Here is a 528,397-nt window from a genome sequence, read left to right on the forward strand (position 1 = left end):
AAAGGATCCCAGATGCATTGAAAACAAGTGCTATCACAGGGAGACATCTTCTATAGCCATGCCTGAAATGCCATTTAATTCAGAATGCCTAGTCTTTGTTGTTGCTTTTGTTTATTTATTTATTTATTTATTTTATTTACCCTATTTATACCCCACCTTTTTCAACACCCTAGGGGACTCAAGGTGGCTTACAAGTATAGGCAACAATTTGATATCTTGTAAACATACATATAAATAAAATAAACATGTGTATTAAAGCAGTCATTAAAACACCATTAAAACACATATTTAAATCACATTCAAATTCATAATCCAAGGCCATTCCAAATTTTCATTGCACTATGTCAGGTCAGCTTGGACTTATGACATCTTCTGTTTTCTGCATTGACTGTTGTAGTTGTTTGTTTGTTTTTTCTACACACACTACTGAGCAGTTGCATTCCAGGTTCTGACTACTTATCTCACCTTTTACATTTGCTTCTCATCTGTCCTTAACTAATGAAGAGTTTGATCTGCCATTCAATGAGAATTCTTTCTTTTTGGCTACAGATTATATCTTTTTGCATTCTTCCCTGACAATGCCCTTGGCTTCATTCTAGAGTTTAACTGCCATCAAGTCAACTTAGACTTATGGTGACCCCATGAATGGGAAATCTCCAAGTCTCCTACCACAAACAGCTCTGGTCAGGTCTTGCAAACTTGGGGTTATTTGATTGAGTTTATCCATCTGTAATGTGAACTTAACTCAGAAATAATGTGTTACAGAAGTTATTTTCATTTTGGAAAAGAAGACATTGTGTGTGTGTATGTACATGCGCATGCACATCATTATGAAATGATTTGTTTCAGCAGAGACCAATCTCTACATCATGTTGTTGAAGGCATTAATGGCCAGAATCATTGGGTTGCTGCGAATAACACCTCCCAACAAAGGATTCACCCAGGGAGGAGGCAACCAGGCTTTGAAGCTCCAAGGCCATTCAATCCTAAACAAGGTGGCCAATTGCAACATTCACACTTGCCTTAAGCAGACAAGTGTTCTTTCTCCCATTCTGGACATTCCACAGATATATAAAGCCACTTTCCTAGTTCCGACAGACCTCACTACCTCTGAGGATGCTTGCCATAGATGCAGACGAAACGTCAGGAGAGAATGCCTCTAGAACATGGCCATATAGCCCGAAAAAACCTACAACAACCTCTATATCATTTAAGGAAGAAAGAGAATTGAAAAGGTATCCCACTTTTGCCCAAATGCTAAGGAGATGAGGAAGTTTGCAGAAAAAAACTAAGAAAGCAGAATAAAACCAGGATGTCCTAATGTATCTTGGGACATTATTACAGCAATATATCTAAGAAGTATGCATGGCCAATACATTGAACCATAACTTACCATATTATAAGTGACACAGTTATAGCTGTACAGAGTATTTAAAAGCCATTTGCTTGTAGTTTACTATCACAGCAATTCAAACTTTGAGATCAATGGAAATGCGATTTAGATAAGGCTTGAAATTCTGATATCAGACCATTCATTTTGGCATGCTCAAAAATATGAGGGCCTCACTGTTCACTCATACACATGTAAGGGAGAAGGTTCGGTGGAAGTATCCCCATTTACCTTCTTACCTTCATGGAAATATCTCTTCTAAACAAGCTTATTGCATTGAGCCTAAGTCAGCATTCTCCATCCTGGAGCCCTCCAGGTATGTTAGACTAGAACAGGAATGAGAGACAGAGAGAGAAACCATTCTCAGCCATGTAATGATTTCCAGTGGGACCAATTAAGGAGCACAAATAAAGTGAAAGTGAAGCATATTTCCTCAGCTTCTTAGTAGTGAGATTCAAATTACAGTGATGTGAAGAAGGGGATCCAATATATTTTGCTTCAATTTGGCCTTGAATAAGGCCCATTGAAATGTAATGGACATTTAAACCTGAGTTCATGTGGAGCCATCTATCTCATTCTTTACCAGAAAACCACTTATTGGCACAGTCATGCTTTATAATTCATCTGAACTAAGTTATTCAAAGAGTCAGCTTCCTTATATTCTGAGTTGTTTTCTACTTGTGGTTATAAAACCAGAGAGTCAGAGGAATAAATTTCCCATGTGTTATTGGAAAGGCTTAGCTACAGCAGCACTATTACTCGTAATAGAGTTGCATGGTTAAATCCCTGTGCATTATGCTGAAGCTTACCACATCACATTACTTTAATACACCCTCTTTGGTGATTCAATTTACTTCTGCCACCAGGTGGCACTTTCGGTGGATTTATGACATTCAAAAAATGTATTATCTTCTACACCACGAGACAAAAAGATTAAAATCTATAAAAGGGCAGGGCACAGTTTATATACAGTGTATGATTCTCACATAAGATTCCTGGGTATTGGTAAAAAAAATTGGCAGTACTGAAAAGCAGCACTTTACTGTGTATGTGTGTGGATGGAAAAGAATCATATTTATATTCACAATGACAAATATGTTTATAGCAGTTCATAACATAGGCTATCACAGTGTGAGAATTGTAATAAAATGACTATCTCCTGATTCATAGAATCATAGAGCTGGAAGAGATCTCATGGGCCATCCAGTCCAACCCCCTGCCAAGAAGCAAGAAAATCACATTCAAAGCACCCCGACAGATGCCCATCCACCTTCTGTTTAAAAGCCTCCAAAGAAGGAGCCTCTACCACACTCTGGGGCAGAGAGTTCCACTGCTGAACAGCTCTCACAGTTAGGAAGCTCTTCCTCATGTTCAGATGAAATCTCTTTTGCTGTAGTTTGAAGCCATTGTTCCACGCCCTAGTCTCCAGGAAAGAAAACAAGCCTGCTCCCTCCCCACTATGACTTCTCCTCACATATTTATACATGGCTCTCATCATGTCTCCTCTCAGCCTTTCTGTATATATATACAGACTTTCTGTATATATTTCAGATTTCAATATTAATGTCAAGGCTAAACATGCCCAGCTCTTTAAGCCGCTCATCATGGGGCAGTGGTTCTCAACCTGGGGTCCCCAGACGTTTTTGGCCTACAACTCCCAGAAATCCCAACCAGTTTACCACCTGTTAGGATTTATGGGAGTTGAAGGCCAAAGACATATGGGGACCCCAGGTTGAGAACCACTGTCATAGGGCTTGTTCTCCAGACCCTTGATCATTTTAGCTGTGGTGGTGGCCAGAATTGGACACTATATTCCAGGTGTGGTCTGACCAAGGCAGAATAGAAAGGTAGCATGACTTCCCTGGACCTAGACACTATACTCCTATTGATGCAGGCCAAAATCCCATTGGCTTTTTTTTTTTTTTGCTGCCACATGACATGGGTTGGCTCATGTTTAACTTGTTGTCCACAAGGACTCCAATAACGTTTACACACATACTGATGTTGAGCCGTATGTATCTTTGCATTTCATTTTTTTTCTGCCTAAGTGGAGTGCTTTGCATTGGTCCCTGTTGAACTTCATTTTGTTAGTTTTGGCCCATCTCTCTAATCTGTTCAGATTGTTTTGAATTCTGCTCCTCTCTTCTGGGATATTAGCGATCCCTCCCAATTTGGTGTTGTCTGCAAACTTGGTGATCATGCCTTCTGACCCTTCATCTAAGTAATTAATAAAGATGTTAAACAGGACCGGTCCCTGCGGCACTCCACTTGTCACTTCTTTCCAGGATGAAGAAGAAGAAGAAGCATTGGTGAGCACCCTCTGGGTTTGTTTACTTAACCAATTACAGATCCACCTAACCGTAGGTTTGCCTAGCCACATTTGACTAGTTTGTTTGATTTGATTTCTATCAAATCACATAATACATCACATTATGAAGAGTAAGAAAGAATCTATGAGTTATCTCTATTTCCAAAGGCAATGTGAGGCATTTAAAACATTTAATACAGTTTCAAAACAAACAGTATCTTAAGTACACTTCATTGCATAAATTTTAAAATATCAAGAGAATTATTCAGCTTCATCCCTGACCTTCTAATGGCACTTTTAGACTAGATTCTTCACACAAAAAACCCAAGGAGACAAATGCTTTAATCAGGAGTAATTTGGGAATTAACTTTATTACAAAAGAGGAAAAATGAAAAATCAAGGTGTTATGTTTCCTTCAGATTAATGTTATGTGAAGTGGTTTTAAGTGACAATTGATTTTAATACAAACACCCCTCCATTATGCTTTATTTCCAGTTCAGGTTCTCATATGATTTGAAGGTACATCCAAAATTCTGTAAGAGAGAAAAATCTAGTGGTGACTGTTTGCTTCCATGTTAGTGAACTAGTAGGTCTGATCCGTATTTTAGTCTAAATTACAAATGCCAATTTGTTGTATTTTTAAGGGGGGTGATAGGGTTCAGTGCCATGAATAACATGGAATTTAACTCCTCCCTCCCTACAATCCCCTTTCCTTTTGTGTCATGTGTTAATTAGATTGTAAGCCTGTTGGCTTCCATGTTTATTTGCAAAGTGCCATGTACAATGTTGGCATACATAAATGAGAAGGAGTTCCTTTGAAGTCTATACTACAACTTAGTACAGAATCACTGGCCTGATACTGAAGCCACCAGATACTAATTGCGATGTCAGTAGATTTAGGATAACTCCAGGATGCACAAATGCTCAATAGAAGAGAGACAAAAAAAGACATAAAGAGCAGTTCCGTAATAACTCTGTAGCATGGGATACTGGTTTACTGGGAAAAGAAGAATGCCAGCCTGTGATTACAACAGGGTGGCTGGAAAGGAAGAGTTAAAACAAAACAGAATTATAAAGAGGGCAGAATGAGCTATCTGTCTGGACTGGCACATTTTTATTCATTCTGAGAAACAATATTACAGTGTCTCTGGGGTGGAAATGAAAACTACCTTTATACATCAATGTTGTAATGAAAGATTTCAATTGGCTTGGTTTTGGCACAATCCCCCCTCCTCACCTTAAAAAAAAGAGAAAGAACCCATCCCCCCACAACTAGTTTCATATCTCAAAATAATCAAGACTATTGGAGAAGAATAAAGGAGAAACCAAAGAGACTAAAACGGAGTGATTAGAAAACGTTACCAAAGGAAAGAGAGAGAAAAGATCCCAGATGAGGAAGAGACCCCCAAACTACTGTTAGGACTAAACATGACCAACCTCAAAAATGGTGGATGCTTACTGAAGAAGAAATACAGGAGAATCAGAAGGTGGAATGCTGTGACTGTAATACTGAACAAGCATTCCACATGGCAACATTTTATTGTAAGGAACCATATGTTAAAACTATGGACATGCTTTTCCAGACAGAAATACATCTAGAAAGGAAGCTTGTTTTAGTGCAGCGTTTCTCAACCTGGGGCTCGGGACACCCGGGGGGGGGGGGGTCACAAGGGATGTCAGAGGGGATGTCACCAAGGACCATTAGAAAACACAGTATTTTCTATTGGTAATGGGGGTTCTGTGTTGGAAGTCTGGCCCTATTCTATCATTAGTGGGGTTCGGAATGCCCTATTTTATCATTAGTGGGGTTCAGTTTCTATACATCCCAGAAACTCCAACTCCCAAATGTCAAGGTCTATTTCCCCTAAACTCCACTAGTGTTCACATTTGGGCATATTGAGTATTCATGCCAAGTTTGGCCGAGATCCATCATTGTTTGAGTTCATAGTGCTCTCTGGATGTAGATGAACTACAACTCCAAAACTCAAGCTCAATGCCCATCAAACCAGAATTTTCTGTTGGTCATGGGAGTTCTGTGTGCCAAGCTTGGTTCAATTCCATTGTTGGTGGAATTCAGAATGCTCTTTGATTGTAGGTTAACTATAAATCCCAGCAACTATAACTCCAAAATGACAAATAAATGCCCCCCAACCCCACCAGTATTCAATTTTGGGTGTATTGGGTATTTGTGTAAAATTTCATCCAGTGACTGAAAATACATCCTGCATATCAGATATTTTCATTATGATTTATAACAGTAGCAAAATTACTTATATGAAATAACAACGAAAATAATTTTATGGTTGGGGGTCACAACATAAAGAACTGTATTAAGGGGTCGCGGCATTAGGAAGGTTGAGAAACACTGTTTTAGTGGGCAGTGGAAAGCATATGACTCTTGAGTCAAATACAACAAAAATAATAATTTGGGGTTGCAGTGAGTTTTTGGGCTGTATGGCCATTATAGTATGGAGCATGAGCCAAAACAGTATTATTTATTATTTTTATTTGTATCCTGCTTTTTCTCTTTAAATAAGAGAGTCTCAAGGCAGCTTAGTTCATTCAATCCATTATGATTTAGGGTTCTGCTCTGGGAGAATGCAAATTGGTAAACAACTAGTAATCTTATTGAGTGGTCCTTATTTCATCTGTGCAGGAGAACTGAGCCTCATCACCTGCTTGATGTTAAGTAAAACTTGAGTTGAATTGTAGAGAAAACTTTTTGAGAACAAAGGAATGGCACTTACTAGGAAAACCAACATTTTTGCCCACATCTATGGCAGGCATCCTCAGAGGTTGTGAGGTCTGTTAGAAACAGGGTCTCATCACACTTAGAGAATGAATCCACCTTAAATGGTTTCTGTCTTCTGCAGAATTCTGGAGTTTGTAGTTTAGTGAGGCTTTTAAAGGCTCCTCCCTAAACTCCAAACACCAGAATTCTGCAGGAGGTAGAAACTGGATTTAAAGTGGATTCATTCTCTAGTATGATGAAGTAGTAGACAAGTGAGGTTTATATATCTGTAGAATGTCCAGGGTGGGAGAAAGAACTCTTGTTTGTTTGAGGCAAGTGAGAATACTGCAATTGGCCACCTTGATTAGCATTTAATGGCCTTGCAGCTTCAAAGCCTGGCTGATTGCTGCCTGGCGATTCTTTGTTGGGAGGTGTTAGGTGACCTTGGTTGATTCTTGTCTGGAATCCCCCTGGGTTTTTTTAATGCTGCTCTATCTACTGCCCTGATTTTAGAGGGTTTTTTAAAATCCTGGTAGCCAGATTTTGTTCATTTTCATTGTTTCCTCCTTTCTGTGGATACCATATATCTGTGGAATGTCCACCCTGGACATTCCACAGATAAACCACACTTGTCTAGTTTTTAACAGACTTCACAACCTCTGAGGATGCCTGCCATAGATGTGGGTGAAACATCAGGAAAAAATGCTTCTGAAAATGGCCATACAGCCAAGAAAACTCACAGCAACCTAGTGATTATAGCCATGAAAGCACAATAATAATTTTATTTCTTACCCGTCTCTCCTCATATTTTATTCAGTATTGTGGATATATTTCATCAGTATTTAATCAATACAAGATTTAATATTACCAAGTTGTAAAAATGTTGGTTTTCCCAGTAAGTGTCATTCCTTTGTTCTCAAAAGGTTTTCTGTACAATTCAACTCAAGTTTTACTTAACATCAAGTAGGTGATCAGGCTCAGTTCTCCTGCACAAATGAAATAAGGACCACTCAATAAGACTACTAGTTGCTTACCAATTTGCATTCTCCCAGTCAAAGTAGAACCCTAAATCATAATGGATTGAATGAACTAAGCTACCTTGAGACTCTCTTTTTTAAAGAGAAAAAGCAGGATACAAATAAAAATAATAAATAATACTGTTTTGGCTCATGCTCCATACTATAATGGCTCAGCCCAATGTGTTGACCCCTCACTTAACATTGAAAAAAACTAAATGTTCTACCAGCAAGCACAAATGAATCTGTCTGCAATGCCAGAAATACAGCTTAATGATGTATTGATAGAAAATGTTGACCATTTCTGCGACCATGGAAGCCACCTCTCCACAAAACTGATATTGATACCAAAAATACAACAATGTTTGAACTCTGTAAGTGCAGAAATTTTTGAATGAAGCAGAGTGTGTTTGATGATTGTGACATTTCCAGGGATACCGAGATGCTTGTTTATAAAACTATTGTCCTTCCAACTGTTGTATGGCTGCAAAACACGGACCAACTACAAATGTTACTCTCAACTTCTGGCAAGATTCCATTCAGCATTGCCTCCAAAAAAGGACAGGTGGACAAATGTCAGCATTCTGGAAGAAGCAAAAACCACTAGCATCAAAGCTATGATTCTCCACCATCAATTTCACTGGACTGGCTATGTTGTCCAAACAAATAATCACGGTCTCCCAAAGCAGTTACTTTATTTTCAACATAAGAATGGAAAATAGAATGTCAGTAGACAACAAAAGATAATCAAAGATGGAATTTAAACCAATCTAAAAAAATGTGGAAAAATCACCATGAACTGTGAAGCCCTGGCACTTGAGCATTGCAACACGAAGTCAGTCAACTGTTACCAATAGTGTCATGGATTTTGAAGAATCACAAATAAAAGGCAAAAAGAAAAAAAACAAGCCAAGAGGAATAATAATAATAATAATAATAATAATAATAATAATAATATATTTATATTCCACCCTATCTCCCCAGAGGGATTCAGAGTGGATTCCAAACAGAAAAGACAGACATTCAATGCCTGAATATAATAACAACACACCCATAATAACAAAAATTGACAACCCAACATTTAAAAACTAATTATGACTTAACAACTAAAATTAAATGAAAAATGCAACCTGTTATGAGACATGAAACAAAACATCAAACATCAAACAGAAGTGTCAATTTCCCAGTTCCTTTGGGGCAAATAGATTGATGATTGCTCTAGATGTCTATTGTGCTGGTGGGGCGAACAGGGCATGGATAGAGATAGCAGCTATTAATCAGAGGTATAACGGTAGTATTACCACCTATTCCTCCTCCTCCATCAAGCAAACCCTTGTCATGACCACCTTTCATCTGAAAATCTAGAAATAAAAACACCAGAAGCGACTTGCAGTTTCTCAAGTCACTCCTGACACAAAAAAATCTAAAACTATATGTCTTCAATATGAAAGACCATGTGGATTTAGAATAGGTCTTAACAGTCATTTATGGATCCAATGCCAAGACTCTGCCTTCAGAATACTGTCATACTCAGCCACAAGCAATCACCTATGATGATGTTTCATTACAGCAGCTAAATTGTTGTATGACTTTCCTGAAGAAATGTCTATATTACAAACCGAGAAGGTTGACTTAAAACTGCAGATGTGGGGCAATTGTTATGATATTGATTTAAACTAGTCCATGATGTTCCCTGTAAACATTAAAACTTTCATCACTTGAACAAAATAATAAAGGGGAAATGAAGAAATAAGTACATTTGCATACTTACATTATTTGTGTTTATTCGTGGCAGAAATCAGATATAGACTAATGGTAAACACAGAATTTTATATACGCTGACTTTTTTGCATGATCTTAGAAGAAAGGCAAAGAAAGAACTATCTGGACTCTATGTGGAAAGGAGTAATATGGGTTAACAATGCTGAGTTAATAAATTTATTAAGAATCAATCATGATAATTAACTAGGGAACACTTTCCATGACCACCCCTTGTGCAGAGATCTGCCAAGGAGATAGTAATGTGCAGAGACAGAACAATATACACAATAATTTCTTCTCAATGCTCCTAACACTGCTGCACTAAAGAATTCTGCACCCATTAGGGGCTTCCACAGAACTATCCCCTCATGGAGTCCAATGCATCTCTGAAGGCAGTAATGACAATTTACCCTCCATTCCATTTGCACTTAAAGAAGAAAGCACTAATCATCATTCAAGTGTTCTGAAACTAATATACCTTATAGCCTCTATAAATATCCTTGGGATCAGGTGTGTCCAAGTACTATTGCTTTTCTTTTTCAGATATAGCAATACATATTCAGTCTTTCTGCACAATACCTGTAAAAATGGAACTGGTTTCCATTACCATAAACCATGCACATAAAGCATTTTTCAGATTGCCCCTGTAATCACCACAGCTGTAGCAGGAAACAACTCCATGCACAGATTAATCCCTTTCTCTTAAAGTGAAGCAAAGAAAAAGGCATTTCAGAAAACCTATGCAGATCAACACACTCTTTAGATGAAAAACATCTTGTACTAGAAATAAGATTAAAGAGCATGGATCACAGTAGCAGTTGCATTGTTTTAGGCTATGCACATAGCTAGCCACTTGAGAGTATGCTTACAATTTTGGCAATGGATAGAAGAGTTCCCTGAAGTAAAAATAAAATCAGAGAAGCCAACAAAATACCGGTTCAGGTGGCAGAAACAAAACATTCAGAGTGTTACAGGTGGTAAAATGCAGCAATGCATTCATGCTTTTAGCCATTATGTAACATTGGCAAGGAAGGGACAGTGCATCTGTACATAATAACTATATTTTATGACTGACAAGAAATTGTACTTTAAGAAGAAATGTATTTTATGGAAATAACACATTCAAGACAGATGCATTGAAACTGGTGGAGAAACAACTTGATTTATAATTCTAGTTATTCTTAGTGGATTGGTTTTCCATGTTATTTATTAGAAAAAACAAGCCATGGCTAGAAATTATGAAATTATTCTACAGGACAGAAGAAGTCAATTCAGGTTCTTTTGCACAATATCTTTAACACAAGTCCAAGCATGATTGATTGGATTCATTCTGTCTTATTCCGAGGCAAACCCATCAAAAAAATTATACAAAAAGAAGAGGAAACATGTTTTCCACACATTCCTGACTTTTGCCCACCATTATCCATGGGAAAAGGTGCTTCATATTCTAAGTGATCCAAAAGTGACCCCTCAAAAACAAAACGGAAAATACTGTGGGCTGCAAGATGATGGAGGAAAATGGGGCAGAAGAGACTATCTTCTTTTATTGTTTCTGGCAGTTTTCCAGTCAAACAGAACTTTGTTCAGGGAATGCTTCTGTTAGTGGCATAAAATGCTGAACCCAGTCCACTGCTATAAGCAAAAACTAATCAATCTGTACCAATTTTCTGGGAATGTACAGGGTTACATCCTTAAATGCACCTTGTTTCAAAAAACACAATGATGAAAGTGTCCCTTTTAAAACAGATTTGGCTTGAAAATTCCTGTGTCTCTAACGAGGGAAATTCAGCACTCTGCATCTTCATTCACAGGCAGCTCGCAACTGGCTTTTATGCATACAGAACTTGAATGTGATACTGATGCTATAAATATGCTCTCCCTCCCTTCTAGTTGGCAAGCTTTCTTAATTCATCTGGTGCAATGAAGTGAATAGGCTGTTTAAAGCTCCTGGGAAGAATTGTGATTTCTCTCTCTAAACACTGCAGGCAGGATCCCAGCAGCAACCAGCAAACTAGTGGCTCTTCTTAGAAAAGCTTTAAACCAGCTTACGCAACACTTTAATTTTTGTTTTTCCTACTTCACAGAAAGCTTGCTTCTTACAGAAAGGAGTTTTGAGGTTATTCCATCCAGCCAAAGGAAAGTAGCTATCCTTGACTGACAAGTTAACCTAATTAACCTGTCAATGAACTCTGTAATGTAGCTGCTATTGGTGATACCCTCAGAAAGGAGAAAGGGAAAGAGCCTGTAGGGGAAGCTCTTAACAGACAGATGGAATCTCAAAGATTCTTATCTTAGCCTCTCTGGGATTGTCTTAAAACAAGGAAAACTGTGCTTTAAGACCTGGTGATGGTTTGTTTGTACAAGAACAGCCCCTGAAAAAAAAGGTCTTTCTGATTGAGTAAAATTTTTAAAGTCACAGGAGGCAGCAAATCTCAAACAAGATATCAACTCATCAATATTTATTTACAATATTTATTGATCATCTTTCATCCTGCTTTAAGAGCTTCCACAGCATGTTACAGTTGGGGAAAACTGTACTAATTCACATATAGAAAGAAATACTAAGACATTAAAGCTGTTCAAACATCCTTCTCTTGATGAGCATCAAAACAGCAGATGAACTTTTTGTGTACATGTGATCATTCATAACAAAAAAAAATCAGAAAGTACAGGGCAAATCTCTTCCAGCAGTATATACCATTACTACAGAGTATGACAGCATAGTAATTTATATAGCAAATTTAATAGGCATTACAGATTAGAATAAAATAAGTAAAGCACGGCAATTAACAAATTTGTTAGCTCTGTTGAGAAACCAGAGCTAACAAATCACTGTATAAAGCTAATGTGATAAAACAGAAAAAAATAAAACCTCAACTATTTTTGTTAGTAGTTAGGTAGTTTCTCAAGAGAGCTTGTGAAAACACAAACACCGTAATTCCTGACATCTCTGGATGGAATTCTAGGTGCATTTAACTGGAAGTAAATCAACTGAACTCAGAGGATCTACTCTGAAGTAACTAATACTGAGGTTTGCTCCATCATCTGGTCCTTTCTATGTTTACTCAAGAAAAAAAGTCCCAAGAAACCTATTATACCCTAGGAGACATTTTAAAAGTAGCTTTCAATAGTTATTTTTACACAGTTGTTCAGTATGTGAGAAAAGGTCCAGGTGAAATTAAAGGGATTACGCATGAGTATTATTATAACACTAAAAAGGTAAAGATTTCCCATTGACATTAAGTCTAGTAGTATCTGACTCTGGGGTGGTGCTCATCTCCATTTCTCAGCCGACGAGCCAGCGTTGTCCATAGACACCTCCAAGGTCATGTGGCCAGCATGGCTGCATGGAGTGCCATTACCTTCCTGCAGAAGTGGTACCTATTGATCTACTCACATTTGCATGTTTTTGAACTGCTAGGTTGGCAGATGATGGGGCTAATAGCAGAAGCTCACCCCGCTCCCTGGATTTGAACTGTTGACCTTTTGATCAGCAAGTTCAGCAGCTCAGTGGTTTAACCTGCTGTGCCACCAGGGGCTCCATTTATAACACTATGTGGACAGTATTTCAAACAAGTAACACACAAAGTTGAAGACACTTCTAGGACACTGAAGTCTTTAGATATTATTGCTTCAGCCAACATAGCCAGTAGTGATGAGAATACTTGTTGCAGTCCAACATGATAAAACATCTTTCCTCTAGGAAGGCTATCTAGAGGACAATTTGCATATTACTTATTCTATAGTAGCCTCACCATTACATATTACTGACTTTAGAGTAGCCTCACTTCAATATAGTCTAACTGTACAGTAAAGCACCCTTCCTCTAAGAAGGATAAATGAAGGACACATTACATATTAGTTACACTAGAGTACTCTCACTTCAATATATCCTGAAGCATTTAAATTTTAGGAATTCCTGGCAACAAAGAAATCATGCTTAACTATCCACTGGTCAGAATCTAGATTCAATTTTGTTATTCCCTGCTATTTCTCATTAACCTAAAGGATGGCCAAATAGTTAGACATAGTGTGTGTCACAAGGCAAGGACGTAACATTTAGCAGAGTTCAAATTAAAAGGAGCAGGTTTTATGTAAAACAGTATTAAAAAGGATGGAAATGTAATAAAAATGAAATACACATTCATAGACTGACCTACTTAACATCTAAGTGCCAGACAAGGCTTTTATTTTGTAATTTGTCCACCTCACCACAGAATTTTACAATGGTTTCCAGACAAGGCAGGCCAAGTTTTGGTTTCTAATCTTCCCATATTTTCCCACCACTACATTTATTTTTTTAGGAAAAAATAAGCTAGAGTGGGGGTATCCTAGCAGCATAATGAAATAGCCAATCAATGCCTTAGACTGACGACACTTGAAAACTGTCTGGTGGAAGCTCCAAGGTGTCTCAATGATTTATAAGGGTCACCTCAGACAATTTGGAGAAGACATTATGGAGAGTGACAAAAACATTTGGCAAGTTCACTCTTTACCTCTGGAGGAAGAAGGACTGTGCAAGGAAAGGAGTATCTTATGACTCAGAGAGTAAGCATTTTTGTTATATATAAAGGAATCAGCCCTGAGAACTTATTAATGACCCAGTGCGGTATGTAAATGGGATCAGTCTCTTCTTGTTGGACTCTGTTTAAGGACTAAGAGATGAATATCATCAATCAATTCTTGCACAGAACAGTCTGTCTGAAGCCCTGTTTGGGGTCTCCTGAAGAGTATCTCAGGGCAGAATCTGGAGGAGAGATTGTCACAGGTTTTCTATGAAAATCCAGATATTCACCCACCTCATATTTTAGAGCATTACTCATCACATAGATGTATTCTCTTGGTGTGTCTTGTTGATTTGGAATCTACATAAATCTACTAGTGCAAGTCACCAAATCCTAATGTAAATAGAGCAGATATTCACAGCAGATGAATAAAAGCATATATCTCAACTCTATTTACAGAATACTTCAGAAGACTGAGCAATATTTGTAGTTTATTATTTGAATTTTTTTGTGTCAGGAGCAACTTGAGAAACTGCAAGTCACTTCTGGTGTAAGAGAATTGGCCTTCTGCAAGGACCTTGCCCAGGGGACGCCCAGATGTTTTACCATCCCATGGGAGGCTTCTCTCATGTCCTGGCATGAGAAGCTGGAGCTGACAGATGGGAGCTCCCCAGATACGAACCGCCAACCTTTTGGTCAGCAGTCCTGCTGCCATAAGGGTTTAACCCTGTGGTTATCAACCTGTGGGTTCCCAGATGTTTTGGCCTTCAACTCCCAGAAATCCTAAGAGCTGGTAAACTGGCTGGGATATCTGGGAGTTGTAGGCCAAAACACCTGGGGACCCACAGGTTGAGAACCACTGGGTTAAGCCACCAGGGGTTCCTATTTTTTAAAAAATAAAAAGATAAGATGTAGCAAAGTTTCCTTTTAAAAGTTAGTAGAGTGGGAGAAAATATCTTAAATGCTAATTGTTGAGTTCCCACAAAGAAGGAGGTTTGTGGCATCTTAGGGTGCATGGACAGTAGAATGAATGCAGTGTAACTCCATTTGGTGAGGCATCACTTCTCTTTGGCAGGGGAAGTCTAAACAACTTATAAACTATGACTCCCATGAATCCACAGCATTGAGCCATGGCAATTAAAGCATTAATCAAACTGTGTAGATGTACCCTTAGAATATGAAGTTTCTTTCAGCCCAGATGGCTTCAGATGTAGCTTGTCTGAAATGAAAGCTTATAAGGCAGGTGTGGGCAAACTTGAGCCCTCCAGGTGTTTTGGACTCCAACTCTCACCATTCCTCACAGCCTCAAGCTCCTTCTTTTCCCCTTCAGCCTCTTAAGAATGTTAGAATGCTGAGCCTGGCCAATCAGAAACCACATGCAAATTAGTAGGTCAAGATAGACCAGGCATGGGCCAACTTGGGCCCTCCAGGTGTTTTGGACTTCAACTTCCACCATTCCTAACAACTTCAGGCCATTTATTTATTTATTATTTATTTAAAAGTTTTATATACCGACCTTCTCACCTCTTTGAGGGACTGAGACCGGTTTCCAACCATAAAATCACATACAATCAGTAAAACAACATAATTCATATTACAATAATACATTAAAACAACAAATATATACAAAACTACAATGGTCAGTCATCATACTAAAATCGATTATACATCATCTTCCATCCATATCTCAGGGTGTTGGCTCACTCATCAAATGCCCGTCTCCATAACCACGTCTTCACCTGTTTCCCGAATGTCAGGATAGAAGGGGCAGTTCTGATCTCCAGTGGGAGAGAGTTCCAGAGTTCCCCCTCAGCCGCTTAAGTGGGAAAGGAAAGGAAGGAGCCTGAGGCTGTTAGGAATGGTGGAAGTCCAAAACACCTGGAGGACCCAAGTTGGCCCATGCCTGTTACATGGAAATAAATTGGTGACTCTGAGAGGGTCCAGATTCCTTATTTATTTCTATTCTGAAACAGGCTAACACAGGTACCTCTCCACCACAAAGGATTCATAGATCTACTACTCTGAAAAACAGGTAAAGTGGGAAGCAGATGTTTTCAAAGCTTATTTCCACTTATTTCAGAGGAATCCTGATAAAGCCTCCCATTGCAGCCTCCATTCCAGATCAGGCTCCCTCCTCAAAGCCAGGGAGCCTGCAGAATGGGGACAGTCCCCTCACAGCCTAGGGCCAGGCTACAAGGGCCACCCTCTCCTCCTCTGCTGAGATTCCTGCCTCCTACTCAAGCTGCCTGTTACCTCAAGTGAGAGCAAGCCCAGGTTCCCGAAGAGCTGACTTGGCAAATTAGCAGCCAAATGCTACTGCTGCAATTTGAGGAAAAATGAGAGACTAGAGGGTGGGGGATGAAGAGGAGAAAAAAGAAGCGGGAGAAAAAAGACAGGAGGAGGCGGAAAAGGAAAGGGTGGATAGAATGAAACCCTCCAGCTTTCCCTTCAGCTTCGAAGCCTCTTGCCTTCCATCCCTCCCTCACCAGCTTGCTTGGATCGCCTCTTCATTGGACTTCCAGGGGGAAAGGGACGCTCCCTCGTTGCTGCTGCCGACGGAGAGGCATCCTGAGTTGAGGCAGAAGAAGACAAGATGGGGAGAGGCTTCCACACAGCCTTCTTCGGCCAAGGATGGGCTCCCCATGGCATCCTCCTTCCTCCAGAACTAGGAGGACAGGGTGTGAGCCTCCAGCCCCCGCTCCTCTCCCCTCATTGCTTAGGCATTCCATGTTCTTGTATGACATCCAGGAGCAGGAGGGCAAGTTCAGCGCGGTTAGTCAAAAGGAACCCGAGGGGAGAGAGTCTCGGACTGAATAAGCAGGAGGATGGCAGGCACACTGGAGTCCCGGGCACAAACAGTGTGGTTTGCTGTGAGTTTTCCGGGCTGTATGACCATGTTCCAGAAGCATTTTCTCCTGACGTTTCGCCCCCATCTATGGCAGGCATCCTCAGAGGTTGAGATGGAGGGAAGAGCGAGTCGAGGAATCCACCTGGTCCCGCTGAAGGATGAGGGCTGCCTGTCGAGGAGGAAGAGCGCGGGCGCGAAACATCCCCCAAACTCTGCCCCGCGCGGAGATGCAGCTTTCGCCGCCGCCCTGCCTTGAGGGGGTTCCTCACCTGCTCTGGAAGCAGGGCAGGGCGGGGCCAAAGGCGCGTTGCCCATCTTTGGCTCCCTTAACACGCGTTCCCGCCAAAAGGGGAGCCGCTCTGAAAAGGTCAGCCACTCCGCAAAAGTCCCCTGTTCTCTCTCTCCTCCTCCACCACCACAACCACCACCTACCCAAGTCCTTTGCCCTCCCGCCCCTCCCTAGGCGAGCGTCCTGCAGCTGTCACCACCAGCAGCAGCGCCGCCGCCGCCCTCGGGCTCCGCGGTGTGGGCGCGCGCTGGAGAGATAGAGGGGGAGGGAGGGGTTAGGGCGCGCGCGCTTGAGTGTGAGCGAGCCTGTGTATGTTGTTTGAAGGCAGCAAGCGCTGGGACACGGAGTCGCGCGCCCGCCCGCCTATCCGCCCGGCGCTCCGCGGAAGGCAGGCGAGAGGCAAGAAGCAGAAGAGCGGCAGTAAGTGCGACCAGGAGCGAGGCCAGGTTGGCTCTTCTCCTCGTCAGTCCGGGCACCCAACCCCAGCTCCGCCCCGGAGTCTGCGAAGAGGAGGCACTTTCCCAAACTCCGCGGGACCTGCAGCGGGAGAGGAGGGGGCTCGGGAGAAGAAGAAGGGGCTTCCTTGGGTGGCCCTTCCCGCGCCTCCCCTCGCCTGTCCCACCAGCCTTCCTGAGTGGCCCAAAAGAAGGCCATGGCGTCCCCGCAGAGCCCGGGAGGCGTCGGCGTTCCCTAGCCGGGAAGGAGAAGCAGTGGACGTGCCTCTTCCTCCTCCTCCTCCGGACCCGTGCTTGGCGGGGGGCGACTGGTGGGGCGTCGCGTCCGGGCTGGCGCTGGGGTTGCTCTTCCCCGTCGTCGTCGTCGTCGTCCTCCGCGGCCGAGCTGAGCGCCCCCGCCTGGCCTCCCCCTGGCCCGGGCCGCCGTGGTGGGCGGGCGAGGCGGAGTGGGCCCCGGGTGCCCGCGAGGCTGGCCCGGCCATGGAGCCCCCGCCGGCGGAGAACCCGAGCAAGGCGGCGGAGTACCTCAAGGAGCTCAACAAGATCATCGAGACGCAGCAGGAGCTGCTGGAGAAGCAGAAGCTCCGCATCGACGAGCTCGAGCAGCAAGTGGCCAAGCTCTACCGCGAGAACGGGCGCCTCCAGGACGAGCACCAGCGGCACCTGGCCACCTGCGCGCTCCTCCTCCTCCAGCAGCAGCAGGAGCCACAACAACAGCCACAACAACCGCCACAAGGGACCTTACCCATGCTCCCGCCGCCGATGCCTCCGGGGGACAGCCAGGAACACGCCAAGGATGAAAAGTAAGTGGGAGTCTGGGACACGGGGATTCTGGACAGTCTCCTGCCTGGAAACACCTCACGGAGAGGGACTCTTGGGGTCCTTCGGTGGGACAAACTTCTGGGAAGGTTATGGGGTTAATCTAAGTTTGGGCCAACTTGGGCCCTTCAAGGGTTTTGGACTCCAAGTCCCACCATTCCTCACAGCCTCAGGCCCCTTCCTTTCCCCCCTCATTCGCTTAAGCGGCTGAGGCTGTGAGGAATGGTGGGACTTGGAGTCCAAAACACCTGGAGGACCCAAGTTGGCCCATGCATGGTCTTCCTTGACCTAGTAATTTGCATGTGGTTTCTGACTGGTCAGCCTCATTTTTAAGTGGCTGAAGGGGAAAAGGAAAGGGCCTGAGGCTGTTAGGAATGGTGTGAGTTGGAATCCAAAACTCCTGGAGAGCCCAAGTTGGCCCAGCATGGTCTGTCTTTACCTACTAATTTGCATGTGGTTTCTGATTGTCCAGCCTCAACATTCTAACATTTTTAAGTGGCTGAAGGGAAAAAGGAAGGGGCCTGAGGCTGTTAGGAATGGTGGGAGTTGGAATCCAAAACACCTGGAGAGCCCATACTTGGCTTAACCAAATTGAAGAATGAATGCAACTTGAGTCCACTTTAACAGCCTTAAGGCTAAGGGATCCTGCGAGTTTGGCGTCTGACGAGGGGCCCGCAAAGGGCCTTGTAAAACTACAATACCCACGATTCCATAGCAGTGAGCCATGGCAGTTAAAGTGGGTTCAAACTGCAGCCATCCTATTTTAAAGAACCGCCTCCGTCAGCGGCTCAGCTGCGGGACCAGAAGTGGCTCAGAGGCGAAGCCTTGGAGGAATTTATGTGCTCTCGGTTTTCTTAGGGTTAGTGGTCCCAGAGGCTTCCTTCAGCGCCCCTAAAATCACAGAGCCGAAGCCTTGGAGTAATTTATTTGCACACGATTTTCTTGGGGTTTGTGTTTGTGAACCCAGGAGCTTCCTTCGGAGTTCACCTGCAGAAGAATCCTCCTCCTCTCCAGGTGGTGGAGGAGGTGGATTTGGCTCGGGAGTCAACCGAAGGGCCTCGTTTGACGCTGCCTGATTATTCTGGGAAAGGGCTACTTGGGCTCCTCTTCGGAGGCAAAACGTGCGGCTCCTAATGAGCAGCTGCCACTGAAACTGAGGGAATGAGGGTCAGTAAACATTGGCAGGTGGCGGCTTGTTCCAAACAGCGACTCGTCGTTCACATCTAAACTTGTTGATCGTCAGGAACCTGTTTGCTCTCAATCTCTGTGTCTATTTACAGCGGGCTTTAAGCGTTAATTAATCGTGTACTGTTGATTACGTATGGGGAGCTGCTTAACTGCATTACTGCTTAAAGTAAGGCCGATCCTGGAGTCGTTAAAGAGCTACACTCACTGCCCTCTCTCTCTTGAACTGCTTAAAATAGAAGTTATTTAAGCAGGGAAGGCACAACGTGTTTCTCAGTCAAAGTTCAGAGTTTGCGAGGTTTAAGGTGCCTTGGCTCCTCATAGAATCATAGAGTTGGGAGAGACCTCGTGGGCCATCCAGACCAACCCCCTGCCAAGAAGCAGGAAAGTCGCATTCAAAGCACCCCGACAGATGGTCATCCAACCTCTGCTTAAAAGCCTCCACCACACTCTGGAGCAGAGAGTTCCACTGCTGAACAGCTTTCACAGTTAGGAAATCTTGACAGAGTAAGAGTTGTGGAGTCACTAGCTGGAAAGATGTCTTTCTCTCATCTAAAGCTACAGTGGTTAGTTTGGGCTGTTGGGTGTTTTCCAGGCTGTGTGGCCATGTTCCAGAAGCATTCTCTCCTGACGTTTCACCTGCATCTATGGCAGGCATCCTCAGAGGTTGTGAGGTCTGTTGGAAACTAGGAAAATAGGGTTTATATATCTGTGAATTAGTTTATTTGATTTCTTTTTAAAAGTTTGAAAGTTTTAAACATTACAATTAGATGACAAAAACTAAAGATACTATGAATAAAATATTTAATTCATGAATGGCATTACATCAAACCCACACGTCAAATTATTTTTCTTCATTGAAAAATACACATTCAATAAGGTATGAACATGTATACAGATACAGGTGGATTTGATTTAGTTCAATGTTTCTCAGCCTTCCTAATGCTGCGACCCCTTAATACAGTTCCTCATGTGGTGACCCCCAAACATTGTTTTCATTACAGTACTTCATAACTATAATTTTGCTACTGTTATGAATTGTAATGTAAATATCTGATATGCAGGATGTATTTTCAGTCACTGGACCAAATTTGGCACAAATACCCAATATGTAAAAATCTGAAAACTGGTGGGATTGGGGGAGGGGGAGGATTAGTTTTGTCATTTGGAAGTTCTAGTTGCTGGGATTTATGGTTTACCTACAATCAAAGAGCATTCTGACTCACCAACAATGGAATTGAACCAAAGTTGGCATACAGAACTTCCATGACCAACAGAAAATACTGGAAAGGTTTGGTGGGCATTGACCTTGAGTTTTGGAGTTGTAGTTCACTTGCATCCAGAGAGCACTGTGGACTCAAACAATGATAGATCTGGACCAAACTTGGCACAAATACTCAATATGCCCAAATGAGGAAACTGGTGAAGTTTGGGGGGAAATAGACCTTGACATTTGGGAGTTGTAGTTGCTGGGATTTATAGTTCACCTACAATCAAAGAACATTCTGAACCCCACAAATGAAAGAATTGGGCCAAACTTCTCCACAGAACCCCTATGCCCTGTAGGGACTCACAGGGGCGAGCCTCTCTCCAGCCTCATATGCTCTCCCTCATCCACTCATGTGCACCATGCTACCATGCACTGAGCATGCCTGCTCTCCCCTCCCCCACTTGGAGTCTTTGAAATATATCACCCCTTGGCTTAGAGGCTGGCTGAGAGACCCACCAGTCACAGCAGAGGAGGGCTTTTGGTGAGAAGATTCACAGTCTGTTTCCAAAAAGAAAGAGAAGAACAGGCAGGGAGATTTTCTGCCGAAGGGGTTCCTAAGACCATCAGTAATATATGTTTTCTGATTGTCTTTGGTGACCCTTCTGAAACCCCCTCACAACCCCTGCCCAGGGGTCCCGATCCCCAGGTTGAGAAACATTGATTTAGTTGTTTGTATGTATAAAGGTATAGGTTGCCTCAGGCCCTTGTGTGTCCAGTTAGCAGAGAAAGGTGTCAGGATTACTTGTAGTTCTGTTTGTGGACCTCTCACAAGAAGTTGTGCATGCCCTTCTTATTAATAATGTATCCAGTTTATATATGGTATCACAACAGCAACAACGGTTAATGTGTGTTTATAAGGGATGGCAAACCATTCTTTCTTTTCAGTGTAGTTCTTTTTATCTGCAATAGTATCTCCTTGAGTCTCTCCCCATCCCCTCCCCTTTAAACTGAGATGTAGGGGTTGAATGCTCCAAATATATCAATGGTGGAGGTCATCCTTTGGTGTTTGCATTTAAAGAGAAAGCTTTAAAACACTGTTTTCAAAGGGAGTTCATAAACTGATTATGCACAAAGTCGTTTTTTCAACCAGGAAACTTACCTCATTGTGGATTACAGAGAACCATGTTTTTAATATCATTTGTTACTCAATGTGACATCTCAGAATATTGCCTGTGTGTTTCTTTCCTCTGCACAGTGCAGAAACCTGTTGAAGTGACTGAATTTTCCATCTTGTGTTCATCCCATCAAAATGCTGCTTGTTCTCAATTTTGTGTGTCTGTTCAAGAAAATGTGGCCTCGAAGAGTGTTCACTCTAGGGTTTTTTATGAGTTAGAAACAGTCAATTGACTTGGAAAAAATCATATTGAGAATAAATCCTTTGAAATAAATGAGCTTGCAAAGGGGTGGTTTATAGGGCATATGTTGCTGTTCAGGAAGCAAATCTGCTTTCATAACAAGTGGTCTGTCTTCTGTATCTCATTTTTAAATGTCTTGTACACAAGAACTTGATAAATAAAATCAGAGAACTGGTTTTGTACCCGTGCTGAAGCAGCTTTCCTTCATTATCTTTCCAAGTGACATACTAGAAATTACATAAATGGTTTGTCATGTTTTGATAAGGTGCTTCTCTTGACTGTTTGATGGAGCAGTCTATCAGCTACAGCCTTGGCGACTCAGTCTTTTTAAGTCACTAAGTGGATTTGATGTTGGGATCAGAATTAATCTGGGATATTTATGGAATAGTTATAATCGCCCTGAGGTATAGTTTGAAGGGCTCATTGGGAAAGTTCAGATTTACAGGCGTTTGCAGTCCTGTCCAACACGTAGAATCTGTGCTGGGGGAGGGGGGGGGTTAGCTGGGGAGGGCTTTTTGTTGATGTGAGTGCATGACTCTGAAGATGCGAAGATTCAGGCCAAAAATGCCAGGTCTACTTCTGACTGCCAGCAAGCCATCTCTGTTGAGCCGTCATAAATGACTAGGAGCTGCTCTTTCCTATCTCTGCTTTAGGCAACATGCTGAAATTAATGTATCCATCTGCTTGTGTTTTGTACACAAACCTTTCTAGTGCCTATGAAGATGACAGGAGGCACCATAACAGCCCCCCCCCCTTTCAGTAATTTTACTAAGTGAAACATTGGCTGATTTTACCTGTACATTTGACTGTATACTTTATATTGAGATTTTCAAATTTTCCTCTTACCATTGCTTATATTTGAGTGAATGGGGATAACATTAACTTAGACCATGCAAAGCTCTCAACTTGATTTTGTTATTCTTTTATTGTTTATCTCTGTCCATTGCTCTGGTTACTCTAGGCCAGTGGTTCCCAACCTGGGGTCCCCAGATGTTTTTGGCCTACAACTCCCAGAAATCCCAGCCAGTTTACCAGCTGTTAAGATTTCTGGGAGTTGAAGGCCAAAACATCTGATGACCCCAGGTTGAGAACCACTGCTCTAGGCCCTTTCATACAGCCATATAATCCAGAATATCAAGTCTGAAAATCCCACAATATCTGCTTTGAACTGAGATATCTGAGTCCACACTGCCATATATTCCAGTTCAAAGCAGAAAATGTGGGATTTTATTCAGATGTGTGGAAGGGGCTTCTGTATTAGCGGCATTCCCCCCCCTCCAAAATTCTTAATATTAATGTTGGAATTTCTGTACATGCCATTGTTACTTGTTCATTTAAGCAGTTTTCCCCATGTTCTGGTAATGCATTCAAACAAACAAGCATGTCTACTGAAACACATGCAATATTTTGTATCTGTATTGTCCATATTTTGTTTGGACAAGCCTTTGAAAACGTCTAGCCCCAATGGTCCACAATTAATGACACAGCACTGCACTTTCATCCCATGCCCTAGTTTATGAGCAACAACTTGCACTATCCTATTTTATTTATTTATTTATTTACAATATTTCTATGCCGCCTTTCTTGACCCCGAAGGGGACTCAAAGTAGCTTACTCAAGGCGGCTTACAAGGCGGCTTTTCCCTTGTTCCTGTATACAGTTAACCATGTTTTACAACAGTTCTCACCATAGGTTATTGGGTGCTATTTTGAAGTTAAATTATTGTTTTATATGCTATTGGTTTTATCTTTTACTGTGCTGTGTGTTTATTTTATGTGTAGTTTGAGGCACATTGTGCCATGGTGTAAGCTGCCCAGAGTCCCTTTGGGGAGATGGGGCCAGGGTACAAAAATAAAGTAGTTATTACTAATAATAATCAGGGATGCAACATGAGCACATAAATCTTACCTTATTGTTATACAGACTTTCTACCAAAGCATTTAAGCAACAATAATACCACAACAATTAAAATATAGGGTCCAAAAGAAATTGAAGTGGGGAGAAGAGAATAAACAAATTTGGGTGCCAAGTCTTCTCTACAGTTATATGTAATGATGACATAATCATTTTATTTATTCATTTACTGTATTTATACGCCACCCTTAACAACCCTGTAAGGGACTCAAGGCAGTTTACATATATAGGCAACAATTAGATGCATAGCACTGGCTCTCTCTGATTTATCCAGCAAGAGAGATGTCTACCACACTATCAAAAACTATGCAAGACTTCCTGGCCATTCCTGCCATCTAACATTCAGCATGAAAACAGACCACAAAGGTGTTCCCAAACAATGTGCCTGATATTTGAAGGGGAACGCAATCCCGTTATTGAACGGAGCTAAGCTATCTGACTGACCAACATCTTTCAGTCTTATTTACTCACATCCAAACTATTTCTGCATCTAAACAGTAAAACACAGCAAGCATTTTGTCCTAACAATATAGGGTGCTTTGATACTTGTCCTTGTACTAAGCATTTAGTTCCAATTCCATTGGCCTTTCTCCTGCAATCATTTCTTCTGCAATCATAATCATGAACTGCTGAAGACAGTTCTGTGGGGGAATAATCCAAATGGGAGTTGGTCCCAGCAGGAACTGAAGCAAGTAACTACTATGGAAAGGACATTTCTCGAAGTAGCAGCCCAGTTGTAGAACAGCCTCGACAAAAGGTTTGCCTGGTTCGGCCCCCATCAGAGTGTTATGTTAAGTATTTTAAATAAATCATGTGGTCTGGGCCTCTCACTTTTAACATTAGTGCTTTTAGTATTGGAGGTGCATTTAATTATGTTCTGCTAACATATTTAATGTTCTTGATTTTGTCCTATATTTTCTATCTCTGGTCATTTTTATGTGTGTTCTTAATTCTAAACCAAGGAAGAGATCCTTCTATTCTATTCTTGAGAGCTATAATGGGATAGACCTTTGGCTATACTTGGGCCAGAGCAGGAATTGAGTGAGAGGCCTGTTCAACTTTCTCCTGGCATGCAATTTTCATGCCAGCTAAAATCGTCTCTCCTAATCCCCACTGAGGTATAAAGAACTATCTGATTAGAAAGAGATGGATAAGAATGCTTGCAGCACCATAATTTAATCCCTCTGGTGCTGTTCTTGTTCTTATTTGTTTGCATCTGCTTTTTTTTGTTAACACTGAAATGCTGGTTTAAAGATGTTTTTTAAGGGGAGACAGTATTCCTTTGCTACAGCCATGGCAATTTCAGGTTAGTTTATTGGCAAGGAGTCAAGTAGGTTTGCAAGGAAACTAAAAGTACAGTTTGAAGGAAGCAGGCAAGGAGTAGGAAAGCCAACATGAGACAAAAACATACAATAAATTTGTACAACTTCCCTCTTGACCTGTACTTGATAAATGATTGAATAGGATATTTCTAGCTTGTCTTTGGTCACTTGACTAGGAAGCATCTTCTTCCCTCCTCAATTTCTTTCTGAGCGAGCTGTAAGCATCAAGCATCCTTTCCCCCCTTTCACAAGGTATAAGGGTAATAAACTAACATGTGAATAAGGTAAAACAGACCTGAAGCTTTCTCTGGTATTAATAGTCATTTTGTATAATACGGATGTGGTATAAATGAAACCAATCTGAATTTCAGCAAAGGCCTGTCTGAGGTTTATACATTAGCACATAGTTAATGTAAGGACTGTTTGACATGGCCTTTCTTAATAAAGTATTTTGGGTAAGCTAAAACATGTAACCACATACTTTCGCAGTCCACGTTGCTGTAAGTAAAAAAGTTTGCATGGTTTTTATAGCTCTGGAGAAACATAGAAATATAAGCTTGTCACTTAAAACTTTTTGTTAGGAAAATGTTTGTATATCTTGAATCTCCATTGTAGGATCACAGAAAAGCTTAAGAAAAATGTGAGGTATTGAAGAATCCATTTATTTTTAAAATGTATTACTACATATTGGTAAAATGGTACTGTTTAATATGGTGCTTTCCAACCAAAAACAGTAATAGTCTCTCTTTACCAGAGATTTAGGCTGCTTTCATATAGGACTTAAACCTGCTCCAAAGTGGGTTTAAGTCCCCACACCTCCCCCAATTTTCCAAGAAAAATTGCTTGGAAATGTAAAGCTATAGGTAGGGCTTCCAGTGTTGCATCTTCAGGAACTTTTGAAGACAAAGGAGCAAGACGTTACCTGCCACTTTCTTGCCTCTTCCCCCACAGTAATCAGAGGGAGAAATGGAATTTTCTGGCAATGATATATAGTCATGAGCTGCTCCTACTAACCAAAAGTGTTTGAGGTCTTCATAAAATCCTTGATTTGATAAAGATTAAAATTGTTACCAGTGGGCTTAGATCAATACAGCCACACACACTTTTATTATTATTATTATTATTATTATTATTATTATTATATTTACATCTCACTTTTTATCTCTTAAGTCTTAAAGTGGTATTTTTGGAGTGCTCATGGAAATGATGCTGCTGTGATTGTCCAGGTGCAGGCCAGTATTTTGAAATTGACTCTTTACCATTGGGCCCTATTTTTCCTAAAGGATCCTAAACCAATTTAGGAGATGAAATAATAGAATTCCAGATAACTGTTTATTTTTGCTTGAGAATGATGATAGCTACATTTCATAGTTTCCCTGCTAAATATCAATCGATTGGTTTGCCAAGTATCTTCTGGCTTCTTTCTTTACTTGGCAGGAGGTCTTTGGTATGCTTGGAAATACTTGCTCAATTTCAGTGACAGAATTGAATTGAATGCTTTTGAAAAGCTGATGACACATCGCTGATTATGTTTATTGAAATGGAATCAGTTGTCTGTTTGGTGAAAATGAGAACAGTATGGTGGCAACCTAGACCGCCTGGTGATATGGGGCTTTATATCCAACAGGCTCTTGCAGTTGCAGATTTTCCATGCCATAATAAACAAGTTGGTCTCTAGGGAAAGTTTCACACATTTCTTTGAGTTACATTGGTGTTGCTGGTAAGCAAGGCTTGATAAAATCTGAATTGCTTTGTGTGAATGAGCTGTCAAAGATATCGATACAATCATGCTGTTCAGTGTTACAACAGATGTGACTTGTAGAAAGTATTTGTTCACTTGTTGATCTGTAAACAAGAAAATATGTACATTTACTAGTGGATGAAATGAATTATTGACTTTATGTTGAAGCAAATGTGTTGTTGTAGTGTACCTTCAAGTCATTTCTAATGTATGGCAATCCTAGGATGAAGCTATCACAAGGTTTTCTTACCAAGATTTTTCTTCTCCTGGAGCTAAGAGAGTGTGGCTCTCCCAAAATCACACAGTGGATTCCTGTGATTGAGTGGGGATTCAAATCCTGGTCTCCAGAATCATAGTCCAACCTCAAACTACTATGCAACACTGTCTCTCTGTAAATTAATTACCTCTCTGAAACTTGATTCTGGTGTCATATTATCTCTTGGTGTTTTCCCTTTTAAGGCTTTGAGGTTGAGTGTGTTTTTGCTATTATCACAAATCACACAGTGTTCAGTATACACCTTTTAATTTATGAACTTATCACTTTTGTTTACATTACCCCTAAATTAGGAGAGTTATCTTTTGGCTTTCTGTTCTTAGTTTAAAAGAACCAAAAATCCATTTTCTAACTAAAACCTTTAAACCATCCATGGTATTTGGTGTAGATGAAGAACTGGAATACTGAATATTTTTGTCAGTGGTGATTTACTAGTACAATTGCTAATCCCAGCTAGGGTAAAATCAATTGAATCAGTGAATTTTCAGATTTTCAATTGCCAGATTTTCTTTGATTCGTTGTGTATCTTCTGGTTGATACAAGCCATGGAATTTAAGAGTCAAATTATTACATGAAAAATAAAGATTATGTGAAAGCTGAAGTTCATTTCCATTTCATACAGATTCATACACCAAGATCCTAAAAACTGGTCACACCGCACAAAATTGCACAAGCAGAGCTATATACTGGATTGCAGCACTATAGAAACAATAACCAATCTGTGAAGTCATTTTTTTTCTGGAGCAGACACTCCTAATCACTGCTAAGGACCAAACTTACTGAACCTCCAAGGCAGCCTCCTAGCCTTGTTTACATCAGCATTATAGGGCTTGAACAACCCTAAATAGGATGCCCCCTTTACATAGCCTCTGAGGAAAAACCAGCTGCTTGTGTAGCAGTATTAATACTTATGTAAAGTGGCAACAAGATTCTGGTTATAGACTATAGGTATTACATATTTCAAAAGCATCATTGTTATTGCAGAATTTGTATTTGTTTTGAATGAAGCAATGGGAAGGAAGCAGATGATATGTAATAGTGCACACATTGTGAGATACATTGGGAAAGTTGTCTCAAAACTGGCTTCAGATAAAAAAAAAGGCAATTCATGTCCTAGAAATTGTTCTTCATTTATCTATACTTCGAGAGTACACAATATTATTTTTCAGGAACTTCCACCCAGATTTTGAGACTGTATTTGAGTTAATTCTCTAGGAGCTCTTACCAAATATGCAACAGAGAATAGCTGTCCAGGACATGAAGTTCTCCTTCCAAAAAAGGCATACATTGGTTGCCCAGTTTAGTGTCAGATGAATACATTTTTATTTTCCCATATCTGCAAATCTCTTCTAAGATTTTAAGCATTTATTCTCTCATATTTTTCCTGTTATTTCTTAGATTTATTGGAATTTTTAGTCCTTCTGCCTCTTTCCCCTCTTCTCTGTGGGTTTTCTGTTGCACTGTAACTGTGTTCATGGTTGTATCAGAGTATGTGTATTTTTTCAGCAGTATAAGTATCATCATACAATTTGTCAAGTCAACAATTTTCCAATGTCTTACTTATACCACCAATCAGGCCCGTAGCCAGGATTTTGTTTCGGGGGGGGGGGGGCTGAATTTTTTTTCAGGGGGGTTTTGGGGGGGCTGAGTTTCGGGGGGGGGGCTGAGTCTGAGTGAAAGAGGGTCTAGCCTAGCAAACCTTTTGTATCATTACCCCAATACCCCCATGCATATGGGATATATTGAGTATGGTGATCAGATCATGATATGAATAAACATAACAGTTTAAATAATGCCCCAATAAGGCCTTTTCGCGAACCACCATGAAAATTTCGGGGGGGGGGGGGCTGAAGCCCCCCGAGCCCCCCCCCCCCCCCCCCCGGCTACATGCCTGCCACCAATACACCGATTAAAACTAATTCCCCTGCCCACTTCTCATCTAACAAGCATACTCATAAAATAAAAAAAGTTAGAATTGTCTTCCCGCCTTAAAGTCATAGGATGATTTTTTTAAAACATCCTGCTAGTTTATCTTAAACAACCGATCCATTCTGCCTTTGTGTAGATGGTATTGATGTTTATTATACGTTGCTCCAGGTGTTGTCTTTATTTAACTATATAAATATAGTTAAATAAAGAAATACTTCAGCCTTGATTAAAACAACCAGGTCCCCTAACAATTGAACTTAACTCTCATTTCATCTAAACAGGAAAAAGAAACCTTCCAGAATTCCATAAAATTGATCTGATGCCACTGGAGCTGGGCAGTCCATGTGATATTTTGTGAAACTTACTTCCTAGGACAGTCATGCCTTTAAATCAATGGTATATGGGCTAAATTTAGTCATTTCTACTCTATTCCCATCACCGTCCAAGATTGCCATTAAATATACAACTTAAAAGGTGAGAATCATGTATTCACAAAGCACAGATCTACAAATACCTCAAAACAGTATTTTGGCTCAACATACCCATAATAATGTTTTCCCCTGAAAACGATCAGTGTCCTTTTGATCACTTCCAATTCTGTCAGAAGGGACAGATTCCACCTTCGGGGTGCTGGTTACCCATCTCTGTTTTAAGCTGTAAGTGGTTTTCTGAATATTAACTTTCTCTTTAACTCAGCTTATCAGTATATTACTTTCCTTATGAATAAAACATGATGGCAATTCCATCGTGGAAAGCCTTTCTACTCTTTGGGCAATCTCAGAATCCCCATGGGCAAATAGTATGCCAAACTATTTACTTAGAGTCCTGCTTCACTTAGTTCAAATGTAGTAAGTAAATAATTACAAAATTAACCTTAGAATAAACAAAGGGAGGTGTTGATTGTGCACCCTTTATTAGGAGTAATGATCTAGTATAGAGCAATAACAATAGATGCTCCTTGCAAGAAAGAGCTGAAGCATCATTCCCTAGAACTAGGAAAGCAAGATAACAGCTTTTAGGGGTCAGCCTCTATTTTCTGTTACAATGTACAGCTAAAAGCTGGCAAATAGAGGTTACTTTGTATATAAAAAGAAGCTTTCTAAGAAGCTTAGTCCTACTTCCAAGATTTTCCAGCAATCGCAGGGGAAGAGATCTGAATTGTGCACTGTGATATTTAAATTACAAACCTAAGCATGGCTGATGATTTCCTTGATTTTCTGTGAAGTAAAGGAAGACCATGAAACAGCAGACTGGTTCAAGATTGGGAAAGGCGTATGGCAGGGTTGTATCCTCTCACCTAACCTATTCAACTTGTATGCAGAATACATCATGCGATGTGTGGGGCTTGATAAATGCAAGGCTGGGGTTAAAAATGCTGGAAGAAACATCAACAACCTTAGATATGCAGATGATAAAACTTTGATGGCCGAAAGTGAAGAGGAGCTGAGGAGCCTTCTAATCAAGGTGACGAAAGAAAGTGCAAAAGCTGGGTTGCAGTTAAACATAAAAAAAATCCCCAAGATTATGGCAACCAGACTGATTGATAACTGGCAAATAGAGAGAGAAAACGTGGAGGCTGTGACAGACTTTGTATTTCTAGGTGCAAAGATTACTGGAGACACAGACCAGGAAATCCCTGGAAATCAGAAGACGCTCACTTCTTGGGAGGAGAGCAATGTCCAAGCTCGATAAAATAGTGAAGAGTAGAGACATCACACTGGTAACAAAGATCCACATAGTAAAAGCAATGGTATTCCCCGTAGTCACCTACGGATGTGAGAGCTGGTCCATAGGGAAGGCTGAGTGAAGGAAGATAGATGCTTTTGAACTGTGGTGCTGGAAGAAAGTCCTGGGAGTGCCTTGGACAGTGAGAAGATTTAACCAGTCCATACTTCAGGAAATAAAGCTTGACTGCTCATTGGAGGGAAAGATAGTAGAGGCGAAGATGAAGTACTTTGGCCACATCATGAGAAGAAAGGAAAGCTTAGAGAAGACAATGATGCTGGGGGGAAAGGAAGGAAAAAGGAAGAGGGTCCGACCAAAGGCAAGATGGATGGATGGCATCCTTGAAGTGACTGGCTTGACTCTGAAGGACCTGGGGAGGTGACGGCCTACAGGACGCTCTGGCGTGGGATGATCCATGAGGTCACAAAGAGTCGGAAGTGACTGAACAAATAAATAACAAAGGGAAGACCAAATATACCTTTTCCCCTCAAATGCAACTTGCAACTTTCCTACTTTGCCCATTCCTGCTCTAAAGCTGGAAAAGATTTTACTGGATCCCATTTTGGCTAATGTAAACAGTCTTGTGGGGGTGGGTAGAATAAAACACACATTGGTTCTACCATTAAGGTTTAAACCAAGACAATTTTCCTACATTCACTTCACTTTGTGCCTCCCCTTTATCCAGCTATCACTTTTGAATAAAAAGAAAAGTCATGGTCATGATTGAAGCAATTAACATATTCATAATGCATACAAATGCAAGCATAATTTTGGCAATGAATTCACTAAGAGCAATAGCATATAGCAGGAGGACACTTACCATGTTGGTATAATTTAAATCAATTGAGGCTTACAAATCAGTACCTTAAAAATAATTTAACAGCATTCTTAGCTAAAGAATGCCTTCGGGCTAATGAAATTAGTTTATGGTTCACATCCCACCATTAGCACTAAGTACTTGCCTTACTGACAGTCTGAGAGACCACATTGTATGAATAGGGAGATGGCAAAACAGACTCGGGAACTGGATGTTCCTAGTGCATTCTTGGAGTTTTGTGTGTGTGTGTGTTTTTAAAAAATAAGTGTTAATATTACAGCTGCCATTCTGCCTCATGCTTTTTCTGCTAAGGGGTTAGACAGATGCCCCTTCAAGTACTGTGTGTGCAGGGACATGCTTATGTTCCTTGGAATCTTTGTTACCCTTGACAATGTCAGTACATCAAACCAGAATCATCATAAAATGATCCACACTACAAATGCAGTCAAAACTAAAAAAAACTAAAGATAACCCTGCCTAATATCACCAATTTTGTTGAAATATTCTGGGTGTAATTCAGTAAAAAAAGGAGCTTAACAAAGTTTATCTAACCTAGAAAATGCATTTACAGGTGGAGATACACACACACACACACACACAAGCTTTGGATACCATAAGGAAGGGTTAACACCCCTGAGGTGTTTGCTTTGCTGTCTGTTATCCCTCACTTTCTATCCTTGTGATAATTGGATTTTGAAAAATGTGGCTTGTTATGGAAACAAGGATTGGTGAGAAAGCTTAAGTGAAGACACATTTTCCTCTTGATAATGCTTTCAGGAGTGAATTTTCCTTCTGAGGGGAGAATTTCTCTCACTTCCATTCTTAACTAAGAGTCAGATGTTTGTAACTCAGGGTCTGCCTGTATACCTTTTAAACAGTGTGTCTTGCCCTAGGAAATTTCCTCCAGGAAAACAAGTTGACACTTTGAAGGTTCTCCCCTATAACACCAAGGAATTGATGTTTACTTTATAGCAGCCTGTAGCCTAGGGTATAGTTAAAAATTCAATTGGATTTTTAATTTTGATTAAAGTTTACCAGCACATGAGCTTTGCAGTAGTGACTTGACAGCCTTAACAAATCATATCAGTGTATGAACTTGTGGCTAAGAGCTTCCATTTTCAACAAATTCTGTTCTGACAGTACAGAATAGGAAGAAATTATTTTTAAATAAAGTTGGACTCTTGATTCACCACCATGATCTACTAATCTCCTAGTGTTGCTGAGAAAAATAATTTCCCATCACTTTCCAAAAAAGAACTTCCTATTATATTAAATAGTTGGGTTTTTATTTTATCATGAGCCAAGAGTGTGAGGCTGTATCAAAGAAGGCAAATGCTATTTTGTTGTTGTTCATTCGTTCAGTCGTCTCCGACTCTTTGTGACCTCATGGACCAGCCTATGCCAGAGCTCCCTGTCGGCCGTTACCACCCCCAGCTCCCTCAAGGTCAGTCCTGTCGCTTCAAGGATGCCATCCATCCATCTTGCCCTTGGTCGGCCCCTCTTCCTTTTGCCTTCCACTTTTCCCAGCATAATTGTCTTCTCTAGGCTTTCCTGTCTCCTCATGATGTGGCCAAAGTACTTCAACTTTGTCTCTAGTATCTTTCCCTCCAGTGAGCAGTCGGGCTTTATTTCCTGGAGGATGGACTGGTTGGATCTTCTCGCAGTCCACGGCACTCTCAGCACTTTCCTCCAACACCACAGCTCAAAAGCATCGATCTTCCTTCGCTCAGCCTTCCCTAAGGTCCAGCTCTCACATCCGTAGGTTACTACAGGGAATACCATGGCTTTGACTAGGCGGATCTTTGTTGCCAGTCTGATGTCTCTACTCTTCACTATTTTATCGAGACTGGACATTGCTCTCCTCCCAAGAAGTAAGCGTCTTCTGATTTCCTGGCTACAGTCTGCATCTGCAGTAATCTTTGCACCTAGAAATACAAAGTCTGTCACGGCCTCCACGGTTTCTCCCTCTATTTTCCAGTTGTCAATCATTCTTGTTGCCATAATCTTGGGTTTTTTGACGTTTAGCTGCAACCCGGCTTTTGCGCTTTCTTCTTTCACCTTGATTAGAAGGCTCCTCAGCTCCTCCTCGCTTTCGGCCATCAGAGTGGTGTCATCTGCATATCTGAGGTTGTTAATGTTTCTTCCAGCAATTTTCACCCCAGCTTTGCATTCATCCATCCCCACACATCGCATGATGTGTTCTGCATAAACGTTAAAAAGGTTGGGTGAGAACCTATAGTAAAAGCTATTTTAACCTAGCTTAATAGTTTCCAAGTGAAGCATAGTTTCCAAGTAAAGGGAACAAATATCTCACTATGCTCTGCATTGTTCAGGACTTATCTGGAGTATTACAGTTACTTCTTGGCTTTTTATTTTAAGCAGAGAAGTTGGAGGAGGTTCAGGCAACAATGGTAAGAGGCATGAGAATGAAACATATGAGGAAAGGCTGAAGGAGCTGGCTATATTCAACTTGGAGAAGAAAAGACTGGCGGGTTACAAGATTGTACTCCATAAATATTTCAAGGACTGTTACAGAGAGGCAATAACAGACCTGTTCTGACCTGCCCTAGAGAACAGGACCAGAATAATAGACTGAAGTTGCAAGAGAGTAGATTTTAGTTGAACATTAGAAGGACTGGTAGCCTAGAGAGGTGATTGGGGTCTCCTTTACTGAATATCATAAAAAACAGACTGGACTGGACATATTGGGTATGCTTTAGCTGGAGATCCTACATTAACAAGAAATTTGACTCAATGGCCCTTTTCTAACATGAGGTCTATGTCTCCTTTTCTCCTTAAATCTCCTTTTGAAATCAAATGGAAGCATATGTATTTATTAGGGTTGGTTGATCCAAGTCGTAAGTTTCTTAACTCATAATGAAATAGTAAATAAATTACCTTTTGAAGTGATATCGACGCGTTTTGGCACCCCGGAAGTGTTTTTGCCATATCGAAGCCACGTGCGCCATCTTCCTTATGACTTCCGCCAGTGAATCGTAAATGCTGGGGGTGTGGCCTTCAGGAACAGCTGTTCTTACCCATGCCCACCTCCTTCCTCTTTGCATTGGCGGCTTTGCGAGGTGGGCTTTGTGAGGTGGGCGTGGCTACCTCCCTGGCGACAAGCGGTGATGCGGAAGAGTTGGGCGTAGCCACGCCCACCTCGCAAAGCCCACCTTGCAAAGCCGCCGATGCAAAGAGGAAGGAGTTGGGGGTGGGTAAGAACAGCTGTTTCTGAAGGCCACACCCCCAGCGACCTCCAAGGAGAGCTGTGCTTGGCCACACCCACCTCTCCCTTCTGCATGGAAGCTTGCCAGGGAAGGGAAGGGAAGCTGAGAGATTTTAGAAGTGTTAGTTTTAAAATCTCTCTGCTTACCTTCCCTGGCAAGCTGTCATGCAGAAGGAAGAGGTGGGCGTGGCCAAGCATAGCCCTCCTTGGAGGTTGCTGGTGACAAGGCCTCCAAGGAGAGCTGTGCTTGGCCACGCCCACCTCTCCCTTCTGCATGGAAGCTCACAGCAAGGGAAGTAAGGGAAACTGAGATTTTAATGATTCTGGAGGGAGGGAGGGGCACCTTCCATTAACGAAACAAAGGAAGAGATTTGTATTTCCTGGTATTTCCCATCTTTTTTTTCAAGAAAATTTCAGAAATAATTTCAAAATCGAACCGCCAGCACCCCCTATATACAAAACGAGTTTAGAACCATATTTTTCTTGAGCAACCAAGCTTAGTATTTATCCTTGCCAGTCATATCATCTCTGTGTGAAATATACACATAGATGTGTTCTTTATAATTAGTTAAATAAACTTAATTACTTAACCTCTCCTGGCTCAAACCCTTGCTGCATACCTGACAGAAACATAATTCAATCATATTTTGATTGCTGGCCGAATGGACCTCTTTTCCTCTTGCAGCAGGTACCAAGTAAAGTAGGCAATAGTTATGCCAAAGGTGCAAAACCTATGACTAAGTAGCAGTCATGAACACAAAAGAGGTATGGATGAGTAGAACTAGGTATTTCTTCTGTATTAATGACCATTACTTAATAATAATTTTGACTGGGCCAGAGTTTGAGTTGAAGTAGTTCACACATTGAAGTTTTCTTCCACTATTGTTCTTTATTATATTTTCTAATATTTTCTAAAATATTCTATATTTTGATCTGTTGAATATTGCATGTATTTCTCCATATGTATCCATCTGGAAAAAAAAGGATCCCTTTAATTAAAATAGAGTATGTGTACAAAATAACATGTTTTAGTATTGACTGAAATGAGAGTTAACAGTTGATTGACGGGATGGATGTGGGTCTGTAGAAGGTTTGTTTGACCTATATAAATAAAAAAATTAATTAGTTTTCAAAAATCTTTGAAGAAAATACTTGGAAAATATTGTGAGACTTGTTAGTGAAATATGCCTTCTTTATCATCAATTATAACAAAGGAATAAACAATTGTAATATGTGTGATATTGTTAGTGTGTTATAAAAAGGAAAACTATTTCTAAAAAGAGTGTGGTCATACTAATTTAACAGAATAATCATTACTAAAAGGTACAGAAAATCATAATTTTGTGTTTACCATACTTTTAATTATCTTAGTTTGAATATATGGTTGTGTTTCAGTGCTGAGTAATCCACAACTTAAGCTGTTTTAACTGAAGGGCATTTTGAAAAGTGTGTATATTTTAGTTTATCCATTTTAATTTCTTGTGTTATGGTATTATACTACTGTGGTCTTCAAATACAGAAAAAGTAGGCTTACAAGTTGATGTGAGATATAACATTGGCTGGTTGATGTACTGTGAGCTTTCAAGACATTAAAAAAAGTACAATTGATTTGTAGTCATGGTTCCCTGCTGCTCGTGATTCCAATGTTTAGACACTTCTCATTTGCTTTTCTAATGCCAATTTGCACATTAGCTTTTGATGTTGGTTGTTGCCAGTATGCTTTTAACTCAGTGAGCCATTCTACATCTCAACCAAGAGAAAAAAGCAGAATACATTATACACACACACACACACACCCCACCTTTCTCCCTCTTAAGGCGACTCACAATTATATGACACAACACATTACATTTAAAAATGACAAATGCAAACATGAAAACCAATGTATTAACAATTAAATATTGTATCATGCCATTGCTCCAATTGCTCACAAATTATGAGAATCACACCTCAGATGGTATGGTCATACTTTCCGAGGTGAAGATGAGTCCATTCACAATATTACTCTTGATTTATAAGTACCTGGCTAGAGGCCAAAGGGACAACCAAAGCTACTCTCTCTGGGCATGCTCCACAACAATCTGAAGACTGCTGGCATACACCCTGATCAAATGCACAACTGGGTGAAATGATGCCAACAAAACAGTAAAGTGGACCCTGCCATCAAGCGGGACAAATGCTGAAGAAAAATAAAAAAAATATTGTATCATGGATATAAGTTAATACATTGTAAAGATACAATGAAAATACTTCTACAATTACAATTGCATTTAAAACTAAATATCCTACCAAACTTCCCCCATAACCTCTCTGGAAGCATGCCTCTCATCCTCCCCCAAATGACTGATGGAACAAAAAGATCTTGACTTGCCAATGGAAGGTGTAATGAATCCCTTACCTTGGCAGGCTAGCTTAGGCCTAAGAGAGTGGGCCTGGCGAAGCCACAGGATTGATTTTAGAGAAGGGAGACAGGGAGACAACATCTTAGGTTAGGTTTGCCTTAAGGGGGCGTGTTCTAGTCTTGGAGGGAAAAGAAGGCTAGGATTGGTTAGAACGATGGGGAGAGAGCCTAAGTTGTCTGAAGGAAAAAAGTGACTTTTAAACTGAGGCTTGAGTTCCTAGATTGCCAGTTGGGAGTTGGAGCTTGGAAAGGGTAGAGCGAAGACGTTGGGTGTTAGTGAGAGAAGTTTGGGGTTTTGAAGAAGAACTTTGGGTTTAGTATTCAGGGTAGCTATAGAGAAGTATAGCTAGAATACTGTGTGGAGAACCCTGTTAGTGGTCTGTTCTTTTCTTAAGGAAAGCTAGTTCAGGTTTTGGCTAGATTCCTAAGGGGGATTTTTGTGGGAGTTACTTTCAGAGATTAATTTCCTGAAGTAATTTTCTGTGTTGAAATTTTAAGACTTGAAACCCAGAAGTTTTTAAGATCTCTTCTCAAACATAACTACAAGTTTTGTATGCCATATTTTTACTGAAAACATCAAGCTTTTGTACCTGAAATATTCACTCCTGTTCAATAAACGTTCTTGTTATTTTTACCAACTTATGCCAGTGTTATTCAAGTCATCTTTCAGCAACCTCTAAGAAATTTATAGTGACACAGTGTGGGTCACAAAATAACCTCTCAATAATACCTCAGCCTGTTTATTAGTAATATGGTGGCAGCGGAAATCTTTTAAAAATCATTTTTATGTCTCTCAGTTCCAGTGGTTTCCTGTTCCTAGCTTTTAAATATTCAGTTGGTTCAACAACTATTCTCCCTCTATATTTTTGGTGAGCTAGGCTGTTATGGTGGTGTCATTGTTATAATTTGGTATGCTGCTGTGTGATTGTTATAATTTGGTGAGCAGTGGTGTGATAGTTATAGAAGGCAATTAGGCATGGGGTTATGGCTGGCATGTACACTTCCATTGTAATATTTGTAGCATGTGGACAACTTGCATTTCCCATTGCATGGGCTTTCAAATTCTAATGGACGTGATCTCAATGACATACACAATACAAAGATGCCTAATTCTTGATATAGATAACTGTTGGAGAGCAGACCTGCAATAACTAACCATAGCAGAGAGGTAATAAATGTGTTGGATTCTACATCTACAAATTATTGGTTGTAAATTTTGTGAGGAAAGAAAGATACAATATACCAGAGGCTTGATATCTTGGTTTTAATAGCTGAATATAATTGAAATTCCTGTCCAGATTTGCAGATCTCCAAGAGCCATTTGGGATGAAGTCTCATAGCAAAAGCAAGCTCAGACATGTTTTTGAAAACTGTAATAAGATTAACAAAACATATCTGGCTATATTTAGAGAATACATTCTTTTTAATAGCAGATATTGAAACAGTGCAGAAAGTAAGATATTTGTGAAACTAGTTTTTAAATTGATGTTGTCTAGGGAGGTAAATTATTAAATGTTAAATATGATAAATTATTAAATTCTTGTGGCAAGCCCATATCGCAGAAATGTGATCTCAATACATACTATCAGAGTTAAAATGCTTTATTTATTTAATGGCCAAATGGAAGTAATTATATTCAGTACAAAGGTGATGGGGGAGATCGCAGAAGGAAGAAAATATTTCCAAAAAGATTGTGCCATGTATAGTGAGTAATAGAGTGGAATGCTTGCCTTTCCAAATGTTTTGTATAGGCTAAGGTAACGTGTCCATCTTTTAGCCAATAGCTTGTTCAGGACTGAAATCTGTCTACGAATAACTAACGCATTACATGTGTGTCAGCAAAATGTAAATAGTAGGTTTTTTTGATCCAGAAAAAAACTCGTTTCGGATGTAGTGGTGGTTCAACTCTAAAGTCAATTCCGATTTTCACAGAAAAAAATGTTCTTTTTGAAACTTTTTGAAACTTCTGAGACTTCTGAATCCTTCCTTAATGGTTTGAAAATGTTTTTTCCTGTTTCATTGGGTGGTCTTTACTTAGAAAGTAGTTGTTTTACTCCAGAAAGGGGTGGGGAGCAAAGGGAGGAAAGTCATCCACTCAGTTTTAAAACGCTTCCCAGGCTCATGGGGAGAGGAGAGGGAGGAAAGTCATCAACTCAGTTTTAAAATCCTTCCCAGGCTTACGGGGAGAGGAGAGGGAGGAAAGTCAGCCACTCGGTTTTAAAATGCTTCCCAAGCTTGAGCTGAGGCCAGGGAGCAGAAGCGGGGAAACGCTGAATAATTTCCGACTTACTTACTGCTTCGTAACAGAAATGGCAGAAAAAGCTTTGGAAAGGCAAAGGGACTTCCTGTTTCCTTAAAAACTTCAAAATTGCTTCAAAAAGCAAATCTTTCTGAATTTATTCCGAATTATGAAGATTCTGACTGAACCTAACCAGGTATAATAGGAGTCAGAATTACAGTTCACGTGCTTCTTTAAGACCTCTGTGTAAACCATGCTGCTGCAGTCTTCATTTGGCAATAGGCTGAAAGTTCAATCTTCAATAAAATATGGATGATTTCTCCTACTTTGAAATTTCTCATTAATTCAAGAATCTCATTGATGCAGTCTGTTAAGCTATTCAGAACATTGTATTTGTATATCATTCTTGAAATTGAACTGTTCTCCAAATTGGCCCACCGCTTTGCTCTTTTACCCTGGATCTGGTATTTAGGCATCAAGGTCTAAAGGAGATATGTTAATGATTCCAAAGTTAATCAGTGAGTTTAGTCTCCCTTGTTTCTTATTAAATTAAAACAACTGAATAGAGATGTAGATGATAAACAAACATTAAAGATATATTACTGCATCTCTTCAGTTGGAAGATGCACTTTAATTTCAGTACCTTTACCAACAAAAATGCGTAAGATACTCCTGCAATTCTAAATCACACCCAATTTTAGAGGTGTTTATATAGAGGAAAAGGTGTGTGTCTTAGAATTGGGGGAAAAACAGTATATAACTAACCAAACTTTTAGCTTTCTACTTGAAATACCTCATTTTCAAGCAAAATAACACTTCTCCCTGGTCTGTCTACAGATTTCCTCAAAACACTATTCAGATCTCCTCTCTCCCTCTTTGTAACTGATCCTGGCACAAGTTCTAATTGGCACCTGATCCGATAACAGACATGCTCTAGTCTCTAGACCAGTGGTTCTCAACCTTCCTTATGGTGCGACCCCTTAATACAGTTCCTCATGTTGTGGTGACCCCCAACCATAACATTATTTTTGTTGCTACTTCGTAACTGTAATTTTGCTACTGTTATGAATCGTAATGTAAATACCTGATAGGTAGGATGTATTCTCATTCACTGGACCAAAATTGGCACAAATACCCAACACGCCCAAATTTGAATACTGGTGTGTGTGTGGGGGGGGGGGGGATTGATTTTGTCATTTTGCAGTTGTAGTTGCTGAGATTTATAGCTCACCTACAATAAAAGAGCATTCTCAACCCCACCAGTGATAGAATTGGGCCAAACCTCCCACACAGAACTCCCATGATCAACAGAAAATACTGTTTTCTGATGGTTTTTGGCAACCCCTCTGACACTCCCTCGCAATTCCCCCCAGGGGTCCTAACCCCCAGGTTGAGAAACGCTGCTCTAGATTATATCCTTTCCCCTTAGCCTCCTGCTCTTCACAGCATTCCATGAGATATGATTGCCTAGTTCTACTGTTTACTTATCAAAACAGCGACATGATTTTTCTGTTAAGAAGTAACTCGTAAAAGTAATATAAATAAAAACATAAGATCTTCATAATGATGGAACCTATTATGTCCTCCAATGCAACTTTGTGGTTCATAGGGACCAGAACTGAAGTGATTTAATTGTGTTTGGTCATAGGCACAGTTCACATAACCACAGCTCATCCAGGAATATATCCCCTGCGGAGTCATGAGTTTTAATGTACTTCCAAACATTTCCAAAATTAACCATGGCTGAAGTGATAACCAGAACTCTTATATAGTCTGGTTTCGGTGGCAGTAATGACTTCCTAAAACAAAATGTCTTCTTGTAACATGTCAAATAGTTCTGAGTCGCCGTTGGCTGAGAAGAGTGAAGTAAATAAATAATAAATAAATAAATAAATATGATTTTAGTGCATTTAAATTTTTGCTTTACTGAATTATATTATTTAAATAGCTTAAACTGATTTTATTTCATGTCACTCTATATAATGTAGAGAAACATATAAATATTTTAATAAATAATATATGAATATTTTAAGATCTGAGATAACATATACTGCTTGCCTAAAATCAGTGTGAGCCAGACTGTCCTTAAACCTTATTTTGTGTTTTGTTTTAAGTCATTTCAAACAATGTAACTTATATTGCATTTTTGTTGTACTCCTTTTCTCATTAGATTTCACTGTGATTTGCACAGAACTTTGAAAGTTACTTTGAAAGTTAACTTATGTGACTTGCTAAAAAGAAACACATATGCACCAATTAGTCATTATTAGTTTTGCAAACTTTTCTTAGCAGTTCATTGATATTATTCTGTAGTACTGTTACTTGTGTGAGAATTATTTAGACTGAGGTAAGACCTAAGGTTTAGAAAACAAAAGCCTTTTAAAAATAACTAACATCTCAATTTTTCTATTGTCACTTATTATGTTATTTTTAAAATATAACTATTGCAATTTCATTGTAAAAGGAGAAAACAAGTCATTACTTGAAATGTGTTACTTCAAATTATTTACCTATTTTCATTTGCAAATAATTTATTAATTTGAATTTCATAATGTGTAAGCATATTTTATAACACCTATTATATGACTTATCAATCAATGGTTCATACTCCCTCTGCTGGTTCATTAACAATATTCTACTGTTTTAAAGATATCTCTGATTTGTTGTAAACACAGGGTTATTAAATTTTATTTATAGTTTGACAGGATACAGCCCAGTCAGGCACTTAGGTGACAGGTTGGAAATATTTATATCTTTCCTGAGTGTATTTATTATGATGCCAATTCATAGTAGGATAATGGAAAATAAAACATACTACCTCTAGCTCAATTTGATGACTTGGAAGAAACCTGGCACAAGAACACAGCATTCATTTCAATCAGTTTAAATGAGTTGGCCTTCATATACCTGGTTTCAAAATTCAGGAATGCTGGTGCTTATGTAGCTAAATCATCACTACCCCTTGCACAAACTGGAGGTCCCTTCACATTGGGGGATCCCTGCCTCAAGATACACACAAGGAAAAAACTTATTTAAAAATTCCTGAAGGGAATAAACGCAAGACACAAACAAAAAAGGAGACCTGGATATGGTGTATGCTGGCATAGGAAAGGAACTACACCAGATCCCATCTGGTTGTGGAAGCTAAATGCAAAGCCAGCCCTAGAATGGGAGACTCAGCCAATATCAGGTGCCTCCCTTCCTAGGAAGGAACTGGTGAAATCACTCCTGAGTATTCCATGTTTAAGAAAACCACATGAAATTTATGGAGTCACCATAAATCTATAGGCAACGTGAAGGTACACACATACACAACTAAAGCAGAAACATTCAAGGAAGTCCAGCAAAGAAAAGGACTAGAGCAGTGGTTCTCAACCTCCCAGAAATCCTAAAACCTGGTAAGCTGGCTGGGATTTCTAGGAGTTGTAGGCCAAAGCACCTGGGGACCCACAGGTTGAGAACCACTGGACTAGAGGATGACATCATGTTGTGGACATACCTTACACATGCATGTGTGCTTTTTTGAGTGCTCTTCCTCTGAAAACCCTGCACAGTTATTCCCTCCTTTATGGAGAGCAGGCGGGATCAGCTTACTGTAGATATACATGGAGACCTAATACACTGCTACGCTGAGTCATGCAGGATTACAGCCATAGAAGTTGAGGAAAGCAGAGAGAAATAACTCTGCCTACCTGCCTGCATGTCTGTATTCTCCCCTATTCCCTTGCCCCTCTTCATGTTATCCTTCATTACTTGGAAGCAGTTGTTCACTTCTTTTTCATGTCATAAGCTACATGATGCACTTCATAGCCATATGAAAATAGGTTTCTCACATACACACTGAACATTGTTGACCTTCTTAAAAGTTTCTTCAGTGTGTGTCTCAGTGAAACACCCTTCTGACCTCTCTTCTTTTCCTGCTACTAAAAGCAAAACATAAGACTTTTGACACAATACAAGCCAGTGATTTCAGTAGATACATTCTGTCACTGCCATTGTGAGTTGAATAGGAAAAAATAGCTTTTTAAATTGTGGAGGACAAAGGCAAGGTCTTGTTACTAACATTTCAGTAGCTTGGCAAATGACAAGCCATAGCCATCTTTGAGATATATGTTCTTTGTTGTTACTCTTATTTCAAGTAGATGTAAAACCGTTTCTACTGTAAAAGTCCTCTTTTGTTCCATTTTGTGGTTTCTTAGCTTCTTTCATTATCATTAGTATCTACGCTGGCTATCCTTCAGCTGCATCTCTTCTCATTTCCATGCCTCTCAGACATTCTTTCCTTCATTGGTCATGTCAGCATTATACCCCAGTTCTTATGTCTGCCTTCTCTCCCAAAAATCCTCTTCTTTGCAGGAACCTTCTAAGCAGGGACATTCTGAGATTTCCATCCACCCTAGCAACTATTCCCTAGTACCATTATCCTTCACTCTCCATAATGAAACAGGATTTATTGAAACGAGGTTTGCTATTGCCTTCCTTTTAGTCTCTGTGGATATAATTTTTTCCAGTGGATTTCCATTGTTATGTTGTAATTCAAAACCATTTTCTGAATCCTAGGATGCATCTACACTGCAAAATTAATCTACTTGACACCACTAGCTTCAATGGTTCAATGCTACAGAATCACGGAAGTTGTAATTTTCCAAGGTCTTTAGCTGTCTCTGCCAAAGAGTTCTAGTTCATAACCAAAGTATGGCTCCCAGGATTTCATGGCATGGGCCGTGGCAGTTAAAGTGGGGTTAAACTGCATTAATTCTCCAGTGTACAAAGCCACTGTACATTGGCCGATCTTGTAAATCTGTTTAATTTACGGATTCTATTACATTTTTATCTCGCCTTTCACCAATAGAGTCACTCAGGGTGGCTGAGAACATTAAATAATAAAATAATATTACCACTGAAAAAGACATAAAATATTAATATCAGTTATCAATAAACCCCATAATTTATTTATTTATTTACTGTATTTGTATACTGCCATAGTTTAAAAGCATTGCTTGAAGAAATGTGTCATCATCTTCCTAAATTCAGTGAAAATGCAAACTGTATCCATGCTTCTAAAGACAGATAATTATACTCGCAGGGAGGGAGACATTTTTCTTTTGTTGGTTCAGTGTGATCTGTATTTCATCTAGATTATAAACAGACATATACAAGATCCGCAAATTGCTTTTGCGGGAGTTTCCGCTGTGTAGAATTCTATTGTAAACACATCTCTGAAGTAACTGTGTTTGTGACACTTAATGAATGTCTGCCTTTATTACATGACACATCCTCTGATAGATTTCTATGGTATATTTGTGTTTGTATCCAGTTGAATTATCTTTGTCTAATTTGATCTGAATTCTTTAATTCTCTTTGTCTTCCTTTTATATACTGCGTGGTTTTCTGGTAAGCTTTAGAAGTATGTTTTCCCGTCACTTTGTGATTTACCCTTCATTCATTAACCTCATACACTTTCTTGTGTTTTATGCTTCCAGACTTTCATTTGTGCTTGGGACATCTTGCATGTTCTTGGTATTTAGACTACTTTAGTTAAATACAAGTTCTGTTTTCACCCTGATTTATGACTTTTGAATCTCTTGAGTTGAATTCTAGCCATATTTTGATCTTTGCCATCTCATTACTGTCACATAAAAAAACAGAATCTTCAGCTTGTTGGTCTAATTGTATGACTCACTCATCAACTTTTTCTCTTGTTCTTTGTTTTCTTTCATAAAATTGTTTTTGTTGGATGGAATCTTTTTTTGGGGGGGGGGGGAGAGGTAATATACTTCAAACAGTGCACATATTGCTACTTTTTCCTCTATTGTCTCCAAACTCCAGGTAGAATTTTAGCAGAGCCATATTTTTAGGAGTTGAAGTATACTTAGTGCTGAAGAGGGAAAGTGTAGTTTATGTTCTTGCTAGATTTCCAGAGTCCTCCCTAGGAAATGCCTAGTAGTTGATAATGATCTGAATGGCCTTTTTGCTCAGCAGCCCAACACTGAAAGTGGAAACTGAAGGCCAAACATCAAGGAGGAATAGGATTGCCAGGTTTCCTGAAGATAAATATGAGATAGCCAAGCCAGCTCAGTATTGCTAAGCTGGTTCAAAGCTGACTGGTACATATTGAGAAAGAAGAGGCTTGACTTGAGGCTGGCCCATGTGCTGCTTATATTAAGTTGCTTAGATACTAAGAGCTAAGAGCAGAAAGAGCAGGCACCAGCCACGTCCACAACAGATTGATCCCAACCATTTCATAAGCAGCAAAATAGCTTCAGAAGGGAGGTCATCTGCTGACCTCAAATCTTGGTACTGAGGTGATTAAGGTGAGTGAAAAATGAGGCAGGCATCACTCAAGTTTCATAGCATGAAGTCCTCCCATGACACTTCCAGGCTCCCACAAGATTAGATGTCTAATCTCACAGAGCTCAAACTGTCTAGAGGGAAGGAAGACTTCTGCCATGGCAGACCTCATCCCACTCAGGATATCTCCAAGCATTTCCCTTGATTGCTATATACCACATGCTCAATGTTGGTGTGTTGGGAGCATGGGATTTATGGCATTTGGGATTTGAGGCATCCCATATAGGCAGAGCATGAGATCAGATTTCAAGAACTCAAATATGGAATGTCCCATATAAAATGGGCATCTGGGAGGATTGCTTTCCCTACATTCCATAAATAATCTATATTAGAAGTTTTAGCAGCTGTGAGGATCCTAGAATTTTCCTCTGAGAAATGGGCAACCACTGAGCTTATTAGTTGCCAGTCTCAGTGAGATTGTTTAAACATATTCATTCCACCAGTGATTGGTCTCAGGCCATTAGATATAAGAAGCAACAGATAGCATACCTAGTATATATTACCTTAGTAGTGAGGGAGAGCTAGCAAAGGTCAGTGGAAGCCAATCTGAGTGGAGGGTTTGTTTTTGTGTGCTTTCTGATGTAAGTGATTGGCTTGCATTTTTTGGAGAGCAACCTCTTAGAGTCCTGAAAAAACCAGGACAAAGACAATTGGTGAACTACTTTCTTCTGTGCAAGCCTGCCTATTTCTTAGGAACATTTTCATTAGGCCTTGCAGCAGAGATTGATTTAGTACTAGACGGAAGATCTTCTCAGTGCTTTCTCCTAGTATTGACTATTCTAATTCAGAAGAAGACCATTTTACATTCTCAAAAAATGGCAAACTGCAAGGTGATGAAAACGTTCTTTTAAGGGAAAGCATTTAATGTGAAATTTAATTTGCTATCATTAAATGGATTGGTATCACTGTATTGATATATGTTGTGACTTGCTGCAGTTTTTGTACTTTGTCTTATGCTTTATTTTTATTAGTGAAATTATTGTCTTTGTAAATGTCCTAGAACTTCTGGAGATAAAACAGGATATACTTATTTTTAAATAAAGATGAGCATGACATTTTGGCTCCGTTCTAAAAACATTTAAATCTTCACATACAGTATTAACATCCAGGCTTGTACAACATTATTTAGGGGCTATGAAAACTAGTATAAATGGTCAAAGTGAGAACTAAGAGCAAATCCCAGGTCTGTAGCGTGGGAGAAATAAGGTTCTGGGCGACTGCCCAAGCTGTCTTAGTCCTGTTACAACCTGTCAGATAAAGTTGCATTCACAATGACGCAGAAAAGATAAAGCTTTATAAATTTAATCATTTCTAAAAGGAAGGAAGAGAGAGGGAAAACCTTAGCAATGAATGTGGAAGTTGTTTGCAACTTGGCAAGAAAAAAGAAACAGATTTAAGCATTCTACCAGCATGTAAGACTTATGTGTTACTTAAAGGAAAACAACCTTTTACATTTGGTGATTTATATCTGTTGGATTTAATCTGCCTAGATTAAAGGGTAATCTTAATTCCTCCAAATCTTTTGAAGAAAACAGGAGTTTCATGTTGTGTAAAACTGGAAAATGTGTATATATTTCTTAGGAATATAAAGTATTAGTAATGCCAATATATCTTAGGTGCTATTTGATGGAATTGCATGAAACGTTTTCAGAAAATGTCAATTTGTAGATTTAAAAATTGCAATTCAAATAGTTTTGAATGAGAAACTTGGCAAGTGGAGAGAAGGATGTCCTTGTTTCTTTCCCATAGCATTTTTATATATAAGAAATAAGATTTGTATGCAGAAATACTTCCTGTGCAGTAAACACTGTTTTCTTCACAGAAAACACTGTTTTTTGTACAAACAACCATATGCGAATTTTGCTCAGAATTAGTTTAAAACTGCAAAGATTTTTAGCAATCCAGAATTCTACATAATCTATCAACAATCAAAAACAAGCTTTCTGACAATTAAAATATGTCTGAATATTCCTTCCATCCATATTGCAGAGCGATTTTTCTCAAGTATGTATCATTTATTTATGCAGGTAAAATACTTCACATATTTGTTAAATGTGGCTGTGCTGTGCTTACAGTAAATCTTCATCTTTGGTTCTCCTTTAAAGTCCATAAATGACGATCTTTTGTGTAGTGTATTATACTACTTAAACTGAAAATTACATTGTGATTTTTTTTAAAGGATCCTTTTGCTTTAGGGTAGAAAGCATTTGTTCTAGTACATACTCTTTCTGTTCAGATTTTTGGAGGAACAGTGAAAATAACATAGCTTAGTATTTTGGGATTTTAAATACTTGGGCCTATCAAACAACTCTTACTGTCAGGATATTCTTCTTAAAATTTGGGAGAAATCCTTGTCATTTGAATCCATTGTTTTTTTACTCAAGGCTCTGTGGTAACAGAAATCAAACTTGCTCCGTATTTTACATCCTTTGTTTCATTATGTTGCTAAAGCTAATTGCATTGATAGTTTGACTTGACATGTGCTTTACTGATAAAAGGAATTCAGAATTACAGTATATGGGCCTCTTTTATTAAAGAATAAACAAACACATATTTCCTGAAAGTCCTTAGCAGACTTAGTGGAAACTTGTGGTCAAAAAACTATCCCAATCACTTGTTAGATGTAAGTCATCTGTAAGTCACTTGTTAGATGTAAGTCATCATAGAAAATAACTGACACATCTAAAATGATATCATTTTTTCAGAATTTTCTTCCTTTCAAACCCACACAGGTTTATATTCAATTCCTATATTTTCTGGAATGTGTTCAGTATTTTCAATTACATGTCAAAGCAAATAAATATTATTTGCTCATGCCTCGAGTTGGTTTAACTTAAGCAGCTTTGCCTTGAATCAGTCCCTTAAACCTTATGACATTATAATGAATTCTATTAGGAATATCCCACTTAAATGAAAGACATCAATATAAACATGTCATATGCTCACACTGAAAAAGCAAAAATCTTCTAAAGCAGGGGTTGGAATTGCATAGTTAGTCAGGTGTGGATTCTGGGAGCTGAAGTTCAAACACCTGGAGGGCTACACAGTTTCTGAAGCCATTTCACAATGTCAAAGCAGCCTTCTCTGCCAAACAGTGTTAAGTGCTTCACCAAACTACAGATACAAGGATTCCACAGCATTATCGGAATTGAAGACACAATTGAAGACTCATTCTTCTTGCAGGCCTACCAAGGAGGGGGGAGGGGGAGGAGGAGAACAACAACAACTACGACTACTACTTTATTTGTATTCCAAAGGAACTCAGGGCAGTTTCCAGCATGTTTCCAGCAGTTTCTTCTGCCTTACATGCCAGAAGAAACTATTCAGAAGAAACCACTCAATTGCCAGAAGAAACCATTCAGGCAATTACATCAAGATGAACACATTCAACAATAAAACTCTAATTAAACTTAACAGACAATATAACAACAACTGAAAACATCATAAAATGCAAAATATTCTACTAAAACACACTAAAGATTTAAATATTAAAAACCCATTTCATTGTAGCTCCATCAGCAGAGATTCAACAAAATCAATGGCCAGGGTTACAAATGGATGTGGCCAAGTATAAAAGGGCTGTGCATGGGATAGTGCAAACCAGACCCATAGCCAGGATTTTGATTGGGAGGGGGGGCTGAGTTTGATTTGGGGGGCTGAGTCTGAGTGAGAGAGGATCTACCCTAGTCTGAGTGAGAGAGGATCTACCCTTTGTATCATTATCCCAATACCTCCATGAATATGAGGTATATTGAGCATGGTGATCAGATCATGATATGAACAAACATAACAGTTTAAATAATGTACCAGTAAGGCCTTCTCGCGTACCACCCTGAGAATTTCAGGAGAGGCTGAAGCCCCTTAAGACCCCCCCCCCCCCCAGCTACATGCCTGGTGCAAACGGGAAAACAGGGCTGGGGAAGTGGATGAAGTGCAGGACAGAGTGCTCTCTGGCTACCTGGGGACTGGGCCTGGGAACTCATCATTCTCAAAAACTTGCTGAATCATACAGGTTTTCAAATCCCTGCGAAAGAATGACAGTGTGGGGTCCTGCCTCATCTACTTGGAGGAGGAAGTTCCAAAGTCGGGAGGCCACCACTGCGAAGGCCCTCTCCCTTGTTGCCACCAACTGTACTAGGGACGATGGTGGAGGAGAGAGGAGGGCCTCCCTGGCAGATCTTAGAGCCCATGCCAGTTCATAGGGGGAGAAGTGAATCAATACCCAGTCAATTTTAAGTTGTGAATTTTAATCTGCATTTTATAAGTGGATTTTAATTTGTATTTTGTATGTCTTTTAATAGTGTTTTATCTCATCTTTTAATGATGTTGTATCCTGCCTCAAGCCACAGGGAGGGGCAGGTAATACATCATCATCATTGTTACTACTACTATTATTGAACCACGGCAGATAAAGTTGTGGAAAACCTCGTTCATTCTATAGTGTAGAAGAACCCTGGGTCTGAAATAAATTTAATGTTCAGATTTGGGCCTGATCTCATGTGTCACTTTCAAGCACTCCCTATCTCATGCTCACCCAGATTCTAATGTTATCTGACTCTCAACCTCCTCAATCTCATCACCTTATCTTTTCAGTACCTCCCACTTAGTTCATCATCCATTTGTGAATTCACCCATTCATCATTCTGCACCTGTCATTTAAACTAGTGCTTCTTAATCAGTCTGATGTATGGAATTGGCAGGGTTTCTTTTCCCCAATGTACCAGGGAGCAGAATCATATCTGTTTTCTTTGACTACAATCATTTCTTTCTGTCCTGGAAACATACTGTGGACTGTATGGACTGGCATCCAATAACTTGCAGACTGGTACAATCCTGGTAGAGAATTGATAGAAAGGATGCCTTCTCCTTTGTTGCTTCCAGACTGTAAAACATACTCTCCTCAGAGTTGTGATCTGCTTCCACTCTTGCTGCTGTGGAGAAGGATGTAGCTATTCAAATATGTTTATAAATTGCTCTGATGCTTATTTGTTTTTGTAATTATTTTAATTGCTTTGTTTGATTTGTTTGTTGGTGTTAATTGGACATTTTGACCCAGAAAGGTAGGATAAAATATAATACATAAAATACACAATAAAGATGCAATGATTCTTCCTTGCCTTGTGCCACATGTGAATACCATCTCTTTCATTTATTTGTTTGGCTTATATCAGTTCAATATCTCTCAAAACAAACTCATAAAAAGATAAAAATAGGTACAGATAAAAGCGGCCATAAGATATAGTGGACTGTCATAAGTTGTCCACCTCCCTTGTAGAATATGAAGAGTTTGTGATAATAAATGATCACTGCAAGGCAAAGACAAATCCTTTTACCTCTGCATTTCAGTTCCACTTTTAAACACATTTTCTTCATGAGTGCATAGTTGGGAAGTGGGGAGAATGGCCCTGAACCCCAAATTTTCTTTGTTTCCAATCATCCCTGGTCATTTACACCTTGGGTCTTTTTTCCTCTTGGGGGATATGGATGATTTAACAACCATAATAAACTGATAGCAGTAGAATTCATAATCACAATCAGCGGTTGCATTGGAGCATGTTATGAACAGATTTTTTAAAGCACCCTATATATTGTTTGCTATCAATTTGTTAGAAAAGCTGAGTGGGAGAAAGAATGTGAAAGTAGATGGCATCCATCAGCTTGACTCTTGAATGAATCATCATGGCCAGGTGACAAAGCAGGCTATTTAAGAAGGTGAAGTGCCTTATCCAAACATTAACATGTAATAGTCAGTAGTGCCTGAAAAAAAAATTGATAAAGAAATCCATTTTCAACATAGTATTTTGTTTTTCCTGAATCAGTTTTTTGTAACTTCAACATTAAAAAGGTGCTCTTAAGTTGTGGTGGCAAGTTTAATATTTTGCTTCCGACAATAACATCTAGTGGGTAAACATTAAATGCTCCAGTAACTCTGTCAAACAACTGTGTTTCCCTATTTTTGTGAAGTTGCTCAAGATCACGATGAAAGTATTTAAGTTGCAACTCACAAACTTTTGTATTGCAGTTGACAAAGTTCAAAACTCTCCTTACATACTTCCTCCTCATTTGTCCTCTTAAAAATTGTTTTTGTTTTTCTTATGAAGTTAAATCATGCTATCATGGCACATACATATTTGAAATGATTCATTTGGAAATAAATTTTAAATAATATTATAAATAGTGTCTTCAACAGATGGGAAAAATATTTTCCAAATCATAATTTCTTATAGAAACAACTTGTTTATGAAGAAATACTGATATAACATATCTTTCTACACATTTGATTTAGAGTTTTTAAAAACCACCACTTTAAAAAATGACTCTCCTAACAAAATTGTCATTGTTCAAAACTCAGTGGTTGAGTGAAAGCAGCATCGTGCCCTTTCCTCTTTCTCCATAAAGCAAAGAAGAAGGATGAGATTTTATGGCGATTTTTCCTTTGTTGACTACATTAGATTTGTGGTCTGAAGATAATGTCTGAATGTAGCAAGAGCCTCACTACCTGTTGAGTCAGATATATATATATATATATATATATATATATATATATATATATATATATATATCTCCTTTGTACATCGTATTCCTTTTGATCTATTGGATTATTTTTGCTTTATTTCAAACTTGAAACATTTCTCTGTTGCAATCTAGACATTTTCCCTGTAACTGCGGGGCTCCTTTGAGTGTTTTGATTAACTTATATTTTGCAATTCATTCTTTTTTCGAACTCCTTGTTTGTGTAATCATTTTGGGTGGGGGGGGGGGGGGGGGCTGGCTTGGTATTTCAAGATTCTCACTAAATAAATGTTCCACTTGAAGTTTTTGCAAACCCTGCAAAATGATTACACTTATTTTTTTAAAAAACATGTTATAATATCCTATAATATAAAATATTGACATCTGCCTATAAAATATGTCCCTAGGCATTTATCTCCACATTTCTGCAGAAGTAGGCTTTGTCTAACAAAGCTTATGCTACCAACTTTTGTTTTCTCAGTCTCCAAAGTACTGCATGATCCTTTTGCAGACTCATGTAGACAAACATGACTGCACTGTGTGTTTGAAATTTCTGTGTGTTAGTAATGTTTTACTATCTTTGCAATATACAGTATTTGAAGTTTGTACTTAAACTGTGTGATTATCTTAAAACTATTACAGATGTCTACATATCTCTATTTGTTATGCAAGATACGCAAGACAGACATAAGTCACTGGGTTGTTGTAGGTTTTTTCGGGCTATATGGCCATGTTCTAGACGCCTTCTCTCCTGACGTTTCACCTGCATCTATGGCATCCTCAGAGGTTGTGAGATCTGTTGGGAATTAGGCAAGTAAAGTTTATCTGGCTGGAATCACTGGGTTGTTGTAGGTTTTTTTGTGAGCATATAGCTCGAAAAAACCTACAACAACCCAGTGATTCCGGCCATGAAAGCCTTCAACAAGACATAGGTCACATTAGACTGGCTTAAATATAACAAACAAATGTATTAGTTTCCTTCCTAACTCAGTCACTTTGTAAATACCTAATAGGAAGCAATCAGGATAGAGGAAGAAGCAGGAGAGCTTAACACCTTTCTCTGACAAATATTTCTCAGTTATACTATTTGCATGGGTGTTAACTGTCTTTGACTTCAACTTGTAGAAACTCCATGAACGAGAGACCATCCACAGCCCTTCTGGTTTCTTGCAGATTCGGGGCTGTGGCTTCCTTGATTTTGTCTATCCATATGGAATGTGGTCCTCCTTTTTCCTACTGTCTTCTACCTTACAAAACATTACTATCTTTTCTAATGAGCCATGCAATCTGATAGGCATCTGAAGTATGACAGCCTGACTTTAATCATCTTGGCTTTTAGGGAAGGTTTAGGTCTGATTTGTTTTAGAACTCATGTAATAGCCTTTTTACCAGTCTAATGAGCATGGTGCAAAAGATTGTAGGTATTTGTCGCTGAGGGATATGGCTGTGTATACGTGTGTTTGGCATTTTCATCATTCCTAGTGTGACTCATAGTTCAACCAGCCACTCCACTTGAGTCTTCACATGGTTAATTTGGCTATTACTTGACATTGGTCCAATAGTTCGTTTTCCATCTTGTTGGTTGACTGGCTGTCTTTGAAATTGGATAACAATGGAATTGAAGGTTTCTAAATAAAACTCCAGGGATAAAAAGGTAGATATCTATGAAACTTGAATAATCTGTTTTATTTATTCTGTGTTTTCATTTGAGCTGTTACATAAAATGCCATTTTACAAAAAATAAAAATAAACAATTTCAAAGTGACAGATGAATTAGCCTATTGCTTACATGAAGGAATCCTTATTACTTTTATAGTTTAAATGTATTTATGTCACCTTTGTACTTCCCTTTGTCAATTCTGATTTTAGGAATGTTTACATTATATAAGAAAGTAAGATATATTCATTGATGGTGTTCACATTTTAATGCAGGACAGCTTTTCAAGCTGAACAAAGTAATCATCAAATCCAGGGTGCTTGTGTGTATATGCAAACAACCCAGCCTTTATCCACTATAACAATAAAACACAGCTCTGTGACACGCTATTTATGAGATAAACTGCAAAGATTAACTATATGGAATTTCCACTTCTTACTGTATTCCTATAATGTATCAACTTGACAGATAAAAAATTATACTAGACCAACTCTGCATACAAAGAACATTGTTCCGCTTCTGATGCCATTAGATGAATATGTGATATGTTTTTGATAATACACTTATACTTAAACTGACAAAGTAGATGACACTGAGAGACTGGTTAGGAGTTTGTTTCTAGGCACAATTCACAGTGTTGCTAATTATTAGTAGACCTTCCTTCATGTATCTTAGCATCTTATTGAGATAAGAGGCAGCCACTCACTGTGTATCTTCTAGAGATGAAGTGTATCGGAGTGGGATGTCTATATTCAGATCTTGAAATGCTCTGCTCTGGAAAATTCAGTTGGATTCTTCACCAGTTATTGACAACTGCTTTATTTTGACAAGGTGGATAATGGACTAAATCCAGTGTGAATTTGATCTAGATTCATTGAAGAGAATGGTATTTGTTAGATACGTGTATACCTAACAAGGCACAGTAATTTCAATAGATAGAACTGATATTGGAATCAGACTAAAGAAGTTTCGGCTCTCTAGAAGTTACTGAATTGCATCTCCCAGCATAGCCAGTGGTGATCCCCAGCACTTCCGCAAAGCCATTCCGTACTTCCAAAGCTACCATTTCACCAGGGTTAGATGTTTAAACTAAATACAGCCTCAACTTTTTATATTTATGTTTTGGCTGCTGACCTTGTCTCCTTAGATTTGCATTGCTGTTTTTAAAAAAACAGTAATTTTGCAAAGAGGTTGAATATAAATGTTTTAATCATGAATAAATATATGTTTATCTTGCACTTTTGTAATTGAATCAGAGGCACCTCTAATTTCCTTGCATAATGTAATAATTTAGATTACTATGAAAGTCTGGCTAATGCAGGCTGCCGAGAATCTTATTTCTGATTACCTTGTGATTTTTCAGTGATAAACTAGAGTTTGTTGACATCTACAAAACTGAACTGGTAGATTTGAATTTTTTTAGAATTCTTCTGACAGTAAAAACATGTCATCTTTATTACTTTCAAGGGAAATGCCAGGGCATATTAGTTTAACCAAGATGGACTGCAGTAGCATTCCTTGCTGTTTTAAAGGACGAATTAAGAACTTTTTTTGGTCTATCTTAAAATTCACAGTATCTCTCTAAGAATGGTGGAATTGGACTTTTGAAGAGTGATACAGCAGTAAATGTCCAGTGCCACCATTCTAGGATAGACACAAGCAATCCACTACAATTTATTTACTGATATTTAATCTTAACCAGATTTGTTCTGTCATTTTATTGACATTTTAATATGCACTCTGCCTTGAGAAGGTGGACTAAAATAATTTCTTTTTGTCCAGAATCCTGTGGAAGTTAAATGCATGTATAAGTTCCATTATTGGTTGCACTTTTTTGGCTATTGTGTAATGACTGCATTTAGTTCATGGTTGCCTAAGCAGAGGTATGCAAGTGTAACCATTTTACTTTAGTTGTACTTTCTTTAATGGTGTACCACTTGATTCACTGGAATTGTGAAAACAGCCATTGCAGTATATCTGCTACACAGTGAGTGAGTAAGCAACAACACAGGCATAATCAAGAGTTATAGCATGATGTTAATATTTGTCTCCAGGGTGGCTTTCACATCTACTGCATCATTACCATGAGTGTAGAGATACAGTATGCAAGCATGATGTACCATCTCATCAATGTACATTTAATTTTATGATTCTGTAACCCTCAAATTTCTACAGGATGATGTATATTTCAGGATGTATTATATATTTTTCCCTTGTTGTTTTAGGTGATTACTTTTAGCAGAGGTTGCAGAGGGGGGCTTTCACCATAACTCTAGTAACACCCATTTTTATTTCTGCCTTGTAAAAGTGGCCCATAAAGTCATCTGGAGCCATGGACATGCCATTATATGGGATGTTTGAATAGTTGAAAAAGGGACACAAGTCACATATATTGCAAATACAATGAAACATGTTCAATTTTGGAAACATTTGTTTATTTTTTATTTATATCACATTTCTTTGAATAATATTTGTAATGAATATATCACACAGAAATAATTGATACTTGATAGTTTTGTGCTATTCTTTTTCTTACATATTGACTTCTGTATTTGCACAATTTAATTGCAATTGAATTTTGGGGAATGTTTACTTTAAAAGTTCTTCATGCTTTTTCTCCATCTTGGTAAAAGAAGACAGAGGTAAAAAAGTATCCAGCTGAAGCAAAAGTTTTCCATCTGAGTTGCATCTATTATGGTAGAAAGTAAATGAAACAAGAAGCCACCAGGCCCAGTAATATATATTAACCCCAGTAATATATATTAACCCCAGCAAGGAACCATCTATCCTAATATGTTAGAAGAGTCTTTCTATGTTTATACGATCCAGACTCTTCATTCTGGCTTGGCAGTTACTACAGCCTCTGCAGCTCATAATTGTTGCCTGCCAAGAAGTACAATAGAGCCAATTACCCGTGTTATAAATCAGATGATAGCATTCTTATGGCTATATGCCTTAAATCTAATTTATAGATGGATTATATTGCAATTGCAGTGACTGTATTGATATTTGTTTGCTACTTTTTATTATTTTGGAAACTGTGTGAAATATAAACCCCCATTTGTAATTTACAAATAGAATTAACTGTATGTACTTTTACACAACACTTTCCTCATTGCACCAGCTGCTCAAGTGGGTGAATGGTTGTACTGAATGCCCTTAAACCATCCACCCACATTCTTTAAGATCAGCCAACAGATCTTCTTGACTGTCATCTGCACGCCAAACTGTATCATGACAAGATGTGGAGTGGGTTTCGTGGTTGCATTTCAATTATGAAGGTCACCAAAGCTAAAACATCTTCTAGAAGTAGAATCTTGGGTAGAATGTTGATGCTGTCATGTAGCCAAGGTGTAGTAGATTTTTCTTTCCACAACAATATACTTTGGTATGGTAATGCTTTCTTGAAAATTATTGTTTCCTCAAAACCTTCAATGTGAAATGCACATAAAACACAAATAGACGAGTAAAATTGACTAGTAAATATCTAGAATTTTTACACTATATAACCTGCTCCATTGCAGATATTCAGTATAATGACAGGCCAGCTTGTGCCAAGTGCTTGGCAGTAATGAGTGCTGATTTCAAACCAATAATACTGAATGACAGGACCAAACTGGCAAGGTTTCCAGGCTCAACGATTGCAAACTGCTTATGATTCTCTTTATGACAGGCACCTTAAATGTTGTAATCTATATCTTAGGATGTAAAGTAATTTGAAATCCCATATAGATGAAAGAACAAAGAGTTATTGTCAAAAAAAGGTAGGGAACTTAATAGTATTGGACGCAAAGCATCATTTGCTGCTAGGTGGTGGGGGGTGGATTCATGTGTGATGTCTGATAGCTAAGAACAATCAAATTTTTATTGCTTGTGATAAGAACTGCAGGCAGGGAATGCTTTAATTTCTCATTCAAAACTGAAACCTTCTTCTGTTGGAAGTTATACCAGATGTCAAATTCAATAGTAACATCGTATCATCCTACATTTGTCTTCAAAATGCATAGAGAAAACCAAGGGAAACTTCTATTTAAAGTGGTTTATTTTAGTTTTTCTTTTTTGGACTACAGCCTGATTGTGTTTCTTCTGCATTGTATGTTATTACTGAGGTTCTAATGAGATTCAGACCCAAATCTGAATCTCATTAGAAAGGAAGCCTAGATTATTGATTTATTAAAGGTATAGTTTTATCACCTCTCCACCAACTGGACCCTACTTCTCTTTTGAGTTTTCATCTGATGTTAGATGGCAATTAATAGTTCTCCGTGGTTAAAAGGGATTTTATTCAATATGTGTTGAAAGTTGGGGCTGAGGTCAGTTTACTTCAACTGAAGTACTTTACATAAAAGATTGCAGGAGCTCATTCATTGAACTGTGGAAAGCTATATGTGTCATCAAGAGATATGAAGGGATTGTTGTCTATTTCACAATAAACATCTTTTCAAGCAAACAGGGAACAGTTTTAAACACAAATTGGGATTGTATTTAAGGAAGGTCTAGTTCTTGCTTAACTCCATGAAAATAATAAAAGTTGGAAGGGATAAGATATATTTTTAATATATAGATTATATTAAAGTTTTGCAAGAATCGATGTTATGTTCCATAGTGACCAACTATGTGCTTCTGAAGATTCCACAAGCAAGACATGAGTGCATCCATACTCTTCTGTTCATGCTCCCCAGTTAAAATAAGTAACCTTCTAATATGAATGAATGCCTGAGAGTGCATTTTACAGATATACGATGTTGGCACTTGCAAGGATCCTTAGCACATTATGGTTTAAGGGAATTTGCAGATTAAAGACACTGTTGCTTAACCAAGGATTAATTAATTGAGAAGAATTAAAGTCAACATTCAAAAGGTCATAGTAAGATTTCCAAATACCCATTGGCTGAATTTGAATTACACATCCAACAACACTAATGCTATGAGAAAGTAAGAAAACAGTCAGTCATTTGAAAAAAAAAAAAGTGGGTTAGCAATACAAAGAGAAATGTAAATTGTGTGTCTGTCTCTTAAAGCAAATGCTATACATCAACTGTGAACATATATGTGGCTAGATGTGTAAGAAAAATATTGGGGGAGGATACTTGGATGACTTGCATGGCAAAGCAGAAGTGTTTTGAATATTGTGAGATAATGTCTTTAGTAAAGACAAAAGAAAAGCAAAAATGTAGAAAAAGGTATAACAAACTTGCTGCAGAGAGCTCTAAAGGGGAGGAGCAGAGTAAATTGGTGGGAAATGAGTTTTCATAGAGAAAAGCAAAGACGAAGGAACAAGAAACAAAGTGGTTGTTGTGTCGACAAAGGGTGAGCCATGAAATAGATAAAAGAAAGATCCAGTTGTTTTAGAAGTTGTGGTATGGATAAACAGAATTATTTCTTACATGGAAAGCTCTGTTGAGCTCTTTCAGGAACCAGGGAGATATACTATGAGAAGCACCCTCATATTATATTTCCCAGAGCATCCAGAAGGTTCCTCCCAGCATACTACCTTCCCTGTGTATTTGTCCATATTTGTGATTGTCTGAATAAGGTGCCATTGCCACTTGAATAGTGATGTTGAATAACTATGTTTAGTCTCATTGGAATTCGAAAGATGTCGGATAAATTTAGTCTCATGCATTTGAAGTTCAAACTTCTTATCATGCCTAGTACTAATGGAATCAACTGGAAACAAATGTGCTCATTCCAGTGTTCACATTCTGAAACACATGGGGGCTCCAGCTGTTTCATAGGAAATATCTTTTTTTTTTAACATTTTATTTTTTATTTTTCAAAGGACATTTTTTTTCAATACATCCAATCACCCAGTGCTAACCCTTCACCCCCGACCAGCCAATTACAATATTTATTCCCAAAAATCAGTTGTTTCTATTACAGGTTTGGTCCCCTTACCTTCTATATATACATATTCTATCAATTTCCCCCAAATCTTCCCAAAATCATCTTTTTTTGATAATCCTCTTTTAAACTTAATGTTTCCTGTCAGTTTATCATTTATTGCGATGTCCCAGATCTCCCTATACCACTCTTCCAATTGACACATAGGAAATATCTTTAGTGTCTTATAATTTAGATTCATGATTCTCAACTATATGGTGTCCAGTGACTACTTGATCACAAGAAAATGGTGTGACCCAGGAGATTAGTGATTCCAATCCCTCATCACACATAGGGATGCAGCCTGAAAATCAAATCCTAAGGGCTGGGGAACTCTTTGGAGCTTGTTTCCAGGGGAATAAAAAAAGAAAAGTAACAGAGAGGTTTTGCTACTACTATCAGCAAATGTTAGATTTCATCCATTGTATTTGGTCTAACTCCAATACTTCTGGAGGATGTCAAGTTACTCACGCATGAACATGGCAAAGTAAAAAATTCCAGTGCCCAAAATATCAGAGCTCTGTTTTTCTAGCTTTCCAAAATCCCAGGACTGACCTTGTGAGACCTGTGGGTGAGAGATAATTGTAATCTAAGGATTTCTAAGGTCAAGTGAACAGAAGTAATGGATCTCATGAAGTAGGTTATTAAGATTTATAGTCTTTGTACAAAGTCTTGGGCTTGTAATTTTGAGCTGCTTTAGTGATATATAGAGCATGTCTGAATTATCTTTTACCTGTATTGAAGGAATTCCTGTTGAATTTATGGGAAAAAACTTTTTTAAAGTATGCAATACTTCTGAGGACTGTAAATACAATTAAAAATTGTTAACAGAAATTTTCAAGTATGTTCTTCTCTTTTATTATAAAATATTTATATATATATTTATAATGTACAGTTATAAATTTGTTTTTAATTGCATGTTTTTATACTGTCTGTTATTGTCTATTATATTTGTTTGGATTTTATGTATTTTATTTTCTGGTTATTGTTATGTTTTTGTATTATGATGTATGTACTGCATTGATGGCTTGGCCTCATGTAAGACGCACCAAGTCCCCTTGGGGGAGATGGAGCGGGGTATAAATAAGGTATTATTATTATTATTATTATTATTATTATTATTGTTAATGTTAATGTTAATGCATCAGTCTTTGGATAAACAGTGTTTTGAGTTCATTTAATATTGAGAAACTGTATAAACCTCAATGAGAATCCGCTGGGCCGTAGAGGGTCATTGCTAATTTTTGTTGAGACAAATATTGTACAGTGGAACCTCAAATTAAGAGAACTCCAAATTAAGAACCTTTGACTTAAGAGATGTCACTTGGCTGGGTTTTTTGTTTTGTCAAACAAGCAGCATTTTTGGTTAAGAGCTAATGCCAGAGGGAGCACTAGCACCCGAATGAGTGCTAGTGCAAGACTACAGGGCTTTAGAGCTTCAAGGGAACACTCTCTGTGCCTCATGCCTCCATGCCTTGTGTTCTTGTCCACTTTGGGAGATCGCTATCTACTTTGCTCTTATTCACTTTGAGCAATTTTGGATTAGTTGATTTTGTGTGGCTTTTATTCCTGGTATATTTGGCTTCATGAGGGAAGAGAAGGAGCAAAAGAGGCAGAGAGGCTGGAATGACTATAGTATGAAGAAAATTATGCTTCTGCCTCTTCGCTTTGTGATATGTGCTTCCTTGCCACAACTTTGTGCTTCAACAATTTTAAAGTTGATCTTTCTTTTGTTTTTGTTCCATGTGAATGTGCAAGTTTTGCCTTGCTGTTACACTAGCCAACACACATTTTGTTGCCTCAAATGTGCTTCCTTGCCACAACCTTGTGCTTTTGCCATTTTAAAGTTGATCTTTATTTTTTATTGTTCCATGTGCATGTGCATTTGTACATTATTTGTAATATATGAAGTACATTTTCTTATTTAAAAACAAGTTAACAAAAATTGGGTTGGGGTGGATTTGGGAGGCCAGAACAGATTAATGGAATTTCAATGCATTTCAGTAAGAAAATTTGCTTGGAGATAAAAGCAGTTAGAGTTAAAAGCTTGGTCATGGAACAAAGTCAACTCTTAACTCAAGATATCACTGTATTAGAAATAATAATTAACCATTAAATCTTTAGTATTTGTTAGTCTTTGTTACCTCTAGGAAACATTCCATTAGAACTATTTTTTTTAAAGAATAGGTTGTCTTTTACCTTACATGCTAGTACTGTTACCTTTTTGGAATATGTACTATCAAGTGTGTACCTGAAAAGCTTTGAACTATATCTATATGTGCATCTCTTTCAAGATCTATTAAATTCTTTTTTATGAGGATTGCTAACAAAATTATACATTATGTAAATTATATTATTTAATAGTAACATAAACAGCTAGAAAACTCATAAATACAATCCATACCTGGATTATGTATGATATTTCTTATGTTCACTGCACAAGACTACAGAAATGATCTAAGGACTGAAAGACTACAGGAACTATATACGGAAGAATCCATCAAATGCTTCCCAAGTCTGCAAGTCAACAAATCAGTCTCAAAGCATTCCATTCTCCCAGAAACTTCTCTTGTTTTTTTTTAAAAAAGATACTTTATTGTGTTATAAACACAAATCTTCTCTTGTCTAACACAAAGTCCTTAGCAGTTGCCATGGGTGAAACATAAGGCCTTGAAATCTAAATATCATACATAATATCAGAATGTACCATTACAACTCCCACTGAAGGCATACATTTAAGTTGCAATTATTTAATAAAGATTAATGATGATTTAGGACTGCAAATTTCAGTTGCCCTAGCCAAAGAGTCAATGCTGAAGAGAATGTTGGAGGATTCAGATGAAAATGCATATAATTATACCCCTGTCATAAATCAAAGACCAATTTCTCCTGTGTTATTTCTCACTTACTCACTCCCCCCCCCAAACTTCCTGTTATTCCACCCACCTCTTTGTCAATTGAAACTTTACAAGCATTGCCTCTTCTTTTAGAATTATCCACCACCTGAAGTAAATCTATAAAAACTCTACACAGCTTAGGTGGAAGTTATTTGAAGGAACACATCTCTCTTTCTGAACCCATTATGGATTTAAGATTGTCTGGAGAGGTGCTTCTCTGGTCTACTACCTTCTAAGGCCTGCTTAGTGGGAACAAGGGAGAGGACCTTCTTGGTGACTGCTTCCAGACTGCTTTTGGAATCCCCCCCCCCCCCTTAAAAGGCCAAGAATAAGATGGCCTAAATGCAGCTAGTCAAGTTATAATTGTAATTTGAATTGTTTATCTGAAAATCATGTAGGGCAGTATACAATAATGGGGAAAACTAGAATTGGAAACACTGCAAATATGGAATCTTTTTATTCTTTTTGTTGACAACTCTTGGTCCTTTAAACCGGGTGTTGTACATATGGGACAAGAGCCTCATCCGGTTTAGAACTGAATTTAACTGTCTTTTGTATTTATTTTCTCCTCTGTAGTTTTTTCTTTCCATGGAAACTATACTGTACTATCTCCTCTTGGATTCTGCTCCCCCTTTCAGAACAAATGCTCATTTGTATTAATTTGTGCTAAAAATGGTGCCAATTTGCTACAGGATATTCTGCCAGTTCCATAAACCATGTGTGAAAACACTGTAAGTAGAACCCATCTCAAACCCCCTACTAAGTATATTAACATATCTGAATGTGCCTTCTATTAAATTAATTATTTGGCATTGGCTCTGCAGGTACAAATATGCCTTTGTTGATCCATTTTCTCCCTTATGTTTGTTTAAATGCAACACTCTTAGGACTTGAAAGAGACCATAATACCACAATTGTGGGGAGAATGGAAAAGACACACAAGAACAAGACACATCCTAAAAACAACAATTCTGCACTGTATCTCTGTATTTTTTGTATTATACAAATTTCAAACTTATTTTAGTAAAAGCTAATTTTGTTCTTTAACCATATCAGTTTTTGCAGCTATTAGTCAAAACATCCACATGGGAGTATGCCTCACCTTCCAAACCAGTCCCCTTGTGCCAGCAGGACTGCTGACCAACAGGTCAACGGTTTGAATCCGGGTAGAGCGAGTTGAGCTCTCTCTGTCAGCGCCAGCTTTCCATGCAGGAACATGAGAGAAGCCTCCCACAAAAATGGTAAAACATCAAACATCTGGGAATCCCTGGGCAATGTCCTTGCAGATGGCTAATTCTCTCACACCAGAAGCTATTTGCAGTTTTTCAAGCCACCCCTGACAGTGTATTAATTCACTTTTCCATAGTTATATGTTTGTAATTTTCATCCTCTGGGGGAATGCATTTGTATATTACTTGTTTATTCATTCATTAATTTGTTGATGGTACTTGTATATGGCTTGATACAATCAAACCTTAAAATTGTATACATTTCAGTTTGCAAAATATGAGAACAGTAAAAAAAAACCCCCGGAAAAAACTGTGGCTGAAATATTTTTGGTTCTGTCAACATTTCTACTGTTTATACACTTGTGTAAGGAAGTGTCAGACCTGTTCATGTAAAACCAGGGGTCCTCAAACATTTTAAGCAGAGGGGCTGATTCAAACTTCTTCAGTCTTTTGAGGGGCCAGACTATAAAAAACCATGATTCAATTCCTTTGCACACTGCATAAATATTATCTGTAGTGGAAAAAGACTCAAAAGAACAATACAATATTTAAATTAAGAACTATTTTAACCAACATATACTTAACAGTATTTTAATGAGAAGTGTGGACCTGCTTTTGGCTGGTGAGAGAGTCAAGTTAATTAGGATTGTTCTTTCTGTGTGCCTTCAAGTTGTTTCAGACTTAGAGCAACCCTAAGTCTACAGTTTAGGGTGGTGGATGGGTAAATGGCCTCAGAGGACTGCATCCAGCCTGTGGGCCTTTGTTTGGGGACCCCACATGTAAATAATTGCCTTATTTGTCTACAGTGCAAAGGAGGGTAGACCTCTATCTCTTCAAGGCAAGGAGGCCATGGGAATATTCTTAGAAAGTTACCCAGAATGGCTGGAAATCTATCAGCCACTCCAACCCAACTACCATCACCCCCATCTACATAAGTAGACTGGTGGACATTTATATAGGTTTTGTTGACATGAACCATGATATTGGCCAAAAACAAAAGGATTAAACACTGCTGCTATAAAGTAATAATAGTTATCATAAGCTACAGGGTGAGGCAGCATAACTTCCTTTTTTAAAATGTGTGCCATTCAGTCAGTTGAAGACGTAGCAGAGCACTAGTGGTCTCGTTCGAGAGGCGGGAGTATAAAGTTTTGTCCTGACACAGTTCAGTCGCCATCATGCATTGGAACTGAGGAGCATGCTTTTGCCATTGAGGCCTACTTTTTGAGCGGATTTGGAGTGGCCGGCCTGCTCTCCAGATTTGTCCCCTTGTGATTTTTTTTCTATGGGGTTTTTTGAAATCCGTGTTTATGTGAACCGTCCAAGGACCCTACAAGATTTGAAGATCAACATCCAGGAAGAAATTGCCAACATAACACCTGCTATGCTGGCAAGCATCATGACAAACGCCAGAAATCGGTTTACTCAGTATATGGAGAATGGGGGACGTCACCTACCTAATTTGATCTTCAAAACTACGTAAAACAAAACTTTAGGTATGCACCTACATTATAAAAAAAATAAAAAATTCTGATTCATACAATGGGTTTTTATTAAGTTTTGAAAAAAGGAAGTTATGCTGCCTCACCCTGTATTAAACTGATATATACAAGTTGAAAGCAGAATTTAAAACTAAATCTGGTCTCTGCTGTCAGATGATGTAGGACAAAATGTATGCTTTCCTGCATTGTGATCATTTCCTCTGTGACTCCAGGGATGCATTTGCTGTGCTCACTTCCACTACACAGAGGGCTACCTTTCACTCCTAAATTTAGGGGAAAGTCATGCATTCTTTGACCATATTTATTTTAAGAATGCATATTTATATAGGTTTTGATCTTTGGAGAACTTCATCTCTAAATTTAAAAACTGAAGGATAACTGTGTTCATATATTAGCTTGGGAAGTACTGATTAAATTGTTTCATGTTTTAAAGTGCATCAGAATAGGTCTCCACAGTCACTTATGGACCCACCACCAAGACTCTACCCTTGGAAGACAATAATTCTTGGCCACAAATGATCACCTATACTATGTTTTAAAGTGTATCAGACCAATTTCTTCCCATCCAATGTTGTCATGTCAGAAGATATATAAAGTTAGTTTCTATCTCATGAACAAAGCAGTTTACTCCTTGAGATATGAAGCTTGCTCAGCTACAATGCCAGAGCATTAAATACCTGCATACAAAGCAGGTCAGTAGCAGATAGCATTTTTGTTAATAGTTGGCAGACAGTGATATGAAAGCTAGATAATATATGTGCCAACAATTTGTGGATGAGTTAAGAGGATATGAATGAGGACAGTTAGATCCTATTGTAATTTTGAGCTGGATTAACTTCATAAATCTAAAAATAGTATTCATGGCCACAAAAAAGCAAGCCAATCTTTTGTTAGAGTGAATTAAGTCCCTCACAGGAAGTAAATATGAAGGCAAAATGTTTTTTGTGAGATTACTTCATAAGACCAGGAACACAGAATTTGATAAAGAAAGATGTAATTATTAGTAAAGTACACTATTTTGGGGAAGACACAATATTCTATTTAAAAAATACCATATACTAAAGGTAAAGGTTTCCCCTTGACATTAAGTGTAGTCGTGTCTGTCTCTGCGGGTTGGGGCTCATCTCCATTTCTAAGCCAAAGAGCCGGTGTTATCCGTAGACAGCTCCAAGGTCATGTGGCCAGCATGACTGCATGGATTGCCATTACTTTCCCACCAAGGCGGTACCTATTGATCTACTCACATTTGCATGTTTTCAAACTGCTAGGTTAGCAGGAGCTGGGCTAACAATGGGAGCTCATTCTGCTCCCCAGATTCAACTGCCAACCCTTCAGTCAGCAATTTCAGAAGTTCAGCAGTTTAACCTGCTACGCAACCAGGAGACCATATACTAGACAAACTTATATTTTCTGTTATGTGACTACAGCTGTATGAAACCTCGCTTAACCTGAGTTATTTAGTATTCTCCAAAGCATTACAGAGAAATGAGATAAAGCACTTCCTGTTTGCATATTTGTCCAAATTCTCCAGCAAACCAGACACATCTGTAGTATTTTAATATGTATAAAATGCAGTGTTGTTAGGCCTGGATATTGCAGTCAGATTCCTAAAATGGGTTAAGTGTATAAATTATGATAGTGTATTCCTTTTCAGATATATAATGGCTTTAGACATGGGATAACATAATCAAAAGATGCAAAGAAAACATTGCTCTCCTATGCATAGATCTGAAGAGAGTATTATTTAATCTGGTTTGCAGAAAACTACATGGAGGAGTAGAAAGAGAGAAAGGCTGGAATCGCAGTGGCACAACAGGTTAAACCATTGAGCTGCTGAACTTGCTGACTGGAAGATTGACAGTTCAAATCCCCGGGACAGGGTGAGCTCCTTCTGTTAGCCCCAGCTCTTGCCAACCTAGCCGTTTGAAAACATTTACATTAACATCTTTACTATCTTCAACACAGAACTCAATAAAGACATAGTCCCTTCAGTCATTTTGGTCATTTCTGTCATTTCATTGAGTACATCAGTAGGTACTGCCTCTGTGGGAAGGTAAACAGCTCTTCATGCATTCATACTCCACATCTCGGAGGTGTCTATGAACAACACAGGCTCTTCAGTTTAGAAATGGAGATGGGCACCACCCCCATAGCTAGAGATGCGTATCTGTGTTTCTTTGTATCAAGGCATTGAATGTTTGCTTTGTGTCTGTAAATGTCTGTATATGCTGGAATCTGCCCTGAGTCCCCTCGGGAAGATAAGCCGGAATACAAATAAAGTGTTATTGTGTTATTATTAATGACACCCCCCTCCAATTCCGTATTTTTCTGCAAACAACATTTTAAAAGCAAAATTCAGTGATAGGATTCAAGATTCTGAATTGATGGATATGTGGGGTTTAATCTGCATGGGCATGGACACTAGTTTTAGAGCAGAAAACTGTAATACAATTTTCTCCCCAGATAAATTGAGCTATTTTTTAGCTGCCATGCTTCAACTGCAGCAAAAAACTTCAATATCACATAATGTTGAAACCTGCATTCAAATGTAGCCAGTTGACCTGTCAAAAGCAATATTAGACATTAGACACAATGAATTCGAAATAATTTACTACTGATTTCAGTAGATCAGTCTGAATATGACCCCTGTGTGGACAGATGAGTCCATTTATTTCAGTATGTATTATGTAATACAATGGGAATTAATAATAAATTCAAGGAGCATTTTTTCCCCTCAAAATAAAGATTCGAGATACTCTGTCCTCATATAGATTCATGTGGTGTATATCCATTGGTGTATTTAAGGGAATCTAGAGGCGAGGGTATATTAAATTAAACCTAATGGGATTCCTCAATATGAAATGAAATAATTATTAACCAATATCTGTAGGTTTCCAATTCTCTTATTCTCCTTAGAATCCTAATTCAAATAGGTTCTTTCAATAAAATTTCTTTCAGAAAATCTTAATAAAAGCTACTTTCAGTTAATGAGATTTTGAATTCTTATTAGACTCTGTGGATAGATAATGTTTATTATACAGCTGTCAACTGGAAACTTGTGTCACCTTAAATTTGTGGGTTTTTTTGCTCTTAATCATATCACAAAGGATTTTATAGTGAAAATTAACTGCTTTTTTTTACAAATGCATTAAGACCAGAAAATGTCTGAAGCAATATTTAATTTTAGGCTTGAAGAATTTAACAGAACAGTGCAGTGAAGCATAGGGATTCAAAATCAAATTTCAGTTTTTTCAATTCCTGTTTGTGTTTAAAAAATCAAGGACGATAATTGTTCAAGGAAACGGTTTCTATAGTATTGCATAAAGAACCTGACAGGCACTGATCAATGGAAAAACAAGAGAGGAAAGAGACCTGATGGTGTGTTGAAGAGAGGTTCATTCCTCATTTCCCAGCTTGGTTTCCTATTTGTGGGTAATAAAGAATTAACTGAGGAAAATGGCATATCACATAAAGGTTAGCATGATTCAAAAGGCTTTAATCTAGCTTGAAAACCTGCTTATTGAGTAAGAACTAAACATAGCCTGCTTTTCCAATTGCTGTAAGAGTTGGTGATTCTTAAGTATAAGTACAATAAAAGACAGCCGAAATCATTACAAAATCTAATACTAAACGAAAATATAGTTTCTGAATGGAGAAGTAGAACCTGAAATTTGTTATGATTTTAAAATGCAAGTATTGTTAATTATGTAATACTCTTCCTTTGGCCCCTCTGCTTTCTTTGAAGTAACTACAATTTGTCACTGTCAACAAGTGATTCTTGGTTTAGGTGGAATAGTTTAGTAAACTATTGTGTGGGTGCATAAGCTATTTCTTTTGGAATTATAGTTATTTCTTCTGAGTCATGATTCTGCTTACTGCTGCATTTTTACAAATTCAAAGTTATTATTAAGGGGGAAGTTTGATCTCCTCTTTATCTCAGATGCCTAAAAAAGAGCAGATTAAACTTATTATCTCCTAATAACAACTTTTAAAAGTATGCCTAAAATACAAAGAATAATTGTTTAGAGTGTCTCAATTTTGTTAATCTTGTCCATCTTATAGAGCTTGACAAATCTTAAGAATAAGAATAACTTCATTTTTGTACCCCACCTCCATGTCCTCAAAGTGCTTAAATATGGCACAATGTGTCTAAAACAATGCATAAAATAAACATACAATACAAAACAAAATAAAACCAATATCATATGAAACAGTAATTTAAACTCAAAATAGCATCCTATAACCTATGGTGAGAACTGTTGCAAAACATGGCCAACTATAAACAAGAACAAGGGAATGGGATGGTGCAAATTGTAGCTATTGAACAAGGGCATGGAACGAAAGTGCAGTACTGTGTCATTAATTGTGGGCCATTGGGGCTAGACATTGACTCCTCACACTCTTTCTACCGTGACACCACTTCTGGCTTTTTTGAATGTTTGTGTGGGAAAATGGCGATGGCACTGGTGTTTTCTCCTCTCTGTGGCATGGCCATTAAAATGTCCACAAATCATATCAAAATCTATAAACTTGGCTCCAAAATCTGCCTGTAACTTCTGTATAAAGTCAGATTTCACAAGATTATAAACAGTAAATTCTCACTGCTTTTAAAAGAAGCTATTTTTTTTTGTTATACCACATTTGCAAAACACACATGGTAATAACCCCAGGTTTCTTAGGCATCTGCTATGATAGATATTTTCTCTCATTATTTTGTCACTTTACTTTCTGCCAGTCAAGGAAACCTGCCAGCTGTAGCTATCCATCTGGATTATGCTCCTTCTAGTTTTTCTTCTATCTGTTCATTTGCTGACAGAATCCCTGGACATTTTGGGGGGAACAGAGGGAAATGGAAGTGATGAATGGGTTGGCAACACATGATCAGAATGTAAGAAGTTGTGGAGTGAGTTGAAGATGACTGACCAGCTAGCAAACACTTCTCAACAAAGTTGCTCTTTGTATATCAGGATTTCTAAATTACCATATAAATAATTATATATTAATATATTAACATCTGGGGCTAGTTGAACTTATCCTCTGCTCCTACCCAGTAGCATTTTGACCATCTTCTGACCTGGGAATCCCATCTTCTGATGGCATACCAACATATCTCTGGTTATACTGATCCATTTAGGTTTTCTTTGGCAAGAATACTGAGGTGGGCTGCCATTACCTTCCCCAGGAATCGTGGTTGGTCTGACCTCTCTGTCATGATCCTTTGCTCCTATGTTTCGTATTACCAAAAAGAACATATTTTATGCTGATGTGATTGTTTATCAAATCAATCATACCATGTCTTTAGTTGAGTGTATGGAATAACTTTTAAATTGTACAGTTAAGTGGAATCTAGTATATAATAGTAAATGTGTTAGTCTTCCCATCTAGTAGGAATTGCACACTCACAGTAAAATATGTGACTTACATTAACACATTTAAAATATTCTAAAATAATTCACATACCAGTTTTAACATGTCATATGAAGGAGATATTGTAATGTTAAATGACTTTTGAATATGTATTTCATAGTTTTAATATAAGAAGAAAGTCAAATATATGTTGGTGGATATTCTTGATATTCTAGGTTTACTTGATTTTGCAAAGATTAAAGGAGAAAGTCTTAAGTAAATATCCCAGTGTAGCAATGTTTTACCTGTATGAGAAATGAACATTACTTAGCCTAGGGATGTCCATCATCTTTTTAAATCTCATTACCAGTCTGTTCTCCAGATGGTAATCTGTGGGCCATTTTTGAATACATCTAAAGTAAAAGAGAAGGAAGTAAATTAAGATGTCATTCCTCAAGGTAACTTCCTTTCTGTCTCTATCCCTGAGATTCTGTTGTTGTTGTGTGCCTACAAGTAATTTCTGATTTATGATGACCATAAGGTGAATCTATCACAGGATTTCTTTGGCAAAATTTATTCAGAGGAGGTTTGTTATTGCCTCTGTCTTGAGTCTGAAAGTGTGTATTTTGTCCAAGGTCACCTACCAAGTTTCCATATCAAGCAGGGATTACAAATCATGATCTTCCATAGTCCAGTACTAAAACCACAACACCACTCTGGCTCTAAAGCACACCAAATCTAATGTTTCTTCTCTCATTTCCTTACCAGAAGGAAACTATCATAGGACCCTGAAACATAAAAAGTCAAATTAAAGTACCAGTACAAGCAGTAGTCTATTCAGGGCTGTGATGTGTTCAGGAACCTTTCACTGTTGCCAAATTTATAGTGATCCCAATATTGAGCTAAGGAAACCACATTTGTAGTTGGGACCCACAGTTTTAAAAGCAGTGGTCTAGGCTTACCTAAGCCAAATTGTGCTTGTTCACCCACTTTTAGTAGCAATATGTTAGATTTTTTTGTTAGGAGCAGAAGCATCTGCTGCTCTTTTGTGTATTGCTGGATTCTACAATAACACATTGCTCGTGGAACTTATTTATGAATAATTGGTCCCATTGTTCTTTCATAGCTCACACTCCATCCTATCACTACTTTTTGAACAGCTACCAACCTTAGCCCATATAGGTCTCCATGTATTTGCAAAGAGTGAGAATATTGTGTGCCTGTGAATTTTTGTGGGGAGGAACTTTTCTGCTGACTTCAATGAAGAAAAAGTGTTGAGACATTTAACAAGGAGTAAGCTACATCATATGGATTTTATATGTATGGTTTGCTTAAGGAGGCAGCCTGAGAGAGTGTGGGGGCTCAGTGTGCCCTTATTTCTAATAAATCAGTCTCCATTGGCTATGCAATAAAAGTGTTATATCTAGATAGAGTATATTTCTCACAGATACATTGGATTATTTTTCCCTACCATATATTGAGCTGTTTTATTGCAAAAGCATTCTGTTTGCTTTACAAGTGAACCTTTCAGTATACTTTGACTAAAATGTAATAGGGGCAAAAGAGACCAGACAAACATATTTCATGGTTGGGCACAGCTGGCTGTCCCATACAGCCACTTAGTTGTATTTGATGAAGAGTCCTTAAGAGAACCCCATAAAATTCATTGGGCTGCCATATATTGATAAGTGACTTCAAGGCATGTATATGCACATTTTTTCTCTTGCTGGATGACTTTATTGTTTATTTTGCCAGTGAATTTACTTTTTAGTGGAAAGCTCCATTGTAAAAGTTAGAGAAGTACAAAATCTAATACTATAATAGCACTATTTTTCATATTCCCATTTGAGATGAATATTTTGTTAATTCATATTAAAATGTAAACTGTAAATACTAAATCATCTCCAGTTTTGCCTTTAGTTATGATACAGGTAGTGCCAGTCTGTGATAAAATATTTGCCAGTACTGATCTTGCACTGTTCTCTTTTGCACACTGCATGACAAAAGTTGAAATATTTATATTTTAGTAGTGCTAGTAGTTGGCATAGAGCTAACAGAATAATGTGAATTGCCATAATTGAGTCCTATGCATATTAATGAATTACTTTTGATGGCACAATTGCACCATGTTTACTCAGCATAATAGATGCTCAGTGCATTTTAATATATCTATTACTGAAAGCAATTTCTGGCTATGTTATTCTTCTGAATTGGTGATCTTTTAATCCTCTTAACTACCCCTTAGACAGGAAAAAATGATTGAATGCGGATAGCTATGTGGTATTTCTGCTAAATATATATTCTTAACAAAGTAAGTTCATGCAATTCTATTGTCGAAGGCTTTCATGGCTGGAATCACTAGGTTCTTGTGGGTTTTTTCAGGCTATAGAGCCATGTTCTAGAGGCATTTCTCCTGACATTTCGCCTGCATCTATGGCAAGCTTCCTCAGAGGTTGTGAGGTCTGTGAGGTTGTGAGGTTGTGAGACCTCACAACCTCTGAGGAAGCTTGCCATAGATGCAGGCGAAACGTCAAGAGAAATGCCTCTAGAACATGGCTTTATAGCCCGAAAAAACCCACAAGAACCTACTGGAAAAATAATTGTATTTCAGGAATGAAGAATTGTAGCATACAAAATAGGCATTCAATTTTTTCAGTGATCTAGGTGTATATGGATGTGTACCATGGAAGAACATGAATCAGAAAGCATGAGCTATATGTGTGAAAAACTGGAAGTTTATTGGCTATAACAACATCACAGACAGCATATATATCCTGATGCCAAGACACTGCATTTGTTTTCTCTCTGGGAGAATGGATATTTTCATGCTGTTTGCCTGTTTGGTTGCTAGGATAGGATCTGAAGAGAAGCAGAACGTTTGTATCCAGAGCAACTTGTTTACCTTCTGACTTCAGTCCATCAAAAGATAATTACTTTCTTCCTGTTGTGTTCATGATTTATTATAGCAATGAGTGCCAGATTAAGCATTTTCTGATTGACAGTGATTGGCTGGGTTTGGCATCTATGACGGAGAGTACAGGCTCTCAGTCTCTGAATCTGGACATTAATATATAGCAAAGAGCAAATAAGAGGTGCACAATTTAAATGGCTACATGGGTGTCTAATGTGTTTTCATCTTAGGCTCCAGAAACACAATTTGAATCTATGCAGGAAAGCAATGTGTATGCATGACACTGCAGATCTAAGAGAATCCTTGTTAAGAGAGCATGCTACTGATGAATTCTGTATCTAGTCAGAGAAAATCATTAGTAGAGGATTAACTCAACAGCCCATCATGTTACATTCAGCCCTCAGGGAGATAATAAAACCCTTTCAACAGCCTGTTGTTATTTAGTTCCAAATATGAGAGTTAGAATTTATTACATAATTGAAGTTGCGGCTTTGGAGAGTAGAAAAGATACAAGGTTTCTTGCAATATATATAGTATAGACCAGAGTATTTATCACTCCGCAAGCACCATCTCCCCTCCATTTACATACTACAAAATCTGTTTCTAATTCACAGACCTATTTTCTTCTATACATCTGGGGAGTCACCCAAGTAAACAGAAACTATTATTCTACAGTTCCACAGGTTGATATCCCATATACAAATACTGTTATTTAGAACCAGAAGTATTTTAGATATAAATATATTTAGATTTTGAAAATCTGTATTTGTTTAACTGTACAAAATGAGAAATCTTGGGAGATGGGACCTAAGTCAAAACATGAAATTCATTCATGTTTCATATGCATCTTATACACATAGCCTAGTGGTTAAAAGTAATTTTATGCAATATTTTAAAATAATTTTGTGCATGAAACAAAGTTTGCTTACATTGAAAAGTACAGAAAACACAGGTGTCACTATCTTAGCCTCCCGTATGAACATTTCAGATTTTGAAGTATTTTTGAAGTATTTTTGATTTTGGAATTTTTTTTGTCTTTTCATATGAATACATGCTTTAATCTTTAATATTATATTCTGTGATATTTGGAAGCCTACAGAGAATAAGAAGAACATCCCCAGAATCTGGAATTTTTCAGTACAAATTCAGAACACAAGAAGTATGTTGTTATCTCTTGTGCCAAGAGACCAGGGCATAAATAACCTAAAAGCACCAGATCCCATCTTATCTTGAAGCAGAATGTTTTTGGTTAGTAGTAGGATGAGAGACTGCCAAAAGATACTATAAGCCTGTGATTGTGAACCTTTTACAGATGAGATACTTAAACTGGGGGCAGGGTTGGGCACTCGAGGCTGGAAAGAAAAGAAATTATTGATACTGAGAGTGTTCAAAGCTTCACAATATAGAATCATATAGAATCACAGGAACTGATTTTTCCAAACTATACAATCACAATGCTCAAATATTCTGGAATCAAAACCCCCTTCTGTCAAATAAAAGTTAAATACTTCACAGAAGCTTTCTGTACAAAGATAACTTATCTCTTTTCTCTCACCTCTCTAACCTTCCTAAAATACAGGGAGTACCTCTTGATAAATTTCCTCCACACAACTTCCTTTTCATTCAGGCTGCCAAAAATATCATTTGAAGAGATTAAACAACTGAAATAAGTGACATCTGCATCCTTTTGATAAAACCTCAGTTTCAAAACTGCTCAGCTTTGTACTTCTGTCCCAGAGCAATCTAACCTAATTTGTGAAAGGTTTCAGCAGAAAATACATTACTATGTATATATACAAGTTTATTGTATCCCATTTTGGGTGAAAGGTGAGATATACATTAACAGCTATATATTTGTTGTTGGGACCCATGTTGGGACCCATGCCATGGTCTCAAATGAGGTATCCTAGAAAAATCTCATTTCTGTGAATTTTAAAATTAAATGTCTTGATCAAGGTTGATGGTTCTGGAGGAGCCAGTTGTGTTTGTTTTACCTTTCACATAGATTTTTATTTGTATTTAATTAGTGTTGAAAAGAAATAAAAATGGAATGAGAAAAAGCAAAGAGCAAAGAAAAGCAAATAACTGATAGATACATTCTGGTATACTGCAACAGCTTTTTATATAATAATAATCCCTTTTCATCAACTAACATGAACAAATGTTTGTATTTCTTCAATTTTTAATTGTACAAATGTTCTCACAAAACTGCCCATGTTGTATATAAAATGCCATGATAATTTCAAAGTAAAGGTCTACTGTTTCCAGTACATTTGTCATCCAGAGAAGGTCTTCTGTAATACTTATTTACTTATTTAGGTGATCCCTCATTGTCCAAGTATGATGGCCTTCCAACTGTAGTGTCCGGTGGATAACTGTAGAGCCCTTCACTATGGAAGAACGTGTTGACCCACATGTTCTTCCATAGTGAGGGCGTCGGTTTTCAGATGTAAGGCAGTTCCAGACAGGGTTGGCTTGATGCGCCTTCCTCTTGGCACATTTCTCCTTTTCACCCTCCATTTGTGCCTCTTCAAATTTCACAGCACTGCTGGTCACAGCTGACCTTCTCTCTTACTAGAAATTTGTCTTTCCATGTGAAGCCTATATTCTCAGTTCTTTTCCTGATTGCCTTTTCTTTCTTTTCCTAAATAAACAGAATGTGTGCTGCTCCTGGGAAAGGAGATACATGACTGCAGTGATTCTTTTGTTATGGCGCTGAGATGCATGTTCCATAGAAAGATAAGAGTCAATAGTTAGGAAATGGTGCAGAGACTTGGCAACCAGTTAGACAAAGGTTTGAAGTGTATCTATTAACATCAGGGGCTGAGTAGAAAAGTGACCACGTTGATTGATTTTTATTTTATTTTTCTCTATGTTGAGAGGAAGTAGGATTTAGATGTTTAAAATTGAGGTCAAAATAAAAAAAACAGTTACAATGGTGATGACAGCTGGAGAGGAGTGCATGTCACGAATCTGAGACCTTTGAAAGACACAGACATTTGTTATTAAAAGTCAAAGAAACTGCTGCTCACAAATAGTACAAAAACAACCAGAAATGCCTTTTTTAAAGACTATTAAAATACTGTAAAAGTGGCTCACTAGTTGCACAGCATGCTAAGTTTTACAGATGTTTTCACTGAGAATGCAAGAAGCTGTGGAAGTTCATGAAATTTTAAAACTCAGCAAGATCAGATTTTTCATGTAATTGTGGGATCAAATGACATAATTTAAAATTAGTCAAAGAAAACAGCATGGATGGAAGAAACATTCTGTAATTGTATTAATCTGTATTGCAGAAGTGAAGTTAAGACTGAAAAACTGAATTCATCTGTATTTGTGGTCCATATCCCGACTTTCTATTAACACTCCTGACCCATTCTACAAATTATCAGAACTGTCTTTAATAACCTTACTGAAATTATTTGCATTTAGATATCAAGTGTCAAGAATTGTTCATCCATCAGTTAATGATGGATATATGGATGGATTGATGCATACAATATGTGCAATCAACAATTGGAATGGCTTCACATTACGATTCTGGATTATGTGATTTGAATATTATATTAAGATGTTTTTATTCTATGTTTCTAGTTGTCTACATGTGTGTTTATGTTCTATGTTTAATATGATTTTAATTGATTTAATTTATAGTTATATGTTATCATTTTAGTTATTAGGGAGCCCCCGGTGGCACAGTGGGTTAAACCCCTGTGCCGGCAGGATTGAAGACCGACAGGTTGCAGGTTCAAATCCGGGGAGAGGTGGATGAGCTCCCTCTGTCAGCTCCAGCTCCTCATGTGGGGACATGAGAGAAGCCTCCCACAAGGATGATAAAACCATCAAATCATCCGGGCGTCCCCTGGGCAACGTCCTTGCAGACGGCCAATTCTCTCACAACAGGAGCAACTCCTGACACGACAAAAAAAATTAGTTTTTATATTTTGGTTTTTTATATATTTTGGCATTGAATCTTGCCATTACTTGATGTACTTTGAGTACCCCCAGAGGTGAAAAAAGCAGTATATAAATGCAATAAATAAATAAAAGATAGAAAGATAGATAGATAGATAGATAGATAGATAGATAGATAGACAGACAGACAGACATTCCCTAAGTGAATTGGAATGTCTACCACAAATCTGAAGGCTTTGTGGAACTCCCTCCCCCGTGAGATTAGATGCCCTCCCGCTCAAGTGTTTAGGAAACAACTTAGGACCTGGCTATTCAAACACAGATTTGATGAATGGCAGGAATATGGAAGTAGTTAAAATAAAACCTGGGATTGATGCAAGGTCTAAATGTTTTATGTTGTGTCGGTGAATGTTGTTTTATAATTTTAATGGTTTAAACCTATTGTCCTATGTTGTTGATTTAATACGTGATGATGTTAGACATGTAAGGCATTGAATTTTGCCACTGATAATGTTGTGAACCACTTTGAGTCCCCCCAAGTGTGAGAAAAGTGTTATATAAATGCAATAAATATATAAATGCACTGCAGACTACTTCAACCAGAGAAGTCAGCCATAGCAGAGCACCTGATGAACCAACCTGGACACAGCATATTATTTGAGAACACAGAAATGCTGGACCACTCTAACAACCACCATGTCAGACTACACAGAGAATCCATTGAAATCCACAAGCATGTAGACAATTTCAACAGAAAGGAGGAAACCATAAAAATGAACAAAATTTGGCTACCAGTATTTAAAAAAACTCTAAAATTATAACAGCAAAAAAAGAACAAAAAACACCCAAACACAGGGAAACTCCAGAGAGGAAACAATCAGGGACTGCTAATCACCTCTCAACAAAAGATTCCCCCAGGCACTAACAAGCCACACCAAAAAACTAAGAGGTCATCAAATGTTAATCAAGGTGGCCAGTTGAAACATTTACACCTAGCTCCAACAGACAAGAGTTGTTTGTCCCACCCTGGACATTCCACAGATATATAAACCCAATTTTCCTAGTTCCAACAGACCTCACAACCTCTGAGTATGCTTGCCATAGATGCAGGCGAAACGTCAGGAGAGAATGCCTCTAGAACATGGCCAAATAGTAAAAAAAACAAAAACCTTCAACAACCCAATAAATAAATACCAATTACATGGGATGCTTTTTTGAACAAGTGTTGAAAATTATATATATATTTTAAAAAATGCTGAGTTTGTTACATATTTTCTTAAAGTTGTATTGTTATACATTGGGGTGGGAATTGTGTGGCCCTCCAGATTTTATTGAGCTTCAGCATTCCTCACCATGGGCTGTGCTTGCTAATATTCATGAAGTTACAGTCCAGCAACATCTGGATGATTGTTTCAATTCTTTTTCAGAATTATTTTTTAACTCTTTCAGTATATCTACACTGTAGAATGAATGCCGTTTGACCCTCTTTTACTACCATGGCTAATACTAGTTGTAGTTTGGTAAGACACCAGCACTCTTTGGCAGAGAAAGCTAAAGTCCTTGTAAAATTCCGCATCCCATGATAATATAGCATTGAGCCATGGCAGATAAAGTGGTTTCAGACTTCATTAATTCTGTAGTGTAAATGCACCCATGCTCTTTGTTTACTGATTCTTTTCTTTCCCACCCTGCCTGTGTGCTACATAATTCTTGGTACAGACAAGATACAAAAATATGCAAAAATTACAAATGTGAATGCTGCAAAATTTCATTGTGTTTTAAGCAGTGCCTCTTTCAACCTACAGCTATTTCTTACACCACCATTTACACTGGGAACATAGAAAAAAGCAGTTCTATCATCTTGTTTTTCCAACATAATTTTTAAATAGGCAACTGAGAACCACCAAATCACCTGAAGGACAGTAAAGAATAACTGTGTTAAAATTATGGCTGTGCTGAAGCTTGAGATTTCCTGATGAACAAGGAATATAAATAATGAAACTGTTCATTTGGGATTGTGCAATGTCTAAGCTTGCTTGTGATGCTATTGATGATTTATTGATAAATACACACAAAACAGGCATCAATGAAATCCCTCAGTTATGTGAAGCCTGTAGATGTCAGAAACCCACAACTGTTGCTATTGCAAAGTAAACTGCAATTACTTTGGGGGACCAAATCTCTTGTGTTCAATTGGAAGCACATGATGTTGTGTAAACAAACTACTATATAATTAATATGTTCCATCATGATGTTTACTGAGCAATCTGTGCTGGCCTCTTGCTGGCATCCTTTGGAAAGAGCTTTTATTTTAAAGGTTGTAGCAGTGATCCTGTTTGAAGCTGGCAGAGTATACTTACACTATGATATGGGTACTAGAGATAGAGGATGAAAGTGGTCAGCCAGCAGTGGCATGAGGGAGTTTTTTTTTCTAGTGCATATGTGCAATCAACCAATAGTTGTTGAGGTCAGAGCTTTTCTGCAGAACATCTGTCAATCTGTCAGCCACTGCTGAGCAAAATAGTTACATCAGGAGGTATTTGTTTGTTTGTTGTTTATTCATTAAGTCACTTCTGACTCTTCTGACCCCACCTCCTTCAAAGTCAAGCCAGTCACTTCAAAGATAATACCCATCCATCTTGCCCTTGGTCAGCCCCTCTACCTTTTTCCTTCCATTTTACCCAGCATCATTATCTCCTCCAAGCTTTCCTGTCTTCTCATTATGTGGCCAAAATATTACATCTTTCACTCTAATATCCTTCCCACCTGTGAGCAGTCAGGCATTATTTCCTGGAGTATGGACTGATTGGATTTTCTTGCAGTCCAAGGCATTTTCAGAATTTTCATCCAGCACCACAGTTCAAAAGCATTTATCTTCCTTTGCTCAGCCTTCCCTATGGCCCAGCTCTCACATCCATAGGTTACTACAGGGAATACCATTACTTTTACTATGCAGATCTACATTGCCAGTGTGATGTCTCTACTCTTCACTATTTTATCATTGCTCTCCTCCCTATTAGTAAACGTCTTCAGATTTCCTGGCTGCAGTCTGTATCTGCAGTAATCTTTGCACCTAGAAATTCAAAGTCTGTCACTGCCTCCACGTTTTCTCCTTCTATTCGCCAGTTATCAATCAGTCTGGTTGCCATAATATTTAAGCTGTTTTATAAAAAGAATAAAGCAACTAAATTCTCAAGAGGTAAGATAATTATCAGATATAATTTTATTGAATAAGTGAACAAACCACATGAAAAAAAGATAAACCATATTTGAAATTATATATGAACTGCATTCAATGTGAAAGGAAAGAAATACCAAGGACATTTCTGACTGATATCTTATTACCATGAGTGGGAGGAAAATGTTGCATCAGTGTGTAAAATTCAACAAGGAAGGTTGCCACTGTTTTCTTGTGCACTCTATCTTCTAGTTCCAAGTCCATTCCAATTAAATTGAAGTTTAAGGTTATTCCACTCTGAAATGACAACTCCAGTCCACTAATAGACCTGTGTATTAAAGATATGTCAGTGAGCTGTGTGTGCTAGAATATAATAACTATGTCGTGGTACTTTACTTGTACCTGATACTGTCTGCTTGATCCAGAACTAAATAAAGCCTTCCCTAACATTATGTATTCCTTGTTTGTGTTGTTATTTATTTATTTACTGTATTTATATCTTGCCTCTCTTGACCCTGAGGGGGACTCAAGGTGACTTACAGCATAGGCAATAATTCAATGCCTTAAAAACAATATACTTCCAATATACAATTAAATAAACATTTCATTGTAAAATTTCAATGAGATTAAGAGCATTAAAACATATAAAACATTGCAATTACCACTATAAAACCACATTATTCATATACCTTCATACACTTGTCAGCTTATTCTTTCTTAATTAAAATGTTTATATTCCATCGTTCATCTAAAGATCCCAGGATAGCTCACAATAAAATATACTTAAAACAATAAATAATTATTAAAGTTTAAAAGATGAAAATATTTTAAATGGTTTATCCATTTAAACAGATAATGTAAAAGCAGTTAAAACAATCTTAGTCAAGGAAAATTCAGAAATAGTTTTGTTAATCCCTTTGTCCAAAATATAGCTGACAGAACCTGGTATATTCATAGGTGGTCTCCCATCCAAGTAAAAACAGTGGCTGATCCTATTTAGTTTCCAACACTACTCAGCATTTGGTACCTTTATGGTTATCAGGCCAGTTTCTCCCTTGGATAGCTTTTTTTTTTCAAGCTACTAGTAACTATATCACTTGACAGAATTCAAAATGCTTACGCTGCACAATTTACTGTGTTATTAAATTGCATGGGGAAAGGGGTCTGAGACTGAAAGAGGTTAGCTTGTTTAAAATACGAAAGTTACCCCAGAAATTTAGTAAAATCTCTTCATTCATAACTTAGTCTGCCACTTGCAGAAGTTTGCCATTAAAAAAACATTATGTAAAGTAAGAATACTTCTTTGTCCTCCTGAATTGGAATTTCTCAATAGTGGCCTAAATGCTATTGGGTTGCTGTAGGTTTTTGGGCTATATGGTCATGTTCTAAAAGCATTCTCTCCTGATGTTTTGCCTGCATCTATGGCAGGCATCCTCAGATAGAGGCAGGTGAAACGTCAATAAAGAATGCTTCTATAACATGGCCATATAGCCTGAAAAACCTACAACAAGCCAGTGATTCTGGCCATGAAAGCCTTCAACAAAACACTCAATGTAATTGTAAGTTCCAGAAAGAACCAATCAATAGGGACTGAGTAATTCAACACTTACACAAATTCCATTAATTCAATGCATCTACCCTACTTGGGACTAATAGATTTAGGCCAATTAGAACGCACTTGGGGAACATAAGAAGGGTAATTCTCATATGAGAAAGAAGCTCAGTAAATTTTGTCTATGTCTTGACTGAGAATATCTCTCTTTAAATCTCCAGCCAGCTGGGCTGACATGAAGTGTAATCCTCTCTGTCAATGCCCCCAAACCGGATATAATTGCGTCTTGTGCTTACTTAGGTTATTGGTTTTTCTTTTGAAAAATTTCTTCATATATCTTCAGTGTATTAATAAGGCAGCTAAAGTAAATTTTCTGGGATTAATTGTCCTTTCACATACTACCAAGTACTTTTGTAATCTGGTTTTGTGTACTAAAAATTCCTCATTTATCTTGGTATTCTCCCTAGTAATTTCTTTTTGCAAAATAATTTGCTGATTGTTTTAAGCCTAAAAGCTCTTTGACACTTAAGAGATTTGCAGCATGGATTATAAAGTGCCATTTAATCTTCACCTACGAATCCATTGTCTATGGATTATTGATGCAGTTAAGTCATTATGTCTGAGTCTCAACCTTTTAAATTTGAAGACTTGAGAATGAGAATACAAATTGAACCTACAAATTGAAATATAGAAAGCATTTTATTAAAGGCTCTTCTAACAATGTTACATTTTAAATTTATGTGAGAATCAGTGCCTACATACTCAAAGTGATGGCTTTATTAGGACAGATCCCACCATGGAAGAATATTATAAATAGGCTTTTAAAAACAACAAAGAATCATAGGGTTTTAAAAATGAAATAGTGTGTTCTTGTAAATTATCATAATATAAAAACAGATCACAATGGCAATAGGAATCAACATACTGGAACTAGTAATTCCTTATTGAATTACTAAAATTGGCTCCAATTAATTCATATTCTAAAACTTAGGTGGAAGGTTCATTGTGTTTTCTGAAATAAATTTCTAAATGGAGATCTATCAAGAGAAGGATGCACCTCAGTGTTTCATTGTGCAATCAGCTATGCAGTGCAGACCAAATTTGTGCATGACTACTTGCATTTATTTACTGTATTTATATACCACCTTTGTCACCCCCGGGAAGACTCAAGGTGGTGTACAACATACTAATGATAAAAATTCAATGCCAACATACAGTGCACAAAGAAAGCATAAGTAATTACTGCATATAACTATGAACTTAAAATCAATTAAAACCATTAAACATAAGACATACATAAAATGTAAACATTCAGACAAAGCATAAAATCATCTTAGTATAAACATTAGAATCCTATGATCCGGATATCATATACCATAGCCATTCTGAATTGTCATTGCACATGTTCCTTAATTAATCTTTGTACTGCATTATTTATTAGCCAAAGTCATGATCCCACAACCACATCTTTGTTCTCTTCTAAAGGTCAGGAGGGAGGGCACTGATCTAATCTCACTGGGGAGGGAGTTCCAGAGCCTAGGAGCCACCACTGAGAAGGCCCTGCCTCTCATCCCTGCCCACCACATTTGCAATGGAGGCAGAACCAAAAGCAGAACCTCCCTAAATGATCTTACCCTCTGTGATGGTTCATAGAGGGAGATATGTACGGATAGGTCAGATGGGCCGGAACCATTTAGGGATTTGTAGGCTAAAGCCAGCACTTTGAATTGTGCTTGGTAGCAGACTGGCAGCCAGTGGAGCTGGCTCAACAGGGGGGTTGTGTGAAGTATAGTATTTAAATTCAGCTCAACAATCCTAGCATAGTTTTTACTCCAATTTCAGGACTCAATTTCAACAGGAGGAAAAACATAAACTAAATGATAAGTAAATAAACACACACATGATGGGAGAGAATTAAAAATGGCTATACTAGAAATGGACAATAGTAGATTATCTTTCTCCCTGTGGATATGAGTCAATGACTCGTATGTCTATCATATATTTCTTTGTGGCTAAACTCACTTTTGTTTATCTGGGGTGCTACTGACAAAAAACGAGTTCCTAGATTAGATTTGAAAATTAATTTGAAAAAAATTCACTACAACATTTACTAATTGTCATCAATTAATTCATTGATCAAAACATTTATGATGGGCCAATCTATGGACTTTGTAGATCATGGCATGGAGGTTGGCCCTCTTGCACATTTTATTATACTAGAGATGGACAATAGTAGACTTTTTCTTGTTTAATAATGTATTAATTTATAATGATATTACTTTGTACTGTTTCTGATTGTGTTTGTTCATTACCATGGCACTGAATGTTTGCGTTTTTACTTGGAAGCTGCCCTGAGTCCCCTTAGGGAGATAGGGCAGCCTATAAATAAAGTATTATTATGATTATGGTTATGATTACTGCCCTCCTCAAAAGGGCTCTTTTTATATTATTAAATTGTCTCCTGCCAACCTGGAATGTCTTTCCCACATGGTTATGAAACCCAGTATTGTTGCCTGGAAGATGTGAAAACTGTCCAATTGAGAAAGGATCTTCCAAAGCATGAGACCTCCTTTCATCTCCTGACTGTATTTCTGTTTTGTTTTGTTTTTCCACCCTCACCAACATTTACATTTTTATTCCCCAAATACCTTCATGGTTAAAGTTTAATAAGAAGGTGGATTTTTTCCCCTAATTAGAAGGCCCTGATCCACTGGAAGTACAGCAGTAAGCGAGTACCTATAAGTACCAGTTGCTGAATCAGGGATGGAAAATTCTTCATTGGAAATCTTTTGAGAATCTCTAAATGTAATCATAGTTATGCTCATCCTACCTCTTTACTCCTACTCAGGAACAGAAGTCTGCAAAAATTAGTGGTAAAGGATATGATTTGCATGCAGGAGCTAGAGATCTCAAATTAAGATTGTTGCATCTCTAGTTTAAAAGGTCTTATAACCCCATTATTCTCTGCACACATCACCATAATACTTATTTAAATCCCTGAAGGTTGTGTTGTAATGCTGTTGAAATAACATGGAATTTGTACTGATTTTGAATGAAGGAATGAATATACCTTACAGAATTCTGACTTCTGAGTTGTCTTATTTCTGAAGAGATTGTAAATAAAGGACATTCAAAAGCCTAACATGACTTGAATTTTTCATAGCTTTATATTTTGGCTCCAAACTCCAAAGAACTACAATTTCCAGGATTCCATAGCATTGAGTCAGAACAGTAAAAGTGGTGTCAAGCTGGATTAATTCTACATTGTAGTTTCACTCAAGGAAGCTCAGGCAGGATAAACAGTAGAGGCTTCTTGAGGGAAGAATTTCCTATTTCTCTGGTTTTGCTGTCAATTGCTGGAAGATTTGGTATCCCGACACTTTTGTTTTTAAAAAAGGAATTCTAAGAAGTGGCAACTGTAATGCACACATTTTTGGTCAAATTACAGAGTGCACTTTTTCCACTGGGCATTATATTTGCCAACAAATACTTTTGGTGGTTTCAGAGTTTTGAAAATTAAGGTGTGCATTGCATTAGAAGGTGAACTAGATTCTAGGAAATTTGGTACTATCCAAGGAAAAAGAGGTGGGGATGGAAGTGGGGATTAAGTCTGGCAGAAACTGCTTGCGATTTCTCAGCCAGTTGAAATGATGACTCTCCCTGGTCACTGGTACCAAGGCATGATGGAACTGAGCCTGGCTGCTCTTCCCTCCCTCAGAGGCCACAATATTGCAGTTGAAATGGAGGGATGGCTTCTCATGTTAACTTTCATTTACATTTAGCTATATATATATGTATTCGGTACTTATAGTAATATTTCTTTTTGGTAATGCTTTGAATATTCCAAAACGAAACACCATTTGAAGCAACTGCTGCATATCAGCACTGAAATCAGTGTTGTGTAATGCCATGTCATTTCCTCCTTTCTTTACAGATATGTTTAAGCATGACCCTCTAGAGGGCAAAGCTTGATTAAGCAATCCATATATTGAACTTTAAACAAATGCTACTATAGTTATTAGCTTTGGGCACTGCCACTCACTGAGCACTATTTAAATGCTGCATTCAATTCCCAGCAGTAGTTAAATAAAATATTTAATTGTATGTTCTTGTTGGATAATGCAAAATCATAGCCGTGTTGTCATTTACTGAACAAGCACCATGAATGAGCATGTCAGATAACATTTGCCAAACTTTTGCTAAAATATTAAATGCCTGCTCTGTTTTCTCACCAGTCTTTTAATTGGTTTGTTCATGCCATACTACTTTTATTGAACCTAATTCAGTACATCTTCCAGTTCAATAAAAGGGGAGTTCATGTTTCCAATCTCAAATTCTTACAGACTCTTAAATCAGGACATTCTAAATGAAGAATAGAAGTGGTGATTGATGCTGTGTTTTTATACTGAATCAAGTGTGCACTAAAATATACTAAAAGATTATGTATTGAACTGCTGCTGAGAAATAGACAATAGAAAACAGTGCAGAATTTTAGCAGTGTGCTCTATTCCTACTCTCTGAGATAATCTTGCTGCAGTTTGAATGTAGTGTTCTTTGTTTGCCTTTGTTTCAAATAGTGAGTTGGTGTTGTGAGCCACTTCTAGTAAGCACTTTAGCCTGGCAGGTAGGGTGCAAATGATTCAATGAAATAAAACAGTAATAGATACTAACCTTAACAAGAAAGAGTTTTAGCCTTCAAAGGAGAAGGACTATTGTGCTTTATTTTAAGCCAGGAGTTAGAATTTTGCAGTCCTGCATAAGTGTTTATAGCAGCAGATCTAGCCAGCATAGCTAATAGTGAAAGATGCAGTTCTGCAATACCGAGATAGATAAGCTTTGCATACGTAAACTAAACCATTTTGAACATATAGACCACCTGAAAATGTCATTTAGGGTAGGGCCTTTGTAATTCTCAGCCAGAGAGGTCCTTGACTTCTATAACCAACACTTCCCAGATTTCTTCAGGAGGCAGTCACACGAAAACAAAACTCTCCCACCTGCAACAGCAACGTGATGATGTCCTGAGAGAATATAATTTGCTCAAAGTCACCCATTAGGTTTCCATGGTTGAATAGGGATTTGAATATAATTGTGTTTTTCTCATGTGGAACATTTAAAATGACTCACTTTTTTGTTCCTGGTGTAAACATTTACAGCTAATGTGAATATTCTAGGAAAGTAAATTAGAAACCTATCTACAAAGGAAACATTTCTGTTCCCATTTATTCCTGACAATTCAAAGTTTAGATGTATAGTCCTTCTGCTTTAGAGTCATGGAGAAAGGCAGGGAGTTTCAGAAAAACATCTATTTCTGCTTCATTGACTATTCTAAAGCCTTTGACTGTGTGGATCATAATAAATTGTGGCAAGTTCTTGGTGGGATGGGCATCCCAAGCCACCTTGTCTCTCTCCTGAGGAATCTGTACAAGGACCAAGTAGCAACAGTCAGAACTGACCACGGAACAACAGACTGGTTCAAGATTGGGAAAGGCGTACGGCAAGGCTGCATCCTCTCACCCAACCTTTTTAACTTGTATGCAGAACACATCATGCGATGTGTGGGGCTGGATGAATGCAAAGCTGGGGTGAAAATTGCTGGAAGAAACATTAACAACCTCAGATATGCAGATGACACCACTCTGATGGCCGAAAGCGAGGAGGAGCTGAGGAGCCTTCTAATCAAGGTGAAAGAAGAAAGCGCAAAAGCCGGGTTGCAGCTAAATGTCAAAAAAACCAAGATTATGGCAACAAGAATGATTGACAACTGGAAAATAGAGGGAGAAACCGTGGAGGCCGTGACAGACTTTGTATTTCTAGGTGCAAAGATTACTGCAGATGCAGACTGTGGCCAGGAAATCAGAAGACGCTTACTTCTTGGGAGGAGAGCAATGTCCAGTCTCGATAAAATAGTGAAGAGTAGAGACATCAGACTTGCAACAAAGATCCGCCTAGTCAAAGCCATGGTCTTCCCTGTAGTCACCTACGGATGTGAGAGCTGGACCTTAGGGAAGGCTGAGCGAAGGAAGATCGATGCTTTTGAGCTGTGGTGTTGGAGGAAAGTGCTGAGAGTGCCTTGGACTGCGAGAAGATCCAACCAGTCCATCCTCCAGGAAATAAAGCCCGACTGCTCACTGGAGGGAAAGATACTAGAGACAAAGCTGAAGTACTTTGGCCACATCATGAGGAGACAGGAAAGCCTAGAGAAGACAATTATGCTGGGGAAAGTGGAAGGCAAAAGGAAGAGGGGCCGACCAAGGGCAAGATGGATGGATGGCATCCTTGAAGTGACTGGACTGACCTTGAGGGAGCTGGGGGTGGTAACGGCCGACAGGGAGCTCTGGCGTAGGCTGGTCCATGAGGTCACGAAGAGTCGGAGACGACTGAACGAATGAACAACAACAACTTTCAAGAGACTAAGCATTTAACTTTAGTTTCAAGGTTGTTGATATTATAGCTGGCTACAGTTGTCTTTCTCCTGTTTTTATTTTTTATTTGGTCCTTGAGACATCTCCACCTGAAATGGCCTTACATTCTGCTAGGAGAATAATGATAGCTTTGGAGTGGCTATCACTGTAAAATGATATTTTGTTGCTAACCTGGCTCCTATCCAACTTAGCACGCATGACAAAAATGTGTTCTGTTCTAAAGTATGTCTGTCAGTAATAACTATTTAACGTACAGTTAAATGGCAGTTCACTGAATTGGATATTTTCAATTTGGCCGAGTGATAGTGAATAACCTGGCTAGAAAAACAAAAGCAATAACTGAGAAGCAGCAGGAATAGATAGAGAAGAGACAGTGCCATGAAATCATACTGCTGAGACAGGGGTAGTATAGCAAGATTTCAACATTTGGAATATGTATCAGCAGGACCATGGTCAGCTCAAATCTAGCAGCTCATTTGTTTAATTTAGGTGTAGAAGGCTGCTAACACAAAATGCCCTGTAGGGCTTGAATATCCACTTATAGCTAAAACAAAGAGCAGACTGGATCTACTTGAATGGAATACAAGTAGTGCATGTAGCTATTTCAGTTCTTTTTTTTTTTAATGCGGTGAGGATAATCCAAAACTGGGAAGCTAGTGGCATCATGTACTCCGAGTCTTATGTGAGATTTGACATACTGGCAAAATATTAAAACTTGGGGTTACGTTATGATTATTATTATGATTATTATTTTATGGTAGTAGAATGTGATAAGGGAGAGCCTGCAGGAAAAATGGAACATACAGTTGATCCTTGGTATATGCTGAGGTCCCTCATGGAAACCAAAATATATGGATGCTAAAGTCACATTATATACAATGGCATAATAAAATGGTGTTCCTTATATAGATGGGCAAAATCAAAGGTTGCTTTTAGGAATTTGGGGGTTCTTTTGGAGGGGGGGGGGTTAAGCTATGGATGGTCAAATCTTGGATGCAGGATTTGTGGATATGGAGGGATAACTATGCAAATTTTTAAAATGTGTGGGGGGGGGGGAGGTTACAATAGCAGGGAAACTGGGAGAGGGGGTTGCCTGTGATTGAAGAACTGGTTTGTACACGTAAAAAAGCAGAGGGAGGAAATCTGGAGCACACTTTCCCACTACAAGAATAAAAATAAAACAATCCAGACTTGTGTAAGGTGAATCCAGTTGCTCCCTCTCCCTTTTATAAGAAAAAAATGTGATATTATTCTTCCTGCCAATCTGGCTTTTTTTAAAATGCTACTCCTGTTAAAAATATAAAAGGAAGTAGTCAGGAATAAATTAATATATGTTGATCATACTATCTTCAAAAGTTGAAGACACAGATACTTGCCAACTATGTTGCTAATAATGTATACAATTTTAATATTTCATGAGTGAGAAGAACAGCCAGTGGAGAGGATATGTAAGATCATTTGCCTGATTCTGTCAAACGGCTGCATCAGCATTCTATTTTTATTTAGGAACATGGAAGTTTGCTTGCTTTGAATGGTGTTAATCTCCATATTAAAAATTATGAACATAAGTTCTCGGGATCAGAATGGCCTGTGACTACCTTTCAAATATGCTATCATTTCCAAAGTCATCCCTAGCCTTTCCCTTGCCTACCCTTTTGAAAATAAACTTTGGAAATAGCAAGGAAAGCTGCTGTAAAGGGACAGGAATCAAAAGCTCTTTGGAAGTTTTGCAAAACTCTGTGCATTTATGAGACTAAAATTAACTTTGGTACCTGGTTGTTTTGGGGGAGAAACATATTATTTTCCCCATAAGTTTGAGCATTCTGATTTCTACTTGGTTCTTTTTAGAGGTGCAACTGTTTAAAACTCTCATTTTTTGTTGAGATATTGCATAGTTATTTTTATTATATTGTGATATGTGTTTTGTGACCTTTGTATACAAAAGGATGAAAAATGAATTCAAAAATTCTTTAAAATAAGGACATAAATAAATAAGCAAAACATAAGCATAATCAAGCTCTACATTTTAGCTGTGACCCTTTAATACTGAGAAAGAAGACTAATATTTACAGTGTATAGAAAGGACTTGGAAATGTTAGAATTTTAAATTTCAGATCCTAGATTACATTGTCAGTATTGTTTATAGTAACAAATACGTGTGCACTGCCTGACATTAATGTTTTTATCCAATACATCTGAATGTATGAGAATCCCACAAGGCAATCTGTGTAAGACATTAAGCTAGCATCTGTACACATATCAATCATAGAATCAGAAGCTGCAGAAATAAATTAGATAATCATTCAAAAGCATACCCAACCAGGGATGCTGCCATCCAACAGCACTGCACTTTACTAGATGTTTATTAAAATGTTTATCTCACTACATCTATACATATATAACTAGAATCCATACATTTCAAAGCATTCACCATTTTTTTATTTTTCTCTTTCTTAATACTGTCAATATTTTTGTATTTCAGTGGGAGGAATCATTTGAGAGCATATATGTTAAAGCATAGAATTTCAATGCTTTGGTGGAGAAATTCATATTGATAATCAAAATATTTATTTATTTATTTAACAGGTCTGAAGGTGAAAGTTCAAGAAGCATCAGGTATGTACTTCATTTCTTCACCCTTGCTATATCACCTCTGTGGAACTAGTTTTGTTAGGAACTCATAATACATATATTTTTAATAAATGTTCTGCAATATTGTACAACAACAGATCTTTTGACATTGTAGTGTTGTCAATGCAAGACTACAAACAGTGAGTTTCTAAAACATGCCAAAGTAATTGTGCTTTAGTTATAAATAATAAGCAAGCTAATTTAAGAATTTTTAAAAGGATATTTTCTATATTTTAGACAATTCCAAAATCATTTAAAAGAATTGTATATGGATAATAGCCAGAGATGTACATATATCCAATGTCGTGTCATATACAATTGTTTTCTCCAAGATTTAGATTTGAGTTGCATGCTGTCTGAAAAAAAAGGGAAAATGTGTCTTTTAAAAATAATTTGATTTTCAGAAAATGGATGCTTGGGAGTTTACTTGTAGTTAAAGATGTATCTGTTAGTGTTTTCCCCCCATAATTTATAGTAAATAATTTAACACAATTTTTACTGTCAGGGGAGATTTTATTCAGGTTTCTGTGGTACTAAAGCTCATTTTCTTTTTTGGAGTAATCCAAATTTCTTTTCTTTTTCTTTTCTGAAGTTAAATACTTTGCATCTACTTCAAATTAAGCATAATATTATGTAACAAAATTTGGGGGGAAATGTTATTGGTTTGAAAGTTTAATTGTGCTGTACTTACTTTGAAAGTAGTTGTTACACTCCAGAAACTTTGTTTTTGTGCTGCCACAAACTATCTTGAATTGGTTGAGAGACAATGAGATATTCATTGAAAAACTATAGCAAAATGTGCTGCAGGGTGTCCCACAAAAACAACGTTTTTGCAGTTTAATAAACTTTTCCCATGTTTTTATGATACAACCAATTAGGAAATGACATTTATAACCAGGGAACAAAAACTGTGTTACATAGTGTAATTCAGTCAGTCATTATTGACTGCTTACCAGATCAGTGATGGGTTATCCTTGTGGGGCTGGGAACCAAATTATCACCCCTGAACCTGCCACAGGTCATGTTGGGACCAGAGTTGGGCTGAGCATTGAGTCCTGGTAGAAAGCCCTCCACTGTAGTCCATTGTGTTGGAAGCGATACCTAATGGGGAGATGCAGTAGAGGGCTTTCACTATGGAATGTCCTCGACTTGAAGGTCCAGTTGATGTTGACCTGATTTAAATGGCAGTTTAATGGTTTACCAAAGCCTATTAAACACAATTTAATGGCCTTCTGGATTTCTGACTTAGCATATGGTATATACATTTAAGTGACAGACAGACAGAAAGATAATAAGAAAAATAATAATGCTATATTATCATTTGTGCCCTACCTTAAGACATTTAGATATACAATCAGCCCTCCATATTTGCTGGGGTTTTCGACCACAGGACCTCTGTGAAAGTGAAAAATGCAACCTTAACATAACATGAAAAATGTCATGTTACATGTTATTTTCACATTTGGGGTTATTTTGGGATATAATGTCTACATTTATTATTGCACTGAGACATTGAATGTTTGCCCTTTTTTTGTTGGAATCCGCCCAGTCCCCTCAGGGAGATAGGGCGGAATACAAATAAAGTGTTTATTGTTGTTGTTGTTGTTGTTTTACTGACACAAAAACACAGTATGACACAGCAAATGAGATATATATGCTGGATTTCATATCACAAAATCACAAGTCAAAAACTTCTCAAGTGTTTAGGACTGTGTGATATATTTTTTATTTATTTATTAAAAACTTTTATATCCCGATCTTCTCTACCTCCGTAGAGGGACTCAGACCAGCTATATTTTTGAATGATGCGCTCAGATCCAAGTAAGGTGGCCTTTTGCAGTTGACAGATTATGATTTTGTCAGTGTTTGTTGTTTCCAAATGTCAACTGAGATCTTTTGGCACAGCACCCAGTGTGCCGATTACCACTGGGACCACCTGTACTGTTTTATGCCAGAGCCTTTGCAGTTTAATTTTGAGGTCTTGATAATGGCTGAGTTTTTCCTATTGTTTTTCTTCAATTCAACTGTTACCTGGTATGGCGACCTCAATAATCCAAGCTTTTTTCTTTTCCACAACCATGATGTCTGGTGTATTGTGTTCCAAAACTTTGTCAGTTTGGATTCGAAAGTCTGACAGGATTTTTGCGTGTTCATTTTCCACTACCTTTGCAGGTTTGTGATCCCACCAGTTCTTTACTACTGGCAGGTGGTACTTGTGACATAAGTTCCAATGAAACATTTGGGCCACATAGTTGTGCCTCTGTTTGTAGTCCATCTGTGAGGATTTTCTTGCAGCAGCTGAGGATATGATCAATGGTTTCATCTGCTTTCTTCCACAGTCTGCATTTTGGGTCATCAGCTGATTTTTCAATCCTGGTTTTAATTGCATTTGTTCTGATGGCTTGCTCCTGGGCTGCAAGAATCAGGCCTTCTGTCTCTTTTTTCAGTGTTACTGTTATTATTATTATTATTATTATTATTATTATTATTATATAACATGTGCTGGGGTTTTTTAAACCTCAGGGGATACTTCTGTAGGAATTTATTGGTCTTCCAACATGATTCTGCTGGACCTAGAGATTTTCAGAGAAAACATTTTATTCACATCCATGAAAAATTAAATCTTGAAAATTCAAATCAATGAACATGGGTCAACTGTACATAATAAATAAATGGGATATAATTGCATTAATAAATGGAGTGTGTATATGTGAATGGGTTTTGTATATTATCAGTGTTAGTGCTAGAAGTTAAAAATTTAAAGAAGCCTTAATGAGGTGCTACTCATCAAAATCTGCAAGCATTCTACTGTGAGATTTCAGCATTTTTGACTAGCAAATATTAATATGTGAGTTATACCAACCTAAGGAGGATAATGCATCATTTTGGAATTTAAAAGTTCCAATAGAGGATATATTGGTTAATTTGTAATGCTTAGGATTGTGTTGATCCAATTGGGGGGTGATAGGGAGAGAAAATATTGACACTTTTAACAGGTCCAGTTCAAAGGTGGGAAAATAGTCCACAAGCTTTGTAGTATCCTTCTTTACAAGTCATAAAATAAAACTAAAGCAAAAAAAAAAAACAACCTCCTTCAGATGAGATTTCGCATTAGGGCCTTGACTGAATTGATCCACCTGCAGTGAAATCTCCCTTTTCCCCTATTGTATGAACTTTATCATGTATGAACATTTTTCCCAATGAGTCATCTTGTACATCCAAAATATGTCAGCTTCAGGTTAGTCATCTTTGCTTCTAGTGAGAATTCAGGCTTGATTTCCTGTAAGACCCATTCATTTGTCCTTTGTCACATTATTCACCTTGTGGGGATAATTGTGGGGATAATTAGCAGTCCAAAAGTCAAGAAGCCAAGGAATCCATCTGCAGCCCCCCCCCCCAAAAAGTAAATGAAACATGCAAAAGAGTGGTGAGGATCCATTTCCGAGTTCATAGAAAACAGATGAGTGTTCAACAGTGAGAATGGCTGAGGCAGTTCTAACAGAGCTGCAGCTATGCCAAACCCCTCCTCAAACACATTGACACCATGACACCCAAGAGGGAGGCATGCCTCTTTTTAGCAGGGGATCGGATCTATAGAACTCTTCTCTAGCACTTCAGAGAAGTTGGATCATAGAATCAATCTCCCCTCACCCGTAAGCATTTTTCATTGTCCAGCATTTGTAACCATAGTAGTGTGTGGGGGTCAGCAGTGGGGGCAGGTGGAATGGAAATTCCTGCTCCTTGACTGGAATAACATTTGATTTAGCTTTGTGAAAACTTATATGAATACTAAATCCCTGATACTCATTTCGGTAAATGAAAGTGAAACCCATTATATACCTTGACAGGGTCATACATAGGGCCTAACCTGTCTTTTAAATAAAAGTCTCCCTTTTAAGCAAAAGGGTAAGTTTATTGAAAAGGCAGCACAAACAAACCTACATTAGTCATGGTTAGGACTAAAAGGTTAACCACAGTTATGCAAATTTGTAGTACAAAAGCATAATATTTCAAAAATGCATTCTAATATGTTCATTCGCTAACATCATTTTCTACTGGTACATGGAACAGCTATTGGTTCTTAAATCGCATTACATCATGGTTGTTACCACTACTTTCCCAGTGGAAATGACCTTGATAACATCCTTGCCCCCCCCCTCCCCCAGATTCCCAACTGCTTATCAGTAGACTGTTTGGGTTGTTTTTACAGTCTAATATCACTCTAATTCCCATTTCCCATTCAGCTATTTCTATATCTAGTAATAGGTACGCATACAATATCTCTCTGTTAACAATTATTAACACATTATATAACGAATAAAGTTCCTTCACTTTCATGTTTATGGCAGGAACACAGAGGGGTTCCTGAAAGACTATTCAGAGGACAGCACACTTGAATTGTTTTTTTTCCCTCCCTTGTAGGTGAGGGAGATGTTGATATCTTTAAATAGCTGACTTATTCCAAAATGTCTAATTATATCATTTTCAGTTATTTCTAAATCTGTTTAATATATTTCAGTATTTAATTATTTTAACAATGTTCAGTCAAATCATATTAGTATACTGCCCTGAGTTCTCATAACACAGAACAAGATGAAAATATTTTAGTAAATGAAATTATTTTAAAGTTCAAGGATTTTCATCTTGATTTTAAGACATTTTGTTGATGTCACCATTGTTTTTAGATAGGGATTCTTTAGTTTGATTCTTTACTACTACTCAAAATGTAAATGAAATGAAATAAAGAATGCTTGGGCAAGTGGTTGAAAATCCAGAAAGACCCAAGTGTATGCCTTTTGTTTCGTTCATCTACATTTACAATCATTTTAAAAAACACACACACACACAACAAAAAGATAATCGGATTTCAGAACCATCTTCTGTCATTTCTCCCCTTCCTCTATAGATCCTAAATGTCTGATTTTCTACCAGGGGCAAAGTATAAAAACTATCAAAGCATCCATAAAATGAAAGATCCTACAAATTCTTCATGCTTTTGTAATTTCAGTTCTTTCAGTACACTGAACTGTATTAAGAGTAGATCATAATGCATATGTTTTCGAATTGTATATAAGAAGCTGAGCATATCTATACAATTCCATTAGATTCTATTACTTTTTGTTATGGTATTTAAATATTAAATGTTCCCCTGTATTTGGTGACTTTTGCACAGGAGTGGGCAATGTTGTCATTGGGGAAAAGACAGTTTTATGATCCTGAGACCCACTGGAGGCTGCATGAATTGCCCCTATACCAAAATGAATAAAACCTGCATTACCAGCTGTAAGTTGTCTTCTGGTTTGGATCTATGACATTTAAATGTTGTAATTTGCAATATTTATAATCACGTTGGCTAAAGATCTTCAGGACTACTTTGTCAGGAAGATAAACTGAGCTGTGCTCTAATCCACTCCCTTCTGGCTTTTCTTTTAGAAAACTAGCATGTAACTGTAAGCATTGTTGTTAATTACCATTATACTAGTTTCAACTTAATGTGATCCCATGAATGAAAGATTTCTAAGAAATGCTGTTGAGATTTTGCAAACTCAGGGCTGTGGCTACCTTTGTTGAGTCTATCCATCTTTAATGCTGACTTCCTCTTTGCTGAGCATTTTCTAACAAGTCACATCATTTCATTAAAAAAAATCATAAGCACAAGGTACTACAACTTCATTTTAGGTATTTTGGCTTCTGAGGAGAATTTATGGTATATTTATTTATTTATCCCTTTGGTAGTGTATGGTATCTGTAGAACTCTTCTCCAGCATCACATTTCAAATGAGTTAACTATCTTCTTCCCAGTTTTCTTTACTATCCAGCTTTCAGAGTCATACATAGAAATTGTAAATTTTTGCAATGGCCTGGATGATTCTGATTGGATATTCAATGATATCCAGTGTTGAGGATTGTCGAGGTTTTTTTTATAGCTGCTGTTTCAAGTCCTAGAGCATTGTCACACAGTCCAGCTGGGCTGTTCCATCTTGCCTGGCAAAAGGGAAGGTGCGCAAGGTGATTGATGGCACCCTGCACGCCCTCCCCCCTCCTCTCATCACACATAGAGGGCAGGAAAGGATGTGTTGGCACTCTTTCCATTCCCATCTCATGGCAGAAAGGGTAGCAATGCATGGCAATACCTTTCTGCCAACACATGGTTTTGGGGTCAAAAATGCAGGTAGCTTTGTTGGAGCTACCCACATGATACTTTCCTCCCCATAGTGGAAAGTGAAGGGCCTTTTAATACTTTGCCTCCACTTTGGGAGGAAAGTGGGCAGAGTCTGCCATGCGTCATGCTATGGTGCACAGCAAGCTCCGTCACAGTTGCATGTGAAGACAGAAAATTGTGGCATTTTTGATCCTTTTGAAGTGGTCCCTAGTTGTTTTCTGAATTATTGACTGCAGTCTCCATTTTGGTTAACGGCTGCCAAGATATACGTGAATGTCCTTATCATCAACCTTCTTTTTTGTGTGTAGTTTCTCCTTTTTGGTCTCTATAGTGGAATTTTTGAGAATGTAAACTTGCAGGCTGGTCCATGTGGAGTCACGAAGAGTTAAAATGACTGAACGAATGAACAACAAACTTGCAGGCAGAGATTGCATCCATCTTTTATAAAAGCTTTTCTGGGAGTTTTTTGGGGGGAGGGGATGTAAAAAACTGGCAGATGTTTTTCAAAGAAATTAATATTATTTTACAGAATCAAAGCAGTTCATAGCACTTAAATATTATTTATGGTATTTTCTTTTTGTCATAAAATATTTAAAGTTTGGTGCTAACATTGAAGAGTAGGCTGTGAAATATACTGCATTTAAAAACATTGCTAAACATCTGTTACCAAAGAATGTGTATAATTTCTGTGATAGTTTAACAAACAACCTTTTCATAAACATTAAACCCTGTACTGCTTTCTGTAAAAGGAGTAGATCACAGTAGCTATAATTGCCTCTTAAATAAGACTGTTTTGAATTGTTAGAGTTGCTTTCTGATACTACACATGTCACTAGCCACCTATGCAGAAAGCTGATGGTACTTCTTTACAATAATTAGAAAAATCTTGTCAAATTTCCAGTCTGTGTTCATATTCATAACCCACACAATTTTCTCAGGCAGAATTTTTTTTATATAACCGTAAGCAATGCCGATTTAATGTGAAAATAAATGTACGGGTGGCTTGTATCACTTATTCTAAAACATTCTTAAAGTGGCCATGGTCAAGTCTAAGCTAATTGAAGTACTAGGGCAATGTTTCTCAACCTTCCTAATACCATGACTCCTGAATACAGTTCCTCATGTTGTGGTGACCTCCAACCATAAAATTATTTTCGTTGCTACTTCATAACTGTAATTTTGCTACTGTTATTAATCATAATATAAATACCTGATATGCAGGATGTATTTTCATTCACTTGACCAAATTTGACACAAATACCCAACACACCCAAATTTGAATCCTGGCGGGGTGGGCTTGTTTTTGTAATTCAGAGTTGTAATTGTTGGGATTTATAATTCACCTACAATCAAAGAGCATTCTGAACTCCACCAACGATGGAATCAAACCAAACTTGGCACACAGAACTCAAATGACCAACAGAAAATACTGGAAGGCTTTGGTGGACATGGACTTTAAGTTTTGGAGTTGTAGTTCATCTATATCCAAAGAGCACTGTGAACGCAAACAATGATGGATCTGGACCAAATTTGACACAGATAGTCAATATCCCCAAATGCGAACACTGGTGGAATTTGGGGAAAATAGACCTTGACATTTGGGGTTGTAGCTGCTGGGATTTAACTATAACAAGAAACCCCTAAATCTATGTTAAAAAAGCAATAAATCATATAGCTTTAAATATATAAATGAAAGATTTTCATGAGATATGTTGTGTCTCCATACATTTCATTATTACAGTTTAGGTATGTTTTTATCACTTATAACTTCTGATTTAATTTCTGTTTTGCTAGTAAAGTGCTGAATTACTGTGTCACAAAATGATGCATGTTTAAAAAGGTCTGTCACCAACATGAAATCTTTCAAAAGCTCTATTCTATAACATTAGGCATAACTGGTAAATGAGTACAATCCCAATATACAGGTAGTCTTTTGGTCCTGAATCCTGATGGGCTTTGAATGTAAACCTTTGCACTTCAACTGAGGACAGAAACAGATCAGGAGCTATTGTATATATTTCAGTATTTGCATAATGTGTACTCAGTGTTTGGTTCCAAATAGCTTGACATTTGGAAACTTGTTGAATGCTACTTCAGAACTTTATATTGAATATTCATTAGATTTGTTGTTATTCCAAGAGCCCTGTTAATAAAAAAAAAACCCCTGATCTATTCCTGCAAATTCAAGGCTTTGACTCAATCTATCTTTAATGTGGTCTTCCTCTTTTCCTACTGCTTTCCACTTTCCAAAGTACTGTTGTCTTTTCTTGTTGATCATATAATCTCATGATATGTTCAAAATAGGATAGGCTCAATTTAGTCTTTTAGTGAGAGTTCTGACTTGACATGTTCCCAGTCCCATTTATTTATCTGTTATAAAGTCTGTGATTTTTGAATGAGTAATTTTCTTCCTGTCAGCTGTCTTCACTGCAGCCCTATTTTGTTAAGCAATTTTGTTCAGGATTACATGATTCACTACTTGTGTGTCATATTGTAAAAAGATTTAATGGTGTGATATTCAAGTAAATTTAGAGGAAGAAATAGTCTTCATCTCTTTTAGTTCTTGATAAAATGCCTTAGGATTACTGGTTTCATAGCAACATAGCAGTTTGTTCACCACTTAACTTTTCATTATATTTAGAAAAAGTCCCCCTTTAAAAGATATTTAGGTTGAGATTCAAAAAAACATACAAGTAAGCATATGTGAGGACTCTGATGAATTCAAATACGGTTATCAATCTCTGATACTACAGGCTGCTGCTATGATACAGTTGATATGATACTGATAATATCTTTCCTCAATTTGATAACTTAAATTTTATCACAATTAAAAAAAAACAATTTAGATTTTTTTCCAGGATGTTAAGTATGCATATGTTAAGTCAATTTCTCTGCACTATATGTGTAGTGTACATATTAGCCTGAGGTGTTCATAATTTTGCCTTCATTTACCATTTCCCTCTCTGTCCCTACAAGCATCCCACTCTTCACTATACCAATTAACAGTCTTGAAACTTTGATATTATTAAAAATGAGTGCAGTTCAGTGAAGTTATAATTATAATTATGTTGCTTATTAAGGGCAAAGATCAGGCTGCTGTTTCTGAGTAATGGCAGGACAGTACAAAAGATCTGATTGCAGTCTTCTTAAAAAAAAAATAATTTAGCCTGTGGCTAAATTGTTCTCAACTCCTATAAAAGAAGGAGAAAACTAATAGCTATGAACCAATGTAGAACAAAGAGATACAAGGTATTATCAGAAGGCTTTGATGCTGTCTGAAGAAGTGGCAACTCCCAGGTTTAAAGAGGAAAGTGAGGAGAAAGAACACATTCCAACATTACACTGTGGCATTCCTGAACACTTTTAGCATGGCTAACTTGGCTTCCTCGGTTATCTACCAAGTGGCACATAACAATCTTGAGCTTACCACTGAGCTACAGTTGATCAGCTCTTTATATCAAAACAAAAATGGGAAAGGGTGCACACGCTTGCAAAATGATTGGCTACAATAGGGACCGTATGTACAAACCTTTGAGAAAAGGTAACCACTTGAACAATTATATATACGTTGATATAGTGCCCCAGTGGGATTCTGACATTTCTTTTGACCTTATTGACTGTCAAATATTATTTAATAAAACAACTCAAGTTGAATCTACCTGTGTGATTATAAAGCTGGGGTTCAGAACTGCATTCAGTGGAATCTTCAGAGATCGAGAGAAGCCTCCCACTGGGAGTCAGCAAAGAAGGCAACGAACCAGAGGGAAACGGAACTAGAGCATTCATCTCTTAACTCCCTTCTCATATGTAGGGTCTATGCCCTATTAAAAAAAAAAAAACAGAAGAGGATGTATAAGTGATTCCTGATCTGGTTCAAATAAAGAAGTACAGGTAAAACCCTAAGTGAGATAAAGAATGTCATTAAAGGAGCAGCAGGAAGAAAGCAGACTAATTATAGCTGTGAATAGATAGGAGGAGAATGATTCAAAAAATGACTTTCCTCTCCCCACCTCTTGGAAATGTTCTTGGATCTCTGAAGGAACTACTGTCAGCCCTCTATATTCACTGAGGTTAGAGTGCAGAACCCCCATGGCATTTGAAAAACTGGCAACAAAAAACATTATATATCTGTAGATTCAATGTCTAATGCGCCATCAAATTTGAGGAGTACCTCAATATTCAATACCCTGAAACAAAAAAAGTATTTGCTGCCAAATATAATACTCAGCAGCAAAAAGAGCACTCTTTGTAACTTGGCCAAAAAGATGTTCATTACTGTTGCTGCCTGCTTAGAATCCCTTCGTTATAAACAGTTGTGCTAGAACGCCAAAGCTTCCAGTGATGGGGTGCTGTAGAATGAATCCACTTCAATTGCCTTGGTTCAATGCTATGGAATCCTGGGGGCTGTAGTTTGATAAGGTTTTGAGCCTTCTCTACCAAAGAAAGCTGGTGCCTCGCCAAACTACAAATGTCAGGATTGCCTAGCATTGAATCATGGCAATTAAATTAGAGATTTTGTCCCTCAAAGAGAAGCAGGAGTAGCTTCCCCTTTTACTTTGGCTCAGCACTAAAATTACTATATGATGCAAATCTAATGCCCATCCCAATTTTGGCAAAGTTATTTAGCCAAAAAAAGGTCAGCATTAGATTCACCTAAAATACACTCCTCTAAGAATCCCCTAAGAATCTCTAGGTCCTTCAGCATAACACTATGATTGACTTCTGACAGAAGTCAACCTATCATGACTAGGAGTTTGGTGATTTTAGTATAGCTCAGGCATGGGCAAACTTTGGCCCTCTGAGTGTTTTGGACTTCAACTCCCAAAATTCCTAACAGCTGATAGGCTGTTAGGAATTGTGGAAGTTGAAGTCCAAAACACTTAGAGGACTGAAGTTTGCCCATGCCTGGTATAGCTGTTGGAGAGTGCTTGGAAGGGGTTAATATCCCTCTGTTTGTAAGAGGTCAGGTTGACCTCCCCTTTCACGTAATTATTCATAGGCCGTAGTGATCATTTAGGAGGCCTGCTGAAATGGGATGCAGCTGTAAAGAGCAGCGTAAAAGAATGCTGTAAGCGACTCTTCTTTGGAGAGCAGTATCTGTTGTATTATGATGTGTTTGTCCCCTAGGCTGGAACTGATCCCCAGACCTGATCCTTGAGAACTTGTCTGTATTCTGAGAAATTCTGAAATTTAGTTATGAATATGAACCTCGGAAGATCGTATAAGTAGTTGTACTTACTTCCTCATATGGCTCTTGGAATGAAAAGACAAGTTTGAATCTTTGATTGGTGGACATTACTTTGTCAGATACTGTTCCATTATCCAGGCGGAGGCTACCAAGGATGTGTGTGAGAGACATGGGGAGGGAGGGGGGTTAAAGAGTAAAACCATTTCCCCCTGGGAAGTGGGGAGGGGGAATAACCAACAAAAAAACAAGGGAAATTGTTTTCTTCAAACCCCCTCCCCCAATAAAATGGAATATTCTTCCCACTTTAGCACCCCCTGGTGGTCTCCACCCAGATAATGAAACAGTTCCCTTTGCCAGGACTACTGGATGTTATTTTGGAAATGTTTGAGTTCTTGAAGTTGGAATTTTATTTTATACTATCAGCTGGGTGCTATCTTTATATTTATAGTTAAGCACCAAAGAGACTATATATTTAAATTATTGTATACCAGTAAAGATGTTTTAGGCACAATCTGGATGTTGTTTTGGTTAAACTCTGCCTTCATTACTGGGCAGAGCGCTGGAACATGACACAACCATACCTAGAGATTCCTAGAGATATCATATTAAAGAAATTAGTAAATAATAAAATCTGCACATATTTAAACCACATATGTGGAAGGTCAACTGGACTTTCACACTGGAAATTGCATTTTGAACATATTTTCCACTATCTTGCTGATGATGTCCGTAATTGCATCTTAGGACTTAATGCACTGAAAGTTCATTGTGAGTACAACTAACTGTCTATCACTAGCTGAACACTAATGAAACAAGCAAATTATCCCTCTCTTCCTAATAAAATGTAATTTGGGTTTTTACAGTGCCAAGAACCACTAGGAACATTCTTCACATGTAACATTTCTAACACTGAAAACAGGAGGGTGGGATTCAGACATTTTGGGGTCATTCCAAGACCTGAAATTTCCAAGTTCAATATCATTCCAAAACTGTCAGACCTAGGGATGGCCCTTGTGGTATCATGGGGGGGGGGGGGCTATTTATGATATCATTAAGCATTATAAACTCGGTATCAACCACAGTGTATCAGTCAAACACAAGAGATTACATTTTATTAGTTGGAAACTAAGTGTCTTTGCAAACTGCAACATTTGGTTTAAACCCATTAGCAATTGTAAAGGATAGTAAAGTGCTGTCTACTAGAAGCCCCCTTTCCTGATTTCATTCACATTGTCACACAGCCTTTTCTCTTACCTGGAGTGCATATCCATGGGAACTGAAAAATTTGGATGCCCATCTGGCTTTTGGAGGAGACTCAAGAAAACTGGGAATTCTGAGATCTGGCAAACCCAATCCTTCCACACTGCAAGCCCTTCCGAACAGGTGTTTTTTAGGAGGAGGCGAGGCAGAAAATTCTGTCCTGCTTGCAGGTGGTCACCAGTATACTTGGATGTAGATTTTTAATGTGCCAAATAATAATTTACATAGTAAATCTTCCTCACCTCCTAGCAAAACTGTGCCTGTTTCAACCTTGAAATTTCAGCTGTGTTTTGCTTTCTAAATTCAATACATCAAATGTTTGTATGCACAACCAAAGAACAGATGAGTAAGCATTTTCACTTCTTTGAGATTCAGTTCAAGAATGTGAAGGCACCTTCATGCTGCTTGAAAATCTAGTCATTCATGTGTGAAATAAACAGCAGTATCACACAGCCAAGATACAGGTTGAATATTTTTGAATATGCTTATTAGTGAGTTCTCTTGAGAGTAAGAGAGATACAAGGTCATGTACTCCACATAAAACATTCATTAATACTAATAATCCTGAAGTGGATGGCATAGATACTTCCTCTCATTAATACATATAAGGCTGATTAGAAATTTCTTCAAATATATATTTCCAGTTCTTAACAAGCTACTAATAGAAAGCCATGCTTTGGTTCTCTAGAGCTGATCCACTCTTTGACCCATGCAAAATTCTTCTTGAAGCAACTGTCTTTTTAGAACACAGAAATCTTAAAGCAAGTGGTTCTTTCAGAGATGAATGAATGCTCTATAAAGCAGAACATTTAAGCATTATAGAATGATAGAGTTGGAAAGGGCCTTATGGGCCATCAAATCCAACACCCTGCTTAATGCAGAATCTCCAGCTAATGCATCCCCAACAGGTAGCTGTCCGGCCTCTTTTTGAGAACATTCATTCCTGAACTGCTCTGTCTTTTTGATGTTAAATTGAAATCACTTCTTCTACTGTACCTGCTTATATAGCCTGAGACAGCAAAGAACATCCCTGCCCCATTCTCTCTGTGACAGCCCTTGAGGTATTTAAAAAGGCAATCATGTTCCCTTCAGTCATCTCTACACCAAGCTGAGCATGCTCAGCATCTTCAGTCATTTCTTATGTGTTTTCTTTTCAATACTCTTGTCATCCTTGTTGCCCTTCTCAGAACCTGCTAAAATAACATCTGCTCTTCGTTGTAGCATCACATTGCTGACACATGTTCAACTTAAAATGAATGATAATCCCAAAATAATTTCTGCATGTATTACTGAGCCAGGTAAAACAAGATATAAAGTTCATTTGGCAAGATTTGTTCTTAACAAAACCCATTTTGGCTCCTATGATCACTGCATGACAATTATTTGAAGACAGCTTCCTGTGTACTCCAGTCCGATATTTTCACATGTACTCATGTCAGTCTGACTGGTCTGTAGTTTTCTGGCTCTTCCTTTTTTTTCTTTTTTGAAGAAAGGAAGGTTGTCACCTAACCTGTTCTCCAAAATGTCTCAAAAAATGATAGGAAGTAGTTCCTTCAGTACTCTGGAATACAGTTTGTCTGGCCCTGCAGGATTGAACTCTGTTAGGTAGCTAGGTGATTCTTAACTAACTTCCTCTCAATCTTGATTTGTAGGCTGGCTCCTTTGCCAATGTCTTTCTGCTGCTGGAAGCATACGGTTCTCTTTTTGAGAGAAAACCCATGCAAAATAGGCATTGAATAGTTCTGTTTTTTCATTGTTATCTATTAGCATTTTGTCATCCTTAACAATGACCTCACTGTCTCAGTCATCTCTTGCCTTGAATACATCTAAAAAACCCTATTGTTGCTCCTTGTTTGCCTAGCCAATCTCAGCTCATTCTGAGCTTTAACTTTCTTTATGTTATTCCTGAAAGCTTGGGGCTATGTACAGATTTAGAATACAAGATTATAATGTTTTGTTCTAGTCTACTAATTAGAAGGGATGTGAACAGCAGGTTATTGATTTTGCATGTATAATGGATATATGGCACAACCCAGCAAAGGCTTCCATTGATTTCAGTCGCAGAACAGGGAAGCTACATGAGGTCCTGGCTCAAAAGAGTCTACTAGAAAAGCTAGAAAGATAGGTTGCTAACAGCCTAGCAATTAATAGCCACAAGGATCATCTCGCCACTAATACCCTAAGTTTTATATATCCTGTTCTTTGATTTTACAATCCATACACACTTAACATGCTGCAGTAGCAATACAGAATTATTACATAATAACTGCAATGATCAGGACTTTTGAAAAGAAATTGCTAATCAAATAATTATTTGGATAGCAGCACAATATGATTACACAGCTAGGGTACAGGGCATGGAGTTACTGCATACAACCAAATATTGTCAAATATATTTATCCATGCCTATTATGTAGCAGCCAGAAAAATAAATAAATAGTATTATATTTCAACTATTGGATGCTTGACATGTCAGCCAGCAGAGTTATGCCAAATGGCGAGGAGTTAAGTGGGAACAGGGAGTTAAAGTGGCGTTAAAGATGCTCTGACTAACAACCAACTTTGAGTAAAAACAGGGGAAGTAAAGTTTATTGTCCTCAATCTCTCATTGGCTTTTGATAAACTTGATTGTGGCTTCATAGCTCTATCACAGGCATGGGCAAACTTCGGCCCTTCAGGTATTTTGGACTTTAACTCTCACAATTCTTAACAGCTGGTATGTTGGCAGGGATTTCTGGGAGTTTGCCCATGCCTGCTCTATCAGATGGAGATAGGAGGCACTGTTCTACAGTGGTTCTGCCTCTAACTGGTGGGATGGTTCAAAAATGTTGACTTGGGAGATTCCTGTTCATCCCCATTCTCATTAAGTTGTATAGTACTACACAGTTCCTCCTTCTCTCCCAGGCTGGGCAGAGCCATAAGGAATGAAATGCCAGTGGGCTGATGACATTCAGTTTTATTTCTCCAAAACTGCTGTAGATCTGGACAAGTGCCTGGGTGCTGTAATAATCTGGGTTAGCGATTCCCAATAAAACAGGGTCTTATGGATCCTGAATAATCCGTATTTGGCACTGGAAACTGAAACAGGCTTTGTGACTTGGAGTACTTTGGGGGACAGCTTTTATTGGTCTGCCAGATATGACTTAGCCACAGAAATCCACACCGGTAACTTTCCAGTTTTACTATTACTACATGGACTGTCCTTGAAGATGGCTTGAAAACTCCAGCCAGAGCAATAAGTAGTAGCTAGGAGTTGTCAAGCATTCCTTTTTGCACAGACTGTATGTTAAGGCGTTTTGGGGGGCGGAAAGGTTATCCTTCAACTTTGCGTGTTAATTAGCTACAACATCAGGCATGAATACACTGTTCTTTTAAGAAAAAACAGCAGGATATTTAAAATGAATTAATATAAATGAATAAATACATATATACGTTCAAAGCTAAGAGCTTTTATTATTTGGATCGCAGTGCAATATTATTCCAGTCATTGGTCTTCTCCCCTGTGACACCAAACTTGTAAAATATCCTCCTGCTTAGAGGCCTATTTGGTGACATTCCAATGGCTTTCTACTAAAGTCTCTGGGAACTAATTGATTTTAGCCGAACTGTGCACATGGCTGGTTTTGAATTGTCTTAAACTATTTGAAATGGTTTTAAATGGTCTTGTTCAAACTTGTCAGACTTTTTAATATCTTTTTAGTCTGTCTAAATTCTTTTTATCATTTGAAATTATTTTAAATTGTCTAAATTGATTTTTGCAAGTTTATTTGATCCTTGAATATAAGGTGATATAGAAATATTTTAATGACATCAACCTATGAATTAATGCAATTGTTGTTGTTTTTGTGCTAAGATGGAAATTGCATAGATATCTCGAATTGATATAAAAAGTATCACAGCTTTTCCCCCATCCTAACTACTCTTGCTTCACAATAAAATACTGCTCTTGCTTCACAATAAAGAATAATATCTGAGAAAGACTGCTTGCTTGTGTTTTGTAGTTGGAGGAATGCATACCAAGCTATAGAAAACTAAGCTACATTAAATTTACAGTGGAAAAGCATGGTGGAAGAAGACACATGGCCAGTTCATTAAACACATTTTAGTGCTTTAAATAAAGTATGATATGAATCTTAGTAGATGGATTGATTTTATATTCTGGAAAGACTTAAGAGCTTCATGTGACCACATTTTACAGACTAGTATATATTGCAAATAAAATGCCAAAGCACCAGCTTTTGGTTCCTCATTTTGGCCCCCTCTCTTTTAAAAGAAATCTATTAAATATATGACCACATAACATAACTGGAAATATAAAGAACATCTAGAAACAATACTGTTGCACTCCAAGCCTGGAAACACCTAACACCACACAAGAGTCCAGGAATATAAACAGTTTCATTGTAAAAAAAAATGCACACATACACACGCACACACATAAAAAGCATATTAAAATCAGACATAACAAAGAAAGATATATAATCCAAAAAGGTTTAGCAGCAGGTGATAACCAGACAGTAATCTAATTGTCTCATAAAGTTCCAAAGGTGACAAAGTCCAAAAACAGCCAGAAATCAAAAGTACAGCATAAGTCCACAAACAAGAAGGTATACTTAATATAAACTATAACAGGAGTACATTAACAGGACCATAGAAAACTTCCAGGATATTTTAAATCCAAAACCAAGGATTGACTTGAAACATGAACAAGTGAACTCAGGCTTAGCTTCTCACTCTAACGCAGTGTTGCCTGGACTGACCTTAAGGTAAGCAACTTAATAAACACTCATGAAAGCATTACATCTCCCATTTTCTCCACAACTTTCCCACATAATCTGACAGCCTCAATCTATTTTTGACTATTTTTGAAAACATTTGTTGATCTCTGTAGCTGCAGTTGGTTTCTCCTGGGAACCCTCCTTATCATTCAGCTCTTCACACGATTCATTATCCGCTGTTGCTACTTCTGACTCCTCTGAATGGCTTTGAGACCCTACATTTTCTGAGCTAGTTTTCTCACAGAGGGAGCCATCATTTTCCAACCTTGAATTTCCCAGACTTGAGGGCCCATCACTTTGTGCCACAAGAAAGGTCACAATCCTCTTTAAGTCATCAATTAAACTATCAGTCTCAGTACAAAGCAGAGCAAGACGTAAGTTAAAAAAAGGAGGAGAAAGGAAATGGTTTTTTAAAAAGTGCTATGTGACATAAACCTAAACCCCACTCATTACAAAATTTCCAACTTCTACACAAAGCCACCCTTAACCCACATATCCATACATACATATCTTTGACAAGTTGTTTTCCCATTTGTCAAGAAAACAATACTTCAGTTTATCCTTTAATTATTCCTTCATGTCTTAGATAGTTATATTAAGTTCATTCTTGATTTCTACACTTTCAGAATTGAACCAGAAAAAAAAACCTTTTCTTACAATTCCATCTATTTTGTGAACTAAATAAAGAGTCAATTCATCTCAAAGCCTGGCCATAAATAGAATGCAAATGGGTTCTAGTCTTGTGAAAGCTATTTAGCAGTCTTAGCTTTCAATAGTTAGTGTAATTTATCAATTTCTGTCATCTCTACTAACTTGCTTATCTATTTATCTTCAGAAGAGATCTTCGATATTTTCCAGTATTTGACAATTATTCTTGCCACCATCATCGTTCTCAAATGAAAAGGTTATATGTCACATGAGCAGAAACACATCTTTCATCTCCAGGATGGAACATTCTTTGTGCCTGAGAGGTTCCCATAAGTCTCTTTTAAGCCTACCTTCATTCTTGCAAGTAGGCCTCGCTTTCCCAGTTTAAAAAGTATTGCTTCCCCAACCCAGATGCACTACTTGTTTGCCCACTCACCTGAGAAAATAAACCCTAATTCCAGTGAAGTGGAAGTTTGACGGTATGTGGAGCATTGTGTGAATTAACATGGTTTTATATGTCCTGAACAACTTATATGTCCCTGGATCAACTGTGTCTTGAGAAAATAACTTACTTACATTTATTGTTTTTACATAACTAACCATATATAAACCATTTTTCTATTCCCCACTTTTTAATATATCTCACCATGTTTTCTATTCCCCAACTTTTAATAGTAATTTTCTATTTTGCATTTTCTCTGAGTCTAGCATTTCTCATTAGTTGTTCAGCATTGACAAAAACATTATAGAGAAACAAATCTGGATCACATACTTGTACTATAGTACAAATGTCTTTATCCTACATTGTTTTCCCATGATTCCTATGTTTTAATGTGCCTTTTACAAGGCCTAAAATTCACAATCCTGTTCCAATGATCATACTGTATTACATTTTAAAATAAATTTTCTCTTTGTGATTTTTAGATAAGTTCTTATAGTTATGGATGTTTGTTTTAACCTCTGCTGTTTTTAAATGATGGCTTCTGTAATTGAATGCTGCTTTTGACTTTTTATTTGTATTTTATAAGGCCTTAGGAATAAATGAATTTGGAGCATGGGTTTGCTTTTAAACTCTGAACCAGTGCATGCTTATAAGCCCCATGGGCCTTCAGATCGTAACACTAGTAAGGCTGACTCAACACATTACAAGGCATGGATCTCATTTCTGTTTCTTTCAATGTCAACTTCATGCTGTCACTTTTTTTCTCAAACTCTTCAACATCTGATATATGGAGGACAACTATACTGGTCTCATATCCCCTTGAGAGGGGGGCCTTGCCATTTGATGTCAAGATCTCTGGTATTCTGTTTGTTAAAAATATGTATATGCCACCTTACTGCTACATTATTAGCATTCAAAGTAGCTTGGTTTACAATAATCCAGTGTGACTGCATTATTTTTTAATGGACAGGTTATAGTCCCCAATGGCCATGTAGTTGATATGACCTAAGGCAAATCACACACCTTCAATTCATGTAACTCGCAAAGTTATTTGGAAGAAAAACCTGGAGAGATGTCTTTCCTATAAACCTGAGGTTTCTCTTGCTAGTACAGAAACTTTCATTTACTTTTTATAACAAAATATTTCCATGTGTAGAATGTGCCAGGAAAACCAGTGATTTGTTGAATGTAATTTCAGTTAAAACCCTAGGTTTTATTCTCCAAAGATTACATAAAATATGGATTTGGACCTATGTCTATTATCATGTCAAGGTGATGCATGCCATATGCCAGCAAATATGGAAAACACAAGAATGGCCATCAGACTGGAAAAAATCAACGTATATCCCCATACCAAAAAAAGGGAAATGCTAAAGAATGTTCAAACTTTCATACAGTGGCACTTATTTCTCATGCTAGTAAGGTAATGCTCAAGCTCCTGCAAGGAAGACTCCAGCAATACACGAAGAGAGAGTTGTCAGATGTACAAGCTGGGTTTAGAAAAGGCAGAGGAATGAGAGACCAAATTGCCAATATCCACTGGATAATGGGGAAAGGCAGGGAGTTTCAGAATAACATCTATTTCTGTTTTATTGACATTTCTAAAGCCTTTGACTGTGTGGGTCATAATAAATTGTGGTAAGTTCTTGGTGGTATGGGGATACCAAGCCACCTTGACTGTCTCCTGAGAAATCTGTATAATGACCAAGTAGCAACAGTAAGAACTGACCATGGAACAACAGAATTGATCAAGATTGGGAAAGGCATACAGCAGGGTTGTACATCTTTCCCAACGTATTCAGAACACATCATGTGATATGCAAGGCTTGACATATCTAAGTTGGAGTTTAAATTGCTGGAAGAAACATTAACAACCTTAGATATGCAGATGATACGACTTTGAGGGTCAAAAGCGAGGAGGACCTGAGGAGCCTTCTAACCAAGGTGAAAGAAGAAAGTGTAAAAGCTGGGTTACAGTTAGACATCAAAAAAACCAAGATTATGGCAACAAGACTGATTGATAACTGGCAAATAGAGGGAGAAAACGTGGAGGCCGTGACAGACTTTGTATTTCTAGGTGCAAAGATTACTGCAAATGCATACTGCAGCCAGGAAATCAGAAGACGTTTACTTCTTGGGAGGAGAGCAATGACCAATCTCGATAAAATAGTGAAGTGTTGAGACATCACACTGGCAATGAAGATCCGCATAGTCAAAGCAATGGTATTTCCCATAGTAACCTATGGATGTGAAAGCTAGAGCATAAGGAAGGCTGAGTGAAGGAAGATAGACACTTTTGAACTGTAGTGCTGGAGGAAAATTTGGACCGCGAGAAGATCCAACCAGTCCGTACTTCAGGAAATAAAGCCCGGCTGCTAATTGGAAGGATATTAGAGGCAAAGATGAAGTATTTTGGCTACATCATGAGAAGACAGGAAAGCTTAGAGAAGCCAATGATGCTGAGGAAAACGGAAGGAAAAAAGGAAGAGGGGCCAACCAAGGGTAAGATGGATGGATGGCATCCTTGAAGTGACTGGCTTGACTCTGAAGGAGCTGGGGGTGGTGAGAGCCGACAGGGAGCTCTGGCGTGGGCTGGTCCATGAGGTCACGAAGAGTTGGAAGCGACTGAACAAATAAACAACAAACAACAACTATTATCATTAGGTCTTCTTGGAAAGATTTGTTCACATAACATTTGTCATTTTTCTATAAACCTGAAAGAGTATGACTTGCCCAAGGGCTTACCAGAGATTTTCATAGCTGAATGAGAATTCAAACCCCCATTTCCAGAGTCCTAGCAGAAATCCAAACCACCGCCTCATTCTGGTTCTCTAATACAGTAATTTATGATGTTATAATAGATGCATGTTGAGCGGGGAAATATGAAAACCAGTCTGTGTATCCAGTTGCACAATGTAAAATGTCTATGTTCCATATGGGAAAGTTGTTTTATATATGACAATTTGATTCAAAGTGGTAGTCCTTAGCCTAGTGCCATTTTCCAAGCTATTGGCTGCTGATTCCTGGGGAGCTTCCAGGAAAGGAAACAATTGCAGCTAGTGGGAACCAATATGGTACTGGAGTCTGACACCCTGTTTCCCCACATCAGATAGATTGAGAAACACTAGTTTGGGATTCTGGTGTCTTTTAAGGAAGACATTTAGGCTCATCATTGGCATCCTCTCCCAAGTTACTGGAGACTGTCAAAAATATTTCTCAAAGCTTTTCAATTACATTTTCTTTCCTAAACACTATTATGTTACTTGCTGGTTATAGGTAACTTGAAACCAAAGAAAACATTGCCAAAGCGAATGCTTTTGAGTGATGACTATTGATCTACTGTTTGGGGACACAGTTGCTTCAATAATCTCGGTAGAGTTTTGTATCTTTGTTCAGTGGGGTGCTTTGCTAAGAATGGCTTTTTCATTCTGTGTACTGCGATCTGGGACCAAAGTGCCAATTACATCTATTCAGAATCTGTATAAGGACTGCACCAGCTGTGACATCCCCAGCTGACTGGCCTTTAATAGGTTTATTGAAGTTCAAGACTGAGGGTACACTAGAATAATATTTCTCCTCCTATTTATTGCGTAAAATGGGATGAGATTATCAAAAGAGTTGTGTAGAATGGATACATTTTCTAGAGCCATGCAACAATACAAGAAAAGCTTCCTTCAGGAATTCTTTGTTTGTTTTACTGTTCTGCCCAAGGCATAATTTGTGTGTTCTTTTGCTATTTAGTGTATTAGAAGGATCCAGTTTTGTTTCTTTCCCTCATGTATGTATAAAGCTTAAGCAAGGGTATCATTAACAAAATTTGTGTTTTTAAAAAGAAAGTTTTTGAATTAGATATTGAGTTTAATATCTTTTTTAATAGCTAAAGATATTCTTTCTAAAATAGTATACATGTCTTGCAAACATATATTCTACATCTACCCACTTGTCTTTATTTTTTTTTTCTACATTTGGTTATTGCACTCTAGAACGGAAATGTATCTAATGGACATGGTAACAACTTGATATACGTACATAGAATACACAACATTGTGAAGTTACAAAATGTTGTATTATTGTCCAAATTTAAATAAACAAAACTGGCAGTTGTGGATAAAATTCTATAAAATTGCAGTTTGTTCATGAAACTGGATTGTTATACATTTTTCAGGCTGTATGGCCATATTCCAGAAGCATTCTCTGGAATGATGTTTCGCCTGCATCTATGGCATGTTTTGAGGTTTTAGGCAAAACGTCAGGAGAGACTGCTTCTGGAATATGGCCATACATTTCAAAAAACTTACTCCAACCCAGTGATTCTGGCCTTGTAAGCCTTCGACAATACATTGTTCATGAAACACTTGCATCAACAGATAATAAACTCAGGGAGCTGGTGGATCTTGCAAAAGTGACTATTTGATCCTCTGCTGCTGATCAAAGTGGTTGGCCATGCCTCTTTAACACCAGCTGGTCCTTGCTAGGAGTAGGTAACTGTTATGTGTGGTCAAATCTCTCGTACTAGGGAAAATAATGCTTTTTCACCTCTGTTAGGTAAATTATGTGGATATGTAGATTTTTTACAGAGGCAATTTTAATTAGAAATAAGGATAAAGACTCTCTTCCCTATACTAAAGTTCAAACTGCACAGTGCACTAAATGTATGCAGTGTGATTTACATTCTAATTCAAAGTAGCCACTATGGTGCATTCTAGTTTGGGATCACATTTTGTGGGAAGATGGGATTTAATCTTTCTTTACTCAGATGTAGACTTCCCTGCTATCTCTTGCACAGACAGTTTCTGATAGTGAAAACAGTATCATTTATTCCAGTTTGGTGACTAATTGGACATTGTTTTTTCATCACAGTTGGATCATAGAGTTGGAAGAGGTGACATGAGCCACCAAGTCCAACACACTCAAAGGATAAATGTGACTATAACACAGAAAACCAGTTCTTACCAGTGTGACTTAGATTTTTTTTTTATGGAGAACAAACAGTTTGTGTGTTTGCTGCAAATATACTGTCCAGTAAAAAAAAGTGTGATATAGTTTCTCAGTGTGATATGCCAATTACCCATTTGTTCTTCATTACTGAAGATGAGGGAAGCACATTATAGTTATCACTCTGAGTGAGAAAATAGCTTTTCAGCCATCTGTGATACTGTCGTATTATAGCAGTACTTCTTTGAAAACAATGTATTATTTTCTTTTAAGCAATTCTTATACCCTTTACTGTATATGAAATGCGTATGTCAATATTTTTCAAGGACATACTGCCAAGGTAAACTACCTTTGAAGAATCTGAAGTAATATGTATTAGTGGTAGCATGCATTCAAGTAGATAACAAAGCTATTAGGTTGAGTGGATCAAAGATGATGGGCTTGGATTATATTGTAAGGATTATATAGTAAATTTGTTCCTGGGAAATGGTGAAAAAGATTTTTCTTACGTTATCAGAGAATCTTACATTCCTTTCTTGAGTAAACTTCTACTTCCTTTAGTGGATCCCCAATAGAATATTTTTAAATGTGTAAGTCTAAGGATTTGGTGTAGCAGGAAGAAATTTCACACTTTTCAGAAGGAGAAGCTCTCTTGATCAGTATTCCTAATTAGACATTTTGTATCATATTCTTGTACTTGTAGTGCTTTGCACCAGAGGACTGAATTCATTCTCTGAGATAAATTTGTCTGTGGGGGTTCTCTTTTCTTCTTTCTCCTTTTGGCAAGTATGATTCTAAGGATTCAAACTGCAAAGAGAAACATGAACGTTGGATTGTCTGGCAGCCTCAAACTAAACTCTCTTGGGATGTGACTTGCAAGAGACATTATTTCAGTATTCTTGACAAAAAGTCATGTTCGGCCATGTAGGAATTTCCAAAAGACTAAACATAAACTTTTCTGCACCTCTTTAGGTATTTACACTGGGAAATATATCATACCACACTCAGTCATAGGTCTGACTTATGGCAGACCTTTGACTGAGAGATTTCCAAGTCACCATATTGACAGCCTGGCTCAGGCCCTGCAAACGCAGGGTTTGAGTCCATCCTTCTCTCCCTTTTCCTAGTACCTTGGATCTTATAAAAATGATTGTCTTCTCCAGTGAGCTATGTCTTCTCATGATATGACCAAAGCATGACAGTCTCAATTTAATCATCTTGGCTTCTGGGAACAGGTCAGGCTTGATTTGCTCATGGACCCATTTATTTGTATTTTTAAAGCAGTTTATAGTATCCATAGAGCTTTTGTCAAGCACCTTATTTCTAGTAAATTGATTTTCTCTCATCAAGTTTATTCACTGTCCATCTTTCGCAACTATGCATAGAAATTGGAAATACAATGGCATGGCCAATCCTAATTTTTGTATTCAATTATATATCTTGACCCTTCAGGATCTTGTCTAGTTCTTTTATAGCTAAATCCTAGTCCATTTTTATTTCTTTACTGTATTCTCCATTCTGATTAATGACTGAGACAAGGTATTAAAATCTTTCAGTGTTTTCATTGTTTACTTTCTTATATGCAACACCTTAGGCATGAGTGGATGATAGAAGCACATATGCCAGAGGTATCTTGGGACAGAGGAACAAAGTTGTTCTTGATTACCATAAGGCCTGAGATCCTATTGTTAGTTCTTACTAGAGCTGCACTATTGAATCAACTAGATTTACCTATGTATTGATTCAACAAAAAGCCAGCGGGGTCTACCCCGGATTGATGATGACCCAAACAACTACCGTCCGGTCAGCCTCACGTCGATACCGGGCAAGATTTTGGAAAAGATTGTTAAGGAAGCGGTCTGCAAACACTTAGAAACAAATGCAGTCATCGCTAATAGTCAACATGGATTTATCAAAAACAAGTCATGCCAGACTAATCTGATCTCTTTCTTCGATAGAGTTACAAGCTGGGTAGATGCGGGGAATGCCGTGGATGTAGCGTACCTGGATTTCAGTAAGGCCTTCGACAAGGTCCCCCATGACCTTCTGGCAAGGAAACTAGTCCAATGTGGGCTAGGCAAAACTACGGTGAGGTGGATCTGTAATTGGTTAAGTGGACGAACACAGAGAGTGCTCACTAATGCTTCCTCCTCATCTTGGAAAGAAGTGACAAGTGGAGTGCCGCAGGGTTCCGTCCTGGGCCCGGTCCTGTTCAACATCTTTATTAATGACTTAGATGAAGGGCTAGAAGGCATAATCATCAAGTTTGCAGACGACACCAAATTGGGAGGGATAGCCAATAGTCCAGAGGACAGGAGCAGAATTCAAAACGATCTTGACAGATTAGAGAGATGGGCCAAAACTAACAAAATGAAGTTCAACAGTGACAAATGCAAGATACTCCACTTTGGCAGAAAAAATGAAATGCAAAGATACAGAATGGGGGACGCCTGGCTCGAGAGCAGTACGTGTGAAAAAGATCTTGGAGTCCTCGTGGACAACAAGTTAAACATGAGCCAACAATGTGATGTGGCAGCAAAAAAAGCCAATGGGATTTTGGCCTGCATCAATAGGAGCATAGTGTCTAGATCTAAGGAAGTAATGCTACCCCTCTATTCTGCTTTAGTTAGACCACATCTGGAATATTGTGTCCAATTCTGGGCACCACAATTCAAGAGAGATATTGACAAGCTGGAATGTGTCCAGAGGAGGGCGACTAAAATGATCAAGGGTCTGGAGAACAAGCCCTATGAGGAGCGGCTTAGGGAACTGGGCATGTTTAGCCTGAAGAAGAGAAGGCTGAGAGGAGATATGATAGCCATGTATAAATATGTGAGAGGAAGCCACAGGGAGGAGGGAGCAAGCTTGTTTTCTGCTTCCTTGGAGACTAGGACGCGGAACAATGGCTTCAAACTACAAGAGAGGAGATTCCATCTGAACATTAGGAAGAACTTCCTGACTGTGAGAGCCGTTCAGCAGTGGAACTCTCTGCCCCGGAGTGTGGTGGAGGCTCCTTCTTTGGAAGCTTTTAAGCAGAGGCTGGATGGCCATCTGTCAGGGGTGATATGAATGCAATATTCCTGCTTCTTGGCCCATGAGGTCTCTTCCAACTCTTTGATTCTATGATTCTATGATTTTATGAACTAACCAAATTACTATTTTCTTAGCCTGTTTATACTGCGGCAGTTAAAGTAATTGTGAAGTAGACATTTCCTATATGATAAATATGATAAATAGCTAATAATTTTCTTTCAAACAAGGCTGGGGTTGGCATCTTTGAACCTGTAAACACACCAATGTTCTTTATAAGCAAAACAGTTTATTGAAGATTAACATAGCAATAGCCAAAAAAAAGGTAAAAAGCATTCAAACAAGTAATAATGAACTGTCCACAAAATAGTCAGTTGAGCAATGTAATATAATCCAGTCAAAATCTAAGTCAAGAAATAAGAAGGTCCCAAAATCCATTAAACAAGTCCACAGGAGTAAAGTCTTTCAGTTCCAGAAGGTTGCAAAAGACCAAAGTCCCTTGAAGAAACAGAAGCAAACTTGAACCAATAAATCCAAATGCAGGAGCTTGAAACCAAGACAAACAGCTTACAAAAATCTCAGCATGAATTCAAGGCAGGAGTACACAAGAATCTCAGCATGAACAGGAAGGCATGGATTTCAGGCATGAAGCAAAAGACATGACCGTACATGAAAACCAAATGTTGGACTCCCTGAAGACTATAGATTCACGGGTCCTATATTTATTCAGAAAGCCATAGCAAAAACATTCCATTTCCCTTGGGAAACCTCTCCCTGACCCCTCTTTTCTCTCAATCTTGTGGAGCACCTCCTCCCTAGTTCCAGGTGGGGATCCTGATAAATCTGGCCTTTTCGGTCAAAGCTTGACTTTCAGTTTGCCAATTAGTACATTCCTTACACCAGGGGTCCCCAAACTACGGCCCGCGGGCCACTCCCGGCCCGCCAAGGGCCCCGATCCGGCCAGCGGAGGAGGAGCACCCCCCCACACACAGTGCCCCTCCGTTGGCTGGCCCACGCTGTCCATGGGGCACAATGGACAGAGTGAGCCAGCCAAGGGAGGCTGCTCCGCGTGGTCTACTCGCGAGTAAAGCACCTCGCGAAGTGCTTTACTCACAAGTAGGCCGCGCGGGCCTGCTCCCCCCTTGGCAGGCTCCCCCCTTGGCAGGCTCACGCTATCTATCAGGCCTGACGGACAGCGTGAGCCAGCCAAGGGAGGCTGCTCCGCGTGGTCTACTCACGAGTAAAGCACCTCGTGAGGTGCTTTACTCACAAGTAGGCCGCGCGAGCCAGCCAAGGGAGGCTGCCCTGTGTGGTCTACTCGCAAATAGGCCGTGCGGGCCTGCTCCCCCCTTGGCAGGCTCATGCTATCCCTCAGGCTTGATGGACAGCGTGAGCCAGCCAAGGGGGGCTGCTCCGCGTAGTCTACTCGCGAGTAAAGCACCTCGCGAGGTGCTTTACTCACAAGTAGGCCGCACGAGCCAGTCAAGGGAGGCTGCTCCGCGTGGTCTACTCGCAAGTAGGCTGTGCGGGCCTGCTCCCCCCTTGGCAGGCTCATGCTATCCCTCAGGCCTGATGGACAGCGTGAGTCAGCCAAGGGAGGCTGGTCCGCGTGGTCTACTCACAAGTAGGCCGCGCGGGCCTGCTCCTCCCTTGGCTGGCTCACGCTATCCGTCAGGCCTGATGGACAGCGTGAGCCAGCCAAGGGAGGCTGCCCCGGCGCTACATGCAGTCATGCTGGCCACATGACCTTGGAGGTGTCTATGGACAATGCCGGCTCTTCGACTTAGAAATGTAGATGAGCACCCCAGAGTCAGACATGACTGGACTTCATGTCAGAGGAAAACCTTTAACCAGGAATATTGTGCAAGATCCAGGGTGGGAGAAAGAACTCTTGTCTGTTGGAGGTAGGTATGAATGTTTCATTTGGCCACCTTGATTGCCATTTCATAGTCTGACAGTTTTTAGGGAGAATCCTTTGTTGAGAGATGATTAGCTGGCCCTGATTGTTTCTTGTCTGGAGTTCCCCTGTGTTTGAGTGTTGTTCTTTATTTACAGTTATAATTTTAGAGTTTTTTAAATACTGGTAGCCAGATTTTTGGTCAGACTAGAAATAGGAAGATTTCCCATTCTCTGCTCCTGGAATTACTGCCTAAAGAGGACTAGAAAGAACACCCTCTAAGGGCCCTTCCACACAGCAAAATAAGATATGTGCAATGTGCAGAGGAATTTTTTAATTGATTTAAAAAAAAACCTATAGTCCGGCCCTCCATTGGCCTGAGGAACAGTAAACTGGCCCCCGGTTTAAAAAGTTTGAGGACCCCTGCCTTACACTATCATTATTTGGCCTTTTTCTTTGCCTCTTTTTCTGCCTTCACTGAAGCATCTTTGCCTTGTGAACCAACTATCCCAGAATCCTCAGGTTCACTCTGTACTCTCTTGACCATCATCTCCATTCACAAACCTCTGAGAGTCAGCAGAAACCTGATCATTTAACTCAGACATTGGAACCTCTGCAGACTCACAATCATCCTCCTTAGAAGCCTGAGGCAAAGAGACAATCACAGGCTGAGCCCCTACAGTCAGTTATAAATTGATTCCTACTCCCTCTGTTTCTAGCAGGTGCATATTATATGGGTTTTATACCAAGGACTGGGCAATCTGTGTCTCAGTAAGTGCAGAATGTATGAGAAACAAAGAGAACTCATAATCTTATCACTTTGTTTTGTTTGTAGGAAAGTGAATGATTCTCTTCTAATCTATGGCATTTAGGTATTAGGGCCTGTGTGGTGACACTGGGGATTGTGTGGTGGGGGTGTGGAGGGATGGGTGTGTTGTTGTGTGGTGTGTGCAGGGGGAAGCCAGGAAAAGGTATTAATTTCATTGTGCAATAGCACAATGACATATAAAGCTATTCTCATTCTGATTTAGGTACTGTATTTTGTTGAGCCTCCTCCCCAGCAGTTCCTACATAAGTCAACAAGAATAATGGCTTATTCTTATTTCATAGCTGAAGACAGTGTCCTCCACTGCACCTTAGATCAGGAAACTAGCTAAGAGGATTCAAGGTCAACAGTGAGGCATAGACAATTCTGTCCTCCAATGGAGAGGAACAGTTGGAATCCTTAGGAAGAACAGTGTCCTTGTTGCCCTCACATTCCTCCATTTGAAATCTCACTCTGACTATCCTCCCCCACTTTTCTTGCAAGTGTCTACTTGGTGCTGTGTGCCACTTGGATTTAGGAAGATAAGTATTCAATGACCCAGTTATTGACTGCAAATGCTGCTGTCCAGGAACACCTACACATAGTAACAGACTTATTAAACACAGGAAGCAAGCAGGATTTTATCTCACCTTTAAGTTCCTTTTGTACACCTACATTTTGTACATTTTTGTGGGGTTCTGTAACTCCTTCATGGATTGTGGGTGGGCAGAGACAGTTCCACCAGTGATCAGTCACACCGCCCTAGCAGTGCAACGTACCTATTTGTTCAAAGGAATGAGGGCCAGAGAGGAACATTTCTTGTAGCTTTTGATTTGCTTTTGCACTATGATGGCTTTGCCTTCCTTCGGTTGTACCGCTTTTCAGGTAAGGGTGTGTTTTAGTTTTCTTGGTTCAGTGACCACTATTAGATTTTGCTGTTTCCATGTAACTTTAGCAGGACTGAAAATGCCATCCATAGTGATTATGGGGAAAATGTGCAGGAGGTGTACTTTAATTCGTACATTTGGTATCCGAAGTGACTAAGGAGTGGAGTTGTTCTGGGTTGTGAAATTGTGGTGCAAATACAGGTTTTTATAGAATTCATATGATTCATCTTCTCCATACTTGGGGAACCTTGCAATGGCATACCAATATGGCAGCTGGTTATCTGTGTCAGGCTTGTCATCTCCATATGTGGATCAAGGGTTATACTCCACACTTCTCTTAGGCCCTGTCAATACCAGGACCATATCCTATCTCCATTGAACATGATCTTGCCCCAGTTTGACTATGTTGGTATCATATTCATCCATTTTAATTTGAACTCAAACTGGCTGCCTAAAGTCACCTTGTTACAAAAATGCATTCTGGCATGGCCACATGTTGACGGTATCAAAGTATTTTATGTCACATGGCCATAGTGGATGTCATCCATTGCAGGTCAATGGTGCAAGAACAGCAGGAAGAAGCTTTGGTAGCTCTCTCCTCATCCCCTCCCCCATCATGCATCTGCCCCAGAGACCCATGAATTTGTCTGATCTGCTTCTCCCTGCACACCTGAGTTTGATTAACTGATGAGAATAAGCATGATCTCTTTCATAGAATCATAGAATACTAAAGTTGGAAGAGATCACATGGGCCATCTATTCCAACCCCCTGCCATGCAGGAAAAGCACAACCAAAGCACCCCAACTGATTGCCTCTGTTTGAAGGCCTCCAAAGAAGGAGCTTCCACTGCAAAAGACTGAGAGCAGGGAGCATTCCTCTCTGCTCCTAGTGTTATATTTTTCCAGGCTCCTGCCTACCAAATTTAAATAACTGATAAGGTGGTGCATGTCCTATCCAATTCACTTCTCAACCTCCTATACATCTGAGTTTGAGTGACAGAAAGGAGGAACGTCACCCCCCCCCCCATCCAGCCCCTCTTCCCCCCACCAACTCACCTGCTCCAATGAATGAGTCAGTGGATAGCCAGGTGTCCCTCGCCCTTACAAATGTGGAGAAATGACTGTATTTAATTAAATGTACTTTAATAGTAAATATTCAATAAAATCTAATATACCTCAGTGAGCACAGAATTGCAGACTGGTTTTTAAAAAAACTGTTGACACCACAATTTCTGGACCTAATTAACATCTCATCTGTTTTGCCTCCAACCACTACATGGGCAAAAACCATAGCTATAAGAAAGTGTGGAATAAAAGGGGAATTTAAAAAAAACCCCAAAACAAGGACTTTCACTTTGAAAACATAGGAATGTGATGTGTTCCAACAGCACTAGGAACAGGGTAAGAATAGATTATTTTGCAGGTATAGCTTCAGCCTTAGCTAATAAATGTATATTATTTCCTTTCACTAACATTTTAGTCTATTTACACAATGATTGGTAGCTGTTTTATTCTTTTTTTTCTTAAACATTGTATATTTATGTCACATTTGTTGCTTTTGTACCTGGTATAAGTCCAAAGGTGGAATTACAGGCATACTTCAGATTAAGCCTCTGGTAAAGAAGCTTATTTTTACAAAATAAATTAAGGCCTATTCATTTTTCTACTTGTCCTTTGTTTAGCTAGAATGGTTTTAGCAGCATTGGCAATAGGAGGTTGCTGCAAGAGGGACACAGAAAAACACACTGTGGGTTGTGTAGCAGTTTATTTTCAGTAAACAATGCAATAACATTTGAATTGGAATACTCCACTCCCTACAATTGAGTGCTTTCCTGTAATTGGCAAGCTAAACAGCAGTTGCCTCCAGAATCCCATATTAAGCATGCATGAACAGCGAAGCAGAGAGTCATTGGGAAATCTGCCTCACCAGCTACCCCAGAATATTAAAAATGGCATATTTGTCCACTAAAATGAAGATCATAAAATAAACAGACTCTGGTGAATGAAAAAAAATCAACCTCAAATCAATGTTATGGGGGGAAAGCCTTTTAAGTGGTTCAAAATGTTTCAGTTTACTAATGTAAGATATACCTTGTCTAATTGTTTCATTTTAAATGTACATTTTATTAGTTTTGGATACAATGTTTGATGTACCATGTTGAATTGCTCTCCTCTTTTGTGAGGCAGGAACTTATCTGTATTCTTTCCTTGCTTTTTCTTACCTCTGGCACCAAATCTTCTATTAAAGAATCAATGTCCAAGAACATATCCACTTTGTTAACTCAGGTATATCTGTATTTCTTCCCTGTGGAAACTTTTCTATGCTATGCTTCTGTTCCCATACTCCCTTCCCTTCTCCACAGTTAAAAAAGGTGGATGATGGGTAATTTCATAAATCAGTAAAGGATTGTGGTAACTTGCTTTAATATCATTATAAAGCATCTTGTGAAATAACTATCATTAGTGTCTAAAATGTACCACAATAATCTCAAATTATGTTCTTTTGTTTCATTTCTTCCATATCAGTGGAAGGAACGAGATTTAAGAAAATGATTAAGCTATAAATATGCTTCCACGAGCCATTTAATAGACTCTCAAAGCACGAAAGTATAAAGTTCATGCTGGTGAAATTGAAAAGAACCTAGAAGGGAAGCAATTGTTCTTAGTGGCTTTGTTTTAAATCATATTTCCCTGCCTAATTACTTTGTGTCAGTCATTCTTTTAAAATGAAGCACCAGTGTGCCCTGAGGAGTTTACTATTATGCCTATGCATGGGACGAGATGTAACTTTCAAAAATCTTCCTTTTACAACTGGAGCTTTTGCTTGTTAACCCAACTAGTTGTCTGTAGCCATGGCAGTTGGTGGCTTTATGTGAGCTAAGAGGTGAATTAGCTCCAAGTTTAATCTGATTTTTAAATGAATTGTTGAAAGTAATAACAGGATTCAGCACATTGGCTAGATCAGACTAAAACTTAATGCTAATTCATTATCTCCATATAGTCTATGTCTGTTCCAGGCCCGTAGCCAGGTTTTTGTTTCGGGGAGGCTGAGTTTGATTCGGGGGGGGGGGGGCTAAGTCTGAGCAAAAGAGGGTCTACCCTAGCAAACCTTTTGTATCGTTACCCCAATACCCCCATGCATATGGGATATATTAAGCATGGTGATCAGATCATGATATGAATAAACATAACAGTTTAAATAATATATCAGTAAGGCCTTCTCGCAGACCACCATGAGAATTTCAGGGGGGGGGCTGAAGGCCCCCCAAGCCCCCCCAAGCCCCCCTCAAACCCCTCCCCCCCCCCCGGCTACATGCCTGGTCTGTTCATTTCCAGAATGAAGCAGGGTCCAGAAATTCTCTTCCATATGGAAGATACAGAACCAGCCAATAGCACATTCAATGTTTTTGAAGATTTAAGGATAGGTTTCCCGGGGCACACATGGTTGCAGTGAAGACAACAAGGTGGAGAGAATACCTTTGCCTCTAAGATGTCTGTTTGCTTATCTCTAGATCCAAACCCATGTTACCTCCTCTGTTTTTTTTTGGGGGGGGGGGGATTTTTGTAGTCCCAAACAGAGCTATAAATGAATATAATTTACATAGAATAAAATAAATTTGTAAACTGTTTTCATTTGTAAACAACTAGCTGTAATAGCCATATCTGAGTTGTGACTATGTAATATGTTGTGCTGTGTAGGCTTGTGGGCACATATGCTCAAAAAGCATTATAGAAACAAGAGGAAAATACAAATTAAAATGGCCCAAGGGCAACACAAGGTAGTGACAGTGGCATAAATGGATAATAATTTTGTTTATATTTGTTTCTTTACTAAGTTGTTACAATGTGGATGTTCAGCAGGAAAGGGAGTCACTGGTCTGCTTAGGTGTAATGCTAAAGTATTGTTTGTGTTAATGAGAGCATATATGCTTAAGTTTGAGATTCATTTGTTCCTTCCTGCACTGAAGAGAGAACTAAGAACCATCCTCCTCCTTATTCAAACCAACTGTGATTTGTCATTTATGTCTGAACCAAGCCAACTTAAAAAACTTGCCGATCAAACTTCTGATCATGGAACATTTCCTCAATTGTGGTTTAAACTAACTTGTTTTAGTTAGAAAATCATGACAAAGATGTTTAAAAACCAAAGTTGGAAGTAGGTGCATGTGATTTTTTAAAATATCCATACATATTGGGCAGTAACTCCCAGCACCCCCAGAGATCATGGGATAATGGATTCTGTTACAATTGGACCTCATTTGGTTGGGAAAGCTGCTTTATTATAGAACTGGAAAACTCTTGTTTTCTGCAGAGGCAAATTAAAGCAGTTATTTTTATGAGAGACCTATATGTCAATTCAACATCTATTCGAATATTATGTTCTATCATTTCAGTTATCTTCTAAAATGCTTTGACACTAGTTATTTACTGGGAAGAGAGATTCTGTACTTTTCTGTGACTTTTTAAACAATTTTTATCATAGAGATTAATTCCACAGACATTTTACAGAAGCTTTGGATATTTATTTGCAACACATTAATTATATGAAAGTTCTTTTCACTTACACATCTCCCAAATTGGGAGCAATTTCTGACATCAAGAAAACAGGTCTTTTGTTCCATTTCCTCTTTTTTTAAAAAAAAAATCTGTCATCCTTGTACAGCAAATTCCATGTGGAATGTCAAATGAGTTTAAAATGGAGACCAGGTGCGGTATTTAATGTTGTAAAACTCTGTTAGTGAGAGTACATGCTGTTTAATTAAAGTCTCCATTAACGTGCAAATTTTTCAGGTTAGATTATACTTTTCACTATTCTCTGAACTCAGTGTCTTGGAACTGTGCCTTAATTATTTGAGCTAATCGTTTTATGGTTTTCCTTGAGCTGAAATGGCATGTTGGAGGGCATAGTCCAAGTATTTGGCATGTACTATTTTCTTGGTTGAGTATTTGTTTCATCCGGAATAGATGTGCATGCCAATTTCAAACATGTATATCACTCAAAGAGCAGAACATAGAATAAGGGAAAATAGGTTTTACATGTTGTGTAGACAACAGTATTAAAAGATAAAGAGGCCTGCTTTAAAAAAAACCTGGAATTTCAGATGATAGTGCCATAAAGAGAATTTGGTTGACAAAGTAGCAATAGTGATAACTGACCATGGAACAACAGACTGGTTCATGATTGGAAAAGGCATATGCCAGGGTTGTATACATATGCAGGGCTTGACAAATTTAAGGCTGGAGTTACAATTGCTGGAAGAAAAATTAAAAACCTTAGATATGCAGATACCACTTGGATGGCCGAAAGTGAGGAGGAGCTGAGGAGCCTTCTAACCAAGGTGAAATAAGAAAGTGCAAAAGCTAGGTTGCAGTTAAACATAAAAAAACAAGATTATGGCAACAAGACTGATTGATAACTGGCAAATAGAGGGAGAAAAAGTGGAGGCAGTGACAAACTTTGTATTTCTAGGTGCAGAGATTAGTGCAGACACATAGACTACAGCCAGGAAATCTGAAGACGTTTACTTCTTGGGAGGAGAGCAATGACCAATCTTGATAAAATAGTGAAGAGTAGAGACATCACACTGGCAATGAAGATCCGCATAGTCAAAGCAATGGTATTCCCCGTGGTAACCTATGGATGTGAGAGCTGGACCATAAGGAAGGCTGAGTGAAGGAAGATAGACACTTTTGAACTGTAGTGTTGGAGGAAAATTTGGACCGCTAGAAGATCCAACCAGTCCATACTTCAGGAAATAAAGCCCAATTGCTCATTGGAGGGAAGGATATTAGAGGCAAAGATGAAGTACTTTGGCCACATCATGAGAAGACAGGAAAGCTTGGAGAAGACAGTGATGCTAGGGAAAATGGAAGGAAAAAGGAAGATGTGCTGATCAAGGGCAAGATGGATGGATGGGATCCTTGAAGTGACTGGCTTGACTCCAAAGGAGCTGGGGGTGGTGATGGCCAACAGGGAGCTCTGGCATGGGGTGGTCCATGAGGTCACAAAGAGTCGGAAGCAACAGGACTAATAGACAACAACAAGCCTAGAGGAATGAGATTTTTCCATATGTTTATTCTAAGCAAGCACTGCTTAAGGTGATGTTCTTGGACTAGGAACAGATCAGGGCCCTAGTCCAACGCTGGTGGATTGACCATGTTTTGGCCATGTTTTTGATCATTTCAGTGCCAATATAGGTCCAGGCAAGACCTTTTTTCGTGAACTTGGAACTTGACTTCTTGTTGAGAGAAAAACTCTGATTCTTAGCTTGGGGGGGGGGGCAGAAATATGGCAAGATGCCTCCCTCATTTGAGAGTATTTAAAAGGGGAGGGGCATTTCAGGGTCACAAAAAATGCCCTAAAACCCTTAGTTTTATCATGCTTGCCACAACAGAAGAATATTTAACCCTACTTCTATCATATAATCCCTTCTTAGAAAAGCAACACTTGTTGTTGGTTTTCTTTTCACAGCCTGACCATAATGAATCCATGTTGGTACTTCCCGTTGCAAACATGTGATGTAACTGGGACACTGCTGTGCTGTGCCATTGGGTCTTTATATTCTGTAAAGCAGCCTGTGCCATTTTATTAGAAATAATAGAGACTGGTTTGATTTTAGCCCTGGAATTAAATTATATGGCCCATCCTCCTTCATTGTTCAGACAGCATTAGTATCCACATTAATCATATAGCATCTGAATAAGTAGTTGACAGATCCACTGAAGCTTAACTTCATTGCAACAAACATGAGATTTAAAACTTCAGTTTGATTATTTCTTAATTCAGAATGAGAACATACTTGTTTTCTGAGAAATGTGGTCTATAGTTCTTTGATCCTTTCAAATATGCTTCATAAATGTTCAATCTTTTTTCCATTATTGTTTTTTCCTTGCTTTAATCATAGGCTTGGTTCTGACATGATTGTAACTCTTATTTGTTTGTATGTCTAATTTGATCAAACTTACTAACAATAATTTGCCCGGGGCTAATAAATCAGTATCATTAACCATGGCTAAAAGTTTGTCTGTGAAATTCAATGTCCTCTTTAGCACCTTTTTTCCCTTTGTTTGTAAATAAGGTTTTAGTACGAACAAAAATTTTATTGAAGGAGTGGCGACAAGATGAGGTAGAAATCTGGTTGTTTTTCTAATGTTTGTTTATTTATTTATAGCCTGTTCTCTCATGGATGAAATATAGCTTGTACCACTACATAATTAAAAAGGTTCCAATAAAAACACCATAAATTATACATACTGTAATACCCATTAAACCAATTATAGCATTAAAATACCAGTTAAAACACTTTAGTAATGCTAATCTAATAATAAATAAGCAGTAGAATATTTTAGAAGTTCAGTACTTGCTTTTTATAATGTCAGAAATCTTTGAATTTGGTAGAAAATAAATTAACATCCTTTGGATAAGAATTCCAAAATCTCGGCGCAGAGAACAAGATGGACCTCTATTACATATGCTCCAAACATACATCTAAAGCTGATGAGACTGAAAGAAAGAACTACACTGTAGATATCAAAGCTAGGTGCATATAGTCTTTCGGATAGCCTGAACCTAAACCATATAGAGCTGTAAAGGTCATGGCTGACACTTTGAATTATGTCCAGAAATGGACCAGCAGCCAGATGATGCTGCATCATCAGAGTTGTTCATTCCATGTAACCAACCCTGGTAAACAATCTGACCGCAACACTTTAGAGTGGCTTCATTTTCCTAGCATTCATCAAAGGCAGCGACATATAAAATGAATCAGAGCAATTCAAGCAAAATGTAAAAAAGGACCTTTTCACATTAGGAAATACTCCATTTCTGAGACTGTTTAAGAGTTATTTTGACTAGGCCCCGTCACATGACATCTGCCTCATCCCATCAGTATTCTGTTGGAATCTGCATGCAAAATGTCTCAGAAACAGATTATTTACAGATAGAATTCTGATCATGTTTTTTGAAATACTACAGATCCTTCCATTGCTAAAGTGCTGTTTTTGTGTGTGATAAGAAAATCTGTATATATCCCATCAGCAATTATACTTTTTAAAAAGTCATAGAGGTATGTAGTGTGATGAGTCAAAGTGCAGTATTTTCAAATCATAAGAATTGTAATAATCAGGTGAGATGAGAGTATTTATCCCATTTCAATACAATATGCATCCAGTCCTAAAAATATGGGATGCATATTGATATAAACAGATTATATCCCAATGTGATAAGGTCCTAAGACATATCTCACTGTCACTAGGAAAAAAGGGGCCAGTTGATGCACTGGAAAATATTGTGCAAACTATTCTCAACCACTGACAAGATCTAGAAATCCTGATTAAAGGTCAAAACCATGAGTACAAACTGTGAACCTCCTCTTATGGGCAAGTATATCTCTGTCCAAGACAGGTTGAATCCCTGTATGTTTACCTGCCTTTCAGCTGATCAAGATAATCTTTTTTGCAATGTTTTGATTTGTTCACTCACATCTAGTCCATTATTGATGGTTTAGAACTAAAACTGCTTCCTTGGAGTTGCATGCAAAGAAAAGATAAAGCTGTGTGTTTAAGCTATGATTGCACCATAGCTTAAATATCCAGCTCTCCTTCTCCTGGCAGCTTCATATAAACATTAAATAGCATGGTGGACATGACAGTGCCTTGAAGGAAGTCATAAGATATCATCCAGTGCCATCTATTAGACCAGGCATGGGAAAACTTCAGTTTCCAGGTGTTTTGGACTTCAACTCCCACAATTCCTAACAGCCTTCTAGCTGAAGAAGAAAGTTGTTTTGTGTGGCTTATATTTGGAGAGGCTGATGTACAGTTGAAGCTTCACTGTATTTCCTGAGGCATTTAGTGGTAAAAAGACATGTCCTTTTCCAGATATTTAGATGGGAACTTATCTTCTAATTCCTCTTGTTTGTTTTGTACATTAGATCCTTGAACATGGGGGAGAGATACCTTCAGACTCAAAGCTCCAAGAACAGAAAATCTTTAGCCCTTTGGATTTTTGGTGTATAACCATCTCAATCCCCACACAACAAAACAGAGAAAAAAGATGGTTGTAGTTGTAATTCAAATGCCCTGACGTTTCCCACCTATTTTGCATATCTAGTAGTTCTTCTCTGTTGCCCATTTACATTTAGGACAAACAAACATTACTCTTTATGTTTTGCTGATAGTATAAATAGTTCTAGTGGGTGTGAGAAGGGGCATCTAGTATAGAATGAAGGTTTTGGCAGAGAGATACCATTATTATTATTATTATTATTATTATTATTATTTATTTATTTATTTGATCAGTCATATGACCATTTCAAAATAGAACATGAGTAAAAAACAAGGCAACAAGGTGAAGACAGCAGCCGACCTTCTATTTATAGTCAGAATCTTATTTTCCTGGTTCTTCTTTCAGGAAATCTGCTCTTTTCTTAATAGCTTTCAGAATAAAAAGGCTTAGTCTGATGATGCTGCATCTTTCCTGCCCTTGCAAGAGGGATGTCAGAATATCATTTCTGTTGGGGAACCTGCAGTTGGATAATACTGGATGTAAATATCTGTCTCGCAATTCAGTATATGCTGGACAGTCAATTAAGAAATGTTCAATGTCTTCCACTGTTTGTTCCCCAGACGCAGAATCTCTCACTTCTTGGGATGCTACAGTAGCGCCCGGTTTTCACCATAGTAACGAGTTGTTCAAACCTAGCCCTAGTATATATTCTTCTTAAGGGTAGAGGAAGTGGAATAGTTAGGTAGTGCTCTAAATGAATATTCCTTTTGTGGGAAGCTAAAAACCTTGTGGCTGAAGACCTACCTATGCTCTCTAGGTCCAGCTGTGCATAGAAATCCCTAATGCACCGCTTGAGCACTTGCCCTGCCCCCAGACCCAAAACACCCAGAAATTGCAAAGGCAGACTGAATCCAGCCAACCCATTATTCAGAGCCTTCTGGTCATGCTGGACTTGATCCTGTAGACATTGGCAGAGAGATACATGGAAATGGTTAGAAGAAAAGCTGGGGGGGGGGGGGTTATAGGAATGTCCGCAAAGGGAAAAAGAAAGAGATTTTTAGGATGTTTCTTTTTAGGAATAAACCTTAGTTTGTTGTTACATACAAACACAGCCATTACCTGTTGCTACTAAAGAGTTGTTGTGGGCACATCTACCTAGAACACTGAAGGGAGTTTCAAACCAGTATTGAAGAAAGTGGTTTGAGGCCCAGGTGGTGTTTACACAAACCACGAATACCTGATATGCATTAAGAACTTTATTTTGCATGTTTTCTTGGATGTTTGTTGTCTAGCCACCATAGTTTGAGGCTAGTTTCAAACTGCATTAAATGATCAGTGTAAATAGGCCCCTTGTCTCTTGTCTGTTAGATTTAAAGGTTGCACCAAAAGCCTACAACCTCCCCCCCCTTCCCCACTTTTGTTTTGTAAAATTAGGAAATTGTGAATTGAATACACTACGATCAGTCTGACTACAAACTAGCTAGCTATAGTTAGTATAAAACATAGTTTCATGTATTTGGGTGAAAGGGGACATTGCAATTTGTTATACTTTGCTCCTGGACACTTTCATTTTTCTCTCGGTATACAAAGAGGAAGGAAAGCAGTAGCAAAGGCTTACACAGCACATTCTCATAAAGCTCTTGGTCAGCGTTTTCAGCCAAAACAGGACTTGCTTGTGATACTATCTTGGTTTATGAAGCATCTCATGTGACATTTGTTGCTGTCCTTGAATCATACATATTGCCTGTATTTCAGCAGATGTTTTCCAGGTTTTATTTTTCCTGGGTTTTAATAACTAGATAATCATAGTAGTTTGTAAAGAGACTGGATAATGTGAAATTTGTATTATGCTCCTAACAATATTTATTCTGTGTCCGATTTACTTTTAATGATACTTAATTGCAAGTAGTCGTACAGCCGTGCAGCAAACTAATGCATGGATAGGCTGCTTAGACTGTCAGCATAATAAACAGCAGTTATGCTCCCTAAATATGTGTGGGATTGCATAAGAAAACACTTAAGAAGTGACCTGTGGACTGTTCATATTTCATTGTGCATTCTTATGGTTGTGAAGATCTCACAGAATACTGTGAGTAGTCATAGACTGGAAAACAAAATAGAGATAAAAAGACATAATTTCAGTCCCAGGATCTAAATTATATGTAATGTTTTAATTTGCAGTCATCCTCATATTTATTTATAAAATAATAAACTTAAGATTTTTAATATATCTGTATATTTCCCAGTTAATTCTTTAGAAACAAAAACAGTTGGTTTCTGTAATAGTTTTCTTGTATAAAAATGATCATGATTAATTATTGGATATAAATGATATCTCTACAGCAATAATAACTATACATTGATATACATGCCAATAATTTATGCTGTTCTTTGCATGCTGCTCTGCATTTGAAATGATTAATCAGTACACAATTGCAAATATATCTCCCTTCTTAACAGTGCAGATGAGCTCAATGGTCCTTTAGTAAATCCTATAAATCCTCTTTCCCTCCTTTGGCTTTCATAATATACCAGATTTATCAGAACGGAACAAGCAGTAAGCTCCAACCATTCCTTTCCCCCTCTTCTTTTCAGGTTGCTGCTTACAGAAAGACTTCTCTAGTTGATTGAATGTCAGTTTCTCTGTGAAGGCCAAAGTAAACGTTATCTGCAGTTTAGAATTACAAAACATCGTTTAACCATGTTTTGCAATTTCTGATTTATTGCAATATTCTTGGTTTGAATGCAACATAGACATTGTGATTTAAAAAACCAGAAGGTTTATTCTAAAATGTTCCAGACTGTTCATCTTTCAAAATGAGGTGCCTTGTGTTTAATATGAGGTTGAAAAGGAATCTGTATGTGGGGTGACTGCTCTTCTGTAGAGAATGCTTTTGATACAGCAACATGAAAAAACAAGTGTGAATGATCACTGCCATCTGTTGGTAGATGGATTGTTTTTATAAAAAATCTCAGATTGAATTTATCAATAGGAGGCTTATGTTGCTTAATGCCATCACACTGATGAGCAAATTGGAAGGGTTTAAACATACATGGCTCCGTTCTACACCTTTTTTCTTCTAGATTCAATTGCATTTTATTTTACAAGTTGTATAAGCTATACTGGTTCTCTCATACCATTTTTTTTCAACATGAAGACTGTAAAAATATAAACTATTTTCCTTAAGATAGTTAAAAATGCTAAACAAGTTACTCCCCAACAAACCTCTAATTAAAAAAACCGTAAATAAATTCACATTTGCAACTTACAGGCTGAATCAGATTTTTTTATTCAGTCAATATATTTTTGTACTACCATTCCTTAAACAATATATTCATAGTTGGGGGAAATGCAGCAAAAACCACAGTATGGAAAACAGGACGGTTTCCATGGCAGATAGCAGAGCATTGAACAAAACAAAACATTAAGTTCATTTTGCCTGCAGGAAGGAAAAGGATCGTCCCTATTGATTGTTGGTGCCAACAGTAAGAAAATATGGCCTATCAAAGTATTGTACTTATTTTAGAATGTTGTGGAGCCAGTTGTCCTGGTTCTGAAAGAAGGGTAATGTGCCATCTGGTAGAATTTTCACTGATTGAATGCTGGTTGAATGAAAACAGCAGCATAATGAATCCTTTCAAAGCACTGCATTACAAAATGTTGGAAAGAGGGTAAAGCACCCTTTTGGGAGGACCATCTTCCTTAGATCCACTTGGAATAAATTAGTTTCACTTGGAATATTTCTGCTCCCAGGTAAGGTAGGGGAGATATATAGACTGGTTCTGCCCTTTCCAAAGCCATAGTTCCCAACACTATCTATCATGCTGCTCCAATCAATTTGTAAAAGAGATTAAGGATGCATCTGCATTGGACAATGAATTCAGCCTGAGATCACTTTGACTGTCATGGCTTAGTGCTATGGAATTGGAGTTATAGTTTCACGAGGTCTTTAATTTTCTCTTCCAAAGAGTGCTGGTGCCAAATACATATCCCAGTATTCCATAGCATTTAGCCATGGCAGTTGAAGTGGTGCCCAGCTGCATGAATTCTGCCATGTGGCACCCTTAGAAGGCAGCAAGGGAAGGAGGAATCAACAAAGGTGTCCTTCCCTCCAGTGAGATTCTCCTGCTGTATCCAACTCTGTATTCTTTTGATGGCAATAATTTGAGAACAAGCATTCTTACAATGGGGAGGGTTTTGATTTAAGAAAAGTATGCATTGCTCATGTTTTGTTCTTGGGTTCTGTGGGACCAATTATAACTGAACACTGCAGCACAATCATAATGGTTAAACAGAATGAAAATGTAAATAACATTTAACATCACAATACAACTCATTCTATGCTGAAAACACCACTTATGCTGCCTCCCAAAGGTCTTCTGCACCCTACAAAGCCCAAGTGTAGGAATTGCTTGTGGAAAATATGCTGCTAAGCAGTTATTATAGATAAACTCAAAGCCCTAAATGACAGTAAATAAACATATAAACAAACGATATAAAGTGTCATCGATTTTTTTCATTCATTCTGAAACCATACATTCAAATTTTACTGATTAAAAGTGGTCATGCTGCAGTTCTTATCTCTGGTAAACAAGCTCCCTTCTCCTTCAGCATTCATTACAAATTCAGCTGATAAGTACAGCTCCTTCCTTAAGGTTTTCCTTGAAAAGTAATGCAGTTACTTCTTTTGTTTAGCATTGAACTAGAACTTTGGGAGTGGGTTTGAATTCCTACTTAGACAGAGAAATCTAGTGGAGACTTTGAGCAAGCCATCTCTCCTCTCAGCTTCAGAGGAAATATTCCCAAGAAAATCCCATGATAGGTTCACCATTGGATCATTTTTAAGTCAGACATTATTTGATGTACACAATAGAAAAAAATAATTTCATTGATCAATTAGAATTTGGAGTAATATATCAGGACAGTTACTGTTTTAATTTCTTTTCCTAATCATCATCATCATCATCATCATCTTTATTTATATACTGCTCTATCTCTCCTAGGGGACTCAGCAATAACTGAGTCCCCTAGGGACTCAGCACACATGCAATAACACAGAAGAAATATACAGAGTATTCAAAACAAAATCACAAAATTATTTACACAAAACATGTACAATTAAAACCAGATTCAAAACTATTCTATCATCTGGAATGTGTTACTAAGGGCTGGGGTAGTTGAGTGGGCCTAAACTGTCTAAGGGGGCTGGGCCAAGGATAGTACAGAACAATATAGGGCTGGGGAGATGGAGATGATGCAAAAAGTCAGTCCTAACAGTGACCATAGTGGGGCCTAGGACTGCATTTTCAATACAATAAAACTACAATAAAATAATTAAGATAATTGGAAATGGAGAAGTGGGATTAATTTGAAGTATTTTATTAGTAATACCCCGATACACTCTTGCAAGGCAGGTGTAATTCAATCTTATTGTTTTATTCCTTATCATTCAGGGTGGTTCCTCAAGTCTCAGTGGTAGCTTCTGTGGGCAAAACAGGGATGAAGAGGAAATTCTTATTGGATGAGCAGAGATCTGGTTTCATTCCTTACAATCCATTAGTAATAAAATGTATCTAAATATTTTATCTTGTAGTTATTAAAAATACTCGCATCCTGATCCTGTTGTGGGTAGGTCTGTCCTGTGCATTGCTATAAGCAGCCTTATGGGAATAATATTAATTTTATTTAAATGGCGGTTGGCAGTGGTTAAAGGCAAAAAAAAAATGCCAAAGGCCATTAATGAGATCAAATAGATGCTCTGTCTCCGAATCCCTTTGTGTGCAACAGTTTTGTATTAATTAATCTGTAACTATGTTGGAAGAGGGTAAAGTCTTTGGAATACTTTCCTATATAAGTCTCAAGCATAATTTGACTGTTTATAAAGCTGATCAACACAATTTTTTTAACTGACAGATTTTCCAATTTAAAGTGATTGAAGCAATGTCTGGTTTAGACATACATTTCTATTTATTATTTAGATACCTGCATAGACTTTGTACCTAGAGGCATTGCTCCTTTTCTCCTATCCTCTTAGTGTGTTGCCACGGAATTCTTATTGACTTAATTGATCATAGTTTAGTACTGTGACAAACTTTGAAGCTATGGTTAGTACAATATGAACAAACTAGGTTTTGAAAACAATTTGAAGTTAATTTTAGATCATGGTTTATTTCAAACTCAGTAACCAGTGTTTTGTGCACGTGACTTAAGCAGACACTGCAGTTAATCCATTACAGAAGATTTCAGTCATAAAATAATAGAGATGGAAAGGGCAGCATGGTTGCCTACGAGGCATGTTTACATTAGCACTAGATTTAATTCTCCTAGGAAGCAAAGGCCTTAGGCATTCTTATATGTTATGAAATGAAACGTTGCATATGTTTTATACAGATAATTCTCACTAGAAAAATTCTGCATTTCATGAACCTCATCAGGACCTTCAAGACTTCATCAACTTTTACATCCCTTTTTAAAAGATGTCTTATATTTCATTTTAGGTTGAAAAATTTGCTGCACTTTTAGGAAGTGAATAAAAAACATTTCAATGCTTTAAGTTGTTAGTTCAGCAGAACAAATGCCTTAGCTGTGATATCCATAACTTCCAAACTTGGCTGAAGAAACCAAAATAGTTATTTCCAGTTATAGTTTCTTCTATTTACCCCATAATTAAGGTAAATATATAGCAGGGGATATTTTTTTATCCAGTAATATTTTTGTATATATCTTTATTGGGTGATGCTACAAATACAGGGTGGGCCAAAAGTCGCAAAGAGGTCTCTTGTTGGATGCTATTTCTTGCATGTAATATAAATTAATTTTCTATATGCACTGTATATGGTGCTATAATGTTGTAAATTATAAACAAATAATAAATGAGTTATTAAATATTGTACCTCCTTTGTTCCTTTTAGCTCACCCTGTGTACTTTATAAAAATAACTTTGTTAACTGAACATCTCTGACAAAGAACCTCCTTTTTACAATCCTTTTATGGCCTCCCTTTTCCTGCTTGTGTTCTCTATCTAGCAAAAGGGTTTATTTGTTTGTTGTTTGTTTGTTTAGTATTGGTATTGGGAGAATGGTGTAGCTTTAAAAAGCTAATATCTATAAATTTGACCACCAGTGTGGAAATTATATTTAAAAGTGTGAGATAGTGAAAGAAAAACATTATCCCTGTGGGAGTTTGAAAGAAGTTTTCAAGTAGTTACTGTAAAGTTCAAAATGTTTTGTTTACTTTGGAAGGCTTACTTGACCTGGTTGTTTTGTTTTGTGTGGGTCTATTATTTGAAGGGAGGGACTGGAAGTTTGCTGAAACCTATTAAATTGCTGCTCATTTTGGAAGTGTAGAAACCTGTTCTGTCTCTCTTATTTCTACTGTTTTGCACACAACGCTCTGTTAAAGAGGTAGTGCCCAGGAATACTTTTGAGGTATATCTGTAAATAAATAAACTACTAATTTATCAATCACCATTCAAGATAGTATCATATTCATAAAAATCCTGCTGACTGTAATCTGTTCATCACCACAACCTTAGAAGCAAGAATAGATGGTTTACCTTGCTTTCATCTCTTACAGGAGAATCCCATAGGGAGAGGTAGCCAGGGCAAGCTGTCATCACTCTCGTCCTTTATTTGCTTACAGTACAAGAGGAAGCAGGCTTTCCACTTCTGGGAGGGCTTCAATAAATGGCTGCTCTGAGGATTTCCATTAAGAAGGAAAGTCTGCTGTGCATAAAAAATGCAATAAATACATTTGATGCAATTTACTAATCCATGTATAGTCACAGATTAGATATCTCCTTTAAACTTTCTTTTTATATACCATTTGTATACTTTAGGCCTCTTGTTCCTTCTAGGTTTGCTTGTTCAACTCTATTTTATTTCTAACTGTAAAGCTGAATGGTTCTCTTGTTTTGAGAGGCTTTCTAATGGATATTGCACTCTGGTAGTATAGTAGCTGATTGCATATTCTCCTATGTAATCAGCTGTTTGTGCTTCTTCTGTCTGTAATTTTTATGCAAATTGCTGATATAAATATACTCTGTCTCTAGATGTTTGCTTATAAAAGTTAAAGAGAGCTGATTCCTTAAAGGTGCATGATTGCCTTTAAGTACTGTGGGCTGGAAAATGTGAACATTTTTTTAGTTTCTGAGAAATAGATCACATTAAAATGTCTTTATTTATGTGACGCCAGAGATGGTTATTGCCACTTTGACAGAAATGTTTATTTTGTTCATGAATATGTTGTGTAAAAGAACAAGAAAATTGGCTACCTCACTGATACATGGTTCTTGCAAATGTTTGTGTTGGCCTATAGGTTGGTATGTGAGAGAGAATGTATGAACAGACATAGCCCACTGCTACTGGAAGAGTAGCTTTGGGTGTGATCCAAAATCACTAAAATATTTCCCTGACCATTCACTTGCATCTGGCATTGTCTGCAGATTTCTCTCTTGAATTTTCTTCTGAAGTATTAACAGAGAGACCTCAGTATACTTCACTGAAAAGGTGATCAGATGTCCCTTGGATTGAAAATCTCTGCATTCAGTGCAGTAGCTACAAGAGATTGCTGCACTGAATTGTTATTGCTTTTTAATAGTGTGAGAAATTTTGAAATGGGTTAGCTTAGAGGTTCTCAAACTATGCTCCAAAACACACTAAGGGGCTCTGCAGGGACTCAGCCTCAGCCTGGAAAGGCTTCTCAGCCATGAGAAATCTACGCACAACCTGAAGAGCCCCCTGATGCCTCCACCACCATGGCCTGCAAGACCTCTCTTGCATGGCAGAATCGGGTAGGACTGGAAGGCCCCTGGGGTTGCTCTTATTGCTGTTGCTTTGATTGTACTTTTATTGCCTGACAGTATGGGGTTGGACTGGATGGCCCCTGGGGTTTCTGTTGTTGTTGTTGTTATTATTATTATTATTATTATTATTATTATTATTATTATTATTATAGAGGCTGGGTGACCATCTGTTGAGAGTGCTTTGACTGCACTTTTCCCTCATAGCAGAATGGAGTTGGACTGACCCTTGGGGGTTTTGCTATTATCATTAATGATAGTAGTAGTATACTATTACAGAGTCTGGGTGGCCATCTCTTGGGAGTGCTTTGACTGTGCTTTTTCTGCATAGCAGAAGCAAGTTGGACTGGATGGCCCCTGGAGTCTTCCACTAAAAAAAGGGTTAAGTTTATGTTGGTTAAAATTGTTCTTCATTTAAATATTGTATTTTATTGTTCTTTTTTGCACTACAAACAAGATACAGTATGTGCATAGGAATTTTTCTTTTTCTTTTTTCAATTGGTTCGCACAAACATTTTTCCTCCATCTGCCATTGGCCTGGCCCATCTGTCAAATTTAAAAATGCAATACGGCCCCTGTGCCCAAAAGATTATTGGGGCTTTATGAAAAAAAAATCTTTCAAAATGGGCTCCTCGGCTTAAAAGTTTGAGAACCCCTGGGTTAGTATAACACCAAGTAGATGCAAACCAAATGCTTTTATTTATTTTTCTCAGAGCATTCCTTCTTAAATAATGTTAGTAATCTGAAACTATTAATAAATTCAGCTTTATTCCTGCATGACCTGGTGGTGATTGTGACCAGCTCTGTCCATCTCTAAGAAGTCAACTCTGGATATGGTTAGCACATGCCTTTGTTACATCTCAGTTTTATGTATTATTCCAGACTAACTTTTGAGAAATCTAGAAATTCAATTGAGAAACTCAGATTGATTTTAAATACAACTGCACAGTCAATAATTTTATATGAGATTGTATTATATCAACCATGCCACAGCTGGTCTGGGTACTGTTCTGGGTCCAGGAAGAATTCCAGGTGTAGAAGCTATTTCTGTTCTACATATGGTTCCACTTTGAAGAACAGACCCTGTCATGTCCCATGTCTTATTGGAGTCTTTGCATTTTTCATATAGTGTTTGGAAAGGGAGTTAAGGAAGTAACATAACTCAGGATTATGATTGTGTTTCTGTGTTCTATTTAGTAGGATTGTGTGTATGATGTGGAGAAAAATTCAAGTATTTTATGTTTTTGTTTTGTTTATTGAATCTGACTGTGCTTGAATCTTATGAAAATAGTACAAGTTCCAATTAAAATGTATTCATTGTTATGATGATTAATGTCACGTTACAAAGATTGCCCTTGTTGTGGATATCCACTGTGAGTATGCTTGAAAGAGCAGGCACTAGGTGAATTCAAGCAGTAATGAAAAAGGAACAAACAAAAAGCCCAGAAATATTTTTGACAACATTAGCTTGGCAAAAAGATGCACAGTTCAATAAGCAGCATTTTGAGTCCCAAACTGGAAGCTGTGGCTCTAGCATCATTTTCTGATGGACCGTGACAAAATAAATTATAAATGGATTTTATCTGTTTCTAATGCATTCTGATCAAAGTTCACTTGACTCAGTTAACTCAAGGTGGCATTTGTTTCATAAGAATACAGATGAGGCATATAATGAATGTTTGTATACATTTTGGTTCTATGCAAGCCTATTCTTAATTCTGTATGTTTGTAAAAGTGTGATAATGGAAAAAGAAGGAAGCAATAGGGATGTGCCTGCTCTTTCCTGCTACTTTACATCAGGGAATAGGATTAGTCTCCACACAGCAGTTTTACCAGACTCAACCCTCCAAAGCAACTCTTTTGCAGATCAATGGTTTGAAAACCACTCCCCTGAGTCATGCATTGGGGTTTCTAGAATCGAGGCAAAGTTAGTGAATTAATATTTGATAAGCATTCAGCCAAACGTTTTGTCTGATTTGGTGCAGAAGTAGCTTTACTCATTTATTTGTCAATGTAAATTGAGCTAGAGATGAAGATTGCCCATCATTTTCTTAAAATACACTGTAACACTGATGTGTATTTAATAAGAGATTACATCCATGAAAATGAATCAAGATGAATAGGTTCTTCATAATAATTTCTGGAGTACTCCTGGGTATATGTGCAATATTTTTCAATGCTACCATATAACAATCCCTTCTTGCCTACTCTCCCACTTAGATCAGGATGTCTGCTATGCAAAGAACAGAGCTACAGTTGCATGATGAGTCCAAAAATCTCAAAATAAAACCCTCGTTTTCTAACAATTGAGGGCTCTCCAATCCTCTTCCTTCTCTTAAGATATTTCCTCCAACAATGAATAGGGAGGCTAAACCTCTTATTTACTAAACTGTGAGAAAAAATGCATATTGTTATCCAGCAAATTTACTGGAAAGAGGGGAAGATGGAAACAAATTAGCACACAACTAGTTAAGCTTAACTAGTTATTTCCAGGCTTCAAGATTGAGTTGCATTAATCAATCAATTAGTTGGGTTGTAAGTTTTTTGGACTGTATGGCCATGTTCCAGAAGCATTCTCTCCTGATGGTTCATTTGCATCTATGGCAGGCAACCACAGAGGCCATGAGGTCTGGGGTTTATGTATCTGTGGGATGTCCAGGGTGAGAGAAAGAAGTCTTGTCTCCTCTCACGTCTACCGTATACCATGCAGCTGTGGACAAGTCTACATAGGGACCACCAAATGCAGCATTGCTCAAACATGAATCAAGGACATGAAAGGCACTGCAGACTACTTCAACCAGAGAAGTCAGCCATAGCAGAGCAACTAATGAACCAACCTTGACACAGCATTTTATTTAAGAACACAGAAATGCTTGACCACTCTAACAACTACCATGTCAGACAACACAGGGAAGCCACTGAAATCCACAAGCATGTGGAAAATTTCAACAGAAAGGAAAAAACCCTGAAAATGAACACATTCTGGTTACCAGACTCTAAAAACTCTAAAATCCTAACAGAAATATAGAACAATACTCAAAAATGGGAACTCCAGACAAGAAATAATCAGGGATAGCTAATCACCTCTCAACAAAGGATTCTGCCAGGCAGTAAGAAGCCACTCCTTGAAACTGCTAGGTCATTAAATGGTAATCAAGGTGGCCTACTGAAACATTCACACCTACCTCCAAAAGACAAGAGTTCTTTCTCCCACCCTGGACATTCCATAGATACATAAACCCCATTTTCCTAGTTCCAACAGACCTCACAACCTCTGTGGATGCCCGCCATAGATGTGGGCAAAAGTCAGGAGAGAATGCTTCTGGAACATTGCCACACAGCCCAAAAAACTTACAACAAACCAATGATTCCAGTCATGAAAGTCTTCGACAATACAATCAATTAGTTATCTCCATTGGGTTGAAGAAGTATGGTAATTTCAGCATTGTTATAAATTCCTTCAAGACATTATAGACAATTATAGTGAGCCTTCAAGAGCCTTCAAGGAGAATCTCTCACAGGGGTTTCCTGGCACAATTTGTTCAGAGGGAGGTTGCCTTCCTCTGAGGCTAAGAAAATGTGGATTGTCCAAATTAACTCGTTGCTCTTCCATGGCCGAGCAGGGATTTGAACCCTGGGCTCTGGAGTCATTGTCCAACGCACAAAGCACTACATAACACTGGCTCTCAATTTCTATATAACTAGTTACATTTAGCTGGTTTCCAAGCTCTATTGAACAGTATAAGGAAGACATCAAATATAGCAGGACAAGGAACCGAGGGAGCAACCTGAATTTGCTAGTCTTCTGCATTGCCTATACCTGCTTTCTTCAGCTTTTCACAGGATATTTTAGTTTTAATTTGACACATCTTAATTGGTAGACATTATTGGCAATCTCACTTGACAACTTTGTCTTGAATGCCTTCCCTTCAAATATATGAAGCAGAACTGAAAGCAGACTTTCTGTGACACATTCTGTGACATAAATGGAGCACATTTTACAGTGGAGCAACAAGTCCAAATTGATTTCAGTTTGTCTGAGCAACCATGTAAGTTTCAAGTATTTAGGTCTTGACTTTAGCATAGTTATCATTTAGACATGAAGTTAATGAAGTAAAGACCAATAAATAATATTTTGTGGTTGATGTTCATATTAATGTAGATTATTTCTTTCAATGTCATTATTTCAAATATTTCAAGAAGGAAATAATGCAAAAAAAATATATGCTCCTGGCAGTACGAACACTTAGTTAGCTGTTTCTACTTGTTTACTTTTAGCTTCTGAGAAAGTATGAGCGAATAGTGCAATCTTTTCCATAGGAAATGACTGCCTCCTTGTGGACAATAGGTGCCTTTCATTAAAGGATCTGCTTGTCCTTTCGGTTTCTAAGAGACGCTTAGCAGATACATTAAAAATATCAGACTTTAAAAAATAAATTAACTAAAATCAATGGAGTAGTTAATTTAAAATAATTTCCTGCAATTAATAACTTATCCATTGTTATAATAATTATTATAAGAGATAAATATTGTTAAAATACATTAAAAACTTGCTATTTTAAGAATTTCTATCTCTCACTGCCAAGGCAATCTATAGTGCTTAGAGTGCTGAAGGGAGGAAGGGAGATTTCAAAAGGTTTTAGAAGATTCCTGTTTGGATTTCTATGTGTGGAACTTTGTTTTAAAGAAACTCAAGATAGAAGTGCCATCCTCTGTAACAAAAAAGCCTGACAAGTTATTTGCAACCATTATTGACTGTTCTAAATAAACAACATTTTCCTGTTTTATTCCCACGGAAGTCTTTGTGTGGTTTTTAAAGCACCCCATTAAAGGAGGTGGCCTAATGAAATAATATAATTGGTGGCAGCAGAAGAAATCTTTAATAAGTAATTGGAGGAAAGCAAAGGCTAAATATAATATACAGTGGTGGCTTTCCACTGTCTGGCTTTGTGCGAGTGAGGGTGTGGGTGCACTGGTTCCCTCACAGCCTTGCTTTGGGCCAAGCCTTGTTGTCCCCCATCTTGTGTGTGTGGTGTGCCTAAAGTAAATTCTGCCTTCTGTCCCATCCATTGTTTGTTGCAATTGGTGGCAGTGTGTTATACCACTCAACCAGGGTTGGGGAAAACAATAGAGAATAGTATGGTAAACAACTACCTCAGGCTATATTATTATTATTATTATTATTATTATTATTATTTATATACCACCCTATCTCCCCAAAGAGACCCAGGTTGGTATATTAATGATGATGATGATGATGATGATGATGAGCAAAGGCTCTGGCATAAACCAGTACAGGTGGTCTCAGTGGTAATCGGCACACTGGGTGACTTACCTAAAGATCTCAGCCAGCATTTGGAAACAATAAACGTTGACAAAATCATGATCTGTCAACTGCAAAAGGCCACCTAACTTGGATCTGCATGCATCATTCAAAAATGCATCACACAGTCCTAGACGCTTGGGAAGTGTTCAACTTAATAATAATAATAATAATAATAATAATAATAATAATAACACTTTGTATTGTCGAAGGCTTTCATGGCCGGAATCATTAGGTTCTTGTGGGGTTTTTTCGGGCTATAGGGTTATGTTCTAGAGGCATTTCTCCTGACGTTTCGCCTGCATCTATGGCAAGCATCCTCAGAGGTAGTGAGGATGCTTGCCATGGATGCAGGCGAAACGTCAGGAGAAATGCCTCTAGAACATGGCCCTATAGCCCGAAAAAACCCACAAGAACCTAATAATAACACTTTATTTGTACCCCGCTACCATGTCCCCAAGGGACTCGGTGTGGCTTACATGAGGCCGAGCCCAAACACAACAATACAAGCAATAATAACAACAATACAAGCAATTAAAATAATACATGGACAATACAATAATGCAACATAAACAATAAGAGCACACGATTAAAAACTATGGGGAGGCCAAATGTAAAATTAAAATTGAGAATAATGCTGGAACATGGGCAAAAAAGTGATGGAACATGGGCAAAACTTGTGATTTTGTGATACGAAATCCAGCATATATATCTCGTTTGCTGTGACATACTGTGTTTTTGTGTCAGTAAAATAATAATAATAGCAATCACTAAGGGTACAATAAAAATCAGACTGTGAATGCATTTTAAAGTTATACCCATAAGCTTGATATTCTTGAACATAACAAATAGCGTTGACCAACTCTGAATATGAATCCAAAATCCCAAAAGGGTATGACAAGAAACTGCACTCCATGGGTTTCAGCCCTTAAACCAAAACTATATTCAATGGCTTGAAAACTTGAACCAAGAATTGTTATCCAATCAAGAGGCATTGATCTTAAACAGGAAAGCCAGATACAGAACCAAAGAAAAGGATTCTTAACTCAGAGTTCCCAAGACAGGAAACTTATCCCATGAAAATCCAACATTGATCTCTCAATGAACATTATCTCAAAATGCTTAAGAATTCTAATTCTTACCCATGACATCATTATTTCTCACACTTGGCTTCCCTTTGCTTATGTTTCAGCCTCTGGAAACAACAAACTTGTCTCTGTTTTGCACTATCTCTTCATAACTGTAATTGTTGAGTTATAGGCAGTGCTCCTGTCTCCTCCACATTCCTTTCAGAGACAATCCTTGGCAGATTCTCATGAGAACCACTTTCTGTTTCCGTAATAACAGATCTAACCAAAACATTCCCATCATCAGGAGGAACACTTTCATTTTCCCCCACAGAAATAACAAGCTCAGAAGTAAAAAAAAAAACCTCAGACTCCACCAAAAAGTCCCCCTCCTCATCCTCAGAGACTTCATGGGCCTCAACACTCTGGGTGTAACAAATATTTTATTGTGTCCCTGTTGTCACCACCCCTCCCCCCAGATCAGAAACATGTTTCCTGAGTATTGGAAAACTCCAGCAAGAAAAATATCAAACACCAATGGGGATCTTTGTACTTGAGATTTATTCTGTGCAAAATTTGGATGTGGCTTGGCGCAGAAAACAGACGTCCTTAAACTATAGAATCCATACTTAATACTAAATTGTATATAGCAAATGAGACATTGTTTTTATGGCTGTCTGTTATTATACTATTATTATATTTATTTATACCCTGCTTTATCTTTTCTCCAGGAGACTCACAGCAACTTAACATAAAAACATCAGCATACATTTTAAAATATACAAATATGCAAACGTTAAAACAGGCTTAAATATAAACAGTATTTTAAAAATACCAGTTAAAAACCATTAAAGCATATTCAAAGTTAAAAACCACAGCACCCCATGACTTGATCTTAAAATTCTTTAAAAGCCTGCCTGAAAGCCTGCTTTCACCTGCCACCAGAGGGACAGCAGAGAGATGAGCATTCTGGCTTCCTTGGGCAGGGCATTCCAGAGATAAGGGGCAGCCTCCAAGAAAGCCCACTTTCTCATTCCCAACTGAGCTTGAGATGGTGGTGGGACTGAGAGAAGGGCCAATCCTGAAGTTCTCAGAGACTGGGCAGGTTCAGGGGATGTGAATGGTGCCCAGAAACAGACTGGCAGCCAGTGGATCTGCTGCAACAGGGAGATTGCCTGCTCCATGTAGCCAGTCCCATTTAGCAACCTGGCTGCAGCTCTTTAGACCAGATGAAGTTTCCAATCACTCTTCAGAGGCAGCCCCACATAGAGTGTGTTACAGTAATCGAGACAGATGTAATTAAGGTATGTATCACCGCGGCCAGAACTGGCTTCTTAAGGAATGGGCTCAGTTGGCGCACAAGTTTTAATTGTGCAAAGGTCTTCCTGCCCACTGCTGATATCTGGGCTTCCAGGTCCAGTGCCAAGTCCAGGAGGACACCCAAACTGCAGACCTATGTCTTCATGGGAAATGCAACAACATCCAGCACAGGTTGGATCTCTATTCCCTGATCTACCTTCCAATTCACCAGGAGCACCTCTATCTTGTCTGAATTAAATTTCAGTTCATTTGCCCTCATCCAGTCCATTACTCATGACAGGCACTGGCTTAGGGTCAGGACAGCTTCCTTGGCATTAGGTGGAAAGGAGTAGTAGGGTTGGGTATCTTCCGCATATAGGTGGCACCATAGTAAAAAAAACCTCTGAATGACCTCTCCCAGTGGTTTTATGTATATATTAAACAGAATGGGGGACAAAATGGAACTCTGAGGAACCCCACAGGCCAGGGCTTCCAACAGGAGTCTAAAAAAGTTATTCTTAAATTTTAATGTGTTTATGAGTTTATCATTGCAATGCAGTTTTATTGTAATAAAATGGATGTCACAGTATTTAAAGAACAATTATATAGCTTGTAGGATTCAATATGAAGTTGGTTGATCATGCAACAAAACAACTATGAGAGGCCTGCTTGCATGTTCAGAAGACAACATGAAATCTAGAATCCTGGAAATAGATCTGATCTGAGCAGTATATTACATTTTTGCAGGGGTTAGGGATGTAGGACTCCTATGAAATATAATAATAAAATTTTATTTATATTCTGCCCTAACTCCCCAGGGGGAACCAGGGTGGATTAAAGTGGACGAACTATGAATATCGTAAGTCTCCCCCCATCCAATACATACTACAGACTCCTGTCTAGAGCAGCGGCCCATCAATCCCATTCCCTCGGCCAAATATTTTAAACTCTTTTCCAGACTGTCAGTTCCTCATCCCACATCTCTTCCTCCCAATCCTTTCCTTCCAGCAGCAACAGACAAATTTTAAACCCCTTTTCAGCCCATCAAGCTCATCATCCAGTCCTCTACTCTAACTCTCATGTTCTCCCAATAGCAGTTGTCAGATTTAAATTCTTTTCTAGTCTATCAATCTATTGCCCCAGTGCTCTTTATCCTAATTCTCTCCTCTTCTCACTAGACTGGAAAGGAGTTTAAAATCTGGTTGGCTCAACTTTACTGCTGAGTATTCCCTCATGTGAAAAATAACAAATCTTAATCATTGAGAAATAGCATATAGAGATGTAATTATTCACTAAACTGCTTCTCAAATTTAGCAATGAATAATTACGACAATTTTCAATTATTGAAAACTATGTAGTTTTTAAAGGCTATTAGCAATTCAAGAGTTATTCTGCACGCCCCAAAATTACAAAGAAAATGGCATTTTCTACATAGGAAGCAACATTCACTTTGTGGAAAAATTATTGATATTAATTCCTTCCCAGAAAATGTTCTTTATGCACAGGAAATGCAGTTCCTGTGGAGGAATTAATATTCTGCATGCTGCTTTCCCTGCATAACACCTATCTGCAAATTTTGCAAAGTATGAGTCCCAAATTGCCAAGATTTTCATTAGTCCAGAATTCTTTTCATTAGTTTCCCAACATCCATTTTTCATATATATCCAAGTATTCTTTTCATTCCTAACAACGTATCCTTTTCTGAGACTCTAGATTGGCACTGCACCACATGTTGGTTGATCTTGCTGGATAGGACTAAGAGGTTGGGAAGGCCACGTCTGCACTTCCATTTCCATTGTAAAATTGTAATTGCATCCTTTACTGACCCAGGTTAACCTGGTCTCTGTCTTTTCAGTGTTTACATTTTTACAAAAGAAAGATGCTTTTAGGAAACTGAATCACTTTTACAAAAACAGTCTTTTAATAGCTTGACTACTTTATTGTTGCTAACTAGGATCTCAGAGCAAAACAGTTCAATCTTAGGACTTGATTCTAGCATACATATATAGTCAGCCTGGGTATAGGCACACAACTCCATCCTCATCAAAAAAGCACCGTTAAAAGTGAGCAAAATTTTAGCCCTTCCTGGAAATACAATTTAGCTGATAATGTTCAGCTCTTTTATAGCTGGACTGTCTTTCTTCTCAGACAAAAGGATTGCAAAAATGATTTCTACATACGCACAAGGATTTGATGTGTTGCATAAGGAAATGCCATGTTTTGATTTGAAATTGCTGAACAGATGAGTGAGTCATTATAATTATGCATGCAAATATATCTAGTAAGGCTTCCCAAAGTGTCCTTGGCATGGTATTAATATAGGCTCAGAGAGAGGAGAATGATTTGTGTGCCATCTATTTAACTATCCCCTACCCCCTTTCAGGGATGCAGCATTATTAGCCAGTGACTCAGATCGCTATAAATAACTGCTAAATATAGACAGTGTAGTACCATCTTATATCCATGTTTCAATAAAAGCTCAGACTATGAATCCTAGTAGCAATGTCAGTCAAAAAAGTAAGCAAATGAGCTGTGCTGACTCAAAACGTATAGAAACATCATGGAGAATGTGTTATTACATTTTTTTTAACCATCTTGTGAAATAAATGTAAATGATCAGAATCATAGGTGGGATAATACCATAATCAGAAATATTCAGTAGTGAAATACTAAAATGGTTTCCTTCTACTGAAGAACAGTTTTCATTCCATCGCCATCTCCCAGGTAAAAAGCTGATATCATAATTTAAAGAGAAATGTGTTGGTAGAGATGACAAAGCAGAACAAACTCGCAGAAGAAAATTTGCATGGCTTCTGCAGAGAAAACCTTTCCTTGTTCTTTTAATACTTAGGGATGATACAGTAAACACATCATATTTGGACATTCAAAAATCTGCTGACATGGTGTCTTACCAAAGGTCAATTTTTAAACAATATGGAATAAAAAGACAACCATTTTATAAATCAACAGCTAGTTAAAAATAGGAAACAGTTAAACAGGCAGTTTTCAAAATGGTGAGGGGAAAGTGGATGTTTCCCAAGAATCTGCATTAGGATTTACACTATTCCAGTTATCATAAATTACCTGAAATTTTGGGTGTCAAGTGTAATAGCTGAGTTTGTGGCTAGCAACAGATTATTTTGAATGTTGAAAACTAAGCAGGCTAAGAAGACCATCACAAGGATGTCCTAAAAGTGAATGAATTGAGAACAAAAGGAAAGAGATCTTGGTTTATCTATTTATCAAGTATAGTTTTCCAGTAACGAGCATCCACAGTGCACAGGAAACAGCATTTGTGTGTAGGGAAAACTGCTTCCAATGCCAAATATACTTTTATTTGTGCATAGTTCATTGACTTGGAAAAGAGCATTTCTGACTTACAGTGGCAGTAAGAAAAAAAACATATTTTATTGGGTTGTTGTAGGTTTTTTCGGGCTATATGGCCATGGTCTAGACTAGAGGCATTCTCTCCTGGCATTTCGCCTGCATCCATGGCATGAGGATACTTCCAACAGACCTCACTACCTCTGAGGATGTTTGCCATAGATGCAGGCGAAACTTCAGGAGAAAATGTCTCTAGACCATGGCCATATAGCCCGAAAAAACCTACAACAACCCAGTGATTCCGGCCATGAAAGCCTTCGACAATACATATTTTTATTCTTGGCAAGATATGTTTGGAGGGGATTTGCCACTGCTGTCTTTTGAGGCTGGGGGAGAATGACTTCCTCAAGGTCACCCAGTGGATGTCCATGACAAGTGGAGATTTGATCCTTGATCTCCCTGAAATAAACCACAATACTGGATCAATCTAAAAATACAATAAGTAAATAAATATTCTTTTTTTCTTCAGTTTAGACACATAGCAGGGCCATTTTACTACTCATACTCCCTCTTGATGTCAAAATCACTGGAATTGGTATCTGTTTCAAATGCTGCCTCTGTCAACATAGTTACCTATATTGGTAACTGGATACCTGCTCCAGAACTTGTATTAAACATTACACACTGACAGATTTCACAAAATTGTAGTTTTGCCAGAAGACATAAACAATTATTAACAAAGAACTAATTCCTCTCTCTCAAACATCCAGGAATAATGTTAACTCCCCTCTCCTAAATAACCATAACAGAATACCTACTTAAGGCTGGATTTTAAAATGATAGGTTGTGTCCCCTCCAACCTTCAAAAACTGTTAACCAACTGATAATTTTCAGTGGGCCTTTTATTTTGCCAACTGGAAATTACTGAAGTTGTGATCCAGAACATCTTGGAAGACTGGTCTAGATGCTACATTCCTGACAATGTTGTGCCAAGTCTGTTAATATCCTTTACATTGTATGAGATCTCACTTTCTCAGTCTGAAGGATAAATACTTGATTCATAGCACTAATATCCCATCAACGTTGATCCCAAATCAATTATTGGTCTTTTGTATAGGTGAATGTTACTAAATATTCGAAGGGCAATTTCAGCCCTTCAGATATTTGAAGCTGGCAGTTTCATCACTTCTCAATTAACTTTCACTCAAAGAAGAATCTATTAAGAGGTGATTTGACTGTCATCTTTAAATATTTGAAGGATTGACACATAAACAGTTTTTTCCATGTTGTATCAAATTCAGGAGCAAATCATGCATGTATTCAAAATGCAAGAAGACAGATTTAGATTAAATATCACAAAGAATTTACTGACGTTGCAGTCTGTCCATTTAACAGGGTGACTTGGGAGAAGTTGGATGTATTGAGCATTCTGTAGCAATACACTTCTTACATTTAAAAGTTAATAGAGCTTCCAGAAGTTCCCTCCTAGTTCGTGATCAGATTTCAACATTTGTGCTCACTGAGTGCTAGGGACAAGAAACCGGGATCTTCCGGGAAAGAGGTTGTATTAAAACTGCTAAATTAGGTTGGCGGGGGGAAACGGGAAGTGTAATTCATGGCTGCTCCAGCCAACAAAGTCAGTGGAGGAAAATGCTGGGAATTGCAATCCAGCAACATATGTATTCTGTGATTTTTCACTGTTGTGAGCCACTTCGAGTTCTTGCGGCAAGAGGGAGCAGGATATAAAATTGTTGTTGTTGTTGTTTGTTATTTGTTGTATGAGGAACTTCATGATTACCATCCCTGACGAATCAGAAAAGCAGCTGTGCAGGGAAGATAGAAAAACCTGGAGTGGATTTATTTGGGAAAGAAAAACTATCTCCTATACTTTCAACCCATCTAGAAAATGTATGCCTGCTATGCTACAGCTTGCAATGAAAATGGAAACATTGTTCACTTTTCTGAGGAAATAAGAAATGCAAGTTTTTCTTAGGCTGTTGGCAAACAATGCCATCTGTGATATTAGCCTTTTCTCCTTAATTTTGTGGGAGAGACAAACAGCCACTTAGTAGAAGAAAAGAGAAAGGCACTCTGCTTGTGTTCCGAAATGAACTTTACTTATATTCTTACTAATAGAAATTTTTTGGTTTCAGAGTCCAGATATGAATAGAGCCTGTGTATGATTTTATCATTAACTCAGTAGGTAAAATATATAAGTTTTCATATTAATTCCTGAGATAATATTTTGGTTCTTTTAGAGAACATAATGTGAGTTTCACATCACCATTGGTTTTCCACAGAGTAGGAGTAAATGAAAAAGCAGTTGCCTAAGAATTTGAGACACTTCTAATTTGTTTCTGGCCCAACTGTTGTGAAGACAGATGTTCACAGCCCAGGAGTTGCTGCTTGGTAATGTAATACTGTAACATCCCTGTATAACTACAGTTAGTAGACTTCCTCTTAAAATAATGCCAGTTTAGAAGTGAAAAAAAAATCAGTTCTTTTCTCCACTCCACCTTTTTGCTAAAACTTAATGTTGTAGTTGCTTTTTTGTTGTTGTTTTTGTTGTTTTTAATTCAAAAAGTTCTGTGAACATTTAACATTCTTCTTTGGAAATGATCTGCAGTAGTTAACATACCCTCCAGCAAAGGATCACCGCCTTGTTGTGGCGCTGGAGCTTGAGCACCTCAATGATGTCATGAGCGAAACCGTGAAGGGCCACCCAAGACGGGACGGTCGTGGCAGAGAGGTCAGACCAAGCGTGATCCCTGGGGAAGGCAATGGCAAACCACTCCAGTATCCTTGCCAAGAAAACTAAATGGACCAGTACAACCAGAGATATGTCGGTATGCCATTGGAAGATGGGACTCCCAGGTCGGAAGATGGCCAAAATGCTACTGGGGAGGAGCAGAGGATAAGTTCAACTAGCCCCAGTTGTGATGACGCAGCTAGCTCAAAGCCGAAAGGAAGGCTAGCGGCCGACGGTACTGGAGGTGAACGACGAATCCGATGCTCTAAAGATCAACACACCATAGGAACCTGGAATGTAAGATCTATGAGCCAGGGCAAATTGGATGTTGTTATTGGTGAGATGTCAAGACTAAAGATAAGACATTCTGGGGGTCAGCGAACTGAAATGGACTGGAATGGGCCACTTCACATCAGATGACCACCAGATCTACTACTGCGGACAAGAGGAACATCGAAGAAATGGAGTAGCCTTCATAATTAATAAGAAATTAGCTAAAGCAGTGCTTGGATACAACCCAAAAAATGACAGAATGATCTCAATTCGAGTGCAAGGAAAGCCTTTCAACATCACAGTGATCCAAATATATGCCCCAACCACAGCTGCTGAAGAAGCAGAAGTAGATCAGTTCTATGAGGATCTGCAGAACCTACTGGATAATACACCAAAAAGAGACATTATTTTCATTACAGGAGACTGGAATGCCAAGGTGGGAAGTCAAATGACAACAGGGATCACAGGCAAGCATGGTCTGGGAGAACAAAATGAAGCGGGACGCAGGTTGATAGAATTTTGCCAGGAAAACTCGCTGTGTATAACAAACACTCTCTTCCAACAACCTAAAAGACGGCTTTACACATGGACTTCACCAGATGGTCAACACCGAAATCAGATTGACTACATCCTTTGTAGCCAAAGGTGGCGGACATCCATCCAGTCGGTGAAAACAAGACCTGGGGCTGACTGTAGCTCAGATCACGAACTTCTTATTGCTCAATTTAAAATAAAACTAAAGAGATCAGGGAAAATACACAGACCAGTTAGATATGATCTCACTAACATTCCTAGCGAATATATAGTGGAAGTGAAGAACAGATTTGAAGGACTAGATTTAGTAAACAGAGTCCCAGAAGAACTATGGACAGAAGTCCGCGACATTGTTCAGGAGGCGGCAACAAAGTACGTCCCAAAGAAAAAGAAAACCAAGAAGGCAACATGGTTGTCTGCTGAGACACTGGAAGTAGCCCAAGAAAGGAGGAAAGCAAAAGGAAACAGTGATAAGGGGAGATATGCCCAGTTAAATGCGCAATTCCAGAGGTTAGCCAGAAGAGATAAGGAACTATTTTTAAATAAGCAATGCATGGAAGCGGAAGAAGACAACAGAATAGGAAGGACAAGAGACCTCTTCCAGAAAATTAGAAACATTGGAGGTAAATTTCAGGCAAAAATTGGTATGATAAGAAACAAAGATGGCAGGGACCTAACAGAAGCTGAAGAGATCAAGAGAAGATGGCGAGACTATACAGAAGATCTGTATAGGAAGGATAATAATATCGAGGATAGTTTTGACAGTGTGGTGAATGAATTAGAACCAGACATCCTGAGGAGTGAGGTTGAATGGGCCTTAAGAAGCATTGCTAACAACAAGGCAGCAGGAGATGACGGGATCCCAGCTGAACTGTTTAAAATCTTAAAAGATGATGCTGTCAAGGTGATGCATGCCATATGCCAGCAAATATGGAAAACACAAGAATGGCCATCAGACTGGAAAAAATCAACTTATATCCCCATACCAAAAAAGGGAAATGCGAAAGACTGCTCCAACTTCCGTACAGTGGCCCTTATTTCTCATGCCAGTAAGGTAATGCTCAAGATCCTGCAAGGAAGACTCCAGCAATACATGGAGCGAGAGTTGCCAGATGTTCAAGCCGGGTTTAGAAAAGGCAGAGGAACGAGAGACCAGATTGCCAATATCCGCTGGATAATGGAGAAAGGCAGGGAGTTTCAGAAAAACATCTACTTCTGCTTCATTGACTATTCTAAAGCCTTTGACTGTGTGGATCATAATAAATTGTGGCAAGTTCTTGGTGGGATGGGCATACCAAGCCACTTTGTCTCTCTCCTGAGGAATCTGTACAAGGACCAAGAAGCAACAGTCAGAACTGACCACGGAACAACAGACTGGTTCAAGATTGGGAAAGGCGTACGGCAAGGCTGCATACTCTCACCCAACCTTTTTAACTTGTATGCAGAACACATCATGCGATGTGCGGGTCTTGATGAATGCAAGGCTGGAGTGAAAATTGCTGGAAGAAACATTAACAACCTCAGATATGCAGATGACACCACTCTGATGGCCGAAAGCGAGGAGGAGCTGAGGAGCCTTCTAATAAAGGTGAAAGAAGAAAGCGCAAAAGCTGGGTTGCAGCTAAACATCAAAAAAACCAAGATTATGGCAACAAGAATGATTGACAACTGGAAAATAGAGGGAGAAAATGTGGAGGCCGTGACAGACTTTGTATTTCTAGGCGCAAAGATTACTGCAGATGCAGACTGTAGCCAGGAAATCAGAAGACGCTTACTTCTTGGGAGGAGAGCAATGTCCAGTCTCGATAAAATAGTAAAGAGTAGAGACATCAGACTGGCAACAAAGATCCGCCTAGTCAAAGCCATGGTATTCCCTGTAGTCACCTACGGATGTGAGAGCTGGACCTTAGGGAAGGCTGAGCGAAGGAAGATAGATGCTTTTGAACTATGGTGCTGGAGGAAAGTTCTGAGAGTGCCTTGGACTGCGAGAAGATCCAACCAGTCCATCCTCCAGGAAATAAAGCCCGGCTGCTCACTGGAGGGAAGGATACTAGAGACAAAGTTGAAGTACTTTGGCCACATCATGAGGAGACAGGAAAGCCTAGAAAAGACAATTATGCTGGGGAAAGTGGAAGGCAAAAGGAAGAGGGGCCGACCAAGGGCAAGATGGATGGATGGCATCCTTGAAGTGACTGGACTGACCTTGAAGGAGCTGGGGGTGGTGACGGCCGACAGGGAGCTCTGGCGTGGGCTGGTCCATGAGGTCACGAAGAGTCGGAGACGACTGAACGAATGAACAACAACAAGTTAACATACCATGAATCCAGCTGACTTTTCTAACTAATGAAAGAAATGCTATTATCTGTCAGGTATTAAAGGTCAAATAAGGCATTGATCTTTCAGTCATGTTCCTTTGTCCATTCTGATAGCAGCTGCAGTAAATCGGAACAATTTTGAATTCCTTGTAAAACTGAGTAGTCATCTTTGACTACTGATCAAACATCAGTATTTGCCAGATGTTTTCTGAGGATATATACATCCATCGCATACCTGAACCTACTTTCAAGTTCAGAAACAGTAGATAAGTGGGGAGATTTAGCTTACTGCATGGAAAATCTCTTCCTTTTGCTGCCTTTGCTTCTGTTCCCAGAAAAGGACATGCAGATCTCCAGCTCACAAAACAAGAATCATTGGTGCCCGGAACAGATATTAGCATGGATAAGTGAGGACCACCAGTCTGCATTGTCAAATATCACAATAAAGTATATAGGAAAGAAAAGTAGAATCAAAACTTTTTGACTGAACTCCCACCCCCAGATTTTACTAGAAGAGCTGTATGAATCTGTGTTATGAATCTGTGTGTTGGCTGTCTCCCAAGGAAGAGGGAAAATTAAAAGACAATATCATTCTCATATATATATATATATATATATATATATATGATAATACCAAATTTATATGTGTTACTATCCTCAGTTTGAAGTTTGAATGTCATGCAGTGATTTATAGCATATCAGTCACAACAGTCTGAAAACTATAATACTTAAAGAAAAAAACTTCTGTGGGGTATCCAGCAAAACATAATATTGTGGACAGGCTGGTGCTGGAGTTATTTTCTTGAAGGGTAGTTCTACACAGCTCATGAGTGAACAACACCTATGATGTATTTACAGAGGAAAAACAGTACAAGGGGTGAGAGCAGTTCATGTTTATTCTTGAGCTGCAGGATGTTGCACCAAATGCATAAGACTGTGACAGAGATTGACGATATATCATGTCCAAAGGCAACTAGGTCCTAGGACTGTCTCCTCTTTATTTTTATTAAAAGTGCTCCCAATAATCAAACACAATCAGTAGTAACTGGTCATCTTAACAGCTACAAGGAAAATTGACATTTTAGAACAAAATCAAAGCACCATATAATATGTAGAAAAGAAGTGGTACTCGGCTCAGGTATTTATGCTGAATATTTAAGAGTACTCCCTGATGAGACAAATAAGACTTTCAGTTCATTAGACAAATGCTGATTGACTTCTAGTAATTTCTGCATGGTATATCTCCTTGTGTGTATGTCCACCTTGATGTATACCTCTTTTTTACAAAATCAGCCAAAACTTAATGGTACTCAGTGGTACTCAGCCTGTGGGTCCCCAGGTGTTTTGGCCTACAACTCCCAGAAATCCTAGACAGCTGTTGAAGGCCAAAACATCTGTGGACCCACAGGTTGAGAACCACTGCTCTAGTCATTTTGTAGACAACAGAAATTCTGATTGTTAAGTTGAACAAGTAAAATTGAGTTGTGTGTGTATGTCTATCACCTTTTAAATATGAACTAAACAGAAGGAACAAGATAAAGTGGTTACAATATATATTCTTTCCCTCCCTCTGTTATGATGGATTAAATCAACTTAATATATTGATTCAACTAAAATTTACTTCTTTAATAAAAGTACCTGGGAATATAGTCTTGAAGTCTATTAATATAAACAAAAGAATCAATATGTGATTTCATCATTTAATTGTACCAGAGCTTTAACTGATTTGTTTTCTTCTTTAAAAAATTGCCATTTATTCCAAAATGAATCCAAATATTTGTCCAATGTTTTAAAAATGATAAACTATGCCATTAATGTTTGTTTGCCTTGATAGCTATCAGCAATAAACTGAATGTTTTTTCTAAGCATGGCCAAGAAAAAGCCAATATTAGAACAATATTTACTTACATAAAATCTATATTTAACATGAAAGATGTGAACAGTGGAAACTGGGCTTCCTTTCAACTCATTTGAAATCTGGACTACTTTGTTTTTGATTGAGAGCTTGGATTGCATAACAGATTGAGATCTCACACTTTTGTTATTATAAGTGTGGTGTATGTATTTCATGAAAAAGTCATTTTAGATGGTACAATGCCAACCTTCTAATCAGTGGGTTCACAAACTGGAAATATCAATCCCATGTACTTCTTCAGCTGACTGTAACTCTCCCACCTAATTCCTGTCAGCTTTGCTTCATTCAAACCATTTCCGTGGTAACTAACAGTACTTTTTTATGCCATGGTTCCTGACCTTGGATCGGCTATTCTTCATTACTCTGCTTTACTTCTTCTTAGCTTTGTTTATCTTGACTGCTGACTTGCTGATCAACCTTTGAGTTGGCAGACAACCACTTGAAATCGCTTCATCCTGCTAGATAACCTGTGACTGGCCTGGACTGAATTAACTCCTCAACAGATCTTATAACCCAACTATTTGGTTCACTTTCTGATTTGGTGTATAGGACACTCCTTGTCAAACACAAATCACTGCCAAATAGCAATTAGATTAACACAAATCATATTTAATATTTTGAGCTGACCTGCAGTGGTTGGGAAAATGAAAATGGCATTACTTTCTTAATGCTAGATCAATGCTATATTTGTCTTTCTGTTCCTAGTTAAATTAGTTATAGTCATCTGTTCTTGCAAAGGAGTAGCATATCTGAGTTGGGAGTACTTGCAAACAGATGTGATATGACAGATGAAGAAAAGCTATAAAAGACTGAGGGGGTTAACATTTAAAATTTCAATGTGAAGTATAATTAGCTCAAATTCTGTCACTTTATTGATACTATTACACATCCTGTCTCCCAATAAAGGGACTTAAGGCAGCAACCAATGTTATTTAAATACAATACAGATTAAAACTATACAAAAACTTTTATAAAAGTATATATGTGAAGATTATTTTTAAAGGAGTTAAATAATGTATAAAGTTAAAAAATAAACATTTAAATTCATTAAAAGCCAATACAAATCATAAAACAGCACAACACATAATTAAAAGCCTATCCTAGTCACTTTCTAAAAATCTGGTGGCATAAGAATATTTTCTGTTCCCTATGAAAGGAGAGCAAGGAGCACATCACTCTGGTTTTCCTGAGAAGGGTCATCCAAAGGTAGGGAGCAGCCACTGAGAAGGCCTTCTGTATTGTTCCCATGTTCAAGCCTCAGAGATTGTTGGGACAGAGAGAAGGGTCTTTCTGTAAGAATGCTCAACTGCAAGATGTGAATTCTCAGATTATTATTTACTCAAGTTTAGTGCACAATCAAATGCAATGCACACCCTAATTTCCAAAACCTTGAAACCAGAGAAAGTGACATGCTTCCTTACTTTCCCTTTGCCACAGACTGAACAAGAGGGTGTGAGTGTGTGTGTGTGTGTGTGAAAGAAAGCGGGCCTGATAGTGGCAAGAGAATGACAGACTCAACAGCTCAGACAAGGTCACATCGGGTAATGTCTGATGGAGGAGTTCTGCTGAGGCCTGATCTGAGGTGGGGGATTCATTGGTGGGGCCTTGTGCTCCTGAATTGAAGCCCACCGTGAATGTAGTGCCTCAGGGAGAAAGTAGTTCTTCCTTGGATGGTGGGATTGGTTTTAAAGACAGATCTGCTTTTAGTGATGATATTTGACATGAAATGCTGCCAGAGGCTCTCCCTGACCCTGGGAAAGATGTGAGAGAGGTGGAAGATGCTGGATTGTTGCCCATAGCTCAGCATTTTCAGTTTTGGTGAGATAGTGCCAAGCAGAGGCAATTAAGGTTTTCTCAATGTTTGAAAGCTAAATAGGGATTCCACATGTTAGTTTGATAGTGCCTCCATGGGAACCAATTCAGTTTCTTAAGTGAACCCCTTGGATTGTTCTGTGTGAGAGGAACCTTTTCTTTGCACTCCACGAACAGCTATTCTGACCTTGCTTTTATGTCATGTTTTCCTGTTTGGGATTGGGGAGTCTCATTTAGATACAGTTCTTGGTCTAAGTTTTGTGGATTTTGGTTTTACTGTCAATCTGGGATTTTGTTTATTGCTGCCCCAAGAATACTCTTGAGTGTAACTTAAATTTTGGAATGACCTTTGAAGCTTATACTTTGGATGTACTTTCACTTTTGACTTTTACGTATACCTTGAAAATACTTTTATATTCTTTACCTTGGAATATATTTTGAATAGTTTTTTCTATAGAATATTCTTTTCTTGGATAAACTTTTAATTAGTTGGTTGATTCCTGTTGGCTGAGCTATATTTGGGCTAATTGGCTCTTTATTTGGGTAAAAAGGAGTCACATAGATGGCGTGGCTGCAACAGGTTCATAAAGGGAAGTGGCTTCCCTATGCCTTTCAGCCATGCTACTGCCTGCCTACCTTATGATAGGCCCAACGGTGCAGACAAGGTCATGTCAGGAGGCAGGCAGCAGAAGGGCTAACAGCAAGGGGAAGCATGGCCTCTCACCTTCAGGGACCTGCTCACCTGCCTCCATCAGCCACCTTGTCCTACTGCTAGGGTCAGGTGCAGGTGGTTGCTTCCCAGGCTCTGATCCTGAAGCTACAGTGTGCCCAAAGAAAGCCCAACAAACTAGCTTCTTCAGGAAGAAAAGCAGTGCTTGCTGACCCTTTATTCACCCAGTCTGGGATCCTGCCATTGTGACAACCACAACTGAAACGGCAGTGGTGGTACCTTAAAGGATTGATACTCTTCCAGAAGCATCACAGGCAAGGGGGGAGGGGGGCTTATACAAATTTGGGTTCTAACACACCATCAAAGCTAATGCATTCAATAATTTTGGAGACATAATTAAGCCAAAAAAGGTGAGCATTAGCAAAAAAGGTGAGTAAATATGGTAATCGAAAACTTAATTCTGTGACCATTTACTTTAAAAATACTATTAGCAGTTTTTAATTTTTGTGGAATCTTGCCCTCCCCCCCCCCCAGCACCAGTGAGTATACTACAAAAAGGCAATAACTAATTATATATTTTAAATTTTGAGTTAAAACAATATACTGCAATATCCTACTCTTGAAACAGAAGAGTACAGTTCCTTTGAAAAGCAAAAATATAATATTTCTGTGCAGAAAATACTGTTTTGTGCAGAATGTACTGCTTATGGCAGAGAAAAGATTTTCTTCATAAAACTATGTGTAAATGTCAAACTGAATAAATCCTGAATTGTGAATAGCCCTCAAAATATTTGCAGATTTTGCACAGTTTTTGAAAATTTTCTTGCAGCAGAAAGTTATTTGCAAAAATTACTTGTTTCCTTGAGAAACAAAAACAGTGAAGAATTACACTTCCATTTGAAATTAGCAGAGATAAGATCAAACATTTAGTTGAAATGAAGAATTGAAGGATTAGTCTGAGATAATTATAGAATGAAAATCTAACATAACTGTGTAGGCTGTCCCAGAAACAGAAATGGAAAAGGAGGATGACTAGTGAAGGATTTGCCACTGCTATCTTGAAGGTTGCAACAGGTATCTCACTGCTGAAATAGTTAAATAATAAGAGATAAGCTTTTCAGCTTCAGAGCCTGGATTTGAGTCTCCAGTTTTCATGGAATATCTCTGAGATGGGAGACAAATGTGCAAATTCTCTAGGTTTTTTTAAAGGTTAATTTCCAGGCTAGGGAAAAGGACTGTTTTCATATCTCTTGCCCAGTGAGTCTACATTTTTTTTCTGGCTAGATGCAAATTGGCTATTGTAAATGTTCCTTTTTGTATGCCTAATGAAAAAGAAAAAGCATAATCCCTCATGCCATCTGGAAGAGCCCCTTTTGCCAAGCCTTAAGTTCCAAACAGGAAGGTGTGTGTCTGTTTGAATGAAAAGCTGAATTACTGTAATTGGTACTTAATATTTAATGCTCAGTGACCAACCCTAAGCCTCAGGTTTTGACCCAGAAATCTCAGGGAAGCCTGAACTGGCAACCCTATGAAGAGAGAATAGAAATAATATATTCAGACCCAGTAATAACTTACCAATCACTGTCCACCTGAAGGGGCAGTGTGTGTGGGGGGGGGGGGAGGGGGGGATACCAGAACAAAGTAATTTTCTGGAGACTGAGATGCAGATGTGCAAGAAGATGTACTCAAATAAAAACACAAAAATTGGTGCTGTGCAAAACATCTGCCAACCAAATAGCCATGTAGAAATCGTTCATTATCTTTTCTGAGACTGGTTTAAGAAGTCTGAAAATTATACATGTGGATGAATTGAGTAAAAAGTTGGGAGGGATGTCTTAAAGTTACTAGTTTCAGGAGCTTCTCTTGCTAAGGTCAGAGACACTTAGGTTTCACTAGAGTTTAAAGACTGACATTTGAAATGTTATGGCTCTTCAAAGTCAATTGAGAGGTAATAGCAATGCTGTTTCAATTATATAGGAAATGGGGGAAGAGTGGACATTCATTTTTTTCAGAAGATCTTATGGAGGAAAAGAGGATGATGCCTTAATGCCTAGCCCAGTATTTTCAGCAATAACTAAAAGCAGCTGCCCAGGGTTTCAGCCAGGTCTACCTAAAGATCCCTGTTATTACCTGCCAGTCTGTATATGCCTAGATATTCAGCATGGTGTAGGAGTTTGAACATATTTGCAGATGCATACAAAAAGCTTGGCCTCTCACTGAACTTTGAGAAGCCCAAGGTGATCTTTCAACAGGTACTAGCCAATCCCTCAACAATGCCAGTAATACAGGTTAATGGTGTCATATTAGAAATGTTGACCATTTCTGCTACTTTGGCAGCCACCTCTCCACAAAAATCAACATTGACACTGAAATATAACAGTTCTGCAAGTGCAGCATTTTTCCAAATGTAACAGAGTGTTTGAGAATCTGGACATTCGTAGGGAGACCAAGGTGCTTGTTTATAAAGCGATTGTCCTCCCAATCCTGTTATATGCCTGCAAAACATGGGCCATCTACAGACATCACATTCAACTCCTGGAATGATTCCATCAGCATTGCCTCTGAAAATCCTGCAAATCTCTTGGGAAGACAAGCGGACAAACATCAGCATGCTGGAAAAAGCAAAGACCACCAGCACTGAAGCAATGATACTCCTACTATCAACTCCGCTGGAATGGCCACGTTGTCCATATGCCTGATCACTGTCTCCCAAAGCAGTTACTCTACCTCCAACTGAAGAATGGAAAATGGAAAGTTGGTGACACAAGTGATCACTGCTGATTAGTGGTTTGAGCATTTGGACTACAATTCTGAAAACCAGAGTTTGATTCCTCATTCAGCAATAGGAATCCACTGGATGACCTTGGGTGAGTCATACACATTCAACTGCAGAAATCCCCATGGGTTGGTAGTGATTTGAAAGCACATAACAATAATATAGACCTATCTCTGCTTAGCTTCTAACATCAGACTACACTGGGTGCTTTCAGAGTGGTATGTGCATCTGTTTTCCCTTGACCATTTTAATAGTACAGAGGTAGACTGTGAATATGGACCTCCTTACAACATTTGGGAGGTCATATTCTTTTCCTGTTGTAACGGCTGAAGTTGCCACTGCTACATGCCTAAAAATTGGCATTAAAGCAAATTATTTATCATATAGAATGTGCCACTGGGCACCTGACCCTAGAAACCTATATGTTGCAGGACTTTAACAACTTTCAGAAAGGAAAATGGAGCAAGAGAACAACTAGTTATTTGGGTTGTTGTAGGTTTTTTCAGGCTGTATGGCCATGTTCTAGAGGCATTTTCTCCTGACATTATGCCTGCATCTATGGCAAGCATCCTCAGAGGTAGTGAGGACTTCCAACTGACCTAACTACCTCTGAGGATGTTTGCCATAGATGCAGGTGAAACGTCAGGAGAAAATGTCTCTAGAACATGGCCATATAGCCGGAAAAAAACTACAACAACCCAGTGATTCTGGCCATGAAAGCCTTCGACAATACAACTAGTTATTTCCTTGGTCTGTTGAAGACGAGACCAACAGAAAACCATTAGTAACATGGCAGCGCAATTTGGGCAGAAGTGGGAAGGGCACAGGAGCCTCACATGGAAGAAATGTTAGCAATATAAAATTTCAGTGGGAAATTCACTTTTAGAACCTTTGTAGTTCACATTCTAACACAAAATTCAGCCTTTTGAACCAAGGAATTTCTGAGGAGATGCATAAATTACTAGGAGAATAGTGTTTCTTGAAAACACAACTATGTAGCCCATCATAAGATGCCAAGCATCCTTAAGATTTGGAAAGTTTTTGTTCACTGAGGTTAAATTGCTCCTGGAGGGTAGCAAAGTGAAAATAAGAGAGCCAAAACATATGTGAGGGCTACTATGTTGCACTTGATTTTTAAACTAGACCAGTTTTTTTTCATTCCGCAATAGCTCCTTTCTCCTGAGAGCCAGAGACATATTTTACCAGGTGATTTTTTTTATTTTCAAAAATAGAGGCAAATTGTTTTTTTCTATGTATCCATCAAACTGACCAAAATACACATTTAATTTTGGACTAAATCCAGTTGTTTTCCCAACTAGAGTAGACTCTTTGAATAAGTGGGACTAATCACATCAATATTGAGAAGGTCCTATTGATTTTGTGGTTCTGTATTCCAGATGAGACTAACAATTGGACCTACACTATTGACTACTTATTCGTCAAACCATCATTGTTTGTAAAAGTGTTATCTGCTAGGCCTGTCGGTTTCGTTTCGTTAATTCGTTAATTCGTATTAAAATCGTTATTTTTTGCATATCCGAAGCGATATCAAAACATATTTTTAAACCCGGAAGGGTTTAAAAATATCGAAGCAGCAGCCCCATGTATTTTACGAGCTGAAGCTCCGCTCGTTAATTGCATGGAGGCTGCTGCTGAGCGCGCCATCCGGCTCTGGCTCCTCCTCTTCCTCCGGAGCCCATTGGATGGCGCGCCGCTACCTTGGCAGCCACCCTTGGCAGCCCATTGGATGGCAGCCACCCTTGGCAGCCACCCTTGGCAGCCCATTGGATGGCGCGCGGAGGCCGCTTGTGAGCGCAGCTGCGCGCCATCCGGCTCTGGCTCCGGCGCCCCCCTCCTCCTCCTCCTCCTCCTCCTCTTCCTCCCAGCTGGGAGGAAGAGAAGGAGGAGGAGGAGGAGGAGGGGGGCGCCGGAGCCCATTGGATGGCGCGCGCGCGCTCACAAGCGGCCTCCGCGCGCCATCCGGCTCTGGCTCCGGCGCCCCCCTCCTCCTCTTCCTCCTCCTCCTCTTCCTCCCAGCTGGGAGGAAGAGGAGGAGGAGGAGGAGGAGGAGGGGGGCGCCGGAGCCCATTGGATGGCGCGCGGAGGCCGCTTGTGAGCGCGCGCGCGCGCCATCCGGCTCTGGCTCCGGCGCCCCCCTCCTCCTCCTCCTCCTCCTCCTCTTCCTCCCAGCTGGGAGGAAGAGAAGGAGGAGGAGGAGGAGGAGGGGGGCGCCGGAGCCCATTGGATGGCGCGCGCGCGCTCACAAGCGGCCTCCGCGCGCCATCCGGCTCTGGCTCCGGCGCCCCCCTCCTCCTCTTCCTCCTCCTCCTCTTCCTCCCAGCTGGGAGGAAGAGGAGGAGGAGGAGGAGGAGGAGGGGGCGCCGGAGCCCATTGGATGGCGCGCGGAGGCCGCTTGTGAGCGCGCGCGCGCCATCCGGCTCTGGCTCCGGCGCCCCCCTCCTCCTCCTCCTCCTCCTCCTCTTCCTCCCAGCTGGGAGGAAGAGAAGGAGGAGGAGGAGGAGGAGGGGGGCGCCGGAGCCCATTGGATGGCGCGCGCGCGCTCACAAGCGGCCTCCGCGCGCCATCCGGCTCTGGCTCCGGCGCCCCCCTCCTCCTCTTCCTCCTCCTCCTCTTCCTCCCAGCTGGGAGGAAGAGGAGGAGGAGGAGGAGGAGGAGGGGGGCGCCGGAGCCCATTGGATGGCGCGCGGAGGCCGCTTGTGAGCGCGCGCGCGCCATCCGGCTCTGGCTCCGGCGCCCCCCTCCTCCTCCTCCTCCTCCTCCTCTTCCTCCCAGCTGGGAGGAAGAGAAGGAGGAGGAGGAGGAGGAGGGGGGCGCCGGAGCCCATTGGATGGCGCGCGCGCGCTCACAAGCGGCCTCCGCGCGCCATCCGGCTCTGGCTGACTTTTCAGGGCTGTATGACCATGTTCCAGAAGCATTCTCTCCTGACATTTTGCCCACATCTATGGCAGGCATCCTCAGAGGTCTGTTGGAAACTAGGCAAATGGTGAGTTATATATCATCTAATATCTATGGAATGTCCAGGGTGGGAGAAAGCCATTCAATGCTAATCAAGGTGACCATTACTGCAACATTCACACTTAGCCTGTTTGATCAAGAAAATTTTTTTTTCAAAAATGTTTTGTAAATAATAACGAAAATTCGTAAATAACAAAACATTTTTTTTGAAAGTTTTGTAAATATTTTTAATATCGAAACAAAAAAACACCCCAATTAAGAATCGAATTTAGAAACAAATTTTTTCTTGATCAAACAGGCCTATTATCTGCTACTCCTTTGTGCCATTTTACTGAAATTTGGATAGCAAAGGGCGTAAAACAAACTTGTTAGATTTCACATTTGAGAGCAGAGCTTTCAGTTGTAATGTTTATAATTTTCCAGTATGTAATTGGTGATAGTATTCACCAGTAAGCTTAACAGTGCATTAAGAAAGTGGTCAATTACTTGTTTTATGTGTAGTAAGAACATTCTGTGGACCAGAAGGAATGAAGTAATTAATCAAGTTGACAAGTTGTGATTTAAAAACTCCTTGCTTGGTGTTTTACCAGCAATACCCTTTATTGTTTTAACAATTACACAAATGATTTAAGCAGGATGTGAAGACAAAGCAATGTCTTGAAAAAACTGCTTTTTTTAACCACCAAATGTTTCCTTCAGAAGCATACATAACCTGCATATAAAACTGCTGCTCTCGAGAAGGCCAGTGACCTGCTATTTTGCCTGTGTTATGCACCTACTTACAACAGTCAATATACGACTGAAATTCAAACAACTGTCTGGAGGACAGGCTGCCACTGTAAGTCTGCTCAGCATTTGTCTGCACAAATCCTCCTCCCATGGGCTTCCCCATTTCTTTTTTGCCTTAACCCACTTGCCCTAGATTGTATCAGCCATTTGCTATTTCACCCAGAGCTAGTTTGAACCTTGGTATGGGTTCAGCTTAGCAAAGGCATGCCCCCACTTTGTTGCTATTTTTGTCCACTAGAGTTTGTGCATTAGTACTTAAATGGAGATTGCCATTTTTATTTCGCTCACACTGCCTCTTGTTAAAATATTTTACATCATGGCAGCATTGTTCAACAGAAGCAATATGGAGGTCATAGTAGCCCACAGGGCATTTCATTAGAGGAAAAGCATGGGAGGGGGGAACTTACTATCTAGCTCAGTAAGAGAGATTGGAAGTAATCAGACCTCTGCGTATGGAACAATTCATTCAGATGTTTTGTGCATATTTTAACTATTTCTGCCATATGCAAAATGGGTAGCCTATTGCCTTAATGCTGGTCGGAGAAACTCACTCCCATGTGTGAAACCAGCTAGAGTCCTATTCAAGGATCATGCAGTTGGATTGCAATCAGAAATTTAATACATACTCTTTCTTTTAAAGTTTGTTGGGGATTGTCCTTTTTCAGCTGTAAAGGAATAAAGATGACTCAAGATAGCACATGTCTCCCTGTCTGTATTTTCACTCCCAATGCCCCTACTTTACGATGGATTACCTTAAATAATGACACCTTATGACTCAATGGGAAAGTAGGGAGTTTGGTTGTGAAAATTTCTGAGAACATAAATAAGGTGTGTATTTAATCACATTTGTATTTGAGTACGAATGTGATCTGTTCATGCTGCATTCTCCCACTCAGCCATGTCTTGAATTTGAATGCACCAAGAAAATTCTCTATTGTGAAGTCTTTTGTGTTGTTTATATTTCTTCTGTCTTAAAGACTACCATGCAACATAAAGTGGGTGAGGAGCTTGGTAGATGTGTGAGAGACCATCAGTTTTCCTGTATCTGTGAATTATTTCTGAAAAGTTACTGAAAGGATTGTAAAAAGAAACCTGCTTATCTCTGTGGTGGCAGAAGATTATGAAATATGGAATGGAGGGGGTGGGGGTGGGGAGAGAGATTTAGGAGGGAGAATGCACATTTCAACTAGATAGGAAAGTATGACTATGAGAAGCTTAGAAAACTGAAAAATCTTATCCTACAGGATATTATGTTTCATAAGCCAAATTTTGTCTTAGGAACCTTTTCATTAGGCATTGTTCTTGTTAAAATATTTTGCAAATTATAATCACAAAAATGGTTTAATTGTGCTGACTTTCTTTTGTTGTTCACTCTCTCACATAACCATCAATTAATAATGGAAGTGCTTTCTTGTAACAGTTATGAATTTTTTAATGCACTGTGTACTTATAGACAATCATTTACTCATTTATTCATTTACCAAGCCAGTGAGGAAAGATGTATTCCTTTGAATTAATGCATCTCCTGTAAGATATTAAACATATCAACTTTTATAACACCTTGTATATTTATTATGCTAGTTAAGTAATTTGTTAGTGTTGCAACAATAGTCAACATTTATCTAGCTGGTTGAAATCTTTCCAGCCTGTGGGATAGCCTTGAACTCAAAACGTATCCACAAATATGAGCTGTCCTTGTAATATATTTAACTTGCTAATGGGAACAGATGGTCATCATAGTGACTCATCAGCCAAGGGAGACAGATTGGCCATCTTAATTATATTGAAAGAACGCTGAATTGCTCAAAAATGGAAGTGACAGTCAAAGCTTTTCTTGCTCATAATAATAGTAAGATTGTTAAGGGTGAATTGCTCTTTCAGGGTTTTTGGTTTAGAGGAGTGCATCTTAGAGGTTTTGATTTTTTTTAAAACTTGCAAAGCTTGATTCCTTAATGAAAAGGTACAGTGGTCAGAGTGTTACTCCCAATTTTACATGGGTATTGTAACAAAATATGTGTTAAATAAAATGTAGTGCTTTGTATATTTGCAATGATAGCCTATACGTGTTTTATTTAAGGTATACTTCTTTTCTACAAAGAAGCATCTGCATAGCTTCCTAAAACACTTCCATGAAAAACTGTGGATACACTGTTACAATAAAAGAGTAACACTTCTATCATGGGGAAAAAAGGGAGAGAGAAATGTGTTATAACACTTTTGAGCAAATAAAATATATACTCCTTTATTTGTTTTACTTGATTTCCTGTTGAAGCAGTATGTACCAGTGCACATATTCACTATATATTGACTTTGCAGTCAAGGAGGTATAGAATTTGCCTCCACAGATGCTGCTGTTACCATGGAAATAAAAGGACCAATGGCATTTTCCTAGTTTGGACTGTACTATGCTGTTCATAAAAAGATGGTGAATGCTCAGGCTGCATCTCTGAATTTTTTAAAAATATATAAAACAAAATATCATCAAATAACACAATTGGGAATTTATTTTAATGCTGCAATGTGATTATGAATAGATAAGCTCTCAAGAGACAGAAAGCATGCCTGCAGATAAATGTCGATTTTGTGCTAGTGGCTCACACGTTTGCTAGTCCTCCTCCTTTGAAAAACCTTTTGCCTTGCAAAATATAGCCCCTTGGAGTCTTTGCATTCATCTGATGCAGCATCTGATGCTGGTTACATCACACGTTCCCTTATCTGTCTGTGGTGTGCTTCTGTGACTGAGAGTGAATGAGCATGTGGAAGCTGTGAATGTAAATTTGATTCTTAGAAGAGAGAAGTGCTCTACCTTAGATTGCTGTACGGAGGAAGACAATTCTTTGAAACATCAAGGATGGCTTGCAGAAGATGTCATTTGTAAGTATTTTCTTCTTTGTTTGCTGCTGAAGACAGAAATAGAATCCATCTTACTAAAGGTAGAAATAGGAATAGTGCTTATTTCACGGTGCAGCCTGAGCTTTCTCTTCATGAACCATTTTATGGGTGGTACCTTTCAGCATCACACTGGTGTGTATATTTTGGAATTGTATGTATGGAAGCCTTCACAAATATAAAAGAAGAAATAATTGAGAACAGTAAGAAATAAAAAGGACTTGTTAACAATTTAGCTAAACCCCTCTGTTGTAAACATGGAATTGAAAGAGATTCTGTGCCTTTCTCCAGTGACTAATCTCTTCCATTTGGTATAAATAATTTTGGTCAGTTTGTTTGGGAAATGATATTGGCTGTTTCAGGCAATATGTCCTTGATGCCAGCATGAATTTTGACACAGAAATTTATTTTCATACTGATTGTCATGATGTTTATGTGCCTGATAAGCCATTGTTATTCTCTTAGCACTGCAGGAATTTAGCTTTTGGGGCAGGGAGTCTGATTTTGGCTCATGGTTTTGCTTGGCTTTTCATTTTGGTCATCAACAAGATATCATCATTTATACGGTGATATTAACATTGACTTTGATTTTCATGAGACAATTTTATTTTGATTTCACTCTTGATTTGCATTCATAAAATTGGTTACACCAGGATATGCCATCAGTTGAACTAAAATCAAAGCAAGAAAATGCATGAATTGTGTTTCCCTGTAATTTGTTTATTCCACCATTTTGTTTGAAGCATACAGTTCAAAAGATTTGACATTCTCAATCTGTTATTTCTTGTTCATACACAAAATCTGTCCTTATATCATCGATATATGAGAATATGGCCAGTCTTCAAGTACACTGTTGTTAGGTCTGCATATTTTGCCTTTCCAGTTCCCAGTGACTGATGCTTATTCCAGAAATAGACCTCTTGAAATCAGTCAGTTATGAGAGAGCTGCTATGCAGCATGGAGATTTTTGCAATTCACCTGCATTGAAGCCTGATTTGAATAACTCAGATGAAGTTAAATCTAAAGCAATATGAATTCCTTTTCAAAAAAAATAATTGATTTCAGAGTTGTACATAGCTATTAAACAGATTGAAAGTAGAGCTCAGACCTTGTTTTCAATGGCTGTAGTCCAAGCATTTTGACTTAGGTGGCTTGTGGATCAGTCTGTTAGTCTGCAGCCCAGTTCAATTAACGTTAATGGAATTGTTGTGGATAAAATTGTTGAGGAATAGTATCATAATGAGATTACTACATTTCAGGATTGTACCCATAGATTGAAAGTAGGAGGAAGCACTTTCATGATGATAATACTGTGATGATCTTTGTTCTGTGCATCTGTTTTATTTTCTCAGATTCAGGTAAGAACTTAGTTATTGTGCTATCTTGTATGCGACCTACTACATATCATACAGTAATTTATCAGATGAGAAGATCTACTTATGAACTGGATTCTACTGCATTGAGACTGATTTTTACTTGAATTACTTTGTGGTAGTTGTGATTTTTGTTGTAGTCAGCAACTATTAGACAGACATTGACTATGCATAGCTTTGCTACATGGCTTATGTGAATTGGCTCCCTAACATAGAGTTATTATAATACATTATGGCAATTATTTTCACAAGAGATGTGGTATGTGATCAGGAATGCCACCATTTATATAGATATGTGGGTATACAGGATTATACATAACTTCTGATCATAATAAAACACTACTTTTTGTCCTAGTATAGGAGGATTTATATGTAGAAGCTGCTTCTTTTGTGAGCAATGCAAGTTCTTCATTTTAAAATCTGAACAGCACCACGTTCTTTCCATTTGTAACTGTGTGAGGAACATATGACAATGTCAATGTTTCTATGTGTGAGGAACATATGACAATGTCAGTGTTTCTATATTTAAAAATAACAGTGCATTACTCCATAAGGATTTCTTTTCAACGCAGATTAAATAAACATTTCAATGTTTCAGACAATATCTAAGTATTTTTATGGTTTATGGATTTCCAAGAACCTATCACTCACTCATTCACTGTGATACCGCATATTTCTGCATTGCTAAGTATTTCATGGAGATTATTGTATGGGAATTATTTTTCTTCTAGATGGAAAATATTCACGAGTTCTATGATTTAGCAAAAGACTGTATGAAGCATGTATTATTCGATAATAGAAGGGTAATACATTTTACTTTTACCTAAATATTTCCCTTTCAATAGCTTCAGTATAACTGTTTTCTCTTATGAAAGTAAGCATGATTTCCATATATAATTGTTATAAGAAAACAAGTAGGTCTATGCCTTTAAAAAAGAAAACAATGTGTTAGTTAATAAGTATTGCAGAGAATCATAACAAAATTCTTTATTATAAAGAATATATATTCCATCACAAATAGTTTAGTTTTTTTAAAAAAAAACTTTTTATGAGCTCAGTGCTCTTGAGGTTGTTTTTATTACAACTGAACTGCTTCATCCTGAAAATTGTTTGGAAGCATACGATCTCTTATGGAACTGAAATACTCCAAAGAATAGTTGACAGTCTATTAGCAGTTTAATTAAAACTGCCCTAAAGAATGTTAACTAGTTGGGTTTTTTTCTTCCACTTGTGAATTATGCTGATGTCTATATACTGATGAAAAATAAAGTGATTACTTTGAGGAAACAGAAAGGAAAAGGGCGTTTTGTGTAGTCAGTACTGCATCATTATAGTAATTGTCAAGGACTGTATATGTTCAGAAACTGCTTTAGGGAAATATAGCAGTGGTGCTATTTGTTATTAGACTAACCTGTGATTGCCTTGTTTTTGAATATAAACATAACATCGTTTTCATCTCAGATGTGGCTATTTGTAGAGGGTTTTCAAAGAGTTGTGACCTATTTAAAACTGATAGATAAAAATAGCCTATTTGAATATGACTCATAAAGAAATGCAACTAATCAAGATGTTGCTAAAGCTCATGCTATAGAAAAGCTAGTGTTTATTTTGTGTTTGCTGGTGATGAGGATAACCAAAAATTTCATTAACTGATAGTATAGTTCTCATATGTATGTATGATGTAAGGTTTAAAAGACTGATTAACCCTTGCGCAAGAAAGAGCACTAGACTGTTTCACATTAAAAAAACAACAACACCTGCACTTTTTAAAATGTGTGATGTAATTATAAGTAGCTTTTTAAAGCTTTGGAAGACATGCTGTACTAAAAGAGCTCTAAATATCTGCAAAAACCTCATGTTTTGTTGAAAGGAGTTCCGATTGTTTCCGCTCCCTTCCCTTCTCCCACTGTCTTTTAACTGTGCTTATGGGCAGGTCTGTGATTGAGCTCAATAAGAACATTCTCTTGGGGAACCAGAGTAATTTGACCAATTAACCACATTTCAGTCTCTGTGATGTGCATGCTTCTTTATATTTAGCACTTCATGTTATAGCAATGTGTCATAAAATATGCCAGTGTTACTCAATAGGAATTAAGTCAAGTTGTCATATCACATAATTTTTATTTTTGATGGCTCCATGCTTGTATGGAATCAGCAGGTGATTTTTGTTATAGTACTCAAGGCAAAAAGCAGATCATGTTTATATGTTTGTGGTTGTTAACTGTCTTCAAATAAACTGCTACTCACGGCAACTCTATTAATGAGAGATCTCCAAGTCACCCTATCCTCAGTAACCGTGTTTAGGTTTTGCAGTCTTGTGGCTCTTGCTTCTTCAGTTGAGTCTATCCATCTGGAATATGGTCTTTCTCTTTTCCTACAGCACCACATTTCAAAGATATTGATTTTCTTCTTGTCAGCTTTCTTCACTGCCTAGCTTACTCAACCATACATATAAATGGGGAATACAGTGCCGTGAATCATGCTAACTTTAGTATTCAGTGATTTTGGCTGGTATTGTCACAACTGCCTTTCTTAGTCCTAGTCTTTTACTGTTTTCTTGACTGCATTCTCCACTCTGATTCATGATTGAAACAAGGTATGGAAAAATCTTGAACTACTTCAGTGTCTTCATTGTTTACTTTGAAGTTGGAGGGTTCTTTAGAGCCATATGCAATCTGGCTCACAGGACTACAGTACAAGGAGGATGGATCCAAGACAACTTGATGCTATGCCTTGGGCAAGGATAGGTTCTTTCTCTGCCTGTTAAGCCAGCACTGGGTACAACGCAAGGAGTTTGCTTAATATTAACTTACACACAAGTTATTAGCAGGAACTTTTATTTCAACAAGCAATGCATCATTAATAACATCTGTTCCTATTAATTGCCCTGTAACACGAATGAAGGTATAGATGCAAATTACAGAGATCTATTTAACAACATGAGCCTCAATCCACTTGTGCTGAAGTAACTGAGTACTGTGAGATGTAAGTTATTTCACAACGGCCAAGAAAGTGTAAAACGAATGTTTTGATTACAGGAGTTTCTGGATCAGCAAAGAAATGCTTGGGCTCGAAACACCCATCGCTTGCAGGATGGGCCCCTCCTTCCCTCACCCACCTTTCCCCTCCCCCTCCCTTACCCCCCTTTCCTCTCCCCTTCCCCCACCCTTTTACCCCTCTCCCCTCACATTTTTTTTATTTTTTTTCTTTTTGTTCTGCACAACGGGAATGTATTAGTAAAACCAATAAAGATTATTTTAAAAAAAAAAGTACGTAAATCATCTGTGGTAATTATTTTTGTCTTCTTAATGTTCAACTGTAAACCTTCCTTTGCAATTTCTGCCTTGACTTTATTAAACAATTCTTCCAAATCTTTGCTATTGTTTGCTATTGTATGGCGTCTTTAGCATATCCAAAATGCAATCTTAATTATTTCTGTTTCTACTGGTATGGTTTATTTAGGCTGTAGTCGATAATGCTGCACCATAGAACCAACTCTAGTCCAAGTCCTAGAGAGGCAGGACAAGCTAAGTTGTGTCAGTGGCTCTCACACCACCATTATGATACAATCACTGCATTCAGGAGGGTGGTACTACTCTTATCAGCTGGATTGATTTGCACAAAGGTCTTGGCACTGCCATATTAACAAGTGACATTTGGAGTGACAAAACCACTGTTCAGAAACAATTGTGTACTTTGGAGAAACAGTCATTGAACATCTGTACAGCTCACAGTGCTGAGTAGATGCAAATTGTCTGTTTATCAGTATAATGGTATATAATAGTCTCCCATTATATAGACTTTGGTTCCCTCTTTCAAGGACTTGTCTGACAGGTAGTCTTTCATTAGGGGAAGTCAAAGTCTTAATGTTAGAGACAATATCCTTCTAAATACCAGATGGTGATAACAACTGAAAATCTTAAATTACCTACACTGTTCAACAAGTTACAGAAACAAGTAGAAAGTGCAGTAGTAATAAAACAGCATCCTGATGGATTTTGGTCTAATCTCAGAAAGCTATGTTTATGACTTACATCATCACTGTAGTCTACGTAGTAGCAAATTGCATGCAATACAAAGACTGCTTGATACTGGGAGACGGAAGTGGTAGAGATAGTTCTAATTTGTCTTTTCAAGCTGGCTGTATTACTGAGGGACTATATCTATGCAATACATTTGAGATTTGGATTTTAACATTTCAGTGTATTTGTTCTGCTTACACCTTCTAAAGTTTGACATGAGTCAATAACCACATGATGAGATATGGGTTACGCTTTTTCTACTTAGATTATTACTTTCTAGCTATTGTCAATTTTTGTGGAAATTAATATGATTGTAATGTGTTTTAGGTAGGTTTCTGAATTTCTATATATTAAGATAGCCTGCTGTAAAAATAATGTATAAAATACTGTCATTTTTTTTAGTAATCCTTGGTGATAATTTTTGTCTATTGTATATTTGGAAACCTTTTGTTACCTCACTGTAATCTGTCTACCGTGGTCATACAAGCCTTAATTCAAATCATTGTTATGTGCCTTCAAGTTTTTTCTGACTTCTGTCAGCCCTAAGGATAATAGTTCACAGGGTTTCTTCAAATATATTTGAAGAGGGCTTGATATATTTTTAGCCCTCTGAAAATATGTATTTTCATGAAGACTTGTATGATTCAGTCTCTATTTGGATACCTGTTAGTACATCCAACTTCAGGATCAGGTGACATCTTAGCTTCCATCTTCCCCTAAATATTTTAGAGCAACAGGTTTAAGAATATTAGGATTTTAAAACAATGCCTAGTTCTCTGATTGTTTTAATTATTCAAGTTCCATACCAGTTCAATCTTAATCATAGTTAAGTCAAACCAAGGAGCATATTCAACACAGCACTTTCAATTTCTTAACTAAGAAATAGGCAGCTACACAGATTTTATCAAAATTATAGCATGATTGTGAGAAGTCTCCTACCCAGAGAAAAAACTCCCTATTGAGCATACTTCTGGCTGAATAGAAAGAGCAGCCTGTGCTTTGTTTCAACTGGAAATCTAGTAAATAACCCATGTACTTAGGCTGTGGTCTTCTTATCAGTTATCCATCTTGTATACCAGCTGACCATGAAAATGCACCTGCTTAACCAAAAACAGAATTGTGGTCTTTGGTATTTTACTGTAGTGAATGCATTGTAAATGACATAAATCCACACTTAATTCTATTGTCAAAATCGTCATATGTTTCTCATGTACAATTTTGGGATCTGAATGTATTTAATCGAGGAACCTGCTAATTGTTACGCTTTGTTTTTGTGTTTTGATTTTTAGTACTTAACCATTTTTCTCAAATACAATGTTATCACACAAAATCTAACTTTTGAATGTGAAGAGCTTGCTGTCAGTGTATTTGGAACTAAAATTCATGTCAGTTTAGCAATGTACTTGACTAGCAAGAAAACGGCTGAATGTGAGAGAATCTGGTAAAGACCAAGGAACCTGATTCATTACTTAAACTGGGCAATGAAATACCTATTGCCCTTATTTAGTATTACATAAATAAAAGGATTAAGCAAACACATAAGGGATGGATTATGCTACCTCTGCCCTCTCTGTTGTCTCTGATCATGTAAAGGCTAAGAAGTTTGAAGAATTCAACTTCTGCCCATTAATGCTCTCCAGGGTGGCTTGATTACCACAAAAATCATGGTTCACAATCTCAAGGGAAGCCTACTTAAACAAGACATCTCCATTTCAGATTGAGATATGAGGAGGGTGTATGGTATTTCATCCTTTTATTTATTTCCAGCAGTTCTACCCTGTCTTTCTCAACCCCCGAGGGGGGACTCAGGGTGGCTTACAACCTTTTCATAGCCACAAAGCAAAGCATGGAAGAATATACACCCACACATGTTTTCCTCACTCTTTATATGATATACAATGTACAGAACTTTCCAACATCAGTAACACTAAATCAGAATTAACCTATTCTTAATATCACAGCAGTGGTTCTCAAACTGTGGTCCTCCAGAGAACTTCAACTCCCACTATCCCCAAGCAGTAGCTATACTGACTAGGCTTTTTAGAATTGAAATCCCAAATACTTGGAGGACCAGAGTGTCAGAACCAGTGTTTTACATTTCAACTTCAGGAAAAGGAATATTCACATGCACAGAGGTATGTGAGGGAAATTTACCTCACTTCCAGAAATTGGGCACATCCCAAAAGGTAGGGGAACCTAGAAGCTGAAGGCAGGGAAGTGAGGAAAAATATATCGTGTGAATTACTGAAAACACAGGAATAGAATGCACACATTCTCTGTGTTTACTTTTTTTGGCAGTAGAAAGAGACATGTAGAAACCGTATTTTGTAATTCTACATGTGTGGCAAGGATAACTGCTAAGGTTGCTCAGTCACAGTGAAAAACAACACTCCACACATGCTTCCATGCATTGTCACTTCATTCCTAATCAGATATAGCAGTTAAATATCTTGCTATGTTCAGTGGTCTCTAAATGGTACAAATGTCATAAAGTGCATGTTTTGTGTATTTTATCCACTCTGCATTTGTAGCTTGCCTCGCTGCTTTTCTTGTCAGTATCTATCTGCTTATATGCACTTCTAATTCCCACTGCTCAGTCTCTGCCCCATCCATTCATGCAAGGAGTGTTAAAGGCTATGACACTTGTGAGGGAAGCCTTGCAAATGCATGATAGTATAATCTGCTATGAGGATAGCTGAAAACTGGAAACTGACATGGAGAGACAAGGGTTGCAATTACATACACATCGTTTGATGAATACTCCTTATCTTAAAGTGAACAGTTGTAATAGTCCTTATTTATCAATATCTCACATACCAATATTTTTCTGATACAGTACTGCTTTCTGACTTTTTTTTTTGTTCACAAAAATTATTTAAAATATTGTACTAGATTATTTTGAGTATATGAGTATATGAAGCATAAATGAATGTTATGTTTGGATTTGGGTCTCACATCCAAGATGTCTCATTAGGTACATACATGGACAACTTTCCCATCACAGGCATTTCAAAATCCAAACTACAAAACACTTCCAGTCCTTCTTATTTTGGATAAGGGATACTCGACCTGTAATGGAAAATGTGTCCAGAAATAGTTGACTGCAATTTCTATTAATGAGAGCCCCAGTTACCGGTACCGAGAGATGAAAGTGCAATAATTTAGCAAATCTGAAGAGTCACTTATTCCCATCTCTAGTCCCTTTCTGTTCCTCCCAATGAGTGGTTGACTGGAGTTGTGGAGAAGAATCGAGTTTGGGGGTTGTGTATAAGATTGACTAGTTATTAATGGTAAGTATCTGTGATTGGAATGAAGAATGATTATGGTGGATGGGGAAGAAACCAGAAACACGTATATTTATGGAAAGGGAAGGTTCATAGGCACCATACAGTTGAAAACCAATCATGCTTGAAAATTATCTGGTTCTGAATAAAATAAGGTAGATGAAAAAATACAGCATTGTATACTATCTACGTATATATGTATCTCTCAATAGGCAGTTTCTTCAAATTCAGATTCCCTGGGCTTAGGGGTTTAGCCAAACTCCTCCCCCCGCCTCTCTCTCTATATATATGCAGTATAAGATTGAATAGTGGGTAGCTTTCCACTTTGAAGTCCAAACTATGTGTTACTCTGGATAAAGACATAGTTAGACCACCGAGCAAAATAAGCAGTTTCAATTTCCCAACTCTTTAATTTAAACTTATACAAATGGTATGTTTCACGTGGTTTTTTTCCTGACCTCTTGCCATTTTGAGTAAATAAGTAAATCATTGAATGAAATATAAATAAAATGATTGCCTGCAGGAGTAGATAAATTTCTGTACAGTGTGAAACTATATCTGAAACTGAAAACAGAGATAATAGGAGTAGGAAAAAAAGAACTCACTGTGCAACAAAATGAAATGAAGTGATGAAGGAAAGTTACTTTTAATTGTATTTAGTTGTATTTCTGAGATATAGTTTTGCTTACATCAAGGGATAATAATTACATGATAACCCTAGGTAATTGTACTATAAACTTGAAATTCATCTGATTGCTCCTTTCCGCATAATAAACCCACAAGGTCTGGACTAGAGCCCCAGACAATCTGAAATCACTTGGAAAAGAATGCCATAATCATAAAAAGTCAACATGAGTTACTCAAAAACAAGTCATGCCAGACAAACCTTATATTCATTTTTGATAGTGTTACAAGCTTGGTAGATGAAGGGAATGCTTGGATGTAGCATATCTCAGTTTCAGTAAGGTTTTCAACAAGGTTCCCCATGACATTTTTACTAAAAGTTAAGAAATAGTGGGCTAGACAATCCTACACTATTAAATAGTTTGAGAATTGGTTAACTGGACAACCCCAAATAATACTTACCTCATCCTGGAGAGAAGTAGCCAGTGGGGGGTGCACAGGGTTCTGTCCTGGAACAATGCAATTCAATCTTTATCTTTATCAGTGACTTGGGGGGGGTGGAATAGCTGGCATGCCTATCAAATTTACTGATGACAACAAATGGGAGAGGTGATAACTAATGTCATAAAGGACAGACTCCAAAATGGCCTTAATAGTTTAGAGAACTGAGCCAAAAGTAACAAAATGAATTTCAACAAGGAGAAATGGTACTACAGTTATGCAATAAAAATGAAATGCACAAATATAAGATGGGTGAAAACTTAAACAATGTGAGTCAACAAACTAATATGGTAGTTAGAAAAGCCAATGCAATTCTAGACTGCCTCAATAGGAGTATAGTATTTAGGCTGAGGAAAGTCATAGTCTCACTGTGTTCTGCTTTGCTCAGACCTCATCTGGAATTCTGTGTCCATTTCTGGGTACTGTAGTACAAGAAGGACATTGACAAGCTGGAATGTGTCCAGAGGAGGGCAACCAAAATAATAAAAGGTATGGAGCCAAGCCATACAAGGAATAACTTAGGGAGCTGAATATGTTTAGCTTGGAGAAAAGAAGGCCAAGAGGATACATGATAGCCATGTTTAAGAATTGGAAATGATGACACATTGAGGAAGAGACAAGTTTGCTTTTTGCTGCTCTGGCGTCTAGGACACAGAGCAATGGATTCAAATTTCAGAAAAAAAGATTACACCAAAACATTAAGAAGATCTTCCTGGTACTGTTGGTAAATGGAATATGCTGCATCACAGGGTGGTGGATTCTTCTGTGGATGTTTCTAAGCAGAGGCTGGATGGCCACCCTTCAGTAGTGGTTTGATTGTGTGTTCTTGCATGGCTGTGGGTTGGATGAGATGAACTCTTCCAACTCTATGATTCTATCTCAAAACAATATAGCAGATTTATTTCCACTGGCCAAAATATATTTAACTGTTTTCAGAAGGAAAGAGGTGGAATTTCCTTCAGTTGAAACAAGGAAATTCAGGCTGAAACAATCAAACAAATACTTTTTGAAGCATATTTCAAAGCCATCAATGAATATTAGAATGAATTTTTAAAACAAAGGTTTCAGAAATCAATTCATCAAAATGTGATTTTATTTTGTTTTTAATGTCAAGACAATTTCTCAATAATAAAGTTCATAAAATTATCACTGTTGCCTATTTATTACAACATTGGTCTGAAAATTCAGGATCATTACAAGTAATATGAATACATTTGACCTTTTTTCTAAAACATCAGAGACATTGTTAGGAATTCTGACATTGCCCATTCTTCCTCAAACATCATTTTCTTGCATCATAGTTCACTTCATTCAAGAGTATTCTAAACCTTAGCAAAGTTCAGGAGAATAGGGCAAGAAAATTAACATGCTTCTACCTTATCCTTCTTCCACAGGCAGATATATCGATCCAATCCTCTGCTGCTCATGGTATATTTGTGTTATCATACCACATTGTGTGCATTTCATCTTCATTAAATGGTCAGAATTCATTTTAGATGTTATGTGTTCAGGGCTTTACGGAGTCACTTGATGATAAGGTATTTTTAAGAGCAGGTATCTCAAATTAATGGATGATGAATATTCTCACCTTGCTGGGATGTTGTTGATTTACCTTTTAGTAGCAATAGTAAGAGAAATCTTTTTAAAGAGAATAGATTGATTCCTTGATTCTGAGGACAGATAGCATGATTTGTTTCTCGTAACTCTTCTTTTTGATATTTTAAGAGAATGACCTCTTTTTAATCACCTGAAACTAATAGTACGTTAGTCTTTTTCATCCTCCCTGTGATTCACACAAATGGGTTATCCTGCACCTGTGCAGTGCAAACCATTTGGGTGAGTTGACATATGGCCACTCAAAGAACTACAGTTAAAGGTAATCAAGCTGCTATTTTGTAACTCCTCAAGAACTGCTGTCAGAAAAAGTAGAGTTCAAAATAGAATGCTTTTATATTTAATATCTTAATCTTTGGGGGGGGGGGGGGGTTAAGAAAAATATTTTTTTCATATTTTTATGAATAGTCAAGTATCTCTCTCTCCTCTGCCAGAATGGATCATAGCTAGTGAATACAATTTTTATCAAAACATTGACTTGTATTTCATCAATGCTGTCAAGCAATCCAGATTGTTACAGTCAGGAAATTAATTTTGTGGTTTCATCACACAATAATTAGAACTAACCCAGCTGAACATTTATTTACTTACTTACTTATATATACAATTTGTGTGCTGCTTCATAGGTGGAAAAAGACTTTTGTGAGAAATTATTAATAAATTAATTTTTGAAGTCAAAAGATAGCACCTGTCCTCAGACTTTATCTGAAAAAATAGGACACAAAATGAAAAGGGATTTCAGAGAGAAAAGGAAAGGTAGAGAACTTAGAAAAAGTCCTCAATGATATATGATTCTTTAGTCTAGTCAAATTGCTGCTTAACATCAGTTTGGAAGAGGATAATCCTGATAAATTTCCCCAAGATCAGTGTCAAAGATGAAATATAATTCTGTGTATTTTACATTTGTGTATGTTTTTCTCTTGTTTTATAGTCTTGTGTTGCTGTGATCCATTACCTGTATTTCCCTGTATTGTGCAGCTGGCTACTGAAAAATGATGTAGCTAATTTTTCATAGTTTAAAGGCTTATTAAACATACATTGACTTGAATCTTTGGCATTTATGGTTGGAAAAGTATATTCCATAAATACACAAGTAGAGTTTATTTGGAAAAACTGTGCCATAAGCATTTTAAAACTATATTTTTTTTCTAGTATCCTTTTATGTTCTAATGCCTGAAAGCATTTTTAGTAGCTCAAAAGAACAGCTAGACTGGTGCAAAGTAATCCACTGATCTTGTTTCACATTGCTGCAGAAATCCTAGCTAATAATTAACTCTTTCCTTTGCTACTCCAGTTCCACGTAGCACATCAAAGATATAGCTTTAAAATAATGGTGAACATTGAGGGATTGTCACCACTATTACAACAGCAACATATTAATCCTTCATCACAATCACTTACCATAATCTTTTCTGATGTATACATAAACGGTATACTCTTTTACATTCTAGAAATTAGAGCTGAGAATTTATTTCTGCTTTTAAAAAAGGAGAAACCTATTGAAACATTTCAGATGTAACCATTAGCAGCTACTATTCCATTAGAAAGCCCCTAACTAGACACACAGTGTGTTGACTTTGTTTTTCCTTGTGTCGTAGGTCTATAAATACTCTGCACCAGTTTTGCTGTCCAGCTCCATTGTACCATACTCAGCTAACTGTCCCTGCCACACACTCAGAGTACAGGTAAGAGTAGTTATGCTCCACCCACTCATCCCTTTCAAAGAGAGATTTGACCATTTTTTAAAAAATTAATTTCTTTTTGGCAGCCCTATTGGATAAAATACTGTAAAATAGCCACACACTGAAATATTTTTAAGCAATGCATAAATACAGTTAGTTATTTTATAGTGTAGCCCTCTGTTGCCTTTACCCAGAAATTAGGTAAATATAACTATTGCCCCCAATGCTAGAAGTTTCTAGGGCAAGGCGGGGGAGAAAGTACAACCAATAGCTTCAGGTTGTCCTGTTCCTCACTGAGCATTTACTCTTGGCTGGATATGATAATGCAAGTGTCTCCCTTAGAAGGTAAACGCTCTGATGTCATACGGAAGTCTTTTTCTTGAGCTCTTTTCTCCTGAAGCAAAGAGCTTGATCCAAACAAGTGTAAAATATTACACTACTTCTTGGTAAGCTTTGGGCTATAAAAGTTGGAGCACAAACAGGTCTCCATTACAAAGCAAGCTTTAATGGCTGGACTGCATGTAGTTTCCCTTTGCAGTAGGGACTGGTTGGACTTTAGCCATTAGAGCTTTATTTGCCAAGAAGTAGCTTGGCAAAAGCTACAAAAATGATACAGTGTCTCTCCCCAAAAAGGCTGTCTCATACAGACAGTTGTGCACGACATTGTAGAATTGGAACATATTTCTATTCACCATCTTCCAGAACACTCTTCTGCTTAAAAAATAATCTATTCCATGAGTTGAACAGGCTCTTCACTAGCAGAATAGCATATATAGAACCAAATCAATGGTTTTTTTAATGGCACAGGAGACTAAAGCAGCATCTAATTAGAGCTGGATTGCTTTAATTCTGTTTTAAGACTCCTACGATTTTTGCAAGATGAGACCTGAAATAGAGCACAATCTCAGCATGGAGTGCTTACAAATTAGCCCAAGGGAGTGAAAGGGATCATTTTATCATCTTCTATGATAATGATAGCTAAGAAAAAAACACCAGTTGTGGTGGTTGGCCTTCCCCCTCTCCACTTCCTTGCATTAACTTTTGCTTACTTTCTATGACAACCTCTATACCCCTTAAATAGTGCTACAATCAACATTATGGCAGTTCAGGTGGTATTCTGCAGAAACCGTGCTGGCAGCAGAGCTCTTGATCTTACTGGCTAATAATGCTAGAAAATGGAAAATGTGATGCTTTGAAATATTAGAAATATCTCTGAAATGCTCTGAAATATCCTGAACGTCTTTCCACCATCCACACCCAATTTGCAGCTTACCATTTGGCTATTCTGACTCAGTCTTAGAGCAGCCATCTAAGCACTGGATGTTGATTCTAAATCAGTGCAAGAGTCTTATAAAAGGGCAGGCAGGTTCTCACTTACAAGAGTATGAATTTTTCTACGTTGGTCCTTTTATGATCTAGACATCTTAAAATTCCAGATGCAAAATAGATGCACACAAGCTAGAGCCCATCATCCTTGAACGATGTAACAAATTTAGAATCAATCGTGTGTTTGGAATTCTCATCCTTTCTCCACACACACATGTGCACACACAAACACTTCATGTATCTTTGGAGGAGCTTCCCAGACATATGCATCAAAATGAAATCTGTATAGGCTGCACTACTGCCCCCCCCCCCCAAAAAAAACCCTAGAAGTCATTGAACATTCACTTCCAGTTTCAAAATTACATTACAGTATGACTCCTGTACATATAGAATGTATAGATAGTAGTAAAACCATTGATAATAGTGAACTATAGATTTTGGCTATACTTAGGACAGAACCGCATTATAGTATTGAGCTGGAGGACCTAGAGAGGCCCACACACACTTCCAGAGAGAATATTGTTTGGAGTGTGGGTGTATGAAACCAGATATCAAATCCATAATATATTTTAAACATTTTTAGCCAAAACAGGATGCACGGAGATTCCTTTATTTCAACAATAATTTCTCTAGGAGGAAAAAAATGGTGGAGGCCACATGCAGACAACTATCTGCAGACATCTTGCCCAATCCCAAGTTTTTCCCCTTTCCAATGCTGTTGTGTCACTTAGTATTTTACAACTCAAACCTTTATTTAAAATAAATCATTATCTTCACACCAAACAGCTGTTTGAGTCTTTAGTATTCTACATACTCTGGAATTCTTTGTGCTTGAATATAGGATGAAATACTTGCCGAACATAGCACAAAATCCATATTGTGAGATTACATTTTTACTGGCTAATTTCCCTTTTTTCAGCAGTCAAAATCATTTACACAAAGACAGTGTTAATTTGCCAACTAATGAATAACATTTGTGTGAAATCTTGGTAACATGGTAGTGTTTGAAAATGCTTTGTACTCTTGTATTAGTAAAGAGAGGAAAATAAGCAATAAATTCTCAATCTGAAAATGTTTATATGTGGTTTACTGATCTCATCAGATGTGTGCTTCCCACATTTCATATACTGCAGATTTGTATTTTCAGTCTTTTCCTCGGTTTTCCATTATGTTTTGCTTTTTTTCCATTATAAAAAAGCCATTTGGAGACAGTGAATGTGTTACTTATTTGTATGTGCTTCCAATAAAATAAATCCAACTTGACAAAACTAAAAATATTTTTAAAAGTGCATATTTATCATTCTTGAAGTGCAAAAAAACCTAGCAATTGAAGGCAGTTGTATAATTTAGCCTGTTTCAAGTTCAATAAGTATTATATGTTTTATTTTGTTCTTGCTTGCAGAAACTGCAGAAAGAAATGGGTGTCAAATGCCTGAGATGATTAGTGATCACAAGTTATAGGACTGATACAGTCAAAATAGGTGAAGGGAAAACGTTATTTGGTTGAAGCAATTTTAAATACCTAAAGGATTCCTTGCCACATTGTGATAAATGGCTTCAGTTCAAATAATATTCAATCACTTTAGGATTGCAACACTATGATTTTAAGATCTTTTGAAAACAGATTTCATAATAAAAGTAACAATATATAGACAATTATTTTTGCAAGCATTATATATAACATTATATATAAAGAGAGTATAATTTATTTCAGAAGTGAATTTTTAACCAGTACTGTGATTAAAATATTTTGTATAATTTTATTATATTTATTAAAATATTTATATCTATTTCCAAAGATCATAGGACTGGAGCATCTATATAAATAAAAATGTAATGTTCATTTGTGGCATTAACATAACTCAAAAACCACTGGATGAATTGACACGAAATTTGGACACATTACACCTATCAGGCCAATAAGTGACCATCACTCATAAAAACACTGAAAAACACAGAGTAAGGGACTTCAAAAACAAAAAACAAAAAAAACAACGCATGCACAAAACCACATATACACATATAGACAAATATATACACACATCATATATATACACACCCAAAAGACATATATACAGACTGGGCCACAGCAACCTGTGGCAGGGGATGGCTAGTAGGCAATAAAACAATTTTAGACATTTCAGTAGTAAATCCACTGCTTATGACTAATCCATAGAAGCAAACATGTAATGAAGTACATAACTAAATATGTAAAATGTAGAAATATTACCACAATACTTTAAAATAACTAAGATAAAAATTTTAAGCCACCCAGAAGGCTTAACAGACATTAATTATATATTATGATAAAATATTGAAGTGTGCCTGCTCAGATTACAGATAGATTTTTCATAAAATACCCCATTTTTGCTGGGACAAAGCAAGATGCATTTTAAGAGACTTTTTTATCAATATCCTACAATACGAATAAAAGTTTTTTGTACTCAGTTGTCTACCAAAACCGTCAGACAAAAAAAAAGTTTGGGCAGTTATATAATGAAATTAGTTGAGGTTTTCAGTATGATCCGCCAATCCTTTCTCTCTTGTTACGTTTTGTCAATCAAAAGTCCCGATGGCATGATCCAAAACTGCCATTGAGTTATTTTTTTTTCTTTATCTGTGCTAATTGACTCTCAACAAATAGGGTTTGTATGACCTCCAAAATCAGGATGCACAACCTAACAAAAAAAACCATTCAACGGAACTAGATTGTTAGCTTTAAAATGTTGTACCTAAACATATGATTAATTATGATTAGCTGTAGCTGTAATTACAGCTAATTAAGTAATGGGCATTGGCTTCCAAACTTTGGTCTGCATCCAGTGTTTAACATGGTGCCAAAGTGTACTAATCAGATCTTGAAGAGAAGAATATTCCATAGCTTTGAAGATTCCATGATGTATTATTTTAAGGATATAATCATAATTTGTACACACACATACAAAAGTCAGCCCCCGTTGTATATCATAATAAAATAATATGTGACCTATGTCTACTTTCCCTCTCTTTCCTTCCCCCTGCCCCAATACAGTTCTCAACAACAGATTATCTTTTAGCTACACATAATTTCATTATGGAAATCAATGATTTTCATAAGTACTTTAAATGGGCTTCTGCATATCCCAGTTCTAGAAGAAGCTGTATCTTCTGACACATTAATATTGAATTTTGCATGCATTCCACATGTGGTTTTTTCAGATTCAGTACTTCTTTTGGTGACTTGTCAAAAATCATCCCTGGTCTCAAACCATCAATTTCATTGAATTGTGGATTACCCAGTTGTTTCCAGTTAACTTCTTATAGGCTTACATTTGAAAAATATTTTGTTTTTTTTTTTTGTTTTTTTGTTGTTTATGTCTTGCCCTATATCATAGTATCTGAGGACATCATCAAATAAAATAATTAAAAATTAAAAACAATTTGGAATTTTTGAAATTATTTTAGTTAAAACACTAACAGTATAGACTAAAAGTGAACAAGATAAAATCAAATGGTTTAATATAAGGTAAATACAATTTAAAATAATACTCATGGATAATTTTTGAATAAAATCTGGATGAAATTTGAGATTTGGTTGAAATCCTAATGAGAATAAAAGTTTGTTTTATTAATATCCCACCTTTTCCACCCACAACTGAGATTCTGGGTGAACCATGAATAGAAATAAATAGTAAATAGATAAAAACAAACACAAAAAGATCATTAAAATGTAATTACACTATAAATAACATTAAAAGACAATTTAAAATACATTAGAAATTAATAGCAATTAAAACAGCACAAGTAAAAAAAGTGAAAATAGAGGTTATGTTGTCATTAAATAAAGATTACCATTTGGTTTTACATTAGCTAGTTGATGCATTATTATTTACTACTATAATTTTTTCCCCAACGGAGCAGTAATTCATAATTTTAATAATTGATGATACACTTCTATATCCTTATACTGAGTTCCTTTTAATTTATTGTTATATGCAAAAATTGAAAAATATAAAAGAGTTTTTGATTTCAGGATGACTCTTTTACAAAAGTAATCCAAATATTACAGGCAACAAATTAAATAATAATAATAATATAATAATAATAAAGCTTTATTTATACCCCGCTCCATCTCCCTCAGGAGGACTCAGTGCGGCTTACATCAATACAATACAAGCTATAACACAAACACAATAAAACAAGCAAAATACATAAAATGCAAAATCAAAATAATATACAACACAAAAATATAAAATCAAGCATTAAAAACACAGGAAATTTCACTAGGTAGGGCCAGATGCATGGATAGAATTATAGAAAATATTAAAAACGCTGGGAGATAACTTATAAGGAGGAGGCTCCAGGAATGAGGAAAGATTTCATTGCACAACCCATAAAGTAAAGTGCGTCTAAGGACATTTTGTGCAAAGTGTGGTCAGGGGGAATCTTTCATTCAATCACTGAAGGCATATTGGAATAACCAGGTTTTCAAATTCCTCCTGAAGATTACCGGTGTGGGGGCTTGTCTAATGTCTCTGGGAAGTGAGTTCAAGAGCTGTGGGGCCACCTCAGAGAAGACCCCCTCTCTCGTCCCCGCAAGTCACACTTGTGATGCAGGGGGGAGCAATAAAAGGGCCTCTCGGGAAGATTGAAAGGATCATGTGGGTTCATAGGTAGAAATACGGTCGCGCAGGTAGGAGGGTCCCAAACCATTCAGGGCTTTGTAAAAGAGGCTTTAAAAAGAATTATATTAGAAAATGAAACAGCAATTGTGCTGCCTTAAAATCTTGTTGCTGTTACCTAATCAATAGATATTTTACAAAGAGAATGCACACATTGGAATAATTAATGATTAATTAAATGGGAAGGTAGCAACACTTCATGCAGTCATTCCAGCCACAAGACCTAGGAGATGTCTATGGACAACGGCAGCTCTTTGGCTTAGAAATGGAGATGAGCACCACCCCCCAGAGTTGAACATGACTAAATGTAATGTCAAGGGGAAACCTTTACCCTTACCTTAATATATTTCTTTAACTAGCTGTTAGAGCAAGACAGTCTTCTTTCCTTGCTTTTGCTTTTCAAAATCTACTGAACAGAGATATTTCCTCAATGCCTATGTGAGGTCTCTCATGATACTTCCTCTGCCTATTCAGTACCTGGATGAGTGACAACCTGCAAATTCCATATTCTACAGATTCCGTAATGGAGGAAAAGGGGCACCTGATCACATTTTACTTATATATATAATTGAGACATACAGATATAAGACATGCATGTCTGTCTTTAGACATCTAAAATACATTTTCCCAAATCCTTATTTTGCTTGGAATGATCTCTTATTTAGTAGATGGTTCTTTTATTTTTGTTACATGGCAGCTCCATCATAATCATGTTGACCATCTACCATTTACACATAACTTTACTGATGCCTCTGTATGCTCAAGTCCATTTCATAACACATATTATGTGAACAAATTATCTAAATTATCTAAATATTTTGAAACTGGAGAATTTCTCTCTTCTTTTTTCCCCTCCAGTGATGCCCGTGAAAGCAAAAAGATATTGCAAAGGATGTTATAGTACCAAAGAAACCAGTTCATTTTCTTGCAATACCTACCTGCATAATGTTTGTTCAACACCTCTATGAGGTAAAATAATTGTTCTTGGGAATATTGTATGTTCTTAATGGCATTTTTTGTTTTAACAAATTATGGTGCTTAATATTTTAATATTGTGATTTTAAAACAATGAAAGGATTGATGAATGTCCAGCCATATTGCTTTTCTGAAGCAATGTTTAAACATTTCTGGTCATCTCTTACAATGATAACCCATGGGGTTCTGGAAATGTGTGATTTGGATGTATTTGATGGCAGTAGAAATTGGGGCAGGTCCTAAAAATTAGCAAACCTAGTGTAACTGAAAAGGATCTGTTTCACATCTTCATATAACCAAAGGATTATGAAATCACTAGAACAGTGCTTCACAAAGCTTTTCTGTAACAGGGGAATCTCAGTAAGATGGGCAGTAATCTAAATTTTTATAACACGTTTTATTTCATTTATTATCAAAGCTGCATGGGCATAGCTATCCTTTTCACCCTTTTCGTCCCTGCATATTTTCCTTCTCATTACTGTTTTCATAGATGATCATGTGTCCTCATGTAGAATTGTCTCCTCAAAGGTAGAGTGAAGGGAACAATGGTAAAACTGGAACTGACACAATTCTGAAAATGAACATTTTGCAATGGCATTTGTAATGGTTGGTATGTTCATCTGTTGACTTAGGGAAGATGTACTACTTACTTTTAACACACACATACAAACACAAACACCATCTATTAAGGAAGCCTTCCAAAATGTTGGAGAGCAAGAACAAACTGGGAAGCCACATGGCTAGGTTTGAACGACTCATCTGAGCTTTTGTATTGTGTTGCTCAAACAGCATATCCCATTATTGGGAACAGGCTGTGGTTCAAAGATACTAAATCACTCAAAGGTCTGCCTTGAATATATACAAAGTGTAAAATAAACCTACTTTCTCGTTATTGTTGCTGTGTATTGCAGTAAATCAAACAGTGAATTATCATCAAGTGATACGTAAAATAAAAATATTTAATATTAGGCATGATTAATGTATATTGTGTGTAACCTTTGTTGAAGTAGTCAAATTGCCAAGTGATTTTTTGTTCTAATTCTAAGACCTCTGTGATCTGGGGGGGGGGGGGGGGGGCTTAGTTCATTTGCAGCTTATATTTTGTTACAGCAGACAAAAGCCATTAAGACAGTATTGTATTAGCTTTAAGTATTTTCATTTCTCTATCCTATTCATTTCCATCCTTCTTCTTTAGCTGTTTAATTAAAGGAAATGGCCACTGGTGTTGGTACTGATAAAGAAGTGACTTCATGCAAGCTTCCTGCTAGGTCCGCGTCCTTCCCATCCACCATAGAATACAATGTAGCTTTACAGATGTAGGTATTCCACATTGCTCTTGTAATGTAAGTGTTTAGCTTCTGATTTGGAGCATTATTCATGATGTCGACAACTCAGGGAGACATTGGAAGAGTGTTCACTTACCTGTATTTTTATAAAGCGAGTACAACTATATTGGTCTTGGTAAGACTCACACTCTAGAAATGCTCTAATTTAAATTTGTTTTTCAAATACCTAAAATGCTTACAAAGTGATTAAAGTCAGTATAACATCCTTCCAACGAAAAGGTAGAAGGTTCCATACTCAAAGCTGTCTCAGAATCCAGATGATACGCTGCTGAAATTCATCTCATAGTTTATAAACTTCTTTGAATGTGTAGCCATGAATTCACAGATGTGTTGCTTACAAAGGACTGTATTGTTTTAAAATGTTTATTATCTTAACAGTGTCCCTTTATGATTCTCTTCCTCTATCTCTTTTTCCCCTCCTTGGCAGGGAAGATAATGTTCTACATCAGTTCTGTTGTCAGCCTTCTGGGTCTAGTAGTCCATCTTCAAGATAACCGAGAACCTCTGAGTCGATATATTGTGCAGTCAGATTACTACATCTGTATATTCCACTTCTTTCTTTGGCTGGTGTGTATGGAACTGACACTAACTTTCATGGATACACTAAAGATTCTGGTTTACATCAAGTTCAAAGATACACAGATAGTTATATTCCTGTCTGTTAATTTCCAGTCTGCAATTTCTGCTACATGTTTCCACAATCCTCATTCTCCTTGACCTTTCTTTTTCTCCTCTTACCTGATCTTAAATGCACATGAAATGTAAAGTAATCTGTAAAATTTACAATTTACAAATTAAAATAAAGAATACCATATATTTGCATCTGTACAGCTTTGTTGTATATAGTTCTGATGACTTTTAGTCCACATACTAATTGGCAAATAAATAGTAAATTATTGTTGAAGGCTTTCATGGCTGGAATCACTGGGTTGTTGTAGGTTTTTCAGGCTATATGGCCATGTTCTAGAATCATATTCTCCTGATGTATCGCCTGCATCTGTGGCAAGCATTCTCAGAGGTTGTGAGGTCATCACATCTTACAACCTCTGAGGATGCCTGCCATAGGTGCAGGTGAAACGTCAGGAAAGAATGCTTCTAGAACATGGCCATATAGCCTGAAAAACCTTCAACAACCCAAATAGTAAATTGGTAAACTGTTACAGCTCTGAACTTACCTAATTCCCTTGACCTAATGTTTACAGCCTGGCCACGTTTACAGCAGCTTACCGCCATTGGTTGATGAGCACATTTTTATTGAGTTTTGGCTTGTGTTTTATATGTGTATGTGTTTTACTTATGATATTTTATACTGTATTTATTTTATGTTCTGTTTTTAGCCATCTTGTGCCATATATAAGCCATACCGAGTTTTTTCAGGGAGAAGGTGGTGGGATATAAGAATAAAGTTGTTATTATCTTCAAATCAGCCTTTTAGTACAGGCCTATATTTTAGTACTTCATGGAAATGGAGAACTGGGGTCCCCCCCCCCCCCCCCCCCCAGATTTCATAAGAAATTCCAAACACACTGGCCAGAATCATGTTTTGCTTCATCCTGTTAATTATGTATCTACTGTTTTGATTTATGAGCCAAGACATATTTTGTGTGTGATAGTAATAATCCCACAATATTTTACTGTGTTTGTAATGTTCTTGAAGAAAATGGAAATGACTATATGAGATGTCCTCATGCAGAGTTTGAGAAACCAAATTACCTTGAAAACAAGACCATGTAATGTAATCAAGTTGGGTTTTTTGGGGGGTTTTTTTTGTTTTTTGCATTTAATCCACCTAAATCCTTTCTTAGTTTATTATGGTCTCATCTACTTTTTTACCTTGCAAAAGGTTTTTCTTGCAATATTGTACTCTCTCTTCAATACTTCTTGCCATTATTCCACTGTTGTCTTTCACACCAAAGAGATTTTTTAAGAAAGAAAAATAAACATACTCGGATAGTTTGCATACCATGTCAATGTCCATGTATGGATTACAGAATTCACATGTTTTCCATGAATAGCATTGCCAGTGCAGCATTCCTCTTGTTAGATGTAAAATAGGTGTATCATAAGGGATGTTAATGTTCCTCTTCCGGTGGGCATACATCTGCATTATGAGGTAGTTTTTGTTTGGTTTGGTTCTGTTTTGAGGAGGCTGGCATTTATTTAATTTCTGGCTTTTTTAGCTGCCATTATTTCAGAGAAAGTAAGAATTTATCTTATTATGACTTGCTATCTTTTCCTCAACCATTTCTCTCAGGATAGACAAATAGAGAACTGTAATCTCTGGGTTTTACACACGCACATTTCTAAAATCTTTTAATCTGATTATAATATTGTTTGTACATGATGAGACAAGAACGCAAGTACCTGACCTGTAACAAAAAAGTTCACAGCATTGATTCTGGGTGCCAATTTACAAGTACATAAAGGTAATACTAATCACCCTATCAGTTCTTGCCATTAATTGTATTTTTTGTTGTTACTGTTTTAATAAAAAGGACAGTGCATTTAGAGCCCAATTCCCAGATGTGGCTGACAGAATCGATTGCAGAGTTCTTTGTCTTTTAAAACATTTTCAAATTCAGTAGGTAATTTCTAGATTTGTTCACAGTAGGCATGTAAAATATTTTTCACTAGTAACCATTATGTCTTTAAAAACAGCATTTTCACCTATCAGGAGAGCTGAATTTGCTTACGAAATGGAAACTGGATAAAAAAAATGTGTCTGGGGCTTCAGCACTGGAAATGGCAGATTTTGCTTTCCTAATTAACTTGCAAGGATATTATTATTATTATTATTATTATTATTATTATTATTTTCTCTTTTACCTGCTTCTCCTCATGGCTCGAGGCAGGTTGCAACATTGCTAAAACACACACATTCTTCTAAAACTTTCTACAAAATACACATATTAAAAATTCTACAGAATACATATTAAAATACACAGAACAAAGATTAAACATAAGATGCAAGTTTAAAATTTGTGATTAAAACTGGCTGTGTAGGACTGCTGGAAGAGATAGGGTTAGATGGTTTTTAAATTCTGACAGCTCATTTAGTTGTTGGAGCTCTTCCAGCAGGCCATTCCACAATCTTGGGGCGGCCTCTGAAAAGGTCCTCTGAGTGATGGAAAATTAAGCAGGCAAATTTATTTATTTATTTGTTTCCTATATTTTACCCCACTCTATCTCAACCCTGAAGGAGACTCAGGGCAGCTTCCAAAATTCCTTCATGAAATTAAAAGGAAATTTTTTATCACGAGCTGAGGGTGAGAACAGGGATGAAAGCCAACCTGTTCTCTGATATTGTTTAAGATTCCACATGTGACAACATAATCTGTGCTATCAGCTGTGCATGAGTGAATCTGTCAACAAATAGGATTTAATGTGTTTTCTAAAAAAAAAAAAATTAGAAAGCTGTGTGACTCTCCTATTCCAGACATGCTTCCCTCACCAATGTCCATAGTACATAGAGAGCACATTTGTAATGAAGTACAAAAACTATTCATTTCATAGTGTGCTTGGAAATTTCTTAATTATCTGATTTCTACTTGTGTACAACTCTCAAACCTGACAAATTCTTGGGACATTCAAATAATTATTAAAGAACAGACTATCCCAGACCATGTTTCAGGAGCACCCCATGTCACTATCAAGGAGTAATATTCCCTACAATGCATAGATGGAAATACAGATTTAGGCTCCCTTATCCACGATGCTTGGGACCATAAATTTTTCAGATTTTGGGTTTTAAAAATTATTTTGGAATATCTATATTTACAAATTCATAGTGAATGAGGATGGGGGGAAAGAAGGGTAGCTACACACCCAGAGCCCACTGAGTTGTTGCTCAAGGAGGGATTGGAGGTGGATTCCGTTAACACAATGCCCCTGAAAAAGAAGACATCTCAAACATTTTCTTGGTTGTCATCACATTTCTGCCCTTTTAGCAAAGTAGTCAGGAAAGGACGGAAAAATTCATCCTCTGCTTAGTCTTTCATTCTCTCTGGGTAGGAACCTGACAGAGGCCAATGGAGTTGCTCTGCATTCAACCTTGCTGGACATATTCAGTGGTGTACACCTCTCACAGGTTCTCATTGGCCAGGCAGAAAGTTAGTGCAGAAGCATTTGGGATAGATCTGTTTTTACAGGCACTTTGTGTAAGCCCACTGGACATATGATAGCCCCTTTCCCCAAAGGCACACAGGTGGGAAGCTGGCAGCAAATATGTTTCTGGTTTTTGAGTAACCTAGATATTGGATTTCCAGATAAATGGGACTCAGCCTGAAAATTGTGAAGTTTCTTTAAGTGTAGTAGGTCCTTTTCAGGTGAGACTAAGGCCTGCAACTCAACTAAAAAGTAAACTCCAAAGCATTTTATTATGCAGATAAATTCAAAGAATGACTTCTGTAACTCTGAAGGCTAATTCCACTTAGAGTAGCCTTAATGAAAAAAGTGAGATTTTGACAAACATTGAGCATTGACCAGGTGATTCAATAAATATATTCATCTTGCAATTAGCAATTGAATTTCGTTTTTATTTTTCAGATTTCAATACTAGTCTGAAAATACAAATCCAACTATAAATAAGCTGTGTGTGTGTGTGTGTGCCACACATAAAGTGATATTAGGAATTCATCAATACCTTTCTTTTGCTTTTAATTGCTGTGTTTGTAGTATAAGAGAGAGGAAAGTTTAAAAGGGGGCAATGTTCATTTCATTAATCGTACATTAAAATTTTAAATAAGTAAATTGCATTTATGTTGCAGAGAAATATAACTGTGAAATTGATGTAGAATCACTGCACTAAAACCTATATCACAATAAATCTGAAAAATGCCATCTGTGATTTTATTTCTGCCCTCCTCCTTTTCACCCCTTGTTTTGAGCATGAGAGAGAAGAAAACTGCTACATAAATTTTTGAAAAACTATTTACTCATTCACCCCACAAAAACTCTTCTTTTTCTTTCTGTTATTTCCTCCCTTATAATCTAATCTTTTTAACCCTAGTTTTTCTAGGGTTAAGTTGCTAGTTGTGGATGATGAATCCTAGGTTTAAGAGCTTCAAAAGGCAGTTTCCTCAGCCAGATAAAGAGCCTTTATGCATGGTCACGTGTAAAACACAATCCTTTAGATGCAAAACTGCACATCCTAATTGTTGGTCTGAAATCTTTTAACCTTGGAATTGACTAAACTAGCAAACTGTATCCTTTAAGGTAAGTGGTTTGGAACTTATGTCTCAAACACTATAAATTTTGAGTAAAGTGCCTGTGAAATGTAAGTACTGATGACTCTTTAGCACATTCCCAGCTGTAATTGATTAATAATTTACTTAATAACTTGATTCTGACATTCGGTACATGCTGAAATGCCAGCTTAATCCAAACATGGTTAAAAATAGTTAACTTTCCCATTTTCCTTAGAAAATTTCCAACTTGACTGATATTAGCAAGTTTGATCTTATTTATGGATAATTCTATAATACACACACCTTTTGTCAAAATGTTTTACAACCTTTATATATTATTACTTTATTATTTCCTCTTTTCTTTCTTACTAACACATTTAAAAATTGTAAATGAACTTTGGCTCTTTCTTTAGCTTTGATTCTAAGGCTGAATTTAGAGGTTCAGAACTAGGCTTATGTATGACAGAACTCTAAGATATTATAGATTTTGTTTCATCCAGTTGTTTATAAACTAACGCTGCATATCTATTAAACTTGAGTCTTTTAAAATTCTTTTAGCAAACAACAAAGCTATTGAATGCTCAGCCACATCAAAATGATAAAAAAACATTCTGTGAATCATACTAAAGCAACATGTGCAGTTGGATGTGGAAAGGCTATGAATGGTCTAATCAAAAGTAGCTTGCATTGTGGAAAAATATGGCAACTTGCATTTTAAAAGGATATCTAGCATACAGAAGCTAGGGGGAGCTCTGATGCAGCAAGTCTCAAACGTTTCATTGAGATGTTTATCGTGGATTTTCCAGCATGAAACTCTTATAAAGTTTAGAAAATCTCATGACTAGAGACTGGTTGGGAGATTTTTCAAGAACTCAGCCAAAAAGTAACTTTTCCATGTCCTGCTTTCAGTTTTGGGCATTTAAATAACAAACATTGGCTACTAGCCTTCCTTTTATGTGAATATACTTAAGCCATTGGATATAGCAAAAAAAAGAGATGACATTATTTTGTTCATATCATAACTTTCTAGTGGTTATTATCTCTTGCAGTTTATTAAAATCATACACACATTATATTTATCTGATATTATCCGTGTTCTCATTGGTATTCAAATCTAAAGTTGATCTTGTTATTGTGATGTCAACTTCAATTTATGGTGACCCTATAAATGAGAGACTTCCAAATCACCCTATCAACAGCAGGCCTGCTCAAGTCATTAAGTTTTAGGGCCATGCAGTTTGGAACTCCCGATGAGAAATGCTCAGTTTGTGTTTTTACATTTCAGGATCTAGATACATTTCAGGATCTGAATAGTTATCCTTCCACATTCTAGTCTCTGTTTTGATCCACCACAGAGATAAAGTGTGCAAAGCATTGAAATGTTGTAATGTCTTCATCTTCTACTTTAAATTCATGTAAATCATTTGTAGCAATTATTTTTGTTTTCTTAATCTTCAACTGTAAATGTGTCTTTCAACTTTGTTCCATGACATTCTTCAGTAATCATTGCATGTCTTTGCTAATTTTTGGTAGAAATATGATATCATCTGCATATCTTAAATTCTGGACATTTTTCTCTCTGCTGAACCATAGCATTTGGGGTTTTCATCGTATTTCTTTTCTTTTCTGCCTCTTGCCTGTCCTTAACTGCTTAAAGAGTTTAATTAATCCATTCAATAAGGCTTAATAGTGCAACTCTATTTTTTAAAAAAAATTGAATAGGGATGTTACTCTTGTAAAATGTTATCAGTTCTGGGTTGTTGTAGGTGTTTCCGGGCTATATGGCCATGTTCTAGAGGCATTTTCTCCTGACGTTTCGCCTGCATCTATGGCAAGCATCCTCAGAGGTAATGAGGTCCGTTGGAACATGGCCATATATCCCGGAAAAACCTACAACAACCCAGTGATTCCGGCCATGAAAGCCTTCGACAATACATTCAATACATTCAATAATATCAGTTCTTCCCCTGCTTCATTTCTTCATCTTAGGCCAAATTTACCTGAAATCTTTGATTTTGCTCTGTTTCCTATTTTTGCATTCCAGTCACCTATGATTTACAACAAGTCCTGACTTGGTCTGTGGTGAATTTCCTCCTGGACATATAACATTTTATTCTTCCTTTCTTCCCCTCCTCCTCGTTCTCCTCCTCCTCTTCCTCTGTAGTTTAGGGCATAGATTTGATTATAATTATATTGATGGGTTTTCCCTGAAGTCCGATTAATACGATTTCACCAGACTTTGCATTATATTCTTTGACTGCTTTTACTATAGCTCTCTTCACTATAAATGACACCACGTTTCTTCTTAATTTGTCATTTCCTGAGTAAAACATTGTATTATTATCTTATTCAAAATGTCAATTCCTGTTCACTTAGTTCACTCATCCAAACTATTGTGATGTTTATATGTTCCATTAGCATTTCTCTATGTTTAGCTTTTCTGAATTCATATTTCGCATATCCCATGTTCCTATAATATGGATGCAGCTTCTCCTCTCACCTCTGAGCATGTCAGTAACTGAATGTCCAGTTGTGTCATTATCAAAAGTACTACTCGTAGTTATCCCTTATTGTATCTTAGTTGAGTGCCCATCCAAGCTGGGAATGTCATCTTCTGGCATTATCTCTTGTTTCATTTTGGATTATTTCATCACAGAGTTTACCTAGCAAAAGAAATTCAAAAGGGGTTTATCATGCTTGCTTTTTCACAGTACTAATTAGCCATGGTCCCACTCCTGCTGTCACTGAGAGATCCTCTACTGTCACCCAACACTTCAGGTGCTGCCCAATAGTTGTTCATCACATTTAACCTGACTCCTTAACAAAAGCTTGGGAGATATTACCAGTAACACTGCCTCATAGGATCATGCAGTGCTACCACTGCAAAACAGTTGTGCCATTGGTAGGAGAAATATAAATGTAAAATTCAGAATTTCTTATGTTGTTCATCTGAGGAATATAGAAACAGGCAGCAACTCTTGATAAACAGCAACAGAGAGATAGAAGGCAATGATGAATATTCTTAACCCAGTTTTTAAAAGCCTCTGATGTTCAGTGTTCGTTCTTTTGAAAATGTAAAAAATATTGAATGCATTTCATAAATGTAAAAAAGGCATCATGTTAACCTAACCAAGATGTTTGATTTTAAAGACTCTAAAAAATAGAGCTACTGTTCCTCTGTGCTGTGTAGCATCAGGAGCTAAAGTCATCTGTGAATTTGTTTGTTTTCCGTAACAGCCACCGCCTTAACATTATGTATGACAATGTGCTTTTGAAGCTTAGAAGACATTCAAAAGCAGAATGTGGGTCACAGCAGCTGCTGTTGAAATAAAAGCATTCAGAAATGCCTCTGGGTGTGCACAAGCTCTTGTAAACCAAAATATCTCTTTGAAAATAGACCCTTAATTTTCTATGTAGACTGTAGATTTTTTTTCAGTAATAAAAGGATGTCAGATGCTTTCAGACAGGCAAAACTGGCAAATCTGTAGGGATAGGATAAGAATGTTTAGACATGGTGGAAAATACGGACAAAGCAATGATAAATGCAGAGAGTCATTGTAAGTAATACATAGGCGTTGAACTACTTTCAATTGATGGTTTTGTATACATCTCAAAGGTGGTTTGTTATTGTTTTACAAATTAAGATAAAACTAGTCACTGGGTAGACTTTTCTGCTGCACTATCACAAAATGACACAATAAAATTTTATTTTATTTTTAAAATGATAGAATTAAATGTTCATCTACATTTCAGTGGACCACCTTAAAGGGGATGGGTGTAATTGTTGCTACCATGCACAATATGGGTTGAAGCAATGTGTTAAAATCTCCAGCCCCCCTAAAAAGTTCCCCAGTGATTTTCCACACAAACACTAACCACAATGGTCCAAACCTTCTGTAAGTGGCAACAGTTGGGCTTCCCAAAGTATCCCATGTAGCTTAAAAACCTACGAGATACCAGAACAACATCACAACTGAGCTTGAAACAAGAAGGGAGTATCTACAATTTCAATTTTAACTTATGCTGATTTTAAGCTGGGGTGCTTTGGGACATGTTTTTAAGTTGAAGGTGCAAACTTGCTAGCTTTGATCTATTGAAGAGGGGTAATGGGTGAAAAAAAACTCACTTTGCCACTCAAAAACATAAAGAAATATAGTAAGACAGACAATCTCCACTCTACAAGTTTTGGTTATAGGCACAGTTTTCTTCACAGAATAATAACAGCAGAATTGCAGTGAAAGTAACAAAGAATCAATAGGATCCTAGAATTGCTCTGTTAATTCTCCTTTAGATGTGGTTCAGTATTTCATCAGCTTACTCATTTTGCATGGAATTCAAATAAAAAGAGATTGCTTAGATAGATACTATACTTGGCCTTCCATAAGAAAATTCCTTGCACAGGCTACCTATGTTATTACTCTTGAAGTCTGCTAACACAGTCCCTATTCTGTTTTTATATAAACCTTGCAACCTTTATTGATTATAAGATGGCATGTACTCTTAAACTTGGTGAATATGGATGATGCCCCAAGGACTCTTCCTAAATATGGCAGATGTTCCTGACAAGTTTCCTTGGTTGTTAGGCTGATTAAAGCAATTTTAATCTTCTTTGTCTTCAGTTAATCAGTGAACTGTCAGCACTGTCCCATCAATGCTAGCTGCCCATGAAATCAATGAGATTGCTACTTTCTTTTTACCCTGCAACACTATTAATTTGTTTATTTTAAAACTGATCTATGCCAAAAGATATTGGAATTATACGTAATATAACAATTATGTAGTTGAGAAACTATGAAATCTGCTAAACAATACAACTATAAAATATCAATGAGAGAGATTACAAAATAATAATGCAGATAAAGTGAACAAAAAGCAGCCCAATAACTTTTTGAGGGGTCTTTACCTGCAAACTGCTTCTAAATCCCAGTCTTAAATTGAATTTTTTCCTCTCACACAAAACTCAATTTTACTTGCCCTTCATTTTTGGAGCTTGCAAAACATAGAAAGAAGAACTGGAAGTGGTAATGAAGTTACTTTTCATTTGGGTGTTTTCCTCATTTGGGGTCTAGTGCAGACCACGAAGAGCTCAGAATCCCATCCATCCCTGATGTAGATTGACCAACTTGCAATGCCTGGATAAACAGATAAGCTTTGGCTTGACATCATCAGAATTGCAAAGTTGGTCTATCATGACTTTAATTCTAATGTAATTGTACACATTTAGGCACTTCAGCTGTAATTTTGTCATGATTGACAATCTCATGATCTTCTCTGTAGACAAGCCATACTGTCAAAATTATGAACAACTTCTCTATTTAAGCAGGCAATTTAGGGCAGCTTATATGAAGACGCAAAGTGGGCCCTGCCATGGTTATCCACCACTTGAAAATGTTGCACCGAACAAGCCAGCTGATCTCTCCACACCCATAGTCCCCTTCTTCTTGTTAATATTAAGCCACCTTCATTTCAGATATCAAAGAGTCAAAGGATTCCTTTATGAAGCCAAATCATACACTGACTGCAGCGTTTAAGTGTCTGGGAGCCACATTTGTGTCTGTGTGTTTGAAGTTAAGGGCCTTTCCAAACAATTTCATTATTTAAATATAATTTTCTCTTTCATATATTTTCTGTTTTAAAATAGAAATCAGAGCTAAGTAGGTTCCCTGCTGAGACTATCTTCTTAAAATCTATGGGTTGTCTGCTAGACGGAGCCTTTGACCCTCTCTGTTGGACAGCTGCCAGCCTTGTTGTACTCCTTGGTTTTCCTTTGTCTTAAAATGCAAAGTACTTTTTAAGGATCTTTCTGGATATATTATTTTTTTCCATTGCTACAAATTAGTATAGAGTACTGATAACCCAACTATATCAGAATTCTTTAACTTTCATTATGCTCTTGCTTTATCTCAATTTTTTTTTATGTTTAGGATTTGGGCAATGAAATCAGATCCCTGACTGGGAAAATTTCAGGTGCCATGCATATAATCATTCTCAGTTACTGCCTGTTACAAAATACTAGACAATTTTCCTCCCTGGATTCTGAATACTATATGTTTTCCCTCACAAAGGGATTGGTAAGCACCAAAATGGTACCTTTTATTTAATTTCTGTCTCTAGAAATCATATTGCTTTCTCAGTTGTTTTCAGCACTTTGTACACAACATGACAATGCAATGGTATTTTGCATTTGTTGTTTCTTGAAGCCATCTGTAAGTTTCATGTTTGATTTTGTAGTTAGTTAATCCCCCTCTGTAATGCTTTTTAGCAAAACTGAAGTCTCTTGCAATTGGTTTTGTCTTTCTTTAAACACAGGACAGTTATTACAGTGTTTGTGTATTCATCAGTTTCTCACTATTAGCATTTCAGAGAAGTTATCAATTGCTAGAATTTTAATGAAACTGGCATTGAGTAGTTATATGTTTAGAATCTTTTACAACATTACATCTGTTACTATGAATAAATTATATATATTTGCACATTTATGGTTATTAGTACACAATTTCTTCTATTTTTCCAAGCTTCACTGGAAACAGTGGGTAGAAAAGACATCAATTAAAATAAAACAGTCAGATCCATGGGGTATCAGATATTGCAAACATAGAAATTATTATTATTATTACTATTATTATTTTATTACCTTCCCTGTGGCTGAAGGTAGGATACAACATTATTATAACAAGAGATAAAACACTATTAAAAGGCATATAACAAGATACAGAGTTAAAATACAAGTTAAAATCCACTGATAAGATGCAGATTAAAATTAACAACTTTGGTTGTTAATTACTTTGTTTGGAGAAAGCTGTGTTGAAACTGAACTTTTATACAGTAATTATAATTTTTTAACTATAATTGAAAAATTGTGCTCAATAGGAAGGGCAAGGGAAAGAGAAATAATGGCAGCTATGAATGTAGGAGGCTTTGAGTAAAGTATGTCAGGAAAAAAACATTTAAATGCTTTCATGACAAAAACGTCAGACATGAAAGATAGTTTTTGGGATCATTACACCAGTGTTTGAGACCGCTTGGGGAGAGGGGAGGAATCTATCAAGCTTCTTGTTGTGCGTTCCTATCAAGACAGTGATTACTTTTCCCATTGCTGGCAGTACAAGAGTAGCTTGTTCTTTCATGTTCAACACTACACACTATGCCCAGGAGTCTTTCTCCCAAGTCCAGTGAAGGCTGTGGCCCCTAATTCAAACGAAACTTTTTTTCTTTTTCAAATGACTGTCCCCTTTCTTTATAAAAAAATCAAAACAAAGAAGCCACACAAAACTTATCTAACCAACCACAAGTATTCTGAGCTTATACATTCTGCTATATAGATATCTTTGGATTCTGATACTTTAGAATTTTTAAGTGTTGCTTTAATGTTAACTCTGCTTCTCTAGATTTTATCACTGGTCAATATTTGGATGCCCAGCTGACCAGAAAAGTGATACAAAAGACCCAAACAGATACAGTTCATTGACAAATGGCAAAGAACTCTCATCCCTTAATTGAAAGAGATCGGGTGGGGAACCACACCTGCTTCAGTCTTGTCAGGGGATTAATTCTGTATAAAGTTTGTATATGGGATTTCTGCAAAGAGATTATTTTCTGTGATTAAAAAACCCACAAATTTCTACGCAAAAAAGCTGTTTTCCATAGCAACAAAAAACATGCAAATTTTGCACATAATTAATATTTAATTGTCAGTAGTCTTTGAAAGCTATAGTTTCTACAATAGGAATTAAATAGGCAAATTTACTTACTGGTTTCTTTAATACATAATCAGTGAAGAATTCCAACCCCTAGATACCTTAGTGCAATAGGAAAGCTACCATTTTCAGAGCTATGTTTCAGAGAAGCACCATTCCTTAATTAACCAAATGTACTAGAAGGTGCAAGCAAATTTTACTGCTTTTTTCTTCGTTACATCATTAAAATTCAATGAGTGTTTTCTGTTGGAATTTTTCTTCCTAGGTTATTTTCCTTTGGTAGCTAAACTGAACCTTGGGAGATAGCATCACAAACAGACTGCTTACCAAAATCATATATATCCTGCTGTATTCTTAATATATTTTCCTTATGATAGAATTTGGAAACTGTAGTTGTTAATAATATATTTATAAGTTCTGCCTCAGTAAAGAAACTGATATGAATGGTATTACATTAAATGCAGTTACTGATAATCTTTGTGACTGCATTTTTCTCATTAAATTTCCTCTGAAATGCATCAGTTCTGAATATAAATTTGCCTTTCTGTTGCCTGGTTTGTATGCTTCTCGCAATCCACTGAGATTTGGGAGTGGGGTGAGGTTCCATCTATGTCTTCAATGGAAGCTGTGACTTTGAAATTGGGAAGAACTGAAGGTGCTTGGATGAAAAAATGCATGATTCATTCATTCTTAATGTTCTGATATATTACATTAGTCAATAAAAATACTAAAAAATATTTGCCCATGTTCTTTACTTTGTGAAACGAGCTACTGAAACAAAAAAAGGTTGTGTGTGAAGTCAACGAAGAAGCAAGATCTCTGATTGATAGGCAATAAAATATTACTGAGGTGCTGAACATGCATAAACTGTCAACTTAATTGCCTTCTCCTAGGATGACAGATGTTTTCTTTATTATTAGAAGGCTTCATTGTACACCATACTGAGATCTTGAATATGGGACAGTATAAAATGTTTTAAAATGTTTTATTTAAATGTGTGTCCATTGGAGAAGTATATCAAAGATATATCTACATTAGATATTAACACCCAGAAAAGGGGGGGTCGGGGTAGAGGACCCTGATGTGTAATCTCCAGTGGCTATACCAAGTGGTCAGGGCTAGTAGTGAATGGAAAAACAGTGGAGCAAACCATTTAAGGGAAGGAAGGACAAATACAAATCAGTGGGTGAAAGAATTGACGCTTTAACCTTGACCTTCAATGGGATCATTCAGAGCTTTTAATGTCATCACACACCCAGGAATCCTGTTTGAGTTTGAGTTTGGGTGTAGTTTGAGTTTGGAGTTTGAGTTTAGGGGTTTGCGTTTGGGTGTAGTAGAGGCTTAAACCCACTGGTTCCCTGATAAGCTGGCATCTTATCAATTGGATAGCAAGAAAAAAGGGCAAAGGGCTTCTGGGTTTCTGATAGCATACAGAAAGAGCAACCAGTAACTCCAGCCACAAACAAACACACACACACATGCACTTTAGATAGCATAGGGAAAGGTTAGCACCCCTAGTGGTGTTTGTTTTGCTGCCCGTGGCCCTGTTCAGAAGATTTCAATAGACTTTCTGCCCCTGTGATAATTGGATTTATTTATTTATTTATTTATTTATTTACTTCTACCCCATCATTCTCACATAAAGGGACTCAAGGCAACTTTTGAAGAAATTGGCTGGTTGTGGAAACAAGAATTAGTTATAAAGCTCCAGTGGAGTTTTTTCCATAACTCTTTCAGGAGTGAATTTCCTTTCCTGGAGGTAGATTTATCTCACTTCCTGTTGTCTCAACCCCCCCCCCCCCCCATTTGTAACTATGATTTTTTTACATGAGATTCTGAGTTTTTTGTGGTCTTAAAAATATCTAAGCATCTCAATCTATTAGAATATTTCTTATATTTCTTGTAAAACTATCTATTAATAGTTTGGACACACCCACTAGATATGAAAGAATATGCCAGCCATTTTATAAATACTCCTGACAGTGTGCATTGTGCAAAGCAGCTGCAGTGTCTGAGTTATAAGGACATGACTTAACGTTATATCAGTTTGCAAATCTTAACACAAATCTTAACACAATTATATTTAAATTAGATACAATGTTAAAAATAGGAGTAACTCTACATTTTTATTAAGAAATACTGGATTCCATAGAATTAGCCTACTAGAATTGCAGCCTAAATCACACAGGTCTGGTTAATACAAATATCTATGGATTTAGACTTACTGTACATGTCAAGCAAGTGTTCTCCTTTGCTTCTAATTCTCACTGCTATTTGTACCCTCAACGCATGGAAATAATAGCTGCTCTTGAACAATATGCCTCGTTCCTCCTCTGGGGGCAATTCTGCAGAAAACGACTGGGCTGCCTCTATGTTTCCTTCTTATATTATGCAGCATCCCTTCCTCCCCAAGAGGAAAGGCAGTACATCCTGACTTATGTTATCCCTAGAAACAATTTTAAGAATCTAAAACCAAATAGTGCCCAGAGGGAAAACAAATGGGAAACAGAAATTTTGCTTCTCTGCCAGGGTATGATTCTTTTAGACAGCTTACTCTTCTCATTCTCTGGCTTTAGGAAGAATGTGTGCTGTTTTTAATGTGTTTGTGTACAAGCTCTTTTGTATCTTTTCTCCAAATCCCTGAGGCCACAAAAATGTTTTGTGTCATTCAACACAGCCAAGGTCTGACTGAAGCGATCAACTATGGCTTGGTGTCTCATTATCGTGCCTTTATTATGTACAAAAATATTAGTCCATTGAGAGGAAGACTGTTTAAATATTACAGTAATGAAGCAAAATAGTCCTAATATGGTTGTTCAGATATTATGAAGACAAGACAGACCCATATTCGTAAACCAGCTGACACTCCCCATGCAAAGAATGTGTTAAATGAAACTTAATTACGAGTAAATTTAGCTCACCCCCTACAATTGTCAGTTTAACAAAGAGCTTCAGGAAGACACATGTAAGACACCTCCTTAAAATTCATCACTATTCACTTCCACTAGACTGTGCTGAAAGCAAACAAAAGAGAGGAGGGGAAACCATTTGAAAGCTGTATTAAAATTATATATGTTGTGTCATAGTGGGATGTGTTAAACAATCTTTCCCACTTGAAATATAAGGAACATACCATAGTATCTGGATTCTTCATCCTCTAAATGTTTATAGTTTAATAGAGACTATACAAAATGCTCAGGACTTCAAGCTGTCTTGAAAGCTCTCTTTTGGTATAACTTATAAGCATGGATGAAATAAAATTGAATTAATTCGGTTTTTCTCCATATTTTGGATTCTGTAGTATGATTGTTATTACAGTCTTTCCCTGTTGTCTGAAAAACGATGGAATGATTTGTGTGCTTAATGTGTGTGCTTAATTTAAAATAGAATTGAAGCACCAAATTATTCAGTGTAGAGCAATTCTGTGTTTTAATTAAAAGCTTCTTTCTTATGGCTTTTGCCCTGTATTTGCTTCTAAACAGCAGCGATATTACTGAATTATATAACATGGGAGTTTTTATTTCTGGATTCACATAATCTTTTTTTAATAGCAGTGTGCATTTTTAATGAAATTAAAGGACATTCTGGTGGGAAACATGAAATGCCTGATTAACAGTCAAAGTATTTGCAAAATTATTGACCCTGCCTTCTGTACAAAATGTAAGGGGTTAGCAGTATAGAAATACTGTAAACATTGCAATGGCAACAGTCTAATTAACGTTTGAGGAGGCTTTTGCTGAATGGAACCTAGGCAACAATTACAAAAGAATCTTTGCCTATGTTTTGTGCCTTGTGGAACCACTGTTTTAATTCTGCTTCCAGATGATGAATGAAAAGCAATGGTAAAACCAACCTAAATTGTTAAAATGGCAAACTGTACTGATTGGTTTTAAAATGTAGTATCTCTCGCATAGCATTTTGCTTTTAATTTAATGGTGCATTTTAACTACTAACATTGCTTGTAAATTACCATCGAGAATAAAATCTAAGTTATTCATTATAATAAGAAGTTACTTTTAAAACTTACGAATAATAGTTCCAAGGTTTTTAAGTAATTAGTCACTGTTAGGACTGCAATTTTTAGAAATTAATTTCATACTATTTGCATTTACATTTCTAAAAGTTAGCTAAGTACACACTTTAAAAACTTTCTGTGACTATAAAAGTAACTAAAAATGATAAAACTGTATTGCAAAAGGAGTGAGGTTGCACATGCATGTTACATTCACAATATGCCTAGCTATACCTGTGTTGGGGGAGGAAATAGATTGCAAGACGCAACTACCATCGTTATTTTGAACTTCTATTATATTAAAAATACCTATTTGCAAATGGAATATCTTCATGGAACTTTTGAAGTAACTGTCTGTAGTACTTTGGTGTTGGTGCCATAAAGGGGAAACTTCTCTTGGAGACAGAAGTGGTGATTGATTGATTACAGTTAATAGACGTTTATAGGAGACTATTCACACCAATAGCATTCCAGGTGGATCTTTCCTCCTAATGGTTATAAGTGGACATAGACTTAGTGTCCAATTTGGTCCAGAACCAGTATCAATCAACCCAACCTTTTGTTGATATGCTGTGCAAAGCTTTCTTTCTGGGCAGCATCTGCAATGAGAGTTATGTGATTCCACATGGGTAGTCACCACTGTGTGGTTCTTATGCCACCAGAATGTGTGACAAAAGACAGACTGCTTTACCCCCTTCAGCTTTGTGTGAACTTTGTTGTCAACAATCCCGCAATCTGATAAGCACATTCCCAACTACTTTGGTGGGTATGCAAACCAGCAACACCTTCCTCCTGGATTTGGATCCCATATACAAACCATCCCAAAATTGTTGCAAGATAAATACATTTAAACATGTCATCAGTCAAAATTAAATGGGATGGGGGTAGACAATGCTCCAAAGTCAACTGAGGCTGGAGCTGAATCCTTCTCTGTAGGATTGAAGGACACTCCAGAATAATTTAGGAATTGTATGGATTACAGAAAACAAAGGGATAAAGAAAACAAAGAAGTTTCACAACATGACAATGCCTAAAGGTTTGTCAGACAAAGAATAAAATATTTTTATAAGAGAAATGGGGTTATTTTATAAGAGAAATGGTGGTTATTTTTCAGTACAGTTTATTAAAACTTTAAAATATATTGTACACTGCTTTGCTAGATCATTTCAACTATAGTGATTTATACATACATTGATTAAATGTACTTGACATTATAATTTGAGCTAGCAGACTTCTTCAAATAAGGCAAGCCTGGAGCATTATGGAAGACAAGGTAGAATTCGGTCACCCAGTTCTGTTATCCCTTTGAGAAGAGCTGACAGAACTATCAAAGTTATTCCTGTGAGCAACATTTTTCTCTTGCATCTTTTCTTGTCTGTTCCCCTAGAAAACCTCGTACGTAATAAAATGTTCTTAGAAAAAAAATCACCTCTTCCTTTATTCTGTGCCATCACTCCTATTCATATCAGCAATATTAAAGATGAAAGGAACCATTTACATGTATGCCTATGTGTAAATCACAATGATCCCAGTTCACTTTTCCCTTTGATATGATCAGTTATTTCAGATTGTACTCTGTCTCTTCTCTTTCTCTCTGTTAAAAAAATCCACAGGGATTATTGTTCATGGAAGAGTTACACAACTGTGACTGTAAATACTAATAAGGATTGTAGCCAGATTGCCTATGTAGCCAGACAATATGTCAGCATTTTTTTTAGAAAAAGAAGAAAATGCTGACAGTTTATCCAAGTCAAGAATTATTTCCTCAGTTTTATGACCTCTGTTATAATTTTACATATTTCTGACATGCAAGGAATAATAAGTAATATATAAGAAGATCTTCGTATATTGTACTCTATTGTACCATATAACAGTTTCAATGGGAAACACTTCCTTGCCTGTTAAGGAAAGAGAGAGACTGGGGTAAAAGAGAACTGAATATGAATGCTCCTTTCAAAAGGGGTATTTTCAGTGCCAATGATGTTTTTATTCATATTGTTAATATAATATTCAATTTTTCATATTTTAGTACCAATGATTCCAAACATAAGGACATATCTGTCAGCATCCCCCTCCCTCTTCTTCTCTTTATTTATGTTCCTGCCAGGGTGCCATTTGACCACTGTTGTGGACTCGGCCATGGCTTCCATGTGGGAAGTGAAGTCTTTTGATGTGGCAGGCCAGCCAGAGCACAAAACTGGGGCTCCTGTCAGGACTTCAGTCCTCAAAGAAAGCATTATCCAAAGCCTATGAACAGCTACTTCAAAGGGCGTTTGATGCTTCCTATTGTGTGGAGCCGTAGGAGGGCAAGGTTTATCTGGTTTTTAATCCCTTGTGTTGATTGTACCTTCCTGTAAAGTGGCTTCAACCACATTATTTTCTATAGTGTTTTATTGCCATAAATGGAAATTAAAAGGGGTTTACGCAGGTATGTTGGTTTTTCTCTCTCTCATGGAGTGTAACCCACTTGTGTCAAGTGAAAAGGCTAGTCATATTATTGAATTCTCAGTTTAGGAACATATCTGGTTAGAAATTGTTCTTCTTTGTAAAAAAAAAAGCATTTTGTTATCATGTTTACTAAGGAGAGAAGGGATTTACTAGAGTGGAATGCTTTCACAGTTATGACAAGGAAAGGGATTTTAATTTGAATTGATTATGCGGGCACCTGAATGACAGCAGGATATTAAGAACAACATACAACTATGGTGGAATTATGTGGTGGAGATCCCTTTACATACTCACAAAACTTGAGACATGTTATACCTGTCTTAGGTTTACCCCAGACATGAGGAAACTAAGGCCCAGGGGCCAGATGTGGTTCCCAAGGCATTACCTCAGGCCCTCCTCATTTACCCTGTCTTCTTGGTATAAGGACATGGTGGCCCATAGCAGCTGAGAGCCACCTGGAGTGCTCTCAACCGCTGCATATCCCACCCTGCTCCCAGTCTAAGGAGAGTACAAATGCCTCATCCTTATGTCAGGAGGACTGCTCAAGGAAGGCACATGGTGGCTAAGAGCCCTCCAGAGCACTTTCAGCTGCCATCTGTCTCACCTTTCTCCTGACATTATGCCAAGAGGACAGCCTGAGGATCAGGGGAGGAGGATCAGGGCAGTTGCCACATGTCCCGCCTTCCTCCCGGCGTAAGGATAGGGCAGGCAGCCCCATCCTTATGCTGTGCAGACAACCTGAGGATGACCCAGGCCCTGCCCTGCCCTGCCCCCTGGTAGCCCCGCCCACTCAGCCGGTGTGTGAACAGCCCACTCCCTGCCCCAAGGCAAAAAAGTTTGCCCATGTCTGGTCTACCCTTTCTCCTCTGGAGAATTAAGATGACAGACTCCAGAATACCATCTTTTCCTGCCCTATTTTATAGATATGATACCCGCTGTAAGTTATCTACTTAGGACCTTATCGCACTATACTGTTAAAGCACTGTTATTCTGCTTTGACTGCCATGGTTTTCATGCATTTGGTGTGTGCATGGTTTAAGGGCAAAAATTTCCCCCAAATGTCTTTACTTTTTAAAGACATCTGTGACATCCAGAGACTTTGGAGAGATGGTCTGGGGCTTCATGGGCCATAAAAAGGGGAATATGAATGGTTTCCTGAGTTAGTAAGTACAACAAAATAGCCCAGTTATACATTTGACTAACCCTGTATATAAAATGGAAAATAAATAAGTTCAGCCAATAATGTGATGTTGAAACTTATTATACATTTCAAATTCACAGTAATCATAAACAATATTGTATGAGTTTGGTAAAGTCAATCTGAAATGGTATCAACGCCATCTGCTCTTGTGTCAACTTGAACATGAATCCCCAGGCCACAACCAGTTTCAGCCTTACTCAGGCCTTCCTCTGGTGGACTGAAATTGTTATATACATCAATATTTGCTGCAAATACATCAATTGAACATTGCATACAAAAACACATTTAAAGAACACACAGTGTTGATACCATTTCAGAGTGACCACACTATGTCCACAAATGTGTTAAATCATGCAATTTGCAGTGGCATATGTAAAATAGTATTTAAAACAATTGATAAACATAGATACTGTAAATGTCTTGAAGCCATGAACCAAAGTATCAGAGCCATCTGAATCTCTGAAGCATATTACATACTATACTGCAATAATATAGCACCCAACCAATATTTGTACATTATTAAATGTGATAAGAATTGGTGTCTGTTGGTTCAGTTAGAAATGAATAAATGTTTACACGTTGAATTTGTAGCAACGTATAGATCAATAGAACTAATATCTCAAAGCACTACTTTGGCATGTTAGAAGCTTTTTTTGTGGCATTGAGATTTGCATTACTTGAAAAAACCAACTTGTAGATTTTAAGACCATGTTAAAATCACATCATTTATTCTGTTCTGGTATAAAGATGTTAATTTTCCAAAATATTAAATCACTTGTTATATAATTAATATGGGTCTTTCTTTGCCAGCTTGTCAAATGTTTAACATTGTTAATTTTATTCTTTTGCAACTATCTCAGGACTTCCTTGGAAACAAGAAGCAGCCTTTCAACTGATCCACTCAGGTACAATGTGCTACACATTTTTTAACAAATCAAAAAATGATTTGTACCACACATTTGTGATCTAATTAATTATACAAATTCATTTTGCTATTACTAAAACAAACAAAAACTTGTGGCATATTTTTCAATAGTCAAAGTCAAACACAGGTAAAGAGACAGCAACGCAATTACCATCCACATAAAACATGAGATGGCTGTAACTATGTTTCCTTCCTCCCAACTCCCCTGGCCCCCATTTTTAATATTGTGTGTTGAACTCCTAAACAGTAATTAATTCATATCAGGGGGAAATATTGGTTAAGTATTAAAACAGGAAATATATCACCATCAGTTTCCCATTGACCTACCTGAAAAATTCCAAGTTAGTAGGCCAGGTACATGTGTTGTGTATGAACACTTTATAGACACTATAGCTCTCACAGATTACCTCCTAAATAATGGATGATTAATTGGTGTTTTTTGACTGACACCTTAGTTGTAAAAAAATAGGAACTGGCTCTTAGGCAGAATATTATCTGAGCTGTCTTGAATCAAAACAACTAAATGACAACAGTGTAACTTCATAGCATATGTCCACATTAAAAGAAGGCAGCAGAAAATGCTGATAGTTGATTTCTGTCTATTCTCACTGCTTTTTCGATCCAAACTTTCTTTTTTCCAAGCTTCACATGAGGTTAGCTGGCTCTAAGCCACTTCCTTCAAGCTTTTCTCTTTGCCAGCTATTAATATGAGATGCTCGTAGTAGCTGAAAAAAAATGGCCGCATTTTTTCACTTTTCTGCAAAATTACTGGAGGATTTTGATCTGGAACCTAATGTGTAGTCTTAACACCAGTCTCTTTCATTATCAGAATAATAAATACTCTTTATCATGTATTTCAAGTGTATTCCCTGTAATTCATGGCTTGGCCACTGCTTGAAATACAGATATGTCACACAAAAAATGTCTGTGTATACCAAAAATGCATCTGATGCTAGTACTAGAATTTGTATGAATGTAATTGGCATGCTTTTCCACTGAAATACTTGTTTCTTCTATGTTCGACTGCACTCAGGATATCAGTCCTGAACTAAACATTATTTCCACAATGTCACTGGAACTACTAGCAGTTTTGTGCCATTCTCAAAAGTGCAAGACAGAGTATGGGATGATAGTGTAGACAAAACAAAATAACCATCTGCATAAAAATTTATTCAGATTAGAATAACATTTGCTCTAATCTCTGCCAATGGTGACTGGTTTCCCTGTGAATGTATCATACTGGAGCACATGATGCAGTAAACTAATATAGTTGGCAGCAATTGGAGGAAAACATGACACACAGTGATGATACAGTCTGGTATATGTTGCACAACAAAAGCTTCAGGGATTTAAATGCAGCTAGAGATACACATTGACTTTCAGTTCTTGGTGAAAGGGTAATATTAAGTTAATGCTAATACAAAATCTAGGAGAGCTTTCACAAATATTTGTCCCTTCATCTTTCAGTCCAGCACTTTATGAAAAATTGCTGCATTCATAGTGGAATTGGAAAGGGGGGGGGGGGAAGACTTTGGACTGGTTTTAGTGAAGCTTAGAAAGAGCTGTAATAACTCACATCCTTCCTGCCACACATGCACACACGCCATCTCAAGATAAATATGGCATCTGTCTATCCTATATATAGCAACAAGAGAGAAACAGCAGATTTGAAGGTCAAGAAAATGTGACACAGAAATAATAAATGGCCTGTGTGTTATATACTGATACTGTTGTATCTGTTGAAGGATTTAGTTCTAAAAAGGCTATGGCACAATAGCTTTAAAATATATGTTAACGAGCCCAAAGATCCTGTGTGTTTTTTCCTGCAAAATAACAATGCAAGCACCATTCTGAAATGTTCAGTCCTCTCATGACAGTGTTCAAATGTGTCTGAACTGGGGCACAGTAATTGTTGTTTGATAGGAGACAGGAAGGAAGGGGAGAATCCAAATATTCATTTTCATGCAAGCAGAACTCCTTTAGGGCAGAAACTGATATCCAAGAAAGGTTTCATTCTTGAAGAGGCAGTGGGAGATTTTTTTTTTCAATCTTGTTATTGCCATTCTTGGAGCACCTCCCTCCCTAAAAAAATGCCTGGAGACACTTTTTGGGGAGTGCAAAGGGAAGGCGGAATCAGTGAAAATCACATTGCCTCCAGTTTTCCATGGGACCATCCCAAAAGCAGAATGCCTCTCATGGGGAGTCTGGATCCAACCCATAGAAAGAAAGTAAATAATTGTTCTACCCTTACCATCAGTATGAATCTGCTTAAAGAATGACCCAGGTGCTGTTGTCTTGAAAGTTTTTATAGCAATACACCCAAAAGGAAAAATCATTGTATCTTTCGGGAGCTAATGGAATATATGTCATATACTTTGCTTTAAATGTGCTATGAGGTCACTCAGCATGGAACTATGAATCTGATCATCGCACCATACTTTCTAGCAAAGAAAAAAATAGATTGCCATTTTATATTTTAGTGAAGGTGCATAGTGGTTAAAAGTTCCTTCTCCAAACACTTTGACAGCTCCTAATACTGACTATACTGTACTATGTTCAGAGTAGACCCACTGAATCACGGGAACTTTGTAATTCAACACTTATGTAATTTTCACTGGTTTTATAAGTCCATTGTTATCTAATTTGATTGTATTTCTTTTTTGCTAATGGATTAAATATGTAATCTTGGTCTTCAAATGAAATAAAAAGAACATGTATCTCTGTCTTTATATGAAGGAAGCCACAGGGAGGAGGGAGCAAGCTTGTTTTCTGCTTCCTTGGAAACTAGGACATGGAACAATGGCTTCAAACTACAAGAGAGGAGATTCCATCCGAACAAGAGGAAGAACTTCCTGACTGTGAGAGCCGTTCAGCAGTAGAACTCTCTGCCCCAGAGTGTGGTGGAGGCTCCTTCTTTGGAAGCTTTTAAACAGAGGCTGGATGGCCATCTGTCAGGGGTGATTTGAATGCAATATTCCTGCTTCTTGGCAGAGAGTTGGACTGGATGGCCCATGAGGTCTCTTCCAACTCTTTGATTCTATGATTCTATGAATATATTTATGTATATCCATCTTAAGCTTAACTACATCCAACATTTGCATTATATGCAAATAGCTGTGAAGATACTTTACCTGTCTTCATTATTCCTTTTCAATAATATTTCATTGGTGTGTAAGCCAATATCAAGTAAGTTTAAGCTGTATTTCATTTACAGAGCATTATCTCACCAGAAGTGTATCTTATAGAAGCCTTGCTTCTGCATCACGGATTGCTAAGGCAACCATTCTTTAAGTGGAGAAGTACTATACTTTTTCAGCCTATTCATAGCTTCTTCTTAATGGCCTCTCAGAGTACTCTGCTCTCACTTGCTGTCGGCCACTGAATTCCATAAATGAATATACAACAGCTGAATGCGGCTCACTGAACATCACAGTTCAGAAGCTGCACCATGTCCAAAAGTTACCATGCTATTTAAGCCTCCGAATTTGGAGACAAAGAAAGTAGCAGGAAAATGCCTTTTGAAAGAGTGTGCTTTTATATTCAGGCTGATCGTGAGATGAAATGCAATGCACTTTACTTGTTTGTTTTCCAAGGGAAAGCAGGGAAAGATGGAGAGCATGTATGTTGACATTGTTTTGCCTTCCATTCACAAAAGTCTCCATTAGCATTTTCTTTGAACATGGTACAGTATATTCAGTATTAGGGGCTGTCAAAGTGTTTGGAGGAGTAGCTTTTTAACCACTATGCACCTTCACTAAAATATAAAATGGCAAAATATTTTTTTCCTTGCTAGAAAGTATGGTGTGTTGACCAGATCCAAAGTCCCATGATGAAAGTCCTCACAGCACATTTGGGAGGACTTGAAAACATGATGAAAATCCTTGTGCACATTGGAGTGGGAGGGTGGCTTTTTGAGTGGACGCAGAACATTAGAACTATGTAAGATTCAAACATGGAATGGCTCAGACAATGCTACTGGACAATGAGATCAACAGTGAAGACATTGGTTTCTATAAGTTTTAATAGTTTTTGTATGTATTTTATAATATTTGTTTTAAATGTTTTAATTGTATATGTAGATTGTTATGGCATCAAATTGCTGCCGGGCTGTAAGCCGCCTTGAGTTGCCTTTGGGCTGAGAAAGGCAGGTCAGAAATATGGTAAATAAATAATAAATAAATTCCCATGGAAGGAACATGAAGTGGGACCATGTATGTAGAACCCCCACCTCACCCACATGCATACATATCTGCAACAGTGTTCAAAAAGTGGTGTTACATCATCATATAGAGTCGTGCCAGGGATATTTCTGATTCAGTTTGCAAAATGTTAAGACAGAATCTGTCCTTCATAGCTAAAGAGATGTGCAGCTCTTGCCTATACAAATGGCAAGAAAGAAAAACAAAAGACTATCTTTATAAGCGTAATTTTTCTAATCCACTTTGAATCCCTCCCCAGTCCCTAATAATTGTTAACAAATTACTAGCCTTAACTAGAAAGAAAGTTCCAATGATGTGAGGTTGTTAAGGAAAAGGTCTCTGGGGGCAGTGGGAGGGGGAATCACGTCTTCTGCTTGTTTAGTGATTAGCCTTCCCCCTTGCTTCTTTTTCCTCAAAAACAATTTAAGTCATTCACATTTGCTTCTTGTTTCCATCACATTCATAGATATAAATATAAATACAAAATATAGCCCACAGCCAGACAAGGGTGGAACAAATGAATATGCCATAAATATGTCTTTGTAATAAATTCGTTTCCATTTAGATACAGCTAGCAATTGCCTTTATATGGTTGTCTAAGGAACAATTTGCATAAAGCAATCCAGAGCAGATGCCAAGCAGGGAAGAGGATTCACTACTGAGATGAAAGTGTTCATATTAAACTTTAGTGCAGACCCCCACAATTTAGCCCTGATGACAACTCATTTTCTTGGTTATTTATGCCCCAAAACATTGCTAATGAATCTCTTCACATACAGAAGTTGCCAAAGCTTTAATAATAATAATTTAGTTGGAAAGGGGAAAATATAATGTGTCACATTTAACTACAACAAATGAAAAATGCACTCAAATTATTCCAAAATGCACTCAAATTATTCCAAAATCTAAATAACATTGCACTGGAGAAAACAGTGCTCTATGGGCCAAATTTTGGAAACGATGCACACAGAATAACATGAGGAAACGATGTGCCATGTTTTGTTTCTCTAATAAACTGTTTGGGAAGGAGTGTCCTCATTTTTATTTTTATTTTTTTGTTTTTCTTCCTTGTGTTTTAAAAAGCCTCCTTTATAGAATGTGCAAGCATTATGAAAACCGTTTTTCCAGTGAGGGAGAATGGTTAGCTCTAAAGTCTTTGACATGTGCCAACCCTTGTTGTAGTGCATGATATATATGTCAAAAGTCTAAGCATACTGTGTGTAGCTGTTAAATCTATAATTTCTGTGGATTCTAAAGAATCTATGGCATAGATGTGTACAATCTCATATGACATAGTTAATTAGATTTGTTTAGATAGAGCTACTAAATTGAAGGGGGGTGTCTGTACTTTAACTTTCCCACTCTCAGTTCCAAATACCAAAGCAGAACATTAAAATATAAAATATTTAATGGTAATAATGAGAGAAAATGATATGGATTGCTACTACAATGAGCGTGCTACTGTAAATTTGAAGTAAGCCAGTCAGAAAGTTTTCTTATAACTGTCTTGTCAGATTCTGGGGTAAACAGTTCAACAGATGCCTTAGGTGGTGACTATTTTCATTCTCTTGTGTTCTTGTCTCAGTAACTGGTCGGTGAATATCCACTAGTCATATATATATATATATATATATATATATATATATATATATATATATATACATACATACATATACATATATACACACATATATATACACATATACATATACATATATATATATATATATATATATATATATATATATATATATGACTAGTGGAATAAGACAACAAGAGTCAATATGCTACACTTGATTGGACAGACCTGGTATATATATATACCGTATATATGCCGTAGAAGAGCAGGCAAGTCCTTGAACCAGTTAAATTTATAGAAATTTTATGGACATACATAAATGTATGCTCATCACAGAACCATTAGTTTAGTTCTGATCTCAGATCCTGAATAGATTTATTAAAATCGGACTAGTGGAATAAGACAACAAGAGTCAATACACTACACTTGATTGGACAGACTGGTCAGATTCTAACATTTCAAGGCTTAATAGTGTTGTTTTATTCCACTAGTCAGATTTTAATAAATCTATTCAGGATCTGAGATCAGAACCAAACTGATGGTTCAGTGATGAGCCTACATTTATGTATGTCAGTAAAATTTCTATAAATTTAACTGGTTCAAGGACTTGCCTGCTCTTCTATGGCACTCCTCACAGTATATTTCAAGCCAAGCCACTTCAACCTGTTTGGGTTTGAGCAGATATTCTGTGTTTGATACCCATTCTTTTCATGATAATTTGAAGTTATGTTGAATAGATTTCAGGGCATCCTGTTCAGGAATGTTCCTCAGTACAGGCTAAGGTCTTTGGCATCACATCAGTGTCCAATGTATGGCACTGAAGTTTTGTCAGTTATGTGTAAACCACTTTGAGTCGCCCTAGGGGTGAGAAAAGCAGTATAGAAATACTGTAAATAAATAAATAAATAAATTTGTACAAAAAGGCTTTAGAGAACTTTCTACATGGCTTCTCAAAATTGCAGGTGACATACTGGATATATCTGGCTGCTAGAATATCCATCACTGCTAAGAATTTTGTTCCAAAAACCTAAATTAGATGTGAAGGTTTTTTACCAGAGAATTTTTGGTTTCTGCTTTTCCATGCACCGTAAAATTACAGGCACAAATAGCACTCCAGCAGTCCAGGTGATAAGGCCTTTATTGATGAGGTTCTTCTGTGAAATTCCACCAGACATATTTTGACATCTTGATGACAGTCAAGTTCATTATTGACTGATTCTTAATTTGACTGATCACTGTCTTTGTATTAAATACAGCAGAGTACCCACAGGGACGTTTCTATATTTTTACCCATAATCTTTTTAAATACATGCAGATTTCCCACATTAGTTAGCCTTCCACATTTGTGCTTTTATCTCTGCAGTGGATGAAGTATTTACTAGCTCCTTCTTAGTATTGCTCCTATATTTTTAATAAAGTATTTGCTTATCTTTTGCTTCAGAGCTGCTGGTGTGATAAATAAGAGCTCAGTATGTGTCACTGACACTGTGCATCTTGACAGCAACTTGTTGATCTTACTTGGTGCTACTACCTATTTTAATAATAACCACTGAATTATCATAATTATGAGTCACTGAAGATAAGGACTCACTTTGAGTATAGACAACAAACAAATGGTTTTTGTGAAATGCAAAGTAGTTCAGTGCGGTTTGTATTATATTACTAAATGTTATTTTCTTTATAAGAAAGAGCAGTCCAAGATTCTTAACTCAGTAAATTAAAGTTTTCTTACCTGAGAATTTTTTTTGTTTTGGTTAATCCATTCACCATTGGTCAAATTATAGACACAAATAGCACTCCTATGTTTGGGCATTGGACTATGACTATCTAGACTAGGATTCAAATTCCCACTCACCATGGAAACCTACATGCAGGTCACACTCTCTGAACCTCAGAGGAAGGCAGAGGCAAAGACTTTCTGTACAAATCTTGCCCAAAAACATCCTGTGTCAGAATGAATCAATTCATGATATATAATGCATCCCTTTGTCTATTTCAGTCCTGTTGACACATGCTACATTTCTCTTGTTCTGATGTAAAAACACTTCTTTTCAAAGTGTAAGTGCTTTATGGTGATGTATTTAAAGAAATTCAGTTTACTATGCGGCTTTTGGGAACCATGTTTTTAAAAAAACATGTAGTTTGACACCCAAATTTGGTGAAATAAGGGCTGAGGAGAGAATAGAACAAGGTTGGTGGGTGATCACCTAGGTCACCTGATTGTTCCTGCCAAAGAAGAGGTAGTTACCTTGTTTATATTACTGGTGTTGTCTTTTTGGGGTATAGATTTGGTGTTCTACACATTTGCAGTTTTGCATTACACACACACACACACACACACACACATCAAGAATGACAGGAAAACAGAGAAGGCTTCTAAATTGAGTAAATGTGTACATGTGTGATAGGAATCCAGAAGAAAAACCCCACAGCTACTGAGGCTCTGTGATCACATTAACTGATATGGCAATCTCATGTACATGCCAAATACACCTTCCTGCACTTTATGTAGCTACGTAATAGCTTTCCAAACTGATTTCATTTTGTATTAATACAGCTGCATGTAGTAGTAAAGCGGCCAAACCAGTGCAGGCTTGCAATGCAGTGGAGCTGGGATGCAGTTTTTCTTAGATTCAGCCTTAAGGTCTCCATAAGCCAGTAATGGGTTTAAAGCAGTTAACAACAATTACTCCCCTATATTAGAACAAAGAATCAAGATAGAACTAGATGCAACTCTTTCACGGGCTTTTGAATTGAAATGGGAATTAAAATGGGAGATGTGGGCTTTCCTCATGTGTAGGCTTACCAGGTGAAATGAAGGCTCATGGCACATCTCCCTTTAATAGTTGGTAGAAGTTCAGTAGGTATTGTTTGTGTGGTCATTAAAGGAACATGAGTCCTGTACCTCATTTTACCTGGTAGTTTTAGATACAAATACTGATATAAACCTTATTCCAAAAGGTTTATATGCTGAGCATGAAAAGTTGAAGATTGTTTCTGTATCATATTCAGTTGAACATGGTCAAGAGTTCTCACAATTAGGAATTCTTGCAAGGCTGTGTTATCAGCCATGGAAACTCTATTTGTTCCAGTTGAATACCATTCCAGTATGCTCTTTATACTCTTATATTCTACATGTAGACATGTAGTTACTTCTAGTTATATCATGACATTGTGGGCATGGGAGGTCTCTGTTTGATTCTGTTTTCACTTACCCAATCAGTGTGGCACGCGAGTACATGAATGTCACATATAGCTACAAATTAATTTATATTCACTTTCTCGATCAGTAATGGTTCACCGAAAGAAACTAGTGTTATGCTATAGAACAGGCTGTTAGGAATTGTGGAAGTTGAAATCCAAAACATCTGGAGGGCCTAAGTTTGCCCATGTCTGTTATCATACATGGATGAAAGATCACCATACTGGGAACATGCAAAGCAGACTTACATTGCTTGATCCTTTTGCTGCTGCAGCAGTTATTTTTGAAAGGCGAAGAGCACTGGTTTGTGTTGCCCTGTTGCCTCTGTGACCATCCCTTGTTGTGACTTATTTTATTTTTGTTTTAGAGTCAAAGCAATGTCGGGGGGGGGGGGAGATAATGTGGGCTTTTAGGATGCTTTTTTAGTTTTCTTTCTGCAAGCTTCTTATCATCTGTTGCCAGTTCCTGAACAGGTAGCCACTTCAAAGGATTGCAGGCCACGGAGGGAGTGTGAATACGCATGATAAACGAAATCCAGTCTTGAATTGAACTGTTTGGTAATTCATACACAAACAAAGCCAATTACAGCAGTGAAAAGAATAATGATCAGAAAACCTGCTTTGCTAGTTTCCAGCCTTTGAAGTTCACCTGTGTGAGGATGGATCAGAAAATGTTAGACTGATGCCCTTGTCAAAGGCAAACCTTGAGTCCTGTGGTTTCTATCCATGCAACCTGGAGTCAAAGGAGATGGCCACCACTGCCCTTTGAGTTGATGGAGTTCAGATTGCAGAGCAGATGCTGAGATCAAGGTCAGGTTCCTTAGCGATGCTCATACTCTCAGGCAATCTGAAGAGATTTGTCGTGGGAACTGATCTTAACCAAAGTCCCTTTGGTTTTAATTGGTTTACAATCCAAATTGTGGGCAAGCTTTGTGGGTTGCAACCTGTGCAATATTTTGGTGACAGCTTCCACTGACATAGCCTTCTTCCTGTTGTAATGGGTGCTTCTGATCCACACTACCTCTTTCCCCAACACTATGGGGATATAAGTTCTGCAGCAATGTGGAAGCCATTTTGGGTGATTGAGGTGGCATGGAGTAAGCTTTTTTTTTTTTTTTTTTTTTGCATAAGCTTTTCTGCAAAGAGAATGTGGTAACCAATTTTAACAAGGGTATTCCCAGTTTCCATATGAAGTCAACATATCCACACATATATAAGGTATTTTATCATGAGTCCCTTAAATCTTGTAAGGACCATATTTTGATCTCCACAAAAACTCTTCATTAGTCTCTGGTCATTTCACACATACTCAAATAAATTTGGATTTGAGCCACTTGATGCCAGCCAGTGCTTGTATCTCTAGCACTGTCTGCACACATACACACAAATAGTCCTTTAATATTCACTCATTACCAATTTTAAGCCTTTAGTTTTAGACCCTCCAAACATAAGTTGAGTGTAACTTGGATTCTCTCCTTCCCCCTTTGAATATTCACTTCTAACCAGTGGGAATATGTGGGAAGGAAGTTACTGCTGAACTTAATTCTTTTTTTAAAATGCAGAATTATGCTGTAGCCTCCCTTTTAAAAGATAAAGAGGCCCAAATGGCTTGAGGTTTCAAAGGACCATAAATGAAAGCTGCTTTTATCATTCCTTGTTTCACCCAAAGGATTTAAATAGAAAATGCTTCTAATTTTAAACTTCCTTTTTCTCCAAAGCATCTCTTGGCTAATTGCTTTCTGCGGTCCCTTCAGAATAAAAAATGGTTTGCGTTTCCACTGTAACTAAATGAGGACTAGCTGCTGTTTTGCACTGCTGTTAATTAGCCTGGCTCAGGAAAAAAAAATCCATCCTCTTCTGAGGAGAGTGCCTGGGCATGGCTTGTTACAAATGCATTATATCCCAGTAAGCCAATGAGAGGCTGCCATCGGGCCTCCATTTTAGATTTTATCAATGTGTTCTTGTTGCCATAGCGACCAGCATCAAACCTATCTGGGGGAGGTTTTCTCCCGCTGGCTTTTATGGCTGGGAGCATGCCCCACTGTGCACCATGTGGTTCAAACGATTAGTGGGTTTTCCCCCCTTCACAGAGACCTCACTGGCAAAGTGTGCTGGGATTAAGATAACCGTAATTTATTTTCTGAGTGGGAAGGGTCCACACACACACACTTAGGCTTGTCACTCCCCACCTCCTTCCACTCCCAGCCATGAGGCATTTCTCATAGGTGCTGGCAGACAATGGAGCAGATGTGATTCACACCAGAGGAGCTGCTGCCTTTAAAAGAAAAGGAAAAGAAAGTTGAATTCAGCTGAGTTGCAGAACTGAGGCGTTTCCATATGACACATCTTAAGTCTTCTGGGGTCCTAGAGCTTTTTGGACTCAGCTGACTGGAATATTTGGCTTATAATTTTCCTGATGATTTGTGAACATAATAGGAGTGGATTCCAAGGGTGGGAGCTGGAAGAACCCCGACTGGAATATATCCTAATTATTATTGTTGTCAGATAGATTCTGGGATGACCTGAAAGGGCAATATTTTTATTCTCTTTTTTTTATGGGTGTGTACACAAATAACCCTCACGGGTTATGTGTTGTGGACTCTGAGAAGATTAGCTGAAGCCAAGAGAAAGGGGCTCCCGTAGTAAATGAATTTGTAGCCTTTGTGCCACTGCCTCTTTGTATTAAATTAGTGCACTGTAGCTATGCAGGTGCCGTGCCATGTGGATAAAGAGCTTGCATACATTGGTAGCAACAAGAAAACACACTGCTGCCTGCTTAGAAAAGGGGAGGGGTGCCGCATGTAATACTATTTGGTATTCCTTTTTTCCTGCTGTAAAAAGTAGGATATTCTGTTAAAGATTGCGAACAAGGCTCTACTTGCTGCAAATTGAACTGTTTTAAAATGCTGAAGTTAAAGGCCTTCTGCTTGGATTATTGGCAGTTTCTGTGTCTCCAGCCTCTGCATGGTTTCTATAAAAGGTAAGGACAGATTAAATGTAAAATGTTTCTCAAAACTGAGAGGTTGCTGGCTGCAGCATTCACTCGCTGTAAGGCACATTTGCATGGAGAGGAAAGGGGTGTGGTGGGGACATGAAGGCAGATTTATTGCAAAGGTTGGAAAGCTGTTTCTCGGGCTTTTTTTCTTTCTTTTAACCAGAGTAATCGCTGCTATTTCTTTGCCTGAATATAGTTGATGCTGTGTTGTTGATACAATTTATTTTAAGTGAAAATAAACAGAAATAATCTATCTCATAGGTAACATGTGTATCAGCATTTCTGCAAAAAAAAACTACATGATGCATGGATATACTGCTGTGCAATGGATATTTATGCCTTCAATTCTTCTATATTATTGCTACAAGTACAAAGTTTTAATAAAACTGTTTGTTTCATATGGTGCTGAATCAATTGCACACAGCAGCAACCCTGACAGAAAGCTGAAATGATAAATGGTGAGGGAAAGTTAAAAGTAATAGAATTGGGTGTAGGGTACATTGTTCTTGTTAAATAAGTAATTTAATATGACATGTATAATGCACTTTCCCTGCTCTTTCACCTAATCTGCAGAGATCTTACTATTTGCAACGTTTTCATAATAAAAAACATAGTTCAATATTCTCATCAATACTCAAAAGCTGTTTTACTTTTCCACAAAATCCTGCCTTCCATTGAAAGTGCTGTGTTTTTCCCTTACATAGAGAGCTTTGTAGGAATTCTAACTGTAGTTTTATTTATTGTCGAGGGATAGTCCTCTTCCAGGCATTTTCTGTGAATTATGCTATTTTAATGATCATCTTTGAGTAGACAGAAATAGCTCTGAGTCTTATGTCCCTTTGATTGTAGCAGAGTGAGAAAAAGTATTTGAATGCCTTTTGAAGTGAGGTTTCCAAACATTGCCACACTGTGGTGCAGAAGGTTTGACATCACTTTTAATTAGGATATGTGCCTCACTCTTTTATTTACTGTGTCAGCTAGATACGTTTCCGCATCAATTTTTTAGGTACCCCCCTTTATGGTAGAAACAGCTTAACTGAAAGATAATTTTTCTCTTTCCTGGATAACACCTGCCTAATTAGCATCATCTCATATGAACTAGGATGAATTTTAAACAATTTCCTCATGTTCTGCACATAAAAGATTTTCTTATTCAATCCTCTTGTGTTTAGAATTTACTCTGCAATTGAAAGAAGCCGGATTTACATACAAAATGAGGAGTGTATATGCAATAAATAAATAGACTTTAAACTCTTTGTAAAATATTTAAAACAGTGTGCAAGAAAGTTGTGTGAAGGTTAAATGACACAGAATGCACAATGAGTTTTAAAATACCTTGTCAAGTTTTTAGACCTAGGCATTTTCACATTTTCATTATAGTTTCTAAATTCTGATTTGAATATTTTGTGGAATGTGCCTGAATATTAAAGATATTGAGGGTAGCGAGAGGGCATGTATATGTAAGAGCAAGAAAGAGTATTGATAGAATATCACATGCCCTAGAATAGAAATTTGGGTAGCAGTTGATTTGCATGCTGTTGTTTAAAGGTATTTGACAGTGACATTAGGGACCTTGTCACATAGCCACCGCTGCGGACGCTCCTCTTCAGGGCGAGGCATGGGCTTCCCATGTTACCAGATCCATGCCAGCTCCATGAGGGGAAGCCACACTCATTACGCACATTCCTCATATCCCTCCATGTGAAGCAAGATGAGGGCGCTATGCCTCGCTTTGAAGAGGAGCGCTGCCACTGGCTGCCACCAGCTGTGTAACGAGGTCCTAAGACTTTGCTAATTTGACATACTAAAAGTTTGAAAAAGAAAAAAAATGCTACAGAGGTTCTCAAGATAAATTGAATTTACAACCCACAAAAAAGTAACAGAAGATGAACATGACAGTTCTCATGATGTTCTTTCCAGTGTCATGAATCCACACCTTGAATCTAACTTCAATGGGAAAGAATTTGAGAAAGCTTGGTGTGAGCAGTGGTTGGATTGTTGGATTAGGAACTGTGAGGTAAACATTCTGTTACTGATTGAAACATGAAACTCAATAGCTGATTTTAGGTCAATATCTCTCTCATATACTGACCTACTTTGAAGGGCTTTGTGAGGATAAAGTGGGGATTCCTTCAATAACCTCTGCTTTGTTGATGTATTCCAAAAAGAGAAACAAAACCCAGAGCAAGCTGACATAAATGAGACTGGCAAACATGATCATAGACATTGAGCTTGCTTCTCTTCATCCCAGGCCACATGCTCTTGGGATAGGCATTAAGGACCTCTTCACACAATCCCTACCACTGTACTGTTTCAGTGGCAATTGCTGGTGAAACAGCAGGCGCACAGGATGCCTTGTGGTGATGTGTGCCCTCCTTCATTCTTCCATCACATGGTGCATTGGCCCCAACAGACGGAGGAAAGGGCTCTGTCGAAACTACCCAAAACATACTTACCTTTCTGTAACACTTCCTCAACAATTGGAGGGTAAATGGGGTGTGGCCTGCCAAGCGTCATGTGATGGCACTCAGCAGGAACCGTCTCCAAAGTGCTGCAAAGGGGCAAAAAGCCCCAATGTGATAAGGTAGCAGGTATAATATGATTTATTTATTTATTGCATTTCTGTGCTGCTTTTCTCCCAGAATATGTCCAAAGCCAGCTTGAAAATATCTCTTTCGTTGGCATATTGTAGCCGAAAAAAATGTCACTTAATATTTTTATCCATTTGATAGTATATATGGTTATTTAATCTATGAGACTAAATTGCAGAGCCATGTGACATTGCTATAGCAATGTCACATGGCTCTGCAATTCAGTCTAATAAAAAATGGGGGGGAAATCAGGTTATGTGAAAGGTGACTCGGTAATTTTTGTTTTAATTTTTTATTTTTAGCAGCTTTTATATTGTGCATTATACAGCTAATTCAAGTGATAAATGTTACTGTATTAAAAATAAAAATAAAAATAAAGCAAAATGTGATAAAAATAAATTATCACAAATGGAAAATGTTCATTCAATGTTCATTCAAGGACATGGGCTTCTTTGAAGTTTGAAGGTGACATTAGACTTTGCCTAAGAATTTGGTTGACTGTGTTGTCGAAGGCTTTCATGGTTGAAATCACTGGGTTGCTGTGAGCCATACAGCCCGGAAAACTCACAGCAACCCAATTTGGTTGAAATTCCCTTTCCATCTCAAATTGTACTCCTCCATCTATAATACAGCCTTAATAAATATTGAAATTGCTGCTGTCGTGTAAAAAAAAGAATATGGCACAGAAGTGTGGAGGTTCGTGATGTAATTATACTGTAATAATCCCTATAGCAAGCATTCTGCCATATTGTCATTGCCACATGGATTTCTCACAATACAAAGAAAGTTTTTTTTTCTCTCAGCATGGTGGCTGCAACATTCACTCTGTCATGAAGACTTTTTGAGATTGACATGTACTTCATAGCCTGTATTCTATAAATAAAAGACTATTCATATCTTTTGCAAAAATTAGTAATGCTAACACAAAGGCCTGAGTTGGTTGGTTTAACAAACTGAGTATTGAATGTCCTCCATCTTTCCATTTTGTGTTCACTTTGGCACAAAGAATCTGACATTGTGTCACTGGAGAATTTTGGCTTAATGTAGGTTAATAGACCAGAAAATAAACCAAGATTGGAGGTGAAATTATAACTTAATTTTTCCTTGTGTGGTAAACAAGAGGAAAGGTCAACTCAAATCACTGTGAGATAATGGCCTAGAAGACTGTAGTCTTGGAGAAATTTTGGTGCATTTTCACAAATGGTTTGTTTACATTTATGTGAAATCCACCGTATCAGAAATTGTGATAATAGCTGGCTGGTAGTAATAGCTGTAGTAGTGGATAGTTTGTGTCCTTGTAATCCCTTAGCCTATCTGATTGTACTCCTGGGTGTGTTAATAGCCTCAGACAAGAAAAAAATACAGCAGTTTTGAAGAAAAGTGACATTTTGAGCACAGTATATTTTGTGCAAATTACCAAAACCTTGAGATTTCATGCTGGACATGAGCTCTCACAAGGGATGCCAGGGGAGATCTTTAAAAGGTTCCTGTCCCTTGCTATGCAAAGATGGCAACTGTAAGATTTCTTCACATCTCCAGCCAAGATTATGGCTTTCCCTCGCCCCATACTTGTTCACAACTTCATAAAGCATGGTTGAGGAAACAACAAAAATTGTCCAAACAGGTTATTTGATCACATAGAAAGTCTAGTAACTTATGTTGCATAGAACTGTAAGACTTGTGTTGCTTTTCTTATGTACCTTGTCTACCTTCACTGTATTTGAACAATGGAGGTACTTAGAGTTGATTTAGATGCAGTTTGAAAGGAAGACGCAGATGTTATAGATCATATGTGTCACAGTCATCTGTTTTTGTTTTTGCTTTGCATTTGGTGTCAATGACTGATTATAGTGTTACAAGATTAGCTGTCTTTAATTAGGTCAGTTGGTGGTAATTCTAAAACAATAGATTTGGGATACAGTTACATTGCATTTTCCATACTAGAGATTTGCTAAATATTCAGCATGATTTGGGTAATGTTCATTTCTATGGCAAAAAATTAAGAGTAGAATGTTTTATGCTCTTTTTGGTAATATTTGTACATACAGGGAAATTCAGGCACTTCTCAATCTTTGTTTTGAACAAAAATGATTATTGCAAAACAGTTAGGCTTCCTGTTTATCATGGTCCATCACTGAAGCAGTTGAAAAACAAATTAAAGTATGCATCTATTGGGTTTTGAGATGGCACAAACATGTGCTTACAACACCGGGGACATGAATCTGGAGGTAAATATTTAGTATTAAAGAAACACAGCTTTTTATACTAATGTGAATCAAAAATCCTCTGAAGATCATGTAAGATCAGTATCTGATGATCACCTGGAAGGAATAATTAGTAATATGTACCAGATTAAAACTGTAGGATAGCAGACTATCTGTCCTGGTATACTTACAGTACTGTTACGGCATAGATATAGTTGGGGGGATCTTTGCTGGCACTGTATGAAAATGAAGCCAGAAGGGAGTAAATACATTACAGTGCAGTTGTACCATGGAAGCATGAGACAAAGCTGAAGGATTTGTAAGCCTATACTAACCCCATGTCCTCCTCTTTCATTGGGAATGATTAGCAAACCCAACTGCAATACAGGTTTGTCCTGACCATTGCTGAGACTTGCTAGACTTTTTGTTTTCTGGGGTTTCTTTTTGCACATCCCATATTGTATATTAGAGAACTTGAGATATTAATATAGAGGAAAGCTGTTTTAAAAGGTGGTCACATGGTAGACAGTGTAGGGAGAAAGAATGAAATTTACAGTAAGCATCATTTCAGAATGGCCCCGCTAAACCCAGGTTTGATATTTGGGCTCTTTATTTATTTATTTATTCAATTTATATGCCACCTTTCCTCTTAAACTGAGATGGGGATGCCTCACAACAAGTTAAAACCTAACAATAAATAATAAAATACAATTTAAAATTACATTAAAACCACTTGGGGGGGGGGGGGTAAACCATATAAAACAATCAAAAGCATAACAAAGGAATGTTTTAACATGCAATGTATTTATAGTATTTGAGACAAAATTTCTCCATACTTGTAATCACACACTCCTAACATTCAAGTAAATGCAAATGAGTTCAGTGGGGCGACATATTTAGGATTGTTTCCAGAGAGATTACTGTCAACTTGATCACTATCTGTATTGGTTCAAAATAAGTTCCACTGCTCGGAGTGTCTATGGAGAGAATAGCGGTGTTATACATATAAATCAAGGGTGGGGGAAAATAAGCAGAGACTGGCTCTGAACTTGTATGCAGAGTTCATGCCATAGTTGTTAGGAACAAATGGTTTGCTTTCACTTGACAGTGACTTCATCCAGAGCAAGCCTGTGAGTCATAGTGCCTGCAGTACAGCTCTCTGAGGAAGCAAGCTCTAGATAAATTTGGTGCAAGTACAAAGCAGTGAGAATATATATTCTCTCTTCGAGCATATGTTGTATTTTCATAGGATTTTTATTAGTGTCCCCAATATGTTCTGCAGGTATTCTGTTTTTTAATAAAATGACGGGAGACAGCCAACCGAAACAAACTTCCAAATAGCATGTACACGACATATGCATAAATAATGTGAAAGCTTTCAGGATTCCATGCAAAACAGTAAATGTAGTTCTTACTATTTGTGACCCTGTACTTAGTTCTCAGGTTATGAAAGCAGCAAAATGCCAATGTCCATCTTATGATGAAATGTATATTGAGAACCTTAATTCTTAACATTTAGATAGTTATCTAAAGTTAGGAATAACAAATGCTTACTCTGAATTATCTGAAAAAATGAAAATAGTTGGCAATAGTTGGTAATTTAGCATGGCTTGTGAAATTAAAATATGAGCAAGTGTATGGCTGTCCAAGTAGTCTAAGAACTTGGGTTTCTAGTGTTTCTCCTTGTAATAACTTTTTTTAAAGATAGTTTTGCACCATGCATTCCTGTACATATTGATCTCCAAGATTTAACATAAATCGAAATTTCAGACAATTTTCTATATAACTAAATAGCAGCCAAGTGGTACAAACTGAGTGCTGATTTCTTTAAAGTTTGCAAAATGTAAGCCTTGAAAAATATAAAGAATGGGTTCAAGAGATATATATAATATTAAACAGAAAGCTCTGTAATGGAAAATATGTGTGTGTTACTAAGTGCATAGACACTGGCCCATTCCAGACAGTAAGTTCACACAAATTTAAACAAAGATATGACTTAACTAATAATGAACTCCAAAACAGGTGCTTCATTAAAAGTGCTGGTTGATGCAGTCAGGTGGCTGATGTAATTTCACGGGAGGCAGCCTGAAGCCAACAGTACTCAACAGGTCTCTTGTGAGAAAGACTAATCCTTTATATAAACAAAGATCAGAATGTGTCTTCTTCACATTGAAGAAGATATGTCAGTTGTCAATGCTAGGAAATATATAAAACAAGCTAAGAAGAGATAGAAGTGAGGCAACGGAGCATGATACGTATGCTTCTTCCAATATATTCCAATGAACTCCTAGTAACACCAAAGACTTTTATTTCTAATCACCAGGTGGCAGGCCCGTAGCCAGGATTTTGATTTGGGGGGGGCTGAGTTTGATTCGGGGGGGGGGGGGGCTGAGTTTGATTCAAGGGGGGGCTGAGGATCTACCCTAGCAAACCTTTTGTATCGTTATCCCAATAGCCCCATGCATATGGGATATATTGAGCATGGTGATCAGATCATGACATGAATAAACATAACAGTTTTAATAATGTACCAGTAAGGCCTTCTCACGGACCACCCTGAGAATTTCAGGGAGGCTGAAGCCCCTCAAGCCCCCTCTCCCCTGGCTACATGCCTGCCAGGTGGGATTAGACAGTACATCCCAAAATGTAAGAAATCATTTGCCAGTGTGTGTGTACCATTTCAGAACTAATAAAGATGACCACTAAATAAACACAGCTTTTATTTCTAGGATATACATTCAACAGAGATCAAGCGAGGGAAAGAGGAATGTTAGCACTAAAACAAAATGCTACTAGTGGTTTATATCACTGGTATATGTTGATGAAGCACTTTAGTATAATAACTATACTGTATAATAATAAGGGTTAAGTGGAAACTGGTGAAAATAAGTGCCTCCAATGTTGTATGTGATAGAAAGTGACACATAGTTACTAGGAGGGGGAAGAATACAAGGGAGGGAGAGAAACATGTGCTAGAGCAGGAAAACCATGAATATGCAGATACAACCAAAATAAAAGACAGTATAGATCTCAACATTCTCAAGTAAATGAAATTGTGTTCCGGAGCAGCAGTTAGTGAAGAAGTAGAAAGTAGAAGTGAAGAAGTAGAAACAGTGTCTTTAGCTATATGTATATATGTGAATAGAAGAGCATTATACATACTGTAGGAAATGAAACTACAGTCTTTTGTGTGACAACCATTCTCAACCTTGAAGCATGGTGGAGTCTCCATCTCTGGAGGGTTTTCAGCAGAGGCTGGATGGCCATCTGTCATGAATGTTTGATTGTATTTTCCTGCATCTTAGGGGGATGGATGGCCCCTATGATCTATTCCAACTATAATTCTATGAAAAGTAAGTGGTAATCTACACCCATTTTCCCTTTCTTGTCACCTATCTGTCCTGTCAAGAGGTAACAATTTTATTGAATGAGAAATAACATAAATTTTCAAAATACTTGGGGAAATGAAAACAATATTCTGGTGCTTATCAATGATTCATTTATTCCAATATTTAGAGAGATTTCTGATACTATATGGACATGGTCTGGTGCAGAAAGTAGCCACACAACAGTGACTCCTCCTTGTGGTAGTGGGAGAAATTGACACTCAGATTAATAGACAAATGGATGGGCACAGTAAACGCCACAGATCAATGCCAAAACACTGTTGAAATGCATGCTGCACCACAATTATGGATTCAGTCTTGTTGTGAGGGTCACCATCTTGTGAATGACTGAGAATAGAGGATATTTGTGTACTGAGTGTCATCTAACTGCAATCCTTTGAAATTCTGTGCACCTCCCTTTCAAGGGGTAAGGGTTTGATTCATGGGCAGTTCGTGATTGCAGTGATAGAGCAATATTAAATAGGGGTCATCTTTTTTAAACATCCTGTATAATGAGATTTCCTTTATGCTTCTTATACACATAACCTGAAAGCAATTTTATACACCATATTTTAAATAATTTTGTTCATGAAACAAAGTTTGTATACACTGAACCATCAGAAAGCAGAGGTGTCACTATTTCAGCTATGCACATGGACAAACTTAGATTTTGTAGTATTTCAGATTTTCAAATTCTAGATAAAAGATGCTCAACTTGTACCATGACAAAAGGAATGCTGTAGCAGCTAGTTGCTTTTAAGGTCTTCAAGCCCATTGCACATTTTTTTTCCACCTTGTATACTATGCTTGGCCTACAGGTTCTAGTATCCTTCACAAAAGAATCATTCCATGTGATGCAATTTCACAAAAGAAGACTTATTCCTCAGGGTTCCATACTGTCCCCCATGTTGTTCAACATATACATGAAGCCGCTGGGAGAGATCATCCGGAGTTTCAGGGTACGGTGCCATCTTATACGCGGATGACGTCCAACTCTGTCACTCCTTTCCACCTGCTATTAAGGAGGCTGTTCAGGTCCTAAACCGGTGCTTGGCCGCTGTGATAATCTGGATGGGGCAAACAAATTGAAATTGAATCCAGACAAGACAGAGGTACTCCTGGTCAGTCGCAAGGCCGAACAGGGCATAGGGTTACAGCCTGTGTTAGATGGGGTTACACTCCCCCTGAAAACGCAGGTTCACAGCTTGGGTGTGATTGCTGATAGTGGAACCTTGTGCGCCAGCTGCGCCCGTACCTTGGGAAGTCTGACTTGGCCACGGTAGTACATGCTCTGGTTACATCCCGTATAGACTACTGCAGTGCGCTCTACGTGGGGTTGCCTTTGAAGACAGTCCGGAAGCTTCAATTAGTCCAACAAACAGCAGCCAGATTGCTAACAGGAGCGGCTCTCAGGGAGCATACAACTCCCCTGTTGCGTCAACTCCACTGGTTTCCGGTTTGCTACCGGGCCCAATTCAAAGTGCTGGTCTTGGCCTATAAAGCCCTAAATGGTTTTGGCCCAACTTACCTGTCCAAACGTATCTCCCCTTATGAACCATCAAGGACCTTGAGATTGTCTGGGGAGGCACTGCTTTCGGTCCCGCCTTCGTCTCACGTACGTTTGGCGGGGATGAAAGACAGGGCCTTCTCAGCGGTGCCCCCCCCCCCCCCCCCCCGGCTATGGAATGCCCTCCTTAGAGAGATTAGATCTGCTCCCTCCCTCCTCAAGTTTCGGAAGCAAGTCAAAACATGGCTGTTTGAGCAAGCGTTCTCAAACACAGAGTAACGGATATGGATAAATGATATAGGAATGGACGATTGATGATGGAACTGGACAATGCTTGACAATAATGAGATGCTAATGATGTTGTTTTTATTGTTGTTGTAGTTTATGTAATTGTAATGTTTTAAAATGTTCTATGATACTGTGTATGCTGTTTTGTTGGAAACCGCCTTGAGTCACCGATAGGCTGAGAAAGGCGGTTTACAAATACAGTAAATAAATAAATAAATAATCTTGAAAAACAATACTTTCCATAATGTCAAATTTTCACCAAAAAAAATCTAATAATTGCCTTTTCTTTCCCTGAAATTGCTTGCATTTAACTCATACATGTAGGCTTTAAGGAGATTAAATATCTAATTGATCATTCAGAGAAATATGAAGAAAGATACTAAAAACCTTTAATTCTTTCTGAACTTCAGTCACATCAGAGAAAATACAGGGATGATATTGGCAGGTATTGCAGCAATTGTTCAAGTAAGTACATTCTCAAACAATTGGTAAATAAAAACTAAGGGCATATGGGATGCCATAAGATTGTGCTATCACATTACAGCTTCTCTTCCCTATCCCAGATAGGAAATGTCTCTCTTTTGTCCAAAAGTATACTGTAAGATAATGTTTTGTTTTGAGATCCTTAGAAAAGTATCCAAATTCTACACATACTGTTTGATTAATTTAGAACCGTGCTTCCTTAAGTGGCGATATTGCCCCTGTGAGGGCACTGAAACAATCCGTGGGGGGAGGTGGGAGGGGGAGGACATGGAGAATGCAAGTTATAACAGATCAGTGGTCAAGTCCAATGACAGATCTTAACAAGCAATTATTGGCAGGTAAGCATGTTGTACATTGTTGGTAAGTCAAACATGTTTTAGCAGAAATATATTCATGTAATGACTTGTTTGCAATACGATACTATAAAAAGTTGACATGTATTTAATCTAATTTAGATTGTTTCTGAATTGTGTGCAGCCCAGTTCATAAAAGTGCAATGAGTTTTTAAAATTTTTAATTCATGCTGCTGACAAAAATAGAGCTGAACATTAATACACTGTTAAATAAAGGATGTAGATAGAAATATAGATTCATAAAAGAGTGCAAATTCATTACTGCATCTTTTTGTTTGCTCACTTAAAGAACATAGATTTCTAATGGGGTGCTAAGTAGTTTTTCTTCTGAAAAGAGAGTGGTTGGCAAATGAGTTTGGGAATCTCTGATATAGAAGATGTTTGCCTTTGACTTAGCATTTAATTACTTATAATAGTGATGGAAAACAGTTTCCCTGGTTCAACAGACCTTCTATGGAAAGTTCAACACAGAGTTTTAGAGGCAAAATTCCAAGATACATGCCTTTATCAAAACAACAATCAGGAAAGATACTCTAATGAGCTTTGGTTTCATTAGATAAAGTTATTCCTTGTTTTGTCCTTGAAGCTTTTGGCTCGTAACCTTTAACAAATAACAGAATCACTCTGCTTATCAAAGTTGTTGTGCATATTAATGATGAGTGATTTCAAAAAGAAATAAAACAAAGAGTTCCAAGAAGACACAATAGAGCATGGATAGCAATCATGCACCCCCCCCCCCAGTGGTTGTTGGACTACAATTCCCAGCATTCCTTATCATTTAGTTATGCCAGGTAGGGACTTGCAGTCCAATGACATCTAGAGGGACACATGATCCATAATGCTGCAGTAGGATAACACTTTTATTAGGACCAATAAATTGTTTTTGTTGTGTACCTTCAAGTTGTTTCCAAGTTATGGTGAACGTAAGGCTACTCCCTCTGTTGCATATTTTTATGGGACTAAGAATGTGTGGCTCACTCAAGGTCACCCAATGTGGCCAAGTGGGGAATCAAAACTTGATATCCAGAGTCATAGTTCAATGCTCAAATGGCTATACCATGTTCCATAACCCTTCCTCAGGATGGGTATTAAGCAACACAAGAGACGGATAGAAAATTCTTATTGAACGACTCCAAAGTGCAATTTGTAATCATATTAACAATAGAATAGAATACTGTATTGTCGAAGGCTTTCATGGCTGGAATCACTAGGTTCTTGTGGGTTTTTTCGGGCTATAGAGCCATGTTCTAGAGGCATTTCTCTAGAAACGCAGGCGAAACGTCAGGAGAAATGCCTCTAGAACATGGCTCTATAGCCCGAAAAAACCCACAAGAACCTAGAATAGAATACGTTTTGCAGTCCTATGAGGCAAAAGAAGCCCCTGGTGGCACAATGGGTTAAACCCTTTGCCAGCAGGACAGGTTGCAGGTTCGAATCTGGGGAGAGTGCAGATGAGCTCCCACTGTCAGCTCCAGCTCCCCATGCAGAGACATCAGAGAAGCCTCCCACAGGGATGGTAAAACATCAAAACATCTGGGCATCCACTGGGCAGTGTCCTTGCAAACAGCCAATTCTCTCAAGTCACTCCTGATATGAAAAAAATTATGAGGCAAGAAAGGATAAATAATTTTTAAATTGCAAAGGGATTAGAATTAGTGACAATGTATGAGAAGGAGAAACTCATATTTTTCCTGACAAATGAATTTTTTATCCCTCCCCCCCCCCCCCCCAAACACACATACATGCAATCTGGAAGGCTAAAAATCTCACAGCAGGAGATCTTTTTATTTTTAATGGGGAAACCCTTTCGCACTGAGAATGTGAATATTTGTCAAAATTTTATATATCCCTAGACAAGAATATTTAAGCCAACTACCTATTTTTTTTATTGCTTGCATGCTGGAAAAAGAAACTGATTTTGTGAAAATAATTCTTTTTTTGTAATGAAGATTCAAACCTCAGAGTAAATTCATTATTTTGTAAAATGTATAAATAATAAAATGAAATATAATAATAATAACTTTATTTTTGTACTCCGCTTCCATCTCCCCGGAGGGACTTGGGGTGGCTAACATGGACAGGCCCGATCAAACATAGTTAAAATAATACATTAAAATACATAAACAACAGCATAAAAAGAATAAAACAACAACATTATAACAGCATATAAGAACAACCATCAAACCAACAACCAATGAACCTCCAATAATAGTCAATTTCTGAGTATGGGTGGGGTAGACTCGTGCAAATCTATTGTAAGAATAGGGCTGATGGATAAAATGCATAAGTCAAATGGCAACATTAGGGATAGAGGGCAATATAATCAACAGGAAAAGCCAAAAGGTTACAATGCCTCGTCTTCATACTGGATATGAAAAATAGAGAGCAAGATGGTAAGTGCTTGAGTACATTCAGGAGAAGTTCCAGTGGGCTGTAATTTATTAAAATATTTTAATCAGGCTGAAAATAGAAACTTCTCTTCCATTACTCACACAATTATATGAAGGCAGGTTTGTAATGAGTGGGGAAAGAGTGCAGTGTGCCTCCTCACATGGCGCTTAGACCCTGCAGGGAGATGGGAGTTTTCATTTCCTTATAGATATTTTTGCTTTGGAGCAAAGCAAAGTCTCCATCAACCCATTGTATAGGATGGCCAGACAAGTTTCAGACATTGCCTGTTTAACTCCCAGGAGCTGAAAGGAGCATACTACATCTCTGTTTAGTAACAAATTTCTTTAGTGATCCAAAGAAAACTCAGAGTATATTTTGTACTTAGTTGAATGCAGATATGATGTGGCGGTCGTGAAATAGTCCTTTATTATCTCTGTAAGATCACTATGCAGTAGATTTTCTCCCTGAGATAATTGGCATCAAAGGTGATAGTTATCTTCTGGAAAACAGCTCTTTTTGGGTACATTTGATCCAGCATGATGAGACTTAATATAACATCTGTAAAATGGAGACATTATGCCAGCATGTATTGCAGAAATGGCCTGAAATTATTTTTAAAAAACCAATTATCCTTTTTCAGTTAGGAGTAAGGGCTCTTAAGATGTTTGTGCAGGATTTTCCTAATCCTGTACAATGTTTGTTCAGGATTTTTTTTAAAAAAATGAATAGGAGTTGTTAATAGATAAATATACTTTCTAACATGTGAATTTTTAAATTGCAAAGGGATTAGAATTAGTGACAATGTAGGAGAAGGAGACAGAGTAAAGATTAATCACCTGAATAAATTACAGGACCTAAAATGATTATATTATTATCAATAATAATTGGTCAAACATTTCTTTGTGTGATCATTGACAATATAGAAATCAACTTTTGGACTTACGCAGGCTATATAGCACATTGTTTGACAGAAAACAAAACAAGGATTAAAGCATAAAAGCATCCTTGTTTTGAAAATAGCCTGAATTTACTCTTTGTTTTCCAGCGATACGATGTTACAGTTTCTTTCATCCCTTCAAATCTGGCTGGGCACTCTGCCTTGCCCCACAATTGAGCTGTCCCATGAACTCAGCATGAAGCATTCAAGAGAAGAATTAATGTCCCAATAATATTCATGACACAGTATGTTTATGGCTTTAATCCATAGATAAGCCACCAACAAAATAGAAATAATTACTGTTGTATATATGGTGTATGCATAGTGAAGAAAAAGTAATTTTCACTTACACACATTATATATATTGCAATACATATTGAAAATATGTACATTCTATGCTATTAATAATTTGTCCTGTATAAAGGGATAGCCATATAAAATTAGCTAGCCACTTGATTCTCACACGTAAAGGATAGCTTCATGAAATCATTTCCATTTCAGATACAAGCAGGGCCAAAAGTCTCAAAGGCATCTGAGGATTTAATAACATTTTGAAAAAAAGGAAAAGATTTTACACATAATGTAATGTAAAGTAATTTTTACATATACTGTATATAATTCTCTGGTCTTGAAACTAAAACAAAAAATAAAGAAGTTATTAAATGTTGGAACCCCTTTGTGACTTTTGGCCCGCCCTGTAGTTGAGTGTCCTGACTGATATAATGCAATATTTAATTGGAAGTTTAGACAGTCATTCCTACACTGTATGTTCATACATAGCTTTGGAAAATGACTCATTTACTTTTTTTGGCACTTGAAAGTTTATTACACCAGACAAGCTTTTATTTTTTAAAAAACCAACTGTTTATACAGCTTCCACTGTAAGATTTAAATATACTTCATAAGCATTTGCAGTTCTAGCAAATGATATTCTGGCATCCTGCAGGCGTATGCTTTTAAAACCAGTAAAGCCTATCTGCTTTGTATTTTCTTAACTTGATAATCTGAAGCAGTGGTATGTTACCTTCTAAACAGTGCTGGATAATCTTTCCCAGTTAGTGAATAATGTAAATTGTGAAGAAATCAGTAATTTGAGACCTCAGATGAGAAAGCTGGCTTCCTTCTGTAAAAGTTTTAAGCTAGTGGAGGCTGGGGGAATCGTTTTGAGATCATGAATCAGAGCTTGGCTGCCTCTTGAAACTTGGATAACTTTTGCTCTGCGCTGTGAGTGTATTTTTGGCCAGTTTGTTTGGAATAAGTGTGATTTTTGCAACACTGCTGAGGTGATCATGAAGGAAGATGGCAGCGCAGTGTGGAATCTGATGTGGAAATACTGCATTTCTGTCAGGACAATCAGGTACTGTTTGAAACTGGTATGTCTGCTCTAAAGGCTAATGATGTTAGATTTCTCTCTGCCTATATTCAGCTTGGATGTCTTCTCCCAACTCTATACCAGATGCTGATTTACAAAGATGAATAACTTTTACTTTACTTGGGTTTGATTTGAACCTGCATTTTAAAAGAACTGGCACTATTGTAAATATTGAAACACTATTATAGATCTTTATACTTGAGAGTGGTTTTTCATATTTGAATCATAGCTAGATAATTCTGTAGGACGTTAGTAAATCGTAGAAAGGAGTGCCTCCATGTGATTGTACTGTGTGTTTTAATGTCAGGGTCTTACTTATAGGTTCAATGTCTTTGAAAGGCCATCTCTTCCGATACAGTGGGAGACTGGCCGCTCTGCAAAAAGCAATTTGGGGGATTTGTATTTTGGTGAGAAGAATTTGCCCCTCATTCCCCAAGATGCGATCTTGTTGGTTCCAAAGAAGCCTATTAGGGGAAGGGCATCATTAGGCAAGTTAATTGTGTGTACTTCCATTGACTAAGAGAGTTTATTTCCTTGCCCCTTTCATGCTATGACTTCTTTATATAGCAAGGCTCTGTGTTTTGAATGCCATGTTTTGTGTGCAAACCTCCCTCAACAAAATGCATAATCTAAATAATTACTGGATCGCACACTATGTAATTATTCACAGTGCCAAAGAAACAGTCTAGTCTGGATTTCTGCATGAACTTTCACAGCCAGTTAAAAATAAAAGGGACTTATTATTTGCATTTGAAATGTTTTCCTCCAGTAAATCTTAGACTCTGATGAGGCAATACCAAGAGAACTATATGATAAATATGTGCTGATTCTAAAAAGTTGAATCGATTATTCTTGCTTCCCAAAGTGCAAGGAATGGTTTTGGGTCAACATCAGACTTATCCGTGCAGGATCTTCATCATGTCACTTTTTATTGTCACTTCAAATATAAAAGAATATATTCTTAATATTCTTATGAAAAGTATTCATCCAGATTTTAAGGACACTGGAAAGTAATCGAACCCTCAAAATATATGCATCAAAAGTAAAGACTGGTGATTATGCACTAGTAGACTAGCAGTGTGTTACCAATAAAATACCTGTTTTGGAGCCTGTTATATAGTTCTTCTTTACAGATGAGAAATTTCTACTTCTGTTATTCACTACAAAAATATTGTTTTGAGTGTGTGGACTGAGTTTAAAAGTTAGGTTTTACTTATGTAATACCATCACCATGCCCTCTCGGTGAAGATAATGACAGTGTCTTAATGCTGCTCAACAGTCAAATCTGCCAACTCATTTCGGAGGATTTTTAGCATAGCCATACATAGATTCTCAAGAGCTCTATTCATGCCTGGTTTGAGTAAACATGTGAGGAGGGAATGAGTGCTTTAGCCCCACCCTGCCCTAGTGTTGCTCTTCTCTTGCAGGGAATGACACTTGCACAGGCCTTGTCACACTAGAGACAAAATCCACTTAAAATCTAGTTTCTGCCTCCTGAAGAATTCTGGGGTTTGTAATTTACAGGGGAGCTTAAACTAAAACTACAAACCCCAGAATTCTGCAGGAGACAGAAACCAGATTTTAAGAGGATTTTTTTCCTAGTGTGATGAAAAAGTTTAAAAAACAGGAAGCCTCATCTAAGCAGGGAAACACTCTGTGTGATTGCAAATACTAGGGAGGGGGGTGTCCTTTGTTTTCACCAGAAGAGAACAAAGAAAGTAATATACAATCAATAATTTTATCTTTGTGATGTTTATGTTTCCTGTCAAAAGGCTTCAAAATCCATATTTTATTTAAATCCTTGCAGACTATGAAGTAGTGTTTCCTTCTGAGGTCCATTACTAAGCTGAGGTCTGAAAAATTGGTTGAAGGAGATATTCGGTCATTTGTATAAGTTTATCAAATTTATACTATATATACACATTAAATTCTAGTACTTCATATATTACCCTCTGTGTCTTCTCAATAGTAATTGACCGAAAATGGTAGGAGAGATAATATCAGATATTTTGAACATGGACATATGAGAGCTACATGTAAATTCTAGATTGTACATATATTATTTTGAGTGGAATATATTAATTCATTGAAGAAGAAAAATTACTAGGTTAGAAGAGCTATTTTCATAAGCAAATACATCTCTGAAATAGCATGGTGTAGCAGTTTGAGAGTTGGACTATGGCTTTGGAGACCAGAGTTTGAATGCCCGTTTGGCTATGGATAACCATCAGCAATTCACATTTTTCAGCTTCAGAAAAAGACAGAGGCATGCCCCCTTTGAACAAATCTTATCAAGAAAACCATGTGATAAGTTCTTCTTAGAATTGCCATAAATCACAAATGACTTGAAGATATACAACCAACTAACCATCATTTAGAGAGGGAAGTTATTTTGTCAAATAAATTGGAGTCAGAAGTATTTGCCAATCTACCACAAGTCTCTGGGAGATTTGCTAATAGATCCAGAAATGACTTGAAGACACATAACAATAAACACAGCTTTGTTGTTGTTGTTGTTGTTCATTCGTTCAGTCGTCTCCGACTCTTCGTGACCTCATGGACCAGCCCACGCCAGAGCTCCCTGTCGGCCGTCACCACCCGCAGCTCCTTCAAGGTCAGTCCAGTCACTTCAAGGATGCCATCCATCCATCTTGCCCTTGGTCGGCCCCTCTTCCTTTTACCTTCCACTTTCCCCAGCATAATTGTCTTCTCTAGGCTTTGCTGTCTCCTCATGATGTGGCCAAAGTACTTCAGCTTTGTCTCTAGTATCCTTCCCTCCAATGAGCAGTTGGGCTTTATTTCCTGGAGGATGGACTGGTTGGATCTTCTCGCAGTCCAAGGCACTCTCAGAACTCTCCTCCAACACCACAGCCCAAAAGCATCGATCTTCCTTCGCTCAGCCTTCCCTAAGGTCCAGCTCTCACATCCATAGGTTACTACAGGGAATACCATGGCTTTGAATAGGCGGATCTTTGTTGCCAGTGTGATGTCTCTACTCTTTACTATTTTATCAAGATTGGACATTGCTCTCCTCCCAAGAAGTAAGCGTCTTCTGATTTCCTAGCCACAGTCTGCATCTGCAGTAATCTTTGCACCTAGAAATACAAAGTCTGTCACGGCCTCCACATTTTCTCCCTCTATTTTCCAGTTGTCAATCATTCTTGTTGCCATAATCTTGGGGGTTTTTTTTATGTTTAGCTGCAACCCAGCTTTTGCGCTTTCTTCTTTCACCTTGATTAGAAGGCTCCTCAGCTCCTCCTCGCTTTCGGCCATCAGAGTGGTGTCATCTGCATATCTGAGGTTGTTAATGTTTCTTCCAGCAATTTTCACCCCAGCTTTGCATTCCTCACCTTCAGGATATTAGTAGCTCCATGGATCATAATTAACATTCTGTTTTATACAAACAACTGTGTGTACTAGCTTTATAGCTGTGTTTGGTGTACCTCTCTCCCCTTCCGGCCTAAACCAACCACCACTCAAAAAGAGCAGAGTTCCATGGATGGACAAGCTACCATCTAATAAACAGTTTGTTGTTGTTAACATCTTCCAGGTCAATTCTGATTTATGGTCATCTTATGGCCTCCCCAAGACTCTGTATCATTGACAACCCTGCTCAGTTCCTACAAACTTAGGGCTGTAATTTCTTTCATTAGGTCTATCTATTTGTAGTGCTATCTTCCTCTTTTCTCACTACCTTCCACTTGACTACGTTTTATCATCATATCTAATGTCATCTTGTCTCGTGATATAATACAATTTGATCAGTTTGATCATTTTGGTTTCTAGGGAATGTTCATGCTTTATTTGCTCCTGTACCTATTTATTGGTCATTTTGACAATGCAAAATTATATTCATAGAATTTCACTCTTGTACCACATTCTACTTGAAATTGGAAACTGGACCCAGAAATCAACCAGTGACTTCATGTGGACAGTTCCCTATTGACTAGGGTTAGGTCTGGGAGTGAATAGATACATTCTGTATCAATGTTAGCTTCCAAGCAATTGTCAATACTGATTTTAAAAATGTCACACATCCCCTTTAGCACTGAAAACATTTCTGTTAGGCTTTAATGTGATATTCCAAAATGAAGCGGCCTACCCAAGAAGAAAGGAAGGTAATGGCAAATCACTTTGGAAGAAAATAAATTTGAATTTGGATGTGGACATTAATACAATTTTACTCTGTGTGTGGTGCTAATGGGGTGAATGTGAGACAGCTCAAGGACACAATGATCTAAATTGCAACTGGATTATTTGGGTGGTGTAGATAAATCCTAAAATCAAAGGATAGCCCAGTGTCAAATATTTTGAAGCTAAATTGTCCACAAGATTGTGCAGATGATGATGATGATGATGATGATGATGATGGCTGATAAAACATCTTATTTCAGAAAGGATACATTATATGAATTAGATATTATTTCTTACTGCTAGCACCTTCACCCTCAACAGCATTTTTACAGAGATATCGCTCATTCAAATTGGATTTATTTGTTTGTTTGTTTTTAAAAGCACTCTATATATCTTGCAATGTATATCATGCAGCCAAGCATATACAAGAGCTTTCAAACATTGAGCAAGTGGGCTTCTTGATTTTTGCCTGCAAATTTGATTGAAAATGGCAGTTGAGATTGTGAGAAGTTTTAAAACTGGTTTTCCAGAGACTGAGGAAGCTAGATCCACTTCTCCTGAAGATTTTCTCAGATTGTCTCCACAACTTTTTCCATAGGTCAAAGTTGTTCTGGTTACCAACCAACATGCACAAAATTAGCACTCTATAAATGAGCTGTGACTATAAAAATCTGTCTAGATGTTAAAATGAGCTTTGCTAAAATTTTGCTCTCGGCCCCAATCATAATTTTGCCATTCATTTCAGGAGATGGATTGCACAGCATTTCTCTTGTTTACTCTTGCTGTACTGGGCATTCCAACATTGCACAACCATACAAGTACAAAACAGACTTATATATACTGCATTAGGACAGGGATAAAATCAATTAGGTATTGAATTACCAGTGTTTTTAATGGCATAGTTTGAAGTAGTTTATTCTCAAAATTTGGTTTAGTGGTTAGAAAAGTAGACTGGAACTTTCTTAGTCAGCAAATCCACAACCCACAGGGAATAAATTGCAGGGTTTACAAGAGAGTAGTACATAGCTTTATGCTTGCATCTTAAAGTTCCATTTGCAGGGAATGGAAGAAAAGAGTTAATGGTTTGCTTTTAGTTTTCCACACATCTGGAAAAAATAAAACATTTGTTCCTTCAATATGTGAGTTGTCATGGTGCATTCTCCACTCTTCTATGAACCGTTTCCATGTTGTTTCAGTGATCTTCCTTTGTATTAGTTATGCTTCATTTTGATAAATACTCTTCATTGCAGACAAGCAAAAACTCGTATTTTCCCTGTGTTACCGGATGCTACTGTACAAGTGGAGGAAGAAGACAAATGTTTTTGATAATTTTAAACAAAGAAAGAAAGGAGGAAGGCTGTAGTCACCAGAAAGAAAAGTAACGGACCAATTATATTCTGCGGAGTTTGACTGAAATGAAGGAATGGAGTCATCCTACAATGATTTCTGGGGTGTTCACCCTTGGCAGATTTTTGTGTTTGTTTTCTGGGCCCCTACCAATTAGTTTATAAAAACACCATAGTTCTGACATTCTAATTCCATGTTTGGAGGAGTTTCTCTGTTTCAAGCAGTTGCTCTCCCTCATTGGAGAGTTACAGAATTGACAAAGTTCACCCCATGATCCTTTTCATAATGTGGTAATAGGGATATGAGTGCTAACCTTGGTCATTTTATTCTATGCATAAGACTTTGGTTGTTTCACCTTTGTTGACCATAGCTCAAACATTCTATAGGGATCAGATCACTTTCTGTGCCACATTAACAGAAAAATAATAGTGCTCATGGCGCTTGGGCAAGGTATGATAATTTTATCATCTGAATTTCCTAGCAAAATTGTTTCAAAATTGCTTGGTAATAGAACGTTCCATTTATTTTAACCACTGAGTTAAGCATGGTATAACCTTTGAGATGAATGATATATAAAAGTGTTCAACTGTAGTTAAACTGTGCACAAACTGACTTGAATTGAATTGAAAAAAATCACAGTTATTCACAAAATGTTATTAATGCAGGTTTATATTTAACTGAACTGGCCTCAGACCTCATGCCTATTTTTCTCAACATTACTTTCTTGCTCATACTGCTAGCTTTGGTCTTAAACTCTGCTGAAAGTTTGCCCTTTCATGGAACAGAGAATTAGCAGTATGCAGTGAAACACTAGACATTAGAAACCCAATCTAGTCTAGCTAGAGAAGCTAACAAAAACAATTACATTATTTATTTACACAACGCTGTCTCCGTCTTCCCAAAGAGCTTCTTGATGCAGGCATACAAGTGTTACTGAACTGGTAAAAGTGTTTACTTGCAATAGGAGAATTACTTTTATGATATTTGTGTGTTCATACTTACATAGCTAGGTGTTTACAACAATGCATGAAATGTATGTGATCTGAGCAGAGTGAATGCAGTAATACAGTATTACAAACTAAGGTTTTTAGTAGTACTGGTTGTTGTTACTCATTTACTAGTTTTATTGTTTTGCATGTTTTTCAGCTTTTCCAGAATACATAGGTTGGAACCTTAGCGGACACATGACTATGTTTTTGAGCATTTAAGCTATTTAATATGAGAAGCAATAATTTCATATATTTTTCATTGTGATGGTTGATGCTTGGATAACAAAGCAATTCTGGTTTGAGTAACATGATGGAGTTGAAATTGAAGACATATATTTAGACATATTAAACATGAGCCCTACTTGAGTATGGATAGGTCTCATATATAATTTGTTTAATATGTCAACAAATCAATATACTGTGACACTATTTCCCTCTAGACTTGCAACCACATTAAATGAAGTAGTGCTTGAACCATATTGACAGCATGTCTAACTATATTCATAAAACTATTTTCAAAGATACACCTTTTATCAACATAAATACATTTCTTTAGCTACCTTGAATGCCTTGCTAGTTTAAATATTGTAGATAGTGTTTTATAAATTCTATAAATTTCAATTCAGCTGACAATTTTCCTAACTATAATAAATTACTTAGAATGTTCCTCTTAGTATTAAAATATACAAATATTTGCTCAAGCCATTATTTTTCTGTTGAATGAGTTCCATATCAGGGGAATTTGCTGGTGATGTGCATTCCAAACCAATGCGCCCAATGCTTGGAAAGACTTGGTATAATCAAATTCTAGATGGAATTTGTGTTAACACTTCAGGTTGCATATTTAGCTCTTGAAAGTCAAAAAGACTAAAACACAGGGCAAAGTCTCAAGACAGAGTTTGTTTTTTGTGTGTGTTTCTTTTTAGTATTTCCTGCTCCTTTGAAGCATAGATCTTGCTAATTAAACAATTAGGACAACAAACACTGCCCCGCCACGGGTCAGGTAGAAAGTTCAAATCCCAGATGGTCCATATCTATACAGGACCCATCTACCAGATGAGTCCTCACCATAATGTGTGCTTTTTTCAGTATTAAGCCAATTTGTTATAGTCTGAATGAAATATTTATGAGCCTTGCAGCTTTCACTTGGAAAGATCCAGTTTGTGCTTTGTTGACAGAGCTGTCATGTGTGTGTGAAACTGAATGATTCTTTGCAGATAGAAATGGAGGGGGATGCTAGACTTCAGGAAAAATCTGAGGCTGTCTGTTCCATAACTTAATAGGAAATATTCATAGCAGAAAAGTCTACAGTAGTGTACAACTATATGAAAACCTGCTGAACTACACATAAACTACATTTGACTTGAAGCTTAAACCACATATACTTGTTTGGATGTCTTCCTATGTTAACATTTACGATAGAAAGGACATATTTGTACATTAAATTGCACACATTGGAAAATACATGAGCTGAGCAAAGTATTGTGCCTAGTTCACTATCCTCTCTTTCACATAATAAACTACCACCTAGCTTCACTTTGACTTTTATGTGTGAATTAAAATAAATGTGGAGTTCTTTTTCAAAAGGTACCAAATCCCCTGAAAATAAAAGAAAACAAGTTATAGGTGGCAGCACAATGCTGGCTAGAAGTAGATTATCATGCACAGATCAAAACTATTAAATGTATCAAATCACTACAGAACAGTCCTTGGAAAATTACATTCCATAGCAAAAAAATGCATATCCTCAGTATGTTTTTTTATTTTTGTAAAAAAATTTAGATGGATTTGGTACCTTTTAGAAACAAGCTCCACAAATCAGTAGTATGGCCATACAGTTTAAAATATTGAATGCAATGTAGAACTTCATGGGAAAAAACTATTCAAATTAAGGGTCAGGAAGTAAGGCCCTCCTGATATTGGACTGCAGTTTTCCTTATTACTCATCATTGGTGGTTACATTGACCAAGACCAATGGGAACTGCAACATCACAAAATCTGGAGGGTCACAAATTTCCCAGACGTCCTAAAAGTCTTGTAGTACATTCTGCTGGCATAACCATAGCCATTAATATTATAATTACCTTGAAGCTTTTCCCTGAATATTTCAGAGAAAGAAAATTTCACAAGTATAGAAAATATATTCAATTTCTGTACAGTTCTCCTTTACAGTTTCTTCTTAGTCTTCCAGGTACACATATAGTCCCTGTAAAACTAAAAGATAGAAGGGAGTGAGGAGAAATCTTTTATACAGCTGTTTTTAAGGTTTTTGTCGGCAGCCCAACTATTTTAATAATATTGGTTGGGGCCCTATGGTGGCACTCTGTTAACGTAATGGCCTGTTGCACTGCTGCATGGATTTTTTTTCCACACTGACACGGAGAAAAGGAAGAGATTCATAACTTCCAAATCTCCAACATCCAGGGTATGTGTAAGTTTGTGCATGTAAGAAAGTGAGTGAGAGAAAGAGGGAACAGTTCTTCAAGCCAATCTTTCAAACTGTATTCACTTTATGTACTTTTCCCCTAAAAGCCAAGCATTTGAAAGACTGGTGGAGGCTATTGCTGCCATCTTTCTCTCTATCATCGTTACCACCATCACTTTTTTTTTTTTGCCAGTGCTGCCAGTGGAGCTAATAAAATCTTGGCTATTGATCTAAACTTGTAGTGTGAAATACATCTTGCATAAGAACATGAGAAGAGCTATGATGGATAAGTCAAGGTCTATTACAGTGGAGTCCAACTTGTGGCCCTCCAGGTGTTTTGGACTGCAGTTCCCAGAATTCCTGGCCATTGGAACAAGCTGATTAAGGCGTGGGGAGTTGGAGGCTCAAACATCTGGAAGGCCACAAGTTTGACACCCCTTATCTTTCTCATCCAGCATTCTTAGCAGTGAACCAAGTGCCTATGAAAAGCCCGCAAGCAGGAGGTGTGCAGCTTTGATGTCCCTATCATGCTCCCCATCCATGAACATCACAGGCATGCTATTTCTGTTACCATATAAAATTTGTATCTGTTGTGACTAGTAGCTACAGATGTTGTCGATGATTATGACTCAGGGACTCGAGGCAGCTTATATCAAACAAACAAGTACAATAAATGTTATAACACAAACACATATCAGTTAATACTAACAAAATAGCACAATATTATACACATAAACAAATAAAAAGTTTAAAAGACTATTTAGCTCACTAAAACAGTATATATATAAACACAATTTAAAACCAGATAACTCCATCCTCCAGGTTATGTTCTAGTAATGTAATGTGTTCAGATAGCAGTTGGGCCCCAACTAGCTCAATATAATTGATATCATTATGATCCTATTCAAATAAAACCCAGTTAACACATTTTATAAAAATATAATTCAGTGTAAGATTTTTGTTATTACAAGCACACATTCATTTCTCCCCCTCCCCCCCCCCCCTTTTAAAGATAGAACAGTAGTGTTTAATTAGATTTTGAGATGTTTGGAGTAAATCTTGATAATCCTAAGCGTCCTTGAAAGTAACATCTTGTGAAAGGAAGGGGTGAAGACATTTAGAATTCGGGTGAACTGGAAATTTAAGTCAGCTGTAACAATGTTGTGATGTGCCTCAAAGCTTTTTGATCTGAAATATTCATTATGCTGTATCTGATTACAGAGCTTCCTTCATGCAAGTTCTATTAAGCTGCTTAAGGATAGAGATTTTTTTTCAGCTACCCTTATTCATATTATTAGCTGTGATGAAGTTAAATGAATAAGCTGAACAAGTCTTGACAAGCTATGTTTCCAGTTTGAATTTCATGTTCATTATTTTTTACGATATTATTACATTACAGTGTTGGTTTCAAAGGATTTTGCAAAAGTTCCAAAGCTGTTAATCTCTGGTAGCTAATTAAAATAAGTTTCTAAATTTAATTTAAGGTGCATTATTAAGTAAAAATAAAACAAATATCTTTTGTAAATGTTACTTTAGGCTTCATTTCTATAGACCGATTAAACTAAATAGGATTTATGATTAGACATGAAAAGGAATCTTTGGTTCCTTGAACTCTAAGGGACTCCAAAAGATTTTGCTGTACAATATTTATTCTTATATATATAATCAAAGTGTCCACAGTATTCCAGTATTATATGCAATCAGGTAATGCCCCTAGAACAGGAAATACAGCAAAGCCTGAAAAAATTATATAGGTGACTAATAGAACCGATCTTTCCAATGAATGTAATCTACATATCAATTTGTGTTAGAGCAGAAATAAGGGGATTTAGTTTAGCTGGAATAATGTCACAGACAGTTTAAGAAAACAGACCAAGAGTATTTAACAGTAACAAGCCTCTAATTTCTACTAGTTATGTTGTTTGAGATTAAGAAATATTCTGTGATGTATGTATACGTCAAGATGTTGTATTTTCTGAGGTGTGTTACTAAAGGAAAGATCTACAACATACTCAAGATGTATGATAAAAAGATATAGTTCAGTGTTTCTCAACCTTTCTAATGCCACGACCCCTTAATCCAGTTCCTCATGTTGTGGTGACCCCCAACCATAAAATTATTTTCATTGCTACTTCATAACTGTAATTTTGCTACTTTTATGAATCAAAATGTAAATATCTGATAGGCAGGATGTGTTTTCATTCACTAGACCAAATTTGGCACAAATACCCGATAAGCCCAAATCTGAAGACTGGTGGGGTTGGGGATGGGTGGGTGGGTAGGATTTGGTTTTGTCATTTGGCCATTGTAGTTGCCGGGATTTATAGTTCACCTACAATAAAAGAGTATTCTGAACTCCACCAACAGAACTCCCATGAACAAAAGAAAATACTGGAAGTTTTTGGTGGGTTTGGTGGACATTGACCTTGAGTTTTGGAGTTCTAGTTTGCCTATATCCAGGGAGCACTGTGGACTCAAACAATGATGGATCTTGACCAAACTTGGCACAAATACTCAATAAGGCCAAATGTGAACTCTAGTGGAGTTTGGGGGAAATAGATCTTGACATTTTGGAGCTGTAGTTGCTGGGATTATAGTTCACCTGCAATCAAAGAGCATTCTGAATCCCACCAATGATAGAATTGGGCCAAACTTCCCACACAGAACCCCCATGACCAACAGAAAATAATGTGTTTTCTGGTGGTCTTTGGTGACCCCTCTGACACCCCCTTGCAACCCACACAGGGGTTCCGACCCCCAGGTTGAGAAACGCTGATATAGTTAGTAGAGGTGCTTCATACTGTGAGTATTTTTATATTCCTTCTGGTTTTAAATGCTATCTTAGTCCATCTGTCTTGTGCCTTTTTTTGGTCATGTGAGAATACAATGAAGGTCCAGCCAAAAATGGTTGTGTCTTACCATGTGTGTAGGCATTATTTGCCTCTCAGTTCTTGCAGGAAGTCTCACCAGAGTTTGCTGCAATGTGACCAGGAAACTTTGCCCCAGGTGTGTCCCATGCCATGAAAACACAGAGCAACAATACCCCTCTGGCAAACATTGGTGCAAGCTTCTAACTAGAGTAGCTTCTGTGTATAGAAACTTATACATGAAGTATGAGAAGTCCTCAATTTGATATTTTTTTTCAGTTTGAATATAAAAACAATTTTTTTATATAAAATAAGAATTAGATCATTTTGTTTTATTTACTTTGGGAAGGGAGAAATAATATATTTTATTTGCCAAGATTAACAGATTAACAGATTTATTTATTATTTATTTTACCTATTGTTTTAAACAAATTTTATCTTGCTTTTAAAACATAGTATCTTAAAAAAAGATAATATAACAACTTAAAATCAACATTTTTGGTGGGGAAAATATGAGGTAGAAAAAGCATTCTTTACTAAAATAGAGCAGCATACAATATAGTTTACAATCTGATTCTGGACATTTATTTAGAATCCCATCAAATTTTGTCATTCAAGAGAACTTTACCATATTGTGATTCAAGTTAAATATCCCTTATCAAAATGCTTGGGGCCAGAACTCTTTTGAACTTTGGATTTATTTTGGAATGCCTGCATATATATATCCAAAATGAAATACCTTGGAGATGGGATCCAAATCTAAACATTGAATTATTTTATGTTTCATATACATCTTACACATAGAGCTTGAAGGTAATTTTATGCACAATATTGTTGATAAGTTTGTGTATGAAATGAAGCTTGTGTACACTGAACCACCAAGAAGCAAAATTTCAGCTACTCATGTGGACAATTTCAAATATTTAAGTATTTTGGATTTCAGCATGCTGAGTAAGATATATTCAACCTGTATCTGAATACATCTATGTTGTGCCCAGTCAAAATGATGCACACTTCTTAATGTATTTCAACAAAATGCCCCCTTTTAATGGAAAAGTATAGACTGATGAAATACCAAAGATGTTGTTGACAAAAACTGCAAGTCAGCTTTAAGAGCTTCTCTTTTTGTATAGGTTTCAATGACTTAATTAGATCCTTTTCAAGCTGATTGACCCTGATAGCAGCTGAAGCTTGCTATATTGTTTGGTTGAAATCACTCCAAAATTACCAGAATTGTCCTGCATTTGACCAGCTAATTTTTTCTCCTCACAAATTAAGCTATCTATATATATTTTTTTTACATAAAACAAAAGCCCTGAATTTTATATGTGTAGGTTTAATCACTATCGTCTGGACCAGAAGGGACCGGGCAAAGGGGAATGTCAAGCTGATTGGGCAGCTGGCAGGCCCATTTACTAATTCAGGGGCCTCTGTACAACAATCTGCCTTCGAGGACTAAATTAAAAGTGGTTTTAGCATGTAATTATCTGTATGTTGAGACTATGCAAGGAATGAGCAGAGCAAACCACCCTGAGAAATGGAAGAATAGGCACATCATATTATTTTTGTGTAACATTGTTCACAAAGGAATGGTAAATTTCTAAAAGATGCACTGGACACAATGGAACAATGTTACAGTTTGATAATGAATAATTTCTTAATAGTCATAGGCTGCAAAAATGAAACTTCCTCAGTCTTGATTATATAACAATGATCCTGATTGATACCAACGACAATCTGATCAGATTCGATGTGGTGTCCCTATTTACCATGGTCTCAGTAGCAGACACCATTGCACTAATCAACCACAAGACATCACAGCTCTGTTCACCATTGCCTCACCACCAGCTACTTTCAGTGGGACAATGAATTCTATGAACAGAAAGATGGAGTAGCTATGGGGAGTCCTCTCAGCCCAGTCATAGCAAATGTCTACATGGAACACTTTGAAAAACAAGCCCTGAAAACAGCAACCAAAAAGCCCACTATATGGTTCAGATATGTGGATGACACTTTCACCATTTGGAGCCATGGAGAAGAAGAACTAAACAGGTTCCTGGACCATCTTAACAGCAGCCACTCTAACATCCAATTCACCATGGAAAAAGAAAATGAAGGAAAAGTGCATTTTCTAGATGTCCTAGTCATCCGCAAACCAGATCAACAATTGGGTCACACCATTTACAGAAAACACATACACAGATAGATATCTACATAAAAACTCCAACCATCGCCCAAGTAAAAAAGGAAGCACCATTAAAACCTTGGCAGACAGTGCAAAAAAACCTGCAAACCCCATCTCCTCCAAGATGAACTGAACCACCTAAACTGGGCTTTACAGGCGAATGGATACTCCACCTCAGACATCAGAAGAGCTGCAAGAACAAGAACAAGCCACGAGACTAAAGACAAAGATCCACCCAGAGGAAAAGTGTTCTTGCCATACATCAAGGGACTGGCCGCATAGGGAAGCTGATGAGGAAACACAACATACAAACTATCTACAGACCCACCAAGAAAATCCAACAAATGCTACGTTCAGCAAAGGACAAGAGGGATTCTCTCACTTCTGCAGGAGTCTACAGTATACCATGCAGCTGTGGACAAGTTTACATAGAGACCACCAAATGCAGCATTGCCCAAACACGAATCAAGGAACATGAAAGGCACTGCAGACTACTTCAGCCAGAGAAGTCAGCCATAGCAGAGCACCTGAACAGTGATCAATGCAGATTCTGGTCTTTATGTAACACAATACCTTCATCTTAACCCTTATCTAAAGCCTAAGCTTTTGATGCCAGGAACCCAAAATGTTTAGGAACTGTGGATGTTTCAAATTCTATTTCACCCACTGAAGGGCTCTTGGAAAGATGTCCTTCCTGGAAAACATAGCAATTCAAAGTGTTGCTATACGTGTGGAACATATAATCGTGTTGTAATTAAGTCTTGTTTAGAAATTCTGATCAGGAAAATTGTGTGAAAATTCTCTTGCTCAGACAGTATTTACAGTCGTTTTTAACTACTAAAATGTGATTATGAGAAGAAACCAATAATTAAAGGCATGGAATATGGTAAAGAAAAGCAGATGGAAAGAATGCTGCTCTGGTTGGATCCCAGGTCAAACAAGCATTAAAACCAAACAGACAGAAGAAAGCATACCCAAAGATAGCACACGTTTAAGGGACTTTCCCCACCAACCCAGTTGGTGGGGAGAACAATTTGCCTCTCCCTCTGAAGGAGAGAATGGTTGGTTCCGGTGGAACCATCTAGAAAAGGGGGCAGGGCTAGCTGTTACAGCCAGCCTCCTCCCTCATTCTGGCTGGAGCTCCTGACCTGGCAGGCCCTGAAAATTGGTGTGTGATTGGCCCTGGTCCCAAGGCCATGAAAGTGTGGTGGAAGTACCTTTTGACATGCTTGGCTTGTCAACCACCACGGCTTGAGAAGGGGCTTCTATCAGTGGCTCCAAGGCAGCAGTCGCCGATGGAGCTGGCTGCATCGGCATCACCCCTTGGCTTGACTGTGGTGATACCTCGGGGGTGGAGGTAGCCACTGGAACTGGCCCCGGAACTGGATGCGGCCATCCAAGGTCATTTACCCAGCCCTTCACTCAGGGTCAACCTAAGTCTGAAACGACTTGAAAGCACATAACAACAACAACAATCCTATCTCATCAGCCAAAAGCAGGCCCACACTTCCCATTGGAATGCTAATAAGTTTATATTTGTTAACATCGTTCCTCATTTTAATTATTGTATTGTTTTAAAATGTTTTTTACACTACAAATAAGATATGTGCAGTGTGCATAGGAATTCATTCATGGTTGTTTGTTTTTTTCAAATTATAACCCAGCTCTCCAACAGTTTGAGAGACTGTGACCTGGCCCTCTGTTTAAAAAGTTTGTGGACCCCTGGTTTAGAGTTAAGCTTTTGGGAACAAATTTCAGGCAATTTTTCATATAACCATGAAATTGTGTTGTACATGAAAGATTGGGAAGAGCTTGGGTCTAAAAAAAAGGGAACTGGGACCTCTAAAACTTGCCCTTGGTAAGTAGATAGATGTCATATCGTAACCTCCTCCCACCCCAATCTTTAGTATTCTTGACCCGCATGTATTCCTATTCTGATGGGGACTCATCCAGAAAGAGAGTATGTGTTTTTAATTCTACACTAGGAAGGTCCCTCCATTGTGTCTTGATTGATCCTCGGTTTTCAGCCCTCATCTATTTTCATTACTACTTTCAGCCATCAATTTAGCTCACCTGAATTAAATGGAAATGAGAAGCAGAGTTCAGTGTGTCAGCTACTTGTACTCTCTCTCATTTTTTCCATGTGCTGGGAACAAGATTTGAATTCCCTTTGGTGGAGATAAAGCAACAAATATATAAATATAATAAGAATAATTGATAAATGCAATAGTGTTGAAGACAAGGTGCTAGTGTCAGGCTTTGGAATCAACCGTCCCAAATAGAAACAGGTTCACTAAAATGTTGCATCTTCTTTTTAACCTGAAAGGGAAAGTATCTGGCTGATGTTACTGAAGATTCCTGTGATATATTCCTTACATAAAGCTTCATTTATTTATTTGTTCCAATGCATTCTTTTTAATTGTTTGCTGAATGATTTTGAAAGTCTATTTTGAAAGTAAACAGTATAAAATGCTTATTTTTAAAAAAAAATGAAGTGAGAACATCTTTTTTCCTACCCATTGTGTCAGAACTTTCTGCTATCTCTTCCTGTTTGCAAATATTGCTAATGAGATCCCCTGGGGTGGGTGAAGAATGGTATTGTGGTGTTGCATTTGTTTCCACAATTAAAAGGATAATGAGACCTTGTCGGTGGCTGTTTTGAAGTCCAGATGTGGTGCCACTTATCTACTGCTGTTTGACTTTCAGTGATCATATATCACATCTGGGCTGTCTGTTGAGGATCAGATTATTACTAGTAAATGAGTACAACATAGTTTCAAATGTAAACTAGATGTCATAGGAAAGCTTCATGAAATTGAAAGGGATAATACAATTCCTGTTATGCTGAGGGGAAGGATGGAATATTGGGATTTTTTTTATTTCCTTTGAGAGTATTTTGAAAATATATACATTTAAAGCTAGAAGCGATCCGACAGCCAAATTAGCTGTTGGAATTTAAAACCCATCTGAAGAACTGTCTCTTTCAACAGGCCTATCCAGTCAGTTTTAATAATGAATTTTAAACATTTTTTAAAAAAAATACAGTGATCCAAGTTAAACACATTTAATGCTAGGGAATAACCTGTTTCATGTCTCTCTGTTCTCTTTGTATGCATCCAGTCCCTCTTGGGATACTAAACCTTGGGGACTGAGCAGTCTCAGTCAGGTAGACTGTATTACTTTACAATTGTTTATTTTGTATAGCACTGTGCTAGTTTAAACAATGAGACTTCTAAGGGCCCTTCCACACAGCCACATAACCCAGAATATCAAGTCAGCTAATCCACAATATATGCTTTGAACTGGGTTATCTGAGTCCACACTGCCATATATTCCAGTTCAATATGGATTTTATACAGCTGTGTGGAAGGGACCTAAGAAATGCTTAAATTTCAACTATTAAATGGTGAGTGAAACTATTAAGGAAATTAGTGGCAACAGCAGAGAGGGAGTAGTACATGAAAGCTTTACATGAAGTTAACAACAGTGTGATGAGAAGGAATTGGTCTTGGGAGATCTTTAATATTGAATGTTCTGTAATGTTAAATGTTGAAGACTTTTGGATGAGGGACTATTTTATTAAAACATACTTAAGGTAAAGGGTGTCAGAAGCATTTTTAGAGCTACTGTCCCTGTAGCTGAAGCAAAGGATGCTGGAATCTGGTTGCATTATTATCATTTTCAGAGGAAGAACATGAAGTCAAGTAATTTAACTTATTCCTAAACAGTCTTCAAGGAGAGTTGAAGTTTGGTAGCATTTACCTCATATACTATTCTGTTGCTTTTGACTTTGAACCCAGAATGTAACTGAATTGTTTGAATTGACATGCTGAAGTGTGGGATTGCTCTAGAGCTTCAGTGGACCTTATCACAAAGAAGAAATACCCACCTCTGAGAGATTAGTTCCGATGCGTTCAATCACATGATGCACTGTCCGTTTCATGGTGACTCGTATGCATAAAGTGTGCAGACAGTGGCTTTCAGAAAGTAGATTCCTTACCATCTTCACCCATTCCTTTTTTTCTCACTGAGCTTCTCCAGGTTTGATAGTACTCTTGCATGCATCTTGTCAGTTGTGTCAGGAACATGTCTGTCAAGGCAAGTTTTCTTACCGATCAATTCTCCTTTGTTGAATTGACCGGCAGTACACTTCCACTGGCAGAGAAAGGATTCCCCTTTGAGATATGTTCACATGAGTAAAACAGTTCACATTAATGTTTCCTTTTTAAAAAAAGTTGGAGTTGTACAGCTTTGTAGGAACAGAAATATGTTTTTCTGTTTCCTTGTTGGGATAGAGGTTACAAATTGTAAGATCTGGCATTTTTTATTTTTAAAAAAGAGTGATTTTGAGCAGTGTTTCTTAAGGTTATTTGACTTATGCCCCTTTTTGTCCATAAGCCAAGGAGACAGGCACACACTCTGGGCCTTCGCCCTCCTTGTTTTTTCTTCTCTTCCTGGGAAGCGAATGATAAGGCGTGGTATTGTACCTCATGAGCTGTGCTTGGGGAGCAGATGTTGCAGTCCAGCTGCCTGTTTGATCCCTTTTCACCCAGATACCACACAGATGAACACTAATAATGAGTTTATCAAGAAAGGAGTATATAAAAATAACAGCTTCAAAATAGTGCAAGCAATTCTCTAAAAGTCATTTGGAATAAGTAAACTAAGCCTGCAAAAAAGTAACATTAAAGGACAGATTGTGAAAATGATGTCTAAGTCAGATATCGAGAGCTTGACAAAAAGTAAAAATCAATTCCGAACATGAATCCAAAAATCACAGAAGGCAAAACAAGAAACTGTGATCTCAAGCATGTCTATAATTCCAAAGGCTTGAAAACTTGAACTTGGCTATAATTCCCAAGGCTTGAAAACTTGAAACAAGATTTGTAATTCAAACAGGAGACATGCAACATGAGCACGAAAACAAGATCCAAAACTAAAGACCAGAACTCCTGACTTGGAGCTTCAAAGACAGGCAATTTGATGAATGAAATTCCAATGTTGATCATACTGAACAAAGTCTAGGGTCCCTTAAAAAGTCTCCCTCTTACCTAAACATCATTCTTTCCCACAATTGGGCTCCCTTCGTTTATCTTTCAGTCTCCGAAAAACCCAAAACTGTCTCTCTCAACCCCTCCTGTCTGAGCCATAAATGCTGGGTTATTGGTAGCCCTCCACTCTCCCTCACATTCCTTTCACAGTCAGTCCCTGGGACAGTCTCATGAGAAACATGGTCTGTTTCCCCAACAATGGATCTATCCAAACATCTCGAAAAATACTTTCTCTTTCCCCTGCTGAGGTCACAGGCTCACATAAAAATCCCTCAACCTCATCCTCAGAGGCTGAGGATTCACAGACCACGACAGTTGGTGGGGCATAATATTCCTTGCCAGCTAGAGAGGCAGAACCCAGCCATGCACCAGACACAGCAACTCAGGGTGGAGAGAACCAAGGATGTGATCAGTATTGCTTGCATGCAGGCAATATTATCCTGTCCCCAAAAGCCTCACGATGTATGCAAGAAAGCTGTATCCCTCTTTGAATGTGATAGGTTCCAGGGAAGCTCCCAATTATTCCCCAATTTTGTCTAAAGCAGTGGTTCTCAATCTGTGGGTCCCCAGATGTTTTGTCCTTCAACTCCCAGAAATCCTAACAGCTGGTCAATTGGCTGGGAATTCTGGGAGTTGTAGGCCAAAACACCTGGGGAACCACAAGTTGAGAACCACTGGTCTGAAATGAGGCACAACTGCATTAAGTGGTTACAGGTAGTGGGGATGAGTTGGGTTTGTGCATCATGTAAATGCTACAGTGATTCTTGACTGCTTTAGGTTAAAAGTGTCCATGTAAATATGCCCTAAGACTATATGAATAGACCAATTGAATACACCAATGGTCATCCAGCAGCAAAGGCTGCCTCAATTAATTCTTTGCATTCCCAGATGCTCAACTGGTAATAAATATACTCCCCAATTGTCTACATATTCCTTGTTACAGCCTGCAAACTAAAGTGACATTTTTTTTTTCACTCAGCTCAATAGCTATTAGTGCAAATACACTTAGCTGGATCTTGGCCCCACTGTTTAATCACCTTTCTTCTAAATAAAAGGGGGAAAATTGCATCTTTCGAAGTATGCATGGCAATAACGAAAAGTAAATTAGCAAACATACTTCAAGCTTGGCCAAAATATAACTTTGAGACTTTTCAAACCATTTACACATGCTGGGATAAATGACATTTAATTCCTAATAAAATATATTTAGTCCATTTGGATATGCAGGTAAGAGGGAAAAAAATTCCTCTGATGCATATATGAAACTGCCCAATATTCAAAAGTACAAATCAGTCCAAATTTCTAACACAGTATTACGATGTAAATTTGTCTGAACCTTTTTGAATTTCCAAAGAAAACTAATAAATAAGTTCACCAATGTGAAAGTAGCTTCTCAATTTATTTTCATTTCTAAACAAATAGGAAGAAGTATTTGCATTTGTTAATAGAAAATGTTTTGCATTTTCTGATAGATGGGTTTCCTCTAAATTAAAAAAGCCCTAGTATGTCTGCATATATTAACTGTATAAAAGGTTAGATAGGCTGATTCATAGTGGTATGGGTCTTACAGGCTCACGTATAAATTATGGTAAAAAACAAACAAAATTGATGTAAGAAGTTGTACGTGCATAATTTCATTTTAACTATGTTATAGGCAATCTATCTAGATTACCAGATGCTGGGGTCAGGGGATGAGATGTCATGGCCAGTTTGTCATGGGTTCCTGAGGGCACCCAGATGGCTATATTTGGAGATATACCGGTGGACTGGATGTTCCCCAGACTGACTCAGCAAACCAATCCTTATATAGTATGATATCTAAAAGCCACATTTTGTGTCAGTAAAAAAAAAAAGCTTTTTCAATTAATGCCACAATAGGCTAACCTACATTAACATTCTTCTGACAGAATAATTATATGTCTCCAATTGCTCAGTAGGGTGATTATAAAATGAATTGAAAATAATATTATAGTAGAATAAAAGTTTTCTTCTTTTAAAGTATGAATCCCAGGGCATCTTTTTTTTTTTTCAAAAAGAAGTGATTGTGTCATGTGGAAAAGCTGCCTCTGGGGAGATGATTGGAACATGTTATTTCAAAGATGGTAAATATTGATAGCTTATTTTAGTTAAGTCAATATGTTCCTGTTGTCTGATTTTAAAACAAATAGATCATTAAACTGTTTTAATCAGCTTCCTATTGTTTTCTGTTAGCTTTCTACAAAAATCCATATTCAATATAATTCCTAATTTTTTAAATAAAAATAATAAAAAACATGTATAAGCAATCAAAGGAAGGATTGCTAGAATGGAAGAATGGTGTCTGTTTCCTCTAGAGAATGCACAATACATTTGTAATACAATAGACAACTAGTATCCACACAGCTGCTTTCAATGGAATCCTGGGGCCAAAACTCTAGAGCTCCCTGGCTGAAATCTGTAAATTGACTTCTGGTGACTCTATTCCTTTCTTAAGTTTTCCTTAGGCAAGGAATACTCAAGAAGTATCCTTTCTTAAACTGTTAATCCCAGCTTTCCATGGATTGTTGTAATGGCAGTGAAAGCTGAATCACAGTGTTAGAATTGAACAGTGTGAATGCCCCCTCCTCCCCCATAAATAGAGAAACAAAACAAAAGCAGGAGTGAAAAGTAAGGATGCAAAGTATTAATGATTTTTTTTCTTGAGGGTGTTGTTTAAATGAACCTTAGTAGGATAAAATAAAAGGCAGGGGCTTTTGTTATGCATTGGCATAGAAGCACAGATGTGTATAGTGTAAATTAGAGAAATAAATGAATGAGGAGGCGTGGGAAGAGATATATGTTCCTCAATTGTGTGTAGACTTTTCCTATCAAGTGATATTCTTGGACATCAAAAGCTGCTGAACATTCTTGTTTTTGTCAAGAGAGCAGTAATGCATGTAGACAGAGGCAATTAAATGACATGATTAAAGTATAAGCATGCCAAAGGGATACAGGATTTAAGACAACATGTTTTACAGGCAAGATTATGGAGGCAGTCATGGTAATTGACTCTTTTCCTCCTCCTTTATTTGGAGCCAAAATAAACACAATGTGGAAGGTTCATAATCAGATCCTTGAAGGAGCTACTGAAGAGTCTGAATAAGACTTGAACTGTGGAGTGTGTGCATATGTGGATTTTTTTCACTGTATGCCATTCCCCTGCCCCTACTTTATGTTAGTTTTGTATGAGACATGCAATGTACTCCAATTCACAATAATTTATGTAAACTACTGCTATTAGTCCACTTGATACGAGTGTTTATATTAAATATTAAAATAGCAGAATTACAGTTATAATTTGAATCACGGTTCTGTTTTTACTTTTGTTAAAGGGTCTTACTCAGAGTTATTATTAAATACTTAGGTTCTCCTGTGAGTATGTTGGTTTTATTTCACTTATACATTTGTCTAATCCCCAATGTCTGCATGCTGCAGTGAAAAATCAATAGAGAAATTCATTCTCACGTAAAGGTCAAACAGCTTCTTGTGACATCACAGATGATAGATGTGGAGATGGCTAATTTCATGGGGTGCTGAGTTTAGGAGGCTTCAGGTAGAGCAATAAGCAGCAGGAGCAAATGAACACTTACAAAATAATGATTATGTTCTTATGCAAATATGCTAAATGATCAAGAACAAAAACATCCAGGATATCTAAACAAGTCAGAATATAAAACATTGTGAAGTTACATGTATTGTGTACCAGAGTGGTACCGTTCTTGTCAAAGAGACTGCATTCATATGTACCTTCTATTAGTAACTATGCTCATATGTTCCCTGCTGCATTTCTTCATCTCCAAGATTATCATTTTCAACACTGAACCAAAAAGAAAGTTTTCATAATAATAGTAGAAATAACTGATAGGTTATATACTGTCACAACTATTGACCTTCATCCATTCTGGTCACATACACTTCACACACCAAATTATGACATATGAATTATGACACCCCATGCAGCAAATAAAATCCAAAAAGCAAACCTTTATTTTCTATATAAGAGACACCATTTTAATATGCCATTGTATATAAAAGAACTTGAACATCCAAGGATTTTGGTATTTACAGTGAGAAGCCGTGGAACCAAACCTTGATTATTCCAGTTCTTGGAGCAGACATTTAGATTATACTTCAGGATAAGAGCTATTGCTTACATACTGGCTTCTGAGATCTCTTGTAAGTTGCATGTAAATAGGTTGTATCCACTGTTACCCAGTGCCATCAGAACTTCTGTTGGGGGATTGGTCAAGATGGTCCCAACTGTTTTGAAAGAATAGAGGCAATAGTACCAGTTGTCCCTTCCTCCTGTACTCACTTCTCACATTCTTTTTTACATGGCCAAACAGATTTTCAGAGGCCAGTGAAGATCAGGGAGTGGCCGAATGAAGAATATCTCTTGCTCCTTTTTTCTACCTGTGAAAAAGCCCTGGTGGAATAGTATAGGAAAAACATTTTTTGTACAAGAAGCATTCTAGATAACTTTTTTTTTGCAAGACTTTGCACAAATCTTGCAAAAAATGTGGCTGTCTGGAAACAGGGTTTTTGCATGAAAAACTCTTATTTTGCACATAGTCACACACTTTTCATGCAAAAAAATCAAGTACTTTACTATTATATAATTTTGTTGGAATTTTCCCCCCAGAAATTTAGTTTGTATAAGAAAATAAGTGTATCAAGAATACATAATTACAAGGGGAGCAAAATGTTTTAGAAAAGTGCAGTTGGAGGGAGTCCATTAATCATAGGAGTGCAAAGGGTTCAAAGGTACTTCTTTCCCCCCCCCCCCCTTTTTTTTAAATATTTTAAAGTACCTTCTCATAATAAGAGTGGCACCACCATCTTTATGCACACTCTTTCCGCTCAACATCACTTCCTTCAGTGTAATCTCATATTGTCATTGAATGAAATAATGGGATTAACAGATATATGTACAGAGCCTCACACAGCTCCCAATCTCCTAAAGCTAAACAAGCAAGTCTCATTGGCCGTTTCTGGAACAGAATGGACTGATACTTGCAATTGAAGTATTGTCAGTATTTTCCTTTCCATTTCTCACTTAAAATACAGAAACTTCTAACTCTAACCTCTGTGAGACTTCCCATAGGGCAAATATGATTTAGGTAATGGATGTGAGCCCTCTCGAGTTCTTGTATCTAAATGCTAGTTCCCACTATAAAGTAGATTGTATAAATCATGGTGGACAGTTGTAGAAAGCTATGGGGGCTCATTAGCTTTCAGAAGACCTTGGAGGACTGTGCCCCAAGCACATACCCTTCATAGGAAATAATTTTTAACCCAAATGTCTTCTAGGGGCTATGTGGAGCATCTTGCCATTCGTTGGAGTGTGGTGGAGGTTCCTTCTCTGGAAGTTTTTAAGGAGAAGCTGGCGGGCATCTGTTGGAGTTGTTTTCATTGTTTTTTGCTACATGGTGGGGGGTTGGACTGGGTAGCCTTCTGGTCTTTTCCAACTCTATGGTTCTATGATTTTAGCCCTTCTTCCCAGGAGAGGCCTTTTTTCAATAACAGGAAATAAATATGGATCACTTTCTGTTCACATCCTGTGTTTTTTAAAGGCTTAATTGGTCCAAAGGAGGGCAAAATATAGTGAAAATACCCCAATTACCTCCAGAGAACATTTGGGGGAGGAAAGCTTTTGGAAAAGCATACTGTAGGGCAGTGGCTCTCAACCTGTGGGTCCCCAGGTGTTTTGTCCTACAACTTCCGGAAATCCCAGCCAGTTTACCAGCTGTTAGGATTTCTGGGAGTTGAAGGCCAAAATATCTGGGGAGACCCACAAGTTGAGAACCACTGCTGTAGGGGATACTAGAGGACACAAAAATGGTGATGGGAGTTATACTTTGTTCAGGCTTGCTCTCAATCAACTAAGGGTGGCTCTACACTGATCTATCCTAGGGTCCATCCAGACTTACAAATGCTATTTGACCCCTTGGATGGTTTAGACCAGGGTTCTTAAACTCTTGTGCCCCCACATTGATGGAGAGATTTTTATGCGACCCAGGTATGTACATATGTAAAATAGATAACAGCATTTACTGATAATAAATCATAAAGAAATTTGTTTTAAAACAATTCTTTGATATAGATATAATGTTACTATTTGCATACCAATGAGATGGATGTGTTTGTTTATTTTTATATAAATATTGGTGGAATATTTGATACTGTAAGAAATAAAGGATAGTCAACCTTTTATCAAAGTTGATCAATACTTCAATTTTATAATAATCAAAACTGAGAATATCGCTTTGTGTAAATATATAATACAAATGGAAGAAGTATGTTTAGAGCTTTTTCAGAAATTGTTGGAAATTCTGTCACAATCCTAAACCAAAATTCATGTAATTATTTTTTTAAAAAAATCTCAAGTTTTAAATCTTTGTCACTTGATAACTAGACAAATTTTTAAACTTTTCCCTTCAAATTTTGATGATAAAAAACTAAGTTGAGTATGGTTTATGACCCATCTTAGTTTTTTATAATTAAAATTTGAAGGAAAATATTTCTGAAACCAAAAAGGTAGTAATCAAGCAGCATCTATATTTGTAAGGTTTGCTAAATAAGATGTACAGCTGAAGTATTTGCTGCATATAGGGGCTAACTGAATATGTAAATATCTAAAACAGCCACTAGATGGCAAGGTACACCAATCTTTTTTGTCATTGCATTTTCAGAATCCCCTTACTATTGTCAGTTTTTTGCTATCCTTCAGTTATGTGATTCCATGTGGAATGGTGACACTCAGTTTAAGAAGCTTTGGTGTAGAAACTATCCCTATGGCAGGAGGGAGTCCAGACTGTTCAGCAGCATTAAACCCAGTTTTGCACCACCGGACAGCCACACTCACCATCCCTCTCCGTTGTTGTTGAGGCAGCCAGCAAGTGAAACAAGATGAGTATCAATTGCAGGTTGCCTGAAATAATGTCAGCCAGGACACCAGAGTGAGTGAAGGGGGAAGGAATTGACTGCTCTTCTCCCCTCCCTTTTCATTCAGGCCAGCATCAGTCCAGTCAATGAGCAAATAACGCTAGCTAGCTAGTCATGTGGTGCTGGTTGACCACCACAACAATAACAATGGGGTGTCCCATGTCCCTGGGACTCTTGAGTTCGAGGAATATGGAATGGCCACACAGACAATTACAGCTGGGTCTATTTCAGAACTGGCCCAATTGTTTACATGGGTCCAAAATCACAATTTTATGTGGAATCTTGGGAAGAATTTAGAACGCCTAACAACTTTTTTAATACAGCTCAAGGCCACATTAAGGTGGCCTTGGTCCATGTTAAGCTAAATCAGCTCCATGTGTCATTTTGCTGCCATGAAGCTGATTTGCTTGCCCTTCAAGATAAAGGGAAGTGTAGATGTGCCCTAAGTTGATTTGTGTAAATCCTATGATTCATTGACTCTACCTAGTTGGAACTAACAAATTACATTAGAGATTTTAAAGGTCAGGAGAATTGCTTGCATGTTTATTGCATTTTTGTCCTTCCTTTTTCTCCAAAGAGCTATCTTCACAGCAACCCTGTGAAGTAGATCAGTCTGAGAGAGACCCACTTAGTGAAGCTCAGTGTTAGTGGAATTTGGGTCTGACATTTCTACAGAAACTATTTTAGTGTACTGACTGGTTAACCTGTTTATGGTTTTACTGAATTTGTATCATATGGTATGTTTTACATGAGAAATTTGGATAAATTATCTGCTATATATTTTTAACCTCATGCATGAAAACAGGCATGTGCTTGATAGAAACTTCTTTGCTGTGCCCTTGTATGTTGTGGATTTCTGTGCAGTGCTCCTAAATTACACTTTCTTGATTTAATAGGTAGAATAGAAAAGAATATCAGAAAAAATAGCAAGTATAATCTAAAATATTATGTTAGAGATTTTGCCTTTACTTATGTACTTTATATTTGTTCTGGGTGGCATTAAAATGGTGCATATGAGGAGTAAATAATATGCCTTTTTTCATCTATAAGAAAATCCACATATTTCTAATTCACGGTTTTGGTATCACATTCATACTTGCCCTCACAGAGGCATACTAGCACATCCTCTGTCTCCTCTGTATAAGCTGGAAAAGGCCACTGACCTTCCAATGCGATTGTTTTAACGGTCAGGAGCACCATAGAGATTAAGTGTTACTTGGGTTACAGTGGCTTTGAAAGCTGCTGAGCAGAGATAGGAGAGGTCCAGCACATCATAACAGCATTAGGTAAATTGCTGATCGGCACAGAACATCTATCAGCAAAGGAACCTGGCACACTGCTCTACAACAAGGCATTGACCCAGCTTCATTCTCCTAAGGACCTAGCAGCTCTCCCACCCCCTCCACTCCCCGATTGTTGTTCTGCCTTATTCACTGCAAAGGGAAATACTGACGGGACTCCACCTGGACGTCTGAATGTTATTTTTCCTGGCCTGTGGAACAATGAAGTCAGGTAGGTGAATGATGCAGTGCAGAAAGTTACTGCAGCACTAGCATTTGCTAGGGACATGATCTAATGAGCAAGCATAGCAGTAGATGAAAATGTTGGTAAATTCTATTTGTTCTGCCTGCATCTGACTGGAGCAGAATAATAGCTGGTTTCTATATTTTTCTTGTTTTGTGTCCTTCAATTGTACTGAGTGTAGCTCTGGGGGGGGGGGGAAATGTTTGTTTTCTTTTTAACCCCCCACCCCTGGAAAAGAAAGCAATTGTATTTTCTAGAAAACAAATATGCTGCCCGGATGAACCGACCTACAACGATTTATAGTTTGTTTCTGTATGGTGTAATAAGCTCCTGTTATAGCTGATCCACTGTTTAACTAGATATTTTTCATTGATTCTGTAGTCCTGTTCAGTCGTCTTATTTTCCTTCAGTCAATTAAATATATAGATGCAATACATCCTCAATCACTTCTGGAGAGTTTCCTTTTAATGATTGATTAAGAAAATGCAGGGTTGTCTGTTCATGCTTCTTTTTCTTTAAAATTATAAAATAAGTCTGTTTTATAAGTCAGTAAAAGTACTCAGATAATTAATATGATGAAAGTACAGCAGATAATAAAAAGCTATTATTGTCCAGTATCTCTTGATACCTACTGATTTTACCAGGAAGAGCTCATTTTAGTTCACAAACCTGCTTCTTTTTAAAATGCATTTTCATGCTCAAGATCTGATGCTGGAGGAAAAATAAAATACTTCCAAGACACATACACCATGTAAATAGATTTTTTTACATAGTTTTCAAAATGCATTGCAGCTAGCTCTTAATACATTAAGATGCTTTTTATAGCTGTGGTAGATTAGAGGCCGTATGCGTGGCTAAGAGGTAATGATATATGTTACTTGATTTATGAAAGCTAGAGCCTACATTTGTATTTTTATGCCTGTCTGACAAAATGACTTGCTAAAGTCTATGTAATTTGGTGTGAGGCAATACATCAATATGGACAGAATTCTCTACACAAAAATTGGAAGCATTGTTTTATTATTAGGTCTCATTGAGTACAGTCATCCTTGCTACATGTTTCAAAATTATATTTCCCCCCAACTTCTATTATATTGCAAAACAAATGCGGACTGCAAGATAGCTGATGCTCAGTTTAACTGAGAGATAATCAAAATAATACCTCACAGTTATCAAGAAAGATAATAACACATAGATACCAGAGCTTTTTGTCTTTCCATAGCTTTTAGAACATGTAAGGCTGCCAATCTCCACATATTAGGGATAACCCTGTTTAGTGAAGTGGGATTTACATACATTGGATTGCACTATACATACAAAATGTTAGAAACTTTTTAAAAGAAAGGGGGAAATTATCCTTTTTATTCAGTGGTTCTGACATAGCATTCATTAAAATTCATGACCAGGTAAAAGTTTTATGAGAAACTGTAAATAGGTTGAAATATGACCTTTATTGCACATTGAGTCTCTAATATAAAAGTCAAAAATATTTATTAGTTACAATATGACTGTAAGACTTAATTAGAATACACAGATCACTATTACAGGTAGCTAGAAATTTATCTGGATTTTCAATTTAGACCTTTCCCTTCTTCCCCTTTAACACATATGCCTTTAGATTTATTTTCAGACCATGTTACAGTTCTGTTGTTTTACTATGCTTTGTGTATATATAATTATGTATAAAGCATTGGCAAAAGGTAAGTATTTAAGGAGTTACATGTTTGTATCTTTCTCAAATTTCTGTATAGATTTATGCTCTATAGATTTATGGATTGCATTATGGGAGAGAGAAGGGGAGGGGACAGGAGGAGTATATGAGTAAAAAGTCAGACACATTGGTATTCCCTGCATTCCATCTTACTTGTCTATGCTGTAAAACAACCCAAACACCATTTTTCTGCCTCTCTCATTTAGCTCCGTGTGTTGCACATTGCTCATCAATGAACAGGTTGGTGTTATGAATAATTGAAAGTGTGTTCCTGCCATCAGCTCAATATTCTGTGTTCATGGGGCTAGAAGGCAATTAAACCTGGTAAAATGCTATCTTTTGGGGGGATAACTAAATTATCATTCCAAATACCATGGAAGAGTTGTATATGCATGTGTGTTTATACAGTGGACCCTTGGTATCTGGTAGGGTTTGTTTCTAGTACCACCTGTGGACACCAAAAACCATTGATGCTCAAGTCCCATTGTATACAATGGCATGGTAAAATGGCATTGCTTATATAAAAAGGCAAACAAATGGAATGAGTGCCAGAGAGAGCCTAAGAATCTGTGAAATGACAGTAGACTATCAGCGTAGTGTTTGCTGTACATCTAAATCAACCACTGCTTTTTGGATTTTTTCTATAGATTGAGTCTCTCTTTTCTGGAAATCAGAAATCCAAAAGACTACCACCATCCAAAAGTCTATTGCCACCACTTCCACCTTCAAGGGAAGGGGTCTACCTACACATCCAGCACCTGCTCAGTTTTTCTCAAGGAGCTCTCACTCTGCTATTGTCGGAAATTCAAAGAGAAAAGGAAGATGATATAGGACTCTGGGCCCTGCATTTTGAAATACGCAAAGCTCCTGTAAAAAGCAGGCATCAGAGGAGTGGAAAGTTCAAATGTATTTGGCTGCCATGGAATTAGAGAAGGTGGGAAAGCTGCACAGCCAGTCCATGCTGCATTCTTCTTTTGCTTAGTCAATAAGGCATAGCAGGCACCTTGGAAATGAGATGTCAGAGGTGAGCATGGTCTGGCTGGGCAACGTGCCCCAAGCCCACAGCAGCCAGATATATTTGTACTTTTTCCCCTCTTGACACCTGTTTTTTACAGGCACTGTTTTACAAACGTAATGATCCAAAGTTCTCTTACACATCTAGCATGCGCTAGATGTGTAGTTAGCACACACCCCTTCCTGTCCCTGGTTCACTATGTATATGCAAATATAGATATTTCAAGGCCTTGGGGGAGGGGTAGGTCCAAAAGTTTTAAAAACCCCAAAAAAACCCCTGATCCCAAGCATTTTGAATATAGGAGATTTCACCTGTACTAGAAATGTAAATATCTTTGTGATCCATCTCTGCATTATAAGAAAAAAATGTTATGGCTAAATGTGAACCATTTGACCACAATAATGTTCTTCTTGACTTCAGTAACTCTGCTTCACTTTTCAAAATGTAACAGCTGCCCAGAGGGACATTTAACAATGGATCCAATCCTATAATATGGGTGCTAGGCAAAAGCCATTCCAGACTTATAGTGCCCATTTGGAAGCTAGAAAGAGAAATCTCAGTGTTTCTCTTCATTAAGGTTTGCATTAAAAAGGGGGCTGAATTTTCAGTGCTGCTTGAGAATGCAGTAATTTGTATAAAAATTGTATTAAAATTATGCCTTTATTATTAGAGAATCTTACAAAAGTTTCATTCTTTTTAGATTTGGAACTTGATTTATTAAGGGTACTATCAACATCCCCAATAACATTGTTTGTGAAGTGGCAAAATCAAAAACCATGTAATTCAGTAATATCGTTAAACTTTGAAGTGTTGTGGGAAATGATACATTTAAAGACTTATTATACATTGCAAGGCTGAGTGGAATTGGAAGACAATGGTAAATATTGACATATCTTAGTTCTTCTCTTCTTTTCACACTGAATTATTTATTTACACATTGTAAAGAAAATAGTTTTTTCCAAGATTGTGAAAAACAATTTTGGGGGTATGCTTTTCATACAGCAAAGTGTTAAGAGAGCCCTCCTTTGGTTAGAATTCCTCTTCATATAGGGCTCATCAATATTTAGGGTTAAATACAAAAATCGTATGCAAACAGTAATATTCCACAATATTACCAATTACCAATGTGCACCAGAGTAGCTTGCTGAAGGAAAGGGAAGAAGTGAACCTTGCCTTCCCATTTCTTTCTACTGCTATTTTTGGGGTTCACCCAAAAACACTGTTGTGGAATATATGGGAAAAGGAATATTGGTAAATATGTCTGCCCCCCCCCCCCCCCATTCTATCCTACATTCTCTGGATAGAATTATGCCAATAGGCTGTCTGTACTCAACACAACCCTGGAACTTGTAACAGTTTGATTTGAAAGATAACAAGTTCAGAATGGCCTAACAATGCAAAAAAGGTCAGAATAATCACAAAAACACAAAATGGGTTCATGATTTGAGGGAAGAATTGCTTTTGAAATGGGAAAAGTCAAAATAAATCAATCAAATCCTACATGTTTTGGTAGTTAGATGCTTAATATTAGCAACTAAAAAAATTACCCAGATGAAATAGTGTGCTTTGCTTAATGAACCCAATAAATCTAAATATGTGTAATAATCATAACAAAAATACATTATGAATAATTACGATTTCTGTATAGTTCTTAGAACCTTAATAATTTCAGCTTTCAATTCATATTTTTCTAATTGATTATTTTGGTGCTCCTGTCAACAGTAGATTGCATTGTGTAGAAATTGAATTAGTGACTACAAGCTTATTTTAGGAGCATGACTTGTTGAAGAGGTCCAGAAGGTGATGGAAAGAAGTGGAGAACAATATATGCTTTCCGGAATGACATAGGCACAAAAACAAGATTTATAGAGCATAGCCCTTCGATTGACGAGGAACATTTTCCTGAACTTACTGGGGAAACAGAAAACTGGATAATAGTGAACCCTGTTGAAATGAATTGTTTCTGGTGGAAGTTACCATAAGGTCCTATGGAAAACCTAGACAATTCCTAGAGAAGAAGTGTTCTAGGTTCTCCAGCGTGACTTGTGGCATCTTCCAGCAAAAGATCCTATAGATCCTTTTCTTGGAGGACCTAAAAAATTCATAGATAGAACATATTTCTGAGATGTGGGCACGTGAAACCATGAGTACTGTTCCTGCAGGTACAAAGGTGATCCTGTAATGGCAAATCAGGAAAAAGGAGAGATCCTAGAGGAGATTTTGAATTGAAGATCATTGAAGATTAGATGGTGAGTTTGGATTGCAGTCAGAAGCATAGGTTTTTGTGGACTGAAAGGTCTTGTTTGAATTGTTAATATTTGAGAAAGTCTGAGTCCTCTATTAAAGTGCATGAGCAAAAGATGATAGCCCATGACAAGGGGTTTTTGCCATATGGTGTGCTGGTGGAACAGAGGAGACAGAAGTGCACCTAAATAATAGCATAGTGAGTAGTATGGACCAAAAAAACATTCATCAATGGCTTAGAGATATGAATCTGATTATTTTCCTAGCATGATGAGTATGCTTTACTTTTAAGATACAGGTATCACTTTTCATATTTTTACTGAAAAAAGTTGATCATGTTGTTGATTTTACAAACTTGATGAATTCTTGAGCATTTTATTCTGCCTTTAAAGTGGGTTGTGTTCAGGTTTCTTTTTTATCTGAAGAACTATTTGCTTTTTAAAATTATTGCTTTTGATTTCTCTTGCTGTGTCATATTGGAAGTCGGCTATCCAGATAAAAGGGCAAATTGCTGGCCTGCTCACTTCCAGCATACAATAAAACAATTTTAATCGATGAAAATGTTATAGATTTCTGTTTCTAAGATGCTGCTTTATATTGATGTTACCCATTCCGGTTGTATTTTTCCACAATTTAACATCTAAATTGCTTAATTTTATACAATCCCTAAGGCAGCAATCAGCAGGGATCAAAAGAGGCTGCTTTGAGAACTGCCCCATCATGACACTGTGCCTTCATTGTATTATTCAGGAGTTGTAATAGAGGGTGTTAGTTCAGCTGCAATCACTAGCCTCATTCTGCTTCATCTAGAGAATTTTACAAAACTCTGTTAGAAAAGGAAAAGATAACATTGTTTTTGATTCATTACTTGTTCTCCAGCCTTTTTATGAACACGAGCTACATTCACATATGTTTCTCTCCAAGACCCAAGATGGGGGCCGAGGGGGGGGGGGGATTTCCTCTTTAGCTGCAGAGAAACAGACTGGGATTATCTTTAATGTAGTTTGAAAATGACTCATACAGAATTTGTCCATTGGTTGGAGATTTAAGAAAATAAAGGAGAACTGTGTCTGAATATAGACACAAATATGAGTCTGCTTTATGTGTGTCAGAATGTTCTTTTTACTGTCTTGAAACAGACTAGAAGGAACTTCTTGCAAAGTTGGGTAGGTAGTGTACCAAATTTTCTGGTTATGAACAAATATATGAAAGAGGAGGAGAAACAAATTACTTGTCTTTTCCCTTTGAAAACTCATATAAAGAAATTGTTTTTCTCTCATTGTTTTATCATTGACTGAAATAGTGAGATTAACATCACAATTATTATTTTAAAAAATATAGTGGTCTACATGATGTCTCTCTGAAACCAATATAATTTAAATGTATATATTTACATTACTGTTTATTAGAAACAATCAATGCAGGCTCCAAGACACCAGCAAAAAGTGTATTGGATGATGATAACAATAATGGTGATGATAATAATGATGATGATTATTACAACAACAACAACAACAACAACAACAACAACAACAACAACATACCATATGGGTTTTTAAAAAATGCCTTCTTGTTTTGTTTACATTTTATTTCAAATTCTTTTTAATTGGAAAATACTGTTATATCATTTGTCTTATCATCTAAGTTTTCCCTCTTTTCTTATACACCACTTTATAACTTTTGTATACTTCTTGCCTGACTTACCTGCTTCCATTTAGCAGGTCAAGCAGATACCATCTGCAGTCTAGTTTCTATAACACATGTCTGTTAGTCCTATCTTCTGCACTGTCTACATCCTGTAAAGATTAATAGTACCCAGTATTTGTCTTATGCAGTAATTAAAGGATCAGATTGAAATACAAAAAGGGAGCGAGGAATTTTCCTGTAAAGACAATTTTTCCATGAGTTCCCTTTGGGATGTGAAGGGCAGGACATAAATATTGTAAATAAATAAATAAATAAATTACACTATCTGAAAATTGCCTATTCAACTGTATTGATTAATTAACAGTAATTCTAACTCTTTGTGCATAGAAATAAAAAGGGAAATGGCCTTTAACTTACTGTTGCAATATTTTAGACACAACAGGATTTCTGGAAATGTTAAGTATATTTAATAAGCTATTCAACACATAGAACTTCATTAATTAATCTGAACTCGTCCTTTTTCCATAGTGCAATGGGTTAAACCCTTGTGCTGGCAGGACTGCTGTCCAACAGGACAGCAGTTCAAATCTGGAGAGAGCAGGTTGAGCTCCCTCTGTCAGCTCCAGCTCCCCATGCGGACACATGAGAGAAGCCACCCACAAGGATGGTAAAACATCAAAAAACATCCAGGCATCCCCTGGGCAATATCCTTGCAGACGGCCACTTCTCTCACACCAGAAGTGACTTGCAGTTTCTCAAGTTGCTCCTGACATGAAAAAAAAAACGTTCTTACTTTGACCCCCATGAACTTCTAATCTTAGGCCCCATGTACACTGCCATATAATCCAGTTTGAATTAGTGTAGACTCATATAATACAGATTGAACGTCATTAAACTGGATTATGTGGCTGTGTGGATGGGGCCTTAGTTTTATTTGCAGCCTGTACATTTTTAACAGGACAGAGAAGTTGGTGTTACAAACTGCAGCTCCTGCTATCTGGGAACATAGTGTTCTAGTGGCTATTGAGGCTGCACACTCAAAAAAACCCAAATAAACTGGTATGCCAGGAAGCAGTGGGCTGGATCAAGAGCTGCCTACAAAAAGAAAACAGCAATGCAAAATGAGCCATCTTAAATTATGCTGATTCTCTCTGCTTCTGCACGACCACCACCACTAGCTAGAAATTGCCATTTGTTTCCAATCCCTGAAACAAAAGCATTAATTTGCATATTTTAAAATTATTATGATTTTAAAATTAGAATTTTCATTCTAATTATGCATATTCAAGACAATAATCATTGCTTTTTTCTGTCACTATGTTTTAGCGATGATACAATTTTTAATAAAAACTATTTTTCCAAGAGAACTAGCATAGAGTTATGTCAAGGGACCCCATCACATTGAGGTCACCTATATGTCACCTAGCTGAGCGATAGCGGGAGGATTCACCACAAATTTTGGCAAATATATTGTGGGGGAACCCATCACCCTGCATCACCCCTCACCTCATCCCACAGGGGAGTGCCACCACCGAGCTTCCCCCATTGTTGTCTATGCAACACAGGAATCCTCCTGTGTTGCCGGTGGTGCCTCCTGCGACACTTGGACTTCTTTTCAGGCACAGAGCCCTGATGGAAATAGATCAACATCATGTGATAGTATCCACTGGGCTCTGTAAGATGAGCAATTTTGCCCATCAGATGAAGTCCTAAAGTGCTGCACTTCGAACAGAACAAGTTCAAATACCAGCTTGATCATGGAATTTACCATGTTAACTTGGACCTGAAGAAAATCAGGATTGTTGTGGGGATCAGTGACAAAATGTTGTAATGTGACCATGTACATTCTGGTGGTAAATAGTAGGGCTGGGCGGTTTCGTTCGTTAATTTCGTAATTCGTTATTGATTCATATTTAAATTAGCTTATGATCCGATATTGAGCCATGCAGGAGCAACTAAAAATCGAAATGAATTTTTCAATTTATTTTGTAATTGTTTCGTAATTGTTTCGAAATCGTTTCGAAATCGTTTCAAAATAGTTTCGTTATTATTTCCGTATGTCTGGTGCAAGTTTTATAGTTGTTGTTTGTTTTATCAGTGCTAAAAAAAATAAATTATCACACCAACAGTCAACAACAGAGGGAGACGGAAGCTTCAGAAGTTTTTTTAGCATATTGCGCAATCGCGTCCGCCATTAACGAATCAATTCAAAATTTACAAAATTTCGTAAATAACGAAATTTTTTAAAAGAAAAATTCGGAATTCTTTTAAAAAACAAAACGCAATGGACCCCCTAAAAACGAAACGAGTTTAGAAACAATTTTTTCCGTTGTTACCCAGCCCTAGTAAATAGCTATGACGATGATGATATTTCTTCACATACAGTTTTTATTGTTTTAGTATCACTGTGTACTAATGGTAAAAAATATATAGTTTCATAAAAATATTAAAGGACACTCCTGACAGTTATTATCATGTGAATCACAATGTAGGGAAGCAAGGAAAGTGAGGACAAACTTATGACACTATCTTCTTTTGCAATTTGTCTAATTCTGTAACTACTTCTGTTTTATTGTGCTCCCTTCTATTGCTACACACAGCCTACCTTGCCTTAGCTCATGTGTTCCCAATTTGTCCGTCCAGAGCTGAACTCTCTCAGCTTCTTGTTTCATCATGAACGTTTTGCTCCCACCCTTATTTTTTGCTCTCCAACATTTGCATCTCCCACCCACCCTTCCCTTCTTCCCCCACTTTGTGCCACCACTCCTCTCTGTATTGCACTTGTCATCAACATATATCTCCTTCTTTGTTTACTTATACCAACCCCTTTTACTTCCATCACCTTATGCCTTTCTTTCTTGCCACTATACCTCTCACTTTCCCTGCCTTCTTCCCCTCTTAATCTTCCCATCTTCAAAATGCCTTGCTTATTGTACTCTTTACCCTTTCCTTCCTTCCTCTCACCTTGTGCTGCCATGTCTCTCCTGCCTTGGATCCGCCTTCTGCCCCCCACCCTCTCTCTCTTGCTTCACCTTGCCACTGTGCCATGCTTCCCTCCCTGCAATCAACAACTGCAATTCTAATACTATTTGTCTTTTACTTGCTTAACTTCATGCTACTGCCCCCCTGCCCTATAAGGAAGCAACCTCACAAAGATGCTGCTTCTGTTTCCAACATAAGGCTGAGAACCAGTTAGATGAAGGCAGTGATCCCACCACAAATGTCTTGCATTGTGGGCCTAGAGAGACTGAGACGAAAACAGGCAGAGGGAGAGAAAGCAAGGTGGGGGTTTAGAGGGGACAGATTAGGGGAGGAAGTGCCTTACTTGCATTGCGAGATTTACAAAAGATAGCTATTAGCAAATAATGCTAATTTAGGAATGATATATCCTTTTTTTTCTCTAACGTCAATGTTGTATACTTTCTGGAATGATGGAATTCGGACAAACGTGATATAGTCAGTACTCCTTTTAAATGTATACAGAACCCTATACACATTGATAGGAAATTACTCTGCACAGTTAGGGGTTCAACCCCCCCCCCCCCCCGAAATGTTTCAGATTTTTTAAAAAAAACCTGGTTTACTCATGAATTTTAACTGGTTAACCAAATCCCCATGCTAAGTATATAAGAAGCAAAAAATCAAGAGTACCTTCAGAACTGCAAGCACTATCTCAAGCAAATATTAGCAATTTATTCACATTGTCATTACTTGCAGCAATAGCTGATGTAGTTGTTCTGGTACAGCTGTACCAGGAGCTCCAACTTTATTTGCTTTGTATTAAATGTTTGCTTGCAGTCCTAGGTTTCAGGGACTCTGCAGATAGGTGGCTTCTTTGGTTGCAGTCATGGGGCAAGTCACCTGTCCATCATTGTTAAGTTTTGGTTCCGCCCCTTGCTCAGGGCAATTGGGAAGGGAAGGGAGCCATTTTTAGTTAGTCTCAGCAAGGTAAGCTTATGTATAGGATGTATAGGATGTGTGCACGCTTCCCCTATACAAAAGCTTCAACCCTTAAGACCTTCCGGGGGAAAAGGTCTTAAGAGACTCCAAAGAATTTCCAGGAAAACAGCCCTAAAGACCAAAGAACTCCAGCTGGAGAACATCTACTGCCTTGCTGGTAGGTCCACTCGGCGTTCGAGACGCTGTTCGACCCTGTAGCGGAGCCCACATCAGTAAGGGTTAAATTACAGTCAGCCTGGGAGAAGTTAAAAAAGGGGATTTTCCTTTAAAAAAGAAGTTATTAAAGACAGTTGCCTGTCCTTCGTGGGCAAGATTAGGAATTCACCAGTTGCCTAAAAGCTTGGAATCATTTGCTTAACTTTACTGAAGACAAGAGAAGTTTCTGTTTGATTGTTCATTAATAAAAGACTTTGTTGTACTTCTCAAGCCATCTAAAGACTGTTTGTGGTGGAAACCTCTGAGAACTTCTCTTTAGGCCCCCTGGCTTCCCGCTGGGCAAAGGTTGCACATCCTGTTCTAAAGACAATTATTTACAGGCCCAGCACGTGACAGAACAGTAGTGAAGCAACCAAGTTGGGGGGGGGGATGTTGAATGCTCTCATTAAGGAGGCCAGACTTGGTGGAGGTGGTTGACAAGGGCGGAGCTGCAGGCTATTGAAGGCTGCTCTGCCCCCTACTGTGCTCTTTGCTTCAGCGTGAGCTAGGAGGCAGGTTTCAACCCCCCCCCCCGCGAAATTTTCAACCCCCCCCCCCAAAAATTTTCAACCCCTCCTGCAAAAATTTTCTGGCTACAGCCCTGCACATTAGCATCGCATTTCCAGTAAGACCGGCTAACTATCTCTGCTACATCCCAGGCATTATTTTTGCAATACCTCTTTTCTACAGATAGCTGTCATTGCTTAAATACCTGCTCTAGCAAGGGATTACAGAAGCACAGACCCTTAAATGGCAAGTCCTTTCCCCAAAATATATTAGCACAGATAATTTGACCAATAAGCAAACTGAGGAAGATTGAAGACGTGATCAGATGCAGGAGGACAAGAGTATTTGCAACCTCCAGCACCTTTCGAGCCCCAGCCAGCTCAATGACAAAGAGTACTACTGACTGTTATCATATTAATGACACACCAAACCCCAAAACTCCTAATGATATTTCCTAGCAATTTTATACATTTTTTTCAGTTTTATACATGGTTAAAATATACCAACATGAGGAACTTGTTTTAAAAACAAATAATCATATTGGGAACTGGCAGAAAGTATTTTGGAATAAACAAAGCATGTATGGATCTCCAAAATAAAATCTGAAAGACTTGGGAAGGGATCTTAGATTTTATGTTTTATTGTTTTTTATTCAGTCTGGAAAGTGTCTTGGGCCAGCCTTGTTTATAAGCAGGCTTGACAATAAAATCTCTCTTTTGCCTCTCTCTTTTTAACCTGCACAGTATTTGAGGAAAGAGGATTATAGGAAACATCCAGGAGGATATGAAAGATGTGGAAATTAACAGATGTGCATTTTAATAATTACCTAGAACTTAAAAATATTGTTCAGTGCCGGAAGAGAGGTCCATATGGTTCAGTAGAACAATTTTAGAATGTGTGCCATATTAGAGCATTGAGTGCAGGAAGATCTTTCTTCTTATCTTTTTGAAAGGTAACTGTAGTAGTATGCAGACTAAATCTTCACTAATCTCATTCTTGAAGGAGCAATAGGTAAATTTGGCAATTTCTTCCCCCAGTGAAAAGATTTCTAAAACAACTGCAGTTTTCAAACACTATTCATAGATCATGGCTTATTATGTGCCAGGTGTATAATTAATTAATTATTAATTGCTATTAATTATTCATTATTGTCTACTATTATTTAATTAATATAATTTAGATGTGCAATATTCATTATGTATTCTATGCATGCAGTCATTTTATGCAGACATCCTTTTCTTCACTGAAAATAATATTCTGTGCAGAAAATGTTATCTGCACAGAAAATACCATACAACCATAGAATCATATAATCATTGAGTTGGAAGAGACCTCATGGGCCATCAAGTCCAACCCCCTACCAAGAAGCAGGAAAATTGCAATCAAAGTACCCCCAACCATTTACTTCACAAAAACATATAAATTATTTACAAGACAAATGCCATACTGAAAAAAATGTAATGAGTCCCAGAATGTCCTCATCAGGGTTTCCCAGTATTCAAGAAACACATTTCAGCCATTTTCAAAAACTTTTAAATATTGTCTTCATTCCTCAAGCAAATGCAGAATAGTCAGGAACATTTTGTTTTTGTGCATGAGGGATACAACACTAAATTGCTATCACTATCAGGTTGTATCTCTGTAGGAAAACATGACTCCCTTCACTTTAAATAATCTTACCTCTTATTGCATGCATTAATAAGATACATAAATATTAATCGAAAATGTAATTATTTAATTTAGCTTACAAAATTAATATCTTGGGCCAAGGGCTGAAATTGTAGCAAGTGAGATTCATGGGGTTGCCATAAATCCACAGGCAGTTTGAAGGCACATACACACAATTAAAAATCAATAAACCCTCATAAAATAAATTTAAAAAAAATTAACAGCAAGACCAACTAAACATCTCAGAATAGGACTATACTCTCTGAATAGAAGGATCAATTATATTATGCCTAACTGATATATAATGATTCAGTGTTAATGAATGTTAGAAAAAAACAAGAGTAAATTAGGAAAAGGAGAGGTTACGTTTTAGTTACAAATATAGAGGCAAGCTTTGTGCTCTCATTAAATCAGTACGGCCTGTAATATAAAATTGTTGACTTCCATCACCAAAATGTGTCCTTTTGCACCTGAGAAGTTTGAAATAAGCAGAATTTAATGGATAGAGTGTTTCATTCCTTTTACGGTTAAATGAAATCTTGTTATCAGAACATTTTAATAAAAACATTTTAATAAAAACGGGGGGGGGGATTAGAAAGGAAGAATGCAAGCAGTGTAATATTTTTTGCAGATGTGGGACAGCTGATGAAATTGAAAGCCAAGGCAAAACTACAAAGCCTTAGTCATGATTTGCATAAGATGTTCTTAACGTTCAGACAAATGCCAAAATATTGAGTTAGAATTTCTTATAAATGTAAACTTGGCTGTTTGGATACAACACATTCAGTGAGTACTCTGTTCTTGTTAATTGTGTTCTACCTGAGATTTTTATAGGCTTCATTGTGGGAACAAAATGTTGGACTACATATGACTTCAGTCTGATCCAGTGTGACTTTTATGTTCTTCACTCATTCGAAAATGCATTTCTTATTTTCACACATAATTATAAGACAAGAATGAACTGAAGCTGAATTCTGGGTCATACAAGCTCCTTTCTGAACAGCATGCTAAATCATTCTTTTGCCTTGAATATTCCCCTGCTGTCAGCATTTTTTTAATGGGAGGGACCATCTGGTCTGTCTCCTTTTGTTTATCTTCCCTATGGAAACATTTTCCTTATAAGAATATAGCTTTCTGGTTTGAAAAGCTATAGGTTTGAGATTCCACTTCTATAGGTTCCACTTCTGTGGAACACAAACATGTATTTATGAAATTATCTTGACTCTAATTCTTCCAGAATGAAGAACAAATCAAAAGCATACATACATTGGTGCTATTAACGAATGATTTCACAATATTTTTTTTATTTTAAAAACTATCAACTGTGAACATATTTATATCTGTAAAATGATTAAAAGTTTTCAATATCTAAGATTAAAGCCACAACTTTCAATAATAGTCTTAAGCAGGACTTCACAAGGTAGTGCTGCCACTGGTGTTACAAGGCAGTGCAGTAATTCATGGTGTCAGCTCCTTGGACTTCGATATCAGACCATATCACAGTGCTGTAACTAAAATACCAGAACATTTGACAAAATCACTATTAAAAACCGGCAACAATGAAAACAGCTGCATGAATGTTTTGCACATGATAATAGTGCATACAGATGAAACCTTGTGATTTAAATTATCCTTGTAAATGGGCAATAATATCAGCTCTGACTGGAGCATATGCACATTGGAAGATTAAAAAAGTAAATTTGCACAAAGTTTTAGCTTTCTGGGTCTATTGGTGCAGTACATCTAATCTGAGCTATAAAAATGGTTTTGTACAGAACCCGTGCCCAGGTGGAGGTTCAAAAATTAAAGCATTGAGTTTTGGTCTTATAGGTTAGTACATGTAAACTAAGCTAACAAAATGTTTTGTGCTTATATCTAATGGCAGGGATTTTTAATGGAAAAAATCTGTGCTAAAACACTGCCCCAATATTTTATAGGTGGTTATTTGGATGTTATCCCTTCTGATGGTGTCCCCATTTCATTGTCATAAGGGATGTGTCATCAGACTTAATTAGCCTTTTATAACAGTATGAAATTAAAGTCCATATTTGGTCATTTAGTGATCTGTGACAACAAAAAACAAAATGTTATACAGTAGAGTCTCACTTTTCCAACCTTCACTCAGTCCAATGTTCTGTATTATCCAATGCAGTCTGCCTCCCACCTGGATCCACAGCTGTTTCAATACATTGCTAAATTCATAAATACAGTAATTACTACATAACGTTACCGTGTATGGAACTGCTTTTTCTGTTGATTTGTTGTAAAACATGATGTTTTGGTACTTAATTTGTAAAATCATAATGTACTTTGATGTTTAATAGGCTTTTCCTTAATCCTTCCTCATTATCCAACATTTTCGCTTATCCAAAATTCTGCTGGCCCATTTATCTTGGATAAACGAGACTCTACTGTATAAGGTTACTCAGAAAGCAACCAGCAAATTTCCCAAACGTGATGAAATGTGTGTGTTCAGAAAGTCTGCATATTTGGTTGACTTTTGGCAGTGTGTTTTTTCTCCTCTTGGCAAATCTAAGGAATGTCTACCACATGCTGAAGCTTGGCACAGATCAAGCTCAAAGAGTCCAACAGAAGAAGTCTAATAATCAGAAGGAAACTGAACTATTTATGGATCTGTTGCATAATAAGTTCAGACTTTCCTGGACTGAAGATTCCTGTCAAAATACGTTTCAGAAAGCTACTGTTCTAATAGGCTGCTATGAATGCATTGTATGATTCCCTCAGTTAGTTTTAGAAAGTGATCCAGAAAGGGTAAAATCCTTATTCTTAAATATCATGAGAAGCTGTGCATAGCATGTGCTCATGTTTGTGCTTACAGTTTTTGGGACTGAAATTCAATTGTTTGAAATTCAAAATAAAGTGGAACCTTTCATTTTAGCATTAGTGTGGAAGAATTTCAGACAAGTGTTTCCATATTGCTGGCAGGAGGTAAGAAAAGAAAGGATACTATAATTAAAAATGTTAAAACACCTACATTTCTAGTTTTATAGTATATATAATTTAGATATAAAATTTCGACTAATTATGCCACACTATAGGCTTTTATTGCAACCCAGTGTGTTATGGCTAGAATGGAGTAGAAGTTGACAAGCAACTTGAAACGCAAACTGATGATAGAATTCAACTGAGTGCTCTCCCCTCAAATGTCAGTGGATAGAAAGACCATTGCAAAATACCTTCTTATCCCATTGTGTCTTGATTGCTTTCACAGGCAGATTGTGAAGGTATGACTTTGACCAAATTGTGGTCAACCAGAGACAAAGCAGTGCAAGTATTTACAAAGTCCTGTAAGGTTTTGTGAGCATTTGCAACCAGTGTTCCCAAATGCTTAACGTTTTCCTTTATTTTTGAGGCAAGCAGCTGACTGATTGTTCTAGGAAGGGCAATTCTTCTGTAAATTACTTAATGCAAATTAAACAGTTGGGCCATTTAGCATGGTCCAGCAGTAGTGTCTGGCTTTGACAGATGAATGCTGACCATGCCAGTGCAAAAAGGGATAAATAGTCAAAATATCTCACCATAAACTTTGCATTGTTTGCAAGTATTTGCTGTTGGAGTGTGGAGCTCACTATGAAATGAGTGCTTTGAACTGAGTAAATGCTTCATCTCAGATTCTCTTTGATAATGAAGAAATACACTTGATTATATCTAAACATACTAGATATTTTGTTCCTATGTCATATTTTCCATTCTTTCTAAAAATGACTCAATTGAAATGAATCCAGAAGAGCTTATTGATTCGTTCTATAAATATACATATTAAACTGGTTTAAGCATTTTAACCATATTTAATCTGGGAACTTTTATTGTACTTTTAGTCTGTTTAAATTATTTTATTATGTTCAATTTAAATTGTTATAAAATAAATTAAATTAAGTTTAAATTAAGTATGCTGCTCTGAGATCCCAAGAAGTGGGCCATAATATAAACATCTCAATGAACACATTCTAGCATTCTGTAACATTTGATGTAAATGAAACAGCTTACTGCAATATATCCATTCAATTAATTTTATAGTTTTTGAATGCATATGTCCTTGGTCTTATATTTACATTTTATCAGCAGCTTTATGTAAATACTCTTTGCTTAAGCTTTCTTGAAGATCTAGTACTCCCCTTGCAAGAACAGTGCCTTTCAGCTTTTTGTCCCCAGTCCTTACAAAGACACTTAAATCCTTTAATATCCTGGATTAAAACTAATAGGTTTTCTCCTTAAGTGACCTCAGAGTGAGTCAGCAAAACTAACAGCGCTGCTATGCAGAACCCATCACCTGACACTGAAAAGTTTTTTAAAAACAGCAGTTAACGCCTTGTGTATGTCTAGAATTGTATGCCTAGCCCTAGCAGTGAATATCAGTCTACAATTTGGGGAAATCATCATGCAGATATGTATGTCTGATAATAAATCTTGAATGTGTAAAATACATTAGCAAAGTATTTGAATGCTTGTACCTATTGAAAATATTGAGGTATTTCAAAGGTATTAATGGCCAGTACAAAGTAGCCAGTTACAGTTATTCCTCCATATTCACTGGGTTTAAAGGCATAGTGTAAAACCTGAGTATACAACTCCCTAGGAATCTCTAGGCCACTGCCTTCCATACATTTCATGTTGGTGGCATGCATCATTTTGCTACACAGTACTCAGTTTTACTGGCAAACCAGAGGTTAAACCAACCTGTTATAAGAGATATGGACACATATATAAATTACAATAACAAAATTTACAGGGAAACAACATATTTTATTAAAATCTTATATTTTTAATTTTTTTAGAAACAGATGATTTATTGCTTATTTCACATACTATCAGATGTTTCTTGTTACATTCACATGATACACCTACACACTGCAACCAACACACTGTGTTGCAACACATAGTTTGCAAGGTCTGCTCTAGGCACTTCAGCACAACTCTATGGTCAACTTCCACCAGAGGTTAATCACACTGGAGAATCTGCAAATGCCTAAATAAATATTACCTCTAGGAATCTCTAGGTCTATGGTCACACTGGAGGATCGAGGCATTTCTAGAAAGAACCTATTAAGCAAATCCATGTATAATCATTTCCACAAAACCCACACATCTGGAGGACCAACTGTACTTGCTGTCTTTATTTATAAGGTTAAGATATTGTTTCAGGAGTAGGAATGGAAATAATATTTTAAAATAGTAGAAAAATAATAGAAAAGCTTGTATTTAAAGTGTTGAGAAAGCCTGATGAAAAGAATTCCTGAACAGATCTGGGTTCTTGCATTTAGAGAAATTTCTGTGCAAAATTCACATGTGGCTGCTTTGCACTCAAACAGCACTTTCTACTCAGGAAATAACATTTTCTTTGTGAAAAATAATATTCAAGAGCAGAAAAATTAACTCAAAATGTTGTTTTCTGCACAAAAAATGAGGTGATTAAGGGACCCCTGCCCATCTTGGCTAATTAAATCAACCAAAGGTGGGCTGATTGATTGACTTATGTTGATCATTAATGTATCATTGGAGCAGGGGATTTTTCCATCTGGACTAAAACAAGCTGTGGTCAGACCACTCCTGAAAAAGACCTCCCTTGATTCCATGGTCTTGAACAACTACAGACCAATTTCCAACCTTCCTTTCTTGTGCAAGGTGTTGGAGCGGGTGGTTGCCTCTCAGCTCCAGGGTTTCCTGGATGACATCAATTACCTGGACCAGTCACAGTCTGGCTTTAGGCCTGGTCACGGCACCGAGACGGCTTTGGGCGCCTTGGTGGATGACCTCCGTAGGGAGCTGGACAGGGGGAGTGTGACCCTGTTGGTTCTGTTGGACATCTCAGCGGCTTTCGATACCATCGATCATGGTACCCTTCTGGGTTGACTCTCCAGGATGGGTCTTGGAGGCACGGTTTTGTCATGGCTCCATTCCTTCCTGGAGGGCCGTTCCCAGATGGTGAAGCTGGGAGACACCTGCTCGGCCCCCTGGCCTTTGACCTGTAGGGTTCCGCAAGGTTCCATTCTGTCTCCCATGCTTTTTAACATCTACATGAAACCACTGGGAGAGGTCATCCGGAGTTTTGGAGTTGGCTGCCATCTTTAAGCAGATGACATGCAACTCTACTACTCTTTTCCACCTAATTCCAAGGAAGCCCCTCGGGTGCTGGACGAATGCCTGGCCGCTGTGGCTGTCTGGATGAGGAGGAACAGGCTGAAAATTAATCCTGACAAGACAGAGGTCCTCCTGGTAGATCGTAAACCAGATTGGGGTATAGGGGGCAACCTGTGTTGGACGGGGTTGCACTCCCCCTGAAGTCACAGGTCTGCAGTTTGGGTGACCTCCTGGACTCATCACTTATGCTTGAAGCTCAGGCGTCGGCGGTGGCCGGGAGGACCTTTGCAAAATTAAGACTCATGCACCAACTGCGACTGTACCTCATGAAGGCAGATCTGGCCAAGGTGGTCCATGCCTTAGTCACCTCCAGATTGGACTACTGCAATGCACTCTACGTGGGGCTACCCTTGAAAATGGCCCGGAAATTTCAAGTGGTTCAACGAGCAGCGGCCAGGTTGTTAATTGGTGCTCCTTACAGGGAGCGGTCAACCCTTCTGTTTAAGGAGCTCCATTGGCTGCTGTTCATTTTCCGGTCCCAATTCAAGGTGCAGGTGCTTACCTACAAAGCCCGAAATGGTTTGGGACCCGCATACCTGCGTGACCGCATCTCTGTGTACGAACCCTCACAATCTCTTCGATCATCTGGAGAGGTCCTGTCCGCACTCCCATCACCATCGCAAGCCCGATGGTGGGGACGAGGGAGAGAGCCTTCTCAGTGGTGGACCCTCAACTCTGGAAGTCACTCCCCAAGGACATTAGGCATGCCCCAACTCTGGCAGTCTTTAGGAGGAGCCTGAAAACATGGTTGTTTCAGTGTGCCTTCCCAGAATAAGGAAACTCCCAGCAATATGTCCCTAAATGCACTTTATTAGTGATCTAGGTTTGCCTGCACATTTCATCCCTCTCCAAAATTTCTATCCTAATTATATGTCACCTTGTCATGCCCAGCATTATTTTTTAAAATGTTAATTACTACATTTGGCCCAGCCATAGGTTTTTAAACATTGTCGTGTTATTGTTAATGTTTATTGCTTATGTTTATTGCTTAGTTTCTGTTTATGAGTTCATTTATTGTTTTGTATTACTGTTGCTATTGTTTATTGTTGTATTGTGGGCTCGGCCTCATGTAAGCCGCACCGAGTCCCTTGGGGAGATGGTAGCGAGGTATAAATAAAGTTTTTTATTTTATTATTATTATTATTATTATTATTATAAATCATGCATTATTTATATGCATAGAAAATCGAATTATCTATGGAAATAAATGTTACCAGTTGTTAAAGCAAATATAGTGTAGTGGTTTGAATGTCGTACTGGAAATCCATGAAAACAGACTTTAAATTCCTCTTTGGTCATGAAAACCTACTAAGTGAACATGGGCAAGTCACATTCTCTCATCCTAAGGCAAATCTCTGGGTAAATCTTTCCAAGCAAACCCTATGCTAGAGACACCATAAATCACAGTTGACCTAATGACACATTACAATACAATAAAAATCTATTTTGTTAACTACCTTCCATTGGGTTGTCTTCTTTTGTCTTGTTGCTATAATGGGTATGGCATAATTTGACCTTTTTGGTTCATTAATCTTCTTTTCATATCTTACCCATCCTTAGCACATAGTAAATAGTTCTAAAGGTATCATAAAATGTAAAGGAAGCTGTGGCTTGCCTCCCCGCTCTTTCAGATGTATAGTAGTTTGAGGTGGCCCATTTTCAACAAGGTTGGTCCTGAAGCCTGTCACCCATTTCCAGCCACCCCCAGGATGCTTCCTTTTCTAGTTCCCCAGAGAGCATGCATCAGCTGCATACACATCATGTCATGTTTCCATCCCAACATCAGGTGGGACAGCAGCAGCCTTGACCAAAGGAAAGGGGGAAAGATTAGGGAGGTAGAGAACATGAGTCAGGTAGCAAGGAGGTTACAAAAGGAGAGGTGATCCTGCTATGCTTCCACATGATGATGGCTTACATAGTGCGAGTTGCTGAATTCACACATGTTCTATGCAGCCAAGTCAGCCTGAACATGTATCAAGGAGAGTCAGAAATCCAAAGAATAGGGTTCATTTGAAAGAAATTTAAATTATCACTTCTAAAGTGCAAATGAAAAGGTGCTGATGATTCTGTAAAACTATGGGAATGCATACCAATGACTTCTGATGATGTTTGCTTGCATCATGTGAATAGAAAATTCAGGAGCACCAATACACAGTCAGGCCAGATATCCTAACTTTTGCCCCATTTGGATTCTCTTAGTTTGTCAGTGTCTTATTAACTCTTAAAATGAAATGTAAGACTTTTAATTATTTTTGTTAGGTTCAGTATCTAAAATAAAGTATCTAAACAATTTTGGGAATGAGATCCAGTGTGCTGCAATGGCTTTGTTACTGAGCTAGGTCCCTAGGAAACGAGGGTATGAATCCATCCTCAGTCCTGGATAATCACGGTGTGTTCCTGGGCAAGTCACATTTTCTCAACATGGAAAATTTTCAATAGCAAACCCATTCTGAATCAGTCTTGCCAACAAACAATCTAAGAATAATGAATATGTCAGTGTGAAGGTACATAACAATAATGGGAAATGGTATAGGTGTAAAAATAGTAAGGTCTACATTCAAAAACAAGATCTGATTAGAGTAGACCATTAAATCAGTAGGCTGATTTAACATAGGGGTTGTGGTGCCATTCAGAAATACAATGCATCTTCTCTAAGCTGAGATGAACAATTTGATTTCGCCTCATATCGGCATGTTTTCTGTAACCTGTATGTATGCATCTTGTGTTCTATCATTTCAGCATGCTGTAATTTTAGAATAGCATTGGTATGACTGTTTCTACATCAGAAATGGAAAAAACACACTCTGTGATTGTCTCACTGGATAAGTCTATGAGTGCATCTACACTATAGGATTAATGCAGATTGACACTAGTTTTACTGCCATTGGAATCATCAGCCATAGCATAGTGCTATGGAAACCTGAGAGGTGTCTTGCAAGGTTTTTAGTCTTCCTTGTCCAAGAGTGCTGGTGCCCCCTCAAACCACAAAGCCCAGATTCCATCGCATTGAGCCATGACAGTTAAAGTGGTGTCAAACTGCATTAATTATACAGTGCAGATGCATCCTAAGTTCTTTCTCAGGATGAATAGTAAAAGTTTGAATATTTTATTTATCTGCTTTGTAAATGAAATGAGAAAAGAGGCAGTGGCCAATTTGGAATATAACGTTTTTGGTATCTAAAGGAATAAAATCCCATATAGAAAAAAATATTAACACATTGGTATTTTGAGAAACACTCCTCAAAGTCTTTATTCATTAGCTTGTTGTGCTAGAAACTGCAAACTAATAAATTATGAAGACACTGTGACAGTGTAATTATAACAGTCATTTATACAGCTCTTTCATACTGGTAATTTGCCAGAAACTCTGTCCAATTTAAAAAATGGCAATTTGATTACCTGGAGAGGTATATTTCCCTCTCACTTCATACTAAACACACTCCATTAAGTTTCAGTGGCTGCACCTCATACTGTTACAGAATATTTGAATTCTCAGTCTGCTCTCATTTTCTTATCTTCTGTCTAATATTGTGTGGAAGGGAAACACCTCTTCATGGTTGGGAAGTAGTAAGAAGCTAGTGTAGTGGCTTGCTTGCTTTTTGGAAAAGCTTCTGTAATAAACTAAAATGCCTTGTGTACTGTGTAACACAGGAATCCTCAAACTTTCAGAGCAGAGGGCCAGTTCATGGCCCCTCAGACTGTTGGGGGACCAGATTGTAGTTTGAAAAAAATAACCAAATTCCTATGCACAGTGCACATATTTTATTTGTAATGCGAAAACATGAAAGAACAATACAATATTTAAAATGAAGAACAATTTTAACCAACATAAACTTACCAGTACAGTATTTCAATGGGAAGTGTGGGCCAGCTTTTGGCTGATGAGATAGTTAAGTTAATTAGGATTGTTGTTGTGTGCCTTCAAGTAGTTTCGGATTTAGGGCGATTCTAAGTCTAAAGTTTAGGGCAGGGGATGGGTAAATTACCTTGGAGGGCCACATCCATCCCATGGGCCTTAGCTTGGGGGCTCCTGGCGTAACACCAGGAAACAATATGCTACCAGAGTCTAGTATGATATGATATGTTGTTCACAATTTTCTTAATATGCTCCAATCTTTAGATAGCCTTCAAGGGGTCTATCACATTCAACACTATTTTAAAACATCAACACTGTGTGTGAATTTGATATTTGTTATTTAATATTGAAATACTGGATTTTTAAAAATAAAATAAAAGCAGAATAAGAAATTGCAAGTAAGAAAGTTTATAGAGTCAGAGACTTGAATTATTTATCTTTTGGATTACTGCCTTGAAATGCATTACTGCATGCACTATTTGAACTTGCTATCCCTGTGGACCGAACAAAAAGTAAGCATTGTAGAATATTAGTCTACTTAAGATGCAACACTGGGCTCATTCATGCTTGTAAAAGCTTTAGAAATTGGTGGGCATTGTGCCTATTCTGATCAGTTTTATAGCATGCAAACAGTATCTTTCTATGCCAATTTATTCCTCATGAATTTTAGACCTTAGCCACAATTTTCAAATTCAGGGTAGTTCCTGTTCTGAGAGTTACTAAGACAGATAAGGGTTAATTTCCCATGTCTGCTTCCATTCAGATCTATGCTTCTGGGCAGTCAAGTTTCATTCCCCTGCATAGAGCAGAATGGGCCAGAAAGGAAACCCTACCCAGACCACAGTTAATCAGGACAAAGAAGATTGATTAAATCGCAGTATATTTACAGCCCAACTGGATGCAAAGAACAGTCACTAAAAGAAGTGGAATAAAATAACAGAATAGTCTAGCATTTACCAGGACTGTTTTCCATCTAAGGGAGCCTACAGCCACCATAATGGTGTGAACTTAGTTTCAGTTATCAAGTGCCTTAGAAAGTAATGTTTGTATATTTGAAGAGTTCAGTAAGCATACTTGGCTCTCTTCCTGTTATGAAGATAAACAACAGACAGATTGGACAGAGAAAGACCAACTGGCTGGAGCTCACCCAGTGGATTTAATGAGGGACAGAGTTAGAGGCTGAATGTTCCTATTGCCAATCCTGTAGTTTAACACTGTATCACAGTGGCTTTCGTGGTAAACACAAAAGAGGCCAAGATCCTTTCCCTAACTCTTTGGCTTAATACCAATACTACTACTACTACTACTACTTATTATTATTATTATTATTATTATTATTATTATTATTTATTACCCACTTTTTCTCACAGCTCAAGGTGGGTACAACATAGTTATAATATAGCATCATAATAAAATATATTCAATAAAATGCATATATTAAAACATATTTATATACAATACACATATTAAAATACTGTACATGAAACAAAGATTAAAATACAATAGTCATCGAATGTGAATTTAAAATTCATAATTAAAACTGGCTGGGTAGGCCTGTCGAAAGAGATATAGGTCTTAAATTGTGTTTTAAATTCTGACATCTGGTTTAACTGTCAGAGCTCTTCCAGCAGGTCATTCCACAGTCTTGGGGCAGCCAATGAAAACATCCTCTGGATGATGGTCACCAGTCAGATTCTGGCTGGTTGGAGTACATGCCCCCAAAGGACTTCAGTGCCTGGGGCAGATTGTATGAGAGAAAACAATCCTGTAGGTAACCTGAACCCAAACTATACATAGGACCTGAAAAGTCAAAACCAACACTTTGTACTTTGCCCATAAACTAATTTGCAACCACTGGAATGATTTTAATGTGGGTGCAATATGCTCACTTCTAGATATTCATGTAACTACGGTAGCCTGGCAGCCATGTTTTGATGTAATTAGAGTTTCTGTACTTGGTACAGAGGTACCAATCACTTCTCCCTGTCTCTCACACTCCCACATTTCCAAATTTTTTGAAGTCTCATTTACTTCTTCATTGATGAAATTGTGACATATATTTGCACTTGCAAATCATTTGGCACTCATGTAGGACATGCTATTTAATTTTTGTGCTTTCTCTCTGCAGCATACTGTTATATCTACTGTCATAGTATTTGTTCCAAGACAGACATCTGACATGTTATTCCTATTATGCTATCTCATGGTTTATATGTTTTAGTTCTGTCTTTATTTGATAAACTATGAGTAAACCAAGTGGTAATAAAAGGGAAGGTGAGGGGAACCCTGCTTTGTTTGATGTCGTGGTGACTCATCTCCCCACCACAGACACAGACGCACATTAAATTCTCAACTGATTTTAAATTCTTTCAGATATGGAAACTAGCAGACTATTCTAATGAAGAGCAGAAGGAGGAACTGCTAAGGACATATGAAGTGCCAAGATGTCGATGCCAGGAAAGCTCTCGGCATTCTTGCTTTGACTCTTTTAGGCAGACAGAGCCATATGCTATTTAACAGTGTCACATAAGATAGTATTTAGTCTGTTCTAATCTTAACATGTTGATCTTTGGAGAGAAAGAAATAATATTTCAAGGAAATCAAAAGAGAAAGCACAGATGAAAACATTTTCCAAAGCCAAGTTTGCTTCAGCTGTCATCAAGCAAAGATTAGAGCTGCAGGAAAGCATGGTTATTAGTACTGGTGGAAAGTTTGGGTAAGGAGTAGATATAAATACTATAACTGTATTTGTTAAGACTTTCAAAAGATCCATCCTTTAGCACAGATACTTTATTCTAGTTGCTGCCTTGATCCCAAAACAGAAATATTCTACTTTCAAGTAAATAAATGCTTCATATTAATTTTATTCCTGCATTATTATTATTAACAAGAAGCTGGCGGAGGGGTGTCCCTAATTACCCTTTCCCAGTTTTATTCATTTAGGCTTCAAGGCAATACATATCTATCTGCAAGTAATGCTGAATTAAATTATTTACCATCAATTAAAGTTAGATGTAGATAAATAGATATACATATACACGTAGATACTAATACTAATATATCTATATTAGTATCAGTCAAACAGAAAGAAAAATATGTTTCGGGAACTATATGGCAGTCAAAAGTTGGAAAAAACCTCCTAACACAGACATGGGGAAACTTTGACCTTCCAGGTGTTTGGATTTCAACTGCCACCATTCCTAATAACCTACTGGTATTATGGGAGTTAAAGTCCAAAACACCTGAAGGGCCAAAATTTTCCCGTGTCAGTTCTAGAATCTAATAGTGCACTCCTATATCTATCTTTATTGATACAGATATCTAGTACACTATTAATTGCTAGATGTAATTTTATTATTTGACTCAAAATGCTAAAATTGAGTGACATATTTATATTCTTCAACATAGAAATGTTAGTTAGATAAAAATAACATGATGCCAATAACAAGAATCACAACAACATTGTCTTGCAATCTCACAGTCACTAATAAATGCATATTTATGTGCACACACACACAGAAAACCATCAGTGCTGAAGTTTAGTACATGTTCAGACTATGAACTAGGTTGAAGGCATGGTAAAGAGGGATAATACCCTGTTTTCACTGTGATAGCTTTAAAAGCATTCATTCTTTTGCAACATCAAAGATCTGTAAAATAGTGTACCTTTAGGTGAATCTTAAAGTATAATAGCAATCTCGTATCTACTATGCTATGTGCAAGGTCACTCTACTAAAGCAGAATTGAATGTGTTCTGTACAGGGTCCCTGACCAGGGGTACACAGAGTCCTTAGGGGTTTCTGATTTCAAGGGGTCCATGAGCTTGAATTGGGGGAAAAAACAATTCTGACCTCAAACTGAAATCTAGTATTTTATTCACTTATGAATGTATGCAATATTTACAATAGTGTTCATTTCATATCATATGATGGCATGCTGGGAGTTGCAGTATAACAACATCTGGAGGAAGGAGGCACACAAATTCCTATACATAGTTTAGACACAGGCAAATGTTTTTGAAGAAACATTGTAAAAATTTCTACACTGTTACTATGCTTGTGTTTTATCTAGGGGAAGAAATTGTGTGGTCCTCCTAGTAATGTTGGAATGCAATTCCTGTGCGAGAGCTTGCAGTCCAACATGTGGAGGACTGAATGATTTCCATCACTGATGTATATCAATGCAAAACAGATGGCATGATGTCATTGGGCCCAGAATTATCTTGTTGGGGTTCAGCCTGAGTTTGAACTTGAACCTGATTCTCTGTTTGTTCCTCCTGATGCTAATGAAAGTATATTTACTGATGCTAGTGGAAATGTCCCTTTTGATGCCAATGCTCCTGAAATTAGTGAGGAAGAAACTGCTGTAGGTTTGGAAAATGCCAATGCTCCTGAAATTAGTGAGGAAGGAACTTCTGTAGATTTGGAAAATGAAAGTACCAGTGTTCATGAGAATGTTGCAGAGAGAGACCTTGAACTTTCCCTCCCTTCTGCACCTGTTAACTGTAATGACAACAGAAGAGGCCAAATTTGGGAAGATAGAAGTAAATCACTCAGTTTGCGTCGTTCCTCCCGAATTCAAGAATTAAAAACATTGGCTTCAAAACAGAAGGGTGGTTCACGGAACCGATTCTTGAGTTTTAATTGCAATACGCCGGGCTAATTGTCTCAGTTCAGGCATCGTTTCAGAATTGATGAAGACCTTGGCAGTTCTCCCGGTTCCCTGGCCATAGTTTGCGGAAGATTTCTAGGATATCAAGTACGGTTAGTGGATTGCTAACAGCTTCCAGCAGTTCCTAGTGAGGCTTTTGGTTTTGCTTTGTCCATTTAAATTCATGTTTGCTGATTTTGCTGTGGCTTTTGACTTGCATTTTTCCTTTATTTTGTAACCATTTTTCTTCAATAAAAAAGGATTGTTTTTCACAGCCAAGTGTGGTGGATAGTTATCTTAGGGCTTCGTTCCCTGCTCTGGATTGCAACATATCATCGCAGCAAAGACCTCATCACATACAAAGTTTAAAATGCTAAATCAGTATGCATCCCACATTTTTACAACAGGATGCCTCTAGGATGCTGACAGGATGCGTATCCCCTCCCCAATCACATGAATTTCTTACTGTTTAAAGCAGTGGGTTTTGACCTGTGGGCCGCAGATCACCAGTGGGCCGTGAGGATGAAAATCTGGTCTGCAAGCCTCCTTCCTCTTTATTTTATTTTATTTCCACTCCTTTTGCACAGCCTGCCACTCCTTCCCTGTTGCTAACCATGGCATACGTTCTGTATCAGAAACTAGAGCTAATGTGGTGTATCCAATGCAATTTTCTGAATCAGCACCCCAAACCAAATCTAAAGTTGAGCAAAACCTGATTCATAACGCTTTTGGTACTAATGTTGGTAATTGGTCCCTGGTCAAGTGGTCCATGGTTAAAAAAAAAAGTTGGGAATCACTGGCTTAAAGTAATCCAGTTTGACTCGTCACACCATGGAAGCTTTGCTCCTCCCAATTCATTGTAATTTCTGCTGATGTCACTTCCCCACTTTTTTCTTGGCTTTTTTTTTTCAAAAATGTGTGCAGAGACATTGCTAGGGAGAAGTCTCACAAGTGTGGTTTCACAAGATTTGCAATTCTTACACATACGCAGTAGAGAGCACTAGATAACTACTATTAGCTGTCATTTGCCATAAATTGGCATTTTAAGTACCTCAATATACTTCTGGTGGAAGAGAAAGTGCATACATTCTTGTTTTACACACAACAGGGAAGTGCAAGATAAAAGTACATGCATGCCCTGATAGGAGGGCAGCAGACAGCACCAGGATTTAGACATTTTTCTCATCTTTCTCTCACACAGTTTTGAAGTGAACATCTGATCATAATGAACACAAGAAAGCCCAAATAGACACATTTTTAATGCAAATGAGCACCCTGGAGGTCTTATATTTGCATGACAAACTGAGTGAACCAAGAACCCCCTGGGACAAAGAACATATGCATTATTAACAAGTGTGATCTAGCAGCTTCCCCATCTTTTCTCCCTCTGAAAAAGATGCTGTGCAGATTCCTAATCCAGACTGAAACTGTGGCACACCCAAGTTACTGGGAGGGGGTTGGAAGGCTTTGCATCTTTTGGTCTATGAAGGCAATAGCCATCATTCTAGACCATGGGGATGGGGTGGGATGAGATATAGATATAGAAACAGCATTTCTGCTAGTTTAGAGGGACAGCTCCAGAAGTGTGTTCTGCCAGGGGTAGTGTCTCCTGTTTCTTGGGGCTATATTTTATTCTATGTCCAATATAAAAATCACAGGATACTTGTAGGTGATAGTGTTTTAGGTTTGGGAAAGAGTATCTACACTGTAGCATTAATGCAGTTTGACATGACTTTAATGCTATGAGATCCTGGGAATTGGTCTTTTACAAGTACTTTAGTTGCTCTGCCTGAGAGTGTTAGTGCCTCACCAAAATATACATCCCATGATTCTATAGCATTGAACCTTAGCAGTTAGTGGCATCAAAGTGCATTGATTTTCCAATGTAGATGCACCCCTAATTTGGTTTTAGAATTACTGTGATACAGAATTGAAATACTTGCTTTACTTTCTTCCTTTGACTAGGTTTTAGACAATGGTATATGCATTTAAGCACTATTCTACAAATAAATACAGTACTTGTAGTTCACAATTTGAACAAAAGGTGGCATGCTATTCAAGCCTAAGTGGAATAAAGGTCATAATATCATTCTGAATAGTATTTTATTTATTTATTTGCTATGTATTTCATTTCCCTTGAAGCAGGGATATCTGATATAAGCATAGACTTATATCAGAAGATGTGATGCTTTGCATGTTGTTTCAGCTGGGAAAATTGCTTTCTTCTTGCTTCAAACTTCTTTGAAAATCAGATTTTAGACCCTTATTTTTATTCCTAGGAAGATTAAAAGGTTTGCAAAATCATTTTTTAAAACATTGCCCAATTATTGTACCACGTTTTGCTATTTTTTGAAATAAACTATAGTCATAGCTTTTTAAAGTTGTACCACGCTACTTGCTGCTTACAAAGTGTCTGAAGTTATGCCAGTGAACAAGACAGAATGAGAGAGAGATTTCAGTGTAATAGGAGGTGGGCAAGAACGCAGATCAAACAAAATGCTAGAATAAGTGAGTACCAATGGGGACACTTGCGAGGTAGAAAATCTAACATAAATAAGTAGCTGTATTATTATAACTATTCCAAATAAAGTAACATTAGCAGTTTGCATTAACAGTGTCAGAGTGCCTCACGTCGATACCAGGCAAGATTCTGGAAAAGATTGTTAAGGAAGTGGTCTGGAAACACTTAGAAACAAATGTGGTCAACATGGATTTATCAAAAATAAGTCATGCTAGACTAATCTGACCTCTTTTTTCAATAGGGCTACAAACTGGGTAGATGCAGGGAATGCCGTGAATGTAGCATACCTGGATTTCAGTAAGGCCTCTGACAAGGTCCCCCATGACCTTCTGGCAAACAAACTAGTCCAATGTGGGCTAGGCAAAACTACAGTTAGGTTGATCTCTAATTGGCTAAGCGGACGAACCCAGCTCACCAATGCTTCCTCTTCATCCTGGAAAGAAGTAACGAGCGGAGTGCCGCAGGTTCCATCCTGGTCCTGGTCCTGTTCAACATCTTTATTAATGACTTAGATGAAGGGTTAGAAGGCATGATCATCAAGTTTGCATACAACACCAAATTGGGAGGGATAGCCAATACTCCAGAGGACAGGAGCAGGATTCAAAATGATCTTGACAGATTAGACAGATGGGCCAAAATTAACAAAATGAAGTTCAACAGTGACATATGCAAGATACTCCACTTAGGCAGAAAAAATGAAATGCTAAGATACAGAATGGGGGACGCCTGGCTCGAGAGCAGTACATGTGAAAAAGATCTTGGAGTCCTCGTGGACAACAAGTTAAACATGAGCCAACAATGTGATGTGGCAGCAAAAAATGCCAATGGGATTTTGCCCTGCATCAATAGGAGCATAGTGTCTAGATCCAGGGAATTCATGCTACCCTCTATTCCGCTTTGGTTAGACCACACCTGGAATATTGTGTCCGATTCTGGGCACCACAATTCAAGAGAGATATTGACAAGCTGGAATGTGTCCAGAGGAGGGCAATTAAAATGATCAAGGGTCTGGAGAATAATAATAATGATAATAATAATGATAATAATAATAATAATCTTTATTTATACCCTGCCACCATCTCCCCGATGGGGACTCGGGGCGGCTTACATGAGGCCAAGCCCAAACAACAAACAAGCCCTATGAGGAGTGGCTTCAAGAGATGGACATGTTTAGTCTGAAGAAGAGAAGGCTGAGAGGAGACATGAGGACCATGTATAAATACGTGACGGGAATCCATAGGGAGGAGGGAGCAAGATTGTTTTCTGCTGCCCTGGAGACTAGGACGCGGAACAATGGCTTTAAACTACAGGAAAGGAGATTCCATTCCTGACTGTGAGAGCCATTCAACAGTGGAACTCTCTTCCCCAGAGTGTGGTGGAGGCTCCTTCTTTGGAAGCTTTTAAGCAGAGGCTGGATGGCCATCTGTCAGAGGTGCTTCTTGGCAGGGGGTTGGACTAGATGGCCCATGAGGTCTCTTCCAACTATGAAGTCTCTGTTCATCTCACCACCTATATATATATATACACACAGAATTGACACTTATTAGATGAAACAGGTCAAGATATTATGCTTTCTCTCATGTTTATCCCTGACTTCCTAAATTATTTTAACATACTCTCCTTTTGAACTCTTCAATAGAGATATAATAGGATCAAGGGAAGTAATGGTACCAATCTATCTAGCTCTCCTCAGATCTTACTGGAGTATTGTATCAATTTCTGAATATATTGGTTTAAAAATATCAGCAAGCTAGGATGTGTCCAGGGAAGTTGATAGTACGGAAATGAATTTTTTATGTGAAATGGTTAGCTTGGAGAAATGATGAACAAAAAATACCATGACTCCTATTCTACTTTTCAGTGTTAAAGGATTGCCTGAAGAAAATGGAGCAAACTTGGGATGTTTGTTTGTTTTTGCTTTGTGATTTCAAAAGGTAGGATCTGCAGGCTCAGATTACAAGTAAGCAATAGGTAAAATTCTGGCACTAATTTCTGTAAATAAAGGTGGAATGGACTCTTTTTGAGAATTAGGTGTTTTCCTTCATCTAACATTTTAAAATTAAGATTAGATAGCCATTTCTTAGGATGCTTTAGCTGTATGTTTGCTGCATCAGCAGGGTTTGGACTAGAGAACTCTTGGGATACATTCCCATTCTGCAATTAAATAATTCTATTTATTCCATCAAGCATTAAAACAAATGTACCCTCGTTATGTAGTAACTATAATAAATACTGGAGTTGTGAGTACCTATATGGTGACCTTCTTCCCCTGTACCACTGCAAGGAAAGAAGGCACAGCTTGTGATTTCTGTGCTTATTGAAAGCATTTATGTGTTTGTTTTGGAGCTGTGGCCTTGCGTTCTCAGTGTTGGAGCAGTCTTGCACTCTCCCCTCTTTGTTAGTAAGTGCAAATGAATAACGGTTATTTCCTGCATCAGGTACTTGACTTGCCTATCTTGTTAACAGCAGGTCAGAGACCAACATTAAGAATAAATTATTGCTGTTGTTATTTCTGGGAAAGGGAAATTTTAATATGAACCACATATCTTTATATACTGTTGTATATACCAACACAGGAATGCCTAGACCCAATGTGTGCTATGTACAGGGTTGCCAGGTGTTGAAGGTGAAAATAAGGGACACAATAACAATTACACTCTGGGAAGGGATGGCCCTGCCCCCTTTCCTTCTTTTGTAGCCTGGGGGCAGGGGTCAGATGGGGCTGCAGGAGAGGGAAGGAGCTCCCCCCCCCCCCTCAAGCCTGCTTCACCTGGGCGCACAGAAAAAAGCCTCCCAACTAGGAGGGGAAGAGGAAGAGGCTGGCCAGGCCTGGACTCACTTCCACCAAATGCTCACATTGGAAGTACATGTTTGTTTGTTTGTTTATTTATTTATTTATTTATTTATTTATTTATTTGCTATATTTGTATACTGCCCTTCTCAGCCCTCAGGCGACTCAGGGTGGTCAGATCAACATGTGCTCAGATCGGAAATTTCCGCTACACCATCCATTTCCGGAAATACAGGACAACTGATGTTCTGGGAAAGAATGTAACAGGATGCAAGACATGTTATTCAAATATGGGACTATCCCTTAAAATCCAGGATGCCTGGAAACCCTGGCTATGTATCCCTATAGGTCTGCAATGAGACACAATGTACTATTATGGCTGTTCACTTCAGGGCAGACAGAGCAGACACATTGTCAACAAAGAGAACAAAAGAGGATGCAAATTTGCATTAAAATTGCATATGCTTATTTAGATGCAAAACTAGCAGTAATTACTCTACATGTGAATACACATCTGATCACAATGAGGAAATCTAGATGGTGTGTGTGTTTCTCCTCCATCTGCTGCCCCAGATGCAATCAACTGATTGGGAACTTCAAGGCAGAGAACTTTCTCATGGTTCTTTATTTTTAAACAACTTTGGACTGGGTATTTCTATATTTTTAAATACATTTTTGAATTGCAATTAATAATACTTTAATATTACAGTCTGTTCTAAAGTTTGTTTAGCATTACATTTTATCTGATTTTGCTGATTTTCTGTTTTCATATATTTTCTTTTCTGTTTGTTTTAATTTTACACCAAGCCATCTTTAGTCACAATTCTGAAAGAAATGCAGAATAAAATTCAAATAAATGAATAAATTGTTATGTGCTTTCTAGTTGAAAAGGACTTATTGAGACTTGCTCATTGGGTGTTCTCCGCTAGGTTTCTTTATCCAGAAGTTTGTCATTACCTTCCTCTAAGAGAGTGTGACTTATCAAAGTCACCCAGTGGTGGAGCAAGAATTCAATCCCCAAGTCTTAGTCCACCACTATAACTATGCTGGCTCTTGAATAAATATTACCTTCAGATATAGGCCATATTTGAAGAAAGGAACATCCTCAGTAAAGTTGGCCATCCTAGGATAACAGAAAAGGCTTCAGGTCAGATTCTGGGTGGCAGTTTTTGCAGATGTTCATGTCTATTATAATGATTTTAACTACAATATGAGGCATTATTCTGCACAGTATCCTAGCTCTAAAATTTTGAGGGACCCATTCACATTATACAATTATACCATTACTAGCATATATACGTGGCATTTCATGGGTGTCAGAGAGGCTGCTGCACTCCAACTTTCATCTCTTCCATCCCCTGCTACTTTCCCCCCTTTTCTTTTCTCTTCTTTCCCTCCAGCTCTGAGAGATCCTAGTTCATCATGGCAACATGGCTGTATTTATGGCTCTTTCCTTCTCTCCTTCCTCCCTTCCTCTCATACACATGTCCCCTTTCTTTCCCAGTGACAGCACAAAGGGCTGTTTTTCCTAGCAACAATCATTATGGTACAATCAGAAAGACAGACAGACTTAGAACTGGGTTGCTGTGAGTGTTTCAGGCTGTATGGCCATGTTCCGGTAGCATTCTCTCCTGATGTTTCATCTGCATCTATGGCAAGCAACTTCAGAGGTATGTTCTGTAGAATGTCCAGGGTGGGAAAAAGAACTCTTGTTTGTTTGAAGCAAGTGTGACTGTTGCAATTAGCAAATTTGATTAGCATTGAGTAGCTTTGCAGATGCAATGTCAATCAAGTGAGGGTATTTGCATAGAGGTAACTTAGCTGTTGTTGCCTGGGGGGATCCTCAAAAACTAGAGCTGATAGGAGGGAACTGGATCTATTTTTGGATCTATTTTTTGGAATTAGTAGGTCAAGTATTACCCAGAAACAGCTCTAACATTTGGGGCAACAAAATGTGCGCTGTCCAGTGTTCTAAAATGATGTTAAACTTTAAAAAGACAAGAACATGATTGATATTAAAATATTTTAAAAGCATGATTGATATTAAAAACCGGAACATCCGAGATTAAATTGGACCAGTAGCTCATTTAACGCGGAAAAGTTTTTGCCCTCCACTACAATACCTCTGACAATCAAGGCTGGTATTATCATTGTTGGTATCTTTTGTTATTTCCTCCCTAGCACCAATTTTGTACCCTGTATGCTGGGCATTTTTAACCGATCGGAATTTGCTTCTAACCATCACAGCATATTTATAAAATTAAAAACCTAATCAAAATCTGGTTTATTTTATAGCTTTATTGGCAAATTAATGATATATTTTAAAAGTATTGGACAAAACATTTTATTATACGATTATTTAATGCACAGATTGGTGGAAGCCATTGGGTTCTTCAGATCCTATTAAATACTGCAAGTGTGGTTTTAACTGCATGAAGTATTAAAGACAGAAGATAATGCTGATGTAGGACAGTCATCTGATTAAATTTACCGTGAATGCAAGATCTATTACCATATTAAGGACAACAGCAAATTTCCTTTCAGCAGTTTCATCAGCCATGGTTCACTTTAACCTCACAGTATAATAACAAATAGTGCTCATCCATCAATGGAGCAAAGAGAGGCCTTGGTGCATTCTGATATTTTGTGTTATAAAAGGTAGCTCAAACTGTCTTTAGACACACATATGATGTGAACAAACTTAAAATATTAATTGTGCAACTGAAAGATACAACCAACTGCAGTTTCTTAAAACTTTTGCAGCACTTTCCCCCCTTTTCAGAGAATGATGAAGCAATATAGAGTCTTTGGAAGATTAAGAAATATACATACAAGTTTTATTTGCAGTATTTTTGTTTTTCTGATTTGCTCAAATCATCTTTTTTTCAGATTTCTGCAGGTTTTGTATAGAATGAAGCAATAATATTGTCTCATGGTTTTACCAAGATTAAGTTGGGTTTGTTAATTAACATAATGGCTCTCTGATTTATTTATCTTGCATATGCAGTGGACATGATTTAATGAATATGTTTAGGAAAGTCAGCTGCAACCCTGCTGATTAAATAATTTATTTCTGTATAGCGAGGGGTGTGTCAGTAAAAGTTTAACTATTTTTAAGTTGAAAACAAAGTTACACAAAATGCAACTTCTGCCTACTAAATTCTCCGGACCCTCCGCCTGTTATTTGTGAATGTGAAATAGTTTTCATTCCAAAGTAAATTGACATTTTTGTTTAATCTGATAGACAGTGTAAGAAAAGATTTAACAGAGAGATTTTCCTTCTTTTTTAATATTTCTGAGATAAACACCAGTGCTATTCCAAAATCCCTTTAGAAGTATTTATTGGCAAGGAGAAATCAGAATGTGTTAGTATTTGTATGAAAGCTTTGAGATATAATTTAGAGTAGACATCAGTATTCCTAATTGTTTTCCTACCTTTAAGATATGATTGATATTTCATATTTTCAGTGCCTGTGGCTAAATATAACCCACAGATACAAGAAAATATTTGAGTTAGATATAGCTTGACTCACAACTTAATTAAAGCTAAACTGAGAAAGGTTGCCTAGTTCAATCCCATTAAAGGAAAAGAGAATCACACACCCATTAAGTCTGGCTGAAGAACATCCCAAGAGAAAATCCTCTACATATCATCAGCCCTCCTTTTGCCAGTAATCATACAATCCAGATGTCATGAGCTACAGTGAAAGAAAAAAATCTGCCTTAGGACACCTGTTACACCTAAGCATGTAACATCCAGAAATTAATTCTGGTGATATTACTCATATAAAAAGAAACATGTAGTTTTCGTTACACTCAATAAGATCTCTGTGCAAAACTCCATGTAGCCTAAAAGGCCTTTCAGGGAAGTGTATCAAAGCCAGACAGTTTATTGCTTTGTATCCAGGGCATTTTATTGGAGATCAGACCCTTACATTTGCCTCACTTGACTTTGTAATCCTCTCACTTCATTCCGTTTAATCTTCTTCCCTGGTGGGTGAAGTACAAAAATCATTGCTGTTGCTGTGTCTCATGCATTCTTCAATCAAGATGTGGTGGCATTTGGTGGGTTCAATACATACGTTTCTGGAATGCTTACTAAGCATGTAGATAATGGCATCATAATACCAGTATTATTGAAGTGAGATTTACTGATTTTGGACAAAAGCAGTTACACTGTGGGATTAATTTATATATTTTATATATTCTAGACAATGGAGGAAAGCACTACAGTAGTATTATCTTTCCTACGGTTAAGAACAGAAGCTGACGTATTCTGGTTCTTTCACAAGATTTACTGACCATGATCACACAGCATGATAAGCAAAGGATGTGTTGGAAACCTGGCTTATCAGTTGTGAGCAGCATACTAGCATGTGCTGCCTGAACAAACCCACTTGCTGTGGGAGCAGTTAAGACATAGATTTACTATATGGTTCATTATTCATTTCATCCCAATTTGGTTGCAGCTTACGCTCTATCTTGGCCCCTATCTCACAACAAGCCCCACAAAGAAACTGGGGTTTACTTTAATATTCCTTTTTTTTCTGGCTTGTTCATGATTTGTTCAGCTGTCTGCACTGTGAGTAAGATCGTAAACGATAAATAAGGCAGGGTTCCAAAGATCCCTGGTTTATTATGCCTTGCCATCATACAGCTATGGTGCTTGAAAGTGTGCGTGGGGGTTCTGCCAAGTTGCTACTTTAGATAATTTAAACAAAATGCAGTCAGACCTCCATATCTATGCATCCACAAATTCAGCCATCCATGACTTGAAAGTATTTTTATTTTTTTCCTCAAAAAGCAAACCTATATTTTGACACATTTAAAAAACTTCCTACTCCCTAGGGCAGAGGTTAGTGGGAAGGTAGAGGAAAGGAGAAGTGACCCGAATGTGAAAGTGGAATTGTCCTCTTAGAAATAATTATTCTGTTCAGTAGAATACCATCATAGTAGCCAGGAATCCTCTGCTGGCTAATACACTGGGGAGAACTGAAGGTCTGTTTTTGTAAATGGAAGTGTTCCACTCAATAAAGCTTTCTCCTCCCATTTTTTTTCAGGAATCCAGTCTCCGTCAACTCCATTTGTTGGGGACCATCCAGGTGGCATTTTGAGGGGGCAGATAAGATTGCCATGGAGAGGAGAGGCAGGGAAGACAATTTTCAGCTCACCAGTTGTATGAGCCTAAATTGGGATTCAACCAACTGTGTGATAAATTTTAGAGAATGCTAAGTATCCCGATTGCTAGTATGGGTGCAATAATTAATTGCTTGAGTTAATCAATAAAAAATAATTGGCTCCCATCCTAAAAACCAATTAGACTTTGCTGGATATAATGGGGAATTTCTTCTGAGTAAACATACATTTACTCTATTAATCAACCTGATAAATACTCCTAATTAAGAAATGGTTTTTAAATATAACACACCCATGCACATACATACATTCTTACAAAAGCTGGAAATAGCTTCTTCACACAATAATCCAAGATAATTCCTGTGCTGTATGTGAAAACTTCAAAAACATAGTCTTGGAACAGATGCCTTGTGTAATCGCAGGCCTATTTAATATTATTTCACTTTCTGATTTAACTAAAAGTTTGTACAGCTTTTTTTATTATTCTATTAAGTAATTCTTGTAGATGCTGTGATTCTTGCCGACTAGCTGTTGAGAATCTGAACTTTAAAAGTGTAAACATAAAACCCTGGCTGAAAAATAGAGAGCATGTCATAATGCTAAACATGTTACTTGGAATTAACTTTGTTTTTTTATTAAAATTCAATGTGATATTACTTCCATATTAAGTGACTTCGGCTTACAGACAAAAATATATTTCTCCCAGGAAACCCAAAATATGCAGTTCTCAAAAACGCGCACTAAGACCCTGCTTAAAGAGAGTACCATGGCTAGATGGCATTACTTTTCTGCTGTGATAGGACTACATGTTCCTATGAGGCAAGATGACAGCAGTGCTGATGGTATGGTCTCCCATGTCAGACAAGTTTTTGCTGGGGACTCAGACTAATTGTGACAAACACCTATTGGACAATTGCAGTAGTGAGCAGAAAAGAATGGAGGAAGAACTAGCAAAAGATCTTTCAGAGATAGTAGCAGTGGCACCATAACTAATACCTGTTACTGCTGCACAGAAGGAGTCATACTGGATATCTTTTACCAGGAAAACACTTTGATGAAACAATCCAAAATGAAGCAAGAGATCATGCCAGAAGATGGAACTCCCAAATTAGAAGGCACTGACAAAGCTATTGGGATACAGGAGAGGGCAACTATAAGTAGTGTTTTGGCTGATGGCACAACTGGAGGGGGAACTCAAAGGAATAATTTGGAATAAGAAAATCAAATGGGCAATAAGGAAGATCTTGATGATGGCTACTCTGCCTAGGATGGAAAGTTTCAGAGTTATGCCATTACTATATTTTAGTTTAAGTCCACTTAATACAAGATTGTAATTTGAGTCCATTGTGATATGTGTTTTGTAACTGTTATGGTCAGATATATAAACCCCAAAGGTTGAAATTGCAGGTTAGAGAGGAAGTTTTTTGCTGTGGAGGTGGAAAATTTGGGCACAGGGGTTTAGACTTATGTAAATTAATTTTGCGGCATTAATATATGTTTTTATTATCTGTTTCAGAATTGGAAAGTAGGCTTTGGGATTTATTTTATAAATAATACAATCAGCATGTAAAGCTATTTTCTGATAGTGGCCATTAACTTGCAAGCCTGATATCATTAGGTCGAATAAGGTTAGCCAGAGGCTCAATCAATAAGGAAAACAAAAGAGACAATAGTGGACAATCTTTCTTATCCACATAAAATTTAAAGAGAATATAATAATTAGATTTGCACTATTAATCCTGATTGACTGGGAGCCAGAAGAACTCTGGACAGAAGCCATTGGTCTTGTTAGAGAAGAATGCAAAAATACATTATCTGCAGCCAAAAAGAAAGGGAATAGATGACAGGCAAAACTTTTCAAGCAGCTGAGTATAGTTGAGAAGCAACAGCAAAAGCTGACAGTAATGGAGTCAGAATCCTGATTGAAACTGTTCAGTGACCTGTGAGCAGGGGCAAGGAGATATCCGTAAAGAAAAATCAAATATCCAGCAAAGAGAAATAAAAGAGGGCAACAACAAAAAGGAAGAACAATTGACCTCTTCCGAGAAATCAAAGGGAAATTTAAAGCAAGAGTGGGGGTGCTCTATGAGCAGGAAAACACATTACATGACCAAGTAGAAATGAACAAATGATGGAAACAATACATGGAAGAACTTTATGAAAGATTGGCAGGGGTGACAGATTCATTTGATGAAGGACCATATGAAGATGAACCTCCAATTTTAAAAAGTGAAATGGAAAAGGCACTCGGGCTGCTTGGGAGAACTAAATCACCAGTAATAGATGATATACCAATAAAGCTGCTTTAGGCTCCAGAAACTCTATTGTAGCTTTATGTGGTTTTTAGCCTTCTCTGACAGAGAATATTGGTACCACACCAAATTACAACTCTCATGATTGTATAGCATTGAGCCACGGCAGTTCCTGGTATCAAACTGTATAAAAAATGGAAAACAAAACAATGCCCCACAGATTGGAAACAGTCAATATACATTTCAATCCTCAAGAAAAGCAGACACCATTGATTGCGGTAACTGTGGATCATTGCATTAATTTTCAATATAAGTAAAGTGATGCTCAAAATTCTACCATATATGGAATGAGAAATGCTAGATGTCCAAGCTGGGTTGACAAAATGAAAAGGCACTAGAGATCACATTGCAAGCACTGGATAATGGAACACACCAAAAATTGTAAAATAAAATTAGCCTGTGCTTTATAGACTATAGCAAACTATCTGAGTGTGTACATTATGAAAAGCTGTAGATCATACTTAAAGAAATAGGTGTGCCACAACATTTGATTATCCTTATGCATAATTTGTTCTCAGGATAACAGCTTACCATCAGGTCAGTATAAAGAGAAATGGGGTGGTTTCAAATTGACAAGGGGGTCAGGGTAATTTTATCACTCTGTCGAAGTCGTATACTGAACATATAAGCAAGGATTATACTCAGAGGAAGGAGGCATGAAAATTTGATAAGAAATGTCAACAATTAAGATATGCAGATGGCACCATACTCCTAGCTTAAAATATCAAAGACTTGGGATAATTACTGAAGAAAGTCAAGGGAGAAAGTGTAAAATCAAATACATTACATAATTTTAAAGTAGTTAATGAAGATATTGAAACAGTTCAAACATTTCCAAACTTTGGCATAGTCATTAGAATGGAGATTGCATTCAAGAAATCAGAAGAAACCAGAGCTTGGAAGGGCACCTATGAAGGAACTAGACAATATCCTGAGGTATTAAGATATCATTGAATACTAAAGTTATGGTTGCCCATACCATTGTATTTCCAATGTATGGTTGTGAAAGCTGGACAATGGAGAAAGTTTAAAGGAAGAAACCCAACTTTTCAGATGAAATGCTGAAGAAGAGTTCTGCAAGTACCGTGGGCTGCAAAAAAGACAAATAGAGCAAATCAAGCCAGAACTCTCCTTTGAAACCAAGATAATTTAACTATGAGTGCCATAGTTTAAACATTTCATGGGAAGATATAATTCACTAGAAAAGACAATAATGCTTGGTATGGTAAATGCAGTAGAAAAAGATGAAAACTGTATTCCAGATGTATAAACCCAAAGTCCCTGAATACACAAGACGTGAGCCGGGCTGTTGATGATGTAGTGACTTGGACGTCTTTCATTTATGGGGTCATCATATGTCTAAGTCATCTTGATGGCAGTCAACAGCAAATGGTTAGATTTTGGCTTATTTGGCACTTCATATAAATCACTGTAATTTACCATGTTAATAGCCAAGATATCAGTCTTCATAAATTCCCTGGAGTGCAACAAATGCAGTTTGTAATTACAACACACAGCAATTTGGACTGCATGTCATCTAAATCAGTAGTAATTGTTAGTTTGGCAAAGAATAATTCCATATTTAATCACATTTAAATATATATGAGCCTACACATTCCTAAAATGTAGGACATATATATTAAACAAAATGCCCTTTTTGTTAGAAAATAATAGGTCATTTAAAACCAATTCAAGAGAAAAAGGCCAGGATTATCCCTACGGATTATCATTAAAATATATTTTAAATTAGTATTAATATGGTCACACTTGGATAATAATTACATAAGTAACATAAAAACACATTGAATGAGCATTCATTATTATTTCTGTCGCATGAGCATAAAGGCATTGGGTTCATTGAGAAGAACAATAACGATTGCATTAGTCAATACATCACCATTTTTGTTGTGGCTAAAACTTAATCCTAAAGGAAAGAAAATAACTGAGCAGATGACGTTTGTATGTTTGTATACTTGTAGCTCATCCTCCATTGTGAGATCAATTATGAGATGACATTCAATTAAAACAATATTCAAGGGAATCCTTTAGCAATGTTTACACTAACTGACAGAAATAAGTTGTTTGCACAGATTTGTAGATTTAAGTCTTTTTCATCACATGCCATATAGCAATGTCTTTGACATAATAATAATAATAATAATAATAATAATAATAATAATAATAATAGTGCAGTTTTCTGGCATTGTATATTTCTGCCACTTCTGTGATTGTTCATTTGTATTTTGATTCTGTAGTCCACTTGTTGATGGATGTCCAGAATCAGCAGCATCCACCGCAGTCCATTTTATCCTGGGTGTCGACAGAGCCAGTATAGACTTTGTTTTGGTTTGTTTCTCCATAGTGCTAATGGGTTAGGTGCTCAGGTAGAACTGGACAATTTGGACGGAAAAACACGAAAACTCATGACCAGTCATAATTCATTACATCCTCGCAGTGATGTTGACTGGCTCTATCTGCCTAGAAAGTCTGGTGGCAGAGGACTTTTACAAGTAGAACAAGCAGTTGAAGAAGAAAAAATACATCCTGGCAGAACACGTCAAGGAAAGCCAAGAACCTGCTTTAATTGAAGTCAATAATTGGAAACTTCTCAAAGCAGAGCAGACAAAGAGTCAGTACAAGAAAACTGTACTCCAAACCAGAGCTGACTGCTGGCACAACAAAGCATTACATAGGCAGTTCTTTGATAAAATTGAAGGAAAAGTTGACAGGGAGAAGACCTGGTTATGGTTCATGAATGGAACACTGAAGAAGGAGACAGAAGGCCTGATTCCTGCAGCCCAGGAGCAAGCCATCAGAATCAATGCAATTAAGGCCAAGATCGAAAAATCAGTGGATGGCCCAAAATGCAGACTGTGCAAGGAAGCTGATGAAACCATGGACCATATCCTCAGTTGTTGCAAGAAAATCACACAGACAGACTACAAACAGAGGCACAGCTCTGTGGCCCAGATGATTCACTGGATCTTATGTCACAAGAACTTATGTCACAAGTACCACCTGCCAGTAGTAAATAATGGGTGGGATCATAAACCCGCAAAGGTCATGGAAAATGAATATGCAAAAATACTGTGGGACTTTTGAATCCAGACTGGCAAGGTTTTGGAAAACAATACACCAGACATCACAATTGTGGAAAAGAAAAAAGTTTGGATGATTGATGTCGCCATACCGGGTGACAGTCGCATTGAGGAAAAACAACAGGAAAAACTCAGCTGCTATCAAGACCTCAAAATCGAACTGCAAAGGCTCTGGCATAAACCAGTACAGGTGGTTCCAGTGGTCATTGGCGCACTGGGTGCCATGCCAAAAGATCTCAGCCGGCATTTGAAAACAATAAACATTGACAAAATCATGATCTGTCAACTGCAAAACGCCACATTACTTGGATCTGCACCCATCATTCGAAAATACATCACACAGTCCTAGAAGCTTGGGTAGTGTTCGACTTGTGATTTTGTGATACGAAATCCAGCATATAGATCTCGTTTTCTGTGACATACTGTTCTTTTATGTTAGTAAAACAACAACAACAACAACAACAACAACTTTATTGTTGTATCCTGCCACCATCTCCCTGAAAGGACTTGGGGTGGCTTACACATGGCACAAAGTGCCTAAAAGAACATATAATAAAACATCATATAAAATACCACTGAATAAAACATATAGACATATAAGATAACAATTTAAGACTCAATCAAAGCAGTGGTCATCAACCGATGGAGGTAAGCTACACTAAATATGACCAGGCAGCAAACAATAGGACAAGGGAATGGGATAAGTGCAAAGCTCTAACCATAGATGGAGGGCATGGGATGAAATGCAAGGCTGCATAACTATTGTATAGAACAACTAGGGTCTAAAACAGTGGTCCTCAACCTTCCTAATGCAGCGACCCCTTAATACATGTTGTGGTGACTCCCAAACATAAAAGTATTATGTTTGCTACTGTTGTGAATCATAATGTACATATCTGATATGCAGGGTGTATTTTCATTCACTGGACCAAATTTGGTATAAATACCCAACACACCCAAATTTGAATACCGGTGGGGTTGTGGGGGATTGATTTTGTCATTTGGGAGTTGTTCTTGCTGGGATTTATTGTTAACCTATAATCAAAGAGCATTCTGAACTCCACCAACAATGGAATTGAACCAAACTTGGCACACAGAACACCCAGGACCAACAGAAAATAGTACTGAAAGGGTTTGGTGGGGATTGACCTTGAGTGAATTATAGTTCATCTACATCCAGAGAACACTGTGGACTCAAACAATGATGGATCTGGACCAAACTTGGCACACAGGTCCAACATGGCCAACTGTGAATACTGGTGGGATTCAGGGAGGATTGACCATGATTTTGGGAGTTGTTGTTCACCCACATTCTTATGCATTTTCTAATGGGAAAGGCTGGCTTTTTCTAATAAATAGTGTTACAAATTACCTAAGCCTGCAGCACAGGCTGCATATTGGCAGCCTGTGCTGCAGCCAGTGCAACTCCTTTATGGCCCATGCTTTGCGGTGTCTGTATGATAATATGGCCAACAATCTTGCTGCGACATTTCTTGCACTCGCTTTGGCATCTGAATAATTTTCAAGGACAGCCCTTTTCAAAGTGCACTGCAATAGTCTAATTGGGAAGTTACCAGGGCATGGATTACTGCAGCAAAGTAATCTCTGTCCAGTAAAAACTGCAGCTGGCACCAAACACTATGCTGCAGAGCACACTTTGGACTGCTATGCTGTCTAGGAATATTCCTAAGCTATGCACCCTTAGGGAAGTCCAACCACATGAAAGTTAGTTAGGCTGATTATCCAATTCATATTTTCATGAACGACCAATCAGCAGAGCCTTCATCTTATCAGCATTCCGTTTGGAATGTATTAAATGTACAAAGTACATTCAGGTTTTATCTTTTAGATAATTAGAAACTACACGCCAGATATATGGAGAATTGTAAGTTTGCTATTTCAACCAAGTGTTGTATTTCAGTACAAAACTGCCCATAAAGTTCCTCTGTCATATCATTTATTCTGTCCTTGGGAAAAGAAGAAAGGGCTACTCAAACAAAAGCTCCTTCCTCCTACCTTTATATTCCGCAGTGCCTTCTTCTCAAAATAGGAGAATCCAAAATACTCTGATATTTCAAATTGTCCAATAAGTGGCTGAAATAGTGATCCCTTTGCTTTGTATTCAGTGTACACAACTTTGCTTCATGTACAAAGTGATTGTGTATAAAATTACTTCCAGGCTATGTGTAGATCACGCATACATGAAAACACTTTTGGTCCCAAGCATTTCTTTAAAGGGATCCTCAACAGGTATATGTAAAAACCAAAGCTAAAAGCTCTTGACCTGAGCTTCTGTATTTTTTAATGAGATTTTTGATGAAAAGGGAAACAAATGTAAAAGCAGCTATCCTATTCTCAACTAGTTTTGTGGCAGGAGCTGCAAGAAGAGGAGGATATCTCTATCCTTTCATGCAATTTCCCTCACAAGGAAATATCCCCAGCTGTGAAACTGCTATTAGCCATGCTGGATGGAAATGACAGGTAGCTTTGCAGAAGCAATTTTGAGAGTCTGCAGAATCAATTTTGCCTGGTGTGTGTGGGGGGGGGGGGGAGGGGTGTGGCTTTCCCAATTGCCAGTGACCTCATCCTACCTTTGCCCCCACCTCCGAAGTTAAAACAAAACGGTGTTTGTGTTTTGTTATGTCACATGCACTTTGAGCCAAACATTTTTGTGTGTGGTTTGTCTCACAGTGGGCTAAAAATACATATTCTTGTTCGCGTGGTAGTAACATTTTAATGTTTGTCTGCAGAGCAAAATAATCTATCGGAGAAAATGTTCTATTTTTGAGACTGTGAACATAAAATCTAACAGTGCCCTGAATGATAATTTGGAACGTCTACACAATGTTATTTTTGGTGTTACTATTCTAGCCAAACTGCAATTTTAAAGGCACATGCTTGGAACAAATGTATGGGGGATGAAAGGAATTCTTTGTTAAGCAGCCTCTGCACAGTAGCTGACACAGATGAACTTTTTTTGCGTGAAACTTTCAATCTCTCCCACCCTTTAGCTTTCTCACTCTCTTTTTTTTGTAAAGGAGGAAAATACAAGCCTCTTTTCTCCTTATTTTAGATTATTTTTTCCACATAAGAAATTTCATAGGGTTAAATGAGGGATGTGTAGTCACTCAATTAGGAAAAAAAATTACAGTAGCTTTTAGTAGATGTATCCATCTGCTATTTAAAAACAATCTCAAAGGAGTTCAAAATCTGATTGGGAAAAGTGGATTTTTAAACAGAAACAAGTTAAAGAAGTATCAATAAGTCACCCTATGTAAAGTAAAAGATTAAAAGACTAAGTCAGTTGTATGAATATGGCTTCATAGAATGCATAGTGATTTTTTCAATTTCTTTAGATGTACTTTAAATCCAAATAGAATAATGTGATAATTTGAGTGAGCCTAACTGAGAACATCAAATAAAGACAGAGGGCTGATGATTTACATAAACAGTTATTTTGATGCGGCAGCGAATAAGTTTCCTTTTATGAAGTGGGGAAGCTTTGAGACAGACTGGGTGAATGTTTCTGTATGATTCAATGTCAGATCTTTCCATGTCTTGCAGCAATCCAAATTTTCCAGGATGTGGTGAATAGAATTCAATTTTCCCATGTAAGAGGGACAGACAAAATTAGTCACCATTAAAACGAATAAGGAATTAACAGTGTTGAGACTTTTTGTGGGTTTTTATGTATAGGCAATCCCCAAGTTAAAAACAAGATAGGTTGTGTAGGTTTGTTCTTAAGTTAAATTTGTATGTAAGTTGAAACGAGTACATTTTTAAGTGTGACTCCAGCCAAAAAAAGTATATATATTTAGCTTTGGATATCACATGGAAGGTTTTACACCCTTATGATGTTTGTTCAGAAGATTTCACTTCACTTTTTGTCCTTGTGATAACTGGATTTTGAAATAAATTGCTTACTGAGGAAACAAGGATTGGTGAGAAAGCTTCATTGAAGACACCTTTCCCTAATAATTTCCCTTCCTAGGAGTAGATTTCACTTACTTCCTGTTATCTGACCCCCATTCTTAACTATGGGTTGTTTGTAAGCTGGATGTTTGCAACTTGGTAACTGCCTGTACATTAGGAGGCCAATACTAAACATGATAAAAGTATGTTTATTTTGTGTATGTCAATTAAGGGATAGTGTCTGTTGCTGAACTTCTCGTTGTGTTTTTGTAATGTTGGAATGTTCATATAGTGGGTCCCTCCTTAAGCTTAACAGATTACCATCAATAACAGAAGTAGGGTTCTCTACGGCTAGTTTCTAATACGAATCACATATTGGTCAACTTCAGTGAAATTCCAGAGGTCTGGAAAGCTGGTTACTAATGCTATTAAGAAACAAATCACATGGCTCACTAAGGACTCTGCGTGGAAGAAAGGCTGTCATCACAAACTGGACAGTTGTGCAAATTGGTTTTGGAGAAACGTAATCACGTAATCAAAACAGTTTAGCTTAAATTAGTGGTTCTCAACCTGTGGGTCCCAAGGTGTTTTGGCCGACAACTCCCAATAATCCCAGCCAGTTTACCAGCTGTTAGGATTTCTGGGAGCTGAAGGCCAAAACATCTGGGGACCCACAGGTTGAGAACCACTGGATTAAATGCTCAGTGGCAAAGTTTCATTTGAACCTGGTTCAGGGCTACTATTAAGTACATTAAAAAGGGAAAGCTATATACAGAGTGCCAATGCAATTTTATGGTCAAGACTGGCATGTCCAGGTAAGAAGAGCTAGAAAATATGGGGAGAAGGCTATAGACATAATATATTTCTAGTGCAACAATGTTCTCATAAACTGTCTCACCTTCCCATAATACCTTGGCGAGGAAACTGGTAAAATGTGGGCTGGAAAATGCTACTGTTAGGTGTGTTTATAGTAATTTGATGACTGCATCAAAATTATCAGGCTATAGAACAGAGGTGTCGTCCTCCTAAACTTTTTTTGTGGCCACTAACCTTGCAGAGAATCCTTCTTTTAACTAAAGGTTGCAGGGCTCCCTTGCATGTTAAATATCAAACAGTACATTTTTAAAAAATTCAGAAGTGAAAACTAACCAAGACAAACCTATGCATATTTATATATATACCCCAACTTCACAAATGTTTACAGGGTCTGAGCTAGTGAGAAATGTTTCTTAACCAGGAAAGGAATTATGGGATTATAGTGGTCAGTTTAATGAAAATGATGACCCAACATGTGGCCTCGGTGAAAAATGCAAATTTTATATGGGAAGTTCATTAGTGTAATGATTCTAGAACCTTGATCCATTTTGTTACCAGGCCAACTCAAGCTTGATGATCTGCCAATTTTAACATAGACACAGGCATACCAAATTAATAGTTTATTGATTGTATGAAGATATTAGGCAGGATGTAGCGATAAACCCAAGCTCATGTCATTTAGCTGTCTCTTCCAGCTGCTGTTCACTGGGGTGTCTGTGATGAACTATACTTAACCCCAGTGGACTGGTTTTCTGGGTTGGATTACAACTGGATTTCATCTCCTCGGAAACTAGATCTATTATCTGATCTTTCCCAATCTTTAAATATCCTTTTCCCCTTATGTTGACACTTTCACAGGCAGGAGACAGGGAATCACCTCATTCTAACAAAGGGAGTCTTCTCACACAGAAACATTATTGTATTGCTGATCTTCCTCAACCCGCAGTGGTTCTCAACCTGGGGTCCCCAGATGTTTTTGGCCTACAACTCCCAGAAATCCCAGCCAGTTTACCAGCTATTAGGATTTCTGGGAGTTGAAGGCCAAAAACATCTGGGGACCCCAGGTTGAGAACCACTGCGCTAGAGAAAACTAGACATTATTATTATTATTATTATTATTATTATTATTATTATTATTATTATTATTATTATAGTTTGCTACAGGCCAGTTTGAGTAAATAGTAAATGTTATGAACCTCTTAAGCACATAAATAAATAGGGTGAATATGAGCTACCTATAGGCCTCATCAATTCTTCCAGAAATTCCAAATTCCAAAATAAAACTGCCAATATTGTAACACCTTTATATAAACTGATGGTGCAGCAACACTTGGAACAATACACACTCTTGGGGACACAATTCAGAAAATATACTGTAGAGCTGGAAAAGGTGCTCATCCTCTAAGACAAAAAGTTATGTTTGGGGATCTTTAAGAAATGGCAAGTGAAAGATGACATAATAGAATGGTATACAAATATGTATAGGTTGCAGTTCGAATCTGGAGAGCAGCATGAGCTCCCGCTGTTAGGCCCAGCTTTTGTCAACCTAGCAGTTCGAAACCTGCAAATGTGAGTAGATAAATAGGTACCACTTCTGTGGGAAGTTAACGGCACTCCATGCAGTCATGCCAGTCACATAACCTTGGCTCTTCAGCTTAGAAATGGAAATGACCACCATCCCCCAGAGCTGGACACAAATGGACTGAATGTCAGGGGAAGACCTTTTATCTTTTTATGTATAGTGTGGAGAACGTGAATAGAAGGAATATTTTGTCATCAATAATCATCATCATCATCATCATCTTTATTTCTATTCTGCCCTATCCCCTGAAGGGATGCAGGGCGGATTCCAACAAACAAAAAAGGCAAACGTTCAGTGCCTTAGTACACCAACAAATAATACAACATAATAGCCCAAAATAACCCCACAAATGAAAAGAATTTATAACATGACATCTACGAATTAAATAAAATGTAACCTATCAAAATTATATCTAACATAAAACCTAAACATAAAACATCCACATTAATTTACAGAAGCCAGCAAGATATGAGAGTTGATTATGTGGTGAGTGATGTTAACTGGGCTAACATTATCTGACCAAGCCCGAATACAATAATAGTTCTATCCATTTAATTGGTAGTGAATATAAGTCTGAAATTCAGGAAGAATTTCTTCATATGGTGTACATTTAAACTATTGAAATTGACTACTGTAAGACATGGCAATGGCTGCTTACTCAAACAACTTGAAGAATAAATTAACAAATATATACCAGAGAAGGATATACCACTAATATCACTATTCCTGTAAAGTAAATCCCCACTGAACAAATCTTGCTAAGAAAACCCTGTGATAGAGTTGTCTTAGGGTTGCCATAAGTTGGAAACAACTTGAAGACACACAACAGCATGTGAGTCTGAATACAGTGCCAAGAAATAAAAGCAGGAAGGAGCTCTGGCATTTCTGTCCTGCCTATGCATTTAGCTTGCCACAATGACAATAAAGCTCTGAAGTAGATAGGCTTTTGATCTGATCTAGGTATTATTGTGTCCTTAAATTTGTGGATTACATTAAACTAAGAAGAGCAGAGAATGCAATTGGGCATAATTGACATAATGGATTTTAATAAAGATCAATGAGGTGTTCTATATTTCAGTTGAAAAATACACACAAATAAAGGTGAAGTGGCTTCCAGTTCAACAATGTTTGAAAAGGCTAAATGGCAAGACCAAATGTCCTGTGTACTAAACTTCATGAGCAATAGATATTGCTTCCTATAAGCCCTCCTCCCTTTGATTCTCAGCTTTTTCCCCCCAGAGGTTTTGGGGTGCACCATGGATGCAGTGGGACAAAGAAGGGGCTGTTTCTCTCTGCTAAGTTCTGTGGTTCAGCCATCAGAAATAACTCACTGGGTAATTTCAGAGAACCTTTGATAGAAAGCAAACTCAATTTAAGGTTCCATCAACCTTAAGTGTTGTTGGTATAATGGCACCACTCTGTTTTCCTTGGGTCAGAAGGATACTCATGAAATGATGCTTGTGCAGAGGAAAGTGACAAAGGCACAAATTAGGGAATTACTGTGGGATGTTCTTACCACAAGGTGACGGCCTCTCCTTTAGAAGTTTTTTTTAAAGGAAGTGGAAGCTATTATCTTGATCCATCGCAGTCTGGCCGCAGTACGGAAATGGCTTTGGTCACCATGGTGGATGACCTCCGAAGGGAGCTAGACAGGGGGAGTGTGTCCTTGTTGGTTCTCCTGGATATCTCAGTGGCTTTCGATACCATCGATCATGGTATCCTTTTGGAGTGGCTCTCCAGAATGGTCTTGTGGGCATTGCTTTGCAGTTGCTCCACTCCTTCCTGCAGGATCACACCCAGTTGGTGAAACTGGGGGACACCTTCTCGGATACCTGGCCATTGACCTGTGTGGTTCCACAGGGTTCCATTCAATCTCCCATGCTTTTTAACATCTGCATGAAACCACTGGGTGAGGTAATCCAGAGTTTTGGGATTCGGTGCCATTTGTATGCAGCGCTGACACTTGATGCTCAGGTGTCGGTGGTGATCAGGAGAGCCTTCTCACAATTGAAGTTTGTGCGAAGCTGTGACTGTACGTTGAGAAGCCAGACATGGCCACGGTGGTTTGGTTACAACCAGATTGGATTATTGCAATGCACTCTACATGGGACTGCCTTTGAAAATGGCCTGGAAATTCCAACTGGTACAAAGATCAGCAGCCAGGCTTCTAACTGGGGCTAACTATAGGGAGTGCATGACACCCCTACTAAAGCCGCTCCACTGGCTGCTGCTAAGTTTCCTGCCTCAATTCAAGGTATAGATTATGACCAGCAAAGCCCTGTGCAATTCAGTCTCTGCCTTTCTTCGTGATCATATCTCCCCTTATGAACCGGCACAGACTCTAAGATCTACTGGGGAGGCCCTCCTCTCGTTCCCGCTACTGCCTCAAGCATGGTTGGTGGGGACGAGGGAGAGGACCTTCTTGGTGGTGGCCCCTTGACTTTTGAACTCCTTTCTAGAGAAATTAGGTAATCCCCACACTGTCCTCTTTCCATAGGGAACTGAAAACCTGGATGTTCCAGCAAGTTTTCGAGAATGATTAGTTACTAGGTCCATCCCTTGGCCGACAGCTAGGACTCTGCTTTGCACTTTATTCACTACCCTGGCCCTGTGATACTATGATGCAGTAGCCTTTCCCCAGCCCTTTCATAGTTGGCCATGTCAATTTTATTTATTTATTTATTTCATCTACTTATACCCCGCCCTTCTCACCTCGGGGGGGACTCAGGGCGGCTTACAAAGGAGGCACAATTAGATGCCCAAATCACACAACAAACAATACAAAATATAACAGTTCAACAATTAAAATGAAACATCAATACCTATTAAAATCATAAAAACTATCTCATGTCAGAGTCCATATATCAGAGTCCATATATCCATTCCATTCCATTGTCCTTGTCTATCGATAGGTCCTTTAATCAGTTGTCAGCATGGCCAAAAGCTTGGTCCCACATCCAGGTCTTTAGTTTTTTCCTAAACGCTAGAAGGGAAGTCGTCGATCTGATCTCCCCGGGGAGTGAGTTCCACAGGTGGGGGGCCACCCCTGAGAAGGCCCTGCTCCTCGTCCCCACCAGTCTCACTTGTGCCACTGGCGGGGTCGAGAGCAGGGCCTCCGCAGAAGATCTTAAACTTCGAGGTGGGATGTAGAGGGAGATCTGTTCGGACAGATACACTGGGCCGGAACCGTATAGGGTTTTGTAGGTCAAAACCAGCACTTTGAATTGTGCTCGGAACGCAACAGGGGGGTGGTGTGCTCCCTGTACGCCGCTCTGGTGAGCAATCTGGCTGCTTCTGTAATTTTGTAATTCTGGCCATTGGTATTTTGAACCCTATAATGAGACTGGTTTTTAATTTTTGTGTTTGTTTTGGCAGGATTTTATGTTTATGTTTTATGATTTTTATTTTTGTTTGTATGGTTTTTCTTTCTGGCAATTGAATGTTTTGCCTTATTTTGGAAACCACCCTGAGTTCTCTTGGGGAGATAGAGTGGTATATCAATATATTATTATTATTATTATTATTATTATATGAATATTGCAGTGGTATTATATTTCTTTTAGAGCTGGTTTAGACTAGATGACATTGCAGATCTTTCTCAACTCTTAAATCTTAATTCTGACCATATCATCTCAGAGTTATCAGGTGTTTCCAGAACCATACAGTTGTGAAATGGACACAGGCTACATCAGACATGGGCAAACTTGGGCCCTCCCTGCAAGTGTTCTGGACTTCAACTCCCACAATTCCTAACAACCTCAGACCCCTCCCTTTTTCTCAGCTGCTTAAGTTGAAAAGGAGAAGAAAAGGTAGGGGCCTGGGGCTGTTAGGAATGAGGGGAGTTGAAGTCCAAAATGCCTGGAGAGCTGGAGTTTGCCCATGCCTGGTATAGAATCATATATTCCTAGTTGGAAGTTACCCTAATGGCCATCTAGCCCAACCCCGTTCCGCCATGTAGGAAAAGCACAATCAAGGCACTCCTGACAGATGTCTATTTTAAACATTGACACTGAAATACATCACCGCCTGAGTTCTGCGAGTGCAGCTTTTTTCCAAATGAAACAGAGAGTCTTTGAGGACCGGAACATCCATAGGGATACTAAGGTGCTTGTTTATAAAGCTATTGTCCTCTTAACCCTGCTATACACCTGCGAGACGTGGACTGCCTACTGACATCACATGCAACTCCTGGAACGATTCCATCAACGCTGCCTCCAGAAAATCCTACAAATCTCTTGGGAAGATAAGCAGACAAATGCCAGTGTGCTAGAAGAAGCAAAATCCACCAGCATTGAAGCGATGGTCCTCCACCATCAACTCCACTGGACCGCCACGTTGTCCGAATACCCAACCACCGTCTCCCAAAGCAGTTGTTCAACTCCGAACTCAAGAATGAAAAATGGTATGTTGGTGGACAGGAAAAGAGGTTTAAAGATGGACGTAACGCCAGCCTTAAAAACTCTGGCATAAACACTGAGAACTGGGAAGCCCTGGCCTTTGAGCGCTCCAGCTGGAGGTCAGCTGTGACCAGCAGTGCTGTAGAATTTGAAGAGGCATGTATTTATTTATTATTTATTTAGTACACTTGTATACCGCTAATATCTCAGCCTGTGCGGCGACTCATTGCGGTTTACAACATATTTAAAAATACAATATTCACTTTAAAAATATAAAATAAAATATAAAAATACATACATATACATACATAGTATTGGGCCACCAAGAGAAATGTGCTAAGAGGAAGGCGCGTCAAGCATCCTGACCAAGACCACCTTCCACCTGGAAACCGATGTCCTCACTGTGGGAGAAGATGCAGATCAAGAAAAGGGCTCCACAGTCACCTACAGACCCACCGCCAGGACACTGATCTTGGAGGACTATCCTACTCGGACAAGGAGGGATCGCCAAAGTAAGTACTTAATAAGAAACCTTTATTGCAAGGGTTTCATGCACTTTGAGAGCAGTTGTGTACCAAAAAAAAAAAAAAAACCCAAAAGGCACGCCCTTCTGAAAGCTAAGGATCCAATGGCTTATGTATAGCAAAGCATCCCAGCTGGAAAGAGGGAAGGAGAGGAGGAGGGAGGAGAGGGTTGTGGAAGGGAGGCGAGGAAAGGGAGGAGGGACGAAGGGGCCTGCCTGTCTCCAAAGCAGGAGGTGGCAAAGCCAAGGCAAGCAGACATGTGTGTTGGAGGGAGAGAAGGCAAGAAGGAAGGCAGGCTCTGCTTCTAGTGCTGCATGTGCTGCTGCATAGCAATGAAGGGGGGCGAGGCAGCCTTTTCCCAGCCTGGATGCGGCTATTAATAGCGCCGCCAGAGCCCCCGCGCTTCCCTTGCCTTCCTTTCTTTTCTCACGTGAAAGGAGGAGGGAAAGGAAGGAGGGAGGGAGGAAGAGAGGGAGGTGGCGGCTTGCTCCTCCCCCTCCCCCTCGCATTCCTGCAATGCCCAAGGAAGAGGGGGCAGAGAGAAGCCCAGCTTCCCCTCTTTGCCCGGTCTCCCCATCCGTAGTGGGCACTGCAGCCTCCGCCTCACTCCCTTCCTCCCTGCCTGCCTTTGCTTCTCTCGTGGAAACCAATCTCCGCTTAATAAGATCAATGCTCCCCTCCCACCTCCGGCATTGGTATTCCCCCCTTGTCGGGCTACTGCTGCTGCTGCTGAAAGGGAGGAGAGGGGCTGAAGGAGGGAGGGAGGGGAGGCGCAAAGGGGACCAGGAGGAGGAGGAGGAGGAGGAGGAGGAGGAAGGGGGTGGGCCTCCGGCTACTCCTCTCTTCCTCCCCTTCCACTCCCGGACCGCCCCTTGAGAGAGCGGGAGAAGGAGGGAGTGGGGCGCCGGGGGTCTGCCTGCGTGGGTTCCCCACCCGTGCCTCTCCTCCAGGACATGCTCCCCGACGGGGTCCCTCCTCTCCTCCAGCAGCCATGTGGTGCTTGCACTGCAACTCCGAGAGGACCCAGTCGCTGCTGGAGCTGGAGCTTGACAGCTGGTAAGACAGGGCAAGGAAGCAAGGAAGGAAAGAAGGAAAGAAGGAAGGAAGAGTGGGATGGGGGCCTCCCGGAACAGAAACCCCTTCCCTCACCCTCCTGCCCTCCCTCTCTCCTTTCGCCTCACTTCTCAGGACAGCATTGTTCCCTTCCGGACCCTGGCGCCCAGTGTGTGGCTGTGGAAGGGGAAAACCAGAGGAGAGTGTGTGTCTCTCCTGAGAGGGAAAGGGCGCCCGCCACACATCATACTTAACTAATCCCTTGGCACAAAGGGGGTTTACAGTCTCCATCCTGGATTATATAGATGCATGTGTGAGTGTGTGGATGTGTAATACATCCATATTACTGTAAAGGGGGAATCTGTTTCAGCAGGAATGCAAATCATTAATGCCAGTGTGTAGAAGTGACCGCTTTTCCTCACACCAACCTCTCTTTTTTTAACATTATTGTAAAAGCAAAGGTTTTTGTAGTGTTGAGTCTGGATTGCATATATATGTTAGTGTGTGTGTATGTGTGTGTGTATATATATACACAGACACACACATATATAGGTCTAACTATAAAAACAAAATCCTTTTCAGCAAAAATGCAAAGAACACAAGTGCCAGTATATAGAAATGACTGCTTTTTATCACACAAGCCTCTTTTTAAACATTATTGTAAAAGCAAAGGTTTTTGCAGTGGATTGTATATATATGTAGGTGTGTAATGTGTGTGTGTATATATATATACACACACACACATATATAGGTCTACCTATAAAAACAAAATCCTTTTCAGCAGGAATGCAAAGAACACCAATGCCAATGTGTAGAAGTGACTGCTTTTCATCACACAAAACCTTTTCTTAACATTATTGTAAAAGCAAAGGTTTTTGCAGTGTTCAGTTTGGATTGTATATGTGTGTGAGAGAGAGAGAGAGTGTGAGTGTGTAATGTATATAATACACACACATATAGGTCTGACTATAAAAGCAAAATCCTTTTCAGCAGGAATGCAAAGAACACCAGTGCCAGTGTGTAGAAGTGACCACTTTTCCGTCACAGGCAGTGTTCCTTTTCAAAGAAAGGAACAACCCACCATGGTGTACTTACTCTCTTGCCCTTTTTTTGGTTGCCATTGTGCTCAGCTCATTGCATATTGCATGATGTAATGAGTCATGTTGCAAAGTTTTAAGTGTTTTGCAGATGTGTCTTGATGACAACCAACTGTAGCTTTGTTTCCAGCGTGGCTCCTCGTTTTCTGTGCTTGTACATGCCGTAGAGCTCTCATTTCTTTGCTTTCTAGAAACAAAACACTGCTGCAGTGGCATCTGTCCTTCACAGAATTCAAATTAACAGCTTAGTAGTCATTTGATCATAGAAACCAAAGTTGCTTCAATCTTTGCTCCTGTGAATACTGGGGGGTTGTCTGTGTCTTTTTTTCAAATGTGCCATTTGTTCCCGGTCTCTGCAGTTTCCCCACAGCCTCCTCCATTTTTCCCTCATACACTGTCTTCCTTTTGCATTCTCATTATTCCTTTTGAAAAGACACTAGGCACCCTGATGGGGAATACAAACCCTTTTCTCTTCCTCTCCTTTAAAAATGTTATTCTGAGTGAAGGTATATGAAAGTGAAAACCCCTGAAAATTAGTAGTTGACTAAACACAGGATTTCTTTTGTACTAGTGAGTGTTTGCCACTAGGAAAAATACACATGACATTAAGCATGCCTGTAGAAAAGGGTGCTTGGCACTGCTGTTTCCCTGTTGAAGGAAAAGCAGGCACAAGAAGGAAAATATGGGCTCACAAGGCAGAGTCGTCATCAGCACTGCTCACAGGCAGAATTTATGTGAATAAGCCAAAGGATGAAGTGGCTGCTCCACCCATTCTTTTACTCTGCACCATCCAGAGTAAAATTACAGGCTGAGAAAGCAGAGGCAGCCTCCAATTCTTTGTCTATGAGCAGCACTACATGCTCAGTTCACCTTCACTGGTACTCAGAGAGGTTGAGCAACACTTGGTCGTAATCCCGGAGTTATCTTGGATGCATGCTTTCTTGGGAAGGATTGATCAGTGAGGAGCGTGCATCCAAATGGAGGAGAATAAAAGAGACCATGGTCTTGGAGTTTGGCAGCTCATTTATTGAGAGATACAAAAGAGAAGGAGTCCTTTCACTCCACACAATTATATTACAGATTCCACTTTAACTGCCATGACAATCCTGCCACTTTAACCATCGTAATCCTTGGATTTGCAGTTCATTGAATTCTTAGCAAGACAGCACAAGTGCCTCACCAAGCTACAAATCCCACAGGAGTCCATAGGATGTCCCCATGCTAGCTGAAATGGAACCTTAGGACTATAATTGTATTATGTGAAAGAGGAGCTGCAGTGGCACAATGGATTAAACCCTTGTGCCAGCAGAACTGCTGACCAGAAAGTTGGTGATTCGAATCTATGAGATATGGTGAGCTCCCATCTGTCAACCCCAGCTCTCCATGCAGGGAAATGAGAGAAGCCTCCAACAGGATGGTAACACATCTGGGCATCCCTTGGGCAGTCTCTGCAGAGGGCCAATGCTCTCACACCAGAAGCGACTTGCGGTTTCTCAAGTCCCTTCTGACATGATAAAAAATGATGTAAAAGGATCCCAAAAGGGAGGAATTAAGCCAAAGGCTGATACTATTTGGAGGAATAAACATGGTCTTTGCTCCTTCAGCAGGTAGTTGGAGGTCTATGTGCAGTAGAGGGCAACCAAGTGGCATAGACTGTGGTGCCCACTCATTCAATGCTAACCTTCTATGACCCAAAGGATCCCTACTTAACCCAGCTGGTTAGGTAGCATTCAAATTCAAATTCAGTTCAAATTCCCCCTTTGCGGGGTACTCAGAGCAAGGGCCTTCTAGGGGAAACCCCTCACTTCCTTTATTTAACAGCCACACTTGAAGGTATGGAGAGGGGAGGAGCTTTTTCTGTGTTCTTGTTACCATTTGATTGCCTCTTGATTTCAGTGGCTTTTTCTTCAACATAAAATTGGCACTGCTAAGAACACCTTTTCAGATAAGTATTTCACCAAATGCCTATAGTACCATAGTAATGATAGTTTGGTACTCAGTGAAAAGTTCTAAAGGCAGTATTTTTTTAAAAAAAATCTCCCACTCCCTTTGTAAAGTCATGAATTTTCTGCAAAAGTGAGTGTGGGAGAAAATCAAATATTTTTCATGATTTATGTAAGCCAAACATTGTAGTCAAGTACAATGGACTCTTAGCATCCACTGTCTGATGTCTGTTTCTAGGACTCCCGTGGATACCCAATCCATAGATTCTCCAGTCTCATCATATGCAAGATGGCAAAATAAAGGCTTGCTTTTTGGATTTTTAAAAAATATTTTCAAACTGTCAGTGGTTAAATCCATAGATATATAAGGCCAAATATACTATTTTGAACCAGATCTTTATGTGATCAATGTTTGCTTTTTGTCAATGGTTAAATCTGTAGATATATAAGGCCAAATTGCTTACTTAGGCAATCCCTTGTAGCCCGAGGATGAGGGCCCTCCAAGCGTAGTGTCATGGTGGTGGATACATAGGTGGCTGTGGAGCCCTATTCTTGATCTGCATGTTCTTCCGTAGTGAGGACATCAGTTTCCAGGTGGAAGGTGGTCTTGGCCAGGGTTGATTTGATGCACCTTCTTCTTGGCACATTTCTCCCTTTCACCCTCCATTCGTGTCTCTTTGAATTCTGCAGCACTGTTGGTCACAGCTGACCTCCAGTTAGAGCACTAGACGGCAAGGGTTTCCCAGTTCTCGTGTCTATGCCACAATTTTTAAGGATGGCTTTAAGCCCGTCTTTAAATCACTTTTCTTGTCCACCAACATTACGTTTTCATTCTTGAGTTGGGAATATAGTAGCTGCTTTGGGAGATGGTGATCGGGCATTTGGATCACATGGCCAGTCCAGCAGAGTTGATGACGGAGGATCATGGCTTCAATGCTGGTTGTTTTTGCTTCTTCCAGCCCGCTGACATTTGTCCGACTGTCTTCCGAAGAGATTTGCAGGATTTGTTTGAGGCAATGCTGATGGAATCGTTCCTGGAGTTGAGTATGATGTCTTTAGATAGTCCACGTTTTGCAGGCATATAGCAAGGTTGGGATGACAATAGCTTTATAAACAAGCATCTTGCTATCCCTATTTTGAACCATATCTTTGGTACATCCATTGAAGCCTTTGTGTGATGTTTATCTTCAAAAAGATATAGATTCCATTTTTCTACATTTTTGTTGCGTTTGCACTGTAGTACGTGCATGGTTGCACTTTAGTAATTGTGAATGGGTGTTGGCATACATTCTGTGTGAGAGGATGATAGAATCATAGAGTTGGAAGAGACCTCATGGGCCACCCAGTCCAACCCCCTGCCAAGAAGCAGGAATATTGCATTCAAATCACTCCTGACAGATGGCCACCCAGCCTCTGTTTAAAAGCTTCCAAAGGAGGAGCCTCCACCACACTCCGGGGCAGAGAGTTCCACTGCTGAACGGCTCTCACAGTCAGGAAGTTCTTCCTAATGTTCAGATGGAATCTCCTTTCTTGTAGTTTGAAGCCATTGTTCCACATCCTTGTCTCCAGGGCAGCAGAAAACAAGCTTGTTCCCTCCTCCCTATGACTTCCTCTCACATATTTATACATGGCTATCATGTCTCCTCTCACAAAAAGGTAATATGAGAGGGTGAGTGTCAATGAACCTCAGTAGTATTGTGAAGAAAAGCAACACAATGATTGTGGAGAATTATAGTATGAGCTTTTTGTACAGACTTGGGAAGAGATGGCTTGGTCTGTGCAGCACTTCTTTACTTTTGTGCTGTTTAATGGAACTTGTGAAGAAGAATGGAGCTCTAAGCAGTGGCAGATCAATGCAAGCATTCTGCATTCCACCACGGCTCCTTTATGTGAATATGAAATTTAGTTTCAATACACACTTAAGTCACCTTACCACTGTACTCAACAAGTTATGCATTTTGTTAACTGTTCACACACATGGTTTTTTATTTGTGGGCATAAATGTCTGTCCATAGGCACCTCACTCCTTTCATCTGATGAACATAGAATCATAGAGTTCGAAAAGACCTCATGGGCCATCCAGTCCAACCCCCTTCCAAGAAGCAGGAAAAATGCATTCAAAGAAGATTCAGTCTGCAAAAGCTTAGACTAACTCTTCCTCTCAGTCTCAAAGGTGCCACAAGATCCCTTTGCATACTGATCCAGACTGATATGGCTATGTCTTTGAGTTTCTTGCACTTAATTGTCATGCCTATTTTCATATATGTGATTATTTTGAAACTCATCCAAGCCAGAGAGATATTTTGCACTACATGATTAAGGAACATGTAAGCATGTACCATTTAAGCTACAGACAGGCAGTCGTGGAGAAACCAGGAATCACACCTGCCCCATTTTGCACACAGCCAGATGTCAAGGCCAGAAGAAAGGGCTATTTTGGGCTCATGAAAGTGAAGAAGAATAGCCTTACAGACGTATGATTTTTGCAGCAGCATTCTCCATTTGATCCAAATGGAATCCACCCTGCATAGAAATGTTCTGTTATACAATTCATATGAATATATATGCATTTATATACTGATATTTTAAAAGGGTAGCTTATTACTTTCAGTAAAAGTAAGAGGAAATAGGATGACATTAGAAACTTACAGAAATAAAAATCAAAATAAAACACATTAAGAGAGAATGCGATTATTTTAGTACTGCAAAGTAGGACAAGATGGAATATATCCTCTGTTGTACAGGTTGAATATCCCTTGTCTAGAAATCTTCAATGCTCCAAAATTCCTCATTGTCCATCTGGATACCTGAGGTAGTGACATCTTTGCCCATAACCTTTGTTTCATGTGCAAAATTAGTAAAAATGTTGTGTATAAAATTATCTTCAGACTCTATATATATATGGAAATATTCCAAAGATATCTCATTATCTATAGTGAGTATTACAGTATTTGAGGAAAAAATTACAAAATATTCTAAGCATTTTAGAAGAGGGGCTATTGCCACAGATTTACAGTATTAATATAGAGTTCACTTAGAGAATAACTCCAGAGAATGAATCCACTTTAAATCCGGTTTCTGTCTCCTGCAGAATTCTGGGGTTTGTAGTTTAGTGAGGTTGTTAAAATCTCTTCCCTAAACTACAAACCCCAGAATTCTGTAGGAGGCAGGAACCAGATTTTAAGTGGATTTATTCTCTAGTGTAATGAAGTGTAGCCATTCTCTCTAGCCCTATTTAGATGTTATTCAAAGTAATGAAACTATCCCATGAGCAAAACAGGATGACATTAAGCAACTCCACCCCTGGCATGAATCCAGGTTGGTCTCTCAAGCTCTAACACATGCAGCACAGACTTCTAGAGGAGGGGCTAACTGATACATGCAGCATTGTGGCACTTGTTAACGTCCCATTCTTATCCGAATGTTGATTTTGCTACTATTAATTATTACTGAATAGGACTATGTGATACAGTGCACCAGTTTGTTTACGAGGCTGGGTGAGGCCATTCTGTGCCGCACAAAATGCCTTCATACTTCTAACTAAAATATTTAAAACATAATGTTGTTTACTGCAGTCATAATAAGAAATATTTAGACATTAAGCAAAGAGAAGTTTACAGATTCATTTATTAGATTTTAACCTCCTGTTCTTCCTTAATGCTCAAAGCAGCTTGCAGTGAATTGAATGAAATAAAAAGTACAGGCAGAAATCTAAAACAGGTGAGTTAAAAAGTCAGGCAACACTAAAAAAATTTTAAAGCTCAATAAAAATGAGTTATTTCCTTTCAAAAATTAAATGAGAAATATAATTTTTAACTAAAGTTGATTTGCAAAGACCCTGCATAATTAAAAAAATACCTCACCGAAGCGACTTATAGGTATGTTTTGGAGATACTTGGACTTTTGTAGGATTTAAGAGTTTTCTTTTATTCAGCAGCTGGAGATAAAGGACAATTTCCCAATCACAAATATTTATATAAGGTTGGGGAATTCCCAGGAAGAAACTGGAAATTCAGTTGGAAAAAATCAATAGCCTGCAACAACCTTGATCATATGTCCTTGAGGTGACCCCCACATGATAGATTTAACAAGGCTGAATTTTATTTGATGGTGGTGGGTATTATAAGCTTCATGTGTAGAATATAAAGTTTGGTGCTCACAAATATCCGTATTGTATATTCAGATATATATTCTAGAAGGGACAGGAGGAGGCCGTTGTTGTCACAAGGAGAAAAACTACTAAACTACAAAAACATTAAGCAATATAGGTTTTACTCACACCCAGGCATATAGCCGGGGGGGGGGGCTTGGGGGGCTTTATCTCCCCCCCCCCCTCCGAAATTCTGATGGTGGTCTGCGAGAAGGACTTACTGGTACATTATTTAAACTGTTATGTTTATTCATATCATGATGTGATCACCATGCTCAATATATCCCATATGCATGGGGGTATTGGGGTAACAATAAATATGTGAGAGGAAGCCACAGGGAGGAGGGAGCAAGCTTGTTTTCTGCTTCCTTGGAGACTAGGACGCGGAACAATGGCTTCAAACTACAAGAGAGGAGATTCCACCTGAACATGAGGAAGAACTTCCTGACTGTGAGAGCCGTTCATCAGTGGAACTCTCTGCCCCAGAGTGTGGTGGAGGCTTCTTCTTTGGAAGCTTTTAAACAGGGGCTGGATGGCCATCTGTCGAGTGATTTGAATGCAATATTCCTGCTTCTTGGCAGGGGGTTGGACTGGATGGCCTATGAGGTCTCTTCCAACTCTTTGATTCTATGATTCTAGACTCTCTTTCACTCAGACTCAGCCCCCCTCCCCCCAAAACAAAATCCTGGCTACGGGCCTGCTCACACCTCTGTAAGATAGCACTTACTATTACTAAAAGTATCCCGTTGGTGGAATCTTTTTCAGTTCAGCCTGTTAAGACACAGGGTGCATCTATACTCAGGCCTGTAGCAAGGGGGTGGTTTTAGGGGTTCAACCCCCCCCCAAAAAAAGTTTCAGATTTTTTTTAAAAACCTGGTTTACTGATTAATTTTAACTGGTTAACCAAACCCCCATGCTAAGTCTATGAGATGCAAACAATTAAGAGTCCCTCCAGAACTGTAAGCACTATCTCAAGCAAATATTGACAATTTATTCACACTGTCATTACTTGCAGCAATAGCCGATGTAGTGAAGCAACCAAGTTGGGTGTGTGTGTGTTGAATGCTCTCATTAAGGAGGCCAGACTTGGTGGAGGTGGTTGACAGGGGTGGAGCTGCAGGCTATTGAAGGTTGCTCTGCCCCCTGCTGTGCTCTTTGCTTCAGCGTGAGCTAGGAGGCAGGTTTCAACCCCCCCCCCCCCCAAAATTTTCAACCCTCCCCGAAATTTTCAACCCCCCCCCCCAAAAAAAATTGTCAACCCTCCCCGAATTTTTTTTCTGGCTACGGCCCTGTCTGTACTGTAGAATTAATGCTATTTGACAGCATTTTCACTGCCATGGCTCAATGCTGTGAAGCTGTGAGAACTGTAGTTTTACAAGGCTTTAAACTTTCTTTGCCAAAAAGTGCCGGTGCTTCACCAAGCTGTAAATCCCAGGTTTCCATAGCATCCCGTGATTTCATAGCAATTTAAATGCTGTCAAACTGCATTAATTCTACAGTATCGATGCATCCATTCAGAGGAGACTTTCTGAAGATCTAAAATTGTAGGCAAACTGATATTGAAGTAGTTTATTATTCAGCTACTTCAAGTTTTGGAGGCAAGTGCGACCTCCTTGCCTTCATTGATTTTTCCTAGAAACAAATTGGGTTCTGTTGCAGCTATTTTCAAACTAATGAGAAGTGATTCCGAGGCCTGACTTTGTAGGCTATGAGCTGTATTTTCATTTAGATGTTATTTCTGAACAGTCTTCAAAGGCTGGCTGATCTACAAGATGTTGTAGTCGTCTAAAAGGGTACTGGTACATAGATTGCTGGGGCTACCCTATATCTGTTCAGAATTAGTGACCACTAGCTTATTACTTGGGGCTGCAGTGGTGCAGTGGGTTGCTGAACTTGCAGACCGAAAGTTCAGTGGTTCAAATTCACTGAGCAGGGTGAGCTCCCATCATTAGCCCCAGCTTCTGCCAACCTAGCTGTTCGAAAACATGCAAATGTGAGTAGATCAATAGGTAGCGCTCAAATGGGAAGGTAATGGTGCTGCGTGCAGTCATGCCGCCCACATGACCTAAGAGGTGTCCACAGGCAACACCGGCTCTTCGACTAAGAAATGGAGATGAGTACCACACCCCACAGTTGGACATGACTAGACTTAATGTCAAGGGGAAACCTTTACCTTTACTAGTTTATTACTCTCACCCAGTACTCAGAAGAAGATGGTTGAGAGTGGTAAGTCAACTGTCACTACATCTGAAGGTGCTCCATGCTCAGAAGGTATTTGGTTTCCGATGACCAAGTTGGATCTTGGAGCACCTCAGAGGAGTAAACCAGAGTTGTGTCCATGGATTCTGCGTACACAGATTCAGCCATCCATGGCTTGAAAACATTCAACAACAGAAAATCCAAAATTTTGCCACATTGAATAAGGAACACCATTTTACTGTCCCATTGTATGTAATGGGAACTAAGCATCCATAGATTAGATATCAACAGAGAGTCCTGGAACTAAGCCTCAGCAGGACGAGTACACACTACACATAGGAGTCACCCATAAAGGTGGTAAGAACCAGGGGGTGGGGTGAAACATAACTTTTCAAAAGTGATGAGAAGCCTTTTAGCACTGCCTTCTATGATTAGCGGTCCAGGTTAACACACCATGCAGTTAATGTACAAATAATAAAACTGATTTGTTATAACTGTTACATTAGTTAACTCTTTGGAGTAAGCATTAAGAAGTAAACGTATTTCCTAGAAACTTTTAAAATAGTGTTTCACGAGCGTTTTAAGGATGCTATTGGTGTGCCACATTTCAGTCCAAAGCTCTCTCATTTCCAATTTTATTACTGAATTTGTAGGAAAACTATAGTAATCTATACAGTGAGCCCTAGATACCCACTGGGTTTGCTTCCAGGACCCTCCATTAATATCAAAAGCTATGGATGCTCAAATCCTATTGCTGGTATATAGGATGGCATAGTAAAATGGTGTTCCTTATATAAAATGGTAAAATCAAGATTTACTATTTGGAGTGTTAAAACATATTTTCAAGCTGTGGATGGTTGAATTCAGTGGTACAGAATCTGTGAATTTAACAGTTTTCAGAATACATTAATACATAAAATACACCAATGTATTCAATACGGTTGTTAAACACAATCTTAAAATAGATTAAAATATAAGAAAAGTAATTGGCTCCACAGTGGATGCAAGAGTGCGATGCTCCCTATAGAAGACATGTTATAAAAGCTTCAGAGTGGAAGTTATGGCATTTCATAAAGCAATTATAATGATCACATCTATTTACACAAAATATATTGAAATGCATATTAGAAAGCTGTTTAAGTGGTCACTGGATAGTTTAAATCTTTGAAAACTGCTGTCTTATAAACAGAAAAAATAGTTTTTTAAAAGTTAATACTTATTGCTTGGAAGACTGATTCTGCTTGCATTTCAGCTGTGCTGTGATTTGGACGGCAGTTAAAGCAAAGTCCTGTGTCAGGCAAGAATATTTCATAAATATCACTTCATCAAAATGAGGCAGCATCCTTTGAGCATAACTAGTTGTTTAGTTTTCTTCTCCATCCATTCACTGTCCCACATTATCCTTGTGCGCCACAATTATAGTTGTAGAGCAGCAAACAGTTTCAAAGTTAGTTGCACAGCAGCAAGCACTGGTTTGTATCCTAGGGTGTTCTGTCTAAAAACTCTGTGATCTCCGGTGTGATGCTATAGTCAACTTTGTCCACTCATGCTGGAGGACCTAGAGATTCTAAAAAGAATCCCTCTCCGGGAATATCATCAGCAGCAGCAGCAATCACTTGTGTCTCAGTATGATTGTCTTCCAAGTCTAGTGTCTTGGCAGTAGGTCTGTAGCTGACTGTAGAGACCTATTCTTGACCCACAAGTTCTTCCGTAGTGAGGACATTGATTTCTAGGTGGAAGGTGGTCCCGGTTAGGATTGACTTGATGTGCCTTCCTCTTGACACATTTCTCCGTTTCATCCTCTATTCATGCTTCTTTGAATTCTTTGAATTCCACAGCACTCCTGGTCACAGCTGACCTCCAGTTAGAACACAGAAGGGCTTCCCAGTTCTCAGTGTCTATGCCATAGTTTTTAAGGTATGCTTTAAGCCTTTCTTTAAATCTCTTTTCCTATCCACCAACCTTCTGTTTTCCATTCTTGAGTTGGGAATACAGTATCTGCTTTGGGAGACTGTGATCAAGCATTCAGACAACGTGGCCAGCCCAGGAAAGTCGATGGCGGATGATCATCACTTCAGTGCTGATGATCGTTGCTTCTTCCAGGATGCTGATATTTATGTGCTAATCTTCCAAAGAGATTTGCAGGATTTTTCTGAGGCAATGCTGATGGAATCATTCCAGGAGTTGAGTGTGGCACCTGTACATGGTCCACGTTTTGCTGGCGCATAATAGGGTTGAGAGGACAACAGCTTTATAAACTAGTATCTTAGTCTTTCTACAAATGTCTCGATCCTCACTCTCTGCTTTATTCAGGAAAATGCTTCACTCGCAGAGCTCAGATGATGCTGTATTTCAGTGTCAATGTTGACTTTTAAATAAATATAATAACAACAGCAACAGGAATCTCTAGGACCTCCAGTGAGACTCAAAGGTAAGCTTCCAGTGAATGTCAACCATATAGTCATACTGGAACACCTAGAGATTCCTGGAGAGGTGTTCTCTCCGCTAAAACAAATAAGCATGGTTTTTCACTTTCACAGGTCTCCCTAACCACCAAAAATTTGGAGGAGCTACAGTAGTGTCTTACCACATTTTGTCTTAAAAAGTCCCACAACCTATGGGAACTGACATCCTGGAGTGGATGGCATTTTGGAATGAAGGAGGAGTTCTGTATGTACTTTGAATGAATTCTGTTCTGTAGAGGAAAACAAAGGATGCAAGCCAGGGTCTGATGCACTCAAGTGACAGAGTCATGGGGCAATTAACTCTGACAAAGGGGATACATGACTCAAGTTCTCTGTTCATTAAAAGGGTACAAGCCAATAGGGGTTGGAACTGAATTGAACTGGAAATAATAGGAAGGGCGGGGGGGGGGGGGGGGCTTTAATTCTTTTTTGTGCCAGTCCTCCACCCTGAATTATGAAGTACCAGTATGTTTCTCTGCAGGCCAAATGGAAGGAAATTATATCACGGCAAGAGCTAAACCATTTCTTAGTTCTAACCCAGTTTCATCCCTTCCCATGTCATGTCTAATTTGGCCTCTAAGAAAACCCAACCTTTTTGTCGTCAATGTTATTTTTAATAGTGGAAAGAGTGTAAGGGGGGGGGGGGAGTAAGTAGAGCTTGTCCTGAAAAAGTTAAATGGATCCCTTACTAGAGGATGATTAAAAGATATCCTGGAGAAGAAATACTGAAGACAATTGAATTCCTAATGCTCTTATGTTTAACTTCTTTCTTCTAGTATTGCCCTTTTTCTAGTAATTCATGATTTGTGTTGCTTTTGAAAAGTCTGGATTATGTTATGGTACTAGATATAAGATGAATTGTAGAGAATGTAATTAGTAGAGATCACAGTAATGTATTCTTGAGAAATTTGCTCTACTAAAGAAATCTCTTTTTATTGCATCAAAAGATTGATTTTAATGGAATTTTTACATGATCACACAAAATAGGTATGCTTTTGATGTAAATGGTAGTTAATAGGAGTAATCCCATGCTTTCTGTTTAAGCAATGTATAATGGTGTCATAGTATTCTTTTCACCATTATAAGTGAGAACAATCTAGTGATCAGTGATGAAGAGTAACATTATAAAACCTAAGTTTATTCATTATTTAACTTAAATTTATTTGAAATAAACTATGAATCCAGTTTTTAAAATATTTTATATTAAAATAACAGAGAAACAGCAAAAACAACAGACTTGTAGCACCTTGATAACTAACAAAATTGTGGTATTGTGTGGTTTCGGGGCTGTCAGAAGTTTTCATAGATAGCAGTCTGCAGACCATTGAAAAGAATAGAATAGAATAACTGTATTGTCATTGTACAATGAAATTAAATGCTTTCCCCAGCACACATCACAAAAGCAACATCCCTCCACACTCCAACCGCCACTGCACAGCCCCCAGTGCCACGTCAATACGAAACCATGGAGTTCAATATAGTTACAGCTTTAGGATAAAAGCTATCTCTAGGTCTGTATAAATAAGTATACCTATATTAAATAGCTGGAACATTGTTTTAAGTTGGGATTTGATTTGAGGTCATTTGGCTTGGCTGGGAAACACACAGTTGACCCCTATATTAAGCTTTACCTTATTCATGGGCAGCGGGAAGTTCCTCTTTTATACTGATTGGATCCCTTCAAATCTGCTATTTGATGTTTTAAAAGCATTCACATAACTTCGAGTGTTGCATGTACTGTCATGTACAGCCCTGTTGAGGGCTTTAATGTCCATCAAGGAGAAGATGCAGCAATCAAACAAAAAGTGCTCAGTTACTATCTTGATTATTTAATTCTGGCCTTATAGAGCTAGGTGAAGATCGGTGCTTTGGTATGTAGTATCGGAAATGTTTTCAAGGTTAGTTCTAAGAATGTATTGTCGAAGGCTTTCATGGCCGGAATCACTCAGTTCTTGTGGGTTTTTTCGGGCTATATGGCCAGGAGAAATGCCTCTAGAACATGGCCATATAGCCCGAAAAAACCCACAAGAACTGAGTTCTAAGAATGTTTAAGTGATTACTTAAAATTCTGATAAAAATATACAATGCTGGAGAGCAGGGTTTGAATCCCTACTTGGCCATGAAAACCCACTTGGGCAAGTCATACACTTTTAGCCTCAGATAACCTTGTGATGTAGGGTCACTATAAGTCGGAAACAACTTGAAGGCACAGCACACAACCACAGGAAGCGATTTACAAAGAAGTCTCGGGGCCTTTCCACACAGTCCTATATCCCAGAATATCAAGGCAGAAAATCCCACGTTATTTGAGTGTGGACTCAAATAACCCAGTTCAAAGCAGATATTGTGGGATTTTCTGCCTTGATATTCTGGGATATAGGGCTGTGTGGAAGGGCCCTCAGACGTCATCTTTGACTTTTTTGGTGGAAGATTTTACAGTATTGACAGATAAAGCAGCCTTCTTTCAGTGTGGTAGGAACAAATTTTCAAGGGTTTAGCATGTATAACATCTGAAAGTTGTTTGAGTTCACAGTTACTACATTTCATATTTTATAATATATAGGGCTGGTTCAAGACAATGATCTCAATTAACAAGCTCTGTGGCTATGCCTTCCTTCTGATGTGAGCTCTTTAAAGAAGTAAAAGAGAGAATTAGATTGGACATAATCCACAGTTTTGATACATGTTTAATAAAAAGCAGAATAAAAACCACATCTAAAATTTTTGGATTTTTGTGAGTATTAGGTTGTGAGCGTGTAAGTTTCAGTACACAGATGATGTGTCAGTATGTGCTTGAATGTGTAGCCTGCATAAAATCTAGGTTGTGATGATCTTGCAAGTTAAGCAGGGTCATGCTAGGTCATCACACGTGAACAGAAGTATTCTGAGACAAAGCTGCCGTAAGCAATGTGATGATTCAGTAAGCGGTGATCTCCCCTTTGAGCTAAAAAGTGAATTGCATTCGGAACTTGTGTTGTTCCTCTTTTAGAAAGGCCTAAACTATTCATATTGCTGCTTGCTCTGGATTTGGAAGCACTTTCTGTAAAGGTAGGAACTTTAAACCCAGGGATTCTAATCAAATGCTCACTTATGTAATTACTCTTTTATACTCTAAATCTAGATTTGACTCTCAGCTCTGTAACCTCAGCGGTGTTCTTGTTATCTTTTCATAAGAGAGTTTTGGTTAATACAAACCTGCCAGTTATTATCGGTAGCTGTTGTCCAGCTCTTTCCTTTTGGTTGTAAAATACCAAGATTGTGAAATAGTGTTACATCACTTTTAGATGACTTCTTTTCTTTCTAGTTTTAGCAATAGCTCCTGACAGGAGAGTGCTTGAGCTATCAGAACATTTGATTTCAGATTATGGCAGGAGAAAAGATTTTCTTTGATGGTTTCAGCACTGAGTGAAATGCTTCTAGCTGCTGAAAACTAAATGCAGTCCCCTTGTCTTTTCTTTGACCATTTGTAACAAAACAGTTCTTCCGAATAGCTAAGAAAATAAAATGGAAATAGAAATGCATGGTACATGTACCTATTGTTAACGTACTGTATGAATCCTTATGGCTCAATATAAGACATAGATAATTTGGGTTTCTCACATTCTGTTTAAATATTTGCAGTTATGCCAAAAAAACCAACAGCATCAAATTATCAGATTTTCATTGTATTTTATTTTATTTTATTTGTATTTTTGGAGATAATTGGTCATTCTGAAAAGTGATACATGGGAAATAATACTCAATCATTGATCACAACCAGATTACTTTAAGTAGATTTTTATTAGTGGAGTGAGGACTCCTTGTATGTTTTGACATACGCTGAAATACGCTGAAAGATGAGAAACCTAAAGACTATATACTATAAACCTTAAAGACTATATACTAAGGAAGCTGGCTTGAAATCAGAACTTGGAGCTTAATTTTTTTTTTTTACTTATTCATTCCCCCAGCCCTTATCAGCTATAGTTCTGTGGATTTTCCTTTTGTTTTTTTTAAAATGCTTTTTATATTACTTTTTAATTGAGGAGTGCTGAAGTATTGCTACTTCCCTTATACAAGGGGACTGGCAGGAGACTACTGTCTCATTTTTACTGTAACTGAAGGGCTGCAACTGAGTCTGGGACTCTGACCACTGTACTGGATGGATGCTGGCTTGTTAGCTTAGAGTTCTAGCCTAAAACATTTAAAACATGCACATTTCCCACAAAAGCGTATAGTGGCACCAGTTAAGCACCAAAAGGCTGTGATATACAAGCAAACTCACCAATAAAGACAAAGCATTATTCTCAAACTGTGTATTGCATTTGTTCTTTGTCTCTTATTGTGGTGTTCTAGCTATCATCGTTGTTTGCTTTCAAGTCATTTCTGACTTATGGCGACTGTAAGGTGATCCTATGATGGGGTTTTCTGAGACCTGAAGTCTGGGCTTCAGAGTTGTTAATCTAATGCTCAAACATTGACATCACACTAATTCTAGCAATTACCAACTATCAGCATATTTCAAGATGTTTCAGAACATCAGAATGTTTTGTACACATTTGCTTAATATAGACACACTGTTTTATTTTAAATGGCTTTACATGATTTAGACCTTACGGTGACTTCTGCCTTTCCCCCATCATTATATATCCTACAGGTTTCTAGAGGTTTTGCTTTCCATTTGACATGCTGGTGGTTCTCAATCTTTTGTCTTTCAGATGTGTTGTATTTCAATTCCCATAAATGCCAGCTAGCATGGCCAATGATGTGGGATTCTGAGACCTGGAAAACAAAAACAACCAGGGGACCAAAAACTTGGGGTCACTGCACTACTGGCATTTTATTTGCCATATCTCTGTAAAAAGCAGTTGTCTGGCAGCATTGTGCTTAGATATTTTTCCATCTGAAATGAAAATCAGAATGTCACCAACTGCTTTGGGACTGCAGTTCCGTTTTTTTTAATTACATGAGATAATGGTTTTAGGATCAGCTGGTCAATGCAACTGGCCTTACCGTTCTTAATTGTAAAGCTGTCTATGTCCATTGATTTGTTTTGCCATGATTTATTTGTGATGGAATATTAGTTTAGGTGCAATATTAATCCTTTGACAATTTAAAAAAATGATTAGAAGATAATGCAATTTTAACAGCCAGGTGTATCTTTAGAGAGAGTGTGTGTGTGGTATAGAGGTTGATCCTGGAGATCAGGGTTCAAATTCTTGCTGAGCCATGAAAACCCATTGGGTGACCTTGGGTAAATCACAGTCTCTCAGCCTCAGAGGAAGGCAAATATAAGCCCTCTCTGAACAGACCTTGCTAGGAAACCCCTGTGATAAGTTGGCCCCCAATATTAGTTATTGTTTCAACATTACCGCATCTTATTTACACTTATTTTCCATTGGCCCTCAGACTTATAAATACCTACTTTTCATGTAACATTTCTTTTGTCTACACCTTCTCTATATATACATCCTTCTCTTCGATGATATTTTATTATTTTTTATTGTTAAAACCCCATCCCCCTGACCACATATATCTTTTTCCTTAACCATGCACATAATTTCCTTAATTTTTGTACAATATTTACATTGGCTTTACCTCTTTCTATAACAGAGCAAGGAGAACGCATGAGGCTTCCTGTGTTCTCATTGCCAGCAAAAGGGACAGTGCAGGGGGAAGTTGGGCAGTGATGCCTTCCCCTGTGTGTTGGGGAAGGCAGTGCTGTGAGGTGTGGGGCTACGGATTTCCTCTCTGTCACCTGTGTCTGACAGCTAAATATTTTCCTGGAAGGCACAGAACAATATCTTTAAAGCATTAACTCTGTTTAGTTAAAACAATGTTTTATTGTTCAGTTTTGGTGTTAAGGCAGCAAAATAATATTTTTTATAAATCGGATTATTTTAACAGGCTTAAACTAGTGATTTAAAAATTAACTTTACTATTAAAATAGCTATAATGAATTAGATGTATGTGTAACTATGTTAAGTAAGGTTCTAAAAAGGAAAGCCTCAGTCCTTCTCTTGGTTTTTCCAAGATAATCCTGTAGTTAAAAGATTTTCAAAATAAAAGAAAAAAATGAAAAGAAATGGAGTAAGATGGCAGCAGCTATTTAAAAACTGTAGTCATTTTTTTCTTTTTCTTTTTTAAAGGTATGTGTTCTCACTAGGCAGAGGACAAATTTATTTAGGCTTCATCAGCATCTACTTAACATGGAGGGAATGGCTCATGAGTTCCTGCGGCCAGCAAGCAAGACTCATCAAAAAGTCATTGGCAGAGACTTTTGCCTCTAGTTGTTCTTGAATTTCTGTTTGGAAAAGCTGGCAGTTACAGGTAGCGAATGAGAGACCTTTGCCAGGTGACTACTAATGGGCAAGCTGCTGTTCTTTCCTGCCTTAATGAAATAGAAAGAAGTTCACTGTCATTTCCACAGTGGCATTTTTGGCTTCATAGAATTCTTGGCCATATTTGAACACAGTCAGATAACAGGCAGTCATTTATGGGCATTAGCTAACTGGCATGCAAACTGCACTGGTGCACTTTTCTGCTATCTCAGGAATGTATGCAAAGTCCATTGTTGTTTTCTTTCTCAAACGGATCTAAAGTACATATCATGCATTGACGGGAAAGCATGTTTGGGAAAAGGCCAGTTCACACTGGAGCTGCTAGAACGTTGTTCTGTTACTTTCTCCTATATTCTGGTTTTTTCATTGTATCTTATAAATCTTTCTCTTTGGGGAACAGCTGTTGTTATTTTCTCCCTGTAGCATCTCCTCCCTCCCCCATTGCCTTTTTTTCTTCATAGGAACTTCTAGACACTGTGCTATCAGTCTAAGACTCTAAACAATCCAAAACTTAATTGCTGGAAAGTTATAGTGGTACAACCTGGTTTCATTCTACTTCACCACTGAATACTGCCTCCTATCGAAATCACTTTACATAGAATTATTTATTTGAATTAGTTTTTGATAGGTCATTTTTTACCAGCTGCAGTGTAGACTGTAAGTTTTCCATTACAACCCTTGTGATATGCATTCCACTAGAACTTTATACAAAAACTCTTCAAACATTAATAAAATTAGAAATAGTTACTAGTATGATGGATATTAAAGGGATTCCCTAAGCTAATCTTTTGCTAATTAATTACAGAATAAAGACTTCAAAAGCAGGAAGTTTGAACTAGTTGTGAAATATTTTATAATCAGCTGTTGAATTTTGCTGAAGTGGTATTTTTGTCTGTGGCTTAGTGGTTTTTAGGCATATGAACTTGATCCTTTAAAAATGCTTGTCTGTCCTTTATCTGTTTTTAAAAATGATTTAAGTCTAAAGCTTCAATTCTCTACACATGTATTTGGACATATTGTATGTGTCACTGAACTTAATGGAGCTGACATGCATGGAATCAGGGAAAGATATTATTCTTAATTAACTGTTTTTGTTTTAAGTGCTATGTGACTTTATCCAGCATAACATTTATTGTTGCATGATGCCACTGGTATGTTCTTACTCTGCTGATTCGTTATTTATATTTCCTTAAGCCTGTTAATATGGGGGTGCTAGGAGAGGTTGTATGGTTTGGTCAAAAATTGTTCCCAGCTGTTCATATTGTATTTTATTAGCATTTGTTTCAGACAGCAGAGGAGAAAATACTTCCAGAATGAATCAAGTCACTTTATTTGATTTTTATCCTGGTGTAATTGCATTGCCTGGGATGGTACCTCAGCACACGGAACATTAAATGACATTTAATTAAGGTTTAAGTGGGAATTCTCTAAAGTACAATAAACAAATCAACTAGAAAAAGGACATTCGTGTCAGGAACTGAAGATTTCTGCATAACAAGTACAGAGTATATACCCAGAAATTGAATGTTCAGCGCACAGGGATGTCTTCATATGTGCCTTTCCACTCCAACTGGCTCAACAGAGCAGCTGGGTCTACAGTCAAGTGGAAATACTGTGTTGACTGGTATTAAGGAAAGAATTATTCCACTGTAGCAAGCACTGTCTCAGTTGTACACGCAGATCGTTGGCTTTCTAAGCTTTAAAGAAGCCTTCATTTCAGGGAAAGGTTTCTGTGTGAATTGTTTTTCTTGCCACAAAAGCAAGAGCTTGGGGGTAATTTTTTCCCAGTTGAAATAACTAGAGGTTACTGAATAATGCAACAGATCTCTAACTTGTACAGTACTTATCAGCTGTATATTCTGGACAGAATAATGTCCTGAAATATCTGAAAGCTCTTTGCTTCAAAGTAGCAAGTATAGAACACCTTGGTACTGTTGCAGGATCACATACAGCCTATAGGTTACACTTTGCCTACCCTGGTCAACAGTGTAAATAATAAAAGCACACACTTAACTCTGAAGGGTTGTAAGAATTGAATGAATTAGTACTAGATGCCTATACTTGAGACACCTTAAACACCTAAAAGAGTTACACCAATCCTCAGTATTATTGTGGAGCTTCAGCTCACAGAACAGGACTCTTTCCTATATCTACAGCCCCCAATGGTGCAATGGGTTAAACCCTTGTGCCAGCAGGACTAAAGAACAACAGGTTGGAGGTTTGAATCTGGGGGGAGTGTGGATGAGCTCCCTTTGTCAGCTCCAGCTCCCCATGCGGGGACATGAGAAGCCTCCCACAAGGATGATAAAACGTCAAAACATCTGGGCGTACCCTGGGCAACGTCCTTGCAGATGGCCAGTTCTCTCACACCAGAAGCAGCTTGCAATTTCTCAAGTCGTTCCTATCATGAAAAAAAGTATAATCAAGACAGTATGTAATACATAAGGAGACACGCCGCCCCCCAATTTAGAAATTACAAAAAGATAAAAAGCACATACTTGAGACTTTCCTAGTAATAGTTATATAATGTCTACAGTACAGGCTGATCCCTGTATCTATGGAAGTGATATATACAGTTTCACTTATTCTGTTAATCCCCTGGTACACCCTGTATAAGTTACTATCCTTTTCTCAGTGCCTGCATTGTTCATCATACTGAAAAAATGGGTTCTCTGTTGTCTGTGGTTTTATCTATCTACACGCAGTCCAGGAACATATCCCCTTTGGATACAGGCGTTATTTCCCCTACATGTCTTTCTTACTTCCACTACTTAGAATAATCCTAGAGTACTATTGGGTATTACGGATTCAGAATTGTCTCTGGGTGAAAATAAGGATAGACTTTTTACATATATGACTACGGCATCGAGAATCTCCTTTGCAAAACTCTGTAAACTTGAAAAGGTAGCTGAAATGGAAAGCTGGATAACTAAATTGAGAGAAATTAAAGAAATGGATAAACTAACTTATTTTTTAAAGAAAAACTCGGGGCATGTGATTAAATGGACAAACTGGAATCTATTTGAGGAATATGATAAGTCAATCAGAAATATGTAAGAATAAGATAAAATGAGGAGAATAGACCAATTGCGAAAGTAAAACTGAATCGCGAAACTTGGAATGGAAGTCAATATGAACTCTCCTTTTTCTCTTTTTTTTTTTAAGTCTGTTTTCCTACTTTTCTATATATTGTTCCACCTCTTTTTATGTAAATAAAAACTCTTTCTTGGTGCTTAATAAACATTTATTACAAAAAAAGAATAATCCTAATCATTATCAAACCCAAAGATAAAAAAATCCTTATCATCTTTCAAAGCAACACTTAATAGATACAAATCCTTCCTAAATATTCCCAAATATTTCTCCCTTAACAAAATAGAAAAGTTATCTATTTCTGCTAAGTCCATTAATTTAATTAACAAATCATCTTGTGTCGGTATCTCTGTATTTTTAGCTAATGTGTTTTATAATCATTGCACATCCTATTTTGTTCAGGTACACAAATTGTACAGTTAATGTAACTAGGCCAGAGTGTGAATACTAATAATATTGTTGCAGTACACAATGCTTTCAGCATCTGAGCTGAACCCCCCTGGGATGCTCCATCCCCACTCAGTCCCTGTCACTGGTTTCAAAAAGACAGTTAAATGCTAGTCAGAGCCTTACGCTACTCAGTTTGTGAGTTCCAGGAAGTTTAACCTTCACTGTCTCACCTGGAATCTGAGGGTAATCTCAACTAAGCTCTTTTTAGATGAGTATTTTTAGTACTTAAACCTAAGATCCAAAGCGTCTAAAAATGAAAAAGTTAAGGGAAGATTTTTTCCTTTTTTTAGCATGACCTTCCAACACATATTCTTCTCAAGCTCCAAGTTTGAAACTTAATGTCTCCATGGTGCCTGCTTTGGGTTATTCACTGAAATCCACAGAATGTTGCTGATGGTATCTGATTTGCTAAGAACAACAACTTTATTTTTATACCCCACTTCTCATCTCCCCAAAGGGACTCAGGGTGGCTTACATGGGGCCAAGCCCAACAGAACAGTTAAATGTAACACATTAAAATACATATCAACAAAATGATAACAAAAAACAATATAACAAAATAAAACAACAATATTAAACAGTATATAAAACGAAAATCAAACCAAACCTTTGCAGTCTATATGGGAGCTTTCTTCTCCAAAAATTTGGCTTCAACATTTAGGTAGAGATTTTTGTGCTGCCGAAAAAAAAGAAAAGAAGAAATTCTATTGCGTTTAACTTCAGCCATATGGTCGTCATATGTAAACATTATGCTAAAACCATCTGGTGTTCTGTGACCTTCATTACTCTTTCATGTTTTATAACAAGGTTGGGCAACATGTAGTCCTCCAGATTTTTGGATTTCAAGTCCCATCATCCCTTCCTGTGCTGCCTGTCCTGGATAGGGCTGGTAGGAATTGGAATCCAAGAAAACCCAAAGGACCACAAGTTATCATCTGATTGTAGAAGCACTATGCCTTCTTAGAATTTAATCATAAGCTATACCCAAATTTCTTGCATTATGGTAAGGCTTTGATGTAGTTTTGAAGACTTTTGTTTTCCTTTTGACAACCACATTGTATTTGTCCTGCGATCTTTTTGCTTACCAAAGTCTTTTTTGGTTATACCTAACAATGAAATGCTGTCATCTTTTGGATCCTGAATTGGATAGAATTCATTAATAAAATGACAGGGTTTGTACTGAATTAACTGGAACATTCCCCATGTATGTTCAAATACTACAATAACCATTGTAATAAAAAGTATGCTCAAGATAGTAAAAGTGAGAATATTCATTTCTATATAAAATCATCTTATTTGTTTGTGGACCGGTCATTAAAAGGCTAAATGTTTAGTTAGTTATATTACTGTATCCTAATAAGAAAGAACTATCACCACAAATAGCTGTAACCTTATATACAGCTATTTCAGAAAAGTAATTTTCTCACTTGTAGGAGAGGGATCCTGCATTCAAAGCAGGGTCAAGTCTCACCACATGTTCCAACTTGAACATTGGCTCAAAGGAAGGCCGGGGGGTACGAAAAAAGATGAACAAAAGTTTATGCTGAGTGAAGCTAAGGTTCTTGAAGAGATATTTCAATATAAGCATTAATTCCTCCACTGACCTACTTAGATATCTACACACAGGTAGACTTGAAATAGTCCCCAATGTCAATTAGCCCTAATGTATACAACTTAATACTTGAATTCATTTTCTGGCTATATTTGCCAATTGACAATCATGGGATAACACATCTCCACACGACCTTGCAGTACATTATGGTGCCTAACATTTCATGTTAATGACAGGAGTTAGGTCATCGTGTGAATGCATTTCAAGCATCCTTTCTACAAGAACTGCAAAGTGTTGATTATTTTATCAGATCTTGTAACATTCTTCTCTTTTTTAAAATAACACATTAAAAATATCACTTTTTAGCCTAACTCACAGGGTAACATAACCCTCCTTTTAGGTTATGTTTTGAAAATGTTAAGTAATATATTACTAAATGTTAACATTACTGAATACTCTGAAGGCCACTGATTCTGGCTGATCTCAGAGACTACACAGGGTAAGACCTAATTTATATTTTGGAAGAGAGACCACCAAGAAAAATCAGAGTTTGTAGACTATATTCAGAGAAATGGATTGGCAAATCACCTGTAATTATTCATCGTCTTTTTAAAAAAGCTGTGAAATTCATGGGATCACCATGGGCTAATCTGAAGTTATTACAAGTAGCATGTTACCTTGAAGGTCTATGTTTGAGATTCCAGCATATTTTGAAATAAAAAGAAATCAGACTACTCAATATTTCCTTCTATAAATCACCCAGATTAAGTATCTCATTTTAATATAGAAGCATAGAATTGGAAGAGACAACAAGTGCCATCCAGTTCAACCCTCACCATGCAGGAACACAAAATCAAAGCCCTTCAGACAGGTGGCCATTAAGCCTCTGAAATTACATTTGTTCCTGAAATCAGTCAAGTAACTTTGACTCATATGCTATGGATTGCAAATGATAGCTCTCTACTAAGTAAGCTCAGATGTATAGTGACCATACTTCAGTGCCAAATGTGATTAACTGGAGTTAGCATGAAAAGCCCCTGGTGGCGCAATGGGTTAAAACCTTGTGCTGGCTGAACTGGTTGACCGAAAAGTTGGCGGTTCAAATCCAGGGAGGGGGGTAAGCCCCCATCTGTCGAGCTCTAGCTTCCCATGCGGGGACATGAGAGAAGCCCCCACAGGATGGTAAAACATCAAAACATCCAAGTGCTGCCTGGGCAGCGTCCTTGCAGACGGCCAACTCTCTCACACCAGAAGCGACTTGCAGTTTTTCAAGTTGCTCCTGACATGAAAAAGAGGAAATATGATCCCTTGCTTCAAACTGTTTTTTTTTTTTCATGTTTGCTACCTGCTTGGTAGATATATGGCCAAAATTGAATTGTGGGTGAGAAGCATCTGCTGCTTTATTCCATCAGTACAGTCAGGAATCAGCCAATCTCCCTTTTCTTTGTGCCTATATGCCTCACAATCCTGATGTGGAGGGATGAGAAACCCTTTGGTGTTAGTTTTAGCTGATCAAAGCAGATATTGTGGGTTATTCTTCCTTGATATTCTGGGTTATATGGCTGTGTGGAAGTGCCCATTGAAAGAGTTGTGCCCCATTGGCTTAACCAGTGTTTCCACTCCTTACATGATTCAGTTTATGGATAGCATCTTGAATGCAGCCCTATAGGGTGGATGGCCCACTTGCAGCCTACATCAATTTGAGGTATCCCCAGAGAATGAACAAAAACTGTAAGCTTAATTTACTGTGGTTTCTCTCTATTTCTGGTACTCAAGTGCTCTCTCTATAAATTCAGTTATCTTAGAAATGCCTAAATACGGTAACAGCTGCTGTTACAGCTGCCATGCATGCTATTTCTTTCAAGCCACTTCAAGTGAATTTCATTGCTGGTCAGTGACATCGCAGTCACTTCCTTGAATTGTACCAAGTGAGGAGTCTTAAATCTATTTTAGAAGTAGAATTGAAACTAAATGACACTCTGTGAAAAGTGGAGCACAATTGAAAATCTTTATGCAGTTGTGTGTAATGCTGGAATATGACTTAGCTTTGAGAAATTGTAGTAAGGATTCAAGTTCAAACATGAAATTCATTTCTGCTTCATATAGATCTTATACACATAGTGTGAAGGTAATTTTATGCACAATATTTCTAATACTTTTGTGTATGAAACAAAATTTGTGTATTTTAAACAATCAGAAAGCAAAAATGTTACAGCCATGTGGCCAATTTCAGGTTTGAGAACATGTTGGATTTCAGAATTCTGGGTAAGAGATGCTCTATTTCTACTATTGCATCATTATTGCACAAAATCTGCTAGAACAGAGGTTTTAAAAACCCTGTTAGTCTTTGACCAAATGCCTTTAGTTTGAGCGGGCAGTGACTTTTCTGTTAATGGGTTTGTGCTTTCTGTGCAATTTTCATGGTTGCACAACATGCACATGTTCAGAAAATAAGCTTGGCTTCCTTCCTGAGCATTATTAATAGACTTAAGTTATCTGAATCAGCTGCAGGATATTAGAAACTTTAACATACCATAACTTTGAATATAAAGGAGTGCTACTGCAAAATTCACTGACAACATGAATTAAATAGGATAACAATTCACAAAGCAGAAAAGGAGACAATTTTTTTCCCCCGACTCGGGACACTTATTTCTCTATCATTTGCCAAAAAGCTTGCCTCTCCCTGTCTGGGAAATGTAATATCTCTACCAGGTGGATTGAAAAAGACAGAAGCCAGCCATTGCATTAAGCACAGATTCTGTGAGATTTATGTCCCTTACTGTAGTTGACAAGCAGTGTTTTCTGTCTCTTACCTGCACAGTGTTGTACACAGAAGTGAGATAAGAAATTGCTCCCCTGCCCCCGATCAAAGTCTTACTAATTTAACTGGCTGCAGAGTATGAGGATTATGTGTCAACTGTTGAAGGTAGTCATCTGGATGAATGCCCACACTTTATCTAGCAGGTTAAAAGTGGAATGATTGAAGCTCTGTGTTTATATGTGGCTGTTGGTTGGCAGGCATAACAGACAGGAACCTTATAATTACTCTAGAATATTTTAAATATTTACCTTTCATTCAATTTCCTTTCAGGATGATTTTGATTTTACTTCGGATACCAATGAGCAGAATGGGATCACATTCATGGAATCACTTTCTTCATGAAACAGGATCCTATAAGGAAGGATAGAAAATGTTTTAGAAAGCGAGAACTTTGTGCACATTAATGATTCAGTAGGTTTTGCTTTTTCTTTCTGATTTTGCAGACTTCAAGGAGACTTGACTCCCACTTTTGGCACATGAGGTCAAACCACAGCCATGCTTTTAAAGGTGGTCGGATTCCTATGGAACAGAATGTGAATATTGTCATAGATAAAATGTGCAACAGTTTTATTGCCTGAGTGCACTCAACAGGAAGACATGTCTGGGATTTTTTTTCAGGAGGCTGACATACCTTTAAGCTAGAAAGCAATCCATTCTTTTCCTTCATAGGTCATTTAGCATCATTTTAGAGTGCTATTTCAGCTGTTCCAGTTAAAGCAGAAGCTTGACTTGTAGCAGTTAAAGCCAGTACTATGTGCTAGTCAAGAGCAATTTAGCTTGGCTATACATCCATTTACTCTTTTTGTTTCACTCCCTTTGATATTAAAATTTGCTTGCACAACAGTTGAGAAAGCTTATTCTGGTACTTGGTGGATAACCTCCGCCTTTTGGGTGATATTCAAGGTCTACTGTCATTCTTTTTAGCTCTCGTAATTTTTAAAAAATGTATAATAGTTTATACTGTTTGGAAGCCATGAACTACAAATGTTGGAGAGACAAGAACATTGCTTTGACAGCTTTTTGATAAACTGATCTTAAGACAGTATAACAACACTGTTTTGAATCCCTTCACATTTTGTTCTGCAAAAAAACCTAAGCAGTACTTTTTTTTTTTTAATTATCACAATTATTTTAGTATTTGGTAGTATTTGTAGGCCAGATATGGGAAACGACATGCAGGGAAGAGAGGCCTTTCCACCATTTGCACATTGGATCAGTGCATCCAGGTACACATTACATCTGTTTAGGTTGCCATTTTCTTGCTGAAATCCAGCACAGGGGAGGTCTGGGGGTCCAAGGGAGCAAGCCTATGTGTTTGTGTGAATATCAAATTTTAGAGCAATTCTTATGGAGAATTAAGTAAATAAATAAAGTGTGCAACATCCAAAGCCCTACTTAGAATTAAGTCAATTGAAATAAATGGAACTTACATTAGTTGCAAGAAATCCCCTTAATTTCAGTGAGTGTGCTCTGTAATTAGGACTAAGTGAGTCTTGGCAACTGCATGGAAGCCAAGGGCTAATATCCCTCCCTCTCCACTCACACTCCAAAGCCATCCTCCAACAGTGCACCTAAATACCTCTATCTTCAGCTGAGTCTTTCCCAAAGTGAGATCAGAAGCAACATTATGTCCCTTCCTGCTGCCATTTTGAGAAGGAAAATAGATGAATTGTGGGGCTGTTTGTGTGGGATTACATGTGGTTTGACTGATGGTCTGAATATAAAGTGCCTATCTTTTTATCAGCTTCTAGTTGCTGGTTGTTCATTTTGTTTGTTCCTGATAGAGTGATTATCTTTTTCCTTTAGCAGCAAGAATTCAGCATCTCATATGAGTTAGCCTATCCTTTTATTCGTGCTCTCTGATGAGAGAAACAGATGAAATTGTTTGTTCATATGTTGTATCAATGACATATTCAACTTTAAAAGGTAGTGATGGATGAATATTTGCAAGTTGCACATATTGAGGAAAATATGGAAGAAATCCTGAGTGTTATTGACAAAGTGCATGATCTGTTTCATTGTGTGCACATACTGTATGTATGTTTTCATTTCTAATGAAGGTAATGACATGCCCTTGTTTGGGAAGCGTTTAGAGGAGACAAAACTTCTGGGATTTCTGGATAAAATTGAGCTTCTGGACTTTTTAGCCTGGCTTTTCACTGGTTGCATACTCTCAGTGTCAGTATCTCACTGGCCTGCCTTGCAGAGTTTAAGAGCCTAGCATAAATAAGTTTTTCTTAAGATATTTGATAAGGAAGACCAGTGTGTTTTTTCATCAGAAAGTTGCTTCTTTCTTTCCTGGAAACTCACCAGGGACTGGCAGTCAATGACTCCTGATCTATAGACCATTATGTTGAGCAGCACTAGCATAGGGAATAAGTCATGATTGTGTTAATCTACAGAGGTCAAATCCAGAAAATTATACTTGAGAAGAGTTAGTCTTCTTTTTTGCCCACAGCCTGTGAGGGAGGCTCCAGGTCTGTAGGATCTACTGGGACCAACCAGAACTTGGTATAAAAGGAATACAGATGATAATAATGATGATGATGATGCTTTATTTATATCCTGCTCCCTCTCCCCAAAGGACATAATTAAAAGTCTTGTCCAAAAGCCTGTTTATAATACCAAAAATACATCAGTTAAAAGCACTTCCATATTAAAAATGCTCACACTATTTAATCCTTTCATGAGAGGAGTGATTTTGTGAATGTTTTTGTTAAATAAATATGAGTCGGAAATACTTGCCAATCTACCACAAATCCCTGATAGATTTACTGACAGATGTGAAAATAGATACCTTTTGTTCTTCAGAATACCTTTTTATGTATATTTTTAACACCTACATAAAACTGCTGAGTAATGTCATTCATAGAAGGCATGGAGATTTGTGGATGGCATCCAACTCTTTCTCATTTATATCTGATTTTGGGAAGACAGTGTAAATCTTGAAATTGTTTACATTTCTGAGAAATGAGATGAGACTGAGCAAGATGGAGCTGCTGATGGCACAATGGGTTATACCCTTGTGCCGGCAGAACTGAAGACTGACAGATCTCAGGTTTGAAAGCGTGGATGAGCTCCCTCTGTCAGCTCCAGCTCCCCATATGGGGACATGAGAGAAGCCACCCACAAGGATGGCTTCTCTCAGTGTCCTGGGCAATGTCCTTGCAGATGACCAGTTCTCTCACACCAGAAGCAACTTGTTTCTCAAGTCACTCCTGATACACATACACACACACACACAAAATGAACAAGATGAAGCTTATTGACGACACGGAGAACATTTTGTTGCTAAGTGGGTGTTTTCCCTCACAGTTCCCAGTACAGACTGTCATGGATAGAAATGTTGTCTTCTTCTACTACTTCTCCTTCGCCTCCTTCTCCTCCTCCTCCTCCTCCTTTCAAAAAAATCAGTTTTGTAGCTTGGGATTGTAATGTTGTGCTTTTGTTGGCTATGCAAAGGGCATCAGTAATGGCTTTGTTAAATATGGCAACTGTGATTCTTCTTAATAAACTCATGCTACGGCCACCTTTGTGAGCTTCACACCAGTCTTGTAATACATCTTACATCAACTGTCCTTAACCATTTTGGAGGAAAATTCAACTTGTAGTAAATACTGGGTGCCAGATATTGTAGTTTTATGATGTCTCTGTGTTATATATGCATTTCTTCCTAGTTTTTTTTTTATTCTTTTAAAATACTGGTGTAAAACATGGAAATTCTAAACTAAGAGTGTGGTGAGTTGTAGTCCAAAACCTCTGGAAGGCACCACTTTGGGAAAGTCTGCTATATACTAAAAATCTCTTTATCCAGCATTTTTGGAAATTTAAAATTACTACTTTTCTTTGAGGTCCTCCCTATTTCATTGTTGCTGTATATCATAGTTTGGTGCTATGAGAATCTAGCCATTGGGCTATGCTCTGTAATATAATTGCAGAGAGATTTTTTGGATTTATCATTGTATTAATTTAGATGTTTTATTACCTGTTGTTGCAATGATTGAAATGCTGACATAGGACTGGGACATGAAGATTCAAACCTCAATTTAAGTCATGAAACTCAGAGTCTAACAAATCCAACAAATCTCATGTGGTTGATAGGAAGATAAATTGTCCAGGGGAGAACCCTGTGCACATTTTGAGTACTTCGGGTAAAAGGCAACACATAAATACGATAAACAATTAGTCCTAGCCCTCATTTGCTTGTATTTAATTAAGCATTTTTCAGTAACTTGATAATTCTTATATTATGAAGTTTTGCCTTAAATTTTTAATGCATGATTGATTTGAGAAACAGTTAAAATTGTACAAATTTATTTTTCAAAGTTGGAATTAATTGATGTATATATTTAGAAAATAAGCCGGAATAAGTTAAACTATATATTTTCTCTCTGTATAGAATCTAAGTGTGTTCCCAACACGCTGTGCTATTTTCTTTATCAAATAGATGCCCCCTTCCATTTTTATTTCTTCCCAAACTTATTCTTTAAGAAAATAAATTAAATGCACTTGCTTAGAAACAAAACTCACTTATAGTGCTGTTTATATTCAGATAAATTTATCTCTACGCCTTTCTGAGAGTCAGAACAGTGTTGTAAAAGTAATGCAAGTCTTTCCAAATCTTACCATGATTATTATGAGTTTGCTTAACATTCACTTAACATCAGCTTTCTACGTCTTGTGTTCATTCATCTCCACAGAGACTTGGCAAGAACTTCTTCCGTCTCTTTTGAGTCAGCATGTTACTAAAGCCTTTCCTCTTGTTAAGGCATCTCCATGCAACTGAATAGTTTTTATCTCTCATTCATATAAAACCAGGTATATTCATGCTACTTCTTTATGAAGGCATTGAAATGCAACTGGCAGCAGTGCGGAACAGAAAAATAGCATAGGTTGAGGAAACAATGCAAATGTTCCTCTTTCTGTGCCATTGTGGTTTATTAGCTTTTGTGATGACGCATACAGCATCCTGATATTTGTGCTGTCACTTGCGGAAAAAAAATAGCATGTTGTCCTTTCCCCGCACATTTCCTTCATAATGTATTGTCGAAGGCTTTCATGGCTGGAATTACTGGGTTGTTGTGTTTTTTGGGCTGTATGGTCATGTTCTAGAAGCATTCTCTCCTGATTTTTTTGCCTGCATCTATGCCAAGCATCCTCAGTGGTTGCGACGTCTCACAACCTCTGAGGATGCCTGCCATAGATGCAGACCTGGCAACCTCTGAGGATGCTGCCATAGATACAGACCTCACAATCTCTGAGGATGCCTGCCATAGATACTGGCGAAATGTCAGGAGAGAATGCTTCTGGAACATGGCCATACAGCCCAGAAAACACGCGACAACCCAGTTCCTTCATAATCTTGAAATGTGTGTAGCTGCACAGGATTGAATAACAAAGATCCCTTTTGTCTTTCCCACATCTCCGTTTTTAAACTTCAAATCAGATGACCGAGAGGTATACAGTGTGTTCATAAATGTAAAAAAGAATTATAATATTGGTAATGTCTACTGGAGATGTTACATTAAACTCACCAACAAGGAAAACTTCCCAAAGAAAAATAATTTTCATTTTTTAAAGTATATAATGAAAACGAATGCTATCTAATCTTTAAAAATCAACTTCTAAAATGTACCCCTTTTACAATCAGATATAGCCAAGTTTCATTTTAATGCATGACATACATTTTTGTAACTTCAGTTCTGAGTTTAGATCATGTTATTTTCTGATATCACCTTACAATGTGTATAGTTTTTCCTATTTAGAAATGAACTCGTGTTATTTCACTCGGACTTGCCTTCTTTGGGTTTAGGCTTGTTTGGCTTTTTTGAGGAGAATCTGGCTAGGAAAAGAACAGTTCAGGTGCTAAATGAAATGCTTTTAAGATTTATCTTGCACAAACTTCATAATGAAGAATGAATGTCAGCTGTTTCAGACTATAATCCATGATCAGTAATGAAATAAATAATAGTCTTTTATAATTTTATAATCCATTTGTACACAGAATGAATTGGGAAGAAAAATTATATGTAAAATCAAGTTTTCTCATGTATCTGTTACATATAATGTAATAAAATATATTTCTGAATTTCACAGAGATGCCATTAAAATAGCTGTTGCATTCAAATGTATCCTTAATTTTCAAAAAATGGAAATTAAGAAACTAGTGGTAGTACAGACTTTATTTATATTTTTGTCTTTTAGAACCAAACTTCCAAGGCTATGAAACCAAAGCAACTAAATCTTGGCATACATATAAAAGAATCCTAGAGTTTGTTGCCTGCTTTGTTTTTTTTAGGGCACATTAATTCATTTAGTGGTTCCCAACCTTTGCGCCTCCAGGTGTTTTGGACTTCAACTTGCAGAAATCCCGGCCAGCTTATCAGCTGTTAAAAATGGTGGGAGCTGAAGTCCAAAATACCAGGAGGTCCAAACATTGGGAACCATTGAATATGTTTAAAGCCTGCAATATCATGTTCAGTCATTAGGTAGCAAGCTTTCCAAGCATTGCATAACTTCGTAATTTAAAGCCAGGGATTCCTAGAGAGGTTCTCACTAGGACGCCCTAGAATATCTAGATTTTTCATCATGAGCCTATGGTCAATATCTGGTGGAAGAGTCTCAGGACCTCACCACATTAGGAACTAATCTGTTTTTATCAGTATGCATCCCATATTTTTTTTCTGACTGAATGCAGACAGGAGGCATACTGACCCCATCACAACCATTTAGAAAATGCTATGCTTCATCCCATCACACCATGGAAGGCTAGCTCCTCCCAATCCATTTGAAGCACTCCCTACATCACCCATGATCTTTTTTTAATAAAAAAATCTAAATATGTGCAGTGACGTAGCCTCCTAGTCCCAAACTGCAAGATTTGACAATGTACTCGCATCTGCGCAATAAATGCATTAGCCTGATTGCTACCTTTTGGCACGACGTATGGAGATCTCTAGTACAGAGCTCTGGGGAATCTAATCTTACTGGATTTCTAAACAACAGATTATTGATTCATTCGATAAGGCTCATTTGCTGCATCTACTGATGCTGCTGCTGAGGTTACTACTTCAGTTTTATGAGGCTGAACTCTAGGCAATGCAGAGGCAACACCAGCTTCTAATATTGCTACTTCTTCTGAAGAGGCATAATAGTTAAAAGCAAGACTCTGTTGCTTCAGTACAAATACAACTGAGGAATAAATCATGCAGATTAAAATATATAGGGGAGGGGGTTAAGCAACAATTCCTGTAGATCTTTCTCCTTTGATGTCTGAAACAGAAATGGTGGCTGCTTCTGTCATGAACATCCAGGGTCATGAGACTCTGCCTGCCAGACACGCCCCCTGATGACAAGTTGTATCATTGCGGTGATGGAAAACTCTGTAGTTTTTCAAATACTATTATTAGAATATCATCTAGAAATACTCAGTTTCTGCAGTGTTTTGCAGACGGATTTCAATGGGTTACCGATGGGATGGGATAAATGTCATGTGATGGAACCTGTTGGAAATCTTCCACAGTCAGTCTCAGAAACAGAGTAATGTGATGAGGTCCTCACTAGAGGATCTAGAGATTCTTGGAGTGCACAGTTTAAATAAATAAATAATCAAATCTGGAAAAAAAATCCCACAAATGTAGAAGGCTGACTCGTAGCTTTATATCAAAAAGTGAGCATACTGTTTTTATGAAGACAGTGTCATTGTTCAGGAAGGATTGTAGATCATTGACAATATGAAAATTTAATTTAGAATTGTAGAGGACAAGTGGTATTTTTTTGTTTTCTTTTGGGAACACTGGCATTCAATACACCTCTGAAGCCAGATAGAAACAGTGTATTCTTTCATACACTTCCATGTAAAGAGATTGTGATACATTCAAGAGAATTCACATTTCAGCCTATATTATGTTTGCATTAAAACAGGAATATGAGATTGTTTAATTAACAGGCTTGTAAGGGAAGGACAGGATGCCACGTATCATATTATAATAGTCTTACTTCTTTTGATTTCACAATTTAATGTGATGATTTTATGGAGAAATATACGTTTTTAACTTGGAAATAAGAATTTGTTTATTGTGTGTGATATGAGCCATAAAGTTTGTTTGAAAAAGCTAGAGAGCCCCTGATTCCCTCCAGAGATATGATGGTAAGGTATAAAGATTGTTGTTGTTGTTGAATATTCCTGATCATCTCTAAACCATTCATTTCCTTCCCTTTCTCTTCTTTTTTTCCACTGCATTGCAGTAGCAAAAATACACAGATTTTATTGAAATATCCATTGTGTTTTATACGAATATGTAGCTTCCCAAAGCAAATTATTGCCGATTACTAAGACACCTAGAATTAATGAAATCAGGATGTACTAACTGTATTTTGAACCTGGATTAAAATTGATGGTTTTGTCTCCTTCTCTCTTTGTGTAGTGTCGAAGGTGAGGCCCCTGGAAGTGAAACTGGAACCTCATTGGACAGTCCATCTACCTATCATCAAGGAGCTATTACACACAGCTCAACTCTAAGCCCAGACCATTATGACCATTCTCCTTATGGCCTGTATTCTATCTCCCCTGGGCAGCAAAGACCCCGGAGGCCGAAACTTCAACACTCAACATCCATATTGAGAAAACAAGCGGAAGAAGAAGCTATTAAAAGATCAAGGTCCCTTTCAGAGAGCTATGAACTCTCATCTGACTTGCAAGATAAGCAGGTATTTGAAAATGCTTTTTTATAGATCAGAATTATCAGAGCAAATAAACGTGCTGGTTGTTCAGATGTTTGCCAAAATAATAACTTGTTTATAAGATTCTGATATATCCCACAGTTTTGACTTATTTGAGGAGTATTTAATTTTCTGTCTATTTCCCTCAGAGAACTAATGTGGTGTAGTGGTTTCAGCACCAGACTGTGCAGACCATGATTCAAATACCTATTTGGTCATGAAAATTCACTGGATAATCTCAGGCAAATCACACACTCTCGGATGAAGGCAAAGGCATCCACCCCAAACAAGTCTCGCCAACAAAACTGTATAATAAGTTTGCTTTTTGGTCGGCACAAGTCAGAATTGACTTGCAGGGATCAAACAACTTCAAATACTTATGCTGAGACATTTATTATTATTATTTAACAAAGAATGAGCATTTATTAATATTTGTGGTTTATCACATGTGGTTCAAATAACATATGAATTTACCAAAGATTCCACATGGTAATAATGTGCCTTTTAAAATATGGAGGATTTGTGAATGTGAAAACACAGCATTTTCTGGGTGACATGCTCTAGAGTTGCTACTGCTGCTTGAGTTCACATGTTAGCAACTTGGCTATTCTTTATCTTGCTTTTGATAAGTGTTAGCAATGTGGTAACCATTAAGCATGTTGAACATTATAGATTAGATTTGAGGATGAACCATTTCTTATGAGCTAATGTATGAAACAGAAATTATGTTTGTAAATGTGGGTGTCCTCCTGTCACCTGCTGGAGAGCTCCTATGCCTCAATCTGTAGTTTATTCAAATGTATGAAAGAGAAACACATGTGTCCTTCCATCTTGTCACAGGTAATTTAGGTTAGTGCTACATTACCTGCGTCAATCTGTATCAGGCTGACAGTCACAGCTGTTAATCTGTTGAGTGTTTCCAATGGGCACAAATATGGTACCAGTCTCTGGCACACAAGGGAAGAAACCTCTTCCAGATAGTTTAGAAAGCAATGGTGTAGGATGTGTCCTTTAGTGTCCCACTTCAAAAGCTATCCTGTATTGTGAGAACATTACAGAGACATTTGCTGTGGTAAATGGTAGTACTGGTCAGGGAATTCTACTGTCATCTGGATAGCCACATTCCGCCCACTTCTGATGTTTTCGTGCCAGAGCTGAATGAAACTCATAGTCTTCGCCCACCCAAATCCACTTTGTTTTGCTTTGTTTTACTTCAAGTATTCTTCTCTTCTGCAGTAAGTTTGTTACTGAGAAGCATCTGCTGCACACATCCATGACAAAACAATATATTGTGCATAGACATTAACATTTCAGAGAACAGTTGATTTGGCAACTTTCTGTAAAGAGCAGTTTAAGAAAACTATTTAAAACATCCTATAAAATACAGGTATAATTAAATTTTAATGGAATTTTATTTACAACACAATGATATCAGTCTGTGAGTTGAAAAATGCTTGGATAAAGTGGATTTGAAAGAAGCTTGACAGTCATAAGTTTGAAGACTGTCGATGTTAACTGTTGGAATGAAGTTCTAAAATATAATTTGATCAATGTGAATTTCAATTTTACTTTATTCTAATTTTAGGCTCTCGTTTTATTAGTGTTACTAATCATTTTTTAAATTGCATTGATGAAAATCAATGTGTTAGATCAGTGTAACCAAGAATTTTCATAATTGAAAATGCACACTGAATTCTTGGTTGAAAGAATAGAAAATAGATTAATTTGCTTGGTAATAACACTTGTTAAATCTCTTTAGGGAATCTGCTAAATAGACGCGTTTTATCCCCTTTCACAGAAGAAAAACCTGAGGGAGAAAAATTGAGTATAGAATGTCATCACAAAATTGTTCATAACTGCTTAAGCAAAATCTGACAAGAAATTGATTCAATAAGATTTCAAGGGCACTCAGAATGTCATTTCTTGCTTTGTTAAAATGATCATATCTATAGGGTGCTTAATTGGAAACATTAGTTTGCATAAGAAATGCAAGATTTAATAACTTTTATAATTAGCTCTGTATGTATCAAAAGACCCTCATCCTAATTGAATCCATCGTGAATTTCAATATGTTTTGAAATGCTTGGCCTTTTGATTTTGGGCTGTGAAACATTAATTAATTGTTGTCTTGTAAAAAATATTTCAGCCTTAAACTTTTTTCAGGTTACAAAAAGTTTGAATTCCATGTGCATAGGTAAACCTCATTTTTCCAGAAGAAAATACAAGGTTTACAATATTGTATATTTTTTTTATTTCATTCCTGTCTAAATATTTACTGCCTGAATTAAATTGACAAAAAACATTTCAGCCATCCTCCATACGTTTAATTTAATTGCTGTTTCATGTTTTATGTGGAAATAAATTTCACACTAAAAACATTTCTCTTTCATGGAAAGTATTCCTGATACTTATTAAAACCTTCTTCTTTTTAGGTAGATAATTTTATGTGCAGCTATATATGCAATTTCCCATTATTATGCTATCTTTACATGCTGACTACATTTCCATCTTTAAAAAATATATATCTTAAAATTACCATCAGATACATTTTTGTATGGTAAGTTCAAACACTCATCAGCTTGGTGTCATGCTCCAATGATGTGCAGTAAGCCATGAACCTTGACTGTTCTAAAATATTTATATCTTCATTTTAGGTTGAAATGCTAGAACGGAAATATGGAGGCCGTCTCATAACTAGACATGCTGCTCGTACTATACAGACTGCATTTCGCCAGTATCAGATGAACAAAAACTTTGAGCGTCTTAGAAGTTCTATGTCTGAAAATCGTATGTCAAGACGCATTGTACTGTCCAATATGAGAATGCAGTTTTCGTTTGAAGGACCTGAGAAAGTCCATAGTTCCTACTTTGAGGGGAAACAAGTTTCTCTTACAAATGATGGATCAAAATTAGGAGCCCTTGTCCAATCTGAATGTAGTGATCTTGGTGAATCAGCAACAATGAAATCTCCAGCAGCATCCACTGACTTTGCTGATGCTATAACAGAACTCGAGGATGCATTTTCAAGACAAGTAAAATCTCTTGCAGAGTCAATTGATGATGCACTAAATTGTCGTAGCCTACACTCAGATGAGGTCCAGATACCAGATCAAGTAAGGAGTCGTGACCTGGAGCGGGACAGTTGTGGTCAGAGTAAACCAACAAGCCATAATGTGGATCATAGGAAACTTGATGAAATGACTGCGTCTTATAGTGATGTTACATTATATATTGACGAGGAAGAACTATCCCCACCACTTCCCCAGTCTGTAGATAGGCCATCAAGTACAGAATCTGACCTAAGGCTTCGGTCAATGAACCCATCTCAAGAGTACTGGTCTATGACACACAAGGATCATAAAATGGACACTGACACAAGCTGCAGGAGTACCCCCTCCTTAGAATCCCAAGAGCAGAGAATGAGGATGGATCACCTGCCTTTGCTAACCATAGAACCGCCAAGTGACAGTTCAGTGGATTTAAGTGATCGTTCAGAAAGGGGATCATTAAAGAGACAAAATGCATATGACCGAGGAGTTACTAGTCAGCAAGGTAGCCCAAAACACATTTCACATGGCATCCCCACCAAGATAATATCTCGAGAAGACCAGGAGACTAGACATAGACCAAGACCCATTGACAGCCACTTAGTCATTAATGGCACAGCAAACCGACAAAGCAAATCTGAGTCTGATTACTCTGATGGAGACAATGACAGCATCAACAGCACTTCCAATTCCAATGACACAATAAACTGCAGCTCAGAATCCTCTTCTCGAGACAGTCTAAGGGAACAAACATTGAGCAAGCAAACATACCACAAAGAGACACGGAATAGCTGGGATTCACCTGCCTTCAGTAATGACGTCATTAGGAAACGTCACTACAGGATTGGGCTCAACCTTTTCAATAAGTGAGTACCATACCTTTTTCAGATTTCCTTTCAGTAAAATGTACTTGGAGATTCCATTCCTCCCCCCCCCCCAAAATAATAATAATAATAATAATAATAATAATAATAATAATAATAATAATCTGTGTTTCTAGGACTCATGCTGCATGTACAAGCTTAGGAAAGTTTTTATCAATCCAACTCAGAGTATTTGAAATGCAGTTGTCTCTCCACATTTGTGGTTTTGGCTTTTGTGGATTTCATTATTCACAGTTTTATTTAAAATGGTTCTCTCTAGGAATCTCTAGGTTCTCCAGTGTGATTCTGTAGTCTGCTTCCGGTAGCAGTTGTCCCTAGACTTAGCTCCTTTTGGTTTCTCCTCCAGTGTAGGCAAGAAATGGTCTGGTGTGGATTTTGTATTGGCAGCAGGCCCGTAGCGAGGGGGGGGGGGTTAGGGGTTCAACTCCCCCCCCCCCAAAATGTTTCAGTTTCTTTTTCAAAACCTGGTTTACTCATGAATTTTAACTGGTTAACCAAATCCCCATGCTAAGTCTATGAGACGCAAAAAATTAAGACTCCCTCCAGAACTGCAAGCACTATCTCAAGCAAATATTAGCAATTTATTCACACTGTCATTACTTGCAGCAATAGCCGATGTAGTTGTTCTGGTACAGCTGTACCAGGAGCACCAACTTTATTTGCTTTGTATTAAATGTTTGCTTGCAGTCCTAGGTTTCAGGGACTCTGCAGATAGGTGGCTTCTTTGGTTGCAGTCATAGGGCAAGCCACCTGTCCATCATTGTTAAGTTTTGGTCCCGCCCCTTGCTCAGGGCAATTGGGAAGGAAAGGGAGCCATTTTTAGTTAATCTCAGCAAGGTAAGCTTATGTATAGGATGTGTGCAAGCTTCCCCTGTACAAAAGCTTCAACCCTTAAGACCTTCCGGGGCAGAAAGGTCTTAAGAGTCTCCAAAGAATTTCCAGGAAAACAGCCCTAAAGACCAAAGAACTCCAGCTGAAGAACATCTACTGCCTTGCTGGTAGGTCCACTCGGCGTTCGAGATGCAGTTCGACCCGGTAGCGGAGCCCATATCAGTAAGGGTTAGATTACAGTCAGCCTGGGAAAAGTTAAAACGGGGATTTTCCTTTAAAGAAGTTGCCTGTCCTTCGTGGGCAAGATTAGGAATTCACCAGTTGCCTAAAAGCTTGGAATCATTTGCTTAACTTTACTGAAGACAAGAGAAGTTTCTGTTTGATTGTTCATTAATAAAAGACTTTGTTGTACTTCTCAAGCCATCTAAAGACTGTTTGTGGTGGAAACCTCTGAGAACTTCTCTTTAGGCCTCCTGGCTTCCCGCTGGGCAAAGGTTGCACATCCTGTTCTAAAGACAATTATTTACAGGCCCAGCGCGTGACAGAACAATAGTGAAGCAACCAAGTTTGGGGGGGGGGGGATGTTGAATGCTGTCATTAAGGAGGCCAGACTTGGTGGAGGTGGTTGACGAGAGCGGAGCTGCAGGCTATTGAAGGCTGCTCTGCCCCCTGCTGTGCTCTTTGCTTCAGCGTGAGCTAGGAGGCAGGTTTCAACCCCCCCCCCTGCGAAAATTTCAACCCCCCCCCCCCCCGAAAATTTCAACCCCTCCCGAAATTTTTTTCTGGCTACGACCCTGATTGGCAGACTGTGATTTTGTGCTGCCTTCTGAATTCTAAATTGGAAAACTATGGTTTGACTAGAATCAAAACTCAGCGGGGAAATTGAAGCTTGCAAGTCATGATTTTATTTATTTATTTATTTATTTAACAGTATTTGTATACTGCCTTTCTCAGCCCAAAGGCAACTCAAGGCAGTTTACAGTCGGCAAAAATTCAATGCCCCGACAGACATAAAATACATAAAAGACATAAAACATTTAGGGGATGAGGAGGAGGTGTGGCACCCTTACTAGGTTTCATCCTAGAGTTATGGAACAGAGTGCTGTCTTCTACCTCCTTGTCTCAATTTAGAAAGACCTCACTACCTCTGAGGATGCTTGCCATAGATGCAGGCGAAACGTCAGGAGAAAAAATGCCTCCAGAACATGGCCATATAGCCCGGAAAAACCTACAACAACCCAGTGATTCCGGCCATGAAAGCCTTCGACCATACATTTAGCATATAATATAAAAACCATGCAAAACCAATAAAAACAGAAATCATCAGCGTCTTCTTACTAAAAACATTTTCCAGTAATATCATATATAATATATGAACTGGGTTCACTTATATAATGCCAGCCATTGTTTGCCATTATATATGATATGGCCCAGTGCCAAATTCATTACATTCATAAAAGTTTGACTTCAGATAAGGCATGTTATCTATAACACTGTGAAGTATTTGTGGTCATTGTACTGTCAAATAAATACAGCGGGCCTTCTGGATACATGGGCTTCAGTTCCATGATTTCCACCCTCCGCATATTAAATGACGACATCAATGTGGACTGCTGAGGCTTCATGTTACTATCATTTAATAATAGGTGGTGGGATCACATAACATTTCTTTCTTATCTGTGGAGAACACTACAGATAGGGTGGGCCTACTTTAATCTGCTCTGCATAGTTTGAATAAAAAACTTCACTTTTGTGAAGTTGGATGTTAGAGTAGAATGCTTTCCTTAGACTATGGCAAAGTGAAATCAAATTATAGATTTTCAAACATATAATAAATTATTAAACTTAATAAAATCAGATGGTGAGTAACATAAATACATATATTGTTCATAAAACACAAAGGAGGGATAATGTGGTAAAATTCTTATAATACAGTGTTACTGCGAGGAGAACAGAATATCTTTAAGATTGGTGTTAAAAACATTTCTCATACTTTCAAATCTCCCTGACAATTTGCGAAAATAAATTCCCCAATTTTTCTTGCATTTGGCAATCTTTAGTGCAGATAGTAGTGCTTCGAGTGGCATACTGTTTAGCTTCTTACAGCAAGCCTTTCCACAATAAATAATTAAAGATATTTGCCTCTTTTAATCCCAGGTCCTCATTTTCTTTGGAAGGGGGTTAAATAGCATCCTCTGATGTCACTGTATACCTGACATTTAACAAGACGGCTCCTCCAGAACTGTTTCCCCCCAGATGAAACAGTAACTTAAAAAAAAGTAACCTGTCTGATGTTAATATAAAATTGGAATACCTGTGGCAGGATAGGGGGGGCACATTAGGACCACTAAATGAACTTGGAGCAGTGCCTGCTCCCACATAAAGAAAAGACAAGTTTGTAAACATTGAAAGTCCAGGGATCAACCAAATGTGGTAAAAATGCCTTCCAGTATCCTTAAAGTGCATTATGGGACATTCTGGAGCAAATATTGTTGACCCTTGGGGGTCACATAAATGGCCATTGGAGCTGCATGCAACCCACAGGCTTCTTATAGCAAGCCTTTACACAATAAATAATTGAAGTCCCCACCTTATAGTAAGGAAAATACAAGTAGAAGATCCCAACTCCTTGCCTATCTAGATGAGGTCAGAAAATCTTGCATAAAACTTGTATAAAGATGCTGCTGCCACTTAATATCAACAATACTGGGCCATATAGACCACTGCTTTGAATTAATGTGAAGCAGAAATGTAAGAAATGCATTCTTGCATTACTAATTTGTAAATTTAAAAGTAATCAAAAGTTTTCCTGCTTGGAAAGAACTGACATTTCCGGACATCTTGAATTGGTCAAATGTTCACGATAATCAAACCATTTGATTTGCTTGAACATGAAATTTTGTCCAGACAGATTTGCGTTTTCACAATTTTACCAGGGAGTGTTTGTCAAGTCATATCTGTGTTGCTTTGCTGTTGGTAGTATGTCTTGTTTTGACACAGATATACCTTTCTGTGGTCTTACTAGGATAAATATACCTGACATGTGGGGAATTCCAGATTACCTCCCTGCCTTGTCAGTGTGAGGCTGTTAATGGATATTTTGTCCCAAGACAATACCCCATGTAGTGGAGATAAGACTTCTCAACATATTAAAGAGGTTTTGTGCATTGATGGCTATTAAAGAAGAATAAATGTGTGCATTTTGTTGATGATGTAGTAGGTTTTGAAAAACTATACTAGGGACATTGCATAATAAGCTTGTTTGTCTGCAACATAAGTTTTATCAGTTCATTCCTTCCAGCTCAGTTTTCCTGTCTAATTGGTTTCCTTAATTTATTTATTTATTATTTATTTGCTTTTCTTCTATACCGCATATATCAGCCTGATCCGGCAACTCTATGCGGTTTCCTTAATCCTAGACGCATACTGATTCATGCATACTTCAGGAATTGTATAGCTAAGTATGAAATGTTAATATGCAGTGTTTTAGGTATTGTGAATCATACTGGACAATTCATGCATCACTGCTTTGTTTATACCTTTATCACCGTGAAATGCTTTTTAATAATCAACACTGGAGTTCTCAATATTTTTTCAGTAAAACTCCATAAAAACAGAACCTGCATTAAGCTGATTTATCATAACATACACTGGAATTCTTCCAACTCAGGCAAGCTGAGTAAGCGTCACTCTGCTGCACCTGCCTCTCAAAGTAAATATAGTATATAACCCATTATGATGACTTACTCTTGATTATGTGCACTGAACTGAGAGTCCTTCAAGTTACTTAATACTACACTTAGTTTGTTATAAAAGATAAATCAACATTTGTTGTTAGAAAATTGTGTAGTCACTTCATGTAATTTGTTGAGTGGGTGTGCAGCAGTAAACACCATGGGTCCACAGGGTAATAAAGGAGACAAAGAAAACATTGTGCCATGGTGGAGGGAGCAACAAACAAGCCTTACTGACCATCTCTGACAAATCAGCAAACCTTATCAATTGAAACGTGCAGGAGTGTGTGCATGTCCCCTGGCAATCATGTAATCATGCAGGGCATCAACTAATATTTGCAAGCCACCCCCAATTTGGTATTCACAGTTCATATTTTATTGTGGAGGGAGTATTTCATAGTGGGAGGGTGTGTATTGTAAGGTCTCTACAGTATTATATAAAGTGGGGCTACATGTATGTCTGTAAAGTATAATAAAAGTACAATCCATTAGGGGATATGATTTCCCCTTCTGTGTATTGTCGAAGGCTTTCATGACCGGAATCACTGGGTTGTTGTAGGTTTTCCGGGCTATATGGCCATGTTCTAGAGGCATTTTCTCCTAGGAGAAAATGCCTCTAGAACATCGCCATATAGCCCGGAAAACCTACAACAACCCATTTCCCCTTCTTTTGCACAGACAATTACTATAAAGCTCTGCTGTTTCCTAAAGAGTATGACTGAAGTAATGCCTTTTTAAATTACAGCCCAGAACTAAATTTCAGTATTTCTCACCTTTTCAAAGTTAACTGCTACAAACTAGTTGAGCGCTAGATCTGTGTGCAGTCCCCCCTCTCTCTGACTTAAGAGACCAAATATTGCCTCTCTTAAGGCTTACCATTGCAACCTTGTAAAACCAAGGCATGGTTTAGAGGCTATTATAAAGCCACCTAGTATATCTAAGTAGGTCTGGGAGCAATCAATGCCTGGATGGGACCAAGCTTAGGTGTCTTTGAGCACACAAATAAGTTGCTTCACATCCGTTGCAATGTTGAATGGAGCATTAATTTCCCTTAGCAGGTGTTGAATTGTGTCTTCTGTCTAGGTGGCTGTACTTTAAATTTATTTGTAGCATGACAAATGCTGTTCTGTGCTAAATAACTATAAAAAGATTCAACTTGTGGCAAAAAGGCCTTTAACAAACACATTTTAACTGATGAGGACTAAAATAGTGGTGACAGACCTAGGCAAAGGCTGTGGAATTTTTATGGGGGAATACCTCAGTGAGAATGCTCACCTGGTGTGTACCTTTTATGAAAAATGCACGTTCTCTATTTGGGATTTGTGTGATATACAGCAAATGAGTGGGGAGACATTTTTCTCCCTCTATTGTTATACTAGAACCCAAAATCATCTAATGAAAGGTGGTGGGGGATTCACGAGAGAGACAAGTGGTAAAACTCAGTTTTAGTAGGAGACATCCTCCAACTTCCAACACCTTCAAAGGAGGATTGCAGTTTCTCAGGTTGCTCCTAACACAGAAAAAGGAGGATTAGTCAGATTAATGTAGGATGGGACTTGTAGTCATAATGTCTGTCTCCAATATCAGAAGTAGTATGGTTCTCAATACCAGTTGCTGGAGGCGCCAGATGAGAGAGTGCTGTTGCCTTCATGCCCTACTGATGGATTTCCAGTAAGCTTTGAATTTGCCAATGAAGGAAGATCATGCTGGCCTAAATAGACCTTTGTCTGGTCCAACACAGCTCTTCTTATGGTCTTAGGATTTGGGCTCCTTTTGATTCAAACTTGTTCTAGTTGTGTCAGCTTTAGTCTTCAGTAAAACACAAAGGATTATATAGAAAAATAAATGTAGGAGATCTTTGTTTTAATATTTTTAAGGAACTTAATGGTAGCCTTTTAAGAACTTAGTAAAAAGAGTGTATTTCCAACATCCAATGATGTAACAGCAGCATTCAGTTGAAACACCACTTGTCACATTTTCCTTTCAAATAACCGGGGATGTGTAAATACTGTAGATGAAATGATTAATCATAGCATGAAACAGTTCAGGCAGCATTTGAGGAAAAATACTGGCTCTGTTAACAAATGGATGTAGGGGTGCTCTTAGGTCCATTTACGGAGAGTATATAAGCCAGCCCCAATGTTGAAAATCTGGCATTCAGAAGGCTGCAGAGCCTAGGATTAGGTGCCTGGAAATATCTCCAGAAACTAAAATGAAATCATTACATCACTCCTAGCCAATCAAGTCTATTTAGTATTAAATATTCCAAGCACATCATTTGCTATAACAAAGTGCCATACTCGAATTAAGCAGAATTCTTCTATAGCAACAATATTAATAGTGCTGTTCAGGATATAATATTGATGTGAATTCCCTTTGGAGGGTGGGGAGTGTTGGCTGGCTATCACAGCCAAGCAACCCTCTCATGATAATTATGCAAGTCAGGATTTGCCAGTTCATTTATTGTTCCTTGGAATTCAGAGTGGGTGGACTACTCCAGTGAAAAGCAAAGACAGCTGTCTTTTCAGCTATTTAGAGAATGGTAGTTTATTGGTAGCAAACACCCCACAGCAAAAGCTAGAAAACAGGGTTGAGGCATGTGGGAATAATACTAGATAAATGGAGAAACATGTCACAAAAGTAAATGTGTGCATTGAGCAAAAACCAATTATAAAATACTATATAATCAAGGTAAAGAGTTGTTATGTATCAGCAGCTCTTCTTTTAAAAATCTCTTAAATTGTTATCCAGAAGACTGAGCACAAGACATAAACTAGAGTTTCAGTGCATAATGTCCTTATAAGCAACAATACTTCACCATTTGCTTTCTGTTTTGATTTCAATAAGTAATCATTACAAATTGTCCTTGACATCTTCTGGCAGATTGATATTTTGTGGCTATCAGCCTTACTGTTTGTTTTGAAATGAGGAGGAGAAGAGCCATTACTTTCTCTCTCTCCCGGTAGCTTTAGGCTCAAAATGAAATCATTTATCCATTTAATAGAGCCTAATCTATTTCATACTCTAGAACACACCTCCAAGCATTGTTGTAATATATTTGCAGGCTCTAGAAGAAAGTCTTGAGACATCAGAAACGTGCTTGCTGATTTGTTATATTTTATCTGGACCTTACTAAATGCATTATCTTCCCAACTGTATGAAAGGAAAAAGGAGGAGGGGCCAACCAAGGGCAAGATGGATGGATGGTATCCTTGAAGTGACTGGCTTGACTTTGAAGGAGCTGGGGGTGACAGTGGCCGATAGGGAGCTCTGGCGTGGGCTGGTCCATAAGGTCGCGAAGAGACGGAAGTGACTGAATGAATAAACAACAACATCCAACTGTGGCTTTCATATTTTTGTCTAATGAACCAATATTTGTGTTCATTCCAAAGTCACTGTCATCATTAGTATGTACAGTAAATGAAAATTCTTCTGTAGCAACAATACCATATATAACAGACATTTCCAGTGTGGTAAGACATGTCGGTCTGTTACGACAAAAAGACTTCTGGGATTATATACCAGTCTTTTTTGGTAAATATTCAATATTCATTTTTTCAAATAAGTACATCTGTCAATACCTTTGGCAGTACAATTTCCTGCTTTTCACCTGTTGTTTGTTTCTTTATCGGAAATCATTCTTGCAGAGTTGCCACTGGCTTTTACTTCTGCAGTAATTGTGCACGAGGCAGGGTTTTATTCTTCACTGAACAATTCAGAGAAAGCACAACCATCTTCATTTTCTTCCCCCTTTTTCTTTCTGCTGCATTAAGGCAATGTAAAATAATAAAAGAAATCAACAGAACAAACGAAATGTTCCTGTATTGCAAACTAATCTGAGCATTTCTTCTTCTTCTGCTTTTCTACTAATAATAGGGTCAAATACGGATTTCTAGATAGTTATTCATTAAATAATGCTGATCTTTGAACAAGAAGGACATTTTTAGTAGGAGATTGGAGGGCATGCTTTCCCTATTCTGATTTTCTTTCACTGATGCTCTTCTAGACCAGTTCTTCTTGGGCTACCACATGTGTGGGATTGGCTCCCCTGACCCACCCTCAATTATATGCCAGGACTCAGTATTATATTTGTGCCCATTGACTACAACTTTTCTTTCCTGGAAATTCACTGTGAACCAGCAGCCACTGGCTAATAGACTGCTACCAATCCAGAGATTATTACTTTGAATATCACAGGTCTAGAATTGGGGATTATGTTCTCTCCTTAAATCCTATATAGGGCCATCATAGGCTGGGAGGAGAGGTGCAGATAAGGGTAAGGCAAAGGTGAAGTACCTCTCATCAGCTTGCTACTTTTCCACCATAAATACACACCCTACATTATTTTTAACTGTTATTCTGCTAAGATCCTATATTTTGTGAAGTAGTTGGGGCTCCAGGCAGCTCTTGGGACAGTCTCTGTCAAGTAATTGGTCCTGGATGCTATTCTGAATTTCCCTTCATGGTCTTGAATTACACTATGTTGAGCTCTCTTAAGGTGCCATGGGAAATTTTACACTGAGAGCTCTTAGTTGCTCACTTGCTTATACTTTGTAACCTAGCAGCAAATAGCAGCATTGGCATTTGAGGGATCCCACCAAATGGTTTTTTTTTTTTGAGGACTCCTACTTGTGGAGCTACATCACATATTGCATTGCAAGGAAAATAATTTCATAGTTAAATCCTTAAATCTTTGAGGTTACACAGCCCCCCCCCCCATTTATTGTTTATTGTTAAGAACAGTTCTAGTAAATAAATAGTCCTTCCAACAGTAACTTTCCATGGCTTTCACCTTGCTAGTTTTAACAATTGACTGCATATATATTCATATTAATTATTGTGGTGAATCTTTTATTCTCTTCAGTGAAACACCTGATATTAAATTAAATGCACCAGTGTGACAAGAATAGTACAGATGCATGCTTAGACACATAAACCTAACTCCTGTTTTAGTTCTCACTAGGCACATTGATTCAGTGGAATTTACTTGTGTATTGGCTCATCATTCAACAGGAGTAATAACAGGTTACCAGCCATCCTATATGAAATTACCACTTAGTAATTTATTTAATGTCTTTGCCCACTATAAGAATTACAGCCTGTTCCAGAATGAGATGACCAGCAATTAAAAAAGATTTGCCAGAATGAACAGCAAAGAACTATGATGTTAAATACCGTATATTCCGGGGTAAAACACGACTGGGGTTATAAGACGACCCCCCAACTTTAATAACAAAAATACAGAGTTGGGGATATATTCGCCGTTTAAGACGGCTCCCCAATCCAGTGCTTCTCACCAGCCTGGACTGAAAGAAGGGCCTCCGGCGCTCCTCCTCCACCTCCTCCTCCTCTGCTGCCTTGGCACATGGCAGCCTCCTGGTCAGGCTCCCTGTCGCTCATCTCTTCCTGGCTTCCATGGGCAGGTCTCGCGAAAAGCGGTCTCTCGCAGGAGAAGAGGCGCTTCTCGCGAGACCTGCCCGAGGAAGCCAGGAAGAGATGAGCGACAGGGAGCCTGGCCAGGAGGCTGCCATGTGCCAAGGCAGCGGAAGAGGAGGGGGGGAGCCCGTGGCCAAGGCATCCACCCCAAGAGGCTCTACCGGTAATTTTTTTATTATTTTATTTTTATACCCGGGGTACTAGACGACCCCCAAAATTTTATAAGGATTTACATGCCTAAAAGGTAGTCTAGTACCCCTATTTTTATGGTACTTTGCTGCAAAATATGAAACACATATTAGACATAGATTGTCAGAGCTTGGCGATCCCCAACGGAAGGAATACTAGATCAAGCAGACACTGAGTTGCAAAATAAGGACTCTGCAGGCTTTGAGTTACAAAAGAAACTAAGTTTACTAACTCAGGAAGAAGCAAAGAACTAGTCAAAACTGAAAGTCTCTTCACATCTGCTTATCTTCTCTTGCTGAAACTGGCAACTCCCTTCTGCTGGAGAAATAACACCTTCCCTTTCCTTACAGGTCTACCATCCACTTTGCCTTCATTCATCTAACTGTAATTCATGTCTCAGTAACACATGCCAAGTCAGCAAATTGTTTTGTGTTACCCCAACCTCACCTGGCAAGGTGCTTTGCCGACTCTTGTCCGGGGGTCCATTCTTCTAGACTTTCATTTAACCAGCACCCATAGAGATCGGTAGATGCCAGATAAATGTAGTGTCTGGTTACCCAAGAGTTACTATTAAAAACAAAACCTCATGAATGTTCTGTTACACAAGGAATGCTCAATTGTAGTTTTGCCACTTTCTAACATATTCCATAAATAAATGACTACAATTTCATTCATCTTTATAAAAGAAAATGTTCTATTTTTTCTATCTTACTGAGAGTGTAAAAAGTAACTTGCACAGGGGAAAATTCCTCCCAATTTTCCTATATTTATTCCAGACCATCACATCTCTAACCTCTATAAAATATCCCCCTTACCCCTGCAGGAATAGTAAAGCAGGCTGCACCCCAGGTGACATATTTATATATTTTTCATTTATCTTGTAAATTAACATATATACAGAATGGGTCAAAACTTACAGAGGTGCCTGATGTTTAAATAACTTCTTGAATTTTTTTTGAAAAGGATTTTACATGGAATGGAATGGAATTTTATTGGCTTTGAATGCAATTTTCCTGCTTCTTGGCAGGGGATTGAACTGGATGGTCCATGTGGTCTCTTCCAGCTCTATGATTTCCTGTATACACTGTATATGATGCTATGGTGTTGTAAATTAAAAAGAAACATCAAGGAGTTATTAGATATTGAACCCTGTTTGTGAATTTTGGGCCATCCTGTATACACAAATTTCTTAGCGGTACAAGAAACAACTGGTGAGGATTATTATATGAGGGACAGTGTAAAGCTGGAGTCAAGATCCTCAAGTCCAGGTCAATCCCCAGAATGCTGAAATGTAATGGAATCCACTGTGTTCAAATAAAGCTTTATACATTCTTTCTAAAGATGCACAGATGGTAGATCTACAATGTTGACAGTGTTAAGACTGAAGTATAATGATGCATTTTGGCAAATAAGCTCTAAATGTAATTTTTTCATCCAAAACCAGCCTAATCTACCTGCTTTTGTAGTGGAGTGGGGAAAATTAATGAGCAATTGAGTAAATCAAAGTCCGCATTGAATCTTAAGCTGTGTCACATGGTGCATCTCCAGAACTGGGCATTGCTAGTACAAACAGGTTGTTGTTATAGAAGCAAGGCATTCAGACAGGAGGAAGAATTATGAATTGTGATTGAGAGGCATAGCTTTTGCAGTGCAATCCTAAGCATGTTTATTCAGAAATAAATCATTCTGCCTTGATACAGCTTTATTCCCTAGAGAGTGTGCTTAGGATTGCAGCCTTAAGGGGAAAGTAATGTTGGTTTTGAAGAAAGAAAATATTATTTCAGTTTGCCCTTGGTGGATTAATAGCATATTCTTTTATTACATGAGAGCTTCCAGGCAGGTTGATTTTAAGACGAGATAATGTCATTTTTCACTGTGCTCACTTGTGCGAGGAAAATGTGCATTTCTTTTACTTATCAGGCATTAATTTTTTACTACTATAGTACTGCAGACTAAGCAAACTGAACAATTTAGTAACGTTGTTTTTCAATAACTGCATGAGGGAAACATTGTGGTTGCATGACTGTATTGGTCTAAAAATAGGAAGGTCACCTTGTTCTTGGAAACTGATTTCACTTGTTTCCACAAGAGGCTGCATCCTTGATCTGCAAAACTGGAAAGCTTTTTTAGAAATCTGTTTGAAAATGGAGAAAAGCAATGAAAATACTGAATTGCAGTCACAGCTGTGCTATATACAAGCCTTATGACATTATATGGTGGCAGATACATCAATCATCAGTGTATGCTCTCACTATTTCTACATCACTTCAGCATTAGTTATTAAACTCTATCAATGTGTTGTCGAAGGCTTTCATGGCAGGAATCACTGGGTTGCTGTGAGTTTTCCTGGCTGTATGGCCATGTTCCCAGAAGCATTCTCTTCTGATGTTTCACCCATGTCTATGACAGGCATCCTCAGAGGTTGTGAGGTCTGTTGGAAATTAGGCAAGTGGGATTTATATATCTGTGGAATGTCCAGGGTAGGAGAAAGAACTCTTGTCTGTTGGTGGCAAGTGTGAATGTTGCAATTTACCGCCTTGATTAGCATTGGATATCCTTGCAGCTTGAAAGACTGGCTGATTCCTGCCTGACCCTGATTGTTTTCTGTCTGGAATTCCCCTGTTTTTTTAGTGTTCCTCTTTATTTATTGTCCTGATTTTAGAGGCCTCTTCTGAGGATGCCTGCCATAGATGTGGGCAAAACGTCAGGAGAGAATGCTTCTGGAACATGGCCATATAGCCCAGAAAACTCAGTGATTCCGGCCATGAAAACCTTCGACAACACAATAATAACAATAATTTAGAAGGCTAAAATATTTTTTTTAATTTATGATATTTCTATCCCGCCTTTCTTGAACCCGAAGGTGACTCAAGGTGGCTATATATGCATCTATGTATTAATTATACTTAGAATATTTTAAAAACAGTTAAAACAATTTGAAATAAAGCTATTCACAGCACATGTGTGAATTAAGTAAAATTAGTTTGGCCTCAAAGGCTTTAATAAAAAGCCATGTTTTGTTTTGGCACCAGAATTGCATCAGAGTTGGCTGCAGCCGAGTGTCGAAAAGGAAAGCATTCCAGAAACAGCATAGCACTGCAAGGAAAGTTTTTTTCCCTTGTCCTGCCATTGTGTGTTGCCACCAGAAGTGGCAGGGTTACTAAGGATTATCTTAGATTTTAAAATATAGAACATGAGATTCAAGGTTATAAACTGATATGGCTAGCAACAGTTTTTCCAATGTGTTTGAACAGTAAGTCCAATCAATATAGCCATTGGTGAGAATTGTGGGAATTGAAGTCAGGAGAATGACCATTGTATTAGGTATCTAATAATAAACAAGACCCAAGGGGCTATCTAAATACTACTTGAAACAACTTGTTTCTATTTGCCGCTTATGTTCACTTGTGATTTAATGTTTGAATTTGCGAATGTGTACTTTTGAAATATTATGTTCCTCTTTGTATTGGTAAAGTATACTTTAAACATAATGTTAAGCACAATTCATAAACCCTGTAATCTCATTCATGAAATATGGTGTGTAGTAATTTGGAAGAAAGAATAGAACCAACCATTGGGACCAGAGATGAGTTTTTCTCTTCACCGGTAAATAAAAATCGCTGCAGAAAGCCTTTGTTGCCCTGCATGGAAATATAGCCATGGGATTGCTCTACATTCAGAACCTCAGTAGATATAACTGGGCTTGAGTGAGAATTTAGGTCTTTATTGCAGGATTTCAGAAAAGCAGTTGTGATACTGAGTTTCTCATAAATGTTACTTGCATTTCAAATGCTACCTAGTTAAAAGGTTTATTTCAAAAAGGCAATTTATTCCCTTTTTTTGGACCAGGAAAAGATCAATTGGAAGATTCTGGTATGGTTGAAGGTCACACAAAGGGCCCTAACAGAGGTGGATTCATGTAGATTTTGCCCACTTGCCCTTAAAGACATGAGGATATGAATTTCTCATTAGCAACGAGAGGTATTTTTCAGGACATTGTCTTAGCTGGAAAAATAGTGCTATAACATCATGGGAAATATATGTTATGTAAGGTTAGGTCCTTACTTCCAGAAACTCAGTTCAAAGCCTATTGAGTCTTACCATAGCAACACTCCACTGAGGTATGATTATCATCTCAACATTGCAATAGTAAACTAAGTATGCTTTATCCAATTTCCCACATTTGTAAATCTAATGAAAGGATGTATTTGACTAGAACATGCATTTTATTTCTGTCTTCTGCTTTTTAAACCACACTGACAATACCCAGAAGCAGCCCATGAAGAAGCGGCACCATATAAAACCTAGTTTTTGACCCATTCAAGACCTATGGGGTCCCGAATAGACACTGGGGGTCAAGCAGGTACATAGCTGTATTAGTTTGCAGCAGCAAAAAACAAAGAGCCTTGTGGTATTTTAAAGACTAACAAATATATTTAGTAGACTTTTTGTTGAATCTAGCCCACTTTCTGCATTTCAGTGGAGCACAATTCAAAGTACAGGTTTTGACCTATAAAGATGCTCAAGTTCATATAGCAGTTTCATAAGTGCATAGTGACATCATGTTGTGATTCTTTGATCTCATGTCCCCCTATCACTGTAAAACAGAATTCACCAAGTATTTGATTGTTCACTCACTGATAGGAAATGTGAACTGGGATTAGACTGTCTTGAGATAGTTTAATTTTACCCTACGGATGAGTGCAATTGTACATTGCACTGATTGTTTACAAATCTACTAATGGTTTGAGATCTGCTGGGCAGAGAATCTCTCTGTCCCGCCACCTTCAAAGGAACATCTGGTGGGAACATGGGAGGAGTTATTCTCATTGGCTGATGCCCTAAACTCAACCTGCAAAAAAACCCCACTTAAAAATAACCCTAACCCACACTTTAAAAAAAATCTGATTGATCTTGGAATGATGTTTGCCTACAAACTGCCCAAATTGCCTCTGAACCCTCCCAGCTCTCTAAAACAGAGAAAAATGGCCAAAATAATAGCCAGGAGTGACATTGTGTCATTCCAACCATGTTGAAATTGCTGTGGTCTGCCAGGGAGGCACAGAAAAAGGAAATGGCCTCTTGTGTTTTACATTTACCCATATCTGCATTAGAGACTAAAGGGTTTTGTTTAGCAGTGCAAGAATCAAAACAATCTCAGTACATGCTGGGAGGAGGGAGAGAAAATGGGATTTTATTTTAAACTTGTAATCTTTTCCTTAGAAAACCTGAAAAAGGAGTCCAGTACCTGATTGAGAGGGGCTTTGTGCCAGATACACCTGTTGGAGTGGCCCACTTTCTTCTACAGAGAAAAGGGCTCAGCAGACAGATGATTGGAGAGTTCCTCGGAAATCGACAAAAGCAGTTCAACCGAGATGTATTAGAGTAAGTACCAAGTAAAGCATTGCAAAATCTTAACATGAGTCCTGCGGCTTCAAAAGGAGCTAAAGTTCACTCTCTGTTTTGTGCCTGAGCTAAAAGAAATTGCAGAGAATTAAGCAGAAAAGTGTGATTTCTTTTCATTACCGTACTTTTATAGGTGTGTACCCAAATCGGCAACACTAATCTAGAAGAATGTTTGTCATGGCTTGTCAGCAATATGTTTGTTTGGAATACATGTGACAGGTTTACCCAGATGGAAATTGTCAATTAATTATGAGTCTTTTGTTGTTGCTTGAAGTAAGATAAAATTCATTTTTTTTAAAACAAAGTGGTATAAGGTGGTATGCTAGGCTCTGCTGCCATATAAAAAGAAGATACTACTGTGTCAAACTATAGTAGTTGCTCAGTTCCTCTTAGATGAAGATATTACTCTTTTCTCATTTGAAAAATTAAACAAAAAACAAGTTAAGCAAACAACACATAAGTAGGATAGTGAATGAAAACATTGAATAGTTGTTGCTTCTCTTTAAAAAACAATTTGCTGCTAGTACATTCAGAAGTATACTTGCTTACTATTGTAGTTACTTGTCTAACTATAATTTCTATCCTGATTTCTTGTGTATTGTGAGTTTAACACAGTTTTCAAAATTATCACTTTCTGGTTATTAAAAAGAGTCTGATGGAATTCAGCCAAATGTTTTAAAAAAAGTATACTTGCTTACGGTACAAGTAGAATTTTGGCTGAGCTTTATACAGTTATCTGTGTGATACCTAAAGGGGTTACTTGGGATGCAAAGATTTGTTTTGATTAGGAGTACCCCTTAGTTGGGAAAAGTAGTCACACAAATGTGGTTGAATTCAAAATTCTGACTTGGCCAGTGTGATGTCTGCTTCCAGCTCACACAAAAGTGGTCCAGTTCATGGGTCTTTCCTGAAAAATTACATTGATCTTTAAGAGCCATGTTTTTCTGAAAATAATTCTGTAGATTAGAAGATTATGCTGGAATCTTGCCTAAGTATATCAAAGGAATTTTTGAACAAAAAAATCTACCACATAAAAATACTTTTATATATGATTATATATGAAATGTTGCCGAAATATATGATTTAAAGTTTGACTTTGACCATCTGCTTTTCATTTTCATTTGATTTTTAGATATTATAAATATAACATTGCATTTTCTATTTTCTGTTTTTGAAAGATCATTTAGTGAGGTTTGAGTGCACTTAGAAAAGAATTGGAAGGCAGCCAAAAATGTTATATGCCACTCCAATACTTAGTTAAAACAACCAAGATTAAGAGTTTACAAATTTTCTATATGAGGTACAAATACACACGTTATTTCTGTAACATTGTGGTATAAATGTATATAGTGCAGGGGAACAGGGACGTTTTGTTGACAGAACAAAGTAAACTGGCTTTTTAAAAAAGTTTTATTTATACAACACAATACATGAAAGAACTGGACAATGTTTGTTTTTATTTTTAAAATTACATATTCAATATTAGTCAAGATGACAAATTTCACTACAGAATTGCATCTAAGATAACTAGTTTAGTAGATGAAGCTTTGGAATTCATTTGTTAGATATGTATAATTACTTTAGGAATATGAGTGATAGTTAATTGTCTAAGAACGAGGATTGCTTTAGTGGAAAACTATCATCTAATGATTAGGAGCCCCCGGTGGTGCAGTGGGTTAAACCCTTGTACTGGCAGGACTGAAGACTGACAGGTCGAAGGTTGGAATCTGGGGAGAGCATAGATGAGCTTCCTCTGTCAGCTCCATCTCCCCATGCGGGGACATGAGAGAAGCTTTCCACAAGGACGATAAAACATCAAAACATCCGGGCGTCCTCTGGGAAACGTCCTAGCAGATGGCCAATTCTCTCACACCAGAAGCCACTTGCAGTTTTTCAAGTCGTTCCTGACACACATGCAAAAAAATCTAACTAAGAACATTGATGAGATCTTCTGGATGGAGGACAAAAGCTTTCCCCTCCTTTTCTCAGAAACCCCTAGCTCGTATTAGGTTTGCTGAATCAGTACAGATCCACATATAACACTAGAACAGGAAACTTGTAGGTCCTTCTTCTTCCATCTCATCCCAGCATAGCCACTGTAAATTATTATGCTGGCACCAGCCCTAATTATAAATTGAGATGGAACAGAATTTGAAATCAAGGCTTGTGTCCAGGGAAGCTCAGTTAGAAGAAATAGAAGGTAATTCATTGTATAACCACACAGCAATATATTTAACAAAAAGGCTTTTAATATGGGAGGTATATTCATGCTGTGATGCCTGCATTAGTCCATTCTGCTTTGCAGTGATTGATCTGCAGTTGTTTGCAAACCTAAAAACCAAACCAGATAGAAATATTCATTCTGTGGTCTCCCTTCCTGTCTGCCTTCTACATGGCTGATTGCCACAGATTTCCCAGCCTGCAGAGGCAAGAGGAGGCTGGTCTCGGTCGACTGCCAGAACAGGGACGTAATACATTCCTATTTCCAGTAACAAAGCACATAATGATATTTGTTATGGGGAAGTACAATAACAGCTTAAGCCTCTCTTAGTATAACAAGGAATGTTTATTTCTAACTTCTAAGATATTTTAAATCATAAAACACTTTATAAAACATAAAACACTTGAGGGCCGTCTAGGCCACTTGGGGCCATTTTCTTAGTTGCAAATGCATTTTTGTTTCAAAACATATTTAAAAATGAAAAAGTAACTCATTATTAAGGTGTTCGGAATGCATTACCCTTAACATAACAAGCAGCATGTTGCCTTTTAAAAGCACCTACAAGATTATTAAAGAAAAATACTTCCAGGCTCGGCTTTCCACACTGCTAAGTGAAACATTAAATCAAATTAATGTTTTGTTTTTCTAATAAAAGCTTGGACGCAGGGGAAAAAACAACTTCCTGGGGCTTGTAAAAGTAATGATTATTTTTGCTAACTAACTAGTAGTCTCTCTCACTGATCAATGTTCATCATACCAACAGCTATATGTGAGCCATGACCTGCTTATACCAGTTTATTCAATTGTTGAATAGAGTTATAATTACTTCCTCACCTTCTTTTCTGTTTTTATTACATTTATGATTCATCTAACTAAATGGTATACAAAATACAATAATACGCATTATATTTTAGTGCCGGGGGGGAGGTGGTGCATACAAAGTCATTGTATATTGGGTTGTTGTAGGTTTTTTCGGGCTATATGGCCATGTTCTAGAGGCATTTGCCATATAGCCTGAAAAAACCTACAGCAACCCAATGATTCCGGCCATGAAAGCCTTCGACAATTCATTGTATATTTTTCTTTGTCCTAGCTGTGTCGTAGATGAAATGGACTTCTCAGCTATGGAACTGGATGAAGCACTCAGGAAATTTCAAGCTCATATCCGTGTCCAAGGAGAAGCTCAAAAAGTGGAACGGCTCATTGAAGCTTTTAGGTATGACAGAAAGAGCTGACTAACCTTCTTTGGTTATGTTCTCATATATTGAGTCACAGGGATATAGTCTCTTTGTTTCCATGTTCACAATCAAGTTTTACATAATCTTCAACCCAAATCTTTCAATAAGGAATAAAATGTATATTCTCATTATGTTGAAATGAAAACATGTTCCTTTGCTATATTTTGCAGTGTACTCTGTCGACCTTTAATTAAGCAGTTTAGCTGAGCCGAGCAAAGAGCATTAACTTATTAAAACCTAGATGAATGCACTTTTTCCTTGGTGGGAAAAGGAATTTATCCTTGTTCTCCATCCCTTGTGGGAACGTGGGAAGAAATGTTAAAACATCTAATATTCTCAAAATGAAATCTTCTCACGGTATCATTGGACTAAGTTTTTAGGTAAATGAAAATGAGTGTACATGTACTCCAGCAGAAGGCAGGGGGCAGCCTATTGCCTATAATTTATGAGCATACAATTCTACCATTGTTCAAAGTTGTAGCATATCTCTCTGTATAATTTGAATTCTCTACTGCCATATTTGGAACACATTTACATAGCTTTAAACAGAATGCATTACTGCTACCATCAGCAATGTAAAATATATGAATAATACTATACAACCTGCAAAAGTGTGATATTTTGAAGGCATGTCGAAGAACTTAGACCACATTATTATTATTATTATTATTATTATTATTATTATTATTATTATTTCTAGCCCACCACCATCTCCATGGAGGGACTCATGGCGGCTGACAAAAGCACTCAAAGTGCAAACACAAAATACAGTAGTGCATGACCAATATCACAATAAGAATAACAATAACAAACCACATAAAACCATAAAATCTCACTAGTTAAAAAATCAATAAAGTGCAGCAGCAGCTGTAGATATAAAAAATGCAGTCAGTATCAGTCCATAATGTGCAAGGTGAGATCAACTAGGATTCATGGGAGCTGCAGTCCCAACATCAAAGAGTCATCTGATGGACCTGGGACAGGTCTCAGTATCTCCATGGTTTGTCCTACTGAAAACAGCATTATTTATTATTCATGTTTTCACATATCCAGAAGTATGGGAACATATTCCCTGTGGATACGGAGGTTGCAATGTACTGCCATTTCCCTACGCAGCCCTTCTCAAAATTGTGGCAAATGTCTCATCTTCCATTATGAGAGGGACTGCAGAGGGAAATGGAGTTATGACGGCAAGGATCCCTCTTAAAGGAAAAAAAATCAAAGGTGGCAATTAAAGATATTGCAGGAGAGAAGAGATGTGTTCCAATCCCATCCAGCCACCCTATTTAGTTATGCTTGGCACACATTCACTTTCACGGGATGCATTGCGGGGTTTTACGTTATAATTGCAATGGAGCACAAACAGAAGTCTGCATGCAATGCGATGTGAATTAATCCATCAAGCGAGTATAGCTTCAATCCTATGCGCATTTATAACTGGGAATACATTCTGTTGAGTACAGTGGAGGCTTTGATGGCAAAGTGTGCAATATTTTTGCATGAATTTTAATTTTCTATCAGTAAATAATATATTGCTAGCTCTCTGCTTTCTGGTTAATTGTGTAACATTTAGTGATTAATCTTTCTTTTTTTCCCTACATGGCAGAATACCAATTGCAATATTAGACATCTGTGCTCCTATACAAGATGTAAAGTTCAAAGGGCATTTATTTTAATGAAGTGAGCAAAGCTTAACTACACACACTAACCAATAGTAAAGTGAAGGCAGACAACAAACATAAAAACATTTCATCTGCATTAGAGAAGCAACAATTAGATTTAAAAACTGGGATGAAATAGTTCATATTTTTAGAACACAAAATGTTTGTGTCATGAGTATAATTTCAGCATCCTGAATGATACCGTTTGTTACTATGTCCTAAGTGGTCAACTGATTCATCCTTTAATCTAACTGGCTCTTTTCTTTCACTGTCTTTCCTAGCCAGAGATACTGCATCTGCAATCCAGGCGTTGTGAGGCAATTCAGAAATCCTGATACCATCTTCATTCTAGCTTTTGCAATTATATTACTAAATACAGATATGTATAGTCCAAATGTGAAACCAGAACGCAAAATGAAGCTTGAAGATTTTGTCAAGAATCTCAGAGGTAGGCTTAATTTAAGAAACTAAGTGTTTAGAAGATATGTATATTAGACTTTTTTCTATGCTGAAATATGAGACATGTATTGAGAGCTCTGACATTCTTAAACAGAGAGGACAAAGTTAATCCAGTATTTATAATATGATTTTGGTATGCCTTAGCTGCTGGGGACTGCACTGGAAAGCACAGAACGTGAGATAATATTTTTCTCAGTAATGGGACAGCAATGCCACTTTTCTAAATGGGACTATTTATGAATACCAGTGAGGTATGAAGCCTACAAAATAGTATTTAACATCAGTTCTACAAGTTGCAGAGTTGAACTGGGACTGAATCACTTCGAACACAAATGACTTTCTGAGTTAGCATGCATATGTGCTTCACCTAATAATAAATAATAATATACTTTATTTACATTCCACTCTATCTCCCCAAAGGGACTCAGAGCGGATTACAGGAACATATATAGCAAACATTCAATGCCGTTATACAATTGACAGAGAGAGATAGTAGATAAACAGAGGCAAGGCTTCCCTTTTTTCATCTCTGGCATTTGTCTGTACTCGACTCAGCCATAGGGAGGTGCTGTTGTTTCATTTTTCCATGTTGAGAAGCCTGTCCTCCATGACCACTTTTCCTGGTTGGATTTTTATCGGCATGTTTTTCAGGGCACCTTTTACCTCCCGACCAAAGTGGTACCTATTTATCTACTTACATTGTTGTTTTCAAACTGCTAGGTCAGCAGAAGCTGGGCTGATGGCAGGAGCTCACCCCTTCCGGTTGGCAGGATCTTCTATAGATGGCTGTTTAACCCTCTGTACTTGCCCTGTTTTATCTGACATCCAAAACAGTTTATGCTGCAGTTCAAAAAAAAAATCTTTTTCTTAACTGTCATCAGGTCAACTTTGATTTATGACTACTCCATGAATAAGTAATTTCCAAGTCACCCTGTCATAAGGTTTTAATGGTAAATGACTTTACCATGCTTCCTTCTGCATCATACTAATAGGCGTTAGCTATGGTGCCACTTTTGTTGTCTCTGAGAGATCTTCTATCAATGCCCCCCCCCCCAAAAAAAAACCCCACACAAACCTCGCAGTCCCACCACTACAGAAAAGTATTGCCATGATCAGCTACCTTCCTTAAGAACAGCTAATTTCACTTCAGTATTTCATCTTTAGTTGTAATTTTTGTGCATTTGATGTGATTGAAAATGGCATAAGAAAGATGGTACATTCTCAACTTCACTTCTTATCCCACCTTTGTTTAGCACTAGACTATTTCATTTTTATTCATAAACTTAGTGTCGACATACACAGCTATACAAATAAATAGGCTGATAGCTATCTTCATTTCAATCTTAGTCCGAACTCACAATTTTCACTCTTCAACTGGTAACCTCTTCAACTGGTGTGGTGTAATGGTTTGGACTCTTGAAATCAGGGTTTGATTCTCCACTTGGCAGTGGAGGTCCACTGGTGAACCTACATGAGATACACATTTTCAGACACATAAACCCCTGTGATAGGGTCACCTTAGGGTTGCCATGAGTTGTAAATGACTTAACAGGCATAGAACAACAGCCTCTTACCTTTGCACTGTTTAAAACCAGGGTGCAGGGCCAGGTAATCTTTGCTGTGTGGAGGTACCCTGTCTGGAGCAGCTAGAGCAGAGCCTAGTAGAGTGGGTTAATTGCTGTTGTTACCTTCAGTCATCAGAACAGCATTAGCCATTTTTCCAGGCAGGATCCTCTTCCCAATTGATATGTTTCTGCAACTGGCTTTTGCACTAAAGGAAACAGTGGAATCCAAAGATTATGGTTGTTTTATTACTAGAAAAGTCTTACATTTATCAATCTGCTAGTACTCTTAAATTCTTCTTTGCAAACTGTTTAGAGTGAAATTTCAGAAATTTCTGGGATAGGAACTCTCAGTTTGCTAGAGAAGTGAAGAGCATCTCTCTCTGGAACAATTCCAGCTCTCTAGCCAAAGGTTCCTTCAACTGGCACTGAACCAAAAATGATTTTTTAATACCTCAAAAGAGGGCAGAGACACCAGATTTCGAGAAGGAGGAGCTCCAGCCATGGTTTTGGATGGGGAACTAAATGATGTCAGAGATTGTGACTGAACCTCCTAACATCCTTTGTAATCAAAAACATCTTGTTTGGAGTGGGGAAGGCAGAGGATTTGTCTTTCCTTAGTAAAAAAAAAAAAAATCCTCAGTCCTGCCATCAAGATTTTTCTGAGATCTTCATTCTTACCAAGTCGCCAAAAGTCTGAAACAACTTGAAGGCTCACAACAAAAAACTCTGATACAACTATGCACAAACTCATTGCTGAGGCAGGGCGATTCATTCATTCATTTAGTGTTTTTCCCTTGTTCACAAGGTGCCTGTTTTCTTGTAGTTAGATACAAGTGAATTGTACCCTGCTTATTTTGCATAGGATTCTGTAATATCTAGCTATGAATCTTATATTGATGACATTTTGGCTGAACTCTTTTATTGCTCTGCAGTTCTTACATTGCTCTTTTTTCAAAATTCCGAATCATGCTGTTTTTTATTCTATCTGGTATAAAGTGTTTCTGAATGCTTTTCTCGTAGTTGTGATGTAGTATTGTAAGACACCCCAGGAATCTGTTTCAAGGGCACAGCATACATTTTTATAATAAACAAAACAAGCTTCTGCATGTGCCACAATAGTAGCACCAAATATAGCAATAGGTTTCCAGAACGCTTATGTGTATTTAAAGTTCAATTGGCACACAAATGTTATTACCAGCAGAGCTATTACAGCTGCGTTGCATGATGGAACCTTACACAGTGAATTATGTTAAGTGCTCAGAATGTTGTTGTAAATTGGCTGGTAGTGGCAGAAAAAAATAATAGTAAATGGCACGTTCTAGTAGTTTACTACTGTTGTGGTGTAGCATGACTTTTAAAATTGTACGATTTAGACATAAAGAAACATTTTGACTCTAGACCGGCATGGCACAAAGCACTGCAAGGGAGGAGTTGTCTTTGATTGACGTTATGAAAAAAGAAGCCAAAGTCAGGCACAAGGCGCCATTATGCTGAGTGTTGTGGGGTGGGACAAGAGGGTTTTTAGGATCTATTTGTCTCCCTTCTCATTCTGCAGAGCAGAGTGAGTGTTGCTGGTAGGTATGGGGCCAGATGGGAATTTTCTAATCTCCCTCTTTTTTTGGCTACCCCAGGAAGACATGACTATTGGTTCTGGGTTGATCATTAGCAGGTAGCAGGGGCAGATAAGAGGAACACCTAATAATAATAATAATAATAATAATAATAATAATAATAATAATATAATAATAACCACCACCACCACCTTTATTTTTATACCCCGCCACCATCTCCCCAAGCGGACTCGGGATGGCTTGCAAAGAGACAAGCACACAAAATTACAGATAAAAACAGAACACATTAAAATCAATCAAATAAAAACATAACACAGTCACAGCACATCATCGTAAAACAATTTTATGGCTGAGATAAAAAGTCGAAGCTGGGTTCGGGCTCAAGTAAGTGCAATGATTCCTAAATAGAGCCGATAAAAGGTGCAAAATTCAAATGAACAAGGCTAGAGGATATACCCTTAACCATGTGTCGAGGTTACTAAAGTGCAGGAGCTTAAAATAGGATCAAGATAGTTCTTGGTGAAACTGCCTAATCAAAGGCATGATGGAACATCCAAGTTTTTAATTCCCTGTGGAAGGTGGACAAGGTGGGAGCCTGTCTGATCTCCCTAGGGAGGGAGTTCCAAAGCCAAGGGGCCATCACCGAGAAGGCCCTCTCCCTCATCCCCATCAACTGTTCTTGAGACAGCTGCGGAAGCAAGAGAAGAGCCTCCCCGGATGATCTCAGGGTGCATGCTGACTCGTAGGGGAAGATGCAATTGCAAAGATAGGCACCTTCACTATCTTTTTGATAAAGGACAAGGATCGAGGACTGCTTTTTTAGGTTCTGTGATTTTATGAAGGAGTTACGGGTTTGTTTGCACTTTTATGTCCTGTAATGTATCTGCTTTCCAGTAAATGACCAGCCAGGTTTCCAAACAGGCTGAGCCTACTTCGGTAGTGGGAGGAGGGGTGTGTGATTATGTAAAAATATTATAGGTGACTGTAGCTCTGATGAAGTTCATAGGACTCTAAGCTCCCTTTCCCAGGACATGAGTGTGAGCTGTATTTATCTTCCATAAACATCTAATTACAGTCAGGGTATCTCTGGTTAAAGTCAGTTTGCCACTAACCAACAGCAACAATGAGAAAAGACTATTGCCTTCAATACCCTATTTGTGATCTTCAAGTTCTTATACTTTCTATTTGCTCTCTATCTTAAGTTTTGGTGGGTATTATTTATTTGTGGTCCTACCCATTCTCCACGAGAAACTGAAAACACAAAACAATGTTAATTTATGGAATACTTTTTTTCTAGAAAGATTAATAAAACATTAATGATGAAATTGCTATCGCTCTTTTATAATTCTATTGTTTTTATTAATGATTTTTAAGCATATACAGGAGTTAGTGTCAAAAAGGAACTGTCAACTGATATATGCTTTTAACAGTTTATGTATTTATATGTTTTTGTTGATGTTTAATTTGTTGTATATTATATATTTTGTATTGCAATGTGGCACTGAACTGACAAATCTATAAGCCGCTCCAAGTCCCAATATAGAAGAGTAATATAGCCAATATCGGAAATAAATAAAAAAAACGGCTGGAGAATCAAAGTCATATTTATGTATTTCCTCCAAGAATGTAGGCTGGTTTTCGGTTATGCATATTTATCCTCAAAACATGATGTCAAGTTCTTTGCTTGATTCAACCTCCCACTTTTCTCACATCTTACTTTTTAACATTCCTCAACTTCTGCACATGTGAAAGAAACTGGTCAGTGTTTAGGAGTATTTATAATCAAGAAACTAAGAGATATGAGAGGCTAGAGAATCTTATCTCAATCAGACAAACTTCAGTTTTTAGAAGACTGAACATGGTTGTCATAAGGAAAGCTCAAAAGAAGGGGAAAAAACTATAGCTCAGATAAAAATAATGAGACAAAGTTTCATTTAGCAAAATTAATATTAGTGACTCTCTCCCCAACTTTTTCCCCTCATCTTTTCCACCCCCCACCCCAAGAGCATAATTCAGATTTACATTACTTACTTCAATGGTTTCTACTATTTTCAGGTTTGATCTTTGGGCTTTCTTTTCATAAACTGACAAAAATTAAGAGATGTTTGATTTCCAGTGTTTCAGTGACTTGTACAGTCTTTGTATCAAAAACGATTTAGTTATAAATACGTCGTTATTATTTGAATAAACTATACTTCTAACTATACTGAATATTAAATCTTTACATGCAAATAAGCCAGGTTACACTCAATGCATTTTAATTTTCTAATATAATAATATATATTAGAAAATAATAATATATTAGAAAATAATATATTGGAAAAGAAGGATGCTTCTTTAAAAGAGCATTTCTTCCTATTTTAATTCCCTCCTTTTGCTTCCAAAATAATCTGAGAAAAATTGCTTATTCTCTTATGGCATCAAAAATATCTGGAAATGTGTATCTGTCGATTACTTCTTTCATTGTTAAGTAGCAGATTGATTGGAAATATTTTATCATGACATACGGTGATGTAGGATCTAATTGGCCTGCCATTGGAGTTAATAAATAATACCTGCATTAGAGATGATTTGGCCTAACTGCACGTGTTAGTGTCCTTGATGAGAAGGACACTATTGAATTGTTAGAGTTGTACTGTCTGAGTCGATAACAATCAATTTTGGGTTTTGCAGGTGTGGATGACGGCGAAGATATCCCACGAGAGATGCTTATTGGGATTTATGAGAGAATCCGAAAGCGGGAACTCAAGACAAATGAGGATCATGTGTCACAAGTCCAAAAGGTTGAAAAACTCATAGTGGGAAAGAAACCAGTAAGTTGGATGACACTTCATCCAATTTTACGTTATATATTGTAGATCCATCAGGATAGGGATTTGTCGACATAACTAGATTTTTCAGGACCTGAAACAACATGCCTTATTTTTGTGAAGGCTGCAAAATTTTCAATGCTCCTTGTGTTTGGCACTTAAAATATAACCCATGTAAATATGATCTGGAAATCTCAGGAAACAACTCTAGTTTCTGTATCAATCCTAGAAAATCTTTCTGGATCCTCAGTTTTCATAATTAACCAAATCACATTCCTACCATAAAATTGAATTCAAGAGAAGACTGAGAGGAGATATGATAGCCATGTATAAATACGTGAGAGGAAGCCACAGGCAGGAGGGAGCAAGCTTGTTTTCTGCTTCCCTGGAGACTAGGACACGAAAGAATGGCTTCAAACTACAAGAAAAGAGATTCCATCTGAACATGAGGAAGAACTTCCTGACTGTGAGAGCCGTTCAGCAGTGGAACTCTCTGCCCCGGAGTGTGGTGGGGGCTCCTTCTTTGGAAGCTTTTAAACAGAGGCTGGATGGCCATCTGTCGGGGGTGATTTGCTTCTTGGCAGGGGGTTGGACTGGATGGCCCATGAGGTCTCTTCCAACTCTTTGATTCTATGATTCTATGAACACCTTATTTTAATAAAAGCATTAGTTTTCATAACAACCCAGTGTTTTACAATTATATTACTGTTGAGTTTTTCTTAAACTCCATTTCCACAATAGCAGAAGTGCAGATTTGAGAATTATTTGAGACATATAGCTGCCCAGCAATACAGCTTGGGTTTTGCTGGTAAGTTTTACCATCCCATTGTTAATTTTCTTTGTAGCCCTTTCTGCTGATACAGTAACACTAACAGGATATTTGTTCCAAGTGAGGAAATGAACAGATTGAGATTGTTGGGCAGAAAGCTGCCCTGTTTTAATATTACCAGGTTTCAGACAGCAAGTGGAAAGTGATGAAGTTCCTGTTTGTGTAGAGTAGGGGTGGGCAAAGTGTGTACCCTCAAGAGTAAAAAGAAAAGAAAAATAAGTTATTTTGCTCCCAGATGCTTCTGTGAGTATTGAGGGCATTTGTACTATGTTTGGAAGCCACTTAGCTTTAAATTTTTAAATGTAAGGGATTAAATTTCATAACAATAAAAAATATCCCAGAATGTCCTCTGGGGGCACGGTGGACACAATTACCATGTTCTGACCATTCTTTGAAACAATACGTGAACAACAAGTAACATCTTCTCACTTTCTGTTGTTTTTCTAAATACCTCTTCACATCCAAAAATGGCCAAAGAAGTTCCAAAAACATAGTGAAGATATCCCATGCCCCTAGAGGGCATTTGGGGGCAACAAAATTGACACACACACACACCAAGCAATGTAGCCATCCAAGGTCTCCAGGGGGACTAATGCAGCCCCCTAGCCTTCCATAGTTATTTATTTATTTACATTTTTATTTACAGTATTAGTATACCACTTTTCTCACCCCTAGGGGGGCTCAAAGCAGTTAGTTGCCCACCTTTGGTGTAGAAGCCATTAGCGTAAACAAAGATTCTGGAAATATGAAACTTCTTGATCAAGTAGGTATTCTCCATGACTTATGGCGATCCTGAGGTGACCCTCCACAGAATTTTCTGTGGCTGAGAGCATGTGATGTGCCCAAGATCACCAATAGGGTCCCATGGCTGAACAGAAATCAAATCCTGGTCTTCAGAGTCATGGTCCAACACGCAATCCACTACACCACTACATGTGACTCTGCATAATAAAAGATTAGGTTAATATTTCTCACAATCCATCTGTAATTACACAAATGAGAGTTTGAAAAGAATTATTATTATTTATAGGATGGTTTGCTTGCATTTTAATCATGGTAAGGCTGTGAACTATTCACTTCATGTGATAAGCTTATGTGATTGTCTGAAGTTTAATTAACATGTGTCTTTTTATTATAGATTGGATCTCTCCATCATGGACTTGGTTGTGTAAGTATTTTCTTTCACATTCAGAATATACTTAAGGTCTGACTCTTTCTAGTCCTTAACATTTTAAACTGTTTTTATGTCCCAATTTGATTGTGCTTTTTGAAAGTAAATATTTTATTTACAGATATATTCACCCACTTAATAAACTCCTACCATTATACAAAGGAAATCAGATAGTGGAGTTCTTGTGGAGTTCAATTTCCCACAGAGATAGCACAAGAGCAACATTAAATGCAAGGGTGATTTATGTGGAAAGCATAAGTGAAGCTACTGGCTATACTTGGAAACCTTGCTGATAGCAGTGTTCCTGAGCTGCTCTTAAGATAAAAACCATCTCAAGGTTTTAAAAAAATCTTCTCATAGGCATTTTTAAAATCTGTATGGTCTTTGAAGGGAAAAGGAAAGCCATCTATACAAGCAGCCCCTAAGTTACAAACAGCCGACTTGCAAATGATTCATACTTAAGAACGGCGGTAAAACAACAGGAAATGAGAGAACTCTACCTCTAGAAAGGGAATTCACTCCTGAAAGGGTTGTAGTGGGGAAAAGGTATATCCACCGAAGCTTTAACAGCAGTCATTGTTTCCACAATTTTTCAAAACCCAATTATCAGTGAGGTGAAATCTTCTGAACAGGGGCACAGGCAGCAAAACAAACACCACAGGGGTGTTAACACCCTATGCTATTCAAAGCTAAACAATATTTATTTTTGTCTGGAGTTACAATTAAAAAATATACCGGTTCTGACTTAAGTACCAATTTAACTTAAGAACAAAGCTAAAAGAACCTATCTTGTTTGTAACTTGGGGACTGCCTGCTTATGCTTTCTCATTTACTTCATTTCCCATTAGCCACATTTATATTGTCATATTGTCCTACCAATTAGTAATGGCAATAATGAAATTTTCACAGTGAGTCCTGTGCAGGGTAGGATATAAAACAAAACAAAAACATCCTGTTTTTCTTACAGGAGCCTATTAGCAGCCAGTGAGTCTTACAGGTTCGTGGAGATGAAGTTCTGGGTTTGGTTTTCTACAGAATTATTTGAGGCGCGAGTTCAGACATAAGAGGGGAGCCATCCATTTTCCTTGAGCTTGTAGTGTCTCTTCTTGTCTTCTTCATATGCCCATTTTCTCTCCGTATTTCTTTCACCTTTTAATGTGCCTTTATATTTGGGGGTTTTGGTATTATTATTTTCAGTTTAAGCTATTAAAATGCATTTGGCTTTCTCACAATTGCTTTCAATATGGAAATGTAACATAAGATTATATGTTACATGACTGTGGAATTGAAATGTATATACTTAGGAATCATATCTTCTATTGTTCTTATCAGAGCATAAAGTAACATACAATTAAAACAAAAACAAATGCAGAATATATGAAAAATATATAAAAGTATCATTGAAAATTAATTAAACTGTTGACAATACAAAAAATGCATCAAGATATTTCAATTTAAAATACAACACAGTACTCTTTTGAAACCATTAATAAAAAGTGTTCCCAAAAGCATGTTAGAATAGAAAACTGTTTTCTTGCCAATGGAAGACAGAAAGAAGGCGGGCATTGTAATCCCTTTATCAACAGTTCCATAGCCTAAGAGCAGTCTTCAAAAAGGCCCTTTCTTATATCCCTGCCAAACCTGGTGACTATAGCAGAACCACGACACAGCTTTTCCCAAAGATCTCTGTCCAAGGAGATTTCTATATCTGGTTGCCTGGATCTAAGCTGTCTACTTACACATTTTTTGTTCAATATGAGAGGAGGAAGAGGGTGCGCTGGCGATAATCTCATAGCCTTGATGTCAGCTTTCAGAGTGAGCATCCAGGCCACTAGTTTTTATTAGTTATCAATGTTAAAATGTTCTCATGCAAACCTCATTGCGTTATTGGATTAAACAGAACATTAAAATTCTAGTTTCATGGTTCCTTGCTCACTAATATAGTTCAGCTACCTCAAGCATTTAGTAATGAGGTTGCCTTTAGAAACAATTAACTGCCTACTAGCTAAAATTCAAATTAAACACGAAAGGAAATTTCCTCTTTTTCCTTACCTAAGGTTATGTATAAAAATGTAAGTCTTTTCCTTTGAGGGTTTTGTATGGGTGAAAATACCAGGCATAGCAAGCTGTAATTCTGAACTAATTTTTGCTGCAGTTGCAAAAATAGATTTATGGCTTTGATCTTTGTTATAACTAGGTCTGAAATTGTTCATTTCAGGAGGGAGGTAGTTTTCCACCAACCTCACCTCCCACACTGCCTATTCTGGTCAATAACTGGCAGAGGGAAGGAGAAGTGGAACAGCCCTGTTCCACGAACTCTTTGAGTATTAATAGAAACAGAACTGGGCCAAGCATCATATGTAAAGCTTGGAAATCCATTCCACAATGTTCTTCTTTTGTTGTCAAATAAGAAATAGCAGGTTACTACAGACAGTCTCCGAGTTACAAACAGTCCGGTTACAAATGACTCATAGTTATAAGAGGGTCAGAGAACAGGAAGTGAGAGAAATCTACTCAGAGGAAGGGAGAGTCACTCCAGAAAGAGCTATAAGGAAAAGATGTCTTCACAAAAGCGTTGTCACCAATCCTTGTTTCCACAGAGACAGAAAGTGAGGTGAAATCTTCTGAACAGGGGCACAAACAGCAAAATTAACTCCATAGGAGAGTTAACCATACCCTATGCTATCCAAAGATAGATAGATAGATAGATAGATAGATAGATAGATAGATAGATAGATAGACAGACAGATAGAAAAACAAGGAATCAGATAGATAGACAGACAGACAGACAGACAGATAGACATAGCTGGAGTCACACTTTAAAAAATCTACCTGTTTTGACTTACATACACATTCAACTTAAGAACAAACCTACAGAACTTATCTTGTTTGTAGCTTGGGGACTGCCTGTATAGTTGTCTCGGGTATTGAACAGAATAGGAAAGTTGATCAACAAAGTCTAAAATCCCTCCAAAAACTTTCCTTATTGTAACCCCTTTATACCACATATACCAACACAGTGGCTGATTGGGAGATTTTTAGCTGTATTTGTGGCCTATCAAATGAAGCTGATCAACTTAATAATTGTTTAATAAGAAGTGAAATTGTTTTTGCATTTGGTGTGCACTGAGGATAAAGAAAACAAGAAAATATTATGATAGAAATGTAATTGTATTGAAAACTATTAAAGTTCCACTTTTTGTTTGGTCATGCAATTGTGTGCAGTCCATGGTCCCTTCCTTTTAGTGTAAAGCATATAGGAAAATTCATATTGACCCTCAAGTACAGGGCCATAATCCTTGCAAAGTATCTGTCATAGACCAACAAAAGGAGGGTCTGGTAGTACAGGAGAAACAGCTTGTAAGAATAGGGGAGACCATACTCAAACTTGGGCAAAACATTTCAAAAAGTAATATAAAAGGTTGATATCAATAAATAAACCTCACAAAAAAGAAGGTAAAATCCCAACCAGTGCTCAGAAAGATTGATGAAAAGATTCCTTCGCTAAAGGGATTTCTTTTATTTACAACATTCTAATTTTGTTTCTTCTCTGTTGTGGTGAAACTATATAATATACATTTTATTATCTAAGATCAGCATTTTCCTTTATCTTCGTCCCACAGGTTCTCTCCCTCCCCCACCGAAGACTTGTTTGCTACTGCAGGCTTTTTGAAGTTCCAGATCCAAATAAACCCCAGAAGCTTGGATTACATCAGCGAGAAATATTTTTATTTAACGATCTCCTTGTGGTATGTGTCCAACAGGCATATTTTTATAGCATATTATAGTACTGGAGAGAGTCTGTTGGGCAAAAGGCCTTAAATGCAGATAAATCAATGCAGCTAGAGGCACTGTGTTTGCAGAAGTCAGTTTCTGTGTTTATGCCTAAGTGGGTGGGACCCTGCATGCCTAGCTATAGCTGCATATATATCATCTCCAGTTCCTGACTCTCATCCACCAAGCCAGGCCTGGAGGCATAGACGCCTTTTTGTTCTGAAAGATGAAATCCTGGCTGTTGGCTCTTTTATGGGCTGGATTCCCAATAAAGCCTGTGAAAAATAACCATATTAGTGCTGGCTGAAAAATAAACACATAAATCTTTCAATAAAGTGAGCAAAGGCTTTATGAAATGTCCAGAAAGGAATGTAAGGAAACCTTAGGTCACAGTCTTTCATTTAGTAGAAAGAGATTTGCTAACAGATCAAGCAGTGAAGGAACTTCAATTAACAAATTTGAGATGGGCAGCAATTGCCTGGTGACATTTCTCACTCTTTTTGTGTCAGGAGCGACTTGAGAAACTGCAAGTCATTACTGGTGTGAGAGAATTGACCATCTGTAAGGGATGCCTCTATGTTTTACCATCCTGTGGGAAGCTTCTTTCATGTCCCCACATGAGAAGCTGGAGCTGACAGATGGGAGCTCACCCCACTTCCCGGATTTGAACAGCCAACTTTTTGGTCAGCAGTTTTGCCAGCACAAGAGTTTAACCCATTGTGCCACCGGGGGCTTTCTAACTGAAAGTGCCCCATAAGAAATAATGATGTGCATTTCAAGTGTTAGAGAAGACATGGTGACTGGTCCTATTTTAGAAAAAACTAGCCGTCCCCTGCCACGCGTTGCTGTGGCCCAGACTGGTGATCTGGAAAATAAAGTAATGGAAAGTGTTGGTTTCTAATATCTGTAATTTCTTTATGTTTGAGGGTAAACAATATTTCTTGCTGTTTCTTGTCATGTGGAGATTGTCTGGTTTGCCTACTCTGGAATATGCAACATATAATTGTCCTTCTTTCGGAGTCCCTTTCAAATCTATGATACTATATCTGTGTGTGTGTGAATCACTCTATGGCTGGATGGCTCTTTGTCAGGAGGGCTTTAATTACGTTTTCTTGCCCTGGTGAAGGGAGTTGGACTGGATGGCCTTAAGTATTTTTTGTTGGTCATGGGGCTTCTGTGTGAAAAGTTTGCCCCAATTCTCTCGTTTGTGGGGTTCAGAGTGCTCTTTGATTGTAGGTGAACTATAAATCCCAGCAACTACAACTCCTGAATGACAAAATCATAATTTTTGAGTGATGGTCACTCCTTGTGTTGTGAGATGTTTTGTTGCCAAATTTGGTGTGATTTCGTTCATTGGTTCTTTTGTTTTTAAGGTACTCATTACGCACAGAGCATTTTTATATAAATAGACATATTATTTATGCCTATGTCTTACTATGCATTTATGGTATTGTAGACAGAATACATTATTAAGATGGTTTTTGGTGTGATGTTGAAAATGTTTTTATATGAAAGCTGAAATCCCAGTTAAAGCAAATAATAAATCCTAGTTATAGCTAATACTTCGATTTTTTTTAACCTGCTGATATTTTTAGGTCACCAAGATCTTCCAAAAGAAGAAGAACTCGGTCACATATAGTTTTCGACAGTCATTTTCCCTCTATGGAATGCAGGTCCTTCTCTTTGAGAACCAGTGTAAGTTTATTTTTAGCTTTTCATAGAAGTCAGGAATAAATGAGCACAGATCATTTCTTTAGCCTTACTTCAGGAAGCAGGAGATTAATGCTTGATTCTACTCTATTATTTGGCTGCCGATGATGATGTTTTCCCCCCTTAACAACACTTCAATTTGGCCTCAAAGCTGTGATCTAGCTCATGATCAAACTGTGATTGGTACCAATGTAAAATGTGATGAATGGCATATCTTTACCTCTGATGCATGCAGAATCAAGACTCTGCTTGACTGCTCTTGCTTTAAAAATGAATATTTGAAATTAGAATTTGTAAGATAAGTGACCACAAAGTTGAAAAGAACATTCTAAAAATATGTGTAAAATGTGGTTGAAAACGACATCTCAGCAAAATGAACTTTATGAAAGTATTATGCGTAGTGACACAGGCAGGTGATTGGGGGCGGGGGGGGGGAGGGAGTTTAGTTCAACACAACCTCTGTTGCGTCTTTCTTCCTGGTTTCCTGCCTTCTCAGCAGTTTTCTTAAAAGTAATGCAGAGCCATTATTAGGAAAGCAACGAGGCACAACCATCCCTTCCCAGCATATCTGCATGTTGCAGCTGTCACATTCAACATTTTTCCAAGCAATGGAATTTATCACATACCTTCTGAGGATTGTGTCAATTAGAGCAAAGGCATTCGTTTTAGAAGTTGGCAAGGTGATGGAAAAGATTGGCAATGAAGAATGCAAGATAAAACATATTTTGGGCATCAGTTAATTTCAGGAAAGGAAATAAAGTATTTATCTCCAGTGCATTCGTGGGCCATGGGGAAATTGCAAAATAGATAGTTTCACTTCTTTAAAAGAGCGAGCCATATTAAAAACTTGAAAGTTGGCAGTTTCTTTTCACTGGAGACTTAGTAACAATGAAAATGTGTTCACTAACTGCCTTTCCCTGCTGAATCCAAGCCCTTTAAACGTCTTTTGGATTTCTTTTTCTTGTCCCTTCCTGAGAATTGAACTAAATAAACACTCAGAAACTCATCTGTAGATTTCATATTTTTATATACTATATGCATTGATTCTTTTGTGGCTTTTTGTCTTGCTGATAGACAATTAGTCTCAGAAGACTTTCAATACTTCCTAGAACAGATGACAAATTGTGTTACTTTCCCCCACAGTCTGCTGAAGATATAGGAATAGTGGCAGGAGTATTAGGTTTGTTAAACTTACAAGAAGATATTTCTTGAGAAATTGAAATGATCAGTATAGACTGCAGTTAGCTTAACTGATTGGTTTAAAAATACATATATAAATAACCACAGTAAGATCAAACATTCTGCATTCAGTGACTTATTTTAAGGGATTAATGTCTAAAGCCTTCCTGCTGTCTGAATATTGGTATCCTTCTCAAGTAGCATCCTATATAGCACAGGTTTCAAATGCAATGCTTGCAGGCCAACTCTGACCCAACACGTCATTTTATGTGACCCGCAAGTCTTTCAATGCCAGGGTAACATAGTTACATTGATACAGTCTTTCGAAGACAAAAACGGCCTTTTGAAGTCAACCATAAGACTGATGTGGTCCTTGGTGAAAATGAGTTTGACACTCCTGCTGTATGGTGCGAAGGAGTGTTGCTGGGAAGAAAAACTAGTCCAAACATAATGGCACTGTGTTCAGGCAGGCCCACCTGAATTGTCATATTATTTGATTATTCTTGAGTTTATCAGCCTCTCTGTTTAAATTGCAGTAGATTCTACCCTCATACTATGACCCTGCCATTTTTTGTATGTGTCAGGAGCGACTTGAGAAACTGCAAATCGCTTCTGGTGTGAGAGAATTGTCCATCTGTAAGGACGTTGTCCAGGGAATGCAGAGATGTTTGATGTTTTACCATCCTTGTGGGAGGCTTCTCTCATGTCCCCATATGGGGGGCTGGAGCTGACAGAAGAAGCTCAACCCACTCTCCCCAGATTCGAACCGCTGACCTCTTGATCAGCAGTCCTGCCAGCTCAATCCATTGCACCACCTCGGGCCTGGAATCAGTGCCCCAAATAACCCCAGGAACAAGCCCATGCATCTGTGTCTTTCAGTTGTGCAGATGAATATTCCCTATCCCAAAAGGAGAAAAGACCAGATGGTGAATAAGATGTATCTTAGTAATTTGTTATCATTTGCCATCAAGTCAACTTGGTAAAGCAAGTCCACAAATTGGAGCTCTCTGTTTCATTTTTCATGGCCATCTAATCCTTTTGAGACACATTGACCTGGGAAAGACATTTCTGTTTTGTGAATTCTAGGATTTTGTTAATTTTATCTAGGTTTTATTATTTTAATTATATTTTAATTATATTGTGATATAATTGGGTGCGTATCAGCTCAAAATACTTGAAATTTATAAAAGGTAACAAGTAAACATTTTAAATTAGCTTTAAAAATTTGCAGCCCTCTGTAGCAGATATTGAGGACACGCTGGAACTAGAGGTGTAGGAGGAGGGCTCATTGCCACTGGTAGAATTGTATCTAGTGGAATTTGGCTGTAATACTTATTTTTACCCAGTGCGTATACTTATAACCACCACAACCACAACTCTTTTGGATGACTGATACTTAGTGCTCCTGTTATTCCTTAGAAGCCTCCTCTGTATTATGATTATATATTATTGTCCCTGGGCGCATTGGATTCATCTGTAATTTGCACATGTGTGCATGCACACACACATTGTTTCTTTACAGCGTTTCAGCTATGGGTAGAGAGGAGGGTTTATCTTTATTAAATTTTAATTATAGTTCTGATTCAGTGTTCCATAAGATCTTATATTCATTTGAGGCAAAGTGAGGAAACGTTGATATGGAAATGGAAACCTTTGTTGAGATGCATCTCTTTCACAGTTTGAGATAAATATATCATGAAATAAAATATAAATGTTTCTCTTTTATGACTCCTAGATTATCCAAATGGCATACGACTCACATCAGCTGTTCCAGGAGCAGATACAAAAGTTCTTATAAATTTCAATGCACCAAATCCCCAGGATAGAAAAAAATTTACAGATGATCTGAGGGAGTCTATTGCAGAAGTCCAAGAAATGGAAAAGCACAGAATAGAATGTAAGTACAAAGGTACACAATAGTAGAATGCTTAAAATCCATTATTATGGGTAAATATATTTTAAAATATTATTTTTTCACATTAAAATTAGCCCAAGAAGAATTATTTGAATTGTATACAACATTTCAAAAAACTGTATTTCTAAAGTGTTATTGTGTGCCTTCAAGTAATTTTGGACTTATGATAACCCTAAGGTAGACCCATCAGGGTTTGTTTTTTGTTTTTTGTTTGTTTGGGTTTTTTTTGCCAAGATGTGTTCATCAAGAGGTTTGCCTTTACCTTTCTCTGAGGCTGGGAAAGACTAACATGCCCAAAGTCACCTATGGGTTTTTTAATGGCGAAGTGTGGAATTGAACTGTGGGCTGCCAGTGCCCAACTCTCAAACCACTCTGAACCCACTTTTAATTTTGCAACTGGCTGCTTCCCTGTCATTTAATATCGTTCCATTTAATTTGGAAAATGTCTACACTAATCAACTCATGTGATATGAATATATGTGGCAACTTTCCAGGCCTCCATAGGCTTGTAGGGAAACCATAGCAGGAAAGAGGCAGCATTGATATTTTAGTTGGTACAACTTTCAGATAATACTCTCCTGTTTTAATAGGTTTTTTATTATCTTCTCACGTACAAAAAAATAAAATCACTAATTATCCAGAACATACCAGATCCAGCCTGATCTCAGAATCTATGCAGGTTCAATTCTGGTTAGTACTTGGAAGGGAGATCACCAAGGAATACCAGGTGCTGTCGAAATATATTCAAAGGAGGCAGTGGCGAACTTCTGAATAAATCTTGCCAACAAAAAAATCCTTTGATAGGTTGGCATAAGTCAGAATAGAGGCCACATAAAATTATTATTAACACAAAGGAAACAGTAGCAAAATCAGTAGTAACCAAATATTTGTTGGCTTCTGGATGCTAGCTCATATTGAAAGTCATGCTTTGTGGACATTTCTTGTTCACTTGTAAAAAAAATACCTGGACAATTCCCCATTGAAATGAATAAGGATGGATCTATTCACAGAAAACATCCTCTACACTCAAGCATTTCCTGTGTGCCACAGTCACTAGGTTGCAACACCTTTCTGTTAACAGAGCGTTTTTATCTGTCCAGATGCTTATTTCAAAAAGCCCTCCATTTGCTCTCAATATAGCTGTTGATGAACAAACTTTTTAATGCAGCGAGGAGCTGAATCAGCTCCATGATCATTATACTATGCACAGAACTGATCCGGCAGTAACATGGGCCAAGGGTGCTTTTGGGCCATCTAATCAGGAACATCCCATCTTCCCCAGGTTCAGGGTGCCCAGGAAAGGGGATCGCCCTGCCTTGCCCCCCTATAACTTACTTTAATAGTGCCAGGTGGACACCAAAATGGAGAAGGACTCTCCTTGGCACCTGGAATGACACTACCCAACATACCACGGAAAACCCCTCCCTCCTCCATTTCTCCAGCATACTGGATAGTGTTATTACATTCACCAAGGAGAGTTTCTCTCTGTTTTGGTGCCCACCTGGCACCACTAAGGTTAGTTAGAGGGGGGCAAGTTTTGCTGTTGCTTGTTCAGGTAGCCACCAGGCCAGCTTGCAACTTTTGGTGCAGCTGTCATGCTCGAGGGCTGACAGTGTAGTTACCCCAATGCTGATCCAGAGTAGCCCACACCGGATCAGCATTGGAATATCTGCCCTCTCAAGATGTACCATCCAAAGGTATTGCATACACACTCCAGTTACAATTTGAGCAAGCCAATAGAGTGCAGTGAGAAATCCTAAACCATACATGCAGTAGGACCACGTTGTGTAACTGGTTTTTGGCCTTTTCCTTCCCTTCCATCAGCCGAACTAGAAAAACAGAAAGGTGTGGTGCGGCCAAGCATGTCTCAGTGCTCTAGCCTCAAGAAGGAGTCTGGCGGTGGAGCTCTGAACAGAGCCTGCCTTGACGACAGTTATGCCACTGGAGAGGGGCTTAAACGGAGTGCCCTTAGCAGCTCTCTCAGAGACCTCTCGGAAGCAGGTAAGCTTCCCATGTTTTTCTCTGTCAGGTGACGATATACCATGAAGTCTCATATATGTGTGTCTTTAAAATGTATATGTGTACATGATAGTCTAAAATGTATCCTGGGGATGTAAAAATATGAATTTGTTATTGTTAGTAGTATATGTTTTTTTTCTTTTTTCCCATCTGCTATATTTAAAAAATCAATTTGTAAATATTGAACTGTTGTAGCTTTCTATATATACTTTTAAAGGAGAAAGAAGACAGAGGAAAATTGTAAGTTTGTAGTAGAGTAACAGTTAAGTAATGCTAAGTATGATGCTAGGAGTAATCTTAGCTTTGCTTCCTTTTCTTGTTATTTCCCCCCTATATTAATGTCATTAGGAAAAATACCCACCAAAATCATTGTGTATTGGCTGCTTCTTGTGCATTTTGTGCTTATGTGTATCTGTGTAGTATACTGATGAATGAAATTGAGTGAAGCCTGCTAAATTCTATCTATAGAAACATAAACCAGACATTGCTGTGTGACTGATGGTACTTTATCGCATTGCTCACGATATAGAATAGATCTTGCTGAAACCGTGGCTTATGTATAACTACACTACTATTGCCAACATAATGGGAAATAAACCATTTTGGCAAAATAGTAGTTTCACCACTGCTTTGGGGCCTATAATTTGAGGTGATCTGGATGACAAGGAGAATTTTTACATTTCTCATCGGGGGGGGAATAGAGTCTATGTATCTAGTTTTGGAATATATGCATTTTAATGTTCACGCACTACATTTCATCTATGTGTGAAGAATTTAGAGAAATCTCTCTGTCGATATGATTGAAAATCAATGCCCTGGTGTATTCTGAATGTTAAGCAGGACATTTCAGCCCTATGTACAGAATATTGGATATATGCAATTAGTTTCTGCTACTGTTAGTAGTACCGCTGTGCTGTTAGCACCATGCATCCCACACTGAGGTATAATATAATAATAGCAAATAAATAATTTCGTCTACCTTTCACCATATTTAGCATTTTGGCTAGTGTATAAAATGCAGTATAGCTATTTTATTAAAATATAATACGGTTGATTTAATAATGCTAGTTTAAACATTTAAGATATACAGAAAGCAGTAGGCTGTATATATGCAAATAGAACTATAAGCAATTTTGTTTTTACTAAATGAATTAATCTTCAGTTTAGCAATATGTCTTTGCCTATCTGCTCTGCTCTCGTATAAAAGATTTTGGGGCTCGCTCAGTTATCTTTTGCATAGAACACCTATGTAAAGATTCACTGAACTAATTGTAGGATTATATATATATTTTAAAAACCTTCGTACTTGACTAGTCTTTGGATGAGGTCTCAATCATCGTTATTTAGTTCCGTGTAAGAATGGTTTCACTTTTTGGTTTTGGTTTTTCATTGAGAATTGCAACATTCATTCTTAGAAACTGAAGTTTTACTAATATACTTATCCTTTATTATAATTAACCCTTTCCATCTTACTAGGAGCTTGCATTCCCTTGTTTCAGACATTGTCATGTAGATAGATTCATTTGCAGCATTCTTTGCAATAAACAAAATGAGTGTTCATGATCATGAAACATTTCATATATCCACAACACATGCCTTCTGTTAGTATAGTCATCACTGAAGCTTATTTTTTGTATCTGAATATAGGCATTAGTCTGAAGGGTTTAAGCAATGGATGTGTTAAACCCAGCTAAACTTAATTTTACTTATTTTATCTACTTACAATTATGGAAAGTTTCTGTTTGGACTTGTGCAGTGCAGTAGATTTTAAAAATACACAAATACAGACAGATATGTGTGACTACAATGCACGAGGACCTTCAAAATTATTGTTTATTTAGTTATTGCCAAAGTACAAGAAGAATCAGGACATATAAGATGCTTTTAAGTGATCCTTGGGTTCAAACATATCAAAAGTGCTCCAAGAGAAAGGTTTATCTGTGTAGTTTCTGGTCCAAAGGAGGAAAAAATCCTTCATGTGATGACAAATACTGTTGAAATCATGGATGTCAATGATTAATATGACAAAGATTATCCCATGAATCAAATTCATATACTTCTGCGTGAATTCTGATCATTGAATCAACCCAGAAATTGAAGGACATGACATCTTCTACAAAATATTGGATTTTAACTGTCCCTCATTGCAATGAATTCGAAAGTGTTTGCATAAGAGATCATAAATATTATAGTATGAGAATCTATTTAAAAAGGAACTGTAGTAGTGCTCTGCTGTGGAATACAGAAGGAGGAAGAGAAACAGGTTCAACGTATATCCTCTTTTTCACATAACTACAGATAGGGACATTCCTTGGTAACTTGATAAAACATTTAGCGTTATGCCTTCTCATGACTGCAACAACGAACATTCCCTGTGCTATTTAGAACCATGGAAAATTAGAGCTGTAAATCACATGGAAAGCAACCACTATTTAAAGAGTTTCCCATAAAACAATGCAGGGTAATTAGAATTGTAAGTAGGAAAGGAGGAATTGGCACAATTCTTGTCTCGAATCCACTACACTAATTATATCAGGGCAGGTCATTATATCAAATCTGAGTAGTTTTATGGCCAAGTAGGGATTTGACTCTATGTCTCTCTGGTTCTAATGCAGAATCCCATTCCACCACACTGGGACCCAGTAATCAAATGTGATAGTATGGTGTGATGGTAGTGGTGGCAGTAGTTCTCTTTGCTTTGGGGGGTAAGTTTGAACCAGTATCATACTATGCATCTGCGGACTGTATACTTCACTAGTGTAAACACTCAAGGGTATGGCAAGGACAGAGCCTGCACCTAGGGATCAAGCACAAGCGACATTGGCTTTGTACTACTGGGAAACTGCTTGTGTATGGAATTAGTGGGAATCTCTGTACACAGGCTTGGATAAAGTGTTAGACTACCTCAAGAGGATTCTGACTTGGTATTTAGATAGCTTTCGAATGAGATTAATTGAGCAGAGGAGGGGGTTCTGGGATTTATCATTCTGCTGTTGGCCCAAGTTATATGTTTTTCTCTCTCAAAGGATGACAAATAAATAGCTACATAATATATGTACTTAATATAATTTAATTCATTTTCCAAGTGCCTTTGTGAACAAAATTGAATCAGCAATATCTGTCTGAATCAGGCAACTTTTTACCATACTTTAGGAAGAATAGGGAACTTACAAGCTCCCTAACTGGAGGACCATATATTTCCCACCCAATTCCACATATGAGAATTCCAAGGAACAAAACTCTGAGTTAAACATAGCACTCCACCTGCAGTAATACCAAGAGTTTTTTCATAGCCTACTTCATAGCCTATATGTTTCAAATATATTCCCAACTCATGGAAACAGGTTCTAAGAAAATGAAGGGGTATGCCATTCCCAAAGGGAAGCTAGCTCCTCCAATAGAAGGATGACGCCTTTGAGTACTGGCTTTTTTTTTTTTTGCTTAAATCTGTGTCTACAATCAAAAAGATTCCTGCCAAAATCCTCTACTTAATAAGCATGAAAATCTTTGCTACTTTCCTCAAGTAAACTGTGTATCCTGGCCAGCTTTTGTAGACAGTATAGATCCAGAATTGCAGTGCCACATCAAAAGGTGTCGCATGTACTCTTAAATATGGCCTCCCACTGATGTGAAATGCTTAGAAGATTCTCTGGGAGTAGATACACCTTAAAGGTGAACATTGGAGAGACCTCGCCATTTGTTGTTGAAGCCACTTGCATTGTATTGTCTAGTTCGATGAACTTTGCTTTCATCACAATGACTGCACACTATTAGAGTATTTTGTTTTTCTTTTTGTTATCACATTAATGTGTTAACAGCAATTAGCAGAAGAAATGTCTTAAACTGTTAATTTGTTAACAATAGTTGTCATGTTAACATCATCAGGAACTGAAAACTGTTCCCCTAAAACATGGACATCAGAATTGGTTTAAAGGAGATTTTATCAGTTGGCCTGAGGAAGTGATCGTAGACATATTTACTTGCAAAATAAGCTCAGCTCCATTTGTTTGGGAGACAAACATCTTGCTCATTAAAATTAAAGCACTTGCCCCAGTTTAATGACATGGGTTGGCAGCTCAGTAATTCTGAAATTCAGACTTTTCATGCCCAGGGAGTCAGAAAAGAATAATTGAAAAACTAATATTTGTAGATGGCAACCAATGAGTATTGTTCATCATACTTCCCTGACCCCTTCTGAGGAGAGTGTGTGTCTAGAAATAAAATGTTGTTGTTGTTATTTCCACAAAATAATAACCAATTATTTTGGGTATTATAAACCTTGAACTGACACATACACACACACCCACACATATATATATGAGAATTTTTAGTAAGACTCAAGCCAACTTTCACAGTTTGGGTATTTGACTCAGGATTTCAAGTCTACAATACTGTGTACCTAAGGTTTACTAAGAATAAACCTCACTGAACATCAAGGTGCTTCCTTCTGGGGGGAAAAGGTCTGAGGTTGTGATACCAATACATACCTATGCCATACCCAAATCTCAATTGACCCATTTCAAAGTGATTTTCCTAAATTTATTTGAACAATTCAGAATCATTTGTCCACAGGATCTAGCTATTTTACGGTATCGTGCCAGCTTCAGATATTGTTTTCTTTTTGTTTTCAACTTATAGTGACCCTAAGGTGAATCTCTGTGGCTTTTTCTTGGCAATATTTATTCAGAGGAGGTCTTAAGACTGGAGAGTATGACTTGCCCAAGTTCACCCAGAGGAATTTAATGGCTGAGCAGCGATCTGAATCTTTGTCTCCCAAACTACTATTCCAAGGCTTAAACTGTTATATGATACTGGATCTAGCAGCCTCTTCTTGAAGTGGCTAGAACACATGATATGTATTTCTTACCAAAAAGTTTTAAATAGGTCCAGGAAGTATAATCTTCCCATGAGAAAACACATCCAATGATATCGTCTTTGATTTATTGCAGCTTTTAAGTATAGTGCAGAAGAAACATTGCTCCCACCAATGCTGTTTCAACATAATCACTCTTTAAATATAAACTCCTCTACAGAATATTAGGGAAGGAATTTTAGAAACAGGATACTGATAAAGAGCTGCATTGTTTAAGGAGCTGACTGTATTGTTAGAATATTGGGAGAAAATTAACAGGCAGGGAAATAAGAAACACTGTATCCATAATGAACAGTGGGCCATATCCAATGGTGTCATTCTGCCAGCACAAAGCTTGTACCACTTGCAGAAACCGTTTTTCCTTGTGCATGTGTCAGATCAAATACTTTGACTGCACCTGCACAAATACTTTCACAACTCATTACGATTTCATCAAAATCTATTTTGCTGGTGCTAGATGTTCCACTAGTGCTTGCACAACTATTGGAACAGTACTAGTATTTTTTGTACTAATGTTACATTAGATAACTCTCAATTGTAAAGTAAATGTGATCATGAAAGTCTTGCTAACCTAATTCTGGAGCAACTTCATTCATTTTGTTTTGACCACTCTGAAGCATCTTAGTCATTAGAAAGACAAATCACTTCTGATTTTTAAGGACAGAAGTTATATATTAAATGTATTTCCTGTTACACCAGTAAAAGTGCTCAAAACATATATCTGAGGATTCAGCATTCCAAACGCAGAGTATTTTCTTCTAATTTAGCTACTCATATTCTCATTTCATTACACATAGGATATGGCATTTGATCTCACAACCCATCTTTATGAAAATTGGACTCAGAGAAATCAGTCACTAGGCAATTGAGGATATGGGTCAATGTTTAAGCACTGCACAGTTAACAAACAAAATCTAGCCATAACTATGATATTCGTTTATATTTTCTATATAAAATTAAGTTTAGTTTATGTTTTCATGAAAGAAGATTATATGAAATCCACTATTGTACCACACATAATCATAATTTCACAGTAGCAAAACATGGAAATAATTATGAAATTCCCACCCCACTTTCAGAGATCCTGTACCTAAATATTTTAAAAGGTTTTTTTGAGAAACATATAATTGTAGAGGTTTTAAATTCTTGAAAAAGTCATTATTATTAAAATCCCATCATTTCATAAACGTTACATAGTACAAAATATATAGAGAACAAAATCTGCTAGTTGGAACATATATATTGCAGTTATATATACACATTAAATATGTATAAAAACTACATATTAAAAAGATTCAATCAAATTAGTAATAACATCTTTTTCTGAAGTACTACTTGGATCCAAATGAAATCATACTTGGAGTAGATCTTAAGTGGGACTTAGTTGTCACTACCTGAAGTTCCATACACCTCACTGAAACTTCTCTAGGTATGACAAAGTCTGGATCCAGCATTATTAAAAAGAATGGGAATTTCCCCCTTCAGTTCAATGGGACATGAATGACATTTTTACACAACATTCCTAAAAGCATGCCTACTTGAGAGCAAGGGACCACTGAACACAGTGGCAGTTCCTTCTGGGTCAACATCCATAGGATTGCACTTTTAAGCATGTTCTGCTCCCATCGTGGTTCCTTTGCTGTCACAACGAGTTAATCTCCAAGCCCTCCCTAGAGAGCGGATCCTACAGTGAATCCAAGAAGGCGGCTCTTTATCACCCCGGTCTTGTCTCAGTCTCTAATCTATGGTATTGCATGTCCTGGGCAGGCAAGCGTGGGCGACGCAGCAGTGCAGGATCGCTAGACAGCAATATGGAAGTAAGTAGGAAGTTACGGATGTCTAGCTGGATGTGATGTGCATTTCAAACCTTTCTTTTATATACATTTTTTGCTCTTTTTTCTTCTAACATACAACCTGCCTGCCTCAGATAAAATGCATGCCAATGCTACTCACTTTATATTTTTTAACATTTTAAAAACAACAGCAACACTACTACTACCACTACTTCTGGCTTGCTTTAGATCAAGCACATTTTTTATTATTATTATTTCGATTATTTTGATTTCAGCTAACCTCGTCCCCTTCTGTTCCTGCAAGCATGGTTAAATGAATATGATGTGCCTCTTGCCACCATTTCAGCCTGGTCCCTGCTTAAAGGCCCAGTGATACACAGTACACTGTTGGTGCTGTTTGATATTTAACCTAACTATTGACTTCATGCTCAGCCATTCACATTGCTTATTTTACAGTTAAATTGTGAAATGTATGCAGTCATGACACCATGGAATTGCATAGGTAGGGCATGGGAATAAAAAACAAATAAGACGGATGAATTCAATGTGGATTTCATGAGATTTCATTCATCTTCAAACCATTTATATACTGTTCATGTCTTTGAATTCAGCCTGCAGATTTTTGTGTGTGTGCGTGCACCTGTGTGTATGTGTCGTGCGTATGTGTGTGTGTTTGAATTAGGTAGACTATAGTCTACATCTAGTACATGATGCCTCACCATTGCTTATGTCCCTCTAAGTTGTCTGTAAAGAAAATAAAAGTATCCTCAGTAGTTGAAGACTAAATAGTTGGAAACACGGGGCTGTAGGTCAGGAGATGCATACAAGTGCACAAAACCTTGAGAAAGAGATTGAAGAGGAATACCATCTGAACATTTCTTTCCTGATATTCCAAACAGAAGAGGCTAAGTTTTAATCTTAGGGGGGAGTCAGCCTGAAAACCATGCCAATGACTTCACTTTAATTCAATGTACCTGTTTGTACATCAGTCTTGAGAGGGGGGAAACACACCACAAGACTATAATATATATTTATTTATTTTTTAAAAAGCTTAAAATAACATCAAAGGTTTTATATCACTGATTAGGGATTACCTTTTATTGCCTAATAGTTTCATTTTCTTTTTTTAAAAAATATCACTAATATCTATAACTGGGTCTTGTTTGGCAACTCCCCACTTTTACTTTGAAGAGATAAATTGGCAGAGAGAAAGAGAGAGATTCTTCTCTAGTTCATACAACAGTTTATCCATATGAACTTCTAAAGGAAACATGGTGGTCGCTATGAACTTTTTCTTTTTCACATATTTTAAGATTTTTTTAATTTTTATTTTCTATTAATTTCTTTTTAGGGGTCCATCATTAGCAGTCCTCATATGCGCCGAAGAGCTACATCAACCCGAGAGTGTCCATCTCGCCCTCACCAGACTATGCCTAATTCTTCCTCACTACTAGGGTCCTTATTTGGTAGTAAAAGAGGAAAGCCTTCCCAAGGCCACCTAGCACCTGGCCCATCACAACAATCTCAGCAACCTCCCATCATGTCACATCAGCAACACTCTCAGCATTCTTCTGCCATGCATCACACGGGGCCGGCTGAGGGGCAGACCCAGGCACAAGTGCACACCCACCATTCCCAGTACTGCCACTTGCAGAACCCACCCCCGTATCATCACCACCACCATTACCACCCACCCCAGCATATCCAGCATCCCCATCAGTATCACCACATGTCCCACTCGCAGCATATAGCTCATGCCCCCCATTCCTACATGCCCCACTCCCACTCACAGCATTCCCATGGTCCCCATCCTTCATTGCCCTCTCCTCACCCCACACACTCCTCCCACATTTCACACCACCACGGACCACCCGTGCCCCCATCTACTTCAGCCAGTACTAAGTCCAAGCATAGCGGCATCAGCACAATAGTCTAAAACCAAAATACCCTGCTCGTAATTGTAGCTCTAGACATAGGTGTAAAGGCACTTACTGGAAACAGAAAGCAGCCTATAAAACTGGAGATATATATATTTTTAATCCAAGCCAGAAACAACTTATTTGACTCCTTTGCCTTAAGGATTCAATAGAACTATTCATATTAACCAGGTCCTATTGTTGAACTCAGTGGTGACCTTCTCCCTCTTTTTTTCCGCCCCAGTAGCCTTGAAAATATGCTGCTTGCTGAAAACGTTAAGCTACCTTTTTACATCCCTATGACAGTTTTTAATGCCTAATGAAAACATAATCTGCTCAGAATAAAAAGAAAAAAGTAGGAAATAGAACCAAGTGTTGCATTCTTGCTCCTTAATTGTCAATGGGCAAAAAAAGTAGACCTCATATGGTTGATGAAAGTACGTAAGTAAACTTTATATAATATAAATATATAAATATATAAATATAAATATATATATATACACTGTATAGTTAACATTTATGCTTAGAAAAAAACTTTTGCAGTCCACAAAGCTAGCAATATATACGTCACCAGGAATTCCACTTACTGATAGAAGGGCAGTATAATAGATGAACAGCGTGAGAAAGTGTAGACCAAAAACTAGAACAAATCCCAGGCATTTCAGTATTCTCATTAGAAGTTCTCTGGAGTGAGGGAAAAATCTCTAAGCAATCATTGCAAAATGTGCCAAGTAACATAGCATTTAGCTGAAGTCGTTAATTAATGCTTTGTACAAATTCTTATTTTATTAACTTGATAATATACCTAATCAGTATTACAACTGCTCTGCTCTTTCAGGTAAGCAAACTCGTTAAAATGTAGTAACTATACAGTAGCAACAAGAGGCAACTTTTATTATAGGTTGCCTCTACTTTGTGGTTACTCAGATTCTTAGACACTTTAAAGGCTGTGATAACTGTGAACTTACACAATCAACATTTCTTTTCTATTCATATATGTTTTAATAAACACACTTGGAGATTAAAATGGAAGATACTTGCATAAACATTCATCTCAGACCTTAAAATAGGAAGCATCCATCCCTTTCAGCCACATTGCCTCTTTGCCATAAATTCCTTAGGTAATCTCAATTAAAATAGACTGCAGTTCAGACATTTTTCCATACGAAAGCAATCTGAAACTTGAAGGCTTATTTTAATATTGAGTGTAGACTTTTTTATAACAGTAATTCCATGTAGCCATGTGCTGGCAACAGGATTTTCTCGCCATTTTTGTCATCACATCTGTTAGTTTTACCCCGCACTCAGCAGGCTGAGTCTATGCTCAAACTGTCATAGTCCAGTTAGTCGCAAGACATCTCGTTAAATCCCACTGTGCTGTTGTTGCTTATGTGTTGTAATGAGTCATTTGCAAAACCATATGAGATTCTTTTTGTATCCCTAAATCCTATTTTTTAAAAAAATACATGGAGCATACTTTGTAGTTTCAGCATTTTGAGCCACCTCAGTCACAAGGACTGTACATCTAACTGGCAGAAACAAAATGAACCGCAGAACTGCACCAGCAGAATTGTGAATGTGGTTTAAAAGAAGAGGAGGAAAAAAAGTTCCAGTGAAAGATGGGTAAAACAAAACAAAACAAACAAAAGACTGTTGCTTCTGAATGTAGAAGTAATGTGTGAAGATGACTTTACTTATATTGGTTATTATTAACGTCTCCAGTTTGGTTTTTCTTTCTCTCTTTCCCTGCTATGGATTATTATACCATGACAACCAGCAAAATTGAAACATGAGTACTTGTGTTTACTCTCAGTTGGCACAAACTCAGCCCACATTGAGTTTAGTCTGTTTAAACCTGTCTGTTGTTTCCTATGTGTGCAATACCCTGTTTTATTTTTCTTTCTATAAATTAACTTCATATGAAATGGAAGTAATAAAAGTAAATTAAATGGTCAACCAGGCTGTCCTAAATTGTATAGAGGACCCAAGAGGGCTTGTTTCAGCCCCTCGAGGCTCTGTTCCTTGCAGTTTAAATTGCTTTGTTCTTATAAGGGATAATAGAACTGTCTGCATGTCATCTAATGTTAATAGTGTTGAAGCTACACTCTACATATTGTATATTTGCAAAATATATCAGTGTTACTGTTGATATTAGTTGAAGTAAAGTGATAACATATTTAAATATGTAGGCTTTTCTTCAGACCTTTGTACCAATAGTAGAGTCTAACTGTAATTTATAAGTTGTCCCAAAAAAGATACAACTGGTGGTGGGCCTTTCTTTTACCTTGTCACTGTACATTTTGCATGAACCAAGCTCAAAGCACAGGCATTAATTGTTATGTTTTCAAAAAATTGATGTCACATCTAAAATGTTTTTGAAATGAGTTGCCCATCCTTTTAGTCCAATTAATGCATTCCCCCAGGTAATCCCATGAAAGAGTTTACGTGTGTAGCTTCTTATCCGTTTAGGATAACACAGTTGGTGCTCCTTTGTCTGTATATAGAAGATATAAATACAGACAATGCACTGGGATCAAATCTAAAGGGCATGGCAAATTACATGATCTGAGAAAGTTCTCTCTCCTGATTTCCTTTCTATAAATATGTCCACCTAATGTGTATTCAATTTTTGAACCCAAAACCAACATGACAGTGGCACACAGTTAAATTTCCTTCTCTCCATACTGAAGTTCTCCATATTTTCAGCAAGCTGACTTTAGTGATTATTTGGGGGCCATGTGAGGCTGCAGTGGAGTAGTGGGGTTTTACCCCTCTTGTTTCTATGGACTTCGGGATTGATGCTGTTCTAAAAATGGCCTCATCACGCTAGAGGAAAAATCCACTTAAAATCCGGTTTCTGCATTCTGCAGAATTCTGGTGTCTGTAGTTCAGGGAGGAGCCTTTAACAGCCTCACTAAACTACAAACCCCAAAATCCTGCATGAGGCAGAAACAGGATTTTAAGTTGATTTCTTCTCTAGTGTGATGAAGAATGTCATTACTTTTTCTTGGAGTAATTTACGGTGCCAGGATACCTCTTAGCGCAAAAGTTCAAAGTCTGTTTCATCTCATTTGGGAAAAAGGACAGTGATTACAATTAGCCTCGAAATGGTGTTTATGATTGCATTTAGAAAGGGAAAGGGTAGTTAGTAGAAAGCTTTTGTTACCTTTTTCTTATTAATTTAAATCAGTCCAGAATGCTATTGAGCCATGTGTTTTTCTTCCCGTCAACAATTTGGCTCAATAAAAGCAACAATCTGGAAAAAAAAAAAGTTTAAATCAACTTGCCAAAATATCTTTTCTGGGACAACAGTCAAATATGTATTTGTTTTAATCCTTTTTAAGTTAAAAATGAAATGTACAACAATGTAAAAAAAAGTAATCCTAATATAATGTACATGTCTTGTATTGCTAAAAAGAAGTCTTCAAGCATAACATTGTAGAAAGATTTTCCCATCAAGCACTGCATGCAGCAGAAGCCTCTTGTTTCTTGATTTTAAAATGAGCTGAAAAACAGTCAGCAGCTATTTAAACAATGACTCTCTACATGTTGACTTGCTGTTCCATATAAAGCCGTGCGTTTCCTGCAATTAAGCATGCATTTTGCTGTTTCCGTTGTTAAATATCATCACACCTTGCCTGCAAAAAGAGTAATTGTGTATATAGCTAAAAGGGAAAAAGTGACCAATAATCAGATACAAATTTGAGGGAGGGAAAGAGGTAGTGGAAACAGGACCAAGTAGGGGAAAAACTGAATTCTCTAAATTGTATATAGTGTGTAAATTAGTATTAATATAAGTCTGCAGTCACTTTCAGGTTGCATACAGTACCTGTCTCCTGCTAGGAACTTTAATCCCAGCTTTGAGTTGTATTAAACTGTTAGAATTAGGTCTTGAATGCAGACTGTTAAAAGACTTCAAGAAACATCATGCTCATGAGAAGCTTCTGTTATGGGAGGCTCAAGCCCCATTTTGTAACTGTTGGGAAGGAAGGAGTGCTTTCATTTTAATATGCATTGTTTGTAAGTAGTAACAGACCTTATCGTTGTAAAACTATAACTGTGATTATGTGGGAAATCAAATAAATCACTTTGAACTCACTCAGTTTCTCATCCTTTGTAGAACTGCTACTATCACTTATATTTTTTCATACGAAATGAATAAAATTACTATGCCACCTTCGTTCCTGGAAATCTCATTTTGTTTTATTTTTAAGGAGGACCATCAAATGCAACAAGGGGAAGCAAATGGTACTATCAAGCTCGACACAGGTGAGGTGTCAGATTCAGTTTGAACATGTTTTGTGCTCCAGGGGAGGGTTTACAACATGAGGCAGATGTCATTGACAAAAATTAAGGTTGTAGAAAAGTAGTGCTATTTTGCAGTTTCCAGGCTACCTCAGCCTGCCCATCATAGCCTTTCTGATTCACATGAGATTGTGAGAATCCTGTGTTACATGCCACTGTTATACAATGCTAAACATTCCTACTTGTGCTTCCCATCACCTTTTAATCCTTTGAAATCATATAGTTACAGTATGACCCCCTTATCCATGGATTCAATAGCCATGGTTTCACATACCCATGTTAAAAAAAACACCCCCCTCTCACAGAATTGTTTGTGCATTTCCAGTGCAGTGCTATGATATGCTTCTAGCCCAAGAGGTTGCTATAATTTATGATTTCAGGTATTCATGGTCTTGGATCTTTTTTTCTCATGTCAAGAGTGATTTGAGAAACTGCAAGTCGCTTCTGATGTGAGAGAATTGGTGGTCTGCAAGTATGTTGCCCAGGGGATGCCCAGATGTTTGTTGTTTTACCATCCTTGATGGAGGCTTCTCTCATGTTCCCACATGGAGAGCTGGAGCTGACAGAGGGAGTTCAACCTGCTCTCCCAGATTCGAACCACTGACTTTTGTCGGTCAGAAGTGCTACTGGAACAAGGGTTTAACCCATTGTGCCACCAGGGACTCAGAACATACCTTCTACAGAATGAACTTTCGCCAGTGTACTCTTTGGGATAATCAAACACTGAAATCCACATCAATGTGGAGTTTGTTTCCAAAAGGTACCAGATCCAAAAAAATTGAAAAATGTGTTCTAGGTGGGGACACACTGTTGGCTAGGAGTAGACAAGTACGTATAGATCAAAACTATCAAAATGTAGAAAATCACTTCAGTACAGGGCTTGGGAAATTGCATTTAATAGCAAAAGGATGCATATATTCAGCACATTTTTTCAATTCCTGTAAAATTTGTTCAGATTGGTTTTGGTACCTTTCGGAAACAAGCTTCACAAATGTGAGTGTTATTAACCCAGAAAAAAGCTCAAGAACTTAAAATATAGGTTTCAAAAAAAAAAGTTTAATGAAATTATTGGTGGCTGTTTACTGTTTTTCTTTCTAAGGACTTTGTAACATTGAAGTCAACATTGTGGGAGATAGTTAGGGGATTCACCATGGATTGTGATGATTCAGGCATGGGGAACCCGTTGCCCTGTGCCTCACATCGGCCCTTACCTCATCCCACAGGAGGAAGCATTGCCGCCTGGCTTCCCCCCATTCTTCTTAATAAGAACACAGGAAGCCTCCCATGTTATCACTGCTCCCTCTTAAGACAATTTCACCTCAGTTCAGGAACAAAGCCCTGCTAGAAGTAGAACTACGTCATCTGATGGGATCCAGCGGGTTTCCTTCCTGTACTGAGGTGAAACTGTCATAGAATGAGCAATTTTGCCCATGTGATGAGGTCGTAAGGCAGAAATTATCAGTTAGTTGGTAGAATACCCATGTCTCCTCCATGGTCTTACACATTAAGGATAGACACAACAACAGAAAAGGCCTGGCTAAGAGCATGACATACATATCAAAACCCTTGCTAGGATTAAGCCTTGTGTTCAAGAAATTGGTAAGCAGGAGTAACAGCAATGGAAGGGGAGGCGGATTGATGTCAGAAGTCCTGTTGCCTGGAAGCGGTATGGGATAGGTCACCAATACCTTTCTTCAGGAATTGTCAACTAATAGGGACTTCAACTCAATAGATTGAAAGGCATAGGAAATGCCCCCCAAGAACAGACTCCTTGCAGGGAAGGCAACAAGAAAAACTTTCTGAGGAGACTAATCAATTTGGACACCTGAGGTGTGAAGGTGTATGTTTCTGAGAGGACTTAGACATATGGTTATGTTATGGCAAAGATAGAAAAATCTTGTTACATTTTAAAGGCCAGAAAATTTCATTTTGACATATACTGTTCTGGGTGGTCTGATGTTCTGGATGGTCTGCGTCTGATGCAGGTGGGCTGGAATCTATTACATCTGGTGCCAAATACAACTTTCTAGCTGTCACTAATAGAAATGGGTTCAATTCATCTATAGAAGTCCTATATTGATTTTATCACAATTTTATATTTTCTTAATTGATTTTATTGTATTTTTAAGGTTGATGTGACTGTTAACCACCCTGAGTCGCCTGCGGGCTGAGAGGGGCGGTACATAAATACAGCAAATTATTTTATTTTATTTTTGTCATGTCAGGAGAGACTTGAGAATCTGCAAGTCACTTCTGGTGTGAGAGAATTGGCCGTCTGCAAGGACGTTGCCCAGGGGACGCCTGGATGATTTGATGTTTTATCATCCTTGTGGGAGGCTTCTCTCATGTCCCCGCATGAAGAGCTGGAGCTGGTAGAGGGAGCTCATCTGCCTCTCCCCGGATTTGAACCTGCAACCTGTTGGTCTTCAGTCCTGCCGGCACAGGGGTTTAACTCACTGCACCACCGGGGGCTCCTAGCAAATAAATAAATAAATAAATAAACAAAGGCAGGTAAATCTGTGGGCTTTCTTGTGCAAATGCTACTTTCAAAATATGGACACTGAGAGTAGGCGATTATTGGCAGAATCCCCACCTCTAACGCAGATGCCATTCTGCTGAGTAAGAGCTATCTAGTGTTTCCACTGGAAAGAAGTAAGAAATAGGTGCCAAGTGAGGACCTAATCATCAAGAACAATAATAATAATAAATAATGTTAAGTGAATTGGAATGCTTTTGAACAGAAGTGATAGTTTTATTTTGTTCCTCTTCCCCACCACTGCCATCCCTCTTTAGTCTGTGTAGGCACTCCATTTTGAATGGCACCTCTGAACAATTCAGGCATTTAAGTGCCAAAGGGATTTTATTGCACCTTGGACAAATTTCTGAAGGGAAGCATTCCAGCCTGGCCGAAGCTGTAGCACCAAGATAATTGGATCACTGCAACACTTTGACTCTTTTTATTTATTGGTACTGCATGGCATTGAATATTTGCCTTTTTATGCCGTAAGCTACCCTGAGTCCCCAGAGGGAGACGGAGCAGGATATAAATAAAGTTTTGTTCTTGTTGTTCTTGTTGTTTATGTAGCTCCCCATGTCATCTTATTGGGGAAAACTCTACACTATGTGAACTTTCAGTATGTTTTTCCAAACTGAATTGCAAGGGCTAAGGAGGATGTCATCGTAATCCAGCACAAGCTTTGGACATTATATTAAACAACTTAATAGAGATTCATTTAGGGCTGTTCATCTGGAAAATATTAGTGTGTTTATAATTACATCAATATCTTTAGAAACCGCAGTGAAATCATTTAATTTCCTTTTCTTGTGAAGAGGGTTGTATTTTTCCAACATGTGTAATATCCACAGGAGACAAATATTAATTCAGCTTATGATCTCATTCACCCTTCTTTTTAATTACGTGTTTCTCCAAATACTTTTAATATGTTTTGGGGTTTTTTGCGCACTTAACCAAAGTGAGTTTGTTTTTAGGGAAAGCCGGGTAGATGTGTGCACACATCCACACAGAAAGAGCTGTCAAAACTCCTTGAACCTTGTCCTATTGCTCAGATTCATAGTTATTTATACAGCACTGGAAGGGATACATACAGTTGAGTCACTAACTAAAGGCAAAAGGGAAAAGAAGTATCCAGAGCAAGTGACAGAAATGTGCTGCACTGGCATGTATTTAACATTGGTTAAAGTTACACATCGCTTCCTGACAAGGACAAGACATTTATAATGACAGCAATGGTATGTTTAAGCACAACAATGCATTTATTAACAACACATGCAATGGTCTCAGGGTTTCAGTGAGGTAGTTCTTAATATAGTAGTGCTAGGTTAAATTTATAAACGTAACAATCAGAATAATAATGTTACTCTTTGTGATAAAACATGGCAATGTCAGTCAGGTTTAACATAGTAGTGGTTTTTTTAAAAAAATGCTATGTTTTGCATAACTACAAAGGGAATAAAAACTATCCATGGTCAACCACATCTGGCATATCCTGCATCATTCTAGTCATTGCTTTAAAAGATTGCAACTAAAAATGATTGGAAAGTGGCAACTAAAATGTTCAAGGGACTTGATGAACTAATGAATTATTAACAGGAGAACTGGGGAAGGTATGTTAGAGGTGTATAAAGTTATGCATGCTGCGAAGGAAGCAGATTAGGAAAGCTACCTTCATAACCCGGTGGAGTAATTTCACTGAAGCTAAATGGTGAAATACTTGGGAATAAAAGGAAGTACTTCTTCATCTACCACGCAGGTAAACTAGAATTCATTGCTGCTACTGTAAAAAAAAAATACACTGTAATGTTTAGTTTAGATATGCTGTCTGAATTACTATTATCATCATCATCCCCCCCTCTCCCAACAAACTGTGGTGGGAAACAACAACAAATGATACATCACATCAGTTAAAAAATACAAAAACAATGCATGTTAAAACATCAACAAATACTTTTAAAAACTTAATTTCAAAATAATCTGGATAGGCCTATCAGAAGAAACTAGTATTTACTGCTGATTTAAATTCAGACAATGTTTCAAGCTGACAAATCTCTTTGTGCAAATCATTGCACAGTCTTGGAGCAGCCAAAGAAATGTCATCTAGGTAAAAGTCGTTTTGACTGACTGAAGTGGCTGTCCCCCAGAGGCAGATTTTATGGGAGAAGGCAATGTTCTAGGTAACCTGGACCCATGCCATGTAGGGCTTTAAAGGTACAGTAGAGTCTCACTTATCCGACATAAATGGGCTGGCAGAATGCAGGATAAACGAAAATGTCAGATAATATGGAGTCTCCCACTGTTACCCGTCTGACGCAGCGCTAGACACCTAGAATATTAACAACAAGGACTCAAAGGGTTAAGGCAAGGCAATGCCTCGAGGCTAGAACAGCCCAGCAGGAAGTGCCCGTATGCAGAAGAGGAGTGTGGAAATCATAGAAGGAGGAAGGATGCTTCCGCTTCCGGTCCTAGCTCTTTCCCCCCTTTCTTCCCTCCTCCTCTTCCTCATCTTGCCTTTTTTTCACTTATTGGGAATGGAGAGAGAGTGAATTGAAGAGGAAATTGAATTGAAGAGGAATTCCTTGAATTGAAGAGGAAATGCTGGATAAAAAGGGGGCATCAGATAAAAGCATCTGATAAGATGGAATGTCGGATAAGCAAAGGTCGGATATGCAAGACTCTACTGTAATAACAAACAGATAATTGACAGATAATGGAATGATTAAAACTTGTGCGCCAGCTGCACCCGTACCTTGAGAAGTCAAACTTGGCCACGGTGGTCCATGCTCTCGTTACATCTAGGATAGACTACTGCAATGCACTCTACGTGGGGTTGCCTTTGAAGACTGCTCGGACGCTTCAAATAGTCCAACGAGAGGCAGCCAGGTTAATAACTGGGGCGGCATACAGGAAGCATGCAACTCCCATGTTACGCCAGCTCCACTGGCTGCCAGTTTGCTACCAGGCACAATTCAAAGTGCTGGCTTTGGCCTATAAAGCCCTAAACGGCCCTGGCCCAAATTACTTGTCCAAACACATCTCTCCCTGTGAACCATCGCGGAGATTAAGATCCTCCGGGGAGGCCCTGCTTTCCGTCCCACTCTTGTCACAGGCATAATTGGTGCGGACAAAAGATAGGGCCTTCTTGGTGATTGCTCCCAGGCTATGGAACTCCCTTCCTGGTGAGATCAGGTTGGCCCTCTCTCTCCTGTCCTTTAGAAGGATGGTAAAAACTTGGCTGTGGGACCAAGCTTTTGGGACAGGGCAATAAAGCAGCAATAGTTTCCTAAATTAACAGGCCAGTTAGATTTGACGTGGATGACTAGGACAGTTTTAAATGGTGTATTTTAATATTTTGATAAATGTTTTAATGTTTATGTATGCGTATATGAATTCGTGTCCCAGAATTGAATGTTTGCCATATATATGCTGTGCTCCTCCTGAGTCCCCTTTGGGGCGAGAAGGGCAGAATATAAATGTTTTAAATAAATAAATATTTTAATAATGGTGTGCTATCATTCCTAGATGTTCCCATGACCAATCTGGTTGCTATGTTTTGAGCTAGCTGGAGTTTCCAAACTTGGTACAGAGGGAGCCCAATGTGCAGTACAAATGCAGAAGATTTGAGCCTTGCGGCTACCAGCACATGCACTACCATCTTTAGGTCCTCCAGTTCTAGGAAAGGACACAGCTGGCGTATCAGCTGAAGCTAGTAGTCAGCACTTCTGAGTGTCATATTCATCTGGACTGATATTTGGCGAGACAGATCTGGCAAAACTCCCAACTGTGAATAGTCTTTCAGCGGGAATGTAACCCCATCCAGAATTGGTTGACACACCTCCAAACCCAGGTTAGAAGCCCTGATCATAATCACTTCCATTTTTATCTGGATTCAGTTTCAGTTTGTTTTTCTTCATTCAGATGAGACATGCTATCCTAAGCCTAGGCTGTTTTTTAAGGCCTGGAGAAATATATTTGGGACTCATCAGCATACTGAAAGCATCCTACCCCATATATCCGGATCATCTCTCCCAGCAGTTTCACGAAAATGTTAAAAAGCATTGGAGATAGAATGACACATTGTGGGGATCATAAAATTTTAATAGAGTTGGAAGAGACCACATGGGCCATTTAGTCCAACCCCCTGCCATGCAGAAAAAGCACAATGAAAATATCCCTGACAGATGGCCATCCAGCCTCTGCTTAAAAGCCTCCAAGGAAGGAGCTTCCACCACATTCCAAGGCAGAGAATTCCACTGCTGAACAATCCGGAAGGTCTTCCTAGTTTCCAGGGAAGCAGAAAACAAGCCTGCTCCCTCATCCTTATGACATCCTTTCACATATTTATATATAGTTATAATGTCTCCTCTCAACCTTCAGTTCTTTAAGAGAGGGTTGAGAGGAGACATTATATTAAAGAACCTTCAGTTCTTTAAGACACTCCTCATAGAGCCCCCTCTGGACACCTTCCAGCTTGTCAATACCTCCTTTGAATTGTGGAGCCCAGAATTGGACAGAGTATTCCAGCTGAGGTTTGACCAAAGCAGGATAGAGGGGCACCATAACTTCCCTCGATCTAGTCACTATACTCTTTTTGATGGAGCCCAAAATCCCATTGGCTTTTTAGATGCTGCATCACACTGTTGGCTCATGTTCAACTTCTTGTCCATGTAGACTCCAAAATCTTTTTCACATGGACTGCTGTCAAGCCAGGCATCATATAATAACTCTTTTTTTGAGGAGCAGCTATTGTTTTTGTTTTGAGGATGTGCAGTATTTTTCCAGCTCAAGAAAATACTGCTACAGAGAAAATTATTCATGCAATTAACCATAGTTGGAAGCCTACCCATATTCCCTCAGCCATCATTCAATTTGATTTTGTGTTGTTTTGAGAAATCTCCAAAGCTTTTTTAACAATCCAGTATCATGTAGAGCCTAGATTGGAAATGTTACTTTTCAGACCACAAGTCCCAGAATGGTGGCTGAGCACTGGACCAGATGAAGAAAGGCAACTCGACAAAAGGCAGAAAAGGCTATATATTTTTTAAATCCTTTCCTGAGAAGTTTCTTCCTTCAGGAAAGAGAAAATAAGCTTTCAATTATATTTGGATTCTGATGACAATTTATTATAGACTTGCTGTCCACATATAAAATTTATTACAAGATTCTGAACTCAAGCTGCATAATTATCAGCACATCAGATTCTTGCAGCAAAATATAATTAGTGTAACCTACCTTTGGCTTATTCTTAATTTATCTTCACATTCTTCATTCTGCTTTTTTATCTGCAGCATGGTAATTCCATGGTCATATATTTTTAAAGCTTTGAGTCTATTTAAAGTAAAAATAGGGAAGCGGCTTCATAAAGCAGAAGAAAAAAATCTCTTCACGTGAAAAGGTGGGGGAGAGAAGTGTGTGAGGCATTTAAAGATTTGATAGGCACCATTTGAATAAAGTCCTAAAGTGCAAAAATGAGTAAGAGTGATGCTTGTCCATCCCTTATCTGCAGCCATTATCATAAAAAGCAAGTGTGATGAGGTTTGATGCTGTGCACAACAAAGATGTAAGAGATGGCTGACAGACGCAGATTGGATTGTAGGTGATGGATTTCAGGTTGATGGCTATGTATTCTTGAAAGTAAAAGGGGTTATGAGATGTGAGGAAAATGTACATGAAAGGAAATATTTGTTGGGCCATGAATGGATTGTGATTCAAAAATTTAAAGTGCACTTTTTTCGAAGAGAAGAACCAAAGTCAGCCCACTAGCATTTGAGGCAGTCTATATCACAATTTGAGGCAGTCTATCCAGTGGGGCAGCGGGGTGAAACTAAGCTGCAGAACTGGCTGATTGGAAGGACAGCAGTTCAAATCCACAGACAGAGTGAGCCCCAGCTTCCACCAACCTTGCAGTTTGAAAACATGCAAATGTGAATAGATCAATAGGTACCACTTCAGTGGGAAGGTAATGGCGCTCCATGTTGTCATGCCATCCACATGACCAGGAGGTGTCTACGGACAATGCCGGCTCTTCGGCTTAGAAATGGAGATGACCACCTCCACCTCCACCACGCCAAGTAGTGACTTAATGTCAAGGGATACCTTTACCCTTACCTTTATACTACTCCTAAACAGTTATTATGTTAAATAGATGTATAGATGGAATTTCTTTTCTTCTAATTTGAATCCATTGGTGGTTCTATTCTCTAGAGCAGGCATGGGCAAACTTTGGCCCTCCAGGTGTTTTGGACTTCAACTCCCACAATTCCTAACAGCCAATAGGCTGGGTTGTTGTAGGTTTTTTTCGAGCTATATGGCCATGTTCTAGAGGCATTCTCTCCTGATGTTTCGCCTGCATCTATAGCAAGCATCCTCCGAGGTTGTGAGGTCTGTTAAGATTTATGGAGCTGCAGTCCCAGAGGGCCGAAGTCTGCCCATGCCTTCTCTGGAGCAATAAAACAGAAGCTCGCTTAACCTGCTTGACATTTCTTCAAATATTTAAAGACATTCTCTTCTCGAAGCTCTCCGTACTCTCTAAGTCTTTCCTCATACAGCTTTGCTTATCCCTTGCCTTTTCTTGCCCTTCACCGGACATGTACTACGTGGTCCATATCCTTCAACTATGATGTCCCATCCAGACATCTCACTACAGCAATACTGTTCTTTCCTCAAAGTAGTTGTGATAGATCATTCTTAGTTCTGATATGACATTACACACCACCAGTCTAAAGGGGATCGCACTCTCTGTTTCTCTCTCTGTGCCATATTCCATTGGGCATCTCCTTATTGACAGGCCTTCCAGCAAGGACCATCCAATGACAGCAGGCCTCCATTGATCCCTTGCACCCTTTATGACCAAACAGGCTTATTGGGTGTTTAGGTTCAAGTGGCTAAAGAGTTGGGTGCAGGTTTATTGTGTATGAGTTGGTGGGCAGAAGCAAACTTGCCCATTTTCTCAGTATCGTAATCACACCAGATTATAAAAGCACTACACTGGAGCACCTACATATACATTACACTAGGTGTGAGCCAACTTTGGCCCTCCAGGTGTTTTGAGCTCTAACTCTCAAAATTCCTAAAAACAGTTGTTAGAAATTGTGCGACTTGGAGTCCAAAACACTTGGAGGGCTGAAGTTGACGCATGTCTGGTCTACACTGTAGAATTAATGCAGTTTGACCCACTTGTGCCCACTTGTGCTGATTCAAATCTGGGGAGAGCAGGTTGAGCTCCCTCTGTCAGCTCCAGCTTCCCATGCGGGGATATGAGAGAAGCCTCCCACAAGGATGATAAAAACATCAAAACACCCAGGCGTCCTCTGGGCAACATCCTTGCAGACAGCCAATCCTCTCACACCAGGAGCGACTTGCAGTTTCTCAAGTCGCTCCTGACACACACAAACGAAACCCACTTGAGCTAGACTAAAATCCTGAATCCTAAAATTTTATTCTTTCTATGTAACTCATTAAAAATAAAGGTTGAGTTAAAAATCAACCTGGAATATGAAGGTAGCATGTGCTTGCTACACAATTATGACTCTATGGACGGCGTGACGTCACACTATTAGATCGCAGCGTCTAAATTTCCATGGCAACCTCCAACGGAATGCTGGAATTTGCAGTCCAAGGTGCTCCACTCAGGACACTCATTTAGACAGCTCTTGAGCCTCACTGCACTACAAGCCCCAGAATGCAACGGGGTGCAGTTAAAGTGGTAGGCCCGGCCCTGGCAGAGCAGAGTGATACCGAAGGTATGAAAGACGCTTGAGGGGCGGGGTTATCCTGCCGCCTGAGGAGTAGAGCAGGCACAACGTCATCACTGGGCGCCTCTTGCGGCCCTTCCTCCTTGAGGGCGAGCGAGCCATGAGTGGCCGGGGCTTGCTTCTCCTCCTCCGCTCGGCGCGGGCCGCCTTCCCCGGCAGGAGCAGGCCCTTCGGCACTTGCTGCCCGCGGCCTGCCTTCGCCAAGGAGCTTTTCCTGGGGAACTTCCGCAAGGTCAGCGCCTCCCTCGCCCGCCTCTCCGCCTTCCCGGGGCGCTCTCTCTTTCGGGGGCGCCTCGACACTGCGGGATGGAGGCAGCTTGGCCCCGCTTGAACTGCCGGTGGACTCCTGAGAGCCGAGAGCCTTCTCTGCCTCGTAGCCCTGGTGCCTCACCAAACTACAACTCCCAGGAGCCCATAGCTTTGAGCCAGGGCAGTTTAAATCACGCCAAACTGCATCCATTCTGCACTGCACATGCCTCCTTAATCATGGAGGAGACGTAGTTTTAAAAGGGAATTTTCAGAGATGTTCCCAATGCCCATTTGTCCCGATTTACTGCCAGATTGGCCTGTTTCTGCAGTGGGGCTATGTTTACAGAAAATGCTGCAGAGTTACTTTTCAAGGATGATTATGATGATAATAATAATAATAAACTTTATTTATACTCCACCACCTTCTCCCCAAGGGGACTCAGGGTGGCTAACGTGAGGCAAAGCCCAAAGAGTACAATAACGCAAAGTAAAATACATACAGTGTTGCATGCAGTCATGCTGGCCACATGGCCTTGGAGGTGTCTACTGACAACGCCGGCTCATAGAAATGGAGATGAGCACCAACCCCCAGAGTCGGACATGACTGGACTTAATGTCAGGGGAAAATCTTTACCTTTACCTTTTAAAATACATACAGAGATATTAACATCAAGTAAAATGCAAACTTTATTTATACGCCACCACCTTCTCCCCAAGGGGACTTGGGGCGGCTAACATGAAGCCAAGCCCAAAGAGTACAATAACACAAAGTAAAATACATACAGTGCTGCATGCTGTCATGCTGGCCACATGACCTTGGAGGTGTCTACAGACAACGCTGGCTCTTAGAAATGGAGATAAGCACCAACCCCCAGAGTCGGACATGACTGGACTTAATATCAGGGGGAAACCTTTACCTTTTAAAATACATACAGAGATAATAACATCAAATAAAATACAAACAATTGCAAAATAATACAGTAAGGTAAACACAGGGTGTGAGATAAAATAATTAAAAAGTTGAACACAGGATGTGAGATAAAATAATTAAGAAGTTGATAACAGTGCATCTGGACAAAACCGGCTTACTAGTGGATAGTTAGAACCCCCAAATTTCTCAGTCGCTCCAGAATTATGTTTGCAGCAGACTAACAGATAAGATTGATTTATTAAGACAGTCATGGTCAGAGAACAATGGACTATAGTTCTGCTATAGTTGTGTCATTGTTGGGGTCCCGCTGTGCTATTAAGTCAATCAAAATCATTAACAACCAATGAGCAACTGTATAGCTAGCTTAGACCAATGAAATGATTTTTCTTTGGAAATAAGACAAGAATGTGCATTCATTTTACTGCCAGAAATGGTAAAAGCTCTGCAGCCCTATTTGGGGATGCAACACACCCTTTGATTGCATTCCTGTACGCATGTTTTGTCGTTATTACTATGTCCACGCAATAAATAAGGGTTTTTTGCAGTTCGAAGATTCAACTTTTGTGGTGTCCTTCCTCGCCCTCCCCATTGGAAAGGGGGCTTCTGCTTGTTGAGAAATATTTTGGTTTCTTTGCCCCTACAATCAGAACTGATCAAGAACCAAATTGGTTGAAATATCTTCGTGGCATGGCGTTGAGTGTGTGTGTATTTTAGTTTTAATTCAGCACCCAAAAATACATTTCTAAAAGTTACAAAACTTTTTTTATAATATAAAATTGCTTTTTATAATATAATATAATAATAACAATCTTCCTTTATGCCCCACCCTATCTCCCCTTGGGGACTCAGGGCGGTTTACAGCAGATATCAGCAAACATTAAATGCCAAAAACAAAAATAGCCAACCCTCCAAATCCCAAAAACAAAACCACATCTACATCAAAAATAATAACAGATTATACTGCGGAATTATTAGTAATATTATATGTAACATACAATATGCAATTATAATATTATATATTATTTTGTACAATATTATTATACCACAGTATATAAATAATACACTACCAGTACATTATATCATCAGGTGTAGTTTATACAATATACAAAGGGCCCCCTGGTGGCGCAGCTTGTTAAACCACCAAGCTGCTGAACTTGCTGACTGAAAGGTTGGCGGTTTGAATCCAGAGAGCAGGGTGAGCTCCTCCTCTTGTCCCCAGCTTCTGCCAACCTAGCAGTTCGAAAACATGCAAATGTGAGTAGATCAATAGGTACCACTTCGGCGGGAAGGTAACGGCACTCCATGCAGTCATGCTGGCCACATGACCCAGGAGGCATCTATGGACAATGCTGGCTCTTCAGCTTAGGAATGGAGATGAGCACCACTCCTCAGAGTCGGACACGACTAGATTTAATGTCAAGGGGAAAACTTTTACCTTTACCTTATACAATATATCATATTGCAACATTGTTAACATTACATACAATACATCAGCATTATTACATTACAATGTTATTATTTCCATATAGTATTGTATTGTATATATTGAGGAGAGCAGGCAGCATGCTGGGTTGCCGCCATGCTTTGTCCCCTGACATCTCTTGGCCTCCTGTGGGGAGGGGAGGAGAGGGGAGAGGACCACCCGAGGGTTAGCTGCTCTGCCTGCACACTCCCGGCTTTTCTCTCCTCTATAATTGTAAATACAGATTTAACCAATTACACGGCCCACAAAAAAAAAAATTTGCACAGCCCTACTGCGGAATCATGAGATGATCCAGGTGTATGGCAAGGGTTAAGGACACTCCTAGGTGTCTTTTCTCCTGTAGCAAAGCTATTTTGGTTCCTGATAAAGGAAAAAAACCTGGGTTGGGAAGTGACTAGACCACAAGTAGGTAATGTCTTATGACAAATCTGACCGAACACAAGCAAGATTTGTTTCCCCCAAAGGACCATTGACAGTGTCTCATATCTCCACTCAGTAGCACTGTATGGATATAGAGGTCTGTGACCATATGGCCATTGTTCATAATCCATAAGTAAAATGGCATTGTCTTAAATAGATAAACATTTTTGGTTGCTTTCTTGATACCAAAGCTCAGCTCATGCATGTTACTGGATGAGATTATCTAAGTAATATGATAAGGGCACTTGTTGGGACAAGTTGCTTCAGAAGCCTGAGCTGGAGATCAGTGTACCCGTATTTAACGTGCCATTGAATCTAATGTGCACCTCAATTTTCAAAACCCTGGGGGGAAAAACTTTGGGGTGCATCTATGCTGTAGAATGAATCCACTTTAGTAGGAGCTCCAGACGCTTCTGAAGTAATTTTCACTTTTGCTTTGGCTCAGCATGAAGAATACCATATTACACCAATCTAATACACACTCTAATTTTGGGAAGGTAATTTAGCCAAAAAAAGGTGAACATTAGATTCAAGTAAATATGATTATTTCCCTTTCGAAATAGTAATTGATATATTGGATATTGGATATATTGGATATTGGATATATTGGAAACTAAATGGACCAGTACAACCAGAGATATGTCGGTATGCCATTGGAAGATGGGACTCCCAGGTCGGAAGATGGCCAAAATGCTACTGGGGAGGAGCAGAGGATAAGTTCAACTAGCCCCAGATGTGATGACGCAGCTAGCTCAAAGCCGAAAGGAAGGCTAGCGGCCGACGGTACTGGAGGCGAACGACGAATCCGATGCTCTAAAGATCAACACACCATAGGAACCTGGAATGTAAGATCTATGAGCCAGGGCAAATTGGATGTTGTTATTGGTGAGATGTCAAGACTAAAGATAGACATTCTGGGGGTCAGCGAACTGAAATGGACTGGAATGGGCCACTTCACATCAGATGACCACCAGATCTACTACTGCGGACAAGAGGAACATCGAAGAAATGGAGTAGCCTTCATAATTAATAAGAAATTCGCTAAAGCAGTGCTTGGATACAACCCAAAAAATGACAGAATGATCTCAATTCGAGTGCAAGGAAAGCCTTTCAACATTACAGTGATCCAAATATACGCCCCAACCACAGCTGCTGAAGAAGCGGAAGTAGATCAGTTCTATGAGGATCTGCAGGACCTACTGGATAATACACCAAAAAGAGACATTATTTTCATTACAGGAGACTGGAATGCCAAGGTGGGAAGTCAAATGACAACTGGGATCACAGGCAAGCATGGTCTGGGAGAACAAAATGAAGCGGGACGCAGGCTGATAGAATTTTGCCAGGAAAACTCGCTGTGTATAACAAACACTCTCTTCCAACAACCTAAAAGACGGCTTTATACATGGACTTCACCAGATGGTCAGCACCGAAATCAGATTGACTACATCCTTTGCAGCCAAAGGTGGCAGACATCCATCCAGTCGGTGAAAACAAGACCTGGGGCTGACTGTAGCTCAGATCACGAACTTCTTATTGCTCAATTTAGAATAAAACTAAAGAGATCAGGGAAAATACACAGACCAGTTAGATATGATCTCACTAATATTCCCAGCGAATATACAGTGGAAGTGAAGAACAGATTTGAAGGACTAGATTTAGTAAACAGAGTCCCAGAAGAACTATGGACAGAAGTCCGCGACATTGTTCAGGAGGCGGCAACAAAGTACGTCCCAAAGAAAAAGAAAACCAAGAAGGCAAAATGGTTGTCTGCTGAGACACTGGAAGTAGCCCAAGAAAGGAGGAAAGCAAAAGGAAACAGGGATAAGGGGAGATATACCCAGTTAAATGCGCAATTCCAGAGGTTAGCCAGAAGAGACAAGGAACTATTTTTAAACAAGCAATGCATGGAAGTGGAAGAAGACAACAGAATAGGAAGGACAAGAGACCTCTTCCAGAAAATTAGAAACATTGGAGGTAAATTTCAGGCAAAAATTGGTATGATAAGAAACAAAGATGGCAGGGACCTAACAGAAGCTGAAGAGATCAAGAGAAGGTGGCGAGATTATACAGAAGATCTGTATAGGAAGGATAACAATATCGAGGATAGCTTTGACGGTGTGGTGAATGAATTAGAACCAGACATCCTGAGGAGTGAGGTTGAATGGGCCTTAAGAAGCATTGCTAACAACAAGGCAGCAGGAGATGACGGGATCCCAGCTGAACTGTTTAAAATCTTAAAAGATGATGCTGTCAAGGTGATGCATGCCATTTGCCAGCAAATATGGAAAACACAAGAATGGCCATCAGACTGGAAAAAATCAACTTACATCCCCATACCAAAAAAGGGAAATGCGAAAGACTGCTCCAACTTCCGTACAGTGGCCCTTATTTCTCATGCCAGTAAGGTAATGCTCAAGATCCTGCAAGGAAGACTCCAGCAATACATGGAGCGAGAGTTGCCAGATGTTCAAGCTGGGTTTAGAAAAGGCAGAGGAACGAGAGACCAGATTGCCAATATCCGCTGGATAATGGAGAAAGGCAGGGAGTTTCAGAAAAACATCTACTTCTGCTTCATTGACTATTCTAAAGCCTTTGACTGTGTGGATCATAATAAATTGTGGCAAGTTCTTGGTGGGATGGGCATACCAAGCCACCTTGTCTCTCTCCTGAGGAATCTGTACAAGGACCAAGGAGCCACAGTCAGGACTGACCACGGAACAACAGACTGGTTCAAGATTGGGAAAGGCGTACGGCAAGGCTGCATACTCTCACCCAACCTTTTTAACTTGTATGCAGAACACATCATGCGATGTGCGGGGCTTGATGAATGCAAAGCTGGGGTGAAAATTGCTGGAAGAAACATTAACAACCTCAGATATGCAGATGACACCACTCTGATGGCCGAAAGCGAGGAGGAGCTGAGGAGCCTTCTAATCAAGGTGAAAGAAGAAAGCGCAAAAGCCGGGTTGCAGCTGAACGTCAAAAAAACCAAGATTATGGCAACAAGAATGATTGACAACTGGAAAATAGAGGGAGAAAATGTGGAGGCCGTGACAGACTTTGTATTTCTAGGTGCAAAGATTACTGCAGATGCAGAATGTGGCCAGGAAATCAGAAGACGCTTACTTCTTGGGAGGAGAGCAATGTCCAATCTCGATAAAATAGTAAAGAGTAGAGACATCAGACTGGCAACAAAGATCCGCCTAGTCCAAGCCATGGTATTCCCTGTAGTAACATACGGATGTGAGAGCTGGACCATAGGGAAGGCTGAGCGAAGGAAGATCGATGCTTTTGAGCTGTGGTGCTGGAGGAAAGTGCTGAGAGTGCCCTGGACTGCGAGAAGATCCAACCAGTCCATCCTCCAGGAAATAAAGCCCGGCTGCTCACTGGAAGGAAGGATACTAGAGACAAAGTTGAAGTACTTTGGCCACATCATGAGGAGACAGCAACCCTAGAGAAAACAATTATGCTGGGGAAAGTAGAAGGCAAAAGGAAGAGGGGCCGACCTAGGGCAAGATGGATGGATGGCATCCTTGAAGTGACTGGACTGACCTTGAAGGAGCTGGGGGTGGTGACGGCCGACAGGGAGCTCTGGCGTGGGCTGGTCCACGAGGTCACGAAGAGTCGGAGACGACTGAACGAATGAACAACAACAACATATTGGATATTGTAAGATGATGTTCTTTCCTGATCTTGCTACATCCTTTGTAGAAACAATGTAGGATAATGAAGTTAAGACATAGCAAGGATTGTATATGGCATGGTAGGTGAATTTTGAGACTGTAAAGGAGATGTATTATTTTACTATGTATGGCATAGTAATTACACTGAATTTGATTGTATGACATTGAATGCGATTTTCCTGCTCCTTGACGGGGTTGGACTGGATGACCCACAAGGTTTCTTCCAACTCGATGATTCTATGACATGCTGAGTATGCTCTGTTAGGGGATGGTCTACAAGTAGCATAAATATATGCATAAAACACATACATGGCTGTTCTGACATATACAGGGTGAGGCAGCATAACTTCCTTTTTAAAATGCGTGCCATTAAGTCGGTTGAAGACATAGCGGAGCGCCAGTGGTCTCGTTCGAGAGGCGGGAGTATAAAGTTTTGTCCTGACACAGTTCAGTCACCATCATGCATTGGAACAGTGACGAGCGTGCTTTTGCCATTGAGGCCTACTTTTCGAGCGGATTTGGAGTGGCCGGCCCGCTCTCCAGATTTGGCCCCCTGTGATTTTTTTCTATGGGGTTTTTTGAAATCCTGTGTTTATGTGAACTGTCCAAGGACCCTACAAGATTTGAAGACCAACATCCAGGAAGAAATTGCCAACTTAACGCCAGCTATGCTGGCAAGAGTCACGACAAAAGCCAGAAATCGGTTTACTCAGTGTATGGAGAATGGAGGACGTCACCTACCTAATTTGATCTTCAGAACTACGTAAAACAAAACTTTAGGTATGCCCCTACATTATAAAAAAAATTCTGATTCATACAAAGGGTTGTATTAAGTTTTGAAAAAAGGAAGTTATGCTGCCTCACTCTGTATTTTCTCCTATACGTTGGATCTTTTCTAGCCCTATACAAAAAAGGTAACACAACGTCATCAATAAAATTGCTTTAAAAATACTCCAGCCCAGGTGGGTTTAGGGAATTCTTTCTGAGCATGAATGCCTATTACTTTTACTATTGCCAATACTCATAATAATCACTAAGCAGGATTATTCTTCTGGTTTGTGAGATATTTCCTGTATAAGATACACGCTTCTGACCTTTGATACCAGCGTGTTTGAAAAGTCTTGATTAGCTTTGTTGTTTGTATATTCATGTTCCATGTTGGAAGTTCATGGGTTCACTTCAAGCTTCTCAGTGCTCTGAGCAAACAGAAGATTTCGTAGGCCTGTGCAGTCTGCTACTTACAGCAGGCGCAGTTGCTGAATCCATATGGTTTGTGATTATTGGATGACTTCCCTGGCTTAGATGCTTGTGTAATAGATCAACTAAATCATGACAGAGATCCCTCGGCTTTTCCTTGCACAAGGCATCTGAGATCTGATTTCTCTTTCTCCTGCAGCTCCCCATGCTGCATCATGTAGTATCGTAAAAGAATGTCTTGACTACAGGAGTGCCTGTTTGTAAGGCCCAGCGGACTGAGAGCCATTGTGGTGTAGTAGCTTTTCTTGGCATTTGAGGGGGAGAACACTGGACACTGGGAGCCAACAGTTAAAATCACCATTCAAATGTGAAAACTCACTGGGTGATCTTGGGCAAGCCACACTCCTTCAGCCTCAGAGAAAGACAAGGGCTAAGCCTCTAAACAATTTTTGCCCTCCAAAACCCCATGGTAGGTTTGCCTTAGGGTTACCATAAGATTGAAACAACTTATATCAATATTTAGAATGCGAGAGGAGTTGCTGTAGTGTCAAAGTCCACCTAATGCTGTTGTTTTCTATTATTGTCCTGTGTAGTTTTTGCAAATGCCTACTACTTTCTTTGGAGAGCAGTTAGTTTAAAATGAATCTAGAGAGAAAAGAGGATCATAAACAATGATTTAAGAGTTAATACAGGCAAGACTGACAGAAACCATGAATGGACTGACTCACAGGCCCTTAAATCACATTAGGCTGAAAATTGTTGGGCCAAAATCTGATTGAAGCAAGGGGAGAGAAGTATAGGCAAAGTTATGTTTCCCAGAAACTGCCCAGAGATTATTCCCAAACATTTAAATCATTCAATTCTGAAACAGACCAGACCAGTTTAAGGGGAAATGTGTGGCACACAGAGTCCCAAGCAATCTTTTTTAAGCTGCTCTTTTGACAAAGTCCTAAATCACTCCTGAGCTCAAGAGTTCAAAGACCAGTTCTGAGGTTCAACTTCAAAGAGGGGAAAATGACAGAAGATGCAAGGATGGCATCTAAGGATTAGTATATTAAGAGTATAAGTGACCTTTTTCCTCTTTCAGACAGAATGCCCTTCTCAAAGCAAATTTTGTCTCGCCCTTTGTGAAGTAATATTAAATCTAGTGTCTTGGTATTTTCTTATATTAATAAAGTTTTTTTTAAAAAAATGTGTTGTTAAAATCTCCCATTATAGGAGGAGGTGTTTCCTTATCCTGAAATTAGCAATGAAGAATTGGAAGAAATCAATCAGTTTGTGGGTCCAGTGGAAAAATTCTTCAGAGAAGACGGTATGCTCCCTTTTTCATAAACCCTTTCTCTTAAGTTCCTGCATACGTTCATGTTCTTCTTTGACATAGTTTGGGACCTTTCTTAAGAACCTGATGAAAGCTATCGGTCCCTTCCACATGTTAAAACAAATGTCAACAAAATGGAAAATGGAGGGCAACTCCCTTTTTTTTATACTTGGTTCATAGATTCCTATCCAGTCTCTGGATTTCAGGTTCAGGAACCCTGCTCATTATGGATAGTCCTACAGTGCTAACAGTAAAACACTAGCAGTGCACCTTGTTCTCTATCTGTATTTTTTCCATGTCTAGTTTAGTCAGCAGAACCTGAAGGCAGCATTGATTGAAGAGCTGCCAATGAATTCATCTTATTTTGAACTTCTTTCATCTCCTGGTTTCTTGTTTTATTGCCAAGAATGCTTTTTCATATATATATATATATATATATATATATATATATATATGCAGTAAAATAATAAATTAAACCTCAAATTGTGACACAATGCAGCTGGTCACCAAAGTAGTTTGAAAACACGTTCACATACTGTTTTGCCTAGAACAAAATGAGGTCATAATACTCCTGCTGAACTGTCCAGCTAGCTCTTTACATGCCATGGATATTAACCTGTGGATTGCTGAGGCCAAATATGAAACAAATACTTGGCAGAGTGATTTGAATGGGCCATGTTACACTTTTTGGCTTGCCAAATAGGTGCATTGTGAAAGTGATCAGATGCTTCCCAGATTCCAACAACTTACTTCAGTTCTCCTCCTGCCCTCCCCACACATCCTATCACACCTGTGCTCTCTGTATATTGTGTATCTGTCTATATCTCTTTGTCTTTCAGTGGATTCTAAGAAAATTGATCATGATGCTAAGATTCCAAAAGAAACACTTGATGGGCTGAAGAGTTTGGGTCTCTTTGGCATGCAGATTCCAGAGGAGTATGGTGAGTGAAAGTGTGTAGAAAATTGACCTTCGTTGTTCATTCTACTGTGAAAAGCAACATCTCTCCTTCCCCATCCCCAGAAGATAAAGTGAGAAGAGAAAACATGTACCAATATTTCTATGTAAATTAAGAAGCTACTTCAGTCGTTGTATTGGAATGTATAGTGGTGCTGCTTTTAAGTGAGGTGTTGCATTGGGAGGGGAGAATGAAAAAAGGGATATATTGAGTGAGTCCCTTGACTCAGTAGACACTATTAGTCACAATCCTAGAAGAACCCAATTCTTCATATGAAAAATAGAAATACCCTTAATAGAAGAAAATGGTTGGAATCCTGTTGACCTATCATCATCATCTTTATTTGTACCCTGCTTCCATCTCCCCAAAGGGAACTCAGGGTGGCTATTATTGCATGAAAGATAAACACACAGAAAAATACCATTGATTCAGTGGATCTATGTTAGCTAGGACTAGTAACAGATTTCAGAATGTTATTTTTCTCCATTGAATCTGTGTTTTTCAGAACTGTCTCCAGAGAAAATAATGTAAATTAAATTCTGTGATGCTGTCTGGTTCTTGCTCATTCAAGCCTATAGTGCAGAGCTGCCCTGTCTAGAGCATTTTGTTCAGCTTTTTCCAAAGAAGTAATGCATCCTATATGTTACAAATGTTGCTGGGTGACAAAAGGTTTATAAAAAAGCTATTTTGCAAGGGGAAGAAAACAACATTTTTTTCAACCTGTGGTTGTTTAATCTATATGGGATCACTGATTCTATCTTCATTCTTCAGAGCAATAAACTCTGCAGTATAGTTGATAAAACGGAACAGATTAAATCAGCAAGTTGAAAGATATGGGGGTACAAATTCCCTAGGACACCAGGGCAAAGAGCAGCCAGTAGATCACATGCTGCCCTCCAGAGTCTTTAAGTGTGCCCTCCCTAGCCTCCATAGGAAAGTTCTGGATCTAAGACACATTGATATCACCTGTTGCAGCTTGCTGAATGCAAGATGCTGTTTTCTGCACCCATAAGATGCTCCTGTTTTTGTCCTCCCCCACACTTCGCATGGGCTTAAAAATGCTTTCTATCTCAATGCACATTCCTTATCATGCCACCACCACTGCTTTCTCTTTTTCTTCATCTCACTCTCCATCTACTTCCAAACCTGCATTCTCACTTTTTGCCCTTTTCCCCCTGGGTCCCCACCCACTTCAGGTTATCTTTCAGTCTCCATTTATTCTTTCTCCTTCTATCCTGTGAGTCTCTGATTCTTTTCTTTTGCTTCAGACCCAGTCTGCACTTCCACCCCCAAAGCAGCACACTCTGCAGCTCAGCTAGATTTTAGGAAAGATCAAGACTGTCATAGAATCAGTGCAAACAAGAATAAGATAAAGTAAAGCGGGAAGCAGACAAGCAAGAGTAATACAAGATAGTTAATAGAAGGGGGAGAGAAAGGAAAAGAGAGAAACAGATCAAGATGAGACCACCGGAGAGTGAGCAGATCATGTGTTTGTGTGTCAGAAAGGGAGGAAGAGGAATGCTTTTTTCTCTATCTCACACTGGGAAACCAGCTGCAGAACTGATCACATTTCCTTAACAAAGATTACAGTTCCTGCTTGGTGAACTAGATCCATCCACCAAAAGACAAAGTACTCTTTTAAAAATTTAACTCCAGAAAATTAATCACAAATGGTCAACTAGATTGAAACTGAAATTAATTACCCATATTTACTCATGTATAGCATGCCATTTAATATAATAACACACACCTCAATTTTGAAATTGCACATTACCAAAAATTGATTTGTCATCAAATGTAATGTGCCCAACAGTGCAGCCACAGCACATCAGGGAGCGCAGCAGTATGAACGAGACCAAGAACCCACATTTCTCTGTCAAACTCGCCAGCATTGCATAGTTACCAACTGCACTCGTTCGTAAGGGAGCATCCTGCTCCTTGGGCTACAGAGTCATGAAGGTCCAGAAGCCTCTCCATGGCAAGAATGACTAGATTGCCAGATGGTTGCTAGTTAGTATATATCTGTAATAAATGAAATGAAAATAAAAAAACAAATGTGGGACCCTCCAGCACTTCCATAACCCAGAGTGTGGCTCCTGCCTCCAATGCTGTTGTGCACTCCTTGCCTGGGAATTTGTAGGAGGAGTATAGATATAGTTTGCCTACAATCATGTAAAATAATGAGAATCACTCTTTGAACTGTATTTTGAAGGCAGTATTGTTATTCTTCTTTAGATGACATCGTAGGAGAATAATTTGATATATTTCATAAAGAGATATAGGAAAACCTCAAAAGAATCAGCCTTTAATCTTACTTGTCCTCACACATAACTACAGTTATAAAAACAAACATTGGTTTGCCACCAGACTCTAAAAGTATTTCAACAATTGTGCTTTTGTTTTAAGATTATATAGCACTAGTTGCTAGAACACCAGATTTTCTGTGTAAGCAACAAGTTTTATAACTCTAGTCTTTTGACAGAAAATAGAACTTCTTATTTCCTACATAACAGTCCTTTCTTTATTGGAAATCTATTGTTTCACAAGGACTTTTTCTCAAATCTTACTGAAATATAGGTGCATTAATAATATCCCTTGTTATGATAAATGGTTGGTGGTAGACTTTATGGGAAAGCATGAAGCCTACAGATTCCTGTAACTTCCAAGAGCAATTCTGAGGAAGTACATTTATGATTACAAAGTGTGTTTTATCTTGCTTTTGTTCTTACAAGCAAAATGTCGAAACAGCGAAATCCTAATGTGATGATCAGAGCAAAACCTTGTTTGCAGGTGGCCTTGGTCTTTCAAATACAATGTATGCACGTTTAGGAGAAATCACTTCTCAGGATGGGGCTATTGCGGTCACTTTGGCAGCTCACCAAGCTATAGGGCTAAAGGTAATTATTGTGTTAATATATCAATTATTAGTGTTTGTGATAAAACATCACAACTGGAAGACATAAAAGCCATCCTATTTTGGGGGAAGGGGGGGGTACATTCAAACCACTCTCTCTGTGCTATTATAGGTAAGATATATGAAGACGCAGAGTTAAAAGGGCATTGGTAATGTTCCTGTGAAATAAAATCTGAATAATAAAAAACAGGATTGCTAGATCCTTAAGAACTTATCTGACAACTCTGCATAATCTGAATATTGAAGTGGAAACATTGTGTTATTAACAGATAAACTTAATTCATTCGATGAAAATATAAAATGATAGGTCTGAGTAACTGACAGATTTAACTGGATGCAATCCTCTTAGTCTTTTTCTGGCCAGGAAATTGTATTTTGGTTACCATTATTCCATATGCATTTCATTTTTTTTCAAGTCTAGCTCAGAACTGAATAAAATCTGATTATTTCATATTGTTTCAAAAAAAGTATGAAATGTGATTGGCACATCTTTCTTTAGATCAGTGCTATTCAAACTGATTTTCTGCAAAGAGACAGTGGTCTATAAATCATTAGCTGTTGGTCTGTGTCAAGTTTCCAAGAAGTTATGCAATTAAGATAATACGGTGCAAACAAAGTACTGGTTCCTGGGACCTTAAAGCGGGGGTGGTCAATCCCCCACATCAAACAGCTTGGAAAGCAGTGCTGTAGATTCCTGTTAGCTATGCTTTCTGAAAATGGTCTGATTTATGCTGACGAAGACTTAACAAAATTTCCCCCAAAAATCAGAAGGGTTATCAAACTTTTTAGTTTTTCGGTGCTGTCATTTTGTATTTATTTCAACTGAATTAAGCCTGTCTACAGTAACAGTGTTTCTGCTTCAGAATTCAAATTACGCAATTTCATCAAATGGTTCTAAAGCAGTCTTGATCTTTATTACTTTATTCACAGGGACCTTATTGACTTTCTCTTTGCCCTGAACAAAAGGATTGGTTCATCCTACATCCTGAGTTCACGATGACTATAGAAAAAAAAGTCCTGCTGATTTTAAAGTGTTCATGCCTGTGTACCGATTAGACACCTAAAGAGTGTTGTGTTGTTGACATTTAAATCAATAACTGTGGACGAGCTTTTGTTTCACAATATCAAATGTGTGTGGTAGTAAATGGTTAATTTGCATTTTTTTTTTGGGCAGGGAATCCTTATCGCAGGCACCAAGGAGCAGAAAGAAAAGTATCTACCCAAACTGGCTTCGGGGGAATACACTGCTGCGTTTTGTCTCACTGAACCAGGAAGGTAGCACATTGACCTTTTACAATAAAAAGTACTTTTCAATGCTGGTCTACTGAAATCACTGAGAAACTGAATTAGAATTCAGAAAATCCTGGCATGACACTTCCATCAGAAAAAAAGACAGGAAAGTAAAGACAAGAATTTCAGACTATTTTATAGAATTGAAACAGGAAAAATTTGTAGATTTTCTAAAGCAAGTTCTATTTTAATTTTGTATTAATCTACTGCCAAATTCTACTTTTGGTGTTCAACAGAAAATTACACCCATACGTATTCCAATTCATCTCATGCAATTGCCATCTAGAATAGAAATTTTAGCAGACTGTGTTTAGGGAGCTATTTTGAACTACTGCTAATTATGGGAATATTAGTAATAGTGGTGGTTGTGGTGGAGGAGGAGGTGGTAGTTGTAGTATTTATATCTTTTTTTCTTTCACAAGACAGACTCAGAGTGGCTAACACTAAAAATCATACAATATGCAAATTAAACCTAAAACATATAAATATATATCTTCAGCTTTAGAACTTTCCTATCCAAAGAATTCTTGTGTCTGTGGCTTTTGGGGGTTTGACCGCCCATTTCCTTGATTTATTCATATTACAGTGGAAGTGACGCTGCATCCATCCAGAGCAGAGCTACTTTGTGTGAAGATGGGAAACATTTCAAATTAAATGGTTCAAAGGTACTTATTTGCAGTTGATATGACATTTAGCCCTCTGCTCCCATACCAATTTGCTTACCAGATATCTTCATTGCTTTTCCTGCCTTATTGACTAATGGCTGAATGTAAAAGCAGCTCAACAGAATCCTCATGCAGTGAAAAATGCCTCAGATCGAAAGCAGCAGATTCCCCTTAACCCTAACTTAACCTAATAAACAAGAGACAATCTTCTCAGAGGTGTATTCTCTTCGCTGAGGATTTCATGTATTTAGCCATTGAAAGGTATCACCTTTCCTTGAGCATAAACCAGTTTTCAGCTCAGTGTTGAATCATGGCTGAAAAACTATAAAGGTCCAAAGCAGAGAGGGTTGTATTTGGCCAATATGGCCCATGAGTTCAGATGTGACACCAAACACAACAAGTGCCTCTCTCTTTTAATTGCAGATATGGATCTCAAATGGTGGTATTGCAGATATTTTTACTGTGTTTGCAAGAACGGAGGTTACTGACAAAGATGGTGCAGTAAAAGACAAAATTACAGCTTTCATTGTAGAAAGAGCTTTTGGTGGAGTCACTCATGGAAAGCCAGAGGATAAGCTGGGCATCCGAGGATCTAATAGTAAGAAATTACAGAAGCACTGCTTTGGATCCAAGAGAAGATCCAGATGTTGTATCAGCTACATTTTCTGAAATTTCCAGAATGTATGTTTTAGTTTGGCAGTGATTCTAAAAGGTTGGCCAACAAATAGCTCAATAGTGTTTCTTGTCTTATTTGAAATCTACACAGAGTTGCCATAAAATAGTTCAGGTAAAAGCTTGCTTGAAACACCAGTGCATCTCATGCGCTAGATGAATAGTATTTCATCCCAGTGATGTGAATGTGAATGCGCACACAGTGTGTCTGCATTCACAATGAACTGCAGCTTCTGAACATCACAGATCCAGAGCTGGTGGACCTGAAGAGGTCATTGTAGTTCCCAAATAAAATATGGTTTCTAGCTTTTCAAATTAAACAATAGAAATCTGATTGGCAGTAAAAGCAAGGTTTATGATGAGACCCTTCTCTTCCCCATCCCCTCAGATTTGAAAACCTGCACCCCAACCACCATGGTTTGAAAACAGGCATCCTGTTGAAATTCTAAAATATCTCAGGATTTCATTATAGCATAGGTTGGTGATAGACACAGGAAGCATCGTAACTGAACAATAGAAGGAAAAGGGAATAAAAAGGAAAGTTTGGGGGATAGTTTAAAAAAAGCAGGATAAAATGGAATTGTTTTCTCTCAATCCTAAATTCATACTCCCAGGATTCCTATAATACATCAAATGCTTCCCAAAACACTTCAGGATTAGGTTAAATCTCTTTGTCTTGCAGCTTGTGAACTTCACTTTGAAAACACAAAAATCCCTATAGAGAATGTTATTGGAGAAATTGGAGGAGGTTTTAAGGTAAGATGCAGATAGTAATTAATTAAAGCTGCCAGATCTTGTACCTATATTTTATGATGTAGAAAGAGGGAAAGTAGGCTTAATTGGAAAGGAATGGAACTTTAGTGGGTAATCACAACAAAAGCAAGCAGACCACTAAAATAACTGTGGATTTGTCTACTTCTTTAAAGTTCAATGATGGATGGAAATTTGGATAATTAGTAAAGATCACGTCTTTGGTTCAAGTAGTATCTCAGCACAGCAGTTGTAGAGAGAGTTCCTCAAACTTCAGGCTGTAGCTGAACAGTCTTTCCCTGCCAAATTACCTGTGGCAAAGCATCTGCTGGAAGTAACAAGACCAACTCAGCTGCCAGTTCTGGTGTTTCTCATGTTTTAGCTGTTTATATACAAGTGGATATTTGTTGCAACAAATTCTTAGCCAGTTCAGCTGAGTGGTATAGGCTAAAAATGTCAATAAAGCTATGTGTGAATCTTTTGAAATCCTAATTGCACTGTTTGTCAAGTAATTGCTTCCAGTAGTTGAAGTTTCTATAGCTTGTAAGGGCATACATGCATGCAAAGCCAATAAACTAGAATTTCAGTTGAGTTTATACCTGTGGCAATCGACATCCTGCTTTGCAAGTGGAACAGTATTTTACATTTTGTAGAGGAATCTATTGGATTTCATGCTGCTTCTGAAAGGCAGTGATTTCTGTAAATGACGTTAGCTGAGGAATATGAAGAAGAAGAGATAGCAATTGATTGCATTTCTAAATTCAATAGTACCCTGTAATCCTTTCCTTTATTGTAGCTTACTGAGATTGAAGTTTCGTAAGAACATTTTTACATATAAACCCTACACCTAAATCAATTTCTGAATGTCAAAAATTATGTAAATCATATTGATTCTATCGATCTATCCTTTCAAGTGGGTTTAGATGATTATATGAACCAGTCTACCTGCTACATTTAGAGGTAGTTGTGTAAAATGTCACGTGCATTGTGCTCTTTGCAACATAGCAATATAGACGGATTTATTTAAGTAATAATAATAAACGTTGTGGTTGTTGATTAAAACCAACAACATATTGTGATCTATGAGAACACAGATATATTCCCCATCTTAGTATAGAGATATATTCCCCATCTTAGGATACATATTCTTGGAAGAAGTTAGTAAGGTCCTTTCCATATTCTTTGTCATTAAAATGTGGCATATATAATGAAGCAGATGTCCTGTTAATGGTAAAGTTTACTAGTAAATCTTCAGTAAAAGAAAATGTGTTCCCTTGGTGGACATTTTGAATGTAGTTTCCTGAAATAATGTCTGCTTCTCATTGTAGATTGCCATGAATATCCTAAACAGTGGAAGATTTAGTATGGGCAGTGCATCTGCTGGGATGATTAAAAAACTGATAGGTAAGACAAACTTGCTGTGTTGCTGGATGGAAGAAATTTTTGTTCTTGTTTCTGAAGGAAAACCTTATTTTCATGTAAAAATTACAGCTATATTAATGTAAATATTTTTGCCATTTACAAAAGTGTGTTCCTAGTCCTAGAGCAAAGAGAGTGCCACTTATTATTGTCTTTTTGCATCTAGGCCATCAGCTTAAATATGTGTTTTCCTTTCTCCAACAAATACAGAACCAACATCTCCTAGCAAATAGTGACATTCGGAAGTAAGAGGGCAGTATAAGCAATTCCTAAAAGTTCACCTATAACATAGAGAATAATGATTAGTTGACTCTGAGGCTGAATATAGTTGCTGAATATAGTCCAATTATATTCAGGAACATTCCTGAGTATCAAATATGAAACTGAGATAATGAAACTGTGATTACATTTGTAAAACAGCGGCATTTTTGTGTAGAGAAAATCAAAGAAGGTGACATGGAGAGGAGCATTGGCAATATTCATAGAACCATAGAATCATTGAGTTAGAAGAGACCTCGTGGGCCATCCAGTCCAACCCCCTGCCAAGAAGCAGGAAAATCGCATTCAAAGCACCCCCAACAGATGGCCATACAGCCGCTGCTTAAAACCCTCCAAAGGAGCCTCCACAACACCCCAGAGCAGAGAGTTCCACTGCTAAACAGCTCTCACAGTTAGGAAGTTCTTCCTAATGTTCAGGTGGAATGTCCTTTCCTGTAGTTTGAAGCATTACTCTGCATCCTAGCTTCAAGGGCAGCAGAAAACAAGCTTACTCCCTCCTCCCTATCACTTCCCCTCACATATTTATACATAGCCTTCATTATGTCTCCTCTCAGCCTTCTTTTCTTCAGGCTCAACATACCCAGCTCTTTAAACCACTCCTCATAGGACTTGTTCTCCAGACCCTTGATCATTTTAGTCGCCCTTCTCTGGACACATTCCAGCTTGTCAACACCTTTCTTCAATTTCAGTGCCCAGAATTGGACAAAGTATTCCAGGTGTGGTCTGACCAAAGCAGAATCAAGGGGTAGCATGACTAGACACTCTACTCCTATTTATGCAGGCCAAAATCCCATTGGCTTTTTTAGCTGCTGCATGACATGGTTGGCTCATGTTTTACTTGTTGTCCACGAGGACTCCAAGATCTTTTTACACGTACTCTTATCGAGTACATGTGAGCATAAAGGGCATTTTCACATTTCTTGTTTTGAAAATGTCCTCTATGCCTAAAACAGCTGAGGGAGAGTACAATGAAATTGTTGATATGAGCAACCTAGAGCACATGTATCAAATGCAAGGCCCTTGGGACAAATCCAACGCAGCACATCATTTCATGTGGCCCATGAGGCTTTCAATACCAGGGCAACATAGTCACATTAATACAGTCTTACAATTGCAATGGTCCTTTGAAGGCAATCTTAAGACTGATGTGGCACTCTGTGAAAATGAATTTGAGCCCCCTTTAAGGACCTTTTGAGTAAAAAAAGAAAAGAAAAGATAAATGCTCACTAGGTGGAGAGGTGTGTGTTGTTGGGCTTGAGGCCTATGAGGTATAACTTGTCCACCTCTGGGGTGTTTTTTTTTTTTTAGTAAATTTTTATTTTAAATAATAAGCAAAAAGGGAGAAGGGGAAAAGATTTTGGTTTCCAAGTAAAGTGGGGAAGCAATACTGTGAGAGTCCTGTGTTTACTTCTTCAAAGAGCACATATATTCGGAGAGCTTGTTTGCCACAGTGTGTGTCTTGGTTCGTCTCTCACTTTCCATTGACAAAAAAGCTGGAATAGAATGTGCCTTCTCTCACTTTCTAGGAGAAATCTATAATAATTACCAGCACCACTTGGCATAAATTGACTTCTGCTTTCTTAAATTGGGCCCAGCAAAGCAGGCAAGACATAATTGCCACAACTTCAAGGCTGGAGGTGCTTTTGTCTTTGTTGTTTGATTTAAGGGACTTGACAGCCTAATAGTGAGAGAGGTTTCATCAGCGCAGAAGGCTACTCTGGTGGAAGATCACAAAATAAGCCCAGTTAATGTGGCAGTAATCATGAAATTGCATTGCAGAAAGAAACAGAGGCTGCTGCCTTGCAGGGATGTAGTTGGAGACATTAGTTTTCATGATAAAAGCCTTCTTTTTCAGTTCATTAAAGTAATTGCAAAATGGCCCTATTATATATTTTCCTATTGAAATAAAATGTTTAAAAATTACTTTATTTATATTGATCTTCATGCATACAATCTGGTTAACAATCCTTTCTTTCTTTTTTAAAGAAATGACAGCAGAATATGCTTGTACAAGGAAACAGTTTAATAAGAAGCTGAGTGAATTTGGATTAATTCAGGTAAGTCAGATACTATAAAATGGTCCAATTTGAGGCATTCATATTTTATCCTTTTAAAAAGTGAAAATCTTTTACCAGTATAGAATTATGTGCATAGCACTGATTGGACCTGAAGTGTGGTAGTAGTTATATAGGAAATACACAATTAATTATTCTTTAAAATTAGGAAAATTGTGCTTTACATTCTAGGCATCTTACATTTGAGAATGAACTGTAATGAAATATTGTCCAACCACTGAAAAATGTCACTGGAGGAAAATATATTAGATATTAGTCACATAATGAGAAGACAGGAAAGCTTGGAGAGGATAATTATGCTGGGGAAAATGGGAGAAAAAGGGAAGAAGGGCTGACCAAGGGCAAGATGAATGGATGTTATCCTTGGAAGTGACTGGCTTGACTTTGAAGGAGCTGGGGGTGGCCACGGCTGATAGAGAGCTCTGGTGTGGGCTGATCCATGAAGTCACAAAGAGCTGGAAGCGACTGAACAAATAAAAAACAAACTGAAGAATATCACGCATGAAATGACACCTTTTTGTTGCTCCTTTTCCAGGAAAAGTTTGCCCTCATGGCTCGGAAAGCATATGTCATGGAAAGCATGGCCTATCTTACTGCAGGAATGATGGACAGACCAGGGATCCCAGACTGCTCCATTGAAGCTGCCATGGTTAAAGTAAGATTTAATGAAACATCAGTTTAAAGAGTATATGTACAGGCAGTAAGACTCCAAAAAGAAAAATATTGTGTTGTCGAAGGTTTTAATGGCCGGCATCACTGGGTTGCTGTGAATTTTTTGGGCTGTATTATCTCCTGCTCCAGCAAAGGATCACCGCCTTGTCGGGGTGCTGGAGCTTGAGCACCTCAATGATGTCATGAGCGAAACCGTGAAGGGCCACCCAAGACGGGACGGTTGTGGCAGAGAGGTCAGACCAAGCGTGATCCCTGGGGAAGGCAATGGCAAACCACTCCAGTATCCTTGCCAAGAAAACTAAATGGACCAGTACAACCAGAGATATGTCGATATGCCATTGGAAGATGGGACTCCCAGGTCGGAAGATGGCCAAAATGCTACTGGGGAGGAGCAGAGGATAAGTTCAACTAGCCCCAGATGTGATGACGCAGCTAGCTCAAAGCCGAAAGGAAGGCTAGCGGCCGACCGTACTGGAGGTGAACGACGAATCCGATGCTCTAAAGATCAACACACCATAGGAACCTGGAATGTAAGATCTATGAGCCAGGGCAAATTGGATGTTGTTATTGGTGAGATGTCAAGACTAAAGATAGACTTTCTGGGGGTCAGCGAACTGAAATGGACTGGAATGGGCCATTTCACATCAGATGACCACCAGATCTACTACTGCGGACAAGAGGAACATCGAAGAAATGGAGTAGCCTTCATAATTAATAAGAAATTCGCTAAAGCGGTGCTTGGATACAACCCAAAAAATGACAGAATGATCTCAATTCGAGTGCAAGGAAAGCCTTTCAACATCACAGTGATCCAAATATACGCCCCAACCACAGCTGCTGAAGAAGCAGAAGTAGATCAGTTCTATGAGGATCTGCAGGACCTACTGGATAATACACCAAAAAGAGACATTATTTTCATTACAGGAGACTGGAATGCCAAGGTGGGAAGTCAAATGACAACTGGGATCACAGGCAAGCATGGGCTGGGAGAACAAAATGAAGCGGGACGCAGGCTGATAGAATTTTGCCAGGAAAACTCACTGTGTATAACAAACACTCTCTTCCAACAACCTAAAAGACGGCTTTACACATGGACTTCACCAGATGGTCAGCACCGAAATCAGATTGACTACATCCTTTGCAGCCAAAGGTGGCGGACATCCATCCAGTCGGTGAAAACAAGACCTGGGGCTGACTGTAGCTCAGATCACGAACTTCTTATTGCTCAATTTAAAATAAAACTAAAGAGATCAGGGAAAATACACAGACCAGTTAGATATGATCTCACTAACATTCCTAGCGAATATACAGTGGAAGTGAAGAACAGATTTGAAGGACTAGATTTAGTAAACAGAGTCCCAGAAGAACTATGGACAGAAGTCCGCAACATTGTTCAGGAGACGGCAACAAAGTACGTTCCAAAGAAAAAGAAAACCAAGAAGGCAAAATGGTTGTCTGCTGAGACACTGGAAGTAGCCCAAGAAAGGAGGAAACTAAAAGGAAACAGTGATAGTAAGGGGAGATATGCCCAGTTAAATGCGCAATTCCAGAGGTTAGCTAGAAGAGATAAGGAACTATTTTTAAATAAGCAATGCATGGAAGCGGAAGAAGACAACAGAATAGGAAGGACAAGAGACCTCTTCCAGAAAATTAGAAACATTGGAGGTAAATTTCAGGCAAAAATTGGTATGATAAGAAACAAAGATGGCAGGGACCTAACAGAAGCTGAAGAGATCAAGAGAAGGTGGCGAGACTATACAGAAGATCTGTATAGGAAGGATAATAATATTGAGGATAGTTATGATGGTGTGGTGAATGAATTAGAACCAGACATCCTGAGGAGTGAGGTTGAATGGGCCTTAAGAAGCATTGCTAACAACAAGGCAGCAGGAGACGACGGGATCCCAGCTGAACTGTTTAAAATCTTAAAAGATGATGCTGTCAAGGTGATGCATGCCATTTGCCAGCAAATATGGAAAACACAAGAATGGCCATCAGACTGGAAAAAATCAACTTATATCCCCATACCAAAAAAGGGAAATGCGAAGGACTGCTCCAACTTCCGTACAGTGGCCCTTATTTCTCATGCCAGTAAGGTAATGCTCAAGATCCTGCAAGGAAGACTCCAGCAATACATGGAGCGAGAGTTGCCAGATGTTCAAGCTGGGTTTAGAAAAGGCAGAGGAACGAGAGACCAGATTGCCAATATCCGCTGGATAATGGAGAAAGGCAGGGAGTTTCAGAAAAACATCTACTTCTGCTTCATTGACTATTCTAAAGCCTTTGACTGTGTGGATCATAATAAATTGTGGCAAGTTCTTGGTGGTATGGGGATACCAAGTCACCTTGTCTCTCTCCTGAGGAATCTGTACAAGGACCAAGTAGCAACAGTCAGAACTGACCACGGAACAACAGACTGGTTCAAGATTGGGAAAGGTGTACGGCAAGGCTGCATCCTCTCACCCAACCTTTTTAACTTGTATGCAGAACACATCATGCGATGTGCGGGGCTGGATGAATGCAAAGCTGGGGTGAAAATTGCTGGAAGAAACATTAACAACCTCAGATATGCAGATGACACCACCCTGATGGCCGAAAGCGAGGAGGAGCTGAGGAGCCTTCTAATCAAGGTGAAAGAAGAAAGCGCAAAAGCCGGGTTGCAGCTAAACGTCATAAAAACCAAGATTATGGCAACAAGAATGATTGACAACTGGAAAATAGAGGGAGAAACCGTGGAGGCTGTGACAGACTTTGTATTTCTAGGTGCAAAGATTACTGCAGATGCAGACTGTGGCCAGGAAATCAGAAGACGCTTACTTCTTGGGAGGAGAGCAATGTCCAGTCTCGATAAAATAGTGAAGAGTAGAGACATCAGACTGGCAACAAAGATCCGCCTAGTCAAAGCCATGGTCTTCCCTGTAGTCACCTACGGATGTGAGAGCTGGACCTTAGGGAAGGCTGAGCGAAGGAAGATCGATGCTTTTGAGCTGTGGTGTTGGAGGAAAGTGCTGAGAGTGCCTTGGACTGCGAGAAGATCCAACCAGTCCATCCTCCAGGAAATAAAGCCTGACTGCTCACTGGAGGGAAAGATACTAGAGACAAAGTTGAAGTACTTTGGTCACATCATGAGGAGACAGGAAAGCCTAGAGAAGACAATTATGCTGGGGAAAGTGGAAGGCAAAAGGAAGAGGGGCCGACCAAGGGCAAGATGGATGGATGGCATCCTTGAAGTGACTGGACTGACCTTGAGGGAGCTGGGGGTGGTAACGGCCGACAGGGAGCTCTGGCGTGGGCTGGTCCATGAGGTCACGAAGAGTCGGAGACGACTGAATGAATGAACAACAACAAATTATCTCCTGACATTTACCTGCATCTATGGCCAGCATCTTCAGAGGTTCTGTTGACCATGAAGCAAGTGGAGTGCATATATATCTAGAATATTCAGGATGGGAGGAAAAACCCTTGTCTGTTTAAAGCAAGTGTGAATATTGCAATTAGCAAGCTTAAATACCATTGAGTAGTCATGAAGTTGCAAAGTCAGTCATTGAGGGTGCAAAGTCAATCAGTGAGGGTATCTGCATAGTGAGGCTATCTGTTGCCAGCCCTGCCCTCCATCTTTGATGTTTAAGACTGATACTCTTAGGGTCACACCTCCTCAAGTTTCCAACCCCTTTCCTGGAATTTCCATTCCCTTTGTTTTCTCAGAAGGAGCTCAGTGTAGCTAGAGGAAGTTATAGCGATTAGCCATGTAGTTATCTTAAATATTTTTGTAACTTTAGCTATTGGTTTTGTTTCCAAAGTGTGGTATCTCATACTTCCTCCTGATATGTACATCTCTCTGCTGACATATGCATTGCATTAAATGCTCCTGAACAAGACTATTGATGATATTGGGACTTCAAGATGTCACAGTCATGGGGTTTCCACAAGTCAAAGTCTGCTTGCTTTGCTTACATACCTGTTAGGTTCTGAAGATATTGGAAAGGAAATGAAAGCAGGAAGTTGACCATTGCTGTTTAAGAGTTAGTGGATGCTTCTTATGTTGTGTGTCTGGTACCTTGGAGGCAGCAGGGAGTCCTCTCCTCACTAGCTAAAAGGGCGGGCCTTGATGTTAATTTCTCGGCCTTCCAAAAGACAGAGAAAGTTGAATATAACACAGGAACCGACTCTTATACATAGTGCAGTTCAACATATGTAAGATTACTGAGGATGATTGCAACTGTTATTGGCAGGTGTTTAGTTCTGAAGGTGCTTGGATTTGTGTGAGCGAAGCTTTGCAGATCCTCGGAGGCCTTGGCTACATGAAAGATTATCCATACGAACGCTATCTCCGGGACAGCAGGATACTCCTGATTTTTGAGGTAATAAAAAGAAACGTGATTTATTATTATTTATTTATTTGCCACATTTGTACCCCATCCTTCTCACCCCAAAGGGTGAGAATTGCGTGTTGCATTTAAAAAGACTGTAGGTGTCATTTGAAGTTTAAATAAGGATGCGTATAGTACTGGAATAAATATATTTAAATATATTTTCCAAAAAGGACTTGGTGACAAATTTAATGTTATCCAATGTACTGCGGGGGGGGGGGGTAGGAACACACATAGAAAAAGGTCCTTTCATAGCAAATAGAGCATAAAAGGTGGACTTAGCCTCCCTGGCTCTGCACAGGATGCTAAAGGAACAGCCTTACTTGTGTTCTTGCAAAAACCAGCGCACGCTATTTGGGGCTGGGATGCCTGTCATCCAGAAGTGGCATCTGTGCACTTCCCTCCAGCCATCTAGGCTGAACTGGTCACTTTGGAAACCTTCTGCTTTGCTTGTCAAAGCAAATACAAATAAGCTTTGCAGTGGAAAATTCCATTTTAAAAATGTTTGCTTTACAAGCTCACTAAGAATGCAGGCCAGAATTCATAACATGAAGATACAAAATGTGCAATATAATTTTATCTGAATCATTGAGTTAATCTCCTGACCGGATAAAAAACATCAGTGATATGGCTCTATTTGGACTTGGTTCAACCTACACAACGATGCAAGGTCAAATGCTGTTGTGCTGGGGACTTGTAATGGAGAATTGTGCTCAATATTTGGTGATTTTCCCTGTGTACCCCCCTCCCCGATCTATGGAGAAAGTAGCCCAGCTGGAGGGCTTTTTGTATATACTTAAAGGGAAAAGAGCAGCAAATGAGAAGGCTCAGATCACTTTGGAAGAGTCTGATTTGTAGATAGCTAGCATCTGATATCACTTTGTTTGGGAAAGCTGAACTTCCTCAGGAGGCTTTCTTCCTCCTCCTCCTCCTCTTCCTCCTCCTCCTCCTCCTCCAGACCCTTCTGTTGGAATAAAGCAAGGGCAAAAGCAAGCAGGGCAAAAACGAGCAAATCATAGGAAATTCTAGAACTACTCTCATAGTTACTGCTCCTGTTTGACCCCAGAAGAAGCCCCCTAGAAGGTCCGGTTCCATTTGGGATCTCTGTGGAAGCAGCAGTATGAGCCTAAAAGGTCTGATGGATCGTGAGTTGTAGAGAGGCTTTGTTTCCAGTCACCTTCCCTTTGCTCTGAATGCAGAGCAGTGTGCTATAAAGAATGGGTGCTTATAATTAAAACCGAGCGTGCGACATGCATCTGTTTAATTTAGCATCCCCAGTCAATGCATGCAGTAATTTTAATTAGCTTGTTGTTCAGCCATCTGTTCATTCTGAGAGCTTTAATTGCCAAGCAGCACCTGCTGGAAATGTAGTGTAGTCCTAGTCCATCAGCATTTTCTCCTTTTCAAATCAAGTACTTCAAAAATGGGAGTGCTTGGCTTTCAGAACTTCCACCCATCTCAGATTTTTGTTTCTTTCAGCCTCCATGTGAAATATTTAAGTTTCCTTTCCTACATATGAAACTCCATTCTTTATGTATAGTACTGACAGAATTATTGTTTTTAAAACATTACAAAAACGATTCTATTTATAGCTTTAATCACCTTGATAACAAAGGTCTTCTAAAGGATTACTAAAAGTACTCAGAACTGCTGGTTTGGAAGCCAAGTAATTGTCAAGTTATAGTTAGTCACATGTCTAATCATCACCTTCCTTCATGGATTAACTAGAGCAACTCCTGGTTTTTTGACAGGAAGGCGCAATGGCCATTTTTTTTGCCAGTCCTCTAAATGGGCTGCTTTCTTAAGCTCTTAGTGCATCTAGCACTGTCAGCTATGCTCATCCTGATGATGGACTTTAAGTCCCATAAGCCCCACGTAGATCGCCAAATATGTAATTAGGAGTAATAAGATTTGACAATCAAATCCAGAGGGCAACAACTTCTTCATCATAGATTTACATGTACATTTGTCTTTCTTCCATGTTTTTCAGTTACCTAAAACAGACCTTTTTTTTTGTTTCAGGGAACAAATGAAGTTCTACGAATGTATATTGCTTTGACAGGCATGCAGTATGCTGGCAAAATCTTAACTGAAAAAATAAAGTATGTGATTTTTTTTAAAAAGTAACCATCTTAGGTAAATTAGTTTGAAAATTGGTCTGTGGGGATAGCACAGAAGAAAGGGGCTGCATCTAAGCTAATAGTGAATGAATATTTATTTCTGTCAGTGACCAGCATTAGATAAGCTAGTGGTATTTAGAATGTTTAACCTAAACTAGAAATAAGACTTGTATTTATACAATTTTTAAAGTGCTGTGTAGAGTTTAAATTTTATTCGTTTTAAAACGAAACCTTGTATTTTCTTTTAGTGTCTTGTAAATACTCCAGTAGTGTCAAGAAACGTATTTATTATAGCCAATAATCACTGCTGTTCTCGTAAGCTTCATTGAATTCTGAATGTTATGGGTTTACATGCCAGCAGTGAGGTCAGAGATTTTAGGGACTTGGTGCCATATTTGGATGGTTAATGCCTGTCATATAGTTGTTGGATGTGATGTGTCATGATGTAGTTTAGGCCATGGCTTTCTTTTATATATTGCACCCATCAGCAACAGGAACCTTTAACACTGCCAAGCAATCATTTTCTTTTAAACCGCAAGTAGCACTTGAAGTGAATTGTTTCAAGTAAAAAGTACATGCAAGGATAGATATGCTGCATTTGGAGAGGAAATCATTCAAGAGTTTTGGTGTTTCTTGTAAAAGAATGAACTGAGTGCAAGAGCATGAGAGAATATTGGAAAAACAGCCTCATGCTGAAGTAGTGTCTCTGTCCCTAATTTCACAGGGAGATTAAGAGGGGGAATGTGACAGTGGCATTGAACGTGTTTTTCAACAAGTTCCGCGACAGCATGGGCAGAAAAGTCGATCTAGGATTAGTTGGAAAAGATGGAGTGGTGCATCCCAGTCTGGAAGTAAGTGTTCCGTCAATCAGTAGCTGGCATTCCTAAAGGATGTTTTGAACAAAAATGACACTCTTTGGCCTTCTTACTACTAGTTTGTAACCTCCATGGAAGAGCAAAGAAAGCTGCCTCCTTTCAGACCATTACCATACTCAGTGTAGTGTGCACAATCCAACAGTAGCTTGCCGGGATTTCAGGTGCAAATTCAGTCTTACCTCAGGGTGCCCATAAAATAGCTGCCACCTTAATTGAAGGAGGGACTGAGGAGTCACTTTTATTAGTTCTTCCTTCCCCTTTGGCTCCCTGACCTTTTTGAGAAGTTGCTCATGAGGGTTAGGGGACTCTATGGAGTAACATGAGAAGTGATACAGGTGCTCAAAGTGGGGTATGGAAATGGTAATGATCCCCTTCTTAGACCATTAATCCCATGGAAAATCTCTCCTGGGTTCTTTTAAGCAGGAGGGGTCAACCTGGTCCCAATCACACTGTGCTAGCTTATGGTTTTACTTTGGTCATCTGCCAATAATCTTTTAATAATGGCAGACTATTACTATTTAAAATAGCCCAGGACACACAGATGTCTATCTTACTACCAGATCTCGTAGCAGCCTAGCAGTACGCACTAACGGTTCTGGAGGAGACCCCCCTTTTTTGGGGGGGGCAGCTTCCTCAAGTTGAGGTTGTAAGTGGGTTCGGAAGGGGGTACCTGGCAAAAGGGCACTGGCAAAGCCTTACATTCTGCAAGTAATGAGCAGGATCTCAGCCAGTGTGATCTACTGAAGTAGCAAGTCTCCCACTAAACTTGGGTCTCAGCATCTGAAAGCCTCAGGCTGAAATCCAATTCCTTGAGGAATACCAGCTGGCTCTCCAGGTGCCTGAGATTTCAAAGATTGGGTTTATCCATAATTTATTTGTCCATGTGCCTAGAATATGCAAAGCCCTAGTTGGTTTGTTTTGTTTTGTTTTGTTTTTTGCATGTGTGCTTTGCAGGAAAGTGCCAAGAAACTTGAAGAGAATGCTTATTATTTTGGAGTTACAGTTGAAGGCTTGCTGAGAAGGTTTGGCAAGGTAAGCAGGACTCTCTTACAAGTGGGAGAAGAAGACCGCACCCCATCCTTCACCCCAGTTTGGTCAAAGTGAACATTTGAAACCAAACCCTCTTCTAAGCCCAATGATTTTCTTCATAGTGCATATTAAAGAGTATTAGAGATGGCACTTCTGTTCAGCTTCTCATTAAGATTGAGAAAGGAGTTACAGAAACGCCTTAATCAATAAATGGAAGCGTATGTATGAGGAAGTAAATCAGTTGAATTTATTTTCTCCAATAGTCTGGGCCATCTTAGTACAGCCTTAAAGAACTTCACAGCTTCTTCATTTACAAATGCAAAAACTGAATTTATGAAGGGGGTGTGTTTCAAGGGTTGGGAGATCCTAATTAGAAACCTATAAAGCCAACCCCTATCCTAATATCCAGAATTGAGGGAAATTGTTTAAGAACCAAGAGTCACATTCCTGTTACTAAAAGGCTTGCTTTTTATCAGACTATTGTAGATGAACAGATGGTTCTTAGGAGAGTGGCAGACATCCTCATTAATCTGTATGCAATGACAGCAGTTATATCCAGAGCTAGTCGATCTATCGCCATTGGTTTGCGTAATCATGACCATGAGGTGAGTCTACATCAATATTATACAACACTTAACTAATATAGTGGTGACTATAAATGAAAACTGTATTAAATAAGAAGAAAATCCAAATTGCTTTAAGCGATCCTGATTAATTTTGATTACATTATCAATAGAAGTGGGAAATTCTCAGGTTCAGAACTGTATAGTTGCAAAAAAAATAGTATTTTGTGTAAAAATCCAGATCAGGCATGAGCAAACCTCTGCCCTCAGACTTCAACTCTCACAATTCCTAACATCCTACTGGAAAACACTTAGGGGGCCGAAGTTTGCCCATGCCTGATCCAGATCTTTCTCACCCACCACCCCCACATTGATGGGAACTATCTTGACATGTGGGAAGTACAAGACTTAAGATCCTACATCATGAAACAAAGTTCCAAACATATGGATCTATAATGTACTTCCTGTCATGTATCCCTAACCCCTTTGACCTGTTGCAGCAACCCCACCACCACAACCAGTCATCAGTCAATGGAGACAAGGCCAGAAAAGCAAAGAAACTTCTAGCTCTAGCAGCAGTTCTCAACCTTTGGTCCCCCAGTTGTTTTGGACTTCAGCTCCCAGAAACTCCAGCCATCTTACCAGCTGTTAAGAATTGTGGGAGCTGAAGCCCAAAACACCTGGAGGACCAAAGGTTGGGAACCACTGAACTATAAAAATGTGCTCTTCTAGAGGTCCAGGAGGGTGATGTCAGTGCTGGACATCCAGGCACAGGAAAACAGCTTAACACTTTGCCAGACACAGCCTCCCACTAGCCAGGAATGCAACTCTTGTGCTGGTGGTGGGGGGAGGGGGGAGGGGGGAGGGGGGGCACTGCAGCAGCTAAAGGTTCAGGCGGGGATTTAGTGTTCACAACATCCAAAAATTAATCGTGGAGATGGAAGTCAGGTCTTATGTCTGCATCACTCATGGGATGACAATCAAACTTAGATGGGTTCCTGCTTAGTCTCTCAGTAACTATTGGATAAAGGGAACCTCTGTATCAAAAGGTTTTGTGTCTGAGCATCTAATGATGGGACCAAACAGAAGATGTCTGTTACTCAGCTTCCAGTCTATTTATGAAATTACTGTGTTTTGTTGTTAATGGGAAATTGTAAACAGCCTATGTGAGGTTGTAGTCTAAACTACTGAGACCTTTATTCTGACCTGAATATTCAGCCATGCATGTCAAAACATTAAGAAATACACCATAGATGATTAAACTTAAGCAATTTAATACTATACAGAAGAAATATGAAGTTCAAACTGTTAAGATAAAAGTGTAAACAGGAAATTCTGTCTGCAGCCACGATTCTTTTCTAATCACTTTGTTCATGTTTTCATATTTCACTCACTGAATCTTTCTTCTGTGGGGCAACAGTCACTGAGAATAAAGGAATGGTGGAGAAAGATTATTATTTTATGCTTCTTTGGCAAGTTCCATGCTATATCTGAAATACAAAGGGTTAAATTCTTAAGCATATTTCAAGGCTTGAAACTTAATATTTTAAATGATTTTTTAGGTGCTGCTTACAAATATATTTTGTACTGAAGCTGCTTTCCAGAATACCTATGCAATGGCAGAGTTGGAAAAATGTAAGTGTACCAACTGAGGCAAATACTATCAATTTTATAATCCCAGTTGCAGTGTATAAGGGGGGGAAATCTTTGCTGAAATGCAAAAGATGTAGCAAACTCAAATCAGCCCTCCTGATGCCATTTCTGTTCACAGGAGATGCATTTAAGTCTATACTAAGAGCCCCAGTGCCAAAGGACGCCTTTGATACTTCCCCATTATATCCTCTTTCTCATAATTAGTACTAATGTGACAGATGCTGCTACCAGCTCGACAGCTTGTGTTTACAGTCTTGGGTTTTAAAAATTCTGTTTCTCTCATTTAGATGTGGCTCTAAAGGAATTGTTACTTCTGTTTCTATTATTTCTAGTTGCTCCTGAAAACATGGATGACAGTATTAAAAAAGTGGCAAAGCAAGTGCTGGAAAAGAGATCCTATATTTGTTCCCATCCTCTCGACAGAACCTTCTGAAGGCCTGGAAACAGCAATTGAAGTGCTCCTTTTTAAACATACTAATGGTTGAACTAAATCCTTCTTGACTAAGAAGCCAAATGAATGAGAGACATTTTATGAAACATAATCTTCAAAAGTGCAATTATAAAATAAATTGTGTTAATTCTTTTATGCCTGAATAGAGCTGACAAGAATCCACCCACTGCCGTGGAGTGTGCAAGGAGGCCCTCCAAAGTTGTTGGACCATAATGCCCATCAGCCATAATCAGGATAGTAACGAGCGAGAATTTCTGGGAATTGTAGTCCAACAACCTTTGAAGAGGGGTACCTACACCCCAAGCGCAGTCTGTGTGCAGCAGAGAATGACAGGATTGAGAACTTACGAGAAAACAATTGGCTGCTGAATATGCTCAGCCTGAAAGAAAAGCTATTAAGGGGAAAGACAGTAATGGTCTAAAACGGAATCAGCAGATGGAGCAAGTCTTGTTTTCTCTTGTTCCAGAAGACAGGACTACAATATTCAGTAGAAATTTCCAGGATGTAATCAAACCTTATCAAGCCATAAAAGAAGGGGGGGGGGAGAGCAAACACTGGATTGTGATGACATCTTTGTCAACAACTAATTCACACCCCACCCCCCACCCCATTTTACCTGCATCATGCACATCTTCTGGCAAGATTTGATTTTTGAAGGCTGCTTGCTTAGTGGGCAACATCTTATGCTGAAATGAATGTTTATGACAGACTGTTCTGAAACACAAAATATTCATGAATTGGAATTACGTTAAATATATGCCAAAAATATATAGTGTCTTAAGATGCTGAATATTCACGTCGATTAATTCAAGTTCTTATTTAAACATGCGTGGTACAAAACATTTATGCAGTGTGTGAGGCTTGAGGAGAGGTTAGCCAAACTTCTCCAGAGATAAATGCAGAGCTCAATTTTCTCCAATTTATCTAAAATAAAGATGTAAATATAATTTTAAACAAGTTTTGGAACAGCAGACTGCCCATATGACATAACTCTTGGGATTGTTAATCCTGCTGAGATGAGGAAGGTTGTCATATTACTTTGACTCAAGACTCAATCTCCTTTTAAAAGGGTAATATAATGAAGGTGGTGCACGTATCCTTTCTCAAAGCAGAACTTCATGTTAAAGGTATGGAATGTTATCTGCTAACATATTTTAATGATGAAGTCTTGACAATTATTTTCCACTTGATGTATACATCAAGGGTCATTCTACCAAGAGGAGAAGGCGCCCATGCTGCCCACTTCCCAACAGTGTCTCCTCTCCTTTTCCTCAACAGAAGGACTTTTCTTTATGTGCACATACTCACTCTTTCTTTCTCACATACTGGTGCATATGTATGCACACATTTATCTGCTGCAGCTACTGTGCATGAGAAGGGGAAGAGGGGGAATGAGATGCAAATATGGATCATAAAGGAAAGAGTAAGAACTGCCTTAGGGGTGAAGGAGCCACCACTTCTTCCCTGGAGTCAGGTGCTTTATGCCAAACATCACTGGAGTCTGTGGGGGGGGGGGGGAGGGTGATTGCGCTTTACCTGCATGGCACGGTGTTGGACTAGATGGCCCATGTGGTCTCTTCCAACTATATTATTCTATGGTTCTATGAAAACAAGAGACTACTCTGGATGAGAAGAGGTGAAATGGTTAACTTGCCCGCTAGATGCAAACGGGCTAAGAGTGGGTCTGTCTCCCCTTGCCTTTCCTTATTCACTCCCACTCTAGCCACCCAGTCTCCTCCATAAACAAGATATAACAATGTAGACTTCTGCCCATGTTGGGGACCAGCTTTCCAAAAGGAAATTAGCATAGCAGCAAATGAGGGAGGACAGTCTTCTTCTCCTATTCATGATGCCCTAGTGATGTCATCTCTCCCTCCACACACACATACACAGTCCTGCACTCACCTGTTCTAGTTCTGGCAGCAGTGCACTCCTCTAATACCTGGGTGGCGGGGCTAGTGGCAGCCCTTTCAGTAACTCCAGAGCAGCTCTATAGTCTCATTGGCTGCCCATGGACCAGAGAAAAGGTGTCAGAAACAGAACAGGTATATAAGCACAGGACCTTACAATTGAAACAGCAATGATGGTATGGCCAAAACAGCAGGTGAGATGGAGACAGCATAGGCGGGGGGGGGGGGGGCGGAGAGGGGGGAGAGTGCTCTTCTACTTACTTGTGGGCAATCTAGAAAGGAGAGTGCAGGATTTGTGGAGGAGGCCCTTAGGAGTGGCATCATGTGTCCCACAGAAGTTAGGAAATTCTGGAGGTTGCAGCAGTGATCCCCACACACATATACTTATTGAGGCCACTGTGCAAGCATTAAAAAAGACCAGAAGTGATGCCAAGTTGAAGAAAGTACATCTGCTAATCCATGTATAAGTTGGCCCAGGTTTGTTGGGTTGATTGTCTATTTTTTTTCCAACTTAAAACACGAGTGCATATAAGTAATTCAGAAGGAAGCAGCTGTAACTCTTTAAATGCATCAGTAAGTTTTTACCGTTTTATCTTGTCATGGCAATTGAATAACTTACCTGAAGTCAGCTCCTTTCAGAGTTTTAAATAAATTGTGTTGCCGGTCATAGCATGGAATTATATTGATATTTGCCATCAAGCCTAGGTGAGGATCATCTCCAGGAACATATCCTTTACCATATCTGACCTCTACCACTTCATCAAATTTCTCTGTAACTGGAGTAGGCTAACAAAACAGAAGCAGCAGGTGTCACAACACAGCCTTTTGATTTCACTGATCAGTTTTGTAACAACATGGAACTAGATGTTCATTTCAGCCTAAAACTCTTACATTAAAATATACTATGTTGTAAGGTTGCAGCTGCAGGTTAATACCTAAAGAGTGAATTGACACAAAATCTTCAAGCTCTTTATTCAAAGACATGTTGGTATTATAAGCCGCAAATATACCATAAGACTAAAATTTTATATTTGACTGCTCCACTGACAGAATCAAAACATTGAGGAAACCATATGAACTCAGTATGCTCTGATAATATGCTGAGAACAGTTCAATTTTGGATTGTTGGGTTTGTGAGTTCCAAAAGGTAAGCTTACCTGCATCTTTAGGGCCAACTTCATAGGTTTGTCCTTTAGAAGCCCATGGAAACGGTCAAGCTGGCAGCTGGCTTTTGGTCCCCTTTCAGTGAGCTCAGTGGCTGGGCAGCGCCTATAGACTTTCAGAGCAGTGTTGCAACAGATTTCTTTCTTCGGTTCTTTTGTCCAAACGTGTCCATTGGAAAAACAAGAACAGAACAAGATTATGAAATAGCTATCAGATAACTTCATTCAGACTTTATAAAAGAAAATAAAAGCTGGTATCTCTTGTCCATGTAATTTTTCAAATTTCTTTCAGTGTATGTAATTTTCAACCTTTTTTAATGATACCACAATTTGAGATCAGAACAAAAAGGTGAAAGGGGCAAAGCAATGGCAATGCATTAATAGTGGGCAAAATTACCGTAATGCATTAACAGTGAGCAAGCATCACCTCACCCCATTAGTGCTCTTTATGCTTAGACCCATTAATTGTAAAAAGTTCAAAGGGGGTGATGACTTAGTGGCACTTGAGATGCTGTTACTGTCTGTAACTCCTACCATCCTTCAATATTGCCTGTATTGGCCGTGACTGAAGGGAAGTCCAAACCATGGAGTGGCAATGTGTGCATATTCTCCACTCTGGCCTAAAAGGTTTTTTAAACCAATAATCACTTTAGAACATTGCAGTGGTGTTCCTGCACAGGAGCAAAGCCCATTTGTGTGTGGTGCAGAGACCATAAGAGGAAGTTGTTTCAATTGCAGTGGGGGGAAAAATGGATAGCAGCACAAAGAAGCAAAATAAAAACCACCCATCTATAACAAGTACCAGAAAGCAAGGTTCCCTTCACTTATTAAAAGTGCGGTGCCACAGTTTCTCTGTTTCTTGATTCTATAGCACTTTCACCACAAATGAAAAGCTTCTGACCATTAGATCCAAAAGTGAAGGAGAAATGCTGGGGCCATTCTACATTTTATAGCATTGTTAAGGGATGCAGCCACTAAAATGTGAATAAAACAGCTGCCAGTATGGTGTGGTGGCTTGTTTGTTGGACTGTAAGGCCTCCTGGGATTAAGGTTCAAATGCCTGCTCACCCTTGCAAACTCACTGGACAACCTTGGGCAAGTTAATGTCTCAGCCTTAGAGGAAGGCAGTGGCAAACCTCATCTTAAAGAAAAATCATGCCAAGGAAATCCTGTGATACGGTGACCCAAAGATGAACTTTGCAACAATGTATTTTTCAGTCACTGGCGAGGTTGACATTCTCTTCCTCTACAACAGCCAAAGCACAAAACACACACATGGACGCACCACTAAATCCTCCTCAGGCCATTCCATTGCAGAGGAGATTGTAAAGTTATTTGCCTATGTTCCTATAACTAGATGCAGACCAACTGCATCATCTGCTAAGACCTCTGAAGACACCAATGGATCTTGGTTGAAGTAGCTGTATGCCTACATCTGGCTATGGGGATGTGGCCAGATGCTTTTCCAATCTCTCCTTTCCATTAATAACAGAATGGCAGCAAAAGTGTCTACCATACAACTGTCAGTCCTGAAGGAAAGCCACATGATTCACTCTTAGCCACAGAGCATCTTCCTGCACAGAGCATCTGCTGTAATACCCCTTCCACTCCCTGCAGAAGACAACATATCCAGCATCATAGCCTTAGTGGCAAGGCAATGTCTGGGTAGTGTCCAGCTGCAGTTCCTCTATTGAGAGAAGAGAACAGACACTACTCTCTTGGAACCTCAGTTTTGAGGATCACAGGGTGATCTCTTGTATTCACCTAGTTGCAGAACTGCAACTACATAGATGTCGCTTGCTTGTGCACCCCATACTACTCCCACCACACACACAAACACTAAATGATTGTAGTTCTAGTGTAGTGAAGTTGCCTTGTATGGAAGGGACTGCATACAAGGAGGGGCTGAATACATCCTGTAACATCCCCAAAATGATTTCAAGTGATTTAACCATTGGTTACATCAAGATCTCAAGCTTTCTCTTGTGATGAGTCAAACTGCTGGGATGTCTCACAAGCAGGTGGTATTAGGAATGGGTCATCTAGAACTTCTAGATGCTACAGTCTCCTGCTTCCACAAATACCAGACATCATGGCCAGTGCTGCGTCGCCGCAATCCAGAAATGTCTGGAGGGCCATGGGCTATAAAATGTGTGTGCTGGTTGAATACCTAATCTAGGAGCATTTGTGTGCCCTGTAAATTGAATAGAAGACCCCTTAGCAGTAACTACATAAGGAACTTGTTATTTAGAAGAACTGACCAAGCTGAAAGTAAGTTATGTCAAGCAGGACCTTTGACTGGATCAGTAAATATTTCCTTACATTGAGTGAAGTCACCACTGAAGTGTTTTAAAAAGCCACTCTTAAGAGGAATGGGGAACTGTAACAAATACCTTCTCTGTGAGGGTCAAAGGTCACAGCAGGAAGTGGTGGTTTTTTGTAAAGCTCAAAATCTTCATCGCGTTTGTCCCAACTCCATCTCTCTCGATCCAGAACTGGCTTCAACCACCCAGCATTGAAAAAGTTCTCTTGCCATTTCTACATGAATTGCAATTGTTTAGAATCATTAACCATGTTCTGCAAATTTTCACAACAATATAATATTGGAAATACAACATTTACTGAAACGGAAGGTACATTCACTAAGCAAGTCCTTGATGCTGAATTATGAATGAATGGATGACATGCTTTGATACTGGCCTTTGTGAACACCTGAAAACAAAACTCTTTATCCAAAGCACCAGTGTATTGGTTCCAAGCTACCATTCTGCACTGTTTCGGAAACAGCAGTTTGCCATTGCAGCAAATATATTGAAATTTAGGGGTACTTACTGTGGCATGGAAAGCAACAGGTCAAAGCAAAGCCTTTCTTAAAATGTTTGTACTTTGAGCGTTTTACTGGGGTGCCTTTATTTTGGTTAACTTTTAATAAATAGAGAAATATGGAAGCACAGGAAATTATATCCACTATGCATTGTGGGGCGTTAAGCCAATGGCACTGATAGGCCAAAAGGACTGCAATCACAGTGCCATTAAATTCGTATGCATCTCTTGCTTTTTTAACAATATTAAAGCCTCAAAATCGGGGGTCAGGGCAATCTTCAGTTTGCCCAGAATCCCAAATGCCAAGGAGCTTGAAAGAGATGGATTGAAATGCAGATGTGAAATCCATTCTCATGCCTATTTAATAAAAGTGGTTCCCACTGACTCATGCATAGATTCTCATTTTCTGTTCCCAAATGAACAACTACAAAGGCACAGACTTTCTTCATAATGAAGATCTCATTGAATTGCCTAAAAAGAACCTTTGCTTTATTTTCAATAGTGATAGACTCCCCCAGTTACAAATAGTTAAAAGCTACAATGGCTTTTAAAGTAGGAAAAAGGGAGTATATACCTGGCATTTGAAGAAACTTCTGACAAGATATTTGGGAAAGATATTTCTTAATCAACCCCTTCCTCTCACACAGCCACAACTGGCCTGGTTTTCAATGATAAACTCAATATCAGATTAAGCATTTGCAGAAAGAGGGGCCATGAGGCCTCCCTCCCACCTTTAAATCTATCTCCCATGGGATGGGCCACTATAAGATGTGACAATTCAAAAAATAAGGTCTGACACCTCTTTTAGCTCCATCTGCCGTGCCTCGTCTGGCATACGAGGATGCCAATTAGATTCAATACTGCTCTTAAATCCGGCGCATACAAATCCTTCTGGTGAGAGCCACTTCTTCCTTGACAGCTCCATGGACTCCTTCCGTGCATTATCTTCATCCACCGGCGCAAACATACCAGAGAGATAATTATGACTGTAAGCAAATCTCTGTTCTCGAACCTAGAGCACAGACATATTTCGAATGTGACCATGGACTGTCAACTTTAAGAGGGTTTACCAGGAAGGTCTGTAGTAAACCAATGATTTTACAAGACTTTGAAAATGAACATACTGTTCAGCTCTACTCTGACAGCAAATTCTTATAAAAACTTCTACCACAGAGCTTTCCAAACATTTCATGTTGGCGGCACACGTTTTGCAACACAGTAATTCAACTGTGAGCAAACCAGAAGGAGAACCAACCCATTATAAGAGATACAGACAAATACATAAATTATACTATGTATCAAAATTTGAAAAATGTTCTGTTCCAGATTTGAAAGTGTTATTTCCTGTTTAATTGTGCAATACTTACTTTGTGCAGTACTTACTGCCACAAACTATGTTGAATTGGTTGAGACTATGAGATATTCATTGTTAAAGTATAGCAAAATGTGTTGCAGGATGTCCCGCAAAAACCAAGTTTTTGCAGTTTAATAATTTTTTTCCTGTTTTAAGAACAAATTTAGAAATGACATTAAAAAATCCAATGTATTGCTGATTTCACACAGACCTTATTTCACACCTACAAACTGCAGCTGACACATAAACGTCTCTCAACACACGGTTTGGAAAGCTCTGTTCTAGCATATGGCTATTACAGATGTATGGGCAGTGATGGAAGAGCAAAGTTAACTAATTTTACTACTTTCCATTGTACATTTACTGTAATAGTTAACTAGGAACGGCCCTTATTGCATTTGCCACACAAATCTGCTGAAGTGACTAGCCCTTCAAATCCACCCAATCTAAATATATGGATTCAACCATCCATGGCCTGAAAATATCCCCCCCCCCCCCAATTCATCCAAAAAGCAAAATTTCATTTTATTATTTTGTATAAGGAACACTATTTTATAAATATAATCATCATCATCATCATCATCATCATCATGACTGGTTTGACTCTGAAGGAGCTGGGGGTGGTGACGGACAACAGGGAGCTCTGGTGTCATCTGGTCCATGATGTCACGAAGAGTTGGAAGCGACTGAACAAATAAACAACAACAATAATAACAACTTTATTTTTATACCCTGCCTCCATCTCTTCTAAGGGACTCGGGCCAACTTACAAAGGGACAAGCCCAGGGAGCACAAAGTTAAAAACATAACACAATAAGATAGCATCAAAACAAAACCAAATAGTATCACAATAAAACATAACATCATAAAAACGGTACCATACAGAATGATAACTGTACAATACAGAATGATGCCATTGTATATCATGGGACTTGAGCATCCACGGATTTTGGTAACCACGGGGGAATCGTGGAACTAAATTCCAGTAGAGGCCATAGGTCCACTGTGGATCTATGTAGGCGGAAGCCAGTTTCCCCTCCTCCCTGAAAATGATATATGAACTGGGGTCCTCTACTGAATGGTACAAAGTGTTATGGAATAGCAAAGGGGTATTCCTGAAAACTGACCAGTGGCAACGTCTGTCCACAGAAGACAGATGGTGGATCCAGCCTAGGTATTCAGCTACGAGCATACTCTATATCACTGGTTCCCAACCTTTTTTTGACCAGGGACCACTTTAACTAGGGAGCACTCTCCAATATTAGTACCAAAAGGGTTACAAATCAGTTTTTGGGCAACTTCAGATTCAGTTTGGTTATTTGGGATGCTGATTCAGAACCTTACATTGGATAGACCACATAAGCTCGTTTCTGATACAGAAAATATGCCTCCAGTGGTCACCATCTGCTTGCCCACAGAAATCTAGCTGTGAACTTTATTTTAGGTCTCGCAGCCCACCTGTGGCCCACAGGTTGGGAACCACTGCTCTATATTCTCCAGTAATTGCACACACAGTAACTGCACATATAGAAATGCTAGAACATTTGAGGTATTTCAAATTTATCTGGCTAGTTAGTAAATACTGAACTAGGAACCACATATGAATACTAAAGAAAGCCACAATAATAATTTAGAAATATCTGAATGCCCTGCTTATGTCAAAATGGACTGTTAGTTAGAATCCCATGTCTTAAAGAAAGCTTTATAAATTCCATAAAACGACAGCTACCTTTGCTCTTAATTCACGGAAATACACTTTGAGTGTTTTATGAGCATGTCATCTTAATACACAATAAAAAATAAATAAATACAGGCATCCAGTGAACAAACACTGGATGGGTGCAATGGGAGGACTTATTTTTGTATGCAATTTATTTGAACAAGGTCTATCCTGACTGATAACAACCATTTGATTTTGATTGTAATATATCCATGCATCTTCCAGTCCTTTTAATTTACTTTTTAATTTACTTAATGTTTTAATTTGCAGTAAAACATAGATAACAAAGAATGCTATCTGTCTGATCTCTCACCTTTGCCATCTCCAGTCGAAGGAGGTTCTTTGTAATTTCTGCAGAATTCAAGGCCTGACAACTGTAGTTAAAGATGGACTTGCCATCAGAAGGAAAGGCCCGGACGGTTTGGGGTACTTCCCTTCTCATCATTTTGTTGAGCAGGTTCAAGTTCTCAATATTACCCTGGAAGAAACATGAACTGGTCCTATATAACTCCTATTAGCAAAAATAATGCTGCTCTGAAAATAAACATGGGACCACTACTATAGGTAACCAAACTCCCAGGTAAGATAGCGCCAAGATAAACACTACAGCACCAAAGCAAAGCCAGACCTACACTTTTAGAAAAAACATTAACCACAATGTTCACAATAGGAGATGACTCCCTGGGTTAGACACCAATCTACAGGGAATTGAAGAAATGTGGGTTTAAAATAGGGGCCCTTTCACGCAGCCCTTTATCCCAGGATCTGATCCCAGGTGATCTGCTTTAAACTGGAATGTATGAGTCCCCACTGCCAGATAACCTGGGATATACTTAGAGCACAGATATCTATATAACAGGTTTCAGAACTCTTCTCTGAGACTATTACAACTCCTTATGTAACAAACGGTCCTCCAAGAAACTTAAAATTGATTTTTTCAACCATCAGGCCGATCCTGTCAACATACTGGACCTCTGAACTGCCTTTATTAAGAGGAGATTGATGTCTCTCACCTTAAAATGTATGTAAATACAGACACCTACTTGTAATAGAGATAAGACTTGTATTTGAATATTGGATATATTAAAAAAACTATTACATAACAGCATATTTGATATTTCAATAATTAACAAAATACTATCTTATATACTCAGATTACCTGGGAGAAGCATAATCGGGGATCAGATCCTGGGATAAAGGTGCAGTGTGGAAGGGCCATAGTTGTAGATGATGGGCCAGATACCAAAGATTTGAGACTGACCTGTAGTCTACCAACTGCTAGCTAGTTTTCTGCTGAGATAGTAATTTATCCTTGTGTATCTTGGAACAAATTCTCCCCGTAGAGATGTTCAATGTACTGTTGAAGACTTTCACGGTCGGAATCACTGAAGTTTTGTGTAGTTTCCGGGCTGCATGGCTGTGTTCTAGCAACATTTTCTCTGAAGATGCCAGCCACAAATACAGGCAAATCATCAAGTGCCACTGAGCGCAGTAGTACTAACTTCTGAGTAAAATATTTACCATTGCACATACACATGCTGATAATATACAAGATGCACATGGGAGGGTTTTGTTTATGTATGGCATCAGAATGAGATTTTTCATCCCAGGAGCACTTGACACAATACTTTTGCAAGTTTGTACTAAAACTGTGTTTGTGCACATCTTCAATTTGCCTGTTAACTGAGGCAACCTTATAAATTTCAGGGGGCTTTCTTGGGCACGAAACACCCAGCCGTGGCTTTGCCAGTTATTCCTTCAGAAATGTAACCTGCAGTGCCTGGTATTCATCAGCAGTTCCCATCCAAGTACTAACTGGGGTAACCCTGCTTAGCTTTCAAGCTCAGACTGGATATGGTGCATTTAAGGTATTTTGGCCTTACCAGTACTGTAGATTGGATTAAAAGGGGAAAAAGCATGCTCTGGGTACATATGTTTGCATAATGTATGCTGATGTCTAGGTAACAATCCTCCATGCACATGATGCAATATCAGTTCCTTAACATTCTAGCACAAGAATATTGAAATAATCTCAGTCTTACACTCACCTGAATATAGTCTTGTGGAGTCCGATTTTCCATTTCTCTTTTTCTCATTATGTACTCTTCATTCTGGTTATCCAAAGGGGAACGCATATCTCGTCTCTTGTGCAAACACTTGACTGGAATACTAAATTTCTCTGAGATAGTTGTGTACTGCTCAATAAATAGGTCATCTTTACCAAGAGGAATGCCAAACTCTCGGCTCAGTATTGTAATCATTTCTGCAGAAGGCAAAAGATTGTGACGGATCACATCCCTTAACTTTGTAACCTGGCAGATGTAATCAAGCCTGGAGAAGAAAGAGATTTAATAGGAGGAAATGACAATGTTTTGGTCCACAAAAATGCAATGTTTTCTTTTAGATTAGTGTCAGAAAGAATAAAACTATTTTTTAAAATATCGTTTTATTTAGAATATGTGCTCTTAGAGTAGAGCATGATAGAAAAGTCTAAAATTCAGTTTTTATTACATACATTAAAAAGAAAGGAAACCATGAACAGGAATAAAACTATTCAGCATCACATCCTAAGAATGGCTCCATGACCAATATTCCCAGAAGGTAAAATAAAGGGTTGACATGTCCTCTGTTGTGCTTCTTCAAGATGTCCCTGACTTATGGTGACCACGTAGTGACCATATCACGGGATTTTCTGAGGCTGCACCACTGAATGGGTATGACTAATAGATGTTCAGCTTTCAGTAGCTGGAAAGGCGATCCAAGCAATGCTTCTCTTCATATCCACATATAGATGGAAATATGGCTATTTGGCTTAGGCTTACACCAAAAACAAATTTAGAAATGAATTGGATGCCACTTCATATTACTTATACATTCAGCGGTGAGACACAATACCATTTTCAAAACTATTTTAAGTACAAAAATGAAATAATTTCATTCATTGCTTTAGGTGTGAATTCAGTATTTTCCTGTACCAAAATAAATGTTTGTGGTTATAGCCAATATTATCTTGTAGCAAAATACAGGTTTGTGGTTATATTTAAAATGTTTCCTCTGTATTTTCAAACCTACTCCATAATACAAAACATCCAGGTAACAGAAGGGGTGAAAAAAAGGAAGAATGTTGTGGGTTCACAATGTTTAGGGGCAGAGTTAGGGTTGCATGGGAGAAAACAGTTTTCTGAAAGGTTCTATGGCTGAAAAGGTTTGGGAACCACTGATCTAGAAAGTGAAGAAAGCAATACTGTTGCCATTCCACAATTTTCATGGCCCCTCAGAAGCACCTTGTCATAAGAGGAACTCAGCATCCTTAATGGCTTCAACCTCCATTTACTGATGTGGAAAATGTATCCTGACAGCACTTATATTTCACAACATTTGGAGGTCAGTCTTCCATACTTGCATGTATCCACACTGTCACCCAGCCATGAAAAGATGCGAACAGGTTCTGGGCATGATTAAGTAAACAATTTAAAGCAATATTTGGCTACGTTTCAAAAGATACATTTTCTCAGTAGAGGAATAAATCTTCATTTTTTTACCATCACACATTACTCATGTGCCTTTACATATTGTCAGAGGTCAACAGCACGAACAGGTTGGTATTTTAAAAACCTTTTCACCCATTCCTTATGCCTCAGCAGAACAGTGTTTCGCCTTCATTACACCTATGATTTTGGTATCAAACCTACTAATCCAGTTTTTGAGAGATAGCCTCCAACCGTGAGATGCTGTCCCAATGCTTCACGCTAAATAGCTGCAAATGATGAGCAACAGCATTCAGTGTAATGTGCCCAGTTGTAAATACAACATGTGCCATCCAAACCTGAAAGAATTACATCATGTTCTGGGCTTGAGAAGGTTCCCTAATTTTGTATCTGTAGCACAGACATAGATATTGGCAGGCTAAGTGGCTCAACATCTAAGCAAATTTGTCAATGACAAACTCACAGTACATCTACACAAAAATACCACAGGATTACCTGGAGGACTTAGCAAATTCTAGAGAGACTATTTTCCCCTCTGGGCAAAGAGATGAGTTTCATAGTTAAGGGGGTCTTACTGTAGCACTCAGTCTCAGGGGTCTTAGTTTGTAGACTTTCTTAAGGCTCAGTATAGCACCCTATACTTTTAAACATTTAAATAAAGTCACCTGGACTTTATTTAAAGGGTTTTGGTCTCATCACAATACAGTTTTATCTCACCTTTTCAACTAATTCAGGGAATGTGTCAAAGTCCTCAATCACAGATTGAATATGTGAACTATGGGATTGGATGGGAGGCATGTGAAATACCAGAGGTTTAATCCAGACAAAATGGAGGTTTAGCACACAGACCAACCTGGGATTAGGTTTACAATTTCTTCTGAATGTCATATAATAGCAAAAAGTCTCAAATTCAACTACATCAAATTATTGAAGCAGTGTGCCATGATGCTTCCCTCCTAAGGAACATCCGGAAATACACTTGACTCCAGTTGTAATATCAGATATCATCCATATTGCAAATTTTAAAAATAATGCAAACATTCTTTTTCTGATAGGAGGTAGTGAAGAGAGAGCTTTAAACAGTATGTCAGAAATCCAAACACATGCTAACCTGATCAAAGCTTCAAAACATGGCTGAGGAACCATATCCCTGATATACAGCAATGACTGCTTCATGATAGTAGTGAGAGACTTGCAGAGGCGAATGTGATACACAATAGCTTCAAGATCTGTGTACAGGCGTTGATGAAAAGACAGCTGTGAGTTATAGAATATTTGTAATCTTCCACGTTTAGCTTCTTGCAATCTATAACAAACAAGAAAGAGGATTGCATGATTAATCAAATGTTTTATAATCTTATTTTCGAACTTCTATGTACTTTACTTTTCAGCTTCCAAATAGAGGTATTTTATATGCATGTAATCCTCCTGTAAAATAAAAAAAACAAGTACTAAATGATCAACAATTAATATATTTGAATAATAAATGTATATCTTATAACACTAAAACCTTTGTTCATTACAAACTTCACCTCTATGTTCTTTAAATAATAATAATAATAATAATAACAACAACAACAACAATAATAGTAATAGTAATAATACTTGATTTGTATTCCATCCTATCTCCCCGAAAGGACTATGTGCCAATTCCAGTAAACACAGACACAAGTCAAACATTCAATGCCTGGAAACAACAAACAAATGTAAAGGTAAAGGTTTCTCCTTGCTGAAAAATGGAATCAACAAACTACAAAGTGGAATATATATATATATATAATCAATGTATATATGTATGTTTACTAGTTTGTATCTCAAAGTCTCCTACATGTTTTGGTGGATCTGGACCAAACTTGGAACGTATATCCTACATTATACAACTTAAAATAATTGAGGGATTTGAATTAAAACAACCCACTCTTTTCAGCTCAAGAGAAAAGGGAGAAAAAGGAACAAATGAGATTGGCTGTGGCTTAAATGTATATAATGATAATATTTGAGATGGGACCCAACTTGCAAACCAACCAATAGTAAATACAATAGACAGGTCTTGAATAACAATAATAATAATAATAGTAACAACAACAACTTTATTTTTATACCCTGCCACCACCTCGCCAAGGGGACTTAGGGCAGCTTACATGGGAACAAGCCCAAAATCACAGATAAAACAACAGCAGTAAAATCAATCAAATAAAAACACAACACAAGCACAACAACAATAACATTAAAACAATATAATGGCTGATAAACATAATCGGGCTAAGTCTGGGCTCAAGTAGCATAAAGAATTCTTAAGTAGAGCCGAGGGAAAGTGCAAAAATTCAAGTGTGCTAATCTAAAGAGAATACCTTGGCGATAAAATGTCAAGATTGGTGGGGTGAGCCAAACTAAAGTGCAGGAGTATAGATAACATTTATAAAAGTGTGTCATTCAAGATAGGCTATTCGACTAGATCCATATTTAGTCATAATTAAAGTAGGGCACTGAAAGAAATGATCTAAAGTTAGTCACACTGTCCAGGGGATAAGTGCTGTATATACTCCAGTATAAACCAAATTTTAAGCTCTTTTTTTAAACTGAAAAAGCTCCCTCGGTTTATACTCAAGTCCAAGTTATTTATTATTTTACTCTATTTATTATTAGTATAACAATTACATTATTTTACTCTATTATTATTTTATTACATTTATTATTTTACTCTATTATTATATTTATTGTTTCACTCTATTTATTATTACACTTATTATTTTACGCTATTATTTTGTTATTATGACATTTATATTATTTTATTCTATTTATTATTATTATTACATTTATTATTTTAATGTATTATTACTGTTATTACATTTCCATTATTTTACTCTATTATTATTATTTTATTACATTTATTATTTTACTCTTATTATTGGAAGGATACATAAGCACATTTTCATTGAAGAAGGTTAGAATAATGATTTAATGAGTTGGACAGTCTTATCTTAAATTACAGTTTTATGTAAATATTCAAAAACATTTAACCTACTGATGCCTCAATTTAATATAATTTTATTGGTACCTATTTTTATTTTGAAATGTACCAGTAGCTGCTGCATTTCTCACCCTCGGCTTATGCTTGAGGCAATACATTTTCCCAGTTTTTTGTGGAAAAATTAGGTGCCTCGGCTTATACTCAGGCATATATGGTAACTGTCTTAACTGTAACATACCTGGATTTACTCTGTATGTAAGATATTTAAAAAAACTTAACAGCATGAGGGAGGTGCAAAGCTTACTTGAAGCAGCAAGCAGAGAACAAAAAAATTACCATACATGAACCATTGGAAATGACGACAATATTACTTGCAATTCTCTGAAAAGCTATGAACCATATTCCGCCTTGGCCTTTAAAATTGCCTCCTCCATTCTCTATTCTGTTAATACAACTCTCCTTTAAAAAGGGGCAGTGGCCGAGACTGTCTTTGCAACATTGGTACATTAGAGCGTTAGCATGGAAGCATGAAATTGAAGTCCTTCATGACTTCTTTCTATTATCTTCCGAGCACCAGAGTGGTTTAGCTCAGGGAGGATTACTGAAGAGAGAGAAAAATAACCAAAGAATTACTGAAAAAAGACTGGTTTATAATCGCAAAATGAACAGAACAGGAACCTGTTGTTTCAGGACATTTGATTACGAACAGCTCAAATGGGTCGTAAAAGCTTATGAAGACTGAACAAGATGAGATGGTAATTGTGTTTTGCAATAGAAGAAATGACTTAAAAATTAAGTATCGGCGTTAATGTCTCACCTCTACAACAGCCCACTCCATAGCTTTCAACTTATGCTTTAAAAAGGATTCATGTGATTGCTGCAAACGATTACCATGCCTGCCCACTAATTCTAGGGGCCATAGTCCACAATGTAATTTTTTTTCAAGCTCTGGAAAATAGGATCTACATTTGCTCCTAACATGAAGGTTGACATGAAATGCATGCTCCATATCACATTGAAGCTTAGAGAGCATGACCAACAGCATGAAATGACTGTACTAAGCAGGACTTTTATCAAACTCTCATTATTTTCATAGATTTATTGGATATTTCACCGATACTTGATTAAAATACAGCATGAACCCTAAATATTGCCACATTTGGTCTGGCCAGACCTGTTTTTTGATGGCATCTGTAAAGATCCCTTACCTTTCCAGCCTGGGTGGCAGGGCCTAGGAGAAGCAGGCCAGTTAGTTGCAGCTTTGGAAGGCCTGAGTTAGAATTAGAACAGCCAGGATTGGTTTAGAAAGGGGGCGGAGTTTAGCAAGGTTTGGAGGGAAAGAAGGAGGCTTTTTCAGTCAGTCTGTTGTTGTTAGAGATTAGAGTAGGAAGGCAGTTTAGGAGTTCGTGTTTGGAGATTAGTTTAGAGAAGGCAGTTTGCCTTAGGTTTGCCAGCGACTAGAAGCTGTAGCAAACTGGAACAGCTATCAGGGAGGGATAGCTGGGGTGTAGTTAGCTAGGCCACAGTTGAGGGTAGCTAAGCTACAGTTGTATCTTGGCAGAGATTCAGATCCTGTCAAGTGTACTGTTTGTTTTAAAGAGAGAAAAATCTCTGTGTTGTAACAAAGAAAGAACCATTTACATGTAACCATTACGCTTTAAAGACAAGAACATTTTCTCTGTAACAGCCAAGCTTATTAGACAGCATTTACTTTCTCTTGTATTTTATCAATAAACTTTCCTTGTTTATTTTAAAACTCAAAAAGCCTGAGTCCAGTGTGCCTTTGTGGCTATAGGTTTTTTTCCTTTGCAACCTCAACTAGATTTCCTTTAAAGAAGCAAATAAGAAAACACAGTGTTTTGTGGTCTTAAAAAGCATTTTAATATTTTAAACAGCTAGAGTGTTCCTGTACATTTGTTATGGTGGCAGCGAAAGTTAATTAGAGCGACATCCCCTCAAACGTTATATAGGTGCCAGTGAATTCTTTATATTGGAGGGACAGTTGGTGGGATCTGTTTTACCCTTGTCCAGTTATTGTTGTTTTGCCATACACCTCGCCTTTATAGCATCCATAGTCATATTGTTGCACGCATGGATCCTAGAAAACCACCTCCTATGCCCACATGAATGATCAGCTACATGATAGGGACTTGCTAAATAAAGAGTTTCTGCAAATGGTAGTGCTGATAATTTTGTTCAAAGCTTCCTCTCCAACATATTAGTTATGTGTGCACTAATATGTAAAAGAAATCCATTTAGAAGTAGCATGGCCCAGCAAAAGCACCACCATCTGAAAGATTAAATCATTTGATTTTAATCTCCTGCTATTTGAGAACTCACTTTAGAGGAGAATGAGGTACTTCAACAGACACTAAAGCAATTAAACAAATATTTCTCTAAGATAAATAAAAATATAGTAGGTTTATAGCTATATCTTAGATTTATTATCTACCTACAGAAAAAAGAGAGCAAGAACTTCAGAAACTATAACGTATATCCCACCTATCAACAGCGGCTGGCAACTTATTATTCATAGGTTATTTATACAACCTTGTAAATCTTTCCTTTTCACATTTGCAATCATAATACCATTGTAAAAGACCCCCAAACCCACCATATAATTTAGCCTGGGATGGTCTTCTGTGGGGCTGCTGAGCAGGTGCTGAAATGTAACACAACCAGTCCTCTCCTGCCAGCAAGCTGCAGTGGGGCAAGGAGATGAGACACAACATTGGAGAGGTGCCTGCTTCTGATCCTTGCACTGCAGCTCACTTGTGGGCATCATTCCCCACTTGCCAGCTCTGCAGCGCTCCGTGGATTTTACAATGGATATTGAGGGTCAGATCAGAACAGACAGCCACATCTACTGATGTGCTGTGAGACCTTAACCAGTATAGTAAATACGAGATCTCAATAACTTATCTTTGCAAAAGATAACTACAGAAGAAAACAGGTGTGTTAATAAAATGGTTTTGATTACCTATCAATCCTTTTATTCCACAGTTTCTTAAGTCCTTTGTTCTTGAGGCCTTCCAAGATGAATAGATGAATGGACCCATCCATTATGTGAAATCCAGTAATAATATCCAATTGAGAAATGTCTTCATAAGGAAGTTTATGGTCTAGTTTCAAAGTATTGAGAGATCTTAGAATTATGGGCACGGGATAAGGATCAAGCTGCAGAGCTTCCGCATTAATTTTTGTAATCTCCTCCAGCAAGTAACTTAAGAGTGATGTATTTTTATAGTCAAAAATATAGATGATGCAACCATAGGGGCAATGTGTGGTTTCGGAGTCATCTAAGTCATCCTCTGGACTTAACGGTATAGTTATTTCAACCCTCACTTTAAGGTGTGACTCTGCATTCACGTAATGGCCCATCGGTAACTGGATAACTTGGGAGCCATCTCCTCCCTTATCCTTCTCAGCAATATTTTCTCCCTGGCAAACAGTGGTATCCTGGACTGAGCAGTTCTGAATGGGTACAATGAAATTCAAGGTCTTCTCACCCAGCAGTAAGTCAACCAGGCTGATTCTTGCTACCCCATAAGGATGCCAAATCTCTTCTGAAACAGAACTCTGAAGCATGTATCTAAAACTGATGTTGTTGAAACTCAAACTACTGATTTTGCTGTCTCCTGGCTCCTCACCAAACAAAGAAGGCTTTGATTTGATTGCTTCCATTTTCTTGTCTCGGTCATGAACTTCAATTTCCAGAGGTGGCCCTCTGAGATATTCACTCAGTTCTCCAGGTTTTAATGTGCCTATCAGAATCACATTCATATCCTTAAAGAAGACTTCAGTTCCATGATCTCGACCCTGAGTTTGATGGGGAGGCATGTTATGGAATTTGTATTTGCAATAAACAGGAACACATGACTTCTGCCAAAAAGAGAAAGAATATTATTTTGTAAATACTTTGGTTATTTAAATCACCTCCCTGCCTCTACATCCAAAATAAAACCCTGCTTTTCTACAAGTAGGTCAATTACTTTGCAATAAACAGCTACAAATAGTAATAGTACATTGCCACTACTGTGCAAAAACTCAGCTAAAACGTCAAAAACTTTATTAAGGAGAAGTTTGCTGAAATCAAATTGGCAGCTAGAGAGACTAAACACAGGCCTCATCTACACTGCCGTACAATGCAGTTTCATAATGAAGTTTAAGTACATTGAACTGCATTATATGGCAGGGTAGACTCGTATAATGCGGTTCAGTGCAGTTAAACTGCATAATGAAAGTGCGTTCTATGGCAGTGTAGATGAGGCCACAGAGACCACAAGCAGTGGCTCCACATCTCACGCTGAGAAAAACTCAACTGAAAAAGTCCCTCCTGAATTTCATACCCATTCTTCATACCTACTGCCAATACAACATGGTAGGCCTCCACAGGAAATAAAAACATTTCACATAGGAACAGTCATTATGCAGTTGGCTGGTCACAACATACATAATTTGTCTCATCTCTGGTTATATTTGGAGGCTACAATTTCTTTTAGTTCTGAAGATTATTATCAGGAAAAACAGACACAGTAGTAATGTGAGTCTACGTTCCTCTTGAACCCGGTGTTAAGCACACCATCAATTACTGTAGTCTTCTGGATCTCATACCTAAGACAGCATTGAGTGCCTCTGCCAATATCTGATACATGAACTTCAAAAGTGAATGATGAGAAACGTCTGCTTAACTCCATTATATTTATGTCACGGAGTGTCACAAAGTTCTACACTGTCTTGTCTTGATACCTATTTATGGGTTGGTCTCTCAGGTAAAAAAAAAATCAATTTCTTTATTCATGGTTTTTCCCATTCACGGGAGTCCTGGGATCCTAACCCCAGTGAATGTGAAGGGCTGACTGTCACTCTTTATAAATCAAAACCCACAAATTAGAAAAGCCCATTTTGCTCTTTTCTCTGAGAATGGCACTTGTTACTTAGATAAGCAGAACCAAACGGAAGAATGCTCTGAATTACCTGCAACACTTCAATTGGAACAGGAGTGGCTGGTAAGCCCCTTGCTGACTTAATCTTGATTATCAGTGGGTTCAATTCTCGTTTCTGTTTCTCGGTCAAGAGTGCCTTATCCACTGAGAAGCTTATGTATGCATCAAAAATTTTAAAGGACTTCTCTCTCAGTTGACTTGCCACATAGCATTCTCCTGGAAGAGGAGCAGGGGAACTGAATGTATATAATGACTGCAGAAACAGCTGTGCTTTAAAAGCATGATGTTCTGCATCCCTGTTGAGCAGCATGTTTTCCAGATGGATCACACCAACACTGTGGCCACTTCAGCAACTTAAGCAAGTGACAAGAAGCTTAAAAATGAGGAAAGCAAGAACAAAACTGCTAAGCTCTGCATTGCTCTTACCAACCCAGATAGTGTTGCAAAGAAGAACTGTTCCAAGAAGCAATAAACAGAAATAACAACAAAAGAACAACATTAAATACCATGCCTTGGGGTGCTATGTGTTTTGATTTGTTGTTTTTTTTAAAAAAAAAAATCTGTTCATTAGATTCAAATCAATTTGTAAAAGGAATTGCTTGGAAACCACCACATATTTGACTTCATGTGACCATTTCTTTTAATTCAACAAACACTGCATACTGTCTTAATGAGTTCCACTGTTCCTTATACTTAGCTTATGGCATTTGGTCTGTCTTGCCTTTCAGCAGATTGGAACAATTCCCTACCCTTGTCCAATTTTCACAATACCCCCGAGAAGGACTTGAGACTGAAAATGATTAATCTAGAATCAAATAGCATGTTCATGGTTAAATAGGTTCAATTTTACACATAAATGCTTCCATGTATGGACCAACTCTCAATTGCTGTACCACAATGACTGTTGGACACTGAATATCAAAGCAGGCTCAAGGCTCCAATCAGCAATAAGGTTTTGTCGAAGGCTTTCATGGCCAGAAGCACTAGGTTGTTGTAAGTTTTTCGGGCTGTGTGGACATGTTCTAGAAGCATTCTCTCCTAATGTTTCACCTACATCTGTGGCAGGCATCCTCAGAGGTTGTAAGGTCTGTTGGAAACTAGGGAAAAAATAGGTTTATATATCTGTGTAAAGTCCAGGGTGGAAAAAAGAACTCTTGGCTGTTGGAGCTAGGTGTGAATGTTTCAATTGGCCACCTTGATTAGCATTTGATGGCCTGACAGTTTTTAGGTGTGGCTTGTTCCTGCCTAGGGGAATCCTTTGTTGAGAGATGATTAACTGATCCTGATTGTTTCTTGTCTGGAGTTCCCCTGTGTTTGAGTTTTCCAAGTTTCCAACAGACCTCACAACCTCTGAGGATGCCTGCCACAAATGCAGGTGAAATGTCAGGAGATAATGCTTCTAGAACATGGCTACACAGCCCGAAAAACCTGCAACAACCCAGTGATTCCGGCCATGATAGCTTTCGACAAAACCTTATTGCTGATTGGAGTCTTGAGGTTGCTTTGATATCCACACAGAGCTTCTGGACTCCCTGTTGAAAAGGCAGGAAGGCTGGGTAGGGAATTTCATCAATCAACATTCAGATCTCATGGCAATTTGGCCAATCCATATTAAGAGCCGTAGCAAACTACTGGAAGCGAGAGCGAACTTGTGCTCGAGCTCGCTCCGAAGCCCCGCCTTTTTTCCCTCGAGGCTGCTCTCTCTCTTGCTAGTGTGCCTGTTTTCTCTTGCTAGGGAAGTGATGCGAGTGTACTCTCGCAGTTGGCAGAATTCAACTGTGAGCGTACGCTCGCATCCCTGCCCTCAGCAATGGAAAACAGGCACGCTAGCAAGAGAGAGAGCAGCCTCGGGGGGAAAAAGGCGGGGCTTCGGAGCAAGACCGAGCGCAAGCTTCCTGTAGTTTGCTGCGGCACGAGCGTATGCTCGCAACGCTGCCCTAGCAAAGGGAAATAGGCGGAGAAAGAGGCGGAGCATTGCTCGTGCTGGCTTAGTTTGCTCTCGCAAAATCCTAGTTTGCTACGGCTCTTAGATCCCTTCACTGCTCTTGCTCACAACTGGGTCTGCACATTGTGAGTTACTTATGGCCACACATTCTTTTGTAAAATAAGAGTGTGTTCCAAAATGTATCATGTACTATAAATAAACTCTCTCGCCTCCTTCCTCCCATCCATTGAGGAAGAATAGCCAAGGGCCCCCAGTATCAAGCACAAGTATGGAGACATGCAAGTCATTGGGAAAGTGTTGGTGCTAGGAACTGCTGTTGAATGATGTACTGACAGGAAGGGGAGAACCAAGTTCCTCCAGATACCTTCCATCAGTGTAGATGTTTGCTCCTAGTGTATCCATACTGTTTGATTATACCTCCTCTTTTGCTGCCATTGGAGTACAGAATCACAGCCCTCTAGGAGAGTATTATAACTGCTTCCTGAAACTACCAATCCCAAGATTACACAGGATACAGTCCTGGCAGTTAAAGCAATATCAAGAGTGAGTGAATCACCTTCTTACTACCAAAGCAATGCCTTTGATGAAGTTATGTAAATTTCTTCCCTAACATGACTAATACATATTGGATAAATTTGTACTGCCTAGACTTTTCCCATCCATCAAATCACTGTTCCTTAAAGAAAGCATTCCTCTAGGGCCACATTTGTCCTCACTTCATATTACAGTAGATGTTTTTATCATATACCACCCAATCCAGTTTTAAGTTTTATGTCTATAAGCATCTCCTCCCCCGGGTGTTTCATCTTTCAATAGTTTAGAAGTCACCATCAACTTTAATCTAGTCTTAATCCACATTTGCTATGACTTCTTTAACCATTTTAACCACTATGGCAGCTTTCAAGGAATTCCCAGAGTATCTTCCCATTCGATACCTGTTTAACAATCCTTCAGAACAGTGTGGTAACTGGAGAAAGGGGCCAGAGTCTGCTAAAAATGCCAAAATTGGAAAGTAAAGCTGCAGGTGGATAGAAAACCAATTCTGGTTTTGAAAAATTGAGAGGGGAGGGGGAGTACACACAAAGTGGAAGGATCCTGCAACTTAAAAAGTATATGGCCACTTTTGGGGGCAGGAAGGAGAGAAGATTCACTCTTCTGTAAATGGGATACATTTCTGAGAGTGTGCATGGGTTAAGGACCATACACATTTCCCTGGCAGGGCACATGTGTCCCTAGGGCTGCCCTTTGGCTACCCTACTTCAGACATTCTCTCCTCCTTCCTCCTTCGTGAATTCTCAGTCATCCCCTTCTAAAGAAGATATGTTCTGGATGTCATCAACTGAATAAAAAGGGAAGCTAGAATTTAAAAGGTTTGTCAAAGGCTAATTTCTGAAGGTGTCATCTGATTTGGATATTTCATAGGGCACCAGGAGGGGGAGCCTAAAGATCGGCAGGAGAAATGTTTCCAGAAGAGGTGGCAATTTGAAGGAACTGTCGTCTTAAAACGAACTTTGTCTATATGCAGCAGCAAAGGAAGGAGAATGCTGGAATGTTTTTAGTATGCATTGTGGCACCTCCTTTACAGACAGGCTTTAACTCCAAAACAATTGCATGGAAAAAGCTTGTAACTTTAAATATCAGTAGCTTTGGATGAATAAAATTAAACTGTATAGGAAAAAGAATGAAAGAAGCTCTGAATCTACCAGACAGCCATTCAATTAATTTATCATTGCCCTTGAAGCTTCAGCTTTAATTAAGAACAAAACATCAGGAAAGATGCAGCGGGAAGGTAATTTTGTATGCAAGGTGTCAACTAAACCAGCAAAGCAGCATGCGTTCTCGGGGGACTGCTGCTGTTGCTATGTGCCCTTGCATTTCTAATGAAAGTGAACTTACAGCGAAATATTTTACCTCTCAGGCAATCTCTGCTGTTCAGCAAAGATGTCAAAAATAATGCACTCAAAGCTTGAAAACCTGTATGAGCTGAAACTGCTTAACAGCATAGCATGCTGGGGAAATACCCTGATTAAGCTTTTAACAATAGTCAAAACTCTCAAAACAATGTGTTCTACACATTGAAGAATGCTCTCTTTATCTCGAAAGCTTTTTCAAAGTGTTTTCCCTTTAAGCGACCATGTCTTGGCATGCAACCGTATGAAATGTTACTGCTGTCATTGTTCCTTATTGACTCTGCTCTACATATCAGCAGGACAAAATAAATGCAGAGCAATTGCCAACCATCTGCTTGTAGCTATGGTGGTTGGGAATTATAGGGTGCATGAGAATATATAGATGATCCTCCTATTCTAGTAAAAACATATATGAGGCAAGCCTACATTCAATGCCCACTGCTTAATCGGCAGTGGCGTGAAGCAATAGATTTTTTAACCCGCAGGCTTTTACTTTCTGTAAGCAAAACAAATTCAGACAATGAAACACTCCCCTGTCATTCCAATTTGTCAGCCATGTAATATTTATTTATTTATTTATTTATTTATTTATTTGTATTCCACCCTAACAACCTTTTTGTTAATATGCCAGATATCCCTTACTTAATAAGATCTCATTTACAAACTTTAACAAATACCAGAATGACTCATCTCAGAAACCATATTGCCTTTTTAAATATGACTTAGGATGGCATTTTAAACTATTCAAACATTTATTCATCTTCTGTCCTGGATAGATTGTTATTCCACAACTATATACACACTGTTCACTATAGAGTTCCTAATCTTTCTGATTAAGTCACAATTTAATTTTGAATTTCTGAGTTAAATTTCCTAATCCTGGCTCAGCTTTGTAATACTTTGTCATCAGCCAGCACTTAAAATTCACTTTTTTGTTTTCAACACACACATTTAACTATGAGAGCCCAGCAAGCTCCCAACACCACAAATGTCTGTGGCTGAGTGAGTCCAGACAAATTGTATCCACTAGGAAATAGTCTTCTAAATAACAGACCCATAGCTCTCCTCCCCACTATTCTAGCACCAATGCATCACTGCCACCTTCCTACCAAAACTCTCATCAGTCTTATCTAGACCTCAATATCCGTGATCTACCATCTGCACAGAATCTACACACTGCTGGCATTTACTGAATCATGAAGGGAACTGAAAATAACACTCAGCTTTACGTAAAAAGATCTGTCACATAAAAGCATAAAAGGTATTACCCCTCCTCTACCTCATGAGACCATCTGTCTTCAAGGCCTACTCACTAGGGGAAGAGAAAGGCAAGTATAATTTATTTCCTCAAGCTACAATAAGTGTGCTTCCACAGGCAAGATAGTTACTACTGAATTTGCACAAAAGGCCAGAACTATCTACACAAAGAGTCCCTTGGCTTGTTTCCTAATCCCAAACTATCAACATTTGTCATCAGGAAACCAGTAGGAAAGTTTTATGACCAAGAAGAAAGTCAATTATTTCTTTTTTGCCTCCTAGGGATTGATTACTAAACATAAACAACTATAAACAGGTGGACTGGAAAGGTGTTGCTCCTTTTTTCTCAGGATAGTAATTTTTGCAGGTTTATTTTCAAAGCTCCTCTGTTCCATCCAACAATTCATCATCACCTGTTCAACAAAAGAGCTATTAATCAGCTGTATTGTGACAACTATGAAACATCACCCAACTCTTGACATAGCATCAGGCATGATATCAGGCTTCTGTCAATTTGAATATATCATACCCACAACAGGAAACCTCTTGGGAAACCATATCAACACATTTTCATCACAAAGCTTAGAGCAGAAGGAATGCACTTTTTCCATAGTCTCTTTTATGGAAAATCACTTGAACATTTTAATCAGTGAAATAAACAAACAATCTATGTTTGACCACTTCTGTAACCAATACTGAAAGGAGAAAAATACCTGTGAGTAGGGGCATGAGGTTAAGCTGCAAAAATGCTATTCCAAATTTCCTTGCAAATGCTGCTTGAGCAGCAGCTTCTTTAGCCAATGATCTACGAGAATTCAGTACAGGTTTTTTTTCAAAGCTAGTTTTCCGTATTGTTTTCCTTCTTTCTGATAACTGGAGCAGAACTGGAAGAGAAGATGGCAGATAAACAAGATAAATACAACATCTGACGAGTCTGGGTAATCCTACTCTGTAATACAGCGTGTTTCAAAATGATGGACATGTTACAATTACACAAAAATTTACAAATAGTTTAATAAGTTACCAAGTAATCAAGTTTTATTAACCACCATCAGCCAGAAACAAATCTAAAATATAACTCTGCAAGTGGAAAATATCTTATTAGGCCTTATGTTATGACTAAGGCTAGGGTTTGGTTATGTGCTGAGAGAGGCACATAAGCAAACCCTATGCTCGTCCTTTCAGGTGGTAATAGTTTCATTCATGGAATGTTTGTAATTGCAGAGATATCGTGATTTCAAATTGGCTCCATCTTTCTGAAATGCTTTGTAGTCAGCCAGAATGGTAGATGGTTTGAGCACTGGAATATGACTCTGGAAACCCGGGTTCAAATCCCTGCTCAGCTATGGTAAACCACTGGGAGACCTTGGGCAACTCATCCCAGTGCAAGGCTAGATAAAAGATTCTCTTGGCAAGAGAAGAATTCCAAAAGGTGGCATTTAAAAATGTAACTTTTTGTAATAATCACCACCATCTTTCCCCATCTCATTTTTCCTGGGTTTTTTTGTTTTGTTTTGTTTTGGGTTTTTTTTTTGGTTTTTTTGTTTTGTTTTTTTCTTTTTATTGCAAGTACTACTATTTGATGGGACAGAGGGAGGAAGAATACGCCATCTTAGACCTCACAGGTAACAACACTTATTGTTTATGTCAGTGGCTCTTTGTTATTTATCTTGGTCAGTAAAGACCTAGAAAGTCAAGCATTTGACCAAGAGTAGCACTTTTTACTCTTTCTCCCCCCCCCCCACCCTTTTTTTGTTATACATTGTTTATTTTACAGCAGATACATATCATTAAATACAACCTACCATACTTTAACTTTTGGCATCTAGTGTTACTTTTCTGCTTATACATATTATCTAGCCCTCACCACTGTGCTCCCCCGCCCCAAGCCACAGCTTTTACATATCATCTATCCAAAATTTCAATTCTTCTTCTGGAGGTAACTTTCCTTCTTTCTTTTTAAATCCTTTTTCAATAAATTTTCTCCATACATCATCAAAATCACTTTGTTTCCATATATCTCTTTTAACTTTTAATATACATGTCAGCTTATCATTATTTATACCACTCCTCTATTTGTATATTTATTTCTCTTTTCCAATTCCTTGCTATAAGCAGTCTTGCTATTGTTAATAAGTTTGTTATCACATCTTTATCCTCTTTTTTCAATTGTTTATTATTATAAAATGATAATAAAGCTATACTAGGACTTCTTTCTATTTTAATGTTCATTATACCTTCTATTTCTCTAAATACTTCCCCCCCCCCCCCAAAATTATTTACATTGCCACCACATATGTATATATGTTCCTGATTCTTGGCATCCTCTCCAGCATTTTTTGAGTAGTTTTTATTTATATTTGCTATTCTTATTGGTGTTAGGTACCATTTCCATATTAACTTATAGGAATTTTCTTTAACCTGGATTGATAAATTTTTAGATGTCTGTGTCTCCATAATTGTTGCCACTCTGTTTCATTTATTTTTATCCCTAAATCTTCTTCCCAGACCTCCTTGAGGATGTTGTATTTTGTTTTTCCTTCCTTTATTTCAATTATAATCTTATATACTTTACTAGTTATTCCTTTTAAGTTTTTATGCTCCTCTATAGCTCTTCTATGTTGTATTATTTGTTTGAATTGTTTAAGCTTACTTCTGTTTTTATTATTTTTTTACCCAGTTTTAAAACATTGTTCTAATAGTACACAATGGAACCATGTCAATTTTATTTCTCTAAATTCTTCCATAATCATTTCCTTCTTCATTCCAATCTTTATCCAATCCCCTATTTTGTCTAATTGTTTCCTCTTAACTCTATCCTTTACTTTTTTAAAAAAAATGGAAATTTCTTTTCCATTATAATTGGGGTTATTATTGAACCATCCTCTATTAACATTCTCCTATATCTGTTCCATACTTCTAATATATTACTCAACATTGGGTTTCTAATTTCCCTAGTTTCTTTTCTCGTAAACTCTTTAAAAAAATATATTCCAGATTTCTTCCTCCACTTTTTCCGAATCCTTACTTAGCCAATCTACTCCCTCTTTTTTATCATTCCTTCTATAACCAATCTTAATCTACTTGCTTCATAATATTTTTTGATATTAGGGAGTGCTAATCCTCCTCCTTTTTGTGATCTGTACCATAACTGTTTGTTTAATCTATTTCTTTTACTACCATTACAATATTTATTTATCATTTGTTGCCATCTATTTAGCTCTGCAATTTGAGGTACAAAGGAAGGCCGAAACTAAGACAAGTCAAACCCGCATTTTGGACTTTAGGAGAGCTGATTTCCAAAAAATGAAGGAAACGCTGAGCAGCATTCCGTGGACACAGATACTAAAAGACAAGGGAGTTACGGATGGATGGGAATTTCTCAAGAGTGAAATAGTCAAGGCGCAACTGCAAACCGTGCCAACAAAGAGAAAAAATAGGACAAGTGCAAAGAAGCCAGAATGGATGTCCAAAGAACTTCTAACTGTGCTAAGACACAAAAGAGACATGCACAAGAAGTGGAAAAAGGGAGAAATCACCAAAGAAGAATTCAAACAAATAGCCAACACCTGTAGGGAAAAGGTCCGCAAGGCTAAAGCAAAAAACGAGCTCAGACTTGCCAGGGACATTAAAAACAATAAAAAGGGCTTCTATTCTTATGTCAGTAGAAAAAGGAAAAACAAGGAGGCGATAGGACTTCTTCGAGGAGAAGATGGGGCAATGCTGAAAGGGGATAGGGAAAAGGCAGAACTACTTAATGCCTTCTTTGCCTCGGTCTTCTCACAAAAAGAGAGTCTTCAACCTCAGCAAGATGGAGTGGATGAGGGATTGGAGGACATCCAACCCCAAATTGGGAAAGAAGTCGTCCAGGAATACCTGGCCGCTCTTAATGAGTTCAAGTCCCCAGGGCCGGATCAACTACACCCCAGAGTATTGAACTAGCGGAAGTCATTTCGGAACCATTGGCAACCATCTTTGAGAGTTCTTGGAGAACGGGAGAAGTTCCAGCAGATTGGAGGAGGGCCAATGTGGTCCCAATCTTCAAGAAGGGAAAAAAGGATGACCCAAACAACTATCGTCCGGTCAGCCTCACGTCGATACCGGGCAAGATTCTGGAAAAGATTGTTAAGGAAGCGGTCTGCAAACACTTAGAAACAAGTGCAGTCATCGCTAATAGTCAACATGGATTTATCAAAAACAAGTCATGCCAGACTAATCTGATCTCTTTCTTCGATAGAGTTACAAGCTGGGTAGATGCGGGGAATGCCGTGGATGTAGCGTACCTGGATTTCAGTAAGGCCTTCGACAAGGTCCCCCATGACCTTCTGGCAAGGAAACTAGTCCAATGTGGGCTAGGCAAAACTACGGTGAGGTGGATCTGTAATTGGTTAAGTGGACAAACACAGAGAGTGCTCACTAATGCTTCCTCTTCATCTTGGAAAGAAGTGACAAGTGGAGTGCCGCAGGGTTCCATCCTGGGCCCGGTCCTGTTCAACATCTTTATTAATGACTTAGATGAAGGGCTAGAAGGCATGATCATCAAGTTTGCAGATGACACCAAATTGGGAGGGATAGCCAATAGTCCAGAGGACAGGAGCAAGATTCAAAACGATCTTGACAGATTAGAGAGATGGGCCAAAACTAACAAAATGAAGTTCAACAGTGACAAATGCAAGATACTCCACTTTGGCAGAAAAAATGAAATGCAAAGATACAGAATGGGTGACGCCTGGCTCGAGAGCAGTACGTGTGAAAAAGATCTTGGAGTCCTCTTGGACAACAAGTTAAACATGAGCCAACAATGTGATGTGGCGGCAAAAAAAGCCAATGGGATTTTGGCCTGCATCAATAGGAGCATAGTGTCTAGATCTAAGGAAGTAATGCTACCCCTCTATTCTGCTTTGGTTAGACCACATCTGGAATATTGTGTCCAATTCTGGGCACCACAATTCAAGAGAGATATTGACAAGCTGGAATGTGTCCAGAGGAGGGCGACTAAAATGATCAAGGGTCTGGAGAACAAGCCCTATGAGGAGCGGCTTGGGGAGCTGGGCATGTTTAACCTGAAGAAGAGAAGGCTGAGAGGAGATATGATAGCCATGTATAAATATGTGAGAGGAAGCCACAGGGAGGAGGGAGCAAGCTTGTTTTCTGCGTCCTTGGAGACTAGGACGCGGAACAATGGCTTCAAACTACAAGAGAGGAGATTCCATCTGAACATTAGGAAGAACTTCCTGACTGTGAGAGCCGTTCAGCAGTGGAACTCTCTGCCCCGGAGTGTGGTGGAGGCTCCTTCTTTGGAAGCTTTTAAGCAGAGGCTGGATGGCCATTTGTCAGGGGTGATTTGAATGCAATATTCCTGCTTCTTGGCAGGGGGTTGGACTGGATGGCCCATGAGGTCTCTTCCAACTCTTTGATTCTATGATTCTATTCTTCTTCTTCTGTAATCTGAAGTGGCAGCATTCTAAATACAAAATTTATCTTTGAAGTATTTTCATTTTTACTAATGCTATCTTTCCAAACCAAGATAAATGTATATTTCCATACTCTATTAATTTTTTGAACTACTTTTCTTAATGCTACTACATTTCTTTTAAGTCCTTTGTTATTATTACTCCCAGGTATTTTAATTTATTCTTAATTCTAATTTCCACTTTGCTCTGTTCTATAAAGTCTTTTTCTTCTTTCTTTGTATAATTAAATGTACAGGAGTTGATTATAAATTGTATAATTTTAACTGTATTTGTGTTTAGATTGGCTGCAGTAAGGCTGGAGCGGCCTAAGTCAGAGGAGTCCTCCATGTGCGTTGCCATGGAGACCGATGCAGGAGAGAGGGAAGTGGGAGGAGCTTAGAGGGGAGAGTTTGAAAAAACGACGGTTAAAAAATCAGTTGGGGATTTAGGTTTAGAGTAGTGAGCAGTCAGGAGTTAGGTTCAGAGGAGTGAGGAGTTAGGAGTTGGGAGAGAAGGAAAGGAAAGGTGGCGGAGTGACTTGTGAAGCAAAGCTTTGAGGCTTTGAAAAGCTGGGTTTGGCTATTGGAAGTTTCTCAGGCTAGTGCAGCCGAATGGTGAAACATAGCCGGTGTTCTTTTAGTCTAAGGAGAGGCTAAAGAATAGTTTACTTAGTATTTGATCCAGGGAGGATCAACTCAGGGAAACATCCCTGTATGGAAACTTTGTCGGAAACAAGTGCTCTACGTCAGAAAGATACTGTGTTACTTGAAAGAATGAACTGTTAAAGTTACAAGTATTATTCCAAGTGCAACAAGGAAAAGTTACGTCTTGCAACCACACGCTGTGTACTTAATAAAATTGTTAACTTTTATTTGAAGATTGCCTCAGCTCTGTCTATTCTGTGTACCAAGTGCCATTTCTCACAATATTACAACTTACCTCAAGTGGTGGCAGAAACGTAGGGAAAAGTAACCAAATAAATCTACATTCTTCTCTCCAGTCACGCTACAGTATATACAGTGTAATTACTACTAAGTTATTACTTTCTTAATAAAGGAGGAGGTGCAATTGAACAGCCTCCCTCCTAACTTGATGGTAAATTTGGTTCCTAATCGGCAACCTCCATTGCAAATTGGCTAAGTCTTCTTAAAAATTGGGAACTGGGGTAAAATCTCCTGAATACTGGTTCCTTTCAAATTGGCGGCCACAATAAATCATCCCTCAGCTCCCCTGATTCTTTTCATTAAATAACATCATTTCCGATTTACTCCACTTAACTTGTAGACCCGTTGTTTTCCCAAACATCTCTAAATGATCCTTTATTTTATCCATTTTACCTACTATATTTTCAATAAATAACAATGTATTATCGGCAAATAAGCTCATCTTCTGCTTTTCTTTTATTCCTACCTCTTCTAAGTTCTTATATTTCCTAATGGCATTTGCAAATAATTCTATCACCATGGCAAACAAAATTGGTGATAGAGGGCAACCTTGTTCCCCTTGTTACTTTTATTGCTTTTGTCACCCCATCATTTATCGCTACTACCGCTGAATTTCTTGAATAGTATTTTTCTAATAATCCTTTTATTCTACTTCCCATTCCAAATTTGTTCTTAATCTCCCTTAATGTCCACCATTCCACACAATCAAACGCTTTAAATATATCTAATGATAATACCTCAATTTTTGTCTTTCTCTCTTGAACCACACAAATTTTATTTAATACTCTCCCTATCAAATTTGACATTTGTCTTCCTTTTACAAACCCACACTGATCTTTTTTATATACTTGTACATGCATTTATTCATTCTATTGGCTATTATAGCAGATAAAATATTTGCATCCTGATTAACTAATGATATGGGCCTATGTGACCCTGGGTCTGTTAAATGTTTATCAGGCACAGGGAAAAATTAAAACACAGTTCAAAATACAATGAAAAAGAAATCCAATCACTCTGCACCAGGCATGAATGTCACGAGCAAGCAAAGTGCAGAAACTCTGTAGATGCTTATCAAAAATGTACAGAAGACAGAATTCCAAGTGCCTTCATTGTAAGGGAAGCGGCAACTTGAGGATTAAGATGCAACGCCTGGAACTGATCTTGTAAGTCATGGATCTTTGGAGTCATGGGAAAAGGGGACTAAAGCAGAAATTCAAACAAGACAGGAGTACTAAAGAGCTACGCTCCGCAAAGAGAGCCCCTTCCCCATCAGCACGCAGAAATGCCTGCTCTTAATCTATACGCAGGAAACGTAGGCTAAAAAAAGATCTTTACAACTCTCTTTACTTTTGCTTCCATTAAAGGAAGGACCACATCCGTAGCAATGATCAATTCCCCAAAGGACCAGCAAGCTTTAACAACGGCTTTAGGAGAGGATCCTCTGTCCAAAGTATGTGGCCAGATAAAATAAATTGCTGAGGATGATAGGCACAGTGCTGGGGAGGCTTTAGGTGGGATTTTTGAATGGGGTGGTGGGCTTTCAATGTATTTCAATGGTATTTATTGTATTTTAACTGGATTTTGAATTTTGTATCCCCCTTCAAATGTTTAATTGTGTGTGTGTGTTTTTTTTTTAATTTTCTGTCTTATTTTAAATGAGTTATATTTGTTAGCCGCCTTGAGTCCCTATGGGGAGAAAGACGGGAAAGAAATAAAGATGTTGATAACAGTAACAACAATAAAAACAATAATAATACAACCACACATAACACATGTACAATAACATATACAATACAAACAATATATTGCAGGACAAATACAAAGGCATATCTGATTATAATATGGAAGAAAATAACACATTATATCATTGTTAATTTAAAGCCACCTTATCAAACTTTTTCTTTGTTTAGCAAGGCATCACCTACTTTTGTAGACTTAAGCCTAAACTAATTGCTAGTCCCAAACAAAGCACAATCAATGAGATTCAAACATGGGTTGATTTAGCATTTGGCAAATGATACAGTTTACACAAACTAAGACTAGGAGCTGATTTTTTATTTTTGTTCTTATTTATAATGTGTCTTGAAGTCATTTCCATCTTACAGTGATCCTAAAGCAGACTAATGACTGGGTATTCTTGGTAAGGTTTGTTCAGACGGTGGTGCCTGAGGCTGAGAGAGTGTGACTTGCTCAGGGTCACCCAGTGGGTTTCCATGGCCAAAGGGACTTTGAACCCCTGTTTCCAGAGACTTCATTCAATGATCAGACCACTACATCATGTTGACTCTGGACATGAATTTGGGCCTTCGTGTTTTCGCAACCCCTTTACTGTAATAGGTAGGAAGTACTCTCTTGCTATCCCAACTGGGCTCCTAATTTATAGCACATAAGACTTCAAATCTAAATACATTAATTTGGTAATAAGCCTCAGTAAGTTCAATTAGATGTACTTCCAAGTAAACTTTCAGTCACAGGATTATACTATCATTTCTACACTCACCTCCAGCCGCTGATTCATTCTTCTCTCCATGGGTTGCTCCATGGATTGTTGCCGACTTTGCAGAGCTTGAAATCCTGACACAAGATTTTAAATTGTGCTTCTGCTTTATAACTTTGCCCTCCTGGATAGTTCTTTCCTTAAGAGAAGAAGGTATGCTCCCAGAAAAACTGACCATGCTTGAAGAGAAACAAAGGAAGGAGAGAAAGAAAGGTCCTGAAGTTTAGTGGGGAAACATTATAAATGCATGGTGATTTAATAGAAAAAATTAAAGTAGTAATCTAATGTAGAAAATCACAAGGATTTGTATGTAGTAAACCATATTAACTCTCAAGTTAACTGGGCTTAGATTTTGGAAAGCAAGGCAGATATTACAATATGACTGACACAGATATATGCATACACATAACAAAAATTCAGAAGTATTACTTGAACATGGTAAAAACATGAACATTGAGAATTTTGACAAGAGCATAAACAATACTAAAGTTAGTTTTGAAATTTAACAATGGTTTTAACTCGGCGAACTGTCTTTTATATGTATTTTATAACTTATTTATTATGTATGTTGCTTTTAAAATGTTATTTATTGTGTAACATTGAATTTTTGCTGTTGTTAGCAGTTCTGGGTTCCTCCATGGAAGTAGAGAAGAATGGGATATAAAAGTTCTAAATAAATAATATACATAGATTCAAAGAAGCTGCATATTCATTATTTCTAATAAAAATTAAAATGACAGTCAATAGGTATTATGTTTAAGTTATATCTAATCAGAATTTAAATCACGAGCAAGCATAAAATTGAAAATTAATTACTGAGTTAAAATGCAAAAAAAGGTTTTCTGAAGCAAGAGTTAATAAGTGGAATTATCACATTATTTATATTCATATATATATACATTGTATACACACACACATATATATACACACACACACACATTTATAGATATGTATATATACATATACATAGGGGCCATGGTGGCACAGCAGGTTAAACCGTTAAGCTGCAAAACGTGCTGATCTGAAGGTTGGTGGTTCAAACCTATGGGACAGGGTGAGCTCCTGTTGTTAGCCCCAGCTTCTGCCAACCTAGCAGTTCAAAAACATGCAAATGTGAATAGATCAATAGGTACTGCTTTGGCAGGAAGCTAATGACACATGCAGTCATGCCAGCCACATGACCTTGGAGGTGTCTATGGACAATGACAGCTCTTCAGCTTAGAAGTGGAAATGAGCACCACCCCCAAGAGTCGGACTCATTTAGACTTAATGTCAAGGGTAAACCTTTACCTTTACTTATATACATTGTGGGTATGAGTTGTGATTTTTGTTCACCTATGGCTTTTTAGTAATGATATTCTTGTTGCTCTAACAATTAGAAAACTGTGAATGTCATATAAAGCTGAAACACAACATTATTAAATTAAATTATTTTAATCCAATTTTTTATCTAAATACAAATTACTCAAGATGTTTTTCTAGGGGTTTCAAACTGCAAAAACAGATTCTATATATTAACAACAAACATGGAATTTTTGAAAAAAAACATACTAACAAAAAAACATACTAACATTCAAATACACTAACAAAATATCAGATTGCTACCACTTTGTTTCCACTGTTGCCTCTACAGACATCTTTGAAACACATAATAGGAGATCTTGAAACACATCAATAGGAGATTGATTAGAAACCATGGCTTCTGTGACATGTTTATGCTGTTTGGGAATTTCCAGCCATCTTGGCTGCTACCCTTAATTTTAGGGTCAACACACAATCTATCTCTCATATACAGACATGTATTAATATTCAACAAGTCAAAAATATGAGGGTTATCCAGAAAGAAAGGTTACAAAGCATGTAGTTCTCATGGGGAATTTTCTCGGGGAAGTTGGTATCACTGCGGTGTAATGTAGAGCCAGCGGAAGCTAATGAGCAGTGCCAGTCGTCAGTAGCTCATCGAGTGGTGTTGTGGGTGAAGGTTAGAGATGAGTGTCCTCATTCCGTTTCTCTCCAAGTGCGAAATTCTCGCTGTAATACTCTACCTAAATGCTAAGGGCATGAATGCTGCTGCAATTCATCGTGAAATCATTTCGGTTTATAGAGAGGGCATAATGTCAAGACAGCATGTGACAAAATAGGTATGGAATATATTGTGAGACAATGAAGAAACTTCGCAGAGCCATCCAAAACAAACATTGTGGGATGTTGACAGTGGGAGCCTGTCTCCTTCGTGGCAATGTGCGTTTGCACACCACTCATGCAACCCAAGAGTTATTGACTTCATTTGGTTGGGATGTTTTAAGCCACCCCTCTTATAGCCCCAATCTTGCACCCAGTAACTATTATTATTATTATTATTAAACTTTATTTGTACCCCGCTAGCATCTCCCGAAGGATTCGATGCGGCTTACACAGGCCGAGGCCTCAACACACAACACAACAATACAATCTAAGCAAATCAAACAATTAAAAACAGAATGAAGCAAAATAAACAACAGGCACAATACACTAAACACAATAAAACTGGGCCGGGCCAGAGCAATGGGTACAAGATTAAAAGTGCTGATGTGACAGGAGGTGTATATAGGGCTTCCAGGGCAAGTGCGATGTGCGATGTGCAGCAATCATTGGTTCTGATAAAGTGCTTATGGGACTTGGTAGTGGAGATTTCCTACTCTGGGAAGGCGCATCGGAAAAGCCAGGTCTTCAAGTTCTTTCTGAAGACAGCCAATGTAGGGGCCTGTCTAAGGTCTTTGGGGAGGGTGTTCCAGAGTCGGGGGGCCACCACGGAAAAGGCCCTACCATCTGTTCACTAAATTGAAGGAACACCTAGGTGAAAAAGACTTTTCCGATGACAACGAGGTGAAAATCAAAGTGATGAACTGGCTGAAAAGGGTGGAGGGAAACTTCTATGACACAGGCATCAAAAACTCGCCCCTGGTGTGAGAGAATTGGCCGTCTGCAAGGACGTTGCCCAGGGGACGCCTGGATGATTTGATGTTTTTATCATCCTTGTGGGAGGCTTCTCTCATGTCCCCGCATGAGGAGCTGGAGCTGATAGAGGGAGCTCATCCTCCTCTCCCAGGATTCGAACCTGCAACCTGTCGGTCTTCAGTCCTGCTGGCACAGGGGTTTAACCCACTGCACCACTGGGGGCTCCTTAGGGTGGTGAACTGAATGGTGATCATGTGGAAAAATAATGTAATGCCACAATTCATGTAAGTTTTATTAAAATATATTCATCCTTTGTATTTAAAAAAAATCTTGTAACCTTACTTTCCGGATAACCATAGTATATGAAAAAAGATAACTGAAACAAATTATCTCAAAACTCCCCAAAAATTAGGAAATCTGTCAGATTTCATATAGTTCGAAGCATGATCCATGGCACTTCCAAGTAAGAATTAATGGAGCAAGCAAATTTATGAGTGTAACTCCAGACAAATATGTATATGTTTTAGCTTTGGATAGCAAAGAGGAGGGTTAACACCGTGATGATTGTTTTGCCATCTGTGCCCCTGTTCAGAAGATTTCACCTCACTTTCTGTCACTGTGATAATTGGATTTTGAAAAAAAATGGCTTGTTGTAGAAACAAGAATTGATGAGAAAGCTTCAGTGGAGACCCCTCTTCCCCATGAGAACTCTTTCAGGAGTGAATTTCACTTCCAAGGGGTAGATTTCTCTCACTTCCTGTTGTCTCACCCGTTCATAACTATGAGTCATTTCTAAACCAGATGTTTGTAACTTGGGAAATGCCTGTATAGTAAAATTCCATTTATCTCTTCTTGGCCACAGTAGTCCAGGAGTCCTACAGACTGTTAAACAGCGAGAAGCTACAAAAGAGCATAGCAACAGCAAATTTTCGGTGAAACCAAAACCAGTAAGCCGAAATTCTCTGTGCCTCAGGAGCAGTTCATTTTTTAAAAAATAAACTACTTTTAAGACCAGTTATGAATTAGAGCACAGGAAAGTATAAGGAACCATTAGCATTCAAAGCTGAAACCACTATGTCGGTTTCATTTCCATTGACGACAGAAAATATTTTTTTCCTGCACCAGGCTGGAATCCCCAGAGGTGACTGAAAAGAATAAAACCTCCCCAGGTGTTGAGATTAAAGCAAGGAGTTAATGGCTGTACATTCCATGTCTGCCATAATTCAAGATTAATAGTTGGGTTCCTTGGAAACAAAATCTCATCTACTGACTGCAGGCAGAACAACAGAGCACATGCACTGCCATCTGTGAGAGTTTACAACTCCAGTGAGATCTTTGCTAGAGTCAACAGAAGGAAGGATACGTGATTGTTCTACTCCCCTGTGTGCACCCCCACACCATGTATATTAAGGAAACTGTGTACTAAGAAAAACTACTTTTCCTTCTGGAAAGCTAAGTTGTTCATCAGATGGGACATAACCACACACTTATACACTGAAAATAATGAAACAGATCCCACTTTTTAAGAGCTGCATGCTCCTAGTTTTAGCATGTCATGCTCTGCTAGGGAATATTATTATTTCATGGAGTTTCATTACACTGATCACCTATTTTATATACAGATCCAACCATTATCCACAGCCACTGAAGCACAAAGCCTAGACATATTCCTTTTTAGCTGTTTTTGGCCATAGCTAATTCAATGCCTCTTTTTAAAGATGATCACATGTTTTGTGTTGTTACTAAGAAGACAGCAGGCTACATTTCATATCCAAATAATTATCTCAAGGGAGATCATGGCAAGCCAAACTAGATCTGATATCTTATGTAAACAAACCAGGGAGGATTGCTGAGACGCATCACCAGCAAAGGCAAGGAAATGCAGACAGGAATCTTCTGGCAGGAGGGACCTATATTTTATTATCCCACCGCTGCCACCAATAAATATATGGCACAACACAACACCCAAAACTAGACACAAGAACTAGACACAAGGAGATACACGGAGAGAGTGGATTCTATAACATTAACTCATTTCATCTCATAAATACAGTTTAGAATTTCAAAACCAATGTGTAAGTCCTAGTGAACATGAGATGAGGTATGCTGGATTAGAGAAAGACAAATACCTTTATCATAAGTCCACCAGGTGTATATTAATTCAAGAAAACACTCCTTGTTTATGTTCATCAACAACTGACATCTATAGTCTCTGATACTGGTGGGGCCATATATTAATCATGATTAATAATCATTCACTAAAGATTTGTCTCTTTCAGAGTCATTCAACTTAGTGGCCATCAATAGATATTGTGCTAGCAAATTCTACAAGTTAACTATGTGCTGTGTCCTCACTCTCTAACTATTTAGTTTCAAGGAATGACCCTGGGTTCTGGTATTAAGAGAAAAGGCAAAATCTTCTTGTTATCTACTTTCTCTACAAAATGCATAATTTTATCAATTTCTACAATGCCCACATAAAGTCAAGAAATATTAGCAATTTTAAAAGTGTTGGGAATGCTGACTACACCAATATGAGAAGTCTGTTAGCCTATGTTCTCCCAAGGAATGGTGCTACAACAGTAAATGCCAGTTATGTTGCTTAAAGTTGAGTCCATGTGTATTTTATTAAAATATACAACAAAGCAAACAATAAGAGTTCCAATAAACTCTTTCCTATCATTAAGCTTTACATCTATAAATGTCCAAGTACAGTACCACAAAACCAAATGACTATCTCAAATATAAATTATTATAACCACAATTAATCTTAAGAAATTAGAGATACTAGCTTTATTTCTAAAAGTTATTTAAGATGTACAACACACTAATGACCCCCCCCCCCCCACTAATCTGTAACATTTTGGATTCTTGATAATTCAATGGAGAATAATCTTATCCACACCTATTGGTTCTTAGTGAAACAAAGGTCAGCGCATGACTGGTTACCTACAACTTGTCTAGGACAAGTTGGAATAAGCTACCATTCAGGGATGTGAAGAATAGACATAAATTGCAGTTTGGATCAACTCATGATAAGCCTTTTTTGATTTACACCGAAGTCAACCATCTGTCAACATACACTAAAATTATTATATAACTACTGGTGTTTTGCAATGCAAAATAGACTAGGAGCTATGACATTATCTTTCATTTGGAATTCTATTTCTGGCAGTCTGGTCCAGGGATGTGTGCCAGCAATGGTGAGGATAACATCATGATTTATGCTTGTGCCCTGATAAAGACATAATTTTATTTTGTTGCAAATCTCATGAGTTCACTATAAGATTGTGGGAAATGCCAAGCCCACTCCACCCAAATTATTAGCCAATAAAATATGTGAAGTCTGTTTTCCCATTACCAATCAAATGTTACATAATATACATCATAAAACATAAGTAGGAGTCAAGGCTTTCCTTCCAAGTTTATGATAAGTTGTTTTTCCTATTGATGGGGAAACCATTAAATTAACAAGGACTTCAAATAAGAGGAAACAATTAAATTAACAAGGACTTTAAACACATAATCAAGAAATCTGTGTTTTGTCCATAAAAGTAGAACTAAGAATTGTTAAAAAAAAAGAAGCAAAAAAAAAAACCTTAAAATAGGAAAACCAGAAGAATAAACAAACTATATTCACCAATAATCAAAAAGGGTTTTGTACTACCCAAAAAAACATTAACTAAATCCAGCACTTCAATGTAAGTTGATCCATCAATACCACTCTCCTACATATTATTAAACTATTTCCCAGAAACAGATTCTATGTTTTGGTGGAAAGCTGCAATGCAAGCACCTTTACAGAAACCTGAGCTTTGTCGTGCCTTTCTGAAAAAGTGTGGGTGATTGAGAAGTTCCCAGAAGACTTCAAGGACACCATTATCATCATTATTTTCAAAAAAAGGGGAGGGAGAACAGACTGTAGAAACTATCGAGGTATTTCCTTTTGAACCTACGTCGGAAAAAGCCTCCCAATAATCCTTGCAAACCATCTTCTACCTATTTCCGAAGACATCCTCCCTGAACCCCAGAATGGCTTCCACCCCTCCAGTGGAAGAGGAGATATGATCTTCACTGTACAAGAGTTCCAAGAAAAATGCAGGGAACAAAGTCAACTTCTGTACATGGCATTCATTGACCTTGCAAAAGCTTTCAACATAGTGAATTGTAATGCTCTTTGGACCATCTTCCTGAAAATCGGATGCTCCGATATATTTGTGAACATCCTGAGGCTTCTACGTTATGACTTTGATGGCAACAGTCTTAGCTACAGCTCCCAAAATGACCTAATTAAGGTGGGATCAGGTGTCAAACAGGATTGGTCAAACATTGCAATTACAGACATAAAAATATACAAGTAATAATTATAAACAAATACATAATACTATAAAACAGACTATAAAACTTCTTATCAACTGGGTGACCAAAATATGGAAAAGGAACTTGTGTTCAAAAATGTACATAAAATGTACAATCTTTCAAAGCCTTCAATTTTTATAGTTTATTGAACAGATTAAAGGCCACTTAGAAACTGTATGTAATTATCTTCAAAGGAAGAAAGTTAACAATTGCTCAAAGGGCTCTAGTAGAAGATACAATAATTAAAAAAGTAACCACATTGAATTTTGGCTGAACTTCGAGCTGTTTCTGCTAGTCAGATTTGGGGGGAGGGGGGCAGTTCTGTTTTCACGCACCTCCCAAAAATGGGCTGGTGCCTGAATGGGCATTTTTTATCCACAGCTGGAAAATCCAGATATATCCGGGCCATTGGCGGCAATGGGGCGGAGGGGCTTCACGGGCTCCCCTTCCTGTAATTTTCAGGGCTATTGGGATGAAAATGGCCTCAATTGGAGGACACATCTACCACTGGGTCATCCCTTGATTTTTAGGATTTTTTTTCTTTCTAGAAATAAAATCTGCTTTAAAAAAAATCCCAAAAAGTTATGCCCCGATGGCCCCACCCTGTAACTTCTCCAGGAGCAGCAGCAGGGCACCATTCTCCCTGCCAAATGTGAAAAATGCACTTCCACATCACACTGCCCACCCAATATTACACTTTCTTTACTAATAAAAAAACAGCAACTTCTTCCAAAGCTTTTGCAGTTTGCATCTCTTGTTCCCACAACATACTGGAAGAGGCCACCAGCCCACCGTCCACAAGCAAGCAGCATGTCCCCTTATTAGAAAAACATTTCTGTATGATCTAGAAATTACTATGTATTGGTGGTAAGTTTAGGTTAGTAGGTAGGTAGGCAGGTAGTGTTTAATGAAGCCTTGCTTTTTGCTGGAATTCCTATAATTATTAATGACAAAAATCTTTTAAAAGTACTACTTTGATGAAAGAGAGGAGGGAGGAGAGATAAGAGAATAAGGCTTTAGTAGAGGCTAAAGGGTGACACAAAGCTCAGAGCCACCCTAAAAGAAAAGCACACCCACCTACAAGTCCCCAAACACCGTGCAACCACCCACCAATACTTTTCAACTTCCTGTCCCACTAAATAAAGAATTAAGAAAATAAAGAAAAAGTAAATAGATACATTGCTAGAGGGAAGCCAAGCCAAGCTAAAGATGAGTGTGAACTGCGAGGCAATCAGTCTGAAGCACCTCTCTCTTGAGCCACGACGCAACTGAGAAATGCAGGCACTCACCCCATTAAATAGACACAGCTTGCGTAGATGTGTCATGGCTTTCTTCTATTCTGATTAGTCCAAAAGGCAAGGCTTATAGGGAAACCCCGTGCAAGCATGCGGCAGCCTCTCCATGTGCTGCGTGCTCCCGAATAGAGCAGAAAGAGCCATGAACGGGAGCCACGTGGTTCGGCTCTATTGAAAAATCCATAGAGTCAGAGCCCTTGCCGTTACAGGCGTCTGAAGAAGCCCATCTAGTAAATGAATCCCAAGAAAGGACGCAAAGACAGAGTTGGGGAGATTGGAATGAGGAGAACAGTAGAATATGAGGCAGGATCAATGACTCAGAAGTTGTTTTAAAAGTGCTAGACCTTCCTACTGCTAATGTATGCCTCACTCACATCACAAATGTGTCTCTAGAACAAGCACTGGCAGTCGGCTACAACCCATTTGTAGGTGTTTTGTCCCCTTTTGTCATTTTATACAGCTAACATTAGACACATACATCTATACATACATGGACACATAATGAAAGATGGTTAAATATTGCACATTATGCTTAAAAGATTAAAATCCTTTCCTTTCTCCTCGTGCATAAACCAAACACCTATATTTTACAAACTATTTCAATGTGGCTTATTCTTCATGCTCAATAGATTCCACAAACTAATATAAAAGAAATTGGTTAATTCACAATCTTTTTTCCTTGCATTTTCAAGGCAGCTGAGCTTATGTTTGTCTAATAGACTGACTAATACTATGGGACAAGAATTTCAAACTAACCCAGTAAACAGGAACATACACCCTTGGAAGAGAACATATCATTGTATGTATTTATAGAACTGGGACAAATTTGTTCAAAATAATAGAAAGGAATTGTCAAGATCTGTCTGTCACAGGGGGAAAAAGTGTCACCATTACATGATAGCTGGAAGATAAGAATGATTTCAGTTTCATTTTGAAGATATAAGTGCGGTATAGTGCAGATCATAGAACTATAGAATTGGAAGAAACCATAAGGACCATCCAGTCCAATCCACTGCCATGAAGGAATATACAATCAAAGCACTTCCACCACATTGCCATGTAGCCTCTGTTTAAAAGTCTCCAGAGAAAGAGACTCTACCATATTTCATTGATGGAAATTATTCTAACAGTCATGTAAACTGGAATACTTTACCTCACTGATCGGTTATCTTCTTCAGATTTCGTGGTACTGTGGGCAGTACTCCCTCTAGGGAAGGATTTACGTTCAGCAGTGTAAGACCCACTCTCTAGACGCTTGACTTTACCTGAAGGAAGACGAGCTGAAATAAATATAACATTAATTAGCATTGTACTTTTGATTAACAGAAGCTGATTAGAACCATACCTAAAACACAATCTGAACTATCGATATTCCCACATTGCAAAATAAAAAAAGAAGTACAGCAACAAATATTCCTGCTTCCTAATAGATGTCTGTATCTGGATCTACCCCAAGTTTCCTGCAATTATAATATTACTACAACTAAACTAGATTTTTTAAACCAAATTGCAGGTTATCACTGTACTAAGTACAGCAGTAGTTTAGTAGTATCAAATGTTAATTTATGAGACTGTCCGGCAGGCTTGGCTTAAAGGATTGCTTTTAACAGGATGAAATAGCTATCACAATGAAGACTGAAATAAGGAAAAGAAAGACTTAATCAAGATGAAGGAAAATAATGTACAGCTTGTATAAATGCAGGATATTTGGCAAATGGTAGCAGCCCCCTGTGCCCATATTATCATACCTGCTGAAGTGCTGCCTGCTGGTTTCTCCCGCTCAATGTGTCCTTCTGTTTTGATTATTGTGCGACTGGGTTTGGGCCGGTGGCGCTCTACATATTCTCTCTGGTATAAAACAGTTCGCTTTACAGCAACTTGAGGAAGCAACCAGAAAATGATGTTCAAAACCCTACACCATCTCTTGGAAATGTATATCCTCATTATTTTTTGAGGACTGGGAGCTCAATTAAACAAGTCTTATAATCATTGTGCACTGGATCCTGGTTGTCTTTACAATATTACGGAACTTCTAGTGGGTATTGTGGAGCAAACTGGGTTAATATAATTAAAATCCACATCCACAAAAATCAGTGGATGTTCCAGTGCTTGCCTAAAACTCCCAAGCAAATGCTATGGGTTGAACATAGTGTGGCATGGGCGCCCTGCAATGGCCAGGAGCTCACACAGGTCTCTGCAGCCACAATAGCAATGCAGTAACAGTCTAACAGGGCCGGTGCAGTCTCAGTCTGGATGGATCAGATGAACTCTGACCCACTGCCACTAGAGATTTGGGACAAGGTGTGTGGCCACCTCTGGAGTGGCTCCGAATTAATCTGCCAGTGCAGATAAAGTCTTAAAGAGGTAACTTTGTCACCACAGTCCAGCCATCTTACAAATGCTGAAAAAGAGCAGGACAGCAGATACTTAAAAATAGCTAATAAGACATAGGAGGAAAGTGTCAGAGTATCCATGACTAACAACTGTATAAATGGTTAAGTGTCCTGAGAATTCTTGAAAATGACAATTTCAAATAGGGAGATGCAATCTTTAGGTATTACACTACTTACTAAGTTAGAGAGCACATTATAAATTCAATACTTCAAAAAGGAAAATTCTGAAGAACAGAAATACCAAGTGTGAAGTAAGTATAATAATAAGTATGATTGAGAACCGAGAGAATTGCTGTTGCACCTCACACCAGGAAACACCTCTGTACTTAACCACCTCACGGTAGTCCAGGTTAAATCAGCAAAACAGTTTACTGAAGATTATATTAAAAGCAAACAGCAAAAATTGTAAAAAATTCAAAACTCAAGTGTATCAATAATCCATAAGGTTCCAGATGCAAGAATAATCAAGAGTCCCAAGGCAGCAAGGAACCCAAAACAGGAATATAAGAAACCCCAAAAACATAGAATCCAATACAGAAATACAGGAACAATCCCTGGTACTTGAAAACAAGAACATGAACAAAGACATGAAACTAGAAGTCTATAAGCAGGCATGGCTTGCCAAGAGCTGTAGTCTCCATCATCGACATTGACCAGACTGCTGGGCAAAACTCCCGGCCTCCCTAATATACCCAAAAAATCATGTCTTTTCATAATAAGCTCTGTGACATCCATATTCTTTGATCAGCCCAAAGTCTACTAAAACTAGATCTCCTATCAATGAACTCATTATATTATCTTGAAGTTCATTATTCTCAGCACCTTGAGTTTCAGCCTCTGAACTCCTTTCCCTAGAGATCGGCTCCACTGCATCCTCTGGAATGTGGCCTTGACTAGTTGGAAACATAGACTGCTCAGTTTCAGGACTTAAAATCTCAGGTCCAGAATCCCCATTAACAGTAATATCAGACTCCACTATGGGCTGAACTACAACAATAGCATTAAATGTTATTCATTGTTTTATTTTATAATTTTAATTCAACTTCATTACTTCCATGTTTAGCATAGTTTAGAAGTTTTGAAAGTTACTTGTTTCATCAAAAGATTGAAGAGGACAATTTCCTCTTTAGGAATATTTGAAAAACACTGGGACAAAACCTGATGGAAATGATTTAGCTCCAATTAATTAACTCAGGGTGCATCCCCAAAACCCACTGGATAACTTAGATATGTACAGCTTTAACAATGTAACAATACCCTGGGTCCTATATATTTTTAGTTTCCCCAAAGTCACAAACAAAACTTTGGTAAAACTGTGATTTTAGCAACATAATGAGTTAATCACTAAAGCCCTGCATTTAATGTTTTGAAATTGCATTAACTCTTTAATCTGAGAAGAGTTTTTATAGATTCTTGATACTTCCGGGCTTAGGACTCAACTCACCTTCAAAATCTGGATCCGAATGCGGCACAGTAGGCTTCTGTTTACCAAATCTAGCTTTTGAGCACACCTTTTCCTTGAGATCCCATACTCTCAATTCTATGTTGTGGTCCCTTAGCTTCATTAGGAAGTCATTGGTGACATTAATTTCAACACTATGGTTCCATGAAACCCAGATCTGGTCATTCTCAAGCCATGGTTTCACAGCCTGTTTTAAAAAACTAGAGTTACTAAAACTGTGCATTCTGAAAGCAATGACTGCAATTGTTATTGATTTCCTTTTAAAAGAAACCAAGATGTACAAGCCGGTCATTATATATATATATATATATATATATATATATATATATACACACACACACACACACACACACACACACACACTGGTTTGATGTTAGAACATTAAACAGTCCTGGAGGAAAAGAATAAACTGTAGATCTATTGTGGAGAAATTGATATCGGTTTAACTTGGAACACTGATTAAGAGTTTCAGCAATGAAACTGAGTCCCAGAATTGAGTTGCCACAGGAGAGAAGGCTCTGAGATGTTCACTTCTGAAGAAGTGAACATCTCAGAGCCTTCTCTCCTGTGGCAACTCAATTCTGGACTGCCCTCCCATTGCAGGTCCAATCCACGCTGACACCGACTCCTCCTCAGTGCCAAATTAAAATACAGCTAAAGCCTTTAGTGTCTAATGGTTTATTTACAAAGTTTAAACTATTTCAAACTTTTTAAAAAGTTGCTAAGATATTTTAATATGTTTTAGACTGTTAATAATAATAATAATAATAATCTTTATTTATAACCCGCCACCATCTCCCCAAAGGGGACTCGGGGCAGCTAACATGAGGCCAAGACCAAAAATAATGCAGCATAGTTCGACACAAAACAAAGCAGGAGAAATACATCATAACATAAAATATATAAAATAACAAAAAAGAACCATTACAAAATAGCATAGTAAAATCAAACACAAAGGACGGGCCAAATGTATGAGATAAAATGTTCAAAGGCAAAACCCTGGGTGATATAGAAATAAAAAGTGTATTTGTGAAGGAGGAGTCCAAGAAGGAGAAGCAGTGGGATTTGGCCTTTATAAAGGACAGGGGAAGGTGCAACATGAGAGGGCAGCTGTGGGTATCTAACTTTCCATTGGTTTAACTTCAAAATAGGAGCTCCCGGTGGCGCAGTGGGTTAAATCCTTGTGCCGGCAGGACTGAAGACCGACAGGTCAGAGGTTCGAATCTGGGGAGAGCACAGATGAGTTCCCTCTGTCAGCTCCAGCTCCCCATGCAGGGACATGAGAGAAGCCTCCCACAAGGATGGTAAAACATCAAAACATCCGGGCATCCTCTGGGTAATGTCCTTGCAGATGACGAATTCTCTCACACCAGAAGCAACTAGTTTCAAAACTTTGAAACTAGATATAGGCTAGATTATGAACATGTTAACTAATTAAAATGAAGTAATGGCTTTGAGTGGCAACAGCAGTAACAGTAAGTTCACTGGGAGCTGGGATCTATTCATTATGTTTACACGTGAAGAATTCATACCTCGGATCCCCTCGGGGAGAAAGGGCAGGTTACAAATAAAGTGTTGTTATTGTTACCTTATTCTCCCCTTAATAAACTTTAAAAAAAAACCCAATATGTTCGCAAACCACCATGCTTTAAAAAAATAAGCCATCACTATCCAGTTATTCCTTTGTTGCCGTTGCCAACTGTTGTCAAGTAGGCTTCAACTAATGGTGACCCTATAAACACGAGACCTCTGACTCACCCTACCACCAAAAAATCCTGGTCCACTCCTGCAGATTCAGGGAGTAGCTTTCTTGACTGAGTCTGTCCATCTGTATTGAAGTCTTCCTCTTTTACAACTTTTTAGGATTTTTATATCATTTCCCCTATGTTTTAATCAGTTAGCTGTGATATCCTGTTAACTATTATGTTCATTATACAGCTTTCAAAAGTAATTTTTAATTTTTCTTTGAACTGTGTAAGAAAATAGCTGTTACTGCAGTTGCCACTCAAACCTGTTATTTTATATTAATTAATTAATCTATTTATAATTCACTCTACAATGAAAAGAAAAAACTACTTTAAATTAGTGAAATGTGAGAAGTTCACTAACCTCTACACAGCAACTTAAAGAATACCATTATTCCAAAGCTACCATTATTCCATAGTAGTAGTAGTAGTAGTAGTAGTAGTATGGTTGTTTTATTAGTATTCCACTACCATCTGGCTGGTGCTTTTGCAATTACATAGTACAGTATTTCTCAACCTGGGGGTCAGGACCCTTGGAGGGGGGTCATGAGGGGGTGCCAGAGGGGTTGCCAAAGACCATCAGAATTTTTTCTGTTGATCATGAGGTTTCTGTGTGGGAAGTTTGGCCCAATTCTATCATTGTTGGGGTTCAGAATGTTCTTTGATTGTAGGTGAACTATATATCCCAGTAACTACAACTCCCAAATGTCATGGTCTATTTTCCCCAAACCCCACCAGTGTTCACATTTGGGCATATTGAGTAGCCGTGCCAAGTATGGTCCAGATTAGTCATTTAAGTTCACAGTGCTCTCTGGATGCAGGTGAACTACAACTCCAAAACTCAAGATCAACGTCCACCAAACCCTTCCAGTATTTTTTGTTGGTCATAGGAGTCCTGTGTGCCAAGTTTGGTTCGATTCTATTGTCGGTGGAGTTCAGAATGCTCTTTGATTGTAGGTGAACTATAAATCTCGGCAACTACAACTCTCAGCAACTACAAATAACAAAATCAAAAGCTCCACACCAGTATTCAAATTTGGGCATATTGGGTCTTCGTGCCAAATTTGGTCCAGTGAATGAAAATACGTCCTGTATATCAGATATTTGCATTATGATTCATAACAGAATCAAAATTAGTTATGAAGTACCAATGAAAATAATTTTATGGTTGGGGGTCACCACAACATGAGGAACTGTATTAAAGTTCGCAGCACTAGGAAGGTTGAGAAACACTGACATAGTGCCACCTTTAATGAGCTGTGTGAACTGTCATCAAAAAATGAATAAAATTATTAAGGAAGGAAAGGCTATTATGGTTTTCAGATTCCATGATGCTCTCTGGATTGCCCCCAAATGACCTAAATTCCAAGATGGAATGGTATCTAGTGCTCGCCTAGTACACTTCTGACTCAATCTCTGCAAACATGGATACATCAGAATTGATTGAAGGATGCTGCTCCTCTGGACTATGGTTTGTTATGAAGCTAGAAGCTTAATCTTTCTAATCCATGATCACAGGACAACAGAATAACAGGCTTCTGTAGCATTCGCTCCAAATTTAGAAGACACATAATACATTTCCAGCATTGTCTCACAACCTTATCTGCGCTCTCTCTCAATCATATCTGCACTCACTGAAGTATGCAGCGTGGGTGACCTTTTCGACCTGGGCCGCTCACTGTCTTTTGGAGTCACTGACTGATACCGAACAGAAGAAAAGGTGCAAAGGCAGAAGGAGGTGAGATTGACAGGGAAAAATGAAACAAGGTAAAACAGCATGTTTCAACTATATATTTCAATTAAGGTATTAAGCTTCAAGAATGATTCCCACTGATTCATGGCATATTAAATATTTAAAAATCAATATCGGGATACTTTTAAAAAAAATATGATAAGCAATATATAATACTTTGAAAGCATAAGACAACTCTCAAAAACAGTGACTATACAAAGAAAAGCCAAAGTGGTGAGAGCCACACACTAAATTTAATTCAATTAGTGTAAAAGTGAATAGCAAATAATACAAGCTTTGTGTGTATATTTGTTTTCCTTCAAGTCACCTGTTGACTTATGGCAACTCCATACATTTCATAGTGTTTTCTTAGGCAAGGAATACCAAGAGGTAGATTTGCAGTTACTTCTTCTGAAATCAATTTAACCAATACAACAGTCTCCCACCGAAATATTGACCCTCTTCGCTTTCAAAATTAGATGGGATCTGCTTTATACAATCATTGCTGCTAAATTATTAAACATAGCTGGGTGGAAAATGTCCATGTCTTAGTCATATAAATATTGGAGATACATTGAATTTGTCCCTTGTATATCATGAAATCTATATTCTACTTGGAGGCAGTCTGAGGGGGTCTATTGGAGGGACTCATCGTGCAACTCATTCCATTGGCTTAGCACAGTGGTTCCCAACCTGTGGTCCGTGGATCACCAGTGGTCCGTAAGAATGAAAATATGGTCCGCAGAGTCACAATTACTACACTGTTGTCTTGAAATCATGCAGCAACAAGAGCAGCTGGCCTCGTGAAACCCTCTTATAGTGCCAAGGCAATTGTGATGTTGGGAGGGGAGAGGCTGACTACCCATTAAATATTACTACTACCACGTCAGCTCTAGATTATTAAATATGATTTTCTGTGGGAGAGCAGATAGCAACTACTGGATGGCATATGTTCTGTATCAGAATCTAGAGTTGATGTGGTATATCCAATGCAATTTTCTGAATCAGCACTCCAAATTAGCAAACTGAACCTAAAGGTGACCAAAACTGATTAGTAACTGTTTTGGTAGTAACATCCCTAAGAGTGGTCCCTGATCAAAGTGGTCTCTGGTCAAGTGGTCCATAGTAAAAAAAAAAAGAAAAAAAAGTTGGGAACCACTGGCTTAGCAGGATGTACTTACTATTTGCCTTCTCGCTTCCCAGAACTTTCCCTCTAGGGTCAATCCTTGTTCATAATACCAAATTATTATTCTTCCACCATTGCTTTGTCTTTCAGTATCAAATCTATTATGTTAATTTTAACCAAAAAAAAGGGGGGGGTCTCCAGTGCCTTCTAGCATCAATGTAGCCAGGTGACCATCTTCCTTCCTCACCAAAAAAGACCAAGACCAAAAACAATTTATTATCTCCTTCTTTCAAAATAGTCTCTCCTCAGGGTCGAAAGCTACCCAAGGGCCACAAAAACACAGAGGAATTGCTCCTCGCAGCCCTCAGAGACTATGGTATCTTTTCCATTAAAAATAACGGTTACATTTTTTAAAAAGTGGGAGAAAATGGTAAAGATCTTCTAGGTCCAATTGAGGGGCTTGTGCAATCCCTGGACATTGAGCATTTGCCCTCCTCTACCTTTAATTATATAAGAAGGATTTGAAACAAGAATGCCTCTGTGCAGGCTGCTGCTGACCAGCTATGCCCTCCTCTAGGAAACTCCATTTCCTCTTTCATTCATTTTCCCACCATTGCTGAGCCACTAGATATTGCTCTCCATTTGCAGTTGGTATGCTTGCTTAGTTCTTCTTTGAATGATACTCCCACCTTGCTCTCATTTTCTTCCCTTGACAAACTGTGATTTCTAAAGTATGCTAATATTGCCTTCGTATTTGTTGTGGTGCCGTTCTGGCTAAACAAGTTGAGCCAGCAATAAAATTGTGTAGTAGATAATTTCCCCATTAAATATTTCCAGCCACTGTGTTCCATTCTCCCCTTGTTTACCCTAATTTTTGTTCTGCCTCTACATACAATAGATGCAGACAGTTTACAACAATACTTTAACACAAAAATACAATATACTTAAAAACAAAACACAATTATACAATATCATTAACTTAAAATGACCGGTGTCATAAATCGAACAAATGCCAAAAGGATTACATGATCCACTCAGGTGCATGTGTAATCTTGTACCTCTTTTCCTCCGGGTTCAAAACAAATTTAAATAGTAAATAAATAAGGTTTATTCTTACCCTAGACTCAGTTTCCAAATATAGCCTTGCCAACGAGCCTAGTAAGACCACATCTAATTTTCGAGGATCAGTGTCATCCGGCAGAAGAAAATATTCAATATGATAATAACGATGCATTTTTGGAATAATTCCTTCTCGTGTTCTAGGTGTTGTTGTTCCTTGAGTTTCGTGTCTAGGCCAGTTCTTTGGTGCTAAAAAAAAATTGCAGTAGAATTTTTAAAACCATCCCAAATGTTTAAAAAAATCATTTCCATTTTAAGTAATAGCACACATAAGTGGCAAGAGCCCCACTGTAAGGTACCTTATATGAAAGAGTTAGCACTTAAACAGAAATCTGAAATCTAACTGGGCATGTCATGCTCTTGGATGCTTGATTTGGCCCCAGAAGATGTATGAGATAATAAGTTAATTTTTACTCAACCTGAGAGGTACAGAATACTTTTTTAAAGAATTTGGCAATTAAATGACCAAGGGTCGCAAACAATGCTATGTACCTACTTTGGATTACAAGTGGAAGAGCCAAGGAGACAGAGAATGTGCAGGTAACGATATGCTCCTGGTCAAGTTCTTGACTTCTCACAGAGTAACAGCGTGTCACGCTTTCATCTTCGGGAGTCGGGTAACCACCCCCACATGTCTCTGGGCTCTCCGTTTCGTAAGTGCTCTCTGAATGCGGAGAATTGCGATCTACATACTCTCCTTCTTCTTCAGGATCAAGCAAGTGACTTGCCATCCTGTGACAGAATGATCAGGTCATCTGCTGTATCATTTTTTTACACAAATAAAATATGCAATCACCATATTCACCAACACTACAGAAGAAGAAATATCTCCCAATATTTTTTCATAAATCCCACTGTTCTGTCGCACCCAAGTTGCTTTCAAGGTCTCTTTGGCATTAATGTTTCTTAACTCTCTGTCAGCTTGGGGGACCTGAATTGCCTTCTTTTGCTATTGCTTTGAGGAAAGGGTAATGATTTATTGGCAGATCTTGGGTCTAACACCACCCAGGCACTAGCTTGATTTCCCCATAAAAAAGTTCATATTTAAAACTTTAATGATTCTGAAAATGCCAGGAACATGGCCATACAGGCTGGAAAACGCACAATCCAAAAATGAAACTCTTTCTGCCATACAAATAAATGATTGGCTCCAGAAAAGCTGATATCTGCAACAAAGCAGATATTATCTCAATGCTGAGGGATCCTCGAATTTGTAATTTAGTGAGGCACTAGCATGCTTTGGAAGCTGATATATGCAACAAAGCATACAGAGATGCAGGTCTCCAGCCTTACTGGACTATGTCTCATTAGATTAGGACCAGGTCTTTAAACAACAAAGTAGTCATATCAAGAAAAAAAATAAAATAAATTGAAATGCCTTGGGACTGTAATTTGTGATGATTTCTTATGGGCTCTTCCAGGTCAATTTTGAAAAACCACGAGTTCTTGTAGCGTTGCTCCTTCAGCTTCACTGGTTGCTGTCCTTCTCCACATCCAGTTGTTCTAGTCCAAGCATAGTCAAGCTTTGGCCTCCATGTGTTTTGGACTTCAACTCCTACAATTCCTAACAGCCTATTGGCTATTATGAATTGTAGGAGTTGAAGTACAGAACACCTGGATGCCCAAAATTTGCCCATGCCTGTTCTGGTCATTCTCTGGGTAAGATTTTTCTTGGAATTACATTAGCAATTTTAGGATTTTTTTAAAAAACTGAGAAATGATTTGCTAATGTTATTTTATGGTTTAAAGAGCAAATTATCCCGTCTCCAAAAAATTTTAAAAATAGCATCATAGTGCTAAAGTACCTTTTAAATTAGATTGGAACAATAAATTAAATCAGAATTAATAACGACATGCCCCTTGAGGGTGAACATAAAATGTTGTAATTGCTAGCAAATAGTATGGGATACTAGAAACTTTGGGTATTTTTTTAAAGCACCAGAACTACAGGAATAAATATTGCTACTCCCCAACACATATGACCCATATGGAATAGAAATTTGGTGGTCTCCAATGTTCAAACTACTACTATCCATGTTGGGATGTTGACCCATCCCTACACTTACTTTCCCTATTAATATTTAGCCTTTTAATACTTCTTTATATGCTCTCTGTACAATGTGAAAAGACAAGCTAGAAAACTATAGAAGCTTTGAGTGCTGCCAATGCATGTGCGCCTATTGGATGAACTCCAAAAAAAAGTTAAGTAAATTTAACTTTGAAATCAATGTACCATTAGCAAATACTCTTGACTAATTTTAATGAGCTTTACGCTTGACTTTACTTACCCTGGATTGCCCCCAATATATGCATCTGCAGTGCTTAGCTTTTCCCATCACTGTGCAATTACCATAAAATAAAAACACTGCCTAATCAAAAAACCACTATGTCTCCAATGTGCAAGCAGGACAATTAACATTGCCTAGTTGCATGGGAAAATCAGGATGCCACAAAATGCAACAGAAGAAAAATTAAATATTTACTCAAGTTTGCTCTTTAGATATTACCTCATTTGCTGCCCATGGGAAAACTCTGTCTGCTGCCATTTTTACTGAGTATTTGCAAATGCCTGTCAATGGCTCTACTTTCCATTGCTTTAATTTCCCACGAAAGCTAGTTGATGATGGGCAAAAGGACCTTACTTAGGATAAACATTCTTGCTTCTATACTTACCTAGACTAAGGTCCCACCCACACTGACCATTTAATGCAGTCTCAAACCGATATTGAAGAAAGTGGTTTCGCTGTGTCGATGATTACACAGGAAATCCTGGAACCAATCTGAGGCACTGATGAACATTAAGAGTTTTCTTTTTTGGTGGGAGTTTGTTGTATGGCTGCTACAGTTTGAAGCTAGCTTTAAAGGTAAAAGTAAAGTAAAAGTAAAGATTTCCCTTGACATTAAGTCTAATGTCCAACTCTGGGGGGGGGGGGGGGTTGTGCTCACCTCCATTTCTAAGCCAAAGAGCCAGCATTGTCCATAGACACCTCCAAGGTCATAACACTTTATTTGTACCCCACTACCATCTCCCCAAGGGACTCGGTGCAGCTTACATGAGGCCGAGCCCAAACACAACAATACAAGCAACAATAACAACAATACAAGCAATTAAAAAACATAAACAATAAAATACACAACATTATCAATAAGACAACACACAATTAAAAACAGTGGGAAGGCCAAATGTAGAGTCAAAATTGGAAATAATGCTGGGACATGAACGAAAGGTGATACTGCCAACTGCGACCGTACCTCGTGAAGGCCGATCTAGTCAGGGTGGTCCATGCCTTGCTCACCTCCAGATTGGACTACTGCAATGCGCTCTACATGGGGCTGCCCTTGAAAACGGCCCGGAAATTCCAACTGGTCCAACAGGTGGCGGCCAGGTTGTTAACTGGTGCTCCTTACAGAGAGGTCAACCCTCCGGTTTAAGGAGCTCCATTGGCTGCCGTTCATTTTCCGGTCCCAATTCAAGGTGCAGGTGCTTACCTACAAAGCCCTAAACGGTTTGGGACCCGCCTACCTGCGTGACCGCATCTCCGCATATGAATCCATACGATCTCTCCGATCATCTGGAGAGGCCCTGCTCACAATCCCATCTGCGTTGCAAGCGCGTTTGGTCGGGACAAGGGACAGGGCCTTCTCTGTGGTAGCCCCCCGACTCTGGAACTCTCTCCCCAAGGACATCAGACAAGCCCCAACATTGGCAGTCTTTAGGAAGAGCTTGAAGACCCGGCTGTTCCAGTGTGCCTTTCCAGAATAGGAAACTCCTAGCATCATGTCCCAAATGCACTTTATTAGATTTAAGATTGTCTGCACACTGTACCTATCTCTAAAATCCTCTCCATTTCACCTGTCATGTCCAGCACTTATTAAATTTTATTCATTACATTTGGCCCGTCGTGGTATTATTGTGTAATGTTTATTGCTATCGCTTTAATGTTTATTGTTTTGCCTTATCATAGAATCATAGAATCAAAGAGTTGGGAGAGACCTCATGGGCCATCCAGTCCAACCCCCTGCCAAGAAGCAGGAATATTGCATTCAAATCACCCCTGACAGATGGCCATCCAGCAGATGGCCATCCAGCCTCTGCTGGATAATAATACTGGTGTTTGTGGAAGGGCATAAGAGCAGACCTAAAGAAATGTAAAGTCATGTGGCCAGCATGACTGCATGGAGCGCCATTACCTTACCTATTGATTGACTCACATACATTTACATGTTTTTGAACTACTAGGTTGGCAGAAGCTGCGGCTAACAATGAGAGCTTGCCCTGCTCCCGGGATTCAAACCACCAACCTTTTGGTCAGCAAGTTGAGCAGCTCAGTAGTTTAACCTGCTGTGTCACCACTTTAAAGTGCATTAAATGGTCAGTGAGGATGCAAAGAATGAGGAAGTACTTCCTCAGTGTCACAAATAGACAGGCGTGGGCAAACTTGGGCCCTCCAGGCGTTTTGGACTCCAACTCCCACCATTCCTAACAGCCTCAGGCCCCTTCCTTTTCCCCCTCAGCCGCTTAGGCCTGAGGCTGTTAGGAATGGTGGGAGTTGGAGTCCAAAACGCCTGGAGGGCCCAAGTTTGCCTAGAGGCCTGGGCCCATCATGTCCCCTCCCTGCAGGTCACTAGGGGAGTGGTTCAGCCCCTTTTCAGAGAGCCAGAAAGGGTGACCGCACTGTTTACCTCCGAGAAGCGACAGAGGCCTCCTTCCTCCAAGAAGCCTCGCCAGGAAACGCGCAGGAAGCGCCCCCAAAGGCGCCCTCACTCTCCCCTCGCCTCCATGCTTCCTTCCTCTCTCCTTCCGCCCCTCACAATCCCATTCTCTTCGCTTCCGACGGCGCAAACACACCGCCTGGGTCAGCCTGCGGTTTGAAGTTGCCAAGAAGAAGCGGGAGAATAACGGGGACGCGAGGGGTTTGAATCCAGCCGGTAGGCTGTTAGGAATTGTGGGAGTCCAAAATACTTGGAGGACCCAAGTTGGCCCATATCTGTATTAAAGTCCCATGATTTCATAACTATTAGCTGTTAGGAATTATGGGAGTTGGAGTCCAAAACACCTGGAGGACCCTAGTTTGCCCATGCCTGTATTAGAGTCCCAGGATTCCATAACTATTGGGAATTAGTAGGAATTGTGGGAGTTGGAGTCCAAAACACCTGGAGGGCCCAAGTTGGCCCATACCTGTATTAGAGTCCCAGGATTCCAAAACTATTAGCTGCTAGGAATTGTGGGAGTTGGAGTCCAAAACACCTGGCGGACCCAAGTTGGCCCATACCTGTATTAGAGTCCCAGGATTCCATAACTATTGGGAATTAGTAGGAATTGTGGGAGTTGGAGTCCAAAACACCTGGAGGGCCCAAGTTGGCCCATACCTGTATTAGAGTCCCAGGATTCCAAAACTATTAGCTGCTAGGAATTGTGGGAGTTGGAGTCCAAAACACCTGGCGGACCCAAGTTGGCCCATACCTGTATTAGAGTCCCAGGATTCCATAACTATTGGGAATTAGTAGGAATTGTGGGAGTTGGAGTCCAAAACACCTGGAGGGCCCAAGTTGGCCCATACCTGTATTAGAGTCCCAGGATTCCAAAACTATTAGCTGCTAGGAATTGTGGGAGTTGGAGTCCAAAACACCTGGCGGACCCAAGTTGGCCCATACCTGTATTAGAGTCCCAGGATCCCATAACTATTGGGAATTAGTAGGAATTGTGGGAGTTGGAGTCCAAAACACCTGGAGGACCCAAGTTTGTCCATGCCTGTATTAGAGTCCCAGGATTCTGTGGCTATTGGGAATTAGTAGGAATTGTGGGAGTTGGAGTCCAAAACACCTAGAGAACCCAAGTTTGCCCATACCTGTATTAGAGTCCCAGGATCCCATGGCTATTAGCTGTTAGGAATTATGGGAGTTGGAGTCCAAAACACCTAGAGGACCCAAGTTTGCCCATGCCTGTATTAGAGTCCCAGGATTATGTGGCTATTTTGAGTTAGTAGGAATTGTGGGAGTTGGAGTCCAAAACACCTGGAGGACCCAAGTTGGCCCATATCTGTATTAAAGTCCCATGATTCCATAACTATTAGCTGTTAGGAATTATGGGAGTTGGAGTCCAAAACACCTAGAGGACCCAAGTTGGTCCATACCTGTTTTAGAGTCCCAGGATCCCATGGCTATTGGGAGTTAGTAGGAATTGTGGGAGTTGGAGTCCAAAACACCTGGAGGACCCAAGTTTGCCCATACCTGTATTAGAGTCCCAGGATTCCATAACTATTATCTGTTAGGAATTGTGGGAGTTGGAGTCCAAAACACCTGGAGGACCCAAGTTTCTCCATACCTGTATTAGAGTCCCAGGATCCCATGGCTATTGGGAATTAGTAGGAATTGTGGGAGTTGGAGTCCAAAACATCTCTCTAAAATTGTTCTCTAAAATTGCTACAAAGCCTGGGTGATGCTGTTTTATTATTGTGGTGCCTCTTTTAATATAAGTTGGGTTTTCTGTTGTTGTTTGGAGTTGGTTTGGATAGCAACAATTCCCTCCCAAATGTGAGTGAAATATCTGTCCGAATTTGGAGAAGACAGCATGCTCTATAGCTGGGATTAAGGATGCCAAATAGACAGCAAAATGTTTTTGGAGGGGGGAAAACACCAGAAATATCCGACTTACGACATTAGATAAATGGGTGTGCCTTGAATGAAGGCTGAATAAGTTGTTCATTGGGGATTTTCAGCCTGCTAAAACCATATCTACTTTCATTGTACTGTACTTGCAAATATTACAAAGCAATGGTGTCTACTATGAAACAGAAGATTTAAGAGTTTGTTCCAAAAAGGGATCAGTAGAAACAGAGGCTCATGCCAGTGCCTTAATAGATATAATTAAGCTCTTTTGTTGCAAGGGATCTTCTGACTACTTTCTTGTCTTGCATGGCAATTCTGGCTGGAGCAGTTTGCCTGCTGTGTGAGAACAGGCTGCACTCATCACGCACACCCTTTTTGATGCTCTCAAGTATTTCCCCTGTGCAAGATCTGTGGGACTCTGAGCAAGGTTATGAGTCAAGGGGAAAAAACACAGCTGTTTGGAGTATATTATAGTAGGGAGGGAATGGAAAAGAAACACAGAATGAGAAAGTGTTGCATTAAAAATATATTTTATCGAAAGTTGTAAAAACCATTGTAAAAGACATAAAAAATTACAAAGATTAGAAATAAAAAGAGCTCTTTTATTAGGCTGAGGCTTTTTTAAATTAGGTTCTTGTGGGTTTTTTCGGGCTATAGAGCCATGTTCTAGAGGCATTTCTCCTGACGTTTCGCCTGCATCTATGGCAAGCATCCTCAGAGGTAGAGGTCTGTTGGAATTAGGACAATGGGTTTATATATATCTGTGGAATGGCTGGGGTGGGGCAAGGAGCTCTTCCCTGCTGCAGTTAGGTGTGAATGTTCAGCTGATCACCTTCATTAGCATTTGAAGGCCTGCCTGAGCCTGGGAAAATCTGCTGCTGGGAGGTGTTAATCTGTGCCTGGTTTTTTTCCTCTCTGTTGTTTAGCTTTTATAATTTTAGAGTTTTTTAATACTGGTAGCCAGATTTTGTTCATTTTCATGGTCTCTTCCTTTCTGTTGAAATTGTCCACATGCTTGTGGATTTCAATGGCTTCTCTGTGTAGTCTGACATGGTGGTTGTTGGTGTGGTCCAGCATTTCTGTGTTCTCAAATAATATGCTGTGTCCAGGCTGGTTCATCAGGTGCTCTGCTATGGCTGACTTCTCTGGTTGAAGGAGTCTGCAGTGCCTTTCATGTTCCTTGATGCGTGTCTGGGCGCTGCGTTTGGTGGTCCCTATGTAGACTTGTCCACAGCTGCATGGTATACGGTAGACTCCTGCAGAGGTAAGAGGATCCCTCTTGTCCTTTGCTGAACGTAGCATTTGTTGGATTTTCTTGGAGGGTTTGTAGATTGTTTGTATGTTGTGTTTCCTCATCAGCTTCCCTATGCGGTCAGTGGTTCCCTTGATGTATGGCAGGAACACTTTTCCTCTGGGTGGATCTTCGTCTTTACTCTCGTGGCTTGTTCTTGGTCTTGCAGCCCTTCTGATGTCTGAGGTGGAGTATCCATTGGCCTGGAGAGCCCAGTTGAGGTGGTTCAGTTCATCTTGGAGGAGGTGGGGTTCGCAGATTCTTTTTGCACGGTCTGCCAAGGCTTTAATGGTGCTTCTTTTTTTACTTGGGTGATGGTTGGAGTTTTTATGTAGATATCTATCTGTGTGTGTGGGTTTTCTGTAAACGGTGTGACCCAATTGTTGATCTGGTTTGCGGATGACTAGGACATCTAGAAAAGGCAGTCTTCCTTCATTTTCTTTTTCCATGGTGAACTGGATGTTTGGGTGGATGCTGTTAAGATGGTCCAGGAACCTGTTGAGTTCTTCTTCTCCATGGCTCCAAATGGTGAAGGTGTCATCCACATATCTGAACCATATCGTGGGCTTTTTGGTTGCTGTCTCCAGGGCTTGTTTTTCAAAGTGTTCCATGTAGAAGTTAGCTATGACTGGGCTGAGAGGGCTCCCCATAGCTACTCCATCTTTCTGTTCGTAGAATTCATTGTCCCACTGAAAGTAACTGGTGGTGAGGCAATGGTGAAACAGAGCCGTGATGTCTTCTGGGAACCTCTGGTTGATGAGTGCCATGGTGTCTGCTACCGGGACCATGGTAAATAGAGATACCACATCGAAGCTGATCAGTTTGTCGTTTGTATTTAGCTTGAGATTGCTGATTTTTTCTATGAAGTGGGCTGAGTCCTTGATGTAGTGTGTAGTGAGCCCAATATGGCTTTGTAACTGTGCAGCAAGAAATTTTGCTAGGTCGTATGTGGGGGATCCAATGGCACTCACGATGGGTCTGAGTGGGGTGGAGTCCTTATGGATTTTTGGGAGTCCATAAAGCCTGGGTGGATGGGCTTCCGATTTACATAGCTGTTGTCGTATGTCAAAGTTTATTGAGGAGTTCTTAATCAGGGTGTTGGTTTTTCTGGTTATTTTGGCAGTTGGGTCTTGCTTGAGTTTTTTTTTTTCCTTTTTTTTTTTCCAAAAGAATCTGCGAACCCCACCTCCTCCAAGATGAACTGAACCACCTCAACTGGGCTCTCCAGGCCAATGGATACTCCACCTCAGACATCAGAAGGGCTGCAAGACCAAGAACAAGCCACGAGAGTAAAGACGAAGATCCACCCAGAGGAAAAGTGTTCCTGCCATACATCAAGGGAACCACTGACCGCATAGGGAAGCTGATGAGGAAAAACACAACATACAAACAATCTACAAACCCACCAAGAAAATCCAACAAATGCTACGTTCAGCAAAGGACAAGAGGGATCCTCTCACCTCTGCAGGAGTCTACCGCATACCATGCAGCTGTGGACAAGTCTACATAGGGACCACCAAACGCAGCGCCCAGACACGCATCAAGGAACATGAAAGGCACTGCAGACTCCTTCAACCAGAGAAGTCAGCCATAGCAGAGCACCTGATGAACCAGCCTGGACACAGCATATTATTTGAGAACACAGCATATTATTTCAGAAATGCTGGACCACACCAACAACCACCATGTCAGACTACACAGAGAAGCCATTGAAATCCACAAGCATGTGGACAATTTCAACAGAAAGGAAGAGACCATGAAAATGAACAAAATCTGGCTACCAGTATTAAAAAACTCTAAAATTATAACAGCTAAACAACAGAGAGGAAAAAACCAGGCACAGATTAACACCTCCCAGCAGCAGATTTTCCCAGGCGCAGGCAGGCCTTCAAATGCTAATGAAGGTGATCAGCTGAACATTCACACCTAACTGCAGCAGGGAAGAGCTCCTTGCCCCACCCCAGCCATTCCACAGATATATATAAACCCATTGTCCTAATTCCAACAGACCTCTACCTCTGAGGATGCTTGCCATAGATGCAGGCGAAACGTCAGGAGAAATGCCTCTAGAACATGGCTCTTTAGCCCGAAAAAACCCACAAGAACCTAGTGATTCCAGCCATGAAAGCCTTCGACAATACTTTTTTTAATTCCTTGTACTGATTCTCCCTTTTTGTATTGTGTTTTCAGAATACATCATTCCATATATTTTTTATATTTTTTATTTATTATATAGTATGTTTCACAATCTTGGTTAAATTCAATAATTGTTTGAAACCAGAAAACGTTTGTTCCTGAAGAGTGTTTTTCATCAACCTCTTTCTACAACATCTTTGGCTGATAAAAAGGAAAATGCCAGGACTAGATTATGTGTGGGTTCTTTATAATCCATAAACTAAACATTACCAATTACACATATTTTGGTAATTCTGTAAACAAGATTATTCTAAAGATCTGAAAGTGGCCAAATACAGTAGGACAGAAGTAGAAACAACATGGTGGTAGTGGCGATACAATTAATAAATGCCCCCCTGGCTTATGTCTGTGTGTGTATTTGAGTTTGGTCCTTGATTCTGACAAACTACAGTGTAAATTATTGAGATGCATGGCCTGACCGGTGATGCTAAGTTATACTATGTCCCTCCAAGTTAGCAAGGGAATAAATAAACTTTGTTGGCAGATAAAGAGCTTCAAAGTTTCTTCATTTGTTCAGTAAATAAGAGTGCAAGATGTTGATTACTTTTTGGATTAAGAACAATGTGGAGAAACTTAAAAGTGTGTTGAAACAAAACAATTACAAGGGTTTGTCCCTTCCATTGACTCTGGATGAAACACAGGCGTTTTAGAAAATACTACTAAGTGGGTAAGTGGAATTCCAAACACCAAGGTTCTGTATTTCAATGTACAGTAGAACCTCGCTTATCCAACCTTCGCTCATTCAACATTTTGTTTTACCCAACGCAGTCTGCCTCCTGCCCAAATCCATAGCTGTTTCAATATATTGCGATGTTTTGGTGCTAAATTTGTAAATACAGGAATTACTACATAATGTTACAGTGTATTGAACTGCTTTTTCTGTCGATTTGTTGTAAAACATGATGTTTTGGTGCTTAGTTTGTAAAATCATAACGTAATTTGACATTTAATATGCTTTTCCTTAATCCCTCCTTATTATCCAACATTTTCGCTTAACCAACGTTCTGCCAGCCTGTTTATGTTGGATAAGCGAGACTCTACTTTAATTTGTTCCTTGCCCCAAACTATTTCATAATAGACTGGTACATGTAAAATACAGTAAATTATATATTCAGATGCTCAGACAGAAAGGTTCTAATATGGCAATAAGATTATTTTTCTCCATACAACTATGTCTAGGTTAATTATGAGACAAGACTTTGTTTTTTTTACAATGCTTGTCATTATGGTTGAACTTAAGTGAGGAAAATGGAATGAAAATGCAGTCTTTTCTTAAGTCATCATCTATTTGTAAAATTAAAAAAACACTTTTCTTTGATCCAGCTGTTCCCTTGCAGATACAGGAAATCATACTTGCTCTAGCCCAAAGCTCCTCAACCAAGGGAGTAGAACATCTCCAAAACCTTAAAGGAAGATATAAGGCTTTTTATACCATTATCAGTGTTTTGAATTGGGCCTGGAAACATCAGCCAGGACTTTGCCAGTAACAAATTAATATTAATTCTCAAATTCGCTACTCATTAATTGATTTTAAAACCTACCATGCCTTATTATTTCATATTTTTATTTTTATTATTAATACATTTTTATTTATACTCCGCCACCATCTCCCCAAAGGGACTTGGGGCAGCTAACAAAGCTCTCCAATTTGCTGCATATCAAATAAAAACAATTACATAGACATAAAAACGATAAACATCAGCAGATTAATGTAACCCATCAAGTGAGAGTTCACAATCTGCAATGATAATGAGGTTTTTGGTATCCTGATGCTACTAGTATGAAGTATTTAAACTCTGAAAATTAAATTGTGGGTTATATAAGTGATATTGATATTGAGAAATCAAACCCCCAAATTATGAGAAATATAAAACAAACTGATGCTCTGCAAAACCTAGTAAGCCCGCACTTTTTGTCTTACATTAAAATTGCATATAAATTATCTCTGGAATACTATCCAGTCACATCCAAGATTCCTGTCTTGCATTTCCATAATCCCTTCACAAAAAACTGGAAAACGGGAAATTTCTCAATGGATGTACATTAGAGCTCCCTGGGTCTGTTTCCCACTCCCATTGATAAAATCGGGGCTGTTTGTGAGAAAGATCTAGTGCCTATGCCTCAAGCCAGCATCCCACATACTCATTATGTACACTGGGCTAACCCTATTGTGCTGATAAGAGCTAACCCATTAAGCCCATCAAGGACTCTTTGCATATTGCCACATTGCATTCCTTTTGATCACACGCATCTCGGAGGTCGACTATTAAATGGACTGACACTTCACATCCAAGGAAAGTTTATTGAATTTCCTGCTACCACCAACAGCCAACAGCAAAGATGTCAGGCGAATTCCTGACCCACTCAGGACACGGCTCCTAGCAGGACTGTTTTCCAACCAATCAGAAGCTGGCACAGGTTTCTTGAATAGCTGTCAAATGAAAATAAAAATGCTCTGTATTTTCAAATGTGTTATGTCAGTACTTTGGGTTGCTTTCTCCACTGACATCCTCTGTGGCCAGTGAGAAAAACCTCTGCTTTTGCCTTCTACTAGTCTGTGTCTAATTTGGCCTTCTGGAAAACAAGACACACTGGGCCCCCAAACCCATGGTTTTAGCAGAGCTGAAATCACTCAACAATATATAGGCTTGGTCTCAATGAGTAACAGGAACAGCTTTTAAACCTGTTTTGTTTTCTGGAATAAGATGGGTGCTTAAATGTTACGCTTAGGCTGAATAAGCCTACGTAATTACAAAAGAATGCAGTCACTGTCTACTCACTCCTGCTAAGCAGGAACCTAATATGCTAAGAATAAATTAATCTTAGCAAATAATTAATAATAGAAATACCATAGGATCAATTGGTCAAGTAATGGTTTTTAATGAAAAAGGAAAACAAGTACACGCCCTCAATGTATCTACTATCAAAAAATTGGTGATATATATAGCCAGTGACATGAAGCAAATATGCATTGTACTTATCTGAATTACTACAGTTACAACAGCACCTCAGTATAGAAAACAATGGCACTTTCTAGGATCAGAGGGGGAGTAACAGCCTATACCCTAAACTTCCATATCAATTTATTTATTAATAAATAAATAACTGTATGTAAATATTAAATCACATTACATTGGCTACTTCATTTCCTTTTTATTACAATGCATATTACAATTTTACTTTATCTTCCCTCTATTTTTAAACGAGGACAACAGATGGCCAGTAAACAGTGCAACAAAGGCCTCATGTCCTTCTGCCTTGTTCTGGAATCTTTATTCCATCAAGAAAAACGGCCAAGCAGCTCAATAACCATTCATGTGGAAACTGCAGGTGTTTTGGTATAATTTATGCTGCCACTTTTATAGCATAGCAAAGATTTTGTGTGTCCTTAAATCAATTATTGCTACTTGGGGACATTTTAACTATTTGAAATAGCTGAGACAAAGCAAATTCTATTGTTTCAACGTCAACCCCCACTCCACCCCCCACCCACCCCAGATCCTTCTGCCTTAGCTGCTTCACAGATGTGTCCAGTTAATGCATGAAAGAAAACAGATGTAACTTTGTTCTGTATTTGGTAGAAAAATTAAGGACGGGTGTGGTCTTTGTACTTATTTTCTTAGACGTATTTATTACATGGATGCAGCAGTTTGATTTTTTGAAGGAATCAAAAATAAGGAAAATAATTAGAAAAAGAAGAAATAATATTTTTGTTGTTGTTGTGTGCCTTCAAGTCATTTTAGATTTATGGTGACCCTCTCATGACATTTTCAGAGGAGAAGAATATGACACTTGCCTGAGTAGGAATTCAGCCACTCATTGTTCCCCTTTCACAAATTGCTATTGCTCATAACACCACTGTGTGAGACACTAGATAAAGATGGCCCAGTGTTCCCATGGGACCATTTGTCCCAGTCCACACACGCAATTATCCATATGCGCAATAGGCAGCAGGAAGAGCTGGAATTGCATGACTTGATGGATTGGATAGACAGTAAGGAGCACCTATTTACATGGACTCTTTTCAAATAAGTATAAATATAATCATTATCCAAAACACTGGTTACAGCACGCATGGGCAAACGTTGGCCTCCAGGAGTTTAGAACTTCACCTCCCAGAAATCCCAGCCAGCTTCCTGGCTATTATGAATTGTGGGAGTTGAAGCCCAAAACACCTGGAGAGCCAAAGATTACCCATGCCTGGGTTACAGCGTGTACCTAGCTGTTATTTTCTCAGGGGAAGCATGATTGAATGTTCTGGGACATCTCTGATTTCACACAGGGCTCATACATATATATAAGAGAGTTATCCAGAAAGCAAGGATACAAGGCACATAGCTCTTGCTGGGAATTTTCGCAGGGAAAGTTTGCATCATTGCTGTGTAGCAGGAAGCCAGTGGAAGCGAATGAGCAGTGCCACTCATCAGTAGCTCATCGACTGGTGTTGTGGTGAAGGTTAGAGATGCATGTCCCCATTCCGTTTCCCACCAAGTGCTAAGTTTGCGCTGTAATATGCTACCTAAATAAATGCTAAGGGCATGAATACCACTGAGATTCATCATGAGGAAAATCATGGTGTCAGTGGTTTGGGACAAAAAAGGGGTTCTGCTTGTTGATTTTTTGGAAAAAGGTAAAACAATCAATGCTGCAAGATATTATGAGACCACGAAGAAACTTCACAGAGCCATCCAAAACAAACATCGTGGGATACTGATGGTGGGAGTCTGTCTCCTTCATGACAATGCACGTCCACACACTGTTCATGCAACATAAGAGTTGTTGACTTCATTTGGTTGGGATGTTTTAAGCCACCCCTCTCACAGCCCCAATCTTGCACCCAGTGACTATCATCTGTTCACTAACTTGAAGGAACACCTTGGTGGAAGACTCTTTTCTGATGACAATGAGGTGAAAATCAAAGTGACAAACTGGATGAAAAAAGTGGCAGGAATCTTCTATGACACACGAATCAAAAAAACTCATCCTACGGATGATAAAATGTATTGAATTGAATGGTGATTATGTGGAAAAATGTAATACCTATGTTATAATCCATGTTAAGTTTTATAAAAATATATTCATTCTTTGTATTTAAAAAAAATCTTGTAACCTTACTTTCCAGATAACCCTCGTAATTAGCGCATCTACAGAGCATTGCCCAGGTGTCGAAGTGTTTTTGAATCAGTAAAATAATAATAATAATAATAATAATCCAATAACATAGGCATAGGTGTCACCTGGGACTGGGACATGGGAATTTTACAGGATGCAGAAAATGTGAAAGTGCAAAGTTCCTCTGATGACTTTATAAGTCAAGGTTTTTATGAGGTTTCTGATACCAGCAAGTTCAACATCAGTTGTAGGAAAAGAATATCATAGGTTAGGCAAAGCAATTTCCTAATTTCACAGCAGAAATGGAAGAGCTGCTCCTTTGCCACCAGAGAGAGAGAGAAAGAGGGAAGCACCAGGTCCTTCACTGTACCATTAAATGGTCTGGCAGTGTGCTGCCTCACCATATTCCAGCACTGAATAGTACTGGGTGCCATAAATCTAATATCTTAGCATTACATTTTATTCTTTTGTTATGTTAGCATAATTGGAGGTTAGGAGTATGGTCCAAGCTCTCAGTCTGGAGGCTGTTACAGTTCTCTGAACACATAAAACAAAGGCTGATACACCCTATTGGTCTCATTTGAATTCAAGATGACAAAAATCTACAGTTTTGAGCTCTTAGGGAACTAACAGAAAACCTCAAAGGAGGGCTTTATGTTGCCAATGTGTACATTTCATCATTTGAATAATCAGAATTCTGAATTTTATTAAAGCAGACAAGTCAATGGGTTCCTTTGTTCCTCAAAAACCGTTTGCCTGGATATTCCCAGATAAATGAAATTAAGTAACTATTCCCAGCTCACTGTGAAAGGAGGACAGTCATTTTAACCAGCAAATATTATACCATATACTTCCTGTCCTAATTGGGACAGCAATGCCTCGCAATCTGTTGCAACTACTCATGTGAAGAAGAAGAAAAAAGCTTGAAAACTGGGCTAAGTCTGTACAAAATGGATACTCCATTATGCTTTGCCAAACATTTGTTAGGGTTAAGGGCCAGATTACTTCAGCAGTGAAACATTTTGCTGCCTTTTTGAAGTTCACTTATTTTAATTATACACTGTAGAGCAAACAAACATATTTTTCAGTTACATTCATCAAACTGCAAGCTAGATAAATGTTGCTACAAGGCTGTGGAATTCATGGGGAGACATAGATGAATCCACAGCAAAGTTAAAAAGAAACAGTGTTTAGTTTAGCAAGGTCATTTAGTCCATAATCCTATATCTTATACCTGAGTGCAAGCCCCACTAAATATAGTCGTATGATTTCTTTTGCTTTCTTTTAATAAAGTTTATTTTGGGTAAAAAAAAAAGGTGAAAAACATACATACTAAAATTTAAAAATAGAATACATATAACAACTACAACTAGTACAAACAACAATAACGACTGGGTTCTTGTGAGTTTTCCAGGCTGTATGGCCATGTCCGAGAGGAATTCTCTCCTGACATTTCACCTGCATCTATGGCTGGCATCCTCAGAGGTTGTGAGATCCTCTCACCTCTGCAGGAGTCTACCATATACCATGCAGCTGTGGATGAGTCTACATAGGGACTACCAAAAAGATTCTGATGTCTTTTGTTTGTGCTTATTATTATTATTATTATTATTATTATTATTATTTTAGTAATAAATGGGGGGAGTCTCAATATAGTGATATGAGCTAACTCAGGAATGGGCAAACTTGGGCCCTCCAGGTGCTTTGCACTTCAACTTCTGAGTTGAAGTCCAAAACACCTGGAGGGCCCAAGTTCACCCATGCTTAATATAAGAACTGTTCCCTAGGCTGCCTTGAAGGGTGGTTGTAGTCTCCTTCTTTGGAGGTTTTCAATGAGATTGTGTGCTCCTACCTGGCAGAATGGGATCTCTTTCAACTCTATGATTCTATGATTCTAAGTTTGCCCATTTATTTGTAGTGTCAGAAGTGAATTGAGAATACTGTTATGATGCACAAAAACTATAAACAAAGTTTTCAAACTTGACTTTATACTAAATTTCCTTTGACCAGAAACTGGTCACATCAAGTGCCTCTGGTGTCGTTGTGAAAAGGTCCTCCATAGTGCATGCGGCAAGGCTCAGACTGCATTGTAGTAAGTGGTCTGTGGTTTGCTCTTCTCCACACTCGCATGTCGTGGACTCTACTTTGTAGCCCCCCCCCATTTCTTAAGGTTGGCTCTGCATCTTGTGATCCCAGAGTGCAGTCTGTTCAGCACTTTCCAAGTCTTCCTATCTTCTGTGTGCCCAGGAGGGAGTTTCTCCTCTAGTCTCAGCCACTGATTAAGGCTCCAGGTTTTAGCTTGCCACTTTTGGACTCTCACTTGCTGAGGTGTTCATGTGAAAACTTTGGGGTGCTGATTCTTGATCTTACAAAGCTGTTACTTGATTTAAGGCATTGGCATGCTGGCTGATATCCAAGCAGAGGATGGGCCGGAGGTGTCAATGCCTTGGTCCTTTTATTACAGGCTGCTACTTCCTGGAAAAGTCAGGTGGTGCAATACCTCTAAACAGTATAATTTCTCCAGCAGTGTTGGGTGTAGACATGTGGCATGTCTCATTAAGAGCCACACCCACTGTTTTAACATGTGTGTTCCACACTGGGCATGCGTACTCAGCAGCATAATAGCTAAGCGCAAGGGCAGATGTCTTCACTGTGCCTGTGATCCACAAGTTGTGCCAGTTTGCCCATGACTGGCTAGACCCATGGTCTTCAGTGAGTCCCTTTCTCAGTGAACGTCTCCGCTAGGCTACCAACCAGGAAACTACTTTGCTTCGTCAATATTATTGTAATTTTATCAATCAAATACGGTTATGTGATCTGCAAGATGAAATGTAGATGAACTCTCTGCCCTGGCGTGTGGTGGAGGCTCCTTCTTTGAAACAGAGGCTGTTTGAAGGGGATTTCCCTGCTTCTTGTCAGAATGGAGTTAGACTAGATGGCCCACGAGCTGTCTTCTAACTATAGGATGCTGTGATTCTAGAAGAATTTAACACTTCAAAGGTTTGTGTGTGTGAGAGAGAGAGAGAGAGAAGGAGAGAGAGAGAGGAGTGACTTCAGAAACTGCAAGTCGCTTCTGGTGTGAGAGAATTGGCCATCTGCAAGGACGTTGCCCAGGGGACACCTGAATGGGTTTTTTAAATGTTTTACCACCCTTGTGGGAGGCTTCTCTCATGTCCCTGCATGGGGAGCTGGACAGACAGAGGGAGCTCACCCGCGCTCTCCTTGGATTCGAACCTGCGACCTGTCAGTTTTCAGTCCTGGCCGCACAAGGGTTTAACCCACTGCTCCATTGGGGGCTCCAGCAAAGGTGCTCTTTC

At 38.3% G+C, this 528,397-nt stretch overlaps 3 protein-coding genes across 19 annotated transcripts; 2 read left to right on the forward strand and 1 right to left on the reverse strand.

Annotated features, from left to right (window-relative positions):
• Window positions 1-17,155: 17,155 nt before the first annotated feature.
• Window positions 17,156-421,033, forward strand: IQSEC1 (IQ motif and Sec7 domain ArfGEF 1). 17 transcript variants are annotated; one of them, XM_060765975.2, is made up of 17 exons: window positions 17,156-18,106; window positions 91,466-91,495; window positions 183,079-183,165; window positions 212,875-212,919; window positions 358,184-358,466; window positions 361,133-362,391; window positions 377,823-377,984; window positions 381,320-381,442; window positions 383,407-383,573; window positions 389,394-389,533; window positions 391,498-391,527; window positions 395,154-395,279; window positions 396,900-396,999; window positions 399,929-400,090; window positions 401,933-402,109; window positions 408,768-408,817; window positions 410,145-414,807. In XM_060765975.2, exons 1-17 carry the CDS (start codon window positions 17,160-17,162, stop codon window positions 410,727-410,729), a joined length of 4,473 nt encoding a protein of 1,490 aa, XP_060621958.2. In that variant the 5' UTR covers window positions 17,156-17,159; the 3' UTR covers window positions 410,730-414,807. The 17 variants fall into 17 exon arrangements, with proteins under 17 accessions (XP_060621958.2, XP_060621962.2, XP_060621964.2 ...); XM_060765979.2 differs by having other exon boundaries at window positions 412,194-414,807; XM_060765991.2 differs by lacking the exons at window positions 17,156-18,106; window positions 91,466-91,495 and adding exons at window positions 169,913-170,047; window positions 181,261-181,294.
• A 4,298-nt stretch (window positions 421,034-425,331) lies between these two features.
• Window positions 425,332-458,277, forward strand: ACAD9 (acyl-CoA dehydrogenase family member 9). Its single transcript, XM_060765974.2, has 18 exons — window positions 425,332-425,515; window positions 434,468-434,561; window positions 435,407-435,508; window positions 438,314-438,420; window positions 439,612-439,712; window positions 440,314-440,392; window positions 440,816-440,990; window positions 441,747-441,820; window positions 443,143-443,218; window positions 445,499-445,569; window positions 446,123-446,242; window positions 450,492-450,620; window positions 452,652-452,731; window positions 453,474-453,600; window positions 454,579-454,656; window positions 455,130-455,258; window positions 456,779-456,851; window positions 457,202-458,277. The coding sequence occupies exons 1-18, from the start codon at window positions 425,384-425,386 to the stop codon at window positions 457,300-457,302; spliced, it is 1,848 nt and encodes a 615-aa protein (XP_060621957.2). The 5' UTR covers window positions 425,332-425,383; the 3' UTR covers window positions 457,303-458,277.
• A 2,032-nt stretch (window positions 458,278-460,309) lies between these two features.
• CFAP92 (cilia and flagella associated protein 92 (putative)) lies at window positions 460,310-507,585 on the reverse strand. The gene is made up of 14 exons (XM_067464788.1): window positions 507,531-507,585; window positions 504,133-504,337; window positions 502,044-502,172; window positions 501,449-501,575; window positions 491,708-491,883; window positions 483,521-483,691; window positions 477,727-477,911; window positions 475,730-476,631; window positions 470,890-471,084; window positions 468,339-468,621; window positions 466,604-466,768; window positions 464,016-464,228; window positions 462,787-462,931; window positions 460,310-460,545 (listed from the first exon to the last, which is right to left on the reverse strand). Exons 2-14 carry the CDS (start codon window positions 504,251-504,253, stop codon window positions 460,310-460,312), a joined length of 3,048 nt encoding a protein of 1,015 aa, XP_067320889.1. The 5' UTR covers window positions 504,254-504,337; window positions 507,531-507,585.
• Between the last annotated feature and the right edge of the window lie 20,812 nt (window positions 507,586-528,397).

Source organism: Anolis sagrei, chromosome 2, assembly GCF_037176765.1.
Source record: "Anolis sagrei isolate rAnoSag1 chromosome 2, rAnoSag1.mat, whole genome shotgun sequence".
NCBI classification, from domain to species: Eukaryota; Metazoa; Chordata; class Lepidosauria; order Squamata; family Dactyloidae; genus Anolis; species Anolis sagrei.

Bases quoted from the DNA above. Each gene is read 5' to 3' on its own strand.
- IQSEC1 (XM_060765975.2), top strand. From the start codon at position 17,160: ATGTTGTTTGAAGGCAGCAAGCGCTGGGACACGGAGTCGCGCGCCCGC. The intron at 395,280-396,899 runs GTATGTGTCCAA...TGATATTTTTAG, and splicing joins TATTTAACGATCTCCTTGTG to GTCACCAAGATCTTCCAAAA. The intron at 408,818-410,144 runs GTAAGTAGGAAG...ATTTCTTTTTAG, and splicing joins CGCTAGACAGCAATATGGAA to GGGTCCATCATTAGCAGTCC.
- ACAD9 (XM_060765974.2), top strand. From the start codon at position 425,384: ATGAGTGGCCGGGGCTTGCTTCTCCTCCTCCGCTCGGCGCGGGCCGCC. The intron at 434,562-435,406 runs GTATGCTCCCTT...TTTGTCTTTCAG, and splicing joins AAAATTCTTCAGAGAAGACG to TGGATTCTAAGAAAATTGAT. The intron at 455,259-456,778 runs GTGAGTCTACAT...ATGATTTTTTAG, and splicing joins TGCGTAATCATGACCATGAG to GTGCTGCTTACAAATATATT.
- CFAP92 (XM_067464788.1), bottom strand. From the start codon at position 504,253: ATGAAGCTAAGGGACCACAACATAGAATTGAGAGTATGGGATCTCAAG. The intron at 502,173-504,132 runs GTGAGTTGAGTC...TGCTTCCTCAAG, and splicing joins TTCGGATCCAGATTTTGAAG to TTGCTGTAAAGCGAACTGTT. The intron at 477,912-483,520 runs GTATTTTTCTCC...CTCCTCTTCCAG, and splicing joins CCTCATGCCCCTACTCACAG to GAGAATGCTATGTGGCAAGT.